Below are 522001 nucleotides of genomic sequence, written 5' to 3' on the forward strand. Positions count from 1 at the left end.
GGAGGAATGTTTGGCCCTCAAATCACAGTAATTTTCGCCCCACTGGAAGTGGACTGGGACTCCTAGACAATTCGCGAACTCTGCAGAAGGCTCCGTACTGACCAGACAGGCACTGATTATCACCCTGCACTTATCATTTGGGATGAGTCCAAGCCCTTGTCACTTTGCCGCTAATTACAAGGCAGTGAAGTGGTTCTTTCTGGCTATACTTTGAACTTACAAGTTCAGAGAAAAGTCCTGATTCCTCCTGTGTACCTGGCCTGCAACGGGACAGGTGGCCAGCATGTGGATGGGGCTGCGGGGCCTGGCTTTTGGCTCAAACAGCCAAGGCTCCCAAAGGTAGGGGCTGTGGGGTAATCCATCCTGGCCCCACCTCCTCACCTCCTCTCATTCTAGCCCTGCCTCCTCCCATCCTGCCTCACCTCCTCCTCCTGGCCCCGCCTCCTCCCATCCTGGCCCCGCCTCCTCCCTTCCTGCCCTGGCCTCCTCCCAAGCACCCAGGGGTGGGAGGGGCAGTACCAGAGAGGAAGGGGCACATTCCACCTCACCCTAAATCTGAATTCTCTCTAGTATCCAATAAACAAAGGGGAGTGTGCAGCCCTGGAGGGCTTTGGGCCTCTGGCCTCAGGGAGTTCTGCAATTAGCTTTTTTTTTTTTAAACTGAGGTAAAATCCTCGTATAAAATTAACCACTTTGACCATTTCAGAGTGTACAATTCAGTGACATTTAGTGCATTCACAGTGTTGTTCCACCATCACTTCTATCAAGTTCCAGAACACTGTCATCACCCCAAAAGGACATCCTGTACCCATCAGCAGTCACTGCCCAGCCCCTCGCAGACACTAGGCCACTCTCTGTCCTCAGGTCGGCCTGCCCTGGACCCTTCCCATCAATGGGCTTGTGTGACATGTGGCTGCGTGTCGGTAGTGTGTTTCCGAGGTTCCTTGGGCCAGATGTGTCCCGGTGCACCTTCCCTCCCAGGGCCGAGCAGTTTCACCACACGGAAGCCCTGTGCTTTGTTCATGGGAGCCGCTGGCTCACCCAGGGTGTGGGCACGGCTCACCCTCATGGCCCGGCTGGAGCATCTGGTCCTCAGGCCAGTGTACAGCCCCAACTAAGGGGCGGCTCGGGGCCAGTGGGAGCTGGGGCAGGCAGGGCATGTCTGACCATTAGCACTGGGACACTGGATGTTGAATCGTTGTCCTGTGCAGCCACTGACCACTCTGTGGAGGAACGTGGTCCACCTGGAGAAAGGACACCTGGTGTCCAGCTCTCAGGATGTTGTGGGAATGGCCAAGGCTCAGTAGGATAACCGACCAGTCTGTCCTTGCTCAGCCCTGCCCCCGGCCTGCTGACGAATGAAGGGCAACAGTGGTGCCCTGAGTTTGTCTATGTGGGAGAACCTCAGAGCAGTCTTCTAAAATACACACAAAAACACAAACACCTTTGAGAGAAAACAGCTTTGGAGGCCCTTCTAGATCAGCCAGTGGTCTCCAGGTGCGATTCCTGAGTCCCACACCTGTTGGTGTGTGTCCGGCAGCCCAGGGAGGAGGGGCTGGAAAGGGTGTCTGCCTCCCCAGCGGCGACACGCACACACACGCACAAGGCGGCAGCATGCCCTTCCCGGCCGCCTGCCCAGGGAGCCCCTTGCAGGGACCACACGGCTCAGCTCTGGGGCCTCCACCCGCTCCCTGAAGGCCCCCTGAGGTTCCTGGGACTTAAAGCAGTGAACGTGGGCCCAGACCCGCCCCTCCCGAGGAGCTGGCGGCTCCTTCTCACAGGGAATGAATTGCCATCTGTTTCACCTCCAACCAGCCTCTCCCTCCAGCCAATCTCGGACACCCGGCAGGCAGCCTTCATGGGGACATGCTGCCCACGCTGGGGTTGGGGGAGCTGCATTTGAAGTCTCCCTGAGCAGATGAATAAGCTTTTCATGGTCCCCCAACGCTGGATGCAGCCAGAATGTCAAATGGTGATTAGCAGCAGACCCGGCTCTGCCCCGGCGATATTATCATCAGACTTCTTGGGTTTCAAAGTGAACAGCCGACAAGAAACAGCGGGTGGATTGGCCTCCAAGACAGGCCTGGTGGGGTCTGAGAAGTCTTGGGCCCAGGATGCCCAGGAGCGGGTGTCCAGGACAGGGAGGCCCCCACAGTGTGGAGCAGGCCTCAGGGTCATACGGATGACACTGGCCAGTGTGGTGGCCCTGGGTCCTCAGCCTGAATGTGACCGCTGCCCTCACCCCCACGTTCCTGTGGCCCTACACCCTGTGTCCCACCTCAGCCCTCAGCTCTGAGGTCACAAAGATCAGCCCCGCTCAAGCTGGCCCGTGAGCGAGACCTTCTCTGATCCCAGCTTCTTGGGGGTGGAGGCACACTCAGACAGAGGCTGTGCTCATGAGGTGGAGGAAACTTTGCAGGAGAGGAATAGGCTGGGGAGACCGGGGCTTAGACCACGTGCTCACTACGATCTCCCTCTCTAGATCCTTCTACAGACCAGAAAAGGGCTTTGCATCTGAGAAATGTAGCTAGGGGTCCAGTAGAAGCTACCATAGCAATGAACTCCTGCTCCCAGTGCCGATCTGTTGCCCACAGAAGCCCCCGCCCCGTTAACCAGAGGCTGGGGCCCCAGAGCGGGAACCACGTCCCTCTCACTCCGGCACCAAGTCTGCCTCTCTGCACCCTGGGCTGGCACTTCTGGGAGTTTGTGTGAAGGACAGAAGGAGAGAAAAGCAAGATGGTCACTATGGCATTGTTCATCGTTCCAGGGAAAAAAGGAGATTTAAACCCTAAGTGCCTGTCAACTATATTTGCAAAATAAAATCAGATGCAACCATTAGCCTTCACTTATAATCATGGAAATCTCTCTGCAAGACATTAAATTTTAAAAATCAAGCCAGGAAACAGTCTATATAAGGTGGTCCTAATTTCGAAAAGCCTGAAACCATACCTATGTATGTTTACAAGTGGAGAAAATGCTCTAAAGATCAAGACAGATGATCGTTAAGTCATGACCAATGTTTCCCTTCATTTTTATTTTCGTTAGTAGAACAGTCATTTTGTGATTTAAAAAAACAAGCCCCTCAAAATCTATTCTCAAAAGTGTTGAAGGAGGGGTCCCACATCTGTCGACACAGGGCAGGCCAAGCCACACCACCAGTCCTTGCCAGAGAGTCACACGTACCCAACCAAGATGCACGTGCCCCCACGTGCAATCTCAGTCCGCTCACGTGCACACCCACCTGTGTGCGCAGGCACGCAGTCCCATGTGCACGCCACCCACCCGCGCCCACACACAACCCCTATGTGCACGTCTGACTGTGCACGCCCACGCCCACCCACACAAGCAACCCCCTCATGCGTGCTCATGCCCACCCACATGTCCACCCACCAGAGTCAGCTTTCAGTATCTCATAGGAGGCGGAAGCCTGGGGAGGGAGGAGGACCCCCTCTGACTGTCCACACAGGCTCCCCAGGGGTGCCTTTGGCTCTGGAGGCCCTCGGGGCGCCCAGGATCCCCAGCCCGTCCTCGCCCAGCACCACTCCCAGTGCAGACCCCATGGACCACTCCCTGAGCCCTTCTGCAATCCTTATCTTGTCTGCTTGTAGCACCTGTTGTAGGTTCTCCTGTTGGGTTAGACTTTGGGAGACTTCTGTTACTGTCTGGCTATATCCTTTCAGCGTTCTGCCTGGCCACACTCCTTTCAATAAGAAAAAAAGAAGGGAAATTAATCTCTCAACACGATCCAGCCCCATGAAGAACTCGCTGCCCGGTGTGCGGACACTGGAGAAACACGCTGCAAGCCCTGGGGCCGGGGCGTCCCAGCCCTGATGGACAATCCAAGGCCCCTTCCCTCTGCCGGTCACGCTCGAGGATCCTGCGCCGGTCCTCCCCGAGTGCCCTGGAAGAGGGAGGATCCCTTGCCCGCCTCTCCTCTGGCTTTCAGACAGCAGAGAATCTGTCGGATGAGGACGGGGACTCCAGCACCCGCACCTCTGTCCAGTGGTCTAGTGCGCCCAAGGCTCACAGGGCAGAAGGCACTTCCCACCCAGGAGCGGGGCTGAGAGAGAGCATGGCAGGCACACACATTCCTTGTCAGGAAGAGAAACTCAGACTCGGGGCGGTGGGGCTGGAGAGACCCTGACCCTCCAAAGGCGAAACCCAGGAGCCCAAGACAACTTGGACTGGAGGCCTGCCGGCCCTCCGAAGTCCTGAGTCCATGGGGTTCAACAGGGAACGAGGACATTTTAGGAAAGAGTAAATGTGTGTTGTTTTGTTTTGAACAAAACATCTTACTCTATCTGCACACTCATGTTCATAGCATAACTCACAGTAGCCCAACTATAGACACAGCCCAAGTGTCCCTCGATGGATGGATGAGCAAAAGGTGGACAACAGAATATCATTCAGCCTTTAAAAGGAAGGAAATTCTGACACAGGCTACAGCACAGATGGACCCTGAGGGCACTGAGCACAGGGAAAGACACACACGTATGAACCCGTTCCCGTGAGGTCGCTAGGGCAGACGCGTTCACAGAGGCTAGTGTTTGATGGGGACAGAGTTTCAGTTTGGGAAAATGAAAAAGTTCTGGCGACGGGTGGTGGTGACGGCTGCACAGCCGTGTGAATGTGCTGATTGTCACTGAACTGTGCACTTAAAAACGGGTAAAATGGTGAAGGTTCTGGGTATTTTATCACAATAAAATAATTTTTCAATACATGTATGAGCCTAGTCGTGGGAGTGCGTACACACACACACATAAACACACGCACACAGACGCAGCTTAGGCAGATCTGGAGGGGGTGCTCCCCCCACACACCGTTTAGTGCTCGGTCGCTCGGTGGTGAGACAGCGTTACTTTCTCTGCCTCATCTCTGCTGTGGTTTTCGAGTCTTCTGGAAGGCGCAGCAGCGCTCTCACAACAGAGCAGAAGTTAGAAAATGCACATCTCTCCCCAGCTGAGCTCGCTCCGCTGGCCTGTCAGCCCCACACAATGGGGTCATTCAGCCGCTCTGCCGCTGCCCACACGCCCTCCATGGTGCTCTGTGGCCGTCACTGTAAATCAGCCAGACCCTGAGCGCGCTGCTCCCTGCTCCTGCCTCCTGCGGGCTGCGGCGGGGCCCGTGTCACGCCCACCTCCCTCCCATGCATCCCAGCCCTGGAGGACAAGGACCCACGTCGGGGCGGCGCTGGGTACCCGTCAGCACCTTTCATCTCCTGAAGGGAGACGTGCTTTCCCAGCCGCGCCTCCACTCTGGTAAAATAAACAGAATCGGTGGCATCTACCAGGTTTATTTCGCATATTGCCCGAACGCATAATTATCTTTCTACAAGGCACATTCTTGGTGCACTGCCATGCCTCTGTGCCAGAACCCTAGGCTGTCTTCCTGCATTCCTGGGCCATGACACCACCACGCCGTGGCCTGCTGTGCTCGGCCAGATGTGAGCCGAGCTGCCGCCACGCTGGCCTGGCCTGGGGACGGCGGCTGCCCAGGTCCACTGCTGGTCAGAGTCCCCAGAGCCCGGCCTTGACACTTCCTGCCTGCTCAGGACCTGGACCCAGGCTGCTCATTGTCCCTACAGCCCAGGGTGACTGCCCTGTTTCCTGTTCTGCAGGAGACAGGCCCCACTAGGTCTGGGGTCCAAGGGTGGCCAGCAGGTCTGAGGAGGACCCTTCCTCCTAGTCAAGAGCTCCGTGGTGAGAAGCCAGCCAGGGACTTTGTACGGTGAAGCCAGAAGGGTCAAAATGTCATTCAGCCTACACCAGCCGGGTGGACCAGAACCTCTGGGCTAAGAGCTGTCAGGCCAGCTGGGAAGGGGCGACTTGACCCAACAGGCACATTGTGGGGCCCACAGGCCAGGACAAGTCCCACCCGGGGCGAAATCACCCCAGGAGCCACCTGGAACAGCCTGTGCCGGGAGCCTGGCAGGCCGAAGTCACCTTCCTCTGAGCTACAGAGGAATCCAGGAGAGGGGAGACCTCTTACCTCAAACGCGTGGAGGGTGACATAGGCCTCAATTGCTGAAGTCGCCCAGGACCCAGCACACCCATTACGTGTGCTTGTTCCGAATGCTAGGTGAGAGTTCTGAGTCACTCCTTCAGCTGTGTGGCCCTGGACTAGTTGCTCACCCTCTCTGTGCGGTGGTTTCCGCCCCAGTAAGTAAGGGTGACGGTAGCGCGTGTCTCACGGGGTGGTTATTCTGCAAGCAGAATGGGTCCCAGTGTGCGCACGGCACTGGGTGTTTCTGCTGCCCAAACGGAGCTCGGCAGTTGAGGGGTCTGGTCCGTCCCTGTGGGGGAGGAGAGGGCTGCCCGCCTCGGCCAGGAACCTCCAGCCTCCTGACCCCCTGCCTCCTGGACACACAGCCCAGGTCTGCACCCCCCCACCCGCTCCCATGCTGGCCTCATCCTCCTTCTAAAACCCCAGCCTTGTTGCTGAGTCCCCTGCTCAGAAGTCTTAACTGGGAGGCACGGGGGCTGTGTGGATGAGGGTGCTCAGAACTACGTTTCACTGGGTGCCACTTAACATCAGTGTGACAGGGGACAAGAGGATGGCCCGTTTTTATTTTCACTCTTCTGAGTTTTCCAGCTTTTCTTTCATTCATGCTTTTCCTGTGCTTTTGGAGATTCTAATCCCTAGTGTTAAGTCCTCAGCCCTGCCCCCTGTCCTGAGCACATCCTCTCTGCTCTGGTCACCCTGACCCACACCCGCCCCCAGGTCTGAGCCGCCCCCTCCACCTGGGCTGCCTACCATCCACCCACCACTCCCCCGGCCTGCCTCTCACTCTCTGTCTAGGGGTTTCTCCCGCACAGCTGAGCCCACCTGGACGCTCCTCATTTTCCACGGGGCCCCGTGGAGAGGCGACAGGTGACGGCAAAGGAGGAAGCCCGGCCTGTGAGAAACGTCATCCCACTCGCACACCTCCCTCCTTTGTGACTTGTACATGCGTCACCAGTGGTCACTGGGCCTTGAGTTTTCTGGACCCTGTCGTTGGGAGGAGTCCGGGGAGGAGTACCAGAAGGAACCCTCAGGCTGCGCAGGAGTTGGGGGGGAGCGTCTGATGAGCAGGTCCGTGTCCCAGACAGACTCTCGCCAGCCCACTGCCCCCTGTGAAGGGTGATGGAGACAGGGCACCCATCCCAGCAGGGGTGTCTCCCACTTCATTGTCCTCCCACAGTGTCCCCAGATCCCAGGCCTGGCCAACGGCCCAATCAGGCTCCAAGGACCCCAGCCAGAGGACTCATGGCACACTCCTTCCTGGTCCTGAGTCTGGCAGAATCTCAGAGGTGGCTTCCTCACCTGGCCCTGTGCACAGTTTCTGGGGTGACCTTGCCCTCTCAGAGCTGTTCTGAAGTCTGGGGGTGCTGCCTTTGGGCCTGAGCTGCCAGAAACCTGTGGACGTTAAGCCCAGGGAGAGGGATGGGAGGCCAGGGCCCCACCATCTGTCCCTCATGGACCCCCGACCTGGACCAAGCTGACCAACACAAGGACACAAAGTGTGGAGGGTCCGGCCACCTCCTGAGGCCCCATCACCCTCAGTGACGGGTCTCCCTTCCCTGTCTCAGTGGCCGTCCATACCTGTCCCCAGTGCACCATGACCTCCCCTCCCTGACCCTCTCCATCCTAATGAGAGGGGAGCCTGGATCTCCGTTCTGCTCCACGAACTGTGGTGAAGGGACTCAGTTCAACGAAATGGCCCAGAATCCATTCCAGATTCTCCCAGGGGCACACAGGCTTCCAGCTCCTCGCCTCCACCCCACACAGACCATTCTCATCTTTCTCCCCCGACCCTGGACCCCCTGGACTTGCTGGTTCACTCAGCCCTGGGCCTCAGGACAACAACCAAATCACTCCTCTGTCCGTCCAAGTCCAGGACCGGACAGCGCAAGCCCAGCGAGGCCAGGGTCGCCACAGCCGACCATCCACAGCGGCCCTCAGCCCAGCGATTGTCTCCCCAAAGGATCCAGGAAGTTTGTTTCAATTGTTCCAACTTTCTTTTCATTCTCTTCATGAAGCCCTTTAAATCCAGATTTTATAAGCACACCGATGTCTGTCATCCTGACAAACCCCAAGAGCACACGCTGACCCAGCCCGTGGGCAGACGGTCTCCCCCTCCCCAGGCCTGGTCTGGCGCCGTGCAAGCAGCTCTACATCCCGCCAGACTTTACACAAAGCTGGGTTTAAATCCTGGTGAGGCTGGCTATCGGGCTCGGGTCATCCTCTGCTCCTGGGGCCAGACCACGAGGGTCTGCACTGACCCGCAGGGTCTGGGGAGGAGTCGGGCTGGGGCCAGGGGGATGTCCTTGCGTCTTTCTCATGCTTGGCCTCATCTCATGGTGGGACCCACGAGCTCTCTGGCCAGAGCTGACCACCAGGAGACAGACTGTGCTATAAGCTGTCCAGTTAGTCCACCAGCCTCTTCAGCCTTGGAAGTGAACCAGGAAGGGCCAGCACGCGGGCAGGGAGCCACCCCCTTTGCCAACACGGCCACTCTGAGGGCCGAGTCCACTAGTCAGCAAAGGCGTCCCTGGGAGGAGCTACCTGATGTGCCAGAGCCAGGAGGGAAAGTAAGGAACAGCAGTGAGCTCAGACCCATCTGTTTCCACCTGTCCATGGTCGCTGCTCAGGCTGGAAGGCCTCATTGCTCAGGGATGGGCCAGGAAGCAGGACTGCTTGTCCAGGTGGGGTGAGCAGTGAGTGAGGGGGGCTCTAGCCCCAAGCCTGCTAATAACTACACTTGTGAGTCCCTAAGACAAGGTGGGAGAAAGAGGAGGCCCCTGGGAGCAGCAAGCATGCGGGGAGGTGGGGCTGTGGCCACCGAGCCCCCTTCTACCTCCCTGAGCTGCAGACTTTCTGGACCAAGGGTCATCCTTCAGTCTTGGCATTTTGGCCAACGTTCCCAGGTGTGAGCCCTGCCTTCTCCCTGCCCAGGCAGTCATCATGGGCCCGCCTTGTCCAGTTTGCCTGGTCCCCCAAGAGGGCCATGTGCCTGTGTCTGGTCCCCACAGTGCCTCGTGCTGGGCTTGGGTGTCACCACTCCGATGGGGGACATGGAGGAGGCTGTGCCTTCCTCTGACCCGTGGGCCTGGGGCATCTGGGAGCATCCCCGTCTCCTGTGACCCCCAACAACTGGCTCTTCAGGGTCGGCCCCCCCAGACCGGTGCACATGCCCCTGCGTGGGCAGCCAGCGCATGGGAGGCCCCTCTGGAGGGTGGAGGGCAGCTGCCAGCGCCTGGCTGCCAAGAAAAACAAGGATGACAGGGTTCACATCCCCTGCTCTCCACCCCCAACCTCCCCCAAAGGCCCGGCGAGTTCATGTGGGGCAGGAAGCAGTATGTCTGATGGCCGGACCAGCTCACTCACATCTCACCCAAATGCGTCTGCAGTCTCATCAGGAAGCGCAGGCCAGACCCCAGGGTTCAGCCTCTCCTGCGTGGGTGGAGGCAGGATCATCTCTCCAGGAGCTGGGGCCCAGGAAGGAATGGCTTCCACCTGGTGCCTCAGGCGCAGGGGCAGATGAAGGCCGTGGCTGACCTCCCTTCAGCCCCAGGAGCCCGCCCCCAACCCCTGCACCGTGTGGGATTTATAAGCTCATGACCCTGGACGGTAATGACCCGCACATGTGTGGTCGGCATGCGTCCTGCCTGTTCTCTGATTCGGCATCAAATGCTGGGGTGGGGGGTGTTTGGTGGCAGGGTCGGGAGCCAGGGGGAGACAGCTGTCCCTTCTGCGGTCCTCCGGGGTGGAGGGCAGGGGTCACATGGTTTTGTTAAGGGTGGGCGCAAGGGGCCCTGCCCTTGGGAGGGGTTGGAAGGAAGCAAGGTGGAACTTTCCCCATTTTCTTTTCTTTTTTCTTTCTTTCTTTTTTTTTTTTTTTCAGTGTTTACTATTTTATTTTGCTACCAAATGCCTAGAAATCCCAGTGTGATCCTAAAGCGGAGTGTGACAGCCCTGCAGGAGCCCTGCACTGCAGCAAGGCCTGAGTCAGCCCCTCGCCCCTCCCTCCACCCAGGCTCCAGCCTGAGCACCCCCTTCTTCTTCTGCAAAGGCTGCCCTCCCAGTGTGCTTGGTCCTCGGAGCCAGCAGAGCCTCAGAGGGTGGCCCAGACACCCAGGACCCAGCCTCCCTGGGAGAGCCGGGGGTGGACACAGGGACTGCCTGGTGCCGGAGTGATCGTTGCTGATCCCAGCGCCACCCACATAGAGGGGGAGCCTGAGGCACAGACAGGCCTTGCACAGGGCCACGGGCAGGGCCCACCCTCCCCAGGGTCCCTCCCAGAGGTGTGAAAGGGCCCCAGAAGGGCATGGCCCTGAAGCGACCCCTTGCCCTACTGCAGCAGCCGGCCTGTGGGTTTCCCGCTCCACTGCCTGAGGGAGGACTGGGCAGGGCTTTTTCCACCAGGACTTGTGAGCTCGACTAGGCCCCGGACTGGCTTGGTGCCCCTACGCCCTTCCACCAGGATGAGTCCCAGTTGGCAGGGGGTGGACTCCACTCAGGGTGGGGGCCTTCATCACCGCCCAGGAGCCCAGGGGTAAACCCCACGGGCCCTCCACCGCTCACACGCCCCCGGTGGGCCTCGCGACCTCCTGGTGCCCGGCCCACGTGTCTGCCACACAGGCCATGGGCCTGGCCCCCTCGGGGACATCCCACACCCCCTTGTCCAGCGTCAGGGGCCACCACTGGGCCACTGACCATTCATGGGGCCCTGGACATCTCCTTTTTCTTGCTCCAGCTGCCCGGGCTGGGTGAGCGTCCACTGTTCAGAGCCCCCTGAGCTGGCCAGGGAGCCATAGATCCCAGGGGAGAAGCTTAGCAGAAACTCAACAGAAATAGTTCCTCCCAAGATCACACCAGCATAGGGACATGGACGCGAAGAATACTGCGTCAGGTAAACGGCGTCCCTGAGGGCAAGTGGATGCTGGCTCTTTCCTCGGTGCAGTTCTTTATCTGGGGTGGGGGTGGAGGTGTCTGCAGGGCGGGCCCTGGGCCAGAGAGGACGGATGTCTGTCCGGGAACCAGCCGCCCGCGTCCTGCCCCTCCCTGCATGGGTCTGACTCCAGCTCTGTTCTCCACAGGAAGGCACTAGATCTACTAAAAGTTTAAGCCATAGGTGGTCTCAGGGCCTCCCATCCACGCCGTGGGGTGCCGCTCACACCCCTGCGTACAAGGCCAGTGCAGGGAGCCCTAAGGAGGACAAGCAGGCCAAGCTGGGGGACAGTGCCCTCTGGGTGCTGTCCCAAGGGCAGAGGCCTCAGCATGGCCTCGGTGGCCACCCGTCCCCTCTGCTGGCACAACCTAGCCCTTAGCTGCTGCTGGTGTTAGCACCCTCCTAATTCGAGTGTGGAGGAGACACTGGGCTGAGTCCCCACTTGACTGGGCCCTTCACATGGTCACAAGGCCAGGCTCCGGTGGGAGACAACTGTTGATGCACTGGACCGGGGGCAGGGGAGGGGAGGAGCAGGCCCTCAGCTGGGCCTCAGCTCCTTCCCGGCCAGAGGGACCCCCAGCAGTACTCCCTTCCCAGCCTGCTGGGTGCGCCCACCAAGGACGAACCTCTGGGGGTGGTGCAATCAGGACACAGGGAAGGTCTTGGCCTTGGGTTCACTTCTGACAGGTGCTGGAAGAAGGCAGTTCTCACGGCCCCCGCTGGAGACCCTCCCGAGGTGTGGGCACGCACCAGTGCCCATTGTCCCAGGGCCCCAGCCCGGCAGCAAAGCCAAGTGAGCAGGGCTGGGGCAGGGGCCCACCTCTCTGGGGATGAAGACAAGACCCTGTGAGGGCCAGAGAGGTCAAGGGTTCTGGGGAGAATCCACCACACTGGGTCTGAGCTCAGCTGCATCGACCACACATCCTGAGGGTCAGACGTCCCAGAACCACAGCTCCCAAGATACACTGGCTCCCGCAGACGTCAAGAGGCGGGGAGCGTGGCCCAGGAAGGGAAGCAGGACCAGCGTGCGTGGGCGCGGTCGGGGCTGAACTCACGGAGGAGACCATCCCAGGAAGTGGGGTGTCTCAGCGCTCAGCCCTGTGCAGTGGAGCCACGCCAACAATGGGCCCTGAAGGCACCTCGCAAGTGTCTCCCAGAGCTAGGCGTGGTCATGTCGAGGACACCGGGCCTGGGACTGTCTCCTGTCTGCATACGAGTTACACGAGATGGACCAGGCAGTAGAAACGGAAACAACAAGGTTGAAGAGAGGTGGAGGCACTGTCCCCCAGCCCCGTCCTCACCTCCTGGGGCACCCCTCCTGCCCCATGGGCTTTGTCCTGTTCGGGTCCTACACCTCCCCACCAGTGCCATGGTCCTGGTCAGTCTTCCTAGCAATCACACCTCAGACCCTGGTCATTGCTGCCGTCCTCACCTCCTGGGGCACCCCTCCTGCCCCATGGGCTTTGTCCTGTTCGGGTCCTACACCTCCCCACCAGTGCCACGGTCCTGGTCAGTCTTCCTAGCAATCACACCTCAGACCCTGGTCATTGCTGCAGTGACTGGACGGGGCCAGAGGGCCAGGGAAGCCTCACAGCCGTGGTGGCCTGCCTGGTACCGGGTGCCTGTGATCAGGAATGCCGTCTGTCTTTATTTCCTTCCACTTCTGGGGGAGCTCCTTTTGGATATTTGGTGCAGCTCATCAGCGCTAAAAGGGAAAGAGCGGTGGAGGCCAGGGTGGGGTGCAGGCAAGGGCTTCGAGAATGCTCCTCCCCTCCGCCCCCGGTCCTGGACAAAGGACCACCGAGGACTCGGCGGGGGAGCGGCAGAGGGGCCGTGTGGTCCCTAGCTCCGACACTGCAGGGGTCTGGCTGGGAGCCTGGAGGGCCCTGTGGGTCCAGGTGCGGAGGCCACACGGTACACACACAGGCACACAGACGCCCACCTGCCTATGTGGCACAGACACTGCGTATCTATGCCTTCCCCTCCCCGCCCCTCACATGAAACCACAGGGGCTTTTGTTTTTTGTTTTCTTAGCATTTTTTTCTTCTTACCCTGATCAAATTGATGACTAGGAAAGTATGTGGCTTGGTAAGCAAAATTCTTCTGAAGACAAAATTCCAGAGCCCTCGGCAGCCGTGACCTCACCACACGGATACGCACCAAATCACGGCTGTTTGTATAAATCGCCGGGGCCTGGGGGCAGCACACAATGGCCATGTTGACACTGAATTCCTCGCGTTCTGGAGGCCCCCACCGTACGTGGGCGCAGTCCCGTGAAGCGAAACTCCTGTGTCGTCTGCGTCTGTCCCCAACCCCGGAGCCCCGTCTGTGTCCTCCCCCTGGGGCCCTTGGTGGACATTCACCCTTGACTGAGTGGAAGGACAGGCTGGACTCCAGAGACCAGGAGGCTCCTCAGGAGGGGAGAGGATTCACTGTGCACCAGGCCCCACCTGCCACACTGGGAACCGAGGCCCTGTCCTCTGCCCAAGGCTCAAGCCGCCTTGAGAGAACCAGAGCTACTTCCCACATCTTGGGCTGACTTTGTCCCGATGGGAAGGTCTAGGGGAGGGGAGGTGGGGGAGGTGGGTGTTCAGGCTGCCTAGGGCCTTGGCTGCCTGTGCCTCCCCCGAGGGCCCTCCAGGACCCCTGGCCTCTGCCCCAGCGGCCAGCCCCACAGACGCTGCCCCATGGCCCCTATTACTGGATTTCACAGCACTTAGCCACCTGCCATCCGGGTGGAATCTTCTGCCTGCACGCCGTAGGCCCTCACTCAGCACATGTTGAATGCGTTGGGGTTAGGGTTAGGGTTAAGGTTAGGCCCTCACACCTCCAGGGTCTCACCAGCTCCCCTGGAGCACCTCCAGTCACAACCACACAAAGCAGCTGGGGTGAGAAAGGCGGCCCTGCGGGAGGGGACAGCACCCAGGCCTGCATGACCGATCTCACTGATTCCCTGTCACATGACGCCCAGAACCACTGGCTACGCAGAAAGCTGCCCCAAATCTTACTCTGCAGAAGGGAATGCTGACAGCCTGGCCCAGCCAGTTCCCACCACACAGGCCTGAATTCAACAGTTTAATCAATTAGTGAGAGGGACGCCTCTGTGTCAGCTGCAGCTCTAATGAGGGGCTCCCTGCCCCCACCCGTGGGACGCACGGCCTCCCTGGGCCCCTCAGCAGGGCCGCACTCAGCCCTCGTCCTCCCCAGGCAGGCGCAGCCCCCGGAGCAGGTCTGGGAACCTGGCCCCGCAGCCCCAGCTGGATGCTCAGCCACACAGGGCCAGGCCCTCCCTGCAGCCACCTTTCCTTCCAGAACCCAAGTGGCAGAGCCTGGGAGGCCAGGGAGGCTGACACAACTGTCTCCGTTCGTGGACAAAGACACAAAACTCCTGGGGACACTGGACGTGGTCTAGTGGGATTGAAGTCATAGGGACAATGGGTGGGGGAGCCAGGACTCACTCCCCCTACAGCATTTCTCAGCCTCGACACACCACAGACACACACACACAGAATCCCGCACTGCAATCTCTCTACAGTTTCATTTCCAAAGCACCAGCACAGGGAGGTGCGGCCAGGGCCCAGGCCCCTCCTGCAGAGACTCAGGCCTGGAGCCTCCCCCTAATCCGTTCAGGTCAGGGCGCAGGGTCAGGGTCAGCGCGAGTGCCCGTGTGTGAACACATGCACACGTGTGCAAGTGTGTGCATGTGTCGCTCTGTCTCTGCCTTCCACCACCTCTCTCCATGTCACCCCTGCCCAGTGTCCACAGTGTGGGTGGCTTTGGGCACTGACCATGCCAGCTGCATGTGCCCTTCTGACAGTTGGACTGGACCTCCCAGATTGCTTCCAGATAAAGGCCCTTCTTCACAGCATGCAGAGACACTGGGCTGAGACCATACAGCAGAGCTGCTGGTCAGCCAGAACAACCTTCTGGAGACCCTCCGAGTGCCCGGCCTGACCCCCTCAGGGCTCCACGGCGTGGGGGCTTCCTCGAGGACGTACACAGGAGGGCAGGAGTTCTGGTGTCAGAGAGTGGGCTGGGCACATCGGGGCCTCAGACACCCCAGGGAGGCTCTAGGAGCAGGAAGGCTCAGGTTGGAGGGAGGGAGGGTCTCTGTACCCCCTCGGAAAAGGTGACATTTCCAGCCCTGCCCCCACAGCCGTGGCCAGGACCACTAGGGGTGCTCCGCTTGGTCCTAAGCTGTCAGCAAGGAGCCCACATGCCTGCACCAGGCGCCTGCAGGGCCGGATCCTCCGCACCAAACCTGCCTGACGAGCCCTGCCCTCCCTTCAGACTCAGCAAGAGGCCTCCACCCCCAGGGACTTCCTACAGAGCTTCAGCCTCACATGGAGGGAACACTGCAGCCCACCCGATGCGGCACACGGGGTCAAAGCCTCCTCGGGCAGATCGCAGCACCCCTGTCCTGGTGAGAGAGCGGGATGCCAGCCCTGAATCCCATCTCTGGCTCTGCGCACCAGACAGCCCAGAGAACCCAGAGCACGAACCCAGGAGCCGGTCCGCCCTCCCCGGCTGTGGGCCTGGCACGCCTGCCACTCTGACACTCATCCTCCTGGCATAAAGCATCACGGTTACTAACCAGGAGGACCTGTGCCCGTACCCCTCCTGTTTCAGGTCATCGCCCTGCTCCCTGTGGTGCAGGACTGAGCACCTGCTTCTTGTCATGACCTGCAGGAGCCCACAGATCTGTGCCGGGGCACGCCTAGGCTGTCGCACACCTGAGCCAGGGCACGCCTGAGCTGGCGCACACCTGAGCCAGGGCAAACAGTGCCTCCTCTGGTGTGCCTGAGTTTTCGGTGTAGCCGGCTCGGTGTTCACTGATCAGTGTCGGCCCCTCCCAGGTCCCCCTGCATCTCAGCAGCTGTTTGGAGGGAATCACAGGCTCAGGTCTGACTACTTGACACCCTACTGACGCCCCAGCTGAGGTGAAAACTGTCTTCCAAGATTTCTATCTACCCAGACCTCTGAATGTGAACTTACTTCGAAATGGGGTCCCTGCGGGTGTGACCAAGATGAGGTCTTCCTGGATCAGGGTGTATGTGTAACAGGAGGGAAATCTGGACAGACGCTCGGAGGGGAAGGCCAAGTGACGGCGGAGGCGGACCTGGGAGGTGTCTGCAGGCCAAGCAGCACCGAGGACTGCTGGCAACACCAGCAGCTGGCGGAGACAAGGAAGGGTCCTCCCCTGGAGCTTTCGGAGGGAGCGTGGCCCTGCCAACACCTTGACTTTGGACTTCTGGCCCCCACACCTTGACTTTGGACTTCTGGCCCCCAGAACCGTGAGAGAAGCAGTGTCTGTTGTCTAAGCTCCAGGGTCGTGGTCATTGGTTACGGCAGCTGCAGGACACTGACTCATCCTTGAGGACATGGGGTCAGACCAGCCCCTGGGTGTCCAGAGACGTGCTGTGGGCTCGGGCATTTGGGGGAAGCTGAGGCCAAAGGGCAGGATCTGGGTTAACAGGAAGGGGGAAGGCAGACGCTGCAGGGAGGGGGGTCCACCAGGAGGAGGACAGGGACCTGGCAGTGGCCACACCCAGTGCCCAGTGTTTTCTGGGGCCTGGGGGTCACAGCCACACTTACAGCTGGGCCCAGTGTGCAAGGCCCCAAATGCCAGGGCCAAGGGGCTCCCTCGGGGGTGCTGACCCCAGGAGATGCCCTGACGTGGCCCCAGCACAGCGCCACACACCCTGACCAGGGCCAAAGACAGACGTGCTGCTGACCCATCAGAGGCTGGTCTTTATTCCCTGGAACGGAAACAGCCTGCAGCCCAGAAGTGACCACAGCGGGAAAAACAGAAATAAAATAAAAGCCCCTAAGTATTTGGCTCCATAAATTTTCATCATAAGAAATTACTTTGAACCCAAGCCGGGTGCCAGGTGTCCACTGTGGGCTACAGCCCCACACCTCACCCAACACACCAGCCAAATGCAATGATGCAGGTGCATCGGAAAACAGTACGGAACAGCCCACAAAGGCATCTTAGACACGGAGTTTGCTTCCTATGGACATCTTTTTTTAAAAAAAATATAATAACTTAGTTGGCATGTTACAGCATTTCCAGTCCCTTGGTCAGGGAGTCCTCGGTCGTGTCCCTCCACAGCTCAGGTGCAGGGCACCCACCAGAGCCAGCATCCACCGTGGCAGCGGCAGCCATGCAATGGTCACTCCGTGCCCATCTCGCAGGGGTTCAGCCCCCTCTCCTCAGCATCCCTGTACATCCTTTGGAAGTCCTTGAAGCGCGGGGCGCAGCCGAGCCAGGCCTCCCCGAAGTGCATGTGGCCAGTGAAGAGGAACTCACCCCGCCCGGGCCGGACGCCGCACTCCAGCAGCGTGGACACGCGCCCTTGCCAGCCGCCACCTTCAGGGGCTGGCCGGAATACCCTGCTCTTCTGCCGGTAGAGCCGGCTCACATGCAGGTGGATGGCTGACTCCTGCCGCTCTGGTTCATGGGTGACGTCCTGGATGGAGCCTCGGACGACTGCAGAGGGAAGGAGACCAGGGTCAGCGAGTCTGCTCACCAAGCAATCAGCAGGACAGGAGCTGACCTTGAACTCCACCTTCCAAAATCTCTTGTTGAAAAGCACGGTTCACACACATGGGGCTGTCTAGGGGTCATCCCCACCACTCAAACTGTCGGGGAGTAGGAGATGTTTTTCTGCCAAAGGCCAGCCATGGAAGTGGGGAAAACAAAGCATAAACCAACTTTTCAAGTCAGCACAAGAAAAGCTACCGCAGTTAACACCCCAGACCTGCCGCGGTTCAGTATCAAGATCAGACAGACACGGTGAAGCTTCGAGGGAGAGAGGTGGGGTGGGAAGAAGAAAGGCAGAGCCGACCCCACCTGGGGACCGCGCACGGCCCGGACCCTCCACACGGGCCAGAGAGAGGAAGGAACCTGTACTTCCACCACATGACTGCCCTGGGGGCGGGGGGGCCCAGAGCCAGGACCCTGGGGCCAGGTCCGTGGGCACTGCACAGCAAAGCACCCGAGAGCCAACGTCACGAGCAGGCGGCTAAGCCCCGACCTCAGCCCCGGCCCTGCCAGGGCCTCGAACTCCCTCCAGCGCCTGAGGGGGGACCCAGATGATGAGGATGGGGGCTCTGAAGAGAGGCAAGAGCCGGCACTGGGAGTGATGACCTCATGCACAAAGTGGGAAAATGCTCAGTATCACCCCAAATAGGAATTCCCACCCCCAGCAGGAACTCCCAGCCCTCTCCCTGCCACACACACAGGTCCACTCCCTGGGGCTGGAAGTCTAATAGCAGAAAGGAAGGCAACTGCGATGGGACGGCCAAGCCCAGGGCCTTCAGCAGAGCCTCCTCCCCCCAAGGGTTTAGTGACAGCACCTCAGGTCCCGGGGCCTAAGAGGTCTCCCTCCCGGGCGGGAATCCCAAGTACACTCACCAAAGTCACTGGTGCAGACTGCCAGGAGCACCTCTGTGTGGCTGCAGGGGCGGCACGGGGCTGCGGGGAGAGAACAGGGTCAGGAGGGGCCTGAGGACGGGCGGGGGCACAGACCCTCCTGCCCGCGGCGTGGACGCCACACAGCATCCTGCAAGTCCTCTGATGCTGGGGGCGGCCGTCCAGGCCAAGTGGCCCTGCAGCCAAGGTGCTGAGAGCAGGAAGGAGGTGACCTCAGCCATACAGGCCGGGAGAATCCTCCTGGGGCCCTGGAGCTCACCTGGGCCGCCTGCGACGGCGTGAAAGCTGAGGGAGAGTGGGCTCCGTGCTCAACCCCACGCAGCTCGTTACCGCAGCTGTGCCACGTGAGCAACCACTGGACTCACGTGTAAATCGCTCTTTGGTGTCAAAACCAACCCAAGCTGGTCCAAAGCCACGTCCCTGACACCAACCCAGCCAGGAGCCCTCACACAGCTTACACAGCCGAGGCCAAGATGACGTGGCCTCCCACTCACAACACCTGCTCCCCACTGTCCCATCTGCTGCCACGATTCCATGGGGATCAGGACTGCCTGCAAGGACCAGCGAGGCCGTAACTCTGCTGAAGGTGTCAGAGGGATAGTCCACTTGCTTCAGCCGTGGGGCCTTCATCCAAAGCAGAGGAGCAGTAAGTTCAAGTCGGGCCTGCTGGGCCTTGGGACCAGGTAACCACCTCCAGACACCTCCACAAGCCACTCTCACAGAAAGCCCAGCTCCTTGACTGCCCCCAGGACTCCCAGACCAGGGCGAGGGCTGACGCCCCCAGCCAAATCAGTCCTCCCGCAGGGGCCCTCTGGCCGCCCAGCCCTCACCCCGCCCTGACCAACTGCCTCAGGCGGGCGCGAGGCCTCCAGAAAGGCCGGGGGAGACCGGAACCGAGAGGCTCTGGAGACCCAGGCCCACGGCGCTCCCACATTCAGCAGTGCGTTTGGGGGGACGCGAGTTTATTATCTGGTAGCGCACGTTTTCTCACCTATTTCAGGTTTCTGGGTTTGGGCCCAAGTCCCCTAAAACAGAAACGTTGGGTTTGAACTCTCACCAGGACCAGGTCCCCTCGGCCCATTCACGTTCTAAAGGCCCCACAGAGGCCCCAGCCTTGGTGCTCAGTGGGCCTGGCCGGTGCCCTCGGTGCCCCTGAGCTGGGCCGAGCTGTCACCTGCCCGGGGCTGCCCAGGCCCCACTGGGAGGCGCCCCCGAGAGAAGCAGGAGGGGGCCTCTGGACCCAGCGCGTGTGCAGCACCTGGGACCCCACGGGGGTGGACGCGCGCGACCAGAGTGCTGGCCCCCGTCCTGCCCCCAGGCAGGGGTGGATGTACGCACCCCAGTCCAGCCCAGCGAGCGCATGACTCATGGGCGCCCCGGCTTCTGTTCAGTTATCAGGAAAAGGGCGAAGCCGTGGAACCAGAACAGCCTGTCAGATGCGTCTGAAGCCCGTGGGGAGGACTGGGCGCCTCCGCCGCCCCAAGTCTGGAGCCCCTGCCCACTCAGGGCTTTCTGGCACCAGTGTGGGCCCCCAGCCTCTAGGCTTCTCTTAAAAAGAAAGTGGGCAACTGGGGGTCCCCCCACCACTACCCCGCTGGGGGCCTGCCACCCTCACTGGGCCTAACAGAGGCCACCACCCATCGGGAGTGAGGAAAAGGGGGCAACACAGCCCCACAGGCACCCCATCCCGCCTCGAAGGGCCCCAGCAGTGGTGAGACTCCCCATCTTGGAGGCACCCCCAGAGCCTATGGGGTCAGGGGCCCCCACTTGGGGCCTTTGGGGACCAGGCCGTGTGAGCTCCAAGGGCGAGTGGACGGGCGGCGAGGTCCACACAAGCTCTCTGTAGGCTGAGATAGGCCCAGGCCACACAGCGTGGTGGGACCCTGGGCCCGGGAGTCTTGCCCTCTTCGTGGTCATGGGCCCCAGCCCTCGGCTGACGAGAAAGGTGGCGTGAGCTTGTCCCAGGGGCCCTGCCCTGACCCGCACAGCACCCCCAGCCCCACACAGAGGAATGGGGACCCCAGTGGCCCCGGTGGAGGGCAGTCGGCGTCCTGCAGGCCCGCCCTCCAGAGGCCTCAGTGAGTCGGCACCGTGACAGCCGGGCTAACAAGGCCCCCCACTCCCAGCCCTCTTTTGACTCCGAGCTTCACACAGGGCAGGCACCCTTGTGCAGAAGCTGGGCTGTGGGCGCCAAGAGGAGCGGTCTGGAAACAATTACTCAGCGGAGTCAGGCTCGTAAAGGCTGCGTGGAATGCGCTGGTTTCGGACACATGGAAGCTCGTTTCCTTGTGGGGAAGATGGGGAGGGGGCGGCCAAGGGGCTGGTTGGAATTCTGGCCTGTGGTTCTCGGAAGGGGGGTTGGGGTGTGGACGGCAGAAAGATTACTCTGGAATGTACATAAAGGGAGCCGAATGAAGCGGGAGAAACAGCATCAGGGAGACCAGCAGGGCTGCAGTAGGGACCCAGGGGGGAGCCGCAGGTACAGACAGGGGCAGCAACCCTCTGTCAGGCTGCCTGCTACCCAGAGACGTTTGCAGATGGCGGGATGCTGGCCCAAAGGCGGGGCTGCCCGGGTAAGGACGACGGGGGATGTGCAGAACTTCCAGAAGGAAAACCGGGGTTGGGGACACGTGCTGGGGTCATCGGGCAGGCCGGGACAGGTGGTGGATGTAGCAAGTTAACAGGGAGGAACGAGGCTGGTATCCGTCGAGCAGAGAGCCTCCTCTGATTGTCACGACAACCCCACACTCAGCCCAACTCCAGGCCGCGGGCTGACGTCGCCCCAGATGACAGTGGGGGATGCCACCTGTGAGACCCTGTCTCAAGCGTGGGGAGCACAGGAAACTCTCCGTCCCACCGGCTGTCCCTCCACACCTGCTCCCCCCCTTCCTGGTGAGACACACCCTCCACCCCAAGAGTCCAGAGAAGGGTAAGATGAAAAATAATGACACAGTAATTACCAGGGCCAGAGAACCACCATGCAGGAGACTCAGTGATCCCTAGGGAAAAAATCAAGTTCTCTCCTTTACTGTTTCCAGGAAATAGTGCGGTTTCTTTTCACTTCTGAACGTTGCTGCTTGTCCCCCATGGCCCATCAAGGCCATCCCTAAACGCTAAGGTGCCGAGGTGGACCCCAGCGGGGGTGTGAACCTGCCAGGCCACCTGCAGGGGTCATTTGAACAGAACAGTTTCAAAGGGGATGGGGGGATGAAGCCCATCAGAAGCTGCGGGACGCAGGCCACCCCCAGCCAGCGCCCACGAGCAGCGGTGGGAGTCACTTCTGTGCTCACAGCCAGCCCCTCCCCTCTGGCTGCGTGTCTAAACTGTCTACACTCTGGCCACTGTCTCCCCATCATCTGCACACAGGGGGCCTGCCTGGGGTGGGTGGGCGCCACACAGAGCCCAAACCCCAAAGCCCAGAGTGGGGATGTGGCCAAGCCTGTATGCTCCTCCTTCTCGGCCCCTAAGTAGTGAAAGCACAGGCTGGAATCCGGGGCCCACCGGAGCTGCCCCAGGGGAGCCATGGAGATGGGGTCTGTATCTGTCCCCAAGGACCAGACAGAGCAACACCCTCACCCTCACTTGCTGGCTACTCCATGCATCCCCTAGCCCACTGGTGGTGCCTGTTTCCCCAGACTGGGACCCTGGGGAGGATGGCCCAGACAGCCCGGCGGGTCCACGGCAAGGCCTCAGCACACGTTCCAGGCGTGGCTGGGAGCTTCCTCCAGGAGCAGGCCGCATCTAGTTGCTCGCCTGCTTTTTGTGTCCTGCCAGACTTCTCCAGCACCAGACGAAGGGGTCCCCTGTTACTCTGGTGCCCAGCAGGGCCCTTGGAGGAGGTGGAGGGCTGGGGGAGTAGGTCGTCCCCCTCCTGCCACGTGGCAGCCAAGCCCTGAGTCCCCTGGGGCTGAAGGCCCCTCGCCACCTGCTTGCCCCTCCAGCTGCGCCTGCCTCTTCTTGGCTGTCGGCGCATCTTGGTTCATACGAGGAAGCCGATTATGCAACATGAGTGGACATGAGGCCAACATGTTAGCCATAAACACCCGGCGGAACCACCCGGAGCTGTGGCAGGCGGGCGAGGCTCACACATCTCTCACCAGGATCCCGGCCCATGGAGCCTCTTTTCTCCCAAGTCAGCACAGACTGGAACTCGTGACTCATCGTCCACCTGCCCAGCAGGTCGGACAACTGGCTGCCTGGCCCAAGGGCACGCGCTCATCCACGCACACACACCTGGGCTCCAGCTTCACTGGGATCTCCCCTGCAGCCAGGGCCAGTCAGGAGAGGGCTGCCGGCCTGCCATCTGAGAGCCTGCCTGGCCTGGTCATTGCTGCCAGATGGCCAGCACCAGCATTCCCCATTACATACCCATTCCTTTGGCGTTAAAAGCTTAGGGGCCCATCCCTGGAGAGGAGGGGCACACCAGCCTCCCCAGATCCCTGCTGCCCCTCCCCTCCCTCAGGGTGGGTCGGTGCTGGGCCCCCAGGCCCCTGGAGTGCTGAGTCCCCACCCCAAGTTCTGATGGTCACTGTGTCTGTGCTGCCCTCAGCATCTCAGCCACTGGGCAGATGGACACTCATGCCCCACCATCCCCAGGGTCCCCAGGATCCCTGCAGGCCCCGGATTTAAGGAGACACCCCAGGGCCAGGCAGGTGTATGTCAGCACCCCTGCCAGCGCAGTCCAGCCATAGCCACATGTCCGGTGTGGGGCCCTGGCCGGTGACCAGACAACACGCCCCCATCACAAGGGACCTTCTCCCTGCACCCCTACAGTCCTGTCCCAAACCCACTCACTGCCCAGGACTGGAAATGTGGACTTGGGGGTCTGAGGGGGAACAGACTTTGCCCCCAGGTGAGGGGAGAGACACAAAGTCTTGGGTCCCAGGGGCTGATCCACAGGCTCTGAGTCACCCCAGGCTGTGATCCCACCATGAGTTTTCCACCAGAAACTCCAGTCTGTGCAGGCGGGAGCACTCAGGTGGCAGCCCTGAAAGGACTGTCAAGCCGAGGCCTCTAAGAACCTGCTGGGGACACACAGCAAAGTGGAAAGAGGCTCTGGCCGGGAAGAATATGTGACCAGCAGCTGAGCGGCCTCGAGTCACCAGCACTGTCGTCAGCGTCCGCCCCGATCAGCCGGCCACCGCCGTGGTCGGGACACTGAATTTGGAGACCGAGCTCTTCCAGGTTTTGTTTTTATTTTGAGTTTATCTCCAGGGCCCCAAGGGAGCCCCGTGATCACTGGTGATCAAGATAAAGGCTGTCGTGGTCGAAGACTTATTCGGGTCCTGGGCTTACAGCAGCTCTCAGTGTTCCCGGTGGGTCCCACCTGGGCACTCCTACCCCGGAGCTCTGTAACAGACCAGTAGTCTGACAGAGGCTTAAGGTTTTGAAAACTGATCTGAGGAAGGACACAGAACAACAAAATGTGGATTCACCCTCAGAAGAAAAGTCCTCATTTCAAATCCTAGTGGGTCTGGTTTTTCCCAATGGGAGACTTTATTCACTGAAATGTGGAGACTACACTCTTCTTAGGACCAGCCCACCTCAAACCAGCTGTTTCCACCTCAGCACTGCTGACTCTTGGGGTGGGTCATTCTCCGTGCCGGGGTGACCATGCACTGCAGGGTGGGTGTGAGCAGTGTGAGCGGCGTCCCTGCCTCACCCCCACCACTTGGTGCCATAGCACCTTGCACTGACCATCAGCCTGGCCCGTCCCTGAAGGAACAGCCCCCCAGAACCTCCCCCAGGAAGAGCCGAGCTCACACCTTCCCCTTGGGAGGCATCTTGCTACCAACTTACTCTGGAATTGAAGCAATGCCCTGCCAGCCCCGCCCCACATGTTCAGACCCCGTGAGGTCGTCTGTGCCTCAGAGGAGGGTGGAACCTGGCCGGCTGTCCCTAACTAACGGATGGGGACCCTGAATCTGCCCTGTGTGAGAGCTCTAGGGGTCACAAGCTGCTCTCTGCCCACAGAGCTTTCCACAGACTAACACAGACCCCCACACAGGGCCCTCGTCCACCCAGACCCTCCCTCCAGGACCTCGCCTGAGGTTCCCACCACTGGCCCAGCACTGGTGTCCTCACTCCACATGGGGCAGTGACTCCTGACACACACATGTGGAATGCCTCAGGAACCAGGACCGGCCGCGACTCAGGACGTCACGACTCTGCACAGCTCTGGGACGAGAGTCAGCCTCGGCCCCCACCCCAAACTCAGCATATCTGGGGCTGCAGCGATGCCGAAAGCACTTGGCCAGCTCGTGCGTCAGGAGGAATTCTGGGGCATTTGGAGGGAACAGCACCCAACTCAAATTACAGTGGAAATCAGTGCAGGGAGGGCCTGCCAGGGCTCTGCTCTGACCCGTGGCCTTTCTCCCAAGTCCACAACGCCCACAGCACTGACGGGACCCCACACATCTCACACCTGCCCCCTAGGAGGGACCATCTGCTGGCACCTGAGCCCCTCGGGACAGACCCACCGGCCTGTGTTCATGGACGCTGTGCGGACGAGGCACGGGAGGAAATCAGAGAGGTCTGGTGAGTGAGAAGGGACCACTGCTGCCAGACCGGAGAGGCCAGGGAGCCCCCAGCCACCGCCCCCTCAGGCACCACACTCACCCGACAGGCCGTGCAGATCTGACCCCGCGCGCCGGCTGGTCAGCTCGTACTGGAAGCCCGTTGTCCTCCGGCTGATGTCCTGCTGGGGCGTCGCCTCCACGAACAGGCCACCCTGCTCAAAGCTGAAGCACGGCTCCTGGCCGGGCCCGTGGTCCCCGTCCCGCACCAGCAGTCTCAGTTCTCCAGTTTTCTCCAAATAAATATTGGCCCCCGAGGAGCCCCTGAGGGGCTTGATGCAAAGGGTCAGGTGTCGGGATGGCGAGAAGGTGTTGGGCCGCAGGTTCACGATGAGCGCCCCGGTCGGGTACATCCACTCGACGGTGCCTGCGGAGCAGCGCAGGTACACCTGCTCCACCTCCTTCCTGTGGGCCTCGTGCGTCAGCCCGCTGCAGGGGTGGGGAGACATGTCAGTGTGCAGCGGGGCCAAGCAGCCCTCCCCGCCGGCAGGCTGGACACCCCCAGCCCACTGCTCGGCCCAGGCCCACGGCCTCCCCCGCCCCTCCCTTCCAGCTCTGGTCAGCGCAGGAGCTTCTGGCTGCCAGACCCCTGGACACCTCAATGTTCAGTGGAGGTGACAGGTGCAGTGGAGGTGAGGACCAAGGAATGGGAGATCTTCCAAATAATAAATGGGGAAACACCAGCAGGACTTTGGCACCAACCCAAGTTCCAGGTTACCAGGTGAGGCTGGGAAATCAGGGCCGATTCCCACTGAGTGTGAAAACTCAGCCCCAGGTTTCGTTACAGGAGATACACGAGCACGCAGTGCTCACGTAATAAACAACGCCCTCCAAAGAGCAGCTTTTAAACCGACTGGGCACATCAGTGACATGGCGGGGGGTGGAGGTTGTTGGTGAGTTTTGTCTTGGGGTCACTGTTAGGCATAGGGCTCCTATTTTCCTGACGGTGATGATTTGACCACTTTCTCATGCATTTACAAACCTGAGGACCCTGCATTGCCAACTGCATTTCTAAAGACAAACTCAAATATCTAAGTAAAATACAAAAGTAAGGTAAACGTCCTCCACGGGGAAACATGGGACAGAAGGTATGGAAAAGCCAAAGAGAGGGGACACAAAAGGCACACGGACACCTACTCTTCTCAACAGGGACTGTGAGGGATCCCAGCAGGCTTCACGCCTAATACATGCCAAACAGGAAAAAATGAAGTGTGCTGCACTCTCGGGGAGACAGGTCTTAAGTAAAGTCATAACGTTATGTTTTCGAGAAATAGAAACCATCAAAAGCGTTAAAGTTTCCCTGCTCAAAATTGTAATGTAAATGTCAGCTTGTGGTAACGGTACGTCACAGCCACCAAGCTGCCCTGGAACTCAACCAGTGACTTCAACTTAGTGTTTTATTACATGAAATTTGGTTCTGATCAGATCTCAGACAGGTTCACCCACATTCTTAGGATTTTTATGTGGAATAAACAATGCTATATTCAGAGCCCTGGCCTGAGCGAGTTACCAGAAACCCCTTCTGTAGAGGAGAAAACACATAACATATGGTTTGCATTTACTGTTGGTGACTCATGCTCCGGGCCCCGAAAAGCCTCACTTTTCATACAGCGGCCGGCTGCAGGCTGGGGCTGCCCAGTCATCCTGCAGACCACATCAGAAGGAGGTGTCAGGGAGGTGAACTCCCTCCTCACCCCGCTCCCCACCCCCAAGGCCCTGGGTCATAAGCAGCCCGGCCTCAGACGCCTACCAGGGCCGCACACGCAGAGCAGACTTACAAATTATCGTCAAATAAAACTCACGCAAGCTCATCTGATGCATAGGAGGGGATGGGCATAATTATAGTGCTGGGTGAAAAAATTAGACTAAATGGTGTGTGGTTGCCCCAGATGACTATAATTAGCTCTGCTCCTGTGCAGCCAAACAGACTTTATCATAGTGTCCCTCCTCTCCTGTCTCCAGCCTCAGGGGGCAGCTGGACACTTGTCTTGTGCCCGGGCACCCATTCTCAACTCTCTCCCACAAAAACTGTCCAGTCCAAGGCTTTGCTTCCCTCTCGGTAGTGAGGAGGGGCCCTTGGAATGGAGGGAGGGGAGAATCTGCACCTCAGCCCGTGGGCACCTCTCACTAAGCTTCCTGAACCCCAACAGTGGAGGGGAAATGGGGAGGCCCACCCTTCACCACATCTTGGCAGGGGCAGAGGGAACCCTCATGGGGACAGATGGCCAAACCACGCGGTCCAAGGGAAGGCGATTCGCAGCCTGGGGACTGCAGTACACCAGCCTGCACGTGTGACCACACTCATCTTGTGGGGATACCTGGCTCCGTTTATTTGTAAGTTGCTCCCCTATAAGAGGACTAGGAATCAAATGCAGATTGACACAAGAAATAAAGCACCCCTCACTTAACCCTCTACTGGATCCGCCTCGTACCCAGAGCCCGTATGGGCCCTGTTCTGCTGTTCTCTCGTTCTTCTAAAACAGCAGGACCAACAAGACTTCCGCTAGGCACCCAGCGCAGGAGCGTCCACCCTCACACCACAGCCTGCCAGGTGCAAAACCTGCATTTAAACAAACATCTGCTCCGTTCAGTGGGACCCCAGCCCCTCAGCCTGGGACCTGCTGAAGTTGAGGTCTGTCCAGTTCTAACCAGAAAATCAAGCCACCACTGAGAGCCTGAAAAAAACTCCTGTTTATGTAAAAGTGCTGGAGGTGCAAAAACACAAATCGGTGATGGTCACGGACGATGGCACCTACGGCTCTCACAGGACACACGAGTGATACACTAATGAGCAAAAACAGAGTCACTGCTCTCTGGTGTTGTCGTGAAGCTAAAAGAAGCAGGGGAAAATGAGTTTCTAGTTAACCTTAGGGAGCTGAGAAGACTGATTTAATCTCGGATGATCTGAACTGAACTAGTGCATTTTCTTAAAAGAGTCGAAAGGGTTTCTGGTAACTCGCTCAGGCCAGGGCTCTGAATATAGCATTGTTTATTCCACATAAAAAGTGTCACTCCCCAGGCAGACAATCCAGGTGGAGGTACTGGGTGAACACTGTGAGCACCTTTATGGAGAAGATGGCAAATCCCAAGTCATTACGGGGACTTTCTGCAGGGGTCAGTGTGGTGGCAGCAGAGCCCACACCCCTCACACCCACAGCCTAGCCGAAACCTGAGTCACCAGAAGGAAACGCCGGCCTCTTGTTGACCAAAGTCAGGAAGAGCTTCATATCCAGGGAGAAACCAAAGGGCTCTGCTGACTGGAGTTACCTTTTCACATTCCCACTGAGCAGGACAAGCAGCCCAGGTAGGACACACTGGCAATGCCCAGCCCGCAGCAGTGGGAAGGTTCATGGTCCACCTTTACAACCACGGCCTAATAAAGATAGGGAAGGCCCTGCCCCTGCACAAGGGAGACAGATTTCAAAACCTTGTGCTTAATTGCTTGGAAATACCCAGAAACACATTCAGCCTGTCAACTGTGAGTGGCCAGTGTCACAAAGAGCAACCCCCTTCCTATCAGGAGAGCAGAGTCCACCCCGCACGTTGGAGCTCGCACCACACTGCGCTGTCTTCAGAACGGCTCATAAAAAGTCACAAATGCTACAGAGTCAGCAGGCAAGCCGGCACTCCAGGGTTTCGACAGCACGAATCCGTCAGCTGATCTGTGACACAGCTTGATAAGTGGGGGCACTGATTACGGTACAAGGGGGGCTTACGCTCCAGGAATGTGGCCTGGCCCTGTCTCTGCTCCAGCTCCTGCCCACAGCTCCTAATGCCACTGCAGCCACCCTCAGCTAGGTTCTGCCTCTGGGTTGAGCAGAGGACACTGGAGGGTGTCCAAGACTGGGGGTCCGTTAGCAATGATGGAGGCAAAGGGTCTGAAGCTAAGCCTCCCTGCGACCCCAGGTAGATGAGAGGATGCACAGGAACGGGAAGGTGAAGGAGGTCCTCCACCTATTGCAAGCACCTGCTTGGTCCAGGAGCAGGTTGGCCTGTGACCAGCCCTCACTCAAAGCCCCTCTGGGCTCCAGGGGGATATCCTCTTTCAGGCACACAGTCCTCCAAGAACCTGAAAAGGATGTCAGCGCCTCCTCTGGAAACTCAGGCTCACAGGGTGGGACTGGGCTTCTGTTTTTGATCTGCTGAGGCAGGACACCCCAAGGCCTCAGTTTGGGGATGCACTCATTCATCCAGCAGAGGCTGCAAAGCAGGGAGTTTAATTACCAGCGAGGGGGAAAGGGCAGCCCCAGAAGAGAGTGTGAGAGTCAGAGGCTCCCAGCCAGCTCTGTGCTGGCGCCAGCGTTCTCCAGGCCAACCCTCCCCAGGAGCTCCCATCCGTGCTCAGGGGCCCAGCCTCAGCGCCGTCACCCCTGCCTGGGTGTGAGCTGGGGAACTTCTGCAGAAGGCAGGGCAGGCAACACCGTCCCATCCTCAGGGGCCCAGGACCCTCACTCCAGGAGGGGTGAGAACCGGAGAAATGGGAGCAGGGTAGGTAACTGCGTTTCTACAGAGAACCGGGTCTGTACATACCCAAGATGACCAGAGGCTGCGGACACTGAACCCAGTGCAGTGGCACAACCCCCACCTTCTCAGAAAACCGGCTTCACTCAGAATAACCGTGTCACACCCCCCAGCTGAGGTGTCTGCCAGCCGGAGTCTTCCCATCAGATCTCAGGGGCTTGGGTGGGGGCCCTGCTCCGTCGGACACCCCGACACCCAGACCCAAGGTCAGCCCCGGCCCACAGCATTTTCAGAGAAGACGCTAGTTTCTCCCTCCGCAAACTCCTGAATCCTCAACCTCCCAGGCACAAAGCTGGCTTCCCCTACGGCGAGGTGCCTGGCGCTGGGCCCTCGCCCTGGCGGACAGCGCTCCGCGTCCCGAGTAGCTGCGCCCTCAGCCCCCGCCCACGCTTGTGACTCGCCTGTCACACTGCAGTTTAAAAAAAAAGTCCTCGGCTGCCTGCCTTGGCGGAGGGCGTGAAGGGGGGTCGCCGAGCACAGCGCGCGCTGCCAAGGGCGGCCTGACCTTCACGGGGCGGGGCAGGGGGCTCGGACAGGCCCGGAACTCGCCCGGCGCACAGGTGTCCGCCCGCGGGTCTCCGCCCGCACGGACGCGGTCAGTGCACGGTCAACACCAGGGTCCCCGCTCCGTCCCGCGGACCCAGCCGTCCCTTCCCGCCCAGCCCAGAGTGCAGGCCTGGCTCCTCCCGCCCGGCCTGGGGCGCGCAACTCCTCGCGGTGGGGCAGAGGCCAGACAGGACCATAGCGCCGACCCCCGCCCGCCTCCAGTGAGGGGGTCGCCGAATCGTGGCTGCGGCGTTCGGGGAACCAAGTCGGGATCCGCGCGATCCCGCGCGGGGCGAGCGGACTGCCGGTCCGGACTGACCCCGCCGCGCTACAGGCGCGCCTCCCCCTGGGCGTCCTCCGGGTCAGGGGACCGGGACTCCGCGGGCTCTTTTGTTCTAGAACCGGGGGCGGGGGAGGGCGGGGATGGCACTCAGCCTGGAGAGCGGGTCCCCGAGCCCCGGCGCCCTCGGCCCGCCCAAGAAGGGAGGGGACCCGAAGGCGGGGGTCGCGCTGCGCGGACTCACCTCCCCTTCCAGCTGCACAGGTCGCTCGAGTACTGCGCGCCCGCGCCACCAAGCAGCACGGCCAGCAACAGCAGCAGCGGCGGCGGGCCAGGGCCCAAGGCGGGGGGCCTCGGCCACAGCTGCCCCGCGCGCCCCCCGGCCGCCCGCGCCGCGCCCCGCATGCTCTGGCTCCTGCTCGGCCGCCGGCCCCGCGTCCGCGCCCACCGAGCAGAACCTCGACCCGGCGCGGCCGGGCGGCCGGGCTCCAAGTCCAGATGGTCACGTCGCGCGAACCTCGCGCCCCCGGGAAGGCCGCCCGCCCATCCCCGCCGCAGCCGGGGCCGCCCGAGCCGCTGAAGCCGATGCAGCCGCGCGCGGACCTCCACCCCCGACGCCGCCGCCAGAGCCTCTGAAGTCGGCGAGTCCGCGGTCCGGGTCGCTGCTCAGCTGGGGGGCGGCGCCCGTCCGGCCGCTCCGCCTCCGCCCCGGGTCCGCCCCTGCGCGCCGGAACTCCGCCCCGTGCGCCCGCGCCCCGCGTTCGGCCCCGTGCACCCCGGCTGGACGCGGCGGATGCCGCTCTGTGAGGTTTGGCGGGGGCATGGATCGCCGGGGACGTGTGGCCCGGGAATGGGACAGGCTGGGACGCCGCGGAGAGGAGGGGACCGCACGAGGGACGAGGAGAAAGGTCCGGGAGAGAAGAGCCAGGCTGGAAAGTGGCGTCCCGAGCAGGAGGGGGACAGGGCAGCGCAGTGCGGGGGCGGGGTAGAAACCCGAAACCCCAAGTGTGTGCAGACCCAAGCCGAGCGCCCGGCCGGCCTGCCCGTCCCGCAGTGGCGGTGCTGTGGCCCCATTGTGCAGACTGAACGCAGAGTGGCCATTGGGCTTTAGCAGGGGCGCCTGGCCGGGCACTGCTGTGTGACCAGCCTGAGCCCCTCAGAGATGCTCCTGGCGCCCACAGTGTGCTTTGCGGAAGTTCAGACTCGGTCTTGTTCTGCGGCCCACGGGGGAAGGGAGGCCCAGCTGTGCCTGGAGATGTGGCTGACTCACTGTTGAGTGTTCGGTGGACCCTGGAACACCCATTCCACAGAAAGGCTCTGGGTTTGCGGTTGGAGGCCGCCGCTCCTGCGTCACTGCTGCCTCCCGGTGCTCTCCACGTCCCTACTCGCAGTTGGTCTAGGACCTGCTTCACCAACCTTGCACTTGATTCTTGCAAGTTGTAGGATTTTAGCAACCTCCTGGCAGGATTGGTTCCCCTCCCCCAGGCTTGGCAACCTGAACTGTCTCCAGATACCGCCAGATGCCCCCCTGTGCTAAATTCCCCGCTGAGGTCCCTGTTGTAGCGGGACCAGCAGGGTGAGTGCAGTGTGGTAATTGCTGCTCCCTCACCGGGGTGGTCACTGGGGCCACCAGGTGCCCAACATCCACTGGGGGAGACCACGGGGACTAAGCAGCCCAGAGGACACTGGCCTCTGGGAGGACGAGAGGGTCTACCAAGTGGAGAGAGGGAGCCTTGGCACTCCAGGCAGCCGCACCTGTGATCACAAAAGCAGGTTTTTCTGCTTCCTCAGACTCTGGTGTCTGTCTGAGCTCCAGAGCCTGAAACAGCAACAAACGGTGAAGAAATCTGACCTTGTTTCAGCATTTCTCTTCCAACAGAGATACATTTCAGGAGGCATTTCAAGTGACCTGCAGGGGAGGGGAAGTGTCTATTACTTGTGTGTTGTGCCCTTTCGTCTGGTTAGGGGTTGGGAAGTCTACCTGGGTTGTAGGGACGGAATTGTCACACTCTGGAGAAGCTGGAGTCTGTAGGGCCCAGAACAGCTGGGCTGGAGACAGCCAGCCTCAGGAGTGCTGGGTCACCCTTGTGGGGAGTTAGCGTTCAGAGCAGCGCTGGGACAGAGGAGGCCAGCCCACCCAGCCAAAGCCCGGACCTCGCCCAGTCAGAAACGGTGACGTCATCCTAAGACCTGAGGTCAGTTTTGAGGCTGGAGGACTATACGTGTGCATTCCAGGCTTGGGGGCCTGCTGCACCCTCTTTGGAGTGAGTGCCCCGCCCCCCATGGCTGCAGGTACCAGGGTGCAAAAGTGCTTTAAGAAGTGGCCCTAGTGGAACCAGCCCTCAGGCCACTGGGAAGAGGTGTTTGCTGGTTGCGGATCTGGAAGCTGCAATCGCCCCTGTGCCCACTAAGCATGTCTGCACAGCAGAAGCCCCTTACCCAGGGCACTGCAGGTGGTGAGGAAACCGTTTATAAGCAGCCCCGCCAGGCCCATGCACCCCTGAGGGGCTGGTCAGGGTCCAGGCCGGCACACAGGGAGAGGCCAGGCAGCCCCCTTCATGTTACAGACACGGAGACTGAGTGTACTGGCCTCAGTGACCTGCTCAGGGTTTCAGAACCCTCAGTGACCAGGGGACCAACAGGGAGAGCTGCTCTGTGGTGACAGAGCTGGTTCCCATCCCAGGCTAATGGCTGTGACCTGGGAGGCTGCCAGACCACCTCTACCCAGGCTCACTTCCCTAAAACTAGCTCAGTACAGCATGCGTGCCGGACTGGCAGAGCTCACGACATAGGAGGAGCTGCAGCCTTTGGGTCACTGTCCATCAGTACTGGCTCGTCAAATGTTACAACGTGCACACTTTCCAGAACCAGTAAGAGGGGGACCTGGGGCAGGGCAGGGGGTATGTGGGAACCTTCGGTATTCTCAGCTCAGTTTCTCTGTAAACCTGAAGAATTAAGACTACTAATTAAAAAACAAACGTCCTGGCACTGTTCTTGGAAGAATCTGACAAGATCTTGAGGCCGTCAGAACTCTGTCTCTGACAGGCCCTACCTTTGGGGGACACAGGTGCCTCCAGATTCCTGAGGGTCCCCAAAGCAGGAATTTCCAAATTTCCCTCCTCCTGAGCAGTCCCTCTCTGCCGCGGTCACAGCAGCAGAACTGGTTCCCCATGGCTTCACTCATCTCCGGGCCTCCTGCCAAGGTGGAGCTGCTGGTCCCTCCTGGCTGTGCAAAGCCATCTGCAAGTGAACCGGCCCCACAGAGGGGGTTCCTGGTGCTCATGGTGTCAGCTCCTGGGGGCACGCGTTTGGGGCTGGGGCAGCAGGATGACATGGGTCGTGACTGTCTGAAGCTGCCCAGTCGGCTTCATGCCTGGCAGAGAATGGAGAACGCCTGCAGGGTCCCAGACAGCAAGAGAACCTTGGGATGTGTTCGTCTACAGGTGGCTGGGGATTGGGGAGCGCATCCCAATGAATGTTTCGCCCAGTTAAACGAGGGACAGTGGTGCCCCACCCCAACCTGTAGTGGGAAAGGAGGTGAGCATCGTGGTGTCCGAGCAAAAGTTGGGTGTCCCCTGCATCACAGTCCTCCCAACACCAGGATGCCCACTGGATATCAAGGTGGAGGATCAGAACCCACTGGAGTCAGTTGCCAAAGCTGCAGGCCCGCACACCCGAGTGACAGCGGCTCAGGGCTGGGCCCCACTGTCCAGGCCCAGGGCCTTCCACAGCCCCCGAGGGGCACAGGCAGCAGAGGCCCGGGCTCAGAGATGATGGAGGCCCCACGGCACAGCTCAGCACCCTTGGGGTGGACACTCTGGGCTTCATCCTCTCCCGCATGTGGGAAAGTGCTGATGTGAGCCCCTGCCCACCTATGGGTCCACACACAGCATGTGGTGGGGGAGTCTGGGGCCCAAACTCAGGTCAGTATCAGCCTTCACTTGTCATCTGCCCCTTCACTCAAGAAATGTTTCCCAGATGCCTCCTGGGCTCGTCTCTGTGATTGCTTCCAGGGCTGCAGCCAGGCCTGGGCTGGCCCGGAGGCAGCAGCGGAAGCCTTCAGTGGGACCAAAAGCCACAGTCACAGCCGGACCACTGCAGGTTCCTGCGTGTGAACCTAACCTGCGGGAGCCCACGCTTCATCTCCTCCAGTCATCCTTTTCAAGTGCGGCTGTGGCCCATCACCTGAGGAAGGACATCCCTGGGGTGGAGGGTCTGTGGGATGGGACACCCTTTCCCAGCCTCTGAAAGTTGGGGGGCTTGCAGGCCCTGTGGGCAGTGGATGGGCCTGGGCTCTGATGTGGACCCTCCCTGGACGGGTTCACAGGAGCTGAGGAGTCAGGGTCTGTTTCTGAGCCTCACTGCCTGCAAAGTGGGTGGGGCATTAGTCCTCAGGGTGATGTAGGCTGCAACATCATCCCACAGAGCCTCGTATAGGGGGACATGACAAGCCTCGGCTCCGTACAGATGCCAACTGATTCGGGAGTCAAGGTGCCGCCCGCTCTCGGCAGGGCCGGGGCCCTCGTTGGGGAACCCCATCCAGCCCCTCCCCACCGAGCTGCCTAAGCCTGAGTTCTTTGAGCCACTAACATGGCCCAGCTTCTGCAAACACTTTTATTTTCTCACCCAGTCTTGAGGTTTTCAAATGTGTAATGATGGTCATTCTGTTATTCAAAATGTCCAGTCACCTGAATCTGCTCATTGAAGAATCCACTTCCTCCCCTAGAAACTGGATGCTTCTAGAAAAATATTAAGTTTCCCAAACACATTCAGAAAATTCTTTCTCTGGCATTTGAAAAAAACTTCAGAGTATTCGCCAATCATGCACGTGGTTCACGGGAAACACATCGACCCCTACCTGCCAAGGGAGGTTCGCATGTGGACCCTGACCCCGCACCTTCCCAGCTCATCCCCCGGCCTGCATCATTTCTGCCACACTGCCTTCCCCTCCAGGTCATTTTTGCTGATCTTCTCATAGGGACATAATTACTGTAATTGTGGTGAAATGATGGATCACAGGCAAACGCTTGTAATTTAACATTTAGCAACTGCAGTGAGCAGCATGCAAGTACAACGTGAAACGGCCAGGAGAGTGTGAGCTGGCCCCAAGCCAAAAATCTCCACCTAATCACCTCCTTAACCTAATTTGCTGGCATGTTTGCTGTCTGTGTGGCACAGAGAGGTGGGAGGGAGAAAGTGAGGGGCTCCTGCCAGCTGGCCAGGTGTGGGCGCTGCTTGAGGAGGGGGCTCCAGTGGTATGATTATCCCTGCACTGCCGTCGCCGTGGTTTGCAGCAGCCACCTTGGGTCACCGTGGTCTGGACAGCATCCCACTCTGCCTGACCGTGAACAGACCACAGCTATCACACCAGCAGGAACGTCTCTGCCCTCGGGTTCCCTCCCAGCAGCACCCCGCAGGGAAGGGGGACCCCAACCCTGCACCACGTATTCAGTAAGTATGCGCTACCCACAGATGAGCAACCCTCCTCGCCCAGCTCACACATCATTTCTCCAGGAAAGCCCTCCAGGCTCCATCCAGCAATCAGCCAGGCCTTGCAGTGCCCCCTGCATGTGCACATTTCTACTGCCCTGTGGCCACACCCAGCCTGTCATCAGGGCTCCTAAGCTGGGTGGAGGTCACCCCTGGGCCTGGAGGCTTCAGGGTGGTGATATCGAGAGGGCAGATTCCTGGCTGCTGGGGGCGGCATGCCAGGGACCAGGCCCAAAGACCCCACCACCACCACTTCTGTGTACAGGTGCTGGATTCAGCGCCCACATCCCCACCCTGCAGCTGGCTCACGGCTCACATTAGTGCTCCCTTATGCTCTCAGTAGATGCTCTCATATGCTCCCAGGAGGTGCTCCACCTGGGTTGCTCACTACTCAGCTGCCTGGTTGAACCAGCCTCTGAGGAAGGACTCAGATCCACGCTGCTCCTGTGAGGAGGGACATGTCCGACACCCAGTTATGTTCCAGTTGTGCATTTTAAGTCTGAAGTTGCACTGAAGCCAGGTGCTGTGTACCCAGCACTACACACCCTCCGATTCACCCACTGTCAGCCTGGGCATATCTCTGCATCTCGTATGTGCACATTCGTTCATTTTCCACCAGACCATTTGAAAGTTGCAGAGGTCATGACCTTTGCCCCTAAATCCTTGAGGAGTCACTTGCCCCCAGGATGGTGCCCATACTGTTGTGGTTCCACTAGCACATCCAGAAGCCTCACTGGGAGACGACATTTCTCAGCACACAGAGGTCTGAGTTCCCGTTTTCTCAGTTGTCCCCAAAGCGTCCAGTGCAGGAGCACAGCCCCCAGTGGGGCTGGGCCACGTGGGCACCTTTCTCTTCCCGGCCCTGGCCCACGGCCCAGTGCCAGGACCCACCAACCCAGGACAGGAGGCCCTGGGGGTCCTGAGCCAGCTGCCACATTCACGTGCGGTTCCAGCTACACCTGCTGACAGCTGGACGTGGCCCCCTGCACCTGCACCTGCACTGAGCGGCCTGCCTCCAGCTGTCAGCCCGGCAATCTGGGCAGCTGGTGTGGAGACAGTGACCGGGGCACTTGGCCTTCAAACAAACCAGGTGTGAAGTCCCCTCCTGCCGAGAGAAGAAGGCAGTTCCTGCGGAGGCTCGGAGGGCACACTGGATGAGCCAGCCCACTGCGCTCTCCCCCCTAGGTGCTGGGACCACCTCAGCCACCAGGGAAGCAGCACCTGCTGGAGACTAGGTGGGGGACAGGGTGGACAGTGCATAGTACTGTCACCACCCAAGAACTGCCTGGCTGGGCTGGGCTGGGCTGGGCTCCCCAGGGACAGGCCCTGCCTGACTCAGTTCTGGGTCACCCGCACCTCTGTGACTCAGCCCCGGCAAGCAGGTGGGGGCGGCTGTAAAATACACTTGTCTGGAGCCTGTTGGGTGAGGCCTCATCCCCCCACCCCCGCCCATGCTGTCAGCCTCCTCTCTCACTCACCTGGCCCTGGGGAGAGGCCACGGCAGACTGGGTAGCTCGGGGCTGCCCCCACTGGAGGGGCTGAGGCAGGCTGTGGGCACTGCAGTGGGGGTGGGGGAGGGAAGGGTAGCCCCAAGACCGTGGCGAAGGTGGAGGTCGTCACTGTAGCAGTAGGCCATTGTCCACTGGCCCCCAGCACTCCATCTGGGTGGACAGTCCCACCCAGAACCAGAAGAAGAAGGGAAGTCAGGCTTGGAGGACGGGTGGGGGTCACCTCGCTGTATGGGTGGTCCATCCAGAGGCAGTGGTGGGAAATCCCATGTGCAGAGGGGGCCTCCTTTCCCTGGGTCCCAGAACCCTGCCCAGGAGAATGGGCATGGAGTGTGGGTCCCAGGGGCCTGGAGAGGGTCCAGGGGGTGATCACGTGGGCTGGGAAGACTGTGGAGATGGTCGAGGGGACACAAGCAGGGGCCGGGGAAAGACAGATGCTGGGACCCTGTGTGCGGTGGGGTGTGGTGGTGCACGAGGTGGGTCAGGTCAGGTCACGGGTGTGGCCTCCCAAACTGGACATAGGCAGCTCACCAGGCAGGGAGGCAGTTTCATTACAAACTCGTTTTTCAAGCCTCTGAAGTCATAGTGTGATGTGTGCATCACCTTAAATAAGTCAGAGGAAACATTTATTCCAGAAAACATCGTATGGGCCTGGGTGACAGTCTCCACGGTGATGAGAAGATGTAGGTGGGGGAGACGCTGAGTCCGGCCCCCGGCCTCCACCCTGCAGACTGTCTCCTGTCCAACAGCGGTGTCCCGGCCCCCAGGGGTGTCAGCCCCACCCCATGTCTGAGGGCATCAGCCCCATGTTGCCTGGGGAAACCGTGATGGCCTCCCCTGAGGCACCTGAAGGTGGGTGGAGGTGTGAACCACAAGGAGGTGGGCTACACTCCAAAAGAAAGACTTGAGTCTTCTGCTTTATGGAGCAAATGGTGTGAGGCTGTGGGACACAGCCGAGGGAAAATTAAGGTGCCGACGCGGCCCCGAGCACAGATTGCACCTGAGGTCACAGTCAGGGTGGGAAGGGCTCTGACTGCGGGCTGGCTAGCTGAAATGGGGACCAAGAGATGAGGTATGAGTGACCCGGAAATGCTGGGCCTGCCTGGGTTTCCTGCAGAGGGCAGGGCTCAGGGGCTGAGGGAGACGGGGCATCGCGTAAGGCCTGCTCACCCACCTGGGAGGCTCCGGGTCACAGCTGTCACCATCCCCTGAGGAGTGACTCTGTGAGGGGAGCCCTGGCATCCCCGAAGGGCTCCCAACCACCTTGTCTGTGGTCGGACCTTTCAGTGGGAGCCATGACCACTCAGTGGGACCAGACACAGTGGGAGTAATTGGATCTGGGGGCAGGGCCCAGCAGGGCACTCAGCTGCCAAGGCAAGGTGGGCACGGTCCCCGCGATGGACAGCAGGGCCCAAGCAGCGCCGGGAATAGTCCACCTGGCACAGACCGGCGGCCCTGGTCGGTTGGTCATGGCACCCTGAGACTTGGGATGGACAGGAAGCCTGCTAAATTCTCACTCCAACTGTGTGAGCAGAGAAGCTCTGGGTCAGGTGAGCAAAAGTCTAACCCGAATCACAAAAACAGAGTCATGGCTTTTCAATCAGTCCCCAGACTAGCACCGGCCCAGAACCCCTCCGAGGAAGGGCCCTGTACACTGCCAGCAGTTTACGCTATTGATCTCTCTCCCCGCCTTCCCCAAGGGGCCTGCGGAGTTGGGGCTGCTGTGGTGGGAGGGCCAAGTGAAGCCTTCAGGACTGCCTCTACTGAGGAAAACAATCGACCAAAACAGCACCCCACCCCTGGAGGGGCTGCAGGGGTTAGTGTGCTGGAAAGATGCAGGTGGGGGACCCCACCACGCCCCGACTCACCTGCCCTGTCTGGCCTGCACTGGGCCTTGGAGACTGACAGCGGGTTCTCATAAACCCCAACTGCAGCTGCTCTGACAGACACGGTTTCACTGCTTGGGCAAAGTAACACGTCTCCTGGAACACGGTACACAGCTATTGCTCTGGAAAATGTCTTTTTATCCATTAGTGTCCAGAAGACCCCCCAGAAGTAGTTTGCTTTCAGTGGGCAAGGCCAGAGACACATTCACAGTCCCACCTGGGGCATGCCACCTGTCCAGGCAGACGGCACGATTTAGTTCATGGGGAGCCACTCCCTCCCCGAGATGGCCCGCAGCCCACCACACTGACGACACTGGATGGGAAGTAGTAACTATAAGTAGCAACTCTGGACTTACTGGTGAGACATCTGATGTTAGGGGGTGGGAACTAGATCCCACTAAAATTGTGGGCCTTCTCCCTCTGTGCGTGGGCCACACTGAGGTGTCCCACCTGAGGCGAGGGATGAGCAACTCCATCTGGACCCTCTTAGAACCATGACAGAGGCCGAGCCTCGTGGGGGCAACCTAGCCCTTGTGTGGGTGTGTTACTCCGGCCCATCTTCCAAGGGATCGGAAAAGCTGCTGGTTTGACTGGGCCCCAAGGAGGAGAAGGTTCTGCAGCAAGTCGGGCTGTCCTGCAGGTCCCGGGTGCCTGAAGTGTCAGTGCAGAAGGGACGCAGCATCCACTTGAACCTCTGGAACATTCTTTGTACATTATCTGGGGAAGACCGTCCTCATCTATAAATGGACTTGATGAAGCCCTGGTGTGGACCCCACAGGGGCTGTGGGGTGGCCCAGGTGGTGCACAAAGAGTATCTGGGATGGGCATGGAACGCTTTCCTCTGAGATTCAGGAGCAGGGACCCTCTCGACCTCTGTCCTCCCCACTGTCCAGTCCTGCCCCTCACCCCAGAGCAGCTGGTGCCGGTTCTACCCGAGAGCATGGAGGGGCGCCCGACCCCAGACCCAGGGTCCTGTACCCTCCCTGCAGAGGCGCCGTCCCATCACGCCTGCCAGCCAGCCTCGCACATCCCTCAGAAAACAAGGTGAAGTATTGTGGTTGAGTCTAGAGAAAGCGTTGAAATGTTTAAAACATACTTCTTAATTGTAAAAGTAAATACGCTAATTGAAAAGAAAGTCAGTTTTCCGCAGGTGCTGAGGGAAAAAGAGGTATTTCCCATGGCCCTGCCCGCGGGCCGCACGGTTGGTGTGTTTCCCAGTATCCTCCGGGCACCGCAGGTGTGCAAGTGTGCATACATGTGTGAGTATGCCCACATGTGGTGAGTGTGCAGGGACTCACAAACCCAGCAAGAAGGCCTCACTGAGCCTTCAATCCCAGCAGCAAACCTACGGGATGCTGGCTGGGCCCCGAGGCAGGTGCAGGTGCCTGTGGGGCAAGGTCTGGATGTCAAGCCCAAGTTTTAAAGGACACATTGCAGAACTGGGGGTGGCAACGTGATTTGCCTTCCCATGGTCGCGTTGTCGCTTGGGGGACGCAGCGCCTGCCCGGGGCACCGGCACTGGGGTGCTGAGCAGAAAAGACTTAAGCCTGTCGGTGTCAACAGGAAGCTCTTTTGTTGGCGTCTTTGAATTCTGTCTGTTCTCACTTCTTTCAAGTCGGGCCGAGGGCGGGCGGAGTGGCTGCCATCTCCCTGGGTGACCAGCCTCTGAATGTCCACAGTCTCCTTTCCTGGCGGCCGCCCAGCCCACCCACCCTACAGGCCCCTGACCCTCTCCAGGGTCTCAGGGATCCCTAGGCCACAGCCGCTGGCAGGGATGTGGTGCGGCCCCTGGGGTGCAGAACCTGCTGCTGAGCGCAGTCCCTCCTGCTCCCTCCCCAGCTCCACTGCCTGCACCCGTGGAGGTCTCAGCCGGCCCTCTTGGTGAGGGTGAGGGCATTAGACTGCTGTGCTCGGGGTGGTGGTCAGGGCGGCGCCCCACTGGGCTGCTGGGACCCCCAGGCTCAGCTCCCTGAGGCACCCGTGTCTTGTTCAACAGGACCTTGAACCACCAAAGGGCTCTGACCTCAGCCTGCATTTATTCCCGTCTCCAAGACGTCCTCGCAGGAGGGTGTCCTGCACGCCATACCCTGGCCGTCGGGCAGCTGCTTCTCCCACCCACAGCTCGGGTCACGTGAGACCGGGTCCTGGGCATTGTTGTCTCCCTGGGAGCGCGGCCCCAGCCAGACCTTTCCTGCAGCCCGCCCTGGGAGACGGACTCCAGCCTGTGACACCTCCTTCCCTGACTTGGAAGAGGGAGAGAAGCCACTGGACTAACCAGCGTGGCCGGTGTGCCCGTCGAGTGAGGGCCATGAGGTGTGAGGAGATGGCCCTGTCCCAGCCCCAGGTCACGGTTGGTGCCCCAGCGCTCCTGGCTGTCTGAGGGTCCCAGGGCCGGACCCTATCACCAGCACTCACCGCCGAGGGCCTGCTGCTGAGAGTGTCCTGATTCCTGGTTCCCTGCCCCACTGTGGGGGCCGTGACCCTGTGTCCCTGCCCATGTCCTGGGGCTGGCAATGGCTGACGCTCAGGGTCACCCAGGACCCCCAGGCTCAGGCTGGGTGCAGAGCTGTTCTCGATAACACACTTTCATGCTTTCTTTCTTGTCTTGCTTTGCTTCTTCTCCTGTTTGTGAGTGTGGTTTCTGTGGATTATAAGCAGCTTTGACCATTTCCTGAAAAATCACCATTCTAGGTAAACTGCGAAGGTTTTTTTCCTTCCGAGAAAGGTGAAGTTCGAAGGATGGGCGATCTTCCTAGCAAAGCAGTGGTGCCCTTCCGAGTCCGGCCGGGGCCTTTGCCCCTGTCACCCACGTGGAAAGGGCCCGTCCCTGCCAGGCACACCCTCGGCAGAAGAGGGAGGCTTGGGAGGCACTTCCCCTAGTTAGACCCCACGTGATTCCCGTGCTTCCAAAAGCGTCCTAGCAGGAAGAACTAACCCTCAAAAAGCAAAAATAACTGCGTCTCCCGAGATGGCCCTCAGCCACAGAGCGCCGCCCGTGCGGCCCACACTCCTAGGTCCCGGGTTACGTGTCTTGTAATTTTACATCTGAGCTGAGCAGGCCTAACCAAACCCCACCCCGTTCCCCAAAAGACTGAAGTTTGCATTTCCTCGCTGGCTCCGAGGCCTTTATCCTCTGCCTGTCGGTGAGGTGGACGTGAACCCCTGCGGACAACAAGACAAAACACAACAAAAGATATGTGAGCAGAGGGCACCAGGGGGTGGGTCAGGCCCGGTCAGCGCAGGCTCCCACGCCCCCTGCAGCCTGGGGCCAGGAGTGGCCAGTGTGGCCAGCAAGACGCAGTGCCGGGGCTCAGAGTGTCCGGGGGGGGGCGAAACAGCCATCCCTGGGGATGAGGGGGTCTGCGAGGGGCCTGGCCGGGTCCACCTTGAGGCGGACCGGCTGACGGGGTATTCTGCTGCTTTCTGTAGCATTTCTCCACTTCAGGGCTGAAAGTTGTTGACACATAATCCAGCGAGGGTAACAGGTAACTCGGTGTTTCCCTTCTTAACGGGCAACCCTCGGGTTTGTGTCCCCACAGTCACCTCCTTGTACTGCCGGGAAGCAGACTGCAACTTTCCGTCACCCCCAGTCACCCCCACAGGCCAAGTGGCTGGGAAGCCAGTGCCACCCGCAGCAACGAGGGGTCTTGACCTACCAGCCTTCCCGAGGCCATGCACGGCAGGACCCTGACAGCCTGTCATCGGTGTAGGACCCCGCCAGGCAGCAGCCGTGCAGAGAGAAAGGCAGAGCTGACACCGAAAACAACTGCCACCACCACTGACACAACGTCCTTGTCCTTTGTGACAGAAACAGACGTAACGCAGCAGAGGGGGTCCCACAGCGGTCGGCAGCCTGGCGGCACTTCAGGTGTCCTCCCCAGGCCAGGGGGATCCTGGGCCTGGTCCCAGGGGCTCCTCACACTGGACACGGCCCGAGACACCCAGGCCAGGGTCCATCAGGGTGGAATTGCATCTGTCCCTGGTGGTGTGGCTGGACGTCTGCAATTCGGGGTGTCTACAGGCGGGGCTGGCCCTGCGGGGGTAACAACGGCCACAAACAGCCAGGAGCCCAAGCCTAGCTACCTCCCAGAGTCACCCTGAGACATTCTGGGCCAGGACTCTCCCAGGGGCCACCCCTAGGTGCTCCCTCATCTCCACGCAGGACAGGACCTGCTGTAAGTGCTGCTGCCCTGGGCGACGTGATGCTGGGGCCACTGGGGTATCTACGGCCGGGCACCTCCAGGGTGGCAGGTCTGGGGCAGGACCTGGAAGGGCTGCAGAAGCCGGCAGCTGCCAGCTCACCTGTGGTGGCCGGGCACCTCGGGCACTGCAGTGGCCCCAGTACCTACTGCAGCTCCAGGCCCACTGGCTGAGAGCTGAGGCCACAAACTCTCCAGCTGTGAGTGGCTCTGTGGCTCCAGCTCTGCATCCTGGTGCCAAGAAACCTGAAACTCCATGAGCACCAGCGTGGAGATCATCATCAGAGCCTCGGATTTCGTTTCGTAGATTTCTGCACATTGCAGATCTTCTCAGGAGAAAACCCTGACTTGTCCTTCAGTTGCTTCTCCAGGACCATGAAAGGGTCAGAGGCGTCACCCCACTTCAAACTAACAGGATGGGCGCCCAGCCACTTTCTCGAGGTGCTGACAGAAAACACAGGCTCCTGGGTCAGAGTAGAGGAGTTGATCACTCACAGCAAAAGCAGCGACCAGGGGGTCAGCGTCAGCATGTGTGCATGGGTCCCGGGGCCCCTTGCCCAGGTGACATGAGGACGCTGCTGTGCAGGGGGTGTGATGGAGGCAAGTCTGCCCCTCCCCCGGAGGGCAGCACGGCCCGCTCCCCAGGGCTGCTCCCAGAACTGGGGGCCCAGCTGGGTGGGGAGGAGCACGGGAGACCCGCGCAGGAGTGCCTCCCCGCAAAGGCTACGGGGGCTTTGAGATCTGGCCTCAGATCTTGGGGTTCAGGGAGGCAGAGCTGAGGGCCAGGCGATGGCTGTCCCCAATGCAGACACGGGCCACCAATTCCCCATCAGCGGGTCAGGGTCCTGCCAGCCCCCTGGGCCTGGGGACCTGTGAGTGGGCAGCCTAGGAGGCAGGAATCCTCCCAGATTCCTCCCTGTCCCCTCCTTCTCACTCTGCCCCATGAGAGGGGAGACCATCGGGACAGGGTCCCATTGCTGACTCAGCCCCAGTGCACCTGCTTCTCAGGCAGCCTGAGTGGCCTCTTCACTGACACCCTGGCCAGGCCCTGGAGGCCTCTGAAACCTCCGGTGTCCCTACTCCTCCTCCAAGTTCTATCAGGTGTGAATTTATCCAAGCACTTCCTCCCACAGCTGATGTTTTCCTGTTACATTTAGGAGGAAGACGTCTGCTGGCCTCTCCTGGCTTTCACCAGACCTCGCTGACTCAGGGCCCCAGGTGCTCAAGCACTAGCACCCCAGGGCACTGGCACTACCTGCAGCTCAACCCAACGTTGAGGAGCCACTGGCTTAAATCCCCAGCAAAATCATCCCCATGTGCGAACTGCACAACCTGGCGGCTGGAGATGATGCTTCAGGTCTGAGTTTCCCTCTGCCTTCCCGACCTCACATCACGCTCCTCTGGCCTCTTGCTCTGCCCTCCTCACCCTCTTGAGCCTGACAACGAATCCCGCTGGGACCACTACACACAGCTCCCGGGCAGGCCTCACCAGCCCGCAGTGTGCTGTGCACCCCCACACTGTGGGACACCTGTGGGGTTCTATAGCCAGCACCCAGAAATGGGGAGAGGTGAAGGCTTCCGTCCCTTGAGCTCAAGTGGACAGCTCTCCACGGCCCTGGGAAGGTCCAGTCCGCTCTCTGCCCCCGCCTTGCTCCCCTGTCCAGCTTCCTGGGAACAAAACCCCTCACTGCGAAGACACCGAGTCAGGTCTACTTGCTGGGCTGAGGGGGTGGGCGCCCAGGCCAGGATAAACATTCCCTGTGATACTCGAACCTTCCCGTCAAATCTACCCCAAGTGCTTGCCCAACTGTTAGTTGAATGTTTCCCACAATGGGAACCTCATTACTTCCCCCGGCTGGTAAGAACTCCAGCTTTCGCTCAGTCTTGACTAGCCTTAAAAAAAAAAAAAAAAGTAGAAAAGGGGACACTGGTGCACAGCACACAGCTGGTGGCTCCCTTGGGAGTGGCTTCCTTTTGGGGTGCTCTGGCCACAATGGGCGGCCAGTCTCTGACAGTTTGAGTGCACTGTCCTCCACAGTGCTGGGCTGGAGTTGCACTGGGGTTCGTCTCGGCGGGGAACTTGGACAGGACGCTTGCTCAGAGGTCTTGCTGTGTGGGCTGTCGAGGGGTGTCCAGCTCCTGGCCTTAAAGCTTGACCTCACTCTTCATTTGGCTCACCTGGGGCAAACTGGTTCTGACTGTGGGCCCAGTGTGACCGAGTCCAGACCCACACTCAACTTTGCCGCCTACATCCCCATAGTAAGAAGGGGGGTTTTTAATTTGGAGGCCCTGGCAGTTGGCACTGGGTCCTCTGAATACAACCAGCACTCACCAGCCGTCGGCATAAACAATAAAAACTTCAAAATAAAGAAAAATGTCCCTCTCTGGTTGAGCCAAGAGCCATGCATGAATTGCCCCCTCCTCAGGTGCCCTGTGACTGTCACCTCCTCATCTCACCCCCTCCCTGTGTCCGTGTCGGGAGGGGGGTGTCAGGCCCCACAGCCTGGCCCCTCTGTTGAGAATCTTGCTACCATGCAGAGAAGAGACTTAGCACCACCCCCCTCCCCGCCAAACCCTGCATTTCTGAAGTGCCTCCTGGCACTCTGGATGTTTGCAAAACGCAGACTCTGGCCAAATTCTTTTCATGGGGAGGCAGTGAAAAGCAAACTCCTGGCAGCAGAAGCTGCACAGGAAGCAAGATGGGGACAGCCAAGCCCGACTTGATAGCATGTGCTGGGGAGGTCCAGACGCTGTGGGGATCCCTTATCTCTTCCTCCCTCTGATTACTGAGGTCCAGCTCCAAAGCCCAGCCTGTTCTGGAAGCTGCAATGTGACTTTCTACCGAGTCCCTCAGAGTGAAACTATTCCTGAGTCACCGACCCCTGGAGCGCATGAGGTCCTTGGAAACAAATTTTCAGATTGCTTCTGTCCACTGCAAATAAGGCTGCACTTTTGCTTATCTGACCTAAGCGTTTCCATTTGTACAACAGCCTTTGAAAACACCGACAAAAATACTGACGCACGTTAGGGGAAAATGACATTTGAAATGATGCTTACAAGGTATGAGGTGTAAGTTTGCTTTGCTGGAATTGCCGGTTTGCAGAATGATCTGCACTTAACGCTGGCTCGGGCGGTGGTGTCTGTGACCCAGACGGGCCGGGCGGCGCAGGCGGAACCCACAGGACGGCGCAGCGCCCTCCCACGACCCGGGGTTTCCCAACCACTGGCCTCCCTGAGGACCTCACGGCCGACTGGATCCCTCGCTTGGGCCGGACGTTCCTCCCGCCGCTCTAGCCCGCGCCTCTCACTGCCCGCCGGTCCCGCCTCCTCGGCGCCAACCGGAGATCGACGTCCCTCTGCGCCAATAGGGGGCGCTCGGATGTGGCCCCCGCCTCCCGCGAGCCGCCCGCGCACGCGCCGTAGGCCGAGGTGGGCGGGGCGGCCCAAGGAGCGCGCGGCCATGGAGGCCCGAGGGGACCCAGCCGCCGCCCCCGGCCCGGCCCGCGCCCCCGCCCAAGTGGTAGGTGCCGGCCGCGGGGCCGCTCCGCCCTCCCGCCCTCCTCTCCTTACCCTCCGCTCCCCGCCTCCCTCCGTCTGCGCGGCCTCCTCGGCACTCGTCTTCCTCCGGGTGCCACGTGCGGCTCTCCCCTCTGTCCTCTCCCCGCCGGCCTCCCCCTCCCTCCTCCTCCCTCAGTCCCTCTCCCCTCCATCCTTTCCCCTCCATTCTCGCCCCTCCGTCGTCACTCCTCGGTCCTCCTCTTCTCCGTCCTCTCCCCTCCGTCCCCTCCCCTCAGTCCCTCTCTCCTCTGTTCTCCCCTCTCCCCTCCGTCCCCTCCCCTCAGTCCCTCTCTCCTCTGTCCTCCCCTCTCTCCTCCGTCCCCCTCGCCTCCATCCCTCTCCCCTCTCCCCGCTCTGGGTCCCTCTGGGTCCCGTCTCCCCTCCGACCTGCTCTGGGTGCTCATTTCCCCTGCACCACTTCTCTTGGGTTGCCTATGAGGATCTCTGCCCAAAGCAACGTTTAGGCACCAGCCAGAGTGTGGACAGAGATTAATCAAAGCTCACCTTCGGCAGAAATTCACATTAAGTTTTCTATTGTAGATCTTGAGAACAGTAAAAATATTCTTCCCTTTTTTCTTTTTCTTTAAAAATAATTCCATAGTAAAATAAATATGTAAGTGAATTAGGGAACTACTTTTGTGAATAAATAACAGAAATGCAGGAAGAGATGTCATTGTTGAGTCACAGCCTCAGAGTAAAGGTGACTGAACTGTACTTCATTAGTTATATCTCAGTTTTCCAAAGCCATATTCAGACTTAGCATTTAAAAATCCCATCTGTGTTTTGCATAGATATATAACATGCACACATATACGTGTGTGTATGTTCACGTGTATGCACGCATACGTACACGTGTACGCACACTCACCTGGATGGCCTGTGTTTCTGTTTTCTTACTTAGGAATCTGTCCACACTCCGTGAGGGTGTAAACTCAAGGGTGCGGCAGACTGTAATTCCTATCTTTGGGTATTCTGTATTGCTTAATGTGGTGATGTACAAAATTAAGACAAATCTGTAATCAGTTGTTTTGTTGGCAGTCAGGTCTCACTGGTTGTACACCATACACTTTAGGAATTTTTCTGTGGGCCCTATGAGAAAAGGACAGCACCAAACTGTCCCAGCCTGAGTAGAGCGAAGAAGGAGAGCCAAGTCACTCACTTCCCCAGTCTGCCCCAGCCGGCCCTCATACTTGGTGGAGGCACCTGTAGGGGTGCTCAAAACAGTGTCTTTGTTGCAGTTTCTCTAACATCATGGTTTGCTGAAAATGCTTATCTTCTCAAGAAAAGGACCAATCAGTTACTCTCATGAGTGGATTTGAAGATACACTGATGCTTGTTTCAACCAAAAGGATGTTTCTGACCACAGATTGGAAAACACATGAATTTGCCATTGAATTGGGAAAATTTTTGATGCCTTTCAGAATTTTTTTTCCTTTTCAGAGTATCAAAAGACCAATTCAGGGAGCTCTAAGACATAGTCTTATGGAGAGGAGGCACAGGCACCTTCTGTTTGTCAGGCTGTTCTCCTTCCCTGGGAGCCTTATTCTGGGTCGTTCTGAAAGTCAGGCCTCGCCCGTGGGAGTGAGCCTGGTGCGGGTGGGAATGGGAGGCAGATCGGAGCCATGGGAGGGAATTCCATGTTCACACTTGTTTGTCAGTCTGTTTGTTTTGGATTCCAGTCTGTCATCCTCCCAGTCCACAATGCTGAACCGTGGTTGGACGAATGCCTCAGGTCTGTTCTGCAGCAGGACTTCGAAGGCTCCTTGGAGCTCTCCATTTTCAATGATGCCAGTAAGGTATTTCTGAACTTCCTGTTGGTGATTTAGCCGTAGTGTAAGTCACCTTGGATTGTTCAGAGGGAAGTTTCCTGACCTGCCAACCCTCGTGCTTTCAGGACAAGTCCATGACTATCATTGAAAGATGGAAAGAGGAGCTAGAGGGTTCCGGCATCCTCGTGGTCATTGGAGGGCACGACTCTCCTTCCCCCCGAGGAGGTCAGTAACCATGTTTAGTCTGTTGTTCGGCTTTAATGTACGGTGTCTTGTCAGTTTATGCACTTACAGAGTTGCAAGTTCAAGTCCTGGGGAGAAGTATCCTGAGAGATGCTTCAGTTCACCACCTGTTAGGGACCAAGCAGACCTGTGAGGTCTGTATGCCGACCACTTCTCCATTACTTATTCAGCCCAAGAAAAAGCTGTTGGGTGTTTTTATTCCTGGTGTGATTGGTCATTGTTGGTCACCTCCAATTCTTAAAATTCTTTTCTCATGGCATTAGATTTGTTTTAGTCCGTTAAAAAAAATCTTCTGGTTTCTTTGATTTTATATATTATTTTTCTTTTTTCTATTTTGTCTGTTTCCTGTTTTCACTATGAACTGTATTTATCTTCTTTCTTTTGCTTGCTTTGGGTTTCATTTGTTCTTTTTGTAATTCTTAAGGTGGAAGCTCAGGTCGTTGGTTTGAGATGTTCCTTCTTTTCTACAAGGCATTTAATGGTATAAATTCCCCTCTGCTTCAGCAACGTTCCACAAATTCTGACATGTTTTTGTTTTCATTCAGTTTCAAAATACCTTCTAATTTCCCCATTGTTTTCTTATTTGATTTATGGGTTATTTAGATATATATTATTTAGTTTCCAAATATTTGAAGAATTTTCCAGGTATCTGTTATTCATTTCTAATTTAATTCCTCTGAAGTAAGAGAACATACTTTTTTATTTGAATCTTTTAAATTTAGTGAGATTTATGTTGTGGCCCAGCACATGGCCTGTCCGGGCAGATGCTCCGTGTGCACTTAGGAAGGTTGCGGACCTGCTGGTGTGGGGCGGAGTTTTCTATAAATGTAAATCAAGTCAAGCTGGGGACAGTCTTGTTGAAATCTGCCATATCCTTGCTGATTTGGGATCTCCTTGCTCTGTCAGTTACTGAGGGTGTGTGGAAACCTCCAGCTATAACTGCAGATTTGTCTGTTCTTCCTTGTGGTTCTGTCATTTTTGGCTTCGTGTATTTTGAAACTCTGTTCATTTGAGATTGCTAAGAAGAACTGACCCCCTCACCACTATGAATACCCTCTTAATTTCTGGTAATATTCTTTGTTCTGAAATGTACTTTCTTTGATATTAATATAAAATGCTCTGGCTTTATTTTGACTAGTGTTAGCATAGTATATCTTCTCTATCATTTTTACTTTTAACCTATTCCTGTCTTTGTGTTGAAAGGATACCTTCTCCCTTATAGATTCTTGTAGACAGCATATAGATCTTGCTTTTTTAATCCAATCTGACAATCTCTGCCTTTTAACTGAGGTGTTTACATTAGTTACCTGTGACGTGGTTATTGATACGGTTAGGGATGAGTCTGTCTTCTTGCTGTTAGTTTTATATTCATTACGTCTGTTCTTCATTCCATTTTCCTCTTTTTTGCCTTCTTTTGTATTATATTTTATAGCAGCTTTATTGAGATATGTTTGGCATACCATACAGTTCACCTGTCAAAGTATACAGTGAAGTGTTTTTAGTGTATTCACAGATGTGTGCGACCGCCACCTCAGTCAGTTTTAGAGCACTTCCATCCCCTCGGAAAGGAGCCCTGTATCCCTTGGTTGTCACCTTCCGCACCCTGCTGTTCCCCCCAACCCTGTGCAACCACTGATTTACTTTATTTGGGGCATTTCATCTGAATGGAATCATATATGTGTGCTCTTTTGTGACGGGCTTGTTTCATTTGCTTGATGTTTTTAAGGTTCTCATTGTAGCATGTATTAATACTCTATTCCTGTTTCTGAGAGAATAATATTCAGTTGAATAGAGACACACATTTTGTTTATCCACTCATCAGTTGAAGGACATTGGGGCCATTCTACCTTTTGGCTGTTGTGAAGAGCGCTAGTATGCACATTCGTGTGCAAATTTTTGTTTGAACACGGGTTTTCAGTTCCTTTGGGTATATACATTTTAGGCGAATCACTGGGTCATATTGTAATTCTGCGTTTAGCACATTGAGGTACCGCCAAACAGCTTTCCACACCAGCTGCACCATTTTACGTTGCCACCAGCAGTGTATGAGGATTCCAGTTTCTCTGCATCTTCACTGACACTTCCTATTTTCTGTTTTTTTGATTGTAGCCATCCTAGTGGGTATGAGGTGGTTTCTCATTGTGGTTTTGATTTGCATTTCCCTAATGACTAAATGATACTGAGCCTCTTTTTGTGTGCTTTTTGGCCACTTGTATATCTTCTTTGGAGAAATGTCTATTCAAGTCCTCTGCCCATTTTTAAATTGAATTATTTGTCTTTTGTTGTTGAACTGTAAGAGTTCTTTATGTATTCTGAATACTAGACCCTTACCAGGTATTTAATTTGCAAATACTTTCTCCCATGCTGTGTGTTGTCTTTTCACTCTCCTGTATGTAACCTTATGATGCACTAAAATGTTAATTTTGATGAAATCCAGTTTTTTCGTTGTTACATGTGCTTTTGGTGTCATATCTAAGAAACTGTTGCCAGCTCCAGGTCATGAAGACTTACTTCTCTGTTTTCTTGAAAAAGTTGAGATCTTCTGTGTAGGTCTTTTGTCCACTTTTAGTTCATTTTCGTGTGTGGTATGAGGTAAGATTTAACTCCATTCTTTTGCATCTGGATATTAAGGTTTTCCAACACCATTTGTTTGAAAGACTGTTCTTTCTCCATTGAAAGTCTTGGTACCTTTGTGAAGAGCAGTTGACTGTAAATGTGTGGGTTCATTTTTGGACTCTATTCTTATGCAGTACTGCACTATTTTGATTACCATAGCTTTGTGGTAAGTTTTGATACTGGGAAGTGTAAGTTTTCCAATGTTGTTTTCCTTTTTCAAAATTGTTTTGACCATTTGAGATTCTTTGGAATTTCATGTGAATTTTAGGTTCAATTTTTCCATTTCTGCAAAAAAGACCATTGGGATTCTGATGGGGATAGCATTGGATCTGTAGGTCTATTTGGGGAGTATTCACATTTTAACAATATTCAGTCTTCCAGTCTGTGAATGCAGAATGTCTTTTCATTGATTTAGGTATTTAGGTCTTCTTCAGTTTCTTTCATCAGTTTCTTTTACAACTGACAATGTACAAGTCTTTTGCCTCTTTGGTTAAGTTAACTCTCAGCATTTTATTCTTTTTGATGCTATTATAAATTGAATTATTTTCTTAATTTCCTTCTCAGACTGTTCATTGTTAGTTTAGAGAAAAACAACTGATTTTTCTGCATGTTGATCCTGCAACTTTGCTGAACTTATTCGTTAGCTCTGATAGTTTTGTGTGTGTGTGTGAGTTTCTAGGGCTTTCTGTATTTAAGATCATGTCATCTGCAACGAGGGGTAGTTTTACTTTTTCATCTCTAATTTAGAGCCCTCATTTCTTTTTCTTGCCTAATTGCTCTGGCTAGAACTTCTGGTACAGTGTTAAATAGAAGTGGGGAAAGGAGACATCCTTGTCCTGATCCTGGTCTTAGGGGAAGCTTGTGATATTTCACCGCGGAGTGTGATGTTAGCTTGGATTTTTACAAATACCCTTTATCATGCCGAGGAAGTTCCCTTCTATTCCTAGTTTGTTGACTGCTTTTCTTTGTCATGAAAGGGGATTTTGTCCAGTCTTTTTTCTGTGTCAATTGAGATGATCATGGTTTTTTTTTTTTCCTTCAATTCTGTTTAGGTGCTGTATTACATGGATTTTGTGTTTGAACCACCCTTCATTACTTCATCACTTGGTTATGGTGAATAATCTTTCTGATATGTATTTTCCCTTAATTATTCCTTGTTTTCATTATCTTTAGTTTGTTTGAAATAGGAAATTTTTTTATAAATCAGTTATTCTTAGAACATCTACTTCAGCTTGGTTCTGTTGTGTGTAAACAAATTGTGGTTTTTGAAACTACTGTGAACACCCTTTCAAAATATTCTTTAAGATGGATAATATCTTCCATAGTTGAATGAAAGTAAATTGAAGGCATTTTGATGACTGTTGTGACGGCTTGTCTAATCTCCACCTTAAAAACAAGTTTTGTCTTTCGTAAAACACTTTTTATAGGTCACATATAACTAGAGCCACATCTGTACACGTTCTATTAGTAACAAGAAAATAAGTCGTAATATTGTGGAGAAATGAAGTCATCTGCCGCTTCTTTGAAGTTGGATGAGGCGACTTCATGGGCTCCTGTGTTACACAGAAAGGCAGTGGAGTTAATTTGATTATGTCTGCCAGGACGTATTTTCCTGTAACAATGTTTTCTTAAGTAGGAAGAATTATATCGACTATTGGATAACATTGATCCAAAGTGTCTATTTTCGGGAGTGCTGGGTGTTTAAATTGGATTAGGATTCACTTGCTATTATTTCATATCGTAACAGAGCCAAGCATTTCTTAATAATGTGGTCGCTTGCTAAAACTGAAATAAAGCACAATCCCCCTCTTCTCTCCAAGAGTGAGGAATGTTAATATCACACCAAGGCGGGAGTTTTTCCTGCTGTGGCCATGACAACAGACTCCCTCACAAAGACACGGGCCTCCCCAAACATCAGGCCCTGGCACAAACATTTGACTTTTCAAGGCAGTAATATTAAAGCAAATTCCTTATCTTTGCCAAACACAAGATTCGTCGTGAGAACCTTCCCGCTTCCTTGGTAGGTGCCCTTTCCTTCATTACCCAGACTCTTGGGTTCAATTTCTCCTCTTCTAAAGCCCAGCACTAATAAAGCCACTTTTTAGACAGAACTCCGGTTGATTTCAGTGTGATTGTGGAAAGTCTCTTCCCGTTTTCTGAAACCCCTGAGCTCTTCTGCTGGGCCTGCCCTGCTTGTCGGTGATGATGGAGATTCAGCCTCCCCCGGGGCTCAGGGGCCAGGCTGTACGTTTCGCTCTCCTGCTTGTTGTACCTGTGGTTCTTTGAAATCTGCAGCCATCCTGCTGACTGATCTGGGTTGAGCAAGCTCTCGGATTGATGCCGAAGGCTCTGCTCTGGTCACACCCTCTGGTGACCTGAGTGTGCACTGAGATTCTTACTTCTGGCTGAAGTGTTGTTTGCTCCAGAGAGTGGCTGAGTGACAGGAGGGACCTGCCTTCTCCTCCTGCTCTGAGGCAGACACTTTGCCAGTGTCCCCTGGGCCCCATGACGACATTCTTCACGGTATCTCAGCTTTGAGGAAGAGGGAGTTACCGTTTTAACTCTGCACACTCCTGTTCTCCTTTGTGTGACTTGTCTTGGAGGCACCAAATCTGAATGTGTCTGTTACGCGATTCAGGTGTCAGGACTTCTTTTTGAGGGAAGGTGGGAGTGTGCCCCACGAGTCCCTGCAGACCCCTCTGTTTGGGTCAAGTGCCTTCTCTGATCTGTCCTGCCCTCAGCACCTGACTGAGCTCACTTAGTGTTAATTTCTGCTGCATTCCTTATTTGGAACCCTTTCCTGGCTGGCCCTTCCTGGAAGCTGGCTGGTGCTCACTTGCCCTGACCACCTGGTGCCCCCGTGCTGCTCACACCCAGTTCCCCCCAGGACCTGTGCCTGCACCGTGCTCTCTCCATTTAAGCTCACGTCCCCTCGCTTGCCCCCTGTCGGGGTCTCCTCTCAACAAGCCTCCCGGTGCCTCCCACTGTGCTCTTGGATTTAACCAGAGGTTATCATTTATCTCTCCAGCTCAGCTGTGTAATCTCTCTGAAGGAAAGAGATTGCCTTTTAAAAACATTTATTTGTTTGTTTGTTTGTTTGTTTATTTAGGTGAGGAGATAATTAGGTCTACTTATTTATTTATTTTCAGAGGGGGTACTGGGGATTGAACCCAGCACCTTGTGTATGCTAAGCATGCACTCTACCACTGTGCTGTACCCGCCTCCCAAAAAACATTTATTAAAATGTAAATCCATACAGAAAACTACACCTGTCATCACTGCACAGCTCAGTTAATTTTCACAAACTAAACACACCGTGCAGCCAGCACCTAGATGAAGAGCCAAAGTCACCAGCCCCAGAAGCCCCCTCCCTGAGGCAGCCACTCTCCTGATTTCCAGGAGCACAGGGAATCTGCTGCCTTGTGCTCCGAGTGCCATCCCCACGTCTGCTCCCTGTGCCCGTCGGTCGGAGCGGCGCCCACACTGTGCAGCCAGGACCATCCACGCTCCTCGTGGTGTAACTTCACCCCCGAGGGATACCTGGGGCAGCCCCGACTCGGTGGAGTGGGGTCTGCACCTTGTCACAGGGCAGCAGGGGTCACAGTACGTGCAGGTGCAGTGGACGCCGCCAAGGCTTTATTTCCTGCAGGGAGCACACCTGCCCTAGGGCGTGTCTTATCAGTGCACTTACTGCGGCTGTTTCTTCTAAGGCACCTGGTTTTTCACTTGGTGGCACAGAGTGTTCCTAGCTTTCTTACCGTGTGCATCACACTAAATTTTATGAAAGGGAATCCACTGAAAATTGAATTCTAAAAGAGCTTCTCCTTTTCTTTTTTAAACAGTCGGATATTCTAAAAATCAAGCAGTAGCACAGAGCTCGGGGTCTTACCTCTGCTTCTTGGATTCGGTAAGTAACTCCTCGCTATACTTAAAATGTATGAATGTATCCTGCTTGAATGATTAAGAGATACTACATTTTAGTGTGGTTCTTGAAAATCATTGTTACATGCTTTGCTCAGACTTAACAGTTAAGGTCCATAGGTTGTTGCTGTTTAATTGCTGTAGCACCTGATGAGGGAACTGATTTTGGATAAATAGAGTTACTTAAAAACACAAAATTGCAGAGCAGAGAAACATAAAAAGAAAACGAAGATGAAGATAAACTAGGAAGCTGTTGAGAAGTGCAGTACTTAAATAGAAATAATTCATGCAAGTTGGTAACACAAGAAAACAGGAAACAAAAGAAAATGAGTGGTAGATAAATAGGAAAGGACAGGAATGGAGGCTCACAAAAGTAGGCATGTGAACAACAAACTAAGAAACGTTTGTAATCAAACACAAGTTAAATTAGTGAAAATATGAGAACGAATATATGTGCATATATGCATGACTGGGACACTGCTGTACACCAGAAATTGACACATTGTAACTGACTGTGCTTCAATTAAAAAAATTAAATTAGTGAGATACCACTTTTAAAAACCAAATTAACAGAGTTCTCTAAAAATGTAGATAACTCAGTGTTTGGAAATTCAGTGTGAACTGGCAGCGTTGACAGCATGATCTAGCATTTTGTATTAAAACTTATGAAATGCTTATGCCCTTGACCCCTGGATTTCACTTCTAGGAACCCATGAAATTCTGAAATTTATGCGTTTATTTATCATGATGGAAAGTTAGTTAATGGAAACAAGTTGATATTCGATGGTAGAGTAATGGCAGTCAGTCTATGTCAGCCGATTACTATGTTTATGAATAATTTTAATGACATGTGAATGATTATGATGGGTGAAAGAAGGGCACGTGTTGGTGTGTGCATGCATCCTTACCTGTAGATTTTATCTTTAGTGGCTGCAAGTCACTCCAAGGACATTTATCTGTCTTCAGTCTTCCCTTGGGCTCCCGGGTCCTGGGGTGGGGGGCTCCTCCAGGTCTGGGAGTGTGGGGCTCCCAAGGGTGTGGGCTCCTGGATCTGGGGGTGTGGGCTCCCAGGTTACGTGTTCTTTGTCAGATGTGTTCTCTCCATCTGTGGTTTGCCTTTTCACGCTTTCATGGTGTCTTCTGATGAACAGTTTTAAATTTTTATGAAGTCCAGTTTATTGATTGATCTCTTTTATAGTTAATTTTTTCCCTAAGAAGTCTTTGCTTTTTCCAAGGAAGTTATTCTCTTGGTTTTTTACTTTTTTATTTGAGCACCTTATCTCCTGTGCTAGAAAGCAGGTTAGTTTTTTCATACAGGTTTTGGGCTGCAGTGTTGAAGAGACTCTCTTTCTCAGTTGAATTGTCCCAGCGTCTGTGATGAGAATCAGTGGGCCATGCCAGCGTGGGTGTATTTCAGGACGTTCCATTCAGTTCTGTTCATCTGTGGTCTGCAGTTCATTCCTTTGTCTGCGGTACAGCATCCCACTGGGCGGACATACTGCACTTCCCAACCTGGGCGCGGGGCTGGTCCGAGTTCTTCCCCTGTGAATGGCGTGGCGGTGGGCTGTCTCGCACCCGCCTCTTGTTGTGCACATAGGAGAGCTCTTCTGCATTCACCCCAGAAGTGGGATTCCCAGGCCGCAGGGACATGCGGGCTCACCCAAGGGAGAGAGCGGTGCTGCTGTCACGTGGCTGAAGATGTCTGTGGCCCCGGCACACACTGGCCCTGGCTCTTCAGCCCCGGAGCCCTTTGCTGGGGCATCCAAGTTGCATTTTGACTTGTTAGCCACCTGGGATGCAGTCTGGGGCCATGTTTAGATTCAGAACATACTTTGTCAAGAGTGTTAACATCGGTGGAGACCAGCTCCCGTGCGCTTCTGGGGCTGGAGTTTATCTGTTCAGCAGGTCGGTGCCTGAAAGTGCCGGGCATGGCAGCCAGTGCAAGGGATCCGGCAGCAAACTGGCTGCGACAAGGACAGTGGGAGCCAGAGTTCAGGCCCCGTACTTCCCTCACCCCCTGGCCCTGCCTTGTCTCTCTCCTACCCCTGCCTGGCCCACAGGTCCCCCCCCGCCCCACCAGCTCCTCAGCGTTGCTCCCGGCCCTCCACGCAGTGGTGGGAATGGCCTGTGCCTGGGCTGCCCCCCAGCACTGGAGTCTGCGCACATCGATCACCACCTTCAGCACCGCGTCCTTTGTTGCCAGCATCGGCTGCCTCTCTGACAGAAGGCTGTCTCTGGGCAGGAGGGACTGGACTGATGTTTCTGAAGCACCTGGAACACGACTGGCAGGTAGCAGGTGTTAATGGACACTTGTTTAATGGATGGGTGGCATTTGGGTTTGTGTGTTCAGCTTAAATGGGCAAGTTAGACTGAGGTGGACACCTCTACACATGTGTCCTGGAGCCCAGCCACCCTGTTGGACATTGTCTCCACGGAGAGTGCAGTGCTGAGCTTCTCTGTCTGCTCACCGATGGACTTTCAGAATCCCTGCTGTAGCGCAGGCTTTCAGACTGTGCTGTCTGGGTGCCTGTCCTGCCGGCTGCTGCCTGGGGGCCAGCAGGCCTTTCCAGGGACATCGGAAAGGCCTCCCCAAGGACCTTGCTGTCCCTCTCAGTCCCAGACATGTCCGAGGATGTTTGTCCTGGAGGGAAGTGGGTCACGCAAAGATCAGCGGTGTTTCAGGTGTGCAGGAGGCCGCCGCCCGTCCCCTCACTGGGAAGTTGCAGTCTTGGGGACAGTCACTCTGGGCCCGCAGGAGAAGCACAAAGCGCAAGGACACGGATTTCCCCCAGAAGGAGTGCCATGCTGAGTGAGCCTGGCGCCTCCCTCCGGGGTCAGCGGGGCTCTGGCCTTTGGCCTTGGAACAGAGGACCTGCACTGTGTGACCTGGGCACTGTCATCAGGAAATTCTGCTGGAAGGGGTGTCTGTGGCCTTTCCTGGGAAAGGTTTTGCAGAGCTTAGGGGGGATGCCGGTTGCATTTGCTTAGGTGGTCCTTGATTTCTTTCACTAGCATTTTGTGGTTTTCAAGATACAGACCATGTGCTTATTTTGTTAAGTTTGCACTGATGTATTTCATTTTCTTTGGCGTATTTGCACATGGACGTCATATCTCTAATTCCTGTGCCCACATGTTTGTTGTTAGTGTGTAGAAATGTGATTATTTTATGTGTCAATCTTGCAGAACTTACTTGTTCTAGGATTGGGGGGCAGATTCCTGAGGATTTTCTAGGTGGACACTCATGACGCCTGCAGATGGGGACACCTTCATCTCTTCCTCTCTGAGCGGGAGGCTCTTTATTTGCTTTTCGTGCCTGATTGCTCTGGCGGAACTTCTGAGAGTGTGGAGCAGGTGTCCTCACCTTCTGATCTGGAGGAGGAGGTGCCAGCCTCTCACTCCATGTGCCAGCTGTGTGCCAAGCCGAGGCGCGGCCCTCTGTCCCCGGCTTGCTGAGAGTTTTTATCGTGAACAGGTGTTGGGCTCTGTCACATGCGTTTTCGGTCCGTTGGAATTTGTTGGTTTTTAAGATGTGTTTGTTACTGAAGATATGTAAGATTTTTCTCATCTTCTTGGAATTTGGGGATTTTTCTGTGTGTGTCAAGAATCATTTCTGAACTGTGGCAAACTCTTCCAAGGTGCGGACTCAAGGTGTTTTCAAATGAGGTGAAATTTTCTATGCTGGCTCTTACTTTTTCCTGCTACCTTGTTTTCCCCTTTGGGGCCCTCGTGTTCGAACGTTGGGTCTTACAGTTTGCATTTCTCTGTAGTTTTGTATTCCCCTGTTGGACCTTCCCATTCGTTGGTTCAGTGATGAGCTGTGACCAGTTCTTCGCTTCTGCCGTTGCTTTTGGAAGTTAGATAGCGTGGTTCCCGTTCCTCCAGTGCTGGGGCACCTCTGAGAGTTCCTCTTTTTTGTTCTCTCCTCCAGCAGCTCTAGAGGGCGGCTCCACTCTGCGGCCCAGGTCCTCTTGGCTACATTAATGGTTGGTTTTGTTTGTTTATGGCTCTCTGCACCTCGGAGGTCAGGCCACACTGTCCGGGGGCCGTGGTGGCGGCAGGTATGCGAGGAGGTGTGGGATCTCCGCTCCTGGGATGGGACCCTTCTGTCCACGGTGGGGTTGAGGGGCTCTGCTGGGTCTGGGTGAGGCCTGGTTCCAGGTGTCCTGGGTTTCTGGCCAGTTCTTTCCCAGCCTCAGGGGTAAGGAGAAGCTTGCTTGTCTGGTGCCCTTTTCCCCAGTTCTCCTGGGGGAGCCCTCCAGCCCTGCCCAGGCATCCATAGATCTGCAGACTCCTGGAGCAGGGAGTCAGTCTTGGGGTGCTGCCCACCATCCCCTCAAGGTCCTGTGCAGTTGTGGCCTTTGCTGCCTTCTGGGCTGGCCGCTGTGTTGGTGAGGGTGTTTGATGCAGCTGGAGGGTGTCAGGCACAAGATCTCAGACCCTGTGTTTGCAGCATTGTAATCACACCCCACCCTCCCCTGCCCCCAGCACTGCAGGGCTGCTTGTCTGGCTGCAGAAGGTGGTTGAGGCTGTGTTGACTGGCAGAGGCCGGCCCGGCCTCCCCGACCCTCTCCAGGCACTGACCACATCGAGGGTGGGAGGCTTCCATCAGGCTCGCCCTGGTCTTCCGTGTTCCGAGGAGTGTTATCGCCACACCTGGAATGGCCGCGTCGTCTTCATCTCCTGGTGGGGCCAGCTTCCTGGACTGTCCCCCCTTTTCCCTCCAAGCATATGTTTATACCTAGCAGGTTTAGTCATCACATGACGTTTGCTCACTGAGAGACCCAGGAAGGTGGTGTGGAGGCCATGAGAGCCCGCCTGCGCCTGCTGTTCATCTGGGGTCGTCTGGGGTCTGGGAACAGCACACAGCACCACATCTCCCATGTGTTCCGGTCTAAGGCAGCAATGGGCCGCCAGCCTGGGAGACAGCCCGGCACCGCGGCTGCAGGGAGAGGCGCGGGAAGGGCTGTCTCTCTGAAGCGCATACGGTGCTGCGCCCTAGCAGGGTCTGTTGGATCTGCTAGTCTTTCCTCTGGAGCCTCCTGGCTTCCAGCTGACTGAGTGTGTGGAGGACACGGTGCTGGGTGAAAGGAGACCGCCGTCCTCGTGGGGTGCCCGCAGCTCCTGCCAGGGGAGGCTCCTTCCGAAATCGGCCGGGAGTGCTGCCTGGCCATCTGGTCACGCACGTGGCGGGAGTTCTCGCTCTCAGGAGGGACTGTCCTGAACCCTCGTGTTTTTGGCTGTGTGTCCACCCTGCCCCCAGCCCCGCTCACCTTTGGCTCTGAAAAGAAACGTAGGGCAGAGCAGACCCCTGCATCAGGCCGAGTCTCCCTGGGACATGCCCGTCATTGTCTGGCTTCTTTTTCTCTGTGAAGTGGAAGAAGGAACCCGCGTAGAATGGGGGGGGGGGCATGGAGGCGTGGAGATCTTTTAAATGACTTTGAAGTGATTTCAGTCTCTTTTGCTATCAACCATTTTTTCCAAACTGCTAGTAAGTAGCAATATTGACTGACTGAGGTATTAGTGGTTTTTGTTTCTCTTTCTGCTCTAATTCTTTCCTGTGCATGGGGGAAAGGGTGGAGTGTTGAGACAGAGGAGAAGGACTGAGTGCCCCCCGCCACATACCTCCTGGGAGTGGCACACGAGACCATGCACTTTACTTTGAGGGTTTTTGAGAGCAAAACATCTGACCATAGGGCATGGTGGTTACCGCGAGACTACTGAATAAGGCTATTTTCACTATATTTAGACGGGCATACTGGCCAGTCAATTATTAAATGCAGATGTTGCCGGCTGGGGAGGAAGTCGTTTCTCCTGTCTCTGCCTCACACGCCACCTGATTTTTATGTTTGGCTTGTCAGTTTTAGTATGGGTTCATTCAGAAAAGAATGTCGGCATCAGCTATGGAAAACCTGCTACAACTTTAGAAAACAGTTGGGAAATGTTGTGAGCTCAGGTCTGCAACAGGTGGAGGCTGCTGCTTTTCCAGCTGTGTCACCTAGGAGTTTTAGTTCTGTAGGTAAGCATTGTTGCCCCCTGAGTGGGAGACAGCTTGTTTGGAAGCCCCAGGAGAGGTGCAGCCAGGACCGGAGGGGCCGTGCACTGCCCTCCCCACTGTCCGCCGTCTTCTCCCCCATCTCACAGCTGGGGGTGTGCAGGAGGTTGTGCATTTTCACTTAAGCGTATTTACAGTTGAGCAGAACCTCAGTTTTCAAATCAAAGGTACTTCTGCCACATTTTAAAGTTATACTTTTCATTCTGTCTTCAACAGTGCAACATTGTAAACAAACATTCCTCTTCCATTAAGCTAAATAACTGATAGAAAACCCAGTTTTTCCTGCAGGTTCTTTTACAGACTTTGTCAACTACTTTGAGTGTGTCGATGCCGCTGTGCGGTACGAGGGGAGGGCATTCGTCGTCATGCACAGTGCTGAGTTGCAGGCTTCTGGACCTGAAAGCCCGTGATGTTTGCTGCCCATCGGGGCGCACACACCACTCACACACACCACACCCACGCACAGCACTCACTTTCCTGTCTGCTCCTTCTTTCCTGAGGAAAAGGTATGGGCTTGAGTTTCAGACCCAAGACCTGGGGGGTGTCAGCGGGCTCAGGGTCAGGGCTGTGTAATTTCAGAGATGGCTGTCCCCAGGAGGCTCAGGCAGCATCCCCAGGGGCGGGGGATGCCCTTGGTGTTGAGGTGGGGGATGGGCGCTGCCTTGTTGGGTGGCAGCTGCAGACCTGTGAGGATCTGTGTGTGTAGACTCTTCCACGTCTGTTCTTTGAAAGAGGAGACACTCCTTATTCTTGACACTCACGTTCAGAAGGGTTTTCCTGAACAGGAGAGAGAAAACGGTTGAAGAAAGGCCAGAGAAGTCTTGGCACTGTAGCTGCCCCCCAGGGCCAGGTCACGCGGGCAGCCCACACACTCCCATTTGTGTCACACCGGAACCTGTTGTGCTTGGCAAGCTCTCAGTCTTGCTAAGTGCCACAAGATTGCATTTTTTGAAAGAGATGATGCCTCAGACAGTCGTGAGCCTTTGAAATATTTTTTGTTTGTACAAAGTGTTTTCATTTCAAGGCTTAGGAAAGGGGGATGAGAGCTTGTAGGACACATTGGAGACTGGGGGCCTCCTGCAGGTACAGAAGCCAGATCACAGGGCGGATTCGGCCTCAACGGGCCCCAAGCCGGGCTGCGTGGGCCTTAGGTGATCCCCACTTGAGAACTTGCATTTCTCCCAACTGTGCCGCTGGACTGTGCTGTTTCAGGTGCTCAATCTTTAGCCTTCCCGAGGCCAGAGCGCCTCTGGTCATCTTGTCCATCACGGTGCCCGGCACTTCCTGTTGCTCCTTTCCCCGTCCTTCTGTCTCACCAAACCCCACGTGAGCACGCGGTGTCCTGCGCCCAAGCGGGGAGGGGCGCGGGCACGGACCCTGCCCTGCAGAGCCCGCAGCAGCCGCAGCCTGGGTAGACTTGCAGAGAAGAAGCTGCAGAGTTGTAAGGAAAGAAGGTGTCAGTTAGGCTGGGGGAAGGGGGGACCCCAGTCCAGCTCAGGACCAGGGCCAGTGCCAGCTGTGGCCTCCTGCCCAGAGCCCTCCATGCCGCCTCCTTCTGTTAGGAGGGAATTCCTGTCTTATCTCCCAATTAAAGGGAATTCCCTTCTCCACTTCCGCAAGACAGAGCAGGGAGCAGGGGCGGGGCTCCAGGAGGGGCGGGGCCTGGGGCGGGGCGCTGGCAGCCCTAGGGTTCTGGGTTCTGTTGGGGGCTCTGTCCGCAGAGGAAAATGCACGACCTGAATTTGTGTGTATTTAGTTAAAATTGCATGTTTGATCCTAGGTTATTTTTGTGTTTGTGTGCTGTGATCATAGCTTACAGAAAGTTACGTATGCATGTGGACAGGGATTGGAAGGGAACGTAGAAGGGTGAAAACAGTACATTTTGGGAGTGATGGTATTGTGCAGTACTGAACACTGATGGTATATTGCTATGCGGCTTGTATCGTAAACCCAGAATTATAATGGTTTTTAAGAGCGTGATGGAGTGAACTCAGATTAAATTTTTTTCTAAATATTGAGTATACTGTCCTAGGCACATTATATTTTAAAAAGCAGCTTGACTGGAATATTACTTACATATAATAAAGTGCACCCATTTAAATGTACATTGAGTGAGTTTGACAAATGAATACCCATGTAAAGGCCATCTCAGTCAAGTTTAAAACACTTCCATTGCCCCAGAAATTTCCTTGTGCCTCTTTGTAGTCATTTCCTCTGCTCCTCGAAGAAACTATAAATCTGATTTCTTTAGGTTAACAATCTAATTATCTAATTATCTGTTCTTTCAGTGGATTAGCTCCCCCCACCCCATTCTAGAACGTTATATAAATGGAATCATACAGTAGACACTCTTGTGGTTAGCTTTTTTTTCCCCCTTAGCATAATGTTTTTGATATTCCATGTTGTTACTTACACCAGTAATTTAGTTTTTTTTACTGCTCAGTAGTGTATTCCAATGCATGGATAAACCACAAATTGTTTACATAGTCATCCATTGATGGACATTTGGATTACTTTCAGTGCTTGGCTATTATGAGTAAAGATGCTGTGGAAATTTGGGTACAGGTCTTACTGTGGTCATATGTGTTCACTGCTCATGGGTAAATATTAGGGGCAGAAATGATGGGTGGTATAAAACATGTAAGTTAAACTTTATAAGAAACTTCAAAACTGTTTTGCACAGAGGATGACGCATGTTACACTCCCACCAGCAGTGAATGAGAGTTCCAGTGGTTCTGTGTTCTTACAGCACTTGAAACTATCTGTCTTTCAAAGCTGAGCCTTTGTGATGTGCTTGTAGCTCTGTCTCATTGTTTTAGTTTGCATTTCCCTGATGACTCAATGTGTGGAACTGTCATTTGGGCGCTCACTGATCATGCATCTGCGTTCCTGTGTGAAGTGTCTTCTTCACATCTTCTGACTTTTTTATTAATTTGTTTGTCTTAATATTGAATTTTATGACTTTTAAAAAATTCTGTATACAATTCTTTCTCCCAGTGTATGGCTTGCCTTTTTACTTACTTTATTTCCTAAAAGTGCCTTTTGAGGAACAGAAGTTGTTGATTTTGATAAAGGCCATTTCATCAGTTTTTCCCTTTGAGATTTGTGCTTTTTGTGTCCCATCTTAAAAACCTAAGAAATCTTTTTCTACGCCAAGATTTTATTCTCTGTTTTCTCCTAGAAGTTTTACAGTTTTATCTTGTACATTTAAATCTGTTATCTAATTTAAGTTAATTTTGGGGTATGGTATAAAGTAGAGGGTGAGAATAATTTTTTCCCACGTGTTACCTGGTGGTTTTAGCATTACTGAATTTCCTTGGCACCTTTGTTGAAAATCAAGTAACTAAAAGCATAGACCCATTTCCTGTCTGGCTCTGTTCTGTTCAGGTGCTCTTGGTGCCTGTCTCTGTACCAACACTCCCTGCTGTCTTGATTCCCGGAGCAGCTGTAGTGATAAAGCTAGTGTCGTCTTACTGAAAAAAATCAGGTATTGTAAGTCCTCCAAATTTATTCTTCCTTTTCAGAGCTGTTCCAAATTTGTTTAGGTCTTCTGAATTTCTGAAAAATTTGAGAATCAACCTGTCAAGCCTGCTTGGATTTTTATTGGAATCGCATTGAATTTACAGATCTGCTCGGAGATCTTAACATTATCGAATCTTCTAATCCATAAACATGGTGTATCTCTTAGTTTATTTGGGCCTTCTTAAATTTCTCTCAGAAATCTTTTATAGTTTCTAGTATACAGGTCTTACATAAGTTTAACAAAATACATCCCAAGTATTTTATGAGGTTTGATGCTATTGAAAATGGTATTAAACATTCATCTCCTAGTTTTATTGCTATAAATATACTAAGTCACCGTGCTAGTTCTGGTTGGTTTTGTCTGTCTTGTTTTTGTTCTTAGTATGAGAACTCGCTAGGAAGTGATCACAGCACCTGGGACTAAAGACTCTGCCTCTTTCTCTCTGGGGCACGTGCCTGTAGTCCTTGTTCCTGGCCCGCGTGCTGTGCAGGACCCCTGGCCAGCGTCAGACAGAGGTGGTTCTAGTGACAGTCCTGGTCCTGTTCAGACTTTTGTTTATTTCATCTTTTACATTGTGAAGAAGAATACACACAGAGAAGCACATGAAACACAAACGTGCAGGTCGGTAAGTTCCCATGCAGCTGGTACTTCTGCAGCCACCACAGAGAAGAGCGCCACCGAAGTCCCTGTCTTGTCCCTACCCAGAGGTAATAAACATTATCCTGCCTGTGTGGGGATTTTTCTAACAAACAGAACCATGTGTTATCTGCCGTGTCTGGCTTCACCCAGTCTGTGGCTTGTCTCTTCACTCTCTGAAAGCTGTCAATGAACAGAAGCCTTCATTTTGAGGCCCTTCAATTTAGTCATCTTGTCCTTTATGGTCCTTTGTGTTTGTGCTTTTTGTCTTCGTCATGAGATACTTTCTCCTATTTTAAGGCCTTGAAGGTGTTCTTTTATGTTCCAGATGCTTTATTTCTTTTTTACCTTTTGTATTTTGATGTAAACCCTACTTGGAATTGCTTTTGCTTACTTCTGTTTAAGTTCACCATGCATACTGAACACGTTGAGTTATGGGAGACTGAAGACTGCAGTGCGGCCGTGTGTCAGGTGCAGGAGTGCAGTAGGGCCCGCACCTCCCACGCCCTCCTGCTCCTTGTCAGTAACTCCCTCCTCGTCTCCACAAGGCAGCTGGAACACTAACACCTCCAGTCAGTTCTTCTGACTTTATGTATTTTGTTAGGTGTTCTATGCCTGGGTGACGTCACACAATGTTACGTGTTGGAGATTAGTCCACTTTATCGTGTGTATCAGGAGTCTGCTCCTTTTTGTTGCTGTGTAGTATTCCACTGTATGAATATTTATCCCATTGATCCATTCTGCTGTTTGGGCTTCTGGGGGTCTGAGTAATGCTTGTGCATGTCTTCTGGTGCACGTACAGGTGCGGCTGGCGCATCCTAGTGTGCCGTGCACAGTTTCCCAGTAGCTGGTGGGTCTGCTCTCCCTCCAGCAGTGTGCAGGCATATGCTGGTTGATGTGTATGAGCTCTGCATGCTGTGCATGAGGCCCATTTCTGCCTCTGTGTTCTGTTCAGTTGGGTTATTGGTCTGTCCTTTGTCTGCTGGTACCACAGTGCAGCTTTATGGAACATAGTATGATCTGATGCTGTATGTCCTCTTGTTCATCAACTTAATGTTTTCCGCTATTTAAAAAAACTTTTTGTATTCTAATAGAAATATCAGAGTAATTTTGTTAATTTTCACAAAATCCCTCATGAGAATTTTGATTGGAATTATATTGAATCTACAGATCAATTGAGAACTAACTTCTTTACAATAGTAGACTTGAGTCTTCCTAACAATAAATATATGTCCATTAACTTATTCAGTTCTTCTTTAATTTATCGTAATAGACACGAACAGTTTTCATAGTAGAGGACTTACAGTCCCTTGTTAAATTAATTCCTTGGTATTTGATTCTTCAATAAACATTTTTAAAAACTCTATTGAGATAGAATTCACATAAAACTTCCACCCAAATAAAGTGTACAATCCAGTGGTTTTTGGTATATTCACAGTGTTATGCAGCCATCACCATGATCTAATTTTAGAGCATTTCCATCACCACAAAACAAAACCCCGAACCTGTTTGTCATCACTCCTCATTCCCCTGACTCCCAGCCCCTGGCAACCACTAACCTCCTATCTGCCTCTACGGGTTGCCGGTTCTGGACACTTCCTGCAAATGGAATGTACACCGTGTGGTCCCTGTGCCTGGCTTCCCTCACGTGGCATGTTTTCAGGGTTCATCAGGTTGTAATGTGTGTCAGCACTTCACTTCTTTTTATTAGTGCATAATAGTCCTCTGTATGGATGTACATTTTGTTTATCTGTTTACTAGCTGATGAACACTTTTTGACTATTATGAATAGTGCTGCTCTGAACGTTCCTGAAGAAGTTTTTGTGTGGACAGGTGTTTTCTGTTCTCTTAGGTGTAGAATTGCTGGGTCATATGGTAAATCCATGTTCAACATTTTGAAGAACTGCCAAAAAACTTTCCAAAGTAGCTATACCGTTTTACATTCTCACCAACAATACGTGAGAGTTACGTGATTTTTCTCTTGAAGTATAGTCGGTTTATAATGTTGTGTTAATTTTATGTGTTTTTTTTTGAGACTGTGCACTTTTAATTTAGCATTTCTCTGTTGTTTATTTTGGGTTGTTTATGTAAATAGTCATTTTTCCTCTTCCCAAGTTTTTTAAATCTTGAAGAAGACCAATTTGTCAAATTTTTCTTTTTATCATTTGTGCTTCTGTTGTCATGTCTAAGAATTCTTTCCTTAATTCCAAGTAACCAAGATTTGCTCCTAATTTTTTTTGTAGGAGTTTTTAGTTTTAGCTCTTACATTTAGGTGTGTGATCTATTTTGATTAATTTTTGTGTGTGGTGAGGGTCTGCATTTACCTTGTCCCTGTGGTGACCCACTAGTCCTAGCGTTTGTTGAAAGACCATCCTTTTCCCATGAACTGCCTCAGGCCAGCCGTGGTCGCAGAGGGTGTTTCTCTGCGCTCAATCCTGTTCTGCTGATCTCTGTGTTTATCTTCAGGCCTCTGGGGTAGCTTCCCAGTAATGAGTTCTGAAGTCACAAAGTGTAAGTCCTCCACCTGTGTCTTCCCTTTTCAACATTGTTTCAGCCATTCTGGATCTTTCATGTTTCCAGATGAATTTTAGGATCAGCTTGTCATTTCTACAAAGAAACGAACTGAAATGTAGATTTGGATTGTATTGAATCTATAGGTCAGTTTAGGGGGAACTGCTTTGATGAAGACTAGAGTCTTCCCATCCATGAATATGGTATGTCTGTTTATTTAGGTCTTTGACTTCTTTCAGCAATGTTTTGTCATTTTCACCAAATAAGTCTTGCCCTTCTTTTGTTAAATTTACACCTCAGTATTTTATTATTTCAATACTATTGCGAATGTTTTTTTTCTCAATTTTCTTTCAGATTGTTCAATGCCAGTATATAGAAATTCCATTCATTTTTGTATCTTGATCTTGTATTCTTATTTTGCTGAACTTATTTATTAATTCTAGTAATTTTTTTGCTTTGTTTTGGTGGATTCCTTAGGATTTTCCAAATACAAAATTATGGTTTCTGCAAACTGGGGCAGTTTTACTTCTTCCTTCCAATCTGGATGCCCTTTATCTCCTTTCCTGCCCAATTGTGCTGACCAGGCCTCCTGTGCGTGCTCTGCACAAGTCACAAGAGCAGGTATCTTCCCTGCTTCCAGTCTTGGGAGAGCATCTCGTCCTGCACACTTAAGATGTTAGCTGTGGGAGTTTTGTACGTGCCTTTTGCCAAGCTGGGGACGTCCCTTCCTATTCTTGCTTTGTGGAGAATTTTTATCGTGAGTGACCACCATTCGATTTTGTGAAATGCTTTTTCTGCACTTATTCAGATCGTCATGTAGTGATTGTTCTTTTTTCTTCTATGATTTACGACGATCGGCTTTCAGAGGGTCAAGCAACCTTGCACTCGTGGGATCAATCCCACTTGGTCATAGTGTGTAACCTTTTTCATATGTTGCTGGATTTGGTTTGCTGATATTTTGTCAAAGACTTTTTTCTTCTACGTTCATGTGCGATATTATTCTGTGGTTTTCTCTTCTTGTGATGTCATTTTCTGACTTTGGAATTGGGTAATACAAGCCTCATAGAACAAATTGGGAAAATCCCTGTCTCCTCCATCTTCTGGGAGATGTTTTGAAGGTGAGATGTTATTTATTCTTTGAATGTTTGGTAAAATTCACTACTCATGCCTTCTGAGCTTGAAATTTTTTGTGTGAAGATTTTAAATTACTAATTCAGTTTCTTTTTCTTTTTATAAATCTTTTCATGTTTTATGTTTCTTCCTCAGTCAATTTCAGTAATTCCTGTCTTTCTAGGAAGTTGTTCATTTCATGTCATTTATCCAAATTGTTGGCACATGGTTGCTTTTAGTCCTCTCTTATAGTCCCTTTGACTTCTGTGAGGTCAGTGCTGCTGTCCCCTTTTCACGCCGGAATTTAGTGATTTGTCTCTTCTCTTTTACTTGGTTTGTCTTGCTCAAGAGTCCGCAGATGACAGGTCACAGGACAAACCCACTGGCAGCCTGTTTCTGTACGGCCTCTGAGCTGAAAATGGTCTTTTTATTTTTAAAGTGTTGGAAAAACAAAACCAAACCAAAAAATAAAGAATATTGACAGAAACCATATGCGGCCCATGAAAGCTAAAATATATACTACCTGGTCCTTTATAGAAAAAATCTGCTCATCTCCAGTCTAGCTAAAGGTTTGTTAAGTTTCTGGATGTTTTCAAAGAACCAACCATTGTTTTAATTGATTTTCTCTATTGTTGTTCCTTTTTTCTATTTCATTGATTTCTGCTCTAATCTTTATGTTCCTTCTGCATAGTTTTTGTTGTTTGCTCTTTGTTTTTGGTTGTTTTTTCTTCAGGTCTTTCTTTGTTAACATAGGCACTAAGAGCTATGAAATTTTCTCCAGGCACTGTGTTAGCTATTCTGTGTTGTGCCGTGTTTTCATCTTCATCCGGCTCACAGTGTTTCCTAAGTTCTCTTGGAATTTATTCTTCAACCCATTGGCTGTATAGAAGTACCTTGTTTATATCCGTAGATGGTGGTAGATTTCCCAAATAGCCTCCTGTTTTTTATTTCTAACTTAATTTTGTCATGGTCAGAGAACACACTTTATATGATTTTAGTTCTTTAACATTTTTGATCCTTGTTTTGGGATCTGGCATATAGCCTGCTGTTCCTGGGAGGGTGTCCCCAGGTGGACGTCAGCAGGTAGGTGTTGTTGGGTGGGTCTTCCAAAGGTAAAACATAGTTATAATAAGTTGTTGATTTTTAACTGTTTTTTGAATTATTTTCTTAGTGGTTGCTCCATGGAAATCCTTTATTATCCATTATTTTGTATGTTTTTACTTTTATGCTCAGTTATCTTTATGGACTGGTCATTGTACTTGAACACTCATCTGTGGAGTTAATTTGAGGCCTTGAATGAAACCCTTCCCCTCAGAGATCTTCCTGGGACCCTTGTAATCCAGCCTCGGGGCCCCTGTCCCGTCAGGTGACGTGTCATCCACCCCCACCCTGAGAGGTGGCCCGCTCCTGAGCTGTAGTGTTGTGGGTTAAGCACCTGGTCCCCCGCCCCAACTGGAGCACACATGTGGCTCTGATTTCCATTCCCTGCAGCTTTGCAGGGTCATCAGAACATGGCCGGGAATCTCAGCTGTTTGTTATAGGTCAGCAAGGACTCCAGGCAGAAGTGGCTTGTTTCCTGTCCAGGCGAGTGCTTCCGGCAGACCAAGGCTGGCACTTCCACTGTCTTCTTAACTCTCTGCTGCTTCAAGACCCTCACAGTCTCATGTGGCTTTCTTAGTTGATGGTTTGTGTGCTGTCAGTCTGTCACCTCTGCACTTGGGGCATGGCGGCATCCTGACCACGCTGGGTCCTGCCCTGGCATGAACAGTCCAGGTGGCACCACACGGGGGGACCTCATCTCTCGAGCTCAGCTGCGTCCCTCGGTAACACAGTTTGGGGAAAACTTAGATGGGTCACGCACGTGCCGTGACCCCGTGACTGTGGTTTGGAAGAGGCTCTCAGCACGAGGGCTGGGCCGGCGTCTTTCTCTTACCCGCCCTGCAGACCCTCTCTGTGGGCTGTGCATCCTGAGGTTGTGTGACCAGGCCATTTCTGCGTCTTCAGATCTTTTTTGTCTGAAAGCCAGCATACAGACACCTAACAAAACCCAAAACATCAACTTTGCCTTCCTCTGCGAGGCTCCTCTTGGCTGTAGATGCTTACTTTCTTCCTTCGCAGGGGCCTGTCCTGCCCTCGCCTCCCCGCAGCATCCCCAGCCTCGCTCCCTCAGGACCAGCCTCCACTCAGAAGCTGCTAGACTCAGAGCCACAGGTTCCTTTTAACCGTGAAGTTCTTTGACGAGATTAGTTTTTCTCTACCCAATATTTGTATGGTCAGAAGGAAACAGTGTTTCATTCTGAATTAATGTTATTTTTATAATGTATCAAAATTCTTTCTCACCTGCTTATCACGTGGAATTGTCCACACTTTCGGCGAACAGCGGTGGGGGCCTGGGGCCTCCCTTAGGCTGGGAAAAACGTCTCCAGACACCTTGGGGTCCGGACACTGAGCCTTTGTGGTTCATGCTTGGTAACTCTTCATATCCACCTTTCAGGCCCCTCTCGGTGGTGTCTCAGATTGCAGCTGACTTTGTAAAACTGCCAACTGGTTTGGGCACGGCTGGAGTACATGCACCTTGACCAGGGCAGCCCTGCATGGGACGGCACCATGGGCTCGGGCCTTGAAGAGAGGTGGCAGGGGCCATGGGCCACGAGCAGAAACATATCGAGGCTTGTTATTAAAACATGTCGCCGCTTTTTATGTGTAATGAAGACCTTTTCATGCTCCCAGCTTTCAGCATGTTTTTCCTCTTTCAAAATGGTCTCGGGAGAAGAGGGAACTTACTTACAACTTGCGGAGCTGTGGTGCCGCCGAGACATTCTGGGTGCCTGCTCTGCTGTCACTTTTTGGCTTGAGTGTTTGCTTATTGCATTCAGCCTCGAATTTCTCAGCTCATTGCCCGGGCGTGTCAGAGGTGTTCACTATTCAGACCCCAGCAGCAGAGGCGATTCTGGTAAAAGAAGTGATGGGAAACTGTATTAGAATGTTCTTGAGAGCCAAGAATTTCTGGGCAGTTTTGCTTTTTCCTTAGATCCTTGGACCCTCAGTTAATCCTGTGTTCAAATTTTAACCCTGACATGTAATTGCTGTGAGACTTTGGGTGAGTTACGTAGCATCTCCAAACCTTGGTTTCCTCAGCTGTCGAATGGGAATATTGGTTGCTCTGTCTCCAACTATAGGAGATTGTGATTTAAAAAAAAAAAAAAAAAATATATATATATATATATATATATATATATATATATATATATATTATATATGTAGTGTAAATGGTGAAATGAGTGGAAGATAGAATTTAATCCTAAGACACTTCGTTTGTTCTACAAGTACTTTTGAGGGCCAACCAAATGCGAGAGCTGGGCTGGCCAGCGCGAGGTGCCCCTTCCAGGTGGACGTCTTGGTGCAGTTGAGTAAGTGTGGGACTTGGGGCCTGAAGGTCTATGGCAGGTCCCAGGGCACTCACCCGGCTTTGGAGGAAGCGGGGCTTACCTGAGTGGTGGTGACGTACAGGGTCCCAGGGAGGTCATGCTGTGGGCAGGGAAGGGCCCTGACCCCGGCCTCCTCCCCACCCCCCAGCTTTCCCTCTCGAGTCCCTCCTGGTCCTGCGCTACCTTGTGCCCCACACCAGACCTGACACGGGAGTCGAGACTGGTTGAGGAAACCCTCAGAAATATGTAGGATTCTGCTTGAGGCCATAGACACGGGGGCCACTCTTCAAGCTTTTGACCACAGGCCTTCCCTTTCAGGGACGTCTCCCGCTTTGTCTCTGCCCTGCTTCCTTGCTGGGCTGTTTCTGGGAGAGAAACAGGCTGAGGTGTAGCGTGACTTCTCATCCCCCTCACCTCACACCCCCTGCTTCAGTTTTCCTTGTTAAGATTCCCAGCTGTGGCTGACCACGCACATGCCTGTAAGCGTGTCCTGGCTGGAGCCAGGGAAGGAGTCCACGCTGGGATAGCCGACTTTTCTGCTCTTGTTCCGACAGCTTCTTTCTCCCGGGGTTCCTCTGTTTCCGACTTCATACCTGCACTCGGTTCCCTCCTCTGCCTTCTCCTACCCGGCCTCCTCACAGTAGCCACAGGCTTCCTCTCAGCTTCCTTCCTCCATAGCACAGCACTCACAAGGCCATTTTCCAGCATTAAGAGATAAATTACAGGTCTTTTAGTTTATCCTACTGTTCAATTTAAAGATAATATCCTCCCAATGACATTATTTTAGTGCTTCTATTTTGTATTTTTCTTACTATATTTGTGCCTTTAAATAAAACTCTGAAATCTTTTTGATTATTTATCAACTTTAAGCACTTCTTAAATTGTGAGATGGCAAAAGACTAAAAATAGAGCTACCCACTCCTGGGCATATATCTGGAGGGAACTCTAATTCAAAAATATAATATACCCCAGTATTCCTAGCAGTGCTGTTTACAACAGCCAAGACATGGAAACAACCTAAATGTCCATCAACAGATGACTGGATAGAGAAGTTGTGGCATGGAACACGATGGAATACTACTCAGCCATAAAAAATAAAACAATGCCACTTGCAGCAACATGGGTAGACCTGGAGATCATCATTCTAAGTGAAGTAGGCCAGAAAGAGAAAGAAAAATACCATATGGTATCACTTATATGTGGAACCTAAAAAAAAGGACAAGTGAACTTATTTACAAAGCAGAAACAGACTCACAGACATAGAAAACAAACTTATGGTTACCAGGGTGGGAGAGGGGTATGGAGGGATAAATTGGGAGTTTGAGGTTTGCAGATACTACCTACTATATGTAAAATAGGTAAACAACAAGTTTCTACTGTAGATCACAGGGAACTATATTCAATATCTTGTAATAACCTATAATGAAAAAGAACACAAAAAGGAATATATATGTATGTACATGTATGACTGAAACGTTATGCTGTACACCAGAAGTTGACACAACATTGTAAGCTAACTTCAATTTTTAAAATTACATAATACTTCAATTTTCTAAAAATTGTGAAATGGAACATACCTATTGAAAAATACACAGAACATGCATGGATACTTTGAAGATTAATTAGGAGGCAAATACATGTGTAACGACCACTTAGGAAGTAACCGCATTGCTGCCACCTTACAGGTGCACCCTGTCCCATCACTGAAAAGTCATCAGCATTCTGACTTTGGGATTACAACTTTGTTGCTTTTCTTTATGGTAGTTTGCATTTTGTGTGTATGCCTTAAATAATCAGGTTACTTTTGCTTGACTTGAACTTTAAACAAATGGAATAGCACTCCTGTGCCCTTTGGCCTTGCCTCTTCCATTCGGCATTGTGTCTGAGTTGCATCTGTGTTGTGTGTCGCTGTTGCTCAGCTCACACCTGAGTGGTCTCTGACTCCAGCGATGCACACAGTTTATCCACTTGTGCTGGTGTCCGTGACGTTAGGCATCCCCAATCCGAACAGCGCTGCCGTGAACGTTCCTGTGTGTGTCTCCTGGGGCGCGCATGCGAGACTCTTGTGCTCAGCTGGTGAAGTTCCTGGGTCTTGGGGATCGAGTCTCCACTGTGCCAGATGAGCCCTGCCACCCTCCCAGCCTCCTCCCTGCCAGCCAGGCTTGCATGCTTGCTGGAGTCGTCAGCACTTCCCCTCGTCCGCACTGCAGCCCAGGTAGTCACACCCTCTGCCGACCGACTGGGCTGTGGGCTGCAGGGCAGTGTCCGAGGTGCCTGCTCGCTGTCTTTTCCTTGCTTGTTTGCGGGGCCGTTTCCTGTGTCTTCAAGTGTACTCTCTCCTGCAGGACGACGCGATGATGCCGCAGAGGGTGAGGCTGCAACACGAGGCTGCTGTGCGACACCCGACAAGTGTAAGTCCAGACTCCTTGGGGCGCGGCCCCGCCTTTCCAAACCTGCCCTTACAGCTTTTTAGATGAAGGTTCTTCCTTAGAGCAGGAGGAACCAGCGTGTGGTCAGACTGATACGTGGCTGGTGTGTCTCTGAATATTCACAAGTGTTTCCCTCGAAGGAAAGTGCGCTTCTTGTTCTGAGCAGCACTTGCTGCTTTCAGACGAGCACACGAGTTGATTTGGTTTAGTTGGATTTTACCAGCGTTTCAGAAGCCGCGTCCCTTGGACATGAACACGCAGGCTGAGAGCTGTAGTGTGAATCAGTTAAAACAAGTTACTGTCGTCTAGATGACCTGGGACCACGTTCACCTCTAGAACGGCTTCCCAGTTGGCCCCGCGAGCCAGGCTCTCCAGGGCCCATCCTCCCAGGCACTTGCTGGGTGAGGGAGTGTCTCCCACCCACTCGGACGCCGGGGCGTCTCAGCCCAGGGGCCACTTGCCCCTGTGGCTCGGGGTCCAGGTGGCCCAAGTGGCCGATCCCCAGAGCTGGTGTCTGACCACAGGGCCCACTGCTCAGACATCCATGCTGGAGCTTCAGTGAAAACGTCTTAGAGTTGCTGTGATGATCACTGGTTTTAGAAAGTGGGAGAGAGAAAGGTCTGGAGCTGTCTTGAGGTGAGGGGTGTCAGCTTTCCCAGGGACACCCCCGCTTGCCGCTGACCTTTGCCTTGGTGCCACGCCCCACCAGGTGCACACACTGGAGCTTTTCCAGGCCATGTGCCTGTGAGCCCCAGGATCTGATCCCTGGTGTCTGTGGGCCTGAGACACTGCGTTTCTCCTGGGCTCCCGGGCACTGTGTTTGGAGCCTGCCTGCAGGGCTGTGGGGCCTTCATGAAGGAAAGGGCCTGTTTGTTCCCGGGACAGTGCTCAGGGCTCAGAGAGCAGACTCCGTTAATCGTGGATCAAGTGAGCTGTTCAAGACAAAGGCTCAAAAACACACCTCCTTGAGATAGTTTCTCAAGGAGCCTGAAGCACTTGTGTTTGTCCAGGACAAGTTCTTTCTTTTCCAGTGGCCCTTTACCTTGGAGCTCTGAATTCTGCCCACGGACTCTCTGCTTCTGCGAGATTCAGCACCTCGGTCTCCGTCTCAGCTGCCATCCCACACACACGACTCTGACTCTGGGGCTTGGCTGCCGGCACCTGGCCTGTCGTGGCACCTGACATGCCCAGACTCCACTGGGAGGGCTTCTGGTGTCTCTTCATGGAATAGGTGGTGTCTTACAGCCTTAAGTTTGATGTTGAGGATTCTTATTCCCTGAATTATAAGTGCACTTACATTGCTTAGGTTTAAATATCATTAATGCAAACATGTCCTTGAAATGCATGTGTGAGAAGGTTAAAAATAGCCTTCAGCTGCATCTTGAGAGGCACCCCACTGCTCCTTAGGCTGGAAGCTTCCGGGTGCACATGAGGGAGGGTCGGAAGTCCCCAGTCGCTCCTCCACTAAGTGGCCCCTCGGCCGAGGTAGCGCTGTGGGTGTCGCACTCGTCCTGAGGTCGGATGGCAGGGGCCCGGGGTCACCACCTCGCCAGGCTCGTCAGTCTCCCACCGGGTTGAATCCGTTCTGTGGCCAGGAGGTCAGGAATGGTGGCGACTAGACCAGCCTTCGGGGAGGCCCACAGCCCCTTCTTTGGCCCAACGTGCAGCGCCGCGGACCCCAGCAGCCGCCCCCAGTGCTCCCAGGCCCGTCCACAGTGTCTCATAGGCCTGCTCTTCCCAGCCAACTCCCCTGGGCGCTGACCAGGGCCTGTGAGTTTGTGTGTGTCCTCACCCTGGCCACCTCCCCCTTCCCATAGGTGGACACTTGAGGCTTTCAGGGCTCAGGGCCACCCCACGTGGGCTGGGCTGCAGTGTCAGCCCCTGTGGGCTGTGCCCACGCCCACGTGAGCCCGTGGGTGAGCCTGCTCTGTGGCAGATCCTGGGGAGAGTGCACCAAGGAAGTACAGAGAATTGCTGCAGGGGGTCAGCCTCGGGGTGGGGGCAGGCAGGTGTGGAAGCCCGAGGCGGTCTCCTTGGATAACCTCCCTCACCTAAAGCCAAGGCTGTGGACTTCCTTCCTGCCTGCAAACCCCTTCCCAGCAGCACATGGTAACTGTCAATGGTAGCTTCCCAAGTGGACACCAGACTGACTGTCATGGAGGGGAGGCCTCACATGGCTGTGCAGCAAAGGTCAGAGCTGGAGTCAGAGTGCACAGAGGGTGGGTGGCTTGAGCTGCCGGGAACACAGATGGCCCCTTGTGGGTGCTGCAGGCGCCTCCACATGGCTCTGGCTTCCCTCAGATTCTGAAATGCTGGGAAGGTTTAAGAAACACGCATGTGTGTAGTCGCGTGTGTTCCTAGCAGCTCTGGCAGCTCCAGAGACTGTCCCTTGTGTTATGCAGTCTGCATGCCTATTGACTGTGCGGATCGAGACTGTCCGTCTGCCTTCCTTCCCAGCTACAGAAGGGACGTCGGTGTCGGGGAAGTGAGCTGCCGCGGTGAGGTGGTCCAGCCTGGGCCCCCAGACTTCTGGGCTTCACTGAGCTGCTCTATAGGGACCACCAGACCTCCAGAGGGGCTGGTGGGACTTCTCAGTGACATGGAAAGAGAGATTACATGCACAAATAATATTTTTTGGCCTGGTTCCTTTGTTGGGAAGAGATAAAAGGAATGACAAAGGTCCTGGGTGGATTTCTGCTCACAGTTTATGTCTACACGGGAAATTCAGAGACTGGGGTTTCCAGAAATGTCTTTCATTGGCTCTGATAAATGTGATAATATTTCATGTGGGAGGGGCAGAGATGGGGTCTTAGAAAGCAGCCCCCTTTTTCCAAAGTTTAACGTGCTCTTGACCACCAAGCTAACTGCTTGAGTTAGTTTTCTTTGCTTTAATCTGTTCCCGCTAACGAGTAGCCCTGTGGACTTAAAAGTTGAGCAGACCCGTTCTTGGAGTGGACAGCTGCACTCTGGGTGATATTCGCACCAAGCGTGTAAAATGTATTCTACACGGACGCTTCTGAAGAATTTTGTAACCAGTGTTGCCATTGGAGGGAGTGAGATACTTTCAGATACGCTGTTTCCCATTTTTTTCATGATGGGTTCATATACGAAGTTACTTTGGGTGGTTCTCCATGCATGGGTTCAAAGACTTTGAAATCTAAGGATTCATAAGGAATTTGGGGAAAATGCAGATTGTGTCAGTTTGTCTTAATCTTAATTAAAATACCTTGGTTTGCATTTTTATAAAGTTGTGGGTTAGCGCTTTTCTCGCCAGCCTCGTGATTGAATACAGCTGCCACTCTGTTCCAGCCCTGAGGAGCTTTGCTCCGGGCCTGGAACACCTGTGTGGTCTTCCTGCGTCTGCAGCCAGAACAGGGACTCAGAGCAGTCCTGCTGGGCAGAACCAGATCAGCTTTAGAAGTGCTGTTACTGTGGGGCCAGATCCTGATTTGCAGCTGCTGGTTGGTGGCCTTGTCAGTTGTATCACACAGTTCATTTGGAAAGAATGAAGTGAATGCTCAGTATATGCTTTCCTTGATCATTATTTCTTTGAGGCCATTCGCAAGGAAGCTGTTTGATTATGAGGGTTACAGCTTCCGTAAACCGTGCAGCTGCGAATTCTCTGCAGAACTGCTGGGACGTTTCCTGTCGGGCGTCACTGGGCGGCTCCCAGGGGCTCACTTCTTCACCCACTTACTGAGCATTTGGGAGCAGAGACCCGCTCTGGGCAGAGTGGGGAGGGTCAGGGAAGTGCTGTGTTTGGTCTGGGCCCTCCCTGCGGGCTCTCCTGCACAGGGCAGAGCTGGGAATATGTGGGTACGGTGTCAGGAATCAGAGGCCATGAGGATAAAGGTAGGAAGGAGGCCGGCAGCACCTTACGGAGTGTGGGGTGACCCAGAGCTTTTCCAGTACTCGTGGGCGGGTCCCCCCATGGCCTTGGGACAGATGACCCTTGTAGGCTGATGGCAGGACGTCCCTGCGTCCCTGATGTGAGTCTCCATGGGGCTCCGGGATGGGTGCTCAGGGACCTGGCCTTGCTCAGAGTCAGCAGCAGGGAGGCAGGAGCCGTGGACCCGTCTCCCTCTTCAGGCGAAGCTGGGGCCGGTCTCACCCCTGCCTGCTCTCCCTCATCCCTGGTCCAGCCCTGTGGGTGTGGCTGCTGCAGCCTCTGTCCACGAGCTAGTGGCCAGAATGCGTCAGGCTGACTGGTGTGCGCCCTGGGAGGCATGGGCCCTGAGGAGAGGACGCAGCGCTCCCGCGGTGGGAGGTTGGGAAGGGCTTGGTCCTCACTGCAACTCGGAGCCATGATGGCTGAGGGAGGGGGCGCAGATGGGGGGCCTTGCTCAGATACACAGGCCTGGAGCCCAGCAGCCTGGCCCCCCCGTCTGCCTCCACCTGCAGCCCCAGGGCTGGTGTGCAGATGGGGTGTGAGGGCCTCTGTGGCTGCAGCAGCACTCACAAGGCCTCGGGGGACGCTCAGGGCAGGCACAGGGCTTTGGGATACTTGATATTTGGGAGGGGTCAGGCAGGATTAGTGAGAGTGACTGGGGGTCCGCTGGGACCCTGCTGGAGACGGACAGGGTCCGCAGTAGTGCTCTATGCGGGGTGCCCCACAGGGTTGGGAAGAGGAGGCAGTGGGAGCAGCTAATCCGCTGCGGTCCCGAGAAGTTTCACAGGTTAGAAGTCACGGTGTCGGAGAGCTGGTGTCCGTCCACGTCTGCCCCACGCTGATGTGACCGTCACTCGTGGACACACTGCTCTGCACGTTTGGGTTTCCTGGAGTGTGGCCTCCGCACCCTGGCCACACCTGACACTGCTGGTCACAGGAGCTAGAAGTGTGTTTGGCCGCGTTTCCTAGTGGGGGCTATTGCCCAGGTGACTAGAGGGATCTGTGAGTGAAGTCCTCTTTCAGACAGATTTTTGATGACGGGAGCATTTGAGAGTATGAAATGAGGAAAATAGTTCATCTAATGAAATGTTAAACATTGCTTCCTTTCCTAAATGTACCCACTTCCTAGAGTGTTTGAAGGATTGGATCCATAAGACAATTAGCAGTTCTTAACGAGACACAATTTTTATTTACATTTTACGTTTTAGAATCTTTAGTATTCCTAAGTACCAGCTAGGGACGACTTTCATAAGCATAGTGATTGGTAAGACTGTATGCCTATATCTCTCTTTTCTCCCCCATTTTTCGTCTCCAGCCCCTGGTTCTGAAAGGTCTTCCGGGAGAGCCCTCCGGGGACACCGCGAGGGCGGGCCCTTCCACCGCGTGTCCTCACGCCCTGACCTCTGCTCGAGCTGAGCCGAGGCGCGAGGCCGCCCCGGCAGCCGCTCCAAAGGGCCTCGCAGGTGGGCGCTGCCTCGGCGGCGTCCCTGCCTGCCCGCTGCTCCCTTCGTCTGTTTGTTTATCTTTAAGCTACTGTATTTGGGGGGAGCTGACTCGGGTCATTTCTTACTTGTTTCGTGGAGCTCTGGGATTGCACCCAGGGCCTCGTGCGTGCTGAGCGCTCACCCTGCCCCGAGCCGCGCCCTCCTCCCTTCTCGGTTTGTTCCGTCTTCTGTTGTGTTGACTTTGCTGCTTGTTACTGCCTTCCTTCTGCGTTTCACGTGGCTGGGTTTTCCTCTTCCAGCTTTGTTTTGCCTCAAGCCTCTTTCCTGCCTTTTGGTTTGGTTTGGTTTTGTGATTCCGTTCTATCTGTGCTGCTGACTTGTCAGCGACCCGTCTCTGTTTTGTTCTTTCTCAGAGGTTGGCCTGGGGTCTGCAGCGGGCAGTCTGCCCTCACAGTCTCCGGTACCTGAGTGGTACCATCTCACGTGCAGAGAAGGAAGGTTACAGAACCACCTCCTGTCACACTGTTTACGCTGTGAGCCCTGCAGTGTGGTGTTTTCTGATTTATACTAAAGTCACTTACCCTGCAAGGATGTTACACGTGGGAAAGTGCCTTCTGCTTTTACACCCCTATTTACCGTCACTGCCACCAACCATTCCCTGGTACATGTCAGGTTTCCTTCTGCCTGGAAAGCTTCCTTCATCTTCTTTGTAACGTACATCTTCTTGTGACGAATTATGTTGGCTTTTGTTTTTCTGAAAAAGCCTTCGTTTGCTTCAGTTTGTGAAGCTGTGGTAGCTGGCTGCCAGATTCTAGACTGAGGCTGTTCTTAGTCTAAAGACGTCTCTCCGTTGTCTGGCCTCCATAGCCCCGCAAGAAGCCCTCTGCCACCCCTTGTCCACTTCTCTCCGTGTGATCCGTGCTTTTCTCTGCCTGCTCGTAAGGTTTTCTCTCTAGTACTGGTTTTCAGCAGTTTGATTCTGATGTCAAGCATGGGTTTTTGTTTGGTTCTTTCTAAGGTTTACTCTGCTTGGGCTTTCTTGAAGTCCTGGGATCTGTGGTTTTGTAGTCCTCAGCAAATTTGGAAATTTTTTGACCGTTGTTTCTTCAAGTGTGTTTTCCGTCTCCCACTCGCTTCTCCTCTTGCGTGGCAGTTCCGTGTGTCAGACCACCTCCTGCTCTCCACAGGGCGCTGATGGCCCTTTTCTTCCCCCAGGGTCTGTTTTCTCTGTGTGTCTCACTTTGGGTGTTTCTGTTGCTGTGTCTTCAAGTTCATGACTTTCTTCTTTGGTGTCTAATCTGCTGAAGAAGCAGTCTAGTGTATTTTCATTCAGACATTGTATCCTTCTTCTCTGAAACTTCCGCTCTGGCTTACCTTTGTCTGTGCCTCATGTTCACATTTCCCTCTGCCTGTCTGAGCGCACGGATGGGTTTATAACAGCAGCTGTTTTGAATGCCCTTGTTTGCTGCCTTCCACCGTCTTGGTCATTTCTGTGTCAGCTTCTCCTGGTTACAGGCCATCTTTTCATGCTTCTTTAACACCTCGCAACTTCGGGGGGAGGGGACAGCTCAGAGGTAGGGTGGGTGCTTAGCATGCACCAGGTCCTGGGTTCAATCCCAGTACCTCTATTAAATAAACAAACAAATCTAATTATCTCCCCCCAATTTTTTTGAATTTACAAAAAACAAAAACCCAGTAACTTCTGACTGATTGACCTTGTGATTTTTACAGTGAGTGCTGAGATGTGTTGTTTTCTTTTAGAAAGTATTTTGCTGTTTTTCGCAGTTGGGTTACTGATCTTTCAAGGACCGATTTTAAGCTTTATTAAGTAGAACCAGGTGGTCCAAGACCACTTCCGCTTTACTGCTAGGGTGACACTACCTCAGGATGTCACCTGATGCCCCACGTGTTACGAGCTCTTTCCACTCTGACCAGGGGCCATGAGCCGCCCTCAGACTTGTACCAACTCCCCTTGCATCCTTTTGCTGGCTCTTCTCCTTGTGACTTCCTCTCCTGCCTGTGCAGATGGGTCCTTCACAGACGACTCGGGGCCCTGCTGTGACACACCCACCGTCTGCCTCCACCCTGCCTGGTGCCTGTCCTCCCACACCTGCCTGCCCGTCCGCCCCCAGCGGGGCTGCTGCCTGTCCTCGCGCACCCGTCCGCTCGCCCGTCCGCTCCCAGAGGGGCTGCTGGGCTCTGCCTGCCTTCCTGCTCCTGAAGCTGTGGCTGCAGAGAGCTCAGGGCAGAGCTGATGACGCTGCAGCTTTGCTTTGCCTATTTCCGTTCTCTTAGGGGTCCTGATGTTGAGTGAAAACAGTGACTCCATGGGTTTTGTTTGCTTTGCTACCTGTTGAAGGCAGGAGGCAGTCTGCTGGGCGGTAAGCCGGCATCAGAGCGGTGGAGCCTTGGACTGGGTGGTGCCCAGCTGTCGTTGGAGCCTCACCTCATGCTTTTTGCCCTTTGTCTTGACTATTTTTGATTATTTGTCCATACTTTTCCAGATAACCAGCTAGCTCCAAAAGAAGATTTAATGGCAAATAATGTTGGGGTTTACAGGTGAATTTATGAAATACTTCATGGATCATTTAAGGGTTTGTGATATTGAATCTTCTAATCCAGGAACTTGAAAACTGTTTCCATTTGCTGGATTCCGCTTTTGCCTCTTTTTAGGTGTCTTCATGTAGTTCTGCACATTTCTCATAAGTTTGTGCCAATAAATTCTGCTTTACTTTTTCCTTTCATAAAGTGTGTTGTCTTCATCATCGCTGTGTTGCCCACATGTCTGTGTGGATGGCGTTATGTCTGCACATTAACCTTACATCCTGCTGTCTTGCTGACCCTTGCGTGTTTGCATTTTCCCATTGGTTCCCTTAGGTTCTCTAAACATAGAATCGTTCCATCTGCACATCGCAGTGGCTGTTTCTCTGCCCACCGAGCTCTTAGGCCTCTTGTTGTTTATTTGTCTGGGGGCTGAAGGCAGAAGGGACCCGCACTTTTCCAGCTCCTCCACCGACCAGGGAGGGGGCTCCTTGTGGACCCCCCTGCCAGGGCTCTAGCCTTTGTCCTGCATCCCTTTGAGGCCTGCACTTGCAGGGTCAGAAACAGCCTGGTTCTCCTTACCTCTGCTCTTTCCCTCCGTGGCGGAGGTTAAACCTCTTTATTTTCATGGGAGTATACTTTTGAAACAGAGGGTTTCTACCTCACAGCTTCGACTCACATTTTCCCTTTTTTTCCTCAAAGTCTTTTCTGTTCAGCAATCAAATGCAAGCCAGTTTCAACACGACAAGGAAACAGACACAACTGATGGTTGAAAGGATACACCTTGGTCAGATCAGGTGTGGGACCTTGTTCTGTGCAAGGGATTCGTTCAAGTTCTAATTTACAGCTGTTTTCAGAGTGTGTTTTTAGGTGAGAAAGGAAAGGTTCACGAACGGAATTCAGCAGTATGTAAGAAGGATACACACCATGGCTGTGTGTTTTTATCCCAATCGGAAAATGGACGAAAGACGTGAACGAGGTTTCACTGGGAGGTCAGACAGGCGGGAAATAAGCCCCTGGAAACAGATCCAGCATCACAGCCGTCGGGGGCAAGAAGAGCTGCACCTCACGCCTGCCAGAGGCCGGACTAAAGCACAGGGACAGCTGGGGCGGACGGGGGCGCGGACAGGCGGGCCCCACGCACGACTGAGGTGGCGGAAGTGGCCCTGTCGCTGAAGAGCGGCGGCAGTTTCTCGGAAAATTAAAGGTGCCCCTGCCGTGCGACCTGCAGTTGCACTCCTAGGCGTTTATCAGAGAGACGGAGGCTGACGTTCACGCAACCCCCATGTGCGCCTTTGCCGCAGACAAACAGTAACAGCCCCAAGCTGGAAATGGCCCAGGTGCCCGTAGAGGGTTAAGCCGTGGAGTGTCTTTCAGACAAAAAAGGGACAGGGAATTGTGGGGTAGAAAAAAGCCAATCACAGAAGGCTGCACACTGTGATTGTGTTTATTCAACTTTCTTGAAAAGGCAGAATCGTGGTGCTGAAGTGACAGGTTCGCACTGGCAGCTGGGGTGGGGGTGCGGCTGTCAGGGAAGCACCTGGAGCCCCTGACCCTGCTACCTTACCGTTGGAGGACACTGTGTAAGGGTCCCTGCGCTCTCTCTGTATTATTTCTTAACACTACATGTGAGTCTACCCTTTCTCAAAAAAAGTTGAATTAAAAAAAATGCAACAATGAAAAATTTCAAGCAAGCAAACCATCTCAAAACTCTTCATTAGCACAACTGCACAATATAAGTTAGTCGGTGCATTGTGATACTGGACTTGTTAGCACAAGATTTAAGAAGCCCAGGTGCCCTGGGGCCATGGGGTGACCTGATGATGTCTCAGTAGGGAGCCAGGAGCTAGACGGAAGCCTGCTGACACTGTCACCAAGGGGAGAAAGCACAGCCGTGGGAGGGGACGCTGGCGTTGTCCCCGTCCCCAAGTGGCCAGCCTGTGAGAGCCTCACCAAGGGGCAGGCTCGCTGCTACCTGCCAACACCCCAGCTGCCCTCCCCTGGCCAGAAATGGGGACAGAGGGCCCCTCCTGCTGCCACGAGGGTTCCTCCCCACAGAAACGAGTGTCAGGACCCTGATGTCTGCAGCGTCTCCAAACCCGCCTCACTGACCCCAGAGGCCAGGCTCTCTACCTCTGAGTGCATGCCTCAGCAGAAGGCACAGGGGCTTCATGGGGTTTGAGTCGCTTTCGGACAGGGCTGCTGTGGGTCAGCATGTGCAGGCCGGGTGTGCGGACAGTGGGTGGCTTGCAAACAAGTGCTGGTCTTGTGAGTAGCCAAGAGGAGGCAGGACTGGGGAAGGAGGTGGTGAGAAGTAGTCGGGCGTGTTATGGGAGGAGGGATTTAGACGGCAGACAGCAAGGATGCCTTCCCAGGTGGAGGTACCTCCTGGGGTGGGGGCTCCTCCTTCCTGGGTAGGGGCACATCTTTCCGGGGGGCTTCTCATTCTGGGGTGGGGGGACCTCCTTCCAGGGTGGGGGCGCCTGTCAGGTGGTGTCGTCATGGGGGCTGCTACAACAGCCTGGACAGAGGGAGGAGGCGCCAGAGGGTAGGGGCTGAGCTCCAGGCTGCAGCTCTGGTTTGTTTAGAGGCAGAAGGGAGAGGATTATCGAGAAATAGGATTTTTCAGACTTGCCGCCCCGGAAGCTGCACTAACTTTAAGTTCTGTTTGTCATTGTTTCTCACAGATCATAGGCTGCCAGGTGAGGAGGGAGCCCCCTAGCTCCACCGAGCGGTACACACGTTGGCTCAACCAGCTGGCATCCGACCAGCTGCTCATCCAGGTGCGTCTGCCCGTCTGGGGTCGGCCACAGCCTCCCCAAGAGCGAATCTCCCTCCTGCCAGCCTCCTGCGTGCCAGGCAGGGTCCTGGGAGGAGCTCCCTGGAGAAGGGGACGCATTTCAGAGGAGCCTGGGATGGGGCTGGAGACAGAGGGCAGGCTTGGGGGCCAGGGCAAGGCCGAGCTGCTGGGTTTGGGGTGGGGGTGTCCAGAAAAGGCCTGCATTTCTGGTGGGGCAGGGCCATCCCCAAGTCGGGCAGCATGGAGGGGGCCGGGCCTGGGAAAATGAGCTGAGCTGCAGGCAGTCAGGGCCCAGGAGCTGGAGGTGGCAGAGGCAGAAATCAGTCTGAAAAGTACCTGAGGGCAGGCAGCCTGGGGGAGGAGGCCAGGAAGAGACGGGTGTTAATGAGGTGTTAGGGCAACAACTCAACTTTCTCTGTTCCTCTGCCTTTAACAACATGCTCTCCCTCAGTGTGTCGTAGCCACTTAAAGCTCCGTAGCAAATCACCCCAAAACAGAGACCAAAACAGCCTTCAGCAATTGGGAGGGCGGGGTCTGCAGGGTGGGCCAGGTCTGTTCCAGTTGCTTCTTGGCAGGGTCCTGGTTGCCCCACCAGAGACACTCCAGTCCTGCTGGATGGGCCGGTCCCAAGACCCCCGACCAGTGGTGGAGAAACGTGCTCTTCAGGGCAGGGGACCATGTCAGAGGGGGAGGAGTGGGGAGCAGCCCCCCAAAGCCCAGCCAGGAAGTGGCTGTAAAAGGGCTGGAAATGTGCTCCCCGGTGAGGCACAGGGCTCTGGTTCTCATACCGGGGTGTCCCACGTTGTGATGTCCTGTGATCCTGCTGTGTCATGAAATGCTTTTTTCTAAACTCTGGATTTTGAAAACTGAAACCCTGGTATGATGGAGTGACTCATGATGATAATAAGCTTCTGAAACTAGAATTGCTTGTGATCAAATGTTGTGTTCACTGAGCCCACAGTGACGCAGGAGACCCCTGACAGTTCAGTAACGCAGGCGGACGCGGCCCTCTGTGTGGTGCTGTTTCACAGGCTTCTTTGGATAATCCAGAGTATTTACCCTTTGCTCCAGTTTGGGGTTGGCCAGATGCTGGAGCCACTACCGGTTGCTTCTGTGATTAAGCTTTCTTTTAAGTTCTGCTCCATTCGTGCTGGTCCACACACACACACAATGCTTCTGTATTTGGATTTATTTTTCATGTTTTGAGATGAATATTCCACTAATGGTCTTTTATAGGTAAGAGTGGTGCGCAGACAGGTGAGGGTTGTGTGCTAACAGGGAAGGGTGGTGTACTGGGTGATGTACTAATAGGCAAGGGTGGTGTGCTAATAGGTGAGGGTGGTGAAGAGCCCCTGGGCGCTCCGTCGCCTTCCTGCTGCTCCTACAGGCATGAGAGCAGAAGAAGGACCTGCAGGGGTGGCTGGCGTGGCCTTGCTCGCACCTCACGCTGCGGGAGGTGCGGAGCCAGCAGGGTCTGGCGGTGGTGGTGGGAGCTCTCGGGTTGATATGGACCATCACGTGGTTCGGGGCAGCTTGTGGCCGCTGGGTCGGGCCGTGGCGGTACTGCTCCCTCCTGTCTGCGCTGCGCGGCCCGGGGCCACCGACAGAGCCGCCCTGGGCCTCTGGACGTTCGGAGCTGGGGGGAGGAAGTCCCTCCTCGCTGGGTGTAGGGAGGCGTAGCATGAGTCCACGGAGCCTCAGGTCTCTGAGCAGGACGGAGTCTTCTCCACTCAGGGTCAGGAAGGTGCCAAAGGCCACAGTGCTGCTTCAGGCCGTCACCATCAGGATGAGGATCGAGACGCTCGCTGGGTCCTGGGCCCGCACCTGCCTTTCACCTCTCAGCTGGCATCTGACTCTTAAGTGTACAAACCATTGTTGGCACATGGAGCACATGCACCGTGTCTGTAACTCCTCCCGCCATCCCAGCCCTGGCCCTTCCCTCCAGGGTATGTGCCCCTCTTTACAGACGCTCTCCCAGGTCCCTCTCTGATGATTTTGATCAGAGAATCAGGGCTGCCTTGGTGGAGAGCTGTGGGATCTTTCATGTCCTAACTGGGAAATTAAAACGTCCTGTCCAGTGTGAAAGCTCTGGCCTCCGGTCAGCCCAGGGCCCCTGCTCACGGCCTCAGATGCGCAGCTCTGCACCCACGAGGCTCTCTGGAAACGCTCACCCCAGTCACTGGATGCGAGGGTGGGTGCGTGAGTGTGGAGGTGGCCGTGTGGGAGAAACTGCTGAGTCGGCTTCTGCCGTGTGCTGGATTTTCTGGGAGAGCATGAGTCATGTGGAAACTATGTGACTAAACCCTGAGGATGTGATTTAAATGCAGAAATATGAGTTCTGAGCTAGGCGCGGGCTCAGCTATTACGCGTCACAGGAACAATTAAGGCAGAGTCCTCCTGAACAGGGTTTCTCTTTTTGGTTAGGGGAATCAGTCCAAAGTTTCTCAGAATAAACTGAAAGAAGGTATTTCTTATTTAAGCCATTTCTCAGCTGTGACGGTTGCACAGGTCACACCGCCTTGCGGGGGCTTGGTTCTTAGTCTAATCTGAGTCAGGTTTGCGAGGTGAGAGCTGCTTGATTCGGCTTGGTGTTTGTGTGTCCACTTCACTGTCTGATCAGATACTCACCAGGGGCAGAGTTAAATCGGAGTCTACAAAATGGACACTTCTACTTCCCAGTAACCCAGAGGTGGAAAGTTGTCTGCACAGATGGCCTGGGGCCTGTGCCAGCCTGAAAACGCGTCTGTGTCAGGCAGCGCCTACTTTCACCTTCAGGGACCTGCACCTCCTGAGTCCTCACAGGGGGGCAAGGGGAGGCAAAGCCAGACTGTGCCCCTGCCTCTGAGGCTGCCCCTGGGGGATCCTGGCAGCTTACATGGGTGGCTGGGCCCTTGCCATGGCAGCATGCGAAGCTCTGGCTGCCTGGAGTAGGTGCCCAAGTTCACCGCGGAAGGAAGACGGCAGGCGTGGGTGTGAGGCGCACCCCTCACCCCAGCCCCACCTGGTCTCGTCCTCCACGCCTGCTCCTCGCTGTCCTTGCACCTCTCTCAGGGGTCCATGCTTCCTTGGGGTCTCCGCCTGCTCGGGTGGCCAGAACAGATACAAGAGACAGTCCTGGAGGCTGGAAGTTGAAGATCAAGGTGCCGGCTGGCTAGTTCCCCTGAGGCCTCTCGCCGTGGCATGTAGATGGCCGAGTCCTCCCTCTGTCCTCACATGGCCCCTCCTCTCTCTGCTCACTCACTGCTGGTGACTCTTTCTCCTCTTGTAAGGACACCAGTCCTGTTGGGTCTGGGCCCCCTTATGACGTCATTTAATCTTAATTACCTCCTTAAAGGCCTCATCTCCAAATACAGTCACACGGCGGAGGAGGAGGGGTTAGGGCTACGACATGGACTTGGAGGGCCACAATTCAGCCCATAGCACTTGGACCCCCTCCTCAGTTCCTCTGCAGCCCCTGGTGTTTCCCCTGGTCTGTGCCCCGGCCCCGTGCGTCCCACAGGGCCATCACCCAGCTTTCACGTCCCTGCAGCATCTGAACAGCTTGGCGTGAATGTAAATGACACAGATTTACTGCCCACCTACTAGCACTGATGCACAAACTCTCAGTTTATCCAGCCTGTCAAGGAGTCTAGACAAGCAGAATTTCTAGAAATTAAAGTTCGCCTCCATAAGGCCATGCTCTTTACTTAAATCAGTGCTCCCCAAAATGTAATCATAGAAATGGCTCAAGAACTTGAAAACAGATATCTGACTCCCTCCCAGAAGTCCTGATGTCACGGTTTGGGAATGTGCGTTGTTTTGTTTTTTAATTAATTGATTGATTGATTGATAATTGAGTTTTAGTTAGATTACAATGTTGTGTCAGTTTCCAGTGTAGAGCACAACTTTCAGTCATACGTGACTATACGTATATTCATCATCACATTCTTTTTCCCCGTGAGCTATCTTGTATATACTTCCCTGTGCTCTACAGTATAATCTTGTTTATCTATTCCATATACCAATCTCGAACTCCCAGTCTGTCCCTTCCCACCCCCTCTTCCCCCTGGCAACTGCAAGTTTGTATTCTATGTCTGTGAGACTGTTTCTTTTTTATATTTAAGTTCATTTGCCTTCTTTTTTTTTTTTTATTTAGATTCCACATATGAGTGATCTCATATGGTATTTTTCTTTCTCTTTCTGGCTTACTTTCACTTAGAATGACATTCTCCAGGAACATCCATGTTGCTGCAAATGGCGTTAAGTTGTCTATTTTTATGGCTGAATAGTATCCCATTGTATAAATATACCACAGTGTCTTTATCCAGTCATCTGTCAATGGACATTTAGGTTGCTTCCATGTCTTGGCTGTTGTAAATAGTGCTGCTGTGAACATTGGGGTGCATGTATCTTTTGAACTAGGGCTCCTTCTGGATATATGCCCAGGAGTGGGATTTCTGGATCATAGGGTAAGTCTGATTTTAGTCTTTTGAGGAATCTCCATACTGTTTTCCAAAACATCTGCACCAACCTGCATTCCCACCAGCAGTGTAGGAGAGTTCCCTGTTCTCCACAGCCTCTCCAGCTTTTGTCGTTTGTGGACTTTTGAATGACGGCCATTCTGGCTGGTGTGAGGTGATACCTCAGTGTGGTTTTGAATGTGCGTTTTTAACCACTGGCTCTACTCTAGAAGCCAGGCTGCTGCTGTCTGCTCAGAAACCCTGTTTCCCCACGGGTCATAGGGTCATTTTACAAAGTCTGTCTGGGGGGGAGTTTTGTATCTTGGAGTAATTTCAGACTCACACAGACGTTGCGGAACTGGTAGAGTTCCTCGCACCTTTCCCCGGCCCCCTTTCACGGCAGCTTATAACCACAGTGCGGCATTCACACCAAGGAGGCCCATCGGCACGGCCCTGCTGGGGTGTGCGCGCCCTGGGGGGCTCCGCAGTCAGAATACAGGACTGTCCTTCCCCTAGAGACTGCGACTGCCGTCGCATCGCACGTGTCCTGACCTGACAGCAGCAGCTTGTCCCCGCCCTCCCTAGGGCCCGTCACTGGGACAGTTGCAGAAATGGAACAGAAGCCTGTGTGGCTTTTCCCTCCAGCCCGGACCTACCCAAGTCGCACAAGCAACAGTTCCTTCCCTTCCCAGTGGCTCGTCACTCATCGCTGTGGGACAGATCCCTCTCAGGGCCCCTGTGGGCACTGCCATGACCCTCACACATGCCTCACGCCCCTGGGGTGCACGGCAGGTCTGGGGATGTGCGTCCCTGGGTCCGGGAGACGCTCATAGGCCCCTCGTCAGCACTTGGCGGGCCAGGTTTTTCATTCTTGCGGATCCAGTAGTGGGGGCGTGGTATGGCGGGTTCACTGTCTGCACGTTCCCCTAATGACAGCTTCTCGTGTGCTTATCCGTGAAGCGGCTGTTCAGAGCCTCTGCCCATTTTCTCATGAGATGGTCTGTTTTCTCACAGTTGAGTTTGAGTTTCCTTTTGGACAGAAGCCCTTCATTGGGTGTGTGGTTTGCTCATAATCTGTTTTCTCATAATCTGTGGCTTTTCTTTCATCTACTTAACAGAGTCACAGAGCAGAGGTTTCTAATTTCAATGAAATCCAACTGATTGATTTTTAAACAGGATTGTGCTTCGCATATCAGCATCTAAAGAGGCTTAACCTAACCCTGGGTTGCAAAGATTTTCTCCTAAAGATGTGGTTTTACATTGTACATTTAGAGCTGTGATTCATTTTAAGTTGATTTTTGCATAAGGAGCGAGGTTTAGATCAAGGCTTTCTTTTTTTTTTCTTTTGCTTACAAATATCCAAATGTTTCCACACCATTTTTGTCGAGGATAGACTTTGCCAAAAATTGGTCGGCCACGCCTGCATGAGTCTCATCCTGGACTCGACTCTGCTCTGCCAACGTGTGTCACTCGGTGGCCATATGGTCGTGGCTGCTGTAGCTGCAAAGGAGGTTTGACATCAGTTCGTGTGATTCCTCCAACTTCATCCTTCGTTTTCAAATTGTTTTTGCTATTCTGGTTCCCTTGCCTTTTCCTCTGTATATTTTCTCAAACATCGCGCAGTCCTTCGGTTTTGCGCAGACACTGACCGGGTGTCCTGCAGCGGCAGGGTCCCTGGTTAAGGGCTGGGCCCCCGGGGCTACCCCTCTTCAGACCCAGTCGCAAGTCCTGGTCGTCACCTGTGCTTCTGACCCAGTGGATCTCAGCTGGGGCCCCGCCACCATCCTCTGGTCAGTTAATTTGCGCGAGCTGCTCACAGAGCTTAGAGAAAGGCTCCCTTGCAGGTGCCAGTGTGCCGTGATGGATTCAAGAGAGAATTTGGTGACAGCAAGCGGGATGCGCAGGTGCACAGCCTGGGTCCAGAAGGGTCCCAGAGAATAAGCAGACCCCCCTGCACTGCGCGGACCAGGGCTGCCCCCCACCGTGACCTTCGGGAGCAGTGGACCGTCATTCCTGCTGTCCAGTCTCCGGCTGCTCTGCCCTGGTCTACCCTCCTGGGTTCACACTGAGAAACCTCCTTCCCACTTGACGCACCTCCATCGGCACAGTGAGACCCTGGAGTGGAGGGAGTGCGCTAGCCCAGAATAATAACACAAAGTTTGTCAGAACCGAAGATGAGGGCGCCAGATTCAAAGGGCCCTGGGTTTCCATCCCAGGGGTGAGAGAAGACCCCCACGGTCAAGAGAGGACAGCAGGAACACCCGTGGTCTCGAATTTCCCAGCAGCCGCAGGGGGTCTGTGAGACCCTGGGACAGATTTCAGAGTCTCACAGAAATGGTTTTGAATGTTGAGCTCTATGCCTGCCCAAAGCATCAGTCCTGTGAAGCTACCACAAGGACTCCTTCGTGTGAGGATTCAAAATACTTCCCTCCTATGGAAGCTTTCTCAGAAATTTACTGGAAGATACACCGTAAAATTAGGAAGCAAACTGAGGGGGAGGATGTTTCAGGACCTGGGAGCAGGTCTGCTACCGGGGAGGGGGCCAAGGGATGCCAGGGGCGTGGGGAGGGGTAGCATCTGTTGAAAGAGAAGTGCTTCACACAGCAGCACGCACCTGCTTTTCTTAAGACGGTGGAAATGCCAGGTGGGGAGCAAGGGAAACCACGGAGTGGCCGGTGTCCAAGGGGGTGTGACAGGAGCCGTGTGACACATCACCCAGAAGCTATGATGACCAAGAAGTGAAAGGCGCCAGGAGTGGAGACGAGGGAGCCCTGGGCGGGAACCTCTGGACGTGGAAAGGTGGAGAAACGCTGAAGCAGCTGAAGTACCAGAGGTTCACATGTTTATGCCGATCGTTACCTGGGATGACCCTCTGCCTCTTCCTCCGACTGCACACTGGTCCCCTGGTCTCCGTGTCCGGGGCCGCCGGCTTGCCCTGGGTACCGAGGCTAGACCTGGTGGGCGGCCACAGGGTCCTGTCCTGTCCACACAAGTGTTTGTCTTCCCTGGTTACTCTGGTCACCCCTCCCCTAACGAGAGCGGCCCCAACTACCTCCCCTGTATTTGCTGTTACACATACAATTTCTTTAAAAAAATAGAACAAAGAAAACTTTTTTAAAAATGGAAACATTTCAAGTATACAGAAGTGCAGAGAATACATCACACGTCCCACCCTGCTGCAGTGCATGCCTGTAGGGGTCCCGCTCACCACCGGTCCCGTGCTCACCTGGGCCTCGCGTCCTGCCTTGTTGGACAGTGAGCCCAGGACCCTCTTAGGTTCTGCTATTCGAACACCCGAGGGCGCCCCGCCTGGTCCTCAATCACGCAGGACCTACAGGCTGTCGGGGCAGCTGAAGCTTCTCCTCAGCCAAATGTTTGCTTTTGGCATCACTTTCCTCAGTTTACACCCCAGGCGGTCACCTCCTTGGCCAGCAGCCCCATTCCGGTGCGTCGGTCTCAGTCAGCAGCACCACTTCCCTGCTTCCTGCCCACCTTTGGCCACCCCTCCCCAAACGCAGCTGAGAAAAGTGCCGACCTGGGTGATGGGCTGTTTGGGGATGCCACATGGTCCCCTCAGTTGACAAGGATGTGGGAGAAAACGGAGAGTAAATAGGATGGTCTTGAGCAGCTGAGAGCCAGGGTGGGGAGGCGGGTGTCCCCTGGGGACAGCTGGGTGGAGGTGAGAGGGCAGCTTGTCCTGTGAGGTCAGAGCTGCGGGCGGTGCATGGTTGGAGGGGCACAGAGGCGGGAGGCCCCGGAAGGCTCTCAGGAGGTGGAGGGCTCAGGCCAAGATGCAGGTCAGCGGCAGCTCCATGAAGAAAGCGCTGGTGTCTTGCTGCCGAGTCCGTGCTGGAGCAGATGCCCCGACTGGTCGCTGCCCTGGAGGCGCCGCCTTCTCAGCCGCATTACCTCTCCAGCTCAGTTGCACTGTCGGTAAAATGTGAGGGTTTAACAGACGCCCAGACTCTGAGGCCGACCATCTGTAACCCATGCATGTTTGAAGACATTTAGCCAAACTCTGCAGGTAGCTTCGGCCGATTTAGAAGACAGGGCGTGCAGTGGGCTTGTGGTCACAGGGGTCCTTTCCTCCCATGCGCCCCGGACCCCACCCCGCATCTGCTCAGTAGTCGCTGCTGTGGAAGGACCTGGCCATCCAAGCCATGTCACCACAGCCAGGGTGTCAGAGGTCACCCGGTCCTACCCCGGGGACGGCGGCCCACACACTTGTCTCACTGTGTCTGCCCTTCACCGCTCAGTGCTTCTTACCTACTTCCAGCCACTACGTTCATGAAAGTTAGAAAGTGCCTGTTTTGAAACAGATTAACCTGTACTGTTTTTCTTCATTTTCTCATTTGAAAGGAGAGTGTATCCTAAAGGGGCATCTGAGCTGTAGATCCATGTAAATTAGCAACTTTTACCACCACATTAGAAAGTGCTTGCTTACCAGCTTTCTCTAAAACATACTGCTGAGAAAGGAAGTTTTATTACTGTCTGCATCTTTATTAAATCCAGCAGCCACAGGTTTTGGGTTTCACATCAAAGTTTATTCTTGTTGCCATGTGAGTGTTAAAATGTCAGAACACTGGAAAATTTGTTATCTGTCTAAAGATAGTCTTCCAACAAATTAGAATTAGAAGTAAGGATAATAAACCACAGGAATCTGGAAATGAGTCATGTAAACTTTGCTCTTTTCCCCCAAGAAGAATTCACAACACTTCCTGGTAAGATATAGCTAATAAGGCCTGTAAGTTTCATTAAATGCTTCATTTTCTTTCGTTAAGTCATGGGCTGCGTCTTTGTAAATAAAGTGGAGCTCATTTTGGTCTATAACCCTTGCACCAGAAGCGTTTGGAAGCATCCTTCCTATCCATACACGTTTTCCAGGTGCCTCGGGAGGGTGGACCCCACAGGACAGAGCGTGGCCGGGCGCTTATGGAATTCCAGTTGGTTCTGTGTGGCAAAGTAAGCGGAGAGCCCAAAAGCCAACTCCCTGGTCCCCAGAGAGCATGGACCTGGGCCTCGCCGGGAATCCCTCTCTTTTTAACAAAGTTCTGATGATTCACTTGGTGACACACCAGAACCAGAAGAGGGCGTGACAACCTGAGAGCAAAAGAGGAGAAAAAAATTGATGAAAAGGGGGGGCGTCTCCAGGGAGAGGGGCTTCCAGAGCGTTGGCTGGCGGCTGGCGGCTAGGGGCTAGCAGGCCTGTGTTCCCGGCTGTGTTGGGGCGGTGGCGGGTAGACACCGTGGGTCCCTCCCTCCCGGCGGCCCATTGCGCCCTCTGCCGCCTGCCTTGCCACATCTGCCCAAACGTGTACCAGCGCGGAGCACAGCAGTGAAAGTCTTTGCTGTGCACCTGCCTGCCTGGGGTCGGGGAGCTGGCAGTTTCTGTGCCTCGTTAATCATGGCCTCTGCTGCGGTGGGTGGGGCAGAGGGGAGATGCGGGCTTCTTCCAGGTTTCAGTTCCCAGAGAAGCAGTTTTTGTGTCAATTGAAGGCCATGCCCCTGCTCACGGTTACATTGGGCGGGGGTGGGGAGCGCACTGGCTCAAGGGCCAGGTCTGCTCTGCTGCCCGCTTTTGTAAATAAAGTTTATTGGCACAACGTCGCGCTGTCTGCCGATACCTGGGACACAGGCCCTGCTCACAGGGACGTGAGGTTTGTCGGCAGTGGTGGCAGCGCAGCGCATCTCTGGGGCACTGGGCATCTGCGTCCCCACTTCTGTGTGGCAGGGGCTCTGGTGGAAGGTGGCTTCACCGTGGCCTGCCGCATGCTCTCCCTGGGGGCACCATGTGGCTGAAGGGGCCCCCAAGTGTGTGGTGCCCAGAGCGGCTGACCCCTTCTCCTTGCCCGGATGTGCAGAACCCCATGTATTTCTGCTTTCCAATAACTAGCTTTGGGGGGGGGGTTGTTAAATATTTTACTACTTAAATAGGTATTTCTTTGAAAGAAAAAACGTTTAATGATTTAGAGAAATAGTTTAAATGGAAACAATCATGACTTATTAAAAGCTGTGTCTTCTGGGCGTTCTCTTACTTTAGGAAAGGATTTTTTATCTGGTTTTTCTTGTTTGTTTGTAATTCTGTCTTCAGTTGTTTTTTAAAATCTCCAGACCTGGGGAGTTCATCATAAAAAGTGCTTGTTTCAGAACTGCATCCGATTTCTCTGGGCCTTGATTGGAGAAGGACAGGAGGTGGTGGGAGCTGGGGGGCCTCCTGCTGAACCCCCCCCCCCGCCTTGAGCATGAGTGGGTCCTGAGTCCCCTGCACGGTGGCTGTGTCCACACAGGGATGCTGGCTCGGAGTCAGAATGACCAAGGGCACAGCAGACCTGGGTGAGCAGGTCTGGGGCCCTTTCTCTCGGAGCCAAAATGTCCCCAAATATGTTCAGGGACCTTCAGGGTGAGTTGTTTGTTGAAGATGCCAGTTCATGGGAAAGAGGTGAGAGTGAGGAGCCGTGAGTGCAGCCCCAGGAAACAGGGAGCTCATCGTGCCCCCACCCCATGCTCAGTCAGGCATGAAGGCCTTGAGATGCCTGGGGAGTGGTGGGCGGGACGGGAGGGCTCTCTCAGTTCTTTTTAGTGAGAAAAACATTACGAAATGCTTTGGGAACTGTTGTGTCTTGTTCAGCTGGGATTTGGGGGGCGGGACGGCAGGATGGGGAAGGTGTGATGTGTGCAGTGAGAAGCGTCTGGCAGGTTGCAGCCCTGAGAATGATAGGTGTTCTGCTCCTGGAGATTATGTCTAATCCGAAATGATTCCGCGAAGTTGGACACTAAGGAAATCTCTGCATCTCCAAGGGCCGCCCTGCAAAGCCCACTCTGACTGAGGCTTTGTTGCACATTCGGAAAAAACCTCCCATTTCCCCTCCTCCCTCCCCCAAAGGGAAAGTAAAAAGATGAATTTGGAGATCAAAGCACACAGCGGAGCAGGTCTTACTGCAGAAGGAGGGGGAGCAGGGATCCCAGAGGAGAGGCTCCCCCCTTCTTCTCAGCAAGTGCGCAGTGGTGGAAAGTCTCAGACAGGGGTCCCGGGGCAGGACCACCAGGACTGCAGGGAGGCAGCGGGGGTGGCCTGCTTCTAACTACCCAGCCCAGCTTGTCCTGAAGGTTGGGGGGAGGACCCAGACGTGGGCCAAAGTTGTGGGGGCAGGTGCAGTGGCCCAGCCAGGGCGCTTGTTCTGAGGGCAGATGGAGGAGAGGGCCCAGCCAGGAGAGGGTGGCACGGGGCTGCCCTCCTCAATCCCATGACGGGAAGGTCCAGGTCGTGCGGTCAAGCAGTGTCGCCCCCTGATTATTCCAGATGCCTCACGGTATTGATGGTGTAGCCCCCACATCCCTGAGGCCGGTGCTGTGATGAGGAAACAGTAGAAGTTTAGGGGGTTGTCTGGGACTCGGAGTGGAGCCCACTGTCCAGGTCCTGTGCTGGGGTGACCACCTCCCTCAAGCCCACTATGTCCAGGTCAGACTCACCGTCTTTGACACCTGCTGCCCTCCGTGGCCCCGGCCCAGGGTACGGGTGCCCCCACCTCCACCAGCAGCTCCTCTGAAGCAAGGCACCCTCCCTCCACCGGCCTGGTCATTGCTAAACCACCTGTGCCCCTCCATCCCGTTCTCTCCTGCTTGGAACACCCGGAGATGCCTTGGGTTGAGTTCCTGGAAGCGGAGCTTAAGACTGATATGGGGGGAGGGGCAGGGCAGCCCCAGCCCAGTCCACGGGGCTCTGGCCTGTGCCCCCACATCGGAGGCTCCCGGCTTTGGGCCCCAGGGACAGATGTAGCCCTGGCATTTCCTGAGGCAGGGCCTCTTACCCGCGGACTCCACCCCTCTGCTTGGCCCTGAGACTCCCAGGCCTCCCGCCCCTTCCTGCAGGTCAGTGCCTGACACTGACCTCTGACTGCCTGTGTCCTCAGCTGAGTCTGACTTGGAGGGTCTGTAGGAGCTCCAATCCCTAGTGGCCTCATCCTGTGGTCTCTGCCATCACTACTGACCCTCTCTGGGGCTCCAGCGGAGACAGGACTCTGCGGCAACCTCTGCCTGTGCCCTCGGGGTCCTGTCAGGCAGCGACCCTGCCCAGAGTGCCCCTTACCGCCCCCCGCCCCCGTCATGGTGGCTTGCTTGTGGCCGTGTTTGCACCTGCATGTGTGTGAGCAGAGCCCCCGCACAGGCCTGTTTCCCCGGGGTCAGGCCCCCACAGCTTCCCTTCCCCACTGAACTCTGGCTGAGCCCCACAACTAGCAGGACACCACTGGATTCCGTGGCCAGAGTGGAGAGCAGCGCGGCCTCGCAGCCCAGCCGTGGGAGCGTGAACACTGCAGGTCCGGTGGTGCGGAGAACCGTGAACGGGCAACCGCAGCCCCTCGTGGAGGTGACCTTGGAGCCTCAGACACCAAGAGGGGACGGTCTGAGCCGGAGGGGCCTCGCTGACACAGGCATGAGCTGGACCGCAGGGCTCTATGTGCGCAGACCTGCCCTCGCGGGTTCGCCCTGATCTCCTGGCTGCGGCGGCGTCCACATGGGAGGCACGTGTGTGCTTTGTGTCGTCTGTGCAGGAGGCCTGTAGGCCTCCCCTCACCTCTGCGGGGGTCGCTGTGAGGACGTGGGGCCCAGAGCGTGGACACGTGTGCGGACACGCGGGGCGTTTTGGGCCTCAGGACCCAGAGCTGCTTTTCAGACCTGCTGTCGCCCAGTTGGCTTCGCTTTCATTTTGGGGGAATACTTTCCAGACCAGCTGTTACGCATTTCATTACAGATGTCATGTCACTTATTTCAAGTCAGTATCAATTCTTTAAGTGAAATATTTTAAGAATTGTGTCCAGGACTGTAGCCTTCCTGTTGGTAGGCTGTAGTGTTTTCTTGCTTAATACTGTTAAGTAAATTACGTTTTAGCGCTTTCGTCCCGTGGACGAGACGAGACGGACGTTCTCTTCCTGTTCTTTCGATTAGGGTTTGGGATTTTGAGACCTATTTTTTCTAAGAAAAAAAAGAGAGATTAAATTAGCAGGGGAGGGTATAGGCCAGTGGTAGAGTGCATGCTTAGCATGCACGAAGTCCTGGGTTCAATCTCCAGTCCCTCCATTAAAAAAAACTAAACTAAACTAAAACTGAAGTAGACCTAATGACCTCTCCCCGCCAAAAAATAAAAATAAAAAAAGAGTAAAGTACTTCCTAGTAGGGGAAAAAAACCTGTCTAAAATATTATTAATGTACATTATTCAGTGCATTTGGGAGCAGCGTTCCAAACGCTGGCCGTTTTTTTCTTCCACAAAGAGGAGCGTAGTAAAGGACTCGGTCTACGCCCCGTGCGTTTCCGGTGGTTTCTACGTGGCAGGTGGGCCTGATTCCGGTCCGCGAGCCGCTCAGGCCGGTAGAGCGGTGGCAGGTGAACGGGGGCGCCGCGGTGCTTCCCGGGGGTCCGGCGCCTCGAACGCCGCGAGCGCGCAGCACGAGGGCTCCGCAGACGGCGGCGCCGGCCTCGCCGCGCGCGCGGGCCTGGCTCCCCGGAGCCGGGGCGCTCCCGCGCTTCCCGCCGCGCCGGCCGCTGTGCCGTTGCTGAAGGAGCGGGCGCCCGCCGGACGCTGGAGCCGGGAATGGAGGTTCCCTGGACTCAGTCGAGGTGGGGGGGGGGGGGAGGCGCGAGGCGCGCGCGGCGCCCCTGCCTCGTGCCGAGGCGCCCGGGGGGGAGGCGCGGCCGCAGGACGCGGGGGGCGGGGCTGGACCTCAGCGGGCCCCGGCCCGGGGCGAACGTCGGCCCGCAGACAACGCCTGACTCCGGGCGTTGACTGTGAGGGGCGCGCGGGCCACAAGCCGGGGAAAGGGCCCGGCGCTCCGCGGGTGCCGCTCGGGGTCTCGTCCCGGATCTGGGGTTCGTGGGGCCCCAGGCAGGACCTCCCCTCCGCCGCACCTCCGGCCCCTTCCTGGGGACGCGGGGCGGGGGACGTGGTGGGGGGCCTCCCAACGCGGCGGCCGAGGACGCGGGGCCGGGCTGCTCCTGCCCGTCCAGCTCCCGGCTCTCGGGGGACCCTCCTGCTCCCTCGCGGGGGCTGGGCTGCACTTTCCACGCCTCTTGCTTCTGGTCGTGGTAGTTCCCACTCCAACCGCCAAACACACGCTTTACTTTGGTTCTGATTATTTACAGCCGTGTAACAAGCCACTCAGAACGTCGGGGCCTAAAACAGTTCGCTGGTACTGGTCGTGGTTTGCCGACTAAGTGGGGGAGTGAGACTCTGGGGCGTTTGGGGGAGGGGGCGGGTTGGAGGCCTTCCCCAGATCCGGCCCCTAGTCTTCGTCCCTTTGTCCCTTTGTCACCTGGTCATTGAACTTACTGGCATAAACTTAGCCCCTATTAACGTGTATAGGGTTTTTTTTTTCTCTTGTATATATTTTTTCACTTTTCAGTTTTATTAGGTAGAATTGTTATAATTTGACTGCACATACACATTATATTGCATGTAAATACATATACACAATATACCGCACATTTTTTTAGTTTATGTATATGTATTGATCTTTGTTTCTAACAGTTCAGAGCTTTAGCTTTTTAAACTTACAGTTACCGAAGGAATCAAGCCAGCCACAAAGTAAGAATCAACAGAATGCAGTAATCCAATCATAAAGGACCATCAGATGTGCTCACACATATTCAAGAAATCAGTCATCAAAGTTATAAATGATAAATTCATTTGTATCCCCTTTTTTTTTAATTCCACATATAAGTGATATCATATGGTATCTTTCTTTCTCTTTCTGACTTCTCTTAGAATGACTGTCTCCAGGTCTACCCATGTTGCTGCAAATGGCATTATTTTACTCTGTTACGGCTGTGTGATATTTTATTGTGTGGTTAGATAGATAGATAGATATAGATAGCACATCTTCTTTATCCATCCATCTGTTAATGGACATTTGGATTGTTTCCATATCTTGGCTATTGCATATAGTGCTGCTGTGAACATTGGGGTGCATCTGTCATTTTGAGTTAAAGTTTTCTCTGTTACGTAGTAATTCTATTTTTAGTTTTTTAAGGAAACTCCATACTTTCCTCCATAGTGGCTGCACCAATTTACATTTCCACCAACAGTGTAGGAGGGTTGCCCTTTGTCCACACCCTCCAGCATTTATGGTGTGTGGACTTTTTAATGGTGGCCATTCTGGCTGGTGTGAGGTGATACCTCATTGTAGTTTTGACCTGCATTTCACTGACAATTAGCAATGCTGAGCATTTTCCCATGTGCCTATTGCCCATTTGTATGTCTTCATTGGAGAATTGCTTGTTTAGGTCTTCTGCCCATTTTTGGATTGAGCTGCCTTTTTTTTTTTTTTAAGGTGTTTCAGCTGTTTGTATATTTGGGAAATTAGTCGCTTGTCTGTTACATCATTGGCAAATATTTTCTCCTATTCTGTAGGTTGTCTTTCTGTTTTGTTGATGGCATCCTTAGCTCTGCAAAAGCTTCTGAGTTTAATTAGATCCCATTTGTTTATTTTTGCTTTTGTTTCCATTACTCCAGGAGCTGGTTCAAAAAATATATTGCTGTGATCTATGTCCAAGACTGTTCTGCCCATGTTTTCCTCTAGTTTTATAGTATCTGGTCTTATATTTAAGTCTTTTGAGTTTAGTTTTGTATATGATGTTAGAGAATGTTTTAATTTCAGTCTTCTACCAGTAGCTCTCCAGGTTTTCCAGCACCACTTACTGAAGAGACTGTCTTTTCTCCATTGTGTATTTTTATCTCCTTTGTCGTAGATTAATTGACCATAAGTGCATGGGTTTATTTCTGGACTTTCTGTCCTGTTCCATTGATCTATGTGTCTGTTTTGTGCCAGTACCATGTTGTTTTGATTACTGTAGCTTTGTAGTACAGTCTGAGGTCAGGTAGCAGGATTCCTCTAGCTCTGTTTTTTTTCAAGATTGTTTTGGCTATTCGGGGTCTTTTGTATTTCCAGTACAAATTTTAACATTTTTTCTTCCAGCTCTGTGAAGAATGTTGTTGGTAATTTGATAGAGGTTGCATTGAATCTGTATATTGCTTTGGGTAGTATGTCCATTTTATCAATATTGATTCTTCCAATCCAAGAATACAGTTTATCTTTCCATTTGTTTATGCTGTCTTCAATTTTTGTCATCAGTATCTTATTGAGGACAGGTCTCTTGCCTCCTTGGGTAGGTTTATTCCTAGGTATTTTATTCTTTTAGGTGTGATGATAGTTGATATTGTTCCCTTAATTTCCCTTTTTGTTATTTCATTGTTAGAGTATAGAAATGCAACTGATTTCTGAATATTAATTTTGTACCCTACAACTTTACCAAATTCGTTGACAAGCCCTGGTAGTTTTCTGGTTGCTGCTTTTGTGTTTTCTATGCATAGTATCATGTCACCTGCAAACAGTGATAGTTTCGCTTCTTCGTTTCCAATCTGGGGCCCTTTTATTTCTTCTCTGATTGCTGTGGCTAGGACTTCCAAAACTGTGTTGAATAAAAGTGGTGAGAGTAGGTGGACATCCTTGTCTTGTTTCTGATCGTAAAGGAAATGCTTTCAGCTTTTCACCATTGAGAATGAATGTGGGTTTGTGAATGAATGTGGCTAGCTGTGGGTTTGTCACATACGGCCTTTATTATGTTGAGGTATGTTCTGTCTGTGCCCACTTTCTGGAGAGTCTTTTTTTTTTAATCATAAATGGATGTTGAAGTTTATCGAAAGCTTTTTTACATCTATGGAGATGATCATATGGTTTTTATTCTTCAATTTGTTAATGTGGTGTATCGCACTAATTGATCTGTGGATACTGAAAAATCCCTGCGTCCCTGGGATGAATCCCCCTTGGTCTTGGTGCATGATCCTTGTAGTGCATTGTTGGAGTCAATTTGCTAGTATTTTGTTGAGGATTTTGCATCTATATTCATAAGTGACATTGACCTGTTACATTCTTTTTTTGTGATATCTTTGTCTGGCTTTGGTATCAGTGTGATGATGGCCTCACAGAATGAGTTCTGAAGTGTTCCTTCCTCTGCAATTTTTTTGGAATACTTTCAGAAAGGACAGGTGTTAACTCTTCTCTAAATGTTTGGTAGAATTCACCTGTGAAGCCATCTGGTCCTGGACTTTTGTTTGTTGGGAGTTTTTTAATTACTGATTAAATTTCAGTACTGGTAATTGGTCTATTCGTATTGTTTATTTCTTCCTGGTTCAGTTTTGGCAAATTGTACTTTTCTAAGAAATTGTCCATTTCTTCTATGGTGTCCTTATTTTTTTTTTTTTTTGATGTATAGTTATTCATAGTAGCCTCTTTGATCCCTTGTATCTCTGTGGTGTCTGTTGTAACTTCTGTTTCACTTCTGATCTTGTTAATTTGGGCCCTCTCCCTTTTTTCTTAATGAGTCTGACTAAAGGTTTATCAATTTTGTTTATCTTTTCAAAGAACCAGCTTTTAGTTTCATTGATCTTTTCTAATTTTTTTTTTTTTTTTTTAGTCTCTATTTCATTTACTTTACTCCAATCTTTATGGTTTCTTTTCTTCTAGTGACTTTTAGAGTTGTTTTGTTCTTCTTTCTCCAGCTGCTTTAGCTGTAAGGTTAGGTTGTTTACCTGAGATTTTTCTTGTTTCCTGAGGTAGGCTTGTGTTGCTATAAACTTCTGTCTGCTTTTGCTACATCCCAGAGGTTTTGGGTTGTTGTTGTGTTTCCATTTTCATTTGTCTCAAGGTATTTTTGATTTCCTCTTTGATTTCTTCCATGATCCACTGGTTGTTGAGTAGCATATTGTTTAGTCTCCATGTGTTTGCAGTTTTTTCAGTTTTTTTCTTGTAGTTGATTTCCAACTTTATAGCATTGTGGTCTGAAAAGATGCTTGGTATGATTTCAGTTTTCTTAAATTTACTGAGGCTAGCTTTGTGGGCCAGCATGTGATCAATTCTGGAGAATGTTCCATGTGCACCTGAGAAGAATGTGTGTTCTGCTGATTTCAGATGGAATGCTCTATAGATAACAGTTAGGTCCATCTGGTCTAATGTGTCATTTAGGGCCTGTGTTTCCTTACTGACTTTCTATCTGGATGATCTGTCCACTGAGGTTAAGTGGGGTGATAAGCTCCCCCACTATTGTGTTATTGTCGACTTTTCCTTTTATGTCTGTTAACAGTTGTCTTACACGTTGAGGTGCTCCCATGTTGGGTGCACACATATTTGCAGTTGGTATGTCCTCTTCTTGGGTTGATCCCTTGAGCATTATGTATGTCTTTCTTTGTCTCTTGTAACAGTCTTTAGTTTAATATCTATTTTTTCTGACAGAAGTATTGCTACTTCAGCCTTCTTTTGGTTCCCATTTGCATGGAATGTCTTCTTCCATCCCCTCACTTTCAGCCTGCAGGTGTCCCTAGCTCTGAGGTGAGTCTCTTACAGACAGCGCATATGTGGGTCTTGTTTTTGTATCCATTCAGCCGGTCTGTGTCTTTTGGTTGAAGTGTTTATTCTATTTACATTTAAGGTCATTATCAATATATATGTTCTTACTGCCATTTTGTTAATTATTTTGGGTTTGTTTTTGTAGGTCTTTTTTTTTCTCTTTCTTCTTTTTGTTCTCTTTTCTTATGGTTTGATGACTAGAAAAGTTCCTTTAACACTTGTTGTAAAGCTGGTTTGGTGGTGCTGAATTCTTATAGCTTTTATCTGTGAAGCTTTTGATTTCTCCAAGTCTGAATGAGAGCCTTGCTGGATGGAGTATTCTTGGTTGTAAGTTTTCCCCTTTCATCACTTTAAATATATCGTGCCGCTCGCTTCTGGCCTGCAGAGTTTCTGCTGAGAAATCAGCTGATAACCTTACAGGAGTGCCCTTGAATGTTACTTGTTGCTTTTCTCTTGCTGACTTTAATATTTTCCCTTTATCCTTGGTTTTTGTCAGTTTGCTGACTCTGTGCCTTGGTGCTCTCCTCTCTGGGTTGGTCCTGGGTGGTATTCTTGCGCTTCCTGGACGTGGGTGACTGTTTCCTTTCCCAAGTGTGTCTGTGTCCGTGTGTGGGTGTGTCTGAGTGTGTCTGTGTCCGTGTGTGGGTGTATCGAGTGTGTCCAAGTGTGGAGTGGGTCTGAGTGTGTCTGTGTCCGTGTGTGGGTGTGTCTGAGTGTGTCTGTGTCCGTGTGTGGGTGTGTCTGAGTGTGTCTGTGTCCGTGTGTGGGGTGTGTGCATGTACGTCTGTATACATCTGTATGGTGAGGAATGTATGTGCATCTGATTTTTTTTAAACAAATGCCCTTGAAATGAAAAACCATTTAAATGTTTGATTTTTAAAACATTAATGATAAAATGAACTCTCTTCCTTTGTGCAGTACAGGTCTGTGAGCTTCAGCACATGTGTATAGGTTGGCCACCACACCGCAGCTAGCTTTGTGCAAAATGGTGATAAGTGTCAGTACCCAACCTGCCCTCGTACCCCGTTAGGTGCCTGTGCCCCGTGTGACGGGTTTGTGGTTCAAGAACTGCCAGCAGCTCTGGGGACTGATGTGGGGGTGGAGGTCACACATCATGGCTCTGGCGTGGAAGCCAGCTTGGGAGGCCGAGGGAGCCACTGGGGGATCCAGTCTTGAGGGAAAAGTGCAGGAGGGGCACTTGCTCGGGCTGAGGGCTCCTGGTGGTGTGGGGTGGCCTGTCCTGAGAGGCGGTTTACTGCTGGACGTTCAAAAGCCACGTCTAAATACGGAACCAAGAAATGCGTCCCAGATGCAGAGGGAACAGGGTCCATCCAGCCTTGTCCGAACTCAGCTCCCGGCTCCCATGATGTGCTCCCAGCCGCGTGCTGTCCAAGGTCTGGGTCCAGACCCGTCAGGGGTACAAGTGCAGACGTTATCATGTAGAAATAAAGTACGAGTGTGGAGCCCCCAGGCCCAGCTGTCCACCCACCAGGCTGAACACAGCAGACGAAACCCCAGATAGTGGACGCACTGCCTTTTTACCATCGCTTCTCATTTTAGACGTTCATTTTCGTCAGGAGACGAGGCTCATTCAGGGAGTGACCGAGCGCACCCCCTGGGGACCTGGGGGGGGGAGCGTAAGCCCTGGAACTCGACCTGGAGTTTGTGGGGAGCTGGACGCTGTTGATCTGACTCTAAAGTCCCTCAAACCTTTGCAGCTCCAGGGAGGGACACGCACAGGTGCCGGTCACTGTCTGGCCTCGGGAAGCAGACTGTGGTGGTTGGTGACACTGCTCTCTCTGTAACTGGTCACTTTGCTGCTTCCAGGTGTTCACCTCCAACGGCCCCACCGTGATCATGCCTACTTGGTTCTGCTCCCGAGCCTGGTTTTCTCACGTGGGCCCATTTGACGAGGGCGGGCGGGTAAGTGCGGGCCCCGTGGGCCTCCCCTCGGGTCAGGGAAGGCGTCACCCCTCTGTAGGGGAGCCCGGGCCTGCAGCGCTGGGAACCTGCCATCCTGGAGGTCTCCCCAGCGCTGCCTGTGTTGTGTCAGAGGCTGGAGGTCTCCGTGTGAAGGCTGGGGGCACCCGGCGCATCTGCTTCTGGCTCCCCGGCCCCTCCCCGGGTCACAGTGCCCTGGTTTGAGGGCTATCTGTGGGAAGGCGCAGGTGTGGGTGGTGGTGTCCCCTGGCCCTGATGAAAGCGGCAGAGGAGCACCCCTCGGCTCTGTGGTCGGCGGGCCCCAGGCATCAGGTCCCAGCTCCGCACCCTCACCCACCTGTGGGGCCTCACCTGCAGAGCTCGGCCCATGCTGGCCCTCCCTCCCCGATAGTCTCAGGGTGAACACTCGGACGCTCAACTGGAAAGTAAATCTTAGGGTTGATTAGTTTGTTCATTTTCCCTAAACCCCCCTTATACTGGCCGTGAGAACACAAGTTCTGGTCCCCACGGTGAAGGGGTCAACCAGGCATGTTAGGGCCCATCAGGCTAGAAAGCAGGGGTGGGGACCACGGCCCAAGCTCACCGTCAGCCCTGTTCCCTTGGCCCTGGGCCTCTCTGCCCTGCGTCTCCTCTCCCCTTGGGGCTGACCTTCACCGACTACACAGGGGCCATGTGGACCCTTGGGTTAGGGCCACCCTCTCCCTGATCCCATCTGCACCCCTGCCTGCCGCTCATGAGCAGGGGTCAAGGATCAGGGACCAGGGATCAGAGACTATAAATCAGAGACCAGGGGTCACCAGGGACCAGGGACCTGGGCTGGCCTGGGGCCGTGGCTGGAGCAAGTGAGGGGTTTGAGCAGGAGGAATCCACCACCAGGACGGGGACGTGAAGTGTTTCCATGGCTCCTTCACAGAAACAGGTGGAGCGCGAGTCATCCGCGGGGGGCACTCTGAGTGGGGCACAGGTGCCCCAAGGGCTGGACTGGGCCTGGGGGCTGCTCCTCAGTTGACTGTCCAGGTCACGAGGCTGCAGTTCCCACCTGCAGAGAAGCGCAAATGACTGAGGCAGCAGGGACAGTCGAGGTGACCAGGGTGGCATCCTGGACACAGGTTGTGAGCTGGAACCTCAGGGTTTTAACTGGGAAAATGCACTCCTGAGGCAGGATTGGGGAGGGGAGTCAGATCTGGAGGTGGGCGCAGTCGAGTGTCCCCCGGAGGCCACCTCCGGCCCTTAAACAAGAAGGGAGTAACTAAGATGTGTTTTGTTGGCTCAGATCACGGCATGTGTGTGTGTGTGTGTGTGTGTGTGTGTGTGTGTGTGTGTCTGTGTGTCTGTGTGTCTGTGTCTGTGTGTGTGTGTGTGTGTCAGGGAGGGTCCTCGTTACGCCCAGCCCAGCCCAGCACACACCACTCAGAAGTGCCTTTGCTGCTGGGAGGCCCCCTGGGCTCTGAGCCTCCCTGTCCCCCTCCAGGCACTCAGACTCCGCTCTGCTTCGCAGTTCTGGCTGGTTTCTGTGGCTTCTGGTTGTATTTTATTTGCATTTCCAAGGTGACTTCTGTCACTGAGCAGGTTCTCATTGGCTGGTGGGCTGTGTGTATGCTGTCTTACGAAGCGCCCGCGCCTGTTGCCCCGTGTTTTGGGGGGGGGGTCTGTCCATGGCTGAGTTGGCGGCTTCCTGGTCAGACCCTTGCTTGTGGGTATCTCCTCCCACTTCCGGTCTCTGCGTCCTGGGACCTCCTCTCACTCCCACCTGCTCCGTGGGCCCCAGAGTCTGTCGTGGGGGCATCAAAGCAGGGAGACCGCGGGCTTTCCGCCCGGAGCCAGAAGCCAGCTCTGTGCTCTCTCTGCAGACTTCTCCTGGTTTCGAAAGGCCTATATTTTGTCATCTCTGTTTCTTTGTAAATGCCCTTAACCCCACGTGGCCTGGAACCTTCTCCGGTCTGCTTGTTTTCAGTTTCTGAGGGTCTCGTGACCCCACCTGTGGCCTGCTCCCTCCTTCCCATCTCCTGCCATTCGGGTTGCGTGGGTTCCACTCACGGCAGGGGCGGGTCCTGCTGGCCGGTCTCCTTCTGCCCCCTGGACTGTGTGCCGCGTCCGGACCGGCAGAACCCTCGGCTCACCCCGTCCCTGAGGCTCTGAGAGCTGCCTCCTGGCCGTGGACGGGAGCAGTGGACGGCCTTTCAGTGCGGGCCCGGGTCTGCTTTCACCTCCGCGAGCTCTCCTGGCTTGTGCTTTTAAGCATTCGCTGTGCCCCATTGTGACTTTGTTCCAAAGACTTGTTGCCCATTGGCTAGATTTCATTTTCCATTTCAGCCACCTTCTCTCAATCCTTTTTACTTATTTTTCATTTTCTTATTTACTTCCCTACGTTTCTTCAGTGTCCCTCATTACACTCTTGTTCAAATCTGTTTTCCCTGGAGGACCTTCTGATTTAATCTTCGTTTCTCACACTTTATCCGTTTTGAGCTCAGTCAGCCTTTGCTATTTGAAGGGCTTGCTGAGGGGTAACCCGGTACCGTACTTTGCCCTGTTACAGTGTGCAGCTCAGGGCACCTGAGCAGCCTCACCCCGCCTCACGGCACAGCAGCTCTGCCCCCCACGGAGCCCTGTGCCCGAGAGTGGTCAGCCTGCAGCCCCCCGGCCCTTCTATCTTTCCTCCTTCTGCAGGGCTCCAGTTTCATTATTGAGTTTCTGCTCTGTCCTCTCATGTTCCGACGTCTTGTTGACGGTCATAGCGTTTTTTTCTCCTTCGTGGTTTTTGTTTTGCTGTCATGGGGCTGTTTTCTGCTTCCTTCTCACCAGGGCTTTGTGAGCGCGGTTCACGGGATTCCTGCTGCAGGGTCACCTGTCTGTCACTCAGGGAGGGGCCCAGGCCCGCCCTACCCTGCTATCCCCCCCCCCCCCCCCCCGCCGAGGACTAGGGCCCAATCACCATCTTCCTGGACGTCACCTCTTCCCACACCGCAGCCTCCGTCTGCTGTTTGCAGAGCTGGGGGAGCCGGCCAGCGCAGGGAGTAAAAGTGAAGAAGCCAGGACACCCTCCACCTCGCATGGAGCCGTGGTGGCCTGGCTGCCCCTCCCCCCACTAAATTCTCACTTTTCTTTTCACCAGAAATAAGGAAGCCCTGAGGGCTGAGTCCTCTCATTCCTAAATCTCTGAGGTGCCTTTGAAAATGCAGAAAATTAGAGCAAGGAGCAGTGCTGTTGCCACAGCTGCCCTGAACTTGTGCGTCTGGCCTGCTTGTCAGCGTATGCTGTGGGCACCTTCTGGCAGAGCTGAAAACACAGTCTTGAAACTTGATTTTTAATTAGCATTTTATTGTAAATCTTTTCACATCCTCGTGCTCTTTGTGAAGTGGCTTGAGTCTCCACATGGGTCCATCAGGAAGCAAGGATGTCTGCGCTTTTCCCGCAGCTCATTCCTCTGTCCTGCAGCCCTGACCTCATGCGGTGTGTCCGTAAAGAGCACAGTGTCCCGAGGCCCCGGCACCAGGTCGGAGGCCTTGTGAAGGCCGAGTGTAGCGCCCTGGGGGTAAGAGCCTGGGACTCCCGCCAAGTCGCCCTGGGCCTGGGGCTGCTGCGCCTCGGTTCGGCCTGGGGGACGCTCGCCACGGGGTGTGGACATGTGCCCAAGGGTCCCCTCTCTCGGAGGTGATAGCCACCAGGCTGCACCAGGACGTGGAGGCGGTCAGCCCGAAATGGCGTTGGTGCCACCTTGGCTGAGCTGAGCTCGGGGGTTTGAGAGCAAAAGCAGCCTCTGCCTGGAGCCGTGTGTCCTGCAGGGTCCCCATCCCCACCATCACTGGGATCTGCCCACCAGATGCCCCTCTGGGGACCTCCCTGCCCAGATGCTCTTTAGTTCTCACTTTGAGTTCAGGAGAGAGGAGCCGCCGTGGTTCCCTGTCAGGACTGAGGCCTGCCAGCCCCAGACTGACCGGCCGGGCAGCGGCATCCCCAGCACCAGGCCCTGCTCTAAGTCCAGCCCCGGCGCACGGTGGGCAAGCTGCCCGGCTCCTCCAGCCAGGGGCGAGAGGGCCTGCTGTCCCAGGACGCAGCACCCAGAGGGGCCTGCAGACCCCCTGCAGCAGGGGTCATGGGGTCGAGGGTCGGGAGTAGCTGGTGGCCATGAGTGAGGGCACCGCTGGCCCTTTGGCAACTTCTCGCCCTGCAGGCGCCTCTTGTGGTCACACTTGCCCAGCGACATCTGTGTGCGGGGGCAGCTGGACGTGTTGTCTGCCAGCTCAAGTGGCCTGACGGAGGGCGCTGGACACAGGTGTGTTTTCTGTCCCGAGTGAGACATGCCTCCTTTGTCCCGCAGGGTGTCCCCGAGGACCTGCTGTTCTTCTACGAGCACCTCAGGAAGGGCGGCGGGGTTGTCCGCGTGGATCAGAGCCTCCTCCTTTACCGCTACCACCCCGGCGCAGCCACACACTCCGTCCTCGAGTACGCGGCCTGGCCGGGCATGGTGGGGTGCCCAAAGCCCTGGCTGGTCAGCAGGGCAGACGCAGTGACCCCAGTCTGGTCTCTGCCCCGAGACAGGGAATCTGGGAGCTGGGCCGTCCCTGGAGGTTGTCGGGGGCCTGGGGACCAGCGCTTCCCCAGGGCAAGGAAGGCCAGCATCTGTCCTTCCTGAGGTCTTGTCCCCACTGTGAGCTGACAGGGCTCGGGTGACCCTGCCCCACCAGCTGCCGTGGTGACAGGGGGCTGCACATGCCCCTGCTTCTCCCCACCGAGGGGGCTGCAGGGGACACAGGCTGGGCCACACCCCCTACATCCTACGTGGGGCATCCCCCGGGCCCCAAGGCCAGAGCCACCACGTCCCGGGTGCACTTGAGGCTGACTGCCAGGACAGGGCAGGAGACGGCGGGAATGCAGGCGGAGGGAAGCAAGGGAGGGCGTGTTCTTACTGCTTTATTTTGAAGTGTGCGTGCACACGTGTATGTGTCCATGTGCGCACGTATGTGGCTGCTGCATTTCACATGACTACAAGCATGCGTCCCCTTTGGTGCCATCGCAATGCTGCCCACTTATGGGGACGGACAGCGGGGCCCTGAAGAAGGTCTGTGATCAAGGGCTCCTCTGGATGGAAAGAGCTTGGCGCAGAGACGTGTGTCTGTGCTTCTGGAAGGGGGCAGGCTCGTCCTCCCCCTGGAGGAGGCAACACTCGTTGGGAGGTGCGGCTTCTCAGCTTCTGCCCTGGGAGGTCTAAGGCCACTGACGCTGAGGGAGTGGCGTCCACTGCCGAGGGGCTGTGATGCTTGCTCGTGCAGGTGCCGGGGAGAGGGGGCCGGACTGCAGCGTCCCTGAAGCTGAGGCGTAGCTTCTTTGTCTTCCAGCGCTGAGCAGAACAACTCGGTTTCTCTTCTGTTAAACCTGAATTTTGATACAGTAGCATGGTGAGGTGTCATGGTTCGGGAGTTCACTGTCATGCACTTGATTCAGTGCAAATGGGATTTGCACACATGGGGCAAAGGTCATCTTAGAGGGGACGTAACAATCCTAAATGTGTCTATTCCTAATCACAGAATTTGAAAATAAGTGAAGCAAAAACTGACAGGAAGAAAGGGAGAAACACAAATTCACAGTTACAGGTGGAGACTTTAGTTCTCCTTTCTCAGGGGCTGATCGAAGTAGCAGGAGTCTGTAAGGAGACAGAAGATTTGAACAGCACTGTTACCAGCGTGACGGAACAGACATTTACAGAGCACTGCATTCGACTGCAGAGAACCTGTTCTTTTAAAGTGCAAGTAGACAGTACTTTGGGCCAATAAACAAACCTGAGTAAACTTTAAATGACAGATTGTGCAAGATACGTTTTACAACGTAGAAATCATTAACACATCTTAAAAATCCAAAATACTTGGAAATAAAGCAACCAAGAGTAAAAAATCACAAAGGATATTAGAAAAAAACTAAGTTGATGACAACAGTACTTCGGAATTTATGAAATGTAGCTAAAGCAGGATTTATTGTAAAATTTTACAACTTTAAAAACATGTTACAGAAGAAACTATAGAGTCATCTATGTCTCCACGTTTAAAAGTCACTAAAAGTAAACTCAAACAGCAGGAGAGAAAGGAAGAACTGAAGATGATGAAACTGAAAAAAACCAACAAAGCTAAGAACTGGTTTGAAATGAAATCAGTACGATTGATAAACCTTTAACGAGACTGACTTTGAAAAGGAAACACAGTTACCAAATTACCAATATATTGAAATGAAAGAGGGGGCATCGCAAGTCCAACAAACATTTAAAGTATAAATAATAATTGAAAATAGATCCGCAATTTAAAACCTTGATAAAGCCAAGTCACATGGCTTTACTGATACATTCTCTCAAAAACGTAAGGAGGAAATGATACCAACATAAGTTCTCTCAGGAAACAGATGGAGAGAAAGATCTACTGGGCGTTGGGAAGGAGCTCCCGACTCGCCTCACGAGACCAGCGTGACTGACACCGAAGTGCCACCAGAATATTACAGGGAAATAAAAGTACAGACCAGTATCCCTTCTGACAATAGGTGCAGAAATCACTCATGAAATATTGCCAGGTCAAGTTCAGAAGCGTCTAGGAAAAAATAATACCTCTATCTGGTTTAACATTCAAAAATCAATTGGTACGATTCACTGCAGTAACAGAAGAAAGAAGAATCACGTGATCAACCACCAACGCAGAGAAAGCACCTGACAGAATTCAGTGCCCATTTGTGATTCTGCAAAACTCTCAGCAAACTATAAATGGAAGGAGACGTCCTCACCCTGATGGTATCTACACAAACCTACATCAGCCTCGTACCTCGTGTTTAAAGACAGAAAGCCTTCCCTTCTAAGGTCAGGAGGAAGCAAGGTGAAAGTCACTGCTTCCCTTCAGCACTGCAGTGGAGGTCAGTGCAGCAAGACAAGGAAAAGGAGAGGCACAGGCTCGAGAAGTGGAGTGAAACTCGCGTCACTTGTGGGCGGCGTGACTGTGTTTCTCAAGAAATTAGAAACAGTAACTTAGCAAGTCTTCTAGGATGTAAGTTTATAGACCTGCAGCAAACAATGGAAAAACGCAGTTTAAAACAATGTGCAATGGCATCGGGTCAGTTTAACAAGGCACATGTATGTTCTCTACAACATGCCAAAAAGTGCTGCGGGAAATTACAGAAAACCTGTGATGCAGACGGAGAGAGAGGCCACCCTCACGGGAGGAGAGACTCAGTATTGGCAACGTCACTTCTCCCCAGACTGGTCTGTAGACTCAGTGCAGTAAAAGTCCCAGCTGGCTTCTTTGTAGAAACTGATAATCTGATTTTAAAATTTACATGAAAATCACAAGGCCCAGAATGGTCTAAACCACCTTGAAAACAACGAAGTTTGAGGACTCACCGTGCCTGACTCTAAGCCGTGCTCTGGAGCTACAGCGATCAGGAGCGTGGAATGACAGCGCAAAGACAGATCAGTGAAGCGGAGCAGAGTCCACAGACTCAAGATTCAAGATTGGTTTTCAACAGTCTCCAAAGGCATTCAACAGAAAAAGAAAAATATTTTCAAAAGCATATCCATATGGAAAAGAAGAATCTCATACCCTAGAGAGAAAGTAACTTTAGAAGGCTTAGACAGAAACACAGAAGCAGCGAAAATGTACAGCTCCTGGGAGAAAGCATGGGGGAGCATCTCCACAGCGTGGGGACAAGTGAACAGTCAGCAGAGACGAGACCAGAATCTGTAACCACTTACCAACCGGACTTCATCAACGTTAAAAACTTCTGCTCACAAGAATACACCATTAGGAAAATGGGTACGCAAGCCACAGACTGGAGGAAAGCGGCCACAAGTCTGTGCATCTCACAGAGGGCTAGCGTGGAGGGCACGTGAAGAACCTGTATCGCCCAAGACAAAAACAAGCAAAATACTTCACGGGGGGGCGACACTTCACACAGCGATACCGCATCAACAATCAGAGACACAGTTCTACTCTGCACGCCTAATGGAAGGGCCGACGTCAACGTCTGCAGCCCCAGACTGCGGCAAGGATGTGGAGCTACCTCTGGACGCTCGCACGTCGTCCTCAGAAGAGGCGGCAATGCAGCCACTCTGGAAGACTGGGGGCCTTATTTCATTAATTACACTGACCCCTGCCCTCTGACCCAGCAATTCCACGTGTAGGCGCGTATCCTGGAGAAGTGAATGCACTGCTCAGCGCTCACTGTCAGCAGCCGAGAGTGGAAGAGCCCAGATGCCCCTCCACGGGCGACGGGCGAGCCCCCTCCGCACGCAGAGCCTGCAGAATGGGGATTAATTGCCAATCTACGGTTAGAAGGAGAAGCCAGACACAAAAGCACGCACGCTGCGGCTTCCACTTACAGCAGGCTCCCCAGCAGGCAGCGCTGGTGCACGGTGCACGGGAGAGATGGGCTTCCTCTGGGGAAGGGGGACCTTCTGGGGGGTGCAGGTGTTACATGGACGCGTACGTCTGTCATAACTGACCGACCCTGTGTGCACTGAACGTCCTTGCTCCTACCCCCTGTAAACTGCCTGCATTCGAGTTACTAAGATACTGGCAAATGCTTCTTCAAAGGAGTAACCACATTCCCACCATCCATAAATGGAACGGGAAACTGGGTGAACAGAGTACAAAGGTGGTTACGGGCCCGCAGAGCCAAGAAAAGCCGGGACGCCTGGAACCCCTCCGGGCCTCCCACACGCACCCTCACTTTGAGCTCCTGGGAAGCAAGGTGAGGTGAGGCGGCTCCGTGAGGGCCTGGTGGTGGCCTCCTCCCGGGTGTCGGGGCCCGGCAGCTGGCCAGAGAGCTGAGCCACACACACCGCATCCTGTTTGCATGTGATTGTCTTTCATGTTGAGACCTTTCTCTCTTTTTGCAGCGTGAGGTTTTGCCACCCACAAGGTAGAAGAAGTGATCTCATGTCAGTTTCTGTGTCGGATTAAAGTCTTTGCGCAGCAAAACCCCACAGAGCAGTAAGTGCCGATAGCACCCTCAGGCTTGTCGATAGTTGAATTCCTTCAGACTCTCTCCCAGAAGCCTTCTGGGTAAGAGTGCTTGCTTCCCTACACTTTAAGTTGAGAATATATCACTTAATTTAACAGGTTCCACCATGAAACCCTTCAGCCAGAGGCATAAAGTAACAGGCCCTGAGCCAGTGTCTCCCCTCCCAGCCCCCACGCCTCCCAGGCTCTGTTTCCCACACCGTCCACTTCATACTCTTACTGTGCATGATGTCTCTCTAAACAATACGGTTTTCCTCTTTAGAATGAGGCCCACGGCCCCTTCCCACCTGCTGCCCCTGTGGTGGGGCTCCTGAGGTGGTCTGGACTCGCGGGAAGTTGTTTTGTCCTCAGTCTGGCCTCGGTTCCTTGGGTGCTGCCGACGCTGCGTGCTGACAGCCGTGCAGGCGGGGTCTTGTTTGGGTTGGAGTGAGTCTTGCTCGTGAGTTTCTCTCCAAAATGATGTGCTCTGTGGCCCGGACTGGGGCGTTACTCACCTTGAGAGCCCCTTGGCCCCTACATCTGCTCAGCACAGTCCTAATTGAGACGTCACAAGTGGCTGGTGGGCGGACGGGCCCAGCAGTCAGGGCTCACCCCGAGCAGGTGGACACTGCATCCAGTGCCCCAGTCACATCAGAGTGGGCCCCACGCCCCCAGCCAGTCCCAGACCCCACCTGGAGGAACTGCTCCCTTGAGACGTCCCGTGGGGCACTGGGAGCTGGTCGCCACGGAGAACACAGCAGGGTGGGGGCCGTTGCACCGCGGGTTCCATACTGCCACCCAGGTTGGGGTCCAACCCACGCTGCAGAGGGTGGCTGCAGGCTCCGGGGAGGGGGCGTAAGGGCCGGTCTGCTCGTCCCAGAAAGGGCTCCGAGAGAGGGTCCGCGGAAGGACGCTTATGTCAGGGATTCCTCTGGGGAGGAAGACTCGCAGTCTGTTCCACTGAATGCCTGGAGGACCCCCCTCAGCCACCTTGATTCCTAAGTGATGGTTTCACGTCTGCGCCGAGGGCCAGCCTGGACCTCAGGTCTGCATAGAGCAAGGGCTCACGGAGGGGCCCAGCCGTCTGGGCAGCGTCCACAGGACACAGAGCCATGTGGCAGCCTGAGGTGGGGAGTTGTGTCCAGGCCGCTCTGGTCACAGTGACCATGGTGGCAGGTGCCGGATGTCAGGGGGGCCGGGTCTCCCTTGGGCTGAGTGTCCCCCACACTTCCTGAGCGTGTGGGCGTGGGCTCTGCCACCCGGGGGTTCATGTGAGGACGGGGCAGTCTGGGAGTGGGGCAGCGGGAGGCCCCGCCCTCCTGGGTCACCCCTCTCCCCTCCCTGCAGGACCACCATCTGGACCCACCGAGTCCGCTTCCTGGAGGAGCGGGCCCTGCCGCACTGGGCGACCTTCACCATCTGGAACGCGGGCAGGCAGGGCCGCCGGCTCTACCGCAGCCTGACAGCTGAGTCGCGGCGCAAGGTGAGGCCCTCTGTCCCTCCTCTCCCTGGCCCAGCAGCGTGGCTGCCACCGCCCCTGAGGCTGGCTCCCGTGTCCCCCAGGTGGTGGCTTTCTGTGATGTGGACCAGAACAAGATCAAGAAGGGTTTCTACTGCTACGAGGAGTCTCAGGTGCGTGGGGGCCGCCCCGGGGCCTTCTGAGTGGACGCTGCCAGAACCTTCCTCTCTGTGAAAGGCCATCTGGGCCCAGGCCTGCCGCCAGCCCTGCATCCTGGCTCTCAGGGCTGGAGAGCGCTGCCCATTGTTGCTGTGGGGATGGGCAAGGGGCTGGAGACCAGGTCTGAACTCCTGAGGAACCAGCGTGGGGCAGCACCCGGGCCTCCTCTCCCCGCAGGAACGGCCCAAGCCGCGGGTTCCGGTCCTGCACTTCCGAGCTGCCAGGCCACCCTTCGTCATCTGCGTGAAGCTGGTGAGTGCGGGCCTGGGCCAGGGGAGCCCCAGGTTGGGAGTCTGCATTATGTCCCCCAGGGACCTTGGGCTAGGACCAGAGGTGGTGGCCCCTGCTCCAGGGGCCACGCGACAGCTGCAGGCAACACCTCTTCTGTTCCCCCAGGCACAGGTGCCGGGCGGCGCAGCGCATGTCTCTGGGCTCTGGGCTGGACATCAGGGTCCCACAGCTCAGGGCCTTGGGACTCCCTCTTGTTCGCTGTGTGGCCGGCTCTCTTGAACTCATGCCTTTCCGGGGGCAGCCCCCGTTGGGCGGGCTCCCACACCATGAAACCCGCCAGTGGGCTCTGGCGGTGGGACGTCCTTGTGTCTGAGCAGCTGTGGAGGCCTTGGCCGCCCAACCCCGGCCTGTCCAGCTCGTCTCATTGTTCGCTGGAGCTCTGCGCGCAGCCAGCACTGATCCTTTGTCATTAGTGTTTGGCAGGTACTTTCTCTGTCTGTGACTTGGCTCCTCGGTTCTTCCCCAGAACAACTTATCTTGAATGTGGTGCATTTATCAACCTTTCTCTTAGAATGAACGCTTCTAGTGGCTCGTTTTGGAATTTCTTCTCACAGTCGGATAGATCACCACACGTCTATCACGTCTACGTACAAAAACCCACCCCAACTGCGGGCCTGGGTCAGCGCGTGTGGCTGGTGGACAGTGACGGGTGGTGAGCAGGGCCCTTGCTGTGCCCTTGGGGGTTGTGGGGGACACAGGACCTCTGAGGTTGAAACCTCGGTAACCAGGGTGCCCAACCAAGGCCTTCCTGGAGGCGGCGGCTTTTGTGGAAGGGAGGCAGATGCCACAGTCAGGCAGTAGCAGCGGGGAAGCCGGCAGGACGTGCCTCTGGCCCCCACGTCAGGTGCAGACACTTGTCAAGCCTCGGGCTTGGGGCCCCCTGGCCCTCATACATTCTGACAGAGCTGGCCCACTCCACTGCACAGAGGTCCGAGGACCTGTGTGTGTGGCGGACAAGTGCGTGGAGGGAGGTGGAGAGGGGACAGCCCTTCATGGGTGGCTGCTTTTAAAGGCCTGGATCCCCTCTGCACTGACTGGTGTTTACTTTCAACTTCTAACTGCAGTTGACGGCTGGTCCAGGCACCTCCGCAGGGGCCCTGCCAGGCAGGCCAGGGTGGTGCGTCCTGACAGTCAGGCAGTCAGGCAGGGACCAGCCCCTCGCCCCCAGGTGCCACTGTGGGGAAGTGGGTGTGAAAAGAAGCCTGGGGGAGCCTCCAGCCTGCGTGGCCAGGCGCGTCCCACACTCCTGCCTAGTGAGACCTGCTGCCCGACGCTGCCCTGCCCAGCCGCTCTGCCGTTTCTCTGCCCCTCTCAGCGCAGAGCGTGGTTGTGGTTCCTGAGGCTCCAGATCCTCCACGTCATGTTTGTGAGCCCAGCTGCCCCTTCTCCGCCTGTCTGTTCCAGGACCCAGCCGTGGGCATCACACTGGAGCTGCGTGTGGGGGTCCTGCCTGCCCGGTTCTCTTCGTGGGTCGTCGGGTGGCTGTGACGACGCCCAGGAAGTGGCCAGGCTGGGGGACATGCCCAGAGGCAGGAAGGGGTCCCAGGCCTCACTGACTGGACGGTGGGATCACTTCCTCTTTCTGACACTTCCCGTCTGTTCCTTGTCCCGGGAGCATGTCTGCTCCTGACCCGTGGGCGTTGTGTGTCTGCGCTGGGCTCTGACCCTTCACTGGTTTTATCCCAGCCTTTCCATTCTCCCATTGATGGGATATGCCCGCTTGCGGCAGCATCGAACCTGAATGGTCTTGGGAAGTTGGAGTCCCCTTCTGCGTCAGGGCGGGCCTGCCCTCCCAGTGTCCCTCCACAAGCCCAGGTCTGTGGCCAGACTCTGGGCTGGGCTGGCCCCGAGCCGAGCTGTGTTTTGTTGGAAAACGCAGCAGCAGAGATAATGGGGGAAGCGGGGTCTGAGGGTGGAGGGCAGGTGCAGGGCAGGAAGTGGTGCAGGTGTTTCGGGGTGGAATGGTTTTCACTCACGTGCTTCCAACAACGCCCAGGTATAGCAGCCAGAGGAGCAGTGACAGCCCAGGGCCAGGCGAGGCCCCGTGCTGGGCCCAGGGTCAGACGGAGCACGCCCAGCAGGCACGAGCCTGGTGGCCAGGCGCCCCTCCTGCGTCCTGCCTCGGGCGCCCCCACTTTGCTGGGCAGGAGGTGGGTGGGGCTGGGCAGCAGGCCCTGGAAGAGGAGTGGAGCCCGCGCTGTTTCCCGAAGCCCTGCCATGGCCCCGGGTCTGGAGCAGGGAGGGGCAGCATCCCTGCACAGGCCCAGCTGCAGGGTTTGGGGACCTGCCCCCGAGAAGCCTCGGGTGGAGCCTGCTTCCTGGCAGGGCCACAGCCCCCTCGGCCACGGGGACAGTACGGAGCAGGAGGGCTCCGTCAGCAGCTGGTGGTTGAGTTGAATACCCGCGTCCCCGGGGTGGGCTGGCTGCCTCCCTCGTGGCCAGTGGGACAGTGAGGCCGCAGCCGGCAGGGTCCCTTCTGGCCCCTCTCAGCAGTTGGTTAGAAGTTCACAGGGGGCCCCAAACCCCAGGCCCCCAAGGGAGGCTCTCTGGTGGGGGCCGGGGGAGGCCTGGCTAGAGCCAGACGGTGGCTCCTCCCACAGGACCTCACGGGGGGCGCATTTGAAGACAACCTGCGGTCGCTGCACCTGCAGGAGGGCCGGGATTTCCTTCACTTCAGCTGACGGACCCACGGCAGCCACGCCCAGGTACGTGGGGCCCCCGCAGCCTGGGGTCTGGAAAGCGTGTCTGTTTTTACCATGTGCTACTCTCGCCCCTGCTTCTGAAAACCCACACGCCAGCGGCTGTTCTCGTTACGCGGTGGCTGGGCTCCCTGTGCACGGCCCCGCACCTGCCCCCTGCGGTTCATCCGCTCGAGTCGGGAGGGGCTCTCGGCCCGGGGGACCTGCCCCCACGACCGGCCTGGGGGGCCTCTGTCGTCACACCTGGGAAGGGGCTCTGCTGCTGAGCTTTCTACAACGCACGGGACGGCCCCCACGGCAAAGAGCTGTTTGACCCCAAACATCAGCAGTGACGAGGCTGGAAAAGCAGCCGTGCAAGAGGGGTGTGTTTTACCCGAAGACCCCACTTTGTTCTCTCCCCTGGGGGGCAGCTGTCCTGGGCATCAGTGTGTCTGAGGTGACGGTCACTCTCCTCAAGCCCACGTGTCCTCCCGCAGACGCACACGCACTCCGTCCGCCCCCCCGTCCGCGCATGCGGCACCGTCTCCCGAGGCGCCAGTTCCACGCGGGGCAGGTTCTCTGGCGTCTCCTGACTTTGCTTCTGTATTTGCGTTGTCTTTGCAGATCATTTCGTCAGCCCCTCCGTTCCCCACTTCTCCCTCCTGCTGTGCCTGTGGGGTTGTTAGTTCACCGTTGAGCCTTTTTTCCCCTCATCTCTCCTTGATGATTCCTAGCCCTTTTCAAAGCTGAACTTTAGAGTCTTCGGGGCACTAAGGTCCCGCTGGTGCTGCTCGTGGCCCTGTGCGACCTGGGGACGTGAGCTTACGCTCTCCTCTGCGGCGGGCTCAGGCTGCGTCCTTTTCCTTTGGGTTTTGTTTGCTGCCTCTGCCCGTGTTGTCAGCACCACCGGTTGGGGCCTGTCTGGCCGCATCTCCCCTCAGCAGCACTGGGCGGAGCTAGGTCTCACGGGCCCGGCCGTGGAGGACACGGCTGTCAGGGCCGGGCCTTATGTGGCGTCTCCTCTTAGGTTTACCCCCAGGCCTCCCAGTCAGCCTCTAGGGGTCTGCAGACGTGGATGCTCGGGCCCCGCACGTCCTGACCCAGGCCCTCACCAGCCTCTCTCCCTCTGGCCACAGGTGCTTCCTTCACTGTCTGGTCCCCGTTTGCAGCCCCACCCGGGTCTCCTGACCACCACCTCAAGATGACCACCCAGCACACCACCTGCTCCGTACTCCCTCTGGGGCTGCTTCCCGTGACACTGGCTCTGCTGCTCTGCCCCCACGGACCCGCCACCTGGACACAGGTGGGCCCCGTTTGAAGCAGGAGGTTCCCCGGGGCCTGTTGAGAGCAGGTGTGCCCAGCGGGCTCCGGCTGGCTGAGGCCGCAGCTGAGCAGGTTTTCCTTGAGCTGCAGTCAGCAGCCCTGAAAGAACTGCTTCTCCAGACGGTACCATCCAAGTGGTGAACTGGCTGGTCTCCACGTCTCAAAGGCCATTTCTCTGGAATCTTTTTTGTTTAAATTATGCTGAAAACAGTTCATCTTATTCCTTCTCAAGAACTGCTTGCTTGGTTTGCCACAGCCGAGGCCCAGACAGGCTCGGTGGGCACTGTCTCCGGCCCTCGTCTGCTGCACGGACGCAGGCGGGCCCTGTGGGAGGGGCGCCTGCCCACCAGCGTGGCCTCACAGAACCTTCCCTGTGACGTCCACCAGCTGCGGGGTCTCTGGCTAGTCTTTCATCAGAAATGGAAAGCTCCCTCATTCTCGAGGAGGAGGCATGTTTTAAGGCTTGAATGAAATGAAAAAGCTCAGCCTCAGAGGTGAGAGCCTCACACGAGTGTAACCCAAGCTTTCTCTTCCGGGGGCTAAGCGTGAAGGTAAACGTCCCTGGGAAGCCCAGCAGCTTAACCCCGGCAGGAAACCCCAACTCCCGACCAAGGCGGCAGCAGGACGTGTCCCGGCCTCCCACGCCTGCCCCCACGAGGGGACTCACTCAGGCGCAGCAGCGCTGTCCTGGGCTCGTGGCCCCAGACTTCGCCCCGGATGTCCTGCACCTGCCCGTCCAGACCTGAGCTTGTGGAACGGCAGCGCGGGGACGGCCGGCGTGAGCACAGGCCGCCGGGAGAAGAGCAGCCTGTCTTTACCCGTGTGTGACCTGCGCCGGACAAACGAGGAAAAGGTGCAGCTTTATCAAGAACAACCCACGCGGTTCTTCCCACATCACCGGACACCCACGTCCTGGAGGCTCCACCACGGGTCTGGGTGCCCCTCCTGGCAGACGTGAGAAGCCACTTGCCCCACGGAGTTCCGGCTGGGGTTCCGAGTGGCCGTCTCAAGCCCCCCGTGTGGTTGGAGCTGGTCCCGGCAGGACGCTGAGAAGGCAGTGTCGGCCTCTTCTGATGGAACGGAGCTGCACTGGAAGCGGGGCCGGGGGGGTAGCGCCCCACCCGCGCCCACCCTGAGCAGCGGCCTCTGGCCCTCGTTGCACCTGACACTGAGCCACCTGCGTCTCTGAGCGTGTCGGCAGCTACGACCGTGCCCGGGGGGGCCGTGCAGACACGGATGCGTCTGCAGAGACATCCCAGCACAGGGGAGGGCACGACCCCACCCCCGGCGCCCCTACTTTGTCCTCCCCGCCAGTTTTGGGGTCAGACACAAACAGACGCAGACTGCTCAGCACATGATTTTATAAGACTCGCGTCTGAGATTAATTCAAAAGCACCAACAGCCCAGGTCACTGGTGCACAGGACGCATGAGGAAAGGTCGCCTCCGGGTGCCAAGCTCTGCGTCCCCCACACGCACCAGTCGGGGTCCGTCCAGGTCTTCCATGCTGACCACACACCGGTTCCTCCTCCCCACCAGGCACGAGGGCTCAGCTTCCGGGGTGGCCTCAGCGGGCACTGGGCTGTGGGGGGACACAGGACAGGGTCAGGCTGGGCTGTGCTGTCTCCCCGGCCCGCCCGGATCCCGGTTCTGGCAGGAAACTGCATCTGTCTCGTTTCCTCAAACACAAGCTTGGGCAGCGAGTGGCAGGGAGGTTGGCTGTACTGTCCCAGCTTCACCTGTTTGTGCGACATTTTCCTAATAAAAATGTAAAAAGCACGTTTCCGTGGGAAGCTGGTGTCGTGTTTCACTCAGCCTGCCATCTCTGCCCCTGCAGTGCCATCTGGGGGCTGCAGAGCAGCGCCTGCCCCGGGTCCGGAGGGGTCCTGCAGGACCCAGAGGAGGGCCGGCAAGACAGACACCAGGACCTCCCTAGGAGGGGAGGTGAGGAGAGAGGTGGGAAAAAGACGTCACCTCAGAAGTCACTCAGTGACCAGAACCGACAGGGCGTGAACACAGTGGAGAATCCAGAACAAAGGAGAAAAAGGCGACCGAGCGGGAGGCGGGCCGAGTGTCTGATCAAGAGCGACCCGACGCGCCCTGGGACGGCGAGGGGTCCCAGCCAGACCCCAGCCGGGGCCCCTCGCCCCGGGCGGCATCTGTCTGGGAGGAGTGCTGCCCCGGAACCCGACAGAACAGGACCGGAGCAGCCAGTTACTAGAAGGGGATGTGAGGGGAGAGACATCTTTCATCCAAACAAGGACAAGAGGGAAAAAAAAACAGGAACAGAAAGATGGCAGACAAACCCAATAAATCCAAAACCACACACTAAATATAAGTAGACAAAACGCTCCAATTACTAATAACCGTTGAACTGGACTTAAAAAGGGCAGCAAGCGTAACTACCTCCCGTGTAAGTGTAAGAACGTGAAGTGACGAACAAAGGTGTGTTTTACACATGAACGCCAACCGGAAGCTGCGGCGTGGCTCCGTGTACATCAAAGGAGACTAAGACGGGAAGCATCGTTACAGACACGCGGGGATATTTCCACCGGTGGTCAGCCCACCAGCACAGACTGAAGCGTACAGGCGCCTGTGACACAGCTTTAAACGCACCGCCAAAGTCGAGAAAACTGAAACCGGAAGTTGAGAAATCTACAACACGACTTCCTCAGTGACTGACAGGATGAGGGGACAGGAGAGCGTGGCCGGGCCAGGGGCCTGCGCAGCACAGCAGGGGACATACACAAACTGACACCAGGCACTGCTCTCGGCTCTGAGAACTGAGGCCGCCGCTCTGCGGCGGGAGAAGGGAGGTCACAGAGAGCCGAGGCCGGGGCTGGCTTCCCCCGAGCTGATCCAGAGCCAGAAGGCACAGCGAACGGTGGTGCTGACGCTGCTGGCCGCTGAGCGTGCGAAATCTGGGGGCCTGTCTGAGGGGGACCCACACTGCCCTGTGGTTTCCCTCCTGGGGAACGGCCCCCAGGGCCCCGCCCCAGCCAGGGTGGCACTCTGCCCACTGCCACCAAAGGGAACAGGGCTCTGGCGGAAGTGGAGGGCCAGGCCCAGGCCCCCCAAGGCTGAGGCCGAACCAGGAAACCGCAAATGCTCCCCCTTCCCCACCTGACACCTCGCCCACGGGCTGCAGCGTCGTAACTGGGGGCTCCAGCTCTAAGTCGCAGATGCGACACCCGGAGGAGGAGGCGCCCACGACCAGGGACGAGGAGGAGGCTCTGGACCTCCCTCGGGCCCATCACCTCGTTCCTCTCCCCCAGGCAACACGTCTGCCTTCAACAAAAGCATACCAAGTAAGTAAGACAGAAAGCAAAACAAGCAGACAATGCCAGTGTCAGGACCAGGCTCAGAAATGGCAGAGATGCTGGAGTCACCAAACGAGGGACTTGAAGCAACTGTGATCAACACGCCAGGGGCTCTCGGGGACAAAGGGGACACCGAGCAGGGACAGACGGGCAATGTGGGCAGAGATGGACACTCCGGAAGGGCCAGCGGGAGGGCTAGAAACCACTAACACCGTAGCAGACGCGGGTGCCTCTGACGGGCTCGTCCTAAGACCAGACGTGGCCAAGGAAACAACCAGCAAACACGAAGATAAGGCGACGGAAACTGCCTGAACTGCAGTGCAAAGGGAAGCAAGAGTGGGAAGGGGAGACTTCTCCAGGACTGTGGGACAGTCACCCCGACGTGCAGGACTACCCGACACTGGGACGCCCAGGGCCCCTAAAGCGGGGCACAAGCGCCAGGTCACTCACGGTCAGGACTCAGATCAGAGACGTCAGTTCTCGCCAAACCAACCCACAGGCTCTGAGAGACCTCAGCCCAGCTGCTGACTGGATTCACTGAGACACTGGGCATCACGACCCCCTTGAGACCCCAGGCCCACCCCTGCGTCTCCAGGATTCAAGACCAAATCTGCATCTGTAAGACAGGGCGTTGCCGGCTCACAGATGGACAGAGACCCAGAGGACAGAGGATCCAAGAAGAGAGCTCTGACGTGTGGACTCGGGACGAGGGGCCGACACGCTGTGGCCAGCGGGGAGCTGGGTTGGCTGCACGTGTCCGCTGGCCTCTCCTCCACACCACACGCAAGCACCAAGTCCAGGGAGAGCGTGAGTCCAAATGCAGAAGGTGAAACAGCGAAGCCTTCAGGGGAAAACAGAGGCTGTCGATGTCATCAGAAGAGGTAACGACGTCGCAGCCCCTGAGACACGCGGTATTGGAAGCACGCCCGTCAAGAGCAGGGAGCCCCGAAAACGGAGGACAGGCAGGCAGGCGGCCTGCCGGCAACACGGACGGAAGAGCACATCTGAATGGCCGAGTGCTCAGCCTCCCGTCACCAGGGATGCAGGCAAGCCCCAGCCCAGAACCACCACCGAGGGGACGGGGGGCACACCAGCCACTCGGGCCTGCTCTGTCAGCGGGGCCCGCTGGGAGGCCTCCGCCCGCAGGGGGAACGCGTGTGTCCCCACTGCCCACAGAGCTTTCACAGGCACGAGGAGCCCTGGGCCACGTGGTACGGCCGCCGCTCACTGCTGTTCCTCCCCAGCAAAAAGCTCAGGACCAGCCTCTCCAGAGCCAGGTCCAACCCCAAGTCCAGGGGGAAAGGAAGAGGACGTGCCCCCTCCCCAGCCCAGGACTGAAGAGAAACCGCAGAGCCCAGACCCCCTGCCGAGAGCATGCAAAGCAGCTCCTGATGACACAGAACCTGGAAGAGCAGCCCGGGGCCCCCGATCGCAGGAAACCACAGCCACGACGCATATGCCACACGCACCCCAGAGAACGGCGACCCCGCGGGTGGACGCCAGCAGGCCCTGGGAAAACCAGGGGCTGACAAAGTTCCCGCCGGGACAGGTGCCCAGGAGGTGGCAACGGCAGAAACACAGAAGGGCCTCTTCTCCGACCGACGGTAGGGAAGATGCTGTGCTGTGCTGAGGGCAGGAGAGGCTGGGCGGCCGCTCAGCTGGGGGCCCATTGTGGATGCTGACACGCAACCCACATAACCGTGTCCAGCAGGAGAGGGCGTGTATGCGCAGGGGGCTCCCAGGGCTCAGCCCATTGGGAGGAGCTGGCAGTGGGCACGGGGACTGGCTCCTTGGGGTATGGCTCCCGCTCCCGGCCCTGCCTGTCCTGCATCCCTGGGGTCCTGAAAGCACCACATGGGCCATGATGGGGAAAGCAAGGCAGGCAGCGTGGCCCAGAACATTCTAAACCCTGGAGCTTGGGATAGGAGCTAGCCAGTGCTGCGTCTGGAGGTCTCACAGAGAAACGGGCCCAGTGTTCTCCAACATGGCCTGAGGGGCATGTGGTTACCTTGGGGACCAGCTGAGGTCTGGGCACACCCAGGAGGTCACATAGGTGGTTCCGCTGGCCTCTCACGACTGGGAGCTCTGCGTCCCTGGGGAAGAAAGGGCCGGAGGAGCGTCAGCCATAAGAACAGCCCACATGGTTAAAGCTGCCACAAACTTCAAACTAAGCTTCCTGTCAGGTGTCCAAAAACCCCAAGGTAGACATTGGAGAAGAGGACACCCCACCCTGGAACCTACACCGAGGAGAACCCAGCTCATGTTGTTATTTGAGAAGAAATAATTTCACTTCAACTTTTCCCAACTTTTCCCCAGGAAGCGCCTCCTCCTCCGAGTGGGGCTGCCCATCTTCCTTCTTTCCTCTGGAAGATTTTTGCCGAGCGACCACGGAAGGTTCTGGGCGCTCTGCTCGCTGCAGCAGCCACTCCCGGGTCAAGGGATGTGCCCTGCACTCACCAGGCCGTATCGCTGAGCACAGCCATGACCTCGTCCAGGATGTCGGCACCCACGACATCGTAGGTCAGCAGCATCTCGTACACCTGGCTGGCCGTGGCCTTCCGGATCTGGCGGGACAGAGTGCGTTGGATGGAGGGAAAGGCCCACGGCACAGAGCAGAGCTGTGGGACCCTGCCAGGGACGTGGGGATGTGGGGACAGGCCCGCCCCCAGGAGCCCCAAAAGGCACGTCTGAGAAGAGGAGGAGGAAGCTGGACGACTTTCACAGGTCAGGCCGTGTCGCTCTCACTTAAATGCTTCATTAAAAATCTTCTCATCAGGAAGTCACCTGGCACGTTTTCTGGTTGTGCCCGATGGTGACGTACCTCCTGGCACACGTGCTCCCAGACTCCCCTGGCCACCCCCAGAGCAGCTGGCCAGCAGATCAGGGCCTGAGAACCTGTGTCTCTGGTAGTGAGTGGAGAATCCAGTGACCCCACTTTGAGAACAGTTTTGTTAGGTGAGAGTTCAAACTACTCAAACATTTTAGGAAAACGTCACATTTGTGTTATTAGAAGACTGTTTCTTCTGTCAAAAACCTGCCCCTGGGGTGGGGTGAGGGTTGCGGGGGAAGGTGTTGCCCCAGCTGTAGGTGGAGCCACTGAACCCGAAACCCCACGGCAGGGCAGGGGTGCATCTGTGGCCCCACACCTGTGGCCGGGGCTCCCTCGGGGGCACAGGCCCCCCCCCCACTGGAGCATTTCCCTGAGGCCCAGGCTCACTGGGGGCGCGCCCAGCCCCGGGTCCTGCCCTGCGAGCCCTTCGCCCCCAGAGACCACACTCAGCAGGGCCCTCCAGGCCCACCCTCGCCTCCGCCCCCGCACTCCCACTTCTGGGGTCTGGGGTCCCGTTCTGCCCGCATCAGCCCCCGGCAGGGACGTGTGCGCCACGGAGCTGCCGACACTCACCACAGGGAACGGGTGGCAGAGCAGGAGCAGCAGCTGCAGGAGGACCCTCCTCCTCACGTCGCCGGGGAACTGCACCATCGCACAGAACCTGCGGGCACGACCCCCATCACGGGCGCCTGCCCCGCCCGCCGTAACCCCACCCCCCCAGGGAGGCTGGGCCCGGGGCCGCGGGGACCGCAAGCCGCCCTGCCCGTCACCGCGACGGGCCTGGCGACGCCACGGCTCAGGGTGGCTCACAACTCACACAGCGATGCCGGCCCGCAGCTTCTGCACGTCCTTGGACTTCCGGAGCTCCTCCCTGCAGAGCGCCAGCAGCTGCGCGCCGAATGGGTGGCTGCGAGGGGAGCAGGGGCCCGTGGTGAGGACGGCGGCGCCCCCGCGGGCCAGGAGCCACGTCCCGGGACGGCGTCGGGCGACGTCGACGCCGGGTGACGTCAACTGGCTGCAGTACCAGGGCTCAGGAACAGACGGACAGACGGCCGCTGTCTCGCGCGGACAAAGGGGCCTCGCTGGCGTCAGGAACCAGCCCGACGCGCACAACCAGCGCCCGGCTCGGGTCCACGGGCGGGGCAGCCGGACCGTGGGGACGGGGCGGGGCTGAGCGCAGAACCCCGGCCGCCCCGACTGCTCTGTGAGGAACGTGGGGCTGTGCTGGGGCCCGGACGTGGACGCGCTCCTGCCCCGCAGAGCGCCGGCCCAGGTCAGCCCTGCACAGCTGCGAGGGCAGAGTGGCCCAGGCTCCCTCGGACGGGCCGGGGGCACGGGAGAGCCCTCCCCGGGCGAGCGGCAGGCGGCCGCGTGGTGGCCAGTTCAGGATCGGCCCATGACAGCAGCTCCCGCCAGAAGAAAGGTCCCCGGGACACTGCCCTGTGCTCTTAGGCTAAAGTGGGCCTCGCCCCCGCCCGCAGGGAGGCCAGGCCCAGGGGACAGAGCACAGGGACAGGGAGGCCGATGCAGTGTCTGCCACGCGCCTGTGCCTCGGGGACGGCTCCCCGCACCCTTACCCCACTGGCCTCCCCAGCCGGCGCCGCTCAGATGGGTCCCGGCTCCCCACCTGGGGTCACCTCCTCCCACATAAGCACCAGACCCCGGCACCCTGACCATCACAGCCCTCTGCCATCCCCGTCCTGCAGCCCACTCACCATCCAGTTCAGGGCCCACAACTGCCCTGACTGCAGGCCTGTCAGGTGGGATGCCCACCTGCTCACATCTACTTCCTACCCCGACAGCAGGTGCCACAGCTCGAGCCCCTGTCCTCCCCTCCCCTCGCCCACAGGTGGGAGCCACGGATGCTTCTTGGTGGCACTTACGGTGTATATAAAAGCTGGTCCTGAACGCGCTAGAAAGTTACCTCCTAGAATTCTCCTCTCTGGATCTGATCAGTTTTTCTCTAAAAGGTGAGTGACGAGACTTAACTGGTAAAGCCGCACTGAATACAGGAAAAAATAAGCACTTACTTCTCCTCTGTGGTGAAGATATCGAAGCACCCATTGGCCAGCATCTGGTCCAGCGTCTTCATAAGCGGCACAGACACTCTGAGGGGAGAGGACGGGGCACGTGGGGAACTCAGGACCTTCCCTGGACCGTTGTCAACACAACCCCAACCAAATGTGTGTAGAAAATGACAGGCCAGTTCTAAAGTTTATACAAAGGATCAAGAAATGCCCAAACAACTTAGGAAAGAAGAATGAAGCTGAAGGGCTAACACTGCTGAATTTTAAAAACCGTGGCAATGCTCAAGTGATCGCAACAGTGTGGCCCTGGTGTGAAGACAAGCGAAGCGTCAAGGGACAGCCAAGAGCCCAGACCAGGCTGCAGGTCCCCACTGCTGACAACGGTGCAAAGGCAGGAAGGTCAGTTTCTTCCACACATGGAGCAAGTGGACGAGCACACGCAGCCAGGACACGGACGGCAGCTCGCATCACGTACAGAAACTAACCCAGAAAGGACCTGAGGTGTGAATGCAACACTTAAAGTACAAAACTTCTAAAAGAAAGTGTAACAATCTTCCTAATCGTAAGTTTGGCAGAGCTTTCTTAGGTTTGACTCAAAAAACACAACCCATAAAAGCGCAGGTGGATACATGGGAACACATCGCCATGGAAAATCCTGTTCTGTGAGACAGACTGTGAAACACACGCCTCAGACGGGAAGGAGCTATCTGCGAATCCCAGTCTCGGAGAGCGCGCCCCGCACGTGAGGGGGACAGCAACAGAGACGAAGAGGAGCACGGAGTAAAACCAGACAAAATACCTCAACAGAGGAGACCAAGTCGGCCAGCGTCTGAGAAGACGTCGGGAGGGGCCCACCTGCCAGACACCACACCCCCACAGGAACGGCGGAAACTGGAAGGACCGACCACGCCAGGTGCCAGTGAGGCTGTGGGTCCTCGAAGTCTCTGACGCCGTTGGCGGGACTGCGAAACCGTACGACCACCCTGAAGATGGTTTGGTGGCTTTTCAAAAATTACACCTCCTCCTGCCGCGTGACTCCTCAGCATTGACCCGAGAGGAGGGGAAAGACTGGCGCGCACCGAGGCCTGTGAGTGCGTGTTCACTGCCGCCTCGTCTGTGACCGCCTCACCTGGGAAGCCGCCCGGGGGCCCGTCCACAGAGGACCAGGCTGTGGTGTAACCAACAGTAGAACACAGCTCAGCACTAAAAAGGGTGACTGCAACCTAAATTCGCTGGATCCAGGAAGCCAGGCCCTAAAAGGGCCCACGCTGCATGAGTCCACATAAGTAACATTCTAGAAAAAGCCAACGAAGCTGCAGTGGCAGGAAGCAGACCAGCGGCTGCCCTGGGGCTAGGGGTGGATGAGTTCAGCACCTTGACTGTGTTTCGTGCTGGCTGACACGCATCACGACTTGTCAAGCCGCACACGTGCCCTCGTCAGGCGCCATCTACCCTCCAGAGAGCAGTCCACAGGAAGAGCGAGGGCCCGTTTGCTAAGGGCCGTCCGTAGGTGGGCTGATGAGGGCCTGTGTGAGGGGACCTGCAGCCACAACGCTGGGACCCGGAGCCCAGCTGCCCCCGGACAGCTGAGAACTGAGTCCAAGAACAGCCCTCTCAGAGGCTGCAGGAAGCCCCCAATTCTGAGGTCAGGGCTTCTGGGTCTACACTCCACCTTGGAAAAGCAATTAACAAAATGCCACAGTAAAAAGGATCAGAGAACAGGTCATATTTCTCTCTGATGTTCCAATCCTGGCAGGCTGAGATCTCCTCTTCTTGGTGGCCGGTGCCAATGACGTGTCAGCACGCATGACCAGGGAGCATCATGGGCCAGGCCGCACGCACCCTCCTGGCTCTCAGTCCCCGCCCCCCACTTCCAGCATCTCCAGGAGTCCTAACTCCAGGACCCAAAGTGCAGGCTGGGAAGGGCCCGGGGAGGTGATGGGCCGGACCCAGAGACCCATGCGCTTCGGACACACCCTTGTCTGGCTGTGCCCAGCCCACCTCCCCCTCAAAGTCCTAGGAGCAGTACAGCCCCGGGGATGAGAGACCAGCACCGCTCACCTGTCATTGAGAAGGTTGTCCTGGAAGATCTGCAGGAGGGTCCCGCTGAAGTCCTCCAGGGCCGGCCGGTCCTTCTGGATCCCCTTCATGTACTCGAAGAGGCCCTGCGTCGCGTACCTGACCTGCAGCGCAGGGGAGCGTTCCCGTGAGGGCTCCTGCCACCACCTACGCCAGAGCTGGCTGCAGGAACAGGCTCGGCACCTCCATACGAAGCTATGAAGCCCGAGCTGTGGCGTGCGGGGACCTTGAGACGCTGGGCCGGACCAGGCGTGAGCACGGCCGTGGGGCAGCGCCAGAGACCAACGCTGCTCCCGAGGCAGCAGCCAAGCCTGGCTCCCACCGCGTCACCAGATCTGCCAGCAGGGCCCCTTAGGTGCCTGGCACTGGGTGACCACTGCTGGACGACCACCCTCGGGTCAATGCCGCACACCAGGCACAGCCAACACCCAATGGGCGAGTCCCCGATGGGAAAAAAGACGCCGGAGGAGGACACTGTGTGTTAATTACCAAAAAAAATGCAATCAGAGGTAAGCCTGCAATGAAAAAGCTTCAGAAACACATTTCAAAACAAATGGAACATTTGATAATAAAAGATACAACTGACTGAAACATCAGAAATTCAACAACAGAAGATGAGCACGTCATAAAACTGCAAAACGGCAGAAACTGCAGGGGGAGGTCTAGCTCAGTGGTAGAGTGGTTTGCTCAGCACGCACGAGGCCCTGGTTCAATCCTCAGTACCTCCGTTAAAAACAAATACATACATAAAAAATAAACCTAATTACCCCCCCCCCAAATAAAATGTTTATTAAAAAAAGAACAACTGCAGAAACTAGTAATTTGTAAAGAAACGGGAGGCAGAGAGAACGGGGTGTGGGCAGAGAATTTCCTAAAACGACGGAAACACGGCTGGGGCCTGGGGTGGGGGGGACCCACCCCAGGGCAGACGGGGGGGTGATGCTCAAGCGGGAAAGGGAACCTGGACAAGGAGGTCGGGAGCGGGTGCTGAGGCGGGACAGTGAACCAAGAGGTGGGGGGCCCGGCCTGTCACACTTGCGTGTCCCCGGTTCTCTCGCCCCACCCTGCCCCACCCCGGGGATCAGACCCCCCGAGAGGCCCCGAAGGGAGGAAGGAGGCTCTGAGCAGCGCCCCTCACCGTGGACTCCGTCAGGCCGCCCACGGACACAACCAGCCCCAGCAGCACGTGGTAGCGGTAGGCGGGCAGCCCCAGGAGCTGGGTCACGCGGGGGAAGGCCTGCGACGGCGCGCTCCAGTTCACCGAGGCCACGGCACTCCTGCAAGATGGGAGCCACAAGCTGCAGGGGCCCCTCCCTGGGAACACGGTGGCCCCCAGGGAACGTGGCGCCATTACCTGGGGAAGAGCCTCTCCAGCTCCTGGCGGTGGGGCACGTGGGGGACGGCGGGGCCATCGGAGTGGAGCAGCGCCAGGAACACGCGGGCCGCATGTGCGCGGAACCGGTCGATCTTCTCGCTCGCCTGCTGGGCCACGCAGCACATGACCTGCTCACAGCTGCAAACCCAGAGCGCAGGGCGTCGGCTCGGCCAGGGCAGAGGGCAAGTGCGGGGTGGGGGGTGCGAACGAGACCCCAACGCAGCTGACCTGACACCCCAGAAGCCTGAGCAGGGTCTGGAGTGGAGGCAGTGAAGACTGACAGGGCGCTGGGCAGCGTGTTGTGTGAGGGCGGGGCTGGGGAAGGAAGGGCGTCGGTCCCCACCGGGAGCAGGTGCTCAGGCACCAGGACTGTCCTCCAACAGGCCTGAACCCCCAGGGAGGCGCCGGGAGCAACGGCTGTGGGGTGAGGAAGGAGGGCCTGGACAGAGGCTGCCCCCCAGCAGGGACTCACATCCGGGCCTCGATCAGCTCCGGCTGCTCCTGTGCCAGCAAAAGAGTCAGGTCCCTCAGGCTGGTCATGGCGGCCTCGCGGACCCTGCGGACAAGGGGGGGATGAGGACACAGCTTCCTGCCCCACTGCCCTGTGACCCTGTGACCCTCGGCAGCACCGCGGGGTCAGGTTCAGACGCCTTCAACGCAGGAAGAGAAAACGCCCTTTGCCGGAAAACGTGCACGAGGCTCACTCAGCTAAGGTGACCGGCAGCTTTTCCTCAAGAAATGCTGCCCTGGAGTAACGTGGAACAAAGACACCCGTTCAGCCCGACAAAGGCAGCCAGGTCCCGGCAAACTGTCACAAGCACACACACGGGAAGAGCACTCGTCTTCCCAAGGACCTTTAATGCAACACATGCCCGCTCTGCAAAGTTCTTTCCAGCAGCAGAAGCGTTAAACGCTGTTGGGCTTCTCAAGGGACAGATGCTGGGTGTCTGCTGCCCCAGCTCCAGTGAAGACAGGGACAAAGGACCCTCAACCCAGGCGGAACACGGCCACTGCCCCACGTCACCAGGACAGCAGGTCCTGCCCACATGCCTGGGGCACCCACCCTTCCGCCAAGGAGTGAGCAAAAGACATGAGAGACAGCCTGTGCCCCTCGGATCCCAGAGGCTGGGCCCGGAGGAGGCCCAGCAGGGGAAGCCCCGCATGCAGGTGTGGGTGCTGTGCTGGGGACCCCGGGGATGCGGGGACTGGGGAGGAGCTGTGGCCCGGAGACCCCTGTGCTCGCACCGCCTGGAAGGCCTGGGTGCGCTCTGCAGACACGGGCAAGGTCACCAGGGGCCGTGCCCCAAACACCATCCCAGGACGAGCAGGAGAAGGGGAAGCAGCAGTGAGTGAGGGTGAAGAGGTGGGAAAGGCTGGCAGACAGAGCGGGGAGGACACCGCCAGAGACGCTGCTGGTGAAAACACACGACGAAGTTAAAGTTAACTTCTCTTCCATCATTGTCATAAAAAATGAACTCTCCAGACGACGTGGTGACACGGCTTCCTGCGCCGCGCCACGGTCAGCCCTTCAGGACATGCGTGGTGGGGGTGCAGAGGGCCCTGTGGAAGGGACGCCAGCGAACGAGCATGCTGAGAATGAAGAAAACCCTCAGCTCCTCCAAAGTGGCAACCTGCTCCCACTTCCAGGGAAGAGGAAAGTTCTGCGGTCTCGGGGAGGAGAGAGTGCAGGCCAGGGTGGGCGGCCCCCAGCTCAGCTGCTCCAGGGAGGCTGGCCCGGGGAGGGTCTCTCCTGAGACTCTGAAGTCTGAGCACCTGGTCTTCTTTCCGACCAAGCAGGAGCCAAGACTGCTGAGTCCAGCGGGACCCCCAGGGAAGTGCCCACAGCAAGACTCGCCCCCCGAGCACTCTCTCTGTCCGGAACGGTTTCAGACCCTTCTCGCTCTAAACAGCTGCAGTGGGGGCTGTGTCTGCATGAACTTTATTAAGTGAACACAGAACAAACAACTGGGGCTCAGACGAGGAGGACAAGACAACGTATTTTACAAAGTTCCCAGTAAAGAGTGCAACACGCACCAGAGACCCCGACCCGCAAACCCTCCGCCACCTGGGGAGCAAAGGGCCCGCCCGGGCGGAGGGCACGGAACATCCCATCTATAGCCTGGGGGAGGCGAGACGACCCCAACCCCGCAGCCTTACCAGGCACCCACGTCCCCACGGCTGTCGGTGGTGTAATCGCTCAGGCAGCCCAGCATCACGCCGTAAACCTGGGAGATGTTCTCTCTGCACAGAGCCTCGTCGGGGCTCCCCTCTGCCCTCACGCCGACAGTCTGGCAAACCCTGAGATTAACAACGTGCGGGACCTCGTTCAGTCTGCTGATGGTACTTCACGGCTTCTTGGCCTGATGACCTCGGCAGGACTCAGAACCCAGCGCTCCCTCCGCACGCACGCAGCGCTCAGGGCCGCGCTCCTCCAAAATCACGTTTCTCGGTGTCTGTGGTTTCAGAGGCGCGCAGGGAGCCGGCCGTGGCTGGTCCCTCCCTCTCTCCCGTCCCTGCAGAGGGGGTTCCTTGCGGGACTGCGACTAAGCACCAGAGCCCCCACGCCTGCCATGGCCCCGCCTGGAAACCCCGCCCCAGTCCTTGGGCAGCCCCGTGTTCCCGAAGTGCAGGAGCCGCTGCGCCACGGGCTTAGTATCCATTACACTCACGTCAAGACAAGGGATCTTAGACAGTCCTCGGAAAAGATAAGAAACCAGAAAACAGAAAAGCGATGTTCACCTTGAAGCAGGCTCAGCACTGAGACTGGGCCTGTGGCACATGCTGACCGTGGCATCCCTTCAGCGTTGGCTCAAGAACAGCGACGGGGGAGGGGGGACAGGAGCGGCAGGACTCACCTCGCGATCGCCTTCAGGGCGTCCCGCCTGGACTCGGCAAAGCCCACGTCCTCGGGAGAAATGTGGGTGACGGCCCCTAAGCCCGCTAGAACCTGGAAAGTGATTACGTCCTCAGCAGAACCGCTGGCCTGGAGGTGAACGGACTTTTCGTGCAGGGGGTCTGGCCATGGCCCAGGGGCGGGGCAGCCCCTCAGGAACGCACCGCCCGGGGCTGGCCCCCAGCGTCTCCCCCGCCCGGCCGCACCCAGCAGCCTGCAGACGCCCCTTGCCCCGGGGAAGACCCTGCACTCAGCACCACTGCTCCCTTCTGTCCCAGGCTGGGAACTGCGGTGCGGGGCAGACGGAGCACCTGGCTCCTGCACCTTCAGTCACTTCTCGGAGGGACAGTCCGACTCTAACACCCAGATGTTTCAAATGGATGTGCCCCAGAGTAAGCCAGAGGGTCTGTCCTCCGTCTCACCGGAGTGAGTCTGGGCAAGAGGAAGGGCACGGGCACGTGAGCGCCCGGCAGCAGGACGGCTGGGATGCAGGCCGGCAAGACAGCGCCTGGTGCTTTGGTCGAGGGAAAGGGGTGCGAAAGCCTGAGAGTTTGGTGGACCAAGGCCGGCGGGGTCTCCAGGGTCTGACGCTGCACCCACCCTGCCAGGAGCTCAGCGCCCCCTGGAAGGACCCTGGCCAAGGAGAGCAGGGCTCGAGACACCCATGTGTCAAGGGGGGCCCGAGGGGAACAGGCAGGTGGGGAGAAGCTCGAGGCTTTGGGGGGGGCGGTCCACAGCACAGCAGCCCCATTCCCGTGGCCACGCTGGTTTCCAGCAGCCCTCCCGACCACAGACCCACTGGCGCCCAGCTCAGCCTCACCTGGCGAAGCTGGCCCCACAGGAGGGGGGCGGGCAGGGCACCCAAAGCCAGGGCGAAGCCACAGCGGGTCATCTCCTCTGGGCTCTGAAGCTCGGCCAGGTACTGCTCCACCAGCTCCCCTGAAAACAGGTGACAACAGGGTGACTGCTGGTATCTACTGTCCAGACACGCTGTTCCGCACGCTCCAGAGATGCGAGCGTTCAGGGTGAGCAGGGGACCACTCAGGCCCCGATGCAGGGGAATTTTCAGAACAGATTAAAGGAGAGCGCTTTGATGCGAGATTTCACTCCTAGGAAAATAAATCCAAGGAGGTTTTAATAGTGATCAACAGTCATTTTCATCTTCTGTTCACTAAACACAAATGATCGTGTCAACGAGGCCATGCTTGGAGATGAGGACACCTCCTCCGGACGGAGAGCGAGCGGGGGCCCCGGGCACAGCGCCCAGCGGGCCCGGCGGGGGCGCAGGCCGCCCGTGGGAGCAGCGTGAACACAGACGCCTCCCACACAGACAGCCGCGTCACCAGGACAGGTTGTGAGGGGAACGGAGGGTCAAAGTTCAGGGCGGGATTAAAGATTCTGGGGAGCCGCTCAGGTGAGTGGGAGCCGCACACCGGCCCTGTCTCTCCTGCCACACCCCAGCACGTGCCACCTGCCCCCAACACAGCGGGACTTACTCACGTCCTCACGTTAGGACGGGTGGGGGACTGGGCCCGAGCGGCTCCCATACCTCCCAGTTCACCCGAGTTTCAGCGGAACACGTTAGTTTCAGAGGATCACTTCCTTTTATAGTCGGCGTGACGCCTTGTGGTCCCTCTTACCAGCAAAAACATAGCCTCACTGTCCCAGCCTTTAAAACAGACTAAATATCGAGCAACGTCACAGGGTCCCTGGGGGCCCCGGGTCAGGCTGATCGGCAGAAGCTCAAGCCCCTTGTGTGAAAGGGCACAACCCGACCCACGCACCCCTCCCCACGCTAAATGCCATCTTACTCGTAATCCCTCACACATCAGTGCCACACAGCACTGTAACTACGAGGCAAGTGTCCTGAACACGGAAACTCAAGGTCCCCCTTTGGAGCTTTCTGGACGCAGGACCCGCAGTGTGTGTGTGAAGCTGCCTCCGGGGAGGGGACACGAACACCGCAATTTGGAGAGTCTGTCAGGAGATCAAGCTACAGGACACTTTACTTTTTTTTATTTCTTTTGGCTTTTGGGGGGGGGAGGCAGTAGTTAGGTTTATTTATTTTTAGAAGAGGTGCTGGGGATGGAACCCAGGACCTCGTGCCTGTTGAGCACATGCTCCTCACCAAGCTATCCCCTCCCCCCACACTTTCTTATTTTTGAAAAAATTCAGATAATAGATTCAGAGAACTGCGCACGTGGTTTTTCTACACTTGTAATAACTTTACAAGCTTTTAGGGCATGTGCTGGTACACGGTACGGCAGCTCTGCTCTGGGCAGCAGCGCCTGAGAAGCTGCTTCTGCACATCCGACGCCCCTGGACGAGGCGCCACACGCAGCCCCAGTGGCTGTCCCGTCACTCCTGCCGAGACGTGGTTCTGAAAGACCCAGCTGATGGGCAGGGGCAGCACATGGACAGAGTGACAACAAGGAAACGGGCAAGACACGTTAACACAGGAGGGACACTCGCCTGATGAACACTGCCAGGGGTTGAGCAGAAATTCTAAGACACGTTTTGCCACGAAACACAAAAGTCAGTGACGTGACCACTGAGAGGGACAGACCCGAAGGAGAAAGCTCGGCATGAGGACAGGCCGGAAGCAGAAGCAGAAAACCCGGAGCCGGCAGGGCTGGGCCACATGGCAGAGGGCCAGGAGGAGGGTTCCAGAGACAGGAGGGAGCGCCAGCCAGAGCACACGACGGGGAAGTTTGCTGAGCAACACCGTCACGTGAGGAAGAGGTGCTTCTGCACTGAAACAGCAGCGTCCAGGAACGGGGACCCAGCCCCCTAGCCCGGAGCCCTGGGGGACCCACTCACCCTGTGCAGGGGGGTCCGCCGCCCCGGGCTCCGGGGTGAGGTAGGCGCTGCAGAGGGCCGCCAGGGCTGAGACCGCTGCCTCCTGCAACGAAGCAGACGTGAGTGCCCAGGCTCTGGGCCGCGGGGCAGCCGGGCTGTTCTGCCACCAGGCCGCTGGTGACGTTTTAAAGCCCGGAAGCTGCACGGCATTGCTCTCAGCAGCACATCTGCAAGGTGTCCGTCAGGTACAGCTGCCACTTCAATGTTCTCTGCAACTAGTGAGCTGAAGAGAAGGCAATTACTCTTCCACACGATGCAAATTCCGTATCTTCTAATGCGAACAGTTAATTTAAAAAAGTGGCATTTTTTCATTCCCAACAGAAGTAATGAAAGAAAAGTGTGTCACACACCTGGGAGCAATGTGGCAAGGGCCCCAGGCGAGCAAGGTACCAGCTTGTTCAGAGAGAAGCAGGACCCTGGAGTCTCCTCCGCGCTCACTCCCGTGAGCCCCTCCCTCACACACAGCCGGGGCAGACGCCTGCGTGCGTGTCCTTCCTGCATGCCCCCCCAGTCCCAGGAGCCGGGACAGAGGCGCAGGGGCCGGGGGGCCATGGGCAGGGGAGGGGTGTCCTCGTACGGATTGGAGGAGCAGACCACGTCGGAGTGATCCCGGCTGCTGAGAATCAATCTGAGTGCTTTTAAAAGGAAACGTTGAGGCACTGATCACAAAACACGCGAATTCAACTAGTACAACGAATTCGTCACTGCAGAGGTGGGGGAGGGGCTGACGACTTCCTACCAACCCAGCAGACACGTGAAGTCAAGAGGTGGGGAGCATAAGGAGCCCACGAGCACCTTCCGGCCCTCACCCTCAGCGTCAAGGCCTCGGTGCCGCCGGGACCCGTGGCCACGTCCCCCCTGCGGGGCGGGCGCTGTGGTTCTGCTGGTCCAGAGTCCCCCGTCCCAGGGCAGGACGGCAGGGGCCCCGGGGGGAAGCTCACACCCACACACACACACACACACCAGAGATGCCTGGCGGACGGAGCAGTGACTCGGATGCAGACGGCCTGTCAGCGCGTGAGCATCGTCAACAGGCCTTCCACCCCCAACGTCCGACGACCCCACAGGACACAGACGCAACGGAACAAACCCTTGCTATCAATACGCAGGGAAAGTAGTTACAAGGTAAATGTAACTAATAAAGCCAGAAACAATAATAAACACTCTAAATGCTCTGGTCACCAGTGGCCGCATCACTTTTCCTGACTAAGTTATGTGGACAACACGTCAAGGCTCCAGAGGGAGCTACGTCCACCACCACGCATGCGGGCTCGTAAAGGGGCTCCCAGGGCCCGCAGTCCTTTGAAACAAGCACTAAAAATAAATGATTATCATTTCTACACACACAACAATCAGATAGCTCCCCAAAGGGTAAACAACAATAATAATTAAAAAGAAGAGAAAACAAAAGCCCTGCTCAGCACACCTTCATCTGCTGTCTGGAGCGACTTGACACGAGGTGGAGGTTTCTCAAGGTGTCGTGGATCAGCCACTGCCAGCCACCTGTCGAAGAAGCACGTCAAGGGCATTTGTAGGAGATCAAAACCAACAACATACAGACCTGTGTCTGGAGAAAACCTGAAGTAAACGCTGTCTCGGCCGAACGAGACCCTAAAGGCCGCGGCCCTCTCAGCCCAAAGGCAGGCAGTCTTCTCAGGAGGGAAATTTCTGTGCTTTCATTACAGCGGCCAGCCTCAGGGGCCTCCCTGCACCTCGCAGACAACCCCCACAAAGACCCGCACGTTCAACTCCACAAGACCCAACACTCGGAAACATGCGGAATCTACTGTCCTCCTCCAAGTTACAGAACTTTTGAGGCTGCACAGAGCCTTTGCCCACCCTGGGCAGGGCGGCCTGAGGCTCCCCTCCTGCTCCCTGCGGCTGATGCCGCGGCACACGGGGGCTCCAGGCCACACAGGGGTCCGGCTGCCTGGGGAGCAACGGCCAGGAGTGCCCACGGGCAGAGCCACCGCCAGGGCTCCAAGGAAGGAGCCTGACCTCCAGGAGGAAGAGGAAGGGGAAGGGCGGAGCGCAGCGGACGCTCACGTTCACGGCGGGTTCTCACGGCGATTTCAAAGCGAGGCATTCTTCTCCATGGACCTTCACTGCCCACCCTCACAGGGAGGTTTCCACCTTGAAATCTGACACAGCCCTGGAGGAAAAGGCCACGACCTGTGTCTGGAGAAGAGGACTTACCGATCACGGCGTCACCTCTGAAGGGCATTTTGGAAACGGACAGGTTTTCTATCAAAATGCACACTGGGGAGAAAAAGGATGAATACAGTGTAACTTCTCCCAAAGTGCCCAGCACAGCACCCACCCCTCCAGACGCCCCGGCACCTCCCCAGCTCCGGGCACCTGCTGCAGACCTGGCCCTGGAGGCACGGAGCCCCGGGGAGCAGCTGCCCTGGGAAAGCCCCACCCCGGCCCAGAGAGCTGCGTGGTGGCTGCAGGTCCGACCCCAGTGCGACTCCCCAGGGACAACACAATATAACCCGGAGGACTCGAGAGCCATCGGGGCACCAGGGCCTACAAGTGACAAGAGCCATGACAGAGCCGCAGCTGCCACCCAAGATGAGGACAGAGAAGCGGGCTCCCCTGGGGGAGAGGGCGTCTCCAAAGACCACGGAAGCACTCTCATCAAAGCTGAGCCGCGGGGGCCCCAGGGTCAGGATGAGGTCAGGCCAGGAGCAAACACGGTGACACCTGTCATCCTTCAGGGGGCGGTTCCCGGGCGAGCTGGCCGATCCCTGACTTCCGCGAGGAACGAGCTTCGATGTCACATAAATCAACGACCAGCCCTGTGTGACCACCAACCCGCCATGCGGGGGCCACGCGGGAACACCTGGGCTGCCATCGGCGGCCACCTGCCCTCCCCGCTGCACACAGCCCGGCCCTGTGGGCTGCATGGGTCCCTCAACGCCCACGTGATACGGGGTGGCCTCTGCACCCCAAACCTGCACTAAGACGGAAACAGCTCAGTGCTTTCCTCACTGAACAAATAACTGGCATTTGCTGAAAAAACTCTAACAACAGAAAATGCAAGAGAAAAATGGCTGCTGACATTCGGGTGGCCAGGAGCGTCCACGCGGACACCACAGCTGAGCGTCTGTCCCCGCCGGCCTGGGGGTCGCACAACAAAGACTCCCCCTCGGTCCGACCGCAACCACCAAGGCTTCCCTCTGGTTCTCACGGTCCGTCCCCCAGGCAGCAGCCGGGGGAGTGCGTCACTGTCCCCCGGGGACCCAGGGACTGTCAGGGCCGTCAGCAGAAACGAGAAAGCCAGCCCTGGACAGTCTTGTGCAAGCTCAGAACTCTCCCGACAAGCGACCCCACCCCCCTCCTCACGGCTCCTGACTTGGCCTGTCCACGACCAGAGAGGTGGCCCTGCCCAGCACGAGGTCCCTGCAGGCCAGAGGCTCACGTCTGAACAGAAGGGGGATGAGCGCAGGTCCTCCTGTGGCGCTCGGCCACCACGCGCCGGCCCCTCCTTGGCACAGCCAGCTGCCAGGGCGCCGCCCTGCAGCAACGTGGAACCTTCCGCTCTGGGGATGTGAAGCAGCTCGTTCCGAGTTTCCTCTGACAGGCTAGATGCCCCTTTCCAGTTTTCTGTCACTTCAGACAAGGTGGCCGCGCTCCCTCCATGGACACAGGGCCGCCAGCCCCCGACACACTCCGGGTGTGGAACCCCGGGGATGACCCATGGGACAGAAGACCTGCACATCTCTGACCGGGAGAGACACCGCCCTGTGGCAACTGGAAACGGCTTGTAACACCCTCCCTCCGGAGCAAGAACCCCGGCAGCAGGGCTGGAGGTGCCGACCACAGTCTCGGTCGAGGGGGAGGGCTGTCCCCCCGTGGGGCAGAGAGGCCCGTCCCCGAGCACCGACCCTCAGCCCCAGCCCAGGGCCGCGTCTCAGCGCGACTGCGTATCTCGCCGGCAGCTGCAAGGCGTCTTTGCAGCCTGTGAATGGTGACTTCCCCTCCCACCTGCTGTGCGCTACCCCTCCACCCGTGTTTTGTCTGCGGACTTGACACGTGGTGTATTCTTCCACTCAACAGGTTTTAACATCCACTAAAACTATCTCCTGTTGCTCGTCTTGAGCTGTAGAGCTGCTGATCCTGGTGCCTGGATCTGCTCTGCAGTTCTGGGGAGGGGCTGGCTGGGACCACACTGAGGGGACAGACAGACCCGGACCAGCGAGTACTGACACTGACTGAAGCTGGGGCCGGGAACAGGGGGCCCAGGACACTGTTTCTCTCAATTTGTGTTGATTGAAAATTTCCAAATTAACAGGTTTTTCAGGGACCAATGTGATCCTATAGTGTCTCCTAAAATTTTTTCGAAGTCTTTAAAAAATTTTTTTTATACTTGTGTTTTGTTAACCAGAAACTTAGTTTTGGGTGTGTGTGCAGTAGAGATACAACCGTGCTCTCTTCCACGAGGGCCGTCGTGACATCCCCGGCACCCTGTGAGCTGCCCCCCTCACCATGGTGGGAAAGGCGCCCTTCCGTCACAGGACACGCCCCGTGCACCATCACTCCCTCTTCCCCGCTCTGTCCTGCCGTGTGTGCGCCTGCTCCTGAGAGAATGCCACTCTGCTCTGAACAGAGCAGTCTGCAGGGTGTCGTGGGGGCTAGAGAATCCACACCTTGTTACTATTAATACTTTCCTGGGATATCCACCCTGATGTGAACTCTGACTGTATTTTATCAAGTTAAAAAAAAACAGCACGTGAAAAGACCTGCAGCATTCCCAGCCACCAGGGAAACAAATTTCCCACAATGAAATCACGACCCGCCTGCCAGGACAGTGGAAATTAAAACAGTGACAACGTAACTGCTGGGAGAATGTGGAGAAATGGGGGACTCTCGAGCCTCGCTGCTGGCAACGGAAAGAGGGCAGACACTCTGAAATGGTCTATCAGCTTCGTACAGAACGAAACACACTCCTACCACCCGACTCAGCAATGAAGCTCTTGGGCATTTATCCCTGAGAAATGGAAAGTTATATTCACATAGACGCCTGCACGCAAATGTTCTCAGCAGCCTCCTCACAGCAACGGAAGCTGGAATCAGCCCAAATGTCCCTTCATGGGCAAGGGGTTAAAACAAACTCAGGTGCGAACTGACAGCAGATGAGAAACCACCGCCTGCATGGACCTTGGGGCACCACGCCCACGGACAGAGTCCACCTCCAACAGTGACAAACCACGTGACTCCATCCACATGACGGGCTGGCAAAATGCAGGGGCAGGCAGCGCCCCGCAGGCAGGGGATGGGGGGGCGGGGATGGGGTGAGGGTGGGGGGTGGGAACAGGGATGAGGGCAGGGGTGCGGATGGGGGAGGGGGTGAGGGTGGCGGTTGGGGGCAGGGACGGGTGGGGGCAGGGCAGCCGCGCAGCTCGAGGGGCGCTGGCAGGGCTCATCTAAGGCTCTGGGAGGCAGAGGGCCAGCAGGTCAGGCAGGAAGACGACCACAGAAGGAACGGGAGACCCAGGGCAGGAAGGAAGGACAGCCACGCGCACCAAGGGGCCGGAAGGTCAGGCCGGGGTCCCCATGGGCACCCAGGAGCTCAGGCTGATGCCAATAAAGGACCTCACCCTGGCAGAGGAGGGCAGGTGTGGTAAGGACCGGAGATGCCAGCCCAGCCACCCTCCACATGCTCACCAGTCCCCGCCCCGGCCAAGCGGACCCATCCTGTGGTTGCCCAACCGTCACCTCGCGACCCACCCTCCCCTCCCAGGGTGAGGGGCTTTCCTGGACCCAGCCCCGCAGAACCGGCCCAGCACCTCCTCAGCAGGGTCCTGGGTTCTGTAGCAGGTTTGGCGGAAAAGCTCCAGGAGATCAGACATTTACAGGTTGGGAACTTTTGAGTTCTCTGCAAACACTTAAATATCATGTGAAAAAAATGTTCTCTGCTCTACAGTTACATTTAAACATTGCACCGAAGAGGAACAACAGCAACACCCCTGAAAGGAAGGACACCTCTGTTCACCCACCCCAGCCCAGCCACTACTGGAATTTATCAAAACCCACAGGCGCTGAAATCGGAGCCCCAAGTGAACACACTGCACAGAAGCAGGGGCAGGGCAGGTGGGAAATGACGAGAAGAGCGCCAGCCACGTGCCACCGTGGACGGACACACTCAGGAACCTGCGCATCACTGAAAAAACCGACGCGACCGCCCCTTGGACCTTTTTCCTCCCTCGATGGACCGCAGTCTCCCGTCACTCAGACCTACCTGCTTGTCTCATGAGCTCTCCTCCGAGACCCCTGAAAATTAATGAGAACATTCAGGATTAAATCTGTCATTATATAACAACATAAAATATCCTCACAAACTGACAGACGTAACTTCAGGTATGAACTGCTTGTCGTGAAAAGACACAGAAACGTGGTCCCAGGTCCTAAGGTGGCTCCTCTGGCCCTCGGTCTTTACTGGACACGCGAGCGCTTCCTGGTGCAGCTCACATCATTCAGCCACGCTGACAAATTCCGAACACCGTTCAACTCTTACTTTGCAAAAACAAAACGCACTTAAGGCACCAGAAAGGCATTATCCAGCCAAGGAAACGCTGCTCTGAGGTTCTGCTGAGGGCAGGGCGGGCAGGGAGCGGTCTGCCCTGGATGCCCGGCCAACACCTGACTTGGGCAACGGGAAACAGGTGGGCGTGACCCCAGTAAAGTCCAGACAGAGGACCAGGGTTCAGGTTTGCCCTCCTGCCCTCAAATGAGAAAGCTGGCGAAATCTGTGAAGCGAGGCTCAGATGCTGGGAAACAGGTGTCAGGAGGAGGAAGGGGCAGCCGGAGCTCCAGAGCCCTGAGCACGGCCAGGTCCACACGGTTGAGATGGCAGGTGGGGAGGCTGAGGCGGCTGGAGCCTGAGGGGCTGGCCCTGAGCGGCACGTGCAAGGAAAGAAACCACCTGAGCCCCGCAGGGGCCCCTGCAGGAGAAGGCAGGACACGTGCGGGGGCCCCGGCCACGCGCGGCATTGGCACGTCCTCAGAAGGCCAGCTTGTTCTCCACTCACCAGCCTCCCGAGTGGACCACGAAAGGCTCCAGCCAAGCTCGCCTGCCCAGCGCCCACTTGGAAGCGGCAGCCAGTGCTGCGAAGGGAGCTTCACAGAGCCCAGACCCAGCGACGAGCTCACAGGGCCCCCAACTCCGAGAAAGCCAATCAGCACGGCCACAGCCAGAAGCACCCAGGATGGCGGGCTGGGCAGGCGAGGCCACCAGAGTGCCGTGAGCTTCCGCGCGCCCCCAGGAAGGGGAGGCATGAAGATGACACAAACGGAACTTCAAGAAATAAAAATCGCAAATCTGAAAAGAACTGCACTGAACACAATTAATGACAACAAGGACAAACCCACTATAATAAAATTTTTAAAAAAATGAAGAGTTTTAACAAGATTTTGCCACGAAGAATGCTCAAAGACTAAGGGGTCATGTTAAAGTGACAGCAGAGTCTGTTCAAACAGGCTCCTGGGCCAGACGTGGGACCATCTGAGCTGTGAGTGATCACAACACAGGACACATAGGAGAGAGTAGGTCAGGGCTGTTCCCACCCACAGATCCCAGGAAAGGAATGTAGAAAGCCCCAGTGGGACCTTCTCGGGCAGGGAAGGAAGCGTTGGAAAGAGGGGCCCACTGGCAGGTCATCCATCAGCCACGGGGGCGCCTCCACGTCGTCCCTGAGGCCAGGGATCACACTCGGCACCTCACCAGGGGACAACTGTGGTGGCAGGCCTCCTCCGTGTCCACGCCAGCCACGCAGTGGGAGCACCAGGTCTAACCGAGGGGAACGACCCAGAGCGTGGAACACTGCACAAGGCAACTGGCCTGAGCTCTTACAAAGACTACCATGAGAACCACAAGGGGAGGACTGAATGCACGCGACACAGCGCGCGAACACGGCAGGTCCTGGTTCGGGGGGAGGGGACAAACAGCATGAAGACAACCTGGAGGAGCCGAGCCCATAGTCCGAGTTCACCGGGCTCTCCTGGCTGCAGTGGGGACACGGGGGCCCCTGTTCTTGGGCTCTGAGGTTTAGAACACTCTCAGGCTCTAAAGAGGAAGCACCAAGCCTCTAATTCACTCTCCGTAAAGAAAAACAAATACAGAGAGAGACATACGACAGAGACAAGGCGCACGTCAAGTGTCAGGAACTGGCGAAGCAGGGGAGGGCGGGCAGGTGCCCGCAGAACTCGTCTTCCATTTCACTCAGGCCGTGATTCTTCAAGGTGAAGTGTGGGGGTCAGAGACGCCCTCCCCAGGGAGGCTGTTCTGAGCGCGGGGCGTCGAAGAGAACGCAGCTCCGAACATCACTCAGACCACTGAGTGAGAGGCAGGCCCCACAGAAACCACGCAGACCCGACTCCCAGGACACCAGGCAGCCTCCCAAGGGCCAGGACCGATGGTTTGACTCAGAGGGACAGAAGCACACCCTCTGAGGGACCAGAGCACAGGGCTGGGGGCCGTACTGACGGCCAAGGCCCCGGGCAGCTCGACGTCATGTCCCGAGTGCAGCCCACACGTCCTGTTCCCAGATCAAGACCGTTTCCATCTCCCCACAGCTCACGCTCCTGTAACACTGTCGTGCTTCTGTTCTGCAAACGGCCCATCGCTGCTCCTCTAGGAGGCCTGATGCTGCCAGGGGACGTGCAGGGGCTGGGATGCAGTCACCACAAGCAACGAGGCTACCATGCACTCCAGCGTCCCAGGGAATTCCACCGAGGGCATCCCAAAGGGACGCCGTCCAGAAGCAGTCGCCCTCAGAGCTGCCGACAGCCTAGGTGAACCAGGCTCCACGAGGTGCTCCTGCCGAAGGGTCCACGCAGACCCATCTGGGAGGTGCTCACCACCCAGGGCCGCCCGAGGGAAGGACAGGCACGCCGACAGTTAAGTGGGGGGACGACACCGCCAGAGCCCGAGACCCCAGCCCACTCCGCACCGACAGGCCGGGGTCCCCGAGGCTGCAGCAGGGGGAGGAGCCCTGCCCGCATCCACGCACTCAGCCGCAGGGAGGTCCACGTGGCGGGCAGGTCTGGCCATCAGCGAGCAGTCTCACCACGGGCAGACTTGTCCCGGATAGGGACTCTGACATAAGACAGGACACGCAAACTCAAAGAAGACCAACTTTAAGCTGTAAGCGCCAGTTCAGAACAGCCCCAGATCAGCAAGGGCAACGCTAGCTCGCTGTGAGGTCACCGTCTCAGCACTGCCCCATGTGGCCCCACACAGGGCCGCGCACGGGGAGGCCGCACAGGCCCAAGGCTCCGGGAAAGCAGGGAGAACATCGCAAACACGGAGAGCTGGTTGACGACTGAGCCCCACACAGTTACAGCAAGCGCTCAAGGAGGAAATGAGAAGGCGAGCCACGGGCCGGGAGAAAGCCCTGGCAAAACGCGTGTCCACAAAGGGCTCCCCTCCAGAACACGCCAGGAGCGCGGACAGCTTGGTAAGAAGACTGACCATGAGGTTTTCTTCATGAGCGAAAGATCTGAACACTCACTTCTCAGAAGGTGGGGGGTGGCTGGTCAGCACGGAGGTGTCAGGTCGCCAGGCCCCGGGGAAACGCAGATCAAAGCGGTGATGAGCGACCCCTACCCCCAGACACCACGCACCGTGTGACCCGGCAACACCACCCAAGGCATTCAGCCAGGGAAGACGAAGACACGCCCCTACTGAGACTCGTGCGCCAGCAGTTCACAGCAGCTTCGTCCCCAAATGCCCGAAGCTGGAGCAACCCAGAGGCCCACCACCTCTGGGTTGGGAGCAGACACACACCAAGCACACGCGCACCAACCACACAGAGGGACACAGCCCTGCACACGCGCCAACACAGGGAGCCCTGGAAAACACGCCGAGGGAAGAAACCAGGCCCAGAGACGCCACACTGTGACCCCCTGTGTGAGACACTCAGAAAGGGCGGTGCAGGGGGAACAGGGGGGCCCACTGTGAAGGTCTGGGTGGGCCATCCGCAGCCACCGACCCCATCAGACTCCATCTCAAACCAGCAGGCTTCACGCCACGCCAGGCCAACGGCAGCGGGGTTCAGAGTCCCTGCCACTGCGGCTCGTGGCTCCTCCCCCTCGGAACACGAGCACAGATGGACTCGGCTGGGCAGCTCGAGAGGCGCCCGCGTCCTCCTCAACAGGACACAAAACCTCCGACCTTGGGTCTGCGCAGCTCACCTGTATAGCTGACGATCACACAGCTACAAAGAATTGAAAGGCACTTAGTTACTTAAGTTACCAGGACTTTTAAAACAATACAGTAAGTTACATTAACAAGTCTCAAAATGAAAACCAAGAAATACGGCGCTTCCTGGGGTGGAGGGGGCTGACGGGCCCGGTTTGCTCTCACCCTGCCCTCTGGAAGCCACCTCATGTAACCCTCACAGCCCAGACCCTCCTCCCCACACCTGGAAAAGAAGCCAGGCCTCAGACAAGGGGGAAGAGAGACCAGCCAGTGAGGGGCCTGGAGGACCCGTGTCCCGGCCCCAGGGTCCGGTCCGTCCAGTGGGGGGATTAGGCTTGGGGTCCAGTCAGCCCACAGCCCCAGGACTGCCCCTCAGGCTTCACGGGGCCGAGGAGGGGAGGGCTCGATGGCAGGCGGGCCCCCAGGATCCAGTGACCTCGTGAGAGGGGCAGCCCGGCTGCTGGACACAGACCTGCTGGTGAATCTGCTTCAGGCCCTGCACTGCCTCCTCATCCAGGAAGTTGGCGACGGGCCTGTGGGGTGAAAACACAGCATCTGAAAGACCTCAGCACAGGCCCGGCGACTGCCCTCCCGGCTCCCATCCCGGGAGCGCCTGCGGGGGCGTCCCCTAGGGGATGGTCAGCACAGACAACGGATGGCCTGCGGACAACAGAGATAGTGCTGTGAGGAGGACAGAAGGTGCGTGCTTGGGAGCTGGGACCCCCAGGACAGGGAGCAGCCTGGCTCCCAGCTGCCCTGGACTTGTTCTGGAAGAGAAGTGACCAGCAGCCTCACTGCCCCTTGGAACCTGGACTTCGGGGGGCTTCCTGCGTCCCGCTAGCTGAGAAGGCTCACTCTGGCCCAGACCGTCTGCACAAACCATGTGGCTCACACTGAAACCTGCCTTCCTCCGGGAGTCTGGGATTTTGGTCCAAGGCAGGCAGAGAACCCACAGGGCCAGCCCCCTCTCTGGGGACATATGCTGTCACACACACGTGGCACCGGGGGTTACAGGCTCCAGCACGGTGCCCAGCCAAGCCTACGGGGCCGCTGCACCTGCACACGGCGTCCTTCAGGTGGGCGTGGTTGTGAGCCTGAGCCGCAGGGCTGGGGGCAGGAGCGGGGTGCACGTGGATCCCGCGGTCACCATGGCCCCAGGGAATCCCTTCAAGGGACAGGAAGCAGCTTAAAGTACAGTTTCCCCCAAACTGGAGTTCGAGGACCAGGGCGTAGACATCAAAGTGGGCTGCGAGCTTCTGCTCCTGAGGAAAAGTCAGCTGGAAGGCCGAGCGAGGAGGCAGAGCAGCTGCTCCAGGGAACACGCCCGCGGGCTGGCCTCCCGCGACCCCGCGCCGCGTGTCCTCATCAACACCTACGCCGCCAGGTACAGAGGCTCCTGGGGGAAACTGTGCAGTTCATGGCTCTGGGATTTCAGTTATAAAAGTGACAACTAAACGAGCACACGGAACGTACGAGCCGCTCGACAGCGACTCCGAAAACGCATCTCTGCTCTCATGACCTCTCTGCCTGGGGAAGAGGGCCAGGCGGGGGTCGGGCGCCTACCTGCCCTGCTGATCGGCCAATCTGCACAGGCTGCGGGCGACCTGGGCGCAGGCGAGCACGGCCCCGTGCCGAGTGTGCAGGTCTGGGCTCCGCGTCATCGCCAGCAGCTGTGGGAAAACTGCGCGGGACACGGAGATGTCGGATCCACAGGCTGGTCCCAGGGCACACACACCCGCACAGTGACCTTCCGGGATCGTCATCTCAACAATCAGGACCCACGTCTCCATAGCCGCCCTCTAGCCATAGATGGCGGGACAGTGAGCAGGAAAGTGAACAAGGAGATTCCAGCCCCCAGCAGCGGCCGGGACCCGGGTCGGTGATGGGGAGAACAGAGCCGGGCTGCGGGGCCTGGCGGACACTCAGGAGGAGCCCCTCTCCAGCTCCGCGCCCAGGGCGCCTGCATGCCTCCGCGCTCAGGGGCAGAAAGCAGAGTCATGGACCCTCACGGTCTGGCTGGCAGAGTGCAGCCGAGGAGCCGCAGCCACAGCGGCTCGGCACCCCCGGCCCCCAGCCAGGTCTCCACTCCCCAGGTGCACGGGCTGTGGAGGCAGATGGTGTCCGGGCCGGGAGAGGCCCGCACAGGCTCAGACGTGCAGCTGGTGTCGGCTAGCATTTGAGAGCTGGGGAAACGCCTCCCCAGGGGCGGCCAGCACTCCTGACCGGGGGAGGTGCCGCCTTCAGCCGGGCAGCAGGACTACCAGTTACAGGAAATGCAGGGCGAGACCCCTGAGGTTAGTTTAATGAGCAGGCTGTGAAGCTGAAAGGGCCCTCGGGAGCTCCAGATCTTCACCGAAAACCCGAGTGTGGAAGGCAATCAGTAGCTTGGGATGAAGGACCGTGGCCGCCAGTTACTAGAGGAGCCGTTCGGAGGGAGTAATAAGTTCAGTTTCGGAAAAGAGTGTGTTGTGTCCTAAGCTGAAATCAGACGCTCATTCACTCTGAGTAGAAAAGGCACAATGGGACAAACACGGGGCTTTCCTAACAACACAGGCATGTAATCACCGTGGGTGGCTGGTCTGCTCTGGAGCAACGAGCCCGCCTGGTCAGCAAACCCACCAGGGAAGCAGCGAGTGACACAGTGAGTTACCGCGCTCGCTGCTGCCGCTTCGGGGCTGCTCCTCAAGTGCACGCGACACACAGCACGAGTCCCGCTGGGACGGACGGGGACGGGGACGCGCAGGCCCCCGATCTGCGCTGCGTCCCTGACGAAGCCCCGGCCAGCTCTCCACACGCTGCTCCGCCCGAGACAAACCCCAGGCCCTGAAGTCAGTGGGGGCCGTCCTCGGCCTCCTGCCGCGGGTGCGTGTCTGTGGCACACACGCGTGTGCCTAGGGAGCACCTACCTTGCTGGGCGGCGTACTCGGGTGCCCGCTGGGCCAGGTTCTGCAGCGCCTTCGCCGACAGCTCCCGGATGACCCTGCAGGAGGAAGAACCGTGAGCTCCCCGTTTCGAGGATCCTCTGTTAGTTCAACCACAAAGAGAGGACAGTGCAGGCGAGCTGTCGACAGGCCACTTAGTCAACCACCAACGAAAACAAACACACAAATGGACGAATGAGTAAGAACCTCTGCCTGTCACACGTGAGGGAGAGGACTTATCAAGGGGACGCACCTCACGCAAGCCTGTCTCAGGACACAGCTGACACCTCCACGCAGCTGGAGGCAAAGTGCGTCCCCACCCCTGCCCCCCCAGGGGTGCAGGAACGCGAGTGCGGAGAGCGGGCCACAGTCTGTGTGGCCCCAGATGATACACAGTAGGGCACGTCACATCGGCACAAATGTTTCCAGCCAACACCCACCTGCCAAGTTCTCCACACAGAACAGAAGGGGGACCCCAGGACCAGTCAGTGAGGCCCCCAGTTCCCTCCCAAGCCTGACAGGGGTCAGATAGGGTCTGACAAACCTTGAGCCCCTCCTGGCACGAGAATTCAGGAGGCGCTGCCGAGAGTTCCAGGAAGTAGTCACCTCCCCAAGGGAACAGACCAGGACAGAGAGAAGCGGGCGAGGGGCGGCCGCACGGTCGCCATACGGTCTAGGTATACACGCCCCAGACAGCAGCACACGGAGGACGGGTGCACCGCCGCGGCAGGAGACCCCACCTCCCGTGCCTGCCCAGGCACCTCGACGCCCCCAGACCCGGCTTAGGTGTCTGCTTCCAAGAGAAGCGTCCAGCTCTTCAAGACAGGGAGGTCTTGGTGCCAACAGCCCACTCAGGAAGCCACTTCTGAAGACCGAGCGACCAGGCCTCCAGCAGAAAAAGCCTCGCGGCCGCCGAGACAGCAGCTCCCCTGGCCGGCTCAGCCACAAGCGCCCCAGTCAGCGCCCTCTGAGCGGGCCTTCTCTCTCTGAAAATACCCTATCGCCTACATGTCGGTGCCCCTCTGGGAGGGAGCCTCTTTTCTCTTTAAAAACATCCTGCCGCCTAAAACCATGAAACTCTCGAAGAAACCAAAAGGGATCAGCTTCGTGATGAGAACTGGCCATGATTTTTTTGGCTATGGCGCCAAAAGCACAGGCAACAAAAGTAAAAATACAGACACTGATGACAGATGAACAGGAAGACGGGCAGCAGCAAATGTAAGACTTCTGTGCCTCAGAGGGCACGGTCTACAGCGAAAAGGCACCTACAAAACGGAAGAAAACGTCTGCAGGCCACGTGCCTGGTACGGGAGCAGCACCCAGGACACACGGAGAGACTTACAACCCCACGAAACAACAAAAATCAAGGAACTGGGTTCAAAATGGGCAAAGGACCTGAGACATCTCTCCAGAGACGACACACAGGCGGCCACCACCAGGCACGTGAGGAGGGGCCCGATGCCCTCGCTCAGCACGGCCCAGCAGGGACGCGCAGTGAGGGGTCTGCCACCTGAAACCCATGTACATCGATGCTAGAAAGCAGCAGAGGATAACAAGTGCTGGTGAGGACGCGGAGAAACCGGAATCCTCGAGTGCCGCTGCTCGGAATGTAAAATGGTGCAGCCGTTATGAAAAACAGTATGGTTTTTGAAATGAAAAACAGAACTCAGCAGTCCCGCTTCTGGGAACACCCCCAAAAGAACTGAAAGCCGGGTCTCGAAGGGATGTTTGTGCACCACGTTCACAGCAGCACTTGTCACAAAGGCTAAGATGCGGACGCGGCGCGCGTGCCCCTTGATGCAGGAGCGTATCGGCGGTGCGGTCCAGCCCCGCTGGGACAGTGCTCAGCCATAAAAAGGGAGGAAACCGTGACACAGGCTGCAGCGGGGTGGACGCTGAGGACCCTACGCCGAGTGAAATCAGCCAGTCACAAAAGGTTGGTCCTCTCTCCGCCAGAGATGGCAAGAGGAGTTGGTCACAAAGACGGAAAGGACGAGGGGCTGCAGGGCAGGGGTCAGCGCTCACCGGGGACGGAGCTCCAGTTCTGCGAGAGGAAGCCATGCGGGGCACGGCCGCGCAGGACGCGCTTGGAAAGCGGCTGAGGTAGGCGTTCTGTGCGCCTCGCCACGGTCAGACAGATCTCACTCATGTTCATCTTGACATGTACGTTGTTCGGGGTGAGTACGTCTAACTGTCAGAAAATGTTCAAAAAGAAACCCAAGACAATGGACCAGTGCCTCTGAAAAGTGTACTCTCAAAGCAAACGGACACCGACCAGTGAAGGATGTTTGTGCAGAATTCCCTAACGCTCCCCACGCCCCGCGAGCCACACGTTCACCGGGAAACTGAAGCGACCCGCTCGTGAACGCCGGGCACATATCTCCTCACGCATACAGTCCAGGTCAAAACCAGAGAAAGGCAGAAATATCTCCACCTCTGAAGAGTCCTGAGACAACGAGGTCGTGATGGTACTCCGCGCATCCTGACCTTCGAGAAGACGCAGCCGTGCTGGCGTGAGGGGCTTCGAACCTGACCGCAGGGGGGACCGGGCGGCGCTCCCCTCCACCCCGAACACTTCCGCTGAAACACACGGCCGCGCATGAGGAGGAACATTTCGCAAGCCAGGATTCTGGACACAGAGCCTCGGGCTACACAAAGCCTCAAGCACTTCACCCCACGGAGCCTCCGAGGGGCCGCACGTGCACAGTGCCGTTCCGGCCCGGACACCGGCCCTGCCCTGAGACCTGTCCGCTGCCTGGGAAGTGCGCAGACCCCTTGAAGCAGCTGCGTCATCAGGGCAGAGCGACAAGGCCGCCCGGCGCAGGGGGACTGAGGCTCCTGCAAGCGCAGGTCCTCGTCCTGAGGGGCTGCCCACCCGCCCTCGCCGGGGACAGACCACTGACCACACAGCCAGCCTGAACACTGGGACTTACACTGATTCTCAGAAGTCACCTTAAACATGAAACCTACAATCACAAAACATACTCAAGGCTTACAAGCGCAATTTAATTTCCCCTTTGGGGAAAACAAATCAGAATTTCTATGTGACAGGAAGTCCACGTAGGTGGACAAGCAGAGACACAAACCTACCCGTCCCAGTGGCTGATCTTCATGGTCACCAGGTGGTCGATCATCGGCTGCGTGTACTCAGGAAAGCCGGCAATAAACATGCTGGAAAAGAAACGATCGGAGGACGTGAGACCGCGGAGGAACAGTGCTCACGCTGCCTGAGAGACTGCGAAACGGGAGGACTACTTTCAAAAGCAGTTCGGCAGCTTCTTTTTACAAAGACACAGAAATCCCCTTGTAAGTGTCTGTCCAGACATACACTTCACACGTGCCTCCCCGTAAAGACTCCTAAATAAATGTGCAAGCAGAACATCTTACTTATCAGAGCCCAAAACTCTAAACTACCTCAGTGCTGGAGCAGGCGGACTCACAGGCAGACAAGGAGGATGGAAGCGGAGTGCTCAGGACCACCACGCCGAGGGAAAGGCCCCGAAACAAGGGGCCGTGCCTCCTGGCCCCAGTGGCGAGACGTCCCACAAAGGGCGTCCGACAGCGGAGCCCCCACGTCTCGGTGGGGGTGCTGGTTACCCCGCGGGTGTGCGGCCAGCACTCGCTGAGCTGCCCGCTTCACGCACGGACGGTTGACGGAACGTAACTATGCCTTAAAGTTACATCTCGTGAAAATACCATAGGAGAAAAAAAAAATAATCTCCAAGCTGGACAGGCCTTTCTAATTATGACTCAAAACCCAGGAGCCAAAAGAGACTGGCACATCCCAACACGTAACAACAACAACAAAATGCTTCCAGGAAAAGCACACTATAAAAAAGTCAAAAATACCTGCAAACGGTATCATCAAGGAGAGACTTCTTTAAAATGAAGGAGTCCTTTAAGATCAATAAAAAATACCATCGCCTAGTAGACAGTCATCAGTACTCGCGGAAAAGAGGAACGAGGACCTCTGTCCGTCGGTCAGACTGTCCGACAGCCACGGCGGGGGTTACAGCCGCTGCTGGGGGCCTGGAGACGGCGCTGCCCTGGAAACCGGAAACGCAGCCCCCCTGGCCAGCGACCCAACTCTTGTCAATCACCCGGACGCAGCCACACGGGTGAGAAGATACACAAACTCCCACCTCATCGCTTTACAGCAAAGGCTGGGCAGAGCCAGCGGCAGGAGGAGGGTCTGCAGGTCACACTCTGCGTCTAGGAAGGGAGCGCAGGCGTGCGCGGGGCAGCGTGCGCAGAGCCGCCCCCCCTTCCCCGGCGGGGCGTCCCGACACAGGCAGCCCCGCCCCGAGCTTGCCCCCCCACTTTCCCAGCAGCACTTGCTTGCTCTGTGTCTCTGTCACATTTTGGCAATTCTTCCACGAGTCCGTTCTTCAGTGTTACGATGCGCTACGGTGACCCAGGGTCAGTGACCTCTGACGTCGCCACTGCGACTGCCTGAAGACTCCGGTGATGGCTGGCATTTTTTACCAATGAAGTATTTTAAACTAAGGTGTGCTCACTGCCCGTGTAGACATAACGTGACTGCACTCTTGGCAGACCGCAGCAGTGTAAACACCACCTTTGTGCGCACCAGGGAGCGGCCAGCTCCAGGACTCACTTTAATGCGGCACCTGGCTTACGGTGGTGCTCTCGGCCTGAACCCACAACACCCCCAAGGACCCGCTGCTGACACGCACCGAAGGTGCTCCGACCTGCCGTGCGCACCACTCCGTGTGGACAGAAGGAAGGCAGCCAGCACACCCGATCTCTCGGGAAGACACAAGAACCTGGGGACAGCGGGGACCTGGGGGGAGAGGTGAGATGGACTGGTTTTCCCTAAATGCCTCCTGCACCTTCTGAATTTTATACCAGGCACGTGTACCACTTCCACATCTTCTGAACCTGCCCCATCCTCACCCACAGAACCCCGCCGTGACGTGACCGTCATCCACATGCTACAGGTGGCAGAGACAGGGTGGATGGCACAGCCAGCCAGGGAGCGTAAGGTCCGACCCCACCCAAACCGTGGGTGGGCACACAGTGTGCACACAGGGTGAACGCGGGCGGGGGCGCATATGCTGCAGGCGTGAGCGCTGGGGGAGTTGAGCCAGGGACGTGAGCACCAGAAAAGCAGGGGCTTCTCCAGAAGCGGTGGGACTAAGACAGAGTCAGAAGGAAAAACAGAAAAGTCAGGAGAGGGAACACACTGCCGGAGTTCTGGAAACAGAGGAGCCGAGACGTGACCCCTGATCCCAAGTAACCCGCCAGCCTGGCACCACCCAACAGACCCCTGCCCTGCCCGGTGGCCCAGAGCCACGAGGAGTCCAGGAAAGCAGGTAGGGAAACCGGTGGCCTCGTGGCAAGAAGCAGACGGAGGTCAGCTGGTGAGCTCCAGTCCCAGCCCTGCACCAACAGGGGCGGACCCTGGAGAAAGCGCGGCCGGAACCTCCAGCCCAGGCGGGTCTGTGCCCTGGCCAAGTGTGAAGCAGGGGGGCGTCCACCACAGGGCGGAGGATGCTGGGGACCCAGGGGGTGCATGGCTGCGGGCGGTGGGAGGGGTCGGGGCGCAGCAGCCAGGAGGGACGGCCCACCCTGCGCCCAGACCAGTGAGGGCTCATATGGACAGTGAGGGCTGGCAGGGGTGACGGCTGAGCGGAGAAGCAGAGTGGACGTTTGAGGGCCGTTAGGGACGCAGAAGTGACAGAACTAGGTCAGCGCCAGATGCGGGAGCGAGAGGAGGAGAAGCAAGCAGCTGGCCATGTGGACGGCGTCCTGCTCGCTGAGTCAGGAAGAAGGGAAGTTCACGCTGCGGTTTCCCTAGTTTGAAGAACTTACAGGACAGGAAAGTGCAAAATGACTGGAAAGCAAAATAATGACAAAACGCATCTTCAGACGGACACACAGGATTGCAGATGCCGCAACCAGCTCAGGAGACTCAAAGCCACACGGGCGTGAAGGACGGCCAGCACACCCGTCATTCCATGAGAAGGGAGACCGCCTGCACCCCCTCATCCAAACCCCGGGAGCCCCACCGCCACCAGCGGGAGCGCGGAGAACCGCCACCAGACCGCGCACCACGGGGAGCCACGCAGGCGAGGCAGGACCGACAGCACGGGGAGCCACGCACCACAGGGTTCCCGCAAGTTCTAGGAAAGGTCAACGCCAGCGACAGAGGGGGCTCGGAGGCTGTCAGGGCTGAGGCACGAGACCTCCTGGCGGGACGGAAGGCACCCCGTGCTGACAGCAGCACTGGTTACGGATCTGCCAGAACCCACGCTGCAAATCAGTGGATTTTACTGTATGTAAATCACATGTAATAAGTAGGTGAACAAAAATGAAGCTGATTTTTAACAAAAGGTTCTGCTGAGGAATATACAGGACATGGAAAGGCCGAGCCACCGACTAGGAGATACCCCGCACGTCATGCGCCTGAGAAAGGACCTGTGTCCAGAGCACGGGAAGAACCCGCAAATGCTCAGTAAGAAGAAGACTAGCCCAGCAGGCAGACAGGTGACGATCGGTTAGACGAGCCACGAGCGGCGCACGGCGTCCCCGGTCCTCAGAATGCTGCCACAGGGCACTCCTGCCCACCGGCCAGAAGGGAGAAGACCAGACGGACGCCAGCAGGCCTGGCGGGGACGTGGGACAGCGTGCAGCCACTCTGCAAAACCACCGGGCACGGCTTACACGGTCAGGGCCCAGCCGTCCCACTCCTGGGTGTTTACCCGGGTAACGGAAGCACATCCACAGACAGACGGGCACACAGAGGGGACAGTCTGCATGTCCGACGCTCCCGTCTCCCAGAGGGGCACCCACACGTGGGCCGAGCTCCACTCAGCAGTGCCGTGAGCCCCTTGTGTTCAGCATGTGCGAAGCCAAACTCCTGGCCTCCCCCAAACCCAGGCGCTCCTCCCTCACAGGCGCCCCAATACCTCCACTGTGTGGTCCACGGGTGCCCTCACCAGGGGACCCAGTCCCTGTGCCCCAACTGTCCCCCGACCGACCCCCCACCTCCTGAGGGGCCCCGACTATCTCCTTGTTTCCAAGGAGCCACAGGGATAGGTTCAAAGTGCAGATCTGACCATCAAACTGGGTTCCCTGACTCAGGACACCCCCCAGGCCAGCGCTGTCCCAGAAGCCCCACCACCTCAGGCTGGGCCTGCTGACTCTGCGCCCTTCCCTGCAGGGCTGCCCACCCCGCCGGGCTCCCTCTGCAGTTCCCTCTACGCCGCCATCCCGGCCGACACCAGGAGGTGGGGAGAGCCCTGAGCGCTATGGTCATGGTGCAGCCTGGTCCCCACGACCACCTCCTGTCCACACAAGTGTGAAAATACAGACAACACGTCACACACGAGCCCCTGACCAGCTCGGAGACCTTGGCGACAAGAAAACACATCAGGGCTAAAACCCATGAGTTCTTTTACCCGTGAGACTAGGGAAAAGGCGGGAGATTCTCTACATAAAACGTGTGTTCAAATATTAACAATAAAAAAAATGGAATTAGAATAGGAAAAAACTGGTAAGGCTCAGAAGGCCATTAGGATGTTTAGGAAAGACGGAAAGGATGCCAAAAACAAAGACAGTGTGTTTGGTCAAAGGTTCTTCCTGGGAAGGAGGCCAAATGCCGCATCTAAAACACACCTGCCCACGCTGCTTATGAAGAGATGTGATTTCCGCGTGGTCTGCACAGCGGGGCCGGGGCCCTGCCTTTACACATGCGATGTTTAACACCTTAAAAAAAGCACCTCGGGCTCCTGCCTCGGCTTAAGGCAAGCCAGCCCCTCGGGAAACCCAGAGCTGCAGCGGCTGACGACACCCAGAGGGCCCTGCCCCCTCGTGCGCCACGGGACTCGCAGCTCTGTCATGACCTCTGCACCCGCCGTCAGGGACGTCAGGGATGCGGGGTGTTCATCCCTTGGCCTGACTTCTCGAATACCTGCTCCTCACTCCTCTCACACACGAGCCAGAGGGAACTCCAACTCGGGGAGCACTGCTGTACCAAAGCCAGAAAGGAGGCACAGATTCCACCTGAGTGACGCCACGCCCTTGTGACCCGCTGGAGCAGCGGCCGCACAGGATGCAACGCTCAGTGGTTCCCGTGGCTGTTCCCCGTGAGACCAGGCCCTCGACAGAAACAGCTGACGAAGAGGCCGATTTGAGAGAAAAGTAGCTGCTACAGAAAGTGCCCCTGAAACCGTCTGCACCTGTTAGGGACTGAGCACACTTCTCAGGAGCAGACCCTGCACCCGACCTCGTGTGCACTTCGTGAAGCTTCGTACTCTGTCCACTCAACGGGAAACAAAAGCTCGAGACCGTTTTCAATTCCATTTTTAACTCTTCCCGTACAAATTAGATTTACTCTCAGTGGACCTTCCAGGATGAAGAAATCGAATGGTGGAAGTTATTTGACTCAAAAAAAAAAAAAAACAGTACATTTTATGATGACTATTAAAAACTTACCTTATATCCAGGAAACAGTTAGATCTGTTACCAACAGCGAAGTAGTCAGCTGCGGTCAAAATATCGATTCCATGTGGGAAGGTGCCCTGATGAAAAAGCAAAGTGGAAAACAGTGACGAAAATGATTTTGCCGAGAAAAGGCATTTTCAGAGTTCAGCGATCACATGCACATACCTCACACCTGTCGACAAAGAAGCACGCTATAAACCGGCAGCTGAGACCGCGAGCTGCTCGCCTGCGCTCACCAGTGACTCTCAGGGCCAGTCTCCTGCCTGCCTCTCCACGGCTGCACTGGGCAAAAGCTACCCGAATCACTTAGAAGATTTTTTTTCAAAGAACTCAAACATTTTAACTTTAAAATGTTGTAAGAGGCCTTTCTTTAAACCACACACCATAAAAAGAGTTTCAGCAGAGTTAAAGCTACTGATTTCATTCAAGCCGTGCCCCACCGGCAGAAGGACCCCAGTGTCCCCCACCCCCACCCCCGGACAGGCCAGCACCTGCCTGGGCTGTGAACCCAGATGAGAGCCCACCCCCCACGACTGGCAGGACAATGATCAAGGCATCCATAGGGGCACCATGTGGGGGCCTGGCAGCCAACACCCAGAAGCAGACTCTGAAACGAGGTCAGGAAGCAGCGCCCTCACCCACACCCAGGGACACGTCGAAGTTCCCAAGTTTTTATTGATACCACCCTCTGGCAACAATATTTGAAAATCTAAAATCAAAATAAATAGTTTTCTAAAAAGACAAAGAAGACAAACTTTGAGCCGAGGAGTGAACACCACGCAGCCATCAACCACGGAGGGCGTGGGGGCCTGGGTCCCGGGCGGCCTTCCTCCCCCTGAGCAAGCATGAAAGGGCAACGCCCACCCCCCTGGAAGAGAGAGATACACACCGCTAGCCTCCCAGCCACCTGCGGGAGCCGGACGTCACAGCGGCGCCTGGCTCGCAGGGGCACCAGCTCCCACAGCCAGCTCCTGGGTCAAGTGACATATGAAGAACTGAACCTGGGATCGGACCCCAGACTGTCCCGTGGAAGCAGGCGTGTCCCTCACGGACACATCAGCATTGGAGGTCCAGCTCTCAAGTGACACGTAAAGGCCACCCTGCCTCCGGACACAGCTCAGTGCAGGGTGGGCCACCACGCCGACCACCTCTTTGCTTGCGCTCTCCCAGGCCCACCCTGACCGGCCCGAGGCTGAGTTAGAGCAAGGCCGCCGCGGCCACGGACGTGGCGCCTCTGCTCCGCCACCCAAGCCTGCGCCCCGGCCAGCGCTCAGACGCCTCCAGACTCCCCAGGCCCTACTCGATCCGGCCACTGGACATGGGAGCGCCACGTCTCCACCCAGGTGGCTCGTTGGTGTGGGGAGGGTGAATGGACAGAGGTGCCTTCTGTTCCAGCAAATCCCCCCAAAGGTTTCTCTGGGAAGCAGAGACGCCCAAGACCCCAACGGGCTGGAGGAAGCCTGGATGGAGAGGTCAGCCCCCAGCCCCGCACCCCCCCCACCAAATTCCCCCTCAACACTCCCGTCACTTAAGTTGGCCAAAGACAGGCCAGTGCTTGCACCCAGGAGCCCGGAGGACACCCAAGCCCAGGCCACGGACCAGCGCCTGCTGGTGACCCTTACTTGCTCTCAGGCCTCCCCACAGCCACCACCCACAGCACCTGCCCTCCCCCCAGGCTCAAACCCTGGCCTGCGGCCCTGACATCCCCACATTCCTCTTCTTGGTGGGCAGCAGCTACTGCCCTGACAGCGCAGCCTGTGTCCCAGGGGTCAGCCTCCGCCCAGTGAACGGTCCCCACCCCCGGGATCAGCCTCCCCCCGGTGAACAGTCCTCCCCAGGGGTCAGCCTCCCCCCGGTGAACAGTCCCCCCCAGGGGGTCAGCCTCCCCCCGGTGAACAGTCCCCCCCAGGGGGTCAGCCTCCCCCCAGTGAACAGTCCCCCCCAGGGGGTCAGCCTCCCCCCAGTGAACAGTCCTCCCCAGGGGTCAGCCTCCCCCCGGTGAACAGTTCCCCCAGGGGTCAGCCTCCCCCCGGTGAACAGTCCCCCCCAGGGGGTCAGCCTCCCCCCGGTGAACAGTCCTCCCCAGGGGGTCAGCCTCCCCCCGGTGAACAGTCCCCCCCAGGGGGTCAGCCTCCCCCCGGTGAACAGTCCCCCCCAGGGGGTCAGCCTCCCCCGGTGAACAGTTCCCCCCAGGGGTCAGCCTCCCCCCGGTGAACAGTTCCCCCCAGGGGGTCAGCCTCCCCCCGGTGAACAGTCCCCCCAGGGGTCAGCCTCCCCCCCGGTGAACAGTCCCCCCCAGGGGGTCAGCCTCCCCCCGGTGAACAGTTCCCCCCAGGGGTCAGCCTCCCCCCCGGTGAACAGTCCCCCCCAGGGGGTCAGCCTCCCCCCGGTGAACAGTCCCCCCAGGGGGTCAGCCTCCCCCCGGTGAACAGTTCCCCCCAGGGGTCAGCCTCCCCCCCGGTGAACAGTTCCCCCCAGGGGTCAGCCTCCCCCCGGTGAACAGTCCCCCCAGGGGGTCAGCCTCCCCCCGGTGAACAGTCCCCCCAGGGGGTCAGCCTCCCCCCGGTGAACAGTTCCCCCCAGGGGTCAGCCTCCCCCCGGTGAACAGTTCCCCCCAGGGGTCAGCCTCCCCCCCGGTGAACAGTCCCCCAGGGTCAGCCTCCCCCGTGAACATCCCCCCAGGGGGTCAGCCTCCCCCCGGTGAACAGTCCCCCCCCAGGGGGTCAGCCTCCCCCCGGTGAACAGTCCCCCCCAGGGGTCAGCCTCCCCCCCGGTGAACAGTCCCCCCCAGGGGGTCAGCCTCCCCCCAGTGAACAGTTCCCCCCAGGGGTCAGCCTCCCCCCGGTGAACAGTCCCCCCCAGGGGGTCAGCCTCCCCCCGGTGAACAGTCCCCCCCAGGGGGTCAGCCTCCCCCCGGTGAACAGTTCCCCCCCAGGGGTCAGCCTCCCCCCCGGTGAACAGTCCCCCCAGGGGGTCAGCCTCCCCCCGGTGAACAGTTCCTCCCCAGGGGGTCAGCCTCCCCCCGGTGAACAGTCCCCCCCAGGGGGTCAGCCTCCCCCCCGGTGAACAGTTCCCCCCAGGGGGTCAGCCTCCCCCCCGGTGAACAGTCCCCCCCAGGGGGTCAGCCTCCCCCTGGTAAACAGTCACCCTCCAGGGCTCAGGTAGACGAGGACTAAGTGACACCCGAGGACCCGAGGGGTCAGCAGCCTCCCAAAAACGGAGGAAGGTCATGACTCTCCGGGCATCTTGCAGGGACAGGCACACCCACAGAACGAGGCAGCACCCCAACAATCTCAGTGTGGCACAAGTTCAAGTTCAAGATGGGGCAGCTGGTTCCCTCTCCTCCCGTGACACCCATGGAATCCCATCTTCGTTTGGACCAATCTTGGCACCAGTTTGGCCACAACGCTCTTTCCACACTGAACACCTTGCCCTGCGCACCACAGCTCATAGCACAGACCTCCAGCTGAGCCGCCCTCCGGCCACCCCTCTGCAACCCAGCTGGGTCCTCACTCAGGACCCCTCCCCACGGTCACCCTCCACAGGCCTGCCTGGCCTGAAGCCCGCAGACTCCTTGCCCTGCTCCCCTCAGTTGCTGGGGAACTCCAATCAATACCAGGGCTACATGGACGGAGGTGCCCTTGCCCACGCCCGGCACCCACATTTCCGGGAGCTCATCCCACGGTGAACCAAACGTCAGCCCCGCGGAAGCCACGGCAGAAGCGCCAGCCCCTCTTCCTGGCTGCTGGCAGCCCAAGAAGGACGAGGAAACCCAGAGACACAGGCCCTGGTTCAGGACAGCAAGGCCAGCCCTGCTGTGAGGACCCCAACAGACACGGGGCCCCTGGGGGACAGTCCCCGCTCACACACTCGCTCCCGGATGCCAGGCAGAGAGTCTGAGCGTCCTGTGCTCCTCTGAGGGCTCCTTTGCCCGCCCGCCCTCCCGCCCAACTCCTTGCGGCTCCGCAGCCTGACTCCTGTCCCCGAGGCCGGTCCCTGCTTGTCCCAAGCCATCGCTGGCTCCCATGCCGTGACACTCCCCTCCAGCCCAGACCCCTCCCCGGCACCCTTCTGATCAGACCTCAGCTCTGCCTCCACAAACCTGACCTGCCACTGGCCTACTAGCTACATGCAGGCCACAGGCCCCGCGTAGTCGTCACACAGCGTGGTGACTGGGGACGACCGGCGGGGAGAGGCTCAGGGCCAGGCGACAGCGGCAGGCGGAAGCTGGCTCTGAGCACATGGGGGCGGGCGGGGGTCACGTCCTGCCTGAGCCAGGCTCCTCCGCCACCCCCTCCAGGCCGTCGGCAACGCAGACGGCACTGGCTTCTGACGCACGTGAAATTTACTCACACGTCCGAGTTTCCTGTCGAACAACCACTGAGCGTCTGAACCTGTGTCACGCTCAACAGAGTGGCACTATGAGTGGCTCTGTGATCGGAAGTCACCGTGGGGACCACTAGCTCATTCTCGGTAGGTTGTTACCCACGTTGGTAGCCTTAGCACTTCCACCTCCGCGGGCACAGGGAGTTTTAGGAAGAAGACTTAAACAAGCGGGCGTACCTGTCTCCCCACGTTCTCCTGGAAGGCGGCCTGCAGGAGAGAACACAGACAGGGTGGGGGTTAGGTGTGCGCGTGCCGGACGTCACAGGTGGACGCACAGCAAGGCCAGGGTGGGACAAGTTACCACGGCCATGCCTTCTAAAGAAAGGTCTTCACAGCTGACCAACCTGAGCCTCCAGGGTGGCTCCTCTTTCTGCTTTCATGTCCCAGTGGCCTTTAAAACCACACCCTATGAACTCAGGTTTATAAATCAGACGATCCTGAAAAACGGCCTTTAGCTGCAAACAACAAGCTTCACACTAACGCCTCATTCAAGGCCCTGGATTAAAAACAGGAATAGCGCCAGTCTGCTCGGTTAACTAAAAGCCCAAGACCCATTTTCCTGCGGGTCTGTGACAACAGCTTGCAGGACGATGACGCATGAACACCAGGTCTCCTCCACGTGCCACCTTGCCCAGGACGCTCCACGTGCCACTCACAGGCCGCAGCACGGCTTTCAGAAGGTCAAAGCACGAACTGAGAGTGAGGTGCCCTCGGGTGGACTTCTTGCCTCTGACACAGCCCCACCTGAGCAGCCAGAGCCAGCACAGCGAGCCGCCAGCTACCTAGTGAGTGGGGCGAGCGGCACACAGGACACGACCTTGTCACCAAGAGTGTCTCCGGGCCAGGTCAGAGTGTGGAGGTCAGCGCTGCGGCTGCTCCAGGGAGCACGGGGTGGGGGGATGACTGTGCCTGCAGGCGCAGCCCCATCGCCTAGGGTGGGAGCCAGGCCCAAGAGGACGGGCAGGAACTTCCCGGGAGCAAGGTCATAACCCCCAGGACGTTCATGTCAGCACGGTTCACCACTCACCCGTGGGAGCCGGGAGGAGCACGTGCAGGTGCTCACGGGGCATCAAGAAACTGGAGCATGAAGACCCCACGTGACATTTAACGGTGCACCCGACATGCCTGGCCGGTTCCAGGGACAACCGGACACCCAGCCCTGCCATGTGCTGTTCTGCAACTTCCGCAGTAAACTCAGAAACGAGACCAGCGAAAGGCAAAGGAGAAGACACAGTGTCAGCTTACACAGCACGCAACACCTGAACGTATTTACTGTTCTGGTGACGGCGTGAAGGCGGAAGGCAGCACAAAGCACAAGCCCTGGAAGACGACCCGACGCCACGGCAAGAAGGCCCGGAGGACGTGGGGGCCGAGACGGAGGGACAGACACACGTCAGGGGCGCAGGGCAGAACAGGGCGAAGGCTTCAGGATCGAGGGCCGCACAAAGAACCCTGGGCCCGACACAAACAGGGCCCACAAGACCAAGTCTGCCCACTGCCTCCTCGGAGCTCACAGTCCTGCCCCAGGAAAGGCCCCGCAAGAGGCGAGCAGGCAGCCCGCAGGCCCCCGGCCGGAAAGCACGGTGTCCGACCACTCGCCGCGTAGAGAAAGGACGGCGCCCGCGTGAGCCAGGGCGGGGGCGGCACCAGGGACACTGCGCCCCACACCCCCCCGAGAGCAGGAAGCAGCCTCCCACGTGAAGGTCCCCTCCCGGTTCCTCCTGCCAGTGAGGGAGACACACCTGCGCACTTCTCCCTCAGCCGCTTCCATAAGCCTTCAGAAACAACTGCTTCTTTCTCTAAAAGTTGCACGTGAACAGCCTGCTCTGGTCGCCGCGGGGGTCCCACTCTTAAGAGACCTCTGGGTGTACAAGTTAAATTGACTGCGTTTTTTCTCCTGCTAACCTGTCTCGTGTCAATTTAATTGTTAGACCCGCTGAAAGAACTCAAGAAGGAAGGGGTGAGATGTCCCCTCTCCGACAACCACACACATTTCACCGAAGAGGACACAGTGGTGCACATCACACGAGAAGACGCTCCGGTCACCAGCCATCAGAGACACCCCCTCACACCTCGTCAGAGCAACTGAAGCAGAAACAGATTGTAAGTTACACCACCGTCAGGTAGGGTTAGGGTTAGTCGGTTGGCTGAGTGTCTGAAAACCAATTAACACGATACACAGCATCAGCAGAATAAAGGACAGAAACCACACGACCGTCTCCAAATCTCACACCCACTCAAGACAAAAAAAAAAACTCCCAACAAACCAGCAAAACTTCCTAAGCCCGCCAGGCAGTATTCACAAAAAGCCTAGAGAGACTGACTGCTGTCCCCCGACACAGAGAGCAGGCCCAGGAGCTGCAGGGCAGCTCAGCCAGAGAGACACGAAGGCTCCGGGAGTGGAAGGTAAGTGAGCTCTTCCTCAGGCCCGATGACGGGAGCCTGTGAGCAGATCAGACACGCACACACACGCTCGGGGACCAGGACACGAGGGTCCACATGAGAGGGCCGGGATCTGGGGGTCCATGTTCCACAGGCGGTGCTGGGGCCCCGGGAAGCGTGTCGAGCAGGAGTACCCAACCGGCCTGAGGATGGCGGGGCCAAGACGCAGTGGTGACCACGATGCTGCCGTCCAGGTCGGGCTCCCCTCACGGAGGAGGGAGACAAGGGCCCACAGTCTCGGCCCCTTGTGCTGGGATCCCCTGCAGCTGACCTCACTAACCGCTCACACAGGCCAGCTGTCAGCCACGGCCCCCCAGCCCTCCCAGCCTGTGCTGTCCGCCCTTCCCTCTGGGCAGCAAGGCCCTGGGGCCCACCCAACATGACACTGATGCCCCACGTCCCACCTCAGCGGTCTGAGCGCACCTGTGTGTCCTGACATCACGTCTGCCACCGAATCCATGACCTCTGACCTAGCCAGGCACACAATCCACAGCACCTCTTCACGGCCAGACTTCTGAGCTGCACCCACCCACTGACACCTCAGAACCTCCTTTTGCCACTCATTTTTTACAAGACACACAGAAGAGTACACAAATCGTAAATGCAGTTCGACAAGTGATCAGAAAGCAATTAATTTTTCAGTTTCCTCTAACAGAGACCCACTCCCGTCTCACTCACTCACACAACTTCTACCCGGACGCCCAGGGCCTGAGAGGTCAGCCGCCTCCCCCACCTTCCACCACCAAACCCTAAAAGCGTGCGTCCGCTCCTCTCTGGGCACCTGGAAACCTGCTTTCAGCCTTCACGTCTGTGGGCAAGGCGAGGCCTGTCTGTCAAGCTGGGGCTGCCCCTCCTGCTGTGTGGGTGGGCCAGCTGTCCTCACAGCCCATGTGGGGCCTTCAATCTGACCGCTCTGGACTCCTCTGCATCCTCGCTGGGAGGGGGAACTCAACCTGACCTGCCCTTCACAGGCTGCAGACCACACCCCTCCCTGGGGCCCACCCCCCCCTCCCCTGGGGAGCCACTCACACCCTCAAGGAAAGGAACAAACACAAAAACTTACAGAGGCTGCTCTCCTGCAGTTCACGTTTCGGTCAAACACGGTGGCAAGGACCAGAGCGCTGTGAGAAAGAGAGAAGGCGATTAATTCGTGGAAATCCACACAGGCCCTGGATGTGGAACCCACGGCCCCTTCCACGCGCTGGACACGCAGGGCGAGCCGTGAGCAGTTCGGCGCGGGGGACCATGGGAGGCACACCACAGGGCCAGCCAGGTCCTCAGGTCTTGCAGGACAGGACCATCTCAGGCGCTCTGGGGGCTCGGACGGAAGCAGCGCCCAGTAGACAAGGGCGGCCACATCAGGGAAGGACATCCAACACGAAGGGAGAAGCATGCGGGCGGCCAGTGGAGCCCAGGAGACCAGCAGGAGCGCCCACCCCACACCTGCCCAGAGGCGGCTGGCCAGGCAGAGAAAGCAGCTGAGGCCCCCGCCGCCCCACCAAGGCCAAACCACAACCACGCCCAGGAAGAAGGGGTCCCCAGCCACACTGCTCACCAGCCTCGTCGACCCCCTCCTGGGCCATCCCCCTCTGTTGCTGGCGATAAACCAGAGAGGCCCAGGCGACAACAGAACAGCGGAGACGCAGCGCTGGGCCCGAGTGTGCCCTGCCCTTCTGCATCTATCAGCCCACAGAGGAAACGTTCGCCAAGGGGCACCTCAGACACACAGGGGTCACCTGGAAGGGATGCTGCGCTCCCGCCTCTGCAGCCTGAGCCCTTCCTCCCAGCAGACCCCAGACCCCGGGACACTCCACTGTCACATCCACACCCTCCAGCTCCCCCAGCCGTATCCTGTCTGTCGGGCAGACTGATGCCCCCTCCAAAGTCGTCCAGGCGCTAAGCCCCCGAACCAGTGACCGCATTGCACAACCTTGCAAAAGAAGTTAAGAGGCAGACGCAGCTAAGGTCATGAGATCACCCTGGTCAAGTGCTGCGGGCACAAATGCCCTGGGAAGTGGGGGCAGGGGGCGCGAGAGACCCAGAGCAGCAGCTCGAGGAGGACTCAGCGGAAGCTGCCAGCTGTGGAGCTGCAGGAAGGGCCACTGGCCAAGGAACGTGGCGGCGCCTCCAGACACTGGAAAAGGGAGAAATGGGACTCTCCCCTGGGGCCCCTGGAAGAAGCCAGGCCAGGACACCCTGGTTCCAGCCCAGCAAGACCCAGGTGAGATGCGTCCCCTCCGCCCCCGCCCAAATGCTGAGATGCTCCCGGACGGTGAGAACCAGCGAGCCACTGATCTGCGTGGACACGTGGACCAGCCCACATGCAGCGTGCCAGGTGAAGGCAGCCAGCATGTGGCGCCTGCTCCCAGATGCCGTAGAGACGGCGATGCTCTGGGATCAAAAGCAGCCTGGTGGTGGCCAGGGCTTGGGGGTGGCTGACCACAAAGGGTGAAAGGAGGATTCTGGGGGTTCGGTACTGAAGGTGTGGACCCCAGGTCTACGAAACCGTCAAATCCACACAACCATCCACAACAAGGCTGAATTTCCCCGTAGGCAAATTAAAGAGACTACCAGGAAGTGGGCCCCAGGATGGCAGAGGGAACGCGCTTGCGTGACAGACACCACAGGTGGCGGCCGGGGATGGGAACTCTCCTCCGGGGGCTGCTGTGCTGCTCATGGGGAGGGTTAGCAGCTCTGAACACCCCCCACAGGCACTAGGCTGCAGCGCAGGTGTCCACATGGATGGGAGGAGGGCCTCCACACGGGCATGAGTGCGTCCACACGGCCAGAAGGGTGTCCACATGGGCAGGAGCGTGTCCATACGGCCAGGAGGGCGTCAACACGGACGCGCGGGTGCAGTGGATACGGAGTGTGAATGGAATCCAGGTCTTGGATCCTAACTACTTTTCTCCGCTGAGAGGAACACAGCCTCCTGGAAGTGGCTGCCTCCAGGGCCAGGGCAGAGGGGAAAGGAAGATAAACCGGGCGTGTGGTGCTGGAACTGAAACAGCATTAAAAAGACACGGGAGCCAACCTGAAACAGCCCGACAGCCAAAGGCAGAGCGACCGGAGCAAAAAAATAACCATCGATGACACCCAGTAGCAAGAGGAACATCCCCGAGTCTGCACTGATGGAAGGGAACGGCTAAACGGACACTTCTCCCCGTGGGAGAAGCTCGGAGGGGCTGCGGCCTCGCGCGGGGCCCGACAGGCGCTGCGCGGGAAAACTGGATGGCTGCACGGTGTCAGGGCACCCCGAACACTTATTATCTGTTAAAGAAAACATGTCCAGACCTCGACCTGGCGATCAAGGCCAACGTGGCCCGCGGTCACCTGGGACGCGCCCCAGTGCAACCCCGAGCGCGCAGGGCCGAGCAGCTGCCGTGGTCCGACCCCTGCCCCTCGCAGTCTCGTCTGAGAGGCCAACAGTCGGGGAGCTGGTGAAGGGTTTTAAGGGAACTTCTCCACCATTTTGGAAATTCTTTGAGTCTAAAGGTGAATCAAACGTAAAGGATTTTTTGAAAACCAACTAAATATCTGAAGATTTTTTAAAGATCCAGTGTTAGTGTCTGGGACCCTCTTCTGTCACGGCTCCTTTTACGAGCTGGAGCTGAAAGTAATATCGGCAAAACTGTATTTACAGAAAATTACTCCCTGACCCTCTCTCAGGTCTTTATCAAACTACAAACTATGGCCAAAGAGATTTCAGAAAGTGCTCCACACTAAAGGAAATACGCGACTGTCGCAGGATGATTTAAAGATTAATCGGTTCCATTTCAACACCACAACGGCTTTCGTTAACAAAATCTCAGAAATCATTAAGCCGAGCAGGACGCCTACCACTGTGATCTTTCCAGAACTAGAAATTGTGTAACTACTGCTCTTAGCAAAAACACACTTGGTGTTTCTTCTAAGTACATTCTCACAGCTGGTGGAGCTGTAAGCGTGACGCTTACACATCGATCAGAGCCTATTTTTCCATCCGTAAGATCATACGTATTCGAGGAAAAGACACGAACCAAGAATTTCCGCTTCCCTTTAAATCTGATGTAAGAAAAGGGTAGACACGTATCTTCACTGACTCTGGGTCCAGCCAATACTACCAAAATTTCACAGTTCACACTGAATTCTTGAAATTTCCAGTTAATCTGTTTGGTCTAAATTACAGTTTTTAAATTATGGAACAATGATTAATGAGGAGAGACTGGAACAAATATAGAGAAGAAATTTAAATCACCTACCATCCTAGAGGCTGGCCACAACCCCTTCAGGGTCACTGCGAACTTAGGCATCGGTTTAAACAACTCTTCAGCCCGATCTTGAGCCCCGGCCCCCAGGCCCCTCGGCCACGGACACTGTGGCCCTGCCCCGGGCTAGCAGAGCTGAGTCGCGGCCCTGCTCTTCCCAGCGTGGCCAAGGCCACGAAGCCAAGCCCACGTCCACGCGCAGCACAGGTCAGAACGAATGGAGACGGCGTGGCTTCAAGTCCACACGTTGACGCCATGACTGAGCCAGAACATTAGCGAACGCCTGTGTTGTGGGGCCCTCCCCAGCTTTGCCATGTGATTGTCACTGCCCTCCCAGTCCTCCCCGAAAACCACAGGAGGCCCCACAGGGCAGGGGCTCCATCCACCGCCTTCTTTTCCACACGTCCTGGCGTCTGTGCCGCCCCCAACAGGCACCGTGAGTTACCAGAGGGACCCACAAACATTCAGCACCCACAGTGAGGCCCGTCACAGGATAACGCAAGCCATGCCATGTGCGCCCGCAGGCACCTCTCTGTTCAGCCTCGGGGGTCTGCAGGACCTGCCCCCGTGGTGAGGTTAGGCTCAGCCCATACCCCTCAGTTCTTGTGGCCACTGGCCACCCAGCAAGGGCCGCCAGAGATGGCATCGTGGGAGCCCCAGAGTGACACTGAGCATACATCACCGCGATGGAGCGCCCAACCTGCCTCTGGGCATGTGGACACACCCCGGCTCGCAGGGACCTTGGGGTGAGGCCACCTGACTTGGACACGCACAGGAAAGGGACTGATCACAGGGCACCACCCATGGGCCCTGCACCTTAGTCAGGCTGCTCTTGTAGTCATGAGTGAACGGCTTGAAATATTTACTGCTTTATGCGTATTTTACCAAACTTCACAGGACACAGTAGGACAAAGATAACAAAACCACTTAAAAAGCACAGCTCTCAATCAAATAGAGACTCAAGTTAATGCAACAAATCCACTGTGTATACACCTATGAATGTGACAGGTTTTTAATAATGTTTTTATTTGGATTCAGTAAAAAAAAAAAAAAAAGTTATTTTAATCTCACTTTCAGAACAAAACTGGCTTATCTAGAAATACCAGTATGTTTCAGATAAAAGCAAGCATGACAATACTGGTTAACTATAAACATGAGTGTCCCCCGTGTGCTGGGAAGCTTTCCTCCGCGGGACGGGGCTGAGCCTGAGTCACATGCTTTCATTTCGCTACAGACCAGCGGCGACCATGCCAGCCACACCACAGCTCTCGGGGCTGGAGCTCTCAGGTGTCTGCCTGTCTGCTTTCGCTGCAGGAACTCAGGCGATACTGCACCAGGATTTCCCAACACAGAGAGATGGTCTGTGTCAAACAGAAAGGGACTTTCTTTCCTGTCCGAGTCAGGGAGCTGCGTGCCTGGACCTGCTCCGAGCTGCAGGCACCTGGCTTTCAGCAGGTTCAACAAAGAGCAGATCTCACCCCGAAGTCTGTATTTGTCAGTTTGTGTAATATTTTATAGCAACAGAAAACAAGATTCACTGTTTTTATCTTCAGCGACAGTAATCCTGTCTTTTCAAAGTCAACAACTTTGTAAAATATCAGACTAATAATTTATTACCCAGCCACGTTGCTTGAAAGTTGCAGATCACATTGTTTCTGGAGTAAGAACCACCTGTGGCTGAATTTCCTCCCCTAAGTCATGAGCATCAAGGCCACACCAGCTGGCACGATGCTGAGACACTCTGAAGTCACAGCAGAGCTGAGAGGGAAGCCGGTGGGACACTGACCAGGTGGGCAGGCGGGGGGGCCTTCTGGTCAGGAACCGCCACTTAACTCTCCTTGGAAAACAGAAAGGTCATCTTCCCTCTCAAGTGTGCCATCAAGAAACACCGAGTGGGAACAAGACATAGCTCTGAGCAATGCCTGCCACTTCCTGATTTTTCAGGACAACCTTGCCCTCAAGGAAGCGATCTGGGAGCCAATCCCCAGGCGCTGCCCACGCGGCCCTGCTGGTTGGGCTCGCTCCGCGAGGCCCAGGCGGGCACAGCCCCCGGCGAGGGAGGGGCCCCGCAGGGCTGATGTCAACAGGAGCTCGCTTACAGCAGAGTTTCAGGTGAGGAAATCACTAGAAGGCAACACCACACACACACTGGCAACAGGGCGTTTTTTTTCCCTCTTCTTCTTGCAAATTAGCTCCTGATTACCAGGTGAGAGGCATTTTCTAGACAACACACAACCACTCTTGACTGCTTCACCTCTGTGTCTCATTGTTCCTAATTACACCTGGCCTCTCAGGAAGCCCCTTCCACAAAGTAACTGTCCCATCACCTCGCGCAGAACTCTTGGGAAAAACAGGCTTTCAAGGTCAACTGACACTAACCTAAACCACGATTAAATTTACCCCAAACTTCCTTTCTGGTATTTACGAAACAGGGAGGTGCACACACCCACACGGTGAGGTGAGAGGACATCCTCCAGGTCCCTCCGGGAAAGGCGGGCAGCCGGCCGGTCCTGCCTCCTCACCATCACTACCGCCCTCCTGCTCCCCGTGGACGCTTCTGTCCACTTACAGAATTACAGGTGACCTCAACTGTCTACTTCTGCAGGATCAACTGAGGAGTTTGTGAAAGTATAAAGATACCAAGATTTTATCATGTGCCAGAATTAATGGGCTTAAAAGCTGACAATTAAAATGTGGTCACTTATTATAAAGCACGGAAGGCAGACCTCGCAGGCCACACCCCAACCGATACTCCGGGCAAGGCTGGCTCACCTGGCACTGTGACTCACCCTCACCCACCCACCCACCGCCTGCAGCCCAGACGGCCAGGGAGGCTGGAGCACAGCCTCCCTCAGAACCTGCCAAACGGGACGGAGAAGCTGCCGGGCACAGCTCCAAAGGGCACCGGCTGATCCGGTCCTGGGGCAGGCAGCAGGGGCAAGGGAAAGGAGGGCCTTCCTGAGCAGAAACTCCACAAGGCACAAACTCCAGGCTTCATTAGCAGAAATCAGGAAAGCTGAGCAGGAACCTGGGCTCCCCCACCAGATGGGGGTTCCAGCGTGTGTGAACTCACTGGCGCTCACCAGGGCATGCCCAGGAAGTCCAGGGAGCCAACCTCCCCTGAGATCAAAGGACCCAAGTGAACCAAACGAGCTGCTGCGGACGGACAGGTGCGGGTCACCAGCACCCGCAGCTGCTCTGTCCCTCCACTCAGCACCGTTTCTTCAGTGAGTCCCGTCCCCCACCCCGCCCACCACCTCCCGGTTCACTGGGGCCGCACAGTCACTGGTCTCGTCCAAGCCCTCTCCCATGGGAGCCAGCTCTCTCAGTGTGGGGCCCTTCCTCCCCTGAAGACGTGCCAGAGCCCCGGCCATCTCCATGAAAAGCGTGGGAGTCTGGGGAAGGCCCCTCGCAGGCAGCGGCCCACGTGGACCTTCCCACCACACCTCCAGGGGCCACGCTTCACATTTATCTGCGATTTTCCTCCCGGATTGACACCTCCCTTTGCAAAGTCACTGGTGGGATCCGCGTTGCCCTGTTCCTGCCTGCAGCTGGAAGAGCGGCCCCCCGAGCCCAGAACCTGCACGAGAACTCGCTCTCCAGGCCGTGCACCAGCAGGGACGCCCACACCATTGCTTCTCCCCAGGCTGGCGACACGGTCTTGTGACAGAGGCTCACACCCACAGGGACGAGACGCTGCTGCCCAAGCAGAGGCGGCGTGGGGTGGCCGCCTGCCCCCCTGCCCAGCTCCAGAGGTCTCTGCCGACCCCCCAGCCTTCGGCCCTGCCCCTCCGGCTGGGCTGGACGAGGAGAGCTGTGGAGAAAGGAAAGGCGCAGACCCCTGCGACCTCAGAGCTCTCGGCCACAAGCACCAAACTGAAAGGGCGTCCATCAGGATCGCTTCTGCTCCCAGGTGGGAACGACCATCAGGAGCCCCATCTCCCCAAACCGCCCACGGCCCGGGAGAGGCAGCGCCGCAGGCGCAGAGCTGGGCCTGGCCCGGCACCGCCAGCCACAAGGCTCTGGACAGCGTCCTCGGAGCCCTGGCCCCTCACAGCACTGATGGGGGAGCAGAACCAAGAGCACCAACCTGGAGACTTTTACCAGGGGGCGGGGGGGGGGGGGGCACAGCTCGCGGGGAGAGCGCGTGCTAGGCTCACACGCCTCCTGGGCTCAGTCCCCAGTACCTCCATTTAAAATAAACCTTAAAAATTCTCTGAAAAGTTTCCAGGTCAAAAAAATTCAGGCAATGATTTAGAATTTCCCATATATGAAGACATACATGAGAAAGGAATATGAGTAAAGCATCGAAAAAAAGAAACACCAATTAAGAAAAACACCGAGACTCAGCTAACTAAACGCGCGACAGGATGTCGACACACGTGTCCTGTCGTAAAGGAAAGAAGGAAAAACGTAAAGTGAGAAACAAAGGCCCCTCATCCTGAGACCGTGAGCAGCGGGAACAGCGCTTGCTGCCGCCTCCCAGCTGCAGGAGTAACTTCCCAAAGTCGAGGAGCGGAACCTGCGGGCAGCGGGCAGCCAGCGGCTTCCCCGGCGCCATGCGGAGCCAAACCACATCGCATGGGCAGAGCATGGGTGGGCAGGGGGCGCACCGAGCGCAGGGCCCTGGGCAACCCCACAGCCCACTGCCCTCCCGCTCCACCCTCCCTCCCAAGGGTGGACAAGGCCAGGAGGAGGCAGGTGCTTTTACAACTTCCGCAGAAGCACTTTATCTCCTTGAGCAGGGATCAGAGTCCTCGGGCTGCTCTGCGGGCTTCACCTTGATTCGAGATTGGGAGATACCAGCTGGCCACGAGGCCCGAGGCCCCTCTTCTGACCCCAGAGACGCCCTCCACAGGCTGCTCACGCTCCGGGCCGCATGCAGTGGGGGAACCAGCACGCCCAGCCGAGGCGGCAAGGGCTTCCACGACAGGGTTGCCGTGCGGCAGGTTAAGACCTGGGGGTCTCCCGTTCTTTTTAGGGCGTCTCCCTTGTGGGAGGCAGCTCCCAGGACCTGAGCACAATGCTGAAAGCCACTCCCCGGTAGAAGTCGCCGGGTGAGTGCCACGCACCATGACTGGCCCGGAGGCTGCAGCGTGCTCAGCAAACCCCGCCTCCGGCTACTGAATCTACAAGCAAAGAGGAGACCCGACCTCCCATTAAGTCACTGGAAGTCCCTCAGCCCAGGAGGCAGAGCAGAGCGAACACCAACTGAACCCTCACGCTCCTGGGGGCCCAGGGCAGGGCGCTCAGCCGGCCACGCTGCTCCCTCCAGGGAAGCAAAGGATGTATCTTTCCGATCTCAGGAGGCAGGAGATTGTAATCCCACGATGCTGTCACTAGTCCACAGAGATCAGAGAACCGTGTATCAGACTTTACCTGGAAATCGCGGCCACAAAGGGCTTCAGCTCCTGAGGCTCGTAGGCACGTGCGAAGGCCCAGCACACATAGCAGGCGGCGTCCCTGACGTTGGCGCCCACGCTGCAGGCGCCCCGCTTCTCCTCGTAGGTCAGCGCCTTCAGGATCACGGGGACAACTGGACACAGGAGACAGAGACTATGAGTGGGGCCTGGAGGCAGCACACGTGGCTTCAGAGAAGCTGCAGCTGCTGGAACATGACCGCTCGGCCCTCTGCCCAGGCAGAGGCAGACGGGAGGCACGCGTGGTGCCCCACCTCCCCTAGTCACTTAAAACTCACGACCTCGTCAGAAAGGACATCTGGAAGGAACCCAGGAGTCCATCAGCTCAACTCAGGTGAAAATGCTTTTTCAAAGTTGCCCCCACATTACAGGAGTTGGTGACGGTTCCTACAGAACAGCACGGATGTGCCTGCCGGGCCCACCAAAGGGACGCAGATGCCACGCAGCCAGGAAAGGGGCCGGCGTGGCATAGGGGCAGGAGGAGGGGCTCCCTCACCTGGGTCACCTGCAGACTCAGAGGACACCAGCCCCCAGAGTCTCCCGTCAAGGGGACCACAAACAGTATATGGGCTTCTAACTCCAAAAAAGCAGATACCCAACTCGGGGGAGAGGAGACCCTGCTACACAGGTGTCAGCTCTGCTCAGAGTGTGCCTGTGACCTGTGACCTCGCTGGGCTGCAGGGCTGAGAATCAGGGTGATAAAGTGAAGCCAGCTAACTTTAGGAATAACCCAGATATGTTTAACTATCTACAACAGTTGTAATATTTAAGGTAATTTGACATACATGTGGATCGTCCCTCTGGTTCCATTTTAAATGTCTGAGTTTTTCATATTACATATGTAATTTCTGATACAAAGACAGGAGAATTTTAAAACACATGGCATAAGAGTACTTAATGTTTAAAGGAGCTGAACCTGTACTGTATTTAACTATTAAATTTATTAGATCCATGTATTTCAAGCACTGGGGAAGGGTTTGCTCATTAGAGGCATGTAAATCACTTAAAAAGAAAATAAAATGTGCAACATTCATGTACAGGGTTCAGAGAGTATAAGGGAAGTTTAATTAATTTTATAAATAAACAAAACAATTTTTAAAAGCCTCTTAAAATGATAATAGGGAAATGTAACAGGAAAGACCTTCAGAAAAGTTTTACCGTGCAATTCAAAGGGAGAGTATTCATGTTTTCTTAAGTCACACTCAATGAAATTTTCTGCAAAAACATGTTGGAAGTTCAATTTACTGTCCCAAAACAGACAGCAACACTGACACACAGCTCCCACTGGTGTTTAGAGAAGCAGTAAAGGTGAACACGAGTCTCTGGTCCCAGAGGGGTGGAGGGACCACACGTCCCAGTGCCCAGCGCCACGGCCCCAGAACAGCAGGGCTCCCGCGGAGCGACATCCACGGCAGACACATGGTCCACGTGGCTCAGGAGGCCGGCCGGGGGGAGCGCACGCATCCACCCACACGTTTGGCCACAGCCTCCTCGTCCCAACAACGCACACCCCAGACCACACAGCGCGGACGCAGTGTCAGATGCCCAGGCAGAACTGGACACAGTGGCACCCAACTGATGAAGGTCAACACGCAAGACGGTGGAGATCAGCCACTAAGCAAAGAGCAAAAGAAGCAGCGGAAAGCTGGCGTGCAATCCGGGGCCACAGAGAGCCCCAGCTCTTCCTGCAGCCCCTCCCTCTGGCCTAAGGCCCCAGCACTCCCAGCACACGAGGCCCGTGCTCCACACGCCCTCTCCTCTGTTTAACAGTGCTGCCTGCTGCGACTGCAGTCTGAGAAGAGACACTTGGGTGTGGACGTAAGAAAAACGAAGCACCCGTTACCTGCACACGCAACTATCATCATAGAAACGGCCAAAGAAATGTACCTGGAAGGAGTCTCGGGCAAAAATCAAAAGAAACGACTGCCGGAGTGGGGCGTCGCATGCAAGTTCCCCTCTGCCTTTGCATCTGAGGGTTTCTGATTCCGTACAAACAGCAACAAAGAGTAAATTTGACTCCGTACCATTTCTTTTATGCACATACAGTGATTACCGTCTACAACGTTTTTAAATGTCCACGTAAATTTACTTAAAATTACACAAAACAAATGGTCTCCAAAATAAAAATCCCAAAGACACATCGTGTTACCAATTATATGCATTTCAACCAGGACCGAACTCAAGAACACATTTCCTCCCGATCAGCAGCACCAGAAAGGCACCTGCAGCCAAAGCTCCGAGGAGCACCCCCACCCACAACGGACATGGAGGTCACCCACACCCGGAGCTGGCCTTGTTCCTCCTCTGCACCTGCCGAGGGCCCCAAGCACCCAGCCCACTCTCCTGCCAAGTGCTCCCGTCCTCCACCCCACAGCAGCAGGACACCCCACACTCGATGTGCCAAGACCCCTCAAGGTCCACAGCGTTGGAAACTCAGCCCATCTCCCTCACCCTCCCCGTCAGCCGGAGGCCCGTGCCATCGTCTGGGGCAAGTTCAGGGCACGGTGATCATCCCAGGGCCACTCCTCCTTGTTTCCGTATATCCAGTCAAGGCCTGGCCCACCCACAGCAGCCAGGCCCCTGCAAAGGACGCATCACCCCGGCTCCCCAGCCCCCCAGTCACTGTAGGACCACCGCTGCTCCCAGCCTCCAGTCTGCCCAGTGACTCACCTCAGCACAGCAGAGCACAAGCTGGCTTCCAGGTCTCCCTCTCAAGAGTGCCCCAAGACCCCACACCAGTCCCCCACTGGCCACAACCTGGGACGCACCGCCCCCCCATCTGCAAAGCCCCCATGCCCTCTCTACCTGGCACCGCCCCGGGAGCACCAGACCTTCCTGAGCAAAAGCGCTGACGGCTCACCAGGTCTCCACGGCACCCCAGGAACTAAGCTCAGCTTTCTGCGAGGATGTCTCTGTCACTCTGTGTTTCACCTCCTAAAACCAAAGCTCACAATTAAGACACAGAACATGCAGAAATGCCCAACCAGACAAGAGGACACTACCCTAGCTGTTTCAGATAAAGTAGTTAAATCTGATTAATGATTTTTTTAATTGTCTCAACTTGAACTAAACTAAATCTGTAATGCTTAAAACTGGTCTTCGTCTGTTTTCGCTGGAGTTACTCCTACTCTTCTGGTGTCATTCACGTTCACTCTATGCTGATGGGGAAGCCCGCGCGTGGCCCAGCAAACGCCACAGCTAATAGGCCGTGACACCCGTAGGGGAGGAGCTTCATGTAAATGCGGTGTCACTGCCGTGACAGCTTCTCTAAACCGTCACTTTAGCGGCTGCCCAGACAGCTCTGGCTGAGACCATTCAGCAATTCTACAGCCTGAGGGGCCTGGATGCTAACTGCTGAGTCCCAGTTCATCGGGCCATTGGACAAAATCAATTTCAAAACAGACAACTATGAATGACAACAGCCAGTCCTGTCCACATCCTTCAGGTGGACGTTGCACCCTACTACCACAAGGGGAGAGGCTCAGGGCCCCCTGGGAGAAGCCCACCTGCACTCCACCTGCCCACCTCCAGGTCCTGAGCCATAGGGGGCTGCTCCTGCCCCACCCCCCGAGCCTGACCCTGGGTCACAGTGAGGTGGTTTCTAAGGCATCACTCCTGCTGGCTCGTGAGGCCGACCCGTCATGAGGAAAAGGGCAGGCGCTGTGACCTGGACCCTGCAGCGGACGCTTGCCTCAGCAGCGCACAGACCCCTAGGGGCTGACCAGCATCCACTGCAGGGAACCCAGCAGACAGGGAGGCACAAGCACAGCCCCGCCTGGCCCACTTCTCCACTTCTCCATCCCAAGGAGGGCAGGCAGCTTCACTCGTGGGCGGTCAGCACAGCTCCACGCTGCACTTGGACTAAACCCTCCTTGAGGGGGACGGACTGGGGGTACTTGGGCTGTGAAGGTCTGTGCGGCAAGGTGACCCCCAACAGACCCTGACCTTCGTCCCCGGCACCCCGCAAACACCCACACACTAGGGAGCTACCTGGCCTCCCACAGCGTGAAGGTGCTGGCCTTCTCTGTGTCCTCCCGCAGAACCAGGTCAGAGAAGGACAGACCCAAGCCCACCAGGGCCGCCTCCCTGCCAGCCCCCGCCCACCCACGTGGCATGCAGTCGCAGCTGCCCAGCAGCGCCCCACCCAGCCCTTGGCACAGGCAGTCTACAAAGTCTTTCTCCCGAAAGCTCCGGTGAGCCCTCCATCACTCCTGCCTCAGACAGCAGCAGCTGACGCTCAAGGGCAGGTGAAGAAGTAACAAGCAGAGACCTTGCTGCTGGACCGGATCCAACAGAGCCAGCCATGCGGCCACGGGCAGTGATGATGGTACCCTCGCCTCACAGGTCCCTGAGAAGGAGTTTGATTTGCAGAAAGCAAAACAGCTCAAAAGGAGAGAAAGCGAGATGACAGGTTTCTTTAACGCAAAAATGGGAAAATGGGCCTCTCAGCTCCAACGCATTCCAAGGTGGAAGTAAGAGATCTGACCTGGGGATAAAGGGATGGGGTCGGGCCTGCTTCTGCGGCTGCTGGACAGGGCCCATGGCTGCCCCCTGACCTCTCGGGCCTTCTCCAGTCTCTTCTGTGCAAAAGGGTGCTCTGGGCTTCCTGCCCCGACATCCAGAGAACAGAAGACAAGAGAGAGACCAGCCTGAGTCCATGCAGGGCAAAGCAATCACAGAGCTTAGGAGCAAGAAGGTGGCATATGAAAGAGAAATAGTCTTTGCGCTGAACTTTCCTAAGAAGTCATTATCAGAAAAAAAAAACTCAAAAACTAACAACTCTTTCCAGATTAAACAGGTTTAAAATAAGGAAACTCTTCAATAGCTTTGAACAAAAACCTCTCTCAAGGTTCCAATTACACACTGCAAATGCATGTCAAATATATAAGATCCCCCAGAGGGCTTCCTTTTGGCAACCCAGAGTCCAGCAATGTAATTTAAATACCCTTCTCTCTGGACAGCTTGTCATTTGTCTAACGCCAATCGCCTAAGGACAAAGCAGCCTCCGGGGGAGAGAAACGACTTAACCCTCAGAAAGCCAAGTCCCCACTACAGGGCTTGCAGGGCACACGCCCAGAGGACAAGGGGAACCCAGGTGTTCCATGCAGCATCCACAAAAACATCATCATACAGCCAGCACAGAAATCATGTCTTATAATAAGTAATGAATTACACTAATTAAAAAAAAAACTCATCACGTAAGAAGTATCACTGCATTGGGCCAAGTCTCCCAGAAGGCACTGGGCCAGCATCTCTCAGGACACACTAGGAAGACATCTCCCAGGTTGCACTAGGATATCTCCCAGGATGCACTGGGAAGACATCTCACAGGATGCCAGACTACGATGACTTCTCCCAGGATGCTACACTAGGATGACTTCTCCCTGGATGCCAGACTAGGATGACTTCTCCCAGGATGCCAGACTAGGATGACTTCTCCCAGGATGCCACACTAGGATGACTTCTCCCAGGATGCTACACTAGGATGACTTCTCCCAGGATGCCAGACTAGGATGACTTCTCCCAGGATGCTAGACTAGGATGACATCTCCCAGGATGCCAGACTAGGATGACTTCTCCCAGGATGCTAGACTAGGATGACTTCTCCCAGGATGCTAGACTAGGAAGACATCTCCCAGGATGCACTGGGATGACATCTCCCAGGATGCTAGACTAGGATGACTTCTCCCAGGATGCTAGACTAGGAAGACATCTCCCAGGATGCTAGACTAGGATGACTTCTCCCAGGATGCCAAACTAGGATGACTTCTCCCAGGATGCCACACTAGGATGACTTCTCCCAGGATGCTACACTAGGATGACTTCTCCCAGGATGCCAGACTAGGATGACTTCTCCCAGGATGCCAGACTAGGATGACTTCTCCCAGGATGCACTAGGATGACTTCTCCCAGGATGCTAGACTAGGATGACTTCTCCCAGGATGCTAGACTAGGAAGACATCTCCCAGGATGCACTGGGATGACATCTCCCAGGATGCTAGACTAGGATGACTTCTCCCAGGATGCTAGACTAGGAAGACATCTCCCAGGATGCTAGACTAGGATGACTTCTCCCAGGATGCTAGACTAGGAAGACATCTCCCAGGATGCTAGACTAGGATGACTTCTCCCAGGATGCCAGACTAGGATGACTTCTCCCAGGATGCCAGACTAGGATGACTTCTCCCAGGATGCCAGACTAGGATGACTTCTCCCAGGATGCCAGACTAGGATGACTTCTCCCAGGATGCCAGACTAGGATGACTTCTCCCAGGATGCTAGACTAGGATGACATCTCCCAGGATGCCAGACTAGGATGACTTCTCCCAGGATGCCAGACTAGGAAGACATCTCCCAGGATGCACTGGGATGACATCTCCCAGGATGCTAGACTAGGATGACTTCTCCCAGGATGCTAGACTAGGAAGACATCTCCCAGGATGCTAGACTAGGATGACTTCTCCCAGGATGCTAGACTAGGATGACTTCTCCCAGGATGCTAGACTAGGATGACTTCTCCCAGGATGCACTAGGATGACTTCTCCCAGGATGCTAGACTAGGATGACATCTCCCAGGATGCCAGACTAGGATGACTTCTCCCAGGATGCCAGACTAGGATGACTTCTCCCAGGATGCCAGACTAGGATGACTTCTCCCAGGATGCCAGACTAGGATGACTTCTCCCAGGATGCACTAGGATGACTTCTCCCAGGATGCTAGACTAGGATGACTTCTCCCAGGATGCTAGACTAGGAAGACATCTCCCAGGATGCTAGACTAGGATGACTTCTCCCAGGATGCTAGACTAGGATGACTTCTCCCAGGATGCACTAGGATGACTTCTCCCAGGATGCTAGACTAGGATGACTTCTCCCAGGATGCTAGACTAGGAAGACATCTCCCAGGATGCTAGACTAGGATGACTTCTCCCAGGATGCACTAGGATGACTTCTCCCAGGATGCCAGACTAGGATGACTTCTCCCAGGATGCACTTGGCTGAGTCTCCCAGGAAGCCTATGGACCACAAAGAGCACTGAGTCACCTCGTCACCTGACGGCCCTGCCTGGGGAGCCACACTCAGGCCTTGAGCCCGCCTGCCTGAGTCTGAGTCCAGGAAAGCACTAGTTCCCTGGGAGTGGGTGTGGCCACCACCACAGAACTTTTATTTCAGCCACCAGTACAAATAGCCATCATACCTACCTAAAGAATGCAGTCCAACTTGCTGAGAAAAAAAAACCAATGTTGAATTTGCTGGGGGAGAGGAAATGACGGACAGAAAATCTGGTTCCACAGTCACTTGGTTCTCAGTTCCCACAGGACGTCTGAAAAACTGTCTCAAAGGCCCTTGGCCGACCTGCAGGCAGCAGTGCCAGCCTTCACCCAGCACAGTGGGGAATTTCGGCCATGCGTGCTGGCCTTCCTTGGAGGGTGAGGGACCCCAGCCCCATGGACGTGGGGAGAGCCTGGCCAGGGCTCGTCCCCACCGCAAGTAGGGGAGAGATATCTCAGTAGCATCCTGTGTTGCTGGTGGTGGGTACCCGACCTGCACACCACCTGGCTCCCCTCTCCCCTAGACGCCGCAAGCACACCCACCCCAACACAGTGGGAGCGCCCACGAAGCCCACTCCCTTTCCACGGGAAAGTTATGTGGCCGAGCTGGTCCAGGAGCCCCCCAAGCATCCTCTCTGTGAACAAGACCCCCCAGCACCACCCCTAGTGCTGCAACTGAGAGCCGAGGCAGGAACGGATGCTCCCTCAGCGGAAGCCCTCAGACCATAAGGGCTCCCAGCAAGTGCAGGGCACACAGGCCAGCCTAGGCGGGTCCAACCGTTATTGTGGGGCACACTAGCCACAGACGGAGGCTCTCCTCACAAGAAACAATGCGATGGCCATTTCAAGACAGGGGCTCGTAGAGTCCTACCTGGGGCAGGGCCTTCTGAAACGCTTCGCGTGATCACAAGTGAGACCGAGGCAAACAGCAAGGCGCACCCCTCCCCCGGCTGTGGAGGGCAGCTCCCACCACACCACTTGCACAGAGGAGGTGATGAGCAAAGGGCACACAGCAGCCCAAGACACTGAAGGGCGTTTCAAGACAAGTAACGAGCGGCAAGTGTGACACGACGGAGAAGGACGTGCTGGCCAGCACACATGGCGAGCTCACTACATCACCAACGGTGAACACTGCAACTTGGAGAGGAGACCGCAGGTGAAGGACGCCAAAGAGACACGAGTGCTGAGAGCGATTACTGAAGGTCACGTGGACAGAGACCAAGTGCCAGCAGAGGAGCGGGAGGTGGGGGCACAGCGGGGAAACCGGGGCGCAGAGGGACTGCCCAGGTCAGCCCAGGTCCCCGGGCACAGTGTCCTCCACCGGCTCCCACGCACCTCTGCGATGTCCTCCCTGACCTCCCCCACCATTCCCTTGCTGGCCCTCTGGGGCTCGGACGGACTGACACCCTGGAGCCTCCTCGACCTTGCCCATCTGCACGCCCACCGCCCCAAAGGGCCCAGAGGTCCCCAGATCGCACGGCACGGCAGGGCAGGGCGCGGCCACCCACCCCCCCGGGCTCCCGCACAGGCAGGCAGACATCACAGAGGCTCTTCTCCTGACAAACGCCAAGCAACCCCACCTCGATCCTCCTGTTCACAAGGCGCTGATCGGAGCAGACGGCACCGCAGGGCAGGCTGGGAAGACAGGCCTCGCCCACCAGCCCCACGGCTCTCTGCACCTTTGGGTCATGCTGGGAAAACACCACCTTTAAGAGCACAGCTTTCAGAAGACCCGGAGCCCACGCCCCTCCCTCCCTAAAGGCCACGTGTCATTTTCTCAGTTCAGCATCGCAGGCTGGTTCTTAGGCAGCGGGCCTCGGCCCTGGCTGCCATAAGAACGACCTCTGGTGCTCAGGACCCTCCCCAGAGTTGCTGAGCGGGAGGACAGGTCACAGCCACTCTGAGAAGCCTGGGTCACGGGCAGCCCTCCCACCTCCATCAGACTAGAGGGACCTTCTGTGGAGGGCTGCCACTAGGTAGACCAGTAAGAGCGAGAAAGGAACTACGAAACCTGCTCTCAGACTACTAAAGGCAAAACGCACCAGAGTCAGTAAAGAGCCTCTCTCTCTACGATGACAGACCACTCACAGTATCTTCCAAAGGCCCATTCGACAGGTGACAGGGTGTTTCACTGCTCAGTTCACGTCTACATGTCCACATGCAAATGAAAACACACACGTCTGAGTCACAAGCATCACTCTGGCTCCAGTCTGTGTGCAACAATCACCATGCAGCCGGCAGGGCTGTGCCGAGCCCCCTCCCCGGTGACCAGCAGTCCCCCACACGTGCCACGTTGGCTGATCCTCCGAACTGCACCTCCCGGTCCAGAGCCCCTCCAACCTCTGGCCTCAGTGACCAGTGGCAGGCTTCCTCCCCGGCGTCACCCTCAGGTCAGAAGGCAGCCATCGGGGGTCTCAGGAGTGACAGCCCACCCCACCGGTCTGCAGGCCTGGGGCCTCATCCCGTAGCCCCCGGAGCCTGCGCTCCCAGTCTGCCCCTTCCTAGTGAGCTGGGAGCTCCTCCACCATCTCCCCTCCCCTCAACAAAAACCAAGTATTTGACTAATGGTTTGGATAAATATGGGTTTTTCTAATCTTAAAAAACAATATTTAAGACATTTGCATATCTTAGTTCCTCTCACCGTTTATTTCAACAGGTGATGAAGGCTCGGAGTCCCGCACCCACAACTGCACAATCCAGAAGCTCTGAGAAGAGGGGCTGGGATCTTCTTTGGCAGCAAAGCCTGGCTGAGCTGACACGGGTCAGCCTACAGTGTGCGCTCCCCTCCCGCTGTGGCTCTGGCCACGTGCTCTGTAGGAGGGCGCCTGTGTCAGCTGTGGGCGCCGCCTGGACTCCACGGAGGGCGGAGGCCACACAGCCGAGGAACCCACGACCTGCCTGGGGATGAAGAGGTCTTGACTCTGAAACACCCCCACCTCCAGGGGCTTTAAAGGAGGAACTAGGAGCTCCGCCGGGAGACCCGAGGGCTTCCACTTCCAGATGCCGGGGCGTCTGTGCCGGGGCCGCGACAAGAGCTGCCCGGTGTTTAGGTCACGGGGAACTTGAGACTGACGATGTCTGTCTATTACTGAGAGATCAGAATCTAAACGTCCAAGTGTTCTGAAGGCCCGGGACAAAGTCAGAGTGCAGAGGCTGCAGAAGCAGAAGGGAGCTGACACCAAGTCTGGTGGGCCTGGCACGCTCGGAACCTCCAGGGCGGCTGAGGAACTTCGTCTCAGGGGCGCTGAGAACTTCAGCTCACCGTGCCTAAGGACAGCGGCAGGAGACCTCCCCCAGCCCAGGTTTGGCCAGCACGTGGAGTCCGGAGCCCTGCCCACACCATCCTGCACCCTGCCCCTGCACACAGTAGGTCCCAGTCGGTCGCGAGTGAATCTAAGTGTTTCTCTCTCACTCTTTCTCCAAGAACAAACATCCTTTGCAATGTTTTAAACTGCTTACGCAGTTTCCTCTTGGAAATACCTTCTCAACATCTCACCCAAGCACATCCTTCTTCGTAGATGAAGGACGGCAGAGAGACGCCTCTCCGCCCCTTTTGAAACGGACTTGCCGTCCCCGATCTTCGTCTTCTCCCAAGGTGAGCTGCACCAGCAACAGTGCAGCTGCAGGGCAAGCTCTCCCTCCCTCACACGCCTGTCCCCCAGCCGAAGGCAAACGTGCCCAAGCGTTCGGGCTGCGAACACGTTACGGTCGACACAAGGAAGGACAGGGACAGATGGGCCTCCGACGTTCAGAAATCCCCAGAGCTGACTGATTTCTTCACCACGGCGGGGACCAAGTGCTCTAACTCTCGGCTGGAAAACTGTGCTCAAGGTCAAGTAAAATTGTTTGCTTAGAAACGATCCTCAAGACATACAACCTTCTGACATACTTTTTCATTTTTTCACCACTGAAACCCCACCTTCTCAGACGTTCCCTCAAAATCAAGACATTCCATTCCTCCTAAGCCCCCTCCCAGGCCTCACGCCAGCTGCGAGGGGGGCTGCGGGGAGGAGCGGGCAGCCCCACACCCGGACCCCGTGGGGCCAGGGCTGCCCGCTCTGCAGCGCCTGCGGCCGCAGCCCACACTTCCCGCCGAGTCAGGGCTGTGCGGGAGCAGCTGTCACCTCGTCAGCACCGCAGCGCCTGGAGCGATGCCACCAAACGAGGCTCTCCCCTCTCGCAGCCGCGGTTTATTAAAATCGAGCAAAAGGACACCATGGGTACCCAGGAAAGCCGTGACCAGACACAAAGCCATCCCACTAATGTCACCCACACCTGTCCAGGTGCCCACCGTGCCTGCCGGGGTCAGGACTCGGGGACAGGGACGTGCCCTCCCAGCACCCTGAAATGAGTTGACGTGAGAACTGCCATGGGACAGCCTGAACCCTCCGGATTAAACCCACACAGTTGCTCCCCACTCCTTAGTCCAGCACAGCCAGCACGTCTCCCGGCTGTCACAACGGCCTCCCTGGGGGCCCACCTGGCCTCGATCCGTGTTCTGTGTCAGAACTCCTTCATTTCAAGCCACCTGAGTCATGGCACTTGGCCAATTAAACTCTCCCTGAGCTCTGAACCACCCTCCTTTGCAGGTAGAGATAAGGCCTCTCTCCATCTCTGCCCCCACCCACCCCCACCCCCGGCACGAGGACCAGTGCCGGTCCATCCTGTCCCTTCGCCAAAGGCCACCGGACAGGGAGGGGAGGGAGCATGGCTGTGCTGCTGGCGCAGGAAACACCCACAGCTGATGACAGAGTGGCCCAGGCACAACAACTTGAAAGAAGCAAAAACAGTGCTCAGGAGAATTAGAGGCTTAACCGGGAGTCAGGACGAGTTCTGCCACTGACTCACAGCCTTGGACTCCGGCCGCAGTGCCCAGAACTCCCCCAAGGTGTCCATAGCACGACTTTAGAACCACCAGGTCTGGAGGACCATCCTGTTGGAGACCCCGCCTCGCCGAGCTGAGGGTCACGGGACCTGACACCCAGCATGCAGGAGGCCCGAGAGAGGCTGCGCCACCCGAGGCCGCGCCACCCGAGGCCTGACGGCCAGCAGGACAAACATTGGATGACAGGCCACTCGGGTCTGATGGGTGACGACCCTGCACCCGCCAGGGCCCAGCTCATCAGGACAGGTGTCTTCTCCCGTCTCACTAGCCAGGGCACTGCTCTGGGCAGCCGGACAAGGCAGCGCGGACGGCAGACTTCCGACTGCAGGCCTGGACTCCCACAGCCACACTGTCTGACCTGCCCCCGTGAACCCCTCACGCTGACCTCCCCTAGAGTGACGCACACAACACGCCTCCCGCATGGCTGTGCCTGGTGGGGAGAAGTCCCACCAAGTACAGGCAGAACTTGGCCTCGTCCCCCCTTCATCCAAAAACTGGCAAATACCCCCAACCATGGGCCCATCCCCGTGACAGCCAGGCAGAGCCCCATCCTCACTTCCTCTCCACGCTCCAGGTGCGAGATCAGCCCTGAGCACTTGCCTGCGGCCCACTGCACCTCCACCAAGAACGGACCCGCTTCAGGGCTACACTTCGACACCCAGGGCACCCAAGCACAGAGCCGTCTCCACGACCCTGCAGCAGCCGGCCTGCTGGGGAGAAGTCAGGGCCTGTGCCCGCTGGGCCACTCCCCAGGCTCCTTCCCGGAAGCCCGAGGCTGCGGAGCAGGGCCTGCCCCGGTGCCAAGGCAGAGCAGCGCGGCCCCGGGGCTCTTTGCAGGACTCCAGTGAGGCCGAGCCGGGGCAGGGAAGCACCTGCAGCCACCCGCCCCCGAGGAGGCTGGCACCCGGGGCACGCAGGCAGCCCTCACGCGGCAGGAGTGCGGGGCAGGCACAGAGAACACAACCGCCTCTCCCGGGGAAACGTGAAACCACCTCAGTCGAGTCCTCGCCCTGGGGCAACCTGCCGCCCAGACGTGTCACCAGGAGACCTGCTAACACACCACAATCACGAGCAAACCTGGAACTCACGTGCCTGGACCCTCCGGCTCCTTCCCTGTGTAACCCCCATCAAACCAGCCGACCTGCACTGCATCCAGAACCCCGAACAGGCCCGCTGCTGGCAGAAGCCGATGACCAAGTTACAGAGACGCAGAAATAAGCTGAGCAGGTAAAGTGCTTTTCCAGGTCAAAGGATTTCCCATTAAAAGATTCAGAAAAAGATTTTCCATCAAAACAGCATAAATATTACCCAAGTATCTAAAATAATAAACTCTGTGCAAAGACATTACTTTCTGAGCGCACCGCACATGACTAACACACCCCCAATCAAGTCACTCCTTGTTCATAAACATCACAATCTTAGTTTTGACCCAGATTATGAATTTCAATTCTTAAAAACAACACAGATAAAACCACGACACCAAGGTCTTTAAATTTACGAGGCTCCCACACGTACGTCAAGTATAAACACTGAACATCTACCACTTTAAACGTGCTTAATACTTTCCTTCTTCAAACTATAAATTCTTTCATAATCTCAATTCTAATTGGAGAAGTATCAAACACCTTAAAATAAAAACACTAGAGATACCCTTTAAAAACCCGTACGCACACACTTCACACCCTCGGAAGCGGCGCAGATAAGAGAACTAAGATGAGAGCTGAGGTAGGGAAATTCTTACATTAAAAATGACACAACATGCAAGTCAGACAGAGAAGGACAAATACTATACAATAACACTTCCACGTGGAATCTTAAAAAAATGTTACAAAGGAACTTATTTACAAAACAGAAATAGATTCATAGACACAGAAAATAAACTTACGGTTACCAAAGGGGACAGAGGGTAGGGGAGGGATAAATTAGGAGTTTGAGATTAGCAGATACAAACTACTATACATAAAACAGATGAGCAACAAGGTCCTACTGTACAGCACAGGGAACTCTATTCAGTACCTTGCAATAACCTATAATGTTAAAGAATCTAAAAGGAAAAACATGTATGTGTAACTGAATCACGTTACTGTACACCCAAAACAAACACAGCATTGTAAATCAACAGTACTTTAATTGAAAAAAAAGAAAAATGACACAAATAAGATCAAGAAAATAGACAACCCACAGAACTGGAGAAAACATCTGCAAACTGTGTATCTGATAAGGGTCCACAATCCAGCATACACAGATCGTATAGGGTCAGCAACAAAAAGACAAAGCAACCCAGTCTTAAAATGGGCAAAGCAGGGCGGGCGTAGCTCAGTGGCAAGGTGCACGCCTAGCACGTGCGAGGTCCTGGGTTCAATCCCCAGCACCTCCTCTGAAAACAAATGCATAACGGCCAGGTAAGGGAGCAGTCACAGGGTCTGGGGTCTGCTCGTGCACGACTCTGACGGGCCGATGTCGGGGGAACAGGGAGTCAACACTACTAACCCCAAGGTGCCAGCAGGTCTGGGGGCCACGTGCTCTAGATCATTAAGCAGTTAATTTTCAGCCTCTGAAAAACTCAGGAAATAAACACATGAGATACGACTATCTGGGTCCCCTCAGAGAGGAGCTGCAGCAGAGGATATGGGGAGGGGTCTGTCCTGGGAAGGCCCCACAGGGTCCTGCTCGGCTACAGGCTGAGGAGGGGTCCGCGAGGCAGACAGCCCACAAAAGGGGTCAGAGCCCAGCAGGGTGAAGGGGTGCCCCTGCAGAGGGGCAGCTGGGCATAGGGATGCAGAACCTGAGTGGGTGAGGGGCCCCCAGGGGTGTCAGTGCCCAGGCCGGTCAGGAGGCGCCCACGTGGAGGGAGGCCTGGCAGAGACATCCACACAGGGAGGCAGCCTGGCTGGCAGTGCCAGCACAAAAAAGAAAAAATCACCTAATTTAAACCGAAAGGAGCTTAGATAGTGGAACTTTCAAATTACGGTCCTATAAAACCCTACATAAAATGTCTCAAAGATGCAGTGAACAATGAGCTACAAATAAGATTCCTGTTGAGCTGTAACGCACACACAGCGCCGCGTATTAACTCACTGCACGTAACGCACAGACAGGCACCGGGATCAAAGGACAACGTCCGGCTTTGACAGATGAGACCGGCAGGTGAGAGAACCAGGCGACACAGGAGAGAGACACCACGACCCAGGGAGAAAAGGAGACAAGACACGAAGAACGAGAAGCATGGAGACGGCGTCCCAGAGGGAGAAGAGAAATAAAGAGACGTCCACTCCTGGACACATCACGGGAAGACCGGAAAACAAAGAGGCGGCTCCCAGGAGCCGCAGGAGACGAGGCGCAGCGGCGAACAGGAGGTCTGCACGCAACAGGGAAGCCCCCAGGACAACTGCTGGGAGCACACCTGCCGAGGAACTTCTAAAGCCAAAGAAGTGAATCTGTCCCAAAGCGGGGGCCTGCGACGCAAGAAGGAACCCTGAGCACGACAGATTCGAGGTCCGTGCGGGAGCGCCTGAGCGCTGCCTTACCACGTTTGGTTACGGCGGCCCCAGCAATGAGCCACACCACACGGGGTCTTCTTCAGCAAAAGAGACGAGACCCTGACAGGCTACGACGCGGACCAACCTCAAACGTCATGCTAAGGGAGAGAAGCCAGTCACAAAGGACCACGCAGTGCACGAGTCTGTTTAGAAGAAACAACCAGAATGGGCGAATCCAGACCGAAGGCAGATCAACAGCTGTGTGGCGCTGAGGAGAGCGAGGGTTTCGGGGACAGCCAAGGGGCATGGATGGGGTCCTTTTGGAGCAATGAAAATGCTCTAGAACTGACTCTGGGGACAGCTGCACAGCCCTGTGGACACACAAAAGCCACGGACGGCACACTTCAAACAGGTGACCTGTACGGAACATAAATGACATATTAATAGACCTGTGTTTAAAACCTCTTAGGCAGGGAGTTATTGTCCCAATTTATCAATAAAGAACACTGAAGGACAGAGAAGTTATCTTTCCACTTCCACTTGGGTCAATTCTGATAAATTGTATTTTTCAAGGGACGTCTGTTTTATCCGAGCTATTACAGTCAGCAGCCAAGACACTCTGACACATGGGTTTCATCTCCACAGGACCTGCTTCAGAGCCCGTCTTGCCGTCCACACTGCTGCTCTGCTTCCTCTGCTCACCATCTGTCCACAGACTGGGAAGCTTCCCGCTGCGGTCGGCTTCCTCGCCTCTGATCTCCCGGACCTGTGTCTGCTCGCCACTGTCTCCCTGGCACTGGGGGCCCTTCTCTGGTCTCACAAGTTTCTGAGGCAGGTCAGCTGCGATCTCTGCACAGGGCAGGAGCCTGAGAGTCAGCTCGGCCGCCCGCTGGCTGCCTCTCTTCTTTTTCATAAACTATGTTTAAAAAAGGAAAAACCATTCTTGGCTCCAAGGCCGTACAAAAACAGACCAAGGCCAGACTGGGCCCGAGGGCCACAGTTTCACAATTCCTGCTTAAGGTTTTAAATTTCCCTGAAGTGTACTATCAGCTGCATCACAAAAACTTTGATATATAATTCTGTTACTGCTCAATACTGTCTTTAAAAAAATTTTCATTATAAAATTTCGATTGAGATTTCTTCTTTGATTCATGTGTTACATAGAAACCCACAAGCTTTCAAACTAAAACCTCATGTCTCACTTCTATTTTTCCGTACCTGACATTGAGCTCTGGTCAAAGAATGTAGCCTGAACACCCAAGGTTCTTTGAAACGTCCTGAGACCTGTTTTACAGCCTTGCCAGGAAGTGTTCCTGAGACTAAGGAGCCCCCGGCCGCAGCTGCAGAGCCCAACGCGAACCTACGGCACCAGGCCTGTTTCTCTGTCGTCCGAGTCATACACACAAGGCTCCCGCTGTTTCATTTCCTAACTGAACTGTCCACAAGACAGAGGGGTGTTTTGAGCTCTCAGGAGGACCCTAGGTTCGCCCACTTTCCCTGCCGCCCCACTGACTGCCGCTTCTCACGGCCTCCAGTACAGCTTAGGCACCTGTGCCAGTCACAGGTGACGCCAAGTGACGCGTTTTCCCAGGGGTCACAGCAGACGTGGGGCCAGGGCCCCAGTGCCCACTGCTTCTGCTGTGGGACCTGGTATCAGGAGGACCTGGGCACGGGGAGGGGGCAGCAAGGACAAGCAGGCCCCGGAGCAGGTGCTGCAATGCCCACACCTACCCTCCCACCTCCCAGCCTCCAACCTGGAGGATGTGGGCACAGGGGAAGGGCCCGCACACGTCACCTCAGAGCCGCCTGAGCATATGGGGCTGGGGCGGGGACCTGCGGGGGGGAGGGGGGAGACCCTGCACCACAGGCGGCCAGCAGACCAGCGGCCACGCGCCGTCCTAGTCACACACCTGCCTGCAGAGCCAGCGGGGACCAGGCCGCTGGCAGAGGGCCCCACTCACCCCAGCAGGCACCATGTGAGGCCAGGGCAGCAGCATAGTGGTGGCTGTGGGCAGGACCATCAGCACCGCGGTGCGGAGAGAAGAGGGCGGTCGTGCGCGAGGCTCCAGATGAGCCTTGCCCTCCCGTCTGCATGATACACATCACAACGTCCAGTACCCAGCAAGCACTCAGGTGAGGATTCTCCCTCAAACTGTTACTTCAATTATTTCCAGCAAGTACATCCAACAGCAGGCCTGGAACAGCACCAACCCTACTGGCTGAGGGTCTGGTTTAACACCCACAGTCAGGACACATGGCCTTGGGCCACTGTGACCACCAAGCTCCCAGAAACTCAGGCGGGGGCTCCTGGAGAAAGAAAGGGCCAGTGCAGCTGCCAGTGGGGCTCTGGAAGAGAGGGAGGACTCCCCGAGAAGTCAGAGCCCCAGCCTGGGCCACGCACATCTCCCTGAAGGGACAAGGCTGCGGGGGCGGAAGCCTACGCCAGGCCATCCCCCGGGTGCCTGGAGAAGAAAAACTCGGTCACGTTAAATTACATGAGAAGAGGGGGGAGCGTATAGCTCAGGTGGTAAGAGTGCATGCTTAGCATGCATGAGGTCCTGGGTTCAATCCCCAGTACCTGCTCTAAGAATAAATCAATGAGTAAACCTAAAAACCTCCCCCCACCAAAAAATGAAAATAAAAACAAGTCACGTAAGAAGAGTAGGCACACGAGGGAGAGTCTCAGATGTAACTGAAGGATGAGCAGCTCAAGAACTTGGGACAACAGACCTAAAAGGACAGTACCCGCAGAGAAGGCTCGGAACAGTAAACACGTGAACGGAAGAGCAGAAGCCACGGCGAGGGAACGGGGAAGATTTGGAAAAGAACCGATACAAATGTCTGGAAGTAGAGGGAGGAAGGATTCTCGCTGTGGACGGAGCAGGACGGTGGCCCTGAGGGACCGGAGCGTGGGGCACTGACGCGCTATCAAGCAGAGTGAGGGAGGGGCTCAGGGGGCTCTTCGCTGTCGTTCACTGGTGTCACCTGCAGCATGAGGAAGAAAGGAAAAGAAACTTACGCGCCAATTTGTTTCCTGGTCCTTGTTCAATCTAAGTGACTTCTGCATGTGGCTGTGAACATACCAAAATGACACATAAAAAGCACCTTTTAAAGACGAATTCAATGAAAGGAGACAAATTATAAGCAGCCTGAGAAGGGACCAGTGAGCATCCTAAAACACAGGCACACTGCTGCGGGGTGGGGTGAGAGGAGGGGCGAGGGGGGGGGAGGGGAAGAGGAGGGGAGGGGAGGGGGAGGGCCAAGGAAAGCTGTGGGAACCCTCAGAACCTGGCCCAGACTCACAGCGTGAACGAGGTTCCCAGTCAAAGACAAAACCAGCTGAAGCTCGTGGTTTCAGGCTTCACTTGAGACCAGAAGGCAGAGCCCATCGCACGGGGCTGGGCTTCGTGGCCCCCTCTAAACCCAGAGGCGCAGAATCCCTCCCTGGCCCTTCCTCCGCCCTGGCGCCCGAGGTGCTAGGAGCGCCAGGTCCAGCGCAGCTCCGCCAGGCTCCACCTTCCTTGGGGGTGGGGGGAGCATGGGAGCCATGGGTACAAAAGCTGCCCACGGGCCACACACCAAAACCAGCAGCCACACAGCCACCGTTCTGGAGCCCCGGGCACAGGACAGCCCAGCCGAAGAAGGGGCCTGTGCGCCCCCTCCAAACAGAGCAGCTCCACTTCCACATTCAAATGGTGGCATTACTGGAGTAACAAGCAAATTAAACCCCAAGTAATGAATTACACACCTCAGACTTCCAGTTACCAATGAAGCCCTCCGCTCACTCATCAGAGGAAGTAAAGTGGCCGACACTAAACTCCCAGAACACCTCACACAACTCGACCTACCTTGCAAGCCGGCCACAGAAACTCTACTTTCATTTCTATTGCCCAGAAGCAAAAATCCACTGACATCTTCAGCATGTTTTTTAATGAGAAGCCACGTGCTTCGCCTGGGAGAGACGCCCCAGTTCCAGCTCCCACGTGGGCTGGCGTGAGCCCCGCGCTCCCCACTGGGCCTCCCGGGCCCAGCTTCACACTCAGCTCCACTGGGGCCCAGGCGCCAGTCCCTTCCGGGGCAGCCTCCTGGAGCAGGGAACAGGCGAGCAGGGCCAAGGCAGCACCTCTGAGCAGCACGAGGGCCCCAGGAAAGTGGAGGACCCTCCAGGACACAGCCTCCCCTCCGTAAGCAGACCCCAAGGCCACAGGCCAGCACAGAGCTCAGAGACGCGGGGAAAATCCTCCTCGGCACCAAGGCCCAGCGTGGAAGGGGCAGCATGGAAACAAGGCAAGTCCCAAAGAGACGCACAGCGCCAGAGGGCCCGGCCGGACACTGCGGCCCCAGGGCCAGTGCCCCGGGTGGGCTTCCCCTCTACGGGGCCACGTCCACATCCAAGCGAGCAACCCCGAGGAGCACCGCGGACCTCAAGAGCGAACACACCGGCCTGAGGTACACGGACCCGGGGCAGCGCCACGGCGCCTCAGCCCCAAACCTCCTGCAAGACTCAACTCTAGCCCGAAGCCTGGAGAGATGTCTGTCCTCGGCCATCTTGCCCTTAACCGAGGCTCAGTGAGCAAGTGTGTGCACACGTGTACACATGGATGTGTGCACACATGCAGGTGTGTGCACGTGTGCATGTATGTGCACGTGTTAAGCTGCCCTCCCTCCAGCAGCCTCACTGCCCACCTCCTCCCAGGGGAGCAGCGTCCTACCTGCTGGCCTGAGCCACGACACCTCTCCCGTGACCCCCGAGGTACCATCTGGGCAGCGAGGTGCCCCTTGGCCTCAGGAACGGTTCCCAGTGCCCTCCCTGGGGCCGGGGCCATGAGGAGTCGACCTCTCAGAAGACGTGGCAGCTGGTGGGGCTGACTGCCCAACAGTGACCAAAGTCAGGGAAACTGAAATCACGTCTTGAACTTTTTATGGAGTTTCTGTCGCCCTTACCCTCCCACCGGGTGCAGCACCAAGAGGAGTGTAAACAGTAAAAACTGCCTTGTATTTATGTCTAAGGTCTAAAATATAAGTGATCTGTTTCCTTCATCAAAGACGTTTCGTCTCATGACGCAGACCACTCCCACCATACAAATGCAATTCTGTGGGATGCTGTGATTAACTCATCAGGTCCCAAGGGGAACTCCACGAGTCAAGGCCCCCAGGGCACCTTCTACAGTCGAGAAGGCTGAGGCCCAGGTCAAGGAACTGCCCCAGGTCACCGGAGGAGGAAAGAACTGAGCCAAAACTCAAGTGGGCAGCCCAGCCAGAGAGCAGGGGTCCCCCACCCTACTGGGCCATGAGCACCCCTGCCCCAGGGCAGCCCTCCCACTAGGCTCTGCTCTGTCACCCTTCAGGCTGGGTGGCCTCAGCCAAGTTACTTGCCCTCTCTGTGCTGTTTGACTCTGCAAACTGGGCGGGTGATTGTTTCCACTCGAAGAGTTGTTGCAGTGATTAAACGGATTAATGAAGACAGAATTTTAGCACAAAGCCTTACACCTAGAGACACCCAACAGATGCCTAACCCCCTGCCCCCTAAGACAGTGAACTCTCTGGCGATATAAGCAGGTGAAAGAAAACAGAAGTCCTTTGTGGAAGAAATGGAGACCCTGCAGGGAGAACCACACCACCTGCCAAAAAGCCATCATTAAAATCCTCAGGGGAGTAAGAGAAGCTATTGCAGCTACCAAATAAGAATAAGACACTAAAAAAGGAACACTCAGAGAACAAGAAGGAACTCTTGGAAACCAAAACTCCTAATAGCAGAAAAGGAAGGGTAGGAAGGGAAAGTTTAGGAAGGCGAGAACACGGAGGGCAGAGAAAGCCTGCGGGAGAGAAGTGGCGGCCCATGCAGAACCAGGAATCACCCTTTAGACCAAAATCCTACAACAGGCGTAACTAATCTGTGACGGAAGGCAACACAGCCGCCTGGTGTAGCGACCAGAACGTTCCACTTTCCGACCGGGGAGCGCTCCAGACTCGGGGCCCTGTGCCCTCGCCACAGGTAAATCCTACCTGTACGAGAGGAAGTGGGAACAGTTCATGATACGTCTGCTGAAGCATTCAGGGTAAAATGAGTGGTGTCTGCTACTGACTGACACACAGCAAATCAGTAAGACGGATGAACATGTGGATGAGGGGTGGGGGCGTGGGGGCCATGAGGCAGAGCAGGAGAATGTTCATGGCGGAATCCTGGTGTGAGCGTTCACCGCCACGTTCTTTCAACTCATCTGTACGTTTGAACTGTCTCGAGTGAAAATGCAGAGGCAGAGTCAGGATCAGAGCCGCCCCACACTTCACAGCAGCAGCACTGAAAGCACTGGCCTAGGGTTCTACGCCCAGCTGGACCATCAACTAGGTAGGAGGGGAGGAAACAGACACTCCAATCCTTCAGGGTCTCCAGACGCCTCTCCTGCGCTCAGGACCCCATGAAAATGCTGTGCTTCACGCCCGAAGGATCAGCAGAGAGGGGACGATGTGGGGTCCAGGAGACCTGGCCCCCAGTGCAGGGAACTGGTGGAGGAAACCTCGGGTGACGGGGCAGGCAGGAGTGGAGGCAGAGGTGCCAGAGAGCTACACTCTCATTTCCCATCAAGGGCAGCGCAGACAACACCCAAACCCAGGAGCAGCAAGGTGGGCGGAGGGAACAAAACTAGCGACAGTGATGCATCTGGATGACAAAAGGCAAATACCAAAACCCTCGCCCCGGAGTAAAGGTCTAGTGGGGCTCCTAATGGAGGATGGGAGGGAGCAGCCAGCCGCACCCTCCCACTGAGAGGTGGGGCCCACCCCCCTCAAACCCGGAGTCAGGTGTGACACGGAGGTGCTGGGAACAGCTCCCCATCCGGCCTCTCGGAGGACTGGGAGCCTCTGCTGTGGGCTCCTTTGAGTCCCGAGTGAGTGAGGCTGACCACCGTCCAGAGAGGCCTCTGGAGTGAAGCCAAGGGGAGGAGGAGGACCCTGCTGCCCCGGGACACGAGGCAGGTGAGTGCCCACCAAGCTGCAGACACAGGATGGCCCAGCAGAGGCCCGACTCCGGTCCCCCAAATCGCGAGACCATAACATGGGCAGTGGGTTTAAACCGTGGGTCACAGGTGGGACACCAGCAGGCGCGAGGGGTCAGGAGTCGGTGTTTCCTGCCACAAGACTCAGAACTATTTTTCACTCCCTGAACGATGTGCAACACGTCTAATTTGGGCAAAAGCAACTAAAACCTTTTTTTTTTTCAGTTCAATATAATGGCAAAGCCAAGTAAAATCTTAAGCTTAAACTGAAAAACTAAATAAAAGGCACCGCGTTGGGCAGGCCCACCCTGGCACAGGCGGGCACACCTGCCTCGCCCGCACCCTCGGAGGCGCCGGGGGGCATCGAGGCCCTGGGCGAGCAGGGCTGCGAATCGCTTGCCTGGAGTCTCGGTTATTTGCCGGGAACAGCGAGGAAGCGCGTCCCGGGCTGCGGGCGCCGGGCGCAGGGCGCCGGGCGGCGGGCGTGCGGCGGCAGGTCCCGCGGCGCCCAGGCTGCCCCCACCCTACTCCGGGCGGGAGGGCCGGGGCGGGAGGGGGACACGGGCTCCGCGCGACCCTCGGGGAGGAACGGGCGGCGGCCTCCGCGCCAGGAGACGCGCTCCCCCCGGACGGGTCCACGGCGCACGAGGGGGAGGGGAGGGGAGGTGGGGGGACCCTTCCCGGCGCCTGGACCCCCACCCCCCCTCCCGGCCCCGCGCCCAGAGGCAGTGGCGCGGGGCGGCAGCTCGGTGGGTGCGCACACACGAATCGTAGCTGCGGGCGGAGGGAATATCAGGTGCATCTCTACGCCCCGAGGGCTCGGCTCCCGCCCTTAAATCCCGCCCCCTGGCGCGGCCGCCCCAGTCTCCGGGGAGCGCGCGGGAGAGCAGGTCCGGCTTCGCGCCCGCCGCCCGCCGCCCGCCGCCCGCCGCCCGCCGCCCGCCGCCGGTGAGTACCGCTCCGCTCAGCGCGCGTTTTCCCTCGGAGCCGCGGGCCCGCAGGGCGCCTCCTCCCGCGCAGGGTCCCGGCAGCCGCCCTGCGGTGAGCGCCCTCTCCTCCCTCCCCGGCTGCTCAGGACCCAGCAGGTGCCTCTGTCACAGAACTCCTAATAAGCCTTACCCTTTACTCTGGGAGCCGGGTAACAAGCTTATCCGGGTATTCGGTCCTCGTTTCTACCATAGAATTCATAAAATTTAGACCAAAACTCAAATCTGTAGATTTATGTTACTGTGTCTGCTTCTCACCTTAAAAGTAAACTACAATAAATTCCATAAAGGAATCAGATATATGTGTAATGAGACAGTTGCTGATTTTAATTTATAAATCTTTAACTTTAAAATCTTTTGAGTTTAAAATAAGTACTGTTTTGACATAAGCTGAACAACAACAACAACAAACCCTTAACTAGAGAGAATCCCTACATACACAAGAAGGGGTTGTGTTAACCTTACAAAGTTCATGTTCCTCTAGGAAAATAATTATTGACCAAACTACTGGTCAGATTTGACTGGCGTCAGACTTCATTTAATGAACATCTGTCTGCATTTGTTACCCTGATTTTTATTTTGTATTCATAAAGTCCTTCCAGTGCTTTTAAGCGTTAATTCGTGAGGATACAGAGCAGGAGGCAGGGTGAGCTTTGAGCTTTGGGCTCTGGGGACTGACCACCATTCGAATGTTACAGCCGTGTGCGTTTACTGCTGGGAGCTTGTGTCTGAAAGTTGGGATCTTGGTCGAAACCACAGCGAGCCCCTGGTTGTTTCCTGGATTCAGTCTTCCAAACGGTGCCCCAAGAACACTGTCTTTCCCTAGGTTACGGCTGTCTTTCAGTTTACCCTTAAATTCAAAGAACCGAAAGTCTGGGAGGGAGGGGTGGTTAATCACTGGAAAAGCTCAATTGGAGTAAAACTCACAAATCTTGTTCTTGCGACACCCCAGTGGGTAGGCGACAATGGCGTGTCCTTGAGTTATGCAATAACGCCACATCACAATATTGTAATTATAGCGTGCCCTTCAAAACGTTCCACCTGTGAGGCGGCCTGCCAGGCAGCTGGACACCCCCGAGAGGAATATTGCAGCACAACTTCAGCCCAGAGGTTAGCACGCATGACAAGCATAGCTCCCCGGCACGTCACAGCAGTGCCCTGTAAAGTTAAGCTGCAATTACCTCCATTGTGTCCCATCAAAGCTAGGAAGAAGCCTCTCTCTCGCCCAGCTTCCAGAGCTCAGGCTCCTCAGAACCCTGTTAGACGTGCCAGCCACTCATGGCTGCCCGAACAGCTGGCGACCCCGTGAACTGTCCACACTTAGGAAGCCATTCAGTCACTGCCAGTTGGTGCTTCGTGGACCCCGAAACCGCAGGCCGCTTGGAGTGCTGTGCGGGCCTGGCGCCCCGACTCCCGGCCCCAAGGGCTGAGCAAGGCAGAGGCTGGCAGAGCTCAAAGGGGGTGTCCGAAATGAAGGCAGCTCAGGCTCCCCACACCCTCCCCTGCAGCGTGGACGCCACACCTGCTGCTCGGCCTGACGTGGCTCCCAGGGCCCGCCCGCCACCCTTGAGCCCAGCAGAGACCCGCTCCCGCGTTCTAGCCCAGCACCCCTGCCCGAGCTGTGGGAAGGCGTGCGACAAGCAGGGCTCCGACCCAGCGGGACGCACAAGGGTGAAAAATACTGCCACGTAAACATCCCTTTAGGGTTAGGCTAACATCTGAATTTTTTTAAATTAATCTTTTTGGGGGGAGGCAATTAGCTTTATTTTATTTACTTGTTTTTAATGGAGGTACTGAGGATTGAACCTAGGACCTCGTGCATGCTAGGCACAAGCTCCACCACTGAGCTGTACCCTCCCCCTAACATCTGAATTTTAAAACATGCTAACACCGCAGTTCTCCAAGGAAAGACAAACCCAGGGCCACTGTGTGAACCTGGAGGCACCCCTCCAGACATGTACCACCCAGGGCGAGGACAGTGAAGCACCTCTTACCACCTTCAGGAAAACCTCGTGTCTATTGCTAATCCACAGCTTACTACAAACAGTTAAAGTTCCGGATTTATTGTTTTGGCAATGACACCCTTTTTCCGCTGCCAGCAAGCAGCCAGCCTGGCAGATGTAAACTGACCAGGTCGCAAACCCTGTCCCTGTAGGTGGGGAGGCTCCCTCACCCTTGCAGACCTCACCTAGAAGGCGTCCCCCTGGAAGCTTACCCCACCTCCCTCTCCAACACTGTTGCCTTCTTATGACCAAGTGAACCTGCCGCCTCCACCAGCACCTGAAGCAGCTGTGCTCCCTTGTTTCAATTAGCAAACTGCAACCCTGAGGTCAGTTTACTCAAAGTTACTGAAACGACCGCTCCTGAGACTCCATCAATCACACCCCAGAACACTCACCTCCCAGAACACGGACAAGGAAACCATCCCCTGAAAACCTGTTTGCTGTGCCTGCAGCCTAACTGGCCGAGGAACAGAAAGTTCAGACCAAAACTGTGGGCACCACTGGACTGAAAAAAGTACATATTAACATAAAAGCAGTAATTTCCCAAACAACTCTTTTGGGTAATAGTGTGGTAACTTAGGTATTATTTGCCTCCTATAAACCACTGAGAAAACGTAATCAAAGTGGGTTTACTTAAATTTTTGCCTGGAAGTATCAGCTCCTAGAGCTGGCGTCACTGCTGTCTTAAGTCCCGAGGGGATTTCTGGTTCATTCAGGGCTCACGCGGTCTGGGCGCTGGAGGGGTGTGTCTGCGTCCTCTCCGGTATCACCAGACGCGGGCTCACACTTGATAAACGTTTCGCAGCTGTCATCATTTTGATCCTGGTACTCCCAGCTAGTGATGAAATCACCCGCGTTCAGATCTCCGCCGTAACACATCCTGTGCAATCATGGGAACCTGACTTGCAGAGGTTCTCACGCCTTCAGAACCAGGGAGCATGAGGAGACGTGCCAGCACAGGCCGCCCTGACGTACCGGGCTGGCCCCGCGCTGGCTGAAGTCGCTTCCTGAAGGGAGGCAAGGAGATGGTGCTTTTATAGCCCAGGGCATACCTGCCCCTCAAGGCAGGGAATGAACTCATAAAGAATGATTTCACGTTTTCCCTTTACAAGTAGGGAAGTTAGTAAGACGCAGAGCCATGAGCACAGGTTTAACTGTCTGTGTGGGGCTTTGTGGGGGTGGGGTGCAGAGCCAGGCACCAGGTGCCCCAGCCAGGCCTCTGTCCACCCCACACCCTGCCAACAAACACCTGCAAAGGGGGCCTGGGGCCCCTGCCCCCCCATTAGGGGGGCAGCCAAAAATCTCATTTCTCTTCCAAAATACGTGCCTGAGCACCCTGCTCTGCAGAAACTCCCGCACAGCAGAGGCTGCAGGACCCCCCCACCCCCGGCCACCTCCAAGGAAAGAAACACATCTTTGAGCAAACTGGTGATAAAACAGAGCAGTCTGTTGGGGGAGAGAGGTTTTTGTGTTTTTAAGAAATATGTATAGTTGAGTAGAGAAACCAGTTTGCTGAGAAGAAAATCGGATGGCTTTCTCAGAATTTAAGATATCCCAGTGAAATTAAAACCCGACTCCGCAGCCTTCTCACCCTCCCGCAAACTACCCATGACCTCATCTCCATGTGTGGGACGCGGGAGAGACGCACTTAAAGGTAACTGTTTCATTTTGTGAAACCAGTCTCTTAGATTTCCAGTGCATATTTCTCTATTTTTAAAAGGCTGCTTTCCAGCCGAATGTTTTAACCAACCCAATGTCTAGAAGGTGACGCTTTGCACACACAATTTCACAAGACTCAGGACTGACCATATCTGCTCATTCCTTACAGCACAACCACAGCTGAGAAGTTCTTAAACTGTTTCCTTTTAACTTTATTTTTAAGCTGTTTGAAAATATTTAGAAGCCAGATCCTTTCTACATTTTTAACGCAAAGTAAAGTGCCAGCCTTGATTCCTGGCCCGCCCCCAGCCCTCCCCACCCACAGGCTTTCTCTAAGACGCAGTCACCCCATGGGCTGGTCCAGGACACGCAGCCGCACCCGGCTGCGGAGATCCTCCCAGACCTCACGTCTTTGTTCTCAGCTTCAGGGTGTGAGGCAGAGGGCAAGCCCCGGGGTGTGCAGGGAACCCCGGCTGAGACCCCCTGTTAAGCTTGGCAGGTGGGCAGGGACAGGAAGCCCCAGGGGGAGGCAACTCCGCAGCCCCTACTGCAGGGGGAAGGCCTCAGGATCCAGCTGTCCTGGCACCACTCGCCGCAGCTTCACCCTGACCACGAGGGCTGCAGAGATTCGGTTTTGCCATTGCAGGTGTGGCCAAGAACGGCAGGCAGGCTCCCGGGCCCGCAGTGCTCTCAGCAGTCCACACACATCCAGGCCTCCTGGCCAAGCGGGGACCAACCACGCCATTCACAAGGTGAGCCGCAGAAACGCGGCAGTGAGTAAGAACTCGGGGCACTCACAGGTGCACAGAGTCACCCAAATAGCACCACGTCTGTGTCTGGGACAACACAAATGCCACAGACCAAGAAAGCGGACTTTCCACATGTGAATTTAGAAGCAGGAAGGTGGAACCACGTTTTTGAATACTCTCTGGTAGAACCGAGCACTGTGACTGAATAGGGCAGATGTGCTGAATGTTACAGTCACACTTCTCTTGCACTGAATGTGAGTGTCACACACGCACGAGCCTGGCCGCACAGGTCATGGTAGAGCCGTCAGGCCAGCAGGGCAATAGGCACACGGATGGGGCAGGACCCCGACAGCCACCCAGCCTGCTCGGTCCACAGCCCCCTGGCATCTGAGGCCTCAGATCACAGGCTAAAGGTTCCCGAAAAGAGGATTACAGGTATGCTCAGAACTGACACTAGACCCTCCACCGAACACACGCCCTTGGCCAGACTTGAGGGAACAGAGGCTGCTGGCGCAGCAGCTGGGGCTCCGATGAGGCTCGTCTCAAACCTGCCCCAGGAGTGGGGCAACCTCTGTGCTGCAGGGGCCTCTGCTCCCAGTCCTCAGTGGCCCGGGGGGGCACAGGCCGGTCTCGGTCAGCCCGCCCACCCTGTGTCCTGACACTAAGCTCTGCTTCCCCGTTGCAGCTCCTGGACCCCAGATGAGTGAGACATCCCTCATCGGACCTGCAGCCCGTGGAGCCGGCTTCAAGTAAGAGCTCGGAGAGAGAGCAGAGCAGGAGCAGACGTGCCGCCTCACAGCCCAGCGTGAACCCTGCTGGCGAGGCCGCACAGGGAAGATGAGCCTCCTCAAGGAGCGGAAGCCAAAGAAGCCGCACTACATCCCCCGGCCCCCGGGGAAGCCCTTCAGGTACAAGTGCTTCCAGTGCCCCTTCACGTGCAACGAGAAGTCCCACCTCTTCAACCACATGAAGTACGGGCCTCTGCAAGAACTCCATCACGCTCGTGTCCGAGCAGGACCGCGCCCCCCGGTGCCCCAAGCCACGCTCCTCAGACCCCGGGCCAGCTGGGCAGCCCGGCCCCACGGCCATGCCCGCCTCATCCAAGCCTGGCCCGGGGGCTCTCGCGCACCTGGACACCAAGCCTCAACACGGCCCGCCCACGGACGATACCAAGGAGAACCCAGACCTGCAGGCACGTGGACCCCACAGGGGTGCCGGGCAGCGGCCTGCTCTGCACAAGGAAGCGGCGCCCCCAAGCCCCACTGCGGAAGCCACCACGCGCACCCCTCCCTCCACGGAAGGCGCCACGCGGCCCTCAGCCTTCGTCCCCATCGGGGAGCACAGGCTCAAAGGGCAGGAGCTCACTGAGGCTCCTGAAGCGCTGGCCCCACCCCACCCTGCCGCCAAAGCTGCCTCCTTCCACGCCAAGTCCGCTTTCCACGCTCCTGGCTACCCGTGGAAAGCAGGCTCCCCCTTTCTCCCGCCCGAGTTCCCCCATAAAATCCCCTCCACCAAGGGATTTGGAGCCACTGCCCCGTACATGCACCCTGCAGTCCCAGAGTACCCACCACACTTCTACACCGAGCACGGACTGGCCACCATCTACTCGCCCTACCTTCTAGCCGGGAACCCGGCCGAGTGTGACAGCCCCCTGCTGTCTGTCTATGGAGCCCAAGACCAGAGACACTTCCTGCCTCACCCAGGGCCGCTCCCTAAGCACCTGAACCCAGCTCCGTCCACGTACGACCACTACAGAGTTTTCCAGCAGTTCCACTCCAATCTGCCAATTCCTTATGGATTTTACAGACCGGAGTCTGCCTTCTCCTCCTATGGTCTCAGACTTCCCCCCATCGCTGGCATTTCGCGGGATCAGAGCCCTCACCTACTGGAAGAAGCCACTCTGGTCTACCCAACCTCGAGTCCATCCAAGATACACTCTTCCAGCTCCCACAGAAAACACACAGAGTTTGAGAAAGAGAGTCCAACTCACGAGGCTAAGACCCTTCCAGAGACGGGCAGAGGGACCCAGAAGGGACCAAGATGAGCCCACGTGCAGGCAGTGCGGCCACAGGCTCCCCAGGAAGGCCGAGCCCCACCAACTTCACGCAGACCAGCCAGCCATGCACCGGGCTGTGCGGGCTCCCGGACCAGCCAGCCTCCAGCGGGCCGGGCAGGCTCCAAGCACCGGAACAGAGCCCCGTGGCCTTCCCACCCGAGTGCCCACACCCCCAGGCTCCAGAGAGCAGAGACAAGTCCCCAAAAAGGTAAGCGACTCTTATTTTCAAACCCTCCGGTGTCCTGCTGGCTGCGCTAACCGCCCCACCAGCGCTCATAAGCAAGGTCCTATGATGATTCCTCTTGTCTCTTCCAGCCTCGAGGCCGGCAGTGCAGAGGCCCCGGCTCAGACCGGACACACCTCTCCTGGCCTAGACCCCACGCCCTGCAGCCCGGAGGACGGCTCCAGGACGGCCCCGCTGAACCTCTCCAAGAAGCCAGAGGTTGAGCTGACGGCCACCCACACCCCTGCCTACGGAGACTTCACGGAGCCGCAGGATGTGCCCCTCAACCTCTCGGTGAAGGACCCCTGCAACGCCCTGACCCCAAGGCCATCCTTCCACAGCCCCTCACGTGGGCCCGAGCCCACCACAGCCCCCACCGCGCGGACGAAGCCAGCAAGTTCTGGGGATGCGAGCCCCGGGGAGGCCCCGGACACACAGGCAGTGGACAGCGAGGAGCAGAAGCAGACGGCAGCCGTGGCCCTCTGCCAGCTGGCGGCCTACAGCGCAGGGACCAGCCAGCCAGGCGAGGGGGAGCCCACGGCCCAGGAACTTTCCCACCACACCCCAGAAAGCCAGGAGGCTCCGTGTGACCTCAGACCCAAAGGGCAAAAGAGGACAAGTCCAAGGGATGCAGGGAAGTCCCAGCAGGGAGCCAAGAGGGCCAAGCCCAGTGACACCACCAGGGTGCTCACGCTGCGGAAGAGAACTCGGGTGTCCTAGAGCCACGGCCCCAGCGGAGGCACAGCACACACACCCCTGGCTCCCAACGCTTTTCCACCGGTCAGCTTTTACAACACGGTGTTCTTCTCAAAAAAGAACTGCAGTGAAGCTGCATTCAATTCAGTTCTCTAAATGCTAAGCATGAACGTTAAAAGGTGCTTCCACTTTGGGGTGTAAAATATTTGAATGACTCACACTTAAGACTTAATGAGTTCAACGTTCTGTAAAAGATCAAATGAAATGCATGGGACTGAAAAGTAACTTTTGGGTGTTAGCATCTTAGAGAAAATCTCTTTAAAACACTTATAAATAGCAATAGAACAAACTGTTTAACTGTTTTTCTATTAAATCTGTGTGTTCTGAGGTAAACAATTCCTAAAAAAAAAAAAAGCCAAGAAAAGACATTTCCAGCCCTAGCATCAAAATGCCGTGTGTGAAGACGCTGTGATTCGTGACAACTGAAAAACACGCTGACAGCAGACGCTATTTATACAAGTAATTTATTTCCACTGGGCAGACTGCGTTGCTGGCGAAGCTACTTGGCACGTGCGCTGTTTCTTCACCACGTTACAGTGAATTCTCTCACTCATGCAGCCTCATTTTCCACTTCCTAAAATGACGTGTATGTTGCTAATTTTCCAATAAACTCATAGGTGAACCTTAAGGATATGTAAAAAGACGACCAACATAAACTCTGGGTTATACTTCAGAGTATTTGCCTCAATAAATAATTCAATGAAAAGGAGAAAAGAGCTGAAGCCCCAGTTAGAATAAACTGAGAACAAGGGTGCACCTGTGTGAGCGGCTGTGTGAGAGCGTGTGAGCAGGAGCGTGCCCACCGTCCACCAGGGCTCCAGCCCAGCGTCGCAGACACCCGCGGGCCACGGCCTCCTAAGCTGTTGCCTGGAAGAGCCAGCAGCCCTGCGGCCTCATGTGGGCCCCTCCCCACCATCCAAGGGCATCTCAGCCAATACACCACCTGCAGGGCCGACAAAGGGCCCAGAAACAGTGGCTGGGGCTGAGAAAGCCCTCTCTCCACAAGGCAGCTGGTTTTCACTCACACTTTGGCCAAAACAGAGGCGGTCCCAACAGAGCCGACCGAGGAGAGTTCAAACAACAGGCACCATTAAAGCCAACGTCATTCCCGGTGACACGTGTGGGACAGGCCTCAGCACTGAGAGCTGAAAATTTAAAACGTTCAGTAAGAAGCTGAGGCAGAAATTCAGCTCACTCTCAGTATAAGCACCACACACCACACAGCTGAACCAGACGCTCACCTGAACAGCTGCGTTCCAGTAAAATTTCATTTTCAGTTGTCTTGATCTAGTTTCTACTAATAACTAATTCTGCAAAAACTCAATCTAGAAAAGTTCTTAAATACTCAGTACCTTTTGGCAGAACAGAACGTAACAGACTTTGCATTCACAGACATCCTCTCACTGAAGGCCCTGGAGGGGGAGACCTGTAAGAGACCTTAACTAAGTGCAGGAATACGTGACATCAGGGAAAACTCTCTGGGAAAAGTAACCGGAAATATGGGCTCAAGGAGACATGGGTAAGTCCCTGCATGTGGACGGAGGATGGTAGGTTTCAGTGTACCACAATGGCTGATCCACTGGGTGTATTTAAACAGTGGGGGGAAGGTGGAGCTCAGGGGCAGAGCGTGTGCTTAGCATGTGCAAGGTCTTGAGTTCAATCCCCAGCACCTCCTCTAAAAATAAATAATTACCTCCACTGAACAAAAAAAATTTTTAATAAATTAAAAAAAAAATAAACAGTTACGTAATAGCTTTGTTTTAAAGTAACACTATTCAGGATGGCAAAGAGCCTGCTTTGCAACAGGTTAAATTTATAAAAACCACTGATTACAACTTACAAAAGGGATGCAGACCTTGTCACAACTCTTTTCAGGCAACAGGAGTCTGAAGTCACCCAGGACGCGGGGGGGCCCTGCAGCCCGCCCAAGGTGCACCTGCAGACAACCACCTGCCAGGAGCCCACCAGGCGCGCTCTTGCCCAGAAACCAACGCACACACAGCTGCCATCGCCGGCACGACGGCCCTCAGGTTTCATACACCAGTTCACTCTGACAAAGGCTAGGATCAGGGTGCCCCTGCTCTCCAGCAGGGCCGCACGCTGCCGGGGGCAGAACCCTGTGACGGGGGCTGTTCCAGCTCTGGGCCCACAGCCTCGTGCCGCACAGACAAGCTCTCACCTCATGCTTTACACCCAAGGACACAGACCACTTCCAAGGCCGACAGATTCTAAGAACCCTTTTTACAGCTCACCCAGAAGCATTCGCCACCACTTACCGTGACAAGAGGAACCAGAGGCGGCTGATGACTGCCAGGCCTCCTGCGGCCCCGCAGGCCAGTAGTCCTGGGGCCACCTAGGGGCTCACAGCAGCTCTGGGACCACCCCCTAGTGTGACTCCCCCCAGGTGGCCTGCACGCACAGCAGGCTGTCTGGATCTGTCTTTACAAGCACAACGGGGTTCTAGACCTTTGTAACCAAAAAAAACAGTCTCGCTGATTCTTCAGCCATAGTACCTCTCTGTATTCACATAGAACCTGACTTCAGAACTCTAAGCTTCTAACCTTTACATACAAAAAGCATAAACCCTCAAAAAGCTAAACATAGAATTACCATGAAGCCCAGCAATTCCAGTCCTAGGTACACACCTGAGAGAAACGGAATGAGGGCTCAGGCAGACGCGTGCACACCAGCGCCTACAGCAGTATTACCCACCACAGTGAGGAGGGGGAAACGAGCCCAGTGTCCCGACAGAGGAGGAGCTGCGCAAGCCGTGGAAGAGCCGCTTGGCGGAGTGTGACTCAGGCCTCACGAGGGGTGCACTTCTGGCGCAGGCTGCCACGTGGATCTGACCCCGAAGACATCATGCTGCGTGAAGTCAGTCAGACACAAAAGGGCAAATCGCCACAGTTCCACTCACATGAGGCCCCAAAGCAGGCGAGGTCAGAGGTCACAGAGGCAGACAGATCAGCCAGGGGAGGGAGTGTTTAATGTGGACAGTATCTGTTTGGGGAAAGGCAAGTTTTGGAAACAGACGCTGATGACAAAGGCTGTGCAGCGAGGTAAAGGGAGTGAATGCCCCGAACCACACTTCACACAGTTCACAGGAATCGCAGGGGTGTCAGTGGTGCCACCATTTTGGAAATCAGTGTGTAGTTTCTCAAAAAGTTACAGACAGATTGAGCATAAGATCCAGCAATTCCACTCCCAGGTCTACAACTAAGAGAACTCAAATCCTACGTGCACACAAACACTCACACACAGATGTTCCCAGCGCGCGATCCACAATCACTAGAGTGAAGACCCACGTCCACCCAGTAGTGCAAGACACGCAGTGGGCGTCCACCCTCGAAACGCTGTCCCGCACAGCACAGATGAAGGTCACACACGCCCAGCAAGGGAGAGAAGTCAGACACGGAGACCCCCACCGTAGACGCCGTTTACAAGTGTCCAGAAGCGGCAACTTTACAGACGGAGGGCAGACTAGCGGACGCCTGGGGTGGGCGCTGAGGGGAGGCAGGGTGACTTCTCCCTGGTGCAGGGTTTCCTCTGAGGGACAATGAGGTACATAAGATGGTCGCACACTCTGCAAATATGCCGTAAGTCACCAAACTGGACACTTTAAATGGGTGAACTTAATGCTCCATAAATTATATCTCAACAAAGCTGCTATAGAAATGACCAGAACGAGTCCCCAGAAACAGGGGTCGAGAAGCCCTCCTTATGCCTCACGATGCCAAGTGCCAGCCAGCACCTGTGACACCCTGAGCTCAGGTACTGGGCTGCACCCCCTCTGCACGGACAGAAGTGGCCCCAGGATGCATGGCGTCCATAGTGACACACCCAGGATGGGGTCCTCTCCATCCTTCGGGATGTCCCTCCCTTCTGCCCACAGGGGCACTGATGCCACTTCCAGGGACAGTCCCCACAACCACAGACAGGGCTCCAGGTGGCCACAGCCCCACACTGGCACACCCACCCCGCTGTGCCCCTGCTCAGGCCCACTGCTGAGCCCCCTCCCCGATCCTTCGCAAGCATGAGCCTCATGCCCCAGGGGACCACAGTGGCCTCTCACACACCGTTAATGGGTGATCGCCCCCACTCCAGCGGGGTGAAACTGGTTATGAGGATAAGGCAGCGGCTCCCAGCCGGCCCTCCAAATCCGGGCAGACAGCAGGCATGCGCTGGGGGAGCCCACCATAGAGGGGAGGGGAGGGGAGGAGTCAATGGGCCCATGGGAGAAAGAAGGCTGGGAGCACAGGGCAGGGAGGCCCGACCACGCAGTGTGAGCTGCACTCACCGTCTGAGAGCCGGGAAGGGAGCAACAGGCCTCGTCTGCCCAGTTCCGCTAGCGCCAGACACCCGCCATGCCAGGCCCCGTCCGTCTCCTGAAAACTGAAGCACAGCGAGCCTGAGACCCCAGCGTGGTGCCAGCCTCGCCCCATGCCCAGCGCGCGAGGCCCTCCCCTGAGCTGAAAGCCTCATGAAGCCCCCCGTGAGCACTTAAAATGCCAGTCGGCTCAGGAGATAGTCCTCCAACCGAACCGGCAGGAACTGCCACACTCAGCTCCCCCAGCTCCGAGTCCACATCCTGGTCAGACCCCCGACCCCACAGGAGGGCCCCCGCAGCCGCCACTCCCGCCCATTTAAGCAACCACACTGCTCAGCAAACTTGGGCTCCTGGTGCCAGGACAGCACCTAGGTTAAGGCCACAGCAGCGGGAGGGGCAAGGAGGCCTTTCCACAGAGCCCCTGACAACTCAAAAGAGTAAAACCGAGATTAGAAAGTTAGAATGAAACAGCACGTAGAGAACTTTTCTGTACCGTCCGAAACACAGACTTTACTTAGTAAACAGTTATAACGCCAACTAGTCAACTCACAAGAAAATTTTACACTTAGTGAAACTTCCCTGAAGTCCTCTGGAAGCCCTCGTTTAAAGGGGCAACCCTGGCCTTACACTGAGTGAGAATAACTGCTTCTCAGATCGGCGGGGACTCAGAACCCCCCAAACCTGCACCGCGGACACAGACGCCCACGTGCCACCATCCCCAGCAAGTGCTCCACCCACCGCCTGAGGGTGAGTGCCTGCCCCAGAGCCAAGCCCTGGGCAGCCCTGGTATCAGAGGAGTGGAAACCACAGCAGGTTCGGGAGAGAGGAAGGCCGAGACTAGGTCGGGGACCCAACTGAGGACGCCCTGGAAGAGGAGAGTGGGGCAGTGTGAGTGGAGAAGACGTTTTCCTCTATCCCCCACCCCACACTCACCATTCCTGGAAGGACACGAGGGAAGGGCTCCGGGTTACCTGCGAGGGGACGGCATGGGCAGGGGTGCAGAGGGGCAGAGGGGTCATCGCCTCCACCTGACTTTGTAACTGAAATGTTACCAGTGGGAAAGGCTAGGGAGGAGAGTGGTGCACCTCCACTGAGACAGGGCAGCGCCGGGTCCGTAGCACACCCGGGACCCTGCTGCCTGGAGACCACCCCCTCCCACCACCCAGAGTTGCGTTCAGACGGCAGATTCCAGGGCCCAGCCAGGCCTCCTCCCCTCCTTCGCAGCCGCTTCCACCCAGCTCTGGGCTGAGGGGCCTGGGCACTATCTCTGGGGGCCATCCTGAGCTAACGCCCCTCAAGCCATCGAGGGGCTACCCCATGGTAGTCTGAGTGGAGGGGCAGGTACCACCCAGGGTCCCCTGGGAGGTCACAGCAGACACAGCACGACTGCCACCACGTGTGGCTGTTCAATTTAAATCCAACGAACTTAAACGCGGTTTAGAATTCAGACCTCAGCCCCCCGGGCCTCTGAGAAGATCTCGACAGCCCCAGACCTGGAACAGGCCAAGCTAAGAGAAGCTCCCTCGGAAAGGGCAGACCTGGTTCCAGTCCAAAGAAAACAGTTTCCTCAAAGGATACTTTTCCACGTGTGGACGTGCGCAAAACTGACCTCTTCTTCCTCAAGGTTTTAAATGTACTGGAGTCTAAGCTGATAAAAGCAGCACAGGAGAACTGGAGTCCCCAAAACTAATTTCAGGAGGAGGAGAAAAGGCTGCAGGGAGCCCAACGACCAGCTCAGCGACGGGGCGGGTGGAGCCGCTGCCTTCACCCAGAAACACGCCTGCCCGCAACCCCGCGCCCCCCGCACCTACCTGAAACAGTCCAGCACCGACCCGGCCACGTCGTCCGCCAGCTCCTTGGGAAGCCTGCCCGCCATCCTGCCGACGCTGAGAGGGAGAAGCGGGGTCAGCGCGGGCAGCCCGCAGGGGGGTCCCGGCTGCTCCCAGCCCACCGCCCTCCGGGCAGGCCAGGCCTCGCCCCGCCGTTCGCTGCGAGAACCTCGAGTGGGAGGGGGCCGCGCCAGGACCTCTGCTCGGTTACTTTTCTCCACAACGTCCACCCGTGTGTCCCCCATGGCCCTGGCCCGGCTGGGTGGGCTGCCTCCTCCCCCCGGAGCTCCAAGACAGGAGAGGGGGCGCCCCGTCGGGGGGGGGGGGGGGTTGTGCCATTCCAGCCAGAAAGGCGACAAAACGAACAGGCTGCTCGTCAACCTCAGTGATTGTCTTTAAAACCAGAACATGAAGCAATCAACGTGAATCTGGGAAAAAAAATCATTCTACCCTCCCCACTCTCAGAGCTGTCTGCAGCTCTCAATGCCACGGCACTCGCTGAATGACGGGGGTGGGAGGGTCGTGTGCACAAGCTGCCACCCCCCCCCGCCCCACCCCAGCCCCGGCCGACGCAGACGCGGATGCAGACACCTACCCCTTGGCCGCAGACCAGCGCACGACCGTGTCCTTGTCCTTCAGCCCGACCAGCAGCTGCTCTGGAAGAACAGGGAGGCGGCGTGTGAGCCCAGGAGCCAGCCCAGCTCTGGTGAGCCCCTCGCACAGCGCCGCGAGGGGAGCTCTCTGAGGACCTTAATGCTTGCTGCAAGAGAGGACACCTTCTCCTCTGCATTTTCAAATCGTCATTTAAGGCCACTATCCCTGAAAGCAGACCCACCTACCACGACAGTCACTGGCAGAGGGTGCCAGCAGGGAAGGCCGTAGGTCAGTGGGAGGCTTCCCAGAGACTTTCTGGGTGTCTGCCAGAGGCTGGGGAAGGGGTCTTGGAAACAGCCAGCCTCCAGGAAAGGCCATGGAGACACCAAACGCTGGGAGTGTCAGGGCCTCCCAAGTGGTAAGGGCCTTGCAAGCAGGTCAGTGGAGACCCTGGTGCAAGACACCAGGCAGCAGTGGAAGGCCTGCTGCGCAGAACAGAGCCTGTGAGGGTGGAAGACGCGCCATGACCGAGCCATCCGACAGCCCCAGCCTCACCTCCGACCTGCCCAGGTGGGGCGTGGGGGGGGGGGGGGTACGCACCTATCACGCTCTCCACCTCCTCGGGGACATCATCCTCTCCGTCGCTGTCTGGGCTCTCGGCCTGCGTCCCCAGCTCCCGTGGACTCTGGGCGCAGGGCTGCAGGCTGGCAGCCAAGGAGCGGCAGCCGCGCTGGTACCTGTGAGGAGCAAATGCACGTCAGGCCCACAGGACAACCAGGTGCTGGAGGGGAAGGCGTCCCGACAACTGGAATCAACAACTCAGGTCACATCTGCGACAATCGCACGCACTGCACAGGGGGATGGACAGGAAGGAGGCTGGCACTGACCACAGCCAGTGTGGGCTGTCCAGAAAAGACCTCGACCTCGGCCACAGAACCCAGAACCATGCTCCAGACCACTCAGAACCCGCCCCACAGTGGAAACAGCAGAGATGGCGAGCTGTGAGCCCACTGCCCTGTCCTCAGCTTCACGCGCTTGGCCTCCAGCCCCACCTGAGCAGAGCACCCGCCCCCTGACCCCGTCCCCCACCCCAGGGCCAGATGCTGCCTTGTCACCCCAAGTGCCACAGCTCATCCACCGCCAGCTCCCACAGACCATGCTCACCACTTCCCACCGACCCCCCACCATCGCTGAGGCCACCAGCACCGGCCAGCTCAGCTGTCTGACCTGCACCGCTTCCCCAGGGGACGGGGGTGGGCATGAAGCACTCCCAGCAGGGCCCGCACAGAGCAAGGCCCTCAAACGCCAGCCCTCCCAGAGACGGGCAGGCCCAGCTCAGGACGGCCTGGGGCATAAAAGGTGCCAAGTCAGAGTGAAGGCTGGGGGCCGCGGCCTGAGGCCAGTCCAGTATGCAGAGACCTGGGCCCGGGAGACCAACACAGAGCTCGAGCCCCAGCTCAGACACCCGTAACTGTGGCCTGGCGGCCTGCGGTCCCGTAAAACAAGGACAATGTCACGCAGCTCCCCGGCAGCCGGCACCCTGGTTCTCATACAACCCCTCGGAGCGGCCGCACCCAGGACTCTCTCCTGACCACGAGCACAGCAGAGCTGAGGGGACGTCCCCCAAGGCTACGAGAATGCCGCGTGTGTGCCTGGATGTGGGGCGCCTCCAGCTGAACTTCGTGAAGCCCTCAGAGAGACCCCAACCAGAGGGCCCAGCTAAGCACACCCGGACTCCGGCCACAGAAGCAGTGGCATTAAAAATGCAGTTTGAAGCTGCTAAACGTGGGGGTACCATGTTCCCTAGATAGGACAGTGTGACTGGTGACAGGAAACACATTTAGTCTTTGTCCATCTCTCGGTTAAGCTCCTCTGCTGCAGGAAAAAGGGGACTCTGGGAGAGCCCCGAGGACAGTGCTGGCGCTGGGACAAATGTGGGATGAGACAGCTGAGCTTTCAGTCCCACCCCGACCTCCAGGGAGGTCGACCAAGCGCCAGCGGCCAGTCACCTCATCAGCCCCGGCTGCACAGCAAGGCCTCCGCAAAGACCCAGAAGAGGTGGTCTGGAGAACTGCTGAGCTGGTGGACACGTGGGGGGACGTGCGGGTGGCACACTCGGCGGGCGAGGGAGCTCCAGGCCCCCCAGGCCGTGCCTTTTGCATGTCTCCCACCCGCCGTTCCTGCGTCAGAGCCTTTTACAACAAACCCATGATCTCACACATCAAATGCTTCTCTGAGCTCAACGAGCCACTCCAGCAAATCATCAAACCCAACCAGGGGGTCGTGGGAAGCGCCACGGGCAGCCGGTCTGTCAGAAGCACAGGTGACACCTGGACTTGCGATGGGAGCCAGGGTGGACTCTTGTGGGCTGAGCCCTTGACCGGGGGGTCCAGTGCACTGTCCAGGTAGATGGGCTCAGAACTGAGATCGGCTGCAGGGCACATCGGGGCTCGCGCCTGAATTGGACAGGCAACAGGTACCTGGACCAGGGGCGTCACCTGGCAGATGAACAGGCGCCCTGCGACCACCCCCCAGCCAGGACACATGCCAGCTATCCCAGAGGAAAAGGGCTCACAACAGCGCTCAGCAATCAAAGACAGGTGGACATAAGATGACAGGCCCCAGGCTGCACTGGACTTTCCCTCTGCCTCAAAGAACCACAAAATCCGGACAAAATACACAAAGCAACTGCTGGCAGGAACAAGGTGACAACCAAGGGGAGGGAGGCCCCCAGGTGCACCCCCTTCACCTCTGCTTCCTCCCAAAAGGCACTTTCTAAAGCACAGCACAGGAAAATGGAGCCCAGGCAGAGGCAGAACAAAGTCCCTGACTAGGGAGATGGTGAGGAAGTGGGACAGGTGCCGGGGAGGGGAGCTGAGCAGGCACCGGAACTCTGCACGGAACTCTCACTGGGGCCTCGTGTGAGTGCCACACCCGCGTCAGGGAGCAGAGGTCTCGGGCACTGGGTGGTCAGAGCGCTGGACCCGCCTGCCAACAGGTTACTCCTCTCGGGGGAAGTTAACCACTAAAAGGAGGAGTCTAAAAGGCAACGTGAAAATACATCAGAGAGGACAAAGTGAAGAAAAAGAAGGAAAAGCCAGAAGAGAGAAGACAAACAGCAAGACGCAGGCTGAGCCCACCGCGTTGCCATCACCCTGACGAACACGGAGGCGTGGTCGGGACAGAGGAATCGCAGTGCCTTCCTGCCTCCGAACTCAAACTGCAGCACCAGCTCCTCCCGGGCCTCCAGCTCCCATACCCTGGCATGTGCCAGCCTCCACAACCACCACCACAACCGCATGAGCCAATTCCCCACGATAAGTCTGCGCGCGCGCACACACACACACATGCACACACACACACATGCACGCACACATACATAGGTCCTGTTTTTCGGGGGAGCCCTATTACAGAGCAGAACATTAATTTCCATGGCATCTGGAAAGTAACCACTAACATTTAATCTCACCAACAACAACTTACAGAACAAGCTGTATGCAGAACACCCAAGAGGTATGTCCGTAGAACAGCCCTAAAACAGAACACACTTCTCTGGAACCTGCTATCACTGGAGACAAAGGCTGAGCAAACTTAATCAGGTAATTCCTGCCAAACCATACATCTTACTACTCGAAATAAAACTGAAGACTGTTAAAAAGACAGTACCCCAAGCACAGTAGAAAGGTCTACTTCCCTGGGAACCACGGACTCGAAAGCAGTCTATCCATTAAAAGCAGGCCGCTGCCACCCTCAAGCAAAGACAGCTCTGTTTTCTGAATAAACCCGGGGAGGGAGCTGGCTTCCTCTGAAAGAAGCCTGTGACTGGGACCCAGGCTGATCAGAACAAGCTCTCCTCACAGTGCCCAAGCCGCGAGGCGGCACCGAACCCCGACAGCAGTCACTTTCACAGAGTGTGGCGCAAGCCTTCTGGGCCTCAGTCCAGCCTCAAATGTGGGTCAGAAAATAACCAAAAGAAAAACTGTTCCTTTCAAGATCAGAAACACTTCTGAGACTAAACAAGAAGATGAAAGCAGGAGACACCTGTCCACCAGCCCCTACGCCCACAGCAGCCTCCCAGCACGCTCAGACCGCACACCCACCGCCCGGTCCACCAACCTCCACTTGGCCAACCGGGGCTTCAGGAAGGTCAGACCCAGCCGCTGTGCAAGCTTCACCCCAAGTTTCCGAAGCAGCGTCTGGTTGCTGTCGGGGAGCCTGCAGCCAGTCCAGGCACTTGAGAACCGTGGCAGCTGTGAACACAGCACGTCTCACTCAGTTTGGTGGGAAGGGTGCTTTCTGACCTCCTGAACCACACCCACCATGCCTGGCATCCACGACACCAAAACCATGGGCTTTCCCAGGGCCCTCAGATCAGTGTGGAGGCCTACACTCACCCTGAACCCCTGGAGCTCTGCTTCATCAAGACCCCTTCCTCCAGTATCATTTACTAAGTGCAATTGGAGTTGAGCCCCGCCGTGAACAAGGCGTGTGGAGGAGGCAGAGAGAGGGAGGCGCCACCATGCACAGAGGAGCGCCACAGCCACAGTGGGGACCATGCAGACGCACTCGGGCTTTCATGCAGTTCTGCTGCTGCTGCTGCACATGGCGGCCGTGGGGCACGACGTGGGTGACAGCAGCGGATGTGAGGCTGTCGGAATGGGGAAGGGTCTGTTTGGGACAAGGAGGTGGGATCAGGGGAAGCAGAGGCCGAGAGCATGCCCAGGACTCTTCCTGTGAGACTTGGAGGGCAGGATTACAAGCCAAGTTGTGGCCTCTGCAGACTTCCCAAAGGACTGGACCGTGCAATGACCAGCCTGGGTGGCACTGATGCGCCCTGGGGTCTGTGTGCACAAGGCCGCCGGGGACAGCGTGTGAGGATGCCAAGTGACCACTGCTCACGTTCTCAGGTGACAGTAGTACCAGGTCAGGCTTTAAAGAGTCAGCAGAGTCCAGGGAAAGGGCAGGGTGTCTGGGGGTGAGGAGGAGCTGGGATGAGACTAGAGGACCATGCGCTGAAGACCAGGAGTTTGTGTCAGAAATGACAGTTCATGAACTGTCTTCCTGTATGTGACAAAATGTCCCATACTGAGGCCTAATTATGAAAGTCAGATTATTCACACACACACATACACACACACACACACACACGAAGACAAACCAAAAAAATGATAGTATCCAAATACAGCAAGTTACAGATTTTTGTTCCTATAAAATGTTAAGGAGACACCCTGGGTCATAATTGGGGCAAATTCACATCACAAGCACACCATCACTCACAAATAAACCTTACCATAGGGTAAGCAGTCCTCACGTTTTCCATGCTTAAATATTTGTGCCTAAAAAAGGAAAAAATATTCGTTAAAATGCTGCCAATACATTTACAAGTTTAAAACACAAATTACCAAAATAATTCATTTCATCTTTCAGAATTTTTATTCTCCACACTCACCACAAGAGAACAGTTTGTGTACGACAAAGAAAGGGTTACAAGAGGCTGGAGAGGAAACCTTCGGAAGGGACCGAGAACCAGGGTGCAGTTACCCGTGCCTGCGCCCAGGCCCAGGGCGCCGGCCTCCGCGGAGAGCGGGGTGCTGGGAGGCATGCTCCAGAACGCCAACAGCTGTGTGATGGTGGAGCAGAGACCACCACCAGGAAGGCGCACTGTCTGAGCGCGGGTCAGGAGCGCCAGAACCGCCCCACGCGTTCCACACCCGGCCCGGCCCCGCGCACCCAGCGGACCGCAGGTCAGCGTCATAGAGCGCGAAGCTGCCGCCGTGTGTTTTCCTCCAGCCGAGGCTGAAATCAGAACGATTGTCGTGTAGGAAACAACAAAGCTTTCTTCTGTTTTAAAAAGAAGCCCTCCGAGTGGGCATGCTGATCGCGTACAACACACGCTGAAGGAGTCAGAAGCGCTGGAGCGATTTAAGCTAAAGCAGTTCAACAACACAAGTGTGTGTGTGGTTTCACTTCTGCTCTGACACACGTATGTGTGCCCATGTGTACACACACACAACACGTACACATGAACACAGAGTCAGGAGCTCGAGGACTTCACAAGAGACCCACAGACACTAACAGGTAACAAAGGACTTTCATCAACAACTTTATGACAACAAATCAGGCAACTTGAGAAAATGGACAAATTCCAAGACAGGTTCCAAATTAGCAAAAATGACTTAAGAAATAGAAAGTTTGAACAGACCTTTATCATGTGAAGATATTTAATTAGTAATTTAGAATCCCTGCACAAAAGAAGCCCTAGGCACACACGGCTTCACTAACCACTCCTAGCACATATTTAAGGAAGAAGTACCATCCCACACAAGCTTTAAGGAAGCAGAGAACACACCCCAGCTGACTGCACGAGGCCAGTCCTCGCCTGATACAAACGCCCCAGAAGACAGCAGAGCTCAGTGGCAGAGCACATGCTCAGTGTGCACAAGGTCCTGGGTTCAATCCCCAGGACCTCCCTGAGAAAAATAAATAAACCTAATGGCCTCCTCACCCCACCCCGCAAAAAAAGACATAAATAAAATAAATTTTTAAAAAACTAAATTAAATTAAAGAAATTCTTTTTAAAAACTAAAAAAAAAGCCCAGCCATCACAGGAAAACCACAGGTCAGTATCCCTCCTGAACAAACAGGTAAAATTCCTTAACAAGACATTAGCAAAGCAAATCCAGGAACATGTGAAATGGACTTCACCCCATGACCAGATGGGGTTTAGTCCCCATTTGCAAGGATGTAAGGCTGGGTTAACACTCGAAATCGCTGAGTGTAACACCTCTTGTTAACTCCAGCACCCACCCACGATGAAGGCTCCCATCAACCACGGGCAGAACGAAGAGCACCAAGGAAAGCACACCCACAGCGGACTGCCATGCTCCACGCCAGAGGCTGAGTGCGCTTCCCTGAACAAGCAGCGGGACATCTCAGCAGACGTCCAGCGGGGCAGCGAGAAGACACTCCCAATGAGAAGAGGGCACTAGGAGCCAGCTTGCCCCAGCACCCCCGAGGGCTTCAGTCGGCAGACCTGGAGCAGAAACCGGCAGCACAGTGGAAGGGGCTCTAAGCAACACACAGGAGAAACCAGAAGGAGGGTATATGAAGGGCTAGTGACGGGGACAAAAGATAAACCACAGAAAAAGCAACACTGCACGAGTCACGGTCCACATATGAAAGAATGTGACCGAGGGGAACGTTAGAAAATAGAACCCACGTGACACAGCGCCAGGCAGCATCCCCTCCTCTTAAGGGCCCGGGATGGCGGGCCAACCAGGCAGCCTGTGCTGAGCACTGCTGATGGCAGAGGCTACACCCCAGTCGTCCCGAGACTCAGGGGCCAGACAGACACAGGACAGGGTGGGTGCTGCCAACTCGGACCAGGCACAAGTGCAGGCACGACTGGCCCCAGCCGGGGGACAATGGGCAGGGCCGGTGGCGGGAGAAGCACTGATGATGCCAGGAGACCCTGCGGAGGGGGCGAGGTCCAGAGCACCCAAACAGCGACGTCTCCACTGAAGCTGGGAGCCGGGGACCAACTGGGGTCCAAGTGCAGGGGGGCGCGCCACCTGCGGGGTCTCTCTTCTACTAGAGACCTAACCCATCCCTTTTCAGAACAGAAACACCAGGTTCCCTCCTTGCAGGGCATGGAATCTGGGGACAGTCAGAAAGCACCAAAATACCCACCCACAGGCGGTGGGCGCGCTGAGATAGTCCCGCAGCAAGCCTAGTCAGCCTCACCCAGCCCGCAGCCGGGGACAGGCCGGCCCAAGGGCACCGAGGCCAGCGGACGTGCACGTGGCTGTTCTGTTAGAGCACCTGGTCAGACGGGCACCTCCGGCCAGTCCAGAAAGGGCACCAGGCTGAGGTGCTGTGCTCCCCGCCTCGTCCAGACAGCTTTTCTGTGAATGGGGCAGGGCCTTCCCTTCCTCTCAGACACGCAGTCTGGACAGGAGTGACATGGTCACCCTGTGTGGCCCCCTCTCTGACCCCTGCCATCCAGAGCTGGCTGGGGTCTCTGGGGTTGATGCTTCTCTCCCCGGGGACAGGGGTGTCCGGCTGCTTCCACCGAAGGAGCCAGACGGGAGCAACGCTGTGACTTCCAAGTCCAGGCCCCTATGCTCGACACTCCCCCAGGAAGCCAGCACCCACATGCACTGGCGCCAGGGTCCACAGGCCCAGCGAGCAGAGCCCTTCCAGTCGCCTGCAGCACAGGCTTCCCAGGCGAGCCCTCGGCAGCAGGGGCAGAGACAAGCCCCCACACCTGGCCTCCACACGCACAAGCAGCGGTGGCTGTGGAAGCCACGGGCTTCGGGCTGGGCAGTCATACAACAGACAACAACTTCCTTCTCAGGAAACATATGAGGGACTGAACTCTCAGCCTGCAGGCAGGGTGCTTCGGTGCCCAGGCACCCCGTCCTCCTGGGACAGACAGCACACAGCAGCATGTGGAGGACACAATGAGGGGGACACTCAGAGGAGGACACTGTCAACGTCCGGGAAGCTGAGGAGGGACCTGGAGCAGGGCAGGTGGCCAGCCGGGGGAGGCCACGGGGTCAACAGCACGGAAGGGGAGAGGCGGCGCCTGGTCTCATTCACTAACAAATAATGAGAACCTAAAGCAAGAGAAAATGTCAAAAATGCTCTCAGTAGTAACACCCGTCATTTGCCAAATTCCTTCCAAAGTCCAAGTAGGAGAAAAGAACAGGATGGGGAGGACTTCCCAGGACAACACTGACATGGCCCCACCAGACACGGGCGGCGTGTGACAGGCCCCGAATCCCAGCCCACGCAGGGGACCAGCCCCGAGGCCAGGCAGCCAGCATGTCTGGACCAAGGGGGACCCACACTCCATTTTTCATGAGTTCAAGGCAAGTTTTTTATCCCAACACTTTTCCGGGCCTTAAATCCCCCAGGATTTCCCAGTGGGCTCTCTGCACACATGAAGGGAGACTCTCCTGTGAACAGACTCCGAAGGGCAAAAAGCATGAAAAGGAACAAAAAACACTGAAGGCAAGGGCTTTGTTTTTGTTTGTTGGTCTGACTTTTTACATAGAACAGGGCCACCTTAAAAAACTGCCCTCCCCAGAGCACGTGGTTTCCAACCTGGCGGGCACAGAGGTCAGCGACCCTCAGCAACCGGAGGAAACGCCCTGACCTCTGATAGCTGGGAGGGTCCTCAGCCAGCACCCAAGCAGGGTGCACCCCTTTCCATGGGGGCATCAAACAGGAGCTGGCTGGAAGCACACACACGTCACACTGGCAGCCACGCCGCAGAGACGCCGACAAACAGCACGCACAGCTGAGAAGAGAGGCCGCCGGGCCTGTTCCTGTTGCTCCAGTTTCCCCGTAACCACTCTGAAGCACCACGCCTTCCCCGCCCAGGCCTGCTCTCCTGCCACCGCAACCAGCCTCCCTCCCCGGGGCACGTTCTCCGGTGAATCACAGGCTGCCCAGCAGGAGATGCTGGTCTGAGGTCCCCTGGAGGCACCACCGAGTCAAGGCCAAGACCAAGACCAGCAGCCCCACCCCAGGCCCCGGGAGAAGGGGGCCCGCACCAGGTGCCCAGAGTCCCCCGCCAGCCGGTGAGCACGAGCATCGTGGCCCCCGTCACACAGCCCCACTATTCTCTTGTCTCAAGTGTGTGCCCGGTTTAGTTCCTCAGGGCTGCATACATTAAGGGGAAAACAAAACAATTTCCCATGCGGAGAAATTTGATGCTGAAGTTGAGTTTTGGATGGCCGGCATAAGCAGCTGATTAGAATCAACAAGGACCCAGAATGAAAAAATACAATCCTGATAAAGTAAGTGTATGTCAAGTAAATAATGAAAAATTTTAAGTATACAAATATGTAACTAAAAATTAACTTCACAAAGAAACGTTTAAGTGCTCAACAGTCATGTGAAGGGTTACTGCCCTGCCACATGTCTCACCTCACAGTGCAACCCCACTGCACACAGCTCCACGGGAGGGGCGGGCCGCCCTGCTTCCCACCCCAGCTGTGAGATGAGGAGGAGGAAGGAGGTGCACAGGGAAGAGCCCAGGGGACACCAGACAGGTGGGACTTCCTGTCTTCAGACCAACCTGCTCACGACGTACCTACCCTACCACCTGAGCATTCACCCAGCTCCTTCAAGTGGTCTAAACAGCCCACAGAGGAATCCACACCCAAACAGCAAACCGCACTGAGATGCTCCCATTTAGAGCACCCCTCCCAAGGCCCCTCCCCACGCCCCACCGGCTCCACTCAGACGTTCCCCTGTAGGTCACAGCCGCCCCTCATCAGTCAGCTCTGCCCTGGGGACTGCGCAGGGCTTAGGTCCGCCTGATCCTCGCTCAGCCCTCGTGGCAGGAACCCTGCCTCTTGCATCCTCTGTGCCTATGTTAGGCAAGTAGACTGAGAAGCCATCTTTTTCTGAAGAGTTACTGCTCCTGAATTAAGCGGTCCTGACAAGCACTTGGAGGCCCGATGGTGGCTGGTGTCGGTCTGCCTCCAAGATTCTCCTGCACGTGTGGAGCAGGGGCTCATGTGGAGGTGAGACAGGAGGAGACACAGAGAGAAGGGAGGAGGAGCCAGCGGGCCTCACCCAGGACCAGACAGCATAGAGCTGAGGCCGCCAAGAAGCCTGGACCGGGCCGGTAGCCCGGGCAGTGCAAAGGAGCGCGGGATCCAGAACACCCACTGGCAAGGCACTGACGGGTGGGAACCACGGAGAAGAGGCGGCTGAGCTCGGTGCCCACCCCTCTCCTGGGGCCTGCGCTGCCTACCCTCTGGCGCTGCCCCTAGTTCTCCAAAGGTGGTGGAGACAGCATGGCTGCAGCTGAGGGACACAGAGGTGGCACCACTGCCGTCAAGCAGACCAGCCACAGACCAGGCGGGGCCCAAGCAGAGGGAGGACAGAGAGAGCAGGTGGCTGACCATGCTCTAGGCGAGGACCCCAGACAGGGCAGAGGACAGGCCACCAGGGGCAGCCTGCCTGACCCAGTGAGCACCAAATCCGGAAAGGACAGCTGGGCCTGGGAGATGCCTGGAGCCACCACCCTACGAGTTGACTTGACCAGCGAGAGCCCAGGCAGCACCGCCGGGCAGCCTCCTCTGCTGCTGGGTCTCGCCAGGCAGGCCGGGGGCTGGGGGTGGCAGCCACCACCTGCGGAGCCTGGAGCAAGCACAACAGGTGCCCAGACCCAGGGCCCTGGGACCGTGCACGGGAAGCAGGAGCGGAGGTCACGGGGAATCGGGCACGGAGAGCCCGAGGGACCCCTGCACGTAGGGAGGGTGCCCAGCGGGGGGTGGGGGCCAGCACGCTGCGGTGTAGGGACACTGGCCAGGAGCACGGCTCTCTCTCTCCTCCAAAGGCAAGGGCGCCTGTGACCCACTAGGCCCCTTCCCCCGCAAGCGTGGGCCTGGGCTGGGCTACCTGCGAGCGCACACCTGTCCAGGGGGACACGTCACCTCTCCACGCAGCAGGTGTACAAACCAGGCCGCCAGTGGACTGAGGTGAGCCACACACCGTGCATGTTCCAACAGGACTCTGTGCCTGCTGCCCAGAAAATGCTGAGTCACGTGAGACAGTGTAAGCTGGCCGCTCCACGTCTACCCGAGCCCGTGGGGGAACTGAAGGCGCCTTTCACCTGAACCGTAGGAGAGAACGTGAAAGAGGGCCCCCCCCCCACCGAAAACGCACGTATTCAAGTGCTGCTCCTGTGCTTCTCCCACCCACAGCCTGCCCCAGGCAAGCGCTGCCACCGAAAAGCCCAATTTGGATAATCTGTCCTCTGGCCACACAACCTTAATGAAACCACAAAGAACCCGCAGAGAACAGGAATCAAAGCCACCCGGGAATGACATGGACAAGCAAGCGCCCTCCCCGTCAAAGACGGCCTCACGTCACATCACACGTCCTCCGAGGTCAGAGACCTGCTACTTCCCTTCGACAGACTGCGCAGGGAGGGCGCCACGTGCCCGGGATCACGGGCACTGCCAGGACGAGGGCCCAGGCTCAGGAGGGGCCCAAAGGGCCATCACCCCCCGGGGCAGAGTCACGCGTCTGGGGTGCATGGGGCCTGCTCAACAGCCGCCCCCACCTGGGCAGGAGGCTCCTCCATCCCCACATGTGGCTCAGGCTGGGCGACCGTGGGCCCGGCGGTCTCCCTTTCCCTGTCTGTCAATGTGTCTGCACTGTTCACCCCTGGTGAGATGGGCAGGACCCTCACTGTGGAGGGAGATGCAACCCCAGCGCCGGCACCACCCGCCCGCGCCCGCACCCACCCCCAGCCACCACGGGGCACCGACTGAGGAGCCGGAGCAGAGAGCAGCAAGCTCAAGTGACGACCAGCCTCAACTTTTAATTCTGTGTTTCCCTTCCTTGAATTTCCTAAATTTGCATCAATCCTAATGCTTATGAAAAGGGGACTAAACCAAAGGGTGTCTCAAGCGTCACAGCGAAGGGGCCTCCAGTGAAAGGAGTGGCCAAGCACAGAGCTAAAAGCCACCGCTGCAAGAGAAGCACGCTTCCAGGCAAGCGAAAACCGAGCCCCAGTTTCGATGGTGCTTGTTACGAGTCCACCTGTTTCGCCTAGCCCACACTGATGAACAGGTGGATAAAACGAAGCCAAGTGCATCAAAGGAGGAGAGGAAACCCTGGAGCACACACGGCGCGGGCAGGTTTCATCACGCAGGGCGGACGCCCGGCCCGCCGTTCAGGTCTGAGGAGCTCCTGGCAAGGCCACGCCCGCTCGGCAGCGGCGGCGGCAGTTACACCAAATTTCTCCCCCTCAAGAGAAGGGAAGGATCCCAGAAGGACCCCGGGTTTTCCCAGCAGACACCAGGCTCCCACGGGCTCAGGAAGCAGGGCCGGGCTGGCCTCGCCAGCAGGGATCTCAGCAGCAGCATCGGTGATACTCCTGCTGAGAGTCCATCTCCCTGGGCAGCTCTGAGCGCGGCAGCCAGCGGGCACCAGCCCCGCGGGGCCCCTCCTCTGGGTGACAAGCGTACAGGGGTGCAGGGCCTGGCTTCACTAAGCCTTTGGGAAAATCCTTCTGTTCCTCAGGAGGAAAAGAGAGACGCTCTCTCCTCCGAGTGTGGGGCATGAAGGCGTCCTAGTGACAGCCCCAGCTCCTGCCGGCGGAGTGGTTGGCAGGCCTTGAACAAGCTGGCGACCAGCAGCAAGAGGATCAAAGCTGTTTTTTGGTTTTTTGTTTTAAAAAAAAAAAAGGTCCATGGGCCCGGCCGGGGCAGAACTGGACAGAAAGCAGACCCAGGACCTTCTCAAGCTGAGACCGCACTGGTGCGCCAGCACTTGAGCCGGGACGAGGTGGCCATGGGTGCTCTGGCTGGTGGCCTGAGAGCGCAGTGGTGGTCACCGCCCCAGGGTGGAGGGAGGCACCTGCAGCTCAGGCCCCAGTCGAACGCAGCCTTGGCCTCTGGAGGGGTGGCTGCCAGGCCAGGGGCTGCAGGAGACCCAGGTGCCCATCCAGGACAGCAGAGTCCTGAGCAGGACGAGGAGGCCCAGAGCCGGACCACTGCCGCTGACAGCAATTTAGGGCGGGGCTTCCCTGCAGGGAAGGGGACCTACAGGCTCGGCCACGATCCTCAAGCCCTGGCTTCTCCCTGACCTGGGACTTCTCCAAGTGACTCATGCAAACACTAGGAATCCACTCACACTCAACCGTTCAAATAAACCATCTCAGCCCATCCACCCATCCCTTACCAGGATCACCTGCAACATAAACGGCCCCCCTGCTAAGACCCACAGTGACGGCCTGGTGACCAGCTCCCCGGCCCCAGCTCCACACTCAGCACCTCCTGCCAGCCTCACCCCACACAGAGCCCCTCACAGCAGGCATGTCCTCCTTAAGCACCGCCCACATAGGCAGTGGCGGAGAGTGCCCGCAGGCAGAGGTTGTGCCAACACAAGCCGATACCTGTGTCCGTCAGTGTGAAAGGTGTGCAGCCAGGAAAAAGCCCACAGACCTCAGAAACGCCAGAAATGTTCAAATTAGTGTTAAACTTTCTCAGTTATTTAAAAAAAAACTATTACTACTACTGCGGCAAGGAAACTGAAAATACACGCTCAAACAAAACCTTACACACAAAGGTTCAGATCAGCGTTGTTCAGAAAAAGCAAGACACCCACACAACAGAGCACCGACCAGAGGAAGGACGGGGCACAGACACAGGCCACCACGTGGAGGCAGCGTGACAACACCACGCTGAAGGAAGGTCCCCTGTTACATGACTCCACTCGGATGAAACGTCCAGAGTAAGCAAGTCTAGGGTTCCAGGGGCTGGGGGTGGCAGGGGAGGGATGGGGAGGGCCCGCTAATGCGTGTGGGCTTCCCTTCAGGAGTGAGGAGAATGCTTGGGAATTAGTGGGGATGGCCGAACAACCCTGTGCACATACAAAACAATCACAGAGTTTATATGCTTTAAAGGGTGAATTACAACGTGCATCACACCTCCATCTCTTTTAAGGCCCCTGTATGACACACCATGTTTACTCACAGCACGGAAGGACACGTGAAAACACGGATTACCTCAGCAGACCACAGGGACTCAGGAAATGGTGCATCTCCCAGGTGCCTTTAAAGCATTCCGAGAGTCTCATCACATAAGTGACAATGAAGGGGCAATGGCACCGTGAGTCTGAGGACATCCTAGGTGCAGAGCAGGGCGGGGGGTCCTCTCTGCTCCTCCAACACCCGGGGCCCCACTGTCCCTGCGCCCTCATGCCTCTGACACCCGCCAAGGAGAGCAGAGGAGGCGACACCCAGGAAGACGACATCGCCCCAAGTCACAGCCCAGAAGCCCCTGTTTAAACACAGCCCGAAACCCCTGCTCTCCTCAAAGTGGGCCCTGGGCTCCCCAGCTCCAGGGACAAGCAGGGTCTCACCCACAGCAACAACAGAGCAGGGGGACAGGGCCCGAGGGAGGGGGCTGACCCCAGGGCTGCATAGGGGCCCCCTTCCTGCAGAACTTGAACTCCACACAAGCAGAGCAGGCGGCACCACCCAGCACCCTCGGGCAGGGGCAGGGTCTGCGCTCAGATCAGGGGTTACAAACACCCCAAGTATCTGATCAAAACCAAAGTTCAAATCACCTGCCTTCTTTCACTTCTCTCTGTGACATGATTAAGCAGCAGGAAACCTGAGGAGGCCACGCTCCCGCCCCAGCGGCTTGGACTCCACGGGCACTGCTGCCCTCTGGCGGCGACACGCAAGGCCGCTCAGCCCAGCCCTCCCCAGGCGGAAGGCCCCTCCGACAAGGCAAGGCCGACCCTGGGGCACGAGGCGCGGTCGCATTTCCCATCTGTTCAGGGATGACACCGCTCTGTGCTTCAACCACTTGAGAATGAAATCAAGGTACTCGGAGCTTCCCCGCCAAGCCCACAGCCCCACTGCAGCAGTGCTCACCAGGGCCTGCAGCGTCCCGTCCATGGCAATGACCCCCTCGATGGTCTGGAAGGAGGAGTTGGCCAAGGTGCACAGGCTCCAGTCCAGGAAACCGGCCATCTTCTTCTGCTTGACGTCAGGCCGAGTGACAAACCTGCCAGAAGGACACAAACAGGCAGGTGACGGCTCTGCCACAGCCCCCTTCCCTCTACGGCTCCATCCGGCACGCTCCAACCCGTAGATTCTGGCCCTCAGGTGCGATTCCCACCATGACTGAGGTCCGGGCCCCACGCCCCCAACCCCCACCTCCCACGCACCCACTGGCGCCGAGGCCCTGACACCACAGGCTCCCCTTCCCATCTCCAACCCCGGATCCCTTTGCCTCGGGAACCCACACCCCGTGCCGCCCCTCCCCGCACCTGCTACAGGGCTCCATTCCTCACCCTCTCTGCCCGGCACAGCCCCTGCCCCGTGGGTCCACTCAGCTCTGCGCCCCGAGAGCTGGCTGGTGCCCCACTCCTGGGCATGGGTCTGAGCGGCCACCCTCCAGGCCCACAGCAGAGCAGGGCCCCTGCACTCCTCACCCCCTCGGCCCATGCCAGGCCTGGCTCTACCTTGACCGAGCCCCCGCCCTCCCCAGGAGCTGGCGGCTGGGGGCAGAAACACGAAGCAGGCAAATAACAAGAAGGGAACAGCTAAGCAAGGGGAGGGCAGGAGGCACAGGGACAGCGTCCTGACCGGTGAGGACCTCTCCTCCCCCAGCTGCCCCCACAGAGCACAGAAGGGTGGGCCGCACCATTCTCTGCCCCTGCAGATGGACCAGAAGCCCCCCACTGGCACTCGGCCCTCTTCCTTCAGGATGGTGCTGCCCACACCCCCCACCCAGCTGAGAGGAGGCCTGCAGGTGGGGAAAGCAGGGCTGGCACGTGGTCCCCCTCACCCGAGCACACACGGTCCCCCCCAACCCATACACACACCTGGAGACGCTGCCACCAGGGGTTTCCCACTTTGAGACGCTGGTTACAAAGGCAAACTCACACGCCCTCCCCAGGAAGCTGTGCTTCGGGGCATGGGAAGAGGCCCAGGACCTTGTGCAGAACCTGCGCCTCCAGTGATATCAAGAGGGGAGAAATGGGGACAGACCCAAGGCAGCTTCCCTGACCCCGTTTAAACCCCCGACTCCGGGGGGCCCTGCGGGATGAGGGCCACGCCCACAGCAGCCTCATCCGCAGCCTGACCTCCGACCCAGCCCAGAGGCGGCCCACAGGGCTGGGGGCAGTCCGGCTGGGACTCAGACACTGGGGGCGCACCCCTGCCTCTGCGCTGCACCTCCCCGAGCAGCCAGGCCGACCTCCACTCCTGGACACAGTCACACAAGCTGAGTTTCCAAAGTACAGTAAAAACCTAAGGCTCCTTTGAAAGACTTAAGCAAGTTGGTTATTTTATATTTTACTTTTCTCATTAAAAAAAGGGAATATCACGTTCATAGCAGAGGTCCAAAAGCACAGACAAGCAAAAAAGGAAACTACCCCACAGATGTAACACACAGACTCACAGAAACGACACCTCCCATAGGCCCAATGCTGCCCCCTCTTGTGGGAAACACCACACTGCAGACTTCACATCGACTTTAAACGTGGAGCTCGGCTAACACATGCGGTGTTTCAGAGAACCACCGTCCTTGTCTCAGGGAGGGAAGCCCAGCCAGAACGATCCACAAAACCTTAACGACAGGACCAGACCCGCAGATGGACAGAGGGCATGACGCCGGAGGGACAGGTGGCTGCTCCGAGCCTTGTCGGCACTGTCACCACACGGTACCTGGCCTGAGGCTGAAACAGCACAGGGGCCATGGCAAAACCTACCAGGCGTAAGAACTTCCTGTGTGTGTTTTTAAAATAAATAATGGAAAAGTGAGATATCCACAAAGCAGGGACAGACTATAGTAACCTGTAAGGGGGAAAGTCTGCTCTACACCTTACACCAAAAAAAGCCCAAATGGATTAATAATTCTGTTAAACAATAAAAAGGTAGAAAATATAAAAGATTACTTCTCAAATTTCCTAACAGGATAAACCTAAATAAATAAAAGGGAAAAAACAGTATTTTTATATTTAAGTTAGAACTTTACTCCAAAGGATAAAGTAAAAGGCCACTAACCACGGGGCGGAACCATCGTCCCCACCGCAACTGATGCCCTTCATGCGGAGAAAGCTCACCCTCGAGGAGAAAAGGCACCACAAGCCCGTGGATGGCACAGTCAGGTCGCGCAGCGGGACACACGGTGCCTGGAGTGGCACTGACGTGTGAAGACTCTCCAGCCACCAGAGAAACGCACACCAACTACCAGCGACAGCAAAACGACACGCGATCCCACTGGGGCAGCAGGCTGTCCGCGAGGCCGCCCACGCGGCAGAGCCCGAGAACCCGCCCCCAAGAGTCACCTGGTAACTGGCGCACAGGCTCACCAACAACCTTGTGTCCTGCGACTCAGGGAGCCCACCTCCCTGGGCCTAAGACAAACAATCCCAAAGACCAAAACAGGTGTACGCCCAAAGCTGCACCGTAAGAGGGCCAACGTGAGGAAGCGACCAGAGTAACTCAGACACCGGAAAATCAGGAGCTACTTAATCAACAGTAACGTGCAACTCAGTGGAAAAGCAGGCTGCTGACTGAGACCGTGCTGCGCAAATTCAGTAGTGACAGGACGGGGAAAAAAGACCACAACTCTCGCATTGTGTGGCTAAATACAAATGCACAGGGTTTTCCTAATTCTCTACATTAGAAAATGTCCAGCTTTTCTACATGGAACACACCTTGACTTCACAAATAGATAAAAAGGTCTGCTTTTTAAAATTAATGCAACCAGTAGGAGTAAAGGCTTATTTTCCCTTGGAGAGTTTCTGTACAGTAACAGCCTAGCTAAGTGTCTTGGCATCAACATAACATCAAAGTTACAGAAAACGCAGCAATGTTTAGAGGTTCCGCTGAAGAAAAGGGGCAGGCACAGTTCCAGACGACACACTGTAAAGGAGCATTCAGAGCTGGCAGCGGAAAGCGTGCGGCACCAGAAGCAGGCACCCCGTAGGCAAGGGCCCGACTGCGAGAGACAGACAGGCAGAGGGGCCTGCCCCTCAGTGCCCACCCCTGCCAGAACTGAGGACACGGGCTCCCGGAGCCGGGCACGCCGGCCACAGCGCTGCACTCAGGCTCAGCCTTGCTCGTCTGACCAGCAGGTGGCGCGTGCGTCCCACCAGCACGGACAGAACAGGCCAGGCCAGGCCAGCTCTGGAGGACACAGCAGGGAGAGGGGTCAGGGGCTCACTTCCACTGCCCACAGGCACGGGACTCCAGTCAAGCTCAGAGAGCCTGACCAAGCCCTCAGCACTGCAGCTAACAATAATAGACAATAAAAAGAAAACAGAAGATAAAGACGTTACTTTCCCTTTAAGAAACTTAGAGAACACTTGTAAGACGCCTGCATGTTGGTAAACGTGGGAAAGGGCGACTCTCAGGGCGACTCTCGCTAGTTCAGCCTTCCAGTAACTGCATTTAAAGTGCTGAGAACGCTCATTCCACTTCTAGGAACTTGTCCCTAAGAACCAATCAGAAGTCAAAACCACACAGAAAGAAATGAGACTCGGGGTCACCAGAGGCGGGGGTGGGGGGGAGCTGGGGAAGGCAGCCACAAAGGCACAAATTTCCCGTTAAAGGTACAGGGGTGTGCACACAACTCGAGGAACAGAACTGATACTGCTGCACAAAATGCACCGAAGTCGTTAAGGGAGTGAATCCTGGATTCTCGTCACAAGGAGGAAAACGTTCCCCACATCTTTAATTCCGTGTCTGCCTGAGATGATGGACGCTCACTGAGCTTGCTGTGACGACCACATCATAAGGCCCATGAGTGACATCTCCAAGCCGCGCACCCTGGGCGCACATGGAGCTGTGCGCCAACCATGTCTCAAGAAACTGGGAGGGAAAGAGGAGTCAACCAGAGCCGCACAAGGGTCACACAGGGGGCTTGTGGTGTTCATCTCACTGACACAGGTCCACACGGCAGTGGGCGGGAGGAAGAACACATCACTCCGTAACCACGCTCGGAAGCCTGACCGCCTGAAGCTCAGGGTCAGCCCATCGACACCGGAACAAATCCACCGACACCCCACATGCCACGGATGGACATGGGCCACTGGCGGACACGCCCACGGGCAGGGGGACCAAGGACAGGGCAGTTACATCTCAGGGGACGACAGTATGTTTTCTTTTGTACCTTCTATTTTCCAAAACTCACATGGTGACTTTCGCAGTCAGGAAGCCCACCTACTTCGCTCCTCTGCAGGCGGGCTTCTCCTCCAGGTGGAGCATCCAGGCGGGCTCAGGCCCCTCTCCAGCTCCTAATACCATTCCTCGCAACCAGTTCTGCCCTTGGTGGGCAAGCAGCTTCACAAATGCGTCGTCCGAGGTCCCCAGCTGCCCTCTACACCCGGCACTTCCCTTCCCGCCTCGGGCAAGAAGGTCGTGGCTGCACAGCTGACAAGGTGGCCCGGAGCCAAGTGCTGCTCATTTCCCAGCCCGAACATCCTAAGGTCTTCACAGCCAACTTTCACGAATGGGGGGGAGCCAAACTTTTTAATTCATCTACACTACACACAGATTTTAAATCACGTCACACAAGAAACACACTACTACACACAAAACAGATAAACAAGGACCCACTAGCAGCAGAAGGAATTACATTCAGTATCTTGTAATAAACTGTAAAAGAAAACAGTCTGAAAGAGAATATATACATATGCATAACAGGATCACCTCACTGTGCACCTGAAACACTGTAAATCAACTATACATCAATAAAAAATAGAAATTTAAAAAAAGAAATAATAAATCACGTCATCGAAAGATTCAGAAGAACTGCTTTCTTGTGCTCTCCCATTTCATGAAACAAGTCCATGCAGTCATGTGCGTCTTTTGACGCTTTTGTGGAGACGCCAGGCCTGCTGCCAGGGCTTCCTTCCCAGCTCCTCAGTAAGACCATCTGGGCCTGTGTGGGGCACGGCTGCTCTAGGTAACATGGAACGCCTGGGGATTTTCAGCCCAAGTCACAAGACACACTCACAGCCCGCGATCTCCACAAATCGCAGTGTGGACTGCTTTCTAAGTGACTTTCAAAGGCTCTTCCACCTGCCACCACCCCAGAGGCAAGGTCTGGTGAAAGTGCCACAGCTGTTCTAAACCTATGCCCCTTTGATGGGCCCGTGAGCTCCCAGCCCAGCCTCACGTGACTCCCCTGAGCCCCAGACCAGCAGCGCCAGCCGTCACATAGGTTCAGGGGTCTTCTGCACCCCAGCAGTGCTGCTGGTCCCCCATGGAGGGCAATGGGTTACTCGGGACAGCAAGGACCTCCCCAGACCAGGCATCCCAGCATCCTCCCTGACAACAAAGACACACAGCTAACACAGAAGACAGGCCCGCTCGGAGAGCACTCACCTGGACACGAGGACGGCAGCAGCATCCCGGGCCTTGTCGCTGACCACCAGGTAGGACTACAAGGAGGGAAAGAGGACAGACACCATGACACACACGATGCGAGCCTCGGGCCAACTCAGTGCCGGCCCCACACCCAGCAGCTCCCGCCAGCCCATGCCCACAAGCAGAGGCCAAATTCCAAAGCTGCACAAACTACTCACACACCTGCGCTCGGGGCTGCAGCTGCCACCGCTGCACCACCTCAGGGAAGTGTCCAGTCTGCACGTGGCGTGTGCTCACACTTGTGAAACACGTTTGCAAAACCAGCAGAAAAAGGAAGCAAGTACATGTCACCCAGAGCCCACAGAACATGCGTGGGCCCCGTGAGCACTCTGCGCGCCGAACAGCTGGAGACCCCGCTCACACGTGAGAGGACTGGGTTCTCGGGAAGCCTGCCTCGTCTCCACTCTCAGTAACTAACTTCTCTCCAAGCGATACACTTAGAAGATCTTTCTTCGGGAGGACAAAACTTTAAGAACGCACTGCCTCTCCCCAGGCAAACCCCCTAGGAGCCGAGGACACAGAGGATAACCACTAGAAGCAAACCGCCATCCAGAAGAGAGGATCTAGAAACAACGAGATCGGGGAGCACCTTTCCCCTCAAGACTCCCGGGAGCGTCCACTCTCGACACAGCAAGACATTCCCAAGAGCCTGCTGAGGGGAAAGCAACCCCAGAGCCGCAGGACACCGGGGCCCCGGGCCACGAGGAGCGCCATGAGGACAAGCCGGGAGCCAGAGCCCTGGGTTCAAATCTGGATGCACCACGCACGGGGAAGCGGGCAAGCGAGGATACTCTCATGCCTGTCGCCTCCTCAGCAAAACGAGGGTGAAGCAGTTAATACCTCGTCAAGTGGGATCCCAGGCGTTAACGCAGTGTAAGTGGCCGGCAGACGCTGCCCCCGCCGCCCACGGTGCCCACGGTGACTGCTAACCAAGGGAATTTGACGGTGCTGGGGCATCACTTCTGCGCTGAGGTCACACACTACTGGGACCTGCACTCTGCGACAGACCCTGCCCCTGCGGCTTCACAGAATGAGCTGCACGTTGTGGGCCCACAAGGAAACAGACCGCCAAGCTTGGAGGCCAGGGGCCAGCACCCTCGAGAGCTGCAGGTGGGTGGCCCAGGAGCTCTGCCTGCAGCCTCGGAGACCCCGAGGCAGAGGGCCCGGCAAAGCCACACCCAGGCTCCTGATCCAAGGGACTGGGAGATGGCAGATAAGCGTGTGCCGTGTCGACAGCCCAAGTCTGGGGCGGTGCCCTCCGCAGCGGAGGTGACTACTAAAACAATCTGCGTCCGTGCGCACAGCACCTGCAGCAGGAGAAGTCTGACAAACGCAAATGCTCTCCTGGCACTGATACGTGAGAAATTTCAGCTTGGCATTTGTCTTGTTTCTCTTCATTTTCTAATTTTCCTACAATCAACATGTGTTATTCACACAATGTTAAAAGTTAAGTTGTAAATGGACATTTTTGTCTCTTACCATTGCCCCCGAAACCTCTTCTACACTATTATCAGAGTATCTGCATCGTCTACAAAGAAATGAGGCTGAAGTCACTCATCCTGACCCCATAGGAGGCATCACAACCTCATGGTAAGTGACAAACTGAAATTTCACCTCACTGAGAAGAGCAGCCACAGCTGAAGGCAGATTAGATGTCAAAAGTGGACCTAGTAAAGCCCCAAAGGCAGGCCAGCAGGAGAAGATGCGGACCCCCGCTGCCAGCACCCGCGCAGCCACACCTACCTGCGCCACCTGCAGGATACGGTCCATCGTGGACACTCGCGCTTGCCCGGGCCGAGTGAGGAGGTCCCCGTCCAGGCGTGAAAAGTCGAAAGGGATCAGGCAGGTCACCGAGAGCCACAGTAAGAGCACGTAGCGGGTCTCCCAGGTCTAGAGGCCAGAGCGATATGACTCCCGAGGCGGCCACCCCTGGGTCCCGCCGCCCCCCACCCCACCACCCCGGATGCCAGGGCACGGGCATAGGTGCGGCCACACCCCATGCCCCCGAGCGCCTCCGGCACCTGAAGTGTTCCACGCCTCGCCGGACTGCCAGGCTGGCCACTGGCCAGCCTCTGTGAGCCTGGATTTCGGGAAGGCTCCCTAACTAAGGACTGTCAGCGTGAACCACGTGCTCACATTGAGACCTGCCTTCCTCCCAGACAGGAGTCTGGGTCAGCACAAGCCAGCAGAGTGCCCACACCACCCACCTCCGGCGACATCCTGGGTGCTGACCCCATGACTGCCCCTGGCGGACAACACCTCACACACCTTCACAACTCAGTCCTCAGGAATTACAGGTGCCCTGGGTGACCCAACTGGGAGGAGAGTCTGGAAGCTTGACCCTGGTTCCCTCCACCTTCACCCCTCGTGTCTCTCTCTGTGGACTTGGCTGTAATGAACCTGCCGCAGGGCAAGCACATGCCGAGCCCTGGGTGGTCCTCGTGGACCGTCGGACCTGGGGTGGTCTTGGGGACTCCAACACAGTTCAATTTAAAATTTATGGAATTTGGACGGTGATACAGTTGTCACTACACTATATGTACGTATGTGGTTTCTTTATAAAGGTCATCTTTAAAAGAAAATAAAGTCACTAGGTAAAAAGAGGAAAGCCAAAGGAACGTGACACAAAACAGCACAAGATAAATCTGAAGGAGGAGGCAGGCGCAGGCAGACAGGAACAGAGCAGGGGCTGGGAATGAAGAGGCCGGGGGGCACTCACCTCGTGGTCTTTGAGGTTCTGATGCATGAACATGTCTAAGACACGCTGTACATCCGCTACTTCGTGGGGAAATAAGCGAAGAAACGTTTTATATCCTCGAACCTATCAAATAAAAAAAGACACTGAATTATTACATAATTAGAAGATACAGAAAGGAGCAAATTATTTTCTCTAATATCAAAAATCACCACGTGGGCCGCCCAATGAGCAAAAGAACGATGTCCCGCTACAAGGACACAACTTCGTGAGACTAAACGGCAGGAGAGCTACCTCTGCTTCTTGAATCATGTCGTGCGCGTGTTTGGTCCCAGTGTGACCAACAGATCTTGGGTGTGCTTCAGCAGAAATAGAGATTTATCACGAACTCACAAGTTTTGCTTCTATCTTAATTCTGAGGATTAAGTCCTTGGGAACCGAAAGCTTCCCAAATTCGTTAAGGCTTCTGTGAAATGCACCAGCAGTATGCCTTCAGGAGGGACCCTGCACTCGACCAACTGAGGGCAAGAAGCGTGCAAACGGCCCGTCCCCACCCACACCGCAGGCACCATGGCCAGCAACCTGCCGCCCCACAGACCCACCACCCACCCCGAGGTGGCCGAGTCTCTCCCGTGAGTAAGTATACAGGCCAGCACACAGGCAGCACCTGGAGCTTATAAGACTGCAGACCACCAGGCCCCACCCCAGACCCACTCCCTCAGAGTCTGCGCTGAACAAGACCCTACTCGGTGGTATGCACCTCCACTTCCTTCCAACTTTGTACTCTTCCTCAGTCAGGCATATACACATACACACATGGACGTGCATGGACCCCCCATTTCCAGCTCGCTGGCACCTCGCCCACCAAAGGCAGGGTGCTGGAAACAACGCGGCAAAGCACGGCTGCAGCCAAAGGCACAACCAGACCACTAACACCCGATCCCCCACACACGGTGAGATCGGGATAGGGGAACCCACAGCTGGCATGTGAGAACCAGCCTTCCTGAGAGGTAGCATTTCAGAAGGCAACTTCTGGAACAAGTGTTTTAAGAAAGTGTTCTCTCAACTACAAAGTGCTATGTAAATACTACCTTGGTGATAATGTAAAGAAATTTAAAAGCCAGATGTACAAGGTCAGCGGGAGACGTCTTATCTTGCACCAACTCCAATAACAAGTTCAGCATCCACTCTAAGGAAAAGCATACACAAAATATTTACTATTAAATTAAACACCAATATGATACAAAACAAAATGCCAAAAGAAAAAAGGACTATTAGAAATGTAAGAATGGTTCAATGTTAGTAAGTCTATATAATCCAAGTATCAATAGAGCAAAAGAAAAAAAATTTTCATCTTAGCACTTTCTAAAAGGGCATTAGGGTTAATACTTCATTCCTGCTTTTGAAACGTAGGGAGAACATTCTTAATTTTTAAAATTATTCTATCTCAAATCAGTAACTAATACCATGCTCTAAGGAAGATACCTGCTACAATTGCTACAATTTAGCAGCAACCTGATTCTTACCGATGTAAAATGAGGAGGAAAAGGGATTTCCACACTCCCAGCTACTAAGGAATGACTGATAAGGAACTGCCCTCCCGCCAACAATTAGAGAACCGGACACAAGTATTTTCAGACACTGGGCAGCAGGCAGTGCACAGGAACCAACCAGCTGGAACCTACAGCCGCCCAGGTGCCCACCGGAAAGTAACTGTTACAACCCAGTACAGAGGGGGACCCAAGCAGAGCAGAGACTGGGCTTTGAGGAGGCTGAGTCGGCTGAAATCTGCAGGACAGTGAGCCAGAGGAAGCTAAGCAGAGGACCAGCTCCAGGAGTCTGCAGAGGCCCCTCGAGTCTGGCTGGACCTTCACAGGTAGTGGCTATACCCCAAGGCTGGGTACGAACAACTGCCCGGAAGCACTCCGGCTGAGTTCCCACAGCTCACACAGGGCTGACGTTCGAATCCCATCAGGCCAGAGTCCTTGTTGAGCACCCAGAGCAACCAGCAGGCATTCCAGTAAAGTCTTTCCTTAGTAGTAAGGTTAAATTAGAGAAAAACTAGAGAAGAAGCTATACCTGCCTAACAAAGCTTAAGCAGGATGCAAAGGAGGCACCTGATGGACAGTTAACTAAACTGCCTGAAAACGCCTTCACTCTTCAAAGACAGAAAGCTTTAGAACACCCAACAAGATAACAATCATAGCGTCCGTCATCCACTAAAAAATTACTAAACATGTGACTGTCTAAAACTACTGTGACCCCTAACAGGAAAATCAGTCAACAGAAATAACCAGAAATTACAAAGACAATAGAATTAGTAGACATGAACTTTAGACACTACAAATACTATAAAACATCCTTAAGGTAGTAAAAGACAACATAATCAACATGAGGAAAGAAACAGCAGCTACTTAAAAAACAGAATTTTAAGAGCTGGAATAAATAAGACCTAAAACGACAATTTAGTGGGGGCAGGTGTAGCTCAGTGGTAGAGCACATGCTCAGTGCGCACGAGGTCCTAGGTTCAGTCCCCAGTCCCTCCATTAAAAAATAAGTAAACCTAATTACCTGCCCCAAAAATTAAAAATAATAAAATAAAATGACAAATTAAATGGGATCAACAGCAGATTAGACTGCAGAAGAAAGGATCAGAGAGCCTGAAGACAGCAATAAAAACTTCCAGACTAAGGGGAGAGAAGATGTAAACAACCAAGCAGCCGCAGTGCCCCTGCCGGGTGCCACGCATACCAGCAGAGGGGTGCCTGGAGTCGGGCAGGCAAGGGCAGAGACGATCACTCATGGAGGAAGAGCCACAATTTCCCCAGATCTGATAAAAGTCTATAAATCCCTCAACCCAAAAGGTCCAACAAACTCCAAACAGGAAAAACAGAAAAAACCCACACCACAGCATGTCATAATCAAGTTGTTGAAAACCAGCAATAAACAGAAAATTCTAAAAGCAACCAGAGAAAAAAGCACACTTCACCCAGAGGAACAGAGGCGAGCAAAGGCAGACTTCTCGCCAGAGCCAACCAGCCGTGTCTTCCAAAACGAGGAAAGAAAACGCTGTCAACCTAGAGTTCCACAGCCAGCAATACATCTTTCAAAAATGAAAGTGAAGCAAACTGTCAAACAAAAGCTGAAAGAATTCATCACCAGTAAATCTACACCAGAGGAAATGTTGAAGTAAGTTCTTCAAGCAGGAAGTAAATGATATCAGACAGAAACTACAGTCTCTAGAAAGCAAAGCATAAAGGTGGAAATAGTAAGTACACAAATAAATATTAAGGACTTTCTCATTATTAATTTCTTCGGAGAAAAAAACTTGAATGTTCAAAATAAAAACCATGACAATATAGTGTAAAGGTTTATCACATACACAGAACAAAGGTATGTGACAAAGAACAGAAGAGAGAATGAGAGACTCCGCCCGTGAGGTCCTTATCTATACCCAAGATGGCATAGAATCACTGAGGTGGGCCGTGGTAAGCTGAGGAGGCATGCCACACCCCAGAGCAATCGCTAAAAATACAAAGCAAAGGAACAGCTAATGAACTAACAGTGGAGACGAAATTAAACACCAACAGACGTTAAGTTTACACAAAAGAAAGTAGGCAAAGAGTAAAAAAAAAACAAAAACAGATGGGGAAACGAGTAAGCAGAGAGCGAGGAAACAGACAGCTACACCACAGGACCTCACACCACAGGTAAAAGGCAGTAACTGTCAGAGTGGATTTTAGAAATAGGAACACCCAACTGCATTCTCCCTACATGAAATGCACTACAAAGATAAAGACACAGCTGGTTAAAAGTAAAAGGAAGGAAAAAGATTTACCAAGCAATCACTAACCTCGAGAAAGCTGGGGAGACCACACCAGCCTCAGGTCAGACAGACTTCAGAACAAGGACTCCTACAGAGATAAAGATGACGTTTCATAATGACATAAGGGTCAGTTCTCCGAGAAGATTTAACCGTCCTCTCAGTGCACAGACGAAACTACAGGACTTCAAGATAAACAAAGCAAACACTGAGAGAACTGAAAGGAGAAACAGACAAATCCATAATTACTGCTGAAGATTTCAATACTCCTCTCTCAGGAATTGATAGAACATGTGAAAAAGATGAGTAAGGATATAAAAGACCCAAGTAACACACCAATAACCGCCTTATTTTTTAAATGACATTTACAGAGCACTCCAGCCAACAGCAGAAAGATACTCAAGTGCAAACAGAACTCTCCACAAAACAGACCACGTTCTGGGCGGTAAGTCTTAATACACGGAAAAGGTTGCAAGGTGCACCTAGGAAACAGAGTAAAAGTACACTGAGACACCAGTTAACGACTAGAATCAGAAAAACGGACAAGACTAAATGCTGCTGGGACTCAGGGCAACTGAATTCTCATGGATTTGCTGCAAATGTAAAATGTACAACCTTTATGGAAACAGCGTGGCAGTTCACCAGAAAACCCACATTTGCTGCACACCCAGCAATTCCACTCTTACACAGAAATGCAAACTCGTCCACCCAAAGAATTGTCTGCAAATGGTGACAGCAGTGTCCCTAACAGCCCAAAGCTGGAACAACCCAAATCTCCACCAACAGGAGAAAGGATAAACAAAGTGCAGTTCGGCAGGAAAGGAAGAGACTGCTGATACGTGAGTGACCACAGAGATGAGTCTCAGAAACAGGATTTGAATTGAAGAGGCCAGAGAGCAAGTGGGACAGTGGTGCCCGGGGCCAGGTCAGGAGGACTGCAAAGGGACAGGAGGCCACTTCTGGGGGGGCGAAGAGAATGCTCTGCCCTTAACAGCACTGAGGGTGCCAACATTTGTCAAAGCTTGAACTGTATACTCAAAATGGGTGCATTTTACTGTATGTAAATTATATCTTACAGCGTTACCCTTTTTAAAAATTTTAAAGGAAGAATGAAAATGTATAACCATGGATAAAAACATCAAATACATATTTTTTTAAAACTATGTAATTATTTACCTTCTTAGAAAACCCAAAAGAAATTGAAAAAGTAGTGAAGTATTTCATTACACAGTGAACCTTGAAAATATTATGCTAAGTTAAAGACGCCAGTTACAAAAGACCACATGTTGTCTGAATCCACTGCACAAAATGCTTAGAATACCCAAATCCATGGAGACAGACCCATGGTTACCAGGGACTGGAAGGAGGGAGAGAGGCAATGAGCATTCTGGGCTCGGAAGCCCACAGCAGGACCCTCCCCTGGCCACCGGACACAGCAGCCAGGCACACGCTCCCCAAAGAGGAAAGCCTGACCTGTAAGACAACTTTGAAACAGAGCGCACCAAGGACAAGAGCTCTTAGAAAGTAAAAACGATTGTCAAAATAAACTCAAAAACATCTTCTATGTGCAAAATAAAGATCCAAAAGCAGAAGTATGAGGGAAAAGCTAAGAAAACTCAACATTCAATTCACAGGCACATCAAAAAGAGAAGGCAGAAGCAGACAAATGATCAAAAACACACCAGAAGCAAAGTCCCCTGAGCCAAGAGATGCAAGTCTTAAGCCTGAAACTGTCCAGCTAACGCCCAGTATAAGGGAAAAAAAGGTCTAGAGCAAGTTATACCTGCCTAAAGTATCAGGTTCTAGAAACTTTCAGAGGCAAAAAAGTCTGAGAAAGAAATGCAGACCTGGGACACGACGTTCCCAGAGTGGGGACAGCGGAACTGCGCCTTCCACTTCTGCTCAGCCAAGCTGCCAACCACGCAGAAAACACACCTGTGCTGCCCAGACAGCTGAGGGTTCAGAGCACTCACCTTCTACAAAACCACTGGTTACTTGAAAAGGAAAAACCAGCACGCGCAGCACAGCCTACTTGTTAAAAGACACCTGAGTGCGCACTGAGGCAAGCCCCCGGACTCCAGTGGGGCTGCCCCAACAGGGCAGGTGGCGCTGACAGCTCGTATCACAGGCGAGGAGACTCAGGCACAGAGCGGTCAGGCGGCACAGCTAGAGTAAATCTAGACGGTCTAGCCGCAGGGGTCTGTGTAACCCCCACCTCACACTGCCCTTCAACATAAGTTACTATCACTACCTTCCTATTTCCCAAGTTCACTGCCAGAAGCATGTGTAAGGATCGCAAATAGAAAAGAAAAAACTACCCTAAGAAATCATTCAAAAATAAAGAAAATAAGAGCCAATTAAAACAAACAAGTAATTTCCCCATCCTACATTAAAGTTAAGGAAACCCAAGCCTCAGTGTGTCCATCTGTGAAATGCAGACGACCACAGAGACACACTCCGTAGATGCTGTGAGCATTAAACGGGGAGCCACTTGAAGCACTTGCTCCTGTGACAAAACATGCCGAGAGGCAAACAGATCAAATACACATGATAAGCAAAAGATGTGTTCTTTCAATAGCGGCAAGGAAAAAAGTAACTCAAACACACCTGCCCGCAGCCTGGCATGACCTGGGACGCACGCCACTACCACGGGACTGCTAAAACTCATCAGCCAGGACCTGCTAACAAGTAAGCCCGGCACTGCATCCTGATCCCTTCTGCTGGCAAACACACACGTGTGCACATGCACACGCATGCACATGTACGCCACACTCCAAGACTTTGGGATTACCAGCAACTGAATGATCAAAGTCAAAATCCTCAGCCTCTGCTCTTACCAAGGTGCGGGTCCAACAGGTGAGGCTGCTCCTGGTACTTGTCCATGATTCCTGAAGAGATAAACAAGGTAAGAATTAACATCACTGAGGCAAGCGTGCACATGAGCCTCAGAAGCCCAAGTTTTCCTGTGCTGACCTCCAGGGCAGCTCCCAAGAGCAGGGGTGGGCTGGAGTGAGCCCCCCACCCATCTCCTCAGGGCCAGCTGTCCCAGTCCCTTGCTCTCCGGTTCTCCCTCCTTCCGTCCTCCGCCCCTCGTCCACCGCCATGCTGCACTCTCCCTTCGTTAAACACACACCTTCCACTCTCTTCACTCTCCCCCTGCCACACGCACCAGCAGTGTGCCCTCCGGACCCCTCACACCGCGGCCTCTTTCATCTCAGGCAGCCGGGTTTCTACTTCTATCAGACCCGCCTGCGCCCTGGGCAGTTCTTGGTGCCACACAGCTCTGCATCTCACCACCCCCAAGAATGGGAAATGGGGCTTTCACTGGGCCCTGGAATCCACCTCCCTCTCAGGACAGTCCTGTGTCCAGGGTGTTGCCACACTAACCCCAAATGACAGCCAGAGAAACAGACTGAGCGCCTTCAAGTAACTTGCCCAAGTGGCAGAGGTAGGATTCAAACCCAGACAAGTTGCCAACGCGCATGCTCCTTCCACTCACCCGGCCGCACTGCCCCTCTGCAAGTCAGCGTTGTCATTACAAACCCAGGAAGACAACATTATGCAAAATTGCCTTTAACTAAAAGGGTCCATAAAGATGATTTTACTGAATCACAAAACCCTACGTAGCTATCTAACCACGGGATCCTAAGGAATCGTTTGGAAGTGGCCCGTTGTAGACAACTACAAGGGTCTGTCTAAACTTGGAGAATGTTAAGATGCGCTACCCGGAGAGGCACGAATCCGCGGAGACGCGCGGTCCTGGCCGAGCCACGCTGCTGTCTGCTGCTAACGGCCTGGGTGCGGGCCCCACAACTGCAGAGCTGGCCAAACCCGGCCCGCTCCAGCCTGCTCTCGCCTCTCCTGCTCTCACCGCCCCGTGCACGCAGCTGTCTCGGAGAAACTGCGCTTTGCTGTGGACCCAGGACGGGTGGGGAAGAGCACTGGAAGGTGGGGCCGCCCAAGGCAGGTCCGCCCCACCCCACCGCACCCTCGCTGCCCCCAGTGCGCGGATGGGCAAGGAGGCCCCTGCCCTCAGCCCCTCAGGCGTGCGGCCGCAGGGAGGCGGCGGTCCGGCCCACGGGCGCGCGTGGGGCACCTGCCAGGACCACCCCCTCCTCCTCTGACGCGCGCGCACCGCGGAACCGCTCCAGGGCGCCCTCCCGGGCCGCGCGCTCGCCGACCACCGTCCGCAGGCGGCCCAGCAGCTCGCGCGTCTCCGCGCTCTCGCCGAACGACTCGAGGGCGGCGCCGCGGGCCAGAGCCGCGTCCTCGGCCGCATCCTCCGCCCGGTCCTCCGCCGGGTCCTCCGGGGCCCCGCGGCGGGCTCCTCACTCAGGGCCATCCTCGGCGGCCGGTAGGCTCACGGGCTCGCAGCCGGGTCGGCCCGAGCGCGGGTTGCGGGGCGTGGGATGCGGGATGCACAAGACGGCTGAGGCAGAGGCGGCGGTGACGACGCTGGCCCCGCCCCGCGACCTCCGACCTTGCGCGCGGGCCCCGCTACGGAGCGCGCCGGCCGCCAAAATAGGCCGCGCGGAGTCGGGGCGGGGCCCGGCGTGGGGCGGGGTGAGGGGCGGCACATGCCGTGGGCGGAGCCGAGGGCCAGACCCCAGGCCGGCCTCGCAGCCTCGCAGCCTCGCCGGCTCACGCGCGCTGTGTCCGCGCGTGCCCGCAGTCGGGTGGCCGGGAGTCTTTCTGCACAGCCGTCTGCAGGCGCGCGGGGCGCCTCCGGGCCGCAGACAGCCGCACTTTCCAGTGAGGAGACGTTGGGGCGGTCGTAGCGCCACGAAACATTGGTCACCTGAGAGTGATAACGGCGCGGCTCCGGTCTTCAGAGGCGTACACGTGGGTAGCCGCGGTGTCCCGCAGCCCCGCCCCTCCATGGTGACAGCCCCACGCCGGGAACACCCTGACCACCCGACACCCTGGGATGCAGGCATAGCCGCTGCCTGAGGCTCCCTGCTCAGCCCCCACACCTTTATCCAGCGGAAACACAGGCTGCAAAATGGAGCGCGGGAGAGGGGCTGCGCAGTGGCTGCAGCACAACATGGTGGTGGGCTTTCCGTCCATCCTCCACCTCAGGAAGGGTGGACCTGGAGCCCCACTCAGCCCCAGAGATTCTGCTCAAGAGGTGGGCCCGTCTCGTGGTCCCCATCTCGGCCTAAGCCAGAAAGAGGAACCGCAAGTCCACCGGGGGAGGGGACACCGACTTCCACTGAAACAAAGCCCAGATCTCTGAATTTCTGTACAACAGTCCTGAACATATCCAAACTCCAAGTTCCGCCCCACCCCAGCCCCAGGCTAGGACAGGTAATGAGCCAGTCAGAGACCTTTCAGGTGGTCTGGGCCCCGGTAAATTAACCCAGCTGCTTGGAGGACGGAAACACAGGTGCAACGAAGACACACACAGCCCATCCCTGAAACCCCCAGGGCTTTATTCTCCCTTAAGTGGCCTCCGGCGCAGCCACCCCCGGCGTCTGCTCAGCGGCTGGGCAGGGGCTGCCAGCCGGCCACTACTTGAGAAGCTTCCTCATGGTGCCCAGGGATGGGCTCCTGTACTGCCACCCAAAGTGGTTCCAGTGGTTCAGGTAGTTAAAGAGCTTATAGAGCAGCAGCCGCCGGTCAAACCCCGGAGCCCTGGGGATCTTGCGGTGGTAGGCGGTGAAGAAGGACCTGGGAAACCCGCCAAACATTGAGGCGATTGCCAGTTCAAACTCGGAGTGGCCATAGAAGGAGGCCGGGTCGTAAATGATGGGTCCGCTGTCATCCTCGGCCACGTTTCCCGACCAGAGGTCCCCATGAAGAAGGGCGGGGACAATCTCTAGGCCACAGAACAGATCCGGGATCTTCACCTAGGAAAATAATTACTGTATGCAGAGTCACCCTGGGCCCAGGAGCCAGACTCCTCATCCAGCACTTGGAAACAAAGCAGAGACAACCTCGTGCTTGTTCAGGGCCCACACCACTGTACACCAAGCCCAGAGGTAAGGACCCTCCGACTCCAGGGGAATGTCACTTTGTCTGGGGGTTTACTGCTAATTTAGGTCCACAGCTCGCCAACACTGATGACCTCCATCAGCAGAGCGGACAGCCTCAGAGGTTATACCTTCATTGTGTAAAGTATGACCCGTGTAACCTGAGGGGAGTTTTTTGTACGTAATTTAGCAATCTTTCTCTGCTAATCTTTTATCTCACAGCACAGGTAAATCTGCACCTCTTTTATATCCTGATGACTTCAATAATGAGTTAAAGAAAATGTCTCTGATGCTTATGCTATGTTTTGAAACCAGTCACTCTGGGGCACCTGCCACCCACATCTGCTCTAAGAGGATATTTGCACTTTGTCAGAGAAGGAAGAACAGTGTTAAGAGTGAGAAAACAACAGTAAATGCCACCATTTACAAGCCAAGCACCTACATTTCACGTGAGCAAAGTGTGAGGCTGAGCACCTGTGACCCAGCAGGTGCGAGGTGCCCTCAAGTCCCACCCCCTTCCCAGTTTCCCCACCAAACCGATAGTGAGGCACTCGTGTGTCCAGGACGTCACGACGTCACCAGCTCTGCTCCAGTGGGCCCCACTCTGGCTCTGTTCTAGCACAGGACCCCACACAAACGTGGTGGGCTCATGAGAGGACAGCCCCTCTCCCTGGGGATAACTGCTGTGCCCACCTGCAGCTGTGACCAGAGTTCTCGTGCCTCTCGGTCAGCGTAGTCCTTCTCAATGAGGTCCAGCTGCGCTTGGAGCCGGTGACGGGTGAAGAAGGTCGGCCAGTCTTCCTGCCACTCGTTCACCTGGGCAACAAGGGAAAGGAGGGGCTGGTGCTGCAGCTGGCGGTCACAGGACAGGGTCACGCATGGAATCTGCCTAAACCCTACAGCAGCCACTAGAAGAGCACAGCAGATACCTTTGCCGGCCAACAGGGAGACAGGACGGGATTGTTAAAGACAGTTAATTCAAAAGAGAGCATATTGTGCTCTCCACTGGAATTTGACACAACATTGTAAAATGACTGTAGCTCAATAAAAAAATGAAAAAGAGAATAATGAGGAAAAAGGGAACAAGTATCAGATAAGACAAACGAGAAACAGCAAGACGACACATCCAAACCTAACCATATCCATAAGCTCATTGAATGCGAATGGTCTAAACACCCCAGTTAAATGACAGAGACCAGCAGGTGGGAAACATAAAGCATGACCCAATTATAAGCTGTTATGTAAGAACTGCATTTTGTATATAAAAACAGAAACAGTTTCAAAGGAGACAGAAGTTAATCATGCTAAACTAGTCACAAGAAAGCTGGAGTAGCTGTGTTAATGTCAAAGTAGATTTCAAACAAAGAATACCACCAAGTGTAAAGAAAGGCAGTTCACAATGCAAAGGGGGTTAGCTGATGAAGATCACGTAATAATCCTAAGCATTCGTGTCCCTGACATGTGGCAAGTCCGCACATGGACTAGACGCAGCACGTCAGCGGGCATCAGGGAAAACAGAACCTCGCTGAGGTGTCACTTCACACCCACCGAGATGGCTGGAAAGTGCCAAGTGTGGTGAGGACGTGGAGGACCCGGAACTCTCACACACTGACGGCGTGAATGTGAAGTGGCACAACCACTTCGGAAGATACTTTGGCAGTTTCTTAAACAGTTAAATATGAACCTACATGTGGCCTAGTCACTGGCTCTTAGGTATTTACCTGAAATAAATGGACACATTCAACCACACAAACTCTTGTACATGAAGGTTCACAGAAGCTTTATTTGTAAAAGCAAAGCCTGGAAACACCCCAGATGTCCAGCCTCAGGTGAATGGATACACAGACTGCGGTTTGTCTTATGGTGGAATGGACTTTCGATCCATACAACAACACAGGTGAATATCTAAGTGATTGTGCTGAGTGAAAGCCAAACAGAGGCGTGACAGCACGCGCTCTCACCTACATTAAATTACACAAAGTGCAAAGCTGTCTGTGGTGACAGAAAGCAGGCCGGTGGTTGCAGGGGCGGGGGGAGGAGTTTGCAAAAGGGCAGGAGGATGCTTTGGGGGAGATGGCCTTGCTCACTGACGTGGCTGTGGTTAGCGGTTCACAAGTGTGCACATAAGTCAAAACTAGCCAAACCGTAACTGTAGGTGCAGCTCGTGTTGTGTCGGTTATACTTCAGACAGTTGTTTGTTTTTGTTGTTTGTTTGTTTTTTAAAAGGTGCAAAGCTTATCTATACGAAGAGTGACTTTGTTAAACTCCCTAGGGGAGGAACTGACCGGAGAGCATGCATCCCTGGTCAGCGTCCTCAGCATGGAGACCCCCATGCTGAGTGTTGTGGTCCCTGAGCCCCTGGGTTCACTCCTTGGTGCTAGGTGCACCTCAAGAGAGGACAGGGGGCCCCTCACCAAACGGCCTGAGGCATGTGGGCACATGCCCTCCTGTCCCCTCTGCCTGCCCAGGCCCGTCCTCTTGGACAACCACGTCATGAAAGACACAGACTGTTGGGAGCTGGAGACCAGCACGGGTCAGCCCTCCACCTGGACAGACAAGCGGGATCCCCTCACCCACGGAAAAACGTGACCTTCCCCAGAGCTGCCAAAGGCAGGGTCACCCCGTGCACAGCTGGTGGGCGGAGCCCACCTTCACCTGGATGGAGGGGCAGGGTGTGCAGCGGACAGGGCCTATGCCCCAAAGCCAGATGGGCTAACCCTGGCCCCTCCGCTGACCGCTGCACGACCTGGGCACCACCCGGCTTCTTGGCACATCACTTTCCTCGTCTCTAAAACGGGTCAAGGACAACCCATCTCTGGGGTTGCTGTGGCAACTGGGGGAGGTGAGTTGGACAAAGCACTTAAAAGGGAGCCTGGGGTGCAGCACCGAACAAACCGTGTCCATCCTCTGACCAAGCCAGTGGTCTCAACGGGGCTCAGCTCATGGGGGGCCACCACTCAGGGCTGCCCCACTAATGGCGGCAGCCCCCAAGGGCCCACTCAGCCCTCCCAAGGTGCAGGGAGCCACCTGGCACTTTGGGCTGATCCGTCCAGGCTACTCCATCAGGCGCCATATCCAGGACCATTTTGTCGGAGCAAAGCGGGTAGGCCAGGCGTCCTCCCAGGCCCCTCCGCCCTCCCTGGCCGGGCTGCAGCTGAGCTGAGTTGGTTCACTGATCCTGGAGTCTGACCAGGCACTCTACTCAGGGGCCGCCTGTGTCCCTAATGGGCCAGCCCATCCTCATCTGCTTCGTGGTTCTGTGTACTGTCCATTCCTCAGTTCTTGACAAGCCACTGAGCGAGGTCCATGTAGACCTGCAGCTCTAGAACTCCACCTCTGAGGCAGGACAACAAGCCATGCTCGGCCATGCTGGCCTGGGACCATGTTACTGTCCTGGTGACTAGCTCCAAACAGATACGTCACCCCTGGGGAGCTGGCTCCAGCAGAGACTCATGGAGTCTAAACCAGCCAGGTAACCCCACTGGGCACAGTCCTAGGGACCCCAGATGTGAGCATGCCCCTTGGCTGAGATCCCTAAATCTGCCTCCAGCTTCATAAGGCTCTTGCCCCTCGTGACTGCCTGGGAGAAGAGCCCTGTGCCCACGCCCGGGAGGCACAAAAGGCCATCTATTGTGTGACTCCACTGACATGAAATGTCCAGAGTAAGCGAGTCCTTAGAGACAGAGCGCCATTGGCGGCTGCCAGTGACGGAGGGCAGGGGGATGGGGATGAGGTTTCTCCTTGGGGTGGCAAAAATGCTTGGAATTATTAAACAGCAGTGATGGCTGCACAACACTGTGTCTATGCTAAAACCCACTGAACCGTACACTTTAAAATAGTGACGTTTATGTCACTGAATTACATCTCATTAGTGCTAATCATTTTTAAAGGCCCTGGGAGAGGGGCCGAGCGACCAGGACTTAATCCACAAACTCTAGGGCCGCCCCACCCCCACCCCAGTCCCCTACAATTGTCACATGCCCCAAGTGATATGGCCTTTGCACCTGCTGTTCCCTCTGCTTGGAATGCTTTCCCACCTGCCCTGCGGCTTCCCATCTCCTCTAGGCTCAGCTCACAGACCCTCTACCTCACTCTCCCACCGTCCCACGCCCCACAGGTCTCACTCTGCTTTCAGAAGTCAGGCAGTCTAGTCCCCTGGGGCCCTGGGTACTGACACTGCATCCTACACAAGGGGTGGGGTGACCAGGACTGGGGCATTCCCGCCCAGACACTCACCTGTGTGATGAAGCCACAGCACGTCACCGTGTGGAAGCCAAACTGGGTCACGTACTGGGGCCTGGCACCCTCAGTCCTCCGGCCTGTCAACAGAAAGGGCTGCCTGTCTTCCTCAGGAATGCCAGGCCTCAGCAGGGCGTCCAGATGGACCTGGCTGCACTGCCGGGACATGGGTGGTCAAAGACATGCTACACATGGTAGCAACTGGTCCAGCCTGGATCAGCCAGGACACATCTCTCTCCAGCCCACCGGACAGTGGGGCTGGACATGAAAGGGGTCATGAGGCAACCCTACCAGCGTACCATCAGAACTCTTATTCAACAAGCCCACTTTCACACCACAGCATAAAGGGATGGGGTCCCACCTGACCATCACTGAAGCGTTGCCCAAGCCCCCGCCGGGCAGGTGCACGCAGGTCAAGGGTCAAGGGCACACCAGCAACCCGCACATACCCACTGTGTTCTCCTCCGCCCTGGACTTCTCCCCGAGCTTCTGGTTGTAAAGGTGCAGATCCGCCATCTGTTCTCCAAGTTTCGACGCCTGACTGAGGAAGGAGACACAGCCAATTAAAATAAGAACAACACAGCCAGCCAGCACATTCCATTCTGAGAAATGTTTTAAATATCTTAAAAACTACTCTCCATTCTTTAAAAAGTGAAAAATGAACTGCAGGCAGTGACTCTGTCCCAAAAACAAACCTGTAAAATCACTAAGAAGGGTAGGTTCTGGGAATTAAGGGACAAATACTCAAAAAGCAATGTTAGTAAAAGAAAAAACAAAACAGCTCCCAATTTTTGTCAAAACAAATGTAAATCACATGTAAGAACAGGCGTGGGATGACAGTCACACACCCACCACTGGTGATGGCTGCTCCCCGCTGCTGATTCGGGTGGCTTTAGTCCTCTTTATGTGAGTTTGTGTTTTCCACCATTTTTTAAACAGTGAATATACATACCTTTAATAATTAGAAAAAACTTGAAGGACTTCAGGTAACTGCTAGATGAGACGTCAGAGCCCAAACTGATGGGCCTGAGTGAACTCGAAGCACAAGGTGAGGGTGGTTCAAACACACTTATCTGATGCAGCTTCATGAGCCAAACTAACCTCACACAGTCCCGCACGGACAGTGCGTGTGCCCGTCCCCACCGGGAACAGTCCCCACCAGGAAGGCGGCTGTAGGTTCTGGGCGGTGCCTCTGCTAACCACACCGGCTCGGGAGCAGCTCCATACCAGGCGGCTCCCTCTCCCTCTTCCTGTCTCTCCCTCTCCCTGTCTCTCACACACACTTACCTGCTCAGGCTCCTCATCTTCAGATATTCCATCACAAAGGCAGCCCCACCGCCTGGGAGGTCAATCACCTTGATGGGCCGAGGTGCCCGCACCAGGCCAGTGCCGCGAAGAGCCTCCAGGCTCGCCATCTCCCCCTCAAACATCTGCCGAGCCTGCATCCAGAACACAGCTGTGAGCTCCGACTCCAGCAGGGGCTGAGGGTCACAGCCCTGGACAGAAGCTGCCATAAGCAACCAGGACCTCCAGTTACCGAAAACAGCCTGGGAAACTGGGCGTCAGCCCGTCAGAGAGCAGGTGCAGTGTGTCCCCTCTGGAGAAGAGGGGCTACGAGGCTGAGGCTGCACCTGGACTTGCAGGGGCGGGGTGCTGACACCCCTGCAGCAAGCATGGCTCTGAGAGGTGAGGAGGTCCAGGCCCTGGGGGAGCACGAGGGTACCAAGGGGTGTCGGGAACATGGGTGACGTTCTGGGGGTGTTGGGGACACTGTGGGGTACTTCAGGGTGCCATGAGGTGCTGGGGGGTGCCAGGAGTGCGGGTTAGTGGAAGGGCTGGGGCTGGGCCTGCTTCCCCTCCCAGGTTACCTGACCCCTCACTGCCTCGAGCACTTACAGAAAATGGGGGGCAGCACAGGGCAGCATGGGTGGCAGGGCAACGTGCCTAGGGGCACACAGGGCAGGGAGGGCGGGCTGGGATCAGCTGGTCTCCCCAAAGACCAGCACCCAGCAGGCCCCCCCCAAACCAGGAAGAAGACAGCCACTGCCCAGAGCAGCCAAACAGCCTCCACTGGGACCCAGGGGTCTTCCTACTTCTAAAACATCTGCACCAATATCCCAGTTTTAAATTAGGCCAACTCTCATCTTCGGTACACTATATCTCAGTTAAAAATGTGTTAAAGTGCGTTTGTGAGCACCTCTGGATATAGAATTAACCCTCTAGAACAACACCGAAGCACCTATTTCCACACAGGAAAAGAATTCCATCCCTTAATTCAAGTGCCTGACAGGGAACGAGCAAGGTGTCCTTCCAACTGCCCCCACACCCAGAACCATGGAGCAGGGTGCCCAGTGACCCCCCTAGCCATATTCCCAGGGTGAGCCCCCAAAAGTACAGGGCAGAGAACACCTGGGCTTCAGGCTGCCTCCGTCCTGAGGGCCTCACCTGTCACCTGTTCTTGTGCACTGGTTGAGCACCAGCTGTGTGCTCAGCCAGCTCTGACGGGTTCCAAGGCCAGCAGTGACATCCCAGCCTGGACGAGCCATCGGGGCCAGCCACGGAGGTTCCAGGGCCAGCTCAAACTCTGACCCAAACCCCTTCCCGGTAGGTGGGGCTTATCATTTTGAGGGATCTGGGTTCTGAAATCAGATCTTCAGCAGTTTTCTGTGCTAAAAGAGCAGGGTGCTGGACCAAGACCAACCCACTGTCCATCCTGGATGCGGGTGGGCAGCAGGGGGAGTGGGAGGGGTCCCTCTGGCCCACAGCCAGCATCCCCACTGCCACACCTCAAAGGGGCCTGGCCCCCAGAGCCCCAGGGACCTCCTTGGAGTCACCCCCCAGGGCCAAGGGGGTGCCACCCTCAGCACCTGGGGCACACACACTATGGACTTCTCCTTCTGTACAGTGTTACTATTTTTCCGTGTGTATCTAACAGCAATGTTTTAGGCAGATCGGGAAAACCAGGTCCAACACAGCCTGGCCTGTGAGCAGGAGCCTGGCCCTTGGGGTCCACAAGGGTCCTTCCTGCCTCTTCCCAACTGCGAGAAGGCCCAGGCCTTGGGGAATGGAGCCCAGCCGGGCCCCAAGGCTCACTGCCGCCATGCCTGATGGCTAGAGAAATTAAAACAGACGCCAAACTCCTGTGCATCCGGGCAAAAGGACGGAAATTAACTCTACAGCAGGTGGAACGCCAGGACCCAGCAGAAAATGCTCGAGCCTGCTCGCGCTGGTGGTGACAGCTCTGCCAGGCCGCAGGCTGACCCGGGGCGATGACGCCAGGCCTCGATCTGGACTGGACTACAGCGCCCCCTCCCCTGCGCCCCGGGGCCCCCTCGCCCCTCCTTTCCCTCTCCCCACCAGCTCCAGGGCCCCCGATGGGGGGGGGGGGCTCGGGCCGCTGGGAGAGGTTGGGATGAAGTGGGGGCACTCACCTGCGCCCTGCGGTTGACCTTGACGAACACGGGGCCCGCATCTGTGTCGTAGGCGCGCCCCTCGCTGATGCAGCCGGCCCCAGGGCTCGAGAAGGCCCGCAGGGTCGCGGTGCGCAGCTCGGCGCGCAGCAGCTGCTCCATGGGGACGGGGCGGGATGGGGGACGGGGACGCAGTGACGCGGGGGACCGGGGTCCGTGCAGACAGCGGCCCAGAGAGCGAGCGCGCCGCTGCCAAGGCCGCTGTCAGCGGGTCCGCGGGCTTCCAGCGCCCCAGGCTCCCAGCGCTCCGGGCTGGTCCGCCTCCCAGGGGTGGGTCGGGCAGTGCAGTTAGGAGAGCGATCTCCGCCCACGATCTCCGCCCACCGGTGGGCCAGGCGGTGTGCAGACCCAGCCCTGAGGGACGTTGAGAGGGAGGAGCTCTCTGATGGGCGGTGCCCTCCCCTGTGTCCACAGCCAGTGCACCTGGACCTGCAGGGGGCTGCCCAGGGCTATGCAGGGCCTGACCTCCCTGCACGTGAACCCTCCCTGGGCATTGGCCCAGACCCCTCCCTCCGGCAGGACACAGGGCAGTGCAGGGGAGAGATGGCGTCCTGGGATGCTGGTCACAGGCCAGCTGGGTCTCTCATGGTCCACAGAAGGCTGGGGGTCATGACCACATCCTGCCAGGCCCCAGGCATTGCCTGGTGACACCTGTCAGGGTGCCTGGTGCCCACTCGAGATAGAAGCTGCTCCCAGGGTGCTGATACCAGGCACTGACCACACCCTGAGTGGGACTCCTGATTACAGAGACCGGCCATCTGGGAAGGGAGCGTGGAAGCACACATGTGTGCACGGGGGGGGGGCAGGTGGGCGGGAGACCAGGTGACATCTGCAGGAAGTCCCCCACAGCTCTTTCTCTCGGTCAGTTGGTCGCTCGGTCGGTTGGGTGAAGCCCACCCTCCTGGGCATCTTGAGGAAGGGCTGGCGACAGGTGAACCTGAGGTCTTGCGCTTCCTCCAGCATCTTTATTCTCCAAGGCAGTCGTCAGGCTGTGGGATTCGGGCTGCTGTCACCGCAAAGCATCTGCTGCCTCCCTTTCCAGCCCCTTTGCTGCTGACAAGTTGGAAGCCATTTTGATTCTTATTCTTTGCGTGGAAACTGTTCTCTCAAGGATTCTTGGCTCCTCTCCTTGTCACCAGTACCTGACAATTCCCCAGGGAGGTGCCCGGGGTGAGTCTCCTGCCACCCCCTGGGTAAGATGGGGCTGTCTCAGGATGGAAGCTTGGGTCCACCAGCCCTGGGCGCGGCCTTCAGCTTCTGCTCTATGATTCCATCCTGTCTTCTCCATTCTCTTAGATCTCAGATCTGGTCTAAACACAGCCCCAAAGCTGCCGGGGTCAGGTGCCCATGAGCTCCGCCCTCCTGCCCTCCCCAGGCACCCTGGGGGAGATGCTGGTCTTGACTGAGTCCCCTTCTGGGCTGCGGCCTCGTTTTGCCCAAGCAGGGTCTGACCCAGGTGGGCAGCAGCCAGGCAGGAGCACCATCCTACTGGTCCCGAACCCAGGCACTTGGGGCTGCGCCCCAGCCTCCAGCTCCCATCTGAGCAGCTCTGGGCCCAAGGGCAGAACCGTCAGCATGAAGACATGTGCCTAGAAGAGCACTGTGACTTCACACACCGGCCCCGCCCTCCTCCCAAACCTGCATTTGAGTTGGTTTGTGCTCAACGGGGAGATGGGACCCAGGCACAGGCATCCAAGCAGCCCCACGAGCTGTGCACCCCTCCCCACTGCGGCCAGTCCCCTGCTCTCCGGGTTCTCCCCGCGGCCCCAGCTGGAACCCACACTCAGGGAGCTGTGACTTCTTAGGAAACGTATCTGGGGTATGGCTCGAGGTGGGACCGGCTGAGGCACCGGGGTCGCTGTGCAGAGCAGTGACTGTCCTGCTCACTCAGACCCCTTGCTGTGAGTCCTGAGTCCAGTGACACTGTGGAGAACACAGCCCACAGCCCAATGTGTACCATCACTCCGTAGGGGGGAGGCGAGGGGGCTGTAACGCTGCACAGAAAAGGGGCACCAGGAGGGCGGCCAAGGGCACAGCCCCAGGGAACACGACAGCCCTTCTGAAATCAGGCAGCTGGGGTACGGGCTAGGGCCTGAGGCCTGGCTGCAGGCCAGGTGTCACCACTAGTCCCTCATCCTGGCCTCCACTGGGTCCATGCCCCTCACACGGATGGCTGCTCTGGGGGGCGGAATTCTGCCACCTGCAGGATTCAGACTTCCCCGCCCACTACAGTCCCCACCACTCTGATCACTGCTTCTGAACAGTTTCTGGGTGTCCACATACATCTGTCCAAGAGGAGACCCCGCAGGGAGGCAAGGTCTCACACAGAGGCTTTTGGAAACAATTTCAACCGGGAGACGATGGGGCGGAGAGAGGAAGCCCCCTCCCCACCCACCGCCAAGTGGGAGACAGGCTCCAGCCATGCTGAGTGGCTCAGCCAGGCCAGGCTCCTGCTGGAAGCTCACCTCCCACAACCCGCGGTGCCGTGACCGCCTCACCTCATAAATGAGGGATTCAAAGCACAGGTGTCATATCTGAGACTCCACACCGTGGTCCTCCGGCTGCAAGGGCAGCACTTTCCCGGTACACCAGGGGTGGAGACTTCTAAGAGGGGTTTCCTAGGTCCTGACCCCTCAGCCGGGGTGCATCAGACACACAGGCCTTGTGTGACATAAACGTGTTCCTTCTGTGGGAAGGTTGATGCCCTGACAGCAGTGGATAACGGATCACGAGACATCTTGTGAAAGTCACGGTCCAGAAACTGGCGGTCTAGTGAGCGGGATTTGGGGAAGTCACAGGCAGCGGGGTCACAATGTCGGATCCCCAGGCACAGGCCCCTCCACCCACCCACCGTGACTTCTCGGCCCGGGGCCCAGTAGGGGGAAACGGGCCTTGGCAACTTTTTCCCTAAGGTCCCTGGGCCAGGGGAGGGGAGGGTTCCTCCCCACACCCCGCTAGCCCACGCTGGGCCCGATCCAGCACCGGAATTTGCTTGCAAGTTTCACCACAGGCGCCCTGCCGGGCCGGCCCCAAGGAGCACCAGCAGTCCCGGAGCACATTTAGAAATTTTCCCCAACTGAAGCGTTCTTCTTGCATCATCTTTGGTCAAATATCCTTTGTGCAGAGAAGTTTTATTTACTTTTCCATGCCACTACCGCTGCCACTGCAATGAAGAAACATCAGTAAATGAGAGTCATAAAATCTTGGGACCACCAAGTTGTAAAGATGTATGTTTTCACTTGACAGTGAAACCACAGGTAGACTGTCTAGTTAGGGTGAGAAGAGTACATTGATAGCTTGTATTTGTTTTTAAAATTAAATTAATCCTGGATAAGAGTTGCAGGCCTGTTACTCTCCATGACTAACTGTGTAAGTGCTTATTATGGAATAAATCGCTTTTCTACATTAAAAAAGTGAGAATAATTTTAAAAAGGTAGGAATTAAAATGATTTTTTTAAATGTCATAGTCCTCTCTTCCTCCCTACAAAAGCCAGAACTCTGAAGGCACCAGCTCCGCTTCTGAATCCCACTGAGGGGCTCTGACCTGCAAACAGAAACAGGGAGAAACGAATGCAGGCTCCCAGGCCCGCCCCGCTGAGACACTGTGTCCCCTCTGACACTGGCGTTCTCCAAGCCTTAAGCCAGAACCAAAGGTGGCCACCAATCTGCTTCTTCCCTGAAGCGGAACTCCACAGTCGCTTTCAACCTCCGTTCCTGCTGACCAGATCTCACGGCGACAGGACAGCAGTTCGACTGGACCCGAGTCAGGCAGCAGCAAGTCCTCAGGCCACCGCTGCGCTGACCCTGAAGACCCCCGCCAGTCTCTGTTGAATAAGGCCTAGAAAAGCAGCTGAACCCATGTGTCATCACAACATGTTACAAAGGTTTCTTGGCAAACAGCTAAGATACACATTGAATTATGATTTAAATGAGGGAAATACAGTCTCATGAATCACTGAAACCACTAAAAATTTATTCAAATGTTTATGCAAAAGGATTTATAAGCATCACTGCCATTCATGGATACGTCTCACTACCACAAGACCGGCGGCAGGAAACACGCTGGCTTAGCGCTGGTTTCTAAGATGACAATTCACAAGCTTTAGAGGTCACCCGCGAAAGGCTGCTGACAGCTCCTAAACTTATCAGGGACACCCTGAGGCTAGCGGTTTGGTCCCTCCCAGAACCCAAAGGAAAGGGAATGTGCCCGGGACTGGTCCTCTCAAGGCTCCCATGGCTTCCCGTCCAGGCCTGTGTCTGCCCCATCGAGAAGCCAGAACAGCAGTCCCTCCCGGATAGGAGACACGCCCCCCGACCCCCGCCTGCGGGGCAGTTGCGTGGGGGTCGGGCCCATGCTCCACGGGTCCCTGTGTTCACGCCAAAGTTCTAGGGCAGTTTTATACAGCTATGAAGCCTGTTGAAATGCACCTTTTGGGGACAAGACCCTTCTGGGCTGCTCTGTGCTCCACAAGACCTGGAACGTGGTCTGAAGCTCCCTAGGGGTGAGGAGAGGGCAGGTCCCCGGCAGAGGCTGCACGGGAGCGCGAGGCCAGCACAGGAATCTCGTGGGACCCGGGACGGGGCCTCCCTCAAGGGACACAGCTCATCGGACAAGATCCCTCATGATGCTGAGGGAGGAGCCTCGGTACCCTGACCCGAAGTGGTTCCAGTGGTTCAGGTGGTGAAACAGCTGGTACAGCTGGAGGCGCTGCTGGAAGCCAGGGGCCCGGGGGATTTGGCGGTGGTAGGCGGAGTAGAAGTTGCTGCTGAAGCCCCCAAACATGCCAGCAATGGCCAGCTCGTACTCTGAGTGGCCGTAGAAAGAGGCCGGGTCAAAAATGATGGGTCCCGAGGCATCCTCTGCCACGTTTCCTCCCCAGAGGTCTCCGTGGAGCAGGGCTGGGACAATGTCCAGGTCACGGAACAGGTCGGGGATCTTGAGCTGTGGGGGAAACACAGCCTCAGCAAAGTGACCAGCAGTGTGGGGGACACAGGGGCTTTTCCAAGTGCGGCTGCCCGATCCGAGCAGTGTCTGGAGCACAGGTGCCCATGACGCACGTGGCCCAGCTGGGCAGAGGGATGCCTCCTGTCCAGACTCAGACCCGTCCAGGCTGCACCGACCTTGACACCACCCCGGTGGGGCCAGGGCACGTGCGTGCGGGCACCGGCGCACACTCACCTGCAGAGCAGACCAGAGCTCACGGGCCTCCCTGTCCCCAGACCCCCGCTCCAGCATGTCTATCTGGGGCTGGATGCGCTGCCGGGCGTAGAACGTGACCCAGTCCTGCTGCCAGTCGTTCACCTGTGCGGGCAACACGGAGCTCAGAGGAAACCACCAGAGCTGAAGGAGGTGCCCGGGGAAAGGTTAGCCATCGGAGACGCCACTGCAGGGACATGTGAGGAGTGGAGCTGGCCGAGCAGCCTGGTCTCAAGGACGTGCCGGGACCTCAGATCCCACCCCAAGAGCAGCAGGGTCCACTATGAAGAGCCCAGGGACATTTTCTCTCAATCCAGTCACTCAGACACAGAGCCAGGACAGGCAACCCTCCCTGACCCCATGGCTCATTTCTGACCATCCAGCCTCCACAGAGGACCCTCCTCCTTGGGCCCTCTGAGCACCGCCCTCCCAGGGAGGGAGGAGGGGAGGGCTACCACAAGAGAGGACGGCTGGCCTCAGGTGCTGACATCCAGAAGGGAGACGAGACAAGCGCACACAAGAGTAGCACCACACAGGCCACAGCGTGACTCTCACCACACATAAACACACGAGCAGTGACCCCAGAGCAGCAGGACCAGGAATCCCAACTCTCAGCCACTCACTGCCCCAAGCAGGGCCCCAGACAACCTCCTGCAACATATCAAAATCTGAACGGTATCTCCCCACCCGGTAGATTACTCACTGCCCCCACCTGAGAAGCCACCAGCCTGTCCACGTGGGCGAGTACAGCTCCCCAGGCTGAAACCCCCAGGGAAGCCAACCACAGAATCATAAAACTCAAAGTCACAGTCCCTTTTCACTGTGCTACCTCTGAGAGTTTCCTATTTAAAATAAAACATTGTCTAACCTTCTATTTTCACCCACCTTGAAATCCAGCACCCTAACCTGCCGGTCCTTCTCTGCTCTTCTGAGTTTACCCAGCACAGGAGGCGGGTGCGCCTCATGTCAGCCTCTTAAAATCAGCAAAGGGAAAAAAGGAGCAAAGCCTTTTACTGAATTTCACGGAAAAGGAGGATGGTGTGCTTTCTCTGGCTGTTTCCGAACAGCTGGCCTGACTGGGAAATGGAGGCAAATGCCGGTGTCACTCACCTGGGGGAGGTATCCGCAGCATGTCACCACATCGAACCCAAACTGGTCCACAAATGGCCGCTCCACCCGCTCAGCTCCCTTCCCTTGCAAGTGAAAGGAAACGAGAAAGGTGACCGTCCCGTGCTCCCACAGGCCCGCTCTTGGAGCTCAGAGTAGCTTTGGGGCCTGACCCCAGGGTGCCCTTTCCCACCAGGCGTCCCCACCCAGAGACAAACAAGGGCCCTGACCTCTACCGACCCTCAGGCCCTGGGAACAGAACCTGTCCCTTCAGACTGAACAGTCCAGACACCCACTCCTTCCCCGGAGAGGCATCAGCGGACGCTCAGAGGAGCCACAACACTGTCCAGAAAAGAGGGGAAATCCACTGGTGACCCACCAGGAAAGGACGGCTCTCAGTGGCCGGTCCCGCACCTGCCGCCTGTGGGAGACAGACTGCTGGGCTGGCGCGTGGTCTCATCCTCTGCAGCTCCCCAAGCTCGGAGCGCAGCCCGAAGGACTGGTCCGTAGGGCTCGGGATGGACAAGGCCTGCCTGTCTGTCTAGCACAGCCGATCCTTGGTCACCTGTTCCCAGTGCGCCAGCTACTCTGGCCAGCAGAGCGGCCACACGGGCTACACGTGGATTATCAAATGTCAAGGACCCAGACGACACCCTCAGTGCTAGCACCACAGTAAACTCTGAAAAGGTCGGACAGGAGGGCTCCCCTGCCGAGCCTCACGCCTGACTGTTCTCAGAAGAGAAGGCATGGAAAGCCGGGGGAACTTTGGCAGGCTTGCTTCTGAGCGACAGGTCAAAGGAACCGTAATGCGCCAGGGCCTCGAGTTAAGGAAATGTCTCGTCTTTCACCTGCACTTTCAGCACAGGGCCTAACTGCGCTCACTGCGCCCCAAACACGTAGTGGGGGGACACGCCTTTCCTCGGGAAGCAACACAGGTATGACGGCCCACGGCGGCAGCCAAGGCCCACCCGCACACCCAGCCTGGCCAGACGTCCTCCGGGAGGTCATCAGGCCCCGGGCCATACCCACTGTGCCGGCCTCCTTGTGGAGGGCCTCCCCACGCCTCCTGTTCTCCAGGTGCAGGTCCGCCAGCTGGGCTCCAAGCGTGGCAGCGTGACTGTGGGACCAAAGGCAGCCACTCAGCGCGTGACACAAACAGGGACACCCTCCATCTGGAAGGTCATGGGCACACCAAGTGGTGAGGCACTGGGGACATGAGTTTGTCCTGGTGAAGCCAGGGGGAGACGGAGGGCCCCATCTGAGCCAGTAGCCGGGTGCCAGTCATGTCTCACCTGGAGGGCCCTTTCCTGTTTGTCTTTGGCTCGATCACGTCTCTCAAAATTATACCCCCAAATACAAGCTCTCCACTGGGGAAAACAGAGCCCCCAGGGAGGCGCCAAGACGCACCTACTGAGGCTCTGCATGTCCAGATGCTCCATCACCAGCACGCTGCCGCCCCCCGGGGCCTCCAGGACCTTGATGGGCTTGGGCACCCTCACTGTGCCCGTCTCCAGGATGGCAGTCAGACTCGCCATCTCCCCCTCAAACATTCTTCTGGCCTGTCAGAGAAATAACAGAGGACAGAGAACAAGGTCTCTTTCAGAAAAGTCCTCTCGGCATCGCAACTGTAAATCAAGGCTTCCCGGCTTCAGACTCACTGGGCACGGACGGCTTGTCTGCCTTCAGCAGCACAGACTCTCGTTCTGAAGCTGTATGGGAACTAGAGGCATCGTACTGTTCAGTAGTGTATGTTTCTAAGCTATCACTGGTTCCGGTCTCCTCAGAGGGAGGAGAGTGTGCTGGCTCAGAGCTGGACTGTTTCTGGGTCGCCCTCAGACAGCACCTCCACCACAGTGCTGTCCCACCTGGGCCCTCACCTGCCAGGAACCTGGAGTCACTTCTCACCCAAATGGACCACCAAGTCCCATGGCATGTCCTGGATGGACCCAACTGGAGCCACCTCACCTCGACCACATTCTCAGTTTCTAGTCCACAAGTCCTTGTTCCCCTGCATGGGAGCAACCATTCTCCACCTGGTCTCTGCTTGACATACCCGAGTGATGCTTTTGGAAGGCAAATTCCACCATGCAACACACCCGAGCTGGCGTCCCTGCCCACTTCCCCGTGTAACCGCCCCACAGGTTCTGGTTCCAGCCCACTTTCCTCTGCTGTCTGGGCCTCCTGGGCCCCTCCCCAACACTGACAGAGGCACACACGCCCTAAGAGTTCCCCTTCATTCCCCAAAGACCCCCTGCCTGCTCCCACCTAGCCGCCTTCACATGCCATGTCGCCTCCGCTTAGAACACTCTTCCTCCTTTTGCCAAGTCAGCCCCTGCCCAGTCGGGCTTCAGATTCCAATTTAACATCAGCTTTGATTTCTCAGAGAAATCTTCCCTAACTCACCAAGCTAGGTAATTCCTCCTTTTAAAATATTTTTTTTTCAAATAAAAATGCTACAGAAGTACATGAAAAAAAACCCGCACAACTAAGCAGCATCCAGAATTCCAGTTCTCCCACAGTCAGCACGCCCACAGGACTGCCACCCAGATTAGGACCGCCACCACTGCCCGGAGGATCCCCAGCCCCCCCAGGCGCTGCCGGCGCCCCCAACGGCGGGGCTATCTGTCTGCTCATCATTGGCACGGAGGCAGATGGCCAGGCCTGCCTGGTCCACGCCACACCAGCAGTCAGTGCTTCTCACCGCTCCCCGGAGCCCCACTGTGTGAACATCCCAACCAAATCCATCCAGTCGGCTGGGCCTCCAGTTTGGGGTCACTACAAACAGTGCTGCCACGGGCGTTCTACATCACAGTTACTAACCCTGTAACCCTGGCTTCCTCACCTGTAAGATGGGTTAGCAGTAGTACCTGTCTCACAGGCTGGCCGCCATAATTAACTCAGCTAGCAGCTAACACCTACACAGTCGTTCTGAACACTCCACAGGTATTATTACTACACAACCCTGGAGAGCTAGAGTTGCTGAGAAACAAGATGTCTTTTCTTTTTTTTTTTTAAATGTAGGTACTGGGGATTGAACTGAGGACCTCATGCATGCTAAGTATACGCTCTACCACTGAGCTATACCCTCCCTCCAAGAACTGTGTCTTAAGGAGAATTTTCAGAGCATTCTCTTTAGAAGACAAAGAAACACAACTGGGCCCTGGCTGTACTTTGTACTAAAGCACTGGTTGAGCAGCGTAAAGTAAGGGACAGAATTTTTTAAACTTTTTAATTCAAAAAAAAGAACATGTGGGGAGAGGTGAAGGAGGATCTGTGCACCCAGGTAGAGGCAAGGCTCCCTCACGGTGATGTGCACAGGTCCAGAGCATCTAACTAGACCCAAGAACACTGCTCCTCAGTCGTCACCATCACTGGGGGTGCAGGCTGCAAAAGATCCAGACCCTGAGGGAGGAATGTGTGAGAAAACACAGCCTGCAAAGGAAAGATGAGTGAAATCAGGAGGAAAAACAATGCAGATCAGGCCACTGAAGCAGAGAGTGAGGTAGAAACAGAAGACCAGGTGGTTCTCTTACAAGTGGGGAAGGGGACGTTCTCGCCTCCTAGGAAGTAAAGCAGGAAGAGTCCTATCTTCCCTATGACTGGCAAATGTTTATGCCGTGGCTGGTGCATCTGCACAACTCACACAGCATGTTTCAGAGCCAACTAGAAAAAGACATGGTTGAAACTGTCTACCAGAGGAGTAGAAGGAACTTCTGTGATGATTAACAAAAAGGAAATGGACTTTGGTGACAAAATAAAAAGCAAGAACCCGAGGGAACAGCAGCAGAAGAACAATGTTTAAAAGGCATCACTGAGTAGTTCCATTTAATCATTAGAAAATATCTGCTTCCCTATAATCTACACCAAGTTTTTACTATTACAAATGCTGATCAGAGTGGAAACACAAACATGAAAGGGACTAACGCCACAAAGAGGAAAAGAATCCAGAGGAGGACTGCGGTGGGAAGGAAGGAAGGAAGGAAGGAAGGACGCCACCACTGCATTAGCACTGCTGGGGGAAGTTGGTTTAAAGAGTGACTTCAAGGACCACTAGCTGCCACATTCCTACAGAGGGACGTGCAGGGTGACACAGCAGCCCATTTCTGTAGAACAAAGGTTGAAGGTTGGTCCTGAGAGAACAGTAGGGTTTCAGAAAGAGATCATCCCACACCACAGAAGGTGGAATTCATTTCTGGGAAGGAAATGAAAATACCTGCAAGAGGATTTCCAAAAAGGAGACAAGAGCACCGAGCACCGAGGCCATCCTGGGCCTCCCAGCTGACAGTCCGGAGTGAGCCACCAGAACTGGATGAAGAAGTGACATCAACACCCAGGAGTAGGCATTTCAGCAGGGAGGCTCACCCAAGTTCTACAGGAGCCCTTGAGAAAACGTTTAGATACAGAAGGGGGGCGTGGCTGACACCCACGCAGTGTGTTGCCCCCCCCCCCAATCATTCGGTGAAACCTAACCCCCACAGCCACAATGTTCGGAGGCTGGGCCTTAGGAGGTGACTGGGCCGTAGGGGTGGAGCCCTCATGTGGGGATTAGAGCCCCGTGCGACCTCAGAGAGCTCTCTTGCCCCTCGGCCAGTGAGGACTTGGGGAGACGTAGCCTCTGCATCTGTCCAGCCTCCAGACTCCGAGAAAGACATGTCTGTGCTCTAAGCCTCCCGGTCTGTGCTGTTCTGTTACAGCAGCCCCAGCGGACCAAGTCGTGGCTAGATTACTTTAATATTCAGAAACGGCTTTGATCTCTGAAAATTCAAATAACCCCCAGGACAACAGGCTGCTACCACCTGTCCTTGTTCAAAACTCGCCAAGCAGAATGGACTTTCTCAAAGGAGCGGGCACATGGAATGCGGGAAAGCCGTCCGCAGCACCTACGCGGCAGCGAGTCACGAGGCAGACAGGACCCGCGCTGACCTGGCACAGGGCGGAGCTGCGGTCCCAGAAAAACGCCAGGCCAGCCTGACGACGAGACGGGCCACCAAGCGCCCGGGCGGCCGCGGCCCCGGGCTGGGACGGCCTCGCCCGCCCCGGACCCCGGGCCCAGACCCCGAGCCCGGACCGGCTCCCGACCCCAGACTCGGACCCCGACCCCGATTCCAGACCACCCTGGACCTCGAGCCCCCCCTCCCTTAGGCCGGCCCCGGGTCCACAGACCCCCGCCCCGCCCCCCGCGCGCGGCGGCCCTGACCTCCGCCTTGTGGTTCACTTTCACAAACACGCGCCCTTTGTCCGTGTCGTAGCTCTGACCCTGGCTGATGCAGCCGCCCCCCGAGTGACCCATGGCCTTGACGGAGCTGCAGCCCAGCTCCCGCTTCAGCAGCGCCTCCATGTTCCCCGCGCCCGGGACGCCGACCCGCCTCAGGCCTCACGGAGACGCAGCGACAGCACAGGGGCGCGCGGGGATTGGGTGGGGGCGGGAGAGGCGGGACCGGGCCCCCAGAACGTGCGGGGATTGGGGGGGAGGAAAGGGGAGGGACCAGGCCGCGGAAGCGCTCGATGATTGGGTAGGCTGCGGGAGGGGCGGGACCTGGCCGCCGGGGGCGGGAGGGGATTGGAGGGGCGGGAGGGGCGGGAGGGGCGGGACCAGGACGCGGGAGCGCGCGGGGACTGGGGGAGGGGCGGGACGGCGTTGAATGGGGGCAGGGCCTGCTGTGTTCCCCACCCGCCGTGAGCCCCGGTGACCCTCCTCCCTGGGGCTCGCCCTGGCCTTTCCGCTGACCCTGTCTGTAACCTGCCCTTGACCTTGTGCGGCCCGCCCTTGCCTGGGGCACACTCCCTGCCCGGCCCCTCCTGGCTTCCCTCCTCACCTGTTGGGCTCCAGGTGAGAGCATCTCCTGTCACAGGATGGCTCCTGCAACACTTGCAGGGGTCCTATCTTTTCTGTTTGCACATGATTGTCCAATTGGCATCAATCCCCCCAACTAGACTCTAGTGATTTGAGAGCAGAATAAAGTCTGCCTTGCTCTGTCCACTGGAAAAAACTCACAAGCTGTAAGTTGAGAATTACATTTTATTGGGGGCATTACTGAGTACTTAAGCTTGGGGGTTGGGGGGGAGCCTCTCAGGTAGCTCTGAGGGACTGCTCGGAAGAGGTAAGGGAGGAGCCAGGATATAAAGGAGTTTCAACAAAATAAAAAAGTAGTCAAACATCAAAAGATTACTGCTCATTAAAGAAACCAGACATCTTGAGTTACTGAACTTAGCACTTTACTATGTGTGGGAAGACGCAGGTGTGTGTGCTTAATGAAACCCTTCTTTTTTTTTTTTTTTTTTTTTTTGAAACCCTTCCTTTGATGTGCACATTAGCTGTCTGGGGCCAGTGTCCTGTTCTCTCCACCCTGAGTCCCCTCAGGGGCACCCTCGGGGCACTGCAAGGGCTGATAAATTGAAAGCCTCAACATCCATTGTTTACTGATACGCAGGCGGTGTTCTTTGTCCACAGCTCCCTGTGCCAGAAACCAAACCAATCAGATGTATGTGTGTAGAGAGAGAGATTTATCTTAAGGAAACAGCTGTGAAAATTAATAAAGGGAAACCTCGTTTAAGACGGAGTAGGGAGGCCAGCAGGGAGCACTCTTACGCTGTCCACCCAGACACAGCCTGAAGGTAAAGACAGGGTCACCAAGTGCCACCACCCTGGGCCACTCACGGTCTATGACAGGGAGGACTGTCAATTAAAGACTCCAACACGCAGAATCATCAACAGGAAAGAATCCTCCATTAGAGGCCTCACAGGGAAAGATGTTCATTGTGTCTCCTTCAAGAAATCAACCACCCAGGCTACTCAGCCAATGAGAACCTGTCACCCCCAATTCCCACTTTCCACCAATGGACTTTTGTTCAAACGACCCCTCCAACCTTCTCCTTTTTCTCTGTAAGACGATGTTTACCTCTTTTGTTTGTTGAACTTGTCTGTGACCTTTGCTGTAGCTGGCTTGTCCCAAATTACAATTCTTTGTTGTTCCTCAGTCATCCATTTTGCTGGTAGAAATCGCTGGCTGTTGCATTGTTTTAGGTTAGCAGGGCTCACGCACTCGTGGAGGTGCAAGACCAAGGTCTGCAGGGCAGGCCCAAGGGCTGGAGGCCCAGGAGCAGTTCTGCTGGCAGGACTCCTTCCCAGGGGGTCCATGTTTGCTCTCTTCAGGCCTTCAACGGAGCAGACCAGGCCCACCCACACTAGGATGGGTGATCGCCTTGCTCAAAAGTCCACTGATTTAAATGTTAATTTAATCTAAAATACACTTCACAGAAACATCCAGAATAATGTTTGATACCAAATATCTGAGCACCTTGCCCCAGTCAAACTGACACATGAAACTGACTACCACATTCCCCATGTTTCCCCGTGCTTAGCACGATGCACAATGCCAGTCTTGTCGGGGACATTCAATAAGAATGCGGGAAAACATCAATATCGCTAATTGTCAGAGAAATGCAGACCAAAACTACAATGAAGTAGCACCTCACACCAGTCAGAATGGCCATCACTCTAAAGTCCACAAATGATAAATGCCGGAGAGGCTGTGGAGAAAAGGGAACCCTCCTACACTGCTGGTGGAACTGTCATTTGTGCAGCAACTATGAAAAAAAGTATGGAGGTTCCTTTAAAAACTAAAAATAGACTTACCATGTGATCCAGCAATCCTACTCCTGGGTACATATCCAGAGCAAAGTCTAACTCGAAAAGACACATGCACCCCAATGTTCATAGCAGCACTATTGACAATAGTCAAGACATAGAAGCAACCTAAATGTCCATTGACAGATGACTGGATAAAGAAGATGTGATATATTTATACAATGGAGTACTACTCAGCCATAAAAAAGAATAACATAACAAGGTAAAGGTATGTCAGGGCCGAGGCTCCATCCGCATGAACCAGTGGTGGGGGAGCAGGGGGCCAGGGCATGTGGTTGCCAGCAACGGGGAGGGGGGGGGAGTCACCTTCCAGCACAGGATGCCCTGCGAGTGGTCAGGTGGGCTGACAAGTGGTGACTGGCTGCTGTCTGCTGGCACCCTGACAGGTCCAATGGCCACTAGGGGCGTGGAGTTGTCAGTCCCACCCCCATGTGAGTGAGTGTCCTGGGGCTGCCATGACAACTTACCACAAACCATCTGGCTTAAAACAACAGAAATAGCTTATTTTGTTTACAAATAGAGGAACCTGAGACACAGAAGTGTATATTTTTCACATCATGTAACATGCAGTTGGAATATAATATTCAAATTCCTCAGTTAACATGTTCAAAAACGTGTGCTCTGTGGAAACCTATTGTGACACAACACGGCTGTCACTGTTTTCCTTTGTGTAACTTGTCAGGTTACAGACAAAGAGGACAAGATCTGTATTCACTGAATCGGGTTGATGCAGCAAAACGCCGCTCTTCCAAATCAGGGTTTCTCCCCCTGGAAACCAGTGCCACTTTGGATGGCTGCCCTCCACGGAGGGGCATCTGCGTGCTGTGGGTGTTGGGCAGCGTCCCTGGTCTCCCCTCCAGATTTTGCCAGATGTCCTGGGGCGGGGGCAAAATCGCCTCCAGCTGAGAAGGAAGCACAGTTCTCAGAGAGCTACTTGTTAGGACCCTGATTCTCAGAGGAGCCGAAGCCCTGGGTCACTTCTTCTGTCAGACCCTCAGGGAGTTGAGGGGTGTCCCGACTGCATGGGGGGAGCAATTCTCTGGGAGCCCCGTTCTTTCTGAGCAGGGAACTTGACTCACAAAACGAACAATGTAGGGGAAGCGTGAATGACAGCATCTGCCTTGTGAGCGAACTCTCCACCACGTCTCTGTAAAGCTGACAATGCATGTTTTGATGTCAGCTGCACAGGTGAGAAGGCAGGTCTCCTGAAGCCCTCGGTGTCCAACCCCAGGAGCGAGGTCATGTTAGTCCAGGGGAGACTTCACCAGCCTAGGGGAGACTTTGAGGGAGAGATGGTAGGAGTCTCAAGTTTAGGGATAAACTGAGTTAAAGGTGATGAAAGTAGGATGGTCCACCTCCAATTGCTGCACGTGGGCCCAGGGTGGGAGGCTCAGCCTAGACTGCTGGTCCAGCACCCGCCCCAGAATCCCGAGAGGAGGGCAGACAGGCTGCCCCTGGTCGGCGCTGTGCCCAGGACAACACAAGATAAACTGGTTTTCTTTTCTGTCCCAAGTACTGAGCTTGCAGGACCTGTGCTTCCAGGCAGTGGTGTCCCGCACACCCGTGCACCTGGTGGACAAGCTGCCGCTCCCCTGGCCCTGAGGAGCCACCTCAAGTCCTCCTTGATGGCTAAAGGCCTGAACGCCAGGATGATGCCGGCCTCTCCTACTCCCTCACTGCCAGCTCCCACCACAGAAGGAGCCACTCACAGGGAAGGGAAGGCTACCAACCCACCCTGGAGCCACCTCCTCCCCAGCGCTGCCCTGGTGGTGGCTCCAAGGCTCTGTCTCTAAACTGGATTACAGGTGAAAGGATGCCTTTTTTTTTTTTTTAAAGGGGGAAGTAATTGGATTATTTATTTACTTACTTATTTGTTTGTTTGTTTGTTTAGATGGAGGTACTAGGGATTGAACCCAGGACCTTGTGCATGCTCAGCACATGCTCTACCACTGAGCTACACCCTGAAAGGACGCCTCTTTCCGAGAAGGAGGTGGAGGCCGAACGTGCGGCCTCGTGGAGCAGCCACCTGGGGCGAAGCAGCAGGAGGTGCCGTGGGCCCCGGGGGACTGGGCTGCCACCGCTCTTCAGGAGCGACACGTGGAAACCAGTGCTGTCTTTGCTGAGACGCCCGGCAGGGTGTCCCTTCTTGGTTCTGCTGCTTGAGTATCAACGAGGGATAAAAGAATAACTTGGAGAGAAAAGCAAATGCCCAGACCTGCTCAGTTTCTGTTAATGACACAGATTTTTGGAGCTTTAAGGACTCTAGAATTGGGAGTGACACCTTTATTCAGAGATGGCGGAGCCAAGGTCCAGGGAGGAGGAAGGGACAGACATCCATTGGGAAGTAGGCAACGGGACAGCAGGTAAACCAGAGTGACGGAACCTCTGCAAGGGGCTGTGGGCCTGGGAGGACTTGCTGCTGGAGCCAGGGCTCCCTTCTCTGCTGGGCAGTGGATGGAGTGAGCAGCCAGGGGGCTGACCCACTGACCACACCACTAGGACACTGCTGTGGTGGGGTGACACTGCCCTGAGTGCCACCAACAGAGACAAGGAGAGGCCCACGCTGAGCACGAGCCCCTCCCCAACCTTGAGGGGTGCTCAGAGGTAGAAGGTGCAGGCCCCCCAGACCTGATGGTGGGCGCCTAGCCTCAGGGCTAAACCAGGCCCTCCCCTTCTATCTCTTTCCGTGGTTTAACTGGAGGTCTCCTATCAACGTCCCGGAAGGAACGGGATAAAGTTCCCAACCCCTTGTCCCGGAGCCCTTCCAAAAGCCTGGTGTCCAAGAGGCCTCATCACAGACAAAGGATACCTGGGGCCACCAGAAGCTGGATGAGGCAGGAAGGATCCCCCCAGAGCCCTGCCCACACCTGGATTTCAGACTCTGGCCTCCAGAACTGTGAGAGGCAAATTTCCACTGCTTTAAGCCCCCCAGTTTGTGGCCATACGTGGTGCCAGGACACTCTCACAACAAAGAAATGTTACACTTCGCAGTAGAAAGTGGTATTGCTAATCAAAGTGGCATTTCTGTAAAATAAAAAGAAACCCTAATATAGAATGTATTAAAGTGCAACTATGCATGTTTTCGTGGCGAGCACCCAGAAATCACAATTGAAACGTAAACTGAACCTTAGAGAAGCCGCTCTCAAAATTCATCATTTTCTTCTATGGCCTCACTGCTGGGAAAATCCACCCAAAATATAAACGGGAGCACCAAATTGTGTCCCAGCTGTTTGTAATTCTCTTTTCAAGCATCTAGATTCAAAATAAATTATGTACAGTTATGTCTTCAATTGCCCTGTGACAACTCCTGCAAAGCAGAATAATTTCCTAGACAGAGAGCTTCAACTGTGATGAGGAGTGATCCGGGCAAACACTGAATTTTGGAGAAAATGTTTATTACAGGCTTGATGATACTTGTTTTACCAAAGACACGGAGATGCAGAAGCTCCCCTTTCCCAGAGAAACCCTGTCATCTAAGCAGATGTGGATTTGAGAAGTGGGCCTGAATGAAGCTGCTTGTGCGGGGGAACCGGGGAGAGGCCCCGAGTCGTCGAGCAGTCGAGCTGTCGTGGGGGTGGGACCCTGTGCTCACTGTGTTCATCCCCTGCCCTGGACGTACATGGACTGCAGGTGTCTGGGTGGGAGGCGGAGGTAGGACGGGCACAGTGAAGGTGGAGACCAGAGGGCTCGCTGGGCAAGGGGCTCAGGGCCGGACGCTCCTGCCTCCGTGGCCGCTAGTGTTAGAACAGGACCGCATGCCGGCTCCTCCTTATCCGGTGACGGGCCTTGTCCCGGAGCTGTGTGTCCCGGCGGCTCTGTGTGTCCTCGCGGGAGAGTCTATACATTCATTTGACCCTCGGACAACGCAGGCGTTAGGTGCAACGACCCTCCACACAGTCACAAATCCGCGAGTAACTTATAGCTGCCGGCCCATCCGCCGGATCTGCTGTTCTGCAAACGCGGATCCAACCAACCACGGTCGTGCAGTCTGTGGCGTTTTCCATGAAAACACTCCGCTGCTGAGAGGCCCCGCGTTGTCCAGGGGCACCGGTACTCCCATTTGCCCACTTCTGTCCACTTTGCTGTTTTTGCCTACATTGTACTAGCGTATCTGTTAAAAACCCCATAATGCACTGTTGTTTTTACAGAGATACTGATGGATACTTTTACCAGTTAAAAATGAAAAGGCTCTTACATTTACTTTAATTTCCCTGATTTCTGGGAGGGCTCAGTTACCGTGGGCGTCTGGGTCCTGTCTGCTCCTGAGGGTCCCTTTGAATCGTCGCCGCCCTGGGGCTCAGTGTCCTGGGGGTCTGCTTCGTCCCCAGCAGGTGGTTCCCGCCCTCAGGCCCGCCCCGCCCCGCCCCGCCCCGCCCCGCCCCGCCCCGCCCCGCCCCCGCAGACGAGGTCCCGCCCCCAGGCCAGGCCCCGCCCCAGGCCGCCCCGCCCCGTGGACGTGACGCTCTCGGCGCTCGCTCCCTGCCCTGCCGACCCCGGTGGATGCTCTCGGCGCTCCGCGGCTCCCTGGTTGCGCGCGCAGGCGGTGGGCCTCTTGCTTCCGGCCGCGGCGGCCTCGGCGCTGGCGAGACGGACCCCGGCGGCCGGCCTCCCCGAGCGGCATGCGGCGCTGAGGCGCGGCGAACCCCGCGGCGGCGCCATGAACCTCCTGCCCTGTAACCCGCACGGCAACGGGCTGCTCTACGCCGGCTTCAACCAGGACCACGGTGAGGAGAGCCCCCGGCGGCCCGGCCCTCCTGCCGCCGCCGCTCCGCGCGGGGTCCCGCCCCTCGGCCGGTCGCGCCCCGGGCGGCGTCCGCACCCGGGCCTGGCTGCTCGGAGCCCGCCCCGGCCCCCCGCTCCGGGCCGCGCTCCCGCCCGTCCGACGGGGAGGGTGTTTTCCGGGCGGCTGTCGGGCCTTTCCGGCTGGGTCGGGGTCTTAGCCCTCGTGGCGCCGCGCCCGCGCGCCCGGGACCGCGTCCGCCGAGGTCCTCGCCTTTTCTGTGGGCCTGGATGGAAAGCGTCGCCGGACGCACTCTCTCCTTGTGCCGAGTGGAAATTGAACTGTCCAGCACGCCGCTGGGGACAAGGCAGTTTTCGCGTTTCCGAGTCGGGCGGGACGCGGGGCCGCGCCCCACGTTCACCCGAGAAGGGGACTCGCGTCTCGGCTGCTCGACTTCGCTTTGGAAGCTGCGTGAAAGAGAACCCCAAAGGAGGAGCCGCAGGACCCGTGTTTGTGGGGGTGGTTTGGGGAGATTTTAGCAGAGCGGGAGCGGGTCGCTTTGGCTCTTGGGGTGCTCACTCCGAGGTTCTGACTGTGGCGTCCCAGGAGCCGAGGCGAGGCGGCCTTTTCATTCCGGGAGGAGCCCTGAGGTCAGGAAGGGTCCTTGGAGGGGCGGGGCTGGGCTGGGCTGGGGACCGCCAGCGCTTGGTCCCACTGCGGGGCCTGCGGGGTGCGCCTTGGGGGCCGGATGTTGGACCTCGGGCAGTGTGTGGCCGAAGACTTTGGCGCTTGATTTCCTGAGGAGGGCCAGTAGGTTTCTCTTCTTTTCTTTCTTTCTTTTTTTAAAACAAGTTTTGGTAAAATTGAGAACTCTTTAAGGAGTAAACAGCGATATAGCAACTCCTTAAGAAACGTGCTTTCAGTAGACGTGGCTGGTGATAGTAATGGAGGGGAGAGGCAACTCTGAAAAACACACACAGAAGCAAAAAGCTTATTGACTCCGGGGCCATTAAATGCAAAATCTTTTACATCTGCGTTAGTGCCAAACGAGGGACCTTTGTATTAAGTTTCAGCGTAAAAATTGAGTCACAGGATGATGCTAATTATTTTGGAAACCAGTGAAGTTTATAACGTCTTTATAAAGTTCCCATCAAAGATTATTTTAAAAGTACAGCTTTGGCTTTTAAATGGATATATTCCGTTGTCTGAAAACTCTGTTTTCACTTTCCTAAAGCCACGTTATTTCATTGCAACAAATAACAAGTAAAGCTTATAGTACTGTTGAAAAAAACATGCTTTTATACTTAAGCTTCTGGTTACTGTTAGGTTAATTTCCTATAATGTAAATTTATGCTCGATTGTTGAGTTTATTACATTTTGTTTTTACTTATACTGATTTTTAATTTTTACTTAGCATTTTTCACACTCTTGTTGCAACTTCAGGTTAAGAAATCATTTTTAAAAGAACATTTGCTCATAATTTTAAATTGTTCAAACTTTTGACTGGTTTTCTCCTAACGATAATGTGCATTACAATTTTCAAGATTCCTGCATGTTAATATGAACATTTCTGTCCTCGGGGTGCCTGCTTCTCTTTCTCTTCCCATGGGAGCCCCGAGTGTTTGATTACATACACCTTCCCTGTTCACTGGCTTGTCCTGCCTGGACCAAGCCTGGGGCCACAGGCTGACCCGGTGGGCAGGCTCTTCTGTGGTTCTGGAGTATGGGTGAGGAGTATTTGCATGTGGATTGCACGTGCTCACGTGGAAGGGTGCCCTTCAGTGATTCTGATGCTCTGTTGCCAGGCGGCTGCCCCAGGGGTGTGCTTGGCATCAGCTGCTGGGTTGGGACTTTTCTGTGGGAAAAACTTGTTCAGAGAGCAGGAACGGGAAGATTAGTGCCAGCTTCTGTGTGATAACCAAGTAAAGTCAATTGATCAATCCCTCCCATCAAATAGCGAGGATAATCCCCAGCCTCCGTGGAGAGTGGTTTCCAGTCTTCTGTTGTCTATAGGGCCCTTTCTTGTAGCTTTTGCGTGAAGTACAGTGTTCTTACATAAAGTGCATGTGTCCTGAGCACTCAGCCTGAGGAATTTTCCAACTGAACACATCTTCTATGGCACCCAGGTTAGGAACCAAACACCCACCATCCTGTGCCCCTTCCCGCCACCCCTCAATCTAACGTCCAACGACCTAGATTAGTTTTGCCTGTCTCTGTACTTTATTTCTGTTTCTTGCTTTTTTACTCTGTCATGTTTGTGAGATTTTTTCCATGTTGCTGAGCGTAACTGTAGGTCGCTGTCATTAATGTGATGTTTCTTTGTGACTGTGTCACCGTTCGTGTATCCATTCTACCATCGGTGTGCATCGGGTGGTTTCCAGTTTGGGGCTGTTCCGAGCATAGCGGTGCTTCCACGAGTGCTTGCAGTGTCTTCCCTGAACACAGATCTTTGTCCCTGGGGCAAGTGCGCCTAGGGCAGCACTGACAGCCTGCTGGCACGGACAGCTCCACTGGCTGCAGCACTTCACCTGCCTCCAGCAGGCCCATGCATCCCCGGGCCTCCGCACCCACCGCGCCCGTGGTATTTTCCGGCCTGTTGGCCGTTCTGGTGGATGCGCAGTGGGTCTCACTGTGGTGCCTGTGTGGCTGTGTCTGTGTTTTCCTGACTCAGTGTCTTTACTGACCGTTTGGATGCTCTCTTCTGTGAACCGTCCAGGTCTTTTTGCTTGTTTTTCTATTGGGCTCCTCTGTCCAGATTACGTGGTTCCAGTAAACAAAGAGGGAGTTACAGCCCAGAGTAAATTAGAGATAGTGAGTGACACCTCACTCTCCAGTGAGTGTCTGACTGCAGGCGCAAGTAAAGTGCACCTCAGAACCTGAGAGCTGATCGTGCAACAGTCTCCCCTCCTGGGGAAGCGGCCTGGTCGTTGTGGTCTAATAAGTAACTTGGACAAAAAATAGAAACATGCTTTTCACATTGGGAGGGTGGCTGATAGGATAGAGTAGTGTGGTCCCAACGCTGGAACGTGGATCGGGACCAGAGGAGAGACCCTGAGGGCGGCTTTGACAGTCAGACCTGTGGAGCGGTCGCGCTGTGAGGGGCCAGGCTCTGCAGCCTGTCCTGTGAAGATCGTTGGAGGGTTTGGTTTTTCTCCTTCCAGCTACAAGCCTCATTGAATCAGCACTTGGACATGGTGACATTTACGAAGATTAACGTGGTCTTGGTCACACTTAGGGAATGAAGTCCAGGTCACAGGACCATCTTGAAGTTTGAGTGTCTCCATCAGTTCCTAATGGTGCCTTCAACTGAACCATGAACAGTCTGTTGTGTGAACTGGGATGGTGACTCCTGTGCCAGGTTCAGGGAGTCAGGGTTAGTGACAAGGGGGAGTAAGGTCATAGAGACCTCAAGCTGCCTTCTGAAAGGCCATCCCGTTGTGGCCCGTTTCCCCTTCCCCACTGGGTGTGCCCACACCTTCTGGGGTTGCGTGCTTTGTGGCTGTCCTCCAGGAGATGGGGGCGTCCTTGTTTGTCGCTGCGCCTCTAGGACTTGGTACCTGACACAGCCCGGCAGAGATGTGTTGGGAACTGAGAGGCCTGTGTGAGCACCAGAGGCAGCACTGGAGGGAGATGCCAGGCGGCAGAGTGGCTGGTGCAGGTGGCTGGAGTTAGGGGTGGGGCAGAGCCTGGTGCCCCACAGGGCCTGGTGGGGGAGGTGGAGCCAGACTGCGAAGGCTCCTTTTGCTGGTATGCGCACAGCCTCTGACCCCAGTGTAGGGGAGTCGTTTGTGTGGTGGAGGGGCCGCTTCCTCTGGACCCCCTGCTTGTGCCGCTCAGGCCTGGGGAGCCCGTCGTCCAAGCTGAGAGCCCAGCGAGGTGCTTACCGTGTGTCTCTCACTTTAGGGTGCTTTGCGTGTGGGATGGAGAATGGATTCCGCGTGTATAACACCGACCCGCTAAAGGAGAAGGAGAAACAAGGTAAGAGAGACTGGAATTTCTGGGCTCCTCCCCTTTCCTGGTCCTCAGAATCTAAACTGTATCCTGCAGGTGGGGGGGCTGATTGTGAGATGTGAGTGGGGTTCGTGGCCCGCCGTCAACGCAGACAGGGCTGTCCTGGGGCCGGGGCACAGGGGTGGGTCAGCGGGCCCTCCCGTGAGGCTAGCCCTGCGGGCCCTGCGGAGGGGACATGCCCCCCTCCCGTCCAGTGTCAGCCTGGGGAGAGCGCTGGGAGGGCTTTAGCCATGCACATAGGACTCTGGCTCTTAAAATGACCCACGTTTAGAAAATACTATTCTTAGCAATACATTACAGTTGCTTATGTTGATGTATTTCAGTGTCTTAAATTATGTTTTCATGGATTACAAGTTTTCAATGCTGGAATCAGGAATTCTCTTGGTGAAATAAAATAATGGTGGTTATATTCCCATTTGACAGGAAAAACGTGTAATTTATGGGTAGAATCTTTGCAGTTACTTCTACTTCATATTTTTCTCAAGCTTTTAGTGTTTCCTGGTCCTTATCTGCCAACAGGTGAACAAATCTCATAGTCATAGACAATGAAAAACATCCTTTTTCTTCCTGCAGTTGTGCTTTGGTTTTTATTCAGTGTGCAGGCTGTCTTGTCTTGTCTTGTCTTGTCTTGTCTTTCCTTTTCTTTTCTTTTCTTTTCTTTTCTTTTCTTTTCTTTTCTTTTCCTTTTTACCCTTAATATGGATTTTATTCTGTTGATGAAGGCTGTATTTTCTGGTGCTGGAACTGTTTCTCCTCTGTAGGAGGAAGTCACTGAATGCTGGGCTCCCCCCTCAGGCCCCTTCCATTTTGACAACTAATACTCTACGTTGGGGATTTTCAGAATTGGTTTTTGGCAGTGGACCCCCTTTGCCAGGTCCAACCTCCCACACAACCGTGGTGTGTAAAACAGTGAGTGGTGCTTTATGTCTAGGGGTTTACTTTGTAAGCTGATGTCTGTAACTTTCATTTACCAGAGGAAGACAGAGTAGCCCAGTAGAGAGGGGCGCAGACTCTGCACCCACATTGTTTAGATCCCAGTCCTGCCCTGTCCCTGTCGGATTGCTGTGTAACCTTGGGTAAGTTCCTTACCTTCTCTTGGCCTCAGTTTCTTTATGTGTAGAAGTGAGGATGACAAATGTCTACGTCTTAAGGCTGCCCTAAAGATAGGTGAGTTAGGACACGTGAGGCACGCAGGTGGGAGCCTGGCAGACACCCCATTGGTGCGTCAGTGTTTCTCTACGAGGGTGGTCCGTGGGCTAGAGTCACCTCCCGTCAGTCTAGCCGGCTTCTACTCTTTATTTTGTTCTCGTGGCATAGTGAATTAAAACAACTCTGCTTTATACAGAAAAATAGTTACAAAATATTTTGAGAAAGGTTAACTTGCAAATTTCAGGATACTTTTTACTTAAATTGACCCAGAAACCTAGTAGTTACAGACTTAAGTTTCGTGGAATCATTAGTAGCATATTAACAACTGTTTCTTAATTAATGAAATGTTTTTGATAAACCTTGGACTTCCTAGAAAAATAAGTCACAGTGCTGTGTGTGTTCCCTTTCCCTGCTTAGCTGCACTGCGTCTGGGGCAGGCACTTGCGAGCTCCTGGTGAATTTGACAGGGACCCGACGGGGCCATGCGGTGCTTACTGGTGGTGCATTTAAGAACCTCCTGTGTGCACTTGCAGGTTAGCTGCTGCTGCATTTCTGGTTGCTGACTCAACAGAAGAAGATCGGCAGAAGACTTGACCTTGTTCCTTTTTTATCTTTGAGCTTGCTCTCCTGAGCAAGGAATGAACTGTGCCTGCGTTGTGGGTTCATTCCCAGGTCTGAGCTTGTGGGCTCATCTCTGGGGTGCCTGTGGCTGTGAGAAGGGGCCTTGGTGATGGGTGGTGAGCAGGTGCCTCATGTGGGTATGCCCACCACAGCATGCGAGCCGGCAGTGCCGGGAGTTGTGTTGGGCATTCTGGGCCTGCTTGGAGGTAGCTTTCTCCTTTGAGGTGTCCTGTGTCTTGTGCTCAGAGCAGCACGGCCCTGCTCGAGGAAGGCGTGGAGCCCTGGGAGCACAGCTGTGTGTCCGTGCAGGGTGCTGCGGGTCTGGGTGTAGACTCACACACACCCCCCCCAAGCAGCTACTAGAAGGGAGGGTCGCATCATAATCTGAACACAGATGTGTCAGGGAGATACATCTGGATAAAGTGCTATATCCAGCGGTTGCAGAAATAAAGGAGTACCTGTAAAAAGTCGGTTCTGCTCTTCGTTCAGAAGCACAACCGTCTGAATCCCGAAGGTGACTGGAGCTGCTATAGCCACGGCTTGGGGAGCTTGCAGGGCACCAGTAGGGGCAGCGGGGTCCAGAGGCGTCCCCTGGTCTTCAGCAGCACTCACCTTCCCCTCTGTGCGGCCAGTGCTCACGCTCAGGACGATGGCAGCCACGAGCGGGGGCAGAAGGACCCTGAGGCCCGGGGGGGACGCTGTGACAGGCGGGGCAGCAGGCAAGGCTCTCCTTCCCGGGCCTCTGGGTTCTGCGTGGGATGCGGTGGTGAGGAAGGTGGGTGCCAGGTGTCTGGAGCCTGTTTCGTGTCCTCCTCGATCTGTCTGCTGCGCGGCCCATGCGGCCAGGGGCGTCTGGAGAAGCAGACATTGTGGAGCATGCCCACCTGCAGCAACTCGCCCGCGGCCCTCTAAGGACCAGCCCTTGGGGCCTGGGGCGTGGAGGCTCTGGTGGCAACCTCAGGCCTCCCTTTGGGAGACCCTGCCTCTCCAGCAGCAGGAGGTGGGGGTCAGACACCCTCAGGTGCTGTGGAAGGTGCTCTCTGGGGTGGTGGCCGCTGTGGGGCTGGGGCTTAGACATGCTCCCTGACTCTCCTGGATGTGGGGTCTCCCTTTGACTGCTTCTGCTCTTCCCCAGAAAGCCTCATGTGCCCATTTCTCTGCCTCTTCGGTTGATGCTGAGAAAGGTGCTTTATTTTTTTTTCTTTCCAGAGTTAAATCTCAGAGACTGAAGGTGTTTACAGTGGTCAGACTGCTTGTTTGTCTTAACTCCTAACTCTCAACATCTTTGTAATCTTGATATTTATGTGTTTTTGAATTGCATCTGAGTCAGCCAGAAATAGGCACTAAGGTAAAACAAAATAGTTCTGATTTCATAAAATACTGGTTTTTCTCTTAGAAAGAGGCTTAGAGAAAAATTACAGACTGTATCATTTAAATTAAAACTTTTAAAAAACTTTAAAATGGAACATATTATGCTTTTAACAGAAAATTTAGGTGATTTCTTCACGTGAGGTACTTCAGCTTATGTTCTTCACACCCTGTCTGGTGGGTTCTCTGTCTGGGTCACATTTTGAGGCTGATGCCTGCTGGCCCGTCTTCATCCTCCTGTGAACGCGGTCACATCTCGCTAAGGGAGTGACTCACTGCTTTTAGAACCCGAGAAGACCTACGACGCTGACAAATCCAGCATTAATAAGTTTGAAGCCTCAGTGCTCACGTAGTGTTGTTTATAAAAGTATTAAATGTTCTCCTTTGGCTGGATCGTATTTAAAGAATATGTGATTACCTTTTGGTATGATTCACAGGTTTCTCTTAATAGATTTGATTCTAGAACTTACTGAACCTGCAATGAGGAAATAGTTATACTCCTACTGGGTCCCACAATTCTTCGTCTTGCAAAACTGAAAGTCTGTCCCCATCAAACACTGACCCTTCCTCCCCTAGACCATGGCAACCACCATCCTACTTTCTGTCTCTGTGAATTTTTTTTTTAATTGAAGTACCGTCAGTTACAATGTGTTAATTTCTGGTGTACAGAACAATGTCCCAGTCATGCATATACATACCTATATTCGTTTTCGTATTGTTTTTCATTAAAGGTTATTACAAGATATTGAATGTAGTTCCCTGCGCTATACTGCAGAAACTTTTTTTTTTTAAATCGATTTTTATATATAGTGGCTAACATTTGTAAATCTCAAACTCCCAAATGTATCCCTTCCCACCCCCTTTTCCCTGGTAACCATAAGATTGTTTACTATTTTACTATGTCTGTGAGTCTATTTCTGTTTTGTGGATGAGTTCATAGTGTCTGGTTTTTTATTTTTGGATTCCACATATAAGTGATATATGATATTTTTCTTTCTCTTTCTGGCTTCATTTAGAATGACAATCTTTAGGTCCATACCTGTTGCTGCAAATGGCATTGTTTTATCATTTTTATGGCTGAGTAGTATTCCACTGTATAAATATATCACATCTTCTTTATCCAGTCATCTGTCGATGGACATTTAGGTTGTTTCCGTTCCTTGGCTATTGTAAATAGTGCTGTTATGAACATTGGGGTGCATGTATCTTTTCGAATTAGAGTTCCCTCCAGATATATGCCCAGGAGTGGGATTGATGGATCATATGTTAAGTCTGTTTTTAGTTTTTTGAGGGAGCTCCATATTGTTTTACATAACAGCTTCACCAAGCTACATTCCCATCAGCAGTGTAGGAGGGTTCCCTTTTCTCCACAGCCTCTCCAGCATTTGTGGACTTTTGAATGACAGCCATTCTGGCGATACCTCATTGTAGTTTTGATTTGCATTTCTCTGATAATTAGTGATATTGAGCATTTTTCCATGTGCCTATTGGCCATTTGCTTGTCTTCATTGGAGAACTGCATTTAGGTCTTCTGCCCATTTTTGGATTGGGTTGTTTGTTTTTTTCTTATTAAGTTGCATGAGCTGTTTATATATTCTGGAATTAAGCCTTTGTCAGTCACATCATTTGCAAATATTTTCTCCCATTCAATAAGTTGTCATTTTGTTTTGCTTATGATTTCCTTTGCTGTGCAAAAGCTTATAAATTTAATTAGGTCCCATTTGTTTATTTTTGCTCTTATTTCCTTTGCCTGGGTAGACTGTCCTAGGAGAATATTTCTAAGATTTATGTCAGAGAATGTTTTGTCAATGTTTTCTTCTAGGAAGTTTATGGTATCTTGTCTTATATTTAAGTCTTTAAGCCATTTTGAGTTTATTTTTGTGTATGGTGTAAGGGAGTGTTGTAGCTTCATTGATTTACATGCTGCTGTCCAGTTTTCCTAACACCATTTGCTGAAGAGACTGTCTTTATTCCATTGTATATTCTTGCCTCCTTTGTCGAAGATTAGTTGACCATAGGTCTGTGGGTTTATTTCTGGGCTCTCTGTTCTGTTCCATTGATCCATATGTCTGTTTTTATGCCAATACCACACTGTTTTGATTACTGTAGCTCTGTAGTGTTGTCTGAATTCTGAGAGGGTTATTCTTCCAGCTTCATTCTTTTTCTTCAATATTGCTTTGGCAATTCTGGGTCTTTTGTGATTCCATATAAATTTTAGGATTATTTGTTCTAGTTCTATAAAAAATGTCCTGGGTAATTTGTCAGGGATTGTATTGTATCTGTAGATTACCATGAGCAGTATGGCCATTTTAACGATATTGATTCTTCCAATCCAGGAGCATGGGATATCTTTCCATTTCTGTAAGTCTTCTTTAGTTTCCTTAATCAGTGTTTTGTAGTTCTCCATGTATGTCTTTCACTTCTTTGGTCAGATTTGTTCCTATTTTATTGTTTTGGATGCAGTTTTAAAAGGGACTGCTTCTTTACTTTCTTTTCCTGTTCATTCATTGTTAGAGTAAAGAAATAAATTGACTTCTGTATGTTAATCTTGTACCTGCTGCCTTGCTGGATTCTTTTATCAGCTCTAGTGGTTTTTGTGTGGAGCTCTTAGGGTTTTCTACATATAGTATCATGTCATCTGCATTTAGTGACAGTTTTACCTCTTCTCTTCCAATTTGGATCCCTTTTATTTCTTTTTCTTGCCTGATTGTTGTGACTAGGGCTTCCAATACTGTTTTGAATAGAAGTGGTGAGAGTGGACATCTTGTCTTGTCTTGGGTTTTAGTGGGAAGGTTTTCAGTTTTTCACCATTGAGTACTATGCTGGCTGTAGGTTTGTTGTGAATGGCTTCTGTTATGTTAAGATGTGCTCCCTCTGTGCTCACTTTGAATTTTATCAAATGCTTTTTCTGCATCTGCTGAGATGATCACGTGGGTTTTGTCCTTTCTCTTGTGGATGTGGTGTATCACGTCGACTGATCTGTGTGCGTTGCACCACCCTTGTAACCCTGAATGAATGCAGCTTGATCCCGGTGTGTGATTTTTTTTTATGTGCTGTTGGATTCTGTTTGCTAATATTTTGTTGAGGATTTTTGTGTCTATGTTCATCAGTGATACTGGCCTGTAATTTTCTTTTTTGCTGGTGTCTTTGTCTGGTTTTGGTATCAGGGTGATGGTGGCTTCATAGAATGAGTTTGGGAGTATTCCCTCCTTTTCAATCTTTGGAAGAGTTTGAGAAGGACCAGTATGAGTTCTTTGTATGTTTGGTAGAATTCCCCAGTGAATTCACCATCTGATCCTGGACTTTTGTTTGCAGGGAGATTGTCTCTATGAATTTGACTCCTCCAGGGACCTCATATAAGTGGAGTCACACAGTATTTGTCCTTTTGTGATGGCTTACTGCACTTCATATAATGTCCTTAAGGTTCATCCATGTTGTTCCATGTGCCAGAATTTCCTTCTTTTTTAAGGCTGAATAATATTCCATCATGTGGATGGACCGTGTTTTGTTTACCCCTCAGTAGATGCTTGGATTGCTTCTACCCCTTTGGCTGTTGGGAGTAATGCTGCTGTACACATGCATGTGAAAATACTTCTTCACAACCTTTCTTTCAGTTCTTTTGAATATATACCAACAAGTGGGATTGCTGGTTCATGTGGGAGTTCTTGTTTTATTTTTTAATTTTTCGAGGAACTACCATACTGTCTCCAGTAGCGGCTGCACCAGCAATGCTTAAGGTTCCTATTTCTGCACATCTTTGCCAACGCTTGTTAGTTTCTGGGGATTTTTGTAGTGACTGTCATAATGGGTGTGGAAGGGTATCTCATTGGTTTTGATTTGCATTTCTGTTATATTATTGATGTGCATTTTTTCATAAGTGTCGGACACATACTGTCTTTAGAGAAATGTCTACTCAAATCCTTTGCCCGGTTTTTTAATCCAGATACTTGATTTTTCTGTTTTATTGTTGTTGGGTTGTAAGAGTTCATGTATTTTTGATATTAACCCCTTATCAGGTATAGGATTGCAAACACCTTCTTCCATTCTGTAGGTTGCCTTTGCACGTTAAGTCCTTAAATGCACCAGAGAGTTTAAGTCTCATGTAGTCCCCTTTGTTTTTCCTTTTGTTGCCTGTGCTTTTGACATCATGTCCAGGAAATCACTGCCAAGTCCCGTGTCATGAAGCTTTTCACCTTTGTTTTCTTCCAGGAGTTTTATAGTTTTGGGTCTTGCATGTAGGCCTTTAACCCATTTTGAGTTCATGTTTGTGCGGGGTAGGCCCCCTCTTGTGTGTGGGTGGAGAGCAGTCTTCCTGGCAGAGCTGCGACCTCTCCAGTCGTGAGCGTCCTCGAGGGAAAACCCGAGGCTCAGGGTTGACAGTGCTCGTCTCCCAGGCCTGGTGAGGGCCTTCAGGGGACAGGTGGCACCTCTGTAGGTGGAGGCGTGTCCTGCGCCTTGGGGTCCGGGACCCTGGGCCGGCGAGGGTCTGCAGCCACACAGGGAGCTGCGAGGGGTTAAGGACTGGATCATTGAGGTTGTGGGGCTTAGACGGGGGCTCGTCCTGTTACAGCGGAGTTCCTGGGGTGGCCAGTGCGTCAGGATGTCAGGTCGTTTCTGTGGATGACGCTCAGTGCAGCGTCTCCTCCAGTTTCCACCAGGCCTTGGAGCGTACATTTCTCCTGGAGCGGGCGGGGGACTCTGGGACCATCTTGCGCAGCCCTGATGAATGGGCAGAGGTCGAGCTTAGGCTAATCTGATTCTCGGAGGTTTTGGTTCCTCTCTTGCGCTTTGTTGTGCCCTCCCTACCCCAGAGCTCGCGGTCGTGACAGGTGGCTGGGGGCTCAGGGACGAGGGTGCTGGTCCTCTCCTGTCCTGTGCACCGCCAAGGCCCCGTGGACGTTTGAGGGCACGTGGGGTGTCCAGTGGGGAAGGTGTTTGCAGTGATAGAGGAACCTCAGCTTTTACATCAGAGCTTTGGCAGCCTTTCTGAGAGCTCACCAATTTGGGGCACCTTAAGATGTGGTTTAGCTGTTTCATACATTCTGCTGCGTTGCTGCTGAGGTGCTCCGGGTCCACACAGGACACAGGACACAGCCCTTGGTGACGGGGGCCGAGAAGTCCTAGCCAGTCCCCATCAGTTCCGACTGCTGATTAAAAATCACATGCTGACCATTATGTTTTTACTTTTTTCTTTTTTTAATTGTAAATATGCACCCTGATGTCTTGTTATCGTTGCAGAATTTCTGGAAGGAGGAGTTGGCCATATTGAAATGCTCTTTCGCTGCAACTATTTGGCTTTAGTTGGTGGAGGGAAAAAGCCCAAATACCCTCCGAACAAAGGTAAAGTAGTCATGCGTGTGGGCAGTCACGTCTTGAACTTCTCAGAATCTCTGAGTCTCTGTGATGTGTGAAGGACTAGTCACTGGGGAAGAAGCATCTGGAAAGAGAGGGTCTCTGGCGCTCCTGGGAGCAGAACTGCGGGACAAGGGTCCTCCTTCCCGTGGGCACGGAGCACGTGCCCTGCAGTTAGTGTTGGCTGCACACGTGGCACCCCGAGCCCCGATCCTGTTTTGTTCTGGGAGTTCTTCTGTGGTTGGTATCCTGGGTCGTGAGTTCAGTTTGAAGCAAGGTGTGGGGAGGCTCTTCTCCTTCAGAACACAGACAGGTCGTCACGTAGAACAAGCCACAGACTCACGGAAACACAACAAAGAACCACGTTGGCGCTGGGTTGAGGGGTGTTATTCTTGGTGTGCATGTGAGTCGCGAGCTCAAAGCGATGGCTTGTGTGAAGGGCATGGTCTTCTGAAGGGAAGGAGGAACAGACTCTTCACAGCTGTGTGAAGTAGGTACTGCTGGGGGAAGAGGAAGAAACCCAGGAAAGGGGGGAGCCCCAGGAGAGGTGCGGGTGGGCCCAGACCCCACGGACCTCGGTGCCAGCTGAGGGTGTGGTCGGGAAGAGTGCCATCGGGTCTAAGACACAGAGTGTATGGGTGGACATTCTAGTCCAGACTCCGAGTGTAAGGCTGAGGAGACACCGAGGTTGTTGGCAGGAAGGGAGCCGTGTTCGCTGAAAGAGGCTGGGGAGCGGAGCAAGTGTGCCTGTCGGGCAGATGCTGGAGAGAGGAGGGGTCGGGGTGGCCCTGGGACCAGTACAGCCCTGGGGGACTGCTGGGCACCCCAGTGACAGGTTCCACAGTGTTGGGGCAGTGGAGACCACCCTCTCTCGTGGTTTGGCGGGGAGAGAAGGCATGTGGTGAGGGAGGGCCCCCCACAAAGAGTGAAGATGAGAGTGAGCATGGCCTGCGTGGGCCTGTGCACGGGGAGCAGCCCGGGCAGCAGCGGGGACGGGGACTAGGCGGCCGGGGCCCGGCTGGCAGCTCTCAGTGGACCCTTGGGGTCGTGTGGATGTCCTGTGGGAGGTGGAGCTGGAGGCTGGAGGGCAGGAAGCCTGGCTGCTGTCCAGTCTTGCTAGCCTGGCCACACGGGCAGAGCCGTGGCTGTCAGTCCTGGAGAGGCCACCCAGAAGTGACACAGAGCACCATGCTGGGGCCGGGAATGAGGTGCCTGACTTGGGGATGTGCAGGGAGTCCTGCTGCTGGGTCAGTCCTTGTCTTGTGACTTCCAGTGACCACTGATCGTGGACGAGGTGGGGGGTGGGGAGCCTGGCCCGCCTGTGGCACTGATGGAGGAGGGGTTGCTGTTCCCCACCAAGGACTGGATAACCTCTGGGGTATCTTTCATCAGTAACATCTTATTCTCAGTAAAAAAAAATTCCAAGACGTGAAAGAGCCTCAGAAGCTCCACTGACTCAGGAGAAAGCTACTTACTAACCGAATATTTTGAGGAAACTTAAAGCTTTTCGTTGAGTGCAGTTTTTAAAGAACTTGGTCGTAAGTCCTCTGTTCTTTCAGTGATGATCTGGGATGACCTGAAGAAGAAGACCGTTATCGAGATAGAATTTTCCACAGAGGTCAAGGCTGCCAAACTGCGGCGAGATAGGTAGGTTTGGCATCTGATTTTTACAAGTGGAAGAGTTGCTTTCTCTGCAGATGGCCGAAATCATTTTACGTTGAAGGAAGAGACGTGTTCAGGAAGACGCTGTGTTAAAATGTGAGCCTAGTTCACGGCCAGAGGTGCAAGGGAGGCAGTGAGTTTCACTTGTATCTGGGGATGGCTCAGAGGTGAGCAGCTGGGGATAGCGCGGACCAGGGACTGAGTTTTGAACCTTGAACTGCCTCCCAAGTCCATGCACGCCCAAGTGCTGCCTCGTGTTTCAGTGTGAAGGGAAACTCGGGGACTCGCCCTGAGGTGGTGTTGCGGAACCTCAGCTGGTGAAGGAAGCGGGTCTCAGCCGCACCTTCATGGCGTGAGGACAGCATAGGCTTTTCATCGTATGTTGAGCAAAGCTTCATTCATTCGCATTTTAACTTGGTGTGATTCACATGTCATGCGTGGCTTTGGGCGGACAGTGCTGAGCACGGAGAGGTCCTTCCAAACGTCAGCACTTACGGGCTCGTGATAATGTGCGTCCTGCCACCAGCTCGGGGGTCTTCCACTCGCTCACACTTCTGGGTGACCGAGACGTGCTGGGGTGTGTCTGAGTGGAATTTCTGCCACCTGTTCTTCTCGGTCTCTCCCCGGGAGGGACATCTGACGAGAGGGCCCTCGCCCATGAGGGGCTCTCCATGCTGAGTGCCAGCCTCTCGCCCGCGCTGGTTGCCAGCCTGCTTCAGGAATGGTCCTCTGTGTGTGCTGGTTCAAGTGCTGCTAAGTCTTAAAGCGATGAGAACAAAACTCACAGACTGTGTGAGTTTCACTCTCGGGGAGAGAAGTTCTGACGGTGATTTTTTTCTCTGCAGAATCGTGGTGGTTTTGGACTCAATGATCAAGGTGTTTACATTCACACACAATCCCCACCAGCTGCACGTCTTTGAAACCTGCTATAACCCGAAAGGTAAGAAGTCAGAGGAGGGGGAGCTGGAAACTGGCCAGGTCTCGCAGGCCTGTCTTACGCCGCAGTGATGGGGCCTGGGGACGTGGCTTCACCCTTCGTCCCTCCCCCTCGTCCAGGTGAACCTCCCACCGCCGCACCCTACAGCCCGGCCTCCTCCGGGGGGTTCGAGACCTCGCCTCTTAGCAGAATCCGAGGGGCTCTCGGGGCTCTGTGGCGTGGCGCAGCCGCTCCAACTCTGCGGGACCCCGGGGCCTGTGCTTCATCAGGTTCTGGGGTGTTTTCTTCCCTTTCTCTGCTGGAGGGAGAACTGCCTGGGTGACCTTGGTACTCACTGCATCGTCTTAATTTTCCTCTTAGAGTTTGGGGGCCTTTTGTCTCGGTTTGTTGAGGGATAATTTACGTAGAACTCGCTCAGTCCAAGTACGCCACTTGATGACCTTTAGTCGTTGTGAAAGTGGTGTAGGATCCCAGCGCGGTCCCGTCACCCCGAAGAGCTGCTTCAGGCTGTGCACGCTTGCCTTTCCACGAGCGATGGTGTCGTTCTTCGATTCCGCCGCGGCTCTAGCGTGTGTCCGCCCTGCTGCGTAGCGTCCATCAACGCCCCGCAGGGCTGAGCCACGCCGGGCTTGGCTGCCGTGACGGGAGGCTGCTGTGCACGTTCTTGGACTAAGTCTTCGCGTGGATGTATGTTTTCAGTTTTCTCGGGTGACTACTGAGGAGTTCAGTTGCTGGGTCATCCTGTAATTAATTTTTAGATTCCACGCACAGCATTTGTCTTTCTTTGACTTGTTTCAGTTAGTGTAACGCCCGCAGGCCCATCCATGTTGTTGCAAATGGCAAAATTTCATTTTTCTGGGTGGCCGAGTAGAAGTCCGTTGTGTATGTCTCTGCTCTGTGTCTTGATTGGAGCGTTTAGTCCACTTACGTTAAAGTCATCACTGATACGTGTTCTTGCTGCCACGTTAATTGTTTGGGATTGTTTTCTTAGTTCTTTTTTGTTCCTTTCTTCCTTTGTTTTCTTGTGATTTGATGACTGCCTTTCATGTTACGTTTGGATTCCCTTCTCTCTGGTGTGTGTATCTATTACAGGTTTTTGGTTTGTGGTTACCATGAGGTTCACGTGTAGCAATCTGTATGTCAGTATTTTAAACTGCTGATCTCTTCATTGCAAACGCATTTTCACTCCCCTCTGCCCATAGTTCCTGTTTTTAACGTATTTTACATTGTTCTGTTTTGTGCTGCATCCTTTAACTACTTGCAGCACATGTCGATGATTTTACTGCTGTTCTTTTAGCCTTCGTGACTAGTGTTTCCATGGTCGACCTCATTGCCTGAACTGCAGATTCTGCCTTTATGGCTGAGCTTGTCCTTGAGCAGTTTTCACGTTTCTAGTCGTGGCCTTTAGAGAAGTTTCTTTACCATTTGTGTAAAAGTCTTTTTTTCTGCATAGAGTTACCTTGGTACCCTTTTTTTTTTTTTTAAATATATATCAAGTAAGTGTAAGATTTTTCCAGACTCTTTACTCTGTTCTGTGGTCTGTGTTCCTGTCCTTACCACCCTGACTTCTGGAACTTCAAGACAGTTCTTGAAATTAGGCAGTATGAGTCCTCTAAGCGTGTTCCTGTGTTACAGGAATTTTTCTGGCTATTCTAGGACCTTGTCTTTCTTGTAACTTTCAGCGTCAGCTTGTCTGTTTGCTCGAAACGCCTGCAGAGAGTTTAGTTGTGGCTGCACTGACTGGAGAGGATGCAGGTTCCGCCTGTCACAGGGCAGCTATGCACCGACCAGGTCTTTCTTTGGTTTTCCTTTGCCAGTTGCGAGAATGTCTTTCACACCTGCCATTAAACTATTCCTGCATATTTTGTGTTTTTATGTTACGGTTAATGGATTCAGTTTTAGATTTTACATTTTTGTATTCTCGGTGGCTGGCACCCCAGAGGTGGGACATTTGGTGAAGTTTATCCAGTAACAAGTTCAGCAAACATTTCTGATTATGATGCTATCTCCCAGGAGGAAGCGTGCCTGGCCCCAGCGCCCTGTCCAGTGACAGGGCTGTGGACAGTTCTGACGTGGTTGCAGGACCTGGAGGGCAGGCAGAGGCTCCAAGCCGTCCTGAGTCCCTGACAGGTGTCTCCTCTCTGCTCAGGCCTCTGTGTCCTGTGCCCGAACAGCAACAACTCCCTCCTGGCCTTCCCGGGCACGCACACAGGCCACGTGCAGCTCGTGGACCTGGCCAGCACTGAGAAGCCACCGGTGGACATTCCCGCCCACGAGGGCGTCCTGAGCTGCATTGCTCTTAACCTGCAGGGAACAAGGATCGCGACCGCATCTGAGAAAGTGAGTGGGCGCCCCCGCCCCGCCGGGGAGCGCCCCCACCCCTCTGGGAAGTGGCCGGGCTCCCGCGTGGACTCTCGGGGCTGAGAACCAGCCCCGCCCTGAAGATCCTGGGCCTGAGACTCATAGTTGGCACAGAGGGTCCAAAGTCACTTCACTTGGTTGCGCCTGTTTGGCACGTAACAGTGCTCCCTCTTCTCACCGGCTGTGCGAGTTACAGTTAAGATGCCATCTCCCTCCACAGTGAGTGAGCTGACAGCACCCGGGGCTCCGTGTCCGCCAGGGGCACGTGCGCCTGGGCCTGGGGTCTCCCCGACCCTGCCCTGGGCCTGCCCGGTGCTGTTGGCCGGCCGCAGAGCCCTGGTCCACTCGTGCTCACAGCAGAGGGACAGCAGAGTTTCAGATGATGTGGGTGACCTGGGAGAGGGTCGGATGGGCTAATGTTTTTGTGAATATAAGTCATTTCAAAAAACTAAAAGTTGTGAATCTTTGATAATGAAACACTTCACTGTTTTTCAAAGGGGACCCTTATAAGAATATTTGATACTTCATCAGGGCACTTAATCCAGGAACTGCGAAGAGGATCTCAAGCAGCAAACATTTATTGGTAAGAAGCACGTCGTTTTGCCCAGGAGGAGGCCTCTGCTCAGGCCTTGACGGGCCGTTGCGGCTGGGGGTCACCGCCTGTGAGGTGGGCGGGGCTGCTGTGCTGCCAGGGGTCGGGTTTCTAGCTCGCTTGTCACTGAGTTTGGCTTTTTATTAGGGGAACACACAAGGGCAGAGAGACTGTTAGGCTCACCACCATCCACCATCGTGCCTCAGCACTTGCCCGTGTGTGTGTTTGCTTTGTCTCCTCGCCGTCCCGGCTTCCTCTCTGTAGTGTTTTAAGGCAAACACTGGAGGCCTTGGTGGCGCATCTGTAATCACTCCCTGTCTCCTGTGAGACTGAACCACTTGCTGTCAATGGTGGTTCCGCGCCCCACAGCGTCTGCAGCTCTGACAGGCCGGCCCTGCTCGGCAGGACCTCATGCTTTGCGTCTGTGGCCTTGGCACGTGTGGAGCTGCATTTGGGCCTGTGTGATAAAAATGTAATTAATTAGTACCTGGATTTGGTGATTGTGCCCAAGGGGCCCTGTGGTCTGTCTGCTCGCAGGCCCCTCAAACCAGCCTGTTGATGCCCCCCCTCCAGAGGGGCCGTGGTGGCTGGAGGGGAGTTTTTCTCACCTGAGTGGCATGCTGGGATGGCCTTGGGAATCCCAGCCGCGTCTGCCCCAAGGAGGGCCAGGCCCTGGCTTGGACCCTCTGGTTCCGTGGTGAACGCTGTCGGCTCGTCAAGGAGGCAGGTTCTTAAAGCTGCTGCCTGAGTGCGGGCCTGCTGAGGGCGTGGCTGGGCTCTTCTGCGTCCACCAGAGCCCGAGTTCCATCTGGTTTCTCTGCAGCATTAACTTCAATCAGGACGCTTCCCTCATCTGCGTGTCCAGTGACCACGGCACGGTGCACATTTTTGCAGCCGAAGACCCCAAAAGGAATAAGCAGTCTAGGTGGGTTTCCCAAACAAGGAGGGCTGAGCGTTGCCGGAGTGCTGGCCGATTCCACACGAGGCACTGTGGGGACCTCTCTCATGGTCATTCCTCTGATTTTCCGAAAACCAGTCCTTGGTGCTGGAACAGTGGCGTCATTACGTCCCCTGCCGTCAGCTCCTTGGAAAATGTCCGAAAAGGGTCGAGGCGCCTGCCCCCAGGATGGGCCTTGGTCCTGAACTCCCACCACTGCCCCCGTGCTTGCTGTCCAGGGAGTTACGTTGGTGGCAGGAGAGCCTGTGCCCTCCCGCTGCCCTTGGTGTCTAGTTGATTGTAAAGCCAGTCGTGATGGCTTAGCTTCCTTCATGAGAAAAATTAAAATTAAAAGGGAAAGTGGAATTTAAATCATGAATGCTAATGTTACATTAAAGAGGGCTGTGTCTTTAACTTTGTTTTGTGAATGTAATTCATTCTTTTCTTCTTGTTTTCCTAGTTTGGCGTCAGCCAGTTTCCTTCCAAAATACTTCAGTTCCAAGTGGAGTTTTTCCAAGTTTCAGGTTCCCTCAGGCTCTCCCTGCATCTGTGCCTTTGGAACAGAGCCAAATGCTGTCATTGGTAAGTGGTCCTTCTGGAGGGGAGTGGCCCCGATGTAGTCAGTGCGGCCCCAGCTCCACCAGCCGCTCTCCCTCTCCCCAGGGCCCACGGGTCCCTCTCAGGGTCTGCACGCTCCTGTCCTCAGGTGTCCCAGGCAGGCGTTGGGGCAGATCATTTGGTTTTTGAACTGATGACCAGAGAGGGTTCCCCCCTGCCACTCTGCCTTAGTGAGCACAGCACCCCCAGGACGGGGTGCTTGGTTCTGTGTGGCGGTAAGGATGGGGAGCCCGGCCACCCACAGGGCACCCGGAGCTGCTCAGCCTACGTGGAGCCGGTGCCGTTCAGCTCAGGCGGGCTGCAGGCTTTTAACCTTGAGTAAAACGGTATCCTTCTGTCCCAGCCATCTGTGCGGACGGCAGCTACTACAAATTCCTCTTCAACCCCAAGGGGGAGTGCATCCGGGACGTGTACGCGCAGTTCCTGGAGATGACGGATGACAAGCTGTGACGCTCCCTGGGCACCAAGCTCCCGGGCCGGTGCCGGGCTGGAAGACGGCCTGCGACCTTGGTCTCGAAGCCTCCCGTGGTCGTCTGTTTCCTGAGCCAGGCTTCCATCTCCAGGGTCAAAGAACCTTCTTAGGGCACCGTTGGACGCTCACGCCCAACGCTGGCTTTACCTTTAGTTCAGCCGTGACACTCGCTTCTGCGGCTCCACCGCTTCCCCCGCTGCAGCTGGGGCTTTGCACACACTTCAGGGCGCTGAGAAAGAGAGGGACGGAGCGCAGGTTGTCTGTGGCGCCAGATTGCATCCTTCGACTGAGTCTGTCGTGGGGAAGTGAAAACACGCGTAGGTTAGCTTGCGCTTTCTCGCGGATTTCAGTGGATGACAATCCCAGCGGCCTCAGAAGGGGGAGAGGATGGCCTCTTCCCGCCTGAGTGTGGAGAAAGGCAGAGAACCCAGGCCCGCACCTCCCGGGAGCACGTGCCCCCCCCAGGAGCAGAGCCACGCGCAGGCTTCACCAGTGGGGCCTGGAAGCAGGCGCCACTTAGGGTAGAGGCTGCGAAGGGAAGCGCTGGGCGTCTCCATGACCGGCGCCCGCTTTCTGTCGCGTCCGCCAGCCGCTCCCACTCCCCCTCCCGACGTCCGCACACTAACCTCCCGGGAGTGAAGGGCACACACTTTTCTTTAACGATTGGTGACTAGAGTAGGTAACGGGCTCTATGTTAGTGCTACCTGAGGTACATATTTAATTTTCTTAAATTCCTTTCAAACTTAATTTTGTGTTTTGATTTCAGGTTGCAAACGTTTAAAATCTGCAGCAGCAAGTTCTCGGTTTTGCCAGTTCCTTACTGTCATGTGATCAGCTAACTTTGTGGGTTTCAATGTAAAGTATGCATGTTACTTTTACGTGTATTTAATCATGAAATTTAATTTTGCACACTTATTTGTAATGTTTCTTTTAAATAAAAGTGACTAATTTTGTTGTACTCCGTACCCATCAAGGGAGAAGAATTGTATGTTACAAAACCAACCCGCTAGTTTTAGCCTCTCGTTGGACTGGAGGCTGCAGGCCCATTGCGCCTTCAGGCTGGACTGTCCAGGGCTGCATGGGGGTCAGGTGGACACTTCGCCCCTGGGGTGACAGCCTGGCTGGGGGAGCAGAGGGGAGAGGGATGTTCATTACCAGTTCCTGTTGTGCCTGATGGGGAAGAGCCGTCCCTTTGTGGGGACACCGGTGGTGTCGGGCCGCCCACCAGTGTCCACCTAACACTGGCCCAGTTCTGGGCCCAGGAGGAGGAGGGGTCCTTCACATTTACATCATCTCTGGTTTCTCTTTTCCCCAAACAAACACAGTCCCTTCAGTGCGTCCAGACACGGGAAACGAGGGGAAGCTTAGTAAAGGAAGCGTGAGCGTCGGTGCGTGGAGATGCTCAGCTCGGGGGACGCGAGGCTGGGCAGGGAGCTAGGCTGCTGGCCTGGGAGAGCCGGGCCCCGGCCCCAGGCTCCCTGCCCCCGAGAAGCGTCCACCACGTGGGAGCAGTGTCGCCTCCTTTGTGAAGTGACAGCGGGACACCCTGGATGCTGAGAGTGAGCCCCCCGGGGGCTGGGCTGCGACGTGCAGGGTTTCTCTGGAGACAGTGGGCACACCTGTCTTGCCTGGGAGATGCCCAGAGGGGCAGCCAGCCCCCCACCAGGCCCCACCCCTACCAGCCCTCGCTTTCCCACCTCGGGGGGTGTCGGCAGAGCAGTGCCTGCAAGGGGCTGTCAGGTGACCGTTCTGTGGTTCATTCAGGGCAGCGGGAGACTTGGTTTTGTTTGCAGCCTGACGAAGGGAGGGGGCTGAGTCTTGCCAGGCCTGAGTCTGCCATCCAGGGCGTCCCTGAGCCCCACTTGTGGGCTGCACTGGACAGGCTGGTGTGTTGCTGCCCTAGGTGTCAGTGTGAACATCCAGGAACTGCCTCCCGTGACCCTACTCTCCAGCCATGGGCCCTGCCACCCACGGGCCTCTGATATATCGGCACCCAGCAGCCTCCCCACGGCCTGGGGCTGAGGCCTCTCCCTCCACCCGCTGAAGCTTGTGCAGCCAGAGCTTTTCACGCTTGTGTTTCCTTCTGCAACCAAACCAAGCCCAGCTTTCAGGTGAGTCACAGAGGTGACCGCATGCAGCTTGATCCCTGGCTGCCTTCTTTCTGTGAGGGGCGTCTGACCGATGACAGCACTCCTGGGACCTGTGCTAAATTCTGCTCTTTGAAATGGATCAGAAAATATGTATGATCGAAATACAAATGTTCGTTGTGAAACGGAAGAGGCCACACAGGCGGAAGCAGAAGACCGTGGTGCCACGCCTTGTGGGGCCAGCAGCGTCCTCGGGACTGTCCTTTCACTCTACGCAACTCACGAGCGCATCAGGACATACCTGAATTGCCCAGAGATGCCTGTGTGTGTGTTCTGCTGTTTTAAACATTTTGGAAATGGGAATCCTCATGCTTGCCCGCCAGTTTCTCCAGTAGCAGAAACGCAGCTGCCAGGCCGAGGGTCTGCGCCTGGAAACCGGAACATTCGCTGCCTCCCCTGCTGGGGATCCTGTCGGTGTCGACACCCTCACCCACACCCTCACCCTCACCCTCACCGGGACCAGCTCTGTGCAGAGTCCTCCTAATCTGACGGAGAAAGAGATCACCGATTTCTGTCACGCTGGACGTTTCAGAATACGTTTACTGGCCAACTGTATTATTCTGTTAATTGCTTATTCAAGTCTGCCTGTTTTTCTGTTGGTATATTTTGCCTTTTTTGCTCATGAGAATCTCTTACATAACCACCCCTTGTCACTTTTTTCACTCTTTCAGTCTGAGGGTTTTTACTTCGCTGTGTTTGTACCTTGAGTTTTCAGGTGGTCTGATCTGTCAGCCTCGTTCTTTATGGTTTCTGGTCAGCTCGTGATTAAAGCCAAGTGGCATTTTCACGGGGCACTGTTTACGGGTCTTGTTTTCACAGTTCATGTGGCGTGACCTCCAGGCGTGTAACGAGGTAGTGGCCCAGTGTCCTCCCGCACTGGGCGGTCAGGCACCCGCTTCCTGTCCAGGTTCACGCCACGGTCCTGCCATCCCGTCCGGCTTAGCCCTCTTCTGGTTTGGATGAAAATCACGCAGTTGCCCTGTTGTGCTTTGCATGCCACTGTGGGCAGGAGCGCTCATCAGCCGGGTCACCTGTTAGCTGCTGACGGACAGCACTGCTCCAGGAACAGCTGTGCTCTGCCTTCACGGCTCTGCTGATCTGAAGCACTTGTTTTCCAGGTGAGCTTTAAAGTAAATGTTAGAATAGCTAAAAATAAGCAAAATTTTATTGGAATCCCCAAAATGCAAAGACGATTGATTCTCAGTGCTGAGAGACCGGGTGCTTCAGGATTTAATCAGCGGCCGTGTGGGAACGCGCCCAGTGGCACGGGAAGCGTGATCCTTGGCATCTGCTAGTTTTTAAATGACGTGGAGCCCTTTGGTCTGCCTGGGCAGGTGTGGTACGTCTCTTATGTTCTGGTTCTGTCCCAGAACAATGAGAGCTGATGGATGAAATCACGGTTTGGAAACGACGCTGTGTCTGTGTTTGGCTTTGTGTTCATCACATATGGGGCTTAAGGACCTTCTTGAATCTAGATTCATGGGTTTCACCAAATTTGTGAACATCTCAGCCATTATTTCCTCAAATAGTTTTTCTGCTCTTGTCTCTTCCCTGCTGGGTTTCGGGCACGTGTAGCACCTTCCACTGACCCACTGACTGGTCGCTGAGCTGGTCAGGTATTTTGTAGTGTTTTCTCCTGTTGTTAAGACGAGAATTTTTCCCTACCATCGACTCTCCTGTTACTGCCCACTCTGTGGTAAAGCCTAAACCATGTAATTGAAATGGGGGGTGAATCCAAAAGTTCTAAAACTGACAACTCCTAACTGCTCGTTGACAGGAGAGTCCCTCTCCGCCCCTGCATGTTTGCAGCGCGCGAGGTGAAGTCTCTGGTAACCCTCCCGTCTGGGCCTTCTGGGAGCAGGGCCCCTGGAGTTTGCTCTGTTCTGTGTAAGAGTCATGGCAACGTGTCTAGTCCTTCGGGGTTGCTGCCTGGACGTTGCAAATGGTACGCTGTAGATACTACGGATTCTGTTGTGTTTCTCTGAAGAAAACAGATTTTTGCTTTGCTAAGTGTTTAACCATGCTGAACCCACCCTGCCCAGGTGTGAGTGGGCGGGGCCGAGATGAAGGGGCAGGCGAGGTGCTCACGCTCCGCTTCCCGCCGCTGGGTGGGGTCACGTGCCTCCGCTGTGACTTCTGAATGTTCAGCCAGCCCTGCAGTCTGAGATGAGCCCCGACTTGATCACGGTGTGTTAGCTTTCGCCTGTCCCTCAGCGGCTGTGCAGTTACTGCTGAATTCAGCTCACCAGTGTTCGTGGATGTGTGTGTAGAGACTCATCGCTGATTGTCTCGTAATGTTCCTGCCACACTGTGGCATCATGCATTTCAGGTTAGTAATTTTGTAGTTTGGGCATTAATTTTAAAATGATTAGGTTTATGCAGCTGCCACCAAATTATAAACACAAATGGATTTTAGCAAAAGCAAAAGACCTGAGGGACTGAGGAAACACCCAGTGACATGCGCTTTCAGCAGCCGCGTCCGAGAGCAAAGCCCACCTGGAGAGGCCGGTTCCCCCCAACGCCCCGGCCTCCAGCCAGAGCTCGAGTGGGGTCTTTACAATGCTGAGTTGGTCTTCCGGGGGTGTGAGCTGATGGCGTGGGTTACTCCAGAGCCCCTCTGGGGCAGGCACGGGCGGTGACTGTCGCGGTCTGGCCAGACACTACGGAAGACCATGTCTCAGTGACCTTCAAGCAGACACGTGACTCCAGAAAGTCACAATGACTCCTAGGGGTTCCGACACCTGCTCGAGGGGCGGACTGCTGTCCACCCAGTCCAGCTGGCCGCCTGTGTGCTGACAGCGGCTTGTCCTCTCGGCGCCCTCTGGATGCGACCCGAAGACCACTGTTCCCACGAGCAGGCGCTCCCCGAGCCCCTTACGTTCGAGGCCGTCTTGTCCTGTGAGTGGAGATAAGAGCCACCATTAGGCTACGAGTGTGTGAGGTTTCTGTGCTCAAAACTGAGGCCAAAAACGAGTTACTGCCTCCACGGAAGGGACCGTCCACTGCTACTCCAGGCACAAACTCTTCATGTAAAAGCGGTTTCGTGTTGAAGGTCTTTTGAAGGTCACTGGAGAGCACTATTCAAAGCTTTCCGAAAATGGTCCCCAGAGGAGGGCTGAAGGCCGAAGCCACCCAGCCTCAGCCTCAGGGAGAGGCCCTCATCGCACCCAGGAAGGGTCAAGACCACCGGGTCCGAGAATGGCGCCGAGCAGAGTGCAGGTGTCTCCTGGAGCTGCCCCGGGAAAGCCGCAGCGGCCATGTCCCAGTCTGTGCCTGCTCGGCAGGGGAGGGGTGCACAGGGAGCCGTGCTGTGCGGGGAGGTGGCCCTGGGTTCCCTGAGTTCTGCGTCAAGGCGCTCCCAGCCATGATGTGACGGGGCTGAGGCACAGGGGCCAGTGGTGGCCTGGCTTCCGTGTCCGTTTGCAGTCCAGGGTCCCCGCAGAGCCACTTGCCAGAGCAGGCAGCCAGCCTTGCTCTGGGCACTGGGACCCTGGGCAGGCAGAGGCCTCCGGTGACCCCCATCAGGCACCCGACCCCTCAACCCCTGCAGCTCCTCCTGGTGGCTGCACTGCGGCCCATCTGGAGACGTGTCAGCCTCATTATGGAAATCGTACCCGCACCTCCACCTTCTTCCAGGTAAAACTTGCAAAATTGTGACAAAACGCACATAAAACTGACCATTTGAACCATTCTGAAGAGCACAGTTGATGCGTTAAGTCCATTCACAGCGCTGTGCGGTCCACCTGGCCCAGACCCTCTCCTCACCCACAATGGGAGCCCTGCGCCCACGGCGGTGCCCACCCACGCTGTGGCTCTGGCTCTGTCCCAGGCGGGGTCACCAGGTCAGACTGGCCCCCGTGCGGAGGGCAACCCGGGTCTGGCTTCCCACACGCAGGCCCCCGCCGCCCCAGCGCTTTGCGTCGCAGTCCTCGCCGTTGGCCCTGGAGGCCGGCTGCGCACGTTCAGGCTCAGGCTGTCAGGCGAAGGTGAGTTTTCTTTTCTGTTCGATAAACCATTGGGACCGAGGCTGCTGAGTCATGGGGTGGAACTTGCTGGGACCGCCCTGGGCGTAGGTTTTCTTTATTTTCATTGAGTGGAAATTCTCGCAGTATTCAGTCCACCATTACAAAGTGCCAATCAGTGGCATCTCTTGTATTCAGTGTTGGGCAGCTACCACCTCCCTCTAGTTTCAAAACTTCATCCCCCAAAATCACCTCCTACCGACTAGGACATCACTCCCCATGTCCCCCATCTCCCCGTCTCCTGGTAGCGAGATGTGCTTCCTCCACAGATCTGCACTGGCATTAGTTCATTATTTTTTATAGCTGAGTAGTATTCCATTGTATAAATATACCACATCTTTATCTAGTCATCTGTCGATGGACACTTAGGCTGCTTCCATGTCTTGGCTGTTGTAAATAGTGCTGCTGTGAACACTGGGGTGCATGTATCTTTTCAGACTAGAGTTCCCTCCAGATGTATGCTCAGGAGTGGGATTCCGGGGTCATACGGTAAGTCTATTTTCAGTCTTTTGAGGAATCTCCATACTGTTTTCCACAGTGGCTGCTCCAACCTGCATTCCCACCAGCAGTGGAGGAGGGCTCCCTTTTCTCCACAGCCTCTCCAGCATTTGTCATTTGTGGACTTCTGAATGGTGGCCATTCTGACTGGTGTGAGGTGATACCTCACTGTAGTTTTTGATCCACATTTCTCTGATAATTAGTGACACTGAGCATTTTTTAATGTCTCTATTGGCCACTTGTATGTCTTCATTGGAGAACTGCTTGTTGAGGTCCTCTGCCCATGGTTTGATTGGGTTGTTTGCTTTTGATAGAAGAGCTGTCTGAGCTGACTGCGTATTTTGGAAGTTAGTCCCTTGTCAGTCACACCATCTGCAAATATTTTCTCCCATTCCATTGATTGTCTTTTGTTTTGTTTATTGTTTCCTTTCCTGTGCAAAAGCTTTTAAGTCTAATTAGATCCCATTTGCTTATTTTTGCTTTTGTTTCCATGACTCCAGGAGACGGATCCAAAAAATACATTGCTGTGATTTATGTCCAAGACTGTTCTGCCTGTGTTTTCCTCTAGGAGTTTTACAGTCTCTGGTCTTACATTTGGGTCTTTAATCCATTTTGAGTTTGTTTTTGTACATGTTGTTAGAGAATGTTCTAAGCTCAGCCTTCTACAGGCAGCGGTCGAGTTTGCCCAGCACCACTTGCCGAAGAGACTGTCTTTTCTCCGTTGTGTATTCCTGCCTCCTTTGTCGTGGATTAACTGACCATGACTGTGTGGGGTTATTTCTGGGCTCTCTGTCCTGTTCCACTGATCTGTGTCTGGTTTTGTGCTGGTACTATGCTGTTCTGATCACTGCATCACTGACCCCCCCGCCCCGATCGGAAGCGAAGGAAAGCTGGACTCGGTGACAAGGCGTGGAGAGCCCCTGGCGTGTGCTCTGGCGCACGCCCCCTGGGAGAGGCTGCCCCCGAGCCTCTCTGAGGCTCCTGCAGTCATGTCAGTCCCCGTATTTTTCACCTCCAGAATTTCTATTTCATTTCTTTTCTAACTTGTGTTTCTCTGTTGATCTCACCTGTTGCTCGTACACTGTGCTGATTTCTCTCAGTTCTTGCTCCATGATTTCCATCAGCTCTGAGCGTGTCTGAGGCAAAGCCCCCGTGAAGTGCGTTCAATCTCAGGCTTTCCTCATGGATGGGTTCTGTCAAGGGTTTTTCCATGAATGACCCATAGTTTCCTGTGCCTTTCTGTATTTTGTAATTTTTGTCGACAACTGGACATCTTGAATATCGCGGCATGGCAAAGCTGGAAGTGAGACGCCCCCTTGCGAAGGCTGCTCCTCTTGCCTGACGAGGGCTGTAGTCGTCCAAGGTTGAGTGACTTCCAAAGCGTCTTGCGAAGACTGTATTTCTTGTCATATGTGGTCACTAAAGTCTGTCCCTTTAGCTTATGTTCAGCTAACATTAAAGAAAAAAAAAAAAAAAAAAAAAAAGGAAGCTACTCTGCCTTTTAAAATCCCCCGACCCCCACTGCCACAGAAGCTACTTCAGCTGTGGGTGTTGAAACAATGACCAGACTGGGAACCAGGCCTTCTGCAAACTACCAGGCAGGTTAATATACACAGCTCAGAGTTTTGGTGGAAAAAGTCCCTTTTCCACCCTGGCTTCAGCAAGTCGTACCAGCAGCGTGGGATGCGGTCCCCATGGCTGCGTCCCGCAGGGCTGGATGAGGGGCTGGTAGCTGCCATGTGAAATGCCAGAATTCACTGAAATGCACCAGCTTTCTCTGTTGGGCACTCCCCCGATGTTGTGTCCTGGGAGCCCTAGTTCAAGACAAGTAATTCTGACACTTCCCACAGGCTCGGTCATCAGTCTGCGGGGACCGACCCCGGGAGCATCCAGGTTGGAAGGCTCTGACTTACAAACCCGACTTCTCGGCAAGCCTGCTCAGTCTGTTCACTCCTTCTTTAGTGAACGTTGACGGCTTGTGCACGTCAGGGACTTAGTCTGTTCCACCGGAATGTCAAATTCATGAGCATTTCCCACGGGATTCCTGTGTCACCGTCTTTGCAGGTGTGGGTGTCACATGGAGCCTGGAGTGAAGGTTCCACGTTACGTGCTGCCTGGACTTCCGGTCCAGCTGGGAAGGCTTGGGACAGCCTGACGACGAGTCCCCCCGACTCTGCTCCTGCGATCGAGTCCCCGTCACACCTCCCTCTGAAACAGGCAGACCAGGTCCAGCTCCTGTTCGTCCCCGGGGAGGTGTTTCAGTTCCCACCAACTCATGGGACTGGTCCCCCCGTGGGCACGGCCCCCCACACTACAAAGCCTGCCTCCTGTGGCCCCCGCGTGACCCGGCCTGGCTCACAGTGTCCCCTTTCCTCAGGGTGTGAGAATATGGCCTGATGAACTGCCTACCGCCCGCCGCATGCACCCAGCCGTGCCCGTGCGCGCGGGGTGGGAGCCGGGCCCCGTCGCCCTGGGGCTCCTCGTGACAGTGGTCGTCTGCATCCTCCTGTTTCCTCGGTCATTCCAGCTTGAGTTAATTTCTTTTTCAGTTTTTACCTATTTGCTATGGGTTTACCTCATTCTTCTTTTCTAGTTTAAGGGAGAATCAGTTCTGGGCCTTCTTTTCTCATGTAAGCGTCTAGTGCTATAACTTCTCTGCAGATCCCATGTCAGCTGCATTTCACAAATCTGGTTGTGTTTTCATGTTCATTCTGTTAGCTGTTTTCTGATTCCCTTTGAGACTTCCTCTTTGAATCATGGATTATTTTAAAATGTAATGTCTAATTTCTAAACATTTGAGGATTTACAAAATATCTTTGTTACTGATTTCTAGTTTAATTCCCTAACTGTCAGCATAATTCTGTGATCTTAGTTTTTTAAACCTTTTTTTTCCTGACCAGGCTCTGGTCTGTGCTGGTGAACTTCTGTGTGCATTTGAAGGGAATGTGTGTCCTGGTGGGTGGAGTGCTGTTGTTGCCCGGGGTTGCCCAGGGCTCCTGTGCGCTGGCTGACGTTGGCCCCCTGTCCAGAGCAGTGCTTGAGTGTCTGGTGTAACGTGGGCCTGCGGCTCCTCCGGTTCTGCCGGAGCCTCGCGGAGCTGGCCTTCTGTCTGGCTGCAATGCCCTTCTGCATCAGTGGCGACTCGCCACGCTTTGAAGTCGGCTAACTGAGAGTGAGGTAACGACTCCTGCTGTAGCGGCGTCAGCGTGGTCTCTTTCCCTCTATTGACTTTCTGTCTCTGTGTTGACAGTGTCTTTGTGCGCAGCTCCCTGCAGACAGCTGTCGCTGGTCCTACGTTTTGATCCCCTTTCACTGGAGCTGAGAGCGGCTGCTGGCCCGGCTGGACTGACACCTACCCGGCGCTGTTGGCGTTCTGTTCGCTGTTCTCGCTCTTCACTTGAAAGTGTCACGCCTAGGCTTGCCGTTTTTTCTTGTATTTATCCTGATCGGTGTTCTCTGAGTTCCTGGGCCTGCTGTTTGCTGTTGACGTTAATCAGGAGAGATTCTCAGTCACTGTTGTCTCAAGTATTTCTTCTGTCCCTTCCTTTCTCCTTCTGGTGTTCCGCGCCGGTCCCGGGATGGAGTCTGCTCCCGAGTCTCCCAGGAAGCCACAACTGCCCCGGGAAGGCCTCGCCCACTGTCTCCCCTGTCTTGGGGGCAGTGGTTCGCCGTGTCCTCGCCTCTGACAGATCCAAGAAGAGTCGCTGACTTTCAGGCTATTGAGCTGTTTACTCGTTAGGACGAAGCAGCGACGTCCCAGCTCCTCACGTGTGGAAACTGAAAGTGAAGTCCCGCCTCTTTTACCAAGGGCCTGTGGTCAGGTGCTCGGATACAGGGCCTGGCGTCGCGGTAAGCTGAGCCTGTCCCACCGGGCACTGTCCTTCCACGTGTCTGGGAATCTTCCTTATTTGGAGCTCCACCCTGACATCAGTAGAGCCACCCCAGCTTTCTTGTGAGTGTTCGCACGACGTCTCCTGCCTCCTGTCCTTTCACTTTGACCCCACCCACGTTATCTGCCTGACAGCCTCTTAACTGGGGTGTTCAGACCACCTATACTGAACGTAATCATCGATAAGATCCCCCTGCACCACTGTTTCTGCTCGCCCCCCGCCCACTTTGGTTCCTGTTCCCTGCGCCCTTTGCATTACTTCACAGTCTGTGCAGCGTTCCATCCTAATCACCCTTGGCTGCTTATTCTGTCGGTGCGATGAGCAGTTGCACGGTGGTCACAGCACACGGTGCCAGCGCCGCCACTCGCCGCCGCTGGCCATCCTGCTTCCCGCGGGGCTGTCAGTGTGCATGACGTTTACACACACTGGACGCCCTAAAGGACAATGTTAGAAGTTTACATTGGAGCATCAGAATATTCTAAAGAATTTAAGAGGAGAAACTAATTTACTGCGTTTGCTCAGAGGCCCACGGAAGTCCTTCATGCTGAAGTCCCAGAGTTCCTATTTCCCTTTTGCCTGAAGACCTGCCTTCGGCATTTCCTTCTGAGCAGCCCTCCTGGCTAAGAAGTCTCAGTTTTCCTTCGTCTAAGACTGTCTTTCCTCCGCACTCCTGACATCTTCTGCGGATACAGTATTCTAGATCGAGTTACCTGCAGCCCTTTCCGCCTCTTCTTGTCCCATGGCCCCCGCGGTTTCTGATGAGAAATCTGCACTCACACTGGTGTCACTCTGTGCAGCAGGTCACTGTCTTTTGCTGCTTTCAAGACAAAACCCTTCAGGTTCAGCAGAGTCGGTGCTGTTTCTCCACATGGCTTTTCCTTGAGTTCAGCCTATCTGGGGTTCACTGAGCTTTGTGAATCTTTACATTCATCTTTCCCCAAACCTGAGACATTTTCAGGCATTATTAAAAAAAATGTTTTTAACATCAATGTCTTTCTCCTTTCGCTGGAATCCGTTAACCCAGAGTACTTAGGTCTTTTTATATTGCCCCACAGTCCCTAAGGCTAAGGTTTGTTTCCGAACATTCTTCTGTTCATCCACTGAATTTTTCACTTGTTATTTTTAACGTCTATAACTTTTGGTCCATACTTCGTGGAGAATGGTTATAGTAATTAAAACCGAAACAGCTACATCTTTCTGATTGTTCCAACACGCTCAACTCAACACCTGGTGATTTTCTTTCTCCATCAGACCTTCCTGGCTCCCTGTACCGCGTAATTCTGGACTGTGTCCTGCACGTTGTGAGCCTGAGTCTTACTAAAATCCTCTAGGGGCTGTTGATTTATTTTTTCCAAGCAGGCAAACCACCTGTCTAGGTTCAGACTGGACGTGCTGACCTGCCTTCTGTGGGCTGTGGTTCTACGTCGGCTGTTTCCTGAGCTCGGCAGTGCTGTCTGGGGCCATCGTTATGGGAGTTCAGCGAATAAGCCTTTGCTCTGCTTCCTCAGGTCAGTTCCCAGCATGTGCAGCTCCGGGTGAGCCAGGACGTCACACGGCATCAGGGGACCTTGCTCTACCCACCTCTTGGCCTCTCTGGCTCCACACCTCCTGTCCCCCGGGAGCCCCCTTTCCTGGCCCTTGGCCCACAGGCTCAGGTGTGAACCCCCCCTGAGACACTGCACACTCCTTGGGGCCAAAGGAAAACATTTCTCCCTCCCACCCCCACCCCCTCTGGACTGGAGCTGCCCCCTTTCCCCCTTCCTCTTCCCGGAGTCCCCAGTGCCCCTCACTGTGCCCACGGGGCCCTTTCCTCCTGGTCCCTCTGTGCACCCCTGATGGGCACTCCTAGAGTCCACACCAGGAGATGCCAGACAGAAAGCACTCAGGAAAATCTTCACCATCTCAGTTCTTCCAGCTTTAAACCCTGCTAGTTTCCTCCTCCGAGGGCTGAGACAGCTGCTTTCTTTGTTCTGTCAGCGCAGAGTCCCGGGGAGAGTGTGCTTACAGCACCGGGACCTCAGAAGGACGTTTCTAACCCCAGAGATTCTATGCCTACAGGCCTGGTCCTCTCAGCAGAAGTCAGCTGAGAGCCATGCTGCACCTCCCTTTGCTGCGGCCATGAACACGGAGGCGGAGCGGGGCCCGTCCTGGACCAGGACTCCACAGGACGCTGAGCTCGGGCCTGCGGGCCAAGTTGGCATCACCACAAACTCAGGGGCGTCTCCCCTCCCTACTTAGGCCGCAACTTACGGTCCGTGACTGCACACAGGCTCCCGAGCCCAGTGTCTTCCCACCAGATGGCGCGGCCCTCAGCGTGGAGCTCCCGCTGAGGTGCTCCTGCTGCATGAAAAACCTGTTATCAGAGTCACTGAACCGGTTCATGTATCTGAAGTCCTCTTCCCTGCAACCGGTCTTTATCCTGGATAAAGGGAGACCATCCTGTTTGACTCGGTTTAACCTCAAGAAGGCAACATGAATGAATCATCAGTCGCTCTTCCCAAGCGAGACTGGGTTAAGACCTAGCGCATTTTAGGCACCGGGTAACGTAGAAAGGGCGACACACCTGAAGACCAGGTGTGAAGGCGTCCCTCTGATGGGAGCGTCTCTCGGCCATGGGGACTTCTTTCACGCACATGGACTGTCCCCTAGCCAGGGCGAGGGCTCTCCCTGGGAGCGCCCCTGGCACGCAGTCAGCTGCACTCGGCTCCCGGGGGCCCGTGTCACCACATCCAGGGCCCCTTCAGGACACCAGTGGTCCTGGCCAGAGATTCCTGGCCACTGGACGATCAACGTGTTAACAGTGTGGCAACTTCACCAGCCACGTGCCCCCTTAGAGAAGGTCCTTCTCTCACGGAGGACGATCTCGAGTTGTTGCAATGAGCTTTCTCAGGCTGAGGGGCAAGTCTGCAGAAGAAATGGTAGCAGCAGCTTTAAAACTCCAACGTGGTGGACAGAAGCCAGCAGACGCTGTCATCCCTGCCTGAGGCCCAGGGCCTTTTCCACGTGCAAGTGCTCGGGCGCCTTCTCGTGGCCGAGCCTCCGAGGCTGCACGGCCATCACCACAGCAGCGCCTTCGAATACTCGCACCAGCACGGTAGGTAGGCATCGATGCTCAGAAAGGAGCACCACGTCTAAGAGCAGAAAGGCGGTGCCAGCGTGAGCTCGCCACAGCGACAATGACACTCGATGCAGTTAAAATTGATAAAAATACTTTATTGAATTTCAGGACCTTGGTACTTTTAAAATTCCAAATCTTTGCACACAATCACCACTACACTCTCCAGAACAGTGGAGGTTAGGACGTGAAGATTGTCACTTATCTCCTTGTCTCACACAGCACAGGAGTCCCGAGTCCTGACACCGCCCACTTCGGACCATGACCTCCGCCTACCCTGCTGTTCCGGGAGGACGGCAGGGGATGGCATGTGTGCGGAGCTCAGCCGTCCGCGTGGAGGCTCCAGACGCAGGAGGAAGCTCAGTCCCTGGCGTGCGGATGCTCCCTGGAACGTGCCACCTCGCTCAGACCACACGTGAGTTTCCCTTTTGTATTTTTGTCTGGTTCAGGGCGGAGCAGCTGAGATGAAGTTTCTAGTCCCTCGGGGAGCTCAGAAGTTTGGCAAAGGTCAGAGCAGAGACTTTGAAACAAGACTTTTAGGAACTGCCGCTGGGCGGCTGGGAGGGAGCGCGGTGCGGCAAGACGGCTGTAGCACCAGGGCAGGCTGGGCGGCGCCCGGAGTCGCGGGCTCTCGGGATTTCGGAGCCAAATTCAAGCATTTTTAAAAGTGCCCAGGATACGGTGGTTTGCTCATCTGTGTGTCCTGCCCTCTCCCTGACAGTCCTCAAGTTCTCCTTCTGCAGACAGGAGAGCGAGGCCCCCGCCCCGGGCAAAGGCTCCAGCTCCTTACGGCAGGCGCTGTCCGCTCTCCTTCAGTTTGGGAACTGGGTCCGTTTCTCACCTAAAACCCTGCAGCCGTCTCTCCCGCCCCATGAAGCCTGTATCTTTGGCTCAGGAATAACCAGCTGACAGACTGGGCCGCGGTGGGGAGTGTCTCCAGGAGGGCGCAGGAGGTGTCGGCTCAGTGTCGCTGGGCCCTCTCCCCCAGGTGGTCCAGTCACCAACCTGAGCCCGTGGGTGGCGGCTGCGGGCCGGGACACTCAGCAGTGACCCAACCCCCACACAGGACACAGCACAATCCCAACTATTCCGCAAACTACAAGCCTTCTGAGTAAACAAACAAAAACACAAGTTCCAAGGTGCCTGTCAAGTGCCTGGGAGGTGGGAATGCCGCCCGCACTCCAGGCCGCGAGTTAGCGTTTGCCACCGTCACACACGCGGTCTCATTCACGTGATGGTTTCGTCTTTATTTTTTTAAATGGCTGAGTTATAAATCCAGCTAATGTGCAGTAATTTCATAATTTTAATATGCATTATCTGCAGTAACACTGTGACAGTGCAATACCGTGGATTGACACACAACACTTAGAACAGATTTATCATATTTGGTCTTTGGGTAAATCATAAATGTTTTAAAATCGCCTAAATATACCATTCTGAGCTGTTTCATTCCACCAGGAAAATACAGGGCTTTTTCCTCCCTTAAAAAAAATTAAATACCAAAATAACTACATTTAAATAAATAATGTTATGATGATGACATTTAAAAATTCACAATAGGACCGAAGCCCTCTCTGTCTGCACGGCTGCTCAGCCCGGGCCCCGGGACAGGCGAGTGCTTCCTCCCGGAGGACTGGGGCTGAGGCCAACAGGGCTCCTACCTCCCCTCTCACCTCGGTTTCCCTTCCTCTTGCTCTTGTTTTCCGTAGAGGAGACGGCAGCCTTGGTACTGGACTCAGTTCTGGAAGGTTGGTGGGGTTTCCTATTACACATCAGAGAGGGACCAGATGTTTCGCACGCTTTCCCGAAGGGCACCAGCCTCCGAGACCCTTGTGTTAACGCACAGCTGGACGCCGTGCAGAGCTGGTGATGGCAGCTGCCACGGCCAGCGTGCCTCAGAGAGATCTGTGACAGGTTTGAAAAGGATGTGTGATAAAAGATCGAATCTTGTTTCCGATGAAGGAGGAATAGTTCTGCAGTTTTAAACATACACAATGCGCAGGAGACTTGTTTTACTTAGAGTGGAAAATTATGCCAGGGACACGTCAACACAAAGAAAGAAACAACAAAAAGGAGCAAGAAAGAGACGGGTAAGTGCAGCCATTGGGTCACACGTGGCCAGCGGGCGTCTGCGTCCGTCTGTCCCACACACGGAAATGGAGGTGCATTAAATTCATCACGCAACTGCTCTAACCGGGAAGATCTGCAGACGTCATCAAGTAGCTCCCTCTGACTTTACGGGACAGACAAAAGTAAGTCATTCCATAGGCTGGAAACAAATAAAAACAAACGAAACTATGTTGTTTCTCTTCCCCAAGTGAAATCCACACAAAAGGTCCCGTGTGATTCCGAATTTCCAGAGTAGAAGTGGAGTGATCTGAAATGTCAAAGACCCCGTTATTTTGTAAAGAAAGAAAGTGCACCTCAAAGTACTCTAATTCCACGTGTGGACAACAAAATACTGTCTGGTCTGCGGGCGGCAGGGCGGCTCCGGCCCAGCCCGGCAGGTCCACTTGCACCGGGCGCGTCCTCACGCGAAGGACCGCGAGTCTCAGAGTTGAGAGCTAAGCGCGGGGCGGGGAGACGCCGCCAGGGCCTGGCTTCGATGTGGTTTGTTCAGGTGTGACTTCTGTCTTTAAATTAAGGAGTTTTAAGGCCACCTGGGTTTTGTGTTTTCAGTGCTGAGGTGAAGTCCAACCGCAGGGCCCTCCGCCCACCGAGAGAAGGCGCTCCGAGCGTCGGTGAGAGGCAGTGTCTCCTTTTGGCACCAGAGTTGACGAGGAGGAGGGCGCCCGGCGCTAGTTCTGGACGCCCTTCTCGCGCGCAGCTGCCGGCGGCGGGTCCACGCTCAGGGCGATGACGATGCTTTCGCCGTCCTCCGTCTTGACCCGCTTCAGCTCCGGCTGCTCCGCCGGGTCGCCGTTCTGGCGCTTGGTGGGCAGGGAGGCCGAGGCTGAGGCGTGGGTCGCCAGCATGTGCAGGGGGCTCGCCGCCGCTGCGGAGAGACGGGGGGTTAGAGCCCAAGCGCCTGTGAACCACGGGCCCAGCGAGGGTCCCATCCACAGCCGCCTCCTTCCCGCATCCAACCACACGGGCGCCAAGCCCGGGGGACGGAGGCTCGGGGTCAGGCAGAGGGGGCACAGCCCCTGGAGGAGGAGGCTCGCCCCTCCCTCTGCCTGAGCTTGGCTCATCTCCATCTCTGACCTGGAGGGCCCCACCTGCCTTGTGCTCTGCATACCCGGCTGAGCCCAGCAGACAAACCAAGAAGGCAGCCCCACACTTAGAAGTGCCACTTCCTCCACGGCACTGGGACGTGGGCCTGGGCTGGAAGGAGCCTGGAGCCAACGGCACCCTGTCCGGCGAGACCCCTGCCATCCCACCTGCCGCTGCAAGCACTGACGGGGGGGGGGGGGGCACCCTGGCAGCGGGCGGCCCACTTGGGGGTCTCACCCACAGGAAGCCTGGCGTGCCCCGAAAAGCCTGGATGCCAACCCCCATCTCACGAGCACGCGGACTCCCAGAGGGGACGCTCAGGTCTGCTCTGCTGCGTAAGAACTTCCACCAAACCCATGACTCCAGGTATTTTAATTTTAATACACTGCTTTAAGTGGGCTGAGAGATTACAGCATTTCCTCCTAAGAAGCGAAGCCTGGAGCTAAACGGAGACATGAAGGAGGGCACGTGAAGTGCAGCAAACAGGAAGCCCCAGGGCACAGGCTGTGGTCAGAGAAGGGCAGCCCCGACTGCCAGCACCTCCACCCTCACCTCCGACAGCCCCCTCTGATCATGGTCCCAGCAGGCTTGTGCAGGAATCTAAAACTCACGCAGGTTAATTACACCTCAGTGAAGCTGGAAAAAACCCACGTGGAAACGCAAAGGGCCTACAGTGACCAACACAACTTTTTATAAAGTGCCAAGGCGGAGGCCTGACGCATCCCGACTTCAAGACTTCTTACAAAGCCCCAGTAACCATGACGAGGCATCGGCCCTTGGACAGGCACGCAGATGGACCCAACAGAAAGGAGCACCTGGGAACACACCTGCAGGGCAAGTGATTTTTGACGAAGGTACCAAGGCAATTCAGCGGAGAAGGGAAAGTCTTTTCAACAGACGGTGTTGAAATAACTTTGACTTTATACAAAATTAACTCAAAACGGGCCACAGACCTAAATGTAGGAGCTGAAACTGTAAAACAATTAAAATAAAACAAAGGAAAAAAATCTTAGTGACCTTGTGTTTGACAATGACCTTTCACTTACATTGGGGTGGGGTGGGGGTGGGAACAGAAATTAAAGGAAAAAAAATTGACAAACTGGGCTTTATAAAAGTGTAAACATTCTGTTCTTCAGAAGACTTGAAAACAAAAAGGCAAGCCACAGACCGGGAGAAATATCTGCAAAGTACACATCTGACAGAGGACTTATGTCCAGAGTGCGTAACAAACTCCTACCACGCAGTTTAAAAGGAAAACAACTCAATTTTTAAAGTGGGCAAAAGATGTGAACAGGCCTTTCACCACAGCATGTATGACGATGTGAAGTGAGCAAAAACGAGGGTGCCCAACACCAGTGATCACTAGGAAAATACAAGCTCAAGCCAATTAAAAACACCGGGCCGGCTGAAGGAAGACTGGGCACCCCACGCACCGGCAGGAGCGGAGATGGTGCAGCTGCTGCCGGAGGCCATCAGACAAGTCTCTGAAGTTAATCACCCCCCCCCAGCGGGTGACGCGCCGCTCCCCTCAGGCATTCCCCAAGCCCGTCTGACCACCGTGGGGAACGACTACTGGGGTGACAACACACCATCACTGACTGTCCACTCAAAGCGGCCGGCACCGCCCGACAGCCACCTGCTGGCACCGGCCTGCATCCCGGCTGCCCCACCTCCCGACCTCTGAGGGGGATCAGCAGGTCCTACACTCAGGAACCAGTGAGTCCCGTGGGTCCTGACTCCCCGCACCCCGACAGCTGGAGACCAGGAGGGAGCCCCCAGGAGCCGGCTGCTGGGCAGACCGGACTCTGCACGGCGACAAGACCCCACTGTCTGCTGGCGCCTCCCTTCACCTGACTTGGCTGAGCAGTGCCGGGTTCCCAGGGCAGCTCCTCCGAGGCCGACCATGTGTCAGGTCTGGAAGGGCGCCCTGGTGGGAAGCCCGCTCTGCAGCAGCCAGAGGGCATTATTCCTGGGCAGACAAGGCGCACGGGGATGTTGAGGAAAACCCAGCCCAAAGCCAACAGGACTGCCGGCATCTCTGGGAGACAAGTAAAGAACAGCCTGGGCAAGACCGCCCCTGCTCCTGCTGCCGCCCCCCCCCCCCCCGCCGCAGGCCTGGATACGGGGACGCTGGCCTCTTGGTGGTTGGTTCCCAGTGGCCACAGGACCCAGGGACGACTCCCCGTGGGAGGGGAGCCAGCGGGGTGGCTGAGGGGATGGAAGGAAAGAGGCGGGTCAGGGAGCCATCAGGCTTGCGCACGGCTGTCCTGGTAACGTGGAAGAAATGGCAGGAAGAGACGCCAGGCTACTTAAGATGCAAACTGGGAACTGGACAGCAGGGCCGCACAGACCAGGCCCGGCCCTCTGGTGCCTCCAGGAGGGCGCAGAGGGCCCACCAGGCAGAGCCGCAGAGCAGTACTGCAGCTGGACCGCCCTCTCTGTTGCACTGACTCAGAAGACCATCCGAGTCATGGCTCCCCTCACACCCCCAGCCCCCCACCCATCACTGCCGGCTGCACACTCATGAGACAACACCCGCCTGGGTCCTGGCTGGGCCAGCTAGGTGCAGAAGCGACCTGTCAGGTCCTGGCCACTGGGTGACCACACAAGGGCAGCCTCGACCCCATCCACGACACCTGCTGGGCCTGGCCCGACAGCTTTGTGCTCACTGAAGCCCCTTCAGTGACACAGGGACAGAGAGAGACCCCACCTGTCGGGCAGCGGGGACCCTGGAGGCTAACAGCTACCCAAACGCCGAGGCTGGACACCCTAAGAGCTGTTAGCCTCTGGCCTTGAAGGGAACGGGGCCCCTGACCTAGAGAGGACGCTGAGCACTGGCTCTGCAGCCTCGCCATCTGGGAACAAAGGGACCGGCAGCTGGACCCTGGACAATGCGGGGCCTCTCATTCACCTCCACACTGACTCGCCAGAGTGGCTGCTGCGTCCCTTTCCTGCACAAGGGCCTGTGTGACGCGGGGGCAGCATACCTGCTGCCTGGCTTCGTCCAGCTGGGCAGACACACCCCCACTGCAGAGGACACGGCAGAGACGCAGAGCCCTGGCCTAGTTTGGGAGCCGCAAACTTCTGGCTCGAATAAATGCTCTTTCAGGAGGACAGAGCTGTCATAGACCCAGAGCAGGATGGAGTTAACGTAAGGTCAAAGCCTGAGAAACAATGTGAACGCAAGAAGGGGCGGGCAGCTGTGGGCAGGGCCTGCTGTCTAGAGGAAGGGGTGCAGCGTGGGTCCTGGGCCACACTCACAGTGACCTGAAAACCCCTAAGAAGGGTGACAGAAAGGAAAGGAGAAGGAGAAGGAAAGGAAAGGAGAAGACCAGGGCCGTGAGGAAGACTGAAGAGTGGGAGGAGAAGTCTCGGCAGGAGACGTGCAGAGGGCGGCTCCAGGCCGCAGGGAGCAGTTGCAAGGCCAGCTAAGCTCCAAACCCTGGACAACGCCGGGAAGCAGTTTAAGAAATACCACAACCATCACGGCGCTAGTGAGCCCTGCGTGGGGACCGGTGACAGAGGTCAGAGCCGGAGCCCGCCCCACAGTAGGACCTGTGCCCTCCCCTCCCCATGCCTGTGGCGGCCAGACCCAAGCTCAGGGCCCTCAGTGCTGGGCGTAAGCCGGGCACGTGCCTGGGGGGACAGGCTTCCTTCCCCAAGGCTGTGGGGCAAAGCCTCATGAAGCCGCCTGGGAAGGCCCCTGCAGAGCAGGAAGACACCGGGTTCCCACTTGGGGACGCTCAACCCTCGGCCACGTGGTGTCTCAGCAGGAGGACTCAACTCCACAGTCACCTTCCAAGGGGACGCCGGGCATCGCCCTGGCCCCTGGCGCCCGCACCCACCTGTCCATCAGCTCGGTCTAGTGGGGAGGAGAGGCTAAGAAGTAGCCAGACCATGGGGTCTTCTGTGAGCAGCCCCAGACACCGCCAGGAAGACGTCCCACTGCACGATGGCCTGGGCTGACTCCCAAATTCAGTCGTTACCCTGATGCGGAAGCCAGCCAAAGGCACTACGAGAAAACCACAGACCAATCCCCTGACGAAGCCTGACACACCCATCCTCAACAAAATGCCAGCAAACCGAACTCAACAGCAAGTTAAACGGATCATACGCCAGCACCACGTGGGATTGTCCCAGAAAGGAAAGGGTGGTTCAACACATAAAACCCACCCGTGGGAGACACAGCGTTAACAGAACAGAGGAGAAAAACACCCGTGATCATCTTAACACAGAAAAGGCACATGACGAAACTCAACACTCAGCAAATCAGGGATGGAAGGGGAATCTGTCCACGTGGTAACATGTACGACAACCCACACCGGAATCAGCTCCCCCTCAAGGTCAGGATCAAGCCAAGGACGCTGGCCTCTGCCGCTGCTGGTCAACGCTGCACTGCAAGTGCCACCAGGGCAACTGGGCAGCAAGGGGAACAGAAGGCATCCATCCGAACGGGAATGGAAGCGAAGCTCCCTCTACTGGGAAATGACGGGACCTTTATATGAAGAACATCCTAACAAATCCACTAAGAAAACCCCTAGGATAGAAAACTCATACAATTAACAAATGAACTCAGCAAAGCTGCAGGGTGTAAGGTCAACATACAGTCAACTGCAGTCTTACACAGCAGCAGCGAGTAATTTAGAAGGAAATTATGAAAATACCGTTTAGAAAACCATTCAGAAGACATAGAACAGAAGGAAATTTAACCATGGCTTAAACACTGCAAGACTCACACACTGAGAACTATAAAACACTGTTGAAAGAAATCAAAGGCCCAAACAAACGGAAAGACATTCCGTGCTCAAGGACCAGAGGACTTAACACCGTCAGGATGGCAGGACCACCCCAAACCACCTGCAAGTTAATACCATCCCTACCAGAACCTCACTTCTGATCGAAAACTTCCCATGGAGCTGTACGGTGTCCCGAGCAGCCAGAACACGCCTGAAAAAGAACAACGTTGGAGGACGCACACCTCCCGGTTTCAGACCTCCCTACAAAGCTACAGCTCTCACAGCCAACGTGGCTTTGGCACAAGGACAGACACGAAGATCAATGAACTAGAACTGAGACATAAACCCACACACCTGGAGGTCAACTGATTTTAACAAGGGTGCCAAGACCACTTGGTGGGAAAGCACCACCTCCCACAGGTGGTGCTGGGGCAGCTGCACCTCCACAAGCAGAAGGAAGAGGCCGGGCCCTCACCTCACACCACGTGCAAATAAATTAACTCCAAATGGATCAAAGACCTAGACATGACTCAACTGTAAAACTCCTAGAAGGCACAGGGTAAAGTTAAGTCTTCACGACCTCAGATTTGACTTTGGACTCTTAGATATGCACCAGAAGCACAAGAAACAAAGGGAAAATAAGTTGGACTTCATCAGAATTAAAAACTTCTGTGCATCAGAGACACTATCAAGAAACAACAAAGTTTATAAAATAGATAAACAAGTTCTTCTGTACAGCACAGGGAGCTATGTTCAATCTCACGTAGTAACCTATAATAAAAAAGAACATGAAAACAAATATATTTATGTATACGTATGACTGAAACATGCTGTACACCAGAAATTGATACACTGTGAACTAACTATACTTCAATAAATTTTTTTTTATTTAAAGAAAAAGGTCCTACGGTATATACAGAGAATTACTCTCAGTACCTTATAATGGCCTACGATGAAAAAGAATATGGAAGGGAATACATACATAAATGAAATCACTATGCTGCACACCAGAAATGAACACAACACTGTAAGTCGACTTACTTCAATAATAGTCAAAAAAGACACCATCAAGAAAGTGAAGAGACAAACCCACCAAGTGGAAGCAAGCACCTGAGACCACACACAGGCTCCCCGGCTTTTCCCAAGTCCCTCTGTGCCACTTTGCTTTTACGGAAGACCTGCATTAGTACCTGTTTCCGCTGATGGAAAGACATCCAGATGGGGTTTTCACTTCTAAGGAGACAGGGAAATGCTGTGCGGGGAGCTGAGCGAGAGGCAGCGGCGCCCCAGCACAGAGGGACACCACCACGCTGCTCCCGGGGACCACATGCAGCAGCGCAGCCTCCAGCCACTGCAGCTGTGAACCACGTCTGTGCTCTGCCTCGGCTCTGCATCCATTAGCAAGACGTGTCCTCAGGTTTCACAGGAACCCTTTACTTTTGGATGGCAGGGAAAACCTGTATTTGATCAGGACCTAGTATCCAAAATACATAAAGAGCTCCTACAACTAAACAACAGAAAGACAAATAAATCCAATTAAGAAAATGGTTCCAAGGATGTAGATGCTTCTTCAAGTGTTGAAGAGGATGTGGACAAATCAGGACCCTCACACTGTCACTGAGGATAGAACGGAAAATGTAGCCACTGTGGAAAACAGTTTGGTGGTCACTAAACAAACACGGAATTGCCACATGACTCAGCAACTCCACTCCCAGGTACGTGCCCAAGAGAGATGACTACAAGGACTAAAACACGCTTGTACACGAACGGTCATCGTTCCCAGCAGCCAGAAGGTGGAAACAGCCTAACTGCCCATCACCTGGCGAAGGAACAAATGTGACGGAATCGTCCTCAGCCAGGGACTGGCGCACTGACACGTCAAGCCCGCCTGTGACGACCAAGTTACTCACAGAGAGAAGAATGAGACCCAAATGATTTTTAGCTACTTTGGAGACACGGGGCTTGAGGAAGAAAGCACTTTAAACAGGCAACTGATTGTAAATTTCTCAACTTATCCACAGGTTGCTGTGTGTTACCTGTGATTTAAAAACAAAAACTTCTCAATGGTTAGCCTTCCCTAGAAAATGTTCCAAATCTTTCCTTCCATGACACTTGGGTGGGCAGGGTGAGAACTGGGATCACATGCGGCCCCCCAAGTCTCCACCCCATGTAAGCTCAGGTAGGCATCAGAGGTCAACACAGTTAAGCCCCCTGTTCCCCACCCTCTCTCCAAGAAAGTTAGCCTGGGCCAGCAGCTTCTGATTCCACCACGTGAGGTCCTGTGGGTCCCTGGATCAGGACAGCACGGCAGCGTGACAGCCCACACGCCTGGACGTCAGGCACTCCCAATGCGGGCCCACAGTGAACGCGTCTGAACACCAGCCCCAAAGACCCCAAACTCCTGGCGACTTACAGCCAGCTGGACGCCTGCCCTTCACACGGCTCCCTGGGACCAAGCGGAATGCGGGTCTCTGGCCTCTGGGTTAAAAGCCAAGCTCCCTCGGTCTCGTCTGCATCAGAGCGCCAGGCTTTCAGAGCCAAGAGCACGGGAGAGCGGCAGCCCCTGCTTCCGCTGCCACAGGCTCAAGCACACCCAGCCGCCCCCCGGGGAGGGCACTGCCAGCGGGCAGGGCAGCTGTGACGGCCCCCAGGACATTTCAGAAGTTCGGGTCTGTCGCCACCCCTCAGGCTGCTTCCAGGCCACCCAGAGGTCCATAGAAGGGGGGAGCGGTGCCCCCTCGAGGTGTGCAGACGCATCTCTTCAGATGGACCCTCCAACCGGAGTCCTGGGGCCCGGTCCCACCCCCACTTTCCGGTCTCCGCAGGATCTGGAAACGCAGACACTTCTTCACACAAAAACTAAAACTTAGCACTCGGAACCCAAGCGCTCTTCCTAAAAGGAGAGCAGAGAGAGGGCGCTGCTTACCGCTGTTCACCTGCCCGTGGACGGCGGCGGGGACTGGCACCACGTGAGTCCCATTCTGCGTGACAGTTTTTACTGGAAGCTGGTGCTGACCGAGAGGTGCCTGCTGCACTATAGTGACCGTCTGCACAGGGGCGGCCGGGGACGTCTGGATGAGCCGGCCGGCGGCACCGAGGGTGGCGTGGCTAACTGCAGGAATAGGTTCCACTTTCACTGAATTAAAACAAAAGGGAAAGCGAAGAAATGACACCAACTGGCGCCACGGGGAAGCGCACAGGGGCCCGCGGAGCTGCGCCAGCACGAGGTCAGGGCCGTGGTTGGGAGGGTGCGCGGGAGGCTGGGGCGGCCGGCTTCTCAGCGCTCGCTCACCTTTCACTTCTCTGTGGTCTCCGTTCTCCTGCGGCTCTGCCTTGGGCGGGGCCAGCACGGCCGCCTGAGCGACCACGGCCTGCCCGGCGACGCTGTGGGTGCTCGCGGGGGCCAGCGCAGCCACGCTGGTGACGGACACCGCCGGGATCTGGTGGACGACATGCACCGTCTGCACGACGGGCTGCTGGGGGGGAGCGGTGGTCGCGGGGGCGGCGACAGCGTAGGTGACGGGCTTGACCGTGGGCGGCAGTGGTCGCTGCACGGTGATTAGGACGGGCTGACCGGACAGAGGCGAGCCTGCCGAGGACGGGGCGGGAGTGAGGCTCGTCACCCCAGCCAGCCAACCCAGCCCCACCGGCAACAGGCAGACTGATGTCGGGAAACAGGACGGGGCCCTTTTCACCCGGTGGTGCCAGAGTCACTAGGGTATTTCATGGGGATGTTCGAGGCTAACACTGCGACCCCCGCCCTGCTGAGGTGTCTCACACCACCTCTCCCCAGTAGAAAGGAGCCGCCCACCCAGGCCTGAAGGAGGCGCTGCGCTGGCCAGGGTCAATGCCTCCGGCTTTCGCTGCGTGGACAGCTCGGGGACGGAGCCAGGGCCGCCATCAGCAGCGAGCCGCTCCTCTTTCTGCTTTGGGCATCTGGCCTGGGCTCAGAGTGACAGGAAAGGCCCCAACCTGGGGGCAGGCGGGAGCATCACCAGCATGACCAGCAAATCCAATACATCAAAACGCACGTTCTGCCAACCAGCCAGGAACCACAGTGGAACGACCCTGGACACATTTCCACACTTCTTTTTTTCGTTCCCCAGGGCACATATTTTTATCCTACATGGTGGCTTTGTAAGCACACTGAAAAATGCTCACTTATTCATTAGAGACATTTTTTGCTGCCAATCAATGTCTAGTTTGTCTAATTATGTTATTTCTTTTGAGAGGAATCTTTTCACATTTTTGAATGAGGAAGCAGATAACTGACAAAATAGGTTAATTCTAAATTTTTCAGGTACCTGCACTAGAGTCACAGAAAAGAACGTTCACAGATCTTTCCCCAATGCTACTAGCTTCTCAGAGCCTATGAAAGAACACTCGAGTGCCATGCAGAAAGCACCAGGCATGAGGCAGGAAGGAACCAGGGCCTCCCCTCTGTCTTGGATGAGCCTGCTCACCTGTCTGACTGCCCCCCCCCCCACCTGCCCCTGCACATCTCACCTGGAGCGCTCTGGGCGAACCGTGCCTCCTGGATGACAGCGAGTTTGGGCTGGGCGGCACCTGGCTCGGGCTCCAGGGGGGCCGGCGAACCTTCCCTCGACAGGCTCTCGGGGGTCTGGGCGCCACTGGAGTGAGCAGACAGCACTCCAGCATGGTTGGGAGAGGCTGGGGCACTTCTGTGTTACCAAAAAGACGACAGCGGAGTTTTACAGTTAAAGCCCTCATAAAACTGCCTCATTTAAAAAGTGCATTTTGCAAAAAGGGATGTCATCTGTCTTCTGCCAACCAACCACACATCTACAAGTCTTACTTTCTCTGTGAACACCTGGTACCTGAGACGGACACTCAGTGAGACTGGCCGGACTGTGACAGAGCCACTGTGCCCAGGCTCTGCTGCTCCAGCTCCGCACAGGCTGCGCAGCCTTGGGCTGGACCGGCTGCCCTCCACCCAGCTCCCGTCCATAGTCAGGCAGCCGGGCCAGCAGTGTGCGCGCTGGCTGGGGCTTAAAACTCATGTCAGAGTCATTTCATTTTTTGTTTGTTTAAAAACAGTATCTATTAATGAAGCTAAAAATATGTAATTTTTAAATCAGGCAATTAACGTTGCATACACCAATCTTGACTTTAAGCAGCTAAGAGGTAGCTTTAAAGAGCTCTTCAAATCCCAAGGAAAAGGCAAAAACACTGTCCATCAGCGTGGCACTGTTACATTGCCAACTCGTCATACTGACAATGTGCATTCAACAAAGCAACAGTTGTTACGTGGGAATGGATTTAAGTAAAACTTTACATCAGAATTGTTTCAGACCACTAGAAACAAAAATACATGAGCAGCATCCAACAGTTTTTTCAAATCCCATCCCAACCTTTAATCAAAATGCATTTGGTAATTTCTTCATTTTCAAAAGGAAAATCTACCAATACATCAAAGGTAAACTCACTGAGCATTAAGTGGGGTCTGTGTGCTTGTCTTGTCCTTACCTAGACGAGAGAGGTCCCAGAGGGGTTCTAAAGCAGGGCACGCCCCTAGGCCGTCTTTTCCTAAAAGCCTGCTCTATTAATTTGCTTTCAGAGGCGGGGTCTATCCTCCAGAATGAGCCTTTGCCTGGTTCTTCCTGGGAACGTGGTACTTTGATGAAATAACGATTCAGAGAGAGATTGTGGCGAATTGAATTCTATGAAACATAAAAAAATACGTAGAATTCATATACTTCTTTGCTGAGAAATAAAAACGTGCCCCAGTTCTTGTGCCCTGCCAAGCTGCAGCTCTGCACTGGAAGGAGGCGGCCCTCCCGGAAGTGTGGGGGGGACTGCAGGTGGGACCGCGGTTGCGACCACTCAGCAGGACGGCCAGAGGCTGCCCGGGGGCTTCTGCAGAGGAGAGGACACCAGGATGCCGGCAGGGTAACAGCGTGGCAGGGTGGGCACCTGAGTAGGGAGGGGAACTGGGGAATGGAGGGGGGCAGGGACTATTCCAACAGGGGAAACATCAACTTCCACCTTTCTTCCAGGTAGGAAGACAACGACTATCACTGGTCACCTGATCTTTCCTGCTGACCTCTCCCTGTCTGGAGCCGAACAGAGCCAAGATCAGCCAAGATCAGCATTCCTTTAAGATACTTTTTTAAGCACAAAATTAGCTTAGAGAATCTGTCATAGCCGTTAGAATGAGTTAACCCAGCAGAAGGTACCTGGCAAACCAGCAGAGGAGAAGGATCAGCCAAAGTGAGAAGCACCACTGACACCCCTCCAGTGAAAGAACTTCCGTGCACTTTACTTCTCTGATCCTCAGAATAATAGTGTGAGGCACAGAAAAGAAATCTCTTTCTCAATTCCTAAGTCCATTCTTCTACCACAAAAAGCTCTGATCTGAGCAGAGCTCCCAAATCCTGAGGCCTTGGAAATGTCAGGAAAAGCTGGATGAAAGTCATGCGTTCAGATCATTCTGTGCACTTACATTAATGTTCAAATTTAAAATTAATAAATGAAACTGTTAAAAGTTTCAACTCAAACTAAAATTTGGGGCTATCCAAAAGTCATTTCTAAATTCCTCGATTAACTTTCTGACAGAACTGCTACCCATGACCTAAAATTCTGACTGGCCAGAGGTGGCTCAGAAATCAAAACACGCCAATACCACTATACAACCAACCCAAGGGACTGCCCTCTGGACATCAGTCCCTCCACTGGCAGCATGAGGGGGCAGGCTGGGCCGTGTCTGTGACTTGTGAGACTGTTTATAATGTGTCATACGAGAGTGGGAATATTTTAATAACCACAGATACCTGCTATAATGTTTTATCAGAGTTAAGCTGAAAACCAGCCAACAGCTCTCTACCCACTCCTCCAGAGAAGACTGGCTCCTACTGCTGCCCCATCAAGACAGAGAAGGCCATCCTCTTCCAGCCGCAATCAGACCTTCCCGAGTGTGGAGCAGAAGGCGGATTCCAGGACTGCGGACTGAGAAAAGCACGCCCAGACGAAGACCCTGCAGGACACTCAGTGTGACAGGTGTGAAACCGGCGCCCAGCAGGAAGGAGCTCGGGAGTGACTGCCAAGCCCCGGCGCTGGACGACCCAGACACCGGGCTGCGCTGACCGAGGTACAGCGGCCCCGGTGCGCGCTGTCAGGAGGAAGCACGGAGATGAGCGCTACTGCAGGGGACAGGGAGCCAGGATTTCTACCCTGCTCCATTACCCCTCACACCCCCAACAGGCTGTCCAGTAAGTTCGAAGATCAGGGAGCTGGAGCTTCTGTTCTGAAAGTGGAACAGAACCCAGGCTGGGCCTTGACAAGACAGACGACCTTCCTCTCCACCCTCACAACCTCATAAATGGTCACCGTGACCCTCCAGCCAGCATGCCTCTAGAAAACAGGAGGATATAACAGGAGACAAGGAACAGAAACACAAAGTAACTGTGTTTCTAAGGTAACTGGAGGCCTTTGTAACTTGATCAAACAAAGCTACACACATTAAAACCACACCGATGCAGATTCCAGCGATTCAGAAAGTATTAGGAAGTACTTAGAGAAGGTGGATTATAATTTAAAACTGAAAGTGAAGAAAAAGACCACTCCTGACCTGACTCACTCCCTGGGAGACTGAGGCGGGAAGAGGCTGCCCCGTAGCCCCCACTCGTCTTTAAGAAGAAACCTCATGAGGCACAGACTCAGCCCCACACGGGTGTCAGGAAGCACAGGGTGCTTGACTGCAAGGGCAGTGCCAGGCTCTGCAGAAACACTCACCCCTCTTACAGCCCAGCCCACCGGCATTTCAAATCATCAGAAGCCCTCACATAGTGAGCCACCCCCCCAAGCACCGAGCCCTCACCTGCCCGCACCCGGGGGCTGTGTCCCACATGCAGTCCCCAGACATGGACAGACGACCATCTGCTTCTTCTGTGTTACATTTTCTTCGAAGCACAAGTGCACTGTTACAGATTAAACACAGTGGGTCCCGCTAGGATGTACCGTACAATGTGTTAGGGACCTGCCAGGTAGCTGGGCACGGAAGTGCTCTCCAAATCCAGCATTTCTCTCCCGGCCAGCTAAGAACAAGAGGGCAGACAGGGCAGGCTGCATCTTGTACCTTCTACAACTAAAACCCTTACACGACTGCAGACTTTTACAAAGGAAATATTCAGGATCTGACTGGTGCACTATTTTTATTAGAACACAGCATATGTTCTGTCTCCCTTCCGTTAAACAGAAAACGGTTACCACCCCCACCACTCCAATCACCTGGTTATGCTTATGGGTCAAAAGAAACACTTTTCAAAGGATCATTTACTCATTAAGCCTCAAAGGAATTCTGTAGCCATTCCAGGTTACTTAATGAGTTAAATCATGGATGTCTTTCTCCTTTCACTGCACTTTTGCTGCTCCATGCGGCAAACAACCCTTCCCTGTGCTGACTTAGCGAGGCCCTACGAGCCATGCAGTAAGTGACCACACACAACACGGACACACAGAACCGGGAGAACACACACGATGTAAGGGTGTAAACATTTAACCTAAACAATGGAAACAATGCACCAATTTCAAGGTGTCCTCTGAGGAGGCCACGGTTCACAGACACCCTAGGAACAGGCTGAAAGGACAGCTGGACGCGCAGGTCCCATTTAAATGGGCAGCGCTGTGTCCATCTGTCTTACATGCTGGCCAGCTGGAGACAATGTCTTTTGAAGAAAGGGTTCCTTGGTAAACCAGTTTGAAAACCATCCCTGTCCAAAATTCAAAAGGCTACAAGCGTCAGGTGTGGATGAGGAAGACAGGCGCATGCCAAGGGACAGGGTGCACTGGCTTTTCAGCCCTCCCTCACTCGAGACACACAGAATGAACTGCCCTGGTCAGAGAGAAGCCTCTCTGACGACCGGAGCCTGCCCTGGCCGTGGGGACCGTGACAGGGAGAGACAGAGACTGGGGTTCCTCCAGAGCCGCGCCCGCTCCCACCCTGCACAAGGGGCCTGCAGCCTGCCCCCTGCACAGCAGCTCAGTCCCCTCGGCTGCCAACCGCACCTGCGAGACCCGCAGCAGCGGCCTCAGCAGCGAACTGAAACCGACCCACCTGCCAGCCCTTGTCCGCCGTCCGGTAGTAGGGGTAGTTTTTAGTGATGTGTGTGTAAATCCCATTCAGGGTGAGCTGTCTGTCAGGCGCCATCGTGATTGCTTGTACGATTAATTGTGCATAGGAGTAAGGTGGCTTTGAGTCATCCTGCATTTAAGTCAAAAGAAGTAATGAAGTTATCAAAATTTTTACTAAACTTGCTGAAATTCAGGAGTCTCGATGTTTTTAAGCATTCCTGTGATAATGCTAAGTTTTCCTTCCTACAAAAGTAATATAATTTAATGGGAAAGCTTTTGGAAAATTTGGAAGAAGCAAAAGAAGGTGTGCACACAGCATAAAAAAAGAACAGTAAAATCACTTCAGGAGAAAGTCAAAATGGCAAAAACGAAAAGAACAAGAAAACGAGGAAAGCTGCCTGACCTCAGGAGAGTCTAGAGCAACACCCCCCCACACCACAGCCAGGGCCCATCACATGGGTCCAGCGGTCACCTGGAGGGCTGGCATGGCTCCGGGGCCTCAGAGGGCCTTGCGTGCAAGGATGCTGAGCGCCACAGCACCAGAGGGACGCGCTTAGAACCACTGAGCTCTCCTCCTGTGAGAAAGCCCTGCGCCCAGGTGAGCTCCAGGAGCCAGACTCAGGTTGCCACCCCAGGGGCCGAGGCACCTGGGCAGGTTGTTCAGGTGTGCGGCGGGGGGGAGGGGGGGTTGGCATCCCTGGTCCCCGCGCGCTCAGAGCCGCCAGTGGCTCCTTGCCACTGTGATGAGTCAGACCCCATACGCTCTGCACGGACAGGAACCACCCACAACCCCACACCCACTTGTAAACAGCCAGGGCCTGCCCCGCTGGTCTCCCTGAGCGCATGCGTGCTGGGCTCCTGGACGTGGGGCACAGGGAAGGGATGGTGGAGCTGAAGCCCCTGCAGGCCAGAGCAAAGCCCTCCTCACTGTGCTTACACTGTCTGGGGGGATTTCCTTGTTATCTTTTTTCCATACATTTCAATTTTTTTAAGCTTTTTTTTTTTAAATGAAAAATGTAACACAGAGCAGCCCATAACACAGCCGTATCAGCTGAAAACAAACTTCTATAAAGTGAACAGAAGTACAGCCAACAGTGGGCTGAGAGAGAACACAGCCCACATCCCAGGAGCTTCCCTCGGCCCCTCCCTTCGAGAGGCCACCTCTGCTCCTGACCTTTCATACTGACCATGGTCGTGCTGACTGACCTTTTACCATCTAAGAAACATCGGAAACAATTCCACTTAGTTCTGCCTGACTTTCAACAGGCAAGTGGACGGAGGTGAAATCCCACCGAGGGCGCCCTCCGTGTCTGCCCCTGCCCGGCACCCCGTGCCGAGGCTCCTGGCGGGGGCGGCTCATCCCCACGGCTGTGCTGTGTCCTCGAGGGGAACCCAGCACGTTTCATAAATGTGTCCTCGGAGGAACACTTCTCAGCACTGCATCCAGGGCGCTTCCAATGAGCAACATGGCGCATGACACCCCTAGCTCAATCACTCTTTCCTCACGGGGCACTTAGACCGCGCTCAGTTTTCCGTGACCTTCTGTTGGAGATGTGCGTCCACTTCCCCCAGACGAAGTCCTAGCAGGGACATGACTGGGTCAAAGGGTGGAAGCAGGCAGGTCCCCTGTGGACTGTCAAGAAGGGGACTTGTGAGCGTCTGCGCGCAGACGAGCGCAAGAGGGCCTTCAGACGCGGGTGTGTGCAGCCTTCAGCACCTGGGGGGGGGGCAGGATTGAGCCCAGGGACGTCCCCGGACACCCCAGTGAGGGTGAAGGGTTCAGGACCTGGGCCCCAGTGGCTGCTGGGGAGAACCCAGTTCTGAGTGCCTGCAGGAAAGCACCTGCGAGACTGCGTCCGTGCAGACGTGAAGTGAGGACAGATGGCAACCCGGTGGCCCCGGGGGTCTGTTCTGTGGTTGTAAAACATTTACCTTTGGGCTGTCTCCACCTGAAGCTTCCTTCTCGTTTTCTGGCTGTGAGCTGTCGGCCATTAAGTTGAGGTCAGATGGTATCACACGGCCCATTTTGTATCCTGAAGACCCTGCTCCCCGGGGGCTGGATGGGCAGGAGTTTGCAGCACTGAGGGAAGAAACGGTTGTTCCTGTCAGTCTATGACAGAGCACACATCACACTGTGTTTCAGTAACTGGCTCTTACTTCAAGGAAAACAAACTCAAAAAGTAAGCATTTCAGCATTTCCCATGGAAAAATGGACTCCCTTTTTCTCTGTGAAATTTAATATCACCCCAAGAAATCAGGTATTTGCTGCCCCTAGTGTCATCTTAGGAACTTACAGGACATAAGAGCGGAATGTGAGACCAGGGCTCAAGCTGGCAGAGGGGCTGAGCGCTGCCCCCCGCCCCGCCCTCCAAGAGCTGAGGACAGGCTGGGACGAAGGACACGGCAACCAGCAGCACCAGAAAGGTCAGGGAGAGTCTTGGGGGGCGGAGGGACAGGATGCACAGAAGGGGGTGAGGGAACGAGGCCGGGGACACACACACACGGGCAGGCGCGAGAGGGGCCACAAAACACCAGCAATCAGACACTGGAGCCCGTTCTTAAACGTGCACTTTCTCCCACAAGACAGGGCTGGGCTGTGACGCTGAGAATGTGAGGGTTCTCATCTCTGCTGCCAAAGGCCACGTTCATTTGTAATGATTCACCAAGTCACACATTCACCTATGCGCCCTTTTCTGTACAGCGTTACACTTTAAAAAAGAGAACAAGCCACTGAAATGGAAGGAAACCAAGGTAAGACTGTGCAGAAATCCAGTAAATATACGACAGTGTGTATGGTTAGCCCTCACTTGTGCTTTGGGTAAAAAAAAAGACAAGTGTTGCAAATGTAGAGAGATTTTCTGGGAAAATTCCTAAGAACAACTCAACATCAAAAAACCAAACAACCCAATTTAAAAAGTGGGCAGAAGAACTGAACAGAAATTTCCCACAGAGGAAATGCAGATGGCCGCCAGGCACATGAAAGGCGCTCTACACCACAATTATCAGGGACACGCAAATCAAAACCACAATAAAATATCACTTCACATCTGTCAGAATGGCTGTCATCAGAAAGAACACAAATAACAAATGCTGGCGAGGACGCGGAGAAAAGGGAGCCCTCATGCACTGCTGGTGGGAACGTAAATTGGTGCAGCCACTGTGGAGAACAGTGTGGAGGTTTCTCAAAAACAAGAAACAGAACTACCATATGAGCTTCCAGTTGTGGGTATATATATATATATATATCTCCTGCCACCAAAACCCCCCACTATTTCTAAAAGATGCATGCACCCCAGTGTAAACAGCAGCAATATTTACAACAGCCAAGACACGGAAGCAACCTAAGTGTCCATCCACAGATGATGGGATAAAGAGGATGTGGTGTATACATACAATGGAATACTACTCAGCCATAAAAACAACATAACGCCATTTGCAGCAACATGGATGGACTTGGAGGCATTATGCTAAGTGAAGTAAGTCAGACAAAAACGCATACTGTATGATATCACTTACATGTGGAATCTAACAAATACAACAAACTAGCGAATACAACAAAAAAGGAGCAGACTTGCAGATACAGAGAACAAACCAGTGGTTACCAGTGGGGGAGGGGGGAGGAGGGAGGGGAGGCACAAACTACCGGGTGAGGCAGGCTCGGGTGTCCTGCACAACACGGGGAATCCAGACAGTATTCTGTAATAATGGTGAATGGAAAGTAATTTTTATAAGTATGTATATATATATACCCACACACATACATATATACTTTTAAAAACACCTAAGAAACTGTGGTCTCCTCCAAAAACCTGATCTGGAAAGGAGGGTCCGGCAGGTGGAGCGACATACTGCACCCGGCACCCTGCAGCCCCGCTGGCCCCTCCACGAGTACGTGTCAGCAGCACCCACACTTGAGCGCCCACCACGGGCCAGGAATGCCTCTTAAAGCAGCGGAGAGAAGGGAACAAGACAGCAAGACCGCTCAGAGCTCAGCTCCATGACCTGAAACCCAGCTGACACGGGCGGAATGTGGACGTGTGGCAGGAGGGTGACCCCACTGGCCGGACAGTGGGTTTGAGAAGGCAGGTGGGCGCCATGCCCCAGGCCGTTGGAAGCCGGGGCCACACTTGAGCTCTCCCTCTGCTGAGGGGCAGACACAGGGACAGCGAGGGGTAAGCAAGGACAAGAGGGAGACGAAGCTACGTGAGGAGAGGCGGGGTCAGGAGCTGACCAAAATCCTAAGAGTTCCAACCACCCTTGCTTCCCTGAGCGCCCACGGGACCGTCTCCACGTGGCTGTGCAGGGTGTCGGTGGCCTGATTCCAAGGCTGCTGCTTCCACTGTGGGCCGCTGTTCCACTTGGGTAAACACTGGTTTGTGCCCCTTCCTGGGTGAATTCTGCACTTCTCACACAATGCTGATTACGAGTCTGGCCACGGGGCTGCTGGCTTTTACCCGCCCACTGACACACTTACTACTTGGTCCACCTGGTCCCATGTGAACAAATTTGACTAAGTGGGAGAGGCAGAGGCAGCATCCTTGGCAGAGCAGCCGCGGCCTGAGCGGAGAAGGGGCCTGAGCACGGACTCGACTCGGGGCCAAGCAGGGCCAGCAGCCAGAATCGTCCTGACACTCCCTGCAGAGTCCCTTCCAGAAGGCCTACCGTTGACACTGGTTTTTAAGAGGATAAACAGAAGTGTTCAATTGAAAGCTACAACCCAGAGCTGCGGGCACTCCCTCCGTGCCCTCCTTGCTCTGCTGCGCACAAGGTCAGCCTGAGTGGAAGAGGCGAGGCCTTCCCGCCTCGCAGCCATGTCCTGTGGACACACGGGACAGCAGGAGCTCGGCCCCTGAGAAAAGTAAATGTGTTCGTTTCACACCTAAGTCTAACATCACTCACACTGAAGAAGATGCCCTAATACATACTCTGTGCTTCTAAGACCAATGGAACGTAAGAGGACTGACTGGCCTGAGCCCACCCCACAGTCACAGCGGACCCAGGGGGACAGCGGAGCCCTGCCTCAAGCACAGTCCAGCTGGCTCCAGGCGCGTGTCCATGGGTCCCGGGGCGGCCCTTGACTCGACCCTCAGCTGCCGTCCCCTTAAGCCTGGCACAACAGAACCACCTCACGCTGGGTTCCATGCTGGAGAGTGTGCCTGGAAGCCACCATCCTCCACTTCCTGAGGCTCCCAGTCTCTTTTAGGACCTCAGGACAAACACAAGTTTGTCACTTCACTGTTGTCAGACTCAGTAATCCAAAGTGTAAGTCATCAGAATTTACATGAAACTGCAGCAAACCAAGATGCAACTGAAAACCCCTCTCAAACTTTAAACCAGTATGACAAATCATCTACCCCTTCAACTTATATTTAAATAAAAAGAATCCACAAGTAAAAATCCAGGAACATTTGGGAGCTGTGCTTCATAACACAGGAAAATGAGAAACTAAACAACATTCTAAGTGCCCCCAGCACCCGCACTCCACGTAGATCAGCACCGGGGAAGAGAGAGGGCCGACCACGCACTGCTGCCTTCACTGTGACTGACGGCTTCTCAAAGTCCCAAGGCAAGAGGCAGGGAGGAAACCCGGACCGGGTGGACCCACAGCGACCTCTGTCCGCCCCAGAAGCGGCTGTACCTGATGGTTCCCGTGGGGGAGGGGAGGGGGCTGATGAGGTGGGCCATGGTGTCTGGAATGTTGATGGTCAGGGGCGAGATGTGAGCCTGCACAGGCTTCACCGGCGACTCGGGCGCCTCCTGCTTCTCCCTCTTCTCGCTGGACAGAGCGGTGAACGTTATCTTGATGTTTGTGCTCGGGAACCGGAACGTGCACCTGAAAGAGAAGGGCCGACTGTCAGCGCCCGGCTGCTGGGCAGGGGCGAGGGTCCTGTCCAGCAGGTCGCAGGGCTCACGTGTCCCAGGTGCACTGGGGCCTCGTCTTGTGTGCCAAGCTCACCTCACGTGCTGTAAGTCACTTAACGAGTGACACTGCAAACAAGGCCTGTCATGACTTAAAAACAGCAGTAAGCAGAAACATTCAGACCAGCCAAACAGGGGGGAGAAGGTATACTGGACTCAAAAATGACTCACATACCACTTAATTTGATCATTCCTTTTAAAATTAATATACAAATATACCTGCATCATTAAGCAACAGACAGTTTTGTGGCTGTTTCTTATTTAAGAAAGACCATTCTTTTTCTTGAAAAAAAAAAATCCAACCCCCTTTTTACTGAGCAAACAAAAGCCAGAGAGACTAAATTTTGGAGGAAAAGGTTTACCATTTAACACTCTGGTTCACCTTTAACATAGCTTTCTTGACACGACTCAGATATGTACATATTTTAAGTAATGCAAGCCAAACACCTTCAAAGAATAAAAATTTAAAATAGCTGCACAGACCACGGTCTCTGAGTCTCAATGTCACACCCAGCTGAACAGAGCCTGACCTGTGCACATACGAATGGCCCAACCACCAGCCACCCGCTGGTGCTCAGCTGACCTCTGGGCTTCCATCCCAGGCACCTGCCTCAGTGGCCAGCTCTGCCCACCACCCTGCCCTACCTGGTTCCTGCCAGGCAGGGTCCAGCAAGTGGAGGTCACAACCTCCAGGTGTGGTCCCACGCTCTAGCTGGGTAGAAAAGACGCCACTGGGCAGGTTTCGACACTACCTCCCTCGACTCCACCGCCAGGAGCAGAACCAGATGGGCACGGGGCCCGCCCCTATTCCTTGTCCCAGGGCTCCTTCTCAGTCCTGTGTGCCCTCTCCCCCACACTCCCCCAACCCAGCACCCTAGGCCAGACCACAGCCTCCGTGCCTCTCCATCCACACCCACTCCCCAGGCTGAGCTCATCCAGGCCTATGACCTTCGATTCCCCACACGCCCGCATGACCCCAAAAGCCACACTTCCTGCTCCCTGGACCCGGTGTCCCCACCAGACCCCTCCCCAGTGCTCTCTCTGACAATCAATGGTGCCACCCAGCTGCTCCGGCCAGAAATGCAGGATTCACTCCAGCCACCTGCTGAGCTGTCAGCTTCACCTTCAAAACACACCCACATCAGAAATGAGACTGTCTGCTTTGCACTGAAAAGACAAGCTACCTTCTTGCATTGTGCACCTTCTAGGAGAGAATTTTTACAAATCACATATCCCACAAAGGACTCACGTCCAGACTGGTGAAGATCTATTTAAAGACAGTAGCAAGAAAACAGTCCACTTAGAAAATGTGCGAAAGACTCGAAAACCCACTTCATCAAAGACACAAAGATGTCAAACAAACACACGAAGCGACGCTCACCCTCACTAACCATGATGGCAGAGCAAACTAAAGCTCGGCGTGCTGTGAGGAAAGACAGGATCTGGAAGTCTGACGCCACCAAGTGACGGGGGGGCGGGGGGAGGTGGCGGAAGAGCTCGTTCCTGCAGTGCTGGTGGTGTGGCAAACAGTGTGGCCACCTGGGAAGTCAGCGCGGTTTCCCACGGAGCTAGACACACACGTATCACACGACCGGGGAACCGCACTCCCGGGCACTTTCCCAGGAGAGACGCGCGCTGGTGCTCACACAGAGAACCGCACACTAATGTGCACAGCGCCTTCATTCCTAACAGCCCCAACCTGGGAACTACCTGTGTCCTTCAGCGGGAGACACTGTGCCTCGTCCACATCACGGAACGCAGCTCGGCAATAAAAAGGATCAAACAACCAGTACAGCAACCACTTTGCAGGGCACCGTCCTGGGTGAAAAAAGCCAGTCCCCAAGTTAAAACCCGTGTGTTGTAAGATTCCATCTATATAACACTCTCAAAAATCACAAAAAAAAATGATGGCCAGGGGCTGGGGGGAAGGGCATGTGCCCCCAAAGAGGCAGCACCAGGGAGTCCTCTGTGTCATGGAACCATCCACAGCCCCATCATCAGTCACAGGAAACTGTACACGTGACAACATGTCGGAGAAGCACAAAGACACACCAAAAAAAAATCAATGTAAAAACCAGTGGGAGAAGCCGTATATCTACAGCCCCAAACCCCCAGTGCCCACACCTGCACCCCACGTGCTCCTGGTGGTGGTTCTCAGCCCCCAGGGACACCGGGCAGTGTCTGGAGGCAGGCTGTGGGATCGGGAGGTGCACTCCTGGCGTTGAGTCGGGGGAGGCCAGGCAGGGCCGCTGCTAACCCCACAGTGCGTGGTGACCTGTCACAAGGAGGCGCCCCTGGCCCGCCCTCCCCTGCCACTGGCCTCTGATGACACCTCCTGCCCGGCCTGTCTGCGCTCAGGTTCCCACCCCATTCCGTCTGCACCAGGAGCCAGGGTGCAGGGTGTCCCTGAAACAGCAGTGTCGTCCAAAGATACAAAACCTCAGAGGGACAGCCAGCCTGTCTCTCCCGCCCTTAGGCGCAGCCCCCAGCTCAAGGTCCTCCCATGAGGTCCCCAGGGTGCTGTTCTTCCTCCCCTTCCAAAGCCCAGAGGCTCCCACCCCATTGCCCTGCCTCCTGTTCGTTCCTCCCTTAGTTCAGTGCCCAGGGGCCCCTCCCACCCCTCACTGCTGCACTGTTCTTCATTCCACTCTGGCCACCGACTCTGGTTAACATCCTTCTGCCTGTTGTCACCGCCAGAGAATGCCACCTCCGTGAGAACAGAGCACTTGCCCAGGGGGAACCTGCCTCGACTACACAGAGAAGGCCCTCAGCACACACTCGGGGCATACGTGCAAAGTGCTCAGTGTACATGAAAAAGGTAATTAAAATAAGCAAACCACACGAATAAAACAAACGAGGAGCTCACAATTAAATCCCTGCACCTGTCACAGCATCAGACTTGAGAGATTAGCTCCAGGCTCAGAGAAGGTGAGGTCGAGCCCCCAGGCCTTAGTTTCCAGCAGACGTTCACAGGGGAGAGGAAGGGTGCTCCTGTCTCTCACGTCTGCACTCCCAGCCCTGTCCTCAGACTACCCGGCCGTTACAATGAGCCCGGTCACGTGACACTAGGGCCTCCCGGCCCGCAGGGCCCGGTTACACCTGTGCCCACAAAACAGGTGACGGCATCTCCTTCTGAGTGTCGGAGGATTAATTCACATATTTAGCAAACACTCAAATGTTGACTGAAATGAAAAAACCAAACTACCTTCAGCCCCACCGTGAGATGTCAACACTTACTTTTCCTACAGTCAGACGCCCGCCCTCCGCGGTCCCCAAGAACTCACAGAAACCCGCCTCCACCAGAGAGCAGCGCACACCTGCCGGTCCTCACGCACTGCGCACCACCCCATGGGACGCGGGGATGGGGGCCCCTCTCCCCTGAGGGCCCCTCCCTGTCCCGAGGGGCTTACTTCTGTTTTTCACAAATCAGGGCCACACCCCCCATACTGGCCCCAGTGCCGCCCACAGCGACCCTTCACACACACACAGTCGGCCGGGCGCTACCTCAGACTAGCACCGCCACACCCATGGCATCCCTCTCTGCCTCCTTTCCCCAAAGCTCCCAATTACAGACGACAACTGTCGCCATGGCAAGGGCACGGGGCGTCAGGCCAGCTGCCGACAGCCCGTGAGCGTGTCCTGGCCACCAGTGGACACTGCTGCCCCCGATGGGTGAGAACAGGGTCTCTGTGCTTGCATTAAGAGTGAACTTCCCATCTCACACGAAACGTGAAACACAGTCAGAAGCTACCCACGTATCCTGGTGACTTTATTTTCTAATCTGGGCCCTGGATACTTGTGTGAGCTCCTATCTGAAAACTCATCGAGTTATATGTAACACACGCGCTTTTCTGTACACGCAGCATACCTCAACAGACAGGCTTTTTTAAAAATAAAAAGCCACACGTAGATGCATACAGAAATTAGCAAAACGTTAGTAACACGTCAGGGGGTTCACAGCGCATTTCCTGTATTTGGAGTTAACAACGGCCTGCTTCTTTTTAGACTGTGATTATATGGGTACCCACGTTATAATTATAACTGGTTTTTCTATGTAGGTTACATTCAAACCAGAACACATCAGAACGGCTTTCAAGCTCTTTGTGTCGTTCAATTAGCAATGACATTTTTGTTCCCCTTTAGGGTGGGTAAGTGGCCACCACTCATCTCTCCTAAGCTAGAAATAAAAAACAGTGGGATGATTTTGACTGGTTGCGTCACAAAACTAAAAAGAGCAGCAAAACATTATAGCAGCAGATAAAGCCAGGTGAGTGCCAGACCCCTGTCCTCCCCACACCACCCCTAAGGGGCCGGGCTGCGGGGCTGGGAGGCCCGTTCTGCGTGGGCCCGCTTCTGAGGGGCCCCCTCCCTGGGCCTGTGACTGACTGCCACGGAGCACGCTGGGTCAGGGCGGGCACGAGGGACTACTGACTGGGAGCGCTCAGAGCAGGCCACCGCGCCCCACGCCGCTTCTCACCATCGCAGACGGACACGGTGGGCTCTTTGAAAACTTCGTTAAAAACACTTCTAGCACCTTTATTGTGGTAAACTGCACCTATTTCAGACGTACACTTTGATGAACTCTGATAGCTGTGTGCACCCAGAAAACCACCACCACAGCCAAGATCGCTAACACTTCCAGCACTCCCCAAGAGGTGCAAATTTTAAACTCCCTATTTATCCCCTCCCACCCCCTTTAGCCCCAGTAACCAGAGAAAACACTGTAATTGATTCTGAAAGATTTGTACTAAAGCTCAGTATAGAAACATTTATCTATTTATGAGAACTCTGAGAAATATGACAAAATGACAGAGAAAAGGGAAAGATTTAAAAACTGAACAGTAAGAAAAGCCAGGTGGCCAAGAGCAGAATCACAGATCCCTAAGTAAAAACTGCCCAGGCGCCGAGCACCCGACAAGCTGCACGTCTTGGCCACAAACCACAACTGACAGCGACACAGCAGCTGGCGGCTCCAATTGTCTGCAGAAGACCTGACAGAAGTTAAGTGTCTTTTCCCTGAATAAACATTCACCAGCTTTAATACGGCTTCAGAGCTGCAAATGCCCGTCCCCTGACCTGCCGCTATTCTCCTATCCTTGGGGACAGGCCACTTCCCCTGCCGGAATCGAAACCCTTACAAACGAGATATGCACGCCAAGGGCTTGGGTCTAGAGCCCCGACTTTACAGACTCAACGGAGATGCTCTAAGGATTCTGAAGACTTGTTCTTTATGTACAAAACCAGGCCTTGCTGCCAATAATTCAGTATTATCTAACATCATACGGCTACACAAAAATAAGCCATATTTAAGTAAGTCTCCAACCAAATGGAAAGTCAAATGCAAAGTAAGTTCAAACAATTAACCAATTAGGCAAACTAGTTCCTAAAACCAAGTTTTAGAAGAAGTCCAGCTGGGTGACCCGGGGGTGTGGCTGGCCTCAGGAAGGTTAGCTCCCGAGCCCTTTACCTACAGAGGAGACAGGCCACTCAGAAAGGTGAGCGCCCGCAGGACGGCAGGTGGGGGAGGCGGCTGCTGTGCCGCGCTCCTGTCATCCTTCTCTGTCGCAGCACAGACCACTCAGACACACACTCCCGAAGCTGGAAAAACCTCCCCACGAGCAGGCTCCATTTCCACCTACTCAAAAAGCACATCTGAACACAAACCAGACAGTCATTGCTGGGTAACAACCCTGGAGTCCCTCGGGGTTTTTTTTTTTTTTCTTTTAATCTGCAAATTTTTTTTCCTGGTGTGCATATGTCTTTTATTTATTTATTTTTATTGAAATAGTCAATCTACAATGTTGTGTCAGTTTCTGGTATACAGCATGGTGATTCATTTATAGACACACAGACTCCTTTTCACTGTCGGCCATTACAAGGTATTGGATATAGTTCCCTGTGCTGTACAGCTGGACTTTGTTGTTTATCTATTTTATACCCAGTACTTAGTATCCGCCAATCTCAAGCTCCGACTTATCCACACCCCCATAACCATAAGCTTGTTTTCTATGTCTACGAGTCTGTCTCTGTTTGGTAAATAAGTTCATTTGTGTCTTTTTTAAGAGTCCACATATAAGGGAGTCCTTCAGTCTTTCAGAAGTATTTCAGAGAATTTAATGGAGAGGGACCTGCAGGCGCCTCCCTCGTGGCCACAGCACAAGGCAGCAACAGTGTCCCTGCTGCGAGGCACTGAGGACACAGCCTCACTTCTGGGTTTCCCGCTAAAAATAACGAGTCCAGATCTCACCAAGAAGAAACATCAAATATCCAACAAAACAACTGGCCTCTCCTATGCTAAAACGTCAACGTCACAGAAGACACAGGAAAGCTCAACGCACTTGTGACCTGACTCTAGAAAAGGGGCATCGGTAAGCAGTCGCTGGGGCCCAGGGGTCAGTGGGTCAGGTCACAGGGCTGTGTCCATGCTAACTGGAACGGTGCTAGTGTTGCAGTTATGGGGAGACTTTTCAGGAAATACACGTGGAAATAGTTTAGAGGTAACAATGCACCATGTGCACAAATCACTCTCAAAATATTTAGGAAAAAAAAGAGTGATACATCAAGTGTGGTAAGTGTTAACATTTGGGAAATCTGGGGGAATGAGAATTCTGTTCTATTTTTGCAACTTTCTGTAAGTCTGAGCAATTTCAAAGAAAAGGAAAAAAAAAACTGGAAACTTTCAAAATGTTCAATGCAAAGCTGGATGACGCCGCTCTGGTGTAGCCAGACTGTGCGTCACCATCCATGACAAGGTGAGCTCAGACCCAGGGTGGGTGGAAACCGCTCATTCATCCAGCAGTTTATCTGATTACATTCGACAGACGGTCCGCCATGAGCTGCACCTGCTCCTCGGACAGTATGCGAGTCCTATTCTGGGAAGCACCCTCCCATTAAGTCCCACAACAAGTCTGGGACATCCGACCCAGTTGTGAAGCATCACCTCACTGCAGTTCTCATGGATTCCTGAGCCTCCTGCACGCCCTGTGTGTGTCCCTAACATTAGCCCCAGGCTAAGCAGGGAAGCACAACCCCAGTTCTACGGTGCCCAGGACCGTGTCACAGCCACACTCACACAAGTGACCTGGCGTCTGTGCTCCCGCTCACCCTGGCAGTCTACACACCACCCGGTCACTGGGCTTCTAGATTATGACCCAAGAGGCTGTGGTCTGTGGTGACACCATACTCTGGCCTTTGGGTCTCCTCTCCCCTAGGAAGAACACTCGCCCCATCCCACGCACAGCAACGTCCACAGAGCACAGCACCATCAAGTGTCCTGATTGCCAGCACAGGCTGGACCCTGCCGTGGTACAAACGGCCCCACGTCTCGGGGGCTCAGGGCTAAGGTCCAGATCCACCTCCGCCATCCGCCCTCCTCCCTCAGGCCCAGGCAGACGCGGCGGCCCCACTGAGGACATCAGTGGTCCCAAGGCAGAAGGAAAAGGCAGAAGGAGGAGTCCCAGGGCCACACCTGTGGTCACTGGGCAGGACGGCCCACAGGGAGGACCTCTCCCCACAGAATAGCCTCCCTGGTGTTAGCAATCCCAAAGGATGCCTGGAAACTGATTTCAAGTCCTTTCAGGGGGAGGGTACAGCTCAGTGGTAGAGTGCATGCCTAGCAGGGACCCAGTTTCAACCCTAGTACCTCCACCAAAATAAACAGATAAACCTGATTATCTACACCCCCTCCAAAAAAAAAAAAAATCCTTTCAGCTGTGCAACTGGCCCCAGAGACACCAGCTGAGCTGCTGACCTGCTCTCCAGGGGAAGAAATGAGAGGGAACTTATGCTACAATCCTTACTGAATTGTAGCTGTTAATTAAGCAAATGTGTCAGTGACTCATAAATGACTCCCCCACCTCAAGCTGCCTTTTCTGTGGCTCCAGGAGCAACGTGTACACACCACCGGTCAGCCCTGCCCTCTGGACATGCCGAGCTGCCCCACCACCGGCCGGAAAGGGCACCCCCTTGCCCCAGAAGGGGGTCTGCAGAGGGGCGGTGCGCCCAGCTCTGGGCTCTGGGAGGCCACCGGCCACTTGAAGAGCACAAGTCCCAGGTGGAGAGTTCCACCCACTCTAAGACAGGTGAGGATGATGAAGACTACACTGGAAGGAGTCAGAAACCCTGAACAGTCCACACTTTCCGTTGTCGCACCTCAGCAGTCACCCTCGAGCAACGCCACTCACCTCAGCTCGACTTGCAAACTGCGAAACGCTGCAACGCCTGTTTTCCATGAAAACTCATGAAACACAAAGGGGTTTATCAACAGAGGCCACACTGTCATAGTTTCTGGTGGGCTGAGCAGGAATCTTCTAGCCAGATTTTCTAAAGCCCGATTCAGTAAGATACCTGCAACCTGGGCTCAGGGCTGAGTTCCATACTTGAGTGAAGCACTCTGGCTGCACGTCTGGCTTCGAGGTGACTTGGAAACTGCACAGCACACGAGACAAAGCTCTCACAGGTGGGCGGGGCACGTGGGCATGTGGCTAGTTAGCGCAGGCAGACAGTGCTGGCTCAGAAAGGCCCACAAGTGAGGCTGCATGTTCTCCAGAACCACCCTGACAGGCCAAGTCACTTCACCCTCCCAGGCTGTGTGCTGAGTGAGCCCAGCCCAGGGCCCAGCTCACACACATCTGGCCTCCCGCACCCTCCCCTCCAGCCCATCCTGTCTGGGACGGGCCTGGACAGGGCACCCTGGGCCCCTCAGAGGGTCTGCACTTGCCAGACCAGTATCCCTCCAAGAAAGCTTGATATTAAGTAACAAGTAAAAACATCACAGCAGGTTGAGAGAGAGAGACCAAAGAAATGAAAAGCTTTCTTCAGCTTTTTTAAAAAACGGACGTATCGTTTGATGTACCATATTATATAAGTTTCAAGTGTACTACTTGCAGTGTACTTCAAGTTTCAGCTGTTAAAGGTTCCACTCCATTTGCAGACACTAGATACTGGCCACATTCCCTGAGCTGCACAGTACACCCTGCAGATCTGCGCAGCTTTCCGAACCCTCGTTTTCACTCTGCCCTGGACCCCAGGTACTGGGGAGCTGGCCCTGGATCCTAAGACACTAGGACATTAGGAAATGGTGCATTTCCACAGCTGTATCTGCTTCTGTACCCTCAGACCGGGAAACCTTGATCCCAGAGACATTCCTGACCCGACTGAGCGAACTGGTGTTGGGTTTTCCAGCAATCCATGCTGCAACTTTACAAGTGTTTTTCTCTGACTTGGAGATAATATTGTTTGTTTTTGCCTATTTGCTGCACATCCATCAGTGAAGGTACTGGAAAGAGCCGCCTTACCCACTACTCTGTGTGGCAGTTTGCTGTCGGATGAAAGGCTGGTTCAGAAGAGCACATTGGTTAAGAGCCTGATGTCAGGCTCGGGGTGAGGGCAGCAGCGGACAGCAGTGCGGTCACTGGGGTGCTTTGTGCTTCCAGCTTATTAAGAAACACGGTACAAATTCTACTTTATTTTTCAGCGTGAACTCTTAAGTGAAGCCCGGGGCAGCAGCTCAGCTCCCTCCTCCTCCTCAGCTCACAGCAGGGCCTCCTGCTGATGCAGAGAGCAGGGCGGCCAAATGTGTCTGATTGTACACGTCTAAGGGAAAAATATGACTAACGTCATCACGAAACAAAAAGGAAAGGAAAGAACTGGAGAAACAGTCACAACACACATCTCACCGAGGACCTGTGTTCAGGATAAAGAACTCAGACTTCAGTAAGAACACAAATAACCCATTAAAACTGGTCAAACAGACCCTTACTAAAGATACAGGAATGGCCAACAGGCACATGAAAAGATGCTCAACATCACTAGTCATCAGTGACCCCCAAGTCAAAACCCCAGAGAGAGACCCCTGCGTATCCATAAAACGGCAAATATAAAGACTGACAGAGCGGGTGGGCAAGGCGACAGAGCAACCAGACCTTTCTCACACTGCTGGCAGGAGTGCAAAATGGTGGGAGTGCTTGGGGGGAGTCTGTTGGCTTCTGGTAAAGCCACTCCACTCTTAGGCACTGGACCAAGATGAACGGGAGCATCTGACTCCTTCACAAATGTTCACAGCACCATGATTCACAGCAGCTCCACCTGGAAACTGCCCAGCTGTCCAGCAACAGGTAAACGGACCAACCCATTGGTTAAGTCCATACAAGAGAATATTTCTCAAGTACCACTCAACACATCACACAGGAACAAACTGCCCAAACAAGCAACTGGGATGAATTTCCAAAACATGTTAATTTCAAAAAGAAAACGCCAAACTGCAGAGTATACACTGCATGATTCGGTTCATAAGAAATCCTAGAAAAGGTGTAACTCGTCCATAGTGATGAAAAGCAGGTCAGTGAGTGCCTGGGGCTTTGAATGGGCGGTGAGGGCAGAAGGGCAGGAAAGGGGTTTGGGGAGAAAGGAATGTCCTATTAACTTGATGGGGGTTTTGGTTACACAGATGCATGCATGCATCGAAACTCCTCGAAAGGTACCCTTACAATAGCTTTGTTTTATCCTACATAAAGTATACCTCAAAAAAATATATTTTTTAAAGAAAAAATCTGGCAACAATACATTCATATACACCTAAGTTATATTACTGCATCACACACTATAAACACAAAAGTAGCAAACAGGATGAGAAAAATAACCAGAAGCATATTTTCTTCCAAAACCCTAAAAGATCATCTTGGTCTCCCTCTGGGTCACACACACCCGCTTTGGAGACCAATGTACTAGAGAAAACATCACTTTTGTTTTACTTGTGAGGTTCCAAACACAAAGAATATACTGTCTAGGATTGCGGATTGTTCTTGTTATACTGAGCTGTAATACGGTGTAAGTTTCAGGTGTACAATTTAATGATACACACACGTAGTGCAGAAGGCCTAGCAGAATAAAGTTAGTTAACGTCCATCACCTCATACAGTTACAATTTGTGGTGAGAACTTTTAAGATCTACTCTATTCCCTTAGCAACTTTCCAATTTATACTACAGTACTGTCACCCACGGTCACCATGCTGTACATTACAGCCCTATTCTTCTCATGGCTGAAAGTCTGCCACTTTGACCACCCCCGCCACCGCAGGGCTGTGTTGTTTAAGTCATTGATGAGGCTGCCAATTACACAGCAGTCAGAGAGAAACTGCATTGATTCCCTTAAGAAATGGGGAGGTTTTCCATATGTTCAAGATTGAAGTAAGGTATTCCTTTCTTAGGGCACTTTGTAAAAAGGTTGATTTCCTCTTTACAGCTGGGGAAGCAAAAGCATAACCCAGGGAAATTTCAAGCGTGCCTTCCGAGCCAGCAGTTCTGACGGAGCGCCGAGACACTGCAGGTGAACAGCGAACACCTGCAGGTGAGTTTAGACCCTCGCTTTCCAGCTGAGCTGCACACAAGATGTGTCCGTGTGCTGGATCTGCACAAAAGTCTTAAAATGCTGTGCTGAATGGCCAATAAGCACACACAGAAAGATCCTCAACATCACTAACCATCAGAGAAATACATTAAACCCACAGTACACTACCACTGCATACCCATTAGAAAGCCGAAAATGAAAAAGAGAAAATGCCGATGCTGACAAAGTTGTGAAGACTCCTGAGCTCTATCTTACAGTGCCGAAGGGGTGGAATCTGCCACTAAGCATTCTCCAAACTGGCTGTACCCGCAAAAGCTGAACACGTACACTTCCTGTGAGCCACTGGAGCCCACCCAACAGCAATGTGTGAGTGATCATCAAAACACAGCTACAGGAATCTCAACCAAATTTTCAAGTAAAAAAGCCTTCCAACTAGAATAAAATTCTATTAAGTACTCACGGTAGCATTATCCGTTATAATAGTCCCAAGTAAAACTACCTAAATGTCCATCTAGAGCAGAATATCAAGTTGTGGCATACTCACATTATTAAATACTTTACAGCAATGAAAATGAACGATCCAAAGCTAAGTACAAAATTACGGGCTAATCTCAAAAACATTTTATTCAGTGAAAAGCCAGCACCATCCCCTGAAATCCATTCTGTGTGACCCCACATGTATGAAGTCAACAGCAAGCACTCTGGTTTAGACTCAGGACGGTGCTTCTGTGGCTGGGAGGGCCACAGGCAAGGCTTCTGGGGTACAGACAATGCTGGTTTCTGGGGGCAGGTTACACCATGCGTTCTCATTAAACTTTATACTTAGGGTCTTTTGAGTTCTCCTGTGTGCAGATTATACTAAAAACAAAAACAAACTAGAGGGTGACAAGACTAGAGACCAACTAAGAAAGCTCTCTAGAAGTCCAGGTGAGAAATCGCTAAGCCCAGAGCTACGCAGCAGGAAGGGTAAGGGATAAATGGGAGAAACGTTCAAGTGGAGTGAAGGGGGCAGAGCAGTAATTCCACAAATTCAGGGGCGCAGAGCAGACTGAGAAGAGGGCAGGTCCATGGTCCTGAGTGGACAGTATCAGCTCACAGGGGAAAGGGGGACTTTGGAAACAGCAGGACTGCAGGCGCAGGCCTCAGAGCTGGCAGGACAGCCAGCTGTCAGCATCTTACTCTTTGCGCCCCGAGCACAACTACCTGCCTTCAAGTAGCCTCTACCTCATGCAGGTCCACAACCCCTTGTTCACAAATTCCAAAACGCAAACAGCTCCAAAACCCCCGTAATCCGATACGACGTGTAGCCAGTTCTGACCTGCACTGAGAAGGAGCTAATTACAGCCTTAAATTACCGTACATAGAACACTCATGTGTTTTACAACAGAAGTTCTACTGTGTTGGACTACAGGGTGCTGGGAGTGTGAGACAACATACAGTACACACACCGCACTACTTTTCCAAAATCCAAACTCCTCTGACTCTGAAACACCTCTGGCTCCGTGGGTTCTGGGTGGACCTGCGTATGTACTTACTGTCTGCTGAGCTGACCGTGGTGCCACTTTCTTAAGAATTTCCCCCCACATATTCTGACTGAGTAAGGGGAGATCAGATAGCTTATTCTACAAAGAATAAATCCATTAAGCTACTGTCCAGAGCGGAATAGAAACTAGTATTTTTGTTGTTGTCATGAACAGGCAATAAATGCACGTGGCATAAAATTCAAAAGTAGCAAAAACAACAAGACTCCCTCCCACTAAGGCCTCCCCACTGCCCCAGTTTCCAGTGACAGCTCTCCAAACAAGTGAGCGCGCAGAGAAGCTCTCCAAGGCCCTGGGCTTCAAGCAGACAAGCTGTGTCTGCCTCTCTGCTGCCTGCCCGCTCCCCGACTCCCCCCACTCCAGAGGCGCTCACAAAGCCCCTAATTGAAGTGTTCATCTGTATGCAAGAAGCTCTTGTCACCTACGGCCTCCCTGGTAACTAGAATCCTACATATGAATCATATTTGACCCTTAATAATTTGATCAAACGCCATAAATGACCAAAATGCAGTATGTTTTTCTTTCTTAGAAAGATACTTCATCATAAAATTCTGGCACAAGCTACAACATGGACGAATCTTGAGAATATTATGCTAAGTGAAATGAGCCACACAAAAAGACAAATACTGTATGATTCCACATGAAGTCCCCAGAGTAGTCAAATCCACAGAGACAGAGAGCAGACTGGCTGCTGGGGTTGGGGGTGGAGAACGGGGAGTTAGTGTCTACTGTGGGCAAAGTCTCAGTTTTACAAGAAGAGAAGTGTGTGGCGACGGGCAGTGTGGATGTCTTCCTGTCACTGAGCTGTGCAGGTGAACTTCGTTACGCGCCTCGCCGTACCCTTACGGAGCACTTACAGAGCACTTTCACCTGTGTCGGGGCGCCGCAAGACTAAATAAACCTAGCTGCTGCTGCTGCTTCTTTTGTTTTTTTTAAAAGAAATTTCATCAAGAGAATTCGAAGACAAGCCAGACTAGGAGAAAATATCTGCAAAAGACACACCTGATGAAAACCTGTTACCTAAAGCATACAGAGAACTCCTAAAACTCCAGTAGAAAACAAACCACCTGACTTAAAAATGAGCGAAAAATCTGAACAGACACCTCACCAATGGAGACACGTGGCGCGCCCGCTGCGGCCACTCTCCACTTCAGAAAACACTCAGAAAGTGAGCACTCCATGAAATCTATGATGTTTCGTCCCTAAACATCTTCTTAATATGACAAATGACATAAAGTAAATGTACTGAATCCCAAATTACTAACTTTACTGAACTATCATTGTCTTTTCTTCAGTTCTATATATAAGCAAAAAAACTTAATATATGATTCCTTGTAGTTCATCGCAATGTAATTAAATTTTAAAGCTTAACATTTAAATTTATATCCAAATAAAAACTTGTTTAAGCTGTTGATGCAAATTAAAAATATTAGTAATTTCAAATAAACCAAAGTTAAATATAAACATCTGATCTAGCAGTCAGTCAGCTTCACAGCTGTAAAGCTTCAGTCCTCTTCCATCTCCCCCTCCCACCCTCACATCATGTCTTCTACTTCACAAAGAGATGTCATGGCCTTCCAGGTTTAAACAAATCCTGAACTATTTTCTCTCTCATCAGAAAACAAACCAGGAAAGGAAAGAAAATGAAAGTTCTCAGGGACTCATCACGCCTGCCCGGGTGGGTGGGCTGCGACCCCTCCTCACGGGGGCAGGGGTTGGGGGGGGGTAAGCCCTGCACCGGGCTGTCCCTGGCTGAGCCTGGCTCAGGCAGCGCCCAGCTGGGGAGGTGTCTTAAGTTTGCTGGGGTTTTCACTCTACAAAGAAAGAGTGAAACACTTTGGTTTTTCATTTTATACCACAAAGTGATGCACAGTGGAGCCCCAGGAGTGGCCCAGAGGGCAGCGGGCCGCCCACCACCTTCACGCGCAGTCACTCGCAGAGGACGGACGAGAGGACCACCGGAGGGTTCTGGGAGGATGGGGAGAACTGCCAGTGGCGTAGGGGCGGGACGTGCTCTCCTTTGCACAAGGAACTTAATGGGGCTACTGTCTTCTAAAAAAGAAAGAACGTTTAAAACAAAAATGTGTATTTGACACAGGAACACCAACTCTAAGACTCAAATAGTTCAAAATTCAATTACAGTATCTTTAAACAGCAAAAAATGGTTAATCTAAGTGTTGAACAACAGGGGATGGTAGGGTAATTCACAGCGTGTCCCACAGATAGATGTTCCTGCAGCACGTTTTAAAAGGGTGAACACGAGAAAAGTAACTGATGATGAGACAAAATCCTACCTGCAACGGGAGTCTCTGCTATTTAAAAGCAAATTCAAAACTATTCATATAATAATGAATATGTTTTGTGTTAACAGTGGCCACTTATGAATGGTGAGATGATGGGTAATTTTTTCTAACCATTTTCAATCACTGTTCCAAATGTGCCACAGCAAGTATCATGTTATATTATCTTAAACTTTATAACATCCTAAAATAAACTTTACTTGATCATTTAAGCAAGACTACCAGCATCATGCCAATTCAGTTCAACGAGTATCTAAATTTCTTGGAAATAACTTTCCTAGCTCTGCTACCACAACTCTAGCCCACAGTCCCACACAGCAGCCAGCGGATGGTCGGCCCTCAACCACACGCCTGGTCCTCGATGCACCAAGAACCTTCTGCACCAACTGCTGAGTCTCACATGCTTTTTCCTGAACAGTGCTTTCAAACCTCAGGTGCCTAGCGCAAGCAGCTGGAGAGGTTTTCCAAAGTACATACAGATACACACACGGACATTTCCCCCAGTGTTCCCCCAATCCCAGTCTCTGAAGGGGAAGGAAGGTCCAGGTACCATTTTTTAAAAGACCCTCACGGGATGGTCATGCTCACCCCTGGTAAAGAGCCAAAGGTTGGAACAAACAAACCTGGGCGTCGGACACTTCACAGCCCACCCCAGTGAGGGTCTGAGCCAGCCAGGGCCCCCTCCCTACCTCAGAGCGGGGTTTACTCAGGTCCTTGGCACCAAGCAGGGCCACCACACACCACAATGGCCGTGATGAGGCTAGGGTGGGACCAGGGGAGGGCAGGGGAGTGGGTGCAGGGGCTGAGAACCCCGAGCCCGGGCCGGGAACTCTGATAGTGGGGGCCCACAAGTCTGAGCAGCCAGCTCAGCTTCCGATGCACATCCCCTGCTCCTGACCAGGCTGACCACGCGAACGCTGGGCCTTCAGCGGATATCAACACTGGGAAGGCCAAAGGAGTCTGTGCCTTAGTACAACACTGGAGGTTTACTGTCACCTCGAAGTCAAAACGACCAAAACAAACCCAACCACTTCCCAGCGGTTAGGGCGGCTGTGTGGTGCAGCTCACAGCACTCAGACCAGGCACCCCTCACCCACGTGGTCCTGTCGAGGCGCTGCTCTCAGCAGCCTGTCTGCTGCTGGCGGTGGCCCACGCTTCTCCTACTCTGAAATGGGACCTCCTGGGAGGGCAGCCTAGAACCCTCCCCACCCTCCAACCAGCAGGAGAGTCACCTCCCAGGAAGAGTGACTAAAGACCCCACCGCTGACAAAGACCACAGAAGACAGGAGGATGGAGACGTCACAAGCCCCCAGAAGCACCAGAGACCACCTAAGTCCATCCTCCTCCGAGGTGGAGCTTCTGCTTCACCCGGCTTGATTTCTAGCACACCACAGGTCCAGACAAGAAACACACAGAACAAAGAAAATACAGTGAAAACAACAGGGCAGAACCAGAAAAAACACCAGACCAGAACATTAATGTCAGAAGGAAAAACAGAAGGCATCCATGAAAGAGCCGTGTTACTCTCTCGAACAGGGCTGAACACCTGCCCTGCCTCCCACGTGCTCAGCCCAGTCAAGAGCAACAAGACCATCCTCCAGCCCGTGAGGTCCACCTCATGCCCACATGCCCCCCGGCGGCGAGCTGCACCACACGACATCCCTGCTCTGTCCCTCCCTGCAAAAAGCACCTGCAGGTGCCCGCTGACCCACACTCCATACTCTGGGCAGCCAGGTAAGGCCAGGCAAGAAGATGCACAGGAGTGCTCACCCTGCTCCCTGGAATGCAGTGGTAACGCGGACCGCTGAAAACCATGGAGGCAAAAGCTGTAGTAACTTAGTGTTTTTAAAATGAGAGAATCACCCTTCTATGGGTCCACAACCCCTCACTCAAAATTGTGAATTCCCCAAAGCCTGGTTTGTTATTCATTTGGCCACAAAACATGATCTGAAGGTAGGCACGTGCCTGTTTCTCTGCAGACACAGGATATGTCTGAGGGGCGGCGCTGCTCCGCATGGGATCCCAGGAGTTGAGTTACGCTAAGCACTGGCCACCTTCTACAACCGCAAAGAATTCGGAATTCCAAGGGATCTCTGCCCCGCAAGTCGGCACGAGGCCCCCCAGCCCTGCCCCCTGTTTAAGGCCCCGCTAGCTCCTGTGTCTGGTCACGAGCAGCAAACCCAGGCCTGGCCCTGCCATCCATCTCCAGCCTCCTCTTCTCAGATGCAGCTATCCCCCCACACCACCCCTGCTGTTGGGTCATGGTCGTCCTTCTATTCAGACCACCAGAGCTCCCTCGTTGGGGAAAGACAAACTCGGGCAGGCGGACTGCTCCCCTGCCTCAGGCCCCCTGCCCGTTGGGCCAGACACGCCACTTTCTAGTCTGTGCCTGACTCCAGCTCCCCACACGCCCCCTCCCATCAAGGCAGGGCCACATCCACTTGGCCCTCGCATCGCAGCCCTGCACCACCGCCCTGTGAAGAAGCTCAACCACTGGGCCGTGAAAGGGCAGAGCTTCTTCGTGGATTCTTTCTGTTTCTTATTTTTTATTTTTACTGAAGTGCATTCAGTTACAATGTGTCAGTCTCTGGTGCATAGCACAATGTCCCAGGCACACATATACACACATATATTCGTTTTCACTAAAGGTTATGACAGGGTATTGCATACAGCTCCCCATGCTGTACAGAAGAAGCTTGTTTTTTTTTAATCTATTTTTATAGATAGTGGCTAACATTTGCAAATCTTCCTGTGGATCCCTGTTCACTGTAAGGGGAGACTTAAGATCACGGAGAGACAACACCGCACTCCAGTTCAAAGTGCTTACCTCTCTAAACAGGAGAGGTGCCGCAGCTCGGCCCCACCTTGCTCCCCATCTGAAGCCCCCTGGGCCCACCCCGACCAGGGCAAGGGCAGTTGCCCAGACATCCAAAAAAGACAGTGACTACAGACTAGGAGAATGACCTTGAGCTGTCCAAAGCATGGATGCCAACAACAGGATGGTCTGGGGCACAATGAGGGAAAGTAACCCCTTTTTCCTTTCAAAAAGGAAAAGGGAAAGCTTTCTTTGCCTGTGTCCACAAATAAAAACTGGGAATGCAAGCCCAACAACAAAACAATTTATTTTCAATGAATCAGATTTTCCTCGTTAGCAATCAGAAAGTCAGAACTAAAGAATAAATTCCCCATGAGACTGCCCTGTGAAGGCGGCTGAGACGGAACAGAGATTCTGACACGCGGGGCCGCGGGGCCATCGCGCGGGCAGCTGACCCCGCCTCACGTCCCTCAGGGCAGGTGGGCACCCCAGATCTGAGTCGGAGGCTGGTTCTGAATACTCACTCCTGGGAGCTGACAAGCAGGGACATCATCTACTGATGGTCACAGGTGCCACAATCGTGGACACAGCCTACCCTGGGAACAAGACAGCATTCCAAAGCAGGACTAAATGCTCTTCCATGTCAAAAGCATAACACAAAGTCAGAAAACACCCCCTGAAGCATCACAGCCCCTCAGCCTGTTCCATGCACACACAGGCCACTGCAGTCATAAGGCAGCCACACCAGGTCCAGAGGCCACATGGAGAGCACTTCACCTGCTGTGGAACTAACACGCCTGAAGAATACATTCACCCAGATCTGAGCAGATCTTCTAGATGCTTCTAGATGTAGCATTTCATCAAACAGAAACATACGCTCCTTACAGAAATTCTGTTGAAAAGGAAAACAAATGTCAGCCCACGATGCCCATTTGAAGATACACATTTTTACTATCTTGACAGCGTTTTAAGTGCAGGGATGTGTCAAGTGTGCTGCACCCCCCCCCCCCACTTCTGAGCCGTAGAGTCACACCACACTCTGTCCTGAACTTCCCTGCCCAATATGGGAACTCGTCTCTACATGGACGTACAGACTTTAAGGACTAGATGCTATTCATTGACCATGAGTAATGCATATAATCTAAATGCAAAACAACAGATTAACTAGCTCAGTGCAATTAGAAAGCCTACTTAGACTGACTTGTAGATTCTCCCATCCTCCAGCCAACGGCTTTTTCTTGGCCTTGCGGAGAACTTAGTGGTTTAAAACACTGGCTAAAAAGCTGGATGTAGGTTTGAATCTCAGCTCTGCCATTTCTTTGCTAAGCAACTCTGGGTTACTACCTCCAAGCCTCGACTCCAACTGGAAAAGGCACAAGAATGATCGCGACAGAATTCACAGAGCAAAGGAGAGCAGGAGCTGCAGGTCTGGCCCTGCAGCCGTCTCCCATCCTCAGCACTGGCAGCCTACACACGGCAAAAGTTTAAAACATCTGCCATACCTTAAAGGCAAAATTACTTCTTACTTTATGCTAAAGCAAAACATCCTTCCTAAGACTGCAGGTGTTAGGAAACATTTCACAAAACTATTATGGTCTTAGCTTTTTTCTGACAGATTTTAAAGAAAATGAATCAACTTCATCCAGTGTTAAGACTATTGAAGAATTTCATATTTTTCTGATTCAAAGTATGGACAATGGACCCTACATTCTTACACACTGTGTGCCAAAAACATAAGTTACAATTATTTTTTGAATCCTACAGTCAATAGTGGGGTCACAAAGTCACAACACTAACTTTTGTATTTTCTCATGATCTTACCTTTACTGGAGATCTTTATTTCTTCTTACGGCTCTGAGTGACTGTTTATTGATCTTTCACTTTAACCTGAAGGACAACCTTTAGACTGTCTTGTGGGGCAGGGCTAGAGTTAAAAAACTCCCTCAACTTTTGTTCATTGAGGAATGTCTTAATTCCTCCCCCATTTTTGAAGGACAGCTTTGCCAGACACATTTCCCGGCTGACAGCTTTTCCTTTCAGCACTGTAAGCGTCGTCCCACTGTCTGCTGGCCTCCTGGTTTCTGATGAGAAACCAGCTGTTAGCCTTGCTGAGAGTGCCTGTGCTGACAAGTTACTTCTCTCTCGCTGCTTTCAAGATTCTCTCCTTGTCTTCTGATGGTTTTATGATAATGTCGCAATGTGGGACCTCTGAGTTTATCCTACTTGAAGTTTGTCGAGCATCTTGCATTTGAAGGCTCATGTTTTTCCACCAAATTTGGGACATTTTCCGTTGTGCTTTTCTTCAACTATTCTTTCTGCCCATTTCCCTCTTCTTGTGGACATAGGAGCTGAGGAGTAGAGCTCTACCTGAACCTACAGTCAGTGCAGTGATGCAGTGACTCACAAAGGCTTGGTCAGATGCCCAAAGTCAATCTGCAGTCAAGCCAGGATGCCGTTCCAATGGCCTGAGGTGTCCTCCGAAAACTATAACCAAGGCCTGCTTTAACAAATAATGGCCTAAGTAGAGAAGCCAGTCACTGAACAAATAAAAGTGGGCAAACAATCGCCATTAGCAAAATACTAAAATCATTTAAAAATTATTTATAAAAGTAAAGATATTCTCTTTAGAGACACAAAGGAAAAGGAACCCTAAACATTGAATGCTTGGTTAGTAGGAACCCCCAGAAGGTATAAAGAACCAGGTATTTTTCAAAACTGTGACTAACAGATATATTTGTGTCAACAAGAAAATGTACACTCTGAAAACCAACTTTTAAGGGAACAAAATAAGACTGATGGAAAATAAAGTACAATTTTCGGCACTATGGGGGGAATGCTACTTTCAGTGAGTTTGGTGATACTGCGTAAGAGGAGACAGGATGGACAGGTGATGAAGTCACAACATGATGGGACGAGCATGGGGATCAGAGCTGGACTACCTCACTGAGGGGCTGTGAGGGCCAAGGATGTGCTCCGGTTTGGGCAATCCCAGAAGGATCTCCTCAGGTCTCTGCAAAATTCTTCAGCCAGAAGGACCACCGGGAGCCTGCCCCTCCTCCAGCCCAAGGCACGAGGCCACAGGAGCCAGAGTCTGTGCATGTGCTCTGTGGGGGGAGTGAAGACATGTCTGCAGGGACGAGGCAAGACAAGACACCCTGCCCAGCACTGAAGAGAAGCGCAGTCCGACTGCTTGGAACGCATCTATGGGGTGAGCATGCAGTGTGACAGTAGCTGCGTGACAGCAGCTACGTGACCAGTGCTCATCAGCAAGAACTCTTTTACCCAACTACAGGAGATTCTGTTCATGTGCGTCCAGGCTTCCTCACCCCCTCCACGTATCAATCAACTTTAACTTAAAAAAAAAAACCATACAATACAAAACCAAAAATGCCACTTGGATGATCTACCATCAATACAAACAAGAAGAAAAGTGGGGTGAATTATAGAATCAGAGTGTATTTAATTTTAGTTATAAATGTTCTATCTTTTGGTGCAGTATCTACCAAATACAAACTTAAAGCCTACATCACGCAAATTTACCAGCAGACATTTGAGTCCTATCAAGTACCTAATCTACTCAAGGTCACTGAAGGTCACAGGCCACAGTCCCAGTAAGTGTACAGGATGAGCCAGCCCAGCCCATGGGCACCTGAGCCAAGGTACAGAAGATGAGGAGTGTTTAACACCACATGTGGGCAAGTCCAGGGCAAGACGAAGCAAAGTGGGAACACGAGACTTAAGGAGGAAACGGAATGGACCACATCTTCCTCCTCCCAGCTCAAACAGCTGTAAAACTGATGCTCAAATTCCTAACATCCTCCCAAAGTTTAGAAGTGGCAAAAAAAAAAATAGTATTTTAAAAATATCACTTATGCACTCAAATGCTATTATGGTCTGAAAAAGACCAGAAAAACACAACAGTAAGTCTCCAGTTTACTTGTTCAGGGTTTTCTGTATCCCATCTGCTCAAGAGTCAAAGAAGGAGTTCCACGCGCCGCTCACTGGTGACTAAGCAGCACGAGAAGAGGGCGTCTGGCAGCAGCCTCACAGCTCGGCCTCACGGCCGCAGCGACACTAACGCCACACTCCCTCACATCCTCAGCTGCTCATCTTCCAGGGGGCAGAGACCACGAAAACCTGGAGCAACTCGACTAGAACAACTCGCTGTCTTTTCTTCTCGTGAACCATAACTGGTCTCAGAATAGTCTTATCAGCCTAACTAAAGCCACTGGACATGCCTGAGCTACACATTCCAAGGAGGGGAACGTGAGACTCTGCTTAAAGTGCTAAGTCCAATCTTCCTAAAACCTGGGTAAGATTTGGGATCAAGTCCTTTGACTGTCCTTCCAAAGCTGCAAAGGGAGCGATGCCACGCCAGGCCTCTCCACCTCAGGCTTCCTTTTAGAAAGTGCCTGACACTAAATTTGAAACCAATGCTTTGGAACCTTAAAGGCTTAATAGGTACCATTTGTTAAGTTATTAAAATTCACCACCAACAGGGCTAAGACTAACATCCCACTGTTACCGCCTGCTGGCTACCACTGTGCTCCAGGGTCTGTACCTTCCCACTACTGAAGCCTGGGGCGGGAGCATTCTGTTGCTGGAGGGCTATCCGCTGCATCACAGGATTTCTAGCAGCCTCCCTGGCCCCAGCCCACTAGATGTCAATAGCATCCCTCCCAGCTGTGCCAACCTAGCGTGTCTCCAGATGTTGCCAAATGTCTTGGGGAAGGGACGTGCACCCCAGTGAGAACCACTGTGGTTCTGATACCTTTCACTATGTGAGACACAGAAGCATTCTGTCCCAAATGACAAGCTACAGCAGAAGCCAATAATGTCTAAAATCCCAGCAAAGCACTAAACACACACCCCAGAAATAGATGCATGCCCGGAAAGGTGGCTTCCTGCACGGTGCCTCCTGATCTCACCGCAGCCACCTCCTGGGTGATGGCGGTAACCCCTGTGCGGCCCTCAAGTGGCTTCAAATGACAGAAACGACAATATGTGCCTCCAACATGCCCTGGGGTATTGTGTTTTCTTAGCAAACTCAAACATCCTCATTACAACCTGGGCCGTAGTGCGGGAGCCGACTGGCTGCATTGTCATTACCTAAGACACTGTAAACTGCTCCAGAACCCACACGCGAGACCCGAGCTACACAAACATGTCCAACAGATGAGGATAGTACCCAAAATGCTAATGGCTATCATGAAAAGCTTCCTTATTTTAGAAACCCTCTTTTCTTCGTTTTCAACCCCACCACCACCACCAAGCACCACCTCCTGCTCGGCTGCAGTTCCACAATGGACAGGCCCGCTATGACCACAGCAGCCCCGCATCCAGATGGGGGCCTGCTGATGAACGGGGGACCAAAAGGGGGGCCACGTCTGACCGGAGTCCTGTCGCTAAATGACCAGCACTTGAGAAAACTCCTGCAACGGTGATGTCCCCAGTCAGCGGGAACACGTATGCTGTGTATGTATCAAAGGATGGCGGCTCTGTGCCATTTCCAAGGGTACAAACACATACAGGCCCCGGTCCCCACCCTGGAGGACCAGCTGGGGACAAAGCCAAGCAAGAAGATAAGGCACAGCACAAAGAGATGAGGAGGGAACATTTCCTCAGCCTGCAGGAGAGAGGGTCGCTAACAGGCAAGTCCCAAGAACCAGCTCCATGACCCATTCCTCCGAGGTACGGCAGAACTACTAAACCCTAGGTAAAGTGGAAGCAAGCTGGTTGTTATTTTTAACTTAAAAAAATTATGCTAAAATAGCTGCACTGTGTTCCCAATGTCTACAATCAGTGATAAAAATGTATCTCAATTTACCAAATGAATATATATTGTAGCTTTTAAAGGAAAATACACAGTAGTCATTAAAAAGCAATTAATTTGTACACTGAGCACTTTTCCAAGTGCAAAGTGCCTCTGCCCAACATCCACTCCTGGGTCCTAGAGTCCAGCTGCCGGACCCTGGCTCTCAGCTCTGCATACAAGCTGGTCAGGGTCTCAGGTCATAATGTAATGCAAGTGCTTCAGCCACCTCAGCCCCCAAACAAGAACACACTCCGGACCTCACGAGTGGGTCTGCTTAGGTCTTCAAAGAAGATACGCTCATTTTATCTTCTGCTGGGAACTCTGTGCCCCTCACACCTCAACTGTGTGCACCCTGCACCCTTGGGGCCACAGCTCTGTCTCCCAGGGCTTCCCTCACCACTTCACGGTGGTGACCCATAGGGTTGCCACTCTTCCTAATCCTAATCTCACCTCGGTCATCCCTGCAATAACCACCCCCACTCCCTTCTGGCTGTCTTCACCCAGGAGCCCACACCCAGTCTCCTCCCTCATCCTCCAAAACATCCTAGCCGCCAAGCCCCCAGCTCCCCATGGAAGGTGACACTGCAGGTCACGGTCCTTTTCCCGAGGCCCACCTGGCGCTCCCCCCTTCCAACTTCCCTCCTTCTGGTACTGGGATTCTCTGGGAGCCCTGGCTCTGCCCAACCCCTCCAGCAGAGCAGGGTCCAGTCACCTTGAGCTCCTTCGGTTCTCTGCCTCCAGTCTCCACCAGCAAAGGTCCAGAAGCCGCTGCCTGCTCACCTCTCTCCAGCCCTCACCTCGGAGGGTGCTATCTCTGATGTAATGAGAGTCTTCAAATGTGGCATTAGCAAACTTCATCTGCAAGTTAAAACATGCTACACAAGAGAGGGGCTGCTGTATCACCAGCTGACAGGCAGTTAATTTAGCACCAGAACCACGTCACTTTTCTAAATAAACACAACTGCAGTTTTGCATGTCAAATAGCTTTGGGCTACAGTAAATTCGACTTGTTCTACTTATGTCTGGCTATTAGATATTTACCATCTTACTAACCAAAAAATACATCAAATTCACTTGACATTTCAAACTGTAAGTAACTGTTAAAAAGTTGTTTACTTTTATTTGTAAATTGTATTCAGCATGCTACCACAGCCATACCAAGAGCAACAACAGCAAACCCAGGCTCCCCTGCCCAACAGATCTTCCTAAAACACTCTGAAGATCACTCAGGCACCAGACCAGGTGCTTAGACAAACAAGGACCCTGTCCTCAAAGAGAACATTCTTCATTCTCTGGCTGACCTCAGTGAAAACACTGCCCCACCAGGCCTAGGCAAACCTCATGCTCCACAAACCTGCCCCAAGGGCCCTTCCAGCCTGAATTCCACCTCCTCTAGTACCAGGCTGCCACCCAGGCACACCAGCAGGGCCACCTGCACCTGCACACTTCAGGAGCCCGGCCCAGGTGCCTCAGGGCTCTCCTACCTAGACCACTCCACAGAGGAAAAAGTTGCATTTCTGTATATACAGACCTGCATACTTGGCCAAAAACCAAGAATTTTTTGGAAATCACTTGTTTTCTGGAAAACCACGTGCTCTGGCGCTCGAGTACATACTCAGCTCCCACCCCAGGCCACATAGGCAAGGAATTGACCAACCACCACGGAAAAGGCACTTGTACTCAGGTCTTATCCAAACCGTTTAAAATACTCATGACAGCCAACATACAGAATCACAGCCCTCCTTTCTCTCTTCCCCCACATCAATACTTTATTATTTTAATAAAATAATAAAACATACTTTAAGCCTAAACTACTTATGTACTCTTTCAAATTCTCTGTATGTAAATTTTTAATACTAACTACAAAACATAGATTCATTTTAAAGTTGGAATTGGAATACAATCATTGTCATTCAAATAAGAGATCAACCATAGGTTGCTATATTTTAAAAATTCTACAGCGATTCTCAATTCGGTAAGCAAGTCTGAAATAAGGAATAAAGTTTCAACCTCTGCATAATTGCTCTAAGTTACATGTTTTGTTTTGTTTTTTTAAACAGGGGAAAGTGCGAACGCAGTCCCCCACTACTACGAATTATGCAGTCAATTTTCCCACATTTGGGGAAATTGCAGGGGTCAGTACATCCGGAGTGTAACGGATAAGCCTCGCCCTGGGAAAACCACCTTCGTGATCATGGTATCTCCCCTTCAGGTAAGTATTACACGTGTTTTTAAATTGATACAATTTGATTTTTTTAATCTTAAAAAGAACTTGTAACATAGAACTGAGTTTAATTTCAAGAAAAAGATTTTTAAAACAATTTATCTACATTTAGGTAGCACCAATTGTCTTTACAGTTTTTTTCCATTACATACCTGTTACCATCCTACACCAACAACTTAGAAATAATGCTTTACAAAAAAGGCATTTGCCTTAAAAATCCTAACAATTATCCACTCATTTCACACTGTAAAAATGCCAAAACCCCTTCTGTGGAAAAAATCACTCCCATCTGTCAGTGCAGGCAGAGGTCCCCAGGCCCGTAAGAAGCCCGGACTCTGCCCTGTGCACCAGCTGGAGCTGAAGGCCAGAGGCCCTGCTCCTGCCCACCACCTCTTGTTCATCATTTCTACAAGGCTCACTTCACCCCTCAAAAAAGTCTCAATTCTGCTCCCTCGCGGAAAGCTCCACTTATTTCCATGTTTGGAATGTCAACACAAATAGTTTTGGCTGAATGATAATAAGAGAATTTTCTTTAAAAACCTCAAAATTCTCAGAGGAAAAATATAATACCCTTTGTTGTGATGTCAAGTTACCTGTAAACAAGTCAAATTAAAAGGCAGCCATTAGGTCCCTACCACCCATCTTACGCACTCTTCAGTATAATTACACACAAAACCGCTTTAAGTTTGAAAAGTAATGTTGCTTGAGACGCTCCCATCAAGGCCTAGGGAACCAGCTGGTGCGCTCTGCAGGCCACGCAGTAACGCAGCACACGTGCACAAAAATCAAGCAGTGAAGACAAGCAGCACTCTTATCCGCACCTCCAACAGCTGGAAGCAGACAAAAATTCCGGTTTGTGGAGAAAGGTTCTACTTGGAATAATCTAGAAAGTCCCCGAGGAATAATTAGCATTTCCTAGAGAGCAAGTTTGTTTTTCAAGCAGAGTAAATGTGAAGTTATCATACTTCACAAAATCAGAGAACCAGCTGAACTGCTTTGTAGCAGGACTGATAGTTCCTCATGAAGCTCCCTTAATTACCACTCCATAAGACCTTGTAAGAACTTCTAAATAATCAAGCGACTTTTAAAAATCATGTTGAAAGTGTACAGCTTTCCCCAAATTTTAAGGTTCAGAGCACAGATCTGAAAATTTAGCACTTTTCAAGAGTTTTCAATTTTTAGGCAACAAAAAATATGGTAAGAAAAAGGAGTTCCTACAGCTTAAATAATTCTTGAAATAATACACTACTGAAAACATCCAGAACAAAAAGGAAGAAACAGATAACCCATCATCAGTGAAGATACAGGTTTTGGGCGGTTCCACGCGCCAGAGTTGAACACTTCTGCGCTGTATTACCTACGTGCTAGTTACGAAAAATAACATGCAAACTCGCAGAACGCACAGAGAAGCGCAGAAACCCTCAGCCCACGTGCACAGCTGCCTGAGCCTCCAGCTTTGGGAAAGTGAGGATGGGACCTGCGGCAGGGCTTGTGGTCTGCGTTCTGGCCATGGGTCGGGTGGATGAGGCCGCGAGGCTGGGGTCTGGAGTGGGATCCGGCCAGGGTGACGGGGTCGGGGTCGGGGTCGGCTAGGAGGTAGACTGAGCCCAGAGACCGCGATCTAGGTCCTGGATGGACGAGGCCTGGGGTTCCGACTCGGGGTCCGGACTGCCTCCTACATGTGGGGAGGACGTGGGCTGCGTCCTCGCCGTAAGACTTAGGTCGGGGGCAGCGGGGCTGGGTGGTTTCAGGGCCTGCCTGGATCTGAGTTTTCCTGGTCCTGGGTGGGCCGCGGGGCCGGGTCGCGCATCGGGGGCGGGTTCTAGGTGGGGTCGCGGGGTCGGGGTCCGGGTCCAGGTGGGGGTTCGGGTCCCAGGCCGGCCAGCCAGGCCGCAGCCCCCAGCCCCCGTCCTCCCCCGGCCCCACTCACACGCGCGGCAGCTGCAGCGGCGGCGCCCCGCGCCTCTGGAACACGCCGTCCACGAACACGCCGTTCTTGCCGAGGCAGCGCAGGTAGAAGTCGCCGCCCGCGTCGGGCCCGGGCTGCGCCGACGGCTCCGGGGCCGCCCCGCCATGGCCGCCGCCGCCCGGGGGCGTGAAGATCTCGAGGTGGCGCCGTGAGATGAAGCTCGAGTGGCCCATGCTCACGTCCACCGAACCCTGCGACGAGTTGCGCCCGATGGTCACCGAGCGCTTCTTCATCAGGTACTCGAACTCGCGGCCCTCGAGGCGCGCCACGGCCCAGCCGCCCGGCGGGGACCCGCCGCCCGCGCCCCCGGCCCCGCCGCCCGCGGGAGGCCCGCCCGCGCCCGGGAGGGCCGCGGCCGCCGCCATGGGCCTGCGAGGGCCCGGGCCGCCTTCCGCCGCCGCCACGGAGCTGAGGGCCGAGCGAGGCCGCCGGCCGGCGAGCGACGAGCGGCGGCGAGGGGCGGGACACGCGCGGCGCGCCGCGGGCCGGCGCCGGCCCGTGACTGACGGCCGTGCCCGCCTATGGGGGCGGTGCACGGCAGTGGGGCTACCGGCCGCCAGCCAATGGCGAGGCACGCCGGCTGTGCGTCCGCACGTCCGGCCGCGGCGCCCTACGCAGGCGCGGCTCCCGGCGGCCTGGAAAACCCGGGGCGGAGCTGGGCCGGCCGCGGAGTCGCGGAGCCTCCGAGCAGCCGCGCCGCACGAGGGGCGGGTGCGAGGGCTGGGCCGGGGGCGGGTCAAGGTCGGCGCGGGCGGGCGGCTGGGGGCCTGCGTATTCCGCACCCGGCGCCGCGCTTTGTCGCTGCTGCCTCGCGCGCACCCTCAAGTGTAGCCGGAGCCTGCCGCGTGCTGGCAGCCGAAACCCAAGCGTTTCCACGGTTGCAGTGGCTGTGGGACCCCACGGTGTCAGCCAGGAGGAGAGAGGGGAGGGGAGGAGAGCGAGGAGGGGAGGGGGCACGGGAAAGGGAGTGGGAAGAGTACGAGAGGGGAGGGGGAGGGGAGTGCGGAGGGGAGGGGGCGCGGGGAGGGGAGGGGAGTGGGGGGAGCGGCGAGGGGAGAGGAGTGCGGAGGGGAGGGTGCGCGGACGGGGAGCGGGACACGCGCGGCTCCGTGGGCCCGGGGGGAGCGGGGAGCCTGGAGGGAGGCAGGTCCAAGTCCGGCTCCGCTGACACAGCCCGCGCTGGGGGCGCCGCCGGCTCTCCTCGTTCTCTGTATAGAAACCCCTTCTGAAGAAATGGAAGAAGTTACCGTGTCCCTCTGAACGCGACATCTCCCTGGCTTGTCCTCCAGAGATGCGTTTGCGGTTACGGTACAAACTCCGGAGGGTTCACACGGCTTCGAACCAAAAGGGCGCAGTCCGTCCTAGACAGGACAAAAAGTCGTCTCGTGAAGTACTCACTCACATACGGGAGAGATTTCAGGTGGTGTGGAGACAGGAAGGGAAGCGATCGGTGGAGAAGCCTTTCATCCACGACAAAACACGGTTGATCAAAGGAAAGAGCGTCTGATCTGGTGTAACGGATGTTTCCAAACCAGCTGACAAGTGACTGTGGGGTGTGTTGTCCCGGCGTCCTGGGCCCTGGCTCTGTGCTCCTCCGGGGGGGCGGCCACTGCTCTCCCCGGCATTCGGAAGCGGCCTTGTGATAAAGTAACTGTGTTTGGAGGGCATGCTGTTAAAAACTCAGACGAGCCTACAAACCTTCACTGTTCACGGTGTCCACCACACGCAGGGAACCCAGGCCTGCAGGTACCAAGAGGGTGAGCCTGTCCTGTTGCACTGATGTGTCTCAGCTGTGCCCCGACTGTGCCCACACGAGGCCCCTGGATGGAAGGCACACAGTGCCAGGCCCTGGGCAGGTAGAAATGGTTAGGGCCATATGAGGTCACTGACACGAGGAGTCTGACGAGGCTCCAGAGCAGGAGGGCTTGCGCTCGCCCTTCCATCCGTTCCCAGTGCTCAGTAAGCACCTGCTGTATACCAGACACAGGCCAGGGTTGGACCAAAGCAGAGAGCAGACCCAGCAGCCACATCCCATCAGCGCGTGTGAAAGAAAGACTGATCCAAAGCAGCAGGGAGGTGCCCTCAGGTGGGCACGGAGCTGAAGGTGGGATGTGGAGGAGACACACCCAGGGCTCACGAAGCTTTGTTCCCTCAACCAGGAGTGTGTCCGTGCGGGATACAGGTGCCAGAAGAGAGCAGAGTGAGACCGTGGGGCACCTGCCAGGTGCTGCTGGTGGAGGACCCGCAGTACACCTGTGCACATACAGGCACAGCCCAGGGGCAGCATGCAGAGCAGGCAGAGAGGCCAGAGGAGGACACCCTTGACCTGAGGCTTCAAGATCCTGAGCTGGGGCCATGGTGACCTCCAGACAAAGAGCAAGGGCAGTGGCGCAGCGTGGGAGGACACTCAGTGTGTCACAGGCGTGAGGGAGGAAAGACAGCCGGGCTGCAGCTCCACCGGCCCCCATTACCTGAGACAGGAAACCACTGGGTGTTTCAAGCAAGGAGTAACATGACCCAGTTGAACTTCTAAAAAGATCAACCTGTTTGCTGTGTGGGACAAAACCGAAAACAGGGAGACCCAACTGTGTCCCTTGTAATGATTTAGGCTACAGAAAAGGGTAGTTGGATCCACGAACCTCAAAGCTTTTTGCAAAAGTACCCAGTAAGCTAGTTTTCTGAAAATTTGTTAAGTTCCCACATTTAAGGTAATAGTAAAATTTCCCATCATATTTAAATAGTTGCAATGAGGCAGGGAGGATATAGCTCAAGTGGTAGACTGCATGCTTAGCATACACAGGCCCTGGGTTCAATCTGTAGTACCACCTCTAAAAATAAATGAATAAACCTAATTCCCTCCCCCCAAAAAATTTTAAAAATAAAACTAAATAGCTGCAATGAATGTAATTTCCCAAAGATTACACATATTGCCTTTTAAAATAAAACCATGACATCATTCCCTACCTGTAGCAAATGCATCCTGAATGCCATCGTGATTCGAAACCTACTCACATGTTTTATAAACATATAAACAGTCTCTTGGTTAACAGTCAGGAGTTGTTTTAAATCCTTTCCTCCTAAGCTCAAATTCCCCCACAAGTGTTCGCACTTGAACATCATTTATTGATGACACCATGTTTATGCCTGGAGAGGGAGATACATATATATACACACAGGTCTTTAATTTGCAATTTGCTGTAAATTTAAGTCTCATGTTAAAAATACTTCTGGAATGAATTAGTATTATAGCTATTATTAATACATTACTGATGAAAACATAAATAAATGCAAGTTTTGATTAAGACTAGAGTTATATTGGAGATTTCTCTCTTAATACCATGTCCGGGGCTTTTTTCCTCCGGACTGTCCATATACCCACTGAAGAGAGTTACTAGGGTGAGGCAGGGCACAGAATCAATATTATCCCCATTTCTTCATAAACGTACACACACACACATAAATTAAGCTGGAGGAAGTGATCTCATAGCAACTAACAGTTCTTTGAACCTCTTCTGACTGCAGGTGCCACATGGGAGCTGAGCAGAGGCCCCGAGGCCCCGCAGCGCGAGGGGTCTGGAGGCAAAGGGAAAGGTCTCGTGCCGCCCAGGCAGCCAGCTGGGGCAGCAGAAGGGCCACACCAGGAGCGAGGGCTCCCTGCCAGGAGTCGCGGAAAAACGACAGTCTCTGAAGAGAACTCCTTGACTTGCCAAGCACCAGACTGGGTACAGCTGGAGAGAGGAAGTTTCAGCTCAGCCACATCAGTAGAAATCATCTCAATCAAAACCCTGGAAGAAAAGGTGGGGGGTAAATCAGGAGTTTGGGACTAACAGATACAAACTACCATACATAAAACAAATAAACAAGGACCTACTGCATAGCATAGGGAACTATATTCAATTTCTTGTAATAAGCTCTAATGGAAAGCAATCTGGAAAATGTATATAATGTATACAGGTAACTGGATCGCTTTGCTTTACACCTGAAACTAACGTTGTAAATCAACTACACCTTGACAAAAAATAAAATAACAGGAAAAAAATGAAAATAAGGAAAACAAATAACAAAAGACTATGAGAGACCTGTGGGACAAGATCAAAGGGTCTAATGTCCCTAAAACTGGGCTGTCAAAAGGAAGGGAAAAACGGAGCAGAAGAAATATTTACAGAGAGAACGTGTACGGATTATACACACTGGTAGGACTCAATCACCCCACAGATCCGGAAAGTTCAGCAAAGCCCAAAGAGGACAAATTCAAAGGAAAACAAACGGAGCTGTCTCATAGCCCAACTGCCGGAAACCAAAGATGAAGATAAAAGCCTTAATGAAGACAAAGGAAAAAAGATTAACGTCCTGGGAAACCTCAGCGAGAATGACTGCTGACTGCTTATCAGAAGCTGTGCTGCCAGAGGAAAACGACACTATACTTGTAAAGTGCGGACAGGAGACTGCCCAGGTCTTCATGACTGGAATCGAACACTCGACAAAAGCGTCTTTCACGAATTGGGGGTAAATCAGAGCTGGAAAACGTCGTCACCAGGGGCTCAGCCTCCAACAAGCTGAAGGGGAGCAGCCCGGTGGAGCCCCAGGCATGCGGGCGGGAACACGTCTGTAAAGGCTGAGGGGGCTCGGCGGGCACGAGGCTCTGGCTTCCATCCCCAGCACCTCCTCTAGAAATAAATAAATAGGCCTAATTACTTCCCTCCCCCCAAGATAATAAAAGACACAAGATTATCGAGTGGAGGCTTAGAGCAGATCTTAGAATCACATGTTGTGGGTTTTGAGCAACACTGCCCAGCGCAACACGGCAGTAATGGAACAGCTGGGCCTGTCCCCGCCAGAACCCCCACCCCGGGGGCACTTCAGGTGTGTGGCTGAGGAGCTGAATTTTAAGGTTGTGTTCAGTTATAATTTAACCTTATATTTAAATAGCCGCATGTGGCTAGTGGCTACCAAATTAAACAGCAACCTGTGGAAATAAAAACTATGACAAGAGAACCAAGAGCAGTAGGGAGTTACGGTTATTCTGCGTTCTAACTTTCTTACCTGGTTGATGGAGTCGTGTAATACAACTTCAGAGCGGACTGTGATCAGTGAAGGGCACGTTCTGTAACTTCCACATCAACCACGGAAATAAACAAGTATAAATGTGCATGTTATGTACACAAATATCAAACTGACGTATAAAACGTATAGTAACATATTAATGTACCAAAAATACAAGCAGAGATAGAATTTTAAAAACACGTGAATAATCCAACAGAAGGCAAGAGAGCAAGAATAAAGAGAAGATGGAACAAACAGAGCAGCAGGGTGGCGGCTTTAAACCCCGCTGTGCCAGTCAACACACCGAATGTAAACACACAGAGCTCCAGTTAGGAGCCAGAGACTGATGGGGGAGGAAAACACCACCCAACTTACAAGTTTACAAAACACACACTTTAAGGCTAAAGACTAAGACAAGATGAAACTATGAAGAGAGAAAGAAGCCGTCCAAATGCGAGTCATAAGCAAGCTGGCTGCCTTAACCTCGGAAGAGGGGGATCAGGGTAAGGATGACCGCACGAAGAGCGAGGCGCTTACTGGTGTGGAACAATCGTGAATTTTGATACTCTTAGAGGGACGTCCTGCACTGCGACTACTTTCATGTAGCAAAACGCTGTGAACACCCCGTGATTACAAGTCCTGTGGTCTTGAGAAGATGACACTGGGTTTCGTAACTTTTCCTCCTAGGAAACCTTCAGAAGCCCGCAGTTTGCACCCAGATGAAAGCCAGACCCTGGAGCCCGCGTTTCCTCCTGGTCCAGCTCCGCCCAACAGTCTCCCTTCTCACTGCCCACGTGTGCCCCCCGGATGCCACCCCGTTGCACCCCACCTTGGTTCACACACACAGCTCTCCGGCTGCCCCCAGGCGCCCTGCGGCATCACCCCAGTCCCCTCTCTTTGCACGAAGTATTCCCTTGCTGTGGCAGCTCTGCTGGCACTCTCCAGGACCCGGGACTCCCTAACTTGTGCCTGTTATTGGACACTTAATAACTTCCTGTCTCCGCTGCATTGTTACTTTCTTTCTTGTACGGTTACTTTTCTTAGCTCCCTGACTCCAGTGCTGCGAGGCCTGGAGCCATGCCTCTGATTCACTGTGCTCCCGACAAGACACAGCTGCCTCGTGAGGCCGTCTCACGCGGGGCTCCAGGGGCTGCTTTCAGGCCGTCCAGGGCTGTGGGTACTCTGTCCACTGCAGGAGATGGAAGTAGCACTTTGAATTGCATGAAAACAGTGTCCAGAGAGGAGAGAAATATTCTTATTATGGCCAAGCGTTCAGGAAAAAGTAAGGTATGTTCATTCAAATATGGCCCTGCTGGTAATCAGTACCATGAATCCAAAAGGTATTATCATGGATGTAAGCATTATGTTGAATAAATGATACATTTCTCACTTCTGGTTTTCTTCTTCACAGAAACTCAAATACTCCAGAGTAAATACCATAAACTAAGTTTTCAGTTTGATGAAACGTCCCAGGCGGGAATACTGCTGAGGCAGGGGTGTGCCGCACCTGTGTTCCTAGCACCACGTCACAGCTGCAGGCCGGCAGCAGGTATTTGTCAAATCGCGGAAGTACACGGAGGTCCACTTGGTAAGGAGATCCACAGCCGTCATCTGACTGAAGTTTCCGATAGCTGTGGTACAACCACAGCAACCTGATATCAAACCTCACTGCTGGGAGTTCCACCTTTTGACCTCTCAGGAGGCACTTCAGGCTCTCACGGAGCCCAAAATCAGAATTACGGACACCGTCTTTCCACCACCAGGCTGTGTGCGGAGACGCCCCTGACAACACAGAGCTCACCCTGACCGGCTGAATCAGCTGTGTTGCTGTAGGGCCAAGTATTTGCTTGAGGACTGATTTGCTAGGCTGGTAACATTTGGCCCGGTTGATCTGTAGAGTCAGTATCACCCCAGTCCAGTCCCCAGCTGGCTTGCTGGTAGGAACCGACAAACTGATCCTTATATTCATACGGAAACGCAAAGGACCACAATGATCTTGAAAAAGGAGAAGTTTGAAGGACTTACAGCTATGTTAATGTAAATTAAAATAAAGCTGTAGTCACCAAGTGAACATAAAGCTCCTTCTCTAACTCAGCTTTCACGAGAAACTCAGTCACACAGTGATCTCCGTACAACCTGCAGCTGGTAAAGCACGGAGGCAGACCAGCACAAAGCTCTGCTGACCAGCACTGTGTGGTGCGGGAGCGAGGACAGACGCGTCAGGGGCACAGGAAAACCCAGAGACGGGTCTCCACACAGTCAACCGACTGCCGACAGAGGTGCCAGAGGTAGTCAGCCGGGAAAGGACAGTGTGACATAACACATGATCCCCGGTCTCTGTCCTGGTCCCTGGCCAGAGCTCCTGAGTCCCTTGAGTTTCCTGGATGACAGGAGCATCCTTTGCTCTGATGAAGCGACTCTGGGTGGGTGCCTGGATGGGGCGGGACCAGAAAGACAGACCAGGGTTAGAAGTGTTAGAAGTGGAAGCTTCAGCCCCACCCCCGTCCTCTGGGAGAGAAGACGGGCTGGAGATGGAGTTAACCATCAGGACTGTGATGAAACATCCATAAAAGTACCTAAACTGTGGGGTTCAGAGAGCTTTTGGGTTAGTGAACACATCCAGGTGCCAGAAGGTGGCACCCCTACCCCATGGGGCAGGAGTTCCGTGTTCGAGACCCCGCTGGGCTTCACCCTGTGTGTCTCCTCAACTGGCTGTTCATCTGCATTCTGCAGAAAAGGCTTCGTAACAAGCCAGCCAACATAACTCAGTATTTCCCTGAGTTATGTGAGCCATTTTAGCAGACTATCAAGCCTGAAGAAGGGGCGGTGGGCACGCCTGAGCTGTAGGCAAGTTGGATAGAAGCGTGGGGACCCTGAGGACCCCCTACTTAAGGGTGGCGCTGGAAGTGGGGCAGCCTGTGGGACAGAGCCCGCAGCCTGTGGCGTCCACACGCACCGCGCAGCTCGTGTGAGAACCGGCTGAGACTGCAGGACACCCTGCTGGCACCCACAGGGAATGGGGAAAACCCACACATCTGGCATCAGAAGTGTTGCAAGCAGAGGTTTCTCTTTGATCCAGTAAATAATGCTGGAGCAGCTTGGTATCTGAGTCATTACGACAAGTGAGAAGTCTGACCCATGCCTTACACCACACAGAAAAATTAATTTGTGATGGATCGCAGAGCTGTCTGGAAAAACAAAACAAAACAAACTACCAAGAAGAAAACATGGGAAACTATCCTTGTGTCTTTTTCCTCTTGTGTCTTTTGGGTCCCAGGACCCCAAAAGTGAAAACCATCAAAGGGAAAAAAATGGATAGGGTTTTGAAAAAAGTTTACATTTTGCTCCTCCAAAGATGATGAAAAATTTGAAACCGTGAGCCACACATTGAGGAAATATTCACAATATGTACACAGTCTGACAGGACTCCCTAAACAGAATTTAAAAGAACTCCTATCACTCCACGGCAAAAAGGAAACTAAAATTCAAAGATGAGTCAAGAGGCTTGAACAGCCACTCCACAAGAGAAGATGAGTGGTCAACAAACACAGGAGATCTCCAGCGTCAACCGTCATCAGGCAAAACGCAGATTAAAAGCGCAACAAGATACCAGAGGAAGAGCTGAAACGAGAGCGACCCTACCACATGCAGGCAGTGATGTGAAGCCACTGGAATGCCCCTGCGCTGCTGGTGGGAACAGTGGGGCAGCCTGTGGGACAGAGCCCGCAGCTCTGTGGTGGTGGTGCAGCCGCGCTGGGAAACAGTCTGGCAGCTTCTTAGATAAAGTCCCCACACACGTGCACACGCACGTGCGCGCGCACACACACCCATCCCACCACCACGTATGTGTAGATCCAGCCATCCCACTCCTACCCAGAAGAAAAGAAAGCAGATGCCCGCAAAATGGCTTGTCTAAGAATGCTCACAGCAGCTTTATTCGTAACAACCAAAAGCTGAAACAACTCAAGTGCCTTCAGCAAGTAAGAAACAAATGCTGGGTGACCGGGGTGGGGGCGCCCACCTGGCCAAGCCCTGCCCTCGGTCCCTGGGAGCTGGTGCACGCTCTCTGGATGTGCCCTTTTGTGCTTCCTCGCAAGCATTTTGTGGGAAGTGTTTTCTGAGTTTCCAAAAAAGCTCGTTCAGATCTAGCGAGGCTTGACGGGTGGTGTCTTCTGACCTGTGGCTCCAGGTGTGGGATTGACACGTCACCAGCGCAGCCGTGCTGGGTGCAGATTCCTGCTCGGCTTGAGGCAGAAATCCTCACGGGACTTCCACGCACACCAGGGGCGGCCAGCTGAACAGCCACGAGGACGTCCACCCACGGAGAAGGAGAGAAGGGGCGAGTCCGTGGCAGGGGACGCAGTGTGTGTGCCGTGGACGGGGCGGACCCACCGCCTGCTCAGCAGGAAAGGCCCGAACAGCTCCCCCAGCGGCTCACAGCACTCCCACCTCTTGGGATGATGCCGTTTTTCCTAAAGCAATAGTAACTGTAAGCGTGTCTCACTTTTCTGTTTTCAACTTAAAACTGCATTCTAATGACGGCTGGAAAACATAACTGCATCACTTAAAAGTTAAAAACTGGTAACATGTTTTAAAACATGCCTGATTTTTGGAAAGTGACATTTACAGATGAATAATACAATTCTAATTGAATTTCATTCTAAAAAACAAGAGCTTGAGAGAAATCTTATAATACCAATTTTTAAACGAAAATACCAAGAGCACCCTTAAACTTGCTGACATTGGCTGGGCCTGAAAGTGTCTTTCTAATCCTCCTCCGTCAAACCCTCTTCTCCAAAGACCCCCTTGCGGAGCTCTGGAGGCCGGGGAGACCTGTCTCCACTCTGCGGACTCCTGGGGGCAGGAAGGGGTCCGTGGTGTGTCCCTCTGTGCATCCTGCACACCAGGCACAGGAGCTGTCACGTGTGGCTGGGGGCACTTACCTCCCGTGTGAAGGCAGTGCCCCCAGAAAGGCAGCCCCCGGAAGGCACCCTGGAGCAGGCAGGCCCCGCACAGCCGTCCTCAGCCGTCCTCTGAGCCAGACTTAACTAAGTTTGAGAAGATACCAGGGACGCCTGGGAGTTGCCTAGGGAGGTGTGAGGCGAGTGCCCCTTGGAGTGACCTGTGTCCCACACCCAGACCCGCTTCAGCTGCCCCGAGCATCACCGCCCAGCAAGTCTTCTCTGGGTCACCTTTCTGGATCTCTGTGCTGAGGCTGGTGTCCCTCAAAGCCCACATGGAAAACATGCGAAACGCAGACAGCAGGACAGACGAATTCAACAGCTAAAGGCTGTTTCTGAATAGAGGAGCCTCTGTTGCTGCTGCTCAGGGCCCTGAGCTCCCCCCCACCCCCTGCCCCAGCCCAGGAGCTCCCTGTGGCTTCTCCCTGCCTTTGTTTGGCATCCTTGGTCCTCACATCTCCTGAGCTCTAAACCTCCAGGCTAACTTTGCCTCCTGGTTCCTCATTGCCCATTCATTCATTAATTCATTCGTTTCCTCTTCCACTCATCAAACAGTTCCTGTCTCCCGCCTCATGCTGGGCCCAGTGCTGGCTGCCCAGGCCCACAAGGAGCAAAGGGGACACAGGCCTTGCCTTCATCAGGCCAGAGAGGGAGGCAGCCTTGATTCAGTCTCCTCACCTGGACCAGCACCCCAAATTCCCTCACACGTGGCCAGCCCCCTCCTCCGAGCCCCACCACCACCCCACGTGCTGGCCTGGCCACTCGAATGCAAGACGGGGCTCCCTCAATACCCCCACCAGCCACACTGGCCCTCTGCCACACAGTGAGAACTGACCCCCCCTGCCCCACCGCCCGAGCTGCTCAGCCTGGGACAGCCACTGTGCACAGACGTTACTCCAACAGGACTCTGAGCCTGGCAGAGTATGGGCCCATGCGGAAACCTCCTCTGAGCTTTAGTGAAGCACAGACTACTGAGAGGAAATATCTGCCTCATCTTGCAGCCCCGCTTAGGGATGAGAGACAGAGGAAGCAGGAAAGTCAGAACGTGAGCAAGGGCGCTGACGCAGTTGTTTGGAGAAAATTCTGATGGTGAACATCAGAGTTACAAAGATGAAAACGGCCTTGACCCACGAATCCAATGGCAGTTCAACGTCACTGGAGAGCTTTATCCGTAGGAGACACTGTGCTTCATTTAGGAAATTTTTAAAAATGAGAAGACAGGGATCCTGCCTCTAACAAATCAAATACCACAGGTTTTAAAAGTGGGCAAATCAGTAGCAGAGCACATGCTTAGCATGCATGAAGTCCTGGGTTCAATCCCCAGCACCTCCGTTAAAAATAAATAGGTAAATAAAATTAATTACCCCCCCAAATAAACATAAATAAATAAAAGTGGGCAAAGATGATTCCTCATGCTGGAGTGTGAGTTACAGAAAAGCAAGGAGGGTCTAGAGGAAACCATGTGGTTTCGGACTAGAGCTGGAAATTTCAGTACCAACTCATTTCAACCCTCATAGGAGAGGCAGAAGGGCCTTGGGAAGTGTGTCTTCCTTCACACATTCACCAGTAACTGTGTGTGGTGCATGGTTACTTTATTACAGTCATGGAGCTCAGCATACGTAGGACAATTTTTAAATGCACGTGAGTTGTATTTGCCTTAAATTCAGATTAAGGTTGTATACTTTTAAAGAATTACTGATCATACCAAAATTTAAACAGAAGGAAGTATCTTACTGGAAGTGGGGTGGAGGGGGGGAGAAAACAAGTCTGGTAGGAACGTCAATATCAAAAAAGTGTACCACAATGGAAACTAATGATAGTAGTGGTCAGAATCACGAAGGAAAACATTCTTGACAGCTAAGCGAGTATGGGTGTGACGGCACAGAGCGAAAGCTACCAGGACAGTCAGGACACTCCTAAACAGGAAGCAAAAAAGCAGAAGGAAGAATAAAGCCAGAAGGAAGATGGCGGTAACAGAAAGGAAAACCACAAGGCACCCCGTCGGCAGGACACGCCAGGTGGCCCTGCCCACTGCTGACTCCATGGCCGACAGTGACACTGCCTGTTAGGACGCACAATACAGTAACAACTCCCCCAACCCTGGTGAACAGAAAGTCCATTTGTTCAGATTGTGATCCCATTTACAGAGACCAAGTAAAACGTACAATGAACCAAAGAGATGCTTCCCGAAACATTTTAAAGCAGTTATTTTCTAACAGGAAAACTGCTACATGACACTGACTAGCCTATACCGAGACTAAATTTGGCCTGTGTTGTGTCACTTGATACAGATTTCAACAAGACAGGCATTACGTCACAGAGACTTTCACATCAGCGAGTATCTTTGCAACCATCAAGAATCACTGAAGGCTGCACAAAGCAGATGAATGTAATGTTTCCTTGTGTCGCAGACAAATCACATGAAAACAGAGCAGGCCCCTTCAGCAAGGAGGGCGGACCCACACAGAACCGACTGGATCCAGTCACTGAAGACGAGGACAGCAAACACAGAAAGTGCTTTCCATTTCTTCCTGATCTGACACGAAATACAAACGATGAAATGCCTGACACAAAGCTCCCAACAGGCCACCTTGCCAGTTAGAGGCAAGTCCTCGTGTGCAGACGTGCGAGAAGCCGAGGCCCTCCAGCTCACCGCGGACAGGTCTGGCCAAATCTGATGACAATTCCCGGAGTAGCATCCCCAGTAGGAATGCGACCATCTTCTCTAAACTTTTTAATAAAAAGCAAAATTTGATCAGCCCTGCTAAAGGAAGGACTGAACTATATTTACCCGACACAAACAGTATTACCAAATTACTGCCATATCAGGCGTGAACAAGATTCGCACCCAGACTTTTAGGGAAGAATACGCGGTGTGTCAGGCAGTTAGCTAGTGGTGGTCTAACCGCATGAAGCTCGTGGCGGTGGTCTGCCGCGTGCACCCTGCGGTTGGCTGCGACGGCGTTCCTTACTCTAATCAGCATTCACCTCCGTATCTAATTTTGTCTTATTTTTCTTAAAAAGGGTGCTCCAAACTGCACACGTCAAAGACCCCAGCCACCCCAGGGGCGCAGGCCGCCGGACTCCGAGCCCAGGGCGGGCGCCTGGGGGCCCGACCCGCGAGCGTGCAGCGTCTGCACGGTCGGGGGCGTAGACCAGCGCCGCCGCGCGCGGGAGGCAGCCTGAGGTCGCGATCGCCGGGCGCGGCCGGGCCCCCCGCGCCCCCGAACTCCCCGAGTCCCTCTGCGGCCCCGACCCCGGGCCGGGCGCGCACCGGCGAGGGGCGCCGGGGCCCCGGGCTGCGCTGGGCCTCCCGCGGCGGCCGCCGGGCCCGGGGGCGTCGAGCAGCCCTGGCCGCGCCTCTGCTCCGCCCTGTCCGCAGAACAAGCGCGCGCCGCCCCGGGCTCCGCCCTGGATCGGCAGGCGCGGAAGAGAAAACTGGTTCCCCGCGAGCGAAGGCCCGTTGCCTGCTGCGGTCGCCGTGAAGTGCGGGCTTTGGCCGAGCGGTGGCGGGTAGGGTGCGAGGACAGTAGGGTCCCCGAGGGACAGCGGCTGGGTCCGGGTCCGAATCGGGGTCTGGTCCCCCGCTGCCTCGCACGCGTCCCGCAGGGGGCGGACCAGTGAAGCCAGCTGCCCTCGGGGGCCCCCTCTGCCCGGCAGCCAGTACTGGGATTGGGGGCGACCCCTAGGACTTGTAGGTGGGAGCCCGCAGGGGCAGGCTGGGGGGAATCCGTGTTGCTGGGGCAGGACACAGCGTCCGGGCACGTCCCTGCCGCCGTTGGTCTGAAGGCTAAGCGAGCTTCACTAGGGTGGCTGGAGAAAGGGCCTGAGGGACTTCTGCAGAATACCTCGTTCACCCGATTAAGACTTTCTCACAGTGCTGTAGAGCACAGGGAAAATACACACAAGATCTTACGGTGGCTCACACAGAAAAACATGCGACAATGAATGTATATATGTTCACGCATAGCTGAAAAATTGTGCTCTACACTGGAATTTGACACAACATTGTAAAATGATTATAAATCAGTAAAAGATGTTTAAAAAAGAAGACTTTCTCACAGTGGACAATTTTGATGAGGTTTCACGTGGGACATGAATTTTCTCAAATTCTGGGCCCATTCCTAGAAGTCCACCCCCCCCCCACCCCCCAGTCTGGTTTTACCCAGTCGCTGCCTGGGGCATTGATCAGAGGGGTTCCCGTCTTCCCCCAGCCACCACCTTGCTGCCTCACTGTGCACCTGTGTGCCTGGACTTCTCAGGCTCCCACAACACCCTAGACCTGGGGGTGGACATTCAGGCTTCCGGGGAGCCCCGGGTGCAGTTCAGGGAGCCTGCACGCCCCAAGGCAACTGCTGGTCTGTCAGGGATGCTCTAAGCCCGGGCCTGCCCCTCATGCTGGATGTGTCACCAAAGCAGCAGAAGTCCCTGCCCCCTGGCTTGGCCTTTGCTGAAGGTCCTCCCTCATCCTCACCCTCCCCCCAGCACCCTGGCCGTGGGTGCACCTCTGGGCTTCGCGCTGTCTCCGGTCACTCCAGGCGTCTTCAGTTTGCTCTCTAGATCCACCTCTACCTTCCTCTTCCCCAAGACCAGCGGGAGCTGGAAGGCAAGAAAGCCGAGCGGCTGCAGCCCGTGGGAGGTGCTGGCAAGGAGCTCAGAGCGGTGGGAGAAGGCCTGGCTGAGGGTCAACAACCTGCTAGGGGAGGCCGCAGCTCCGGTTCTCACCTGTGTCCAGGCCTTGGGACTCTCCCTGCTCAGGGACTGCCTGCCCTGCCTGTTGGCTTCCTTCAACCCTGCTTGCAGGAATGGTCCGCTAACTCCAACGTGTCCTGAGTATCCTGATTGTCATGGTTTGGCCAAGAACTCCCAGCAGTTCCAGTCTCTGTTTCTTCTTCCCAATCACTGCTGGCTTTAGAGAGGAGACACCTTGCTATCTGCAGCAGCAAACTCTAGGGACACTTGTTCCATGAGAAGTTTCAACACCAAGATTTTTCCCCCGGAAGGATTAATATCCAGAATGTTCTTGGGGGAACAGTTTCTCTCTCTCTGAAAGTACCAATTTAAAACAATGTTTTCTTTCAAGTTACAAAGCTGAACAGCAAGTTTTCTTAACACTTTAATTTTAAGCAGTTTTGCAGGGAGGAAGTGGCTTCCTTGGCTGTGGGAAGCAGGTCAGGAGAAGCAGCCAGATTAAAAGGATAGTTCGCTGATAACTGGACAAACCAGGAGTCATAGTCAGATAATCGGGAGAAACATTGTTTCTGTTCTTTTCTGAAATCCAGCCAGCACCACTGCAGCCTAGAACCTGCCACCACTGTCCAAGGGCACTGTGGGCCCAGGGTTGTTTCTGGACTTTTTTAACAGCAGAAAAGGGCATGAATTCAGAGATTTCTCCGGTAAGAAGTCGAGGGAGGGAAACAGGCACTTGCAGGAGCCACCCCCATGGTCCCTCTCTCCCCTGTGCCCCATGGAGGCTCTGGGGCCTGTCACAGGCAGGGAGCACCCGGGGCAGCAGAGTGGCGCAGCGGGAGCGTGCTGGGCCCATAACCCAGAGGTCGATGGATCGAAACCATCCTCTGCTATAGTGAGCTTGTTTTTCCCTGGACTGTGAATCCAGTGATCCAAGTTCAGATCTCGGTGAGGCCTGGGCGCCTGTTTTGTCCCCTCCACAGGGGTGCTTAAGGCTAAGGGGTTCAGAGAGGGAAGCTGGGACTGTGTGTCTCTTTGGTGTGATAGTTAGGGCTCTGGATTCTGAATCCACCGATCTGAGTTCAAGCCCCAGTAGTACCTGCTCTGCCAGTGGCTGTCCTGCCATCCCCTCGTGTGTCCTGCTTAGTGGACACAGGACACAGCCTGGCACAGGGCTGCAGGAGACTGAGACCCCAGTCCCTGGGGCCTGGTCACCACTGCCTCTCGTCCCTCCAGAGGAAGCCACCTTAGGAATTTCCTGATATTTTTTTTTTCCCTCTCTTGCCAAATGCAAGGGAGAACTTAAAAGCCCACTTTATTTTATAAAGCAATTTTTTAAACTAGTTAAAAAAATTTTGAGAGGTACTAGGGATTGAATCCAGGATCTTGTGCCACGGAGCTATACCCTCCCCCTTCTTTGTTCTTTCTAATGTTGCTTTTTCCCCTCTCTAGCTTACCTTTAAAAAAAGGGATCCAAGGGGCTCACGCTGTTTTGTTCTGAGCTTTCCCATGATGCACCTTGTAACCTCTGGAATCCCAGGTCAGGACAATGACTTAGCTTCTCCACTGGTGAGTTTCAGTGCAGACTGTTCACTCTTCATGGAAATGCAGGAAAGAGTGCCTTTCACGTACTGCCCACTGGGCACCAGTGTGGCCACCGTCGTAGGAAAGCCTCTTGAGAGAGACACTGCCCTCAGGTGCACCTGCTGTCACTGACACCAGTTCCTAAGCCATCTGCCCACCCACACGGTCATGAGGATGTGCTTACATGTGCGCACGTGTACGTATACAGTGTCTGTATATGCTTGCACCGCGTGTGTGTGTATGCGTTGTGTGCCTGTGCATACAAGTCTGTACATGGTCTGTACGAACGTGTTCATGCGTACATATACACACACAGCACAGCTATACTTCTGCATGTGTGCACACACGTGTATGCACGTGTGTGCATGTGTGACTTGATTTCCATTTAAAAGTCAGACTTCTGTCTGGCACCGGCTTTCCTGGTCTCAGAACATAGGGCGTCGCCTTACTCAGGAAGCACAGGGGCCCTTCTCCCTGAACATCAGAGCCGAGGGGCATTTGCTTCAGACAAGTGCTGGGCTTCCTGGTCCGAGCGGGAACAAAGCCTGTGTGGAGGGAGGTGGCGTGTCAGCACTGGTGCTGGGCCCCCCCGCTGAGGAAGCCCAGGTCTGGTGGTCACCTAATGCATCTGACCCTGACCGTGTCTCCTCACTGCAGGGGTGTGTCCAGAAGCTCCTGCGCTCAGCGCTGAGGCCACACGACACCTTATGTCAGTCGTGTAACAGCCTACAGCAGGTACTGCCCTGGCTCCACACTCGAGGTCAGCGTCAGTCCGACGTCAGTCCAGTGGGCAGTGGCTGGACTCCAGTCCTGGTTCCAGCAAAGCTGAGGAGGAAGGACCAACGTCTTACACTCACTGGAACTGGCCCAAGCTCACAGGCCCGCTGGAAACGGAACTGAGATATCTGGGCCGATGTGGTCCAGAGCACGGGTACTGGAGAACGCTCACCAAGATGACCAGAACACGCACAAACCTCTGGGCCCTGTTCACGGTCCACAGGAGGTGTCAGGGGCACCAGAACTCAGACAACAGCGTCCCTGCAGAGCGGCTGCCGCATGTGACATGCACCTGGACCTATCCTGTCCCCTCCTCACGCTGGGATGGCGCCTCTCACTGGCAGACACTCCCCAGGGCGCACCCCCCCAGACCATGGGGCCGTCCATCTGCCTGAGTCAGGTGATGAGGGAAACAAATTCTCCCTCCACTTTCCTCTCACGTAGCCGCAACCCAAGGTGAGCTGGGCCATGGGTCAGACACCGCACGTGACCACACCCAGCCCCTCAGCCTGGGCCCTGGCCTCCAAATGCTGCAAGAGGTGGCTTTTCAAGCAAGAGCCGCCCTCCCCAGCTCCTGGCACCGGGCCCGTGGAGGGGGTCGGGAAGGACGCTCTCCTGCTCTGAGATCGGGGCGGGGGACCCCGGCTGGGGACACACTCTCCACCCCAGGCACCCTTCAACTGTTTATTCTACAGTCAGTTACTGTAGACACAGCAACCAACTGAATATAGATTGAAAGCAAAAAATATACAACTTCACACAACATATCCAGTTGTCAACGCAGAGAGCCACACAGGCACGACGCAGCAGAGTAAGACGAAGGGGTCTGACACGCGGGGGTCTTACAGCACTCAGGGGCCTGAGGACGCCAGCACTCGTGTCAGCAGAACCCAGATGCTTTGAAAAACCAACTCTAGGCCTATTCACAGACGTCCTTCCTTTCATGGGATGATCCCTGACATGGAGTTTCACGATTCTGTCGTTTCTGGCTGTTTGCTAGCCCTTTCTGTCTGGCTGTGGGTCAGCGGCTTTCTCTCTTCCATCTTTAAGGCGAGCTCCCTCGAGCAGCATGGGCTGGGGGAGAGTCTTGTCAGGAGCACACGGAGAGCGTCCCTGAGCCCAGTGGACACGCCAGGCCCGGGTGGGAGGGAAGATGTCGGGGAGGAGCTGGAAGGGAGGCCGGACCATCGGGCAGGTGCCTCTCCCACGTTCAGGGTCAAAGGGCTATCACCTGCTTGACCCACCCCCGGGAGGGACCCGGGAGGCTGACCGCACAGCCCAGCCCAAGCAGGGAGGTCCCTCTCTGTCTGTCCGTAACACTCATCGCCTTGCCCAGGCCTCCCCTGCCAAGGTGAGTTCACTGAAAGACTAAACGTGGAAGTTGGGGCAGTAAGTTGCCAGAGCGCACAGGGCCCCTCGGCCGGTCTGGCTACTGGAGCAGGAGGCATGCGGCCCCCTGCGGCTGGTACTTCTCAAGAAAAGCTGGAAATCCCAATTTGTATATGGGCCCTGATTCCAAAACGATGCGGTTTATTCGCATTCTGGCAAAAACACTGTCAGGAGTAACAGAAGGTCAAAGCGTGAGCCCACCGGCCGACCACGACCCGTGGCCCCTGCCGCCCGCCGCTTCCATGCCAGACTGCAGGGCCTGTGACTCAGAACTGCTGGGGTCTCAGCTCTTCACGGGACACTTTTCGGATTTCATTAAGCCTAAAAACAGGCGTCTGTCTCCATTTTTGCTCTTTGGGATTTTCTCAGTCTAACAATAAAAGAATGCTCAAACTGGAGCAACTCTCCTCTCAGGGTAGGACACCCTGATCTCACATACGCGACGAGGCCAGCACCACGTGGAGCCAAGGGAGGGGCGGCGACAGGTGGGGACAGAGGAGTCGGAAGAACCAAAGTCATGAGAGAAGAGCTGAGCCGTTCCCTTTCTGAGTGCCTCTGACGCCCACACCGGCGGCCCCTGTCCTCCAGCCGCGGACAGGCCGCCTCCCGCCTCCCGTGTCTTCACCACTTGATGTCTCGGCTGTTAGCAGGGTGGCCCGGGCCCGGGCGCGCGGTGTGCAGGGCCTCCTGGACGCGGGGGGAGTCGGCGCCGTCCAGCCATTCCTGGTACAGCTCCTGCACGTGGGCGCTCGTCTCAGGGGGCCGCACGGGGACGTCCGCGTAGATGCCCTTCATCCTCTGCAGCAGGGCCTTGTCCGCGCGCCCCTCCTCCGTCTGCGCCTGGCCTCTGCCACTGAGGCACCCTGAAACACACGGGAGCTTGCTCTTTCCCCGCTTCCATCCAAAGGGAAGACGACTCTGGACCGAGGAAGGGCGTCGGCGTACACCTCGTGGCCGGAGGCCCAACCCAGGCCCCCACCCTCTCCTGTGGAACTCCTCACAGACGCTCTCACCCCACACTGAAATAACACGCCGGCCTCTGAGAGCTGGCTGGCTATGTATGCAAATCTGGATTTGCAATTTCTCTTAAAATGTATCAAAATCAGAAGAGCACAGAAATTATTAACGAACAGCTAAATCACTGGGGTCAGCCTAACGCCTTAGTGTGCAGGTTTGCATCTGGGCTGTGCCGGGGAGGGGAGGGGATGGGACGGGTACCTGGCCCGGACACCCAGACACTGCGGCCTGAAAAGGAACATGCCTCCTACACCCTGCTGCTGCTTTTCTCCAACGCCCTAGATGGCTGTCGTGATTTACAGGACAGAAGCTCATTTAAAACAACCTGCAGCGAATTTCCACCCGGGCCAGGCTTCCCTCCACTTACCCGTTGGCAGCACCTAACAGCTGCCCTGTGGGTCTCACGTCTCTGCTCCCCAGGCCCCGCTCCCTGGCCACTGCTCTAGCTCAGGGCACAGGTGAGCACACCCAGCCTCCACCCTGACTGGCATGCAGGTGTGGGAGGCCCCGTCTGGACCCCAAAGCTCATAGCTCACCTGCTACCCCCTCATCCACACCTCCTGTCCAGTCCTTGGTGTGGGCCACAGGACCTGTCCTCCACGCCCTGGCCCCTGGACAAGGTCTCCGAGGATGCCCGTGCCCCCAGCCAGTGCCCCACTCTCTGCCTGCCCTCAGTCACCCCCCACCGGGGGCCGCCTTTCCTCAAACTCATCTCGCGCCTGGATCCACCCTTTACTCCCCAAATTCCACCTGGTACCCCGTGGGCTGCCCACCCAGGATGGCCCGGATGCCCTGACCCCCATCTCCGAGTCAGATGGGCCACAGGGTCAAGTCCTCCCAGGGGCCCCTGCCCCTCCTGGGCCTCCATCACTTGGGGACAGAACCAGGCTGGAAGCGTGGGGCCACTCAAGCTGCTGGGGAGCCTCGGTTCCCACGGGCCACAACGCCACCAGTCAGGAGCCCTCCATACAAGCTGCCACACCAGCCGGCGCTCACCTGGTGCCACCTAGACAGCGACTCTTCCCTGGGACCATGTCCCCAAAAGGGTTTGCAAGGCAACACCTGCCTGCCTGCTCCCTCCTCCGTGTGGGTGTTAGGGGAGGGGACAGGCCACAACCACCAGGGAAGCATCCAGGCTCCTGCAAGGCCAGCGGGCTGAGTGACTTGGTGGGCGGTGGCGGGGCCGGCCCCCAAAGTCTTACCCCCAGCACAGGCGAGGACCTCCACACAGTGATACGGGAACTTGCCCTTCTTCAGCTTCAAGACCACATTCTGGATGTTCCGAAAGCCGTACGCAGCAGCAAAGCGCAGCAGAACCTTCCCGCTCTTCTCGAGGGTGACCTCCTGGAAGTCTCTGTTCCTAAGAAGGCGACAAGGCGGACTGTGATCTGGATCCCCTGTGTCTGTGGCTTGAGGATGTTTTGCAGTCCATGTCTGGCCTATCAGCAAACTTTAAAAGTCTGTGAATGATGTGAGAAAGGCCTTTCTACCTCTACTGGTGTAAACCCGACAGACAGCGTCCCCCACCCCGAGGGCACGTGCAGTTAGCTTTGGCCAGTCTGTCCCGGTGGGCAGTGCCGACCACACAGGCAGGCAGGGCACCCCAGCCCCACGCACCTCAAGGAGCGGTAGGTGAGCTCCCCCACGTCCTCGTTGAACAGCTCCTTGGCCGCGTGTCTGAAGATGTGCCCCAGGTGCGCATCAGGGCTGGCTCCGTCGTGGCGCCTCACCTGCCCCTCCACATCTCCAAACCTCACCAGGAGGGCAGCAAGAGTGAAATCAGACCCCCTGGCTTACCATCCAAGGCCATGAAACCCTTTACAGATATTTATACTTCGGGCAAAAACCTCCTATGTACTGAGTTTCACTGGCCAACACAGAGTGCCGCCCGCAGCCTGGTCCGAGCCTGCAGGCAGCACACCCAGTGCTGCCCACCTGGCTCCGCACCTTCGGCTGTGCGTGCTTCACAACACTTGAAAGGGCCCGCCACCTGCGTCCGGCCAGACGAGGCCTCTGGGTCATCCTGGGCCCGGCTCTGGGCACAGGCACCCCAGCTGCTTGCAGCCTACGGACCTCAGACGCCTTCCACACAAGGGCCACACGTGGTCCTGATGTCACCACCGGGGGGGACCTGCCGTGCAGCCCATGTGCTCTGAGCCCTGGGACACAAGGTGCTGCAGGGACGCTGTCAAGGCAGAAACCCAGCCTGCTGCTCTCAGTGCACAGGGACCTGAAGGAGCCACTCTGTGTCCAGAAGGCCCTTCATCCCCCACAGGTCCCGATACGACGCCAGGAACACGTGAAGTTCAGAAAAGGGGGTGCTGGTATGCAAACGTGTGGCCCCCATGTCAGACCACGGGAACCACGGGGCCCCCGACACCCAGTGAATGGTGTCCACGCCAGGGCGCTGCCCACGCTCAGTTCAGAGCTGAGGGTCGTGGGGGAGCGACGGAGGAAGGGGCCCTCAGGGGCTGCCCCACACCTAGGCCTCAGTGCTGCGTGTGGCCTCATCGTCAAGCGGGGAGGCCCTGGCAGAGGTCACAAGGTCACACAGGAGGAACCCCCCAAGGTGCCCCTCCCCGCAAGGCCACTTACAGAGTGTCCAGGGCAGCGTCTCTCACTGAGAGGCCGCTTTGCTCCATCATCTGAGCGACTTCACCTACAAAGAAGAGGACACGGCCCGCACCGCTCAGGAGCCTTTTCCCTGAGGGGGCTGTTGCTTAAGGTGACTTTGGATGCAAAGGTAGCAAAGTAGCACCAATGAAATGTCAGTAAAGAGACGAGTTTCTCTTTGTGCCCCTGCAATGGGGGGCTTCTGCAAACAATCTCCCTGTGGCTTTGTTTCCTGAGCTGAAAGCTTTTGTGTGTGACCCCTCGTGTGGACAGGACAACAGCTGCCTGCCGTGAGACCAGTGGTGACCCAGGACCACTTTCGGGCCTCTCTTTGCTTCGAGGGCTCCTGAGAAAACAAAACCCCTGAGAGAAAGAGTGAATCCTGCATCGACTGCTGTGCCGTCAGGTGTGAGAGAAGACTGAAGGTCACGAGCAGAGCCCAGTGCGTTCAGAGAAAGGATGCCTGTGTTTCCCAAGACGACCCATCAGCTGAGGTGAGACAGGCCGAGGCGGTGGCTCTCTCCACCCGCTCACCCGTCACTGTCCACAGGAACCTGGCAGTGGAGACCTTTCCCCAGCCAGGGGACTTGCGGAGGGTCACTGCCCTCAAAGTGGCCCGAGAGCCAGCCCTCCGCCTCCACACCATGGGGGCTTGTTTTCAAGCTGTTCAAAGTACCCCCACCCAGGCCAGCAAAGATTTAAGTTACCCCCTCTCGACTGACTGGCTCTGGGGGATTCTGAGGAATCACTCCTGCCCAACACCGAGAGGTGCGCGGGCTCTCTGGGCAAGTCCAAGAGCAAGGCCCCCCGCGGGGAAGCCACCAACAATGTCCCTGGGCACTCTGTGTGCACTCTGTGTGCTCCTGTCTGGGCGGCCCTGTCCTCACCTGAGGTCAGCACGCAGTCAGCACCCCGAGACCCACGTGAGGCCGTGAGCACATCTTCCTGCAGGGCCTCCAGCTTCCTGTCGTAGCACGGGGCCACGATGACGTGGAAAATCTTGTCTGGGGACAGGTTCTGCGGAGAGAGCCAGGGAGCGGCGGGGAGGCAGCTGAATGCACTGGGTTAGCAGACAGCCCTGGCAGCCTGAGGACTCAGGAAGGAGCCAGGAGCTGGCCCACTTCCCCTCAACCTACATGTGGGGACCAAACATGGTCATGAGAAGCCACTGCTGGACTCAAAGTGAATGCTCGGCCACAGATCTTCCTTCTTTCCAGACACTTCCCAGGCAACTGGGCCGCCCCCTGCATGCTCGTGGCTGAGCTGGAATCGGTGGCAAGGCCAGGGTGCCACATGCCCTTCTGGGGAGGCCTAAGTGGAAAGGCCTCACCCCGGGCAGAGCCTGAGCAGGAAGCCGGCCCTTGTCACAGCTCTGGGGAAGCACGTCCCCCCAGCAGGCCCGGCAGCACTGAGGGCCGAGAAACACCTGGTTCCTCCAGACGTCCGGGGCGCGCAAGCACAGGCAGAACGTCCCGTGGGTCACTTTCCTGTCCCCAGTGGAACACACGCCAACATCATGTTTCTGCAATTTCTGACTGTGTTGACTTAATGAGGAAACTGTTAAGAAAAGCCCCCACGGCTAAGCTAATAGTCCGCCCCAAGTGTGTGTAGCTGTTTAAGCCGGTTTCAGGCATTTGAATGACCTGGACCTCTACTGTCTTCCCTGGTCCCCCAGCGCCTGACCACCTGACAGAGGGCAACGCGGGCACCCCAACGGCTGGGAAGCAGGCCACAGGCGGGGGCCACATTGTGTGTGGCACTGGCGGCGGGGGCTCCAGCAGGACCCAGGCCTGGGTACTGCCCGAGTCCCGGAGGCAAACCCGGATCACATGCTGGGGGCCAGAGTCAGACCACAGAGGGCAAGGGACCGCTGAAGAGGGGGTGCCACACCCAGGGTGTTGAGGGCCCTGGAAAGGAGAACGGCAGGGCCAGGCGGGCCGGGAGCCCTTCCTGCATGAGGACAGAGCGGCTCGCGAGGAGGCCGCCCACGTGCCGAGGCTCCCGAGGTCTGCGGGAAAGGCCAGGCTTCCATCAGTGTGAGCTCAGGGCCTGTCCTCACACTCGGGGCACCTCCCCCTGCCCCGCGGCTCGTGCACCTGCTCACGGGGGCCCTTTGGGAAGGGGCTGGCTTACCTGCCGTCTGGCAAAGTAGTCCTTCACCAGAGATCCCATGATCTGCTGGGGAGACTTGGCAGTGCAGAGGTGAGGGGTGACGGGGTGGCCTAGCACCCGCTCAGCGTATCGGACCCAGCCTGGGGAGGGAAGGGCCCGTCAGCTCCTCATGACTGCTCTACTCAGGGTGAAGCCAGGATACCCTTTCCTTTGGCCTCCTCTGGGGTGTGTCACAGACTCCCCAACGAACCACCTCTTCTCATGGCTCAGCCACGGGAACCCCAGGAGCCTTTGCTGCTTGACTGGAAGGTGCCCCAGCCCAGAGAGGACAGTGCAGCAGGATGGAAGGAGCTGGGGTAGCAGGTCCCCCAAAGTGAGGGGAACAAGCCTGGAGGAGCAGCTGCGAGGCAGCTCCTGCGCCGCATGGCTCCAGCTGCACCGCGCTGGCAGCAAAGCTCTCACAGCCGGGACGGCTGGCCGCGGGGCAGCTTCACACTCCTGCTGGAGGCGAGCAGCCCGACAACTGCCCCCTTTCAGGACAACGAGCTACAAGAAGTCCACACCCCAGAGAGACACTCCGTGAACAGCACCATCCACGATGCACCCGTGACAGGCCCAAGATGTGTTCTAAGCATTTCCCCCGAGTCGCTGACTGGGGGCACCGCTGCTGGCCTAGTTTCCAGGTCTGGACACAGGTCAGAGGGGTCAGCGGACCACACGGCCAGCAGCTCATCGTGCAGGAGCTGGGCTGGTCTTGCTTCTCCCACTGGGCACGGCCAGGCGAGGAGGGTGTCTGGTGACACTACTGGCCCCACGGACGGGCGAGTACACTGCAGCATCAGGAGGGTGAGTGGGTGACAGAAGCCTGGTGACGAGCTGCCCACCAGACCCCTGGGCAGCCAACTCCCCAGGCCCGCCCTGCGGGGGAGGGGCAGCAGGCAGCAGCCTGAAGATCCCATCTGAGTAAACGGACACCATGGCCGTCATCTGCTTGCAGGCCCGGCACCCTCAGGAAATGCCCACGGTGACCAGCCAAAGCCCGAGGAGAGCCGCTGCTGGAGTGTTCGGGGCCCAAAGCTGCTCCTACCGCGGGTGTGGCTGTGTAAGGCCCCTGCCCACCCTCGGCTCAGCTCCAGGGCCATTGGCAGACTCGCCCTCTGGCCCACCCAGCTTTGTGCTGTGACGGTCCTCCAGGCGGCCAGGGTGGAAAAGGCCCAGCAGGACATGGGGGGACAGGGTCACAGGTCCACAGCACCGGGCACCCGAGGCCAGACAGGCCAGCACTCTCCCCAGGACATCTGCTCAGAGTCTGCTACAGGCGCTGACCTGGGGCCTTAGCTTTGGGGGAGCACATCCTACCCTCAGACCACCCGCCCTTCTCAGGGGCCTCTGTGAAGACACAGAGGGTGGCGCGCTCAGAGACGCTCTGCCAGGCTGAAGACACGACTCCCGCACCTCAGCTCGACGAGCACCCCGTGGGTCCCACACAGTCCAAGGCCCAAGGGTGCCTCTGGGGCCGAGTGTTCAAGCCCTCAGCCCCTTAGGTAGAGGTGCAAAGGTGGGTACTGGGGGGCGAGGCCCAGGCAGTCTGTGGGCAGTGAGGGCCACCCAGACGCCCCCGCCCTGGCCTGGACGCACCGCCCTCCAGTCAGTCCGAGGAAGCAGCACTGGATGGAGGGGCCCCGCGAGCGGACACCAAGCCAGATTCTGCATGCCAGGCTGAACCATCGATCCTGATGTTGCCCCTGTTCCCCCAGGTTGTCACAGGGAAGCAAAGTGCTGACGCCAAATTGTAGAAGAGGTTAGTGTTGAACCAGATCTCACCTCATCTCCCTGAACGTGAGAGGCGGAGCAAACTGAACAAGTTTTAGTTTCCACCGACTTAGGTGGAAAGAGCCTCAGGAGGAAAATGCATCATTACCTCGGAAGGACACTCCAGAAGCTCCAAACCCACAAGGAAACAGCCCTGAACAGCCTGAAGGGACCACGGATGCAGCAATGCCAGGCCAGGGGAGGGGAGCGCCGGGCTGTGGCCCAGGACGACTGCGTGAGGAGGCGGGCCCTGTACGGACTGCGCGCTGCGTTTGCTCCGGGCACAGGGCTCATGGGTCCCCGCGGGCATCAACCACTGCTTGTCGCCCACCCCAAGCAGCGTCAGCTCCGGCCGGCAGTGGAGGCTCCCGTCCTGGGCTCCACCCAAGGAACCCGGCACCAGCTGCTGTCTGGTGTCAGGAGAGCACAGGAATACTCCTGTGATGGGAATGCGGGCAGGAAGTCTGGACCCGACATCCCAGGGCCGACCCTCACTGGGAGCGTCCACCTGGGAGTCACCTTTCCAGGAGGACAAGCCACACACCGGAAACAGACGCTGAGCACCTCCGCCTGCCCGCGGGCCACTGAACAACACAGCCCAGTTAATGAATCAACCCATGGCCCTCTTGGACAGATGGCGAATTTCCTCTCCATGGTTTTATAAGTGGGTGGAAAGTATTTCCAAATTCTAAGCAACCACAGCGTCAACATTCCAACTTATTAAATCATAACCCTAACGATTGATGGGTGACGCGTAAAATGCTAGAGAAATCTGAAACTGTGATGGGAGGAAGAGACCAGGAACGTCACAGAACAACAGAACCCCGGAGCTCACGCAGCCCGGACAGCAGCTTTCCCACACCCCCACGGCCCCGACTGCGCCAGAAGTGACTTCCCCGAGCGTCACCAGCGCAATTCCTTCCTCCCTTCGGCTTCGTCTGTAAACGTGTTCTTATTCCAAAACTTCTATTTTTCCAGAATTAAAAAAAAGCTGTGATAAAGTTTCCCTGCACCTCAGGCACCAGACTCCATGAAATCTAAGTAAAGACGGGTTGAGATGTGCGCCGGGGCGGATCCAGTATCGACATAAAGAAACACTGTTGCTGTAGAATTTCTACTTCAGCGGGCAGAGGGTGCGGGAGTGCTTGCCACATCACCCATGATTATGTGGACATCTGAAATGTTTATGAAATATTTAATACTTCAAAGAGTAAGTAGATTTATTTCCCTTAATACGTAACACGTTTGTCTCAACTTCAGAAATATGGACAGACGAAGACAAGAAATTAACACTCAGCTGTCAGGTCTCCCCACCAAACCACCCAGAATCAACAAACATGCTGGGTGACATGAAACTGCTCCAGGCCCAAGCTCCCCGCCGCCCCCCGACCACTGGGCGGCACCCCGTGGCCGTGCTCACCAGGACAGGCGGACGTCAGCATGGGCAGCGTTGGCTCCTCCTCGCTGTGCCGGCGGAAACGGCGCACAAACTCCTTCTGGCTCTCCAGGACACTGAAGTCTGCGGCGATCGTGGTGTCAAAGACGAAGCGCACCCCTGTGGGGAGAGAGGCGCGCTCGGCTCCACGTCCCAGGATGCAGGCTCCGCCCTCGGGCTCAGCTTCCCAGGGCCGACCTGGGGGGACAGACGCTCCCTGCCCACCCAGGACCACGCCGGTCACTCCAGCCGCAGCATGCTCACCCTCCACAACACAACACACCCGTTCCCTCCTGCTTCCTCTCTCTCCACACCTGCACCAACACAAATGCCTCACGCCGCTCCAGGTGCAAGTGAACGGGGCACTCACTCCCCCGCACAAGCAGCATTGTCTTCCAGCTCGCTGGCTGAGTTAGCTGCAGCCTGTAAGGGTCTTTGGGATCCGCAAAGCAAGTAAAAGGAGTAAACTGCTGAGCACACCTTTACAACGGTCTTCATTTTCATGTTGATTTTTAACTAGCTACCTTTTTCTTAGCAAGTTTCTAAACTGAAGTATAGCTGATATACAGTATTATATACGACAAGCACACGACACAGTGATTCACAACTTTGAAGCTTATGCCCCGCCCACAGACGCGACAAACCCTGGCTCGGTTCCCCATGCGGTGCGCACATCCTTGCAGCTCAGTCCGCACACGGCAGTTCGCACCTCTGACCCCTCCACCCCCTCGCACCCCCAGAGAACCGCTAGTCTGTTCTCTGTGTTTTCTTTTCTGTTATGTTCACTAGCTTGTTTTGTTTTTCAGCCTCCACATGTGATACCACACAGCAGTTGTGTTTCTCTGTGTGACTCACTTCACTTGGCTAACACCCTCCAAGTCCACCCGTGCTGCTGCAGATGAGTTTTCTTAATACTGGAAAATAAGCCTAAGACAAAAGCGTGCACTTTCAATAACTGCAATGAAATAAATTAAACAAGTAACTTTAATATCTGCAGCCAGTCTAAACCTTAAAAACAGCCAATTGTCCTTAAAAAAAATACTGTAAATACTGTCATCTGAGATAGTTACATTAAAAAATCAGCTTCACTGTAGGTGTGTTTCCTTTATTAATACTAAGATATAATACCTGATTATTTACTTAAAAAATAACTCCCTCCTAAGATAGGGCCTGTCACTACAAGAAGATACAGCACCTAATGACCTGGGTCTTTGGTAAAGCTAAGGTAAGCTTAGGCTTTTTAAGATTAAAAGCGTTAAGGAGTGACCTCAGGAGACCACGCTGTGGCCTTAGTTTTGGTTGTGGCACACTGTGCACAGAGCAGCAAGGCAGGCGGGCTGGCCCAGGACGTTGAGCCATTTTATTATATTAGTAACGCCCAACACGTTTAAGTCTTAAAAAACCTACTGAGGCATCGAATCGTAAAGACTGTTATTCGGCAAATGGCTCAAGTTCTCCTCCTCTGAGCCCGCAGCTCTTGGGGCAGGAGGGGCTGGGAAAGGAGGGGCCAGGGATCTGCAGGCTCCCGGGGTAGGGGGAAGGGCGGGGTTCTAGTCTGGGAGCATCTTACTGCCCTTTGACTCAGTATGAGTCCAGAATTCACTCACATTTAAGTCCTTGTGCCCTGAACGATGATCCTTCTCATTCCTCACACCAAGGACACAGCCCACCCCTTCTGCTCTGCTCGAGAGCTTCCAAAGCATCGCAGGTGGTATTCTCCACCAAACAAATCCCCCGTGGCCTCCAAGAGCCGGGCAGTCGAGGTTGCTAGGCAAGTGTGGGTCCCGCATGGGTCCCGCATGGCCCCAGCGAGCTGCCCTAAAATGGTCACTTGCCATTCCCGGGCGGCCAGCTTCGGCCGGAACACAATACCCATCTGCATGGCAACGGGGTGAGGGACACCTGCCTACCCTGGGGCAGGGCAGGGTCCTCTTACGTTCCACAAGACTCTCATGGGAGTTCTTATCTACCCTGGGCCCTTGAAAATTGAACTCCAGAGGTAAAAAGGGCAGTTGTAAACTCAAGCTGTATCAAATTCATTTGCTATAAATAATACCAAAAGGCACCTCACCAAGACTTTTGAGAAAGCCACAGAGTCTTCTGGATGCATCAGTCACACTGAGGCTGAATTTAGCAGCAAAATAAGGCAGAGACTGAGGACACACCGACACTGCCACCACCTTGTGCTTAGAGGTATCACACTTCTAGGAGGAATAGAGAAGAAGGTTACATACGTGGTAATTACATGGGGAGAGAAAATGAGACACTTTGGTGAAAAGCCTAGAATAGGTTGTAATAAATGTCCTATGGAGAGACTAATAAAATAGACAGGACACTCGCAAGCATAATAACTAAGGAAAAAGGAGAAAAAAAAAATAGAATTAAAAGATGAGACATCCCGTGGGGAGGGCACAGTTCAGTGGTAGAGTGTGTTCTTAGCACTCATGAGGCCCTGGGTTCAATCGCCAGTACCTCCGTTAGATAAATAAATGAATAAGCAAGCTAATTAACCCCCCCAACAAAAGGACTTAAAAAAAAGGGAGGGACACCCCAAGAGATTTTGTCAATCTTAAAATCAATGCTATATCATAAATGCACACATTAGTATCACATACAAATGCAAACATCTGGAGAAAATGGGTAAGTTTAAGTGAAAAACAAGCTATGTACAACACTGGCCCGTAAATAACTGAAATGACCCATTACAGTGAGAACGCTGGGCTCCGTCTCCAGGAGGCTCGAGCCCAGGTCAAAATCAGTGGCAAATTTTTAAGCAGTGGCTACTTCTCATTTTCTGTACGTTATTCTAACAAATACAATACAAACAAGCATGAAACCACGCCACCAACACCCTGAAACTAAAACCAGATGCTTCTAGCTCACGACGTCCCTGAAGAGTATGAGGGAAGTGAGCGCAGAGAACGCTGACTCAGCGTGGGGCGGAAGCAGATGGGCTAGCCTGGAGGGGAGGGAAGGCGCAAGGCTGTCCCGGCAGAGGTTGTACAGGTCAGACTGCTGGCAAGTTAGGGCAAGTGGGGACCGGACAGTGGTGCTCAGAGGCACCGTCCACCGTAGTCTACCTGTGCACAGCCGCACCCCCAGCTCAGGTGTGACGGCCTGACCTGACATGGGAAAATGAGACAACGCTGAGGCTGCCTGTCCCTCTGGATGGGGTCCCCTGTCACGTGACACCCGGGAAGCCTGACAACGCCATCGGGGCGCCAACCTGGCACACACTGACCTCTGGCGCCCTCACAAGCTCCTGGGACGCCTGAGCCAGCCAGATGCGGCTTCTGCAGTGGGTGCCAACAGCACCCGGACGCAGATCCAGAAGCGGGACGAGGGCTGCAAGTTCCAGGTGCTAACGGGGGGAGGGGGCAGGGGGTGGGCGCCCCGACTTCACTTCCTGTCCCACTGTCCCAGGGTTTCGAGGGCTCGCTCCTCACTAATTCTCACTCAAATGTCACCTGCTGTGAGAGAGCCAGGAACCAGGAGGGGTCAGCCTGAGCCCAGAGCAGAACAGATGCTGCTGTTTCCTGATGACAGCTCCGAGTGACTGACTCACCCAACCCCAGAACCTACCCCTCAAGCTTTCAGTTTCATGAAATAACTATTTTCTTTTTATGCTAGTTAGAGGTTGGGTACACACTCTCTACAGCAAAAATGCTGACTGATATGGGTATCTGCCAAAAGTTTCTGCAAACGTCTACTTAACAGGAACATTTGACCAGCATTTCTGCTTAAGCATGAAACAAGACACAGCACTATTTTCATCGCCGCTGTTATTTGAGGTTGATTTAAAGGTCCTAAACAACACCATCAGAAAAAGAAAATGCATCCCAGGTGGAAGAGATAAAATCTGTTATCTGCAGTCAAGCCACCAAGAAAGCCACAAGGGCTGCACAGGTCACCACACCCCCGGTCAGGAGCACACACGCAGCCTGGGCGAGAGTGCAGGCAAACCGTGATGAGCTTTTCAGCACTGTCTGCCTTCCGCTTCCCTTCTTCCCTTTCCCACGTCCTCCGACCAAGAAAGCCATTCCTGGAATACGAGTGACAGCAGGTCTGCGGGGACGTGCTGAGAGACACAGCCCTGCCCCAGACTGAAGAGCTCCTGGAACAGAACCTGTCCCTGAGGACGGCCTGGGGCTCCTCCACTTTCCCAGCCAGGTGGCCCAGGGGGCGGTGCCCACCACAGCGGTGGTCAGTCAGGGAGTGTGACTCTGCAGACTGTCTGCTACGGCAGGGGACACAGGGTCAGGGCCCACACACGTGCCCCGAGTCCCAGCAGAGGCTTCCTGCCCCACCTTGACCTTCACCCGCCTCCTGCCCGGGGGCCGTACCTTATTAAGGTTCAGGACTCGGAGGAAGTCCTTGGCGTTCTGCTGGGAAACCTGGACTCCTTCCTCTGCAGTCACACAGCTGTCACAGGCCAGGCAGTCACTCAAAAATATCTTGGCGTCAGCCAATTTATGGAATTCTCCCTTCTGTGAAACAGAGATAGTGTTTGGCCTGATTCTTCAACAAAATTCTGCAATGTGTGCTTCTTTAGGGAATGGAACAGAGTAACCACGATACAAGAAACTGGCGAAGACCCGAGATGACCCGGGCCTGGCGTACAGCTCCAGGTGCTGCGGCTGCGATGGTACCAGGGTCCACAGGGAGTGGTGGGGCGGGAGCAGGCCAACACCGTCAAACTGGCCACTGGCCTTCCTGCCCCCACACCCCTCCTCCTCGGGGGCTCTGCCCCAGACTGCTCTGCCCCACCCTGAGGCTCAGAAGTGGAGCAGCTCACGCTGATCATGGGCATCGGCCTCCTCACGCCGTCCAGGTCCAAGCTGTGCCGTTCAAACCTGATCTCACTACAAGTGAGCCTGCTCACCTGGACGCAGGTCTCCTAACTGCACCCATGCCCACTCATTCTCTGCAGCCCTGCCCCGAGGCAGAGGTCCCCTGGACACAAGCTGCCCTCCTCTGCCGGAGGCCCGCATCCCGTCACTCCCCCAAGCTCTCACTTCTGTCCACACCTTCCTGCACCTGTTGAGCTTTCACCCCATCCCGACGCCCACCCCTCAGTTCTCACCACCCTTCAAGACCCACTCCAGCAGCCCCTTCCTGCCCTGCTCACCCGAGGGTGTCCACCCACCGTGCTGGTGGGGCACCCACTCAGGCCCTGTTCACACGTTATCTCCCGGCCACCACAGCCCTGGAGAGAGGTAACCCGACTCTTCAAGTCCCTGATAAGGAAACGGGCTCCTAGGGTTAGATGTCTGTCCAGGGTGATGTAGCCAGAGGGCAGGCGTGGGAGGCCCTCTGCTCCAGGCTGCAGGGCCCCAGGTGCTCCCTGCCTCTCTGCTGCCTCAGTGCCCTGGGTGCTGCTCACTGAGCCATAGCCTCCACGCCTCAGGGTGGTGCTGGTGCACCAGGGGGGGCAGGTCAACACCGGGCCAACTCAGCGTCGTGTTAGGACTACTCTCCCACAGTGTCAATGCTCCAGTCCTCCACTGGGGACCAGTGCTTTCTGAGGGAATATGCGACCTTAACCTCCACATCCTTCTCTCTGTAAAATGGGGGCTTAAAATGCTCATCCTAAGCAAGAAATGAGAGCACATGTACAAACCACTGTCTCCAGCACCAAGCTCAGGGTGTGTATCCAGTAAACATAAACCATCACCACCAGCTAAGAACTTTAGCACTAAGAACTAGGAGAAAAAACCACCAGAAAAATAAGCTTACAGAATTGTAAGATTTGAATTATTTTATAAGTTGTCTTCCTAAAACCCTATCTTACAGAGTGGAACTTTCCATTATTAAAAAACCTGCAGGTTTACCTATCACAGCCCTGCTCCTAACGAACGGCCAAGCACGACACTGTTCTCTGCTCCTAACGCAGTGCGTCTTGGCTTGGTGCACTCTTACCTTGAAGACCGTGTGCCTCCAACTCACCAACCCCAGACGTCTGGCCCTGGCAGGGGCTTTTAGCCCCTCATTTCTTGCTTTCTTAGAGGAATGAGATACGTGGTGATGTGGACCCCCGAGAGAAGAAAAACAGCAGCAGCTACTTCTCCTACAGCTGACACAGAACAGACACATCGACTTGCCTCTCCATCCTCCCGGGCTGGACTTGATACATCGAGTGATGCATTCTCTTGGTCATCAGTTTTTGTTTTTTTACTACATTCCTTAAAAAGGCAAAAGGACACGTGAAAGAACAACTTTTAATCTCTCAATTAAAAAAATGCATGTATTTGTTGATCAATTAATCTCACACCTAGAAATCTTTTCTACAGAAATAAGAGCAATTGGACTTGTGGACACACTAACACACCCACACCCACCCTGATATCTGCATCGTTTGCAGGAACTGGAAACTAGAAGGAAGGTGGTCTCTCACGACAGGTGAATTAGCGCCTGACTACCTGGACACTCAGAACTAGGAGCGTATGTAATGGTCTGAAAAGGCACCTTTGGCATAAGGCTAACTGAACGTGCGAGTGGTGCAGTAGTATTTACGACACGATCCCATTTTGAAAAACAAACAGAAGCCCCTGTGCCTGCGCGGTACAGTTAAGTAGGTTATCGGAGCCTAGAGACAAGCGTGGAGGTCACAGTCACCTGGTGGCAGGAGGCCCAGCCCACGTTTCCTTCCTGCGCTTCTGTACTGGTCCGTTACTATAAGTATGTAAGTTTTTAGATACGGTAAACCACCCCCAGAAACATTTTTGACGCCGTAGCGATCATTCACACCAAGAATGGTGTATGCCCGAGTGCCCTGAGCGGTGGCAGAGGTTGGCTGCTTTTTCTGGGGGCTTCCAGCCTCGAAGGTACTTGAAAAGGACAGACAAGCGCGCGGAAAACCAGAAAGAGCGAGCGCGCGCCGTCGTCACGCCGCCCCCGGGGGCGGGAACCGGACGCGCCGGCGGCTCCCCCACAGCCGCCGCCGCCCCAGAGAGGCCGCGAGCCGCTGGCGGGAGACCGTGCGGAGGCAGAGGCGTTCGGAGCTGCCGGGCTCCCGACGTCCTGAGGCCCCGGGCTTCGCGAGCGCAGTCCCCTCCAGCCCCCTACCGCGGCCCCCGACCCCGACCCCGGCCCCGAGCGCGCGCAGCCCACCTTCCGCGTGCAGTGCTCACACTTCATCTGGAGCCGGGCGGGCGGGTCCGGGCGGGAGGGTTCGGGCGCGCAGCCGGCGGAGAGCACTGAGAGACCGGGTCACTGCCGCCTGCTACCCGCCGCCCTTTGTTGTTGTCGCCTTGGCGCGGCCCCACCCCCAGCGGCTCCGCTCGACCAATGAGAGCTCGGAGAACGGGCGCCCCACAACCCGAAACCAATCGGAGCGCGCGGAGGACGGTGCGGCTCCACGCTACGGAGCCCTGCCTAGGCCAATGAGAGCGCGGGAAAGGGGCGTGTCGGCCCTCGGAACCAATAGGAGTGCGCGGGGGCGGAGCCAGTTCCGCCCCGTCGGGAGCCCGCGGAGGCCCGGACATGTTCTCGCGTGGGTTTCAGCGGCCTGCTGGCTCGGGGCTAGCAGGCTGACGGTCGTGAGGGTGGGTCGGGGTCGTTCCCGGGCGCTCGGGCCAGTCAGCTGGGCGCCGGACGCGCGCCTTCCTACCGGTTCGGGCCGGCAGAGATGTCGCCTCCCGGCCCGCCGCCATAGCTGGCCCGAGGCGCGTCACGTAGGCCGGGGTGGCGGCAGTGCGCACGCGCTGCGGGCCCGGGAGCACGTGGCGCCGTCGGGGGCGCGAGGCGCTGCACCTGCGTCCGCCCTCCGCCTCTCGGCAAAACCTTAGGGACGCGGGGCCAGCGGAGGTGTTGAGCTCCAACCGCTGTGCACGTTCAGTACAGCCCGCCGGGAATGAGGGACACACCTGGGAGGGTTCGGGGGACTGCGGAAAAGCGTGCGCGTGTCTGTCAAACACCAGCAGTTCTCAGAAATCTCGAGAACCTTCTTCCTCACCCCGGGGTCATAGAGCTCAGCAAAACGTTTAAGGCTATTCCATGTCCCAGAACCTGACTAGAATCTTAAGTATTTATCCATTAAAACTTTTGTTTATAGTTTTAGGTTCGTACTTCTTTTTACAAATGCATCAGTTAAATGCAGGAGGTCCTAACTGACTTCCAGATTAATCCTCTGCATTACTCAAATCCCTGTCAGCACGTCTCAAAAAACATCTTCAATTATTAGCATGAATAAAAGGATACTTTTAGGTTGTCATTTGTATATATTTTGTTAATACTTTTAAAACATAATCACAATACTGTGTGAAAAAAGTAAATTACAATTAATTTCATCAAACATGTAGTGTCAAGGTTTCCCAGTCGTTTCATCGTTCTTTTAGTTTCAATCAGGATCTAAATAAGCTTCAATGTTTTATTAACCTATATTTCAATTGGTTTGTGTGTTTAAGTCTCTCTTAAAATTCTTTTTCTTGTTGTTTCTGAAAAAAACAAAAAACCCTAAGACTCACTTGAAAGTTACAAACATAGTATAGGGAGTCCCCAGTCAAGGTTTTTTTGTGGAGCCATTTGGTTTGTCTTTTAAATTTGTAGTTTCCATCCACCTCTCTCTCTCCTTGCATACTATGGTAAAGAAATCGGTTGTTTGCCTGTAAGGTTTCCAGCAATTGCTGACTGCATCCTTGTGGAGTTCTTCAGCGCCCCCTTGTTCTGAATTTCCAGTAAAGGGTAGTTAGAACATTCTAGTGGCTTGATCACAGTTAGGTGAAAATTTTTTGGCTAGACTACTTCATAGATGGGTTGTGAAATTCCATCAGGAGGTTTTAATGTCCGTCCTTTTTGTGATGTTAATTAGCAGCCTAGATCTATTCATTCATTAGGGTCATGTTTTAATCTTATCATTTTTTCTCCTTTTATTATCAGGAATACTTCCATAATGAGAAAGTCTTCTTACCTACTATTTGGTTATTCTGTTGTAAATCTCATGAAGAGAGACAGGAAAAATGCTTGATTCTTTCCCTTTATTAACCACTCAAAACATCCGAGTTTGTTCCTCAGCTCCCTCCAAAAATGATCAAAGAATTTTAAAAATATCATTATGAATTACAGATTTAAACACATGATGATTTTTAACTCATTTGAATTATGGTTCTTATTGACACTCAAATCTTTTCTTTTCAATGAAAATCTCTACAGTTAAGCTCCTAAATTCTTCTGATGAGACACTAATAGTCTCTTTGCTTTTTAACACATTTCCTTGTACATGTCTTACTTCAGCTCTGACAGCAGTCTCACTGGGAGCTCTCTGCTACAAAACCTACAAAACCGCTTAATGGGTTTCGGGGGAAGGTGGTGGATGCTGGGTGCGGCTGGCCAGTGTGTACTGTAAGAGCTGGACACTGGAGAAACTGATGCACTGCAGGAGCCTGTGTATCCAGCACATCAGAACCAGAACCAGAGCCAGGAAGAGAAACTCTTCCTCCTGGAGTGTGTTTCCGGCACCCTATATTGACAAAGCTTAACATCACACCAGAGAGCACAGAAAAAATAAGGACTCAGATGCATTTTCATAGAGCAGGCAATGAAGTTTGAATTTAGAGCAGAGATATAATACATTGAGCCTTGGCACAACATAGATTTAATTCACTAGGTCTCCTATGTTAGGCTGTTGTATTTATTTCCAACCTTTTGCTATTACCAATATTCAGCAGGATTTTAAGCATATCAGACATCATTTGTTCACTTTTTTAATATATACGTTTTTATTGAAGTACAGTCATTTTACAATGTTGTCTCAATTTCTGGTGTACAGCACTGTGATTCAGTCATACGTGAACATACATATATTCGTTTTCATATTCTTTTTCAACATAAGTTACTACAAATCGAATATTGTTCCCTGTGCTCTGCAGCATGAACTTGTTGTTCACTCTTTAAACGTTAGTACAATGCCAATGTAGGCTTCATTTTTAAATGGTTTGTAATCTAATAGGGAAGGTGAAGTTATGCAAAAAACTGTAATGCAAAGTAGAATTTTCTGGGTATCAACTCAGTTCTACCTAAATTCTAAGGACTAAGATCACTTCCGCCTGCATCAAGCAGGAAGAACTTAAAGGAGGTGCTAACAGTTCAAAGGGACCTTCAAGATGGTGTGGGATCTTGACAGGAGAAAGCACTTGAAGAAGATGGAATGTGAGCTGAGGCATTACCAGGTCAGGAACCTGCCATGTTCAGGCAGAACCTACTTCTGTTGCAGCTTACAGCAGAGGTTGTCCAAGTGTGATTCCCAGACCAGCAGCATCAGCACATCTGCATTTTCAGGTCCTGCCCGCTGCTGGGAACAGGCCCAACAGTCTGTGTTTCCACAAGCCCGCCAGGTGATTCTGGTGCATGCTCAGGTTTGGGAACCACTGGTGGAGAGTATCTGAAGAACATGGGCAAAGTAGAAAAGTTGTCTCCAAGTTTTTGATTCTGTGCCTAAATGGTAAACTTCTAAGGTTATGCATACTGAAGAATGTATGTTTCTTTATAAGGTAACATTATGCACTGTGTATCAATCTTATGCAAACTATAAAACAAAAATAGATACAAAATGATAAAATAAGTATGAATGCAACTCTATTAAGTTCTTCCAGCACTCCACAGACCATCCTGACCATCCCACTTTGGAGACCACTGCAGTAGGCAGTGGCTGGGAGATGGAGGTTCTCCTGCTGGGAAACAGAAAGGCAAGTTAGGGTCCTGCTCTGGGCCTTATCTGGGGCCGTGGGGGTAGGCAGAGAGTGGGAGGCTTCTTCAGCAGCTACTGCAAGGTTTTCCTGCATAAAATTTGTCTCTCCCACTACAACCCCCTTCCCAGACACTGGGGCAAGTTTCTGAGCAAACAGAAGACCTGCCATCACAAACGAGTGGACGTTTAGTTTTCCCAGCGACAGTGAGTTTTTTTGGGGGTCAAGTATCTCTGCTTCCCCCTAGCCTCCTCCACGGTGCCTTGCAGAACTGTTCAGATTTAGTTTTTTTTTTTCTTTTCCGTGTTGACATTTTTACTGGGTTTGCATTTTGAATCTGTAGATCAAGTTGGGAGAATTTACATTTTTACAGTAATTTTCCAGTCCATGGACAACTATCTTATATCTACTTTAGTGTTCCACATTAAAGTTTTTAAAGAATCTACCGTAAAGTTCACACATATCTGTTGTCAGGTTAGCTAAGTATCTGACGTTTTCCCACTGTTCTCAACGGCTTTTTCGAGGTATAACTCATCTACCTCCGCGGACCTTCTAAGGGTTATTACCCCAGACGCTCTGAGCTCAGCGCCCCGGCCCGCACACCACGCGGCCGCCACTGGCACTGACCTGCCCTCCGACCGCCGCTGCGCCCTCTGCCGCTCGCAGGCGCCTCTGCGGGGAAACCGTTACTCGTCTTCCCAGCTTCAGGACTGAATGACAGACCCGGAAGTTCAGCTGTCCCATTGGCCCCCGCGGGTCCGGAAGTCAGCGCCGTGCCGGTTCCTCCCCGGAAGTCAACTGTCCCGTCCGCCCCTGCGGGTCCGGAAGTCAGCGCCGCCCTGGTCCCGCCCCGGAAATCAGCTGTCCCATCCACACCCCTCCCCCATCTCGGGTCCGGAAGTCAGCGCCGTCCCACCCCCGGTAGTCGGCTGTTCCAACCACCTCCGCGGGTCCGGAAGTTAGCGCCGGCCCGCCCCCAGGGCCGGAAGTCAGCCGCCAGCAGGTCCAGAGGCCCTGAGGTCCCTCCCGCTCCGCGTCAATGCCCGCAGGTTAGTGTCCGCGTTAGGCGCCTGGGGCCATGCTGCCGTCGGGGGTCGCGGGGCGGGCTGGGAGCGGCTCCCACGTCCCGGTGTCCTTCCGGGAGCGCGATCTCGGGATCTAGCCCGGGTTGATGCCCCGGGGGCCTGGCGCGCGAGACGGCGGGGCTCGAGCGGCGGCCGCAGGGGCAGGCGGGGGCGTGACCTCGCCCCGTGGGCTGCTGAGACACGCGTAGGGACAGATGAGAAATGTGAGGATAGGGAGCCGGTGCCGTCCCAGGATCCTGGCTGGCGTCGTTTGTGTGACTTTCGCAACTGTGAGAAATTTGACCTGACTTTACAGGGGCTGTCTGAAAGGCTACCGAGAACGGGATTCCTGGAGCCTGCGTTTCGAGCGTATTGCAGGCTGCAGGGCACAATTCTCCACGTGTGGAAGATCGGCCCCCTTGGCGACTCATTCCCTCAGCAGATACTCTGGGACCTGCGGACCCTCCGCTGGGTGTAGCCCGTTGTCTTGGCGGCTGGAGGAGACCGCAGAGCTGACTTTCTCGGTCAGTGCCAGTAGACTCAGACCGTGATGAACTTTCAGTTCCCCTTCCGGGAGGCCAGCACAGGGAACTAGGGCATTCCGGTAGGTTCTGGTAGGGTGCTGGAAGTGTGAAGGCTGCTGGGGGCTAATGGTTTTCAGGAGACCAAGGTTTCCAGGTCAGATGGCGCAGGCGATGACCGAGTGCTTGTTGATACTTTGGGAGTCTGAGCAGGAGACGTAGTCCCAGTGCAGTCATTGAAGCTGAGCAGAGAAGGGCCTTCCTTACAGAGGAAATGGGCCTCTAGGGGTTTAAGTGACTTGCCTGACCGCAGAGACGGCAGCCAACACAGGTTGACTGGTTCCTGTGCCTGTGTGGGCCTTGCAGGTGGGTGCCCCGGCTTCCTGTCCTGGAGAGGAGCTGAGTGCTTGTGGGCAGTGGCTCAAGGACTCCAGCTGTCTGTGTGTCTGCCCCTCCCAGCCCGCGGTCGCCTGTCTAGAGTGGTGGCAGTACGTTCCAGGGATGTACATGCAGGTGGAGACGCGTACCAGCTCCCGCCTCCATCTGAAGAGGGCTCCGGGCATCAGGTCCTGGTCCCTGCTGGTTGGTAAGAACGCCTTTATTTCTTCTCAAGTTAAAATTCTAAGTTGAAAAATTCTAAAGATGAAAATGAAACTAAATTTTTGTTCTGTTCTACTAACCCAAAACATAGTAGCAATTGTTTAACTTCTTTGTATCCTTCCAACTTTTATCCTAGGCGCATGTTACAGGTGATCTGTCTGTTTCATCCTTTGGTTGACACCTGCATGCACTCCTGGGGTCCCTTACTTCCTTATTTGCTTGCTTTCATACACTTGGTCCCCAGCGTCTCATTTATTCTCGAGCCCATGTGATGGGCGACAGTGAGGAGTAAGTGGGGGTGGCCCCGGCCTCTGTCCGTGTCACTACCCACTGGAGGCCCCACACCGCCCGGCAGCTGCCCTGGCCTAACTGATCCGAAGGGTGAGGAGAGGGCCACTGTGCCTTCAGCGGTCCGTCTCTGGTCCTTCTTTCCCATGACCCTGCCTGCTCCATGTCAGGTGCCAGGTTGTGATTCTGCACCTGCAGTCTTGTCTGCATTCCACACCGTGTGCTGTTGACTCAAACCCACGTCAGGCTCCCCTTTCTGGTTCCCCCATTGGCCTTGGAGCTTCGTGTAGATGTGTATCCAGTGAACTGTGACTCATGTAGAGCATTCTCCTGAACAAGCTTACTGGATGTTCCCCCTACTTCTGAGCCTGGTGTCTCCTGGCCCACTGCTCCCTGCCCTCAGCTGTCCCTGGCAATGGGAAGGGTCTGTGGGTCCTGGGCTGTTGGTGGCCCAGTGGGAAGATGCCTGCTTTCTCCCTGCAGGAATCCTGTCGATTGGCCTGGCTGCTGCCTACTACAGCGGAGGTGAGCTGCTCATCTGCCCCCAGGACCCTCCTCAGCTGTCTGGAAAATAGAGAAAAGGAGGCAGCTCGACATTTGTGTCCGCCAGGACGTGGCTTTGGGGACTGGCTGCCTCTGCCTCTCTGGTTTGAGGGCACGGCCCCATCTTCATGTGCTGGTTTGTCCCTCACAGTGCATTTTTGGCTCGTATCTCCAGCATTTTCACTTGTTATAAAACATCCTTCAGAAATGCTCATGTCTGCCTCAGGTTCCGTTGCTGGGACGATCTGTTCTTTCAGCCATTCCCTGTGAGCGTTCCCACCTTCCTGCTGTCACAGACCAGGCTGTGATGGGCACCCTGGGTAGACGCCCAGGGGAGCTGAGGGCAGAGCTGGTGGAGCACGTCCTGAGTGACAGGCAGGGCCCGCAGTGCTGTGGGGCCTTGTGGGGGGATCCTTGCAGGTGTGGGCAGGTGGCTGGGCCCCAGATGCCACTCCAGCCCAGTGTCTGAGAGGTGGTCATGCTGGGGAGGGGTGGGGGCACCCCTGTGGGCACGTTGGCCTTTGCCTCTCTGCTGCCGTCCCTCACCCGCTATCTCCTGTGTCTGCTCCCCAGACAGTCTGGGCTGGAAGCTCTTCTATGTCACAGGCTGCCTGTTCGTGGCCGTGCAGAACCTGGAGGACTGGGAGGTGAGGCCGTGCAGGAAGGGCGCTGGGCTCCGGGCTTCCCTGCATGGGGATCAACGCAGGAAGAAAGGCCCCAGGGGCCTTGGGCCCCCGGCCTGAGACTTGAGCTTGGTGGGCTCTGCTGGCCGGACTCGGCCCCTGGACGTCGCCTGTCTGTGAGCAGCTCTGGGCCAACGACCCTGCTGAAGCTGTCATTCTAGAATTTCTGGTGAAATAGAAGGGCGGGTCCGCCTCCCTCACCACTCTTGTCCCCCTTCGCGTGTCCTTCGAGCCGCCTGGCCTGCTCTGTGTTCCGTCCCCCGGCCTCCATCCCACGTTTAACGCCCTGCTCGCTGCACTCACTTCTCTTTCTTATGTGAAAGAGTGTCCCTCTTCGTCTCGCCCTGGCCCGTGGAGGGATCAGGCTGCGGGGCCCTGGGGTTCTGACTGGAATGGGTGGGATGGCTCCTTGAGAGCCTGTGCTGGTGAGGGTGTGGATGCAGTCTGCGAGGTCTGTGTGTCAGGCTGGCACCCAGGCCAGCAGCCAGGTGACCACCTCTGGCCGGTGTTGTAGGAAGTTGTCTTCAACAAGAGCACTGGGAAGGTGGTGCTGAAGACGTTCAGCTTGTACAAGAAGCTGCTGACCCTGTGCAGAGCAGGCCACGACCAAGGTGAGGTATCACGGGACAGGACACAGGGTACACGTGCCCGGCTGTGATGGCAGGGACCTGGCCTGAGGCCTGGACACCGGCTGGGCTCCAGCTGGCCGCTTGGTGACCCAGGTTGTGTCCTGCCTCGTGGACACTGTGTGCCCTGGACCTGCCCAGGCCCTGAGGAAGTTGGTGGGCAGCCTCAGCTCAGTGACTAGCCATTCGAGACCAGGAAGGCACTTTCCAGCTTCTGGGGGAGATGAAGCAGGAAGCCCACGCTCCCTGACCTGTTAGACCCTTGCGGGAAAAGCAGCGGGCTTTCTAGGGGGAACATGGGTCTTCGGGAACTTCCTTCTTACCCAGACAGGATGTTAACTGATCCTGCACTGCAGTCACTGACCTGTGACATCTAAGGTCAGGGTCTTGGCGTCCTCTGGGGCCCAGCCTCAGACACAGACTGGCACGTTTTCTGCTTCACGGCTGGTGTGACTCGATCCCCCATGGCCCTGAAGTCACTGTCAGCACGCAGGCGAGAGGGGTGGGGCGGGGGGAACACGGCCCTGACCTGGCCCTGCCCACAGTGGTGGTCCTGCTCAGCGACATCCGGGATGTGAACGTGGAGGAGGAGAAGGTCCGCTACTTTGGGAAGGGCCACGTGGTGGTGCTTCGGTTTGCCACAGGCTTCTCCCACCCCCTCACCCAGAGCGCTGTCATGGGCCACCGCAGGTAAGTGAGGGTGGGTGACCTGATGGCCCAGGGCTGCCCACCTGTGCCCCTCACCTCCAGCCAGGTGGCCCCACAAGACTGCCCAGCGGGCAGGGCAGAGAGAGCTCAGAGGAATGGGGGGAGGTGAGGCTGTGGGGCACACCACCTGCTAGGGAGATGTCAGGGGTCCCCACAGGGACAGGAGACAGGACATCAGGGGTCCCCCTGTGGGGTCAGAGGGCTGGGCTGGGGTTGGGGGAAGACCCCTGGAGGTGCTGGATGTAGGTGGCCCAGGACGAGACTGGCTTGGTCTCCCTGGCCATTGCGGGGTGGCCAGCACTTCTGCCATGGTCACCCACCCTTTCTCCTGGGCCGACCTGGACCAGTGACGTGGAAGCCATCGCCAAGCTGATCGCTACTTTTCTGGAGCTGCACCGTCTGGAGAGTCCGGCAGAGCTGTCTCAGAGCAGTGACAGTGAGGCTGACGACCCTGGGAACCAGAGCTGACCCCCTGGAGCTCCCCGACCCCGCCTCGGTTCTGACAGTGCCTCAGCAGGCCTGACGGGCCACCTGCGCGTCTCAGTCCTCATCTCCCAGCCATGTCCCCAGGAGTCGCTGGGCAGGACCCTCAGCTGTTTCTGCTGCTTGCACAGCAGGACCTTCTCTGCAGGCTCCGTGGTGTCCAGGGAGGGCACAGGCCTCCTCCTGGAATCAGACAGTCTGCTGGGGCAGCGTGGCCTGGTCTGGACAGGCCCGTAGCCATGTGGGGCTCAAGCCTCTGAAACGGGAAGGAAGGACACCCAGGAGCCCAGGACGTGAGGCCCAGGGCTGAGCTCTCTGAGCAGGAAGTCAGCTCCCAGGGCGCCATGAGGTTTCAGCAGGCGGCAGCGGGGCGAGCAGCTGGTTCGGCTCTGAGGACGCCGTCCTTGGGAGTCCTCGGGTCTCCTGCCCTGCCCCCCCTGCCCATCACCTCCCTTGCTGGACGTCCTCAGGGAGGTGCTGGCCCCTGAGCTGCTGGGGCTCAGGGTGGATGCCCAGGGGCCCACCTGGTTGCTGTGCTGAAGCCACTCCCAAGGCCTCCCCAGCCTGCAGACCGCTGTCCACACTGGGGCCTCGTCTCAGGTTCAACCAGGGCTGCAGCCAGCTTCTCATGGGGAGGGTAACCTCCTGCCCCCACCTTAGCAGAGGCAGGTTTTCTAGGCTCGTGCAGCATTGAAAAGCGGGATCCTCCCCTCAGAAATCAGATCCCCAGCTTCTTGGGAGCCCTGGCGGCTGGGCCTGTTTGTGCGTGGCCGGGATGGGCCAGGCTCACGGCCGCCCTTCAGCAGGGCCTGGGCCGCCAGCTACAGCCACTCCCATGGAGGCTGACCCCTGCCTGCACCACTGGTTTTCTCCCACTTCCCTGGACCCAGGTCAGTCCCTCAGGTTCGGCGTGAGCCCAGAGCACCCCTGCATGGTGCCTGTGAGGCTGTGCCCCCGGGAATGGCGGGTGGAGCAGGTTCTGAGGCTGCCTGGGCCAGAGACCATGACTTCTGGGGAACTTGAGAGAAAGGAGACTTCCCTTCTTGGGGTGGTTGCCAGCCAGCCCTTGGTTTGGGGACATGGTCACTTAAACATGCCGGTTAGGTTTTTAAGTGGTTGAATCTCAAATTCTTTTTCTGCAGAAGTGTGGAACACTGTATTTGGTTTCTAGTGTGTTCGCCCCTGGGCTGGAAGAGGCCCTGAGACCAGGGGGAGGGTGTTTGGCGGCTCCCCTCCCGCAGGGCTGGGTTGGGTGAGAAAGGAGGCTCTCTGGCCATGGTCAGGGCCCAGCTGCCACCAGCGGGAGCTGGGGTGGTGCCGGAGTCCTTCAGATCTTTGTCAGTGGCGTTTTTGGCTTCTACTCCTTTTTATTTCAAAGGAATTAAAGTTCTACATGCTGACCACAAAACAGGCCTGGTGTGCCTTTTCCCCCAAGCTGTTTTCTTCCCAGGGCCACTGGTCAGCAGGAGTGCGTGCTGGGCTGGGGGCAGCTGGACGAGGGCAGGGAGGCCGCCAGCCCAGGCTCGGCACTCCCCGCAGGGGGCCTGGCCTGCGTCCCGCCCGGGCTGGCTGCCTCACCAAGGTCCTCCAGCAGAGTCTGCAGCCGCCGCAGGCTGGGCTGCATGTTCTCCTCCAGCCATTCCTCCACCGTGTCCGGGTAGAAGACACGCTGCAGGGCGGCCTCCAGCTCCTCCCGGAGGGCACTCCACCTGGTCAGGAGACTAAGGACCAGGATGGTGGTGAGCCCGCCTGGCGAGGACCCTGGGCATAGCTCACAGCCTATGTGCTACATTCCTGTCTTGAGCAACCCCTGGGCCAGTACGTCCCGAGCCCCAGCTTCACCCATCCTTAAAACGGGGCTGTGCGCGCCAGATGCATGGGGCTGTGGGGAGTGACTGACTGACTGTCGTGGTTGATCTCTGACACTGGAAGGCACCCGCGCCTGGCTGGAGGAGTTTCTCTTGGTGCAGGGACCTGATGACAGCTGCCTGCATTTTACACTCAGTGGGGAGTCTCCTGGCCTCAGCTCAGAGCCAGGAGCGGAGGGAGGGCTGGCTGGGCCCCTGTCCCCAGGGTGACACACAGCAGTGGGGCTGGGATCGGCCCCAGGCAGCCTGGTTCTACACTGAGCCCTGGACCCTGCTCAGGGTGTTGGGTGACCCCATCACTCAGGCAGGAATGCCCTAGGTGCTTGGACACCTAAGAGCACAGCCGATCAAGTGAGTCACCTGGGAACCCACGGCTGATACCTAGAGAGCTAGTGGGAAAGCTGCCAGCTGCAGCGGGGCGTGGGCAGCCGCAGGGTGGGCACCGGGTGGGTGCTGTACCTGAGTGCCTGCGGCTGGATGTGCTGGATCACGACGGGGTGGATGAGCTTCCGCCTGCGATGGTAGGGGCTGAACCAGCCCGTCACGTACCTGGGGGCAAGTCCACACACAGCTGGGCATGTGGGGCTTGCAGGGCAGCCTCCATCGTGGTCCAATTAAGACCTGAAAATCTGGTAGTGTTTTGAAAGAGTGGTTCCCCCCCAGAAAGTCCTCTTGCAGGATGGCCATCAGTGGGGGCCTGCTACCCTGGCCACTCACCTGTCCCTCTCCAGCAGTGCATCCACGGAGTCACGCAGGTGCAGGCTGACTTGGGTGACGAGGGCCAGGATGTCGCTGCCCGGGAAAGAGCCGGCCCCCTCGCTGCACAGAGAACGCTGAGCTGAGGACGGGTCCGACCGGGAGGGGAGAGGCAGGGCTGCGGTGAGGGGTTACCTCGCAAAATCCGTCATCTCCAGGCTTGGGATCCCGAGAAGCTTCTCCACTCTGGTTTTAACGTTTTCAGCAAAGCCTCCTGAAACCGACCATAGACGGTGGTCAGAGGGGCCTCTGAAGGAGGGCGGGCTCAGGCCCCGTGCCAGCTGGACCTCCAGGCCCTCGGCCCTGGTGGCGTGCACACCACTGGGGGACAGCGGGCCAGGCCCAGTCAGGCATGTGCCGCCCCCAGGACGGCAGGGAGGAGTGAGCCCGTGTGAAAATGTGTCCCACGAGCAACGAGAAAACAAGACCACGCGGAGACGCCGCAGGGCAAGCCCTCCGCCCTCTGGTGCCGCCCGCCCAGGTGGCACGCGCCATCTGCAGCTGGGGTTTGTCCCGCGCTGAAGCCCCCAGAGCATCGGGACGACTGTGAGTTGCAGGTGACATGGATGCACCTCCAAGCTGGCACGCTGCTAGCCAAGGCTCCCTGCAGGGAGGGGCGCCGAGGCCTGGCGCTACGAGAACGCGGGCTTCTGCTCTGTCCCCCGCAGTTTAGAACCAATACTTCAGAAGACACCAGTCCTGTGCCTGCCTCCCTGCCCTCTGGCTCGGCACCTTGGGGTCCTCCTGCGCCAACACCACTCCGGCATCCTTCAAATTCCTACCTGGTCCCAGTGTGATGAACGCCATCCGTGTGCCCAAGGCCTCCCCACCCTCCCCACCCTCCCCACCGGCTTTTCTCCTCAAGGCTCTAAGCAACGCGCCCCGAGCACCTCTGCCCGCACCTGGCTGCTCCCCCAAGAACCAGGAGTGGGGGTGCTGCCCCCCAGGGCTGCTGGTGCCAACTCCACACCTGCCAGCACCGGGCATTCAGGATATTTAGACAGCAAAGGCGGACCCTTTCCCGTACCCCATCCACGAGGCATTTTTGTGTGGGTTTGCTGAGGGGCCCGGCCCCCTAACTTCCTGGCCTGTCTTGGGTTTAGGCTGCAGTGGGGTGGGGTAGGGGGGCGGCTGGCTGAGCTGGGGCTGTGGGTGCCTCCCTCACTGGCTGGAAGACCACTGTCCAGCCCCAGGGTGGTGGCGTTTGGGGGCACCGAGTGCTTGGCTCTGTGCCTTCTGCCCTCCCGACTTCCTGGGAGGAGCAGGGAGTCCATACCATGTAGGAGCGCCTGCAGACAGACAGCCAGGGACGGGATGCCCACGGGCAGCAGCTCACACAGCACGGAGAAGTGGTCGTACCTACGTGCACGGAGAGGGCGCTCAGCATAGCAGACGTTTGGGCACCAGCCACTGCGGCTTGTTCTGTGCAGTGGGTCCTCGGGGCCCAGGCTCCTCCCGCACCCTCCTCAGAGTGCCAGCTGTTTCCCCTTGACCGAACGCAGGAAGGCCACCCTGGATGGGCTGAGGAGGGCTGAGTGCCCCAGGGAACCGAGGCCACTTCCACCCTCCTGGGCCAGGCTGGCCCCAAGGGCATCCCTGGGGCCCGCGTGGCCGCACCTCTGCCAGCCGGTCAGGACGATGCCCCTCAGCGAGCCCGCCGGCGCGCCACCCGCCACCTGCAGCCACTGCATGTGGTTCTGGAGGTGGTGCTCGATTGGGGTCAGGGCCTGGCTGGCCCCCGTGGCCCCCTTGAAGGCGCTGGCGGCCCACAGCTGTGAAAAGCCGCTCCTCTGGTACTTCTCCACGAGGAGGGCTGCGTGGGGAAACGAGACACGTGACCGGTGGGGCCCCAGGAGAAAACGCGCCTGTCTGGGCAGAGAACCGGGAGGGGCCTGGCACTGACCCTTGCAATGGACGTCCAGGTCGGCACCGTAGTCCCAGAGCACGGGCTCCACCAGCTGCGGCACCCTGGATGCTGGAAGCGGAGAGAGGCCGTGGGTGCCCACCCCTCTGACCCCTCTTCTTGAGTGAAGACAGATTTAAGTACAGACTCAACACTGCGCGTGATTCAGGCAGTAAACACCAGGCCGCAAAGCCAGCCAGCTTTAGAGTGACTGGACCTGCTGGAGCTGCGAGGGGTGAGCCCCAGGCCGGCGGTGCCAGAGCCTCTGCGAGGGGGCAACGCCGCCTGCATGTGGGGCGCCAGGCCCAGGTACGACAGGAACACACCGCTGATTGTACCCGATTATAATTAATCCCAACCCAGGTGGCTACACGTGGGCAGTGGCTGCAGCGAGGACACCTAGGCCCTGCAGAAGTGTGGGCAGCAACCTCCCATCTCCCCCCAGAGCCTCAGGCAGGCTGGGTCCTGGGGGGCCAAGGGAGCTGGGGGGCACTACTGCCCTCCACCAGCTGCGAGAACCTTGGAAGAAGGCCCTGCAGGGCTGACCATGCAGGCATGTGGGGCCCAGGCCACAAGGAACGCTGGACACTCAAGGCCCCCTGGGGCCCCGTGCTGTCCTCCAGGTCAGATCCATCACAACCGTACTCTCGAAAGACTCTCCAGCACCTTTTAGGGGAATGGCGTTCTCACGAGAGGAGCACATGATGTGGACCTAACGGGGTCATCTGGAGTGGGAAACCCAGGTGTGGGCCCACCATGGGGGTTCTCCATGGTGTCAGGGGCTTGGAGCAGCTCCGCTTCCTTCCCCCGCAGCCCCAGGAAGCCCCCATGCTCAGTGCGGCCTGCCCCTGTGGCTGACCTGAGAGCTGGTCCTCAGGGATGTCCCGTAGCATGTCGTCCCACACCAGGGGCGTTGTGGTGGGGTGCTGGGCCAGCACATGGCCAGCCACCGCCTCCATGTGGGACAGACACAGCTCCGCTTTGGTGTTGGGCTCCTGCTGCAGCCAGCGCCTCGAGGTCTCCCCCTCGCCAAGGTAGTAGACCTGGGAGGGAGATACAGGTGGGTTCCCCCAATCCCCTATCCTCACCACGGGCACTCAGGCGAGGCCAGGGATCATGCTGTGACCTAGGAGACTCTGGGGGCAGCTGCCCGTGGGAGGCGGCAGCCAAGGATGGGCCTGCCTTCTGCACTGAGACCCAAACCTCTGCTCACAACTTCCTGTGGGCCGGTGGTCAGCAGGCAGGAGGTGGGAATGCCCAGATGTCCACCCACAGAAGATGGCCCGTCCCCATGCTGGAAGGTCACTCAGCCACAGCACGGATGAAGCTGGAGAACCGGGGCCTCCACTAGGACCGGAAGGGGCTGGTCCGCTGAGAGAAAGGAGGCTGAGGGGTGCAGGGACGGAGGGTTGGGACGGGGAGGTGCAAGGTCCCAGGACCAGATGGTGGTGCTGGCGGCAAAGCACCGCCAAGGACTGAGAAGTGACCTGATGGTTCGCTTTGAAGTGGTTACAAAGGTAAATTCTATGTTCTGTGTATTTTACTACATAAGAAGATTTTTTGAAGATGAGGACCAAGCTCTGGGGTCCAGTGTCCGCAGACCGCCGTCCCAGCTCAGATGCCCGGAACTCAGACGAGCAGAGGCCTGCGGGTCACCGAGCTCGGCGGCTTGGACTCTTCCTGGACCGAGATTCTTGAGGACAGGAGGGCACCCCAGAGCTGCCTTTCCAGCTGGTGCTCCGTGGCCCTAACTTTCCTTCTCCTGCCGTCCAAAACCATACTTCTTCAGTTGGAAGAGCAACTGGCTCAAACGCACATCCACACCGGCCCCAAGGACGTGAACCTGCCCTGACCAGGGGCCGCCCTCTGGCCCTTTGTGGGCAGGACAGTCATCCTCACCTGACCCACTAGCTTGTGCCCCACTTGGCTCCACGGGTCTCCCTGAGCGGTCACCTGTCAGCTGGGACCAAGACCCTCACTGGGGACATCTCTCTGCCAGCCTGTCTTTTGTCGTTGGTACTATTTTTCTATTTACGAGAAGAACCCACTGGGTGGGAGAAGGGGACCCTGGAGTGAAGAGGAGGGGCTGCCACAGAGCCGAGACACCCACCTCGTCACAGCCGATGTGGAGCCACCGCGCGCCCGGGTGCAGCCCCATCACCTGGTCGATCATGGCCCCGACCAGTGCCAGGGACTCGGCCTTGTGGGGGTTCAGGGTGTTGGGGAAGAGGGCCACTTCGCGGAGGTGAGCCAGAGCCTCGTGCTTCAGCACAAACTGTGGAGAGAGGACCAGAGCGCTTGGCGACGCAGTCCAGCTCCTGCTTGAGTCCTGCTGGGCCCCTGGGTCTGGACTCCCTGTCTGCTCAGGGTCCCCAGCGGGGCTGTGCTGCGGGAACCGGGCCCAGGGGCCGAGGGGGCAGCTCCGAGCATAGCCCTCCCTCCCTCCAGTCCTAACTGTGCTGCGTGAGAAAACCAAAGACAGTTTCTATTCACAGCAGAATTGCAAGTCGGGGGGTTCCTGCTGCAGTGAAGAGGTTGGCAAATCCTTCCCCCAAGACAAGTACAAAATGGAACCGTTGGTCAAAAACGACCACTTCAGGGCTCCAGAAACCAACTAAATGGGAACAACACGTTGGGAAATGTCTGTTCATGAAAGACGCCTGCAACTTTAGGTGCAGAGATCCTGCAGCTCTGCCCCTCCCTCCCAGGGCTGGCTGTGGGTGAACCGGCCCTCAGGGAAAACTCTTCGGAATTAGGTGGCTCCCAGGGGCCGCAGAGGTGACGTGTTCTGCCACACACGGGGGCACTGGGGGCAGAGGGCTGGGAGGAGCGCAGGGGCCGCAGCAGACTGAGAACCGGCTGAGCTCAGGGTGCGGCCCCAGCCCCTGCGACACGAGGTGGGGGCCCCACAGCGAGCCCTGGCAGCCACCCCCAGGAGACCAGGCTCAAAATAAACGTAAGAATAAAGAGCCAAGAGAGGCATCAGTGGCCGCACACAGCTGGGGAGACAGACCCTGCAGGTGAAACCCTGGGAACAAGTCAGATTTGCTTTAACCCAGGGTCTGAAACATTCAGTTTTCAACCAGAAGTTCTGAGATGTGTAAATAAACTGGGAAGTGGGATCCAGACCCAAAGAAAAGAGATGTCTGTAGAACCTGATGCTAGGTAGTCCCAGGTGTTGGATTTATCAGACAGTTGTTTCAAAGAAACTGCTATGAACATGTGCCCGGAATTAAAGGAAACTGTTTACAAGGAGGGAAATTAAAAGTCTGCTCACTGGCTCAGCAGCAGATCTGAAAGGTCAGAAGAGAGGCAGTGACTGGAACGAAAAGTTAATAGAAATGACTCCATCTGCGGAACTGAGCCTCGGAGACCCCGGGGTGACACGGAGCCACCAGCACACAGGCAGAGGGAGCCCCGGGAGGAGAGACGGGGACAGAAAATGCGAGGAAATGGCCCCAAACCTCCCCAAAGTGGAGAAGCTCATCATACCCCACAGAACAAAGGCAAAGACACCCAAACCCAGACGCGCCGTGAGCCGGCCGCCGAGGACACAGTTAAAACCCAGATGCGCCGTGAGCCAGCCGCCGAGGACACAGTCAACAGCGGACACGACTCGTTCACGGACTGGAAGGCTCCACGTGGCAGAGGCAATTTCCCCTCAAACCAACCGATTTCACAAAATCCCAAACTCCCAGCAAGCTTTCTCATAGATATGCAAAGTGATTCGAAACTATATGTGAAGAGTCAGAGGGACCGGAGTAACCAAGAGAATTCTGGAAAAGAAGAGGTTTGGGGACTCTCACTCCCTGGGCTGAAGACTCACAGTGAAGCCACACTAACCCAGACAACATGGGGTCCATTGGCAAAGGTACAGCGCACAGCTCCACGGAGCAGGACAGGGTCTAGAACGTTCTCACAAATGCACTCACTGGGTTTTTGACAAAGGTGCAAAGGCGACTCCAAATTCCAAAGAAAGGATGGTCTTTTCCACAACTGGTTTTGGCCCCACTGGTCAGGTGGTTCCACACCATGTGCAAGAAAAATGAAACTGAAACCCCACCTTAAGCCAAAAGCCCAAACGGAGTGACCGGCTGAACAGAAAATGTGCAGGTGTGAGACGTCAGAGTAGAACGGGAAAGGCTCTGGCCTGGCGATCGGCAAGGAGCTTAGGAATGCCGCCAAAGGCATGATTCGTCAAAGACGACTGACACACAGGAGTTCATCTCCGTTAAAGGCTTCTGCTCTTTGAAAGGCAACGTTAGGAGAATGAAAAGCCAAACTGAAGACTGGGAGAAAATATTTGCAAGTCACATATCTAACAAAAGACCTGTATCCAGAATGCATAAATCGCTTAAAACACTCGACATTTCAGAAAGCAGAACAGGCAGAACACTCAGACAGCGCTTCACTGCTCGAGAGGACCAGGCGCTGGCCCAGGTGAACACACGAGTCCCCTCCAGAAGGACTGGCCCTGCTGACACCTTGACTCTGGACTTCTGTCCTGCAGACCATGAGAGAACACACTTCTGTGGTTTAAGCTGCCTGGGTGGTTGTCCTCTGATCCGCCCTAAGAGCAGACGGCTTCCTCAGGAGCGGGAGAGCCTGGTGCAGCTGGGCTGTGCCTGGGCAGGGGAGGGCTTGGGAGATGGAGCGATGCTGGGAGCCTCGGGGGAGGGCTTTCCAGTAGTTCAGGCAGGGGTTCAGACAAGGACGGTGACAGCGGGACAGAGGGGCTGCTGATTCGGGAGATGGAGGAGCGAAGGCAGGACTTGACAGGGACGGGAAGGGCAGTGGGTGGGGGGTTGGGGCGCCACAGCCCCTCCCTGAGGAGGAGGAGGAGATGAGGGACTGGAGCCCAGGGTCTGCACGAGAGATGGGGCTCCTGGGAGCCTGAGGACAGCGTAGGGAAGCAGGAGGGAGGGGCTCTGTCCAGAGAAGAATGTGAAGTGAGGGAGGGCCCTCAGGAGAAGCCATGGACACCCAGTCCGAGGCAGACGCTGGGGCATCCCCAGAAGCGGGGACCACGGGGGCTGTCGGTGATGCCAAGAGCCCAGAGAGTCAAGTAAAGGCACACTGAAACCTACCACAGATTTAGTGACCCGGAGGACTCTGGTGGCCTCGGAAGAGACCCCCAGGGGAATGTGGTCGCCTCCTCCAGGGTGGCAAGTGACAAGGGTGAGTCAGGACAGGAGCCCATAGAGCACAGCAGGGAGTGACCGGGACGCTGGAGGGCTGACCATGGGAGGGGTCCCAGATCAGGGGGCGACGCACAGGAGGTGCGAGTGGCTGGAGGGAAGACGAAGGGGGAGGACGGCCTAGACCTGCTGGCGTAGCTGCTGGAGGGAAAATGGAACCTGGCAGACAGTAAATCAACATGACGTTTAATCTGCTTCTTGTTTGAGGCAGACATGAAACGTTTTGAAGATCACATAGAAGCTCGGAAAAATATTTTCAGTGTTAGGTCAGAAAGGATGCAGACAGAGAAAACAGAAGGCACGTGTTCTTAATACTGTGTTTCACCTCACACAGGAATATTTTGATGGATACACGTTAAAAAGGAAAGCTGCCCCCATGCAGGGCGCCCAGGGCACCCCAGCTCTTACCGCCCCCTGGACTGAGGGGGGCTGTGACCTGGAGCTCCATGCTCCTGCAGTCCCCAGGGCAGAGCCCCTCTCTGCAGCGCTGAGCAGCACCCCTGGTGCACCCCAAACCCCTCGCCGCGGCACCAGGTGGCTTGTGTTCCTCCAACTCACCTCCATGTGTCCGAACGTCTGCACCAAGGGGACGACCTCCAGCTCGTTCAGCGCGGCCAGGCGCAGGATCTCTCTGATTTCCGAGGGGCTGGGAGACAAAAGACCATGCCAGCTCCGGTTCACGTCCCCCGGCCCGTCCTGGCCAGCCTCCCCGGGGACTCCACAGAGGAAACTAGCAGGGCAGTAACTCTGAAAAGCCCAAAGATACCCTCAGGTTTTCAGAGAAGACTCCCGTCCTGGAATTCAGGAGGTTGGTGCTCTGCTATGTCGCCAATTCAGAGCTTGCTTTTTACCAGCTATTCTGTCCCAAACTCTGCAAGAGGCTAAAGTCCTTTTATAGGAAACTGGGCCACACAAGGGATCATATTCTAGGGCGGGGGCAGGCAGCAGCCCTGAGAGCAAAGTCACCGCCTGTTTTTGTACAGCCCATGACCTAAGAATGGTTTCTACATTTTAAAACTGTTGAGGAAAATTTAAAAAGCAGTATTTTGTGACATGTGAAAACTGTATGGAATCCACACTTCAGTATCCACAAACAGGGCTTTATTGGGAGACAGCCGTGGCCACTCGTCACGTCTCCTGTGACTGCTCCCCACCCCCAGTCGTAACACAGACCAGGCGGGCCGCGCGGCCTGAAGTGCCTACCGTCTGGCCCTTTCCAGGAAAAGCTGGTGGCCCTTTAACAGACGAGAGATGGAAGACGCTCAAGATCTGGGGATCAGCTCCCCTCCTGCAGGTGGGTGAGCCCTTGTAAGGAAGTGGCTGGTGGCGCACCTGCGGGCCCTCCGGGCCAGCGTTCCCCGCCAAGGCCAGTGAGGACGCCACCCCAGAAGGGCCCCTGCCTGCTCCACCGTGAGTTGTCATTTGTGAATTTATCTCAGTTTCTGTACGTGTTTGAACCATCTCTACAGTTAACCAGTTCTATAAATGTATCAACAACATAGAATTCTGTCTTTAAATACACCTTTTTTCTAATTTCACCAGAACCCTGCCACCTTTGCCACTTAAAGGAACAAAGGAACAAATCCTGTTCACCGTAGGGAGAAACACCAACACCTCGGGCAACCTCACAGCATCTCGGCTCTGGTGCACACCATTCCCATTTCCCGTCCACACACGCACAACACACGTGTGCACACACACACTCGCGGAGTCAAACCGCCCCCCAGGCCACCAGCAAGAGGGTTGCTTTTTCTCACCCTTGTGGACACGGAACATTATAATTTTTCTAAAAGCTTCACAGTTCAGTGGCCAGAATGGCACTTCATTGTTTTATTTATTACTACCATAGGATTATTGGCCACTTTTCTTTCTTTTCTGGGATCAGATGTTCTTTGCCCATTTTCCGTTCGGGCTATTTGTTGCTGATTTATAGGGACACCCATCACTTTAAGGCCAGGCAGGGTGCACTGGTGACCACCCTGACCTCACTGACCCCCTCCACTCCCCTCCACTCTCCACTTCCCTGAAGAAGACCCGCTCGTGACCTTAAAGAGCAGCCCTCCTTCTGCCGTGGGGACCCTGGCTGTGTTCTGTACACACTTCGTACCAAAAGATGAGACTGATGCACGGGGTCACCGTGCTTCCTCGAGGGGAACCAAAGCTGACCCTTCTCTTCTGTTTCTTTAATTTATTATTGTTTTGTTTTTTTGGAGGACGGGAAGTAAGTAGGTTTATTTATTTATTTTAATGGAGGTGCTGGGGATGGAACCCAGGACCTCGTGCCTGCTAAGCACATGCTCCACCCCTGAGCTGCACCCTCCCCTCCGTTTTCTTTCTCTTTTAAATGGTTCCAAATTCCTTCAGTGAAGTTGCTTTACTCTGATGATTAAAGATGGGCATTTGACGACACCGGAGAGGGTGTCCTGGGTTCAGCTCTTGCCCGCCCCCCCCCCCCCCCGCAAACCCCTCCGGCTCCGCCAAGGCGGCCGGAGTACCTGTACGCGTGCTCGGCCCGCAGCAACCTCAGGGGGCCCTCGTAGGGAAACATGTCTTCATATTCGATGAGGAGGCCGTCTGCACCCAGGGCCCGGAACAGGGGGAAAATCTGGGGAGAGACGGGGATGCCATGAAGAAGTGACATGGACGGGGAGTGACGCACGTGCTGCCACAGACTTCCAGCTTGTGGACCGGGACTGCAGATCTCCGTATTTCCCTGGAAACTCGTCACCTGCAACGTGAACTCTGAGTTACACCAAGTCAAACTCTACCGCGGCGACGTGTTCACTTGACACGGCAGGGCAGGGGCAGGGAGACAGTGCGCTGCGGAGCCGCAGATGCCTGGTGGCCGGGCTGGGCAGGGACAGACGGCTAGTCATCAAGGAGAGCAGCGTGCGTGAGGGGGTGGGGAGCTTCTAGAGCACAGGGAGCTGGGGGCTGGGCTGCGGGGGCCTCGGGGGCCTGAAGAGAAGGAGGTGAGCGCCTGGGAGGAGCCACAGAGGAGGGGGATGCGGGAGCAGACAGGCTGTCCCGCTGGCTCGGGGGCCTCCCCGGTTCTCCCACCTCTCTCGCTGCCTTTACTTCCTGTCCTCCAGGGTTTTCAGAACTAGTTCACACTCCTGCGCACAGCCCTGAGGTTGGCGCCAAGTTCAGGGTGGCGCTGTGGGAGGGGATGCCCGGCAGGCACCTAGAACAGCACAGCCACCTCCAGACAAGGGCGGCGGCAGACTTGGCACGACCGCAGCGCCCTTGTTGATTTTGCCCCGTCTCAGCTTTCTCTCCCCAAGAACGCAGGACGTTCTGAACCACGCTGGGAGGACAGGGAGATCAGCTGGCAATTCACGAAATGGGTGAGCAAACTACCGACTGCAAGCTACAAGAAGGACGGAGCGTGGAAGGAGTCACTAACGCAGGCTGGACATGTGCACAGATGAGACACGCCGGTTACAGCATTTTCACATTTTCTCAGCGTTTCTGCTTCTGTTTGCCTCGCAGCCGCTGGGCCATCTGCCCACGGGGCGGCCTCCTTGACGTTTGTTGTAGGCGGGCTTGTGCTATGGGTGGTTGAGAGGCTGCTAAGCTCAGCCTGAGGGACCTGGGAGTCCCAGCTGCCCGAGAGTCACCGATACACGTCCCTCCCCTGCATCCAGGCACTGGACTGGGGCGGAGGAGGTTTTTATCACAGAGCTGTACGAACGCACAAATGCAAGAGTGTTATGCCACGAGCCCTCACGCCTCCAGCATTCAGGTTCAACACTGTGCCAATTTCATTTCACGTAATTTCCACTTTTCCTCTGTGAATGGAACATTTTAAAGCAAATCCCAGACAGTGTGTTTTTTCACCTATGAACAGTTCAGTACACAGTTGGCCCTTGAACAACACAAGTTTGAACTTCACGAGTCCACCCATACGCGGACTTCTGTCACTGAACAGGCACTAAAGTGCTGCACAGTCCACGGCTGGTTGGATCCGTGGCTGCGGAACAGTGGACGTGGACAAACCGTGCTACGGAGGACCAGCTCCAGGTTGCAGGCAATTTCGACTGTGTGGAGGGTCAGAGCCCCTAACTTCCACGTTGTTCAAGGATCACCTGTTTATCTCTGATGAGCACTTATCAAAACAGGGCATGACCACAACAGCACTCTGACACCCGGACAAGTAATTCCCTGGTGCCACTCAGGTCCAGATCTTCCTGTCACTGGAATCTTTCCACAGGTGGCTTGTTTGAACCTGATCCAGACAAGGTCCAAAGCTGCATTTTTTGGAATGGATCTTTTTAAGGGTCTTTTGATTTTCAACAACCCCTGTGCTTTTTTTTTTTCCCAACATGTTTGTTGATAAATCCAAGTGATCTGTTTTGTACAGGTTCCCAAACTGTGGCTTTGCTGGGCGGTATTCTCAGGACAGCCCTCCGTGTGCCTGCCGTTCCTGTGCACGCAGGCGGTCAGAGATGGAGGCGTGCTAAGGATCTGGCTTCCTTTTTTGGCATTATCTCACAGGTGGTTCTAGAAGACTCAAGTCTGGCTGTCCCACTGGAGTGATGTTGGGCTGACCAGTGGGTTCAGGGGGCCTCAGTCAGATCCACCCTGGACCCTAGTGGTTTTACAACCGCTGACCACTGTTACCCAGCCAGCACCAAAGAGTCGCCAGGTGGAGACTGTCCAGTGCCGTCACCCCTTCTGTATCTCTGGCTGGAATTCTTTACAGGACTCCCTCTCTGCAGTTGCCAGGTAGAGACTGTCCAGTGCCGTCACCTCTTCTGTATCTCTGGCTGGAATTCTTTACAGGACTCCCTCTCTGCAGTTGCCAGGTAGAGACTGTCCAGTGCCGTCACCTCTTCTGTATCTCTGGCTGGAATTCTTTATAGGACTTCCTCTTCGCAGTCGCCAGGTGGAGACTGTCCAGCACCATCACCCCTTCTGTGTCTCTGGCAGGAACTCCTGACAGGACTCCCTCTCCGCAGTCGCCAGGTGGAGACTGTCCAGTGCCGTCACCCCTCCTATGTCTCCGGCTGGAATTCTTTACAGGACTCCCTCTCTGTGGTCTCCAGGTGGAGACCAGACCGTCCAGTGCCGTCGCCCCTCCTGTGTCTCCAGCTGGAGCTCCTGACAGGACTTCCTCCCTGCAGTCACTTGATTTCGCCTGTCCTGATGCTGCAGCTGAAGCTTATTCCCCAGAAAGCTCGCTTGGTTCTTGGATGTTTGTAATAGTTGGTCTGTGGCCTTTATACCTAGAGATCAGTTTGGCTGGATACAAAATCCTTGATTCATTATTTATTTTTCTGAGTATTTTAAATACACCTCCCGACCCTAACCCTGACCCTGACCCTTATCTTCTGTCACAATATCTGATCCTTTGCAGCCAGTTAACCCCACCATGCTCTTTTCTCCGTGGGGCCTGGAGCGCAGTGTCTGCAAACAGCAGCCTCCACGGTGGTGTGTGCAGCCTGCTACCTGCATGGGTCACCCTAAGGGACCCGGAGACGGCCCTTCACAGTGGACATTCATGTCTGACCTCATGCTGTCCCCAGTCTAGGCTCCAGACAGGTACATGGGTGCCTCTGGAAAGTCCCGGGGCACAGTGGCCAGGCCTCACATCCACCCAGACCAGCTGCGGAACAGGCAGCATGTGATGGAGGCCCTGTGCGGGGCCAAGTTCAGGTTCCCCGGCCTCCACAAGGTCAGAGTGCTGCAGCCTTGGGCTTGCCTTCCCTTGCCCCAGTGCCCAGGCCTCCTGACTCAGCTCTTCCTGCCTCTCCAGGAAGTGGGGACGTACCAAGTGTAATGCAGAGGAACGTGAAGACGTGGTGGCAGAAAAGCAGCTCATCCCGGATGGCTGTGGGGTCAGACACATCCTGAGTCATGGCCCCCGGACTCCCAAGAGCCTTGGCACTGTCCCCCCTCCTTACTCACGACCACCAGTAGGTCCTACTCTCTTGTCTGAAGAAAGCCATCTGATGCAACCTGACTCTCTTCCCTTACATGACTGGGGCTGCTTGTGTGCCCAAAAGGCTTTCTCACTTTCATTTTCTTTGAAGTCTGATACGTTTACTGAGAGATCCCCTGGTGTAAGTCGCTGCAGGTAAAGTCCTCCAGGCACGGGGTATGCCCAGTCAACACGCAGGTGCAGGTATCCTTCGATCTCGGTGCAGTGTTCTGAGCTGTGGCGTCTCCGCTCTGGAGGGCTGCTGGACACGGAAAACACGGCCACAACACTGTGCATCTACCTGAGCCTTGAATCTAGGCTGACCGTGGACTCCCCTTACCAGGAGCAACTCCAGGCCCCCGGGAGGCTAGCAGGTTCTGGCCCTCGGCTCTCGAAGCACTGCCTGGTGACCTGGCCTCCGAGAGGACGAGACCCCCGTGGAGAAGGGCCACGGTGTCCAGCCAACCATCAGCACTGATGCCAGATGTGGGGCTGAAGCCACCTGGGACCATCATGGGGCTGCAGCCCCCAGGGAGCCCAAGGCAGACCAGAGCCACCGAGCCAACCCATGGGAATGGGAGGAGTAAACATTGTTGTTTGAACCTCTAAGTCTCGGGGTCCATCAGCACAGCAGGTAATGGAACAGGGATTCCAGTTACAAGGAAGCTGGGTCCTCTCTGCCTGTCTTCTCTGCAGTTTGCCACACACTTTTATCTCTTCAAGCCCTGAGGCCTTGGGCCTCCAGCTCCCTCCTTTGAGTCTTTCTGCACTTGCACTCGACCTGGAGCCAGTGAAGCCTTTCCCCAGTTTATCTCGACAGACCCTTACTGTGGGGCTATTTTCTGGGTCCTCTAGTCTTGACAGTGTCGAAATTCCTTTCTCTTGCCTCCACCACCTCTCTCCGGCTGCTGGCCCCACATGGGTGTTATACTGTCTGTGGTTTGGCCCCACCCCCTTGCATTTTGGAATTCGTGGGGACATCCCGTTACCTACATTTGGTTTAGAGTACGTGAGTTTCCTGCGGCTGCTGGAACTGATCACCACAATCCGGGTGGCTCCAAACCATAAGAGTTTATTCTGCCACAGTTCTGGAGGCAGAAGTCCCAAATCTAGGTGTTAGCAGGGCTGTGCTCTCTCAGAAGGCTGTCGGGGGAATCCTTCCTGCTGCTTCCAGCTTCTGGTAGATGCTGGCACCCTTGGCCCCCCTCCTTGGGCTTCCAATCTGCCTCTGCCCCACGTGCCCTGCCACCCACCCCCATGTCTCACATCATTGTCTTTTTCCTTACGTAGACACTACTCTTGCATTAGGGCGCCTACTCCTGTGTTGATAACACTTGCAAAGACCCAATCTGTAAATCAGGTCACATTCACAAGTCCGAGGGGTTAAGATTTAAGAAAAACTGTCTGGGAGACAGGATTCAGCTCACAACAAAGAGGCTGTGGTTTCTTTTGTCTTCTCTGTTTTTCCTTTCGCTCTCCTGGTTGCTGTCTATTTTGAAAGCGGATTTGGAAGAAATTCAACATCTATGTTGCTGTCACCACCAAGCCCCAACCCAGAACCCACTGTTGTGTTCTAAGCACACATTTCTACAGAACATTGTTTAAAAACCAAACCCAAGGCAAAGGTGACTGATTCTCTAGAGGAAAAAAAGGAGCCCTTACCTCCAAGAGGTAGGAGACCTTTGGTGGAGCACCTTTCAGGTCCAGATGAACTAATCGCATCTTGAATGGTGAGGAACTCGACATTGCACTATGTTTGATGAAGTCATAGAATGAAAACCTCCTCCTGTCTGGGCACTTCCTCCTAGAGGAGAAATTCAGGACAGAGTGTAAAGGGGAAGAACAAGAGAGAGTCAGGGTTCCGTCTTGTGAGCATGTAGGTCCTTTGCTTTGATTCCTGCTGCAAGAGGTGTGTAGAAATCACATTATTTCAAAGGCTTGGGTCAGCTGTCACTACTGTTTCCAGACTGCCTGGCAGGTCTGCAGCTGTCCCTGTCCCTGTCCCTGCCTCGGCCTCTAGGTAAGCTCTGTGGAGCCCCTGAATGGCCTCTGATCACACTGATTTTCCCCGTTTCAGGACTGTTGGGCAGATCTCTTTTCTTGTCCAATGAGTCTAGGAAGGTTTTCTTCTCCCCTGTATCAGTAAATTATGCACATTTTTTAGACTTGATCCTCGTGAATGAACCTCACTGCTAACTGCTCATTCAGAATCTTAGGTATCTGGACAGGGCTGGTTAAGATCCTACTTCTTGCCCACTAGACGTAAGGTTCTCTAGGGAAGTTGAAAGCTGTAAAAGCAGCGGCAAGGCCTTAGGGATACCTGTGTGCTGAGCGTCAACTGGACCCAGTGCCCTCGGCGTGGCGCGGGCCCGGGAAGGGGACGTGGAGACCCCGGAGAGGGCACGAGCCCCCGGGAGAGCGCGCACGGCGGGGCGAGGACGCTCGTCACACGGAGGCGCGGAGGCCCGTCCGGTTCCGCAGAGCGCACGGGAGAAGCGCAGGTCCGGCCGGGGCGGGTGCGGCGCGGGCGGGGTGCGTGCCAGGCCCGCGCTCGGGTCCCCGCCCCGCTCGGCACTCGGCCTCCGATTGCTCGGGCCTGCCACCAGCCCGGAGGTCGACGGCCGAGCGCGTCGCTCGTGTCCCTGGCCGCGCCGGCCTCGCGCTCCCTCTCGCGGCGCTCGTCCCAGCTCGCGGCGGCTCCCACGTTCGGCCCGGCTCCCCGGCGGCCTAGCCGATGGCACCTCAGCGGAGGGGCGCGCCCAAGGCGCCAGAGGGCAGCGGGGCGGCCGAGCGCCGGCGACCGAGCAGGTACTGGGCGGCGAGGGGAGCAGGCGGACGGGGTGGGTGGGGCCTGGCCGAGAGGGGCGGGGGCGGGGGCGGGGCCTCTTCTGGGGGCGGGGCTGTAGTGTGGGTGAGGCCCGATCGCGAGGGGCGTGGCATGTGCTGGGCGAACCGCACGCCTAGAGGGCGTGGTCTACCCGAAGGGCGTGGCCTGCAGAATCACGCCCGGGGCGCGCGATTGGAGGGGGAGGGCAGCGGGGTGGGAAACCTTCCCCGACGCCCCTCCCCCGTGGGTACCGAGGGCTCCGCGCCGGGCCTCCCGCACGGGGACGGGGCTCCGCGGCCCCGTCGTCTGGTCTCTGCGTGCTTTCCTTAGGGTGTGCACATGGGGGTTCCTCGTTGAGTGACCCAATGAATGAGTACGTGAGCTCACACGTAGCCTTCGAGGGGAGTCTGCCCGAAGCTTTCAGGCCAGAGTGTATTTTAATCACTCCGGGACGAATCACTGTGTCGTCGCGCTTGTCCCGTCCAAATCCTCTTCCGTTCTGGCAAGATTCTCGGGGTGCTGCTTGAGCCAGATTACCATGGACAGGGGTGCTTATTTTGAGGAGACCCCCGAGGGGAAGGGGCGTTCGAATATGGCCCAGGAGGCTGTTTTCCCCTCTCGTCTCTGCACCTCCCTTTCCATCCCTTTCTGTCCCAGCAGCCGGGGTGTCCCAGGAGAACGTGTCCCCCACGGCTTTGCCCCTGTAGTTTAGGGTTCCAGCCGCCTGTGGCTGAGAGGAGCTGGCAGTCTCCCTCTGTTAGGAATTCTTGGGGAAGAGAAATGATGGGCCCGCTGGAGTTAGGTGTCCACCCTGGTCTAATCAGAGGAGGCTAGGTGGGCTGGATGCTGGACAGCAGTTCTAGGGGTGGGGGTCTTTGTGAGCTGGGCATCTGTACTCCCTGTTTTAAATGATCGTGTGCGCACCCAGCATGGTCTGACTGAGCTGTGCCACCTTGGGACTTATTTAATCATAATCTGGGTGTTATTTATACAGCAATTCAAAGTGTGGCGGGACATACAAAAAAAAAAAAAGCAGCCTCCTGCTTTTTAGGAATTAATCATATACTTGAAGAAACAAGGTGCACCTCCATGGAAGGGTGACTGGATCTCTCTTCTCATTGCTCCCAGTCCTTCAAGCCCTGCATGATTTTCTTAGATAGCAGAGCACACGTGCACATACATAGACACACGTATGCATGCGTATACGTCACCCAAACACAGAGAGACGTGTATGCACAGGCACACGTGTGCACACACATACAGACATGCCTGCAACAGCTGCACAGGCAGTGTGAACCCCCCAGTTAGCCTGGCTGGCACAGAAAGTGTCTTACTTGCAAATCATTTGTTGGACTTGTATTTTCTTCCTGGCTGGCTGGTGGTTTTAGTAAAATGGGTTTGACTCACACTTAACTTAGTTCACATTGTATGTCTGTGTATGTGCGCATGTGCACCAGGGGCACATGTGTGGGGTTGTGGCAGTCATTTTCTAATGCAGGCAACATGATCAGTGCCACTCTGCCAGGAACCCCAACCCCCAGACAGGCTCATCTTGTTGCTCTGGGGGCACAGTGAGTCCTGCCCAGCCATGTGGGGTGGGGGGCACCTTCCCCACCAAATCCCCCCCACCTTCCCCTCCACTTCCATCCATCCTGGCGAGTGCCTCTGGCTTGGTTGAGAGCGGCTCTGACAAGGGTCTGTGTGGGAACAGTTTAAGGCCGAAACTAAGTGTGGGTGTGGTCTCTGGTCATAGTCATGGTCTCTGGTTGAGGTGGGCTGCCTTTTCAGCTCACGCAGGTGCATTTGGGTGACCACGGTTTTCTATTCTCAGCACCAAGAGTGTCCGGGGGCCCTGGGACATGCGAAGGAAGTGGCTGAGAGCTGCTGTCCTGGGAGCCTGCACCTCACTCGCTGCTCTCCTGCTCTGGGGCAGCCTAGGGGGCGAGGATGGCATCACTGAGGTCCTAGCTCTCCGAAGCGAGGTCCTGCCAGGCAGGTTCATCGAGGTGCCCTGCTCTGAGGACTATGACAGTCACCGAAGGTTTGAAGGTACGTGATGCCGAGGTGATCCAGGAAAAAGCAGCTTCTTGACAAGGAATTTGTTGAATTCAAAATGCATCTTTTTTTACTACAATGAATTGGTGGGAATCAGGTTGAAAGTAGTGGGAGTGGGTGGCGAGTGCCCTCCCTGGCCTCCAGGTTGGTTAGTTCACACCAGGTCCAGGAAGTGCAGGTGTTTCAGGCCCTGCTGGTGCAGGGGCAGGCCCACCGGTCACTGCCCAGGCCTCTCTGCCCAGGCTATGGCGTGTTTCACGGAGGTGCCCCACACAGGGGGCGCTATCTGATGGAGGAGATGGTTTGCCTGGAAGGATGTAACAGAATTGGAAAGGTAACAATGCTAAAGTTGAACCCAGAAAAGGCGTTTTCTGTGGAGTGTCTCAGAGTGTTGTCGCAGCAGAAAATGTTGCAACAGGGGACGTCAGTCCCAGAGGCCCTCCCCCCGTTGTGTGTCCCATCCTGGCGCCTGCCTGCTCTGAGGCGGGCAGCACTTTTGAAAACCTAGCCAGAGCAACGGGATTTTAAAGAATTCAGTGCAAGGCTTTGAACTTGAACCTTGAACCAAGAAAAGATTGCTGAGTCCCTCCACCAGGGGGTGCTGTTGTGACACGCAGAGTCGGGGTTTGGGTGACCGCAGGCCTGTGAGCCCCTTGGCAGGGACGCGGATGGAGGCCGCCTTTCCCCGCAGGGGCCAGGAAAGGAGCGGCTTCTGTCGTCGGGATTCTCTCTCTGTCTTAGTCAGCTTTTTCCCTCCGAAGTCCCAACTTTTGAGAAAGTACTTCTCAGTGGTTAGAGCTGAAGACAAGTTTTTCTTCCTACCCATTTAATAATTTATTAACATTAAAAACAGTTGGAAGGGGCGGGAGAGTTAGTGTAGATGGGGAGGGGGTTGCCGTTGGGAAGATGAGGAAGTTCTGGAGACGGTGGTGGTGGTGGCTACCCAACAGTGTGAATGTAGCTAATGCCCCTGAACTGTATGCTAAGGACAGTTTAAGAGGTAAACTTGGGGGTGTATGCTTTACCGAAAAAAACAGCTGGAGTGGACGTTAAAGCCTCTGGACTGCCCCCTCGGCTGACGGGGGCCTGTGTGCTGGGCGGCGTGTCTGCTGATTGGAGTCTGTGCACGCCTGTCTGCGCAGCAAGGCTGTCGCTGCGCACAACTCGCTGCCTCACCCAAATCGTGCTTTTGACACTCATTCTTGTGTCACTGCTGGACTTTACAGCTTCAAGAGGCAGGGGTTTTGCTCGTAGCTGGAGAAGGTAGCCTGCATGACACAGAGCCTGTGACGCTGGTTCGGACTTCCCTTTTGGGTTAACACGTTTTTGTTAGTGTTCCGTGTGTCCCTGGAAAAGTGTGGGTATCTGAACGGTTGCCGTGGAGTTCGGCGTGTCTCCTAGTCCACAGTGTGTGCGGTCTGTCCTCATGGACCCCTGCCTCCCCGTCCACAGTCACTGGGAGCCTTGAGGTCGGGTCTCCACTGCGACTCCACCCTGACCCTGGCCCCGTCCCCATCCGAGCCCCCATCCTCCTCCCTGCAGTCCTAGGTGCAGAGGCAGAGGGAGGCCGGGTAGGCTCCTTGGGGCAGCACTGCCGGGCCCCGTGGAAGGACAGTGACTAGAGTTACAGGCACAGCTTTGGTCATCCTGGAGGGACTTTCCGACGAGTCTGGCTCTGCAGTCAGTGATGGTTCTAGAATGTGGTAGATGTCATCTCTGGGCTGTCTTCCCAAGGGTGGGCGCAGCGCCTGGTGCTCCCGGAATGACCTGCCTGGCGTGGGGCCTCCAGAAACACGCAGGCCCAGTGGGATGGGGCGTGTGCTGCAGGGGGTGTGCCTATACTGAGCAGTCACCGCTGCAAATCCCATCCCTAATCTCGTGGAAGGCAAGGCCCCATCCCACAGAATTCCCTTGTCCCTGGGGGCAGAGGCCGCCTGCAGGTGAGTCCCTCACAAATGCAGCAGCTCCTTGTCGGGGTTCGGTGGGGCAGCGTCTCACCCTGGCTCGACCCTCCAGGCTGCTCCCCGAGGAAGTGTGGCCGGGGCATCTCCGATGCTGTCATCACCAGGGACGAAGCCCGGAGGATTCGCAGGTACACACATCTCAGTCCTGAAGGAGCAGGAGAGTGGGGCTGGGGGTGGGAAGCAGGGAATGACCACTGAAACGGGGGTGTAAATGTAAAGAAATTCATTTAGAATTCCCTAAGAATTCCCTTGTGCACTTTCAAGGCAGAGCTGGGCTTTTCTGGTTTCCAGGAGGAAAGGCTGTTGCCCTCCATGACGCAGCTGCTGACAGAACCTTCCGGAGCCTGGGCCCGCTCCAGGGGAAGCGGTTCTGGCCCGCTGGGTTTGGGGGGGCTATGTGCCCATCAGGCATGGGGGCCCCATCTTTCAAAGACGAGATCTCAGAGCTTTGGTTTTCCATCAAGGACTAAGACACAAGCAGGCGCCAGGTGGAGCGGCGTCTGGCCCACGTGCTGAGCTCGGGGTCCCAGAGGGCAGACACTCCTGTTTGCAGATGTCATTGCCGGGCTCGTTGGGTGGGGGTCCCTGGTGTGAGGGAGGGTCCATCCCCTGGCTCCCCGGGTGGCCATGAAGCCTCAGCCAAAGGCACTGGAAGCCCCGCATCTTCAGTGAGGCGCGTGGTCCTGTGAGGTCCCGCGTGGCCAGCACGGGGCCTGTGCCCCGCACCCCGCTGGCGATTAAAGGCTGCCCCCAGCCTGTGATGGCGGGAGAGGGACCCGCTGGGGCAGCTCAGCCGTTCGACTCAGCAGCAGGTCCCTGTGCTGAGGACGGAAGCTAAGCCTTCTCGTTCCCAGACCATGCCACGTGCTGGTAACGAGACGGTGACAAATGTTACCGCTTACTCACCTAGCCCGAGAGTCGGGTCCTTTGTCTAAGCGTGTGCTTTTGTTGTAAGCACGACATGGTCACCGTGCTGACTGACGTGTGCCGAGGTGCGCAGGCCTTCACTGAATCCTGACTCAAGCTTCTCCTCCCCACAGCGTAGCTGAGAAGGGGCTCTCCCTCGGAGGATCCGACGGAGGGGTGAGTCGTGTGCCGCTTGTCACCCCCTTGACTTTGCTCTCCCCCCATCCCGAGGGGCTTCGCAGGTCCCACTCCTGGTGGCAGAGTGCCCCTCCCTTCACGGTGTGTCACAGCCGGCCTGCCTCCAGTCACACCCACACGTCAGGCACCCCGGTCTGGGGCCAGCGGAGGTCACAGGCAGGGAGCAGACAGAGCAGGGGACCAGCAGAGCCAGTGAGGAGGGAAGCCCTGGGCAGGGACAGCCGGGGCGTGCTGAGGAGCTGCAGGGGAAACGGTGCGGAGGTGCCGGGTGGAGGAGGCCCCGCAGACGCTGCGTGGGGACTGTCGTCCACCGTGTGAGTCGGCGGGGGTCCAGCGGTGGTTCCTGAAAGGTGCGTCCACCCAGAACCTGTGAAGGGAGCTCACTGGGGAGAAGGGTCTTTGCTGCTGTCGTTCAGGTAGGGTCTCAAGACAGATCATCCTGGACTACGAGGTGGGCCCGCAGTCCAGTGACAAGAGTCCTTGTGAGAGGAAGGGAGGGGAGGAGTGGGATTGAAGAGGAGGCCGTAGGAAGACAGAGGCAGAGACGGAGTGATGGCACAAACCCGGGGACGCCTAGGACCACCAGGAGCCCAAAGACTCAAGGAGGATCCTTCCCTGACGCCCTCGGAAGGAGTGGGGCCCTGCTGACACCTCAATCCCACCCTTCCGGCCTCCAGCGCTAGAGGCGGGGTTGCTGCTGCTTTCAGGCCAGTGCACCTTCCACTGGGCTGAGTTCCCGTGTGGGGGTCCCCTCGCCCAGCATGTGGGGCTGGGGGAGCCCACCCTTTCCCCCGTGTAGCTTGGTGATGACCTCTGTGACTCTTCTGTTCTGCAAACGCTTTCCTCTCGAGTTCTGACCGTTCAGCTTCTGCTTTGGTTCGGTTCGGGGGGAGTATTTGTCAAAGACCTGTTTGTGCACGGACTCATCCTTTACTCTGCTCAGCATTCACTTGAGAAGTTGTCTTGTGATGAATCAGCCAAGTTTGATGCCTTTAAGTGCAGTTAACATTTTTTAAGCCCAAGTCATGTTCAAACCAAGCCCTGGGCTGGTCGCTGCCTCAGTGAGAAGAGACACTCAGCCAGGGTGGAGGTGGTCCGTGCTGGTGCCCACCTTGGCCGGGGTGCAGGGAAGGCCGCGCGGAGGCAGGGCGGGCAGGGGCGGGAGATGCCCTGGCGGTTCCTTTTAAGTTATGGGCCGGGTGCCTCCCCGGGAGACTAAGAGCCCCCCATGATGAAGCGTCCACCAGTGCCACAGCCACTTCGTGGGGAGCAGCCCTCAATGGGGAACGGGCCCCCAGGTGAGGCAGCCAGACACGGAGTGCTCCCCGAGGACAGAGTGGACGGCGGGTGCCAGCACCCATGTGAGCGGGCCGCAGGGTGGCGGCGCTGAGGGCAGGGGCCCCGGCTGAGAGCCAGTGCACCTGTGAGACTCCAGGGCACAAGCTCTAGAAACTGTCCAGTCTGCTGTGGCAGAAAGCATGTCAGTGGTTGCCTGGGGAGGGCCGGGGGTACAGAGGGTGCAAGTAAGTTTGGGGGGTGGTGTGTTTACTCTCCCGAGAGTGGGGTGGTTTTGAGGGTAAACGTCAACATCGAAACTTGTCAAATTGTACGTAAACAGGAGCCGATCGGGTGCTGGCTGTCCCTCAGCAGAGCAGGGGAGGGGCTTGTGATTCAGCCACAAGAGTCCTGGGATCTGTTTGGAGGAACTGCATCTGTGGGCTGTTCTCAGAACTTTCGAGTCTTCATTCTTAGGGCCGCAGAGAAAGATCCCCCTCACACGCCTCTGTCCAGGCGTCTCGAAACCCCGCCGGTGTGCGCCGTCTCCCTGACCTGGGTGTGCGAGGACGGGTCTCAGAAACCCGAGTTTAACGGTGGCCTTCAAAGCTCTGTCTTGGCCCTCACACCGCTTGCCAACGTCTTTTCCAGGCGTCCATCCTGGACCTGCACTCTGGGGCCCTGTCTGTCGGAAAGCACTTTGTGAACCTGTACAGGTAAGAACCTGGTGGGGGAGGTCTCTGCCCGTTTCTTAGCCGGCGACCCCCACGTGAGGCTTATGCATCTGGGATGGAGCGGCTCCAGTCTCGGGCAGACCGTGATGTTTGCCATCAAGCTGTGGCTGGGCGAGGACCAGGCTGTGCAGCCCTTCCGAGGGGCGGCATCCTTGCTTTCCATTCGTTAGGGAACAGTCTAGTGCATCAGCAGGGGCTTCTCAGGACGGGCCGAGGGGCTGGGTCAGAGAGAGAGGTGGGAGTGGTGACGGCTGGCCGGGCCCCTCAGAGCTGGGGCTCTGACCCTCCCCTAGGGCCAGGGGAAGCCAGAGACCCCTGGCCTTGATAAATCTTACCCCACCTGCCAGGTGCCGAGCGCCCCCTCCTGCTCCCGCAGGTATCATGGGAAGAGCGGCTCCAAGATGATGAGGACCAGCTGGGCTGTGGGACGCTGGTCAGCGGAGGAAGGACGTAAGGGAAATAAGGAAACATTAACAGAACGATTCATTTGTTAATGCTCCTTTTTTTTTTTCCCACAGGTATTTTGGGGATAAAATACAAACTGTCTTCTCAGAAGAGGACTTCCAGTTGTACCGGTGAGGAGGGGACGACCACCGGGTTCGGGTGGGGAAGGTGGCTGGCGGGGCTGGGAGTGGTGCGGGCGCAGGGCGGCCGGGTCCTGGCTCTCTCCTCAGGCCGGGCTGGGCCGACATCTGGCCGGAATTTCCTGGGAGGGCAGTGGATGTTAAGCTGAAGCGCTTCCCATCAGTCAGGAAGTGGTGCAGAGCCACAGCCCGCCCGGGTGGGCCCAGAGGCCTTGCGAGGGTGTCGTGAGCAGCCGTGGGCCCTGCCAGGGCCACGCCACGCACCCCCAGGGCCTCGTGTCACAGGCTCAGCCCTCCCGCCCAGGCAGCGGCCTCACAGACCTGGGCCGCTTGCTATCTTAACTCAGCTCCTCGTTCTGAGATCATCAAGGTCGCACACAGTTCTGAGAGGTGGCACAGGGGGGCCCCGAGGACCGTCGCCTAGCTCCCCTGACACCGAGCACCGGAGTGCAGGCCCCAGGAACCGACACCAGGCACCCACTGTCCTGCTCAGGCTTGCGTTTGGCCTCGCTCACCCAGGGGCGTGTCTGGTCCCGTGGAGTGACTCACCTGTGTCGGTCTGTAAGGCGCCGCGGAGCCCTGCTGCCCTTTTAGCGCCACGGCCCTGCCCCTCCGCCGCCAGCCACCAGGGCCCATGACCGGCTGGAGCCACGTTACCACAGAAGCAGCTGCAGCGTGAAGCCCAGGCTCCTGCTGTGGACAAGGTTCCACTCTTGACCGCGGGCGGGGTGAGCAGTAAGCAGTACCGTCAGCCAAGGCCAGGCTCCGGCGGGACTCGCCCTTCCAGCGGCTGGTCCTGCGCGCCGTGAGCAGAGGGTCCCGACACTGCCGTCGAGACCGCGGACGAGGCTGGTGTCGCCCCGGCTGGCCGCACACCTGGGGAAGCGCTGGGCCTGTCTGTGATGACCACCGTGACCCGCCGTGCTGCTGGGACCCATGGTTTGATGGGTTCACTCTTGTTTAGTAGAAAGTGTGCGGCAGCGTCTTGATATTTATAAATTCAAGACTCTGTGGAACAGAAGTGAACACCCAGAATGAAGGGAAAGCAGTGGCCCCGTGCCCCATCTGAGTCGCACAGTCGTGCACATCCGGGCCTGCAGAGAGGAGGGACGCCCATCCTAGCTGCAGTCCGACCGTCGCGAGGGCCCCGCGGCCCCGGGCATCTGCAACATGGGAGTCGGGGCAGACGGAACAGCTGGTGTTCCTGGGGTGGAAACCAAGTCGACCATGTGACCAGAGGCTGGAACGCTGGGCGCAGCCAGTGCTCGTGGGAGAAGGAGGTGGGTGGGCCAGCACAACTTCACCGGGATGTCCGTCTTGTCCACAGAAGCCCAGAACTGTTTGTCATCATCAAAGAGGAAACAGGAGGAACCTCACCAATCAGTTCCAACAAGAAAACACAATTATTAAAATAACTGGATAGTTAGTAGCTAATAATTAACTAATTAAAACAATTACAGTGAAATAATTAAATAAAATGATTCAAACTTCCAAAAACGTACCATCAAAGCATCTATAACATAAATGGCGGTGTTCAGAGGGACCACCAGAATCTTTTTTAATGCCCTATGTTCTGTTCTTAAAAATGGTTGAGCATTTGAGACACGACAGGAATATTACCAACACAGGACATCCGTGTGATCACACGTATGGTCTAGATTGTCAGAAAAAGAGAGCAGAGTTTGGGGGAGCTCTGACAGCAGTGACATCTCAGAGGAGCTGCCCATCTCCCACGAAGGGCTCTGATAAACCACACAGAGTGCAAACGGCACCCGTTGGTTGATCTCGTGCAGCTGGAAGGAACTGGTCTGAGGTCTAGCTTCGTGGTGAGCGTTTAGGGCAAACATCCTGGAAGCCCCTTGGGTTGTTGTGGAGACAGTGCGGCCTCGGGAGCAGAGTTCTTGCCACCACGGCAGGACAGCGTCATTTGACTCTCAGCCACTGTTTCCGACTTCTTCTGGATGGTGCAGAAAGTAAAACCACACATCGTGGCCAGGCTTTCTCCACTACCATCTGTCACCTGAACATTGGGGACACTGTACCCTGTGACAAAGGAAGCCGGAGTCTGAAAACTAGAGGACAGTCCTCGGTGGGCAGCTGAGGTCACAGGGACCGGGGGACGGGCCCTCCCTGTGACTTCCCACAGAAACAGTAAGTTGGGGTCAACGTGACCAGTGGTGAGCATGAGGGGCCTGGAGGAAGAAAGGGAGGAAACCAGGAAAGAAAAGCAGAAAACAACAGAGAAACCGGGAAAGATGGCCTCTGCTCGGAGCAAAACAAGGGGTCAGCTCTGAGAGGAGACCTGTTCGGTTGTCCGGGCGCCACCCTAGAAGGCGTTCGTTGTTTGAGGAAAGCGGGACGGTGTCACGAATGTTAAGTTCTTCCAGTTTGCTGAACTCAGATGTGGATAATGCAGCCTGCATAGCGTCAAGGCTCGAAGATAAATGAAGCAGGGGAAATAGCTGACATTCGGAGAGTAATTCTACTGACTTAGTTGATGAGAGACGTTGCGTTCACACGTCTCGCTCCCTCCTGAAGGGCAGGAACACTAGAATGTCGCTGTTGGTTCAGCGGAGTTTCCGCGAACGCCATTGTTGACACAGATAAACGTTCTGCTCACCGAGATGAGTCTGCGGGGTCAATGGAAGAGGCCAGTCACCAGGGTTGGCGCCCTGGCCTGGGTGGGACCCCTACCTAGTGCCGTGCGTGCGGAAGACCAGCTGGTGGTGTGGAAGCACGGGGAGGGTTTGTGGGCTGTTGTGCTCAGGCCCTGTCACTTGGCACACGGGCGGAGGACCGAGTTTATTACGTCCGTGTGCACGGGGTAGGTGTACTTGCAGGTGTGCTGTGAGCGCACGCATCTGCGCACGAGTGGGTGGCAGCGCGGCACCGTCGTGCAGGTGTGCGCGCGCAGGCAGGCACGTGTCATGCACGTGTGTGGATGTATGTGGGTTTGCACAGTGCGTGCAGGGAGGTTTGTGTGCATGTGTGTCCAGTGTGTCCGTGTGTAGGGAGGTGTGTAGGTGGACCTGAGAGACCCAGCTACCCTTTCCAGCACTGCTCCCTGTGTCCGGCCTCCCGGGCAGTCAGCTCCCTGCAGCTCCCAGGAGCCTGGTCCCGGGGGTCGGCTGCAGTCCAGGGAGGGGTGGATGCTGATGCGGTAATCTGTGCCCACAGTTGGGCTGGGAGCCCAGGCTCCGGACAGGCCAGGGAGGGGCCAGGTCTCCATGGGCCAGCACCCCTCTGCTGGGTCAGGCTGCTGCCCCAGCCCTGACCATGCACTGTGCAGTCCTCTGCCCAGGGCCGGGCCGCCCAGGCCTCAACACTGCTTGGAAGTGGATGGGCCGTGTGCAGAGGGCCACCCCCCCCCCACCCCCTGATGCTCCTGCTGTCCCCACAGCCACTGCCCAGCTGGCCTGGTACTGGGGTCATTCTAAAGAGAACTGGCCCTGGGTTCCTGGGCGTGCACATGAGACGCCGGCATACACGTGCGGGACCCGTGTGTGCATCTGTTCACCTTTCCAGCTTCTCCAGCCTGGGTCTCGTTGTGGCGTAGCACAGACTGAGTCCCGTAGAGGATTCTCTCCTCTGCGGCCACGCAGCTCTGGGTGACGGGTGTTTCCTCTCGGCAGGGACGTGCGGCAGAAGGTCCAGCTGGCGATCGCCCAGGCGTTTGGCATCAGCGCGTCCTCGCTGTACCTGACAAAGCCCACCTTCTTCTCCCGCATCAACAGCACGGCGGCCCGGACGGCCCATGACGAGTACTGGCACGCGCATGTGGACAAGGTGAGGCCCCGCATGGCCGGGTGCGCCTGCCGCCCCAGCCCAGCACCCTCCGGGTTTCCAGGCGTCTTCCGCGGTGTTTGCGCCATCAGGGCTCTGGTTGTGATGCAGTCGAGGAAGCAGCATTCGTTTCCCTCGTGATGGAGGTCGGAGAAGGCAGGGGAGCAACATTAGCAACAGCCGGGCCTGGGGCCGCCCTCTACTGCTGGTTCCCAGACAGAGCCGCCGGCCCTGCCCCGGCCCCAAGCCTGAGCTGCTCCTGGCGTCACCAGGACCGGCCTTTCTGTCGGGTGGTCTCTCCTCCGGTCTGCATCCCCCAGGAGGCCCCCACCCCACTTCTCACCTTTTTTGGGTGTCAATTTCTCAATTGCTCAGGATTCTGCAGATTCCCCTTCCCCGTCTCCCACTGTTCTCTGGACACAGTGAGCCCTAATCCGCTGCCCCTGACCAGCAGGGCTGAAGCCCAGCTCTGCTCCGCCCAGAGAGAGCTGCCTGCCGGGAAAGGCGGAGGGCTATTGGCGGTCACCCCAGCAGGCGACCCAGACAGTCCCCGTGTCTCTTGAGGCTGGAACAAAGGAAGCGAAGTGAAAAATAACCAGGAGAGTTTGGGCAGAAGCTGGCAGACTGGGCTTCTGCCTGAGATTCGTCAGATGCTCATGTGTTTATTTCATCTCGATGTCTGAGTGCGCTGGAGGAGGGGAGCACTCGCACGCGGTCATGAGGCTGAGGAAGCCGGTGTTTGCAGGAAGTTAACTTCAACTGAGGCAGCCGCCTGGGGCTTGACGAGGCTCAGGCTGGATGTGTGGGCATCACCCCGGGGCCTCCTGTGTCTGCTCGTCCCCCCGCTGTGGGCTTAAGGTCAATCGGGGGTTCAGGCTGATCCACTGCTCACAACCCAGCCTTGCGGTTGCTCTCCCCACACAGCTCCAGTTCCATCGACAACCGTTGCCCAGATGCACTGTTTCATTAGGAGACCAGGGTTGAGAACTTCAGTGGGTGTAAGGTCATGTGGACATTGCAGAGGGAAAACCGAGGTTTTATGGGGTCGGGGGCAGAGACGATGTGTGTGGAGGAAAGGTGGGTATGCACAGCAGACAGGGAGGGAGCCCCCGGCAGAGGAAGGGCAGCCCTGCACGTACCAGGAAGAGACGGCACTGGACGGAGCCTGGTTCGGTGGCCAAGCCTCAAAGATAAGGAAGAAAGTCTTCGGGCAGAGAGAATGAGTCAACAGTGACTCGTGGGGCGGCTGCGGGACAGGGTCCGCGGGCCAGGGCAGCTGTCAAAGCCGAGGGCCGCTCTTGCATGGACACAGCAAGAAGACGGCCCCGCACGAGGGGCTCCCGGAAGGGGCATCTGCCCCTTGCCCGCGATTTCTCCGGCCTCTGGCTCAGGACAGCCACATGGTAGAGCCCCGCCGGCCTCTGCCTTCCCCGCCCCCCCTCAGTGCTCGTCAACCCGCCACCTGCCTAGTCACTGTGTTTGCGTGGGGGGTGGGGGGCTCCTTTGCCGTATCTGAGCTGAGTGGGTGGGAGAGGGTCAGGTTCCTGGACACCCCCCGGTCTCCCCTGTTTTCTGCAGCTCATGGACATGGGTTCACCACTGCAGCGATGCAGAAGCACTCCCTTGGGCCCTTCTCAGGTTTATGTCCCTTAGGTATTTGGGGCCGGATAAGGGGCCCCGAGATGGGGTCTTGGTGGGAGCACGGAGGGAGCCAAGGCTGCGTAGGGTCCAGCACCATGGGCGGTGGTGCTGAGTTCATGTGAGGGTGCGGGGGGGCCTTGGACCTGTGGCGGCTTGCTGCCCCTCCCTCTGGTCAGCCCACCCCCCAGGGGACGTCTGTTGTCATGGTGATGGGGGTCTAGCTGGGTGCAGGAGGAGAAGGGGTTTTGGATTTTGTGAGCCTTGATCAAACATGCTGCAGAGATTGGCCTCGGGCCGCTGTGTCCAGTTCCCAAGGTGCCTCCAGGTGTCAATAAAATTGCTGAAGGCTCTATATTTCTAGACCCGACAGCTTAGGTGAGGGAGGCAGGCTGTGCAGAGGTGCGGTGGGAAGGCACTCAGGGCTGCACCCTGGACTTTGTCTCTTGCCCCAGACCTGCTCACTGAACGATTCATCAGGCTGGGAAACGTCCTTACGTGACTGAAACTCCTTGCGGTGCACGCCATTGTCTTCACGTGAAGAAGAGAGCCCATCTCCTGGGCGCCCTTCGTTAGCGAGGAGCCGACTTGTGCGAGTTCTCGCACGACGCCCTTGGAAGCAACACCTGCCTTGCACGTTGTGGACAGCTAACCCTGCCTCAGAGATCTAAATCAGCATTTAGACAAACTGTAACTCCTCCCGTTGAGAACAGCTTCCTCATAGGACATCCCTTACCCACAAAAAGTCCTGAGCCGCAGACACCTGCCTGCGGCTGCCTTCCCACTCGACTTCCAGGGCTTCTTAGGGAACAAACGGGGGCTCCCCCTGCTTACGTTACACTCAGGCGCAGAGGGCCCAGCTCAGACGAGCCCGAAACACAGGTTTCATCCCCCGGGCCCCCTGTGCACTGCCCCGCCGTCTTCCAGGAGGACGTCCCGGCAGAGGACAGACAGTGTCGGGCTCCCCGAAGCAGGGTCTCCGGAGGGTCCCGTTCACGGGGTCGGACAGGAGGAGGGTGGGCACTAGGGGTGAGGAGCCAGTGTCTCACGGGACAGGGTCTCAGCCTGGGGGACGAAGAGCTGCTGTGACGGCTCGCGGGGCTGGCAGCACAAGTGTGAACACGCTTCCTGTCCCTGAGCTGTGCGCTCGGCGGTGGGTAGAGGGGTGCACTGCACGGCTGGCGCATTCCCACAATTTACAAGAGGGCTTGGGGCCCACGTCTGGAGGAAGGGCTCCCTGTGCCGACGCGGGAGGGGCCTGTTGGTTGGTGGTGGCATGGCCTCCTGGAGTCACCGCCTGTGGGCTGTGCGGGGAGCGGACAGGACCGCGTGGCCGGGGCTCCGCAGAGGGCTTCCTGCCGTCAGGAGGGCAGCGCGTGGCCTGGCCCTGGCTGTTCCTGAGGCACGGACGCTCTTGTGAGCAGAGACGGTGACGCGCCCTCGCGCTTTGCCCGCAGGTGACCTATGGGTCCTTTGACTACACCTCACTGCTGTACCTCTCCGACTACCTGGACGACTTTGGCGGCGGGCGGTTCGTGTTCATGGACGAGGGGGCCAACAGGACGGTGGAGCCGAGAGCAGGTGACACGTGGGCAGGACCTTTCCCCGGTGCTGCGTTACAGGGTGTCCACCGAGCCTGCTCCTCACAGGAGGCGGCGGGTGTGGCCACGGTCACTGTTGTCACCACAGAGCAAGTTCCCAGAGCTGGCCTCCCCTCCATCCCCTGCAGCGACTTGCAGCTTAAGTCCGGGCAGTGATTCTGACCTAATAATGTTGGAACAGCCCAGGGACTGGCCTCCCTGACCTGGTGGTCCCAGAGCCCCAACTGCCCCCGTCCCAGCGTGGACACTCAGTGCTGCCCAGCGAGCATGTGTGGAACAATAAATGTCCCCTCTCCTCCCCGGGTCCTGGGGTGGGGAGTGTGGAGGGGGGACTCTTGGGGGCTTCCTGACGGGCCGCCCAGGCCCCAGCCCATCCCCAGCTGAGACTCGCAGAGCCCTGCCCCTTGGCTTTGGCCTGGGCGCCTCGAATGAGCCGACGCCATTCACCTGCTGCCGCAGCTCACCCATCCCCACGGTGTCACCTCCCTGGCTCCTTGGGTGCGTTGCTGTGTCCCCTCCCACCTGGCGGCAGACAGCTCACACCAGCAAGGCCATCCACTCATGCTGGTTCAGAGCGTTGCCGTCGGCCAAGGGCCAGTCCTGCAGACCAGTGGGCAGTCCTTGCAGTAGCCCTGGATCCCCACAGAAGGTGGCTTGGGCATCAGAAGGCGTAGAAAGGGAATGAAACAGCTCAGGTTTGGCTCTCCTCCCTTGGGGGTGAGCTCCGGAAGTGGGGCCAACCCGGGGCCAGGTCAGTGGGCAGGGGACTCAGGACGGCCTGCAGCTCCAAGGATTGAATGGACCAAGAGCCAGAGAAGCTGCTGGTGGGAAGCCTGGGTGTCACACGCCACGTGCTTCGGGGAGGCATCCAAGGATGCTTGTTGCCAAAGAGGAAAAGGACACGTGGGTTCCAAACCCGAGGTTACTTTGCATTTCTGGTTACTAAGTGGCCGAGCTAAATCCTGCTTTAAAGAAGCGGGTGATAATCTAATTGTTTACTGAAGGGGAAAAGCCAGAAAGCACCCTTTCTGAGCCTGGAAGTTTCACCTTTCTGGAGCTAGGTGGGCCGTCCCCTGTGTGAATGTCACGAGTCTGTCTTTGCTCCCGCCGTGTGGGCAGAGTTACTGTTGAAGCGTCATCACCCTTCCAGGTTCGGTTTTGCTTCACGTGTGATTAGTGTGATTAGAAATAAGACCCTGAGGTGGGCCCTGAAAGGCCGTGAGCAGAGGGCGTACCCCCGCGTCCTGGCCGCCCCGCAGAGAGCTCCGCAGGCTGGACTGGGCGCTGCGCCCCTTGTCCTGCACGAGAGTTGGCCTGCTGGTTCGTCTCCGACCCCCTCCTTCCCGCCAGGTTTGTTCTGTCGGCTCCTTAGGACTGCTGCGTCCTCGGAGGGCCCGGGCCGCCGCGGCCTGACGGTCCCGCCTCTGCTCTCCTCTCCCCAGGTCGGGTGTCCTTCTTCACCTCGGGGTCCGAGAACCTGCACCGGGTGGAGAAGGTCTGCTGGGGCACGCGCTATGCCATCACCATCGCCTTCACCTGCAACCCCGACCACAGCATCGCAGACCCCGCGCTCACGTAGCCGGGCCTGTCCACGCCGCCCTGCCAGGAAGCAGCTCCTGTGGACACGCCCCGATCCCGCCCACTCAGCCCGTTCCCGCTGAACAAGGTGCCTTACGAATCACCCCAAGTTTTGATTTGCTAACATTCGGTCATTTTTCATCCGAGAGTAAATAGAGGGGAGTAGATTATCCTCCCAAGGTCAGGGTTGCCTGCTGTGCCGAACTCGGGGCTGGGAGCCAGCAGCCGCCACGCCCTCCGTCCTCAGGAAGAGCCCCTGTGCCCCGTGGGTATTCCCTGCCCGTCAGCAGATGAAGGGTCATCCTGGCCACTGAGGACCAACCTAAGTGTGGACAGAGCCAGGTAGGGCCAGCAGCCTCCGCTCACAAAGCAGAATCAGCAACCCTGACACCCTGGGGAAGGTTCTGGGTCAGGCGGCTCTCAGAGCAGCAGCGGGAGGGCTGGGAGAGCTGGTGCTGCTGGGTTCCCAGCAGAGGGGACGTCTGGGCACATCCCCCAGTGCTGCCAGCCCCCGAGAGCCGCCTGGCACCGTATTTCTGCCAGCCTGGCTCTGCCGCATCACCGGCCGGGGTCTGAATTTGTTCCCAGCGCGACCATCCGCCCACTGCCCAGTTGAGGGTCTGTCTGCTCAGGTTCAGATCTTGGCACTCTCTTCTCGTCCCAGTGCCATCCCCACCTTTCACATAAAAGTGATGGTCAGGGGAGCCAGGAATAGTAAATAGACCAGCCTGGGGGAGGCCTGGACAGCAAGGCCCAGGGAGAGGGGCACATCCATCAGTCAGCTCCTGCCACGGCCGGGCCAGTCCCAGGGCAGCCCCACAAAGCAACTGGTCTGGAGTTTGGGCACCTCCTGGGAGAAGGGCTGATCACCCCTCACCCACCGTGCATGCAAACAGAGCTCCAGGCGTGGCTGTGGGTGCAGGGCCCTTTGGGCCCCCCTGACCCAGCATGGACGTGTGGACGTGTGGACATGTGCCCCCAGTGCTGGAGGAGGCTGCAGCCCCGGCCACCACACTCTGCAGCCACAGAGATGCTTGGGGCTTGTGAAGAGAGGGGCGGTGGTCGCGGGTCCTGGGATGAGCTGTCCTGAGGCCCCTGAGGCTGCACGAGGGTCTGGAAGCCGGGGCCCCCAGCTCTGTACTGCGGTTTGCTCAGGGTCCCTCCTGCACCCTGGGCGACGATGTGCGGACCTCAGGGCTGTGAAGGCAGGCGGTGGTGTGGGATGGGCTCCACCCAGGTGACGGCAGCAGGTTCCAGGAAGGCGGGTCACCCCTCGCCGTGGGAGCCTGCGTCCTGGTTCCCGTTTTTAAAGGACGTGGGTCCATCTGGGGAGGATGAAGGCCGGGCTCCGGTAGCCGGCAGGGCTGACCTTTGAGGTCGGCGATGCCTCAGAGACACTGTCTCTAGGTTGGAGTGGCTTCTCCGTCTTGTGCAGGAAAAGCTGCCCCACCCCCTGGTTGTCCTCTGGCTTCTCCTGTCTGGACTTCTCAGAGGTCTGTGGCTCTGGCCGAGGGTTGGGACGCTTCGAATTCTGACAGAGGAAAGCCCCGGGAAGCCTCCCCTTGCTCCATAACCTTCGAGTTACTTGAATGACGCCCTCCCCTGGTCTGAGGGCCTGAGGACAGGCAGGCGGCCTCGGGTGCTCCCCGTCTAAGGAGGGGGGTCTGATGATCGGGTGGTGGGTGACATGCTTTCGAAGTAAGTAAGGTGTTGGTTTTAATTGACATTCTTTGCTACTTACCCTGTTCACAATAATCACAGAGGTACTTGGACAAAGAAATAAAGATATTCGGGCAAAAGCAAGAATGCCTTTCTTTTAAAGTGGAAAGCAGCATGCTGCCCAGGAGGCGCCTGTGCACATGACCGGCGGCCCCCCGGAGCGCGCACCCGTGGCCACGTGGGCTCCTGGTCCTGCCAGCAGGTCCCCACCGGGGCGGACACGGTCTGCTCCCGGGAGAAGTAGGCGTCTTGGGATGTCCTCTGTTGAGGACTTAATTCCTAGAGAAAGTGTTTAGTCTGAATCAAAGAGCCTGAGCCTTGGTCTCTGCTGGAAGGAGGGTTCCCACTCTGGCCCCCCCGGCGGGCCAGCAGCACCCCAAGTCCCGCCCTCTTAATTGCAGGCCCGCTTCACCCTGTGCTTCCCCCTCCAGCAGGCTCTTCACACCGGGAGCGGCGACCGAGCCGCCGGCCCCCACCCGCCCTCACGCCCCACCAGCAGCACTGACTCCTGAGAGCATCTTGTGGGCTTGCACGTTTTCCTCACGTGATCTCAGGAGGCGGTCCTGGCCCCCAGCCCCCAAGTGGCGGTGTCTGCTCGGGCGCCCCCGCCAGGGTACCGGCTCATTTCCCCTCTGGAGTCACAGTGTCCCAGCGCCTCCCACGCCTCCTAGCGGTCTCACAGGGACGAGGAAGCTGGGGACACATCTGCTCGTCCCGGACACTGGAGGCCGAGGACCCAACCGCCCAGCAATGTGAGTCCTGCGTGCACGTGACGCAGCTCTTCCTGGTCCCACTTTAACATTCCTTCCATCTCAGCACCTTTGGGGCCAAGCAGATCCCAACAGAATTGGGGGTGCAGGTGATCCCCCATTCCCGAGAAGGCCAGTGCAGGCTCTGGGAGGGCAGGGCACCTCTCCCACACTGCAGCGTGGGGGTTATGGCTACCAGCCCTCATCCCAGTGGACACACAGATGGGGCTCGGATCCTTGCTGCAGTCACACACCTGGCCAGGTGCTCCAACTTGAGCCCCGCCCCTGCCAGCCAGCCCTGGGTTGCTGGTGCTTGCAGTCATTCACCTGTTTCCTCCCATGCCCCTCAGTAAAGAACAGACGGCTGGGGAGGGCCTCAGAAAGGAGCCCATTCCTGGAAAATCCCAGTAAGCCAGGAGGAGGAAGAGGGAGGGAGGACGAAGGAGGAGGCAGGCAGGGCACCATCTGGGGTCTCTGCACACGAGGGTGGGTCCTGGACGAAGACCTCCTCCCCAGAAGAGGGGGCCACGTGCTTACCCTTGCTGCCCTCCCAGGGTCCCCGGCCCCCAGCCAGTCCTCCCTGCCCACCCCAGGCAGCCTCCCCTCCCCTGGCTCTTACCGGTAGGGGCTGCGAGGCTAGCAGTTCTTGTGGGAGAGGGGGACGTGGCAGAGAGATGAGGGCCGTGCAGAACAGGGTGGTCAGTGCAGGATGGGGCTGTGGCCGCTGTTCCTGGGGGACTCCTGCCCTCCACGCCCCACCTGCGCCTCAGAGCCCTGGCTGAGGCCTCACGTCCAAGGTGGGTGGGTGTTTCCTCTGGCCTGGCTTCAGGCACACACCCCCTCAGAGCGGGGCCCAGACCCCTCAGCTGGTCAGGACCCGCCCATGAGGCCCCAGCTGGTGCCCCGACCTCGCAGTCAGGTGGGCACGCAGCTCACATTGCTCCTTCAGCACCTCCCCCTACCCCTAAATCACCCACCCTGGGACCAACTCCTGGCCACATCTCTGGTGGAGAAGTCTTCTGGCCCCCGGCTCCTGTGGCCTAGCCTGGCATGTCGTGGGGCTCACATGGTCCACCCCAGCTCTGCCCAGTTGCCATGGGCTGGGGGGTGGAGCAGGATGAGGGGAGGGACCGAGGGGGTTGGGAGGCCGCGGGTGGAGATGGAGGTCCCCCACCCCATCAGGCCCAGGCCCAGGTCCAGCCTTGGCTCGCCCAGCCCCAGGGAGGAATCTTGGCCCAAGGCAGCAGCTCTGATGCCCAGGCAGCCTCGATATTTCATGCTGACACATATTTTTGGGGTGAGACTAGGCTCTGGGCTTTCAATCACGCTGTGGGGCACCCGAGGCCACCGAGGGCAAAGGACGGCAGGACCCACGAGCTGAGGGCAGGTGCTCCCTGCTCGACACACCCCGTGGGTCCCTGGTGGCCTGGTTCCTCTGCTGTGGAGCAGGAATAAGAGAATTCTGTAAAAAAGATGACCCAATGGTGAGCTTGCCGAGGGGGCCACCTGGGGGCCAGGGAATCTGCACACGGAGGGAGGGCAGGGAGGGGCTGGAACACCGGGCTGGAGTCCTCAGGCTACCGACTGCCCCAGTGGCCTCCCGGCTCTGACCTGGCTCAGCACTCAGGCCTCAGTATCCACAGCTCCAGGAGGGGAAGGTGGCAGGACAGAGCTGTCTAGCCCAGACGCCTGCCCTGGGCAGCTCAGGGGACAAGGTTTCCCTCTGGGGCCTCGCCCAGCCCAAGCAGAACTAGGGCTGGGCCCTCAGCCGGCCTGGAAAAGGCCAGAGTCTGGGGCTCCTGGCTGCTGGCCGTTGGCGGCCTTCAGGCTTTCTGCTCGGAGCATCATCCATCTGGAATTCCAATGGAAAAACCTGCTCCTGCAGGTGGCCCCTTTGGCTCCCAGGTTCCTGGTTTGGTGGTTGGCGGGTGTCTGGGGTGCAGGCTAGACTCTGGCCACCCCCAGGCCCTTGCATAGGATGGGGGCTCCCACCTTCTGCTGGCTGAGCCCCCCCATTTCTCTTGCCTGGTGGAGGAGCAAGGGAGGGAGAGAGCTGACTGCTTTCTCTATGGCGAAAAGGAGCCCCAGTGTCTCCTGCCCCCAAGGCTGGCCCTCCAGGTGACCCGGGCCAGGCACACCTGTCAGCTGGGCATGCTCAGATGTGGACTCAGGGAAGAGTTCAGGTCTCTGCAAACTGGCTGGGCCACCCTCCCAGGCAGGGCCATTGTCACTGCAGTCACCCACGATCCCAGGCAGCGACCCCTAGAGCTCCATTTGGTGAGGGCGGTCTACTAAAGCAGAGAGCTCCCTGGGCAGGTAAACAGTGGTGTCTACTGGTTGTCGGTGCAAGTCAGTCCCAAATAATGAGCTCCTGGAAAAACCAGGAGTAGGAGAAGCTTTGGACTGTGTCAATTCTTTGTTGATAAATAATTTATACAAAGTGCAGCAGCCCTGGGTGTGCAGCCCGGTGACACGTGCTCTGTAAGTCCTCCTTGCGAGAGCTGGGCGCTGCCCCTACCCCCCAGCCCCAGCCTTGCTGAAGAGCCTCAGAGGGTGGGAGGGTGGGGCTGGGGGCACAGGCTCCTGGACTGGGCCAGGCCATGCTCCTGGGCCTGAAAGCGCCCACGGGTCAGCAGCCAGTCCCAGCCAAGCCTGAGTCTCCTGGAGACTGACTGGCCTGCGGGGCATCTGATAAACCGATCACCCGATTACTTGCCATCCCAGCGTGGATGCCCAGCCTCCTGTGAATGTGGCTGTGAACTCGCCGGCTTCTGGCTCCTTCTCACCTCCCACCAACCCCCTCCCCCCCACCTGCAGGAAGACAGAAGGCAGAATAAGAGACAGCAGTGAGACCCCGGTGGAGGGACACGGGTCATCCATCCATTCATTCCTTCCCTGCTGGGAGCTGGCCACCACTGTCCTGGTCCCAGGCCCCCCGCTTGCCTAGGACACCATCCCCACTCCACCTTTCTGCTGTAGGAACTGAGGGGCGTGGAGGGTGGGGCGACTCAGGGAAGAGGGTGCAGGGGCTGGGGATGAGGCGCTGAGCCACTTCCTTCAGAGCACCCCCGTGCATATCCTGCGGGTCCGGCTTCTCCGGAGCTCCCTGACTCATGAACGTCCCAAGACTGGATGGTGGTGACAGCTGTGCGGCTCTGTCATTTGAAAGTCACTACTTGCAGTTTAAGCAGATGAGTTTTTTTGGCGCATAACTGCCCAATAAATCGGCCACATTTGACAGGTGCCCAGAGTCTGTTCCAGCCACACGCACGCTTGCCCGGGTCGACCCCTCACTCCGGGCCTCCGCGGTCCAGCTTGCCGAGGGCCAGGCACCGTGCCTGGTGGGTCCTGAGCCAGACCAGGCCTCCATGAATCTCCCATCCCAGCCCCCAGCTGGGGGTGGGTCCTGGGGGCGGGGGGAGGAGGGCGGGGCTTTGGGCGGTGGATGCAGGGAGACGGGCAGAGCCCCAGCGGGCTGGGTGGTTTCCCCCAGCTGTGAGTGGGTGCCCGTGCGGAGGTGTGAGAGCGTGTGAGTGTGCACGTGTGTGTGTGTGACGCTCTCAGGGAGTCACTGTGAGGCTCCCCGGAGGCTGGCAGGACAGCAGGCACTGCCAGGTGGGAGGTGGGCGGGCAGCCCCTGCAGGTGTCCCCAGGCCTGGCAAAGCTCCCCCTGCCTGACCAGAGTGTTAAACAGGGAAGCTAGGTCTTAAGTTTGGGGCCAAAAATGTAACTTCTTCAGCATGGCTCCAAGAAACAGTGCAACGAGCATTCATACCTTGCAGGTGAATGGGGGCTGCAGGACAGTTCTGGGGGTCTCTGTTCTCCAAGGCCGGGGCCTTCTTGGCGCACCTGGAATCAGGATTTGGAAAGCAGAGGTCTTAGTCAAGGTACAAACTTCGGACTGTTTTCTTCCTGAAGTACTTGGGGTCCCAAGTGGGGCCGATGGCCTCAGACCCCATACTTTGGGGCCAGTGGAGGGGTGTGGCAGCAGGCCTCCACCCGCCCGCATGTTAGGATCCTGTCGGGGCCTTGAAAGGGGTCCAGGAGGAACCTGGTCGGCAGAGTCTGGTAAGACTGGGACTGAGTGGGAGCTGGGGCCACACTGTGGAGGGTATGGGCCACGGGGGTGAGGGGGTGGGAGAGGTCCAGGACCCTTCCTTGTTGGGGGGTTCTCTGTGGGCAGGGCCCAGTGGTCTTGGTGTCCCCAGGAGGCCCAGCTCAATGCTGCACTCAGGAGGCACAAGATGAGCCCCTGCATGAACTGTAGGACCTGACCCCACCCTCACCCCCACCCCAAGGTCTGGGGAGGGAAAGGCAGGGGAGCTGCCAGTGGGAGAGTAATCCTGGCTGGGGGTTTCAGTCTGGGTCCTGTGTTCCCGCCCTACAGTGATGCCCCCAGCTGCCCCTCCTCCCTGAGCCGGCTCCCTGCCTCCCTCCATGGCTTCAGGCCCCACTCCCAGGGCCGGGCTCAGGCAGGAGGGCACCTGCCCAGAGTCAGGACGGCTGGACGTCCACCCTCCCCAGCCAGAACAATGGGCTTCTCCAGGTGCTGGAGGCGTCCTGGGGGGTCCTGCCTCCCTCGGTGGCCCACCCGCAGGTCTGAGACAGGACAAGATTCAAAGAGCTCCGGGTTTATTGTTCCGGGTGCTGAAGCTTCGGGGGATGGAGCCACATGGGAGCCGGGAGGGATGGGGTCAGGGCCAGGTGCCACCGGGGCCACGCCTGGGGCCAGGAGGAGGGTCCTCTGTAGGCAGCCTGTGTGCCTACACAGTGTCACGTGCCACAGCGTGCCCCACCACGGGTCAGGCAGGCACGGGCAGGGCACTCACATCTGCTGGGCTGGGCAAGACCCCACTCACTGTGGTCCTCAGAAGCCGGTCCTGGGCCTCAGCCTCCCGCAGACCCTCCCACAGACCCTTCCAGAGGACGGGGTGGGGGACTTCTGGGCATTACAGGCAAGGCGGCTGGGCTGATGGAGCTGAAGTGAGCCATGGCGGGGGGGAGGGCAGGGGACTTTCTGGAAGAGGACTGACGAAGGGGGCAGTCACTAGGTGGGGTGCTGCAGGAGTGACCTGGGCTCTGGGGGAGGCTGGACACTCAGGCGCAGAGCCCCCCGGGGGCTGCCTGGGACAGCGCGATGGCCTCGGTGCCTTGCTGGCTGCTGGAGGACAGGGAGCGGCCGGAGCCGCGCTGGCAGGGGGTGTGGCCCCGCGGGAAGGTGCGGGCGCCCGCTGGCCCCCCGATGCCCCTGCCCGGGAGCGAGCGCTGGCGGTAGTCGCGGTAGTTCTTGGTGAGCAGCGTGTAGAGGAAGGGGTTCACGCAGCTGTTGCCGTAGGTGAGGCAGGTGGTCAGGTAGTTGACGATGCGGGCGGCGCGGGGCGTGAGCGGCTGGGCCCCGCGGTACTGGGCCAGGAGCTGCCACAGCCAGAAGGGCAGGAAGCAGGCCCAGAAGAGCAGCACGATGCCCAGGATGAGGTACAGCACCCGGGGGTTGGGCAGCCGCCGCGTCTCAGTGAAGGAGGCCCTCTGCGACAGCCAGTAGGCCCGGGCCAGGCGCACGTAGAGCAGCCCGATGAGCACACCGGGCCCCACGATGCTGGTCCCGAAGAGCAGCGTCAGGTAGGCGCGGTGGGCGCGCGGGCCCCAGGCTGGCAGGCAGAGGCTCTTGTGGCCCCGGCGGACCAGCCGGATGGCCAGCGTCATGGGCAGCGCCAGCAGCAGTGCCAGCAGCCACGTGCCCAGCGCCAGGACCTTGCGGTAGCCCTTGGAGCGCTGCACGGCGTCCAGCGGCCTGGCCACGGCGGCATAGCGCTCGCTGCTCATGAGGGTCAGGGTGAAGATGCTGGCGTGCATGGTCAGGAAGTCCAGGCTGAAGAGGACGCGGCAGCCCACGTCGCCGAAGTGCCAGTCCTTGGTGATGTAGGTGGCCACGATGAAGGGGATGCTGAGCAGGTAGAGCAGGTCAGCCAGTGCCAGGTTGACGACGTAGACGTACATGGAGGCCGAGGCACGCAGGAAGCGGAACACGACCGCCAGTGTGTACACGTTGCCGGCCACGCCCACCACGCCCATGGCCGAGAGCACCACCCCGATGCAGCCCGTGGCCACCAGGTCTTCCAGGGAGCTGGGCTCCGTCGGGCTGGCCCACGAGCTGTTGAGGGAGGCGTTGGGGGTGCCAGGTGTCTGGGGCACGGTGCTGCCCATGGTGGCCGGCACGGGGACCCTGCTTGCCGGCTCCGGGCTCAGTGCCGTCTCTGCTACCTTACGCTGGGCTTGGGGCTGGAGTCTGCTGCTCCTTCAGACAGGGAAGGGGCATCTGCAGGCGACAAGCTTGTCCTGAGGGAAAGGAAGCCCATTAAAGATGTGGGTCAGGCACCCCCTTCGCTCCCATGAGAGGGCACAGTTCCCGCTGGGCTGGGGACGCCGGCAGAGGGACGGGGCTGGCCATCTGTCCACACCCCTGGGGGACCCTCCGTCCAGAGCTCCACCCCTTGGCCTCGTTTCCCCAGTCACCCAGGGGACCCAGAGAACCACCTGGACCAGCTGTCCCCTCCCCACCGCCAGCCTCAGTGAAAGTCCAAAGGCCTCTGGGTTGACTGGACTTTTCTGAAAATCAGAGCACAGCACAGCAGCCCCCAGGGGTGGGGTCAGCAGTGGATGGAACCAGGAACCCTCCCCAGGCCTCTCTTCCTCATCGGTGAAGGGCAGGGAGGCCATGCGGACCCCAGAGTCCCTTCTCCCAATTTATTTCTCCTGTGTGCTTTGAAAAATACGTTCTGTTCAGACTGCCAAAGTAGTATCTGATGACTTTAGAGTTCAGATAGGAAAATCTGTTTGGTAAAGAGGGGAAAACCCTTGCAATCTTCCTGTATCCGCACGGGAAAAGTGAGCTTTGACTCCTACCTCACACTGCACACAAAGACAATTCAAGGTGGACTGTACCAGCATGCAATAGGTTAAGTCAATTAATTAATCAAGCTCTGCAAGAAACATAGAAGAATATCTGCATGACCTTGGGTAGGCAGATTTCTCAAAAAAAAAAAAAAGCAAGAAATACTTGCAATTAAAAAACCCATCAGGATGATTTAATTAAAATTAACTACACTGAGTAAAAAATGTAAACCATGGACTGGGAAAAGATTGTCAAGAGGCGTATTTCAGACAAAGAACTAGCCACCAAAATATACGAAAGAATTACAGATCAATAAAGGCTAACAACTCATTTGGAAGAAAGAGAAAAAAACAAACAAGATTTGAACAGGAAATTCTCAAAAGAGGACCTCCAAATGGCCAAGAAGCACATGAGACGAGGGTAGAACCCCCTCCACCCTCACCAGGGCTGCTGGAATCAGAAAGGCAGACACCGAGCGCTGGGAGGGCGTGAACTGCTGAAAGGCTGCTGGGGCCGCGGGACGGTGCAGCCCCTGCGGAAAGCAACTTGGCACCATCGGTGTAGCTGGTCAGGACATGTCCTCTCACCCAGCAAATCCACTCTTAGGCTTGTGCCCAAGACAAATGAGTGCAATGTCCACAAAAGGGAAGAGTGAGAGTGTTCGCAGCAGCTGGAGCTGGAAACCGCCGGGACATCTGCGGACAGTAGAGTGGAGGCAGAAACTGTGACGTCCCCATCAGGATGCTCCAGTGAAGATGGAATTACCCTGCAGTCAACCACACGGTGAAACTCACCTACGCTACGTTGAGCGAAGGAAAAACAGACACAGAGCATACGCTGTGTGATTCTATTTACCCGAAGTTCAGGAACAGGCCAAGCCTCCAGGACAGCATTACCTAGGGGTGTCAACTGGAGAGCACCCTGGGGGATGGTCACACATGTGTAGACACATGTAAAAACGCTCAGATTTACTCACCTAAGACCTGTGCTTACTGTGTGAAGATTATCCTCCTAAAAAAAAGACCTGAACGGAGAGGAGAGGCCCCTCTAGCAGCCCATCTCCTCGTATCCAGGGATAATACCGGCTCCAGGGTTTCCCCTCTGCACATCCAGCGTTGATACGAGCCCAGGTAAACCCCGGGCATCCATCCGGCATGTCCAAGCCCTCCACGCAGAAGGGGACCTGGGTGCAGAGATGCTGCCCAGGCCCCCTGACCACAGGATCCTGCCCAGTCCCTGGTCTGGGGTTGGGGGGCTAGGGGCCTCCCCTTCCCGGCTGCCGTCCCAGGTTCCAGAGGCTTCCTCCGGGGCTGCCCGGAACCGAGCCGCGGGGCGCGGGGTTCCCCAGTCGAGGGCGCCCCTGCATCTGCTGCCGCGGCGGGATGACCCTCTGCCGGGGACCGCGCCTCGGAGCCCCGGGGAAGGGACGCCCTCGCCGAGCCCGCTCACCACCTCGCCGCTGGCCACCCGGCACTGAAGCGCCGCGCATCCTCTCCAGGACGCAGGGAGGGCTCCGTGGCAGGGCGATTAGGCTGGGGACCGCACGGGCCGGCGGGGAGGGGACCCCGCGCACCGGGTCCCGGCCCGGCCCCGCCCCCCCGCGCCCACCGGCCGCGGCCGTCGCAGCGCCCACGCCCACCTCGGTCACTGGGCCATCAGGGCTGTGCGCCGAGCCCCGGGGTCGCGCTCGGGACGGCCTTCTTGCCGCCACGCGTCTGCAAACGCTCGGCGCGGCGCGGGAAACTTCCCCGAGGGCTCGGCCCCGGACAGACGTGGGCGCTCCCAGGGGCGCCCTCCCGCACGCCGCCCGGTCCCGCCAGAAGAGCCGCGCTCTGCGCCCGGGCCCCTGGGCGCCGCCGCCACCTGCCCGGCCGCCAGCTGGGAATGCGCGGCGGCCCTGCGCCCGGCGCGGATATTAATAACCCGGGGCCGCGGGGTGGGGGGGACGGGCTGGGGGGGGGGCGCGGGGAGGGGGAAGGGAGAGGAGGCGTCAGGCCCCATGGCGAGGAGATGCGGTCGCAGGAGGTCGCAGCCCCTAATGGGGGGGTCTGGGCTGCGCTCCCTGGGGTGGGATATCGGCGGGTCACACCGCCGTTAGGACCCCTATCGTGTCCATGGGGGTGAAGCTGCGTCCAGCCGGGCTGCAGCCGCTCTTGGGGGCGTTTCTGCGTCCCTTTGCCCTCGGCACCCCCACCCCTGTTTCTCAGGTGCTGAGCCTCAAACTCCCCGTTTGTCATTCAAGCTCTGGACCCTCCCGTGCACTTGGTGGGGAGACAGCGGGGGTGGGGGTGGTTCTGGGATAGAGAGGGGGAAGGGGGAACCCAGTGACATTAGTGACATTCATAATGTTGTGCACTCGTCCCCATTTCCAAAACCTTTTATCAACCCAAGGGAAATTCTGTCTCCACTGAACAACACTGCACCCCCGCTCCCAGCCCCCGACATCCACATTCTCCCTCTGGCTCCATGGATGTGACTCTTCTACCGACCAGTTACAGCGGAGTCATCCAGGGTTTGTCCCTCAGTGTCTGGCTCCTTCCACGTACTATGGGGTTCCTCCGTGTTGTAGAAGGGCCAGAATGCCCTCCCCTTTCAGGGCTGAATAATATCCCACTGTCCACACCTTCATCCACGATGGACTCTCCTGGGTTGCAGTCCCTTTGGCTGCTGATGACCAGAGCTGCTACTTTGTTTCCTTTAATAGGTCACATTCCTTCCTTTATCTCTTTGAAAATCCTAGGCATCCTTCTTGTCAGGTCTTTTTCAGAAACTCCAGCACTTCCAGGGAGCCTGGGGCCCCCTGAGCATGGCCCCCACTCTCCATGGACAGATGGGGTCCCTGAGCCCAGTGGATCTTGGCACCGGGGAGTATCTGAGTCACCGCACTGCCGTCTTGGACAAGTGGACTCAAGGGTGGGTCTCACTCTCTTCCTCCCACTCTGTGGGCAGGTGATGGGCTGGCCGGCCTCACAGCGCTCAGACCCACCTGCTGCCTTTGTCCAAGCACCCTGTGACCAGGGCGGGGCCAGGAACACAGCCAGGGTCAGCTGCCAGGGTCACTGAGCAGCCAGCCTGACACAGGCCCTTAGGGCCACTGGCCAGGATGTACGGATGCCCTAGGACAGCATCTGCTTACGTGTTAGTCAGCTCCTTGCCCTTCTCGGAGCAACCTGATCTCATCTCCTAGTCATGACGTCCTGCAGAGCCACAGGCCACCTGTCCCATGGCCCTCTCCCTGCTTGCACCACAGGAGGACAGACACCCATCCAGCGTGCATTCTGGGCAGACCCCATGGACGGTGGGGTAGGGGTGGTGAACGACAGGGGCCAAGGGTTGGGGAGGGAGATATTGTGAGGCCCGAAGGTGCTGGTGGCCCGGGTATGCCCCCAGGGGCACCATCAGGGAGATGCCTGAGAGCCCTCCTCTATTGCACTGTGTCCTCAGCCTGGACCCCAAAGGACCTGAGTGGCCACGGGGTTGGGAGGGTTAGAGGAGGGGCAGGGTCCTGCAGGCAGCTGATGCCGTGGGCCCTGGGCTGGGGGCCCTGCCCCTAAAACATGCTGTGCTCCGTGCCCACCTCTGATTCACTGTATGGGCCACTGAATCATAATCATAAAGCCCTCACTTTCCACAAATGTGACTTCGAAGCTTTACTCTGCATGTAACGAGTTAAATGTGTTTTGAAACGGTAATTTTCCTGCAAGAACTCCTTTCCAATTGTATTATTAAATTACATGGAAAATGAGGTTCCATGGGCAGAATCCGGCTTTGTGGGGTCTCCTCACGGGCTGGGGTCACATCCAGCCCGACCACAGACTCGTCAGAGGCACATCCTGTCGTCTCCACCCTCCAAAAAAAAGTGCCTGGGAAAGAGAAAGGGAAAAGGGATGAGAGCGGGACTGGGGGTGGGAGGAGCACAGGCCTCGCGGTGTACCCCCAACAGTCTAGCTTCAGAGCAAAGGCTGGGAGGACGGGGTGGGCTGGTGTGGCCCCACCCAGAGCTCAGAGGCTATCTGGGACCCACCTGGGGGCATCTGCTCTAGAGGGAGGTCCCAGTGGGAACACACCTGCCTGGTTCCCCCACTCCCCAGCCCAGAGCCCCTCTGCAGTCAGCAGCTACCTGTGCTTTTCCAGGAGACCGTTCCCTTCGAGCTGCTGCTAATGTCATTACTTGATTTCAATTTCAAAAACTACAATTTCCCCAGGCCTTGTCTCAAATACCCCAAGATCTGAGACCCAGCTGGAGGGATGCGGGTATCAATCAAACCAATCAAAACACGCGCAGGTCTCCAGCTGGAGGCAGGCGCCTAAAAATCAGTGGAGCGCCTCCAACACCTGAGCCATCCAAGCGACTGAAGTGCAAGCTGGCAGGAGGCAGCTCGGAGCTCAGAGTAACTCCCAACGGAAAGCACTGGAGCGCAGGGAGGGTGAGACGTGTCAGGCCACACGACACCTCTTCTCCTGGAATCGGCGTTGGGGGCCCCAGGGGAAGCCCTGTGGGCCTCCTGCCACTTGCACAGGTGCTGCAGGTCCAACCCTGCAGCCTCCCAGGTCCCTGGGGCCACTCTGGCTGGCTGACCTGCGGAAAAGGGTCCCAGTTCAGGACCAGGAAGCTGCTTGCTGTGAGTGAAGAGGCTGGGTGAGAGGCCCTGAGAGCCCTCTTGCGGATTGCCAAGGGGGAGTCATGCTGGAGTGGGGAGGAAACCCCAGGGGCTCCAGGTTCTCCTGAGAGGACAACCGAGGCCACGTGTCCCGACTGTCGGGGGTCTAACTCCTGATCTGTCCAAGTAACAGCACAGAAGCACCCCTCCCCTCAGCAGGGCCATGGCACCACCCCTTGCCTCCCTGGGAAACAAGGAGGTCAGGGGGCCCACTTTCCTCCTGAGGCCCTTCAGCCCCATCCATGCAGACAGCAGTGGGGGGCCCTAGCCCCCAAACCAGTGGCACGGCCTGTGCAGCAGCCAGAATCCAAGGGGTGGGGTCCCCACTCCTGCAGGTCTCTCCTGGGGACCTTCTTCACCGCCACCATCAGCACAGTCACCACCACCTTTTTTTTACACTCACTCAGCACATGACACACACACCTGGGCACCACCATTCCGAACAGGTGACAGTATTTTTCCGTCTTTGCTTCAGATTGTTGATTTTGGAAATGACACATGCCTAGCCCTCCACATTTCCAGTCTTCTCCCTCCCCAGAGGCTCCACTGCCCTGACTTTGGGGTGACTCCCAAACTTATTTTTTTAAGAAAGAAACGGAAAATTTTTATATGAGCCAAATTTGAGGATTATAACCTGGGATGAGCATCTCAGAAAGCTCTGAGAGCTGCTCCTCCAAACTTTTTTTTGATCAGGTCTTTTCCACAGGCCATTAATAACGTGCTTTAAAATGTTCTAAATGGAATAATACTGTCGCTCTCCTTTTGCACTTTTTTCCCTCACGGGACAGACAGGAGCCCACTCACCCCTCTGAAAGGCTCTGTGGTGCTCCACCACACACCACCAGCTGCTGCACAGGGACCCTGTGCCTGGGGCCAGATGCTGGCCACAGTCGGGCAGGGCTCCGGGCCGGACACAGAGATGGCCAAAGAGGTCTGGACTCTGGCTGCCTCAGTGTGAATCTGGGTGCCTTTCCTTGTCACCTGTGGCCTCAGGGGAGCTACCACATCTCTCTGTGCCTCAGTTTCCCCATCTGCAAAATCTGACTAAATGTAGAACCTGCCTCATCCGAGCATTGAGATTTAGAGGAGTCAAAGCACATGAAGCGCTGGCACCCCACTGGCACCGCCTGGCGGTCAGGAGCGGGGCGCCGCAGAGACGAGGCTGGTGCCTTGGTCTCTGCCTGGGAGGAGCGTTTGGCCCAGTGGGGAGAGGAAACAGCGGGGCGCCTCGTTTGGCTCCCGGCTGAGTGAGGGGAAGAGACTTCATCACCTCCAATCACAGAGCCGGTGAGGGGCTGGTCCAGGGGGGAGTGCCGGAGGAGGGGGCTGCCTGGGCTGTGGGCTGCTAGGGTGCGGCAGGAGGAGGTGATTCTTCTAAAGCTTAGGGGTCCGTGCGGGGTGACCTGCCAGGCACAAAGCTAAAGCCCCCAGAAGATGGAGACTAAAGATGGAACAGGCCACAGTCCCAGCTCAGGCTGAGGAGCGGTCAGCTGTCCCCTGGGTGCTGTGAGGCCCTGGGTCCCTGGACGTGTGCCCTGTGCTGCAGTGGCCCTTCAGGTCTGGGTGTGGCCCCTCGGCAGCTGCAGCAACAAGGCCTAGAGGCCCCCAGGCCTGGGTCTTCAGAGGCTCGGACTCTAGAGGGGTGCACCCCCTTCACGGGATGCTCGGGCCCTGGGGGGACAGGCCACATCTGGACCAGTGTCGCCTCCTCAGGTTCTGGCAGTGGGGATGCCTGTCACCTTGAGCGCCTGCCCGCCTTGAAGTTGGGGTAGGGGAGTCTCAGTCCCCAGTTGTTTTCCCTGCCTGACACAGAAAGTTCCAGAGAAGCCCCAGTAATGTTACCAGATTTTCGTCTGCAGACTGGGGCAGGGTCCCCTCTTCCTGAAGCAGGCACGTACCTTCACCCACATTGCCCCCGACAAGGGACAGTTTGTGGAGACACTTTGTTATTCCTGCAGTGTTTTCACCAAGTGCCCAAGGGCTGGGCACTGGGGACCACGGGCCACCCCAGAAACAGAGGCTCCCGCAACACAGAGATGCCCCCACGTCCCAGGGAGGGTGGCTGGGACTGGCTGGGCCCCTCTGGGGCGGGAGGAGCACAGGCCTGGTTGTGGTCAGCAATGTGGACAGGCGTCTTGACCGTGTCCTTTGAGCTCCTGTCAGCACAGAATATCAGGACAAGTCAGTCCTGTCCCTGCTCCCCTTGGAAGTCAGAGGACCCCAGCCCCGCCCCACCGGGTGGAGAAGCCACAGTGGACGTCCCCTGACCATGCTTTGGCCCTTCCAGGGCTGGGAACGCTGTCAGCGCCGCAGGAGATGTTTCTGGAAGGCGCCTGAGCTGCAGAAGGTCAGATGCCCCAAGTTCTCATCCACCTCGCCTGCTCCGGGCCCCACCCCCGCTGGCCCGTGCTCTGTCCTCTGCGCTCGGCCTCGCTCCTCAGAGACACGCGCCACGTCCTCACTCCCAGGGCCGGTGCAGAGTCACCTGATAAGACGATGGCTCCCAGGTAAATGCAGTTGCTGGTCAACAACGCTGAGCTGTTTTTCACGCAACCTGGGACACCCGAGGGGAACGTGCGTCCGCAGGAGCCCAGGCTGCGACTGCAGACGAGTGGCCTTGTTTGTGGTGCTGCTTTGGGCTCAGGAGACGAATCACCCGGTGACTGTGTGCAGCGCGGGGGCAGCGTTTCCACCAAAGGCCGACCTGACTGCAGCTGTTCTCATCCAGAGTGGATTAATTCACAGTGAAGCGGGGGTGGGGGGCTGGGGGGCTGTTCCCACCCTTCACAGACCCTCCGGGAAGAGAGTGGACAGTTGCTCCTACTCTGGGCCAAGGTGCTACAACTTGTACGTTTGATTCTTTTCTTCTAATTGAGGTGAAATTCACTTAACACAAAATTACTCGGTGGCACATAGCGCATCCAGAGTGTTGTGCGACTGTGGCCTGTCTAGTCTCCGAACATTTCATGACCCCAGAAGGACACCCTACACACATTGAGCAGTTACTCCCCCTCCCTGTTTCTCTCCGTCTCCGGCACCCACTCATCTGCCGCCGTCTCTATGCCGATGCCCACTCCAGACATTTGATATAAATGAAATCACACACTCCGTGCTCTTTTGTAACCACAGCCTTCAATCTCTTACCACACTGTTTTCAAAATTCATCCGCGTTGCAGTATGTCCCAGAACATCATTCCTTTTCACGATCATTCTCCATCTTACAGAGAGATCACATTTTGTTTATCCATCATCGGCTGGTGGACATTTGGGTTGTTCCCACCTTTTGGCGACAGTGACTGATGCTGCTATGAGCCTGTGCATACAGGTTTTTAGTTTACGTGGGTACACACCTGGAATAGAATTGCTGGGTCGTATGGTTGTCTTATGTTCCAGTTTTTGAGGACACATTTGATCTGATTTCACCTTCACTATAACCATGGGAGTTGATGTTTTCCCCGTTTTTAGGTGAGAAGAGCTGAGGAACCAGATACAGCTGCTTAGGAAAGAGGCAAAGAGGGGGGCCCTCCTGACCTCAGCATCCCTGCCGTACTGCAAAGCAGCCGGGTCATCTAAAAAAAAGTTTGCCTCAAACAAGGGTTTCCTGGAATAATGAATAAACAGACTATTTGACCTGGAGGGACAGAGACAGGAAAGGATGAGACCAGTCTGGGTTGATTGGAAGAAGAGCCAGGAGCACATTCGATCACAGACTCCATGGCAATAAACACCCACAGAACCATGAGGTTGTGTGGAGATGAGGCTTTGCCAACGGCTGCTGCATCAGTGCCTTCCCTCCACTTAACCCATGTAGGAAGTCTTCACGACTGAAGACCTCGAAACTCACTTCTGAAAGGTATGTAGAGAGATGCCCTCAAACTCCGGTGACAGGACAGACTGCCCCCATCAGTACCTAACGCAGCAGCGGCCACCCCCGCCCGGAGTGGACTCCTGGACCCGCATCCTGCACTGACAGGGACACAGCCCACCCTGGGATGGGAGGAGACTCTGCCAGCCGGGCCCCCCCCGCGGAGGGCTGTAGAAACCCCCAGACTGTCCATTTACGGGAAGGGAAGCAGCCGATGAAGAGCCGCGGCCCTGCCTACAGCACCCTCACTGGTGGCGAGAGCTCTGGAGTGTCCTTCTGCAGTGAGGTGCGCAGGGCGGCGGTTCCGCTGCAAAGCCCTGGCCCCTGCCCTGGCTCGGGAACGTTGTTAGCAATCTTTGCACATGGTTCTGCCTGTAGGTTTTTTTAAGAATCCGGGGCACATATTTAGATTCTTTAAAATCTCTATCTGCGGACACTCTCTTGTTGTTCAAAGCATGGTACTTCGTTATTTTAAGCCTGTGTGTTTCTGTTTGTGGTTTATAAATAACGTGACAAACACCTGGGAAATGAACTCCCACCAGTAGCCAAAAACCTGATCAGAACCCTCATCTGGCCTGGGCCGCTCCAAGCTCTGTCCCCTGCTCCCCAGGGACTCAAACCGGTACAAGTGGCTCAAACCAGATACTGAGACGACAGAGCCAACCGCTGGCTGGGGATCAGGCAGCACAGGGCTTGATGCAAAACTCTTACTGCTTTATTTAATCAAAAACAAAAACATAACGGGAAGTCAACCCTCAAACTGCATGAAATGCCAACGTTTGAAAGCAGGTATTCTCCTGCCGCAAACACGGTTCCAGGGAGCCCTGAGACTGTCCTGCGTGGTCCTGGGAGAGTGTATCCCCCCACAACATCTCTCCACAAGTCCCAGGCAGGGCTGGCGTGCAGAGCGGCACGCTGCCTTCTGCCTCACACTCTGGGCAGCAGCTATTCGCACCAGCATGTCCTTGTCAGCATCCTGTCCTACCTCCATGACAGTCCCTGGGCAAAAGCTTCTCTCTCAATGTTGGCTTTGTGTTGCTTTCTGCTGAGGTCACAGCAATTCCTGTTTCTCAGTCTCCCGGCCACTCACCACTCTTCCCCCACGGCCCCCCGTCCCCATCCTCTGCCACTTGCTACCCTGGCAGGTCTGCCAGTCCTTCCCAGCCTCTGGTGTCCTGGGGAAGCCAGGACAGCGGTGACCACTCGGGCCTCAGTCCCTCAGTTCTGGGGCCCTGGGCCGAAGGGCTGGAAACACGGCAGCTCCCCCGGGGCTGAGGCTCCCGGGACGGCCAGGCCCTCCCCAGGCCCTCTGGGCCCGCTGGGGCCCGGGTCCCCTCCTCGGCTGGAGGGCTGTGGCCCAGGTGCCGAGTCCCCCTCCTCTGCCTCCCTTTGGGCCCAGGGTGAAAAAGAGAGGATGGAGAATCCCCTTTTAAGCAGGGCCGAGTCTGCAGGGACCAGCTCTTCATTCCCCGCCGGAGGAGAGGATTCCAGAATACTGAGCTGCCACCGGTGCAGGTCCTGCACCTGGGGTGCGTCTTGAAGTCTCACCACCCACAGCTCGTTGGGCTCCAGCACCAGCTTCCAACGCTGGCCTGGGGTCCTCAGGGCCCGTGTCGGCTTCATCTTGCGGAAGTAGATGGCATCGTAGAAGCCCACCATACAGATGACCTGCAGGCCCAGCAACCAGGCCTCGGCCTCAGCAGGGTCCACGGCCTGGGTGGTGCCCAGCTCCAGGACCATGGGCGCCCCTGGGGGCAGGTCCACTCTGAGAAACCCCTGCCAGGGAAGAGAGGAGCATGGCCAGTGCGAGCAGGTCGGAAGCCTCCCAAGTCTCCAGGGGAGGCCCTGGACCCAGTCAGCGTCCTCGGGACCCAGGCCCAGGGGCACCGCGTTCTGAGGCTCCAGCTCGGTGGGCACGAAGTAATGGTCCAGGCCCACCTCCTCGTACCCCACAGGGCCTGCCCCCAGGGGGTCCGGCCCCCAGGCCACAGCCCCGCCCTGGGCAGGCCCCCCTTGGGCCTGCCCCCAGCCGGGCCCCACCCCCGGGGATGCCCCCAGCTCAGACCCCGCCCCCGTGTGCACCACCAGCTCAGGGTTCCAGTCTTCATCTTCCCAGTCCTCCTCCTCCAAAAACTCTTTAAAGTCCAGAAAGGCAGCCTTGAAGCAAGCGAAGCAAACCCTCAGCTGGTCGCCATGTTGAAGCTGATACACCCAGGACGCGTGCAGGTAGGACATGCCCTCCGCCTCATGCCGCAGGCTGACCGGGGCGCACATGGCCACGCTGCCGGCCTCCGACGAGCTGGGCGGCCGGAGCAGGACTCGCTGGGATCCTAGCTGCTCTGGCCCACAGGTGGGCGCACGGCGCGGTGCGGGGCCCGGGGGGGGGGGGGGCGGGACAGGCGAACAAGGAAGGAAAGGTGAGGAGGTGGGGGAGATAGGGGTTCCTGGTGCGGGGATTTGGGGGTGGGGGGGAACCGGGTCCCGACTCAACAGGGACCTGCAGAGGGTGGGAGGGAGGGAGGAACGTGCAGAACTTTCTTCAGCCGACGCAACTGCCTGATCTCTGGGGAGCTGCAAAGGAAAGCAAGTGAGGTGAGGGCCCCCAGGCAGGCAGGGTGGGGCAGACCCCGCAGGGTCGAGCAGGCTGCGGGGCTCCGGGGGTGGGGCTGTGGGCTCAGACTTGGCCCTTCAAGCTCTGCCTCTGCTCAGATGAGCTGTCCTGGGGCCTGTGGGTCACACGGCCCCTCCGCCACCCAACTCCCCACCCCCGACCCCAGGGACCCCACACCCAGTCAGCCTTGCCTGAGGGAACCTGACAGAACCTGTGGGAACCTGACAGAACCTAAGAGAACCTGACTGAACCTCAGAGAACCTGACAGAACCTGAGGGAACCTGACAGAACATCAGAGAACCTGACAGAACCTGCAGGAACCTGACAGAACCTGAGGGAAATTGACAGAACCTAAGGGAACCTGACAGAACCTGAGGGAAATTGACAGAACCTAAGGGAACCTGACAGAACCTGAGGGAACCTGACTGAACCTCCCAGAACCTGACAGAACCTGAGAGAACCGGACAGAACCTGTGGGAACCTGACAGAACCTAAGGGAAACTGACTGAACCTCCCAGAACCTGACAGAACCTGAGGGAACCTGACTGAACCTCCCAGAACCTGACAGAACCTGAGAGAACCGGACAGAACCTGTGGGAACCTGACAGAACCTAAGGGAAACTGACAGAACCTGAGGGAACCTGACAGAACCTGACAGAACATCAGAGAACCTGACAGAACCTGCGGGAACCTGACAGAACATCTGGGAACCTGACTAAACCTCAGAGAACCTGACAGAACCTGTGGGAACCTGACAGAACCTGTGGGAACCTGACAGAACCTAAGAGAACCTGACTGAACCTCAGAGAACCTGACAGAACCTGAGGGAACCTGACAGAACATCAGAGAACCTGACAGAACCTGCAGGAACCTGACAGAACCTGAGGGAAATTGACAGAACCTAAGGGAAATTGACAGAACCTAAGGGAACCTGACAGAACCTGAGGGAACCTGACTGAACCTCCCAGAACCTGACAGAACCTGAGAGAACTGGACAGAACCTGTGGGAACCTGACAGAACCTAAGGGAAACTGACTGAACCTCCCAGAACCTGACAGAACCTGAGGGAACCTGACAGAACCTGTGGGAACCTGACAGAACCTGACAGAACATCAGAGAACCTGACAGAACCTGCGGGAACCTGACAGAACATCTGGGAACCTGACTGAACCTCAGAGAACCTGACAGAACCTGCTGGGAACCTGACAGAACCAGAAGGAACCTGACAGAACCGGAAGGAAGCTGACAGTACGTGAGGGAACCTGACAGAACCTGTCAGAACCACCCCCACTGGAGATGACCCATCAGGCTGAGGCCTGAGGCCTCGTTGCACCACGTCGGCTCTTCAGCCTCCAAGCCCCACACTCCTCCAGCCCGTGAGCCCCAGACCCGCTCCTCAGTCCCAGGGGCTCTCACCGGGCCGGGTGCTTCCCTCCTGAGGGTGCCCCCGGGAAAAGGAGGGCACAGAGCCCACCTGGGAATATAAAGGGCCATTTCCCATGGTGCTCCGGGCTCATCTGCATTTCTCCCATGAGCCTTGGCCTCCAGGAAATGAAACTGCTGAGTCATCCCCCCTCCCCCAGGGGAGCCTGAGCAGCCCCCAGGGGGGCGGGCCTGTCCCCCAGCCCCAGCCCCAGCCCCAGTGTCATCACCCTGTGATGTCTGCTCCTCTGAGAAAACGCTTCTCATCGCCCTTCCAATCTACAGGTGCCTGAGCCTGTGCGCCTGACAGTCTCTCTGCGGTCACTGTCCCTTCGTGGGCCCCAGGTGACCTGCCTGGTCATGGGTCCTGTCCTCCTGGGTCTGAGTGGATTCCTTCTTTGTGTCTCTTGATTACAGTTTCTTTATGAATTCCAGAAATGGATCGATCGCCAATTATTTACACTTTAACGGTGAAATTCTGTCTCTTTGGCTCTTCTTTTCACTTTTAAAATAAAGTCTCCTTAAATGCACACTTTTTTGAAAATACATTTGAAGCACATTTTTTTGTGATTCAACTTTTCAGTTTGTTTATAGAGTGTGCAGATATGGTCAAATGTGTCCATCTCTTTTTTGAGAAAATAATTTTTTGGTTTTGGTAAAGAGCATCTTCAGGTCCCCAAGACCACAATGTTAGTTTCTTGTATTTTCATATTATTCTTCCATGTTTTTTGTTTCCCTTGTTTCTTACTTTTTAATTTGAATGTAAGTTGCTTTTGTAAAAAATTTAATACAAGAGAATAGATACAGATATTCCTCACTTCTTGAAAGTTCGCCACTCCTTTTTTTATGAAAGATCTGCATTAGTACCTGTTTTCCCTAGCCAAAGGAAATCTGAAGACGTTTTTTGCTTTCACACACATCCATCATCTACACATACCTACACGCTCATGCATGTGTACTGACTCCAAGCAGACGGGCGCTGCTCCCTCCTGCTCATCTTGAAGAAGGAAACCCCCACACTGTGAACCGTGGCTGCAGCTGGGAGCCCTGGGGCCCCTGGCCCTCACCTGCCGGGCAGTGACTCGGACCACGACGTCCCCTCTCCCCCAGTGCCCCAGCTCTTCCAAACCACCCCTGGGCAGCCACCTGTCCTTTTGAGTGGTAGCCTCTTTACTGGACCCCATCGCCATGCAATTTAGCGATGCAATTGGAAACGAGCTCCCCTGGGGAAAAGCGTGGATGCCACACGTAGTGACGCTTGTTACGTGGGGAACAAGCCTTTCACCGGCGCATTTAATTTACGTAGAGGTCCAGCTGCAGTGACACGGGGCGGTTGGATTCCAGAGCCCATTCAGACCGCTCCTCCGGGACCGGCAGCCCACCCCACCAACCATCACCCGCTCGTGGGACAGATACTTGCGGGGGGCCTGTCCTGAGTGGGGAGCTCAGGGCAGAAAGGGGACATTTCCTGCCCTGTGGGCTCCATTTCCGTGAGGAGGGACTAGCAGTAACCTCCTCAGTGGAGAAGCACCTTAACTTCAGAGGGCGGCGGCGTGGAGGGGTTGGCCCTTGCTGGCCTGTCCCTGCAGAGGGTGGCACGTGGCAGGCCCTCCATGAGGAGGCCGATCGGCATCACGTTATCCCACATGGAGCCTCCTGTGTGCCACCCAGAGCCGGAGATGGGCAAGGGGCCAGTTTGGAGAAGACGTCCTTTGAGGTCAAACCTCTGACCGGTGGCAGCTGGAGGCAGAAACCGTGACCAGAGGAGAGTTGGGAGGTGGATGGGAAAGAGGCCAACGAAGACCAGCGCATCAGAACAGACGGGGAAACACAGGCAGCTGAACTATTTGATTCTAGAAACTTCTAATGGTAAGATGGAAACAACTGAAGATTGCACTTAGGTGCATATGATATGAAAATGGAGATCCAAGATTCTTGCTTTTACTTGAGATTTATTATGATTCAAAATGTAATGTCCGTATAGAACGTGTGCCTCTAAGGGAAATCGGAAGATGGTGCTGGAGGCCCCCCTCGTGTGTGACCCCAACTATCCCCCATGAGGGTTCAGAGACAGAAACCAGGGGCTCTGGGAGTGACTTTACAGTAAACCCATGAACCTGCCTCATTTGTATGGCTTCCCTGGAGTCCTCAGCTGGTCAGAGAATCATTATTTGTTCTTGTCTTCACGGCTTTCTGCTCCTTTTGGAGGCACAACTCTAACTTCATAGGGGAAGTCAGTAAAAAAGTAGAAAATCGACAGACAGGCGACTTTTCAGAGCTCATCTTCCTCCGGGGCGACGGGGACACCCGCCCACCGGGCCCCGCGGGCGCTGCCCCCCGCGGAAGCAGCGGCTTCCTTTGCGTCGACAGGCAGGTCTCTCTGCGGAGCTCTCGGTAGTGAATTTACGCAAGAAGGATATTAAAGTGTTCATGTCCTTCTTTACTGCCCGTGAGGAGGGATGAGGGGGGAAGCCAATAAAAATGCGGTCGCATCTGCTGCTGCTCTCAGCGCAGCTGCGGGGACTGGCGCTGAGGGCTGGATGTTGTGATACAAGAGCAGCAACGTAAATGTCTGCTGAAGAGCCAAGTACTTGGACTCCGCCAGCATACGCAATGGCCCTCACTCGTCTTGATTGCTACAACAGTTCTCAAGAAGGTTCTATCTGGTGAGTCACTTGATGGTCTAAACACACTTCTCTTTCTTGCCAGGGCTTGACTCCAGCTGGGTCCGCTGCCCGCAGGTCCCAGCCCGCGGGGACTTTGTGGGTTGGGTGGTTTCTCGGGCCCAGCTGGCCGTGCTTAGGTCGGGTTCCCGGACGCGTTGGCGGAGCCTGTGGCTCGCAGGCGCCGGTCCAGGCCAGCTCTGAACCTGTCCAATAGATGCAGATGCGGTGCCCAGGAACACTGCGGGTGGGTGACGCTTTGACGGCTATCCTGAGGGATGGAGGTCACCAAACCAGCGGAGGAGCAGGAATGTGTCCACCCCGCAAACATCTCTGGAATGTCCTCTAAGCCTCAGGAGCAGAGAAGGGCCAGGAGGGTGAGATGGTAACTTCTGCTGTAGTGTGAAGGCGCCGGTGCTCTAAGGGCATGTGGCGAGGCTTTGGTCTCCTTCCTCCCAGGTCTCAGCGGTGTTTGCGGGACCCTGACTCCACCTGGGCAGCCCCTGTCCTGGCGCCTTCCAATCTGTCAGCCTCGTCTCCACTGGTCCTCCCCCTCCCCCTTCTCCCTTTTCCTCTGCAAGAGCATGTGTCCCAGGCCCACAGGGTGGACTTTGGACCATGGGCAGGCTGGGGGCCAGGTCAGGGCCTTGCTGGCCTCTGGATCCCAAGGGAGAATTCTGATATCACTGGCGTGGGGTGAACATAAGTTTTCTTTTGCTTAGTAACAAATTACCAAACTGACTGACTTAAAGCAATACATTCATCTTCTCAGCGTTAGGAGTTGGGATGCACCCTGGCTGGGCCCCCTGCTCAAGGGTCTCCCACAGCTGCACCCAAAGTGTTGGCCAAGCTGCACTCACAGCTGGCAGAATTCACTTCCTTGGGGTTGCAGGACTAGTGGCTTTGGCTTTACTAGCTGTCAGCTGGACGCACATTCACAGCATGGCTGCGTCCCTTTTCAAGGCCAGCAGGAGCGACAAGAGCTGGCCAGGAGTCTTCTGTAAGTTTGTGATATGTCATTGCAGGGGGGACACTCTGCCACACAGTGTAACCTCATTAAGGCAGTGACATCTGCCACCTTCTCTACTCCTATTGGTTGGAAGCAAATCACAGGCTCCACCCCCAGTCATGGGGAGGGTGTACTGACAGGGGGTCACCTTGGGTGTGTCTGTCACAGGCTACGATGTGGCCACTGGGACTCGTCAAAGCTCCCAAGGAAGCTTTAACATCAAGCAAAACTCGGGAGCCACTTATCTGAGGACTCCCGCTGCGGTCTAATTCTACAGGCAGCTTGTCTCCTTCCTGCAGGCACTGCCCAGTCCACATCCAGCCACTGACTGGGGACCCCGACCCAGATCCCTTCATTCTGGGAGGCTCTTCAGACATCTGGGGGAGACACTGCTGGTGCACCTGCACATATCTGCTCAGTTTGGAAAGAAAGATTGAATTACTTGACTAATGCAGCAAATCATTGCAAAAGCTGTCCATCTACATGTTTGTATTATTAATAAAAGCAACTTCTGTTTAAATTGCATTTTGCATAAAAATGGAAGGAGGGTATAGACTGAATTGGTTCCTCCAAAATTCCTATGTGAAACCCTAACCCCCACTATGACTGTATCTGGAATAGGATTTTTAGGAGGTAATTAACGGTTAAATGAAGTCTCAGAGAGGGACCCTAATCAGGAAGGCCTGTGCCTTACAAGAAGCTGGAGGAGAGAGCGCCCTCTGTCTGTCATGTGATGACACAGCGGGAAGGCAGCCGTCTCGGTCAGGGGGAGAGCTCTCACCAGAACCTGACCACACTGCACCCTGACCCAGGGTTCACAGTCTCCAGAACTGTGAAAAATAAGTTTCTGCTGTTTAAGCTACTCAGTCTGGTAATTTCTCATGGCAGCCGCAGCTGAGTAACACAGGAAGCCAACAAACAAAAGTGTTAGAGAAGAAGATTGAGGAAACTGACATCACAGCCTTGGGTTGTAGGGTGTACTTTAAAAGACCAAAAGTTTTTATAAAGAAATGATTAACATATTTGCTTATATGTAAAAGACTCTTAACAAGTCTTTGTTTTGAAAAGCGTCTGTTACCCACATAAATACAGTCAACTGATCTTTGACAAAGAGGCAAAGGCAATATAATAGAGAAAAGATAGTCTTTTCAATGAATGGTGCTGGAAGTAATGGCCATCCACATACAAAAATATGAATCTATTCACAGATCCTGCACAAAACATTAATGCAAAATAGATAATAGACCTAAATGTAAAATGCAAAACTGTAAAACTTCTAGTAGACAACAGGATAAAATCTGGATGACCTTGGATATGGCAATATTTATATCTTTTTAAATACAAAAAGTCTCACTTTATCAAAGAGATAATTGATCAGCTGGACTTAACTAAAAATAAAACCTTCTGCTTTGCAAAAGACACTGTCTAGAGAATGAGAAGACAAACCACAGACAGGGAGAAAACATTTGCAAAAGACACATCTGATGAAGAACTGTTAGCCAGAATGTATGAAGAACTCTAAAAACTTAGCAATAAGAAAATAAACCACCTGACTTTAAAAATAGGAAAAAGACCTGGACAGACACCGCACCAAGGAAGGTATACAGATGGCAAATAAGCATATGAAAAGATGCTCCACATCGTATGTCATTATGGACTTGCAAATTAAAAGAATACCATTACATACCTCTCAGAAAGGCCAAAATCCACAACACGGAGAACACCGAGCAACAGGGACCCCTTGATCATTGCTGGTGGGAAAGCAAAAGGGTACAGCCACTCTGGAAGACAGTTTGATGGCTTCTCACAAAACTAAGCATACTCTTACCAAGTGATAGAGAAATCACACTCCTTGGTATTTACCTAATTAGTTGAAAACTGATGTCCACACAAAAACCTGCACATGAATGTTTGTAACAGCTTTATTCATCATTGCCCAAACTTGGAAGCAGCCAAGATAGATGTCTTTCCTTAAGCAAATGGATAAATTGTGGTCCATCCAAACAATGGAATATTCAGCCCTAAAAAGAAATGAGTTTTCAAGCCATGAAAAGACATGGAGGTAACTTAAATGCATATGACTAAGTGAGGGAAGCCAACTTGAAAAGGCTACATATTGTATGATTCCAAATACACGATATTCTGAAAAAGGCAAAACTGTGGAGGAAAAAAAAAAAATCAATGGTTGCCAGAAGGATGAATAGGGAACACAGAGGATTTTATTTAGGGCAGTGAAACTACTGTGTAAGTCATTGTAATGGTGGATATGTGTCATTAGACTCTTGTTCCAATGCATAGAATGTAGGACATTACAAGTGAACCCTGCAGTAACCCAGGGACATTGGGTGATCACAGTGTGTCATCATAGGTTCGCTGATTGTTACAACTGTACCACTCTGGTGCAAACTTCGATACTTAAGGAGGCTGTGCCTGTGTGGGGCAGGGGAAATAGAGGAACTCTCTGTACTTTCAGCTGAATTTTGCTGTGAACACAAAACTGCTCTAAAAATAGTGCCTCTTTTCAAAAAAAGGGTCCATTTAAGGAGCCCTTATTTTAAAAGCGAAAAGAAGAGCCAAAGAGACAGAAATTTCACCGTTAAAGTGTAAATAATTGGCGATCGATCCATTTCTGGAATTCATAAAGAAACTGTAATCAAGAGACACAAAGAAGGAATCCACTCAGACCCAGGAGGACAGGACCCATGACCAGGCAGGTCACCTGGGGCCCACGAAGGGACAGTGACCGCAGAGAGACTGTCAGGCGCACAGGCTCAGGCACCTGTAGATTGGAAGGGCGATGAGAAGCGTTTTCTCAGAGGAGCAGACATCACAGGGTGATGACACTGGGGCTGGGGCTGGGGCTGGGGGACAGGCCCGCCCCCCTGGGGGCTGCTCAGGCTCCCCTGGGGGAGGGGGGATGACTCAGCAGTTTCATTTCCTGGAGGCCAAGGCTCATGGGAGAAATGCAGATGAGCCCGGAGCACCATGGGAAATGGCCCTTTATATTCCCAGGTGGGCTCTGTGCCCTCCTTTTCCCGGGGGCACCCTCAGGAGGGAAGCACCCGGCCCGGTGAGAGCCCCTGGGACTGAGGAGCGGGTCTGGGGCTCACGGGCTGGAGGAGTGTGGGGCTTGGAGGCTGAAGAGCCGACGTGGTGCAACGAGGCCTCAGGCCTCAGCCTGATGGGTCATCTCCAGTGGGGGTGGTTCTGACAGGTTCTGTCAGGTTCCCTCAGGTTCCCTCAGGTACTGTCAGCTTCCTTCCGGTTCTGTCAGGTTCCTTCTGGTTCTGTCAGGTTCCCACAGGTTCTGTCAGGTTCCCTCAGGTTCTGTCAGGTTTCCACAGGTTCTGTCTGGTTCCCTTAGGTTCTGTCAGGTTCCTTCCGGTTCTGTCAGGTTCCCTCAGGTTCTGTCAGATTCCTTCCAGTTCTGTCAGGTTCCCTCAGGTTCTGTCAGGTTCCTTCCGGTTCTGTCAGTTTCCCTCAGGTTCTGTCAGTTTCCCGCAGGTTCTGTCACATTCTCTTAGGTTCAGTCAGGTTCCCACAGGTTCTGTCTGGTTCCCTCAGGTTCTGTCAGATTCTCTGAGGTTCAGTCAGGTTCCCACAGGTTCTGTCACGTTCTCTTAGGTTCTGTCAGGTTCCCTCAGTTTCTGTCAGGTTCCCGCAGGTTCTGTCACGTTCTCTTAGGTTCTGTCAGGTTCCCACAGGTTCTGTCTGGTTCCCTCAGGTTCTGTCAGGTTCTCTGAGGTTCAGTCAGGTTCCCACAGGTTCTGTCAGGTTCTCTTACGTTCTGTCAGGTTCCTTCTGGTTCTGTCAGTTTCCCGCAGGTTCTGTCACATTCTCTTAGGTTCAGTCAGGTTCTCTTACGTTCTGTCAGGTTCCCACAGGTTCTGTCTGGTTCCCTCAGGTTCTGTCAGGTTCTCTGAGGTTCAGTCAGGTTCCCTCAGGTTCTGTCAGGTTCTCTTAGGTTCTGTCAGGTTCCTTCTGCTTCTGTCAGTTTCCCTCAGGTTCTGTCAGGTTCCTTCCGGTTCTGTCAGGTTCCCTCAGGTTCTGTCAGGTTCCCGCAGGTTCTGTCAGGTTCTCTTACGTTCTGTCAGGTTCCCGCAGGTTCAGTCAGGTTCCCTCAGGTTCTGTCAGGTTCCCGCAGGTTCTGTCACATTCTCTTAGGTTCTGTCAGGTTCTCTTACGTTCTGTCAGGTTCCCTCAGGTTCTGTCAGGTTCCCGCAGGTTCAGTCAGGTTCTCTTAGGTTCTGTCAGGTTCCCACAGGTTCTGTCTGGTTCCCTCAGGTTCTGTCAGGTTCTCTGAGGTTCAGTCAGTTTCCCTTAGGTTCTGTCAGGTTCCCACAGGTTCTGTCCAGTTCTCTCAGGTTCTGTCAGGTTCTGGGAGGTTCAGTCAGGTTCCCTCAGGTTCTGTCAGGTTCCCTTAGGTTCTGTCAATTTCCCTTAGGTTCTGTCAATTTCCCTCAGGTTCTGTCAGGTTCCTGCAGGTTCTGTCAGGTTCTCTGATGTTCTGTCAGGTTCTCTTACGTTCTGTCAGGTTCCCACAGGTTCTGTCTGGTTCCCTCAGGTTCTGTCAGGTTCTCTGAGGTTCAGTCAGGTTCCCTCAGGTTCTGTCAGGTTCTCTTAGGTTCTGTCAGGTTCCTTCTGGTTCTGTCAGTTTCCCTCAGGTTCTGTCAGGTTCCTTCCGGTTCTGTCAGGTTCCCTCAGGTTCTGTCAGGTTCCCGCAGGTTCTGTCAGGTTCTCTTACGTTCTGTCAGGTTCCCGCAGGTTCAGTCAGGTTCCCTCAGGTTCTGTCAGGTTCCCGCAGGTTCTGTCACATTCTCTTAGGTTCTGTCAGGTTCTCTTACGTTCTGTCAGGTTCCCTCAGGTTCTGTCAGGTTCCCGCAGGTTCAGTCAGGTTCTCTTAGGTTCAGTCAGGTTCCCACAGGTTCTGTCTGGTTCCCTCAGGTTCTGTCAGGTTCTCTGAGGTTCAGTCAGGTTCCCTCAGGTTCTGTCAGGTTCCCTCATGTTCTTTCAGGTTCCCGCAGGTTCAGTCAGGTTCTCTTAGGTTCTGTCAGGTTCCCACAGGTTCTGTCTGGTTCCCTCAGGTTCTGTCAGGTTCTCTGAGGTTCAGTCAGGTTCCCTCAGGTTCTGTCAGGTTCTCTTAGGTTCTGTCAGGTTCCTTCTGGTTCTGTCAGTTTCCCTCAGGTTCTGTCAGGTTCCCTCAGGTTCTGTCAGGTTCCCGCAGGTTCAGTCAGGTTCTCTTAGGTTCTGTCAGGTTCCCACCGGTTCTGTCTGGTTCCCTCAGGTTCTGTCAGGTTCTCTGAGGTTCAGTCAGGTTCCCACAGGTTCTGTCAGGTTCTCTTAGGTTCTGTCAGGTTCCCACAGGTTCTGTCAGGTTCCCTCAGGTTCTGTCAGGTTCTCTTAGGTTCTGTCAGGTTCCCACAGGTTCTGTCAGGTTCTCTTAGGTTCTGTCAGGTTCCCACAGGTTCTGTCTGGTTCCCTCATGTTCTTTCAGGTTCCCGCAGGTTCAGTCAGGTTCCCACAGGTTCTGTCAGGTTCTCTTAGGTTCTGTCAGGTTCCCTCAGGTTCTGTCAGGTTCCCTCAGGTTCTTCAGGTTCCCGCAGGTTCTGTCACATTCTCTTAGGTTCTGTCAGGTTCCCACAGGTTCTGTCAGGTTCTCTTACGTTCTGTCAGGTTCCCTCAGGTTCTTCAGGTTCCCGCAGGTTCTGTCACATTCTCTTAGGTTCAGTCAGGTTCCCTCAGGTTCTGTCAGGTTCCCGCAGGTTCTGTCACATTCTCTTAGGTTCTGTCAGGTTCCCACAGGTTCTGTCAGGTTCCCGCAGGTTCTGTCAGGTTCTCTGAGGTTTAGTCAGGTTCTCTTAGGTTCTGTCAGGTTCCCACAGTTCTGTCAGGTTCTGTCAGGTTCCCGCAGGTTCTATCAGGTTCCCTCGGTTCTGTCAGGTTCTCTGGCAGTCAGGTTCTCTGATGTTCTCACAGGTTCTGTCAGGTTCCCACAGGTTCTGTCAGGTTCCCTCAGGTTCTGTCTGGTTCCCTCAGGTTCTGTCAGGTTCTCTGAGGTTCAGTCAGGTTCCCACAGGTTCTGTCAGGTTCTCTTAGGTTCTGTCAGGTTCCCACAGGTTCTGTCAGGTTCCCACAGGTTCTGTCAGGTTCTCTGAGGTTTAGTCAGGTTCCCAGATGTTCTGTCAGGTTCCCGCAGGTTCTGTCAGGTTCTCTGATGTTCTGTCAGGTTCTGTCAGGTTCCCTCAGGTTCTGTCAGTTTCCCTTAGGTTCTGTCAGGTTCCCACAGGTTCTGTCCAGTTCTCTCAGGTTCTGTCAGGTTCTGGGAGGTTCAGTCAGGTTCCCTCAGGTTCTGTCAGGTTCCCTTAGGTTCTGTCAATTTCCCTCAGGTTCTGTCAGGTTCCCTTAGGTTCTGTCAATTTCCCTCAGGTTCTGTCAGGTTCCTGCAGGTTCTGTCAGGTTCTCTGATGTTCTGTCAGGTTCCCTCAGGTTCTGTCAGGTTCTCTGAGGTTCAGTCAGGTTCTCTTAGGTTCTGTCAGGTTCCCACAGGTTCTGTCAGGTTCCCTCAGGCAAGGCTGACTGGGTGTGGGGTCCCTGGGGTCGGGGGTGGGGAGTTGGGTGGCGGAGGGGCCGTGTGACCCACAGGCCCCAGGACAGCTCATCTGAGCAGAGGCAGAGCTTGAAGGGCCAAGTCTGAGCCCACAGCCCCACCCCCGGAGCCCCGCAGCCTGCTCGACCCTGCGGGGTCTGCCCCACCCTGCCTGCCTGGGGGCCCTCACCTCACTTGCTTTCCTTTGCAGCTCCCCAGAGATCAGGCAGTTGCGTCGGCTGAAGAAAGTTCTGCACGTTCCTCCCTCCCTCCCACCCTCTGCAGGTCCCTGTTGAGTCGGGACCCGGTTCCCCCCCACCCCCAAATCCCCGCACCAGGAACCCCTATCTCCCCCACCTCCTCACCTTTCCTTCCTTGTTCGCCTGTCCCGCCCCCCCCCCCCGGGCCCCGCACCGCGCCGTGCGCCCACCTGTGGGCCAGAGCAGCTAGGATCCCAGCGAGTCCTGCTCCGGCCGCCCAGCTCGTCGGAGGCCGGCAGCGTGGCCATGTGCGCCCCGGTCAGCCTGCGGCATGAGGCGGAGGGCATGTCCTACCTGCACGCGTCCTGGGTGTATCAGCTTCAACATGGCGACCAGCTGAGGGTTTGCTTCGCTTGCTTCAAGGCTGCCTTTCTGGACTTTAAAGAGTTTTTGGAGGAGGAGGACTGGGAAGATGAAGACTGGAACCCTGAGCTGGTGGTGCACACGGGGGCGGGGTCTGAGCTGGGGGCATCCCCGGGGGTGGGGCCCGGCTGGGGGCAGGCCCAAGGGGGGCCTGCCCAGGGCGGGGCTGTGGCCTGGGGGCCGGACCCCCTGGGGGCAGGCCCTGTGGGGTACGAGGAGGTGGGCCTGGACCATTACTTCGTGCCCACCGAGCTGGAGCCTCAGAACGCGGTGCCCCTGGGCCTGGGTCCCGAGGACGCTGACTGGGTCCAGGGCCTCCCCTGGAGACTTGGGAGGCTTCCGACCTGCTCGCACTGGCCATGCTCCTCTCTTCCCTGGCAGGGGTTTCTCAGAGTGGACCTGCCCCCAGGGGCGCCCATGGTCCTGGAGCTGGGCACCACCCAGGCCGTGGACCCTGCTGAGGCCGAGGCCTGGTTGCTGGGCCTGCAGGTCATCTGTATGGTGGGCTTCTACGATGCCATCTACTTCCGCAAGATGAAGCCGACACGGGCCCTGAGGACCCCAGGCCAGCGTTGGAAGCTGGTGCTGGAGCCCAACGAGCTGTGGGTGGTGAGACTTCAAGACGCACCCCAGGTGCAGGACCTGCACCGGTGGCAGCTCAGTATTCTGGAATCCTCTCCTCCGGCGGGGAATGAAGAGCTGGTCCCTGCAGACTCGGCCCTGCTTAAAAGGGGATTCTCCATCCTCTCTTTTTCACCCTGGGCCCAAAGGGAGGCAGAGGAGGGGGACTCGGCACCTGGGCCACAGCCCTCCAGCCGAGGAGGGGACCCGGGCCCCAGCGGGCCCAGAGGGCCTGGGGAGGGCCTGGCCGTCCCGGGAGCCTCAGCCCCGGGGGAGCTGCCGTGTTTCCAGCCCTTCGGCCCAGGGCCCCAGAACTGAGGGACTGAGGCCCGAGTGGTCACCGCTGTCCTGACTTCCCCAGGACACCAGAGGCTGGGAAGGACTGGCAGACCTGCCAGGGTAGCAAGTGGCAGAGGATGGGGACGGGGGGCCGTGGGGGAAGAGTGGTGAGTGGCCGGGAGACTGAGAAACGGGACCCATCACAGTACCAAGTGGAAGGGGTAAACCCCTGTAACTGGGAGAGAAGCTCTCTGTCAGGTGTCACTGAGTTAGGAATTTGAGGCACCTCAGGGTGTGCAGCATTAAACTGGGAGCAGCACACAGATCTGTGCACCAGCCCTGCCCTGGCCGCATCACGTGTGACACACTCCCAGGAACATGCTGGACCTGGGGCACCACAGGGACATGTAACTTCTCTACCTTTGGGTGCCTCAGAACCCTGTTATCAGGACTGGGGACTCTGCAGAGGGAGAGACTTTGTTCAAATGTTGGCGATTTTATGCTGTTTGGCAATTTAGTTCCTGTTTCTTTGTATGTCGTTTTAAACTCAATAAAATCGTAGAGCTTTGCATTGAGCTGTTGTCCAGAGCTCTTCCTCAGACAGTCCTTGTTTATGGGCCTGCCCTCTCCCACCAGACAGATCAATCCTGGCAACACCCATTTCACCCGTCTCCGTGACCCAGGGTGACTCAGGAAATCTAAAGCTTCCCGGTTAGGAAGCCTGCAGGTGACCGTGTCTGGGCTTTTTCGGTTTTAATTCCTGGGAAGGACAGAGGACTGGGCCAGAGTAAGTATTTCCAGAAAAGTGGAAGTGATGGTGGGCAGCGTTGGCCCAGATCTTCTGAGAACCAGGTGGATATCCAGTCCAAATCCCAAGCCTGGTTTATGGAATTTTGGACTCAGCACGCACAAACACATTCGCATTCACATTAACTCACGCCAGCAACCTATGTGACACAGGCACGTGACATGCAGAGCTCTGGGTGACTAGAACGTCAGTAAGTTGTACCAGCGACGTTTGGCATCTGTGTGATGGCTGTTCTGCGGTTGGCGCTGGAATCAATCAGTAAACATTTAATGGCCCCACTTGTCCACCAGCGCTGCTCCAACAGGGAGAGCTCGCGGGGTGCAGTTTCCACTCTGGGCAGGAGTCGGATGATAAAAGGTGTGGCTGAGGATGGAGAAGGTGGTGGGTGAGCAGAGTAGGTTGTGCTAATGAGGTGGGGCCTCTTTAAAACAGGCCTGACCTGAGACTCTCGGGTCACTGCCACCCCACCCCGCGGTGTGGGAGTGCATCCTCGCGCCCTGGCCGTGTCACCACAGCTGTGAGACCTGCCACCCTCAGTCACTCTTCTCACACTGCTTGTCATGGGCTTAGAGACTATCTTCTTAAAGTTAGCTTCCAAGGTGGAGAGGGTAGAGCTCAGTGGTAGAGTGGGTGCCAGGCCCCACCCCAGTGACCAGCCCGGGCCCAGGCAGGGTCTACGGGCGCAGGGCGTCCCTCAAACGCCTATGCCCCCAGCCTTTCCTCCTCTGCGTTTGGGGTTCGCAGCCCCATCCCAGAGCCACGCAGACCACCTGGGTTCACTGCCCTGGTTTTCTCGGAATGTAGCCGAGAAATCTTGCTTCTTTCCTTCAGGAAGTGTACGTGGGAGGTAAGAACCGAGACCTGACATCTCGCCTCACTCCTGAAAACCGCCTCTTCCTTGCAGAGGGTTCTGGTGTCGGACCACCTGCCTTCTGGGTCCGTGGTGAGTTGCCCACCTTGGGGCAGGGAGGGGTCCCCGGTGGGCGCCTGGAGCACTGGATGCTGGAGGCAGGTGGGGTCCCTGGGGGGGCAGGTGGGGGACATGGTTCCTGTCACCACTGTCACTGAGTGCTCCTGCCTGCCGGTGGCAAAGAGCTCAGACTTGTCACCTCAGGCCAAGTGCCCCTAGGGTGTTGGGACATGCCTCCTTCGCAGGCCGCAGCCCCACCTGGAGATGCATGGAATTCTGGGCACCTTTAGGGTTGGGGTCGTAGGCTCCACTGCTGAAAAGTTCCCAAAGAGGGGACGGAGCACATGCTTCTGCTCACACTCCCTCCGACCCGCCTCACTGCCCCCTCATCTCACAGGTCTGGGGTGGGACACACTTGACCCCGGCAGCCAGGGCTCTGTGTGTCCTTCCTGCCACCGCCTGCAGGAACGGATGCTGCCCCCTGACCCAGGGTGGGTTTCCGGGGCCCCCTCAGGTCAAGATGGGACCTGAGTGCAGCCGCCCGCCCCCCCTACAGGGCCCCCACAGCTGACTCAGGGTCCAGGCTTCCCGGGTGCATGGATTTGAGGGAAGGTTCCAACCCTAAAGGTCTGAGCCACGCTGCCCTGGGCGGAGCCTCCTCCGGCCCCACCGGGAGGTGGAGGGTGGCCCCCTAGACGCGGGGCCTCAGCCACAGACCTGTCTGCTTCAGTCTACCGGACACGAAAGACGTAGACCTGGGATGATTCGGGTGGATTTCCTCTTTTTCTCCCGTCACCCTGTCACAATGTCATCTCCTTAAAACACAGTGAGTGAAGCTAAAGGGACAACGACGAGGATTAACTGTTCTGGCGAACCTACCGCCATGGCCCAGCGACTGGCGGCGGCGCTCGCGGACACCAGGCTCATCGCCGCCCATCGTCTGAGGGAGAGGTCGAGACGCTCGATGAACGACACAGTTTTCAATTAAAACCAGTTTTATTATTTATTTCAGTTGAACCTGTTCATGTTGAAGTTAGAGCAAAACCAGACTTGCACAGGGAGTGAGCTGGGAGGGTCAGACACGCTGCAGGCACAGGCCACAAGCGCTCGGCCTCCGCTCCAGGAAGGGGCTCCTGTCCGCAGCCCGCTGGGCCCCCCGCCGGAGAAACCACCAGACATATGAGGGTGGCTCTCAAATCAGTCCCACTGTGCTCGGCACCACCGTGGTGCAGTGTGACAAGCTGCTGGACACCTGGGGGGCACCCCGAGGGGACACCACCAGGCACACCGGCGACCCCACAGGTGCTGCACAGCCACCCCTCCTGCCCTGCCCCCTGGCAGGCTCGGTGAGCCGCCTCCCTTCCCCAGTGAAGATGGGGGGTCGTGCCCACCTCCTGCCGCATGGAGAACCCTGCCCGAAAGAAGGGGTAAGGTTCATTGTACTGTGTCCCCGTCCCTGCTGCTTGCTGTGCTTCGTTTGAAGACCCACAACTACGGAAACCCAGCAGGGTAACACGGGACCGAGTCAAACCCAGGAGCCCTCAGGCAGTGCAAAGATTATGTAAACTGGGGGCTTCCAGATGCACCTGAGCTGCCCCTGGCCTGTGGCAGGCCCCTCATGTTCCTGGGGGTCCTAGGGACGTTGGTGACAGCCCAGGGCCGGCAGCATCGATTTCCAGGCCTGGAGTTCAGGGGCGCCGTACTGTTTGCCGAGGGCACCCCCTGGTGGTGACTTGAGGCTGCGTGGACTGGCACGTCCCAGCCCCAAATCATCGCCTCCTGTGAAGGAGCCCCAGCCAAATGCCTGAAGAGCCAGAACCACGGGCTTATCCTCTAAAAGCTCCAGAGAAACCCCAGCTCTGCAACTGCCCTGGCCCGTCTTCCGGTCTGGGAAGTCAGGACACTGGACGTGCGGTCCCGAGGCCTCTCCCAGCAGATGCCCCCTCCGGTGGGCCAGGCATGTCCGAGTCACCCCCAGGCCGGCTCTGCTGCCCACCCCGGCCCTGGACATCCAGTGAGGGTGTCCTCGTGAGTGTGCGCGTGCTTTCACGTGTGGGTGCGGGTGCGCCATGTGGGAATGTGTGCATGCCTGTGCACCTACTGGTCGGCACGTCCTCTGGACCCTCAGAGCAGGTATCTTGGATCTGGGGCCCCACCCGCCCAGACCACTCCACACCGGTGAATTGCAGTAAACAGGAGGACTCGATGAGGAATCACAGGGCCTTGGGGCGCAGAGGGTCTGGCCCCGAAGGCAGGGACCACAAAGCTAGAGGACTGAAACCCAGCTGTAGGCAAAAGGTGACACGGAACATTCACATTTTCCACTCATCTGTATTTTCCATGGCTTCTAAAATGGACGTGAACTACCGTGGAAGTAAAACAAAGAATTGTGGCATTCTCACCCTTTCTGCAGCCCTGTGTCCACAGTCCAGGTGGCGCAGAGCCACGGAGAAGCTTGGAGAAGGGACATCGAGGTCGCCGGTCCAACCTCCCCTTGCAGATGGAAAACGCTGGCCATGCCAGGCCCGGGAGTGGGGTGCAGGTGTGCCGGGCTCCACACCGGAGGGGCCCAAGGCCACCCCGCCAGGACTGATGTGGCACCATCCTCGAGGACCATTTTGCCTCTTTCTGTGACAACTGAGATTCCTTCAACCAACAGGCTGTGGCTGGCAGCATGGGCTCCCAAGGACACTCCTGGTGATGCTGAGAGCCGGTGACACTGCCCTGGTGGGGGTTTCCAGGTCGGGTCCTGGAGCTGATCTTTGTCACAGAACTCCAGGGACAGTCGCACTGGTCTGGGGGTTGCCCTGTGCCAGGCCCCAGATGACGTGCACGTAAACACACAGGGTGTTCACCCTCAGACGTGTGAGGCCAGGCCCCTCCCTCAGGGTTTCACGCCCCCCGCTGGGTGCGGTCCCTCAGCTGGGCTCCAGCCTGGGTCAGTTCCCCCGAGAACAGGAGAAACATGAGATGCCATGTCAGAATCCAGGGCTCTGCATGGTGGGTCAAAGGTCATCCTAGTGTACAAAAACTTCTGTGCAACCTGCTCAGGCCTGGTGTTGACTGACTTGCACCCTGGGCATCTTGTCCTGAAAATGGCCCTCTCTGTCCTAAGGGACCTGGGGAGAGGCCCCGAGGAGGGGTAGTGCCCCCACAGCTTCCATCACAATGAGAGGGTTTGACTCCAGGGTCATTCTGGCCCAAAACACCATTTCTCTCTCTTTTTCTTTTTTAAGGAAGGAATTAGGGGTAAGTTTAAAAAAATTTTTTTATTGAATTACAGTCAGTTACAATGTGTCGCTTTCTGGTGCACAGCATTGCGTCCCAGCCGTGCGCACACATACACATACTTGTTTTCATATTCTTTTTCATTATAGGTTACTACAAGATGTTGAATATAGTTCCCTGTAGAAATTTGTTTTTTATCTATTTTATATAAAGTTGTAAAACACCATCTCTTAACATCCAAGCTTTTTGAGAACACCAAGTAATGGGACAGAGTGATGTGTCCCTGCAGTGGGGTGGGGCCTGACCATGGACGAGAGGACACGCCGTGGGTCAGACCCTCCATGTGCAGCCCTTGGTTAAAGTCACAAACTGTGCCCCCATTTGAAAGGCGGGACTCTTAGGACATTCAGGCTAAAAGATGCTGGCATCCTCAGCCCGGACGACACAGGAAATCCATGTCTATTTCAATGTTGTTCTCTTGGTAACAGACAGAAAACTTTTAAAATCCTTTATATCGATGACTTGGGGGAACAGGAGGGATGGGCCTTTTCCCGACTGTAACAGTCTTATGATTATGAAAACCACTGAGAACAGTGCTGTTAAAGGTGCACATGGTCTCCAAATCTAAGCTGTGTGCAAATCAGCACAGGGAGCGCCGGCTGTTGGGGAGGGTCAGGAGTGTGGTGGAGGAATCACCGCTGAGCAGAGCCTCGGGCGCCTGGCTCCCGGGCAGCTGGGGGAGGAAGCAGAAGAGGCAGAGGCCGGGGTCCTTGTGCCCCTGTTTCTGGGCACCTGTGCTCCGGGGAGGAAGGGAAACCTGCTGCTTTTGCAGCAGCTGCAGACTTCCACGTTTCTGCCCTGCAGCCTTGCCTCTCACTGTTGTCCCGAAGAGCACTCTCGCCCTGGTGCCCCTTCCTCCAGAACCCCTCCTCACCTGCCCCGTGGCCCAGCAACCTGCAGGTTCAGCTCAGCCCCCCACGCCGGGGGCCACGTGTGCTTCTCCCCTAAGAAGACCGTACAGAAAGAAGTCTCAAAATAACAACCCGGCAGGGAAAGTCCAGAAACAAAACCGCGAAATCACTGGCAGGGCGGGGTGCTCAAGACGGTTTTGCGATGTAATGAACGGGCAGGAATGCCACCTCTGGACACTGCGGTTCTGCATATTTTATGCCTTCACACACAGTGCTTGGAATCTGCCGGTTTTTCGACAATGAATGTGTACTTGTGCCTTCGGAATTTTTTAAAAATTGCATTTTTTTGGTTTGTTCACTTGGGGTGTCTTTGCCTGGGCAGCTGACAAGCAACAGATGTATGTTTCTCGAAGGCTGGAGACTGGAAGTCCAAAGTCAGGGAGCCGGCAGATTGCGTGTCTGCTGAGGCCCTCTTCCCGGTTCATAGGTTCATAGTCTGTGTCTTCTTGCCGCGTCCTTACCTGGGGAAGGGGAGAGGGCGCCCTGGGGGTTCTTTCATGTGGACCCAAATCCCACCGAGGCTCCACCCGCAGCCCGATCCCCCTCCAGAGGCCTCCGCAGCACAGTCGCGCTGGGGATCTCACAGTGGACTGCAGGACACACATTCCATCTGTATCGCGGGCGGGAGGCCCAGCCTTTGTGCTGACTGTGTGGGCCAGGCCTTCTGCGTTTCCCGGGGGCTCATTCATGACTCACAGCGAATGGGCCCGGAGCGAAGGTCCCGCCTGCTTTATGACTGACAGTTGGATTCCAGCGTGGGGCTGGTTTCTGAATAAGCGGAAGGAAGAAGACTTCCATTACTTCGCTTGTGCAGGAGCTCCAAATTGACTGATACGACTTTTTTTCCTTGAAAAATAAAACCGTTGGTTTGCCCACCTACAATGAAGGATACCTAAAGAAAAGTGCATCAGATGTGGGTGTAGGTGAGTTTCGGAAAGAGAGAGAGGAAGCAAAGTTGCCAGGCGACTCCCGGGGCCGGACAGCGGCACCACCTTCCGAGGAATCTCGGGGGGGGGGCTCAGGGGGGGGCCTTGGCCTGACCGCCCGCTCCCCCTCCCAGGTGGGGCAGGAAGGTGGGGGCTGGCCCCTCCAGCTCCGGCTCCCTTTTCATGGCCTCAGAGGCCTCAGGCTCTGTGTCTTCCATGCCTCCAACCAGCGGGCCCCAGAACCAAAATAGAAACGCAGACCCCCCTTTCTACAGTGGGAGTAAGATCGCACGAGGCTCTTCAAAGGAAGCACAAATCAGAAAGCCAAGGGCGTTGGCTCAGGTGAAAGAGAAACCACGGGAAGTCCTCTGGGCATCACGTGTCCTGATTATTCCAGTGCCTGCGCTGCGACCTGCCCCCGCTGTGCGTCCTGGGGGGCGACAGACGGCGCTCTGGCCACCAACCAGCTCGGGAAGCCAAGGACCCCCTCCCTCTCGTCCAGCTGTGGGGAGGGTTTCACCGCAGGCCGTACCGTCCATGCGTGGCTGCCTGCGGACTAGGTGGACCCCCTGACGCAAATCTCTGGCATTCCCGCAGCCAGCAGGTGTGCAAGGAGTGGCAGGTGTGCGCACGGCTCACGGAGGCCTCGCCCCCGTGTGGGCCAAGAGCAGCAGCAGCTGGAGAGCAGCGCACAGCACCCCGACACCCCAGACCCAGGTGTGCGCAGGCGGGAGACGGCTCGCCCACACGAGGCACTATCCTGAAATCTAGTGTCTTCTCCTGTATTTACAAGCAGAGCACCCCCCTCCACCCCGTCCCCTCAGCAGGGGCTAAATTTAAAAATAAAAGTTCTTCCGACAGTTTTTAACCCTAAACCTGCCACGGAGCTCTATCTGTAGTTTGATGCCAGGCCAGCAGTGATTGCCTCCGGCCCCCGGCTCCAGGGGGTGCACTGTGTGTGTGCACCTGACCCCGTGCTGGCCAGCGTCCGCGTGGGTGTGTGCAGGTGTGGGGCCGTGCACAGCGGCACAGGCGGCGGGCTGTGTGCGTGTTCTCGGGGGCAGGGAGGTCTCCAGGAGAGCTGATGAGTGAGAGGCAACTGAGTGACGTGTATAAAGCGGGAGGGGGGAGAACACAGATTTCTCTGTGTCTTCATTTCCACGAATTCGGGAAGGATATGGAGGAACGTGGTAGCAGGACACAGTCTCGCTCCTTCCTCGATCTGCTACTCAGATGGCTTAGTCGCTGGTTCAAACCCCATTTTAAAAAGTGTAAAAATCCCGCCCACTCCACGGCCTGCAGCAAGACCTAAGCTGGGGATCTGGGGCCCGTGAGGCAGAGGTCATGGAGAAGACGGCTTAGGGTTGAGGTGACTGAGGCTTCCCTGAAGGGGCGCTCAGGAGAGGCTGGCGAGAAACAGGCAGGCCGAGAAGTTGGTGGTCTGGGGGGAAGAGGCACTTTCCCCAGAGTCTCCTTCCCCTGGGACAGGCTGAGCCTGGGATAGAGGGGGTCACGAAAGTGCTTAGTGCGCCCCCGAAATGACAAAATTTTGGGGACACCTCCCCAGGCCTGAGGGACTCCAGCTGGCCCCCCACCCACACTGTGGCTCCAAGGTGAAGTCACTCTGCCGGAGTCTCAAAGCTGTTTGGGTACAGGTTAAACAAAAGAAGGAAAAAGAAAAAGGTGAATGCAGGTTATACTGATGTCTGTTGAGAGAACAAAGTGTCGATCTGGGCTGGAAGGAGGAGACGGAGCAAAGTGGCCGAGGAGCCCCCCCACCCTCCGGGAGCTGCCCTGCCGACGCGACGCGGATGCTGGCGGCCAAGGCGGGTGAGCCCCAGGGTGGGTCTCTGGAGCTGCGTGGAGACGGCGCTGTCACTCTGCCCGCCTAGGCCCCTGAGCGACCTGGTGGCACAGGCCCCCTGCAGAGGCTACCTCTGAGCAGGACCGGGGCACTTGTGGAGGCCCCCATTTCCACAGAGTGCCCCCCAGGCCACCACCGCGAGGCCCCCCGTGTAGACACCTCTTCCAAGGCAGAGAGCACAGGCAGCCCTGGGCAGGGGTGCTGCTGGCAGGGCATGTGTGTTCATGGAGGCAGCGCCTGTGAACCAGCCTCGGGTGATGAGGGTCTGGTCAGTGTGAGCTGGGCCCCAGGCCGGCACCCCCGACTCAGGCCTGCCAACACGGGTCCCAGTGCAGAATGGGACCCCTCCCCGGACAGCAGCCACCCAGAAGGCCTCCCCAGCCAGGCCAGGTCCCCACGCCCGGCTCCTGTATCCTTGAGCAGATCAAGCCCCGATGTTTCCAGCTCCTTCTGATTTTAGGGTGAGAGCCACGGACAGCCCCATTCCCAGAAACAGCACTAGGAGACTCGTAGAAAGAAGCTGGGGGCCGTTCGGGCAGCGCAGTGGGCCCACGGGAAGGGGCAGCAGGAAGCAGCTGTGTGGCTGACTCAGCTCTTCTGTGCAGACACTGACGAGGCTCCACTCTGTGAGGAAACGCAGGCCAACTGTGAAAATTCCTGGAAAAGCAAGGCGGAACTGCCACTCGCCACCACCCCAACCCCAGCAGAGCGCCTCGCCCACCTCCCAGACATCTGCTCTCCAGCAGGGCCGCGCTCTTGGGCACAGAGTCAGAAGGCTGGGCTGCTCCGTGGGCCTCTGCCCAGTCACCAGCCCGGCTCGAGACAGGACAGCCTCCCACCCGGGGCCAGTGCCCCCCCCCCCCCACGCAGGATGCCAGGCAGGGATGACCGAGGGTGACCAGGGTTCCAGATGCAGGGCAACTTCCTCGGTTCCCAGTCAGTCTGGTCCTTGAGTCACGACAATCCCCACATTCCTTTACCTCTAAATGTTCTTTCAAACCTTCATCAGTTGAGCCGGTGAAAATCCAACAGCAGAATGGAAACCAAGTCGCACATACTCCATGTGGAAAAGGATGGGGGAGGGAGATGCAGGTTGGGTTTTATCTTAATGTAACTGGAGACGTAAATTCTGATTTAACCTGGAGAACATGGTTAATACGTGTGGGTCAGCGTCTCAGAGGCTCCCGAGCGCTTTGGCTGTTGGGGGCCCTCGTTCCCACAGACCAGGCTCCGAGACGGACGTTTTGAATATATTCAAATATATATAGTTTCTAAGTATTACTGATTTTGCTTTGTTTAAAATTTAAGAGTATCTGCCAGAAGTATAGAAATAGGATGTGTAATATCCAGGTAACAACAGGAACTATGAATGAAGTAAAGCTCCTTATAAATGCACAGAGAACATCTTGGCTGGCTTAAAAAACAAACAAACGGACAAATAAAAATCTGCTGCACAACTTCTGCGAGAAGCACACCTAAAATAAAAGACACTAAAAGCTGAAAATATCAGACTGACTTAAGGTGAGCCAGGAAGTGCTCACGGGAAAGTAAGGGCCGTGGTGACAGCGTCCTGACGGCTGGGTTTGCTGCTGGGGCTCCACGCTCTGCTTGCGCTCCGTCCCCGACGTGGCACCAGGTAAACCGCATGGTGTGGGGCCTTCACTCACATGCCACCTGCCAAGTCCCGAGGTTCTGTCCCGAACAGCAACACAGTGAGTTTTGTGAGCATCCTGTGTGTTTTACGAAGCTGGCGGGACTCAGAATTCTCCAGAAAACACTGGCCTCCAGAGCAGGAGAGGGGGTGGCGGGAGAGGTGCTGCGAATACCCTTTCCTCTGCCCGAAGGGCACCCTTGGCTGTTGCAGCGCTCACTGAGCACCTACTGTATACAAACAGTGGGTGTCTGTCCACCCGGAAGAGCAGGGATCCGGCCAGGATGGTGCCTCTCCCCGCCCTTCCCAGCCTGCGGGAGCCCAGCCCGGCGTGCGGTCCGCTGGGGCTTCCACCCAGCCTGGGCAGCATCTCCGCTAGCCCTTCAGTGGGCTCAGCGCTGCCCTCCGTCCGTGGGCCTCCCTCTCCGGCCGGCTCTGGCACATTCCAGAATGCGGGGACCAAGACAGGCACGTGCTGACCAGCTGAAGCCTGTGCTGCTGCGTTTGTCCCCGGGGCTGGCTCGAGGGGCTCTGACCACCCATGTTCAGTCTCCTGCTCACAGCTCTCCCCTGGGTCCCCTCTGGTCATTTGGCAATATGTGGGCTGTCCCTGTCCCGGATCTCAATCCCCTGTCAGTCTCAGACCCTGGTGGCCTCAGGCCTGTTGGGTCCGGCCCTGGGCCAGAAGAAGAGGTCAGAGGTTAAACAAGGATGTAGAGGAAGGAAGAACCCCCTGGGGGGTGGGGTGGGGGGCCCTGAAATGTCTCGGCACTGAGAGCTAACCTTCTCAGGCCAGGGGGCAGAGGGGGCCCCCAGAAACATCCAGCCCCTGCTGGAGGCTGAGTGAACCCCTCTGGGGCGGGGGCTTGTCCGCTGGAAAAAACCACAGGACTGATGAGAGCTGTGAGGCGAGGGAGACAGGAAGATGGCTGCTCAGAATATCTGAGAGAACCACTCCCGGGGCTGGGGGGCCTGCCCATGTGTGACCTTCCGAAGGGAGCACAGTTGTCAAGCCCACAACTTGGTAAAAGACTGCTAGACGCAGAGCAGAGACGTCGCCAGGGAGCAGCTGTGGAGCTCTCTGTGTGGGAAGATGTGAGCAGCTGGGCTCATTAAAATTCTTCCTGCGACCCCTCTAACTACCTAAGGGCTGCTGTCCCAGCCCACAGCACCCTTTCCTTACTGCCTTTCACTTCCCATCTGGAGCGCAGGGTGCACTGCGGGTCAGCAGTTGCCGCGGGTTACTCTTTGCAGAATTGGATCTTGAGCAAAACACTCTTTTCTCTTCTTTCATTTGCAGGGCTGGGCCCACCCAGGCTGCAGGGAGGCCCCTGGTCTTGGTGACCACCTGGGAGTCCCTGGGAGCCCCCGCCCCTCCCAGATGGCCTTGAGGTGACGCTTCGCCCTGGAGGGGCAGCGGGACAGTGCCAGGGCCCCACGGCCCCTCCCCTGAGAAGGGCCTTGCATGGGTGTGTGTGTGTGGGGGGGGTGATGGCCTTCGGAAGACCCATGGTTTCACGTTTGGAGCCCAGGGGTATTTCAGCCCCTCCCTGCAGCTCCCCCCACCACCCCGGGGCCTTGGGGACAGCCTCCCAGAGTCAGCCCTGTGGGGTCGCCCTACTGTCCTTTCTCTGCCAAATAATCCCTCTCTCCTTAATCTAATAAAAATTGTTGTTTATTCTTGAAGAACAGTTCCCCCCCCCCCGCCCCGATCATTTAAGCACATGCCCATTGGAGAAATTTTGGAGGAAAACAAAAGTAGAAGAAACTACAAAAGCTTGTATTTCCCCGACTCTGACTTAACCCTTAACAACAGCTCATGTACTCCTAGCTTTCCTGGAAGTTTGTATGTCTCTGGGTACTGTTGACGAAAAAACCCCGTAAACAAGCAATAATAAGAATAGAAAACAATTTTCTTGGAGGCAAACCGCGGACTAGCCTGGAAGCCCGCTTTCCAGGTGACTCTGAGAAACCATTCTGGAGAAGTGTGGTTTCCAGCACAGTTTTAGGTCTTGTCAGGACAAAGAACATTAGACAAGTCAGGGTTACATTCCTTCAAGGTTCCAAAAAAACCAGACAGACCTGCACATACCCGGCGAGTCAGCGTGGCCCTGGAACCTGGGACGGGGGTCTTGCCATCAAAGGAGGACCAGCACTGGTGCCCCGGAAAGAGGGCATTGAATCTTTGTTTTTAACATGGACATTCTTTACTGCTGGTCAACGTGCCCTTTTCTTTAATAATTGAAGCAGATGGATAATGTATGTTTGATAAGCCACAAACAGGCTGTTTTTAGTTAGCATGAAATTCAAGTTAACTCACGTATAAGCCAGAATGACTTCCCTACATCTCAATATGTGAATATTTCTTTTGTCAGTATTTAAAATGAAATTAGGACGATGCTGTCTGCACGACTGGGGTCTGGCCACCTGCTTCTGTGGGTGCCCAGACACCTGTCAGACATGTCATGGCTTCACCGCAGCCCCGCCATCCACACCAGACACCTCCATGCACAGGGGCTGAGTGTGGAGCCTGGAGCCAATTAGCTGATGTCACAGGAGCTTCCCCAGCCGGACCCTCTGCTTCTCCCTAGACCTGCAGGTGGTGGCAGGAGCACCAGGGCCTCCTGTCAGCAGCAACCTGAAGTGAGCACCTGGCCGGCCCTCCCCCTCCTCACAACACACCCCAGGGCCCGCCCTCCCCCTCGGTGACCATTTTCAAACAGTGCCTGGGGAAGGTCTTTCCCAGCCCCTGCCCCTCATCCCTGAGGGATGAGACAGCTGAGGCGGTTCCTCTTGTTAGAACTGCTAGTTCCGGGATGGAAACTCCCTCCTGTTCCCGCGGGAAGAGCCTTCCTCCAGGATCAGAGGGAGCCGGTCCCAGGGCCCCTGCCTGCCCTTTGTGTGGCTTGGGGTTAGTGTCTTCCCAGGGCAGTGTCCCGATTCTCGGGTAGTTCTGGGAATGGAGGTCAATGGTTAAGGGAGAGGACAGGGTGCAGGGGTGGCAGCTCCCGCACTGCCATCTCTGGGGGCACTTGGGGTGACGCCAGGGAGCAGGGACGCTGGCCATGGGGGCCTCGCTTCTGCTCAGTGTGACTCAGAAGGAAACTTGCTCTGAGGGCTGTGACTTCGGATTGTTTTGTGAACCTCCGCCCTGTTCCATCCCGGAGCTGCGGGTCCCAGGACTTCCTGGGGGCTGGGGCACCAGCCTTGCCCCTCCTGGTGCTGGCCCCCACGCAGCCCCCCACAAATGTTTGCTGTTGGCGGGGAGGGTACAGCTCAAGCGGCAGAGGGCTTGCTTGGCATGCTGACGGAGGCAGCGTGCTGGGCCGCCCACCCTGCCTGACGAAGCCCGCCCTTCTAGGCAGAGCTGCTTCCTGCCCCATCTCCATCCCTGGTGCCGCCTGAGGAAGGTGACATCGAGATGCACCGGCCGGGCCTGTCCCCAGAGAGGAGAGGAGAGTGTCCAAACAGCTGTGGCCCGGCCTGCGCCCAGGACTGGGTGGCACGGAACCAGCAGGGACCCTGTGGAGCTGTGGGCTCAGCCCATCGTGGGGGATCCGTCCGGGACTCCTGGAGCCCCCCTCGTTCCCAACTCACGGGCACCGGCAGAGCCGGGCTACTTCACGTTCTCTGAAGGGCAACAAAGCACCCCAAATTTAGTAAGAAACGCGAAGCACTTCTATAAATGAAACTTTATCATATTCTGAGGAAAGTCAAAGAGCATTCAGATAATGGAAAGGCATTATCTAGGTCTCGGTTAGGAAGGGCTAATACTAAAAACGTGATTCTTTCTAAAATGGAGTTATAAAGACAATAAAAACCCAAGAGCTTGGAAGGGTGGGGCAGCTCAGGACAAAATACCCAGATGCTGGGGGGACGCAGCCATTTCAGAAGAACAACACACTGCCTATGATTCCATCAGACTCCAGCCCACCCTCCTGGGGTCGCCGTCAAAAGTTGGCAAGTACACGAAGGGTCTGCGCCTCCCGCTGAGCACATCCGTGGGAGGGACTCCAGAGACAGCGGACATCTCCAGGACCCCGAGGTGTTTGCAACAGTTGACGTGCATGTCTGTGTGTGCGTGTGACAACTGAGGCTCGAAATGGCATCCTGTCAAAGTGAGGGAACCCAGAGAATGAAGTGACGAGTTGGCAACAAAAAAACAAACATGCCAGCACTTCGGGAATATGACAAATATGCTGCTGAGTACTTTTTTCATTAGACAGGAAATCGTAACTTAAATCTACAAATGCCTGGAACAGAAAGAAAATGAAACTCCATCTCTCACATGAAGCGGCGGGAGCCGAGGTTCGAGGAAGGAAGTCCTGAGAGAGACGGGCAGGCAGCATGGGAGCCCAGGGCCCCCGAGGACCGGGTCCTTGGAGAGCCTCAAACGGGAAGGCTGCCCGTGTTGGACAAGCTCACGTGTCTGTACGCACACAGAGAACTGGGACGTCATATGAGGTCGTGCCCACGAGCGCCACCTCTGCAAGGTGGACAAGGCCCCAAGGAGACACGGCACAGCTCACTTTATCCTGTCTTCCTACGGTGTTTCAGTGGTTTGCTTTCAACATAAACAAACTGGTTTCACTTTCAAAAACACAAATGCTTTACAGATCCCCGTGGGATCCCATTTCCCATTTCACGGGGAGACTCTGAGCCCTCAGCTGACGTTCAAGGCCCCTCAGGGTGCGGGACACTCCTCCCCTCCTGCCTGATCTGCCCCCACCCCAGGACACCCTCCCACCACTCGAGAGACCCTCAGTGGGGGTGAGGCTGGATGGAGGGAACAGAAAGGCTGACTTGGGAGGTGGCTTCAGAAAGCCACCCCTCATTCTAGCCCGGGGGGTATGGGTACAGGGGGCGGGCACCGGGTACAGGGGGCGGGCACCGGGGACATGGGTGTGGCATTTCAGTCCCCAGGCCAGGTCCTTTGTGAGCCCTGTCTCTAGTGTCGCGTGGCCCTCTGGGTGGGCCCGGGGACCCTGGCCTCTGTGCCCCTCTGTGGGGGGCTGGAATTTCACATTGACCTTGGTGCCATCTTCCCACAAGGACGACCAGCTTCGAGTTCATCTGTGCAGCAGGCAAAGGTTGCCCGTGTAACACGTCCAGTAGGACTTTGTCCTGTTCTGCCCGGCTCCAGACGCCAGGCTGTTGGTTGACTTTCAGGCCTGGAGTTCAGCTGGAGAGGTGGCCCTTTTCGCCCTCTGACCACCTCGTAGGTTCTAAACACTCTACTTGGGGGTAACTGGAACATTCTGTCCTGTCCAGTCTAGGCCCCTCCTCTGCACCCCCAAAATTCAAGGGCTCCCTGACCTCAGCTCTGCATCTTCCTCCTTCTTCATGAAAAAGGGGCATCACCACCCCAGCACCGCTCACTGCCTGTTGGCAAGGACTTGCCCACCCACGGGTCCACAGCCTGTGGGACCTTCCCCCGGGGGCCCAGAAACACCTCTTTGTCCCTTGCCCTACTCTGCACACTGCCAGTGTGTCACTCTGGGTTTGAGTGGAAGGGAATGGCCCACATGCCACCTGGCTGGCACTGCAGGGCTCCAGGACTCATCACCCCACATCCAAACCACCACCATCTGTGGGCTCTCCCTCCTCCATGCACCTCCAAGCATTCCCCACGCTACCACTGACACCCCCAGAATCACTGTCAGGACCTCCCAACTCGCTGCCCCCAACCCCCCACCCTTGCCTTCCAGTGGGCTTTGGAAGTGCAGGTCTGATGCTGGACGACCCTGCCCAGGGCCCTCCCAGGTCACTCTGGATGGAGACAAACACCTTCTCCTGCCCCCCCTTCCCCGTCGCAGCATCGCCACCGGGTCTCCCTCTCCGAGCCTCTCTGCTCCCCCAGGGAAAGCCAGGCCAGGCCCTGCATACGCCCCAGGTGGAAGCTCACGGGACACAGACTGCGCCTGGGCCTTCTGCCAAGAGGTAGATGAAGGCTGGAGGCTTGTGTGTAAGCGGGTTCGTCAGTGGGGAGTGGCAACAAGTGAATGAAGGACCAGCAGCTGCCTCCTGGGCTGCAGTGAAGCTGGACCCGGCTGGCGAGCCCCCCAGAGCTGGTGAGCCTGGACACGGAGCAAGGACTCAGGAGTCAAGGCCACAACAGCCACTCCCAGCCAGCAGCCTGAAAAATGGAGACCAGAGCCCAAGAAAGAATGAGTCAAACACCTCCGCCCTTCCACACCCAAGAAACACTCGTGTCCTCCCCCCACTCCCCACTCTCGGAGACTGAAAGAGAAACCTACGTCTTGGCGACTTTCATGATAGCACCCAAGGCATCCGTGAGTGAGAAATGTGCGAGCCCCGTGATGAACTCCCCGCCGCCGCGCGTCTGCGAGTTCGGCACCTGTCAGCCCCCCTCCACCCTCACACCTCACACAGGTGCGCCCTCAGGACACTGAGTTCCTCCACGTGTGTCTCCAAGCCCACCCGCAGGACCCCCTGTGGGGAGGGGGCTGGGAGGAGGGGCTCCTTCCTCTCAACAGCAAGTAAAGGGGCGGTTAACCTCACTCTTCACCACCGGCTCCTGCTCCTTACTGCCCCTGATTCCTGCCTGAGCCCCCAGCCCCGTCCAGATGGACTCGGTTTGCGTTTCCTACGACTCAGCCTTGGACCCTGACGATTCCCAATGGGCAAGGCTCTGCCCTGGGTGTGCCCACGGGAGGGGACTCGCTGTGGTCCCCTGACGCACGCAGGGAAGCAAGCCCACCCAGCTCCCCAGAGAAGCGCCAGCTCTGACGGAGCTTGAGCGTAGAGATCTCCAGGCATTGGCGCCTCCTACTTTCCGCAGACCCTTCGTTCGTCTATTGCGGCGCTTCTGATAAAAACATAATAAGGAATTTACTACCAAGAAAGTCGTAAACGTTTTCTGTGAATTTGGGGCAGGCAGTTCTTGAAACTCGAGTGACTTCTTATAACTTGGGGTTTTCCTCCTGCGTCTGGGACCTGGGTGCTGCACCTCGCGTGCGCGGATCCAGGATCCTCCTTCCCGCCGCGCCTCCTCCCCTGGCTCCGCCCTGGGATCCTTAAGTTTTCCTCCGTCTCCAGCGCAGGGAGCAGCGGCGACTGCGGGCGTGGTGGAGCCGCGCGCCCCGGGAGTGGGGCTGCAGGTGAGGGGATCGGCCGCAGGCGAGGGGCGCGCGGGCCGGGCCGGGAGGCCACGAGGGGGCCGGGACCGCCGCGAGAGGGCTCCAGGGACGGGGCGGGGCTCCGGGTGTCGGGCGGGTCCGTGCGCCCAGGTGCGCGCGGCCGGGATGGGGACCGCGGAGCGCGGAACCCCCGGACCCCCTCCCGCGCTGACGGCCTCTTGCCCGCGAGACGCGGCTGGAGTTCCGGGGTCCGAGAGCCAGGGGCCGGGGCGCAAGGGGACGCGAGGGCGCGCCGCGGGCGGGGAAGGACTTGGGCTTCGCGTCGCGGTGGGGAACTGCGTCTCTGCGGGGCGTCCCCGGGCTGGGCTCTTGGAGGGGCAGGGAGGTGGCAGCTCGGACTCCCGGGGACACCCGTCCGGACAGAGTCGCTCCTGCCCCCGCGCCCACTCCAGGCCCAGCAGCGATGCCCTCACACTTGCGAGTGCTCCGGGGGCGCTGGCGCACACGCGTGAACTCTCACACTCGTTCACTCGCAGCTCAATTCACTCACAAACACTCGTAGAACAAAAGGAAGCCCCTGAGACTGCCCTCAGGTGGTGGTGGGGCCCCAGCGGCCCCTTCCTGCGCTCCCCTTTCGTTTTTGGTTTGTCTGCAGCAGCCACTACAATGAGTTCCCCGCCCACTGCTGGTTAATGATCTGCAGTTGGAAACCACTTTCCATGCCTGTGGAGCCAGAGCCCCCGGGAGGCCCTCCTGTCCCCAGGGACTATGAAGTGAAGGTGGTGGGGGTATGCAGGGTCCCGGGCAGGGGGAGAAGGGCTTTCAGAGGAAGTGCCTTGTGAACGGAGCGGAGCGGAGCGGAGCAGAGCGCGCGAGAGGCAGCCACCCGGGGTGGACAGCCTGGATGCGGCTGAGGCGGGAAGGGCTGCGGGCTCAGTCCCTAGGCCTGGAGGACTTACTGCCCAGCTGGGATCCCCTCGCGGCCCCAGCAGCAGGGACCAGGACTGGAGCATTTCGTCCCTCTGAGCCAGGGTGGGGCTCGGCGCCTTTGCAGCTGTCCTCTGGAGGTGGTTGGTCGCCTCCCTCTCCAGTGTTGGGGAGAGGGTGCCCAGGCTCACCTCCCCATGTAATCCGCCAAGTGGGTGCTACCTGAGCCCCTGCGGCAGATGGGGAAGCTGCAGGCTGCTCTCGGGTGCTGTGGGGTGGGGGTCCTTGCCGACTGAGGGCCCCTATGTACCTGGCCACTTGGCACCTCATTTCCAACAACCTGCTGCCTCAGCTTCCCCGAGGACCCATGGCAGCACAAGGTGCTGACAACGGTGTGCGCGTCCCAAGACGTCTCGCTGACTCCACGTGGGATCCGCTCCCCAGTGACTGCATGGCGGCATTTCAGTCTGTGCAGATGCCAGTTCCTGGCCTGGTGATTTGAGAGAAATCTGAATTGTTGCCTCTGCTTTTCCCAGTTCCAGGAGTCTCCAGGCCGCTCCAGTTCTTGCTCACACACCCAGCCTTCCTGCCTCACACCTGAGCCTCTGCCTTCTCGGTCCTCACTTCGCTGCTGTGCTCTGGCCCTCCCTCTCTCCGGTTTCCCTGTCCTTTGCAGCACTGGTGGGAAGTCAGAAGATTCAGGCAGTGTTCAGCTGCAGACTTACAGACCTACCTGAATTTCAGTTAATGAATACATTTTTTTTCTTTTCTTTTCTTTTTTGCAGGGGGAGGTAACTAGGTTTATTTATTTATTTGATTTTTCAGTGGAGGTACTGGGGATTGAACCCAGTACCTCAGGCATGCGAGCCATACCCTCCCCTCAATGAATCATTTTGAAATACAAGTATGTCCCAAATATTGCACAGAACATACTGATGTTTAAAAGTAAGACAACAGCAGAACCCCAGACAGATCAGCGTGGCAGAATGCGCCTGAGGACGGGGTGCTCCCTCCCCCTGCGGTCCAGCCCCTCTGCCTCCAGTCCCACTCTTTGCAGACAGCCCTTCCTGTGCTCTATGAGGTGGAAGTTTGCCTCCATTTTACAGATTTGGTTCAGTTGAATTAAGACTTGTCCATGGTTTCAGAGGGTCTACCTCAGGCTGGAGGTACCCCCAGCCCTTAGGCTCTAGCCCCTAACGGTAAGGAGCCCGGCCCAAGATGGGAGCAGTTTGGGGGCAGGGAGTATGTGACCCAGGTGTCCCCTTATCTGGATTCTGGAAGCATCCAGGGGCTTTCCCAGCGAGGAGGACCTCAGGGAGCCGTGAAGAGTGACTGAGGGGTGCCTGTGTCTGAGGACAGAGCCCCCCAGAGCCGGGAGAAGGCTCAGAGGAGACTGGGGGCTTTGGGCAGTGGGAGGAAGAGCCTGGAGCCCCAGCCAGCCCTGTCTGGGAGCCCATACTGTCAGCAGTCTCCAGCCTCTCTGGGACAACATGACAGAGGATGGCCAAGGGTCACCTTTCCGTAGGTCATACCCCACAGGGCAGTGGCAGGGGGTCTGTGGCACCTCCTGGTTTACCTGTTTTCTGGTCATTTCATAGTGTGTGAGACGCACGTGTATAAACACACAGCTAATGACCACAGGTGAGGCTAAATTAAATCATAATGTTTAAAACTATGAGTCAACGTGGAACAGTTGTTAGGTTGCTGGGGCTGGGCAGGGAGGCTGGAAGCCAGCATCACAGGAGAGTCCCTCACAGGCAGACACAATATGGAGTCCCGGGGGCAGAGGGTGGCCAGGTGGGACTGACTGATGGGGAGCCCTGCACACCTCCCCGAGGGCTGCACCCTCGCTGCAGAAGGTGGCCGTCTGTCCCCTGGGCTGACCTCTGGACCCCAGCCCGCTGCTTCCTTTCACTTTCCTCTTGCTCCCAAAGTCCAGCAGCCAAGTCAGCACCTGCCACATAAACACACCTTTGCTGAGGTCACCCCCTCTCCGTGTCACTGGTCCAGATGAGGACCAAGGCTGACCTTTGACCCCCCCAGCTCAGCTGCGGCTCCTGCCCAGGGTCCACTGTGGGGGACTGACCACAGCCTTCACAGGACACAGGACGGCCCCAGTGGGGAGCCTGAGCAGGTCCACAGGGATTGAACACCTTCTGAATGCAGAGCATGTGGGAGGCCCTGAGTGTGTGTGTGTCTGCGAGGGTGAGCCTCGCAGGGGTCGGGGAGCAGAAGTAAGATTGTAGCGGCCTCCAGAGAGGAGGTGGCTCCACCAGGCCGGGCCATCCAGGCTCCACGTGGAGTGAGGCCCTGAACGGTCCAGGATTGTGAACTAGGCCAACCGTTCATTTATTCTCAAACAACATCCCGGAAAGTGTACTCGGAGTGTGAAACAAGACCCTAGAGTCACTGGAAGGAAAAACACCTGACCACAGTCAGGACAATGTGTGAGGAGGGGTTCCTTCTGGACCCCACAGAGCCCTGGGCGCCCCTCTCCCAGAAGAGCACGCCTGCCTCCTGCCAAGTCCCAAGTTCACGTGTGAGGAACGTGGTGGAAATAAGTGGACAGAGGGCTGGGGGCGCCGCTCAGTGGATACCCAGGCCAGGCCACCCGCAGGATGCTCTGTCACTCACACTGTGGAGGGGCCGCCGCTCCTGGAGCACCGCCCGCGCTCAGGTAGCATTCTTGCTTTGGTGCCCTGGGGATGAGTCCTCCATGTGGCCGTGAGGACACCTGCCCACTCCAGCCCTGGGGGTCAGGGAGGCCAGGCCGCTGACCCCCAGGGATTATGTCCTCCCGCACCTCTGGTCAGGGGAGAACTTGGCCTGCCTTCTGGTCGACGGGGTACCTGGACCCACGTCGGGAGGCCGGGGAATTGTGGGGGCCAAAGGCTGTGGGGGTGGCAGGGCAGAGAGAGGCTGGTGGGGGGGCATCGGGAGACGGTTCTGCTCTTAAGGCAGAAGGAGACTGGAGGGCTGACGGTCCTGCCCAGGGCTTCCTCCGGGTCTGCACAGGCGTCTCCCTTCGGGGGCCTGGGGTCACTGTGCACCACCAGAAGGGCGCCGCTGGGCCCTGGGGTATCAGCTGTTCTGATACCGTTCTGTGTATCAGAACCTCCCAATTTAAGAAGAGTTACTATTTTGTAAAAATATTCAGGAAAAGGATTGAGCAGATCTTATCTGAGGTGCCAGGAAAAGGCCCAGTAAAGAAAGTTATGACCCCTCTTTCTGGAACCTTCCACCCACCTAAGGGTCCCAGCAGCACTGAGTGGTGATGAGCTGTTTATGCCCCATCCAGGTGATCGCTGACAGGCAGCGAAATCAGAAAGGCTGCCGCTGGACAGCGTCCCGTTGTGAAATCTCAGCCTCGTCTGTGTTATTCCGAGCGAATCTGGGCAGGATCGGGGCAGCCACTCCCCTACTCAATCACCAAATTCTTGATTCTAAAAATATTGGTTAAAATTGGGTTAATGTTCTTGTGGGAAAGCTAAACAGAGCAGCAGAGGAGCCGCCTCCCTCGGGTGAAACACAGCGGATAACACAGCTCCCTGGACGCGTGCCACGGCCGCGTCCGGGGTGGAGATGCCGCCGGCAGGTCCTCAGTGGTCCCATGTGGTGGGGGCACCTCGGCCGGAGGGGATGGGGGCTTCACTCTCAAATGCCTTGGGCACCCCCTTCCCTCCTTCTGGAAGGAAGCAAAATGGACCCTGTCACACGCCACTTGCAAAGTGACATTGATGTGGCTTCAAGATTTGAACAGAAAACTAGATAAAATTTGGCCATTGTGGATTTGCAACAATCTGGGTGGCCTTTTTAAAAGGACACTTTAAACAAACAAAAAACACTTTGAAACAAAACCTTGAGGTTTTCAAGGAAAAGACAGACAGGATGACAAACGCCAGAACACCAAACAAATCTGTTTACTCCAGAAACAGCTGGGGAGGAAAGATGATCACGGATGACGGTTTGTTTCTTTATGGCACGAAAGTCTCATAAACCTGTAAGAAGACAGACTGTCCCAGAAAAGTGGGCAAAGGGTTTGCAAAGGCAGTGGCAACGTGAAAACCCAAAGGGCCAAAAAGCACGATGAGCCGGCTCACCCCCCGGCAGCTGGGAGACACAGCAGCCGGTGTCACTTGGAAAAGCGGGGGCGAGGAGGTGCACTGGGAGCCGTGCGGAAGGGCCCAAGTTAAGCGTTCCGGGTCCGGGGTCCACGGTCCGGGGTCCGGGGAGCCAGACCTAACCCATAAAGCACCGCAAAACAGGCACAGAGGAACACAGAACATGACCCCAAAATGCTCCCTCCAATGTCTGGGGTTTGTACCTGATGACCCGAGGGAGGGGAAAGCTGGGGGCTGGGGAAGCGTGGAGGGGTTCGTGTGTGAGGGTCTGGGGCAGGCTTCACCCAGGAGCACAAACTGGGGGGCAAAACAAGTCTACTATTATTATTATTTAATCAAAGCTTCATTAGTTTAAATTAAATAGTTCAAACTAATCAGGGTAATCAGGGTACTTTACTGGAAACCTGAGATGGGCGCTTTTTTCAGAGGACGTGAAAGTCCCGTTTTTCCAGGACCTGTAACCCACGAGTTCCACAGGAAGGCCGCTTTTGTTGATAAGAGCAAATCTGGCAAGCGGGCCGGGCGTCCCCAGGTGTCCAGCCTCGGCGTGCGAGAACGGGAGAGGGGCTGGGGGCGTCCGCGGCGGTCTCCGGTTGGAGTCAGGCTCGGGCGGCTGCCTGAGCTTCCGTGCGGCACGACCCGTCTGTCTCCGTAGGACGCACAGCTCAGGCAGTTTTGCTCATTGTGTATCAAACCGAAGGCTAATGCTGCAGTGTAAACAGGGTTGTCTCCCAGTGGCTTGTTTCCTGTCTCGTGCATGGTTCTCATCTGTCTGACAGGAGCCCCACCGAGCACATCACGAAGCTGCAGAGACTGGTGGGGCCGGGGCTCAGGCACCAGGCAGAGTTGGTCCTGAGGAGCTCGGGGACCCCTGCCCGCCTGGCCCGGCGGTGGCAGCTCCCACTCGCTTCTGCAGGAGCCCAGGGGCCTCTGACCCACCGGCTTTCCTTCCTCCAGGGAGCGTCCCAAGGACCAGTGAGGAGGACGAGGGATCCGGAGGCCTGCACCCCCCTCCCGCCAGCCATGCTGACCCTGGCATCCCTGCTCCCCGTCCCCAGGATGCTCTGGGCCCTCCTGCTCTTGGCTGCCTCCGGCAGTGCTGAGAGCACAGGTGAGGCTCTCGGCCCCACTCTGCCAGGGGCGCTCCCCCTTGGGTGGGGGAGCTGTAGGGGGAGGAGAGACCTAGGTCAGGCCAGGGAGGGCCCAGGCCCCAGACAATGTCAGGGACCCCAGGAGGGGCCCAGGCCCCAGGCAATGTCAGGGACCCCAGGGAGGGCCCAGGCCCTAGGCAATGTCAGGGGCCCCGGGGGGGGGGGCCGCCAGTGAGCACCCTGAGGCCCAGCCAGGCCCCACATATGCAGCTGTCCCCCCACACAGAGTGGGACAGCCCCAGCTGCACCGAGGGCGTGGTCTCCGTGTCCAGGGGTGAGTCAGCTGTGATGGCCTGCAACATCTCCAACCCCTTCTCCCACATCAACATCACCCTGTGCACCTACCGTGGGGAGAGCCGGCAGCTGGTGTTCAGTGAGCCGGCCCCAGGAGACTTCTCCCGGGATGGGTGGCGGCTCTGGGTTCAAGGAGGCCAGGCGCAGCTGGTGATTGAAAAGGCCCAGGACGCCCAGGCAGGGCAGTACCGCTGGATTCTTACGGGAAACCAGAGAAACTCTGAAATCACCACCCTGAACGTCTCAGGTGAGGGGAGGGGCCGGGGCTGCAGCCAGGGAGGAGGAGCTCCTGCCCACCTGACGTGCCCAGAGCCAGGGGAAGGGTCCGCATAGGGCAGCAGCCCCCCCGCCCCGCAACGTCTGTGCCCCTCCGGCTTCTCCCCGGGACAGCCCCTGTACGCATGCCCTGGGCCCCCTCCCCTGTCTGCACAGACTGCCGGGCCCTTCCCTCCCTCCAAACCTCCTCCCCTCCCTCCTTCCTTTGCTGCCAAACGCCCCCGGTCTCCACCACCCCTGGCTCTCTGCCTGCCCCCACCTGGTTCCAATGCAGTCATGGTTGCCCTGAGCTCTGGAAACCAGGGGCAGTAGGAGGGGCTGAGAAGGGCACCCCGGCCTGGCTGCGCCCTGGGAAGGGATCCCAGTGAGGCCTTCACACTCCTGTATCCAGGGCTCATCTGACACCTGGGGCGGAGGGGCTGCGTCAGGGCTGACCCTGGGCAGGCAACCCCTAACTGGTCCCGGTATGTCTCTTTGGCAGAGCCCCAAGACACATTCTTCACACCTTCCTACGGTAGGTGCTTCTGTCTTTATCCTGGGGTACAGAAGAGGGGCCAGCGCCCAGGTGCCCACTAGGAAGCCCCCTCGGGTCTCCCCCTGACACTCCCGCCCTCTGTGCCTGGCACCCGTGCCCAGCCTGTGCACCCCTCCCCCCACTCTCCTGCCCCTGGGCTTCCTGGCGGAGGTGGTGCCCCCTTGAGGGTGCCCCAAGGGAGCGGTGGCTTCTGTGAGTGAGCAGCTGGTGGAGGCCCCGCCCACTCCCCACAGGCCCGGAGACACTGCTCAGGGAGCTCAGGCCTGATCCTGAGGGCACAGGCCAGGCGGTTGTCCTCATCCTCGTCATGGTCGCCCTGGTTGCCCTGGTCGCCCTGGTCTTCCCACTGGCCTGCATGTTAGGCCTGGCGCAGAAGGCATGGTGTCCTGAAGCTCTACAAGCTCCTGCAGGTACCAGCTCCCAGCCGGGCTGCCAGGTCCCCACCGTCTCCAGGACACCCTGGAGGACAGCAGGGCGGGGTGGGGGTGGGGCTGGACCTAGGCAGTGTGGGTGGTGGGGTGTCTGCAGGTGAGCCTGTGCGTCTGTAGGCACAGGTGTCTGTGTGCAGCTCTCGTCCCTCACTCCCTCCCCGGATGAGGAGGCCCTGGACTCCACACTGTGCAGCACCGAGGGGGGAGGGGAGGGGAGGACCAGGGGGAGGACGGAGAGGCCTAAAGCATCCTGGCCTCTCCCTGACACGCCACGGAGGGTTCTGCAGCAGCTCCTGTGGCCAGAACTGCACAAATCTCACGTTCCAAAGCACTGGACCCAACAGGACCCTCTCCCGCCCCTGGGGGCCTGGCTCCTCCCCTGGGCAGGAGGGCCATGCTGCTGCTGCGACCACCGTGGGACTGGGTGGTAAAAAAATGTACCAAAGACAAGGGTGAAAGCAGGAAAGGAGTTCAGTAGGCACGCTGCCGTAGATCGCAGCGGGCCACACAGACTGGGGTGCCCGTGGGAGCTCTGAGCTCCGGTTGCCCAGGTCTTTAATCAGGGAGGGTCACACCAGGAACCAAGGGGTCACAACATGTGTGATCAGCTCGTGCGCAGTTCTCTGGCTGGTTGATGTTCAAGTGGCAGGGAAGGGAGTGGGGCGTGGAAGGGTAGAGCCAGGAATTTTGGTAAGGGGGTGTGATTTTTGTAGGGGGCTGTGACCGGCCCTGGTGGCCAGGCGTCCGGGCATCGTGAAGACGGTCGTTCTCTTGGCTAAGGCAGGTATGTTAGGAAAGCAGCATTCTCTGTTATCTTTAAGGGCAGCAGCTGGGCACCTGAGGGGCTTTGGAGCAGAGGGGCCTCAGAGCAGGAATCTGCCAGGTGTCTGGACCCCACAGTTACCTCGGAGACACTCTAGTCTGGCGTTCTGGCATCTCAGGTTGATTGCGGACACACTCCTGTCTTTGGACTATGAGCAAGAACAAGCTTTGGGGACCCTCCTGCCAGCAGCTGTGGGGGCCAAGATGCAGGGGTTCGGGGCATGAGAAGGCGGCTTGGCCCCACTGCCACTGCTCAAGGGTGCAGCAGCCTTTGGCTGCAGGGGCCCCTCTGGAATCCAGGCCGATGCATGGCTGCTGGCGCAATCTGTGCCCACCTCCCCCCACGTCTCCCGCGGAGCTCCTCCCCCGACGCCGCCCCGCCTACCCGCTGGCCCTTCCAGGTCCCAAATCTGTTGATGCCAGATATCTTCATAATCAAAACCATGTAACTCCACTGAGCATATTCTTAAAAGGTACCTATAGGGTGATAAAAGAGAGGATTCTTCTGGAAGTGCTGCATTCAAGTGCGTTGCAAACATCCATAATGCCAGCCCTTAGGCTGAGCAAACTAAACCAATGAGCAAATCACCAACTGAGCAGAGAAACACACTTTCAAATGGGAAAAATAAAAATCTGCCAGAAGCTGCTTCGAGTCTTAAAGCCCCAAAAAGTCCTGAGGCGTCTGGAGACGCAGGTGTCTGGCGGGCCTGGCTCACCGCGAAGGACCCCACACTGGAGACCTTGCCGGTGCCTGTGACCACGGCCTCACAGGCGGACAGGCGCAGCTTGGCCAGCGCCTGGCTCCAGGTCCAGGATGGGCTGCACTTGCGTCTCTTGAGTGAGGGTGAGGTTCCCGCCGTGGGATTGCTGGGCCAGGCCCAGCAGACACCACGGGCTCGGCACCTGGGACCTCTGTGCTTCCGGGGCCGTGGAAATCTATTCCATTTTGCCTGAATCAGACGGGAAGTGTTGATGCACCTAAAGTCACATCAAAGGTCATTTTAACATTGATGTTGTGGGGGGTGCTCACAGAAGTCACTGGACACATGTAGGCAGGAAACCTCGAAGGAAATGCTGAGTCTAGGTCTTCGACAATTTTATCTTCTACTTGTTGCTTATCTGTATTTTCAAGGATTTCTCTAAAAGGAGTTTAGTTCTGGGTCTGTGTAATGCTCTAGAGACCCTGCCTCCCATTTCCGTACCCCCTTCTCAGCCACACTGAGCCCCCTCAGACTATTAAGCACACCAGGCACTTTCTGGCCGCAGGGATCATGCACCTCTGATCCCTCTGCTTGGAACACTGTTCCCAGGTACCACATCACCCTCCCTCACCTCCTCAGTCCTTTACTCCTACGGCTCCTTTAAGTTCAGCCCCCTCCCCTGGCACACTGCGCATCCTGCCCTAGGTCCACTTGTCTCTGGAGGCCAGTCCAGGCCCCTGGCCTCTTGTCCGTTCTACCCTCTGCTCCCGGCACAGGGTTGGCACTACAGGCACCCAGGGGTGTTGGTGATGAACAAAGAATGGGATTAGGAAGGCCTTTCTTTCCTCAAGCCCTGTGCTTTCATCACCTCCTGCCAACAACCTGCAAGGACCCTCGGGGCCTTTGGCAAGATTCCGCCTCTCAAACAGATACGTCCCTCACACAAGGAGGATCTGCAGGCAAGAGAGCAGCCCCTGCCTGAGGCTGTCAGCCCCTCAGACCTGAACAGTCCCACCCCCAAACCCCACCCACGTCCCAGGACTCCCAGCCATCAGCAGACAGGAGCAACCTGGCCAATGGAGGACCTTCCAGGGAGGAAACAGCTGCAGGACTGCAGGTCCACGTGTGAGCTGTGCACACACCCACACGTGGCTTTGGGCCCCAACGCGCCAGTCTTGGCCATCTGACCCGTGGCAGCCCTGGGGACAGAGAAATGCACCTCCTGGTTCCCCAGAGTAGGTCTCTCTCCCAGGGACCTCCATGCCCCTGGGGTCAGGGGCCCAGCATGGGTCTCCCTCTGCCCTGGGGGCTGATCACGTGGTTTGGCTGAGCTGCCTCCGGCCCCTGCATCCACAGGAAACAGAATCGGAAGCCTTAGGCACGTGCCCGGCCCCCTCTCTACGGTTGCACGGAGGTGGGGCTCCGTGCGGCCACCCCCAGCCCCCATGCTGTGGGGCTAACTTACTCCAAGTTTCTGGGCATAAATTAGGTCCCAACAGAAAGTAAACCAGAGGGCAGGGCAGCTGGAGCCTGACCTCTCGCCTCAGCTGGGCAGGGGCCCCCTCGCATTTCTCCTGGTCACCACCCCCAGCCTCCCCTTCCTCTCTTCTCCCTGATGGGCACTCTGCAGATGCGGCAGGGGCGGAGGACTGGGACCGGACCGGACCGGGGTCCACCTGTGGGCGCTCAGCAGGATGGGCAGGGGCGGGGGAGGGGAAGAGGGCCGACCCTCTCTCCCCCGCAGCCCCTCCCCTCACTCACGCACCGCCTCCAGGTGGTGCCACGCGATTGGGTACTGCAGACAGGAAGAGTCTCGACAGCCCCGTGAAAGGGAGCCCTGCCCTTTGCCCCCAGCAGCGAGTATGGCCAGGCTCCTGGGGCTCCCCCAGCTTCCCTTACTGCTGGTGCTTGCCTGCAACCTGGCTGCCCAAGGTAAGCCCTTCCTGACTGTCCCTCACCCTGTCCCCTGCCGCACCGCCCATAGCGGTTTAGTGCTCCCACTCTGGCAGCCCCCGCCTGGGGACGCTCCTTCCCAGACAGCAGGTGGTCCGAGATGCCTGCTCTCGGAGCAGCCCCTCCAGAGGTCAGGCCCGGCCTTCGACACTTGGACACAAGTCCCAAAACAAGCGGCATCAGGACCTTTGGTGATGTCTGGCTGCGGAAGCCCCGAGATTGAATCTCTTTACCTGCATGTCTGGGGGCTTTCCCTTCTCCGACCAGCAAAGCAGCCTCGTCCTGTGAGAACGTTTGCCTTTTGTAGGAAGTTCTGCAGTGAAAGGTAGAGAGTAGTTCTGAAGGTGGGATGAGGGGCTCGGCAGGCACAGTCCTCGTGCCCCCTCCCTGCAAAAAGAGCTGCAGGACTTCGTTTGCTGAGAAGCTGATGTTTAGATTATGTTTGCGCCAAGAAGCCGGTTCTCCTGGTCCTGGCTGGGCAGACCAGGGCCCTTTCTGGGTGTCCCACAGGCAAGCCAGGATGTCCCTCCCCCATAGAGCCACTGGCTTCAGGTGCCTGTAAATGGTGAGGAAACCGAGGCAGTCAGCGTTGGGAGGAGAGAGGCCAACAGGACGGTGCCCCCGGCTCTCCCCAGAGCTGTCATTTAAGAGGGGAAAGGTGTAGCGCTGGGGAGAGTGGTCGGAGCTCTCAGCGAAGGGCTCACTGCTTTGGACGGAAGAGGCCCCAGCGCCGACATCCCCTGACCCCCAGGGCCCTTCAGAACCCGAGGACAGCCTGGGGTGCTGGCACCATGAGCTGCTCCCAGGCTTCCGAGGGGTGACTCATCCGTGGTGACATGTGGCAGTGGACTGTCTCAAGGGGCCTCCACCCTGCCACCGTGCCCTGACCAGAGGAGGGTCCCTGCCCCTCTGGCCGAGCCAGTGGTGACAGCGGCAGGTCCTCCTCACAGAGGTGCGGCAGTCCCCCCGCTACACGGTCGCGGTGGAGGGGGGCTCCATCAACATCACCTGCGCCACCCCTGGGCCTCTGCTCGGCATCTACCTGAAGCAAAGGTGGCCCGAGCCCAGCAATGTGATTTACTACGAAGACAAGAGGGAGCCCACTGTGGACAAGCGGTTCCGGGGCCGCATCACCTTCTCGGGGCTGCAGCACAACCTAACGATCAGCGTGCACCGTCTGCAGCTGGCGGACTCCGGCGCCTACGCCTGCCAGGCCATCATGGGCGACGAGGTCTGGGGCCCTGGCACCTTGGTCGTGGTGACAGGTAGGGACTGTGCCACCCCTGGGACCACTCCGCCTCCCTGCTGGGCAGCCCGGCCTCCATGCCCCTGTCTGGGGACCTTCCCTCCAAACTCACTTGAGATGTTCCTTCCAGCTCAAGCCACCCCCTCTTCAGGAGGCCCCCTGGATTCACACACACACACACACTCCAGAGCCCTGCCCTGTCCTGAACCCCGAAGGCTCTCATGAACTTCCCCATCTGCCAAAGGCCTCTCTCTGTTCCTTCTGCCCAGACAAACTGCCCCAGGCAGTGGACACGTGCCAGGAGGCTCAGCTGATGCGCTTCGCCCTCCCGATCGCCCTGGCTGTGGGCTTCTTCCTCGTCGGGCTGGGGCTGGGGGCTGTGTGTGTGCTGAGGACACAGGTCAGTGTGACCTTCAGATGCCGCCTGATCCCTGTAAGCCGGCTCCTCTCAGAGAGCAGGGAGGGAAGGAGGGCACGTGTGTGAGCCCGTGTGCATGCGTGTGCATATGCAAATGTGCATGTGAGTGCAAGTGTGAGGCCAGTGGGGATGTAATCTGTGGGCAAATGTGTGCTGGAGGTGGGATGGGATGGGAGGGCTAAGGGAGACGGGCCGGGAAGCAGTCAGCTCTGCCCCGGTCCCTTGGCCGTGGCCCCCTCCTCCACCGCTCGCCTCCAGCTCCACGTTCTCTGTGCCAGAGGGGCCCCTCCTTGTCCAGGGCCAGGAGGCTGAGTCACTTCCACCCTCTACCTCCCGGCTGCTGCCCCCCAGCCTGGCCTGGCCTGCCCCCTCGCCCAGGCCTGAGCAGTTCAGAGACCTGGGGGGCTGGCCGAGGCCCCTCATGACCTGGCTTCACCCAGGCCCCCCAGAAATCTGAAAGCTTCCTAAGGGAATGTGCCTGGAAGACAGGGTGCCCCAGAGCCAGCAGCCCCAGAGGGAGACCTCCGGCGTTCTTTCAGGTCCAGAGACTCTGCTGCGCAAAGGACAAGAGCCCGGTGTGTGTGGTGTACGAGGACATGTCCCGCAGCCGCTGCAACACCGCGTCCACCTCCAACCAATACCAGTGAGCCTGCAGGGCCCTAGCCTCCCTCCGCCTGACCCAGCACGGACACACAGGCAGTCCACAGCAGTCGGGCTCCCGGTGCCTCCTCCAGGAAGCCCTTCCTCCTGCCTCCCACCCTTGAGGCTGCTCTGGACAACTGGAGCCAGCAGGAGGGAAGCCTCTCTGTCCCGCTGCTGCCCTGACCCTCCAGCAGTGGGAGAACCTGCCTGTAGGGCAGACTTGGGCCTGGGGCAGCAAGCAGCTGGCAGAGGGTGGGGGTGGAGGGTAGGGCCGTGGGGGGGTTGGGGGGGTCAGCGCTCAGCCCCTAGCCCTGGCTTGCTGGACATAAAAGGCTTCTCTTCTCCCCTTTCCAACTCCAGTGTCTATTTCTCAGCTAGCTCAGAGCTGAGGAGGGGAGGCTTGCGTGACAACCTCTCAAGTGTCCTCTAGGACTATGGCAGCCTAAGTGATTACATGTGAGAGTTTTGGGGAAGGAGCGGGGAGCGGGGGACACTTCCCCACTCCTGCCCCCATTTTGGCTGGAGAAGGGACATAAGAACCAGAGCCCAGCCAGCCTCACCCGCCTCCACCAGGGGTCCCGTGGGGATGGAGGAGGGGGAGCGGGCAGCAGTGGTCTGGGTGTCTTAAGAGAGGGCCGGACACACTGAGCTCCAGCTGGAGCTGCCACCGTTGCCCAGCTTCTGGAGGCCGAGGCGTGGATGGTGATTTCTCTCCGTCCAACAAATACTGACTGAGTGGCCGACCCGTGTGGGTGCGGGTCTGGGTGCTGTGAGCGGAGGGGTGAATGAGCAGACAGGGCCGTTCCCCCGAGGAGCCAGCGCTCAGGCCATGGGAAGGAGGTGGGAAAGAAAGCCCTCAGGAGATGAGAAACAGCAGGTAGGGCTGCTGCGTGGGGCCGGGAGACTGTGTCCTGAGGAGGGGCAGGAGGGCAGGGGCACCGGGTGGCGCTCCCACTGGATCTGGGGGCCTGGTTGGAGGCAGGACGCAGGAGTGCAGGGAGGAGGGGGGTGGGACAGGTGGCACAGGGGAGGGGAGCGGGTGACATGCTCACTCTGGGAGGGCTGGAGCCATGTGACCTGACCAAGGGCATAACAGGGTCCTTCTGACTGGGTGACAGTGGTCAGTGAAGCTGTCTTCAGCACAGCAGTGCATGGAGCTGCTAGAGGCTGAGGACCATGAGAAGTGTCAATTTGGGACACCCTGGCGGACTGACGGGGGTTGAGAGACGGGGTTGAGGGCAAAGCTGGGCTGGCCTGAGTTGCTGGTGGGAGGTGCAGACTGGGGCCAAGGACACATTCTGGGGAGCAGGAGGACCTCAGCCGGACACCAGGCTGAGGGTCAAGGTCAAGGCTGTAGCTGAGTCAACATGCTGCCCCCGCGGAGGACTCTAAGGCCTGCAGGCCCGGAGGGGCAGGGGTGAACACAGGGGCCCCTCCCCCACAGGCAGAGATGAGCAGCCACAGAAATGTCAGTGTGGCTGCCCATCGGCCTCCCTGCCGGGGCTTGGGGCTGCCTTCCCCATGCAGGAAGGAGCCACAGGGCCCACAGTGCCCCCCCACCCCAAATTCTCACGCCCTCTGCAGCCTCACATTGGCCTCACATCCGCCCCCGGCCCTGCGCACTCCTGCAGCCCCTATCCTCCCCAGACCCCTTCACACCTAAACCAGGGAAGTGGCGGCTAATAAAATGCACCCCCACCCAGCTGCCATCACCACCTTGTCAAATGAAGACCCACAGCCCCAGTGCTGGCCTGGAACCCTGCGTACCCTGCCCTGCCCTGCCCCGCCCCCTGCCCCCACTCAGCCAACAGTGCCCACAGCCCTGGGATGTCCAGGCCCCGCACTGGGTGCTGCGCCCACCTCCTCTGGAGCCCTCGGCCAGACCCCCCCCCCCGCCCCAGGGCTCCTGGATGCTTCTTCCACCGCCTCCCCTCCTCTCTGCGCCCGCCTCCTCAGTCTCCTGGTTTTGCAAACTCTGACCGACCCACCACCTGGTGGACGGCATCCAGGGCCTCTGAGCCCCCCTGGGCTCCCAGGGGTTTGTCGGCCATGGGCAGGTGACCTCCCTGCTCAGGTGATGCCCCTCACCCTGGGGCTCCCACAGTTCCTCAGACCCCACCCCCAGCATCTGCCTCGCCCAGGCTCCGGCCCTGGGCACCAGGCACCATTGATTGCATTCGGTCCCCACAAGGCCACGGCCCAGCAACCCCTCACCCCCACCCCCGTGACAAAAACCAAGCCTGAGCCCCCGCCTTGCTGGATGGCCCAGGAAGAGGGCCCCCTTCAGGAGAGACCCCCAAGCCCCTTGGGTGTGGGGAGCCACCACCGGGTCCTGGGGCTGCAGCTGGACAAGGGTTTCATGACCCGCGTCAGAAGCACCGCCCACCCCCGACTCCGACACAGCAGTCCCAGGAGGTGGAGGGGAGGGGCCCCCACACCCAAGGCCCCGCAGCGAGGACCCTTCCCCACAGCTCCGGGGAGCAGCAGCCTGCACCTCTCACTGTGTTCACGGCTCAGCACGGTCTTGGGGCTTCCTGAGTCAGAGCAAACCCTGCCTAGAGACCATGGAGGAAGATTCCAGAAAGCTGGGGAACCCCAACCTGGGCTCCTATGAGTCTTTGCACTGGCCACTGGGAGGGGGCAGCTGCTGTGGACAAGAGATTGACTCTGGGCGAGATGTGGCCCACAGGCCCCGAGTGTTAAGGAGCCTCCCAGGCTGCAACTGAGTGGAGCCCAGGAGGTACCTGTCCCCTGTGTCGCAGGCTCCAGGCCCACTCTGGCCACCTGGCCGCCCCTCCTGCCCTCTCCCTCAGACGTAGGGATGCCAGCTTGGGATCCGGGAACAGTTCTCACCTTGTCTGAACCCTGTGAGGACCCCATAGCACAGGGGCACCTCCCACTGGGAGCCAGCCAGACCCACAGCTCCCGCAGGCCAAGTTCACCCGGCAGGGCCCACAGGTTGACACCACAAAGGCCCAGCTTCCTGTTTCTCACAGGTGGGCAGGGAGGCCACATCCTGCCTCTCCTGCAGGTGCCCTTCTGTGAACACACCCTGCTCCGGGGCAGTGTCCTCTCCAGCCACAACCACCGTCTCCCCTGTGCTGGGGCCTCCACCAGGTGCCCTCTGCAGCCTAGGCCACAGTCAGGCCCTCTGGGGTCCCCACGCTATAAGCCCCAACCCGTCATGGTAGGATGGAGCTCCCTGGCTCTCCTAAAGGCTCAGGCACCCAACAGCCACCCCTCCAGCCCAGGCTAGGAGGACCCCCACCTGGCAGAGGACTTCAGAAGGCGTTCTCTCCAAACCCCATGGAAGGGATTTTGCTGCATATAATTTGAGTGCTTTTGGCTTGAGGGTGAGTCATGTGATCTCTGGAAAGAGGGAGTCTGAGGGGAGGGACAGACGGCCAAACCTGTGGGTACAGGCTGTTCTGGGCAGCCCCACATTCTCTCCTGGATGTGGTAGAGGGCAAGAAGTTCCAAGCTGCACCCGGCACATCCAGAGAGAGATCACCTTGACCTCAGTGTCTTCAATCTGCCTTTTTCACCCCCTGAGTGGGTCCCTCTCCACCTGGGCTCCAGGCTTCAGCCTTTCACATGCTGGGAAGTTTGTCTACTCGCTGCTCAAAAGCCAATAATTTGAGAGGCAAGTGTTAGTAGAGAGGAAAGGTGCCTTAATCAGAAAAGCTGGCAACCTGGGGAGAAGGTGGACTTGGGTCCAGAGACCATCTCTGAAGATTCTGCTCAGTCATGACAGTTTTTCAAGGGGAAAAGGGGGAAGAAGCTCAGTGAATCATGGAGGCAGCGGGTGGGGTCTTCATCCTTCTCCGCTGGGCGCAGACTGGCTGGCTGTCTCCTCCTGTTATCTTGCCCGCCTGATCTGCCCGCAGGCTTGCTCAGGGGGCTGGGGGTGGAGAACCAGTCATTCTTCCACTGCCTCACTCCTCTTCTTTTTGTCCAGGAGGCAGGCAGATATGCACTCAGGAGCACGTAAGTCAGATGCTAGTTTCAGCTGCTCAGTGATCTCGTTTCTAGGTCCTTTCGAGGTTAGAGAGGGACAGAAGTGGGCAAACAGGAAAAGGGCAAAAGAGCTGCTTTCCGTGGGGTCCCCTGGGGCACCAGGCTAAGGCTGGAAGGATCCTCTGCCCGGTCTCAGTCTCGCATCTCCTTGGGCCCCAACATCCCCCTGCCAAGGGGCTATCACCTGCCAGTACAGGGCGGAGAGCAGCAGTCAGCCCCAGAAGTCTGTGCTCCTGTGACTTCCAGCCTTGGAGTCCTGGGGACACACCCATGCCCCTCACCTGGGCCTCATCGGCCTCCCCAGGAAGGACCTCTGGGCCTGGCCACCAAGCCTGGGTGGGTGGGCTTGTCACACAGCCCGTCACATCTCATTGTCCGAAGAAGCCAGGCCACTTAGAGGTGGGGCTGCCTCTCTCATCTCCTCCCAGGACAGTGTGGCCCCCAGGTCAACCTCAAGCGTGCTGGACCCCTGCCTGGATCCCTCTCTCAGCTCCTCCCCACTTGTCGATTTCTCTTCCGGTCCTCTGATGCCCGCAGTGCCCAGACAGGAAGGCCTGGGTCACTGCCTCCTTCTTTGCCCAGAGAGTCTGCTCTGAGCTCAGATCTGCCCCTGGGACACCACCATCTGTGCTTCCTGGTGTCCGGGTAGAGCCCCGATGGCCTTACCCAATCCATTCAGTTCACCCGCGGCTGGTGGAGCAGCTGGGCCCACAGGTCCTGGCCCTTCCTCCCCGTCATCCCAGCCAATTACCCTTGCACTGCCCCAGGAACCTCTTGTGGGTTTAGTGGAAACTGAAGCTTCTCCATCCACTTCCTCTGGAACCAGAAGAAGGGTTGGAACAATGGAAGGGGCCTAGAGGAGCAGCTGTGTCCACGGCACACCCTGCACAACCCCACACACACGCACACACACACACACACACACACACTATCGCCAGCCCCCTGCGCACCTGCCACCACTCTCCTCTCTTCCTGTGGGAATCCTCAAGGCTGGCCCTTCACTGGGACACAGGTGATGAGCTGCCTCCAGGTGGTGTCCCAGTGCCCAGCCTGGCACAGCACGGTGGCTGAATGGGTCCTGAGCAGGGATCCCCAGCCCCTGTGGGCACCGTGGCGCCCAAACCCATCTGGTCCACGCCACCCTCTGAGCACTGCGGAGCATGGGGCCGCCTGCCCTCTGGTGGCAGGACGGGGCAGAGCAGGGAGCCGGCCCGGGTAGCATTCCCGGCTTGACACACCAGGACGGGAAGGGAACGCCAAGTTCATGGAGTCCAGCCGCTCGCTGACAACTGGGGAGCCTGAGGCCCAGAGGCGGCAGGAGCCCCCTCAGCCTTGGGATGACTCCTCCAGTGGGCTGGGCGTAGGTCAGGACCAGCGAGAGGGCCTCACCAGGCTGTCACCCTGTCCCTGAGAAATGAGCATCCCCACGACTCTCCTGATGGTTTGGGGGCCCAGAGTCAGTGGTTTAGGGAGCCAGAGGGGACAGAGGGCAGGGAGCCAGTTCTCTTCACGGCCATGGGTCTTGGCTGAGGCAGCTGTGGGTTCGTCTCTGTAAAGCAGATGTCGTGCGTGAGGGGTCTGCTTCCCCGCAGCGCTGCCGTGCTGTACTCAGATTTCGGAGGCTTTGCTAGGTCACAGGTGAGAGCCACACTTGGCACCTGCCCTCTGCCTTCCTGTGGCTGTGGGCGAGTGTCTTCACGTGTGTCTACGGCTGCTGTCACCTTGTTTGAGACCCACCTTCTCTGCCTCTCGTCCTTCTCCGTCTCAGGAGTGCTCTCTCCATGAGGAACATTGGCTCCTTGCCCTGTGTCCCCTCCAGCCCCCCAAATCCCTGACTCCGGGGTGTGAGCCCTGCTGGTCCTGATGACCCCAGCCTTGCGGGCTAAGTGTCAGAGTTCCCAAACCACCAGGAACGCTGCGCGGATGCTCTCGGGACAGGCGTGTTGATGCAGGCCAGCAGGTGGCAGTGTGGATGGTTCAACGACAGCCAATTTTGAGGTTCGGGGCTGTGGGGCGAAGACACAGGCATCACTGTTTGTTCCTTTCACAGAAATCAGCGTGTAGTGGCCCAAGACGGGCCTGGAGGGAAGAACCAGCCAGGTGTGTGTGGCTCCCAGATGCGGGGTGTCTGCGTTCCCCTCAGGGCAACCCCCCACCCAGGCTGGAGGCTGCCCTTGGGGGATCCAGCTGCTGCTCGCCCTTGACCCCCACCTGCCCTCCAGTCTGCCCGCCCTATGGCCTCCTGTCCTGAATCCCCGAAACAAGCCCTGCCTTTCCTCTAAACCTCTGACAGCCTCCTGGGGCGCCAGCTCCTCTGAACCACCCCGCAGCCCCTCCAGGCACATCTCCCATCACCCAGAGCTTGGTTCCTAGGATGGTGGCTGGAGATTTTAATGTCCCTGGAGTTGGCGGGGTCTGAGAACACTTGGGCTTCCTGGCCCTGGAAACTTAGGAGTTTCCGGGCATGAAAAGTGGAGTTGTGACGTCCTGGGCTTTGAGGCCTGTCCCAGTGCCAAAGATCTTACAGCTTGGGGAAGCCTCTCTCTTTCAGTGCCAACACCCAGACCTCCAGGCCCATCGCGCTGCATGAGGGAAGTGAAGACCTTCCCTGAGGTGGCTGCAGCCAGCGTTCTGCAGAATGGATGGTTTGTTGGCCCTTCGCAGAGACCTCCCTCCAGGGCTCCAGACCCTGCTCCTCCTTGTCTGGCCATCGAGGGGGGCTCCGACCCCCCACCTCCATGGGAGAGCAGGAACCTCGCTCCAGTAGGGGTAGGTTAGCAAGCCCAGGTGGGCTTCACATAGACCAAGCCCCTTCCCCCTTCTGTGATTTTCCACTTTCCTGACTCCACTGAGTCACTATGCCCCTCCCGACGCCCTCGTTCTCCCTTTGAAGCACCACAGCACCTCTGCCCAGATCTGGCATGGAGCTCAGTTCCTTCCCGACGGGCAGAGCTCCAGAATCAAAGCTATTTTTACCACTTTGACTGGCGTCCAAGTGCTGATCTTTGAGGTACTGGGAGCCTCTGATACGCTCACGTGGCCTCAGAGGTAGTCGTCCCTCCACACCCGTCACTCCTGCCCCCAGACCAGTCTGCCGACTGCTCCCCCATCCCTGCCCTGGACAAAGGCCTGGGGATCACAGCTGTGCGTGTGCTGGACAGAGTCGCTCAGAGAAGCCCCTGGCCCAGGCCTTGACGGGGCTCCTGGGGGATGCTGCTCTGGCTGGAACTCCAGCCAGCCCTGGGGTGGCCCTGCGGTGGGGAGGCTTGGGGCACAGTGGGGGAGCAGGGTGCTGGAGACAGGTGGCCCCTGAGGCTTGCTGTGGCTCTGTGTTTCCACAGACTCCGCGAGGTTTGCTGTCAGAGGGGCTGTGTGTTTGCATAGCTCGTGTCACCACCCCCCAGCCAGACTTCCCGGTGGAGGCTGGCCTGGCTTCCTGACGACGATCTGCTGAGTCAGGTGTTGAATGGGAACCTGCTTGTGAAAAGATTCCTGGAATGAGTCAGCACATGTTGGACATGTGAGAAAAGAAGCCTTTGTGGAGGCGGGAGACCCACACCCCAGCACACACACAAGCTCCTGGAGGGGTCTTGGGCCCAGGTAAGCCCACCAGTCCCCTAGTCTAGCCCCAACAAAAACACCCACGGTGTGCCCTCCCCCACATATACCTTTCACAGAGGCGCACCTGATCCCCCTCCCGTGGCACCACCCAGGCCTGGACCCTCCCTCCAACCTCACCCCTACCAGCTTTTTCAGGCCAACGCCTCCTCCCCATCCTTCCCCTCTGCTCCCACCCCCGTGGTCTCAGAGGGAAGGGACCTGCAGGTCCAGGCCACCTGCCCCCTGCCCGCCCCAGGTACTGAGGGCAGTCCTCACCCCAGTGTGCTAGGAAACAGACAATGGTCCCCTTTTTATTTCTTGTGTTTTAATTCAGATTACAAACAATCAACAAACATAAAAATAAAAGGAAAGCAAAATGCTTTATTAGAAATTTTAATAAGAATTTAAGCACAGAAAGCCTCTTTCTACTTTTATCAAGTGGTTTTAAAGCACAGACATCACTAAAGATGAAAGAATAGTGCCCTGGGGCCTTTTGGTCATGCGAGTTGGTCCAGGTGCTGGTGGCAAAATACTGGGATCTGGTCACCTGATGACCATTTCCGGGGCGGGGGCGGGGGGGGCGGCAGAGCGGCCAGGGTGGCTCTGCCCCCTTTTCATCCTCTGATGGCTTGCTTCGCCTGTCAGTTTTTCCTTTTGCCTTTTTTGGGTGGTAAATGGGAAATTCCTGAGCCTCCACCGTGTCAGGTAGAGCAAACAGCAGCGACAGAGCCGCGTCTGCTGAGAGGGGACGCCCCCGGCGGCCGCGTGGGAAGACCCCGAAGCCCCGCCGATGTCACTGTTGCGCCAGCCTTCCGGCTGTCACTCTTCGCCGTCATCCTTCCGTTCTCTTCCTCTTTCAGTCATTGCAGTCATTGCGGGCATCGCTGGGAGTAGTTGATGAGGAAAGACAAAGTCATTCCTAGGACGACGAAGTAGCAAAATGTCTCAAGATAACAGCAAAAATTAGGCGGGGCCCGTGGGCCACGCAGTATGTGCGAGCCAGGACGCGCTTTGTTTTTGTTTTAGTTTAGAAACAAAAGTAACCTTATGTTCCCTTTGTGTTTGAGAGAGCGGCACCTGGAATGCTAAAGGGGCACCCGAAAGTGACGTTGGACCTGCGCCCCCGACGGCGACCGGCAACGCAGGGAGGAAGCGGGACCGCCCCCCGCCCCCTGCGGACTGCAGCCGGGTGCGTGCGCGCGCCGCGGGGCGGCGGGAAGGGGAGGGGTCGCCGCCGCAGGGCGCAGGAAAGGGAGGGGCCGGCTCAGAGCCACCCACCCGCGGGGAGCCAGATGAGCCGAGAGGCTGTCGCCTCCAACCCCGGGGACCACTGAGGGTCTTGGGAGGGCCAGGGCCCGGCTGAGGACCAGGCCCACCCTCCTGCCTGGGTATGTCCGTTCGCCTGGGAGGAGACCCCCGCATGGAGGCCCTCTGAGTCTTCGTCTGAATGCAGAGACTCAGGCACCGCCAGCCCCGGCACAGACCTTCGGTGGGCCAGAGCCCAGGAGACAGTCCTTGGATGAAGGGGCTCCTTGTAGGGCCCTCTGCCAAACTCCCACGGAGGATCTGCTCCAACACTGCCTTCTCCAAGAGGCAAGTGTTAACGACAGGCAGACAGACAGTGACATACTGTCTGACCTTTTACAAAGGTGCCAGAGCAAGCCAACAAAAAAAGGGAAGTCTTTTCAGCAAATGATGCTGCAATAACCAGACATCCACATGGAAAAAATGAACCCTAATGTCACATCATGCACAGAACTTAACTTGTGACACACGGTAGATTTAAATGTGAAAGCTAGAATTGTAAAGTTTAGAGAAAAACAAAGGAAAATATCTTCTTGACTTAGTGACAGAGGCTTCTGAGGTCTCAGAAACCAAAAACCAGAAAAGAATAGAGAATTCAGAACTCACTGCGATGTGAAATGTCTGTTCATGAAAAGACACAGTTAAGACAGCCAATCAGCAAGCCACATTATGGGAGAAAATATTTGCAAAACTAATACCTGACAAGGACTGGTCTCCAGACTAAACAAAGAGATACCACTGCTTCAAAATAAAAAGTCAAACAACCCACTTGGAAAACTCCGTCCTAGTTCACTTTTGCTTTTTTGACCACGTTTGGATAAGGGCCAGCCAAAGCAAGGACATGAATACAACTGTCTTTTAAAGAATCAAGTCCATGGCTTGGTGTTTGTCACCAGTGCACCTCAATGAGGAAAGCCACCCCACCCAAGAGAGTACATTGGGAGCTGTCATTAACTGAAGGACATGAAACAGAAGCATCCAGATTAAGCTAGTGTATTACATCTTGGGCAGAAATTGGAATATGTGCTTTTTCAGATGTAACATTTTAATTGCCTACATGAGAGAAAGTTACATAAAATGTACACTAACCTCATTACTATTCAGTTATCAGATATTGTCCCTGCAACATGACTGAAGCTGGCAGAGTGAGGGGTGCCTGCCCAGAATTACCAGAAGTGTGAAAGTCATCTTTGGCAACATGATTTGCAACACAGAGGTTTACGTGTTCCCATTAATTAGACCAACTACACTTTTGCTATCTTAATCAAGGGTTTAAACGCAGGGAGGGGTATTTGAAAATTCCTGTTCCATGTAATAGTTCAGTTTACATGCCCTTGTGGAAGTTACCTGTGACAGTACATTTCTAATAAAATACCACTGTTAGCAAAATTTTTTTTAAGTTAAAACAACCAATTTTTTAAAATTGACAAAAGATTTGTTCTCAAAAAAGAAAAAAGTGCTTAGTGTCGTTCATCCTCACGACAGTGCAGATTAAAACCACAGTGAGATACCACTTCACATCTGTTAGAATGGCAACAATTTTTTTTAAGTGCTGATGAGGATGAAGAGAAATTGTAACCCTCATAGGCTGTTGGTTGCATGCAAACTGAAAGCCCCAGTGGAAGATCTGTCAGCTTTTGGTGAAGCTAAACAGTGCTACCCTTTGTCCCAGTCCTGGATGTCTGCCCAGAGAAATAAATACATATGTCCACGCAACGACTTCAAAAAGCATGTTCACAGCAGTTTTATTCACCATAGCCAAAAACTGGAGTCAGCCCAAGTTTGTCAATAGGGCGGATGAACACCGATGTGCCTAGTGGGGTGCTACTTAGCAAGATCAAAATGACAAACTACTGGTGCACGAAACAACACGGATGAGTCTCAGAAGCATTACACTAACTGAAGAAGCTTTACAGAAGAGTGTGTACTCTGTGATTCATTTACATGACGCCTACAACAGGCAAAACTACAGTGGAGAACATCAGAACAGTGGGTACGTCTGGTCATTAGGGTGGACATGAAATGGGAAGGGCGGGGGGCACCCTGTGGGGTGATGGACGCGTCTGTCTGGATAGCATCTTGGCTCACACAGCGACATGTCTTCGCTAAAGCTCAGCAAAGGTATGATTAGGATTTATGTACTTCATTGTAAATTTAACATTAAAAATCTGTAAACAAGTGCTACACGCAAATAGTCTGTGTGCTTAAGTATTTGGGGGGCAGTGTGCTTACATTTGCAACTTAATAAGAATAGGGCTTTACTATAATGGTGTAGTATAAGGAGCACCTGTAAATCTACCTCCAGCACCAAAACTGGAGCATTTCCAGAAATTGCATCTATTCCTGTGCTTCTCCGGGTCCTGCTACCCAAGATGTGCAGCATCTTCTTGCTTTAAAGGATTCCCCTCCCATGTTTGTATACTGTGATATGTGTTCATAAGACGTTTATATGTCTAACAGTAAGACAGACTGATGGATGTAACTGTTAATGGCAGGATTTGGGTGGTGTTCACTGGAAAATTACTTCCACTTTGCTGCGTTTGAAATTATCCATTAAACAAAATCCTGAGGCAGGAGTCTGGTCTTCAGGTTGTCCACCCGGGATTCGTCCCAGGCGAGGGTCCTGGGACGCTGGGCTTCGCGAGCGGGGCCAGCCGGACCGAGCCCCAGGAAGCTGCTGGGAACCCCGTCCCTCCCTTCCCCCATCTCGAGCGCGCACCCGACGGACCCGCCCTCCCGACCACGGGGGCCCCGCCTGCCCGCCGCGACCCCGCACCGCATCTCCCGGCACGTGACCAGGCCTGGCCTGTCAGCGGGACAAACCGCGGCGTCTGTGATTGGGCCATGGGTGGGCACATGACCATAATCGGCCAATCAGAGCCCAGGGATGTGCGTTTGAGGCGGAGCCAGGGCCGTACTCTCAGAGGGGCTCACGGGTATATTCGGTGCGCTGGTGTCCGTTTGAGTATTGGGGGCGCTCGGTTGGGGAGCCGGGAGGGGGCGCCAGGAGCCCAGAGAGCCATCGAGACGCGAGGGGCCTCCGGAGGGTCGTTGCCGCCCGGCGCCTGCTTGGTCCATCGGGCCCCTTGGTGCATCCGCCAGAAGGGCGACTTGGGCTAGGCCACAGGGTCGGAGACTGTTCCGCGACTCGGGAGGGAGGCTCGGGATCGCGAATCCGGAGCGGGGTCGGTGGCGTGCTCAGTCCCGGGCGGCATGGTCCTGACTCGCCAGCCCCGTTAAGCCCGGCCCAGGAGACCTGCCCAGAGACAGGCAGTGTAGACATCAGGCCTCCCTGGCAGGCCCACCACGCTGTGGCCACTACGACGTGACAAGGACGCGCCCCTGGAAGGGTTGTTATCCGTTCATCCACTGAAGGAGATCTTGGTTACTCCTAGTTGGGGGCAATTCTGAACAGATCTGCTAAAAACATCTGTATGAAGTTTTTGTGTGGATGTAAGTTTTTGACTCAGCTGGGTGAAGACCTAGGAGCATGTCTGAGTTCAGGCAGCTCTAGCAGAACACCATAGACCGGGTGGCTTCAACAACATTTATTTCTCACGGTCTGGGGGCAGGACGTCCAGGATTGAGGTGCCAGCAGGCAGATCACGTGTCTGGTGAGGGCTGCTTCCGGACTTGCAGAGAAGGGCTTCCTGTTGTGTCCTCGCTGGCGGAGAGCAGGGTGAGAGCGAGCTCTCAGGCCACTTCTTAGAAGAGCACAAATCCCTCTGCCCTCAGGACCAAATCACTTCTCAAAGGCCCCCTCCTCACACCGTCACACTGGGGGCTGGGGTTTCAATATAGGAAGGTGGTTTGGAGGGGCCGGGAACCCACATTCGGTTGATAGCAGAGCATGACTGCCAGCCTGTGTAGGACGGTGTAGCCCCTGGGACCCTGTGGAACCAGGGCATCACCCAGCAGCTGTCCAGGTCATGGTCTTAGCCACTGCACGTTCTCCGCTGCGCCCCCTGGTGCTGTAGGCTTGGGGGTGTAACCCCATCACCAGAAGGAAATGCTCTTTTAACTGGTAACAGAATAGACTGAATCTGTTGTCTTCAAGACAGGCATCAGATGCTTTTCTGCACCTGTCCAGGTAATAGATCTTTTTCCTTTACTCTATGTATGGGAGGAAGTGCATTGATGTGTCTGGTGTTAAACCAGAGAAATCCAGACCGTGAGGTCTATGTCTCACTTATAATTGGGTCCAGTGACCTAGTGTTTTATTTCAGAGGTTTAGCACCCAAGTTTCTGAGCAAAAGAAACCCCTTATATTCTCTTCCTGTTTGTCTGATTAGAAGCCAGACGCACCGAGCTGGGCACATCCCACTCTCCTCCACTTTCTGGAACATTTTGTCCAAAACAGGAATTAACCGGTCCCTGGAAATGGGGTGGGACTCACTCAGAAAGCAGCCTGGGCTCCAGGCTGGGGATGGGGAGGGCTCCAAAACCGCTTTTTAGTCTATTCCTGCTCTTTGCTTTATTTTGCCTTTCTTTTTGTCATTTCATGATTTTCCAGAAATTTACCTGCTTCGTTTAGGTTTCCAGTTTTATTGGTTTATAAGGGTTTCTCGTTCTGTGATTTTTCCGTCTGTGTGTCTGCAGTTCTCTCTTGGGCATCTGATTTGCAGCATCTTGCTTTTTTCCTTCCTTCTTGCTGGGGTGCTTTCATCTGATTATTCTTGGCAATGAACCAGCTTTGGTTCCCCCTCCACACCCCGCTTCTTCCACTGATCTCTGCCCTTTTACATTTCTTTTTGTATTTTCTCCTTGTTTCCTTGGGTTTGCTCTGAATCAGACTGCATTTCTGGAACCTACGCTTAGTGAGTGCAGAGCCAGTCTCGAGACAGCTACGTCACTGCAATGGCTTCCGGCACTCTGACGGCTGACGCTTGGCAGTGTCTGTGCGTCCTGCACAGGGTGAGACCTGCACAGCAGCTTCCTACCCCGCCCCATGCCCCCAGGCAGCTGTTATGAGGCCCGTTTGAGAGCATTCCACGTCTAGCCTTGATTTGACCCCAGAATCCTCAGCTCCTGCCCCAGTGCCCAGGGCACCCCTCCTAGAAGCCTCCCAAGGAAACAGGCTTGGGGCCAGGGCTGGGTCCCTCATCCACACATCCTCTGCTGGCTGAGATGGTGTCTTCTGGCAGGAGCCCTGCTGGAGGGACCCTCTTCTGTCAGAGGCCCCCTCCCTTTCAGGGACTGGTCCATAGGACCTTCCAGGTGTGTGACGGGAACCCCAACCTACTTGAGGCGGGCAGACCTGTGAGGCCTCGGGGAAAGGAGTGGTACAGAAGTGCCTGCGGCTGCCAGCTCACTGGATGGTACCAGTGGAGGCCCTGCTCACCTGGGGCAGAAACTCGGCCCAGTGACTCACTGCCGAGTCACACAGCAGAGATCCACAGGCAGGTGGTCTGAGCTCTCCCAGCCGGCTGGCCACCGGACACACGGGGTAGCCACGAGAGACAGGACACCCGAGGCCAGGGACAGACCAGGGAGGGGAATCTGGAGGTCACCCCAACCTCCTTTTGTCCGGGCCAGAACCTCAGATGCCCCAGTCGTGGCGTCACCCCCTGCGCACAGGTGCTGTCCCTGGCACCTCGGACGTCATCTACAGCCCTGCCATCCTCAGGGCCAGCAGAAGGGCTCTCTAGGGAGCCGGGAGGGGCGGGGAGGGGCAGGAGCAGGACTGGATCCCGACTAGAGGACAGCCTTACCCTGCCTGGCTGGAGATGACAGTGGACAGAGGGTGGTGGGGCTCTGGCGCTGGGCCAGGGGCAGAGAGGAGAGGTGACAGGGCCTGGAAAAAGTATGTTGGGCCCTCACAGAGGTTACCACCAGAGAGCCTCCCATTCGTACTGGAGCAGGGTTGAGGGGAAAAGGGCGCTGCCCTTGGATTCCAGAAGAGGCTGCAGGGACCTGTTTCCTGTCCAGGAGTAGGGCTTGGGGCCACTTTGGGGCCCTCTTGAGTCCATCGGCCGTGGGTGACAGCAGGGTGAGCTCCAGGAAGCATCTGGTCTTTCTGGGTCCACCTGAGCCAGGGATTCAGGCTTAGAAGTAAACCGGGAACCACAAAAAGGGGGTGAGAAGCTTGGGTTCAAAGATCAGAGTCGACTTGCTTCCAGGGAGAGGTCCAGCCTGCTCTGCAAGACTAAGCTGCCTCAGGCCCTGCTGCCCCTCTGGTGCTGAGGACCCACTGGGGCTGGGGTAGGGGTGGGGAGCTCCTGAGCTGGGCCTGGAAACAGAGACCAAAGACCTGAGCTGTACCCAGCCCTGGTGGCCTGTGCCCCTGCACCCTGCAGCTCTGAAGCTGGGGCTCCAGCTGTCAGATCCCAGGCAGCCCCGGCCTGGCAGGGGGACAGGCAACGCTCACATTTGTGGGGTCCTTAGTACCCCCAAGGCTGGCACAGCAGACCCTGCCATCCACCTGGCCTCCTCATTGCCAGTGGATGCAACCGGTGTTCCAGGTTCTTGTCCCGTCCCAGAAAGAATTCAGAGACAAGACGTAGTGTTTAAAAAAAGTAAAGTGAGGATTTATTAAAGGATGGATGGTACACTCTCAAGGGGAGAGTGGGCAGGCTCAGGTGAGCAGCTGTCCTGTTTCTTTGACAAGTTAGTTACACTGGGTGTAAAAATGAATGGGTGGAATATTCATTGGGGAGGGAAGGGTTTGGGGTCGCATTCCCTGATTGTCATCCCAACTCCACCTTCGCAAAGGGTGGGGGGTGTTTGTCCTTATTTAGTCTGGGTTGGAAGTGTCATGGCGTAGGTACATGATGGGTGCTTTTAATCTGCAAGGCTAATTTTATTGAAATGAGGGCATAATGAGCAAATGGTTACATTCGGACACTGGAAATTCTCACCTTTTCTTACCTTTCTTTGTTGGTCTCCAGGCCACTCATCACCCCAAAAGGTGTGACCCCTTATCAGCCCAAAGGTTCCTGCTTTTCTTTCTCTGCCCAGGGACCCCTGGTGCTCACATGATGTGTGGTTTTCTGCATTTGGCTTGTGCCCCTCCTTTCTGCCCACTCCTGCCCTGTGGTCTGTGTCCCCCTTTCTCCATTCATATCTAGCTATCTGCCTGCTCTAACATTCCGAGCTCACAGCCTTACCGGACCTGGTGATACTTAGGGCTGGGTCATTCTTTGTTGGGGGTTGGGGGGCCACCCCGTGCCCTGTAGGATGTTGGGAACATCCCTAACCTCCACCTGTTAAAGCAGGCATCCACCAGCAACACACCCACGAGGTGCCAGTCAACTCCTGATGGTGACAACCAGTCATTGCCAAATACTCCCCACCAGTTGAGATCCCTGGTCTCCAGCAGCCCTGCCCAAGGGAACTTTCTGGGACAATGGAAATGCTCTGCTCTGTGCTGTCTGATCATTGTGGCTAGTGAGACTGAGGGTCTGGATTTGTCCGGGGTTCCCCTGATGCCAGGACAAACACAAGCAGCCTTCCTGTCCTCCAGTGCCACATGGTGGGCTGTGCAGTGCAGGGGGGCTCCGGATGGCCACGCAGGCCCTGAGAACTGGGTAGGGGCTGCCCCTCTTGAGCCCCCACCCCAGGCTTGAGGGTGGGTGTGGCAAGGTGAGTCCAGGGTCATTGGGACAAGCTGGGTTTCCTGTAGTCCTCCCCTCCCCCTCCCCCTACTCCATCTGGTCCCCTGGCCCTCTCCTCCTTTCTCTCACCCTGTCCTACACAGGAGACTGCCACTGGCTAGAGGGGTAGGGGGAGATCAGCCCACACAGACTGTCCCTCAGGATGTGTCACCCCCTCACTCCTTCTGCACCCATCCCCGAGCCGAAAGGGAGGCCCTGCTTCCTTCATGGGGAGCAAACACCCTCGGCTGATGGAAACTGCTTTTGACCTTTCAGTGGCACCCACCAGGTCAAGTTGCCTTCGAAGGCCAGAGTGCAGCTGGAGGGGCCGGGGGAGGGGGAGGGGTCCTCACCTACCTGGGCCCCACGCATCAGCCTGGTCACTCCGGGGTCACCCTGCAGCTGCTCTCAGCCCCTCCTACTCTGAGCACTTTGTTGCTGTCGCTGGAAGGCCTGTCTCTCCCCCAGAAGCCTTCCCCGAAGCAGGAAAAGACCCTGGGGTGAGGGCGTGAACCTGTGTGGCCAGGCCAGCGAGGGGACCACAGCTGTAGGGCTCGCCTCTGGGGACACAGGCTTCCCCGCTCCTCTTGAAAAAGCTGAACCAACCAGTTTCACCACTGCTCCAAGCACCGTTCAGACGCCTGCGCTTGGGCCTGGCCCCAGGCTCCTCCTGTCCCAGGTCCCCACCCTCGGGGCAACTCCAGCAGGCAGCGCAGTGCCCCTCAGGCTGTGCACTGGGATCACCCTGGGCCGGGCCCTCCCCAGGAGCCTCCTGCTCAGATCCAGAGTCAGGACCCTGCCCATCCCTTGCCCATCCCTTGGCCCCGGCACCAACGATTATCCCCATTTAAGTAACAAAATTTGCCAGTTGAGTCCCTGTCTGGGGCAGTGAGAACATCACAAAGTGAAGGGACTACCCATGGGACAAGGGCTGTGTAGGACCCGGACTGGTTCAAGGCGGGCATCAGCAGGGCAGGGGGCTGTCTCATTCTTGTTTACCAGGAAGTCTCTCTGGGCCCCTTCCTGGCTGGGCTCAGGGTGTCCAACTCAGGTGGTGTTGGTGCTGTTGCGTGAGTCCTGGGAGCAGCCGAGGCTGCCCCGTCACACAGGGACCCAGTGCCAGTCTCGCTCTGTGTCCTTTGTCAGCAACTTCTTTCTCAGTGAAGCTTTGAAAAAATCTCTTCTTTACCGGTGGGGTTTAGGAGTGTCGACAAAAATAATCTAAGAATAGAAGAGTTTTTTTGAGCCAAACTGAGGACTAGAGCCCAGGAGACAGGCTCTCAGATGACTCTGAGGAGCTGCTCTGGAGAAGCAGGGTTTTCAGCACAGTTTTATATCTTGTCAGAACAAAGAACATCAAACAAGTCAGGGATACATTCCTTCAAGTTTAAAAAAAAAAAAAAACCAGACAGACCAGCACATACACAGGGAGTCAGTGTGGCCTCAGCGCCTAAGGGAGTCTTACCATCAAAGGAGGACCAGCACTGATGTCCCAGAAAGGGAGGCTTCTAATCTCTGTTTTAACATGGTCATTCCTCAGTTTTGGTCAGTGCAACCTTTTCTTTAGTAATTAAAGCAGAGGTACATGCATCTGGGCTGGGCCACAAACAGGTGGTTTTAATTAGCATCAAATTCAAGTTAAGTACAGGCCGGAATGCCTGCCCCAGGCCTCAGCATGTGAAAGTTTCTTTCACCAGCAATTTGGGATGGGCCTTGTGGGACCTGCCGGGGCCTCCTGCCTGGCTGGTGGTCCTCTCACACCCGCAGGCCTGGACCTTCCTGCAGCCCGGGAGGTGCTCATCCTCCATCAGATGTCTTGGTCACACTCACCACCTGTCGGTTTGCCCCTCAGGGACTCCACGCATAACAGAGGGCTGAGCCTCTCCTCTCCTCCCCTCCCTGGTGCATCCTTCCTCTGTGATGTGACTTGTTTCTTCTACCTGGGCCTCCAGGTGATCATCCATAACCACTTCTCCTCCAGTGAGTTCGCGGGCAGACACCTTTCTAGTCAGCCGCGGGGAGCCTTCTGCGTGTGTGTGTGCATGTGTGTGTGCGCGCGCACACACACACAGGTTTTCCCGGGGAGGGGGCTACTCGCACTGCCTCCCCTGGCACCTCTTCCTCTCTCACTCCTGGACTCAGACCCGTCGTCCCGTCCTCTCCCTTTGTCGGGTTGTTGGTGCCGGGTCCAGTGGAAGGGGAGCCTCACCGAGGATGAGGACTAGCGAAAATCTCACGAGACTGAGAAACCAGGCTAACCAGTGTGCATGGACATGGGGTGTTCCCTAGTGCCCACCGCTCGTTAGCAGCTGATCACGGCCTGCCTGGCGGCCTCTCCTGTATCTTTGGGTACTGCAGTGTAGTGCTTAGGAGGTGATGCCTGCTACCCCAGCTTGACCTCCAACTATTTTTGAACAGGGGCCGCAGGACTGAGGCTAAGTGGTGTAGAGGGAAGGCTTGTGAATGGAGAAACCAGCCACTTTCCTCCTTTGCAACCAGGGTAGATGACCCTGAACGTCATCCACACCTGTATGTAACCCCTGTGCACAGAGTAGTATATTTGTTATATGTCCAGAAATATGTATTAATGTCTGGTTTTACGATTCTTTCTTTTTGACTGGGGTGGGAGATAGGCCTGGAGAAACATCAACATGAAAGTCATTCCTTCTGGGTTTGGGCACCTCTCTGCAGGCCTCCCTTCACAGTGATTTGACTCAAGAGTCCAGATCTATGAAGCTGGTCATCAGCCTGAACTTAAACACTTTTTTTTTTTTTGCAAGTAAGAACCTCCAGATCCAAGGCAGACTAGATAAAAAAGTTGATTAGTCTCCAGGCGAGGGGACTGGAGAGGCAGGCAGTGTGGGCCTCACCCTTTAGGTCTGACACCAGGCCCTGGGACTGCTCTTCCTTCTGCCCTAGGCTTGAGTATGCTGTAGGCCCGGCACTTGGCACATAGGGCGGGAGGGGAACTGCACAGTGCACGATCCGGCCGGCTCAAGAGGCCTGGGCACAGCTGCGTCCTCCGTAGTCTGGCCTGTGTCACACCCCGCAGGCGCCGGCGCAGGGAGGATGACTCCCTCCTGGAGAGTCCCGAAAGCTAGGTTCCTGGGTCTGGAGGGACGAGCTCCGTCCCCTCTCCTTCCTGCAAAGGGCGCTGCCTGGAGTCCTGTCCCAGACCTGTGGCGAGGAGCCGCTGGCTTCCCAGACACCTGCAGGGACGGACCAAGCCCCTGCGCGAGCATGTGAATCCTGCAT

General features: G+C 55.9%; 16 protein-coding genes, 3 long non-coding RNA genes and 3 other non-coding genes across 58 annotated transcripts; 9 read left to right on the plus strand and 13 right to left on the minus strand.

Annotated features, from left to right (window-relative positions):
• Positions 1–16660: 16660 nt before the first annotated feature.
• METRNL (meteorin like, glial cell differentiation regulator) lies at positions 16661–30943 on the minus strand. 2 transcript variants are annotated; one of them, XM_032499081.1, is made up of 4 exons: positions 30535–30940; positions 24987–25372; positions 18351–18410; positions 16661–17423 (listed from the first exon to the last, which is right to left on the minus strand). In XM_032499081.1, exons 1-4 carry the CDS (start codon positions 30693–30695, stop codon positions 17107–17109), a joined length of 924 nt encoding a protein of 307 aa, XP_032354972.1. In that variant the 5' UTR covers positions 30696–30940; the 3' UTR covers positions 16661–17106. The 2 variants fall into 2 exon arrangements, with proteins under 2 accessions (XP_032354972.1, XP_032354973.1); XM_032499082.1 differs by lacking the exon at positions 18351–18410 and having other exon boundaries at positions 30535–30943.
• A 9779-nt stretch (positions 30944–40722) lies between these two features.
• LOC116669356 lies at positions 40723–46647 on the minus strand. Its single transcript, XR_004326754.1, has 2 exons — positions 46431–46647; positions 40723–42336 (listed from the first exon to the last, which is right to left on the minus strand). It is a non-coding gene; the product is annotated as an uncharacterized LOC116669356 (long non-coding RNA).
• Positions 46648–46754: 107 nt separating this feature from the next.
• Positions 46755–123336, plus strand: B3GNTL1 (UDP-GlcNAc:betaGal beta-1,3-N-acetylglucosaminyltransferase like 1). Of its 6 annotated transcripts, none has more exons than XM_032499084.1 (13): positions 46755–46893; positions 48611–48722; positions 48826–48925; positions 55402–55466; positions 75086–75151; positions 85732–85827; positions 106505–106600; positions 110937–111061; positions 116935–117070; positions 117151–117219; positions 117443–117517; positions 120157–120261; positions 121371–123336. In XM_032499084.1, the coding sequence occupies exons 2-12, from the start codon at positions 48633–48635 to the stop codon at positions 120235–120237; spliced, it is 999 nt and encodes a 332-aa protein (XP_032354975.1). In that variant the 5' UTR covers positions 46755–46893; positions 48611–48632; the 3' UTR covers positions 120238–120261; positions 121371–123336. The 6 variants fall into 6 exon arrangements, with proteins under 6 accessions (XP_032354975.1, XP_032354979.1, XP_032354978.1 ...); XM_032499087.1 differs by lacking the exons at positions 46755–46893; positions 48826–48925 and adding exons at positions 64920–65019; positions 65636–65762 and having other exon boundaries at positions 48625–48727; XM_032499086.1 differs by lacking the exons at positions 46755–46893; positions 48611–48722 and adding exons at positions 64920–65019; positions 65636–65762 and having other exon boundaries at positions 48864–48925.
• LOC106730403 lies at positions 111068–116805 on the minus strand. Of its 2 annotated transcripts, none has more exons than XR_004326751.1 (3): positions 115896–116805; positions 113988–114481; positions 111068–112259 (listed from the first exon to the last, which is right to left on the minus strand). It is a non-coding gene; the product is annotated as an uncharacterized LOC106730403 (long non-coding RNA). The 2 variants fall into 2 exon arrangements; XR_004326752.1 differs by lacking the exon at positions 115896–116805 and adding an exon at positions 115310–115780.
• TBCD (tubulin folding cofactor D) lies at positions 122902–246496 on the minus strand. The gene is given in 41 exon segments (XM_032499083.1): positions 122902–123137; positions 126884–126968; positions 127333–127439; positions 128279–128366; positions 128523–128612; positions 129736–129813; positions 131794–131915; positions 132950–133088; positions 133166–133324; positions 133659–133742; positions 135344–135484; positions 136042–136133; positions 136900–137018; positions 138900–138981; positions 140365–140441; positions 141135–141197; positions 145183–145214; positions 149136–149158; positions 149615–149675; positions 150706–150823; positions 152049–152122; positions 155154–155234; positions 160521–160606; positions 165093–165122; positions 168421–168478; positions 176984–177140; positions 212165–212259; positions 214006–214080; positions 214619–214679; positions 215218–215354; positions 218734–218840; positions 218842–218867; positions 219908–219953; positions 230033–230165; positions 235502–235557; positions 237287–237433; positions 238263–238364; positions 239330–239427; positions 244899–244949; positions 246197–246379; positions 246382–246496. Coding segments are annotated over 41 exon segments (3600 nt in total). The 5' UTR covers positions 246404–246496; the 3' UTR covers positions 122902–123122.
• ZNF750 (zinc finger protein 750) lies at positions 199259–208251 on the plus strand. Its single transcript, XM_006174248.3, is given in 5 exon segments — positions 199259–199415; positions 205518–205807; positions 205809–206826; positions 206829–207096; positions 207204–208251. Coding segments are annotated over 4 exon segments (2052 nt in total). The 5' UTR covers positions 199259–199415; positions 205518–205669; the 3' UTR covers positions 207832–208251.
• On the minus strand, positions 208315–209303 carry LOC116669355. The gene is made up of 2 exons (XR_004326753.1): positions 209220–209303; positions 208315–209012 (listed from the first exon to the last, which is right to left on the minus strand). It is a non-coding gene; the product is annotated as an uncharacterized LOC116669355 (long non-coding RNA).
• A 973-nt stretch (positions 246497–247469) lies between the features above and the next one.
• Positions 247470–256069, minus strand: FN3K (fructosamine 3 kinase). Its single transcript, XM_032499091.1, has 6 exons — positions 255704–256069; positions 253560–253711; positions 252722–252813; positions 252270–252352; positions 248727–248849; positions 247470–247910 (listed from the first exon to the last, which is right to left on the minus strand). The coding sequence occupies exons 1-6, from the start codon at positions 255842–255844 to the stop codon at positions 247572–247574; spliced, it is 930 nt and encodes a 309-aa protein (XP_032354982.1). The 5' UTR covers positions 255845–256069; the 3' UTR covers positions 247470–247571.
• A 3623-nt stretch (positions 256070–259692) lies between these two features.
• Positions 259693–267479, minus strand: FN3KRP (fructosamine 3 kinase related protein). Its single transcript, XM_032499090.1, has 6 exons — positions 267244–267479; positions 263454–263605; positions 263072–263163; positions 262050–262132; positions 260922–261044; positions 259693–260684 (listed from the first exon to the last, which is right to left on the minus strand). Exons 1-6 carry the CDS (start codon positions 267382–267384, stop codon positions 260346–260348), a joined length of 930 nt encoding a protein of 309 aa, XP_032354981.1. The 5' UTR covers positions 267385–267479; the 3' UTR covers positions 259693–260345.
• A 6689-nt stretch (positions 267480–274168) lies between these two features.
• Positions 274169–295463, plus strand: WDR45B (WD repeat domain 45B). 3 transcript variants are annotated; one of them, XM_032499093.1, is made up of 10 exons: positions 274169–274418; positions 278318–278392; positions 286802–286903; positions 288475–288562; positions 289423–289517; positions 291664–291854; positions 292373–292458; positions 293291–293392; positions 293865–293986; positions 294366–295463. In XM_032499093.1, exons 1-10 carry the CDS (start codon positions 274352–274354, stop codon positions 294470–294472), a joined length of 1035 nt encoding a protein of 344 aa, XP_032354984.1. In that variant the 5' UTR covers positions 274169–274351; the 3' UTR covers positions 294473–295463. The 3 variants fall into 3 exon arrangements, with proteins under 3 accessions (XP_032354984.1, XP_006174313.1, XP_014420005.1); XM_006174251.3 differs by lacking the exon at positions 274169–274418 and adding an exon at positions 274547–275064; XM_014564519.2 differs by lacking the exon at positions 274169–274418 and adding an exon at positions 279400–279501 and having other exon boundaries at positions 278340–278392.
• Positions 295464–309392: 13929 nt separating this feature from the next.
• On the minus strand, positions 309393–359565 carry FOXK2 (forkhead box K2). Its single transcript, XM_032499092.1, has 9 exons — positions 359098–359565; positions 330844–331038; positions 327138–327285; positions 325189–325335; positions 321603–321796; positions 320622–320797; positions 319408–319704; positions 319042–319251; positions 309393–311161 (listed from the first exon to the last, which is right to left on the minus strand). Exons 1-9 carry the CDS (start codon positions 359499–359501, stop codon positions 310965–310967), a joined length of 1968 nt encoding a protein of 655 aa, XP_032354983.1. The 5' UTR covers positions 359502–359565; the 3' UTR covers positions 309393–310964.
• Positions 357001–357163, minus strand: LOC116656914. The gene has a single exon (XR_004311921.1). It is a non-coding gene; the product is annotated as a U1 spliceosomal RNA (small nuclear RNA).
• A 15085-nt stretch (positions 359566–374650) lies between the features above and the next one.
• Positions 374651–374722, plus strand: TRNAM-CAU. The gene has a single exon. It is a non-coding gene; the product is annotated as a tRNA-Met (tRNA).
• Positions 374723–376860: 2138 nt separating this feature from the next.
• NARF (nuclear prelamin A recognition factor) lies at positions 376861–393835 on the minus strand. Its single transcript, XM_032499094.1, has 11 exons — positions 393679–393835; positions 392670–392750; positions 390912–391055; positions 388640–388772; positions 386554–386688; positions 383343–383461; positions 382097–382226; positions 381192–381255; positions 380214–380348; positions 379799–379956; positions 376861–378442 (listed from the first exon to the last, which is right to left on the minus strand). Exons 1-11 carry the CDS (start codon positions 393703–393705, stop codon positions 378201–378203), a joined length of 1368 nt encoding a protein of 455 aa, XP_032354985.1. The 5' UTR covers positions 393706–393835; the 3' UTR covers positions 376861–378200.
• Positions 393836–398161: 4326 nt separating this feature from the next.
• Positions 398162–403878, plus strand: LOC102503863 (cytochrome b-245 chaperone 1). 9 transcript variants are annotated; one of them, XM_032499099.1, is made up of 8 exons: positions 398162–398299; positions 398631–398918; positions 399202–399421; positions 400207–400248; positions 400840–400913; positions 401464–401560; positions 402121–402265; positions 402631–403878. In XM_032499099.1, the coding sequence occupies exons 3-8, from the start codon at positions 399337–399339 to the stop codon at positions 402749–402751; spliced, it is 564 nt and encodes a 187-aa protein (XP_032354990.1). In that variant the 5' UTR covers positions 398162–398299; positions 398631–398918; positions 399202–399336; the 3' UTR covers positions 402752–403878. The 9 variants fall into 9 exon arrangements, with proteins under 9 accessions (XP_032354990.1, XP_014420033.1, XP_032354991.1 ...); XM_014564547.2 differs by having other exon boundaries at positions 399295–399421; XM_032499100.1 differs by having other exon boundaries at positions 398631–398838; positions 399295–399421.
• A 235-nt stretch (positions 403879–404113) lies between these two features.
• Positions 404114–421053, minus strand: HEXD (hexosaminidase D). The gene is made up of 13 exons (XM_032499095.1): positions 420735–421053; positions 420077–420218; positions 414987–415096; positions 413050–413137; positions 409404–409568; positions 408153–408336; positions 407294–407365; positions 407008–407203; positions 406667–406749; positions 405526–405604; positions 405352–405453; positions 405094–405183; positions 404114–404487 (listed from the first exon to the last, which is right to left on the minus strand). Exons 2-13 carry the CDS (start codon positions 420158–420160, stop codon positions 404226–404228), a joined length of 1515 nt encoding a protein of 504 aa, XP_032354986.1. The 5' UTR covers positions 420161–420218; positions 420735–421053; the 3' UTR covers positions 404114–404225.
• Positions 417845–417977, plus strand: LOC116656872. Its single transcript, XR_004311878.1, has one exon. It is a non-coding gene; the product is annotated as a small nucleolar RNA SNORA70 (small nucleolar RNA).
• A 31-nt stretch (positions 421054–421084) lies between the features above and the next one.
• OGFOD3 (2-oxoglutarate and iron dependent oxygenase domain containing 3) lies at positions 421085–439360 on the plus strand. Its single transcript, XM_032499096.1, has 9 exons — positions 421085–421222; positions 423073–423290; positions 425313–425388; positions 426301–426343; positions 428291–428355; positions 428892–428948; positions 432590–432743; positions 435836–435959; positions 437422–439360. The coding sequence occupies exons 1-9, from the start codon at positions 421149–421151 to the stop codon at positions 437556–437558; spliced, it is 948 nt and encodes a 315-aa protein (XP_032354987.1). The 5' UTR covers positions 421085–421148; the 3' UTR covers positions 437559–439360.
• A 5301-nt stretch (positions 439361–444661) lies between these two features.
• Positions 444662–449774, minus strand: UTS2R (urotensin 2 receptor). 8 transcript variants are annotated; one of them, XM_032499106.1, is made up of 3 exons: positions 448557–448785; positions 447360–447683; positions 444662–446631 (listed from the first exon to the last, which is right to left on the minus strand). In XM_032499106.1, exon 3 carries the CDS (start codon positions 446227–446229, stop codon positions 445123–445125), a length of 1107 nt encoding a protein of 368 aa, XP_032354997.1. In that variant the 5' UTR covers positions 446230–446631; positions 447360–447683; positions 448557–448785; the 3' UTR covers positions 444662–445122. The 8 variants fall into 8 exon arrangements, with proteins under 8 accessions (XP_032354997.1, XP_032354996.1, XP_032355001.1 ...); XM_032499105.1 differs by lacking the exon at positions 448557–448785 and having other exon boundaries at positions 444662–446361; positions 446560–446631; positions 447360–448532; XM_032499110.1 differs by lacking the exons at positions 447360–447683; positions 448557–448785 and adding an exon at positions 449541–449774 and having other exon boundaries at positions 444662–446361.
• Positions 449775–456147: 6373 nt separating this feature from the next.
• Positions 456148–459500, minus strand: LOC116669207 (testis-expressed protein 19.2-like). Of its 2 annotated transcripts, none has more exons than XM_032498199.1 (2): positions 459471–459500; positions 456148–458014 (listed from the first exon to the last, which is right to left on the minus strand). In XM_032498199.1, exon 2 carries the CDS (start codon positions 457715–457717, stop codon positions 456662–456664), a length of 1056 nt encoding a protein of 351 aa, XP_032354090.1. In that variant the 5' UTR covers positions 457718–458014; positions 459471–459500; the 3' UTR covers positions 456148–456661. The 2 variants fall into 2 exon arrangements, with proteins under 2 accessions (XP_032354090.1, XP_032354091.1); XM_032498200.1 differs by lacking the exon at positions 459471–459500 and adding an exon at positions 459116–459123.
• A 6682-nt stretch (positions 459501–466182) lies between these two features.
• Positions 466183–471832, plus strand: TEX19 (testis expressed 19). Of its 3 annotated transcripts, XM_032498202.1 has the most exons (3): positions 468812–468831; positions 468881–468890; positions 469946–471832. In XM_032498202.1, the coding sequence occupies exon 3, from the start codon at positions 470241–470243 to the stop codon at positions 471294–471296; it is 1056 nt and encodes a 351-aa protein (XP_032354093.1). In that variant the 5' UTR covers positions 468812–468831; positions 468881–468890; positions 469946–470240; the 3' UTR covers positions 471297–471832. The 3 variants fall into 3 exon arrangements, with proteins under 3 accessions (XP_032354094.1, XP_032354092.1, XP_032354093.1); XM_032498203.1 differs by lacking the exons at positions 468812–468831; positions 468881–468890 and adding an exon at positions 466183–466218; XM_032498201.1 differs by lacking the exons at positions 468812–468831; positions 468881–468890 and adding an exon at positions 466225–466392.
• Positions 471833–488512: 16680 nt separating this feature from the next.
• CD7 (CD7 molecule) lies at positions 488513–502582 on the plus strand. Of its 10 annotated transcripts, none has more exons than XM_032499118.1 (7): positions 488513–488736; positions 494721–494874; positions 495141–495455; positions 495966–495998; positions 496253–496429; positions 499748–499905; positions 500877–501106. In XM_032499118.1, the coding sequence occupies exons 2-7, from the start codon at positions 494787–494789 to the stop codon at positions 500970–500972; spliced, it is 867 nt and encodes a 288-aa protein (XP_032355009.1). In that variant the 5' UTR covers positions 488513–488736; positions 494721–494786; the 3' UTR covers positions 500973–501106. The 10 variants fall into 10 exon arrangements, with proteins under 10 accessions (XP_032355009.1, XP_032355002.1, XP_032355005.1 ...); XM_032499111.1 differs by lacking the exon at positions 488513–488736 and adding an exon at positions 492059–492319; XM_032499114.1 differs by lacking the exons at positions 488513–488736; positions 500877–501106 and adding exons at positions 492059–492319; positions 497164–497234 and having other exon boundaries at positions 499748–499863.
• Positions 502583–522001: the final 19419 nt, after the last annotated feature.

The sequence above is a fragment of the Camelus ferus genome, chromosome 16 (assembly GCF_009834535.1).
Source record: "Camelus ferus isolate YT-003-E chromosome 16, BCGSAC_Cfer_1.0, whole genome shotgun sequence".
Classification (NCBI taxonomy): domain Eukaryota; kingdom Metazoa; phylum Chordata; class Mammalia; order Artiodactyla; family Camelidae; genus Camelus; species Camelus ferus.

Bases quoted from the DNA above. Each gene is read 5' to 3' on its own strand.
- METRNL (XM_032499081.1), bottom strand. From the start codon at position 30,695: ATGCGGGGCGCGGCGCGGGCGGCCGGGGGGCGCGCGGGGCAGCTGTGG. The intron at 18,411-24,986 runs GTGAGTGTGGTG...CTCTCCCCGCAG, and splicing joins AGATCTGCACGGCCTGTCGG to CCCCGTGCCGCCCCTGCAGC. The intron at 17,424-18,350 runs GTGAGTGTACTT...TTCCCTCTGCAG, and splicing joins AGTCTGCACCAGTGACTTTG to TCGTCCGAGGCTCCATCCAG.
- B3GNTL1 (XM_032499084.1), top strand. From the start codon at position 48,633: ATGCTGAACCGTGGTTGGACGAATGCCTCAGGTCTGTTCTGCAGCAGG. The intron at 85,828-106,504 runs GTGCGTCTGCCC...TGCTGCTTCCAG, and splicing joins CCGACCAGCTGCTCATCCAG to GTGTTCACCTCCAACGGCCC. The intron at 117,071-117,150 runs GTGAGGCCCTCT...CGTGTCCCCCAG, and splicing joins CAGCTGAGTCGCGGCGCAAG to GTGGTGGCTTTCTGTGATGT.
- FN3K (XM_032499091.1), bottom strand. From the start codon at position 255,844: ATGGAGCAGCTGCTGCGCGCCGAGCTGCGCACCGCGACCCTGCGGGCC. The intron at 252,814-253,559 runs GTAAGTGTGTGT...CTCCTTCCTCAG, and splicing joins AAGATGAGGAGCCTGAGCAG to TCAGGCGTCGAAACTTGGAG. The intron at 248,850-252,269 runs GTGAGTGTCTGG...CTTGTTGCCCAG, and splicing joins GCTGTGGCTTCATCACACAG to GTGAACGAGTGGCAGGAAGA.
- FN3KRP (XM_032499090.1), bottom strand. From the start codon at position 267,384: ATGGAGGCGCTGCTGAAGCGGGAGCTGGGCTGCAGCTCCGTCAAGGCC. The intron at 262,133-263,071 runs GTATGGCCCGGG...TTCACTTGCAAG, and splicing joins CAAGGAGGCCGGCACAGTGG to GGAAGGGAGCTGAGCGGGTG. The intron at 260,685-260,921 runs GTGAGTGTGCGC...TTTCCCCCACAG, and splicing joins AGCTCTGGTCTGCTCTGCAG to CTCAAGATCCCCGACCTGTT.
- WDR45B (XM_032499093.1), top strand. From the start codon at position 274,352: ATGAACCTCCTGCCCTGTAACCCGCACGGCAACGGGCTGCTCTACGCC. The intron at 286,904-288,474 runs GTAAAGTAGTCA...CTGTTCTTTCAG, and splicing joins CAAATACCCTCCGAACAAAG to TGATGATCTGGGATGACCTG. The intron at 293,393-293,864 runs GTGGGTTTCCCA...TTGTTTTCCTAG, and splicing joins AAAAGGAATAAGCAGTCTAG to TTTGGCGTCAGCCAGTTTCC.
- FOXK2 (XM_032499092.1), bottom strand. From the start codon at position 359,501: ATGGCGGCGGCCGCGGCCCTCCCGGGCGCGGGCGGGCCTCCCGCGGGC. The intron at 325,336-327,137 runs GTAAATGTTTTA...ACTTAAATGCAG, and splicing joins CAGGTGGAGACAGCCCAAAG to GATGACTCAAAGCCACCTTA. The intron at 320,798-321,602 runs GTAAGGACAAGA...TTGGTAACACAG, and splicing joins CTGGGACCTCTCTCGTCTAG to AAGTGCCCCAGCCTCTCCCA.
- NARF (XM_032499094.1), bottom strand. From the start codon at position 393,705: ATGAAGTGTGAGCACTGCACGCGGAAG. The intron at 392,751-393,678 runs GTGGGCTGCGCG...TGCCTTTTTAAG, and splicing joins GTGAGCACTGCACGCGGAAG to GAATGTAGTAAAAAAACAAA. The intron at 386,689-388,639 runs GTGAGGTGCCTT...CTCTCCCCACAG, and splicing joins TGGCTTTCTCAAAAGTCTTG to GGGTGCGCTTCGTCTTTGAC.
- LOC102503863 (XM_032499097.1), top strand. The intron at 400,914-401,463 runs GTGAGGCCGTGC...CCGGTGTTGTAG, and splicing joins AGAACCTGGAGGACTGGGAG to GAAGTTGTCTTCAACAAGAG. The intron at 401,561-402,120 runs GTGAGGTATCAC...CCCTGCCCACAG, and splicing joins CAGAGCAGGCCACGACCAAG to TGGTGGTCCTGCTCAGCGAC.
- HEXD (XM_032499095.1), bottom strand. From the start codon at position 420,160: ATGTCGAGTTCCTCACCATTCAAGATGCGATTAGTTCATCTGGACCTG. The intron at 407,366-408,152 runs GTCAGCCACAGG...CTCCGCTTCCAG, and splicing joins CCCTGAGGACCAGCTCTCAG to CATCCAGGGTGCCGCAGCTG. The intron at 405,184-405,351 runs GTGAGTGGCCAG...ACTTGCCCCCAG, and splicing joins GCACTGCTGGAGAGGGACAG to GTACGTGACGGGCTGGTTCA.
- OGFOD3 (XM_032499096.1), top strand. From the start codon at position 421,149: ATGGCACCTCAGCGGAGGGGCGCGCCCAAGGCGCCAGAGGGCAGCGGG. The intron at 425,389-426,300 runs GTACACACATCT...TCCTCCCCACAG, and splicing joins GAAGCCCGGAGGATTCGCAG to CGTAGCTGAGAAGGGGCTCT. The intron at 426,344-428,290 runs GTGAGTCGTGTG...CGTCTTTTCCAG, and splicing joins TCGGAGGATCCGACGGAGGG to GCGTCCATCCTGGACCTGCA.
- UTS2R (XM_032499110.1), bottom strand. From the start codon at position 446,229: ATGGGCAGCACCGTGCCCCAGACACCTGGCACCCCCAACGCCTCCCTC.
- LOC116669207 (XM_032498199.1), bottom strand. From the start codon at position 457,717: ATGTGCGCCCCGGTCAGCCTGCGGCATGAGGCGGAGGGCATGTCCTAC.
- TEX19 (XM_032498203.1), top strand. From the start codon at position 470,241: ATGTGCGCCCCGGTCAGCCTGCGGCATGAGGCGGAGGGCATGTCCTAC.
- CD7 (XM_032499111.1), top strand. From the start codon at position 492,086: ATGTGTGAGGAGGGGTTCCTTCTGGACCCCACAGAGCCCTGGGCGCCC. The intron at 492,320-494,720 runs GTAGCATTCTTG...TCCTTCCTCCAG, and splicing joins GGAGCACCGCCCGCGCTCAG to GGAGCGTCCCAAGGACCAGT. The intron at 494,875-495,140 runs GTGAGGCTCTCG...CCCCCCACACAG, and splicing joins CGGCAGTGCTGAGAGCACAG to AGTGGGACAGCCCCAGCTGC.